Source organism: Chiloscyllium punctatum, chromosome 49 (genome assembly GCF_047496795.1).
Source record: "Chiloscyllium punctatum isolate Juve2018m chromosome 49, sChiPun1.3, whole genome shotgun sequence".
Taxonomy (NCBI): Eukaryota; Metazoa; Chordata; class Chondrichthyes; order Orectolobiformes; family Hemiscylliidae; genus Chiloscyllium; species Chiloscyllium punctatum.
Genome location: NC_092787.1, coordinates 15,836,355 through 16,395,062, shown reverse-complemented (window position 1 = coordinate 16,395,062; position 558,708 = coordinate 15,836,355). Strand labels below are relative to the sequence as shown.

The 558,708-nt window shown below is 40.9% G+C and overlaps 8 protein-coding genes and 1 non-coding gene across 20 annotated transcripts; 4 read left to right on the top strand and 5 right to left on the bottom strand.

Moving 5' to 3' along the window:
• Positions 1-1,202: 1,202 nt before the first annotated feature.
• Positions 1,203-88,646, bottom strand: ddx31 (DEAD (Asp-Glu-Ala-Asp) box polypeptide 31). The gene is made up of 20 exons (XM_072566254.1): positions 88,136-88,646; positions 82,645-82,919; positions 81,822-81,897; positions 81,266-81,309; positions 79,650-79,720; positions 77,144-77,208; positions 75,535-75,579; positions 74,963-75,004; positions 70,420-70,484; positions 69,631-69,750; positions 66,314-66,420; positions 65,320-65,552; positions 64,461-64,637; positions 62,169-62,228; positions 56,269-56,319; positions 50,106-50,245; positions 41,189-41,267; positions 28,240-28,348; positions 23,111-23,294; positions 1,203-2,000 (listed from the first exon to the last, which is right to left on the bottom strand). Exons 1-20 carry the CDS (start codon positions 88,247-88,249, stop codon positions 1,865-1,867), a joined length of 2,193 nt encoding a protein of 730 aa, XP_072422355.1. The 5' UTR covers positions 88,250-88,646; the 3' UTR covers positions 1,203-1,864.
• Positions 88,647-88,709: 63 nt separating this feature from the next.
• gtf3c4 (general transcription factor IIIC, polypeptide 4) lies at positions 88,710-122,219 on the top strand. Its single transcript, XM_072566253.1, has 5 exons — positions 88,710-89,022; positions 92,009-93,823; positions 112,027-112,157; positions 117,167-117,255; positions 119,794-122,219. The coding sequence occupies exons 1-5, from the start codon at positions 88,744-88,746 to the stop codon at positions 119,856-119,858; spliced, it is 2,379 nt and encodes a 792-aa protein (XP_072422354.1). The 5' UTR covers positions 88,710-88,743; the 3' UTR covers positions 119,859-122,219.
• An 11,617-nt stretch (positions 122,220-133,836) lies between these two features.
• ak8 (adenylate kinase 8) lies at positions 133,837-318,455 on the bottom strand. 4 transcript variants are annotated; one of them, XM_072566204.1, is made up of 13 exons: positions 318,168-318,455; positions 313,345-313,429; positions 300,480-300,529; positions 292,481-292,594; positions 287,186-287,254; positions 252,399-252,480; positions 224,197-224,268; positions 222,519-222,719; positions 219,136-219,267; positions 216,664-216,753; positions 200,209-200,350; positions 160,833-160,913; positions 133,837-135,291 (listed from the first exon to the last, which is right to left on the bottom strand). In XM_072566204.1, exons 1-13 carry the CDS (start codon positions 318,273-318,275, stop codon positions 135,045-135,047), a joined length of 1,473 nt encoding a protein of 490 aa, XP_072422305.1. In that variant the 5' UTR covers positions 318,276-318,455; the 3' UTR covers positions 133,837-135,044. The 4 variants fall into 4 exon arrangements, with proteins under 4 accessions (XP_072422305.1, XP_072422307.1, XP_072422308.1 ...); XM_072566205.1 differs by having other exon boundaries at positions 133,838-135,291; positions 318,192-318,455; XM_072566206.1 differs by lacking the exons at positions 300,480-300,529; positions 313,345-313,429 and having other exon boundaries at positions 318,192-318,455.
• A 20-nt stretch (positions 318,456-318,475) lies between these two features.
• spaca9 (sperm acrosome associated 9) lies at positions 318,476-363,909 on the top strand. Of its 5 annotated transcripts, none has more exons than XM_072566212.1 (5): positions 318,499-318,668; positions 330,288-330,433; positions 335,912-336,114; positions 356,288-356,440; positions 363,713-363,909. In XM_072566212.1, exons 2-5 carry the CDS (start codon positions 330,290-330,292, stop codon positions 363,744-363,746), a joined length of 534 nt encoding a protein of 177 aa, XP_072422313.1. In that variant the 5' UTR covers positions 318,499-318,668; positions 330,288-330,289; the 3' UTR covers positions 363,747-363,909. The 5 variants fall into 5 exon arrangements, with proteins under 5 accessions (XP_072422309.1, XP_072422311.1, XP_072422313.1 ...); XM_072566211.1 differs by lacking the exon at positions 363,713-363,909 and adding an exon at positions 361,367-361,508 and having other exon boundaries at positions 318,507-318,668; XM_072566208.1 differs by lacking the exons at positions 356,288-356,440; positions 363,713-363,909 and adding an exon at positions 338,473-341,545 and having other exon boundaries at positions 318,476-318,668.
• trnaq-uug (transfer RNA glutamine (anticodon UUG)) lies at positions 326,202-326,273 on the bottom strand. Its single transcript has one exon. It is a non-coding gene; the product is annotated as a tRNA-Gln (tRNA).
• A 405-nt stretch (positions 363,910-364,314) lies between the features above and the next one.
• Positions 364,315-386,331, bottom strand: LOC140469249 (carboxypeptidase M-like). Its single transcript, XM_072565588.1, has 8 exons — positions 386,172-386,331; positions 385,652-385,749; positions 383,787-383,959; positions 381,231-381,415; positions 373,821-373,976; positions 369,930-370,082; positions 367,725-367,873; positions 364,315-364,434 (listed from the first exon to the last, which is right to left on the bottom strand). The coding sequence occupies exons 1-8, from the start codon at positions 386,329-386,331 to the stop codon at positions 364,315-364,317; spliced, it is 1,194 nt and encodes a 397-aa protein (XP_072421689.1).
• A 6,478-nt stretch (positions 386,332-392,809) lies between these two features.
• On the top strand, positions 392,810-430,125 carry LOC140469567 (tetratricopeptide repeat protein 16-like). 3 transcript variants are annotated; one of them, XM_072566213.1, is made up of 14 exons: positions 392,810-393,550; positions 397,264-397,404; positions 398,855-399,036; positions 399,313-399,403; positions 399,802-399,945; positions 404,802-404,902; positions 405,815-405,944; positions 408,391-408,605; positions 411,413-411,660; positions 414,783-414,924; positions 420,710-420,875; positions 424,681-424,823; positions 428,574-428,706; positions 429,576-430,125. In XM_072566213.1, exons 2-14 carry the CDS (start codon positions 397,327-397,329, stop codon positions 429,738-429,740), a joined length of 1,938 nt encoding a protein of 645 aa, XP_072422314.1. In that variant the 5' UTR covers positions 392,810-393,550; positions 397,264-397,326; the 3' UTR covers positions 429,741-430,125. The 3 variants fall into 3 exon arrangements, with proteins under 3 accessions (XP_072422314.1, XP_072422316.1, XP_072422315.1); XM_072566214.1 differs by lacking the exon at positions 392,810-393,550 and adding an exon at positions 393,595-393,680; XM_072566215.1 differs by lacking the exon at positions 428,574-428,706.
• A 1,764-nt stretch (positions 430,126-431,889) lies between these two features.
• LOC140469541 (torsin-1A-like) lies at positions 431,890-470,632 on the bottom strand. 3 transcript variants are annotated; one of them, XR_011956142.1, is made up of 6 exons: positions 470,617-470,632; positions 457,231-457,496; positions 455,282-455,457; positions 439,603-439,730; positions 433,526-434,507; positions 431,890-433,495 (listed from the first exon to the last, which is right to left on the bottom strand). XR_011956142.1 is itself a non-coding variant. In XM_072566151.1 (5 exons), exons 1-5 carry the CDS (start codon positions 470,612-470,614, stop codon positions 434,263-434,265), a joined length of 966 nt encoding a protein of 321 aa, XP_072422252.1. In that variant the 3' UTR covers positions 431,890-434,262. The 3 variants fall into 3 exon arrangements, 1 of the variants encoding a protein (XP_072422252.1); XR_011956141.1 differs by lacking the exon at positions 470,617-470,632 and adding an exon at positions 470,464-470,614; XM_072566151.1 differs by lacking the exon at positions 470,617-470,632 and adding an exon at positions 470,464-470,614 and having other exon boundaries at positions 431,890-434,507.
• A 36,926-nt stretch (positions 470,633-507,558) lies between these two features.
• stom (stomatin) lies at positions 507,559-558,455 on the top strand. The gene is made up of 7 exons (XM_072566132.1): positions 507,559-507,734; positions 518,574-518,677; positions 520,187-520,259; positions 543,399-543,481; positions 543,615-543,818; positions 546,397-546,531; positions 554,604-558,455. The coding sequence occupies exons 1-7, from the start codon at positions 507,587-507,589 to the stop codon at positions 554,796-554,798; spliced, it is 942 nt and encodes a 313-aa protein (XP_072422233.1). The 5' UTR covers positions 507,559-507,586; the 3' UTR covers positions 554,799-558,455.
• Positions 558,456-558,708: the final 253 nt, after the last annotated feature.

Sequence of the window (558,708 nt, the reverse complement as noted above, 5' to 3'; positions counted from 1 at the left end):
GGTCCGCACAGGACACACACCTGCGTGCAAAACGGGGCTTCAAAACTTATGGAGAAGCCACTTCATTCGGACACATTTAGGTTATCCGATACTTTACAGAGCTAGCCCCTGGGAGGTTGAGTCGATGGAACAAGACGTACCTGTTCCCTATTTAAATTTCTGTAACAAAGTCATATTTCAGGCGCTGGCTGAATACACACTGCTGCTGCTGCTGCCCGCTTTGATGTGTTGATGAATAAAACTCAGGCTCAAACGGAATGGTTAGAGAAAAAGGAAACGGGCATTGCTTGAAAGAAAATACAATAAAAAGGCTCGAGAGAGGAGGGCAGTTTAGTTTGGCCCTTTCGCGTCTTTTGAAACCTTCAGAATCCACATTCAATCATCTACAATGCAAAATGAAAACGCTCCCTTTCCAACGTGGAAGATCTGAGCTGTGCGCAGCGCTTAATGTATTCTCTGAACAGAAATATAATAAAATATATTGGCGTGTGTGTACACTGGTGAAGAAAGACTCCTGTAGTTCTCCACGGGTTAGAAGACAAAAGAAGTTGCCCGAATGCGTAGGAGAGAGTTATGGCTAAGTGCACAGCAGCTGATTAAATCAAGAAGTTTTTTTTAAAAAAGTATATTTATTTCGAGAAAATCCGCTGTTTAACTACGCTTGTTAGCATGTGAAAGGGTCTGGTAAATCCCTCCGGCCTTGGGCAGGATTGTAGCCGACTCAGGGTTAATGAAGTGACGGACAGAGTCTCTCTCAGAACAAAAAAAGCAGCACAACAAAACGAGAGGATTCTGCAAGGATTGACTTAAACCCAGGGGATGATGAGAGGTTTCATCTAATCTCATTGCTTAATAATGAAATCAAATAAGGGCACAACAAAGTTTTAAAAAAATAAATCTATAACCTATCAAACGCCAGTTCAAAGAACAACAAAAAAAGAAACAGTCCAGTGTATGAGGTTTACAACAAAGATCCAATTAAAACCTGAAGATGAATTCACTTTTTTTTTGTTTCAATGTGTTACAAAATTAATCCAATAGTTTTCAAAACTGTGTATTGATTACAGGCGAGAAATAACAGACCAACCCAGAGGCACAGCCCAAATGAGTTGGAATACCTTCCAAGAGAAACTCAAATCAACATTAAAGATAACAAAAGAACAGATCTTTGAAAATACAAGAGTCAAACAGGACAAGTGAAATACATTCAAATATTTCCAATTTATTTCTTAGAACATTTTGAATTTCAATAAATGTCAGTCTTATCCTTTAATATAACCTCATTCCAATTGATTTTACATTTCATAAAGGGCATTGATTTTAATCAAGATTTGAATTCAGACCACATCAAATAAAATGATTGATAACATCCCAGATGATGGCATGTTTATAGTTTGGGTTACAGATATTGTTAAAGGTGCCTTCAAACTGCCTGGGAAGTATTTAGAAACCAACCTCATAGTTGAGCTTAAAATTTGAAAGTTAGCAGATTATAAACCCTCAGGTATAAATCAGCCTGGATACCCATGGCAAGTCCTCACAGTAAGCTACAACATGACAGTTCAAGAAGATGCACAAAAAGTAAATCAAGATGGTGCAAATCTTTAGGTTGATCATCTCTTTTTTCACTTCCCCCACAAATACATTACAAGTAAACTTCCTCTCTTTAATAAGCACAGACATGTGAACAGACACAATAGCAGTTCAGGACTGAGATTCAAGGGTGATGATTCTGGAATTTGCTGGACCCAGCTAAGTGCTGTTCACTTCATTTTGACGTCACTTGACCTGGGTTAATAGCATCACATTTGACAACGTGCCCGCAGATGTTTGCAGCTTGCTTCAGATGTTTTCTGATTGTGGTCTATGGCTTTTTTTTAAAAAGAGTGTTTCGTTTCTTCTTTCCCTTATAAAAATTTACTCCAAATCCATTTGAATATTCAGACTGTAGCAACGAAGCCATTTTTCTCTTACCACACAAACGTCCACCCAAGCCAGACCTGAGAAAGGAAAACAAAAATTGAAAGGAGCAATTGCAGAGAACAAGGGTCATGTGCGAGTTTAGACAATAAAACAAAGCCATCATGCTACTTTTTATGCAGCAGGATATCAAAAAAAGGATTACAAGGAGATCCATGTCTCCTGCTCTCTAGCATAGCATCAATTCAAACTAGTCTAATAATTTACAAATTTGATTTCCATAAATTCTACAGCAAACATGAAGCAGCAAGTATTTACACATATTATATCACCATCGCATAAACATACCCAGAGCTCAAGTAGTGTTCCTTTAAAAGTAAACATGAAGACTTTTTTTAAAAAATTGCAATTTCATATCTTCCTTCCAAACAAAATGTGAATATTGGCAGAATAAATTTCCAGACTGAATTTTCAAATTAAAAAAAAGGCGTGGAACTCTGATTCCCTTGCATCCATTATTTATTCATCTTAAATACTTTGGAAGATCTCACTTTTAAAATATGACAGCAAACAAGCATAGGTAAGTGGCATTTACAGACATTGAATGAAATGGAACAGACTTGCCAATCTGAAGCTTTTAAAGAAAACAATTTATTTTCTACTTGGAAATGATTTATTGATATGCAGATGGACAATGGGTTTTCTTCAGAGTAGGCAGACCTCTCTGAATCATTTGCCTTGTAATGCTTTAAAATATAGGAAAGTAGTTGTCTGTTTAGTTCTGTGTCTCTTCAGTGGGGCTGTTTGTGATGTGAGCAACACAAGCAAAACTCCTTTTCATATGTGGAATTCATCAGTCGCAGAATACAATGACTTAAATAAGCACTTCTGTTCACATTTTCAAAACGTCATTTCTAGCTTTGTATATTTCGAGATGCTGTTTTAGCATCTGATTTAATTAGTGATTTCAAACATTTTAAACTGATGAAATGACAAAGAACGCTCACGAAAAGAATTTAGTTGTAATTTTGCAGGAACACTTTGTAACACAGCAAGGACCCCATACCCCCTTAAACAGTCTGGTTATTGAACTGACAAATAAAGTACTTAATCAATAGTTACCCTGATCATCCACAGAGAAAGAATGATGTAGGAATGGCTTAGCTCTCTGACCCATTGCAGGGAGTCACCATAGGATAAAACCTTTTATTTGTAGATTCAAAGATATAGGATTCCAGACTGTCTTCTGGAGAACATTATTAGGGAACATACAAAATTGGATGCAACTGAAACACTGAAATATTTGCAAGATTTAGGAAAAAAAATCCTACAGAGAAAAACCTCCAATTGAAACTGGCGAATACACTGGTACAATTAAAACATTCAGCACCAGAGTGATTGTTTCCAAGAAGTTCATACATTACAATTTCAAATAGAAAGTAAAATTATTAGCAGCTTTACCGCATCTTAAAATTTACAGAATAGTTTAAAAAGTACAGTTGCTCATCAGGGGCTCCTAGTCTGGAACCGTGGAGTCACCAGTCCAGTCAGTGCAATGAGAAACCCAGAGAAGAGTACCACTGTTTACTGGACTGGGTTTAGGTAGTCATCTTTAACACCATCTTCTGTTTCTAATTATTACTCAAATAATTAATATAGAAAACCTGAAGCCTTCACACAGTATCACATGCAAGTGTGGTATGGTTCAAACCGACAGCACTCGACTGTATGTGTACTCTCATCTGAAACTACGCGTGGAGCTCAGAAGAATGAGGGGTCCATCATTGAAATATACAGGAAGTTTAAGGGACTTGCCAGGGTAAATGTTGAGATGGTGCATTGCTCCTTTTGGGACAGTCTAGGACCAGGGGACATAGCCTCAGAATAAAGGGCCACCAATTTAAGACTGAGATGAGAAAGGATTTCCGTGACGAGGGTTCAGTAGCTTTGGAACATCTTACCAGAGACAGCTGTGGGGGCACAGCCCTTGTGTATATTTCAAGGCGGAGATCAATAGATTCTTGATCAGCAGGGTATTCAAGGGGAAAGAGTGAGAAAATGGACAGGAGAATGTCAGGTAAGCCATGATCAAACATATTGCAAAACAAGCTTGAGGGACTGAACAGCCGACTCCTATTCCTTATGGTCTCATGACAATATACCTGATGTGCATTTGCACTTTTCAGTAAGAGTTCAAATACAGGCCTGTGTGTTATTCTTCTTGTTGATATTTTGTTCACAGATATTGTAATTGACCTCTGGAGCAGATGGAACTTGAACCTAGATCTCCCTGCTCCAGAGGTAGGAATGTTACCACTATACCACAACAGCTCCTTATTGTCCAGCCTATATACTGAAAAACAGCTCAGATGAGTGTGGCAAATAATTGGCTGTTTCATTACATTAGAAAAGTTCAGATCAGTAATTGCTGGCTGTGACAGTTAAGAACACTGACAGGGTCTCAAATACCTACAATTAGGTTATGGACTTCTGTGATAACTTGACAAATAGTACTATACTACAGCCAAGCAAAGGGGCAGGGGATAGGATACCTAATTTAAATGGTTAACAAACGATACACCTTATTTGAGTTCTGCATTACTTACAGTTTTAGTGCAGTCAATGATTGTCTATGACAAACAACTCTGGATTTGAGTTACCCCCACAGATCTGCAGGTTGCACAGTCATCAGGTTTTCAGTTAAGATGTAAAATGTTTTTGACTAATGGGAGATCACAAGTCTACAAGTGTCATTTGGTGGAACAGCAGAAAGAAAAGTCAAGTCAAGAATGCAGAGGTGAGGTGATGGCCCTTCACTTCAATGCAGCTCAGTGTCAGATAAAAGCCATAGAGGGGCTGACCGAGTACTCATTAATTCAAATTAGAGTCAGACTGTTTGACCAGTAATTTTGGGTTTTTTTCCCAGACACAGAAGAGAATTCAGCAAGTTGTCTTTTAATTACCACTAACTGGCAGAATAGACAAACGTATGAAACAGGAAGCAGTAGACTTTTCAGCCCCTCACGTCTGCTTTGCTATTCAATAAGATCCTGGCTGATCCGTTTTTGTTTCGAATTCCACATTTCCATTTATCGCTCATAATTTTTGATTCCTTTGCTGAGCTGGAATTTATTAACCTCCAACTTAAAAACATTCCATTATTCTGCTTCCATGGTCTTGTATGGCAGAAAGTTCCAAAGTTAAAGAAAGAAGAATGCACTCCCCAAAAGTCCATCAGACTCATTATTCACTTGGTTAGTACAATGAGAGGATATTAGGTAATGAAACATATAAAGACACCCCATTAACTCTAAATATATTTCGGACAGCTTGCAATGATAACATACTCCTTAATCTAAAGCAAAACAAAACGGCCTCTAGAGGAAGGAAATTCTCAGTGCACAAAGACGATGATTAACATACTTTGTAACTTGTGTTTCTCCCCTCTCCAGCTTTACGTAGTTAAACTGTTCACCATTAAATACCAATCATTTCTGGACCCCCAAAGAGATGCTTTTTCAGAGAGAATGAAGTGTAATGATAAGCATTTTTGCATTTTCTCTCCACTGATGATTCATTTAAGAGTGTGGCATACATTCTTCAGAGGAAACCACTTATTTCCAAAATTGACCTGCCTATTGCCTCCAAGTTAATTCAAAGCTTTAAGTATTTATTTTCTGCAATCGAGGCGACTGCAACTTGTGAAGTTCAGTCAAGAAAGGGAGTAAAATAAAAGTTCTCAGGAGCTAGGAAAAGGAGTTTGCATGAGAATAATCTACTGGAGGGAAAAAAAGGCTCAACAGTTTCTTCTGTCAGATGTCTTCAGCTCTCCAACTGTTCCTTCAGCACCACAAAGTGCTAGCAACGTATGAATAATGGTGGTCGGGGCAGCATTACATTAACTTTCATTCTGTACTTAATTACATTTGAATTGCGACTTCAGATGTAACAACTTGAGAGTGAAATGCATAGGAAGAAAATCAACTCAAAATTTTAGTAAAATTATGAAATTAAGACTAAAATCCACATACAACTCTCAAAACCCGGGACAGCTCTGTACTCAATCGATTCCTGCACTATCAAAACTCCCTTTCATGCAGTGGCAGTAGAGACCATTGTATGAGCAGTTAAAACAAAATAGTGAACTCAAATATTGTTTCGCCGCGATAGGGCAAATCGGAACAGGAACCATTTTTACTGCATTTGAGAAGTGGGAATGTACATTATGCATGAAATTTCAATTCCAGATTCCTAATAAAAATACATTGCACAACAAATGGCTAACTCCACCTCCTCTCATCTTGAAATGCAAAAACTCGTCCCAAAATTACAGGCAGTAAAGGCAAGATCAGTAACTTGACAAGTATTTTCCATTCTATATAGGACCACACAATTTCACACTAATTTTACACTTATACAAGGTAGATGGACAAACACAACTAGAAAGTAAACAACAGTTTCAAAGATCTTTATAATTCAAAATATCATCGAAACAAAGTGATATTCAGCCACATTAATAACAAGCTGACAGCACCCATATAACAGATTCACACCATATAATATTACATTCAAATTGTTCTTCAAGGTCTACACAGTTCACTCATGGGAGGGGATTCATTGACATTTCATGGAAGCAAAATGTTTCGATGCATGGTTGATGAGCCTTCTCCCCAATGGATTCTTTGTCAGCAAAATCCTCTTTCTCCAAAGCCACACTTGAGAAAGCAATGACAAGACACTCAGCACAATAGAATATTTTATGTGAATTTTCGTTAGAATTTTTGCTCAGAACAGAAATAGTGACCAGCCCTCAAAGGGTTAAAACCAACAGCAAATTGTGTAATCCTGTGATACACTGCTGTCCCTCATCACGGAGCATCCCACTGCACTAACGACTGTCAGTGCATTATTACTGAGGATCAAAGCCCCCAACCCTGTCTCACATGCTCTTTATCAGCTAATCACTCTATTCATCTCTGAATAATCACTCTGCTAAATCCTCTCCCTATCTCCCAGCACATGGGTATTTGATTCCTGATGGCCATCTGCCGGTAAGGGTCAAGCAGCAGAGTCGAGCCTCTTGTCCCCAGTGGACTTCTCTTGGGAAGTCTGGTCCCTGACAGTGCTTTCTGCTCAGCATTACAGACACGTTAGTGGATGGCTGCAAACGAGTTAAAAGACAATCAGGGAATCAAGGTGATGTCACCTTCTGAGATTGGCGAATTCCTTATTTACTTTCATGGTGAGTAATTTAAATAAAACATTATTAGTAATGTAATATGTAAATAGAGGCAATTTATTGAATAAAGTCAGTACAAAAGGTATAAAGTCAAGACTATTTCTTACAATAGTCTTCAATAATTTGGTCACATTTATGAATTTTCTGTTTGCTGCAAAGTTAACCTGTTTATAAAAGTGGCACAGCGGTACTTCAATCATGCTGTCACCACATTGTTGCAAAATTAGACGTTCACTTCCCTCCCACAATCTAAATGATTTAGAAACCTAACCCTATCATGTTGGATTAATCAATCTAATTTTCCTCCCCTATTTCTTTTGCTCTAATACTGACACGCTTATTTGATCTTTGCCCATGTCTCTTGATTAAAATAAAATTCACACAAATCTTTTTGATTCTCACCTTTAAGTAGTACTTAACGGATCCCAAATCCATGCGAGTGGAACACAAAATGTTAGTGTCCAAAATGACAAAGAATTAAAAATTGCTTCTTTATTCAAGAACGAGAATTAGAAGTTACCTCAAAGGCACAAAAAAATGCAACTTTCTATGCTCTGTTTAAATCTTTCACCACCACAAAATGTCAGTTGCATAATTAATGTATAAATATAAGCACATATTACACCAAGATTGAATGTGATACAGTACTATGTGCTCTATAGTTTTAAAATAAAAATCAACACTTCCCAAAGGGCACAATGCTAAAACTAGAAAAACAGCTGAAAGCTCTAATTCCTGCTAACACGTTGTAACGTGGGAGATTACTTTCCAATTTGTGAACATATGTATATTATTGAAAAAAGTGTAAAGCCAATAGGAAAACAAACTTCTTCAGAATGCATGGACACTTCATCCTTGGGAAATATAAAGTAGAAGGCTATCACTAAAGCAAAATACAGCTGCTGCCACATTCTGCCACGCTTTCACCTTCAAATGGGATTATGGGATAACTGGTTGGTATGAGCTGCAGTGTCTGCCATGGCTGTCATCAATACTGGTTTATGATGGACAGATGAGAAACATGTTTCCCCAGTGTCTCACATTGTGGCACTGGACACTCCTTTGTCAAAAGGCTGAGTCAAAAACTGCTACAACTTATCCAATGCAGTGAAGGTTAGATCAATGTCTGATTGAAACTTAAATTCTAGTGGTGCTGCTGGGATGAATTCAGAGTGAATTACAATTTTAGAACAAAAACGTCTTTGCCCTAAATTCAACACAAAATATAAAGCAATGATGCATTTTATAATGCAAGGTAGAGTCTTAATAACTTTAAACCATTTAGGAGCGGTCTATTGTTGGAAATAGTTTAACTTTTTGCTTGATGGAAAGAATCTCTCTTTATAGTGTGTAACACAAATACTGAGGGCATGTAGCAAACTAGCCATCAATAAAATGCTCTACTTGTACCAATTTCTTAGCAAAAGAGATTGACAAAGCAGATACTAGAATCTTTCTCTGTATTTACTGAAGGAAAAGTAAGTTGCATTGATATGTCGTCAATAAATCTAAGCCCCTAAACTGCTGCCAACAGTCAAAGCACACCAGACAAGAGACTCAAAGAATGGCAGCTACATGTGATAAAAAAATCCCCATTGTTTCTGTTGTAAGGATTATAGAATAAAGCCTCAGGGATCCCTGCAACTGAGGGTGCACCATTCACAAACAGACAGCAGCATTAGACGCTAAATACAATCTGATCAGCTCAATGGGAGCCAGTTAGTTGCTTACGCTGTGAGCAACTACCCTAATAACATTAGTTTTGTTCTTATCATCTATTTTTGATCACTAATTTCTGTCTCTTGCAGGCTATTCTCCATGAATTCTTCTGATTTTTGCAATTTGGACCACCTATCTTTACGCAAACCATTTCAGTACTATTCTATATACTGCCAGCAGGAGGTGCAATTCTACCGAGGCAATCTATCCTCTAGCATTCTACCTAGCAGATTAATTAAGAATTAGCAAAATGCCCCAAGATGTCTTTGGGACACAGGGCCAGTCAATGCTGGAATTTTACACTGTTTACTATCTTAATGCTTGGTGGCAGTCACGACACTTCGTGTTACCAGATATTTGAACATTAAATGGAACAGAGATGATTAGATAGATATTTATTCAGAGAACATTATAGGATGGAAATGCAATTCAAGACGATCAGTTCCCCTGACTCTAAAGAACAAATTCCTGCAGTACGTTCACCACTTAGTCCCAGTTATTTATAATATTTTGTGGTAATGTAGCAAATGAAGTAAGAAATGGAATCTCGCAGAAGGTTCACAGGAACTTTAGGTAAGTCATATTCTTTTATAGAAGTTATGAAACAGAAAGATGTAAATCAGCCCATCAAATTTGTACTGGAGAGTTTTTTTCATACAAAATGTCTTCATGAATCGATTTTACATTCTTTGAACATTCTTATTCTGTGATGAGGCAATTACCTTTCAAAGTACTAATGGAGACAACTTCAGTAATATTTATTGCAAAGAATTCTACATTTATTCTTCTAATCTTTGTGAAATCTCTTTTTCCCTCTCTCCTTAGTTTAGCAAAAAATATTCACTTTATCATGCCATTAAAGAATGAAAACCATCGTGTTTACCTGACCAGAAACCTCTAGTCTTGACATTTTCCTCAGCTCCAATTTCAGTCCTTTGGTCATAGAGCTGCACAGCATGAAAATAGACCCTTCCGTCCAACTCATCCATGCTGACCAGATATCCTAAGTTAATCTCGTCCCACTCGCCAGCATTTGACACATATCCTTCTAAACCCTTCCCATTGATATACCCATCCAGATGCATTTTAAAATGGTGTAATTGTACCAGGCTCCACCACTTCCTCTGGCAGCTCATTCCATACATGAACAATCCTCTGCATGAGAAAATTGCTCCTTACGTCCCTTTTAAACCTTTCCTCTCTCATCTTAAATCTATGCCCTCTAGTTTTGGATTCCCCCATCCCAGGGAAAAGACCTTGTCTATTCACCTTTTCCACGCCTCTCCATGATTTTATAACTTTTAAAGTTACTCTTTGTATCTCCCTCTTATCCCTAGTTATATCAGAATTTATATACTTTGGCTCTTTTCAATTGTTCTTATGTCACACATTAGGGTATCTCAGGTAGATCTTGTGCAAGTTGAGTACAACTATCCCTTTGATTTCGTATTCTGTGCCTGTACTTTAAAACAAGGATTGAGAGTCTAATCCATAGCCTCTCACTTCACTGCCACCTTTAACAATCATATTTTTAAGCTATTTCTTCTTCCCATATTCTTATTTCCAAAAAGTGTATTATTTCATATATACATTGAGTTGTATTAGCTACCTACCTTCTCATCTAAGCTGTAGTCTTCCGCATCAGTCGTAATAGTTTGCCACACTCCAAAGTTTGTTATCAACAAATTTCCACATTGTTCATTCACTTCCCATGTGTAGTTCCCAGCCATCGTAGTGGTGGGGTTTCTAAACTGACTTTGGGGTGGCACGTTGGCTCAGTGGTTAGCACTGCTTCCTCACAGCACCAGCGTCCCAGGTTCGATTCTAGCCTCACTGTGTGGAGTTTGCACATCCTCCCTGCGTCTGAATGGGTTTCATCCAGGTGCTCCGGTTTCCTCCCACAGTCCAAAGGTCAGGTGAATTGGCCATGCTAAATTGCCCATAGTGCTAGGTGCATTAGTCAGAGGGAAATGGGTCTAGGTGGGTTACTCTTCTGGTTGGCCGAAGGGCCTGTTTCCACACTAGGGAATCTAATCCAGTTAATTTAAGTTTATAGTAAGTTATATTGTTCCATCACAGATCTATGAAGAGCATTATTTATCACACTTGCCCAAGAAACCTTCCCATGTCTACCCTTTTTCTTCTATCCTCCAAAATCCATCTATGCACAGAATACGACAAACATATTTGGTCATTCAGATCATCATGCTGGTGTTAATTCTTTGATATGGCTACACCTCCCTAAATTCCATCATTGTTAGAAGTCTCTTACTTCAAATTAGTTTTGAAAAACCAATGCAATATTCTGCAGTTTCTTGTATTAATTGTCATTTCTTCATCATTTTCATAAGATGGAGAAACAGAAATAGAAACAAATCAGAACAAGTGACTCCTGCTACATCACATAATTGCAAAACATCGACCTGCCAAACTTCAGGATTTTAGTGTTTCTGCCAGCTCTCTTCAGCTGTGAAGGCAATTTCCTGGATTGGCAGCAAATTCTATCCATATATTCCTCCCCACGCCATAGTTCAATTTCTTTATATCGGCTTGATGACAATATAAAACCAAGAACCGACATTTGTATTGGGATTTTAATGCAAAGAAAAACGTGCCACAAGGCACTTTGCTGAAGAGCAATTAGAAGGCTTTAAGGAATGTTAAAACAGGTAGGGGAGACGGTGCGACATGTGTATTTAGAGAAGCAAATGCAGAGTGTTAAAACCAGGTTCCTGAAATCATAGCCAACAACACTGATATGAAGGGGTGGGTTTGGTGGGATGTGGAAGAGGTCAGCCTGATGCCAGGGGGCTCCTGTCACCCACGAATCTGTAAAGTCAATATCTCTCAGGAAGGATGGCTTAAACAAAAATCTATAAACAAACTATCAGCTCCTGTACTGGTTTTACTTTAAGATAAATATCTTCTTTATTTCAATTTCTAATTCGTGGACAAGCTTAAATCAATAGGCCAAATCCACACAGGCTGCAAATCATTAGACAATCTAATTTACACACTAGGAACTAATAGAATTCTGAGCTGTGTTAAGAATAGTTGCAAATATTACGTTTAAAAGGTATAAAAGGTTAAAAGAAAATAAAACCTTAGAGTTAATTATAGACAGTTGTATCAGTCTACTTCCAAGCAATAGTTATCAACAGCTAAGCAATACAGGAAAAGAACTAATTATAACTGAAACCCAGTCTGCTACAAAAGTAGGATTCTTCACCAGGGAACCCAACAGCACCAAATGACAATGCTAAGTTTCACTCAAAAAAAAGGCTCAACTTGCCAGCTGACAGGAGCATCCTTAGCTAACAGGTGCTCAGTTTACACAAAACTCTTATTGCTTATTATACTAGGTAACAGCTGTTTACTGCACCAGTTTCCCCCAAGCAATCCCCTGACACACAGAGGGAGGCAAGTGAGTGTTTTGAATCAGGTCAAATTTAAATCGTTGCCTATTCTATTAGGTGCAACACAAGCTGTGAACTGACATTACAGGCATTACAGAGACTAATAAAACCAAGTTATTGTTAGTAAACAGACCTTTTAAAATTAGACCTTTTAATTAACATTAAATCGTTTGATGAGCACAACAGAAGAGCATAATAGTTTTGATTTTTTTTTGCTAAGTGTTCCACCAGTTAGCTTTCAGTTATAAAGATAAACAAATACGAAGGATCTTCATCCAGGTCAGGGAAATATTTGAAAAAAAAAGTTAACAAATCTCTACTCTCCTTCTTAGAAGATATGCAAAGCAGGCAGAAAGTTTGATTTACAAAATATTATTATAGATGATGTTCAGTTCAACTAAAAAGACAGATACAGTACTGAAGTAAGTATTTCCAAAGTTTGTAATGTGTAGATTCAGTGACACAGCAAGGAAATGGCATTCTTTTTCTATTTACAAAATCAAATTCATCCAGTCCCCAGTATTTTACTATTTTTCTTCTAGGACAACAGAAAAGGTTAACCATCCTACGCTGGAGGTGAAAGACTTGATGCTTTTGAAGCAAACCAAGCTCCAAAATTACCCATTTATGGTTTTCAAGAAGTTGCCACCCATACACCCTCAGAAGGGCTAGTCAGTATAATCAGTTGAATTTTTATTGTTAGCTATAGTTGCCACTTTAATGTAGTGAATGTGGCAGCTATAGTTTGCAAACAGTAAGCCCCCACAAACAGCAGGATGACAATGGCTATTAAACTGTTTTTGTGTTGCTGACTGAAGAATACATATTGACTATGACAGTGCCAATGACTCCTCTACTCTTCTCTGAGAAAGTACCATGGAAATTACATGTCCAGGAGAAAGTGAGGACTGCAGATGCTGGAGATCGAGTTGAAAAGTATAGCACTGGAAAGGCACAGCAGGTCAGCCAGCATTCGAGGAGCATAAGCCCTTCATCAGGAATGCGTTAAGGGGTGAAATGGGCTGAGAGATAAATAGGAGGGTGGGAGTGAGGCTGGGGGAGAAGGTATTTGGGAAGGTGATAGGCAGATGCAGGTGGGGGGTGATAGTGATACATCGGAGGGGAGGGTGAGCAGATAGGTGGGAAGGAAGATGGACAGGTAGGACAGTTCAAGAGGGCATTGCCGAATTGGATGGTTGGATCTAGGATGAGATGGAGGTTGGGGAGATGAGGAAACTTGTGAAATCAATGTTGTTGCAATGTGGTTGGAGGGTCCCAAGGCGGAAGATGAGTTGTTTTTCCTTCAGAGTCGGTGGGGGTGGGGGGCTTGGATTTCACAGTGGTGGTGGCCCAGGACTTACATGTCCTTGGCGGAGCGGGAGGGGGAGCTGGGGTGGTTGTCCACAGGACAGTGGGGTTGTTTTGTGCGTGTGTCCCACAGATCTTCCCTGAAACATTCTGAGAGTTGGTGTCCTGTCTCCCCAATGTAGAGGAGACCACATCGAGAGCAACTGACACAGTAGATGAGGTGTTTGGTTGTGCAGGAAAATCTCTGCTGGATGTGGAGGGATCCTTTGGAGCCTTGGACAGAGGTGAGGGGGGAGGTGTGGGTGCAGGTTTGACACCTCTTGCAGCAGCAAGGGAAGGTGACAGGAGTTGAGGGTTGGTTGTTGGGGGCGTGGACCTAATGATGGAGTTGCAGAGGGAATGGTCTCAGTGGAGTGCTGATACGGGTGGGTAGGGAAATATATCTCTGGAGGTGGGGTGTGATTGTAGGTGGCAGAAATGGCAGAAGATAATGTGCTGTATCTGGGGATTGGTGAGGTGGACGGTAAGGACTAGGAGGTTTCTATCCTTGTTGCGGTTGGAGAGGTGGGGTTCAAGGGCAGAGGTGCAGGAAGTAGAGGAGATGCACTGGATGGCATTGTTGATCACGTGGGTGGGGAAATTGCGGTACTTGAAATATGAGGCTATCTGGGATGTCCTGGAGTGGAATTGCTCCTCATGGCAGCAGATATGGTGGAGGCAGAGTAATTGGGAGTAAGGGATAGCGTTTTTACCGGAAGCAGAGTGGAATGAGGTGTAGTCCAGGTAGCTGTGGGGGTCTGTAGATTTGTGATGTCTGTGTTGAGAAGGTGATAGGCAGATGAGGTTGCCAGAGATGGAGACAGAGGGGTCCAGGAAGGGGAGGGAGGTGTCTGAGATGAAAATAATATGTCTACCCAAGAGAGATATGGCCTCGATTTAATATCTCATTCAAAAGATGCTATCTTTGGCAGTGCAGCAATCCCTCTGTACTGCAGTAGAGTAACAGCAATGATTCTTGCACTCAGATTGCTGACCTTCTGACTGAATAACGAGATTCTCTCCAGATTGTTATGAATCTCAAACTAACTTGGATTTAAGCTTTGGCAAGGGTTCCATTTCCTGATAAGCCCTGTGCTCTGCACATTTAGTGGCATTATTTAAACATTCAAATATCGCAGTCATTGGGGTTATCAGGAGGGGCAGAGGGTGGAGCATTTGAAGTGACCACAGAACTGGAACTGAAGGAAAAACAAGAAAGTTGGGTCCAGGACAGCCAATAAAGACAAATTAGTGACCAGGATGTGAGCAATTGTTGGTGAACTCTGCTAGTTTTGAAGCTATGTTTTCCAAAAGTGAAGAATTGGAATCCTTGTAAAATTTTAATAAGATTTAGTGACCCATAATGTCACTAACGTTCAGAGGGAGGTTGCTGAGTAATCTGTGGCATCTGTCTTGACCACATTTGTCATTTAATATACTCGGTGGGGTGTTTGATCGCAGTTTACCAGTAACCCAGTTTTATCTCATGTTGATTCTGGATATTAAGATTGCAAGTTGAGTATATATCATACATTGTAGTGAATACAAGTGTTTGTTCAAAACTATGGAATCTTGTGGCTTTAATTTATTAGTAAATACGTGGGATTTTGAATATAATCAGCTCTTAATTAAAAGTCACTAGACCCTAACAGAAATTTGGTGATCTCATCAAGAGATGAGCTCGAACATCATCAATATAAATAGCATATTTTGGGGGTCTGTGGGATCAGAAAACTACAAAAAATAGGGGCTTTCGTAATTGCTGAGATTAAGCCTTTTATAATTGTTATAGTGAATTTTACAATGTATATTAAAAATCAAAATGGCTTTATATGTTACTATAACTTTTCTGGACAGCGGATTTATCCCTAAGGGACTTGCAAGAATTAACAAAGGTTACAGGCTAATATTGTCAGCAGAGAAGTTGGAGTTAGAATTCTAAGCAGGGGCTAAGAAAGCAGATAAAGCTGAGGTCTGTTTCACAGTATCTGGGTTTGGAAGAACAGCCTATCTTGTGGAACACAGCTTGTTTTGGCTGCTGGAGATAAAACTGCTCGAAATAGAAAAGGAAAAAAAAAACTGAGAAAACTTGAAATTGAAGAAAAAATATGAAAGTTTGAACCCAGAAAGAGGTGTTGGGAAGGGAGGGAAAAGAAGAGACAAACAATATTCAAAGAGAGAATGAAGTCAGATGGTATGAACTGGATAAAGAGAAGCTAGTTTACAGGGTGAAAAGGATCTAGTAATTTGGATGAGGAAGGACGTTGATTTAACCAAGATTCTTTTGTTTAGTTCTAAATTTACAGAAATTAGGATAGAGAAATACTTTCTACCATGAGAAAGTTGCTGAAGAATTGAACTGGCAAAAGGATTTGTGTACTTTATAAAATTAATTTATGGGTTGTACAGTTCACTGGCAAAGCCAGTATTTATTGTTCATTCCTAACTGCCCCCATGGTGATGGGGAATTTTTTTCGAATCACTGCAGTCTATCTGGTGTAGGTTGACCCCAATACTGTTAGGCAGAGTTCCAGAATTTTGACTGTGAAGGAATTACAATAATGTTTCCAAGTCAGGACAGTGAGCTATAAAGAGGAACTTGCATGTGGTCGTGTTCCTGTGTATCTACAATAGAAACACTTGGAGATACTTCAGAAAAGACTGAAAATGGATGCTAAACCACTGACACTGATGCACATGACAGGACTTCACAGAAATCTCAATGACGTTTGCAAAGCAGCTATTTTGATTGGATAGGAAAAATTTAAAGGGTTCAGCCATCCAGATTGCCAGAAGTGCACCTGTAAGGTTGTGGAGCACACAAAGGGAAATCACAGAATTCAAGACAATCATAAAAAGGTACTTCACTCACATGGATTGGATGAAATGTTAGGGAGTAACTACAGGGCGAGGAGGCTCTATCCTTTAAAGAAGGCTCTGAGCAGTTAGGGCTCAAGGAAATCTTGGGAGTCAGTGGGTGCAGCCAGGTGTAGTGGCTAAGTCTCAAGAAAACCTCCTACAGGTTTGGAAGAAACCAGTGAGCCATTAATAATTCACTGTAACTAAGACAGAGTGAAGTAAGCCCACAAGCAGTATTTGCTTGGTGCAGCTGAGAAATATTGGAGCTCAGCGAAATCCAGGAACAGCACTAGCTTAGTGAAGAGCACTAGCTAACTGTTTGCAAAAAAAAAATGTTTCAATGTACCCACGAATAGGTGCTAGAATGCAGTCTCAAGAATCCAGGAACTGTAGTTGTAGGAAAGGAGTGAACTGCCAAGACATGAGCACTTATCCAGGCAGTCTACGATGGGGGCTCCGAAGCTACGCTGTTGAAAGTGAAAAAAATTGGATTTGTTGTCCCAGAGGTTCACTAATGTCTGGGAGTGATTACTAAGATGCTACTTAGTAGGATTTGTCTTGACTGCACTTGCTATTTGATGTGCTCTGTTCAATCACCGTTTGTCAGTTACCCATAGTTAACTTAAGTTGATCCTGGACGTTACAGTATAAGTTGTATATATGACGTGGATTGTATAACCACTAATTTGGTAACAAAGCTTATTTTTGTTTATACAAAACTGTGGAATCTTGTGTTAAGTATCTGGATTGTTAATTTTGTCTGTTTTTAAAAAGTGGCTGGCTCACAGCCAGACTAACAGAATTTACAGTCTCATCAGGGATTAGAACAAGATGCTGCTGAGTATTTTTAGCATACTTTGTTCATACTTCAGATTTCCAGCATTTGCAGTATTTTACTTTTGCAATAATGCAACCTTCATAGGCTCTGACTATTTTCTAGAACACTATTTTTGAAAACAATGCTGAAGGAGTGAATACTCCTGCTCTACAGGCGCTCGGCAGTTACATTCCTCCTGAATCCAAACAACAACCTTCCTTAGAAGACCTAGTTCTAAACGTCTACTATAATGCATTCTTGACCAATGCTTTTACAATACATATAAAGTTGTCGATTTAATAGTGCATGCAATACTCATTGTATGTTTACCCAAGGTCATTTACCCTCCTTATACAGTTCAGTTTTGTCTCATTGTGACAAGCTTTATTTATAGTGCAGTAATATTTGGGGCAAATTGCAAGCAGAATTATTGCTGTTCGACCTTTGTTGAGACAGTGGCTACCAAGAAATTGGCTAATATTGTCTTTTTCTGAGCAGCTACAAGTTAAAGTTTGGAGATGACAGGCATTAATAGATTGATAGGTTCCCATTCTTGAGCATCAGGAGCAATGCAGCTATATGGAGGGTATGCAGGGTAGGAACTGGTCACTCAGAATTTAAATTGTTCATTTAATTTCAGAATTTTGTCTGATGTAAAGGAAAGCTGCTACTATTCTAAAATAAACAAACAAACAATCAATCTCGGCTGCCTGTGCTTACATAATATACAACCCTGAATAATCAACTGCAGGGTTAGCTGGAGCCACCTTAGCAGCCCTTTTACAATACATTAAGTTCCTCAGATCTGGATGTTTTCACACACTGCCCTTGTGTGTCTAAATTGTCTGTTGTTCATTCATAGAAACACGATTAAGGTTTGCCTTTCTCACACATTTGTTCTACTGCAAAAAAAAATGCTAAGATGCTTGGATAGATTGACTTTTAAAGTCACTTTTATATAACTACAACAAAAACAATAAGTCAGCATTCACAGTGGTACACACAGAGGGAAAAAGTGCACTCATTCTATAGAGAACTGAACATCCTTCACTCTTCTCCCACACTTCAATCTGTTGCCCAAAACCCAGTAGCATTAAAATGAGACAGATGAAAGAAGCAAATTATTAAATGAAAATTATTCACCATTGTGCTATCTATTTAGCTTTCGGAAGTGAACAATGTCAATACATCAGTTGCAGAAAATCTATGCAAAACATACTAAAAATCACACAGTGTACATTTCTGGTTCACAAATTCTTCCTTCTGATTGTGATGTTATAGTCAATTTGCTAACTTATTTCCAAATTGTCGTTTTCACTGCTGCAATTGAGACTGTCTGTGTAAAATGGCACGCTGTAATTATACCTTCCTACCAATGGCAGTGTTGTAACAACCAAGTTTCTTTGCTTAAAACTCTTAAGAAATTTAGATGCTCCAATCAACTTTACCTTTCAGCTTCCTTGACAAGGATAGAGAATGTATGACTATAAAGTAGTAAAATGAATTATGTCTTGCTAACCCATGTACAATTGATTAATAAAACATTAAGTTTTATTAAAAAGGATAGAATGTATATGGATTTTCAAATGGAAATATGATTGGTGGCCACATGTCTAATATTGTTGTATCCACCGTGGAGGCGGAAGCAGTTGTCATATTTTCCAGTAAGCCTTTGTTTCAGACTTGAGCCAATGAACAGATTATCAGTCAGAGAGGAAGGTACTCTTCTCTTCTCACCCCTCCTCAGGTAATAGAAATAATTAGTATTCATCACCAGCCTGTTCAGAAACAGCTTGGGCTTTCTTCAGAAGTCCTTGCCCAGTGTGAAAGATCTTCTTTGATCTGAGGTGTGATATACTCCTTGGAGATATATTTTTGTTGCTAGCTCTCTTAAGTTCTTGAATTCACTTAGCTCAATTGTATTTCCACAATTTGGCAGTGAAGCAAAATTCTATATTACATTGATTCAAGACCTAGATAAAGTCCTGAGCAAAAAAAAAGAAATTTTTTCAGAATTTAAAAAATGCTTTGATAGTTGTGCGAGCTTGGCTCAGGGATAGCTCTCTCCCCTTAGATAGAAAGCGGAGAGTTAAAAATCCTCTCCAAGACTTCACCTTGTAATCTCAGATGGAGGTGGGGGGTGGGGGTGGGGGGGGGGGGGGGGGAAGCATTTGTGGCACAGTGATAGTGTTCCTACTTCTGGGCCCAGAAAGTCCTGGTTCAAGCTCCAGCTGCCCTGCACATTAGGTCAAATCATGCCTAAACCGGCTGATTAAAATAACTATAATTTCAATGACATTTCAATGTAATATTGAGGATTGATGCTGCATTTTTGGGAGTGCCATCTTTCACACAGAACATTAAATATTCAGATGAAGGAAAAATGACTGTACTTGAGGAAAAAAGGGATTCTCCTAGTTCCCAGCTTATGTTTCTTCATCAATCAAGACGATGTAATTTGCTATTTGTGGGATACTGTTGTGCACTAACTATCAGTATAACAGCATCACATTCAAATGCAATTTATTGACTAACAGTATATTAACATATTCTGAGAAATAGGCTATAATTTATTTTGCTTTCAGGAAATAGTGTCAAATATTGTTGTATGTTAAAAACAATGCAGTTTATCTACCGTATCTTGCTACTTATCATTTGGTAACACACTAATTGTTTCTGTAGCTCACTCCAACTACCTGTATAAGGATTAACAGTTTCAGTTTATAGCAGACAGATTGTTCTTGGGCAATGAATAGCCTTCTGGTTTTAAGCATCGACACATAGTAATGGCACCATTATTGAAATCAATGGCGTTTACACCATTAATTGTAAAAAACGCAATCGAGAAACAACAGCAAAAGTTTATTTCCATCCTGTTCCCATACAAATACATTACAAATGGCATTTTGAACAGAATACTGCAGTTTACCTTTCCGAAAATACACTGGAATACCAATGCAGTTGTGACTTGTGGGTCAGTTATTTTTCTTGGTTTTGTTTTTCTAGGTAAGGAATGCTTGTTGTGAGGAAATAAACACTAATCACTGATGATCTGGACAGATACAAAATAAAGCTCCATCTATTCCTGGATTTAATCTTAGCCATTGTAAAATGCCCCCACTGCACTAGTATGAATGGAGTGCTTGTGGTTCCTGAGCAAATGCCAATCTCGTGCCAACCTGTGCCAAAATGTGGACAGCTTTTCCGATGTGGAGCCATGCCCAATAAGAATAATATTTCAGAGAACTGAGAGGAAAAAATAATTTTGATAATGTATGTCTAGACTGAACCTGAACCTAAATAACCCAGAGGTGGAAGAATAATATGCCAACCACTTTTACCTGGTTCTTGACACTGATAAATCATAATTAGTTATTTTGGAAAATTAAGGCAATTACTGCATATTTAGTTCAGTGTTCACTGTTAGAACTCAGGCAGCAAGTGGTGAAAGAATTAACTCTGGAGTCTAGTCTTTACACATTCACCAGTTTATATTATTATTATTATTTAGTGAATGCCAGTCCCTTAAGTCAAGTCTCATTTGCAAAATTTTAGGTGACTAGTCTAAAACTCAGTCTGTAGTGGAACATTCCTTGGTAAATGTACAGTAGTCGTTTTCAGCCTCACACTGGTATTCTGAGAACTGTCAGAATGTATCACGAAATTTGGTAATGGAAACCAATGTAACCAAAATTTGCAACATCAACACATTTGATATTCTTTAAGCTTGATGCGTGCATGGTGTTGTAAGCCTCTCTATGAACACTGTAATCACAGTAAAAGCAAATAAACATAATGTATATGAGCAATCATTTCAGCTGAAAAAAAAAATAGGTGTGCAACAGAATTATCTGTCGCATTGAAGTGTGCCGTGTTACTGAAAAGATTGTGGACCACTGGTGTACAGCATTGTCTGTGTCTCTCCCCAGGAGCATGAAAGGTTTATAAGGAGACCCACAGATGGTGGGTGCCCACACACAGGCCTTGGTTTGAAATTGTTTATCAAGGACCACTGTAGCTATGGTCATTCAAAGTCTGCCATTCAATAGATATGGTTTGTCACAAGGAGCCTGTTAGTGACTTTTGTTTTATTTTATTTAGAGCCACATGCTGCCTTATGTGTAGTTCCAATCATCAACTCTTTCAGCTTCTTTCTCCTTCTCCAATTTCTAAATTAATTTTAATCAAACTTTTCAGACATATTGTGACATGATTCCATGGCAGATGGGACTTGAAACAGACCTTAAGACCAAAGGTAGGTAAACTATACTTTGCCACAAGATCCTTTTGCTTCTATTTATTAGCTTGTTTAAGATTCTAATAAATACCCACCAGCTGAATACAATTAACACCCAAATAATATACATTTTACATTTTTTAAAAAGTAGAAGCAATTTGTTAGAAAATGAGTACAGAATGGACCTGTAGGGTATACTCTGGAAATCCCAATGCATGCAGAGCACAGCATTAGTACAACAGTGTAGCTAGTAGATCCTGGCATAATCTTGTGCATAAACCAAGTATTTTAGCCTAAACGTACCCATTTGGCTTAAGACTATTCAACAAAATAAGGTTCCTCATGGTAGACTGGTTAGCAAGGTTTGATCACATGAAATACAGGGAGAACAAGCCATTTGGATACAGAACTGACTCAAAGGTAGAAGACAGAGGGTGGAAGGTTACCTTAGAGTACAAGGAGATCTTGATCAGGTGAGTCAATGGGCTGAGGAGTGGCAGATGGAGTTTACTCCATCTTGTCCATGCCAACCAGATATCCTAAATTAATCTAGTCCCATTTGCCAGCAGTTGGTCCATATCCCTCTAACCCCTTCTTATTCAAGTACCCATCCAAATGCCTTTTAATTATAGTAATTGTACCAGTCTCCACCACTTTCTCTGCCAGCTCTCTAGTTTTGGACTTCCCTATCCTTGTCTATTTACACTATCCATGCCCCGCATCATTTTATAAATCTCTATAAAGTCACCCCATAGCCTCCAAAAGTCCAGGGAAAATAACTCCACCCTATTCAGCCTCTCCCTCTAGCTCAAACCCTCCAACCCTGGCAACCTTGTCTGAAGTCCTTCAAGTTTCACAACTCATTCCTATAGGAGGGAGACCAGAATTACACACAATATTCCAAAAGTGGCCTAATCAATGTCCTGTACAGCCACAACACGACCTCCCAACTCCTATACTCAGTGCTCTGACCAATCAAGGAAAGCATACCAAATACTGCCTTCATGATCCTATCTACCTTCAACTCCACTTTCAAGGAACTATGAACCTGCACTCCAACGTCTCTTTGCTCAACAACATTCCACAGGACCTTTATTAAGTGTCTAAGTCCTGCCTTGATTTGCCTTTCCAAAATGCAGCACCTCAAATTTATTTAAATTAAACTCCATCTGCCACTCCTCAGCCCATTGGCTCACCTAATCAAGATCTCCTTGTACTATAAGATAACCTCCTTCGCTGTCCCCTACATCTCCAACGTTGGTGTCATCCACAAACTTACTAACTATACCTCTTAAGTTAGTTTCCAAAGCATTTATATAATGCACGAAAGCAGTGGACCCAGCACCGATCCTTGTGGCATACCGCTGGTCACAGGCCTCTGGTCTGAAAAGTAACCTTCCACATCTCTATCTCTCTATAAGATCATACTTGCAAGTGTCAAAACACAATCTTAGAGCAGGAATGGCTTGATTATAATATGGAAAATGGTGACCAAGCACCAGGTTAGCAATAGCAACCCCTGATAAATGTACACTGAGATAAAGTCAAGTTCTTACCTCTTTACTCCTGGTCTAAAAATCTTCTTGGAATGATTGGCCATTATTGTGCTACTGAGGTTCTGTGGAGCATCTCGAAGCCCAAAACTCTTGGCAGTGTGTCCAAGGTGAAGAGTCTTCACATGGAAGAAACACTTTAGGTTTGCTGGATACGTGGCATAAGCTCGAATGAATGACTGCAATGCTAGAAAATATTTAAAATGTGATTAGTATTCCATGTTACTACCATATTGTGGTAGCAATTATACATCAAAACATGGAAATGTATCACTATGTGTTTTAAATAGAGCCTGGAAGGGTTCACTGCTATTATTCAACACCTCAATTTATAATAGAAAAGTGGTATGTGAATTTGATAATGATTTAAATTCCTGCACAGTTGCACACAGTAATCCCAAGGGATCTGAAATTATATTCCAAATTGTAATGTATGAAAAATATGAAGTAAAATTATGACTGAAGAATTTTTGAAGCACTCCTTTGAGTGAGTTTCAGGTAACATGGTCTGCTACTGACGTGTCATGAATGTCAAACATAATACCTTATTAAAAACTTAGTGTTCTCAAACTGAATGAATGATATCAAGCCAAGTTAATAATTAGTAATGATATTTGATATAATCACGTCACTCAATATACCAATGATATTAGATTATTCAGGGAGCAGGTCATAAACTTATTCACACTGATTTCCTACAGAGTGGTAGCATCAAAAATTTCTCTCAAAACACAGCAAGCTCCAGCTCCACAGAAAGTCAGTGAACAACTGTGAATGCAACGAATGGCTAGTTGATTTAGTATACTACTGATCGCAAAATCTGACCATTATATTTAAAATCTGAAGATCATTGCTGGCAGAATTAAAAATGTGGGCACAGAAAACAAAATAGCAACATGAAGGTAGATTTTATTACTTTAAAACAAAAGGTTGAATTCTATTGGCATTCCCTGCTCTTCATGCCTGCTTTGCCCAAAGTTTTTACTTGGCCTAGACTGTCAGCAACACCAAAAGAGATAAACTATATACTGGTTAGATTGGTGAATAGTTCTACAAGATAACTTACAAAACAGAGAAATAGATATTTAAAAGCCAAAAAAAAACACAAACAAAATGTAGATAGGACATTTCTCTTTAACAGAAAGTAAAAAAAGTTACTTCCAAATTCCACTGTCCCCTTTTGGAATCACATGCAGTAAAACATCAATAGGAAGGATTCACAATCTACTCACATTGCACCCAACAATGCAAGTACTTTAACAGTTATCAGTGCTGAACTCCTCCCTTAGTTTTTGGCACATGGCTTTCACAAGGTAGAAATTTCTTAGATTTTAGATTAATAGATATCAGAAACAATAAGGATGCAGTGATGCAGTGGTCACGTCTCAGAAGCTCCAGTTTCAAGTCTTGTACCAGGTTCCCTAGGACAGGCAAACAAGTTGAATATCAACTTATAAATCTTTCCATCAATGATAGGTAGCAAGTGCAGAAAAGAATTCCTGGTCAGCCGTGGGACTGGAAAAAGTCTTTAGCTTGTATCGGTTCAGGATCACAACATGCACATTGCTACAATAACTGGGATTTTTTATGGGGGCTGGTTAGCTCAGTGCTGAGTTGCAAATGTGGACTGGATTGGGATGAACAGCACAGATTTTGATCCCTGTTCCAGTATGAGTAGATTCAGGGTCTGCCCCCTTGAACTGCCCCAGTGGAGGTCATAGTGCTGTGGGCTAGACTTGCCTTCAAGCAGAGAATTGGCTCACAAAATAAAAACTACCTGGGCCTGGTTTAGTCACAAAGTACTCTCCCTTTAAGGGCAGGTTTAGTTTAAAGCAATTTAAGTAATACAACCAATTAAGTGCTGCAAGCTCTTGTTTCACACAGAAATCACATAAATGGCCAGGCAGCATGAAGACTGTGTGCACTTATATTACATCAAATGATAAATGTCAAATCACTATTCCCATGCCCATTTTCAGAATTATCTAATTCATTCCCAAATTTTTCAATTTTGGGACCTGGGATTGAACTGCATTATAGTGATTGGATCAGTCTTCTTTCCTGGATTCTGTAAAATGTTTAAAGAGATAGTCAATATCTATAGGGGATGGAAGCACAAGCCTATCCAGAATTCAATATTCTTATTCAGTCAAGTCATATGAATGCTTAATATGAATCTATACTAACACAACAAGAATGATGTACTGATACTGGAGTTTACACAACAAAATGTTGTTTTCACCAGCACAGTTGATAAACAGGCCAAAATTATACATCTGAAATACCAGAAGTTTACTGTATTATTGTGGTCTCCATGATGTCCAAGTAGTCAGCTGAGGGTGCAAGTGAGTAAAGCCTCTGCCAACAAGTTTTATTTAAGGCAAAGTTGTATTATTATTTAAGTGATTTATGCCATAAATAAAGTATAACAGTGATGGGTATACTCCCTGCATTAGTTAGTGTGTTTTTCTTTACATTGATTATGTGAACCTCTTGATCAACAGGCACACTCCTAGTCCCATATGTTAGTAAAATATTTGCTGTACCAATGTTGGGCCAGAGTAGAAAGATGTGCTTTCTCTGCCTCTAACTTCTCCAGTACTGGATGCACAAATTATTACCTGAGAGAGTGATTAGAGTGGTCAATTGCACAGAAAATTACATCACTTTCATTAGAAGCAAAATGCTATCTGTTATACAATATATTTGGGACTTAATGGGATAACTATTGAAGGGGTGGGGCTTTAAATGGTTGACAATGGGCTCCTTCTAATTGGAAGAATTCTAACAACTTCATATTACAGTTATAGAATAGAATCCTCGACAGTGTGGAAACAGGCCATTTGGCCCAACAAGTCCACACCGACCCTCTGAAGAGTAACCCACCCAGAACCATTCCCCCACCATAGTACTCTACGTTTCCCTTAACTAACGCACCTAACCTACACGTCCCTGAACACAATAGGCAATTTAACAAGGCCAATTCACCTGATTTGCACATCTTTGGACTGTGGGAGGAAACCAAAGCACCTGGAGGAAACTCACACAGACACAGGGAGAATGTGCAAACTCCACACAGACAGTCACCCAAGGATGGGTTCAATCCTGGGTCCCTTGCGCAGTGCTAACCATTGAGCCACTGTGCCAACCCACAGTTAAGCTGTGAGTATGCGAATAGATGCATATAAAATGGGAAATCAATTCTAATACAACAGAAGTATTAAGACACAGGAAACAGAATCTTCTGAAAGGAAATGAGTTGATGATTAAGCAAAAATACAGTAAGATAGAATACAAATTAATCCTGAAACAGCTAGTTTAAAATCAGGCTTATAATATTAGATTTAGAAAAATACATTTGAAAAACTATAGTGACAATGGACTGCTGTCAAAACATTTTCTGCTGTGAAGAACTTCAAATGAAAACCTGTTTACACAAAGTTTAACTAGAATTGAGAGAGAGCTGGGGCACATCAGTGTTTATGAACAGTAATAAATTGTGTCATCTTATGGATTTGTGGCTGACAGGACCGAGGGAATATTTTAAAGCTCTGTTTACAAGGAAAAGTGCGCTTATTTCAGATCAATACCATCCGAGTTAAAGCTGCAATGCCTTCTAAGCACTTAAATAATTCATTCACTTTTTTTTATATCGCGCACATGAACTCTTTTAGATCAGGGATGGTTAGAGTGGGAAATGAAACACTTTCCCAGTCAGAATTTACACACAAGCAGAGGGCACATCAAATTTATTTTGATTTCAATACTTCCTCGCTTTGCAGCAAGGCTGCCTTTATTTCATCTTAAAATAAAGACTCCCACAATAGCAAAGTCAGTGTAAGTATTGCTTAGTGCAGAACTGAACCATTCAGACCAGGCAGGTCTTAGATCTCAGTCCTGCTCTGTGCAATTGAGGATAGTCATGGCAGAAGGAATTCTGGGCAAAGTATGAAAGAAAACTGGGAAGGGAAAAATTCAACTAGCAAGGATTACTACCAGCAAGATAACTGCTTTCTCAGTATGTTAGAAGACACTAATTGTGTCTACAATATTTAAAAATAAAACAACCAGAACACTTCCTGGCCTTAACGTTTAAAGTATCGTTTAGTAACGAGCCCTAACTAAAGGAATACTAAACTGTCCACGACATACATTATATATAACTCAAATACAAATATAACATTCCATGCTTGTGTATAATTTGTAAATGTCAATTTAGCTGAACATGTATTGCATCAAATGGTACAACATTTCTGTTCATGTGATTTCAGGATAATCTATCAGTAAACTTTCTGTGCCATCTTATTTTCTCGTCTTCTCCATTTCAGATTACCTGAAATTTATCCAGAGTTACGAGGTAACCGCAGGAAGTCATGTAAACAAGGCTTTCAAAAATTAAGAATAAATATATTATTTCAAAAATATTTGCCTGCTTCAATTCAGGAGATACTGCTTTGAAACAATGCTGGAGTGAGTCATATATTGTTCTGGTAGGGACAGTAAAGTAAAATAAATCTTGGCCAAAAACTTGACACTGTAGATTTTCTATAGCCAGTACATTTAGAAAGAGATATAAAATAGTTTGCCTTACCAATAAATGTAGACGGGATAAATATTAATAACACGATTGCCTAATTTTGATCAGATTATAACCAACAGGATGATTGTAAATATGAGGCAATTTGGCTGCATCGATGAATGCTGCCCATTGAGTAATTGGTTCTGAACTACTTGCAATTGCAACAAATCAAACAGTTTGCTCAGTACTAATAAAACATGTCTTGCAAAAATTTTGGCAAGGCATGTGCAAACAGTGACTGTTATGGAATAACTTAGTTCTGTTTCAGGAACTTGACTCATTCACTTTAAATAATCAATGAATTACTTGGGACTTGTGAACTTGTTACTGTAACCATCATTCTTTTTTCAGTTTTGTACTTCGTAAGAAGTTTGAATATTAAATTGTTCTATTCCATGTCTTTACTGCATACTAAAAATGTTAAGCACAAGCTTTTTCATTAGTTATGAACTGAAGAAATATCTCCAGCTACAACCAGCTCTAATTCACACTTGCTAATGAACAAACACCAATGGTTTCAGTGTTAGAAATTAAAGAATTGATGACAACTAACCTTTCTTGGCTTGCAGAAGGGTTTCTTCAGTTGAATGGACATAGTTCTCATACTCTTTTTGCAAGGTTGTTGCTGATTCTCTTAGTTCTTGCAAGATAGTGGCTTCCAACTGTATATATATGAAAATAAAACTGTTGTTTAACTATTCAACTTCAATTATTTTTGAAGCTTACAGAATGCATCTGGGTTATCCTACATGCAAGGCAAAATCTGCTACAATTACAAATTCTTATTCCTAAAGTAAATGCAGATAGAGATACACCAAATCAAACAATGTTTCTTTAGTCAGTGTCCCCTGAGCACTTTAAAAATTAAATTAGTAATCATAGGTGGTATTAGACTTGAATTCTAATTGACAAACAGCACTGTTGTTCTTGAAGGGTTAACTAAACAAGGAGTGTTTCAGAGAGAAATAATGGACGGGTTTATAGCAGATTCAATAACAAGAAAATGACAGTATAATCACAAAGGGGCACGGAGGTTAATCCTTTCAATATTACTGAAAAAGAAATAATATAATGTAGCTAAAGATCACACTGAATAAGACAGCTTGGTGTTATTTGTGGACTGCAACAACTCCTACCTAGTGTCTCTTGCAATTTCTCAGCTTTTAATATGAATGTCAAATTACTTTTTAAAGGATGATTGACCTTTCCCTGAGGACTTAGCATCATGTTATTAAAGGAATAAAAAATTTTAATAATGGAAGGTATGTGTTTTCTTCCCTTTTTACTGTTTAAAATTAATGAGAAAGTGTAACAGTTGCTGGCAAGAGATTGAACTCAGCAGCCAGTACCAAATAAGAGTGGAAATCCTTCTGAGCACTGAGCAAACACAGATTCGGCTGCTGATCCCAGAGCTGGATATTGTATACAACATGTTACACGCCTTTGAATAGATCAAGGGGGTTGACTGGCGGAAAAGTCTTAGATTTCTAATAACCACTTTTATATTGAAGGTGGCGTCCATCAAGAGCTAAGAGCTTACTGGGGATTGCAGCAGAAATTGGGTCTAATCAGAGACTTGCAAGTGATATTTGTCTGGGATACAGAATTGGATTTAAGCCCTTCACACACAGTTGAAGATTGGTTAGTAACAAAAACTGTTCTAATTTTAATGACTCTGAAGAAAACAAATCACCTTTAGCATGAGGTGCTACACAGTACTTTGATAATCGCATATACACTACGACTTACAAAACATCTATTATTGCTTAGTTATAACACTTTTCCCCACTTCAAAACAGTCAGCCAATGACATTTCACATGATCCTATTAATACTGTAATTAGAGAGAATAAATATCAGATGCATATGCTTTGCACTTTCTCTACAATCCTTCACTTAAGGAATGCCCATGGAAAGTTAATCTGTACGCATTTTTGACATAAAACCTTAAAATAATCAAAATGACAGGGTAACTGACCATACCAGACCACATATCAGGATAAGTTAGAAAAGATATGCAACAGCTTTGATAGCTTTGTGGTTATAGGCGCCGCCTAGTGTGGTTTTAAACAAACAGTATTCAGTCCAGCAGATCAGAAAGTTGAAGGTCTGATCTTGCATCTGTGCTGTTAGCTGATTTCACTCAAGGCAATAGTGAATTTCACTGGCATTCAATTCTATTGTAGTAGAGGAGGAAAAAAAACGCTTGCCACTTGCTTGATCGAGTGAGACCTCCTGGATTGTGATTATGTATGGAAGTTAGTTAAGGTGAAAATACAACTGGCAGAGACGCACTGTACAATTGCTAATTTTGCCAAATCAAGACAAAAACCCCAAAATAATTCAAGGCTACCGAGCACCTTTCAAACTTTAAACCCTGATAAAGGAGACAAAACCGCAAGAAAGACATTATCTGCACGATAAGCAAAATGAGGTTACATTTATGTATTATATCTGATCCTTCATATTTCTCACCTCTTCTGTTTTTGACAAAGAAATGGGTCGCAAAGAGATTTACAGGTGACGTGAAAATTCCATTGATAATATGCTCTCTGTTATTTCACATACCATGGGGAACAGCCTTGTCTTTTCCCAACAGTGCAATAGCAATTGGAGCCAAATGCACAAGGAAGATCATAGCCACAATCCAGGACTCTATGTCATAGCAACGTTAGCAAAACAACACAACCATATTGTCCTCTATTTCAACAACTTCAGCTGTTGAAATGGAAGCAGGACTTTTAAATTAACTTTCATTGTTTAGTTCAAGTATTCAACAACAGTACTAATAGAAGTAATGCTCACTCCATTTATTGGAGCACAAACAGGAAAAAAAAAGTACATACAGGGCTGTTAAACTATACTCTTAAGTGTCATACACTGTAAAGAAGAAACACACAAACTTTTGAACTGCACAGTGCTAATATGGCAATTTGTATTTTCCACATGAGGAAAAATAATGTTGGACCATTTCAACCTCAGGGTGATGTAGATATAGTGCAATCAGTACAAAGCTGAATTTTGACATTGAGTTTCCAAAGGGTGAAAAAGGTAACCTTTATTTTAATTTCCAGCCAAATGAACAACATACACCAGGGACCAGTGAATAAAGCTTTGCGTATAGGTTTAAATGCGTGCACAGAATCTTTAAGTGCCCAATTAATTATAATTCATTAAAACAATTATTAATTACATAAATGCAATTAATTTGAACATTCGTGAGTGTTCTTTATAGATAAAATTTCAGTAACTGGAGTATTGAAATGTTTTACTTTCAATAGTAGGGCGCTATTTTATCATAATGCACTTAACCAGGAAGTACAGCAGTCCAATTTTGATGGCTTAATGTATCTAAATACTCAATTTGTCATTTCATCAATCAATACAACATTCAATTACAAAGAGAATCAGTTGATACTTGCTTAATGTAGCAGGCCCAGCCCAGCTGCTCTAGCTACTGAACTCCAGCAGTGCACATTAAATTCTGGGGAGGCAAGTGACAGCAGCCCACAAATTAAAGTCTGAAGCTTAATTTCTCAGAAAAACTTGAGTAATTAAAATAGTACTGGTCTTAACTTTACAACAAAGAGGGTGTAAGCTATAATTCAACACATTTTAAGGATATGATAGGAATTCAAAAAATTGTGCTTTATAAGTAAAGATCAAGTCTTGCTTTTTTAAATGACCAGAACATTACATCGAATTATCAGAATGGAATAAACAAAACTACTCAACATTACCTCAGCTGATCTTAATCATGGTACTAAAATTACCTTCTAATATGGATTGTTTTTCTTGAAATAAATCAAGAATCTTCCTTTGCAATTAATAGAATTTAATCCCAAGAGCAATACAGCATGCTGTTAGTAGAAAAAAACCCTACAAAATGCAACTCAATATTATCTTAAAGCTATTGGAGCTAGTCAGCTATAAGTGTTCCAATGAATATATATTGTTGAATATTAATTCCACTTATGCATTAAGCAACCTGCATCACCAACTGAGTAAACACATTGAATACCCCCAAAAAAAACAGAGCTCAGAAAGACCATTAGGCCAAATTGATGCTTCTTTTATAATGCAGGGATAGACTGCCTCATTCTGGACTTGACAGACTTGAGGGCAAATTCATTACTTAAGCAAAAACAGGACTGCAAAAATATTTGATAAATAGATAATAGTATTTTGATCAAATATCTGATCTGTATATCCTCAAAGTCTACCTGCTGGGAGTGCAACTTTGGTGAAATTTGAAATTAAATCTCAAGAACATGATGCTAAATTCACAAACTTTATTATTTAACTGTGGGCTGTTGCTTTTCAGAACCAGTCCAGCCATGCAGGAACAAACACTGGACAAGAAATGCTGGATCATTACTTTTTTGTAATCCTTAAAATTTTCAATCCCACATTTAACTACAACCCCATTTATTCTTTTTGTCATTTTTCTCTCTAAAATGCGAACTAAATTACAATACAACTAATTGCTTTTGTTTGGAGAGTTTTCCACAAATACACCACTCTGTAACACCGAGGGAGAGAATCCCCTAGCCTCCAACTGAAGCTTCCTAAATATCAAATGCATGTTTTCCAGCTCCTTACTGACCATCCAAACTAATGTGACTCGTTAGATTTATATTATGAATTCTGTTTAACATTTTGAAAATATGATTCATGTTTGTTTCAACAATCTTCCTTTATTCAACAAAAATAAATTAAGGCCTAACAGCATTTCTCCCAGAATTTAAGTCCCTAGTTCTAGAATCATCCCTATTGCTTTTTTTCAATGCATCAATATCTTTTAAAAGCAGGGAGTCAAAGACAAAATGAATATGAGAACATAAAAAGGTATTCAGGAAAATTAAAATAGATAATTAGAATCAGTGAAGGAAACAAACTTGGACCCATCAACATTCCTCCCAAATGGGAAAATCTGATAACACCATTTTGTACTGACGTCAATTGTTAAGATAACAGTTTTGCTAAATCGACTTTTTAAAACATTGCAAATTCTCAATACCAAATAAACTTGGAAAATTTAGGTTAAGTACCTGTGGAAACTGGTGGTTATCCTACACAAAAGTTAATCACAAAGAAATTTAGATAATTAAGAAACAAACATTCCCGTGTACTTGCAAGGTTGAGTCAATTAAACTGTCTCCATGAAAGACACATCCAGATGACAAGGAAAGAATGATAGCAGTAACAAACAAATAGCATGTGACTGGAATAGGATTTTCTTATTGGAAAATGCAACTGCATGGGCAAGTACTTATCCCTAAATGGGTTCCTGGTACTACTATGATTTCCCTACAAATTGGTTTTTAAAATAATCGCCTTTTAATTGCACCTCTGTAGAGTCCTGAAGGTAAGCCATTTGCTGTGGGAAACAATGAAGCGGACGTAATAGAGTGATGTCAGCCAAAGGGATTCCCGCCGAGCACGCCTGTGTGTTCAGTCTGTTTCTTTCTCAATCCTGGCGATAGAGAACATTTGCTTTTAAAAAGGAAAGAAAAATGCCAAGCAATAGGAAAAAGAGGATTTGTTCTCTCAACTTCTTGTACATGGAGATTCTTGTCACATGTGCTCCATGTGAGTGTGCTCAAGCCATAGGATAGTTACTTCCAAATAGACAAGATCGGAACAGAGCAGTAATCAGTCCACGCAGTGCTAATGTAGTGCAGAAGTACCAGCCTGCCTGCCCACCCATCATTTGTAGGCTAGTGGAGTATGCTGTTACCTGGGAAAAAAATACATGCATTTAACATTCTGAGTTACCTATGTACTTAAAAGTTCTTGTATGATGTTGGTAGACAAACTTCTATTCAAATAGGATGGCAGTACACCAAGATGTGTATCAAAGAACAATAGGTGAAGTTTCAAGTTAATTATAGCCAAGCAACCTACTACCTCTTTTCCCCATTTGTTTGTCTTCGACACACCACAGCTTACTCTCACAGTGGGTTTACTTATTTTTCTGGATACATTGCCATGTTTAGCACAGCCTTATTAACCCACAGGTGTTTATTTTAGCCATTAGATTAGGCAAAAACATTTGACAAAGACACAGGTTATCCTGAAACAATTTCAAAATGTAACCCGCCTGAAGCTTTTCCATTATTAGCCACTGGACAACTAGATATAGGGAAGACGTATCCACTTGTGAGGGGACCAAAACTAGGGGTCACAATTATAAGATAGTTACCAATGAAACTGAATAGGGAATTCAGTGGGAAACTTCTTTCCCTAAAGAGGACCCTGGAGAATGTTTTTAATCAAAGACCTAGGGGTGCAGATATACATTCCTTGGAAATGGCATCAGAGGTAGACAGGATGATGAATGCAGCGTTTAACACGCTTGCCTTCATTGGTCACAGCATTGGAGTATAGGAGCTGGGACATGTTATGGTTGTAAAAGACATCTGTAAGACCACACTTGGAGTAGTGTGTACAACTTTGGTTGCCCGGCTATAGGAAGGAAGCTATTAAACTGGAAAGGTTGCAAGAAGTTTTACAAGGATGTTACCATGACTGGAAGGTCTGAAATACAAGTAGAGGTTGGGACATTTTGTCTCAGGAGCGTAGGAGGCTGAAGGGTGACGTTGTAGAGGTTTATAAGATCATGAGAGGCTTAAGTAAGATGAATAGCCAAGGTCTTTTCCCTGGAGGGTAGAGGAGTCAAAAACTAGAGGTGAAAGGGGAAAGAATCAAAAAAGGACCCGAGAGGCAACTTTTTCCCCACACAGAGTGATGTGTATATGGAACAAAGTGAGGTGCTGGAAGACCGAAGGCTGGCTAACATGGTGCCATTATTTAAGAGAGGCTGTAAGGAAAAGCCATTGATCTCTAGACTGGTGAACCTTGTATCAGTGGTGGGTAAGTTCTTGGAGCCGATTCTGATGGACAGGATTTACATGCATTTTGAAAGGCAAGGACTGATTAGGGATAATCAACATGACTTTGGGTAACCATGTCTCACTAACTTGATTGGGTTTCGTTTTGAAGAGGCGACAAAAGAAGATTAATGAAGGCAGATGTTGTCTATATGGACCAGCAAAGCGACTGACAAAGCTCTGCATGATAGACTGGTGAGTAAGGTTAGATCACACAGGATCTAGGGGGAGCTAGCCAACTGGTTACAAAATTAACTTAAAAGGTAGGAGACAGAAAAGTGTTTTTCTGCCTGTGTTAAGCAGTGTCCCACAAGCATTGGTGCTGGATCCACTGCTTTCCATCATTTATTAAAATAATTTGGATGTGAATATAGGAGATCTGGTTAGTGAATTTGCATATGACACCAAAATAGGTGGTGTAGTGGACAATGAAGATGATTACCTCAGATGGGCCAACGAGCTGAGGAATTGCAGATGACGTTCAACTTAGATAAATGTGAGGTGTTGCATTTTGGTAAGGCACAGCAGGGCAGGACTTATACTTGATAGTAGGGCCCTAGGGTGTGTTGCCAAACAAAGAGACCTTGGGGTGCAGGTATGTAGTTTCTTGAAAATAGAGTTGCAAGTAGGGTAGTGAAGATGGCACTTGTAATGCTTGCCTTCATTGGTCAGACCATTGAGTACAGCAGTTAGGATGTCATGTTGCAGCTAGATAGGACATTGGTGAATACTGCGGACAATACTGGTCACCATTCTACAGGAAAACAATGTTGTTAAACTTGAGAGGGTGCAGAAAAATATTTACCAGAATGTTGCCAGGACTGGAAGGTCTGAGCTATAGGGAGAGGCTGGGGTTATTGTCCCTGGAGGGGTGACCTTATAGAGGTTTATAAAATCAAGAGGGGGATGAATAGGGTGAATAGCCACGGTCTTTTCCCTCAGGTCAGGGAATCCAAATCTAGAGGGCACAGGTTTAAGAGAGGGAAAAGATTTAAAATGGACCGGAGGGGCAACTGGCTCATACAGAGCATTTTGCATGTATGAAACGAGCAGCTGGAGGATGTGGTGGAGTCGGATAGAATTACATTTAAAAGGAATCTGGATGGGTACATGAATAGGAAGGGTTTAGAGGGAAATGGGCCAGATATCTAGTCGGCATGGACAAGTTGAATCAAAGTGTCCGTTTCCATGCTGTGTAAATGTGGTAAAATGTGCAACTAACTACTAGTTTAGGTGAATTGCACTGATGCATTTAAAGGAAGACTAAATATGCACATGAACTGGAGAGGTTTGCTGATGATTGTTCAGTTCGATTTGCAATTCCCATGATAACAAAGCAGTCTGTGTTTGCATGCAACAGGATCTGGACAACATTTGTATTTGTGCTTGAAAGGACTAAGTTAGTCAAGGGTAAAAGCTTTGACCATATAGTCAGTAACAAGCAAAGTGAATAGAGAAATAAATAACAGACAAGACATTCAGAACGTTGAGGCTGGCAGTGTAGAAGCCACACAATCGGAGGCCTTGGATGAGGTACTGAGAATGCCTATGAAAGGCTGTAAGGAAACAACAATAACACGAGACAAATGGATAGTGAAGTCAGAAGTGTAATAGGTGTGTTGTAATCTTTTGCAAAAAGTTTGAAGGTGTTCTGTAACCCAAAGCGAGCTTTAAAAGTCAATATTAAGGCCTCCTCTCCATATATGCATATGAAATAAACTATTGTTCTATTATCTGAAATCCTCTCATTAATTTGTCAAATTGATCCTTACTACACTATTGTTATATAGCAAGCAAAGCGTGTGTTATACAAGCAATGGCCATCACCAATAAGAGAGTCTAACAACCATTGTTAAAATTCAATGGTTGTGAAATCTTCCAACATCAACAGCCTGGCATCAACTTCCACCGGAAACTTTACTGGACCAGTGTTCACATGAATACTGTGATAACAAGAGTAGATCAGAGGCTAGGTATGTTGCAATAAGTGACACAGCTCCTGATTTCTCAACGCCTTCCTACTAAACCCAAGACACAAGTCAGAAATATGACAGAATACTTTCTGATTGTCTGGATTACTCCATCTCTAACAAAACAAAAAAAAACATTACTGAAGACAAAGCAGCCAGCACTTTAAAATAAAATTACTCCCTTTGTTCCAAACGAGAGTCACAGAAGCCTCAAAATATTAAATTTGTTTCTCTCTCAACAGCTGCTGCTAGACTGGAATTTCTCCAGCAGCTTCTGTTTTTATTTCACTCCCTTCAGCACTGGTGTAATTATGGTTATAGAGTGCACCATGTACATTATCCATTCTAGTAACTCCCTAAGACTACTTCACAGAACCTCCAAGATTCATGATTTCCAACACAAAGACAAAATACTGTGGATGCTGGAAAGCTGAAGAAAGAACTAAAAGGGTGGAAAACCACAGGAGGCCAGGGAGCATCTGTGGAGAGAAATAGTGTTGATGTTTCAAACTGATGAACTTTCATCAGAACTGAAGAGAACAGAAATGTAGCAAGCACAAAATGAAAGGCTGTGGTAAGCTGGAAATCAGGGGAAATTAAATAATCCAAAGATTTCATGAAGCAACAGTCATAAAGAATGATAATGGAGAAACAAAGATTGTATCTAAATAAGGTATGAATTGCTTTGTAAAAAATATTTGAATGCAACATGAAGGGATTAAATAAAAAGAAACAAAGAAAAGGAAAACAAAAGAAAGAAAAATAACTACTCAGCACGAGATGGAGGGGTTTCGGTTTAAAGCTGTTGAAGTAAACAGGGTCCAGAAGACTGCAGAGTGACAAGTTGAATGATTCCTAAATTTTCCCGTCACTGGTAACGACATGCGCAATGGAGAGAAAGTGGCATTGGAGTTAGATACAGATCTCTTGTTTCCCTCTCACCTTGGCATTGATGCTCAGCACTTCTAGAATGTAGGTCCATTTACACGTCAGCAGATAATGTTTGCTAGACCTGGCTCTCCATGGCGGTTGCTAACCTGACCATGAAGACAGCCAAATGCGCAAATCTGCCTCGGGCTGAGTAAATCCCTAGACTCAGTGATCCTCTGATGCCACAGATCTGAGATGTTTCTGCTTCAACCAGCTACAGGATTGTGTCAGTGATGTGTTCACCAGATTGTGATCCCAATTCTAATCCAGATTCTCATTGCAGGTGAAAGTTTCTGTGCTTGGTAGAGGGTGCAAGTGAAAGCTTTGCTAGTGTGTGTCCTCTAAGGTTCAGAGGTTTCCTCTTCTCGAACTATACACAGACTAGGGCAATTAGAAATGGGCAATATAGAGCATAAAGCATCAATCACATTCAGATGCATTAATTTTTTTTGAAATGGAGGAGAAACAAATAGATTAAGCTGATAGGATTAGATGGAGAGGGTTAAATGAAGTTTCATGAGGTAAAGTCAAGTCGGGTCAAGTGCCTTTTGCTATGTCGTAAATTCTATGCAATTTTACATACCTACAGTGTAGTCTCAGCTTCTTTATGACGACTTTGGTTTTGATACCACAGCAGAATGCAATTCAGTTTTAACATCTTTTTACTTGAAAATATTTTTGTTCAGTTTGATACTTTGATACAGAATAACCTTATCAGGTAAAAATGCACTGGTGGGGGCTGGAACAGGAGTTGAAACTTAACATTCCAAAAAAAAATGCAGTAGAATCAACAATTCTTCTCATTCATTAAGAACCATTTCAGTCAGAAACTTCAACTTCTGAGTTTATTCACACATACTGCAGGTTTACTGTTTGTAAAGATGAATGGCTAAACCAGAGTCAAGAGAACCAGGTTTCCAAAATCATTTGTAAATTAAGGAAACCACACTTACAGTTATATGAAAAGAGAAAGGCATTCAGCATTACTTACACATATTGGTGCACATTTGCTCATTGAGAATATGAGTCACATCTATTCCATCACTTTGGGATTATACCCAAAACAGTGAGAGATTACCAGAATGGCAAGGATGTGGAGGAGAATAGCTTCTGGAAAGGTGACTGCTTTCCCTTAACACCAAGTCACAACTTTGCCAAGGGTAACTGTCAAAACTTTTCATTTCTTATGCATGATGACTCTATGACTGTGCTGATGTAGATTTCTAGAAGTTCATGAACAGAACTTCTAAGACACAGTCTTCAACAATTAAAAATGGGCAAATCATTTTTCCTTTTAAAGGGACCTTCTTCACAGTTCTATATAATCCAGAATGGAGCCCTTTCACAGACTACAAAATAATGAACGGCAAGCTCATTCATCTCCTGGTCACAAGACACATTTTCTACAGTTTAGATACAATAAATCCTTTGGGTGGAAGCTTCACATTTTTGTATGAAGCAAGTGTATTATGTGGTGATGCATGGCCATAATTGGCTAGAGGTGATCCTGCGGTAAGAAGATAAGTTTAAACATGTTCTTGCCTCCACATTGTGGCAATTGGAATACTCCTCCTCTAACTTGGCAGTCAGGTCATCATGGTCTCTCAGTCAGGAAACTAGTCACCTTCTCACATATTTTTGACATAAATTGTTTATGGGTACTTGGGCATTATTGGCTAAGACAACATTTACTGCCCATAACTAATTGCTCAGAGGGCAGTTAAGAGTCAACTACATTGGGATCACATGTAGGTCAGACTAGTTAAGGACAACAATTTCCTTCCCTAAAAGATATTAGTGAACCAGATGGGTTTTTCAAACAATGTTTTGCCTGGGTCTCTGGATTAATAGTCTAGCAATGATACCACTAGGCCACTAGCTCCCAGGTTGGCAAGTGACAAGTTAAGGTAAGTAAATAGACATTAATCACCTAGTTAAGTGCCTCAATGGCTGGCAAGTCAAGAAAGCCTCCCTTGGTCTTTGTCATTCAACACTTTATTGCAAAAAGTGGCAAGGAGGGTATGGATTTTACTCTAAGAAAAAGCTTGCCCAATTTTTTTTACTTACTGGCCGCCTCCCAGGAATTAGGAAATTGCACCTACAATGTCGACACCTGAAATAACTTAGCTCCAGCCAGACCATGTAAATCATCTTTGATCCCACAGGGACAAAAGAAAGGCCTGCATTCCCAGCCTCAGGTCATCCAGTGAAACACTTCTGAAGTGTTGCCATTGTTGTAATGTGATACCTTGCTGTCATGTTTCCTCCAAAATAACGTGATAACGATCAGAATATTTGTTTTTTTTTGAACTGACGCTGGTTGGGGATACATAATGGATAAATTACTTGACATAACTCATCTGCTCTTCTTTGAAGTAGATTCTAGACTAGAGTAGTGCTGGAAAAGCACAGCAGTTCAGGCAGCATCCGAGGAGCAGGAAAATCGATGTTTTGGGCAAAAGCCCTTCATCAGGAATAGAGGCAGAGTGCCTGCAGGGTGGAGAGATAAATGAGAGGAGGATGGGGGTGGGGAGAAAGTAGCATAGAGTACAATAGGTGAATGGGGGTGGGGATGGAGGTGATAGGTCAGAGAGGAGGGTGGAGTGGATAGGTGGAAAAGAAGATAGGCAGGTAGGACAAGTCATAGGGACAGTGCTGAGCTGAAAGTTTGGAGCTGGGGTGAGGTGGGGGAAGGGGAAATGAGGACAGTCCCCATGACTTGTGTTACCTGCCTATCTTCCTTTCTACCTATCCACTCCAACCTCCTTCTTGACCTATCACCTCCATCCCCCACCCATTCACCTATTGTACTCTATGCTACTTTCTCCCCACCCCCATCCTCTCAATTATCTCTCCACCTTGCAGGTACTCTGCCTCTATTCCTGATGAAGGGCTTTTGACTGAAACGTCAATTTTCCAGCTGCTTGGATGCTGCCTGAACTGCTGTGCTTTTCCAGCACCACTCTAATCTAGAATCTGGTTTCCAGCATCTGCAGCCCTTGCTTTTAACCTTCTTTGAAGTAGTGCCAATGGGATATTTACTTCCATCTAAAAGGTGACTCATCAAAAAATGCAGTCCGTAGTACAGAACTGAAACTTCAGCTAAGGTTTTATGCTCAAGTCTCAGGACATGAAACTGAACTCATCTTTGACTTGGATTAGAGAAGACTATGGTTTGAGCTAAGGTTAATAGCTACAAAAGAAACATGAACTATGTTCAGGTTGCATTTCTTCATTCTGTTCCAGCTCAAAAATTAGTCAAAGAATCATACCATTAAACCTTTTCTTTAAAAAAATATGCCTGATGACACTGGGACTCCCCTACTCAGTACAACTGCACCTTGTATGCAAAATTAACCATACTAGACTAGTTAGTGCCTTTGGAGACACAAATCTTAGAATTTCCCTCGTATTTCCTACTTTTCCTCGCTGAGCGCTCCTAGACTAAACTAATGGCACTTTTTAAGGAGTTGTCTGTGATAACTAAATCAAGCAGTTTGGTTGTGTTTGATGCAATGATTGAAATTTGTGGATTTGGAAAATTACCTATCATTGTTGCCCAGGATAATATCTGGCAGGAAGATGATTTAATAAGATAGTAAATGCCTTTACCCGACCTGGAAAATTTCAACATGATTAATTCAAGACTCTTAAATGTTGATATTCAATTACAATGTTGCAGTGTAGTAGGAAACGATAAAAAGACAAACCTTGTGTCCAGATTGTTTCCTTCTAAAGCGGTCCATTAAAAACGTTGATAAAATGCCCTCCATTTTCATTTCAGAGACACTGAAGAAACAGAAAATTAAATATCATACATCTTTTCCATCAACAGCTAGCAATGATGTTAAAGTTCTGTTAAAGAAAGATTTAATTAACCAAGAGGTATGTGTGTATGGGGATTTAAGAAGAGAGAGGAAGGGGTTCACCTGACCATTAGGCCAGGTTGGTTTTGCACCATTATTACTGTGTATCATCATCATCATCATCATCAAAAGCAGCATTGTGCTTCCAGGTTTGTTTCATAGTGGCATCAATCTTTTAGTTTACATTTATTTTGCAGTAACACTGCCAAGCATCACCCTACTAGTAGATTCAAAGATCATTTTTGTGAATGTATCCCACATTTCAATAGAGATCATGCACCTTTGTATTTTGCTCCCCATTTCTTATTCATCTTGTTTCTTCACTAGGTTACCCTCGACCACTCTCTGCAACAATCATCTCCTAAACTTGACTGGATCCCAGAATAGACTAGATGACCCAAAGTTCATAATTCTTGCTTTGCCTCCTTGCTGAAATACAGTTTAAATCAGTTTTCTGATCTTCCATGCAACTGCCACAGTTCTTTACTGTGACATGACAGGATCTTGTGCGTATGCATAGAAAATCTTATCATTCTACTCTCTAAAACTCAAAATGTGAATGCCTGTGTAACAGAATAGTCAAACAACTTTTGATTTGCACAAAAATTCAACATTTTAAGCCACAAATTTATGTGAAAGGAACTCATCTTCCATAGCTCATTTTGCTGCTTATCTGGTCTGAATCAGTTACTTTTGCAGAGTGATCTATTATAGGTTAAGCTGTAATTAGAACTGCAGATTTATTTTTCTCTGAAAAAGAGTTCTGGGGAATTCAGGACCCAGCCAGTTTTTAATTCTAAACTTAGATATGGGAGACCAGCGGTAGCACACTACTGCACAAATCTCACCATAACAAGTTGAATTGGTGAGACAGCAACAGCAAAGTGCTGGATAAGTTAATTACTCCCCATTCAGGGAAGGAAATCTACCAATCTTTTCCAGACTAGAGAAACCCAGCAGGTCTGGCAGCTTCTGTGGAGAGAGAACAGAGTTAATACTTTGCTTCTGAAATGACATGTCTTGAAAACGTCTTCATGTGAATCTAATTTTCACATGATTTATGATTAATGTCTAAGGATAGTGTTATAAACCTGACAGAAGGGGTATGCTGGAATCTAGGCTCACTACCCCAGAAGTTGTATCAAAAGTGTAAATGTCTTATTGAAAGTGAATCAGTATTCTGGCATGTTGAACACAGCTTGAAGGAAGCAGCGAGGGTGACAAGGGTGCAAAATGTACTCTGAGTGGGGAACTTCAGTATCAATCATCAAACATGGCTCAGTAGCACTCCCTGACTTATCACAATGTTCAAAACTTGAGCTCCAACACATCAACTTGGAGATGAAGTTTTTCAAACTAGACACCTGTTGTCAATGTGGCTATTATGGATTACACAGATATTCTCCAGGTCCTGCATGTTACAGCTGTTACACATCACTTGCCCTGCCATCTTGATTTTGTTTGTATTTAACTACCAGGATTTTAAGTTTAGAATATCACTCAATGATTATTTGTAAATATCTTATGAAGTTTGCTTCATAACCAGTCGTGCAATCAATTTAGTATGATACTTAAATAAAAGCAAATTACTGCGGATGTTGAAAATATGAAATAAAAAAAAGAGTGATGGTGAAACTCAGCAGGTCTGGATCAAAGGAGAGAGAAAAATAGATAACGTTTCGAGTCTGATATGTGACTTTATTACTGAAGAAACGTGGTAAGGAAAAGCCAGAGAACTATAGACAGTGAGCCTGACGTCAATGGTGGGTAAGTTGGAGAGGATTCGGAGGAACAGGATTTAAATGTATTTGAAAAGACAAGGACTGATTATGGATATTCAACACGGCTTTGTGCACAGGAAATTCTGTCTCACTAAACTGATTGTGTTTTTTTGAAGAAGTGTCGAAGAAGACCGATGGAGGCAGAGCATTGGACGTTATCTATACAGACTTCAGCAATGCAGTCGACAAGGTTCTGCACGATAGACTGGTTGGCAAGGTTAGATCACATGGAATACAGAGAGACCTAGCCATTTGGATACAAAATTGGTTCGAAGATAGGAGACAGAGGGTGGTGGTGCAGGGATGCTTTTTGGATTGGAGGCCTGTAATCAGCGGTGTGCTGCAAAGATTGTGTTGGATCCACTGCTTTTTGTCATTTACATAAATGATTTGGATTTGAATATAGGAAGTATGGTTAGCCAGTTTGCAGATGACACCGAAATTGGTAGTGTAGTGGACAGCGAAGAAGATTACCTCAGAGTATGACGGGACTTTGAGCAGATGAAGCTCAATTTAGATAAATGAGAGGTGCTGTATTTTGAGAAGGCAAATCAGGTTCTTATAGACTTAATGGTAGGACCCTGGGTTGTGTTGCCGAACAAAGTGACCTTGGGGTGCAGGTGCATAGTTCTTTGAAAATGGAGTTGGAGGTAGATAGGATAGTGAAGGCAGCGTTTGATATGTTTGTCTTTATTGGTCAATGCATTTCGAGTACAGGAGTTGGGAGGTCATGCTGTGGCTGTACAGGATGTTGGTTTGGCCAGTTTTGGAATACTATATGCAATACTGGTTTCCCTGCTAATAGGAAAGATGTTGTGAAACTACTTGAAAGGGTTCAGACAAGATTTGCAAGGATGTTGCCCAAGTTGGATGGTTTGAGCTTGAGGGAGAGGCTGAATAGGCTGGGGCTATTTTTCTAGGGAGTGTTGGGAGGCTGAAGGGTGACATTATTGAGGTTTCTAAAATCATGAGGGGCATTGAGAGGGTGAATAGCCAAGGCCTTTTGCCCAGGATGGGGGAGTCCAAAATGAGAGCGCATAGATTTAAGCCGAGATGGGAAAGATTTAAAAGGGACCTAAGGGGCAACTTTTTCCTGCAGAGGGTGGTGATTGTATGGGACAAGCTGCCAGAGGTGGCGGTAGAGGCTGGCACAATAACAACATTTAAAAGGCACTTGGATGGGTACATGAATAGGTAGGGTTTAGAGGAATTGGGTGAAATGCTGGCTAATGGACGAGATCAGTTTAGATATCTGATTGACATGGACGAGTTGGACTGAAGCATCTATTTCTGTGCTGTACATCTCTATGACTCTACTCTATGATTATGATTCTGCATAATGGATATTCCATTTCCATGTAATAAATTATTCCATACATAATACTGGTGTCTCCCCATGTTGACTTAAACAACTGTTCCAGGTTAGAGGGAGAGATTAAAGACTTACAAATGAACTACCTATATAATCATGTAACACTTCCACTCTTCCACTCTCAGGTCTTGCTGCATCTGGCTCCCTCTCAGGCAACTCATTTGTAAAAGGACATTAAACTTTGACTACACCAAATTCCCTCACTTACCAAATTCCCAGATTTAAGCACTCCACTGCATAGCATTCAGACTCTAGCTGCAGTTTTGTCTGAATAAATGTATGCTCTGTTGCTATTCTGTCATCTGTTCATATTCTTTTTTTGACCCTCATATCCTTGTTTCCCATTTGATCAGTATTTTTATTTCTTTCCCTTTGTCATTGTTTTTCTTAGTTGCAGATTGCCATTTTTTTCTCCTTCACTCTAACTATCAATTGCTCTGAATCCACATTTCCTCTTTAACAAAGTAGGTGTCAGAGTACACTTTAGTGAAATGTACTGCATGACAATTTTTTTGTGAAAGGTTAATGAAAACATCATGGATTAAAATGGTGGGGAGGAGGGGGTAATAGTGATAGCACTGATCATTCCATTGCCATTCTCTCCTGGCAACCCGCCAGGCACCAATCTCCAAGATATTTGAACTGAATCACAGCAGGAAGCCATCATCCAAGTGCCTGTGCCAGGCTGAAGCCACACTTGTCTTATTGAATCAGTGAATGAGCAATCACAGAGCTGAGAAATTGCAAGGCTGGCTGTGGAGCTTCTGTGAGCAGTTCACTAACAGACCATGACGTACGCAATACAGCAAAAAAGGTAGCGTGGAGGTAGAGAAGACAGTGCAAAACAAACCTACACTACAACAATTTTCAAATTTATACTGAATATATTGAAAATTCAAATCTATCACAGTTATACATTAGAATTCTTCCCAAAAAGGAACAAACAATAGTAAAAAAAGTGCACAATTTCTCAAATGCCACGCAAAAATGATTTTAGTGTAATTTTGATTAAATTGTTAATTAAAAATGTTCATAAGCTATCCTGACCAGCAATAAGTGCAGCCTGAGGCAAAAAGCCAATGGCACTGACAGAAGCAGGACAGCAGGTGGTCTATTCTATTGACCTGCTCATCCTTCTTCCTGATTGGAGGAAATATGAATGCAAGGCAGGAGTCCAGATTATTCAGTAACCGACTCTGATTTATGTGTTCCACTGCAATAAAACTCTCACCTGAGCAGGAAATGCATATGTACATTTAAATCTGTGTAAAATGTAAATTTCCACATAAAACCATCAACTCCAGGTTATTTAACATATCAATTCAAGGGTCTGCAAACCGTGCAGATCCAGGCTACCCAAAGAACTGCATCCCTACAACGAATGCTTGAAGTGCCTATCTGCTAACCAGCATTTCTTGATTTCTGTTGTATTCTATTCAGTATTTGTGGTGGTGCGCTTTATTGACTTTACTCTTTACCTATTTTTTTTAAATACTGAAGGAAGACACTTTTACCAGTTTTCTAACATTCCCCCACATTATTTACTTATTGAAGTACACACTGGTGCACTTTTACACAAATCCATGTACAACTTTCCACATACATTGCTTCTCCAAGCTGGAGTTGTGATCTATATATGTGTGTTCCTTAAGTGAACAGAAAGTGGAACAGGCAACCTTTCTGCAAGAGTGAAAGGTTTTATAACATATCATTTACAAAGTTTGGTCAGTAATTCAACGTTGTTGCTATACTAATCATTCAAATCACTGAAACTGTGCTTTTTATTCCCTCCACCTCAGTAAATCAACTTAAAACAGTTCTATGTTTATGAATTCAGAGCAAGTTAACTCGAGACAACTAAACACACCACTCCCTATAAATACCAAGTTATCGTGCCCACGAGTCCGTTTTATACAATGGTCTTAATCCACAGAAATTCTATTTCAACCTTTCAACAGATTTTGGCACTTCTCATTAAAAATTTGAAAGAATCTAATGGAATTTTGCACCTAAATTGCAGATACCCGGAAATTAAACAGGGAACAACATTTCAAAGCATAGTTTCATGTAATTTTAGATCAGCCATTTAAGCTTTACTGATAGTAGCAAAGTAATTAATGATAAACTTATAAAATATGTTAACAGAATAGGTGGTTTGGATATTTTTATTCAGTTTTCAGCAGGTATTATCCACACTAAACTGAGGAAAAGGAAAAAACCGGAAGCTACGAATAAAAGGACTTGCTGCTATATCAGAGATTTCATAGTCAGAAGATAAACAGCACTAGGTTATAGTCTAACAGGTTTATTTGAAATCACAAGCTTTCAGAGCGCTGCTCCTTCACCCGACGAAGGAGCAGTGCACCGATAGGTTGTGATTTCAAATAAACCTGTAGGACTATAACCTGATGTCGTGTGACTTCTGACTTTGTCCACTCCAGTCCAACACTAACACCTTCAAATCAGAGATTTCATGACAACAGGGTACCCCAAATTACTTGACAGCAAAGTTAATACTTTTGAACTGTTTTCATGGTGGTAATGTGGTAATGTGGCACATAGCAAGCTCTCCCAAATGACCATATAATCTGATTTTATGTTATTTGGTTTGGGGGGTTTAATAATGGTCAGAACACCAAGGATAATGCCCCAGCTCTTAGAAATCATGCCACGGGGTCTTTTGCACCCACCTGTGAGTGCAGTTTAGTATCATCTAAAATAGTATTTCTGGCTCCCTAGAGTGCCAGCCTTGATTCTAGTGTTCAAATCCTAGTGAGTCAAGAACTCAACTATTTCCTGACTGAAGCAAAAGCACTATTTAACTGAATCATAGCAGACTCTGTAAAGTGTGTAAAATGATAAAGATAAAATTATCAAATAAGTGTTATTTTTAATATTTATTCTATATATGCTATGTAATTCTATGTTGTTCTTTATGAATAAAATACAATTGAAAAAATCCATGGTTATCAGTATCAAAGATATCACAAAATTTTTGTCATGTGACTCTTGACCTGGGGAAAATAAAAGTCTATGTTCAAAACATTAGTCACCAGTTCAGACACATAACAGAAAGCATGGTGAATTACAACAGTGTGGAACAAAAGTAATTGGCCATATCTATACCCAGAGTAAGTAGCTTGTCCCAGAGTATTACTACAAGAAGTCATTGAACAGAAACCAGGAATCTTCCCTGAAGTATACAGCCAGGGGCACCTTGGGTGTTCATAAATGTCATTTCAAAATGTGAAATGTGAAAGCAGGAGATCTGGCTGTTATTGGTGAAACCAAGAGGACTAATGGGGAAAAATACTTTAAAAGCAAAGAGTCTTTACTTTCAAAACACAATGAAGCCTAATTAGGTCAAGATATTAGACAAGTCCACAACATTTATAAGTAATGTGTACAAGATGGAATAGGAATTTTCAACAAAAGGAAAATCTTAAGAAATCCTTCTTCCCAAGGTAAAACAGATCACTTAACTTTTCCCATTGCAAGAAGATAGATTATCCTCAGATTTGATCTTCACTTTAATAAAAGTTACAAAATGGAGCTTAAGCAGTTTAGAGTACATTGTAAACATGGACAAGTTAGGCAGCAAGCCCATGACAGCTGAGCTTATGATCAGAGCTGGGAACCATACAGTACTGACTCAGTAAATGAATGAACGGACAGTGAAAGCTGATGAATTGCACCAATGATCCATAAAGGCAGTTTACAGCATGGTGCAACACACGCCGTCAAAATAAATTGCTGTCCAGTATTATAAACAGAGCATTATGGAGACAGCTCTGACAATTTAATTTAAGATTTGGGCCAAAAACCCAGTATGCAGTTTTTTTTGCCTAGCACGGAGGATGATATGAATGTATTTAAAGGATTTGCAGTTTGCAATACAAATGCTTCAGGTTAGAGGCTGACCAATATTAATATAAGGTGCCTCAATAAGAAGGGGTTTATCAAGCCATGTTACAAAACAATTTAGGAGGATTGGTGCAATTGCCTTTCAATAAATACATTTGTTTTGTAGCATGATTTTATTGATCACCAAAGTACACGTTTGATACAAATTTACTGAAGCTGTGCTATTGTTAATCTAAATTTGGCAAAACTAGTAGTTTTGTTATTTCTCAATCCCATTCCACAGATAAATCTTTTTAATTCTAACTTTGTCTTTCAAAATAAGACAAGCTTTGGCAAACAGTGCAAAAGTATGCAACTCAATGGAGTTCAAGGGCACAAAGCAACATACACTATTTAAGGAACAATGGACAACTAAGTCAGAATAGTCATGTGAAATAGAACTAAACCTAACCTTGACTACCCTCCTTTAATTTGGTCCCATGTCTAACCTGGTTTCCACATCCACCTCAATTCTAAAGAAGAGTTACATCAGACATGAATCATTTGTTTCTTAATCTACAGGTAATGCGAGACTTTAATATCTCCATCACTTTCTGTTTTTATTTCAGATTTCCAGCATCCACTGTATTTTGCTTTTACTCTCACATTCTACTTTTCTTTTAGATTTGCATCAGACTCAGATACTGAATACAGGATGTATTTAAATAATTGCAATATAATTACAGACATACTTTGCAATTCTAAGATGGTCCATTATTTGTGGTTGTTGCTGTCATTATCAAATTGGAGAAGTTTCAATTCTTTCCTAGCTTTAATTTTTTGAGTAAATAACTAATTGCTGGGTATTATGTTATAAACTTTACAGATAACATTGGCATTCCTACATTAGAGAAACCGCACTCAAAGCTTAGGTGTCCCTAAAGTCAGTATTTGGCATGGACAATAATCTCAAAGTGAAAATAAAACTATTTTCTGTCACATTTACATTAAAAATTAACCAAAACACAAAAGCAATCTGTCTTGAAACTTCTTCCATTGTTGCAAATTAATGTTTAAAAATAGTACATTGTTTTTACATATAAAGATTCAGAGAACAACACTGCTGCCTCTCAGCACCAGCAACCCAGGTTTGATTTCACCCTCGGGTCACTGTCTGTGAGGAGTTTGAACATTCTTCCCATGTCTGAGTGGGTTTCCTCCAGGTTCTCCAGTTTTCTCCTACATCCAAAGATGTCCAAGTTCGGTTGATTGGCCATGCTAAATTGCCCAGAGTGTCCACTGATGTGTAGGCTAAGTGGATTAGCCATGGGAAATGCAGGGCTACACGATTAAGGGTGGTGTTGTGGGGAGATTGGATGCTCTTCAGAGTTTTGGTGTGGACTTGATGGACCAAATGGCCTGCTTCCACACTGCAGGGATTCTGAAACTAACTTCATTTCAACTGCTAAATTGAATCGACAGAGTGTACTATGCTATCCCTTTTGATTGGCTTCAGTCGGCAAAGATAGTTGATTTGAATAGTGATTTAATTATTCTAAGCTTCCAACTAAATCCTACCCTGCTTTAAGCTGTGATACAGCAGAATCAATCAATCAATCAATCAATCAATCAATCTCTTCAATACTAACCACAAGACTGCCAAAAGGTCAACAATTAAAACTTGCAAAGTAACTATAACAGAAATAAAAACAGCAGTACGACTTCAGAAAACAGTATTTATTCTTTATTCTTTAACATGGCTGACCTGATTTGGTGAGATGCAAGCACATTTGCATATTCTGCTTCGGATGGAGTGAGGAAAAGAAGACTGTTTCCACAGGACCCAATTCGGGCTGTCCGTCCCACTCTGTGAACATATTCAGCAAGCAAGCTCGGAGCACTATACTGAAATATGGAAAATAGGAGAAAATAGCTTCTAATAAACTTGTTCTGTTCATCCCAACAAGATTACTAAATGAGGTTAAAGTTTTCTCTTTTTCTGAATAATGCGAGAAAATTCTAAAGGCCTTTTCACTCTTCCTAGGTAGAAAATTGGGTACTGCCATTATAATGACAGGGTGTGTGAAACTGGTGTGGTCACATTTCACCGTGGAAAGGAACCTAACTGAAACCAGCAGGTTCCTACAGACAGTGACAACCCCCTAAATGTGGACTCTCCATAGAATTAAGGAACTAATTCGAAGGAAAAAAACTAAAGTCAATCGTAACAATGCACCTCAAATATTTAATTAGTCTAATGACACCACAAGCCTTCCTGAACCATGAAAAAGTTAATCTATACACCTGCAGAACAGCATTTGTGTTTGCATGCGTGTGTGTATTGGCTCAAGAATGGAGAGGCATTCTGCTGTTCTGGAGCAATAGGAGAAGATAATAGCAAGTTTTGAGAAGATTTGTAGCTCAGGTTGAGGTTCTGGATGTAGGTTTGCTCGCTGAGCTGGAAGGTTCATGAAAACGAACCTTCCAGTTCAGCGAGCTATCCTACATGTAGAGAAGATGATTGTTAAAAAGGCAAGAGATAAAGAGTAGGCCATTTAGCATCTCAACCCTGTTCCTTTGTTCAATTAGATTATGGTTGATTTACACTTCTTCCAAGTTCATTTACTCACCTTTGCTGCATATCTCTCTAACAAGCTGATCTAACAAAAGATCCTTTCTGCTCGGTCTTGAAAATATCAATTGATGCAGTGAATCCCTAAATAAGAGCAGGTTACAAAAGTTTTTTACCCCAGTAAAAGGAAAAGCTGAATCCTATTAAACAGCAAAAGCCAAACCAGTAGAGAAAGAATCTGGAGTGTGCTGGGACTTGAACTATCAATTTAATAATTTTTCATCTGTTCTATGATCTGACCTTAAATATTGGACAAGTCCACAGTACTTATAAGTGATGGGTACCAAAGGAAGAAGTCATTTGGCGCACTTGACTTTTGCCATGTCTCTGAAAGAACAATTAGTCTTACAACTCCATCTTTCCCATAATCCTGCAGTTTTCTTTTTCAAGTATATATCCAATTCAAACCCACATGTACAACTTTTCCATGCCACTAAATATGCAAGTAGTTACAATCTTGCACTCAAATAGGTAATTATGCCTAAGCACCCAATGTCCACTGTAGTCCTATAGTCAAGGGGGAATCTAGTAGTTAACCAGATAAGCTGAAAAATCAACAAACATCTGAGCTGAAACAATTTCTGTCCCTAAAGGAAGCAAGTACTGATTCATTATGAAATTGCAGAGTTTGGAGATAATAATATTACAGACGAATGGGTAACAAGGTGGAGTGATTAAGGGGTCAACTGGAAAGAGGTGTAACAGGTGAACTTTTCCTCTTATATGACATTAATCCATTGTGTGCATGGTTGAATTCATGGGGGTGGAAGCATGGATTGGTGGTGGTGGTGGTGGTGGTGGTGGGCGAGTTTCTAATAACCTTGTGTTTGTCATCTCTTTGTGAGCAATGCTTCTTCATTTAAGTCTGACACTAACAAGTCATTTAACTGATTTTCCCAAGAACCTTAGTAATTCAAAAACAAGGTCAGAATAGTCTGTATTAAAAACAAATTAAATTAGTTTGGTTTTAAGAAACTGTAAGAAACAAATTTCAGTCGTGATCTGCATCAATTGTTTTAAGTATGAAGCTTAGAGGACAGAGCTCTTCAGGTGATTGAATGTAGTGGTCATCACAGCATATGTGCAGTAACCAACTAAATGGGAGCCATTGCCACTCTGGTGAATATACTAAGATAACCTCACATATTCTAGTACAACAAGTCTTGGACACCTCATCAGCTGTGTCGAAAGTATTGGAATTAAACTACTAAAACACTATGACCAGCTTCTTACTTCAAAGCACAATATACACTAAAACACAATACAGATATGCTGAACTAAGCAAACTAAGTAGTAGATATACTGTAGATGATGACTAGGTCCTATGTAGTATTGTTTCTAAGCAATAAATGGCTAACCATGCAACAGTCTGGAATGTATCATGTAGTTTAATAAACAGACCATGCAAAATCATTTTCTTTAAGATGTTCTTAAAGTTCTTTGAGATGGTGGCCAAACAGATGGATGAGGGTAAAGCAGTTGATGTGGCCTATATGGATTTCAGTAAGGCGTTTGATAAGCTTCCCCACGTTAGGCTATTGCACAAAATACAGAGACATGGGATTAAGGGCGACTTAGTGGTTTGGATCAGATGTTGGCTAGCTGAAAGAAGACCATGGGTGATAGGGTTGTTAAGAAGGCATAGGGTGTGTTAGCTTTTATTGGGAGAGGGATTCAGTTTAGGAGCCACAAAATCATGCTGCAGCTGTGCAAATCTCTGGTGCGACTGCACTTGGAGAATTGTGTTCAGTTCTAGTCACCACATTATAGGAAGAATGTGGAAGCTTTGGAGAGGGTTCAGAGGAAATTTACTAGGATGTTGTCTTGTATGGAGGGGAAGGTCTTATGAGAAAAGGGTGAGGGACTTGAGGCTGTTGTCGTTAGACAAAAGGATGAGAGGTGACTTAATTGAGACATACAAGATAATCAGAGGGTTAGATAGGGTGGACAGTGAGAGCCTTTTTCCTCAGATGGCGATGGTTAACATGAGGGGACATAGCTTTAAATTGAGGGGTGATAGATATAGGACAGACGTCAGAGGTAGTTTCTTTACTCAGAGTAGTTGGAGCATGGAACACACTGCCTGCAATAGTAGTAGACTCACCAACTTTAAGGGCATTTAAATAGCCATTGGATAAACATATGGATGAAAATGGAATAGTGTAAGATAGAGGGGCGTCAGATTGGTTCTACAGGTCGGTGCAACATTGAGGGCTAAAGGGCCTGTACTGCGCTGTAATGATCTATGTTAAGATGTACATGTGTAATCATGCTGCAATCTTGCATGTACTGCAGAGTCAATTATAAACTGTTTACGATGCAGAAAAGAAGTTAGAGAGAACATTGGTCCAGGTTAAATCTATAACTACATTCTACTTTTGAAGTGCAGGTACAGTACTGATGAGAGGTCCACCACTAAGAAAAACATAAGATTTATTATGAAATTACAAATTTGAACATCTAAGTTTGCAAGGCTGCTTATGCAACCATTAAATAAAAACATGTTTGTCACTGACAGAAAAATGCAGACACATGCCAAGGTTGTAGGATTGCCATTCATCTCCATGGAAACAGGAGACAGCAATGTCACAGTTACAACTGTGGCTGAAGCCAGTGAAACAGACCCAAAATAGCCCACGCATCTTACACCTCGGACAGGTTTCGACATCCTGGCCAAGTTGTCAAGCTGTTGTAGTTATAAGTGCTTATTTGTGAAAGCAAATAATTACTCCCTAAAGGTCACCTTCAGAAGATAGAAATCCTGAGCATGTAAAGTTCCTGTTCCTCCACCCACGGGGGTACCCTGTAAGGAGTATTCTACTCAGTCCCCTGGATTGCAATTACAGCACAATTCCACTGTTCAATTCTTGGAAAATATTTAAACCAGCGTGTACATTATGATACAATCTCACTTAGATGACAGGGAGGTGAAGGTTCTAACTTTCTTGGGAAATACAGTTCTGGACTTCATTACCGCTCCCACTATGACACTTAATGTTGGAATCCTCACCATTCAACTCATTGGGAAGGCACAAGCTCAGTTTAATACCCAATTTGAAAAGTTAATACCTCAAGGGATGCAGTCAAATAGTACTATCAATTTGTTTAAAGAGGCAGTAAACAAATTAAATTCAAAATCTTGTTGCTTAGATTCAGTTAATCCATACAAATCTGAACTCCCTTTAGAAGGCACCATAATGGTTCATTACTCTTAATGTGTTCAAAAGCATAGAAGGTTTACAGCACAGGCTATTCAAATCTGTGTGCGACTGGCAAGTTTTTGCTGGAGCAAACAAAAACCAATCCCACAGTCCTAAACTCTCCACTGTCCTCTTATAGAGCACATAGTATTTGTTACTTAGAATGCTATTGGTAGTACATCATTCTGTATTCCAACATACATTCAAAGAAATTTTTCCTAATATCTACCTTTACACTCAATTTTTAAATATCCTCTCGTCTTTGCCAGCGGAGGCTGAAAAATTGTCTCACTATCTCAATCCTTTCCTTGTGATCTTTTGACATTCTTCATCTTGGTGACCCACATTCTACTTCTACTGACAACTTCATTTTCTGTTCTAAAACCGGGCATCCAAAACTGCACACAACACTCTCAAACTTTGGCCTAGAAGAGCAATTTTGCAAATTTATCACAGCCTTTCGAATCATATGCCTATACTTAACTGTAAAACGATACCTCATTATAGTTTTATCTGCAGATGCATGTATAGTCATATGCATTGGAGGTGTTCCTGCTCATGCATGTCCTTCAGTATGCTTCCATTTAACTTATAGATCTAGTAACCTCCTTAAAAGGCTTTTCCTTCCAAGATGAAAGCTGACATTTCTCCAAATTAAACAGCAACTGTGACCTTACTGCACTTTCCACTCATCCTTACTAGTCCTTTACAACTCTCCTTGGTATTTGCCCAACTCCTAACTTCTGTGCTGTCAAATTTTGAATTGGTGTTAAAGTGATTCCTGGCTTATATAACTTCATACTCCTCTCCACTCCAGAAAGTCTTTCATCTCTTGGTTTCTTGCCATGAACAAATTTCTCATTCACTGGAATACCCTCTTGCAGCAATTAGCTGGGGCCTCAGTGTAATATCCAAAAGACACCACCAATGGCAATGCAGCACTCCTTCAATGTTACTCTAGATTGTCAGCACAGATTAAAATCTGACATCTTTGATTGAGAGCTTGCATTCACCACTGAATACTATTGTGCAGCTTCATTGTACCTTATAAGTGGTGTCACAGGTAGATAGGTTAGTGAAGGCGGCGTTTGGCATGCTTGTCTTTATTGGTCAGTGCTTGAGCATAGGAGTTGGTAGGTCATGTTGCAGCTGCACAAGAGGACATAGAATACTCCAAAGTGGCCTAATCAATGTAATTCTGATCTCGCTCCTACAGAAAGGATGTTGTGAAACTTGAAAGGGTTCAGAAAAGATTTAAAGCATATTGCCAGGGTTGGAGGATTTGAGCTATAGAGAGAAGCTGAAGGGGCTGAGATTATTTTCTTTGGAATGTCTGAGACTGACAGGTGATCTTATAGATTTATAAAATCATGAGGGGCATGGATAGAGTAAGTAGGCAAGGTCTTTTCCTAGTGTGAGGGAGTCAAAAACTAGAGAGCATAGGTTTAAGGTGAGAGGGAAAAGATATAAAATGGACCTACGGTACAACTTTTTCATGCAGAGGGTGGTATGTGTATGGAATAACTGCCAGAGGAAGCAGAGGAGGGTGGTACAATTACAACATTTAAAAGGCATCTAATTGGGTATATGGATAGGAAGGGTTTACAAGGATATGGGCCAAATGCTGGCAAATGGGACTAGATTAATTTAGGATATCTGATCAGCATAGAGGAATTGGACCAAAGTGTCTGTTTCCGAGCTGTATATCTTTATGACTCTATAAGTGAGCCAAGCTGACACCAGCTGAAGCTATTACCAAAGTGCCACTGGCAAAGGCCTTTGAATGAACAGTGAAATGGTAAAGTATAAAAGGCTAGTATTCACCTCATAGGCTTTATTTGAATGTTGAAATCATTTCACTGGAATGGAAAAAGAAACTTGGCAGACTGGGAAGAACCTCTTTACAATCAAAACACAAAGTTTTAATTGTGCTACTTAAAAAATTAAAATACAACATGTTTGTTATCTGAGAAACAAATAAATGACCATTACTGTAATTGACAGAGTAAATCAAGGATTATTTAAAAAACATACACAGAACTTATGAATCATTTCTGGTACACTAAGGAAGCCTGCTTGCTATTTAAGATTCTTACCTGAACAATCCACGTGACTTCTGGCAAATCCAGCCCACGTGCTGCTACGTCCTTTCAGAGAAAAAAAGACAGACAGAATAGAAGATTACATGGTGCTGAGACAAGACCCCAGCATGCCACTTGGTGGGCTACATGATGCCTGAAAGTACAGATGGACCGCAGGGCAATCGGTGCCAGCTTGTCAGTTGGATTCAAATGACTCATTTATTTGGTGCAGAAGCTTGCAAAGTGAGCAAGCTAACAGAGATAGGGAACCTAACGATTCACTAGGTGGGGCCACCATTTTGCCACTGTCATCCCAACATCCTGCCAAAAGTCATTATTGCCTTTTGCAGAAAGTCAGCAGCAGGGTAGTGGCCCCCGTTGTCCAGGCGACAGATTGTACTATGCTATCAGTGAAGGAATAAGAGGGAGTTAAAGCTGTCAGAAGCGCCTACAACTGCTTGAAACCAGAGGAAATTGGCATCTTAAGTTAGCTCTTCAGTGCAAGGTGCACACAATTCATATGAATGACCTTTTCTAAAACTGTACCATTACCAAAAGAACAAGGTCCAAATGAACAATTAGAGAGACAATATTATATGTAATTAAAAATATGTGCAACATTTTAATGTGAGCAGGCTTGACTGAAGCAAATCAACACTGCAATTCTAGGAATAAATCCAAAATGAACTGAAGCTTTTTAACCTCAAGCTGAGAAAATTTACATCAAAAGAAATTACAAAAATGGAGAATCTACATAGAGGCTTACACAACAATTAAGGCATCATTAAATCTTATTTGTAAATGTGAAGTAGATTGAAACTTAACTGCTGCAAGCTCCATTAAATTTGCGTTTTACAAAAACGATATAGCAAAGGCTGCTTAAACACCAACCAGTCACATGGGACTGAAAATTCAAATCTTTCCAAGAGAAAGGGAGAAAAGTCCTATCCCCCCCTACAAACAACTTGGTTAATTTTATTCCTATTCTTTGTAGACTCAGGCCCATATCACAACGCTTGCTTTAAAAAAGGTTTTTTTTTGGCATTATTCAAACTTTTCTTGGTGACGAGAATATAGTGCAAAGGGTGAAAGAAATGCATATAGTTCAAGAAGGGACAGTACCTTTGGGTTCAAGTTCACTGACAAGGTAATGGGGCGCGGGGAAAAAAAATGGAAGGGATGGGACATTTATCCCCTCATCTACATCTCACTGTAACACTAAGAGGATGCTTACAAAACTAAGATTGGTCAGTGTTTTCTTTGCCACTAATTTCTGACATAGCTACCATTTAATAGGTTAAAATAACTGTTTGGTTCAAAAATAATTAACCTTCTTGGTCTCTCTTTAAACAAAAGAGAACAAAACTGAAGCATGGCTTAACATACAACATGTTTGCACTACACTGGCAGTATTAGTCATGGCCCACCTGTAGGCTGCCAAATAAAAGCACAGGCGAGGGTCTGTAGTACTGGTGTGATGGTGGTGATAGTAGGGTAAAAGTGGGGTGGGGGGAGGGGGGAAAAGAGGGGAGGGGAAATCAATGTGTCTAAATTGTGAGAAAATGCTGAGAATGGGTGTGAGTTCAACTGTTATAGACAAAGATCTGCGTTGAAAGTATTCTCAGTGTGGACAAAAAAAAAGAGTTTTGAAGACACCGGCATGGACAATGGACTGCATGGCTATTCACAAGAAAATTTTCAGCATTTCAAAGTTTAGTATTTTAAACTGATTGCTGTTTTGGAAAGAAAGGGACAGTCTGGCACGAACTAGCATTGAGTGCTGTCAGGGGTTAATCGAGGTGACATGCACCAAGCTGGGTTAAGCTCACGCTGAAAGTTTACTTGGGTCATCTGTTCTGGTCACAATGTTATTCGATGGTTATAATTTAATGGTCCTTGCTGGTACAGCCCAGCTCAAAACTCACCACATGGCGAACTGTGGGCATGTCGAAATGTGTGCACCCACATTCTAACATGCAATGGCATACCACAATAACTGGTTCCACGTGTAATTCAATAGCTCATTTCAAGGGCACGAAATAATACAAAAATTAATTTACAAAGAAAAGCAAAGATTGTAAAACTTCAGGTTGTGAAAGTGACCAAACATACAACTCTCAGGACTTCTGTTTTAGGCATTTCAACATTCTTCAGTATTTTTGTAGCTCAATGACAAAAGTTAACACTTTTGTAATACTCTTAAGTGTGAAGAGTCACAGAGGACCAAAGGGCTGGTCTCTCATCAGAGAGGCAACTGGTGATGGTTTAACCTGAGAGTTATCATGCATCAGGCGAGGGACAAGATTGAGAAGGTGGGACCTTGATGGTGACCTCAGTTGGTACAGGAATTGAACTCCAATTGTTGGCATTATTGGATTGCAAACCAATCATCCAGCCAACTATGTAGATGTGTCTGCATATACACTTATTTTAACATGATGTTGTTTTAGCTTTTGTATTTCATCTGGTGAAGGTAAACTATTCGTAGCTATATACAGTTAAAAATTGCAAGGTTTTGTTGTATAATTTTTTGTTGTCAATTAAATAAAATTATAACTATGACTGTATATGCAAAACCACAGGTCAATAACTATGTAAAAGAAAAGTAATTCAAAATTGTGTATGTTTATGCAGTTTTTAAAAAACCTTAAGTTCCCTCCACATTTTATGGCTTTGTATTGAGTCTTAACGGTGCAGGGATGATATTATATTACAGAATGCTGTGAATTCTTTTTTAAGCAATAGATTTTCATAGTAAAGAGATTCTACATCAATAAATATGCACCTGAAAAATTATACAAACAGAAAAAGCCTTGGAGTGAAACTTGAAATACACTAATCAGATTAAGCATGAAAAAACAAAATCAAAGCCTAGACATGAAATCCTGGTGTTTTTTGCTCAGTCTTGCTTCTTTAGTGACAGCTTGCCTTGAAAGAGCAATTCAGGAGTGCGTCATCACAAACAGAATGAGCTCGGAAGGGTTTATCAGCGCTAATTACTCCCGATAGCTGTAATTTACACATTTTCGGTGGGTGGAAATAGTCAAGATTCACACGTTTAGAAATCAGCATCTGCCACCTTTGGAGTGCAGAATGCCACCTTCTGCAGTCTGAGCAGCAGCAAGGAGAGCCAAAACAATCCAACACAAGGTTCCGATTAATACCTGACAGCATTAGCTTGGTCAGTTTTAGCTCTAAGTGGACAAGACACACCTGCCTTTTTATTAAACAAATAATTAGTTCAAAACGACCAGAAAGGAAGAACAGAGACAAATAAAGATACTGCTCATACAGTCTTACATTTATAGTGCATGACAATGCAATACTAAGTAGAAAAGACTTACAAACAAAACTCCAGGAATCCACTGAGCTTCTAACATGGTTATACTGTGTCGGGACATGCCAAGCAAAGGCTTGCAATCTTCCCATAAGGGGAAGTCACCAGGTTGCCATCAGGTGTCTTTGAGTAAGCAGATGAAGAGCACAGTTCATGTAGGCTTGGGAACATATCTGGAACACTTGGCTGCAGGTGGCAATGGCCTGGTGATGCCAGTGTGAGAGGGGGGGGATGAAGAATGGCGTGGAAGAGAGATTGTGTGTCCATATGTTTAAAAAAAACTTTTCAATTAAATATATGTTAGCTTTTTCTCTACATTCTGGCAGCTTAGCTTTAATGAATTTTAATTATTTTGCCAGTTATGGTCTCCTAACATTTAGAAAGAATTGCTGCACTATTATGATTTTATAGTGTGTTTTAGGGGATTTGAATTGTAAAACCCGTAATCAGGATACTTGCTTTGTTCAAAATCAGCAAAATCATTACCCATGAGAGAACCCACACCAATTTCTAACAACTAGCATCAAACTGATAACAATGAAATCATGACAGACAAGCATCAATTCTAATTAGTATTTTTACTACTTAGTTAGTAAACTAGAAGAGTTCTACCATGTGAAACCATTCTGCCAATTCACTGTCCAAGAGACGAAAGTGACAATTCTATGCTGGCATTCCCTGTTGATGCCAGTGTGGTCAAATCACATGGCATACTACTATAGAATAAATAACTTACCAGATTATGAAAATACTGACACTAATTTTCCAGTATATTCAACCATTGTGTTACTGATAAAATGCACTATGTTTTCTCGTGTCAATTGTAATAAATATTGCTTTGGATCTATCATAGCCCTTAAATTATGGAAATGAGTGAATTCCTAATTATAAATATACACTAAAACATCCTTTAAACCTTTAAGTGGTCTTTTACTACTAACAGTTCCAAACTGCAATCAACATTTATACTGCTAAAACCATTAGCTGAACTTGCATGAAACCTAAATTCAGAAAATTTCCAGAGGAACAAACTTAATGTTACTTTCATCATTGTTCTTGAAAATGAATCTAGTTTCTGAAGCTGTACAATTTTCAAATGATCAATTTCAGATATTGAAAAAAACCGTTAAGGCGGCTTTCCATTTGGGGAAAAAAAAATCTGCTTTTTCTCTTTTTAGGTGCCGATGGATCTACTGTGTAGTTCCAGCATTGTTATTACATATTTGCAACTTTTACTTTTTCCAATCCTTGTTAAACTGGTCAGCACAATGGCTCAGTTGTTAGCACTGTTGTCTCTCAGCGCCAGGAACCCAGGTTCAATCCCAGGTGACTGTCTATGTGGAGCCTGCACATTTCCCCCCGTGTCTGTTTGGGTTTCCTCCGGGTGCTCCAGTTTCATCCAAGTCCAAAGATGTGCAGGCTAGGTGGATTATCCATGGGAAATACGGGGTGAAGGGGATAAGGCGAGTTTGGGTGGGATGTTCTTCAAAGGGTCACTGTGCACTTGATGGGCCAAATAGCCTGCTTCCACACTGTAGGGATTCTATGATAAACTGTCCCAGCCAACATATTCATCTGTGCTTGTGCAAATTGCCCTCATTTGAACATCCTTATGGCCTCAGATAGTCAATCTTATGGCAAGATTACAAATAATGCTTTTTAATATATTCATACTCATTGAAATATTCAAGTTGTCTCGAGTTGCATCCTCAATAATGTAATCAAAAGATAATTTGAATGTAATCAAAGGTCATCAAATGTCATTTTGAAAGTTGTAATTAACACTTTGGAGATCAAAGAGTTAATTACATTTTTCAGCAAATGTGTCAGAGAAACAGAATATGTCTGGAAAGACTGCAAAAAAAGACAAAAAAAAAGAATCAAGAACCATCTGGCTAAGAGAAGCACAAGGAATAGAAAAACAAACAAGAGAAAAACTGGAAGACAGAGAAGAGTGATAACTGGAAAATATTCAGAGAACAACGTGCAAATTAATTGAAAGATAAAGAAATTATTCTGTATAAGACAGCAGAAAAATGATTTTCACTTCCCTAGACAAAAAACAAAACAAGAATTTCACCACTCTTTAAGGACTGGAAAGGGAGGATGCCAATCAACCGACCCCTGGCCAACATTCCCTCTATCCGCGCACGCACACAGCTGCTCTGACACTCCATGTACAACAATCATCGTGCCGACACGGTTTGCAGCATTGACTTCTAGTTCCAAAAACTACTGCCACGCATGGACCTTAGAGGTCCACGCAGAAGACAACAACTTGTAAGGAATGCTGTTCCAATCTTGTTCTGGCATTCAGTTAGATCATGACTGATCTGTAAGTGAACTCCTTTTACCCATCTCAGTTTAATATCCCTTGGCTAGCAAACATCTATCATTCTGAGATTTAAAATTTATTAATAATCTAGCATCCATTTATTTTCGTGGGAGAGAATTCCACACTTTGTAAATTATTACCCTTTGCATGAAGATGTTTATCAGCATCCCTGCTGAATGGCTTGGCTCTCGTTTTAATGCAATGCTCTCTTGTTTTGGACTAGCCTTTAAGATTTGTACTTACTGTGCAGAGAAGGACACCCATTTTTGACTGTGAAAATTCCAGAAAAACCTGCTTCCGTGCCTGCAAAATAAAAGTAAAGAATAACAGTACCATCACCGGAGAGTGCAAAAACATACAGTGCATTCCTATACTTAACACTTATAGAACATAGAACAATACAGCACAGAACAGGCCCTTCGGCCCACGATGTTGTGCCGAACTTCTATCTTAGATTAAGCACCCATCCATGTACCTATCCATGTTATATTCAGATCTAACAGAGATGGAAGCTTAAAGATCAAACTTGTTTTCCAATAGAATATTACACTTTGAAATGAATCATTTTGAAAGAAGATGCATTTATTGTGAACACTAGCACCAATAGAGCAACCTGCATGCATTTGCAAGAACACAGTGTGGCAGCCAGCTAACGTCATTAGTTCCGTCTGTGATTTTAGCCTCTGGACAACCAGTTGGTTTTTGGGATGGGGAAACAGAAGGCTGGATTAGGGGAAACAGATGCAGCAGTAGCCCCTGATGAGGGCACTATCTCCGTGAAGAACCCCTGCCCAGCTAGCACCCTGGCTGGAGAGGACTAAGTGGTAGGGTGAACATGACAAAAGAGTGGGGGCTGAGGAGAGCTGCTTCACAGATGCTGCCATAGAGGGAAAACTCTGCTTCATATGCCCCGGCCTCGACCTCGCCCCCAGTCTCAGTGGCCTCCTCTTACCCAACCTACTGACTTCAGTGGCACATGCAGACATTTCCTGCAGTCTGTCATGGCCAGCGCCTACAAAGGCATGGCCATTCTGGTGTTATAATCACTCCACTGGGTTCAAGCTCACTCGAATTACTAGTACAAATCATAAGTTATGAGAGCATGAATTATATCTCAATTTCAATTAAGTAATGAACACTTCTATCTGATTAATGGCATAAGAACATAATAAACAAGTATAAAATGATCTAGAAAAAGAACAACGCAAATACTTGGAAATAACATGCACCACTTTTCTGGTAGTAGGGACAGAGTTAGAAGATTGGGCAACTTAAGTATCAGTAAGCAGCAAGTGACAACAATAACGACAGTAAGAAGAATCTTATTGTATCTGAAATGCAGCAGTGCATCCGCTCAGCAGTACCATATGGGGTATGCTATTTAGCTCCATTGACGCTCTAATTTGAAGACATAATGCACTAATTATACTCAGGGTAATAAACATTAAAATTCCTCCCCTGACGCCCATCCACTTAATCTTTGTTTTGCTAGATAACAGCTGGTCAGGGTGTGTGCGTCCTACATATCCAGCCTGCTCTGGCTCACAAAGTGTAATGGCTACAATGGGCATCAAAACTGTCAGTCTTGGTGTGTTTTCCTTAAACTAAATCTATTTTCTCCAAGTCCATACTGTATTCTCAATTAGAGGTAGAGTAAACGTATTCCAGTAATGCAGGTGTGGAACATTACCCAGCCAGTTTTTCCTTCCACTTTTACATTGATTATTTGGCAAAAATCACAGTCGATGGCTAGGATTTTAATTTGCATTTGCATTTTCTGGGTGGAAACATCAAGATTTTAAATGCAGGTTACTCAGAACATTGTATTTTAAAATACAATTTCCCCAGGGCAGCCACAGTCATAATCAACCACTGGAGTTTTCCCAAATGATAATTCTTTTATGGCAGCATTTACTTCAGTCCTTAGAGCACAATTGAAACAGAAATGTCTAGGTCACACCTACAAAGTGTTGAATATCACACAGTTTAGAGCCATATTATTAACCTCCTCACGTACACTACAGCAATTATGAAAACTTAAAAATAAAACTACTTTGCCTGGTGGGAGTGGATGGTTCCAGATCCTTTTCCTCCCACAAAGACTTTCTTCACCTGCTAGAGATAGAGCTCTACAATATACTAAGATATTCTCTCTAACAGCCAAGCCAAGAATCAGTGCATTTCATTGACTAGGGAGTTTCTGCAACCATTTAAGTGAGATCCAATGACTGTCTGGCGTCCTGCTAATGCACATCACATGCTGCACCATGGTGTTTCTTCCCTGCAGTTCCCCACACAGAGAATTTCTGATCTCACCCACGCAGTCTGGGTGATAAATAGTAGAATCAACCACGGTACTCCTGCACACCTCTTAGCAGCTGTTTCAAAAGTAGCACAGGTAGATGGTGTGGAAACTGACAGGGTTACAGAGCGGCATTGATAGTGAAAAATCAAAAGGCAGCAAAAGGAAAATCCTTTCTTAATGTCAAGTGTCAGTTCCTTCATGCTTCAATACCCAAATAAAAGTAAACTCACCTCCTGCTCCATGTTCCCATGCAAGCGCAGAAACTGCATTTTACAAGCGGAGAAAGATAAATGCTTTAGCTCCTTGCTGTCAGAATATGGAGTAAGGACATTTGTGAAAAGGGTGTAGTGAAATTCCACAGACTCACAACTAGAGAAAAATACGATCATTTTCTGAATCTTTTCCATCTGTGAAAAATAGAAAAAATATCAGACGTGACTGGATCGGAAGTAAAAATAGTTCCAATTAATCAATTATTGTGTGGAAAATTGCACAAGACCATGTATCAATTGATGGTTTTGGTTCTGAGAAGAAACAACAATGGAACTAAATCTTAGTTTTGTCTGGGTTAAACAGGATAAAATGAAGATTTTTCTTTTCAGTGTACATCCTCCAGCTGATTCCAAATTTTCAAACTGTCCTGACGGAATATGAACATATTAGTTTTAACCTCCGACATACTACCCCAATAATAGAATTTCCCATCGCACATCAATAGGATGTGGGCTGTGTTGTTAAAGCTATTATTTGTTGACCCTGAAATGACTTCAGGGGGCAGTTAAGGGTCAGTCATATTGCTGTGGTCTAATGTCACATGTAGACCAGCAGTTTAGAAAGGTAGTCATCTTTCACCTGCTGGAGTGAACCAGATCGTTTTTGAACAATGATAGTTTCATCATTCACCATTACCAAGACTTGGCTTTTATTCCAGATTTAGCAACTGAGTTGAAGTTGTACTGGAAAGATTTGAACCCATGCCTCCAAGACATTAGTTGTTCCTCTGGATTACTGGTCCAGTGACATTACCACTATACACCACTGTATCCCCCAACCACATCCTACATCACCACATTCAGGGCCATTTCTTACTTTGCATTTTTGGAGTATGAATGCTGAAAGTGTAACTAGTCGCAGTTTGCTGGGAACAATCACTATAAACTGTTGAAGTTGTTCTGGAATTGAAAAGCATTCCAAATCTTCCTTAATATTCTCCTGCTTGGCCGTCATTTGTTTTGTCGTAAATACAGGTTTGGACTGCCGTGGTTCAGTTATATATATATTGGCTGGTTCTTTCAAACTGATCCCAGCTAAACGATTCACCCCTGAAATAAAAAATATATTGCACTGAGCAATTATATTTCAAAGAAAAATGGGCACTTACAGTCAGAGAGTCATAGACTATTCTGATTTTAGATTACTTCAGTTACCTCTGATATGCACAATCTCATTTAAGCTGTTTAATATTATTTTGCAGTTGAGTTCCAAGGGGAAAGAATGACTTGGATGTTGCGCAGTACTTGAAAAAAATACCTTAAAAACCAAAGCTGGCAAAGGAGAACTTTGCTCCAATAAAATTGATTGTACTTGGGCTACAATTTCTTCTTTAAAAACGTAAAACTTTTCAAACCAATGGCATAGTGCAGAGCCATATGACATTTTAGTAGGCTTCACATTGCTCTATTATTGGTGTGCTCCACAATAGTAATATGGGGAAAAGTATACGAGTGGAAAAGATTTTGAAGGCAATCTGCCCAAACACAGACTGAAATCCAGTTTTATTCATTCTGGTGATACAGGGGTCATTAACAAGACTAGAATTTTCCTTTGAGAAAGTGGTGGTGATGGAACTTCTTCTTGATGATTGTAGTCTATGTGGTGAACGTATTATATAATGCTGTTAGATCAGGATTCTCAGGATTTGATCCAACACCACAGTGGAAGCAAAATGACTACCATGCCAGATTCAGATTTCAAGCAGTCCAAACAGTAAAACTAAATTGAATGATGGAATCTTAATGGCTGTATTTATGGTCTTTTCTTATTTAAAGTATTTACATTTATTCACCAGGAACCAAAGTCTCACCATCTGTTAAAGTGGCAGAGAGGAGAACATTTTGTCTTTTCTCATGTGCTGCATTTAGAGCGTTCAATATCACAGTGATATCTTTCTCAAAACCCAGATCCAGCAACCTGTTCACAGACAGAAAAATAGGTCACAAAAAATGTTCTTCATAAGAATTTCTATGCTCTCTCACCAAGATATTAAATTACTTGATGTTAGATAGAGCTTAACTATACTCCTTTACACCAGAGAATAGCAAAGAGCAGAAGTAAGACCTAGAAAGTAAAAGCAACATGAATAAAGTTTTCAAAGCAATGGGACTCAGCTCATCTAAGTTACTCCATACCCCACCACAAAAAAGTTTTCCTCAAGTTGTTGTGATGGACTGCAAAATACAATAGAGACATCTATTGGTTGGAAACAGTTACCGCAAAAGTAACAAACAAAAACTTTAATTAAAGTTCCAGTTCTACTGTACAAACATCGCTTAACATTACAGTTTGCAGAAAAGGATTAAGATGCTGTTTGTGAATCAGAGACAACAGGTTGATAAATCGTCCTATAACTGGGGAAATTCATTAAAGGGATGATATCAGGTCTCTTAACGAGCATTTTCATAGAAAAGAAGAATAATGATGCTGAGAGGGAATCTGAAACCCCAATTTTAGTGGAATGTTGGATCTGAAACTGCAGTTAGTTATAAACTAGAAAATTCTTGCCTAACTTAAAAAATAAATGTGCATTTACACACTGCCGTTTATGATGTCTTTACCTCTTTATAAATTAAGTACTATTGAAGCACATTTACTGTTGCAACACCAGAAATGCAGCAAACTTCCATAAACAAAGCTGTTCATAATGACTAGGTAATCAGCATCACTAAAAATTGATTGAGGGATAAATATTGCCAAATACACCACAATTGTGCCTTGGTATCTTTTTCATCCACCTGAGAGAGTATGTGGGGCATTAGTAACTTCTCAGCTGAAAGGAGGCAACACTAGCAATATTGTATTGGAATGTCAGTCAAGGTTTTGTGCTCAAAGGCTCTAGAATGGAATTTCAGCCCATAACTTGCTTACTCAAAAGATGAGAGCACGCTATCCATTGAGCCACACGTATTATACAGGTAATTCCCTATATTGCTGTAGTTGTGCTCCAGCAAAACCTCACTTAATAGAAATAATGGGGCCTATGTGAAAAGTGGGTTTGGGGGCAGGCCACTCACAAACACTCAAAAATCAACCAAAGTAAAGCACAACCTGAATGTAGGTTGAAATTATATTTATTAACAAAAGTAAATTTAACGCAGCTCATTTTAAAAAAAAATGTAAGAAAGTTGTTCTCTATACAGCACCTCTCACAGAAAGCTGCACTGTTGGCAGCTGACATCAGCGCTTGTGCAGTATAGCAGGAAAACCGGCAGTGTCATCGCACATGAGGGTACAGAGACTGTGGCGCAGACATCACACATGCTCAAAATGGTGCAGAGACTGTGGCACTGACATTGCGCATGAACATAGAACATAGAAAAATACAGCGCAGTACAGGCCCTTCGGCCCTCGATGTTGCGCCGACCGAAGCCGACCTAACCTACACTAGCCCAATAACCTCCATGTGCTTGTCCAATGCCCGCTTAAATGACCATAAAGAGGGAGAGTCCACCACTGCTACTGGCAGGGCATTCCATGAACTCACAACCCGCTGAGTAAAAAATCTACCCCTAACATCTGTCCTATACCTACCACCCCTTAATTTAAAGCTGTGTCCCCTAGTAACAGCTGACTTCATTAGCGGAAAAAGGTTCTCACTGTCAACCCTATCTAAACCCCTAATCATCTTGTACACCTCTATCAAATCTCCCCTAAACCTTCTTTTCTCCAATGAGAAAAGCCTCAAGTGCCTCAGCCTTTCCTCATACGATCTTCCTACCATGCCAGGCAACATCCTGGTAAACCTCCTCTGCACTCGTTCCAATGCCTCCACATCCTTCCTATAATATGGCGACCAAAACTGCACACAATACTCCAGATGAGGCCGCACCAGAGTCTTATACAACTGCAACATGACCTCAGGACTCCGGAACTCAATTCCTCTACCAATAAAGCCCAGTACACCATATGCCTTCTTCACAGCACTATTTACCTGGGTGGCAACTTTCAAAGATCTGTGTACATGGACACCAAGATCCCTCTGCTCATCCACACTACCAAGTAGTCTACCATTAGCCCAGTAATCCATCTTCTTGTTACTCCTACCAAAGTGAATGACTTCACACTTAGCTACATTGAATTCCATTTGCCACCTTACTGCCCAGCTCTGCAACTTATCTATATCCTGCTCTAACCTGCCACATCCTTCTTCGCTGTCCACCACTCCCCCGACTTTCATGTCATCCGCAAACTCGCTCACCCAGCCTTCAAGCCCCTCCTCCAGGTCATTTATAAAAATGACAAATGGCAACGGTCCCAAAACATATCCTTGTGGAACACCGCTAGTAACTGCACTCCAAGATGAACCTATACCATCAACTACTACCCTCTGTCTCCTTCCAGCCAGCCAATTCCTAATCCAAACCTCTAATGCACTCTCAATGCCATACCTCCGTAGTTTTTGGATTAGCCTGCCATGGGGTACCTTATCGAACGCCTTGCTAAAATCCATATACACCACATCGACTGCTTTACCCTCGTCCACTTCCTTGGTCACCTTCTCAAAGAATTCAATAAGGTTTGTGAGGCACGACCTGCCCTTCACAAAACCATGCTGACTATCTTTGATCACATTATTCCTATCCAGATGTTCATAAATCCTAACGCTTACAATTCTCTCTAAGACTTTGCCCACAACAAAAGTGGGCCTGACTGGCCTACAGTTACTCGGGCTATCCCTGCTCCCCTTCCTGAACAAGAGGACCACATTCGCTATCCTCCAGTCTTCTGGCACTATTCCCGTAGACAACGACGACATAAAAATCAAGGCCAATGGCTCCGTTATCTCCTCCCTAGCTTCCCAGAGGATCCTAGGATATACGCCATCAGACCCAGGGGACTTATCTATTTTCATCCTGTGAGCATGTGCAGAGACTGTGGCACAGACACTGGTGCATGCGCAAAACACCAAGAACATTGGCTCAGTCGAAGAATGGCATGGCGATTTCAGCACGCACATCAGCGCATGCGCAAAGTGAATTGTACAAACTGATCCCCGCTGGATCGTGCTATTGCCAACAGCGGTAAGCATTCTTCAAAATACTGTTCCCCAATTCTTCAGCGATGTTATAGCCAAATTGCGCTACCAAAATGCACTTTATCCCAGAACCACCTGTATTCATTTACCTGTCAGCTTCATCAATAACAAGCCACTGTACACGAGAAAAACAAATATTTTTTGTGTTCTTTATGTGATCCACTAGTCGCCCTGGAGTTGATAGAAGTATATTTATACCTTTACGTAACCTAGAACAAGAAAGTACTAATTATATATAGAACTTATAATTCATATAGCCTCAAACTTCTTGAAACACTGCACACAGTGAATTAAGGTAAAAGTCACAATCGTCCCAGAGGACCATAGGGAAGCTCTCTCATTAGACAGCGAGAGATGGCTGGTGGGGATTTTACTTTTAGGGTCACCATATCTCAGGCAAGATTGCAAAGACAGGGCCCTCATGATAACATTGCCAGTGTAGGAATTAAACCTTGCAAGCAGTACAGTTTTGACTTCCAGTTGAAGACTTGGGTCTGCCTCTGTGGCCTGCCTCCAAGAGTGGCTTGCTGTTGCCTTCCACTACTGACAAAGATTGCCAAGAAAACAGCTCAGAATGAAGCACAAACAGACAATAATGCAAGGACCTGCCTTTAGGCACAGCACTCTTGGAACAAAAATTAAATATTTTAATTGCTAATCAAAGCCATGAGTAAAATGTGAAAATAGTTAACTATCAAGTTGAAACACACCAGTGCATGCTAGAATTATACTGTAATGGAAGAGACTGTCCAACAATCCTATTAGTCATACTTTTTAAATCAATACCAATTCAATACGATAAAAATACTGGGCTTTAGTCAGCAAGCTCATGTTTGTTTTGTTTTGTCTATTTTCTTCACTGATGAGGTCAGACATACCTAGCTTTCTCAGATTTTCGTTTCTCTCCTCCCATCAGTACTCCTGGCACGATCCATGTAAATGGCTATTAAGTTTAAAACAAAAAGCAACTGATCATTTAGGAAGCCAGATAAGAGCATGAAACATTCAATCTGCTTTAGTCTATTTTAGTGACACTGGCTTTATAAATAGTGGTGTAGGATACAATAATAAAGAACTATTGAGAAGTCTGCACATACATTAGTCAAACCATAGTTTTCTTAATAGGTGCTGAAGTAAGGAAACGTAATTGACATCAGAGGGTGTACAATATAGGATAGGACAGTTATGAAAAAGCGAGGTAAAAACAATGACTGCAGATGATGAAGGGCTTTTGCCCAAAACGTCGATTTCGAAGCTACTTGGATGCTGCCTGAACTGCTGTGCTCTTCCAGCACCACTAATCCAGTTATGAAAAAGCCTCAAGCTCCAAGAACCATCTCCATTGGTCTTAGCGAGTTTCGAGAAGATTTGTAGCTCAGAGGTTCTGGATGTAGGTTGGCTCACTGAGCTGGAATGTTCATTTCCAGGCGTTTCGTCACCCTACTAGGTAATATCTTCAGTGGGCCTCAAGCAAAGCACTGCTGAGAATTCCTGCTTTCTATTAATATGTTTGGGTTTCTTTGGGTTGGTGATGTCATTTCCTGTGAATTCCTCGGGGGTGGTAGATGGGGGTCTAACCCGATGTGTTTGTTGATAGAGCTCTGGTTGGAATGCCATGCTTCTAGGAATTCTCGTGCGTGTCTTTGTTTGGCTTGTCCTAGGATGGATATGTTGTCCCAGTCGAAGTGGTCTCCTTCCACATCCATATGTAAGGATACTAGTGAGAAAGGGTCATGTCTTTTTGTGGCTAGTTGGTGTTCATGTATCCCGGTGACTAATTTTCTGCCCGTTTGTCCAATGTAGTGTTTGTTATGGTCCTTGCACAATATTTTGTAAATGCCATTAGTTTTGCTTGCTGTCTGTATAGGTTCTTTCAAGTTCATTAGCTGTTGCTTTAGTGTGTTGGTGGGCTTGTGGGCTACCACGATGCCAAGGGGTCTGAGTAGTCTGGCAGTCATTTTGGAAAAGAAAAGAATTAACTTCACCACAGGAAATGACATCACCAACCCAAAGAAACCCAAACATATAAATAGAAAGCAGGAATTATCAGCAGTGCTTCATCTGAGGCCCACTGAAGATGCTACCTAGTAGGGTGACGAAATGCCTGGAAATGAACCTTCCAGCTCAGTCAGCAAACCTACATCCACCTCCACTGGTGCAAAGACTAAAGTAGAGAATTTATAAAAGCTTTTAAAATTTAAGGGTCTTGATGGAGTGATTATAGAAAGACCATATCTCTGCTTAAGAGATGGTAGCAAAGGATTAAAATTGTCACTGAAAATATGAAGAGAAGTTCAGAGAAATTTCTTCAGTCAATGTTGTTGAGCACAGAATATTCTGTTTCAGTGAATAATTGACCATTACATTGTGTATAGGAAGGCTTGATCAATGTTTGAAGCAAAGAAAGTTTTACAAAGAAAATGAAAAACATGGAGCAGTGAGATTGGTTGTGTCTTTCTTTAGAAATGAGTTTGCAGAGAGGCATTCCTGTCCTCTAATTACCTATGGTGCAAAGTTTCTAATTCTGTTGCATCTCTACACCCCAATAATTATCTCTTCTTGAGGACACTGAGTCTTGTTGCAGAGGCTACTTGCTTGAGCCCATTCTTCACAAATGAACGTAGATAGTGAGTACAACAGGTGTCATTGAGACTACAGTGAATGTCAACACCTAGAAGATTTCCATTTCAGGGTGCTGGAAGTTCTCCTGCTTAACTCAAAATGGACAGGACCAAAACGTAACGGAATTAATAAATTAAATAGCATGGGAGAGGGTAGGGACAGCAGCTTCGCAAATTCTGGAAGAGAGCTCAGAATTAGCAACTCCATAAAAAGAGAAAAGCGACCAGCATGAGAAAGGCAGCAGCAGGTGGAGATAAAAACCAGAGGCAGAGAAACCTATCTGTTCCTAGCTGCCAGAGTCAAACTGCAACATCACAGGAAAACAGGCTGCTTGGTGATATTTCGTCTATGCCCCTTTTTGTAGGCCAAGAATTTCTTTAAATCAGGAGAAGTTATTACAGCTGAAGAGTACAGTTAGAACATTTATTTTTAGAATATTCCACATCTGAATTAAATAGAATAGAGATGGCAGGGCAGTCAATGTGCTAGAGCTGCAATGAATGGGAGCTGATACAATCCACAAAAACCAAATCTGCAGCAAGTGCTCACTGCTCAAGGAATTGTGGCTCAAAGTTGATTGGCTGAAGTCTGAGCTGCAAATAGTACCACACAGCTAGGAGAGGGTGGAGTACTTTGACACTGTTTTAGGGGACAGTCATATCCCTTAGATTAATTACAACAAATTTTGTCCACAGTCAATGACAAGAGAGTATGATTGTGAGTGAGACAAGTATGAATATCCAGAATTTAGCTTTGGAAGAGCATCAGACTCTTGCCCAATAACTAAGTTACTGCTCCAGGTGTGGATGGAGACATAGATTACAAGGCAGAGGAGTTACTGACCAAAGTCCAGAGTGCCTTTCAAATATGGGGAGAAAAGAGAACTGTGGATAGCATAGTTAAGCTCTCTGCAACAAAGACAGTGGGGCCCAAAGACCCAGCTGGTGCCAAAGCTCAGGGCATATTTTATGGGTTGGAGAGGAATCTGGGAGTGGGAGGGAAAGGAAAGGATCTAGTTGTGATCCATGTAGATACCAAATGATATTGGTAGGATTAGGAAAGAGGTTCTACTGAGGGTTTACAAGCAGGTCCAGCTGAAATGCAGAACCACCAATCTCATCTCACTATGTGAGTTACGTGCAAATTGGCATAGGATAAATCAAGCTTGAGAGGCAAGTGCACGGCTCAAAGATTGAATGGGAGAAATGAGTTCTGATTCACAGAACACTAGCACCAGGTCTGAGGGAATGACAGTGCCGTCCTATTGGAATGGGCTTCCTTTGAACTATGATGGGACCAGTGCCCTGGTGAATGATATAACTGGGATTGTAGATAGACTTTCAAACTAAACTAAGTAGTAGGCTCAGTGTTCAATTGAAGGGAAGTTTAACAAGTCAGAAAGAAACAAGACAGCAAAGTTGAACAATAATAAATACGTGACAGGAAGGGGTAGAAAATATATGCAGAAAAGTGCTGCAGAAATTAGAATCATTCTAAGTAATAATCGTAAAAAGTCAATGTTAACGCTATTTGTCTGAATGCATGCAGCATTTGTAACATAATAGCATGATTAAGCTCTCAAGCTTGATTTACCCTATGCCAACTTGCATAATTTGACAGCACAAGTACAAATAAATGAATACTATTTGATAGCTTATAGATATGTAATTACACAATGGTCAAGCCTGGAACTAATTATTCATGACATTTGATATTCAAAAAGAATAGGCAAAAAGGAAAAGGAGGTGGGGTAGCATTGTTAGTAAGGACATTATGAGTGTGGTTGTAAATAACAATACAAGTACAGTAGATTGTGATGTGGAAATAAGTAATAACAAGGGAGAAGTAATGGGTGGACTTCTGAAGAGATGCCTTACTGTAGGACAAAACAGAAATAGGGAAATGAAAATGTGTAAAAAAGCAACAACTGTCATGTGTGATTTTAATATGCATACTGACTGGACAAAATCAAATGTGCAAGAGTAAGATAGAAGAGCAATTTATAGACTACATTAGGGATTGTTTCTTAGAGCAGTAGGAACAGGCAAATTTAGATTTAGTAATGTGTCTTGAAGTACGATTAATAAGAGATTTCACAATCAAGAAGTTAAATGCAAGGCTGAATGTTTGGTGTGGAAGGAACTGGTTTCAGTTTATGAGACACTGGCACCAGTACTGGTGAAATGAGTAACTAAGACTCTAGTGAGGACTTCAAAGTTATTTGGGTTTCTGGACAATGTCTTAGAACAATACATTATGGATGCAACCAGGGTTGAGCTATTTTGGATCTAGTAATGTGTAATGGGGCAGATTTAATAAGTGTTTTCATGGACACTGAGAAGAGCTTATTACATTAATCACATTATGCAAATAAAAGATATGATTTGGAGATGGTGGTGTTGGACTGGGGTGTATAGTTGTAGAAAAAAGTAATGCTGCACAAGGACATCTTTTCTCTGACAATGATGCACAGTTGTAAAATGACTCACCTCTATCACCAACCAATGAGAAATCAGGGAGGGGATAGAATTCAACAACAGTCAGCTCACGGTCTTTAATAAAAATGTAAATCCAAGTAAGTATAGAGGTGGTCTTAGTATGGAGTTAGGTGGAGAAAAACGACCTACAACATGCACCTGAAAGACAAGGATCTCCCTTTTCTTAGCCCTTCCTCATCATGTTACTTCTTAAAAGTCTTATAACTAGCCTCATAACTAGGTCACGGTATGTCATCTTTTGAAGAAAACATGTGAATGGAGTAGATATGTTTAGTTCTCAGTCCTGATGAGATTTGCTTACCTTGATCAGTTTTTGAATGGTATCAAAGCTTTGCAGGGCCAGCTAATAAGGAGAGTAAACAAAATATTAATGTAAAATTCTTCGAATATCCTAAATGCATATTACTTTTTATTCACATGAATATATGCTCTTCATAAACATTGAATTTTAAAGAATATTCCAGTTTTTGCTGAATTATAGCATTAGTCACTTTTGAATTAGCACATCATCCTTCTGGGATGAGAATGGCACAGCAGGACATGAACAACTCCTCTTCCTGCTGGTTGTGAAGTTAGTTCATGGTGGGTGCATTCTCACAGCTCAAAACTACCCAGTATTTGACATTAATTGGCAATCTCACTCAGACAGATGCAAAAGGTGAAACAGTCAACACGAATGCATTAAGATGCTGTTTTGAGGTTAGAGTTCAAGCTTACTGCTGACTAGTGTAAAGTGAACTTTGTGATACAGTTGGTGTATTTTACCCCCTGCCTGGTAATACTCGATGCAGAGTGGAAATAACAAATTCACAAGTAAATTTAAATACAAACTATTTTTAACTTTCACATTTTCTTTTGATGCAGATAGCATACCTCTCTGGTTGGAATGATGACTACAGCATATGGTCCATCACTGCGCTATGAAACAAAAACAAAAAAAGATTATTTAAGGGTTAAGTATTTTTTGAAGGTGGATTTCATGGATTCGCCCACTCCCCGCACTGTTAGGTCAGTTCATTCAATGTACATGTGGTGTTCAAAGTCTCACTGGCTCCACCAAGAGTAAAACAGTTCCTGAATGAATGTTCTCCTTGTCATGTTGCTACACTTTTCATCTCTACTCCACACATGCTCTAGAAACCTCGATGGCAGGAAGTCTGACGCAACATTATAGAAAGGCTTTGTGTCGTTTGCATACCTAAGAAGAACCACAACATGAAAGGTTTTTCTGTGGCTACCCTTGAGCAGATGAAGTTACTTCTTAGAAAGACAGCTTGCTTTGTGGCACCTCCTACATCATCTGCCTGCCCTCAAGACAGAGCAGCAAAAGCCAAGGCAACAGACAAGTTTAAATCCCACCAAGACAGCTGGGAAATTTAATATTAAATCAATAAATAATATGAGAGTCTCATAATCATTGATCCCGAAACTACCAAATTGTAAAACATCATAGCACCTCATTCAGAAACTTATTTCAAGAGAGGAAATCATCAGTCTTTAACAGCTCTGAGCTACACAAAACCCATATTCACAGCAATAGAGTTGATTTTTAATTGCCCTCTGAAATTCATAGCAATCAATTCAGTTGTACCAAACTGTTAATAGAAAAATACACTATGGGTGTACCCACACCATATAAACTACAGCAGTTCAGCAAGGTTTCACCAGTAAGACTCTCCAGCACCTCCTCAAAGGCAATTGAGGATGGGTAATAAATGTTAACATTGACAGTTTTGCTCACATTTCAAAAACTAATTAAAAAAGAAAATCAGACTTTGAATGTACAGTTGACTGCCTTCTGTTTGTGGTGCACAACCAGCTCAGAAAAACTCAGTACAGATTGACTGATCCATTTGCTGAACAATCTCTGTTTGCAATCACCACCCTGAACTTTTAGTCACTTGCATCCTTAATTCTCCACACTATTCCCACTACGGCCTTGTCCTTCAAAGCTGCCTGAGGGACAGCATCTCATCTTCTGTCTAGTCACCGTAAAGCCTTCAAGATTCAAGGGTTTAACAATTTCAAACCATCATCACTACTTTAATTTTTCTGGTGCGAGCAATAGTTCTGTTTTTACAGCTCATCTTGGTTCAGTTCTTTGTTTCTTTATTTACCCCTTCATGCCTTTGTTCACTTAATCACTGCTGACTTCCATTGAGGAACAGACCTTCCTTTTTGTTCTTTGCTCACCAATCTCTTTCCGTGCGAAAATATTCATTTGAAATCTGAATCAGTTCCGATAGTCTTAAAGCTGAAATATTGCCTGTTTCATTCTCCATGGCTGTTGCTTATTTTACTAGTATTTCCAGCATCCATAATATTTTTCCTGTTCTTCAGTTTTAATTGCAAAGTTTTCTATTGATTCTAATAGCTACTTTCTATCACCAATTAGAGCTGCATCACACCTCTTATATAAAACTGAAAATGCTGCGCAACAGTTAGCAATTAAATATTTACTGATCAAGCAGGTACAACCTACCTGGATTTTTGGTTGAACAGACTGCAAAGACTGGACCAGAGGGACACCATATGCTAATGTTTTGCCTGAATATAAATAACAAAATGAGATTGGACAAGTAACAATCTGTTTTCCCTTTTGCAATAATCAGCAGCCGTTACACACTAATTAACCAAACCCATACTATTGATTTAGATTTTATTTTAAGAGTAACTCATAAAGCTCAATCATTTGAGACACAAAATTTAACAAATAGTTCTTTTTAACTAGAGTTGCTCAATTGACACCTTGTTTGTAAATGTACAATTTTATAGTACCCCTCAACACCTTAGGTTGTGGGAATCGGTTTTAACAGGACATTGTAAAGACTCTATGACAATATCAGTTGTAATATGCGAGGGCCTTGGTTGCAATAAAATAGATTCCAATCAGCTCAGATAGAAGCCATTTAAGCCCACCCATTCGGCACTGAAACTCCAAAGAGAATCCAATCCTGACCCATCCCCAATCCACATTAACCATGGCTATTAGCCCGCACATCCCTGGATACTATAGGTAATTTAGCATGGTCAACCTACCTAAACTACACATCTTTGAACTGTGGGAGGAAACTCATGCAGACACAGGAAGAACATGCAAACTCCAGATAGTCACTGAAGGCTTGAAGCAAACCCAGGTCCCTGGTGTTATAAGGCACCAGTGCTAACCACTGTGCCATCGTGCTGCCCCTAATGTATGGTTCCCTTAATCAGGTGTAACATTATTCAAGGTTCTCGAATTATTGCTTCCTTAGAAGCATGCATCCACATTTTAAAGTTCCCAAGATCAACTATGAATAAGTACAAATGAGCAAATGAATAGTCTATAATGTCACACCACTTTTGACTTTCAAGAGTCCTTCAGTATATAAACAGACACCGCAACTGACTTTTCACATGCTTTCTACACACAAGTCATTATTTTTGTTCGAAAAACAAAATATCCTCGAATTCAATGAAATAAATGCATACTAAAATAAGTGTAATTGCATAGAAAATATTATTTGAATTCAATGCTAGCTTTGATAGACATATGAAACATTAATAACTTTACCAGAGAAACAAAACCTTGAAATCTTAATAAGTAGTAACAGCCACTGAAGGTGTAGTTTCAGCTTTATACAGCATTTCTATAGTCTCTGTGAAAAATGAAAAATCTCCCTTCTGACTTAGTCATAGAATTTCACAGTGCAGAAGGAGGTCCTTTGTGCACACACCAGTTCCTGAAACAGCTACCCAACTACATTCTCCAGCCCTATCTTTGTAAATTCACTTTCATTGAAATCTTCAATGGAATCCACCTCCACCAAGCTCCTAAGCAGCACATTCCAAATCCCAACAATTTCTGAGCAAAGTTTCTCCTTGCCTCACCTCTAGCTCTCTTGCTGACAAATCTGAAATTGTGACACCTAATTACTGACTTACCAGTTAGTGGAAACAGAATATCCTTTTTAATTCTGTCAAAATTGTTTATAATTTTCAACACCACAATAAGGTCACTTCTTAATCTTCTCTGCTTCAGGAAGAATAAGCCCAAATTCTTAAATCTTTCCTCATATATAAAATCCCTCATTCCTGGTATCATTTTAGTAAATCTCCTTTACACTCTCTCCAGGGTGTTAACATGCTTTCCTAAATAAAAAAGGTACCCAAAAATGGAACACAATATTCCAAATGGGGTCTGACCAATGATTTGTAGAAGCGTAGCATCACTGTAGAGTAGCATGGTAACTAGCGCCAGGGACCCGGATTGGATTCCGGTCTCTGGCGACTGTGTGGAGTTTGCACATTCTCCCAGTGTCTGTGCAGGATTCTCCCGGGTGCTTCGGTTTCCTCCCATGGCCCAAAGATATGCAGGTTTAGTGGATAGGTCATGTTAAATTGCCCATACAGTCCAGGGACGTGAGGCGAGGTAGATTAGCCCTGGGAAATGCAGGGTTACGGGGATTGGATGGGGATTTGAGTCTAGTTGGGATGCTCTGTGGAGGATCAGTGTGGAGCTGATGGGCCAAATGGCTTGCTTCCATGGGTGTTCTGTGATCCCTTGCTTTTATACTCTATGACTCTGTTTATAAGCCCAAGGATCCTACAAGCCTTCTTAACAAATGTTTCAGCTGCCTGACAACCTTCACACAATTATGCATCTGAACCCCAAGTTCTCTCTGCACCTGTACTCTTTTTAAGGTTGTAACATTGAAGCTGCATTATCTCTTACCCATGTTTCGTCCACTGAAATGCATTACCTGATAGATGAATCTCAATGCAGAAACCTATCAGGTGTCTGCCTATTTGACCAAATTGTCAAAGTCCCTCTAAAGCTGCTCAGTGTCATCCTCACAATTCACCATTCTCCCTAAGTACCACCTGCAAATTTAGAGAGATTTTGCCCTCAACACTACAACTTATTGACTGATTTTCTTAATTCAATTGTTTCTAAAATTCATTTTATATACGTAAAATAGTTAAACAAAAAGAAATAGGCCAAGTACCTGATCCAGTTTGTGATTGTACCAGAGCATCCTTTCCATCTAGTAAAACTGGAATTGTTTGCTTCTGAACACTTCGGGGAAAAAAAACAAGATTATAAAAGGATTATTACTTTTAGTATCAAACCAGCAGAATGAGTACTCACTTAGTAATTAACGTACAACTACAGTTATCACTTCAGTTCATATCCCTAGATCACCTACGGATGTACTGACCTTTCAATTGCAATGTGTGTATTTTTATAAAAAAAGGGAAATAAAGCCAGAAGATGACTGCAAATGTAAATTCAGTAGTTGCCTGGAGAGGAATTATGGAATGTCACACCAGAACAGAGTCTGGGAAATGTCAAATGAAAAGACTTCAAAAAAAAAGAGACAATAAGATGCTGACTAGGGATGACCTAATGGAGGTTTCTAAAATCATGAGGAACAAAGATAAGGTGAATAGCAACAGTATTTTCTCTAGGGTATGTGAATTCAACACTAGGAGGTATATTTTTGAGTGGAGTGAAGAAATATTTAAAAGGACTGGAGAGACAACTTTCTCACACAGAGGGTGGCTCATGCGTAAAATGAACTGCCAAATGAAGTGGTAAATGCAGGTACAGTTACAGTTACAACATTTGAAAGACATTTGAACAGGTACGTGAATAGGAAAGGTTTAGAGGAATATGGGACAAATGCAGACAAGTGGGACTAGTTTAGTTTGGGAAACTTGGTCGGCATGGACAAGTTGGAATGATGGTCTGTTTCTGTGCTGCTTAAGTCTATGACTCGATGCAATCCCCTTTCAGCAGGATGTCATCACCTGTATACATGCTTGTGTTTTACCCTACCAGGGATATACAAACAAAACTGGGCTAAAAATGACTTTCAACCCTATTCTGTGTGGACTCACACTGAGAATAGCCTTTAAACAATCCTGCACAGGTGAAAAAAAAATATAAAGACATTCTCTCAGAGTGCTGCCAACCAGCCATAGTCGGAAGGAACCAGGACAAAAGAATCTCAATCAACCTGTAAAGTCAGGAATTCACTGTTCAACTATCACCAATGCTTCTGGTAATATCCATGATAATAGCTGCAATGATCTCCTAACCAGTCTTCCTAATGTGTTTTAATACAATTTCTTCTTGCGGTTAGCAAACTACAAGGGAAGGGATCCTTTTCAAATTAATCATGTTGCAACAAACTGAGGATTGGTGAATAAAGAAGTGGTGCCAGTTCATTCCTCATCACTTGAGAGCTCCATGATTTGAGATATCCCCATTTATTTAGTAGCATTAAAAAATTGGGGAATGTTACCTAGGGGCTGGTCACAACACAATTTTTTGCAAAAGATCTCAGTTTAATTTTTAAAGTAAGTAAATTTGTTTTCATTCTTCCATATAATCAAGTTTATCCAATACCAATCTCTCATTCTCAAAGAAAAGATTGGACTCTTTAGAATGAACTTCCAGAAACAAACAACAAGCTAATTCTGTTGAATTTACATATAACTTATTTCATTATCTATCAGTTGAACACTGGTAAAGATCTCTATTGCTATAAAATCTTTAAATAATAACCATGGTTAAAAAAGAATGTTACAAACAAAACCTAAAGATTCTGAGTCTTACCTGGTCATGGTGGACAGCTTGAGGACATTGTTGAGTGTAGAGACCTGAATGATAAGACAGAAAAGGACCCTTTAACCAAACATCATGATGATTTTTGCAGTTAATCTAAATTGAAATAATCCTCAATCCCTCATTCCTCAAAATGCCAAGCAAACTAATTATGGTTCATCACGAAATGCAAGGCGTCTATGCACAGATCCAACTCTTGTAATTTGGGATCCCAACACTACTTGTTAATAATACAGAAAAATGCATGCATCAGTTTGAAAATAGTTCAGAGGCCAGACATTATTAGCATACCAGTTACTTAGCTTCCACACCAAATATACTAAAACTGATCTGGGATAAAACTGATAGTTAACTTGTCCATTTTAATTCATGTTTTGCACCCTACTATTTTCTGCTATAAAAGGTAGAAATTCAACCTAAAAATCAGAATTATAGTTGCCAGCAAAATTATTAAGTACATGTACAGAAAACAAATGTGCAACTGTAGCCCATTACGTCTCTAAATCCCAATGTTACATAGCCAAAGACAGATAAACCCTTTACTGACCAGGTGTGGATGAAGCTGGAGTTCATCGAAAGAGTTTGTTGTAAAAACCTTTTCTTTCACCATTTTTACCGTCTGTCTGAAAATAAAAATCAGAACAATTAAAAATTAGAAAATTATAAAAAGGTACAAATATTTGCATAGTAATTGCAGAAGGCAAATAATTCCCTAGTAGCTGGTTTTAAATGAGGGATAAAATTTATGTATTTATAAAATATGCCTTCAGAATGCCTAACTAAACAATCAAGAATCACGTACTGAAACTAGTATTTGGAAGTAAATGAATAATTTCTTTTGAATTTCAGATTATCTTTTAAACAATATTAAAATTTATTTTGCTATGTATGCGTTTTCCATTATCTTTCTGTTTCCAATTTGCTCTCCCACTATCACATTTTTATTCCATTCACTGCATCACCTTCTTGGCTATGGAGAATTAACAGGGTTAGGCAGAAAATGAGAAAATGTAACAAAAACAAGTTTGCCCCTTCTCTTCTGACTGTGCTAACTCATTTTGTAGCATTTTCCCTGGGTGCCTGTTGACCTCCATTACTGTCCAATGGCTTTTGGTTATAAGGGCTATCTAAGCATCTGCTAATCCAGTGATAAGCAGTTGACAAGGCAATCATATCAGGAATCAGAACATCTTGCTTTGACAAAGTTGCCCATCCCATTCCCATCATCTAATACTTTCCGAAGAAAGTAATTTTGCTGATCAGAACTTGCCCAATTACCAGAACTTTGAAAAGAAATCAAGATGAATGGCTATGCCTTTTGCAAGGAAAGAATTGCACAGAAATCACATCATTGTATGGTGAGGTCCTACCTGGGTATCTCTGGTATCTCAGGGTTGTTCTTAAACAAAGAGGAGGTTTTCACAGGTGTTCCCTCCTTCATCTTTACTTTATCCACTGGATCTTCCTCAATCTTCCTCTTCTTTGGAGCCAAATTAGGTAATCGCTCGCACTGAGGTAGCTTCTCAATGCTCTTGTATTTTCTCTTCATAATTTGAACTTTTTGGTTTGGACTGTTAAGAGAAGAATGGTCACTTCTAGAGTTCTGCTGTTTCTGATATTTCCCTTCAATGGGCTGTGTCTGTCTCTGAAAATAATAGTGAAGACAAGAGCAAGGATAAAGCTTTGCACTTTCACATGATCAGCATATTTCGATACTTTCCAGCAACCCCTTGGGTTGAAAGGAAGTTAAAAAGTCAAAGTTTATGACAGCAACAACTCCTCAATGCTTCAGGTGATATTATGTGTTACAAATACAAAGTTTATAAACCAGTACCAAAATAGACCAATCTTAATTTATGGTACAATGAAAGCTTGAATGGGGTCATGAAACCTCTTCTGAACACTATCTGATAACAAGTTTGATTGTTTGGTTTGGCTATAAAAAGATTGAAGCCAGGCTTCAGTTGTTTTACTGCAAAGAAATTGCAAGATGTTCGTTCACACCTGTAGACAATGTTAAGTCCATCCACAAAGACTGCGAGCAGCCTGTTAATTTCCAAATCACTGAAGGGGATGTTAGGTTGCAAAACCAATTATGCTTTAACCCGTTTAGCTATTTCCAAATTTAAATGGAATTAGTCCGTCAAATAGAAATGTGCACAAATGAGTGTATGCGGAGGGGGGAGGGGGGGAAGCAGGAGGTGGGAACATACAGTCAGATTCAAAAAGCCCAAGTTCATGAGGATTTAAACAGGACTGGAAACTTCAGCTAACTTTGGTTAAAAGAAAGAAAGAAAGAATTTCCAAGGTAATCTTCATGGTGAAAGAGAATTTGTGGATTAGAAATTATCCATATGGAAAAGGAAGCAAGCCATAGAAGCTTAGAATCCCACACCAGGTTGGTCTCAGGGTTCTTTGCTTCTTCCTGAAACAAAGGCCTAAGCCGTCCCATTCACCACTAGCCTCCTCCTCCTCCTGACCAAGCTCGTCCTTGCCCTGAACAACTTTTCTTTTAATTCCTCTCATTTTCTGGAGGTCAGACAGGTGGCCATGGGTACCTGCTCGGGCCCCAGTTATGCCTGTCACTTTGTGGGGAATGTGGAACATTCCTTGTTCCAGTCCTAATCCAGCCCCCACCTACACTCTTTCTCCAGTACATCGATTATCTCATCGGTGCTGCTTCCCTCCGTTGTCTGGAATTGGAAAAGTTTATTGATTTCACTTCCAATTCCTATCCCACTCTCACTTACATCTGATCCATCTCTGACTGCTCTCCTCCCTTCCTCAACATCTATTTCCATTTCTGCGAAGAGGCTGGCCACCAATATCAGACTAGGAGAAAGTGAGGACTGCAGATGCTGGAGTAGAGTTGAGAACGTGGTGCTATTCCATGCTCCCACTTCCTCAGTCTCATTTGTACCAATGATGCCAACTTCGACAAGGGAGCCTTCGAAACGTCCACCTTCTTCCTCAAGAAGGACTCCCCAACACTGTTGTTGACAGGGCCCTCAGTCAGGTCCGACATATCTCCCGTACTTCAGCCCTTACCCCTCTCTTCCCTCCTGGAACAGAGAAAGGGTCCCCTATGTCCTCACGTATCATCCCACCAGCAATCTACCTTTGCCTATCTATCAACCTTTTGAATAGCTTTCCCAATCAAAACAAGAGATACATTTGACTGTCAAAAATGAAATTAATTTTCATTTTAGATGCCCTAAGAAGGCACTGAGCGCATTTCCTTTCATTTCCCACGATATCAAACTGAGAAAATGCACTACAGAAGGCATTATCAAGATCACTTTTGAGGATTCAAGTCACATTCTAGCTGCATATAGGGTGGGTGATTCCTTTGGGATGATAATGAACATTTGTGGTTTTCATGGTTGTAGCCTATATATGTGCAGGTTTATTGAATTTAATTCCATAATTTCACCAGATGAGATTTGATGTCTTAGATTCATGCAGTGCAGAAAAGGCTCTTTGAGTCTGCACTGACAGAACTACTATTAAAGATGTGCTAATCCCATTTTCCTGCAGTTGTCCCATACCCTGAATGCTATGACATCTGAAATGCTCATCCAAATTTTGTTTTTGTTTTACAAAGGTTGTGTGGTTTCTGGCCTCCACTCCTTCCCAGACAATACATTCCACATTCTCATCACCTGCTGAGTGAATATAGTTCCTCCAAATGCCCTCTGAATCTCCTGACCCCTTTCCCTAAAACTATGCCCTCTGAGTGAACCCTCAACCCAGTGGAACAGCTGAACTCCATTCACCCAGTCCATACACCTCACAATTTTACATACCTCAATCATGTTCCTCCAAGTCTTCTTTGCTTTAAAGAAAACAATCCAAGTGTACAAGTCTCTGCTTGTAAGCATAATTTCTCCATTCCCAAACAACATCCCAGTGAACCTCCTCTGTACCCCCTTTAATACTATTACATCCTTCCTGTAGTGAGGCGAAAAGACATTCCTTCTCTTCTTCCTCATCCAATCCTGAATTGTCCCAGACATCCCAGTCCTGACTGCCCCTACATTTCCCTCTATATGGCACCTGTTGGATTTGTACTCTCCCCAACTCCTTTTTAATGGCCCCACTTTTTGTCTTACCCACAGGGAGCTGTTCTCACCAGCTGTAGCCAGGTCCTGCTTTATCTTAATAAAATCTGCCTTCCCCATTTGCCCCCAGTCAAAAGCCATCTCTTCCGGGCCACCTTTTTCCTTGTCCAGAACAAATTTGAACCATACCGTGTTATAGTTGTTATTGCTAAAATGCTCCCCTTCTGCCACATTGAACACTTTTTTGGCTTCTTTCTCCAGAACCAGATCCAGCACTGCAGTGTCCCTTGTTGGGCCTTCTACATATTGATACAAAAATCTCCCCTGATACATTTCAAGAAATCCATCCCCTCTAAATCCTTAACATTATGACTATCCCAACTTATGTTGGGCAAGTTGAAATATCCTAGTATAATTACTCGATTATTATTCTTACACACCTCTATGAACTGTCAACATATTTGTTCCTCTATTTCCTGCTGACTCTGGGAGCCTATAAATACACTCTCAGTAAATTGGATGCCCCCTTCACATTCCTAAGTTCTACCGACAAAACCTTGTTTGAGGACCCTTCTAAGATATCATCTCTCCTTATTGCAGTAATTGACTCCTTAATTAATAGTGCTACACCACCACCTTTTTTGACACCCTAAAAGATCATAAAACCGAGAATATTGAGGTAATTGAACGTTTACATGCCTTAAAAAATAACTACAAAACCACACCAAACTTCTCAAACAGAAATTAAGAGATTGTTCTCCACTCTCCTCTTCCAAAACAACATAACTAATAAACGAGTGATCCTTTTGCATTTTTACACAAAGCAGTACAGAATATACTCTACTGAACTGTATCAAAGGCGTCACAATGAGCGACAACATTGCAATTATTGACTCACATAATCTAACCGTAAAGTTAAGCTTGGTGTTCATTGCTCCTTTTGCCGGTTTTTGTTTATATAATCAGTTTTTTCTAATTTTTGGACAAACATTAACTTGTGCTAATGAAAAGCAAATTGTAACAGCAATAAGTTTGAAAGACAGCTGAATTAAAATAAGTAGCTAGCTGATTACTTGTGTACAAATAAGGAAATTAAATATATGTAATGCTTATTCCCATTCAGTCAGAAAGACTGTTAATAATATAAATTTAGAAATCTAGATGTTTTTGTAGATATCCAACTGGTTCATGCTAACTAAATAATCTTGGACTAAATGTCAAGTATTCATTCCTTAAACATAAGCAAAATTGATTATTTGGCAATTTGTCCCTTGGTGCACACAAATTAGTTGTCATTTCCCCTACATTATGATTGTAACTACACTTTAGGGTGGCACGGTGACTCAGTGGTTAGCACTGCAGCCTCACAGCATCAGGGGTCCCAGGTATGATGCCAGCCTTGGGTGACTGTCTGTGTGGAGTTTGCACATTCTCCCCATGTCTGCGTGGGTTTCCTCCCATAATCCAAAGATGTACAGGTCAGGTGAATTGGCCATGCTAAATCGCCTATAGCATTAGTCAGAGGGCGACGGGTCTGGGTGGGTTACTCTTCGGAGGGTCGGTGTGGACTGGTTGGCTGAAGGGCCTGTTTCCACACTGTAGGGAATCCAATAAAGAAATTTAATTGGTCATACTGCATTTGCAATGTTCTTTGATTATGAAAAGTCGTATTTAATGCAAGTTCTTTCATTACAGCTTCTATCTTACTTCAGTGACTTGGATACTGAAACCGAATTACAGGTAAATTGAAAGTGAGGAGTCTCAGTCAACACAATATGTTCGGACAAAGTAGAGCTACAATCGACAATCCCAAAATTTAGCTACTAAGACAAAACAATGGAATACATGTGAAAGGAAATACAGCAATGCTCGAGTCAAACAACACCCCAGACAAAATGCTCCAATCTGAGAGATACTTGAAAAACACAAAACAGTGCCGAATATGCTCTACATAGTTGATTCAAATTCAAACCAATGAGTAGCAATGTTGTAATTAACATTTCGGATCAGACGATGGAACTAACGTCGAGGACAGCCACCAGACTACTCTATGATGTTCGGCGTCTGAAAGGCCGAGTTATGAGGAAAATCTGGAAAGATGTGGGCTATTCGCCTAGAAAGGAGGTGTAGTCACGCAGGAAGATTTCTTAAGTAGTGTTATGGATGCAGATCGGCCCATTCACTAAGTACATCCCAAAATATAGCAGCAAATGAGACAGGAACTCAAACTAATAAATGGGCAAAGTTTAAGAACAATAATATCAGTAACATTCTTTTTCACAAAGTCAGCGTTTAACCGTCGGATGGGTTCAACCCAAATAAATTAGCAGAAGCAAAGTCAGCTTAGAAACAAAAAAGTATATAGCAACAACAGTAGTTTTGCGATGTACCTGCTGAACGGGCTGATCTTCACCCATAAATATGGTAAAAAAAAGTATAAAATGCTAACATATAGTTGTCTGTTACTAAAAACAAACATCAATCGCTAACAGATCGGCTCATTACATAAAATACTCTTCAATCCAACTTTCCAACGTGTAGTTCACAACGGCCAACCTCACCATCACTTACAGAAAATGCTGGAAGAAAATCTCTGAACATCCGAAGGGGGGTCACTGGACCCGAAACGTTAACTCCTGTTTTTTTTCCCCCCCTCTCTCCACCAATTTCTTTTTGTTTTCTGATTTCCAGTGTCTGTGGTTCTTCCCTCCCCCCCACCCGAAACTTACTTGGATCAATGTCAGTCCTGAAGACTGACAAAACCCTCTGCAGAAATTCACATGGAAAAGCAGCACGTTACCTGACTTTGCACATCTCTCGAACCCTCGCGCGGACAAACCTTCTTCCTTCGCCTGAAAGCCGGGCCCCCGCGATTACCGGCAATATTTAATATTGAGCCGTCATCTCCGGCCATGTCCGGAATTAAATTAAGTTTAAAACAACCCAAATTGAAGTTGGAATGACGACTGCTGACAAACTCCGGGAGCTCCAACTTCCAGAGAGACTGCACGTGAATTTGCCGGGTTTTACCATCAAACCACCATGTGGCCGCCTAAAAACAGGTTGAAAAATGACTGGAAACCGAGAATCTTCTTAATCTTAATAATTACAGGAACGCTTCGAACGAGAATGACTAAAAAGCAATAAACTCCTATCTAACAAAAATGAGCAAAAGGGACTCTCTCCTTCCGATTGTTTTTAATAAATTCTAAGCGTGGTTTGCTCACGCTTATATTGGCCTTTCCAGTCGAATTATTTAAAAATTCTACTTGGTTAGTGATATCAGGCGATACTCTCAGGCAGCCCGGTTGCTAAATGACGCGGTGTAGGGTCTTTTCATCGTCGGTGGTCGCAATGTTCGAGCGCCATTTCCGGAGGCCGCGGGGTTGGGGGTGGGGCTTGGGCAAGATGGCGGCGGTGTCTGCGGCCTCCGCGAAGAGGAAGAGTGGCGGTAGCCCGGCCAGCACTAGGGTGGTGCTGACAAGCAAGCGGGAGCCCAGCATCAAGCTGCAGTATCCGGTGAGCGGGCCCGAGCCGCTCAGTTGGTCCGAGGACAACCGGCTCTCCATCACCACCGGCAAAAACATCTACGTCCTGGAGCAGATTTGCGACATCCATAACAACGGGCTGGACATGGTGATCCACAGGACCTCGGTGCCAGCACCCAGCCAGAGCTGCTCCCTCAAGGTAAGTCCCTCCCTGGCAGACAGACAAACCAGCAACGCCCGACCACCTCTCTGGATTCCTGTGCAGATAAGTTTTACTGTATCCCCTGTCAGATGCACCACTTGATTATCCAGTTCTTCTTCTTTTTAGAAAAGGCTCCTGAAAAACATTTTTAAAAATGACTATTTTCCAAGCCCTCTGAACTTATTCGCTGATCTGAAACGTGATAGTCCCCAGATTTTAGATCGCTAGTTGAATTCCTACAGGACAGTGAGAAGATTGAATGGTGTATGGTTGTGAATAGTCAAAATTTGCCTCAGCTTTGTTTTTCATTTGAATTTTGTTTTGAAGGACTGTGGGGTTACAGACTTTTGTTACAAGTTTGAATACTTTAATGACACAGTTAGCAGTGCACTGACAAAACTTGTTGTTTTCTCCCCCAGAGTTAGTGGCTAGTCCAAGAATACCTTACTTCCACTATACCTGATTTGCTGCACTAGATGCAGGAAAGATTTTTTTTTGTTATGTGTCTCTTTGGCTACCTGTGTGCTATAATCAGATGCCAAGGCAACATAAACTAATCTTATCAGTTTTATTTTTCATTGTTATTAGTTAGAGGAAAGGGGTCCTGATTTTGAAAGACTGTAAACAGATGTTTATCTTAAGATTTCAGATCACACTAAAGTGGGCACCACACCTTCTAAAGGAGACATTGGACTTGAAAGGAGTGAAGTGCAGGTTCACCAGAATGTTACTAGTTCTCCAAGGATTGAATTATAACATGAAGTTACATGACCAGGCTCCTGTTCTCTATAAAAGGGTAAGGGGTGATTGAAGTTTTAGGATTTTGAAAAGGATTGATCACTAACAGGAGAGTCTTAATGCAAAGGGACATCATCTTAAAAATCAGAACCAGGTCATTCAAACAGCAGGTTAACATTTCTGGCAACGGGTGGTAGAAGCATGAGAGACTCTCCCACAAATATCAGATGCCCATTCAGTTAATCACTTTAAGTCTGAACTTGATTTTTATTAACTGAGCTAAACACATGGATGGGATTAGAATGCCAATGATCTCCTTGAAATGTGCTCAAGGGCTGAATGGTCAATTCCTATAATAATGTGATTGTGATATATATTGGAGATGCAATATGCAGTTATGCCGATGTAAGATTTTACTTAGGGCTTCCCTCTTGTTGTTTGGAGTCATTCAGTAGGACTGCGTTCATCTAGACAGACACTTGACTGGATTTCTTGACCAGCAGAACCTAAAACCAATACGTGTAGCATTTCCATCCCAGTCAAGTCTCACTAGATTTCAGTCTCTATCATTTAGGGTTCACTTTAATTCTTCTAGCTTTCTGTTCCAGCCCCAAGTCTCCAAAACCGATTCAGTGCTTGCTATCTGCTCCATTATCAAAAGTTATCTTGTTTTAGACACTATCTCAATACAGTCATACAGTCATGGAAACAGACACTTCGGTCCAACTCATTCATGCCAGACATCCTAATATTTACCAGCACATGGCGCATATCTCTCTAAACTTTTCCTATTCATTGGTCCTGTACTTTTTGTAACTTACACAAATGATTTGGATGCGAGCATAAGAGGTACAGTTAGTAAGTTTGCAGATGACACCAAAATTGATGGTGTGGTTAGTGAAGAGGGTTACCTCAGATTACAACAGAATCTTGATCAGATGGGCCAGTGGGCTAAGAAGTGGCAGATGGAGTTTAATTCAGATAAATGTGAGGTGCTGCATTTTGGGAAAGAAAATCTTAGCAGGACTTATACACTTAATGGTAAGGTCCTAGGGAGTGTTGCTGAGCAAAGAGACCTTGGAGTGCAGGTTCATTGCTCCTTGAAGTGGAGTCGCAGGTAGATAGGATAGTGAAGAAGGCGTTTGGTATGCTTTCCTTTATTGGTCAGAGTATTGAGTACAGGATTTGGGAGGTCATGTTGCGACTGTACAGGACATTGATTAGGCCACTGTTGGAATATTGCATGCAATACTGGTCTCCTTCCTATCGGAAAGATATTGTGAAACTTGAAAGGGTTCAGAAAAAATTTACAAGGATGTTGCCAGGGTTGGAGGATTTGAGCTATAAGGAGAGGCTGGACAGGCTGGGGCTGTTTCCCTGGAGCGTCGGAGACTGAGGAGGTTTACAAAATTATGAGGGGCATCGATAGGATAAATAGACAAAGTCTTTTCCCTGGGGTCGTGGAGTCCAGAACTAGAGGGCATAGGTTTTAGGGTGAGAAGGGAAAGATATAAAAGAGACCTAAGGGGCAACTTTTTCACACAGAGAGTGGTACATGTATCGAATGAGCTGCCAGAGGAAGTGGTGGAGGCTTGCACAATTGCAACATTTAAAAGGCATTTGGATGGGTATATGAATAGGCAGGGTTTGTAGGGATATGGGCCGGGTGCTGGCAGGTGGGACGGGATTTGGTTGGGATAGCTGGTTGGCATGGAAGGATTGGACTGAAGGGTCTGTTTCCATGCTGTACATCTCTGAATCTATTATTTACCCATCCAGACACCTTTTAAATATTGTAATTGTACGAGCCTCCACCACTTCTCTACTTTCTTTCAAAATTTCCGAAGAACCTAACTCTTCAACAGTTTTCCAGACCCTTTCCTCACACCATTAATTTGTCCGGCCTCCTGTTTGGTATTATTCTCTTCTCTTTGAGGGATGTAAGTTATTATACTCAATATGATAATTTCCAAACTGCAGTTTGCATAGGTTTAAAAGGATTTGCGGTGTACTGTGGTTTTGCTTTAATAGGGGAAAGCATTTCCATTTCGACATTTCAATGAGCAAGTGCTAAAAGAAACTTGAATCTCTGATATTTTTCAACTCTTAACTATTTAATGTTAAGATATGGTAGAAACAATAGTCCTATAAATTACGCTTGTTTTCATGTGAATTCTATTTTAACAACAATAATAATTTTCAAGCTGAAAGCAAATGCTAATTTTTATGTTTTGTGTATTTTAAGGTTGGCTCTCAGGCAGAAGTAAGTGGCTGCAAGGACAAGTTCCTGAGTAAAAAAGATCCAACTCTAAGTCATTCACTAATGATGGACAGGGTCTTTAATCCTGAAGGGGGTGCTTTGTCGCCATTGCGAGGTTTTAAATTTACCAGCTGGTCTCCTTTGGGTTGTGACTTCAATGGAAGGTGTCTGTTAGCATCTTTGACACTGGACAATAGACTGTCCATCCAGGTGAATGTGAACAGGTTGCAGTGGACACCAGCTTTAGATATTACAGAGGTATATGGTGAGATGCTGTATGAGAACAAATATGGGAATTTGGATGCGGATCTGGGTGGGGAGTTGAAGGATTTCTCTGAATTCCAAAGGAGACATTATATGCAGGCTCCTGTTAGAATGGAATGGTCCAGTATCTGCAACACTCAACGCGTAAAAGCTAACAATGAGTGTGAAGACGTGGGCACTGTACTGTTGGCTGTCCTACTTGAAAACGGTGATGTTGTTATATGGCAATTCCAAATCCCGTTTCATGGCAAAGATTCTATCATTGCATGCAGTACCATTGAATCAGGTATTAATGACCCAAGTGTTCTGGCTTGGTGGGAATACGAACATGGTAGTCGCAAAATGAGTGGGTTGATTGTTGGCAGTTCTAAAGGACCTGTTAAGATTCTGCCAGTGAACTTGAAAGCAGTGAAAGGTTACTTCACTCTCCGACAACCTGTGGTTCTGTGGCAAGAGATGGATCAGTTACCTGTGCACAATATTAGATGTATCTCTCTCTACCATCCCTACCAGAAGTGCAGCTGCAGCTTGGTTGTGGCAGCCAGAGGAACGTATGTTTTCTGGTGCTTACTATTGATATCCAAAGCTGGACTGAATGTTCACAATTCTCATGTGACAGGCCTCCACACTCTTCCCATTGTGTCTCTGACAGCCAATAAACAAACTGCGAGTTTCTACACCTGCTCTGTTGATGGAACCATTCGAAAGCTGACTCCTCTTTTCACGGATGTAGCAGTAAAGTTTGATCATACCTTAATCAAATTGCCGGAGTCAATTGGCACAGTGAGACTTCATGGAATATGTCTCAGCCCAAACAATGCATACCTTGCTCTTGTGACGGCAGAAGGTATAAACAATGGTCTCCATCCAGCCAGCCGTATGTACCAGGTGCAGTTTATCACATTAAAAACGCCAGAAGAAGCAGCTTCTAAAATTTTAGAATCTTCCATTCACAATTTGTTCAAACAAGTGGACTTACTTGACCTTGTACGTTGGCGAGTGTTGACTGAAAAACGTATTCCTCCAGAGCTAGATGAAGCTCTAGACCATAAACTTCAGACAAATCCATCAAATTACTTGTGGCGTTTAAGACTTTTTCTCTTGAAGATTTTGTTTCAGACCCTACAAAAGGCACCTACTGAAGCACTTTGGAGACCAAATCATTGTGAGTCAAAGATTTTGCTTTGTGACAACCCTGCATTGTTAAGCGAGAATAAGAGACAGCCAGATGAGGCAAAGACCAGTTCAGAGAGTACTCAAACAAACAGAGGGGTTGCAAGTCAAGCCGAAGACACTTCAGTGGAACCTAAAGATGGCAATACTGAAGAACATATTCATGAAATGATTGCAAAGAAATTGAATGCAATTCAGACTAACATTGAAGTAGTGGAACTCCATCTGACACGTGAACATATGAAACGAGTTCTGGGTGAAGTGTACCTTCACACCTGGATTACAGAGAACACCAGTGTTCCAACCAGAGGCATTTGTGACTTCTTGACCTCTGACCCCAGCTACGATGATCGGACAGCAAAGGTAGGTCTTTTTTAAAAGTTAATTCTCAGCTCCTCCACCTTCCCTTGTACGTGAAAAGTAATGTTTTCAGTGATCACTTAGTCCATTGAAACTCTGCCACCTATGATTCCCAACCAACTGGGAAGAATGGAGATCGTAGCTTCATCCTCCAACGAGGAGAATCACAAGGACTAGTGAATGCCACTGGAATATATCTGTGCAAATGGACATTAATCTTCATGTCTCTGTCATGTAGCCTAAATGTATCACTTTCTATTTTCACTATACTTTTCATTGGAAAGATCCAAGAGTGTATATTTAAGTTTTTCTGCAAGTAAGACTAACAATAATTTTGACAGAAATCCTATGTTGTCAGGAACTCAAAATGTTGCCTGTTGTTGTTTTTTGTAATTTTTATCCATCACTATGAAGTAAGACCTATTTTTGAAAAGAAAAGAAAATAAAATTCTTTGCTGCTTTCCAAATATCTCCAAACATGAATACAGTTTCTGACAATAGAGTAAACAATGGCAACATAATAGTGATCACAGTGCTGGCAACCCAGGGCTTGAGAGCTCAGATCTCACGATGGTTCATTGTGATCTGTCATTGTGCTTCTATTGAGTTCCAACAAATAAGGTTCACCACCATCTCATTGCATGAAGTGATGGATAATAAGTGTAGCCTCACCAGCATTGCTGACATCCTGAGAATAAAGGTGAAAACAACAAGTAGGAGTTGTGTAAAACCTGTTCAGCCTACTGAAGTCTTCCTGGTGGTATCCCAATTTGCTAACAAGTGTAGTGACTGAGACTTAATTGACCAAACAATTCAATTGAAAATGGCTCCAAATAAGCTCTGGGCCTTATCACGTATGCATGTTCATGTGCTCAATACAGCTACTATATTGAATTACATTTTTCTAATCTTGATTCAGTTGCATATGAATAATCCCTTACAGAAATGAGACTTTCCAGTTAGGAGGGCAAACAGATGGCAAACGAAATTTAAAAGTGACAAATAAGAAGTACTTTACAGTGGATGAATTAGAGTCATAAAGTCATACAGCATGGAAACAGACCCTTTGGTCCAACCATACATGCCAAATATAATCCCAAACTAAACAAGACACCTGCCTGCACCTATCCCTCCAAACCTTTCCTATTCAAGTATCTATTCAAATGCCACATTCACTACTTTCTTAGGAAGTTCATTCAACACATGAACCATCCTCTGTTAAAAAAAAAATTGTTTCTTACGTCTTTTTTAAACCCCTCTCCCCTCACCTTAAAAATGTGTCCCCTAGTCTTGAAATCCTCCATCCGAGGGAAAAGACAACTATCATTAACTCTATCTATACCTCCTAATTTTATAAACGTCTATCAGATTGCCTCTCAACCTCCTAAGCTCCAGTGAAAGAAGTCCAGCCTTTCTTTATAAATCAAACTTTCCATACCCGGCATCATCCTGGTATATCTCTTCTGAACCCTGTCCAGCTTAATAATAATCTTTTTACAATTGAGGTGACCAGAACTGGACACAGTATTCTAGAAGAAGCCTCAACAATGTCGTGTACAACCTCAACATGACTTCCCAACTCCTCTACTCCGAACTGAGCAATGAAGGCAAGCGTGCCAAATGTCTTCGTAGTCACTCTGTCTATTTGTGATGCAAGCTTCAAAGAATAATGTACCTGCACCCCTAGGTCTGTCTATTCTACAACATTACCCAAAGCCCTGCCATTACTTGTATAAGCCCTACTCTTGTTTGTTATACCAAAATGCAATACCATACATTATTTCCTGATTGAACTCCAGCTGCCATTTTTCAGCCCATTGACCTTGGTAATCTTAGAAGACCGCATTCGCTGTCTCCAATGCCACCAATTTTACTGCTTTCCGTCAACTTACTAACCATGCCTTCTATATTCTCATCCAAATCATTTATGTAAATGGAAAACAAGAGGACCCAGAACTGATCGCTGTGGAACACTGCTGGTCATAGGCCTCCAGTCAGAAAAGCAAGCCTCTACTGTTACTCCATGTTTCCTGCTGTTAAGGCAATTATGTATCCAATTGGCAAGCTCACCCTGAGTCCCATGTGACCTAACTTTACTCATTAGTGTACATGTGGAACCTTGTCAAAGGTTTTACTAAAATCCAAATAAACAATATCTCCTGCTCTGCCCTTATCGATGTTCTTGGTAACTTTCCCAAAAAACTCAATCAAGTTTGTGAGACTCTATTTTTCTTGCACAAAACCATGCTGACTATCTCTAATCAATTTTTGCCTCTCTAAATGTCCATAAATCCTATCTTATATAATCACCTCCAACAATTTACCCACAACTAAAGTCAGACTCACAGATTTATGGTTCCCCGGTTTCTCCTTGCTTCCTTTCTTAAGCAAAGGTACAACATGAGCCACCCTCCAGTCATCAGGCACTTCATCTGTAGTTATAGATGCAAATATTTCTGCAAGAGGACTAATAATTTCCTCTCTTGTTTCCCACAACATTCTGGGATACATTAAATTCAGTCCCGGAGATTTATTCATCTTTATAATTGCTAAGACCTCCCAAAATTCCTCTTCTATAATATGGACTGTTTTTAAAACATCAAAGTTTATTTCTCTGCATTCTCTAGACTTAATTTCTTTCTCCACAGTAAAAACTTGTTCTTAGTGTGTTTGTAGCATCTCTTTGGATTATCCTTAACCTTATCTCCTAAGGCAATCTCATATTCCCTCTTGCCTTCCTGATTTCTGTCTTAAGAATGTCCCGACACTCTTCATATTGATTAAGAGATTCAATTGAATCAAGTTGTCTATATTTAAAATAAGGTTCTCTTTTATTCTTGACCTGAACCTCAATATCTTTATTTGTCCATTATTCCTTGATCTCACCATCCTTACCCTTCACTCTAACAGGAACTCTGATCATCACATTCTTGATCGCCTCCCACTTGTCAGACATCCTTTTACCTGCAAACATCTACTCCAATCAACGTTTGTAAGTTCTTGTTTCATAACATTAAAATTTTCCTTATTCCAATGAAAAACTTTGACTTTTATGGAAGGCTTATCCTTTTTTAAATAATCATCTTGAAATGAATAGAGTTATGATCCAAAGTGATCCCCCCTCTTTTACTTCAGTCACCTGCCTGCCTTATTGCCCAAAAGGTCTAATTTTGCTCCTTTTGTAGTAGGAACATCCATACTGATAAATAAAATATTCTTGAACACATTTGACAAATTCTTCACTGCCTCAACTTTAACACTATGGGTAGCCCCAATAAATGTTTGGAAAATTAAAAGTCCCCATTATCGCAAGCTTATTATGCTAACATATGTCTGAGATCTCCCTACATATTTGTTTCTCAATTTCCCTCTTAGTATTGGGGCCTATAGTAAAATCCCATCAAAGTGATATTTCCTTTCTTATTTGTATTTTCTACCTATAAATTTTCACTGGATGATTTTTCAGAAATAACTTTTCTATCCTAGTTACAGCAGAATATTCCTTAATTCAAAATGCCATCCCCACCCTCCTTTCTTGCCTCTTTTTATCTCCTTCCTACTGCAACTAAAATCTGGAATATCAAGCTGCCAGTTTTGTCTGTCTCTCAACCAAGTTTCTGTAATAGTGATGGTGCCCCAATCCCATGTTCTTAAACATGCCCTCAGTTCATCAGCCTTATCTCTAAGACCCCTTGCATTAAAATAAATGCAATTTAGTTCTTCAGAGTTCCTACATACTCTAACACCTCTTTTTTGTCTTTTTTTCGAATTGACCTGCCTCTCTTCACATTCTGAACCTTCTCCATTAATCTTTCTGTTCACACTGCTACTTAGAATTCCTCCATTCTCCTTTTCTATCAGTATAAAGTCTCCTTTAATGGAATGAGCAAATCTCTCTACTAAGATATTGGTTCCTTCCAGTTTAGATTAGACCTATCCTCTTTGAACAGGTCTTTTCTATCCCAAAAGACATTCCAGTTGTCCAAAAACCTGAATCCTTGATCAATATATCAGCTCTTAGCCATTGATTTATCTCCTTCCACCTTTTGTTCCTTTTCTCATTTGAGTTTAGCATTGGAAGAAAACTGGAAATTACTACTTTTAATGTTTTTTTTAATCTTCTACCTAACTTCTTTAATTGACTCTGTACTGCTTTTAATGTTTTCCCCGAAAATGTCATTCCCACTGTTATGAAGTTGAAGGTGTGTACTGTACTTTTAAGAGAGAGTGAATGTTGTCCTGAACTGACAGCTTACAACCACCAATGTATATGACTAGATTGCAGTCTGAGTATACGAGAAAATTGAAAATAAATAACATTGAGCTGTGAAATGGATACCCGAGTTTTGGTTTCTGTTTAGACAACAGTTAGGATTTAACCAATCAGTTTAAATTATGCTAGGAGAAAGTGATGCTGGAGATCAGAGCTGAAAATGTGTTGCTGGAAAAGCGCAGCAGGTCAGGCAGCATCCTGCTCCTTGGATGCTGGTTGACCTGCTGCACTTTTCCAGCAACACATTTTCTGTTGAAATTATGCCCCAGGATACTAAAACCCAGTTGAGTTTGAATTTATTGTTTTGCCAACACCAAACAAATGAGACAATCCGATGTTGGGGAAGTATAAAATGTGGGCATTTTGAAAATTGGTTAGAGAGCAACTGCATCAAGACAGAAATACATGGAGAGCTACCATCTTGCTCTCTGAGAAGTTAGGAAACACTCTCTATCAAAGGTATCTTTTCATATGAAACGTATTCGCAGTAAAAAAAAACAAAGAAGATGACCCATGGAAATCCTCAGCTGGAAGAAGACAGATGCCAAAGCCGACAGTGGCTGTGTGGTTTTGAAATTAAGTTGATATAATTTTAATAAGTGTCTTATTGGAACAGAATATTGTTATGGAGTTGGAGGCAGATAGTAAGCAGTTAAGAGAAAGGGGGCTTAGAATTGTGAATAGTTGTTGAATGTTCACTTTTAGAGTTTAAAAAATAAAGTGATGTTATTTTCTTTAAATAGTGGAATTTGAGAGTTCTCTGTCACTCATATTTTAATGGATTACAAGACGAGGTGAGCTTTTCTGGGTGTTTGGTTTAATTAATAGAAGGGTTCACTATGTTGTAACACTACTAACATGTACAATTTCTGGCTTCTCAATTTCACCTTTAACAATATACTTGAAACATTTAGACCATCCTTAGTCATAGCACCAGGAAAGCAATAAACCATCCTAAATTTATGCTCACTGCCACAGAATCTCCTGTCTATGCCTCCGATAAAGAGTCCCTGATAATTCTTTTAAATCCTGTCAAGTGTTACCTAACATAATCATTCCAAGTATCCAAAAACTGATGAACCCCTCCATTTTCCTAGAGAGAGTTCCAAAAACTGAATATCTATTTGATAGAGGAATGGCCACTGGAGACTTTTGAACTACCTTCTTACTTTTCCTGCAGTCACCCACCTATCTGACTGATCCTGCAGTGCTATAACCTTTCTAAGTCTACTAGCCATCTCATTCTGTATTTCATATATGCTCTTAATAATGTTAAGCCTGAAAAAAAGATGTTTCAAGAACACATTATGTATAAAATATGCCACCTTTCATTACCTACAGAACAACATTAAAATGGAAAAAATTAAAAATATATATCAAACATATAAAACTTAAAATCAACTACTTAACATGCAATGTAAGAACAAGCTAGACATAATGGCAATAAAGGGTGAAATCAATTAAATTCACTTAATTTGTCTTGGATCATGCTTGCATGTGTTAATCCTGAACTATTTTATCACTTTATAATTATGTTTAATCTCAACTATTTGCATGAAACACCTATGTTACTCCAACATGCTCAACACTGAAGGACATTTATTACCTTTTCCATATAAGGTCATTACAGATGAATCCAGGATTTGTTTGAAGCTTTCTTCTGGAATACAAACATGTTTATCGACCCTCCGTCACAGTGCCTTTCAATATTGATAGTCTTGATGTGAAGTTAAAGAATTAGGAAGCAGGATCATCTGTGGCAAGCAGTGAGGTATCGTCATCTTGTAGCTGAGAATGGATGTATAGAGATGAGATACTGTTTGGTAGCAGGCATTAAACATTTGAGAACAAACGTGTTTCATTAAAATCAAATTGCCAGTCACTCATTTAAATCAGATAAGTTCCTCACCCATTTTACAGCTGTTTTGCAGGTGTTGGTATGGTTTCAGCTTTAGTGAGCCTGCTACAAATCCTAACAATGTCACAATGAGAGAGAAAACGTTCCTTCATTTGCCTTTTTTGAGCAAGCATGAATTTCTAAATTGAACTTTATTTTGCATGTAAAATTGAGGCAAGAATTTCTGCAGATGTGACATTTCAAATTGAAGCATTCTAACACATTTGGAAGCTTTGCATATACAAAAGCTTGCCAGTTTTAGAAAAGGTAATTCTAGATGAGCAACTTTTGAGCAAACTCTTAACAGCATTGTTTCTGGTTATGGCTGCATTTATAGCCAGTGGAAGCGTAGAGGGGAAGCTGTGTTTGTGTGCGCGCAACATTGGAGCATTTGTCTAGCTCTGATTTCCATTAAGAGACTGTCCTTTTATTTCCTGCACATACCCAATCTCAGAGCTTTTTTAGTTTTATGGCAGGTGGCTATTCAACGTTTCACAGATGATGGCCTTAAAATAGAACAAAAACAACTTGTGGTTTGCAACTATTTAAAACATGGAAGCGAATCAAGAGTTACACAGCCTTTACATGACAGTCTGTATATAACCAATGGCCTGATGTCACCAATGCAACTACCTGTGCAGATGGATCACGTTGAGCCTATTTAATGGGGACACTTTATTTCCTGAGTCAGGAAGAAGCACTTCATTCTGTGGTAGCACTTAATACTTGAATAATTCCAGAATTTGAGTTTCCACTGCTCTATCAGAAAATCCATAATTTCCATTCTCTTGAGTTTGGGGAAAAGTCCTGATGTTATTCCTAATCTTTTATTAGTTTGAACCTGAGCCCTTCTGTTCCACTCATAATCAAAGTGAAATTCCAAAATTATTTGAGCTATATGCAATTCACTTTTTCAAAGTTCTGAAATTCTTGGATATCAAGTATGTGTAAAATTAACTGTTTGCAAACACCAGAACTCTGTAGATGTGCACACTTGCTGTTCATTACACATAGAGGTTATACACAGTTTAATCAAGGTTTCTGTGTCATCTTGGTAATGAGCTATAAAACCATAGCAGTCATTTAACATGTAAAGCACATTAGGATTAATCTGGCCCCCTAATTTTGTCTAGAAATAGAGATGTTAATGTCACTATTCCTGATGCTTGGCAACTTCCCACTGCATGAAACCATCCAACATTTACTTAACAGCAATTCGATCTATTTAGGTTCAGTGACATGGTCTCACTTTAGTGGTTGGTCATTAAATTCTATAATTAATGCTTTTTGTTCTTTTGGGAGAATAAAAGTTGAGCTAGTGTCATTGCACTAGTAATCAGAGGTTCAAAGCTCTCTGTGGCAGCTGGTGAAATTTTAAATTCAGTTAAAATCTGTGATGGTCAACATTAAACCCTCATTATTTGCATGTAAATCCATCTAGTTGACTGTCCTTTTAAGAAAGGCAATCTGCCATCCTTTCTCAATCTGGCCTACATGTGATTGCAGACCCATAACAAAGTGATTGACTCTAAGATGTCCTTTGGTTTGGCAAGGCCACAATTCAAATGCAATTAGGGGCTGATGACAAATGCTGGTCTTGTTAATGATGCCTATATCCATGAAAGAATAAACAAAACATCATAACTGATTCAAGTGTGAACAATATGGTAGAAGATCCACAAACTGACAGAATATTTTGTGTTCAAAGCCATGATTAACAAACATCTCAAGAAATGTCAAGAAATATACATACATTTGTATATTTTATAATCATCAGTTTGTGATATTTAAGTCTATTCAGTTTTGTTGCTTTTTGGCTCATGATGGTATGAAAAATTTGATTTGGGAATGTTTTGCCCCATTTTATTTATCTTTTACTCCCTCTTAAATGTTGCGAGATATTTTCGGTTGTGGATATTTACAATTGAATTACACAGGCAAAGTTAACTTTCCAGCCACAATTGGGCTGAATCTGGCCACATGCAAACCTGAGCTCCTAATGGGTGCTCAGTTGAAGTCTAAACTCAATATCTTGTCCAGTTGATTATTGCAGAAGTCAAACGTTGTTCTTTAAATTGAATGCTTTGTGGCATAGGGTGTTTGTGTAGGTAAGCAAATGTGAAGCAAGGTTTTTTTTTGTGGGTCAAGATATGGTCAAGTGCATTTTAGACAAACTGATGTTAATGGAGACTGGATGATAGAATGTCATTAAGGACACTATTGAAGTGTTTAAAATATGCCTGTAAACATTGAGACATGCCTGAGGTTCATTGCTAAATTGTTTGATTTTACAAACAGCAAAGGCACACAGAGTAACCATTATAAACAAACCTCACATTCTTTTTGTTGCATATCGTTGAGGAGAGCTGAATTGACTTCCCTCTTTCTAACTTCAATTTGCTGCAATCAAGAGTTTCAGTTCTTTTTAGTACATGTTTATATTACACTTCAATTAAAGTGCAGTTCATTAGTTCAAAATTAAGCACCCAGTTTCTAAGTTTTCTTGAGTGAAAGTAAAAGGAATTTTATTAAAAACTTATTCCAAGAAAAAAAACAACAGAACATCAAACACAGGTATAAAGCTTAAAACGAGGAGAACATCTACTATAAAAAGCAAGATTAAAAATTTTAAATGTTTAAGAAGTTCTTAGAATTCTTGAAGTGTTAGATTAATCTGAGGTCATGGTTTTTTAATTGCATACTTAAGAATGTTTTGGAGCAGATAAGACACCCTCAAGATATTTGAAGAAGGTAGCCTAGATCCTAACTTTTTTTTAGTTTAAAGCCAAATGCAAAATGTTGTGTTCCTGATGCAGTTCGACTGGTCAAATTACTCTGCATTAAGCAAAACATAATTTATTCAAACACTATAGTTAAAATGCAAGACAAGAAAGAAGAATTTAGAATAACGTAACTTTATTGGAAATTACAACAGAATTACAGATACAATAACTATTCCTAATTAACTGTTCCAATGTCATAACATCCCATAATCATACCCCTTGGCAAAAAAAGACATTCAGAAATCAGATTTTCTTACATGCAATGTCCACCATAGGAAGAAAAACCCCAGCTTCTGAATCTAAAAGCTAAAAAAAACCTCGCAATCCTGGTCTATGACAGGTGGCCGCAGCCATCAGACTGCTTCTGTTGTTCCAAATTTTAAATAAAAAACACCCAAGGCTTCACAAATGTTTGCTTTAACCACAGACTGCTCGGGACCTCTTGTTCAATCTCTCCCTTAAACCAGGTCAAAATAGATCTGTTAAAGCCACAGCATCGTCACAAGAAGTAGCAAAACTTGTAGATTTTGTTTGAGTTCTTTGTGATTGGATGTTTCTCCAATTTACTTTTCACTGGGTGTTGTCTGTCATCTGAGAGACTGAGCAAACCAGGGCAGTAAGTAAGCAAACCTTCCAGTTCTATTATAAATCAATCATTATTCTCTCTGCTCTGCCCAAAAGCAGTTGGCTGAAAAAAATTTGTGTACTCTGGTCTCTGACTTTGACTTTGAAAGTCAATAATGAGGATAATCTGCAGGTAATTTTCATCCCAATAAGTGAAACTTCTGGAAAGGTATAATTAAAAAGATAAATACATGAGAAACTTAACTGCTCTCAGCTATTTTGATTACGTCCTTTTTTTTTTAAATTCAGTCTGGGTCTTATTGATTAAACCAGTTCTTGAAACAGTCTATGGTCAGATGATGACTGTGGCCATCTTAAATCAGCGGACTTCCTTTTACTTAAAACCATTCATCCATTCAAGGGCCTGGGTATTAAAATCTGATTATGGGAATCAAGATTTAATTGCCTGTTTTTATCTTAACATTACACTGTGCTTCATAAAATAGAGAAAGCATCCTGTCTGTTTTCATGGGTTGTTTTGCCAGCACTTTCTGTTAATTGCAGAATCTGAAGTCCTCTGTCTCGACTTCAAGCTCACAAGCATTTCTATTCCCGTGTCCTAATTAAACTTCAGCATGTATTTTCTCATCAAGTTCTTTGTGTCCCTTTGACCTTTTCTCTTATAATTCGCTGGTAGATAATGAGGTATCACTTCCTGCAGCTATGAATCTTGAGCCATTTCCTGAATAAGGATCATGCTGGCATGATCTAGTAGACTGAGATTTATTACATTCCATAAGTTTATTAACGACTGTCATTTTAAACCTGTACAAAATCACCTTGATTTAAATCACATTGCCTACAACTTGTTTTAAGAAGGAAGATCATACATTCCAAACCTGGCATTCTCTACGCTTTTGTTTCAGATATTGTTCAGGTAATCCCACCCAGGCACACCATGGATTAGATACACTGTCCCTACTATAGCTCAGCAATGTGCCTTGTCTTATACAGAAAATCTGCTGCTTTGGTTCCACTTTGCATCTCAAATGCCTAAGTTAACAGTGGAAAGGTTAACCATGTTTGAAATATGTTCAGATATATATGTTTATAGACTGAATTTCTAAAGGTTTTGTTTTAAGTCCTCATTTTCTTCATGAATGTCTCTGGTGTGGATCAAGGTGTGTACCTTCCTTATGTTCCTTTTAACTGTGGTATTAGTACTCTACAATTTCACTGTTAATAATTTTGTAAGTTAATGTACATCCATCGTCATTAACGAATCTATTAATTAAGCCATTTAGTGAGCTTGGTAATTCTTTATTTTGCTAAGGATGGTACATAGTTTTATCGATACGACAGAGATATTAGTTGTGTCATAACTAATATTACTTGGATTATTCTGTTGCACCTGTGCCTAATATGTGTTTTCCCATGACAGATTTACAGGATTCTTCTACTAAATAAAAAAAGGGCAATCAATCAGTTAGAAAATGTTAAATATGAGCTTTTTATAAATAATGTCATTATTGCTGTTCTTTAAACACTGTGGCCTGAATTTCTCAATGAGATTGTTTGCCTTCTCGGCACAGTGATTTTCAGCTGATAATTAGCCAAACGGGTACAAAATATCAAGGGAACATGAGCACTGATTATGTGATCCTTTATGCTACTTTAAAAACAAATGCATGAGAATCATCCATGGTGTTTAGATTGAATTAATCCTTAAAGTGAACTTCCAGTGATTGTATCCATTTTCTCTAAAGTAGAAGTTTTTGGCACAGAAGTGGTAACAAGCATGTTTAATAGCTTTCAAAGGTTTGATTTAAAAGTATCTCATTAATATATGCCAATGTGGCTTTGTGGGGTTTTTTTTCTGAAGTTCGTTCTCATAAATTTAAAATTGGCAGATGAGTCACTTGTTAAAATATTACTTTTTTATAATAACTCCATTTTCAGTTATATCTATAGAACTGCACAAGATAACCACTCTTGGAAAGATCTCAAAATATGTTCTAAAATGCTGCTCAATTAGTCATAGAGATGTACAGCATGGAAACAGACCCTTCAGTCCAACTCGTCCATGCCGACCAGATATCCCAACCCAGTTCTAGTCCCATCTGCCAGCACCCGGCCCATATCCCTCCAAACCCTTCCTATTCATAGACCCATCCAGATGCCTTTTTAATTGTTGCAATTGTACCAGCCTCCACCACTTCCTCTGGCAGCTCATTCCACACACGCACCACCCTCTGAGTGAAAACATTGCCCTTAAGTCTCTTTTATATCTTTCCCCTCTCACCCTAAACTTCTGACCTCTAGTTCTGGACTCCCCACCACAGGGAAAAGACCTTGTCTATTTACCCTATCCATGCTCCTTATCATTTTATAAACCTCTATAAGATCACCCCTTAGCCTCCGATGCTCCAAGGAAAACAGCTCCAGCCTATTCACCCTCTCCCTGTAGCTCAAATCCTCCAACCCTGGCAACATCCTTGTAAATCTTTTCTGAGCCATTTCAAGTTTCATAACATCCTTCCGATAGGAAGGAGACCAGAATTGCATGTGATATTCCAAAAGTGGCCTAACCAATGTCCTATACAACCGCAACACGATCTCCCAACTCCTATACTCAATACTCTGACCAATAAAGGAAAGCATACCAAAAGCCTTCTTCACTATCCTATCTACCTGCGACTCCACTTTCAAGGAGCTATGAACCTGCACTCCAAGGTCTCTTTGTTCAGCAACACTCCCAAGGTCCTTACCATTAAGTGTATACGTCCTGACCTGATTTGCCTTCCCAAAATGCAGCATCTTGCAATTATCTAAATCAAACTCCATCTGCTACTTCTCAGTCCATTGGCCCATTTGATTAGAATCCCATTGTAATCTGAGGTAACCTTCTTTGTTGTCCCCTGCACCTCCAATTTGATATCATCTGCAAACTTACTAAGTACACCTCCTATCTTCATATCCAACTCATTTATATCAATGGTGAAAAGCAGTGGACTCAGGATCGATCCTTGTGGCACTCCACTGATCACAGGTCTCCAGTCTGAAAACAATCCCCCACCACCCTCTGTCTTCTACCTTTCAGCCAGCTCTGTATCCCAATGGCTAGTTCTCCCTGTATTCTGAGATCTAACCTTGCTAACCAGTCTCCCATGGGGAACCTTGTCGAATGCCTCACTGAAGTCCATATAGATGCTGTCTAATGCTCTGCCCTCATCATCCTCTTTATTACTGTTTCAAAAAACTCAATCAAGTTTGTGAGTCATGATTTCCCACGCACAAAGTCAAGTTGACTATCTCTAATCAATTCTTTCCTTTCCAAATACATGTACATCCTATTCCTCAGGATTCCCTCCAACTTGCCCACCACTGATGTCAGGCTCATCGGTCTCTAGTTCCCTGGCTTGTTCTTACCACCTTTCTTAAACAGTGGCACCACGCTAGCCAACCTCCAGTCTTCCAGCACCTTTATTGATATAAATATCTCAGCAAGGGGCCCAGCAGTCACTTCCCTAGCTTCCCACAGAGTTCTCGGGTACACCTGATCAGGTCCTGGGGATTTATCCATTTTTATGCATTTCAAGACATCCAGCACTTCCTCCTCTGTAATATGGACATTTTTCAAGATGCCGCCATCTACTTCCCTGCATACTATACCTTCCAAGTCCTTTTCCACAGTAAACATCGATGCAAAATACTCGTTTAGTGTCTTCCCCCATCTCCTGCAGCTCCACACAAAGGCCACCTTGCTGATCTTTGAGGGGCCCTATTCTCTCCCTAGTTCCCTTTTGTCTCTAATATGTTTGTAAACACCTTTTGGATTCTCCTTAATCCTATTTGCCAAAGCTATCTCATGACCCCTTTTTGCCCTCCTGATTTCGATGTGAAATATACTCCTACTGCCTTTATACTCTTCTAAGGATTCACTTAATCTATCCTGTCTATACCTGACTAGGAGAAAGTGAGGACTGCAGATGCTGGGGATCATAGCTTAAAAATGTGTTGCTGGAAAAGCGCAGCAGGTCAGGCAGCATCAAAGGAGAAGGAGAATCAACATTTCGGGCATAAGCCCTACTCCAGGAATGAGGAGGGTGTGCCAAGCAGGCTAAGATAAAAGATAGGGAGGAGGGACTTGGGAGAGGGGTGTTGGGAACGCGATAGGTGGAAGGAGGTTAAGGTGAGGGTGATAGGCCGGAGAGGAGGTGGGGGCGGAGAGGTCTGGAAGAAGATTGCAGGTCAAGAAGGCGGTGCTGAGTCTGAGGGTTGGGACTGAGAAAAGGTGGGGGAGGGGAAATGAGGAAGCTGGAGAAATCTGCATTCATCCCTTGTGGTTGGAGGGTTCCAAGGCGGAAGATGAGGCGCTCTTCCTCCAGGCGTCGTGTTGCCATGGTCTGGCATTGGAGGAGGCCAAGGACCTGCATGTCCTTGGCGGAGTGGGACGGGGAGTTAAAATGTTGAGCCACGGGGTGGTTGGGTTGGTTGGTGCGGGTGCCCCAGAGGTGTTCTCTGAAACGTTCCGCAAGTAGGCGGCCTGTCTCCCCAATGTATAGGAGGCCACATCGGGTGCAGCGGATGCAGTAAATGATGTGTGTGGAGGTGCAGGTGAATTTCTGATGGATATTGAAGGATCCATTGGGGCCTTGGAGGGAAGTGAGGGGGGAGGTGTGGGCACAAGTTTTGCATTTTGTGCAGTTGCAGGGGAAGGTGCTGTGAGTGGAGGTTGGGTTGGTGGGGGGTGTGGATCTGACAAGGGAGTCGCGGAGGGAGTGGTCTTTCCAGAACGCTGATGGGGGTGGGGAGGGAAATATATCCTTGGTCGTGTGTCCGTTTGGAGGTGGCAGAAATGACGAAGGATGATCCAATGTATCTGGAGGTTGGTGGAGTGGTAGGTGAGGACCAGTGGGGTTCTGTCCTGATGGCAATTGGAGGGGCAGGGCTCAAGGGTGGAGGAGCCTCTCCCCCCACCTTTTCTCAGTCCCAACCCTCAGACTCAGCACCACCTTCTTGACCTGCAATCTTCTTCCCGACCTCTCCGCCCCCACCCCCTCTCCGACCTATCACCCTCACCTTAACTTCCTTCCACCTATCGCATTCCCAACGCCCCTCCCCCAAGTCCCTCCTTACCTTTTATCTTAGCCTGCTTGGCACACCCTCCTCATTCCTGAAGTAGGGCTTATGCCTGAAATGTCGATTCTCCTGCTCCTTTGATGCTGCCTGACCTGCTCTGCTTTTCCAGCAACACATTTTTAAGCTCTGATCCCCAGCATCTGCAGTTCTCACTTTCTCCCAGTTGATTTTAACCTACTGTGAATTCTCTTGCAAGGATGCCTTCCTTGAAGAAGCTCTCCTCTTCCCTCCACATGGATCTCCAGTGAGTCCCTCTCTCACTGCACCCCCCCATTTCATCTCATCTCATCTGCCCTGAAGCTCTTCAGCCACGTCCTCAAACACTCCACCGCATCTCCTCCACTTCTCGCTCCTCCACCCTTGAGCCCCGCCCCTCCAATCGCCACCAGGACAGAACCCCACTGGTCCTCGCCTACCACCCCACCAACCTCCAGATACATCGGATCATCCTTCGTCATTTTCGCCACCTCCAAACTGACCCCACCACCAAGGATATATTTCCCTCCCCACCCCTATCAGCGTTCCGGAAAGACCACTCCCTCCGCGACTCCCTTGTCAGATCCACACCCCCCACCAACCTCCACTCCCGGCACCTTCCCCTGCAACCGCATAAAATGCAAAACTTGCACCCACACCTCTCCCCCTCACTTCCCTCCAAGGCTCCAAAGGATCCTTCAATATCCATCAGAAATTCACCTGCACCTCCACACACATCATTTACTGCATCCGCTGCACCCGATGTGGCCTCCTATACATTGGGGAGACAGGCCACCTCCTGGCGGAATGTTTCAGAGAACACCTCTGGGACACCCGCACAAACCAACCCAACCGCCCCGTGGCTCAACACTTTAACTCCCCGTCCCACTCCGCCAAGGACATGCAGGTCCTTGGCCGCCTCCATCGCCAGACCATGGCAACACGACGCCTGGAGGAAGAGCGCCTCATCTTCCACCTAGGAACCCTCCAACCACAAGGGATGAATGCAGATTTCTCCAGCTTCCTCATTTCCCCTCCCCCTACCTTTTCTCAGTTCCAACCCTCAGACTCAGCACCGCCTTCTTGACCTGCAATCTTCCTTCCCGATCTCTCCGCCCCCACCCCCTCTCCGACCTTTCACCCTCACCTTAACTTCCTTCCACCTATCGCATTCCCAACGCCCCTCCCCCAAGTCCCTCCTCCCTACCTTTTATCTTAGCCTGCTTGGCACACCCTCCTCATTCCTGGAGTAGGGCTTATGCCCGAAACGTCGATTCTCCTTCTCCTTTGATGCTGCCTCACCTGCTGCGCTTGTCTATACCTGACATATGCTTCCTTCTTTTTCTTAACCAACCCTCAATTTCTTTCGTCATCTAGCATTTCCTATACCTACCAGCCTTTCCTTTCCCCCTGACTGGAATATACTGTCTCTGGACTCTCATTATCTCATTTCTGAAGGCTTCCCATTTTCCTGCAGTCCCTTTACCCACCCCCAGTCAGTTTTTTGAAAGTTCTTGCCTAATACCTTCAAAATTAGCCTTACTTCAATTTAGAACTTCAACTTTTAGATCTGATCTATCCTTTTTCATTACTGTTTTAAAACAAATAGAATTATGGTCGCTGGCCCCAAAGTGTTCCCCCACTGACACCTCAGTCACCTGCCCTGCCTTATTTTCCAAGAGTAGGTCAAGTTTTGCACCTTCTCTAGAAGGTACGTCCACATACTGAATCAGAAAGTTTTCTTGTACACAATTCCTCCCCATCTAAACCCTTAACACTATGGCAGTCCCAGTCTATGTTTGGAAAGTTAAAATCCCCAATCATAACCACCCTTTTTTCTTACAGATAACTGAGATCTCCTTACAAATTTGTTTCTCAATTTCCCACTGACTATTAGGGAGTCTATAATACAATCCCAATATGGTGATCATTCATTTCTTATTTCTCAGTTCCACCCAAATAACTTCCCTGGATGTATTTCTGGGAATATCCTCCTTCAGCACAGCTGTAATGCTATCCCTTATCAAAAACGCCACTCCCCCTCCTCTCTTGCCTCCCTTTCTGTCCTTCCTGTACCATTAGTATCCTGGAATATTAAGCTGCTAGTCCTGCACATCCCTGAGCCACGTTTCAGTAATTGCTATGATATCCCAGTCCCATGTTCTTATCCATGCCCTGAGTTCATCTGCCTTCCCTGTTAGGCCTCTTACATTGAAATAAATGTAGCTTAATTTATTAGTCCTATCTTGTTCTCTACTTTGTCACTGCCTGCCCTGACTGTTTGACTCTCTTTTCTCAACTGTACCAGTCTCCGATTGATCTCTTTCCTCACTATCTCCCTGAGTCCCACCCCCCCCCACCTTACTAGTTTAAATCCTCCTGAGCAGCTCTCGCAAATCTCCCTGCCAGTGTATTAGTCCCCTTCCAATTCAGGTGCAATCCGTCCTTCTTGTACAGATCACTTCTACCACAGAAGAAATTCCAGTGATCCAAAAGTGTGAATCCTTCTCCCATATGCCAGCTCCTCAGCCATGATTCATCTGCTCTATCTTCCTATTCCTGCAAGATCTGTACAAGAAGGACGGATTGCACCTGAATTGGAAGGGGACTAATACACTGGCAGGGAGATTTGCGAGAGCTGCTCAGGAGGATTTAAACTAGTAAGGTGGGGGGGGGGGGGGGGGTGGGACTCAGGGAGATAGTGAGGAAAGAGATCAATCGGAGACTGGTACAGTTGAGAAAAGAGAGTCAAACAGTCAGGGCAGGCAGTGACAAATTAGAGAACAAGATAGGACTAATAAATTAAGCTACATTTATTTCAATGTAAGAGGCCTAACAGGGAAGGCAGATGAACTCACTAGCTCATAGCACCGAGAATAATCCAGATAGTACTACTCCCAAGGATCTCCTTTTTAAAATTCCTGCCTATTTCTCCATATTGTCCCTTCAGAATCTCATCCTTTACCTCTTCCTATGTCGTTGGTTCCAATGTGTGTCATTATTGTGTTGATTTGTGGCAGATTTTACATTTGGCAGTTATACGAATGAGGCTTAATAGACACCTGAGCATTACATGGGCAATCTTTATTGTAGTTTGCACCTAGATCACTGATGCATCTCAAAGTGAAAACTCTTGGACAGCATTGGGAAAGGGATTGTTTTATTGGTTGAAGTAGTGTGAAGTGTGAAATGTTAAAGTTGTGTTTTATAAGGGTTTCTGTTTATTTTTGTCAAGTACTTAACCTTTCTTTCTCTACACACCATCTCCACTCCCTGCCCCCCCCCCCCCCCCCCCCCCATTCTCTGCTCTCCCATTGTCTTGCTGTGTCACTTTCTGTCTTTTCTCTCCTGTGTCTCCATGTGTGGCTTGCTGTCTTGTGCTTATTCTTCCTCTCTCTTGAATGCTGTCTTGCTCGTGCTCATTTTCGCATTGTCACGTATTTGTGTTTGTGAATGCTCGTGTTTGCTCTCTTATGTGTTCTCCATCTGTTGCTTGCACATACTCCCTCGCATACTCTTTTCTGTCTCTCTCTCTGTCTTTTTTCCCTATCCCTACACTTTTTGGGTTTAGGTTCTGATTTCTCACAATTTGAAGAAATTGACCAAACAGACATTTCCTGAACACTGTTCCCTTTGTAAAGAGGTTCTCCCATTTACGGATCGACGCAAAGCTGTCTGCTCCAATGGGCACATTTGGCACAGGTAAGCACAATCAGCTGCTAGAAACACAGGATCTATCCCATAAGGGTGATCCAATAACTTCTGCATTGTGTGCATATGTTATTCATGTATTTTCTGGAGTTGAAATGCGCAGTTCCATTGTAACACTCAGCCAGATTTGCAGTTCTGCCTTATGATAACTCCATTCTCTCGTGTGTGCTGATTGGACTACACTTACAAAGGAGAAAGTGAGGACTGCAGATGCTGGAGATCAGAGCTGAAAATATGTTGCTGGGAAAGCGCAGCAGGTCAGGCAGCATCCAAGGAGCAGGAGAATCGACGTTTCGGGCATGAGCCCTTCCTGACCTGCTGCGCTTTTCCAGCAACACACTTTCTACACTTCTAAAGGACCAGTGATTGCTTGATATTTTTTGTTCCCCCTCCACTGGAGAGCTAATGTTTAATTGTCCCATGTTACTAGCATAGCAACTTAAAAACTAGACTTATTAACATAATTAACATTGTTAAGAAAACCCACTTAGACAATTTGAAGGGCTGCTGCACTACTGCAGTATGGCTTCAGACAAGTTACTGACTTTCTGCACTGCTCTCTGTGGTCCCACGAGATGCTTCTTGACCCCATTTGGCCTGAACTACCCACAATCCAAATTATCTGACTGAAACATCCATAATTCAGTACTGGAATGTGGAAAATAGTGTTTAGGTAGCTGAAGCTAGAATTTCTGAGCTAGTTATAACACTTAAGTGAACTTAAACCAAGCATAAGATTTTCCTGATCATTTATACAATTATTATACTTAGAATATTTCCTCCTTCAGACCAACAATAAGTTCTGAAAGATCATTTATCAATTTTAATCAGTTTTACAAGATGATGATAGAACAGATTACCATTCTTTTGATAAATATTTTCATAGAAATTGAGCTCTATTCCTACAACTTCTTAGCATCCAACTGAATGTTCTCAGCATTTTGAATATATCTCATTAGTTAACCCAACACTATTGTAGCTAAGGTTTTTTGAATTGCACATTTCTGCCTCTAAATTAGAATTTTAAAACAATGCATTTGGACAAGGCTATGTAGATTGGTTCAGTAGTTGGTTTAAGAAGGTGGTAGTGATCTTCCTGAGGTGCAACACTTGAACTGATAGTGCTCCCAAGATGGATTCTAGGAATTTGACCCAATGAGATTAATTGTATAAGTCCTGCCCTGATTTACCTTTCTAAGATGCAGCACCATATTTATCTACATTAGACTCCATGTACCACTCCTCAGCCCATTGGCCAATCTAATCAAGATCCTGTTGTAACCTGAAGTTTGATCAGATGGGTCAATGGGCTGAGGACTGGCAGATGGAGTTTAATTTTGATAAATGTGAGGTGCTGCATTTTGGAAAGGCAAATCAGGACAGAACTTATACACTTAACGGTGAGGTCCTGGGGAGTGTTGCTCTCAGAGACCTCGGAGTGCAGGTTCACAGTTCCTTGAAAGTGGAGTCCCAGGTAGATAGTGAAGATTTGGAGATGCCGGTGTTGGACTGAGGTGTACAAAGTTAAAAATCACACAACACCAGGTTATAGTCCAACAGGTTTAATTGGAAGCACACTAGCTTTCGGAGCGACGCTCCTTCATCAGGTGATACTGGAGGGCTCGATTGTAACACCGAATTTATAGCAAAAATTTACAGTATGATGTAACTGAAATTATACATTGAAGAATTGATTGTCTGTTAAGCCTTTCATCTGTTAGAATACAGTGATAGTTTCACTTCTTTCATGTGATAATCACAAAACCTTTTTTTAAAAGTTGCGTTCTCGGGTTAGCTGTTAACAATGGTGATAGCTAGACAATATGTTGAAGATGTTGGCCCCCTGTGTTCTCTGTCTATACCATGATGTTTAGATTGATTCTAATCTAAAAAGTGAGATAACGGAGTTTTGCATAAATTCATGCAGTTTTTGAGCTCAGAGTTCTACATGAATACATGCAGTTTTTGAGCAAAGTGCAATGTAACGCTGCAAGTACAAATTCACCCCACAAAATATATGTGTGAATGTGGGTCTTTGTGTGTGTGTGTGTCTGTCTGGGGTGGGGGTTGAGAGTGTGAGAAAGTGTGTGTAGTGAGTGCAGAGTGTCTTAAGTCTGTGACGGGGTGCATGTGGGAGCGTGTGTGTCTATAAGGGTATGTGTGGATGTCTGTGTGCGTGTGTGTGTGTGAGTGTGTGTAGGGATATCTATGTGTGTGTGTGTGTAGTGCAATGGTGATCACTTGTAATGTGACATGAACCCAAGGTCCCGGTTGATGCCCTCCCTATGGGTACCGAACTTAGCTATCAGCCTCTGCTCGGCCACTTTTCTCTGCTGCCTGTCCCGAAGTCCACCTTGGAGGATGGTCACCCGAAGGTCTGAGGCTGAATGTCCTGGACCACTGAAGTGTTCCCCAACTGGGAGGGAACCCTCCTGTCTGTTGATTGTTGTGCGGTGCCCATTCGTCCGTTGTCGTAGCCTTTGCTCGGTTTCCCCAATGTACCATGCCTCCGGGCATCCTTGCCTGCAACGTATAAGATAGACAATGTTGGCTGAGTCACATGAGTACCTGCCATGTACAAAGTGGGAGGTGTCCCCACGTGTAATGGTGGCATCTATGTCCACAGTCTGACGTCTTGCAGCATCCACTGTGACAGAGTTGTATGGAGTTGTCCTGAGAGCTAGGCAGGTTGCTATGAACAATGATCTGTTTGAGGTTTGGCGGTTGTTTAAAGGCAAGTAGTGGAGGTGTGGGGAAGGTCTTGGTGAGGTGCTCATCCTCATCGATAATGTGTTGCAGGTCACGAAGAACATGGCATAATTTTTCAGCTCCTGGGAATAACTGAACAACAAAGGGTACCCTGTCAGTTGCAGCCCGTGTCTGTCTCCTGAGGAGGTCATTGCGGTTCCTTGCTGTGGCATGGTCGGAACTGGCAGTAGATGAGTTGACCATCTTATCCCGTTCTTGTGAGGGCATCCCTGAGTACTTCCAGGTGTACTTCCAGGTGTCTGTCACATTCCTCCTCATCTAAGCAGATCCAGTGTATGCGTAGGGCTTGTCCATAGGGGATGGCTGTTTTAATATGTTTTGGGTGGAAGCTGGAGAAGTGTAGCATTGTGAGGTTGTCTGTGGGTTTGCGGTAGAGTGTGGTGCTGAGGTGTCCATCCTTGATGGAGACGCGTGTGTCCAAGAATGAGACAGGTAGTCGAGAGTAGTCCATGCTGAGTTTGATGGTGGGATGAAACTTGTTGATGTCACCGTGTAGTTTTATCAGTGACTCCTCGCCATGGATCCAGAGGAAGAAAATGTCGTCAATGTACCTGGTGTACAATGTTGGTTGGAGATCCTGCATAGAGAAGAAGTCTTGTTCGAACCTGTGCATAAAAATGTTGGCATATTGGGGTGCAAATTTGGTCCCCATGGCTGTTCCGTGTGTCTGGATGAAGAACTGGTTGTCAAAGGTGAAGATGTTGTGATCGAGGATAAAGCGGATGAGTTGTAGGATGGTGTTTGGAGATTGGCAGTTATTGGTGTTGAGTACTGAGGCTGTTGCCGCGATGCCATCATTGTGGAGGATGCTGGTGTCGAGTGCGGAAATGTCCATTGTGACGAGGAATGTTCCCGGTTCGACTGGTCCGTGGGTGCTGAGTTTCTGTAAGAAATCCATAGTGTCGCGACGACAGGTTTTGTGATTGACACATGAAAGAAGTGAAACTATCACTGTATTCTAACAGATGAAAGGCTAAACAGACAATCAATTTTTCAATGTATAATTTCAGTTGCATCACACTGTAAATTTTTGCTATAAATTCGGTGTTACAATCGAGCCCTCCACTATCACCTGATGAAGGAGCGTCGCTCCGAAAGCTAGTGTGCTTATAATTAAACCTGTTGGACTATAACCTGGTGTTGTGATTTTTAACTTTGTAGATAGTGAAGAAGGTGTTTGGTATGCTTTCCTTTTTTGGTCAGTGCATGGAGTACAGGAGTTGGGATGTTGTGTTGTGGCTGTAGTTAGGCCACTTTTGGAATACTGCATGCAATTCTGGTCTCCCTGCTGTAGGAAAGATGTTGTGAACCTGGAAAAGGTTGAGAAAAGATTTGCAAGGATTTTGCCACGGTTTTGAGGGTTTGAGCACGAGGGAGATGCTGAAATGGCTGAGGCTATTTTCCCTGGAATGTCAGAGGCTGAAGGGTGACCTTACAGGGGTTTATAAAATCATGAGAGGACATGCATACAGTACATAGACAAGGTCTTTTCCCTGGGGTGGGGGAGTCCAGAACTAAAGGGCATAGTTTAGGGTGATAGGGGGGAAAGATTTAAGAGGCCTAAGGGCCAACGTTCTAACAAAGAGGTGGTGCGTGTGTGGAATGAGCTGCCAGAGGGAAGTGGTGGAGGCTGGTATAATTGCAACATTTAAAAGGCAACTGGATGCGTATATGAATAGGAAGGGTTGAAAGGGATAAGGGCGAAGTGCTGGTAAATGGAACTAGATTAATTTAGGATATCTGGTTGGCATGGATGAGTTGGAGTGCAGGGTCTGTTTCCGTGCTGTACAGCTCTATGACTCTGATAATGAAGTGAAATGTTCCGGTCAGGGTGACATTACTTGATGAGGCACTAGGAGCTGGTTTTAAAGTAATTTTGAGTTGCTAAAGTCCACTCTGGACTTTATATAATGCACTCAGATTGGTGATGTAAAATGGATATTGAGTCCAGTGGTTAGGTCTCCCATAAAGTAAACTATTAAGTCCATGATGCTGCTGAACATCTTGCGTTGCCACTGCAGCCATCTGTGTAAAAAATCCTGCTCCTGAGACATGAATATGCAATTTATGGCTGGTGCTCTCGTGCAACACTGAAGGCACTTTTTTTTTCAGATGAAATGTTAAACTGAGACAGTGTCTGCTTTCTGAGTAGCTGGAACAGAGTTAAAGGTATAATCCATGTAATTGTCATACTTGTCAAGGACAATCTTGATATAATTTCTGATTTACAGATGTGTTCTGACATACCATGCGTGTCAAAGTCTGACCTATCGCAGATGTCTGCTGCAAGACAGCATCGCTCGACAGCACTTACCCTCAGGTGAGCTACTTGTAAAGAAAATTTCAAAACCTTCAACAGACCTGACCTTTTTTTTTTGAATGTTACAATGTAGATACATGAGTTTGAACTTTGTTTCTGGATGTCCGTTCACAGTTGACCAGAGAAATCTTGTGATGTAAATGAACTTAGAGATAGAGAAGTGGTAATGCTGTTCTTGTTGCATGAAAACAGATGCATTGCAGTTAGAAATAGAATTTCTGTCATGGATTTCAGTTTCCAATGTACAAATGAACTACAGCCAGAAAGAAAAAGCATACGTTAATTTAGCAGCTTTCACTACATTCTAAGATGCATTGCATATAATGAATTACAGTGACTGTTGACAGCTTCTGACAATTTTGCCTGTAAGTCCTTCCTGTTGTTCTATTTAATTACCTGAACAACCATTAATCTACTATTGGCAGTCTTGTTTAGGAAGAAAAAATAAAAGGATTTGCCTTTATTTAGTGCCTTTCATGACCTCAGGACATCCTAAAGCAATTTATAGCCAGTTAAGGATGTTTTGAAGCACAGTCGCTGTTGCAATGTGTGAAATTAAACAATCAGCCCACAAACAGCAATGTAATAATGACAAAAGATTCTTCTCTAGTAAGAAGTGCAACAATTTGAAACAAACTGGGTCTTCAACTGGTAACTAATATATAATTTTAATGCTGCAATTCCCCACATGGCAAGCCATAAGATGTTCTTTTCACTCCTGGGTTCCAGAGGGAAAATGATGCCTCTCAATAATGTAGTACTTTGGTAGCACAAGTTCAAAGGTACCACCCACAATTTGCAAACTATATCCCTGCTACTTGGGGAATGCTATGGACTTCTGACAAAAGAACAGAATTGGGGAAAAGAATTTGTTTATTTTTAACTTCAATTTCACAGAAGTTATAAAAGTCTGGAGTTTTTTTGCAAAAAGCTTAACTCTTTAGACAAAACAAATAAAAAAGCAAGAAAATGAGGATAAATTATATACCCAATACTTCAGCTAGAAAATCTTGAATTTTAATATGAGACAAAGAAACTGCAGATCCTGGAATCCAGAGTAGACAAACAGGAGGCTGGAAGAGCACAGCAAGCCAGGCAGGATCGGAGTTAGAGACGTTGATGTTTTGGGTTTAATCCTTCTTCAGCACTGGATGTGGGGGTAGGTGGAGCTACAGATGAAGGGGCGGGGATGGGGAGAATAGCAGAATGGTGAACACAGGTAGTGGGTACGACCTGGTTGGTCGATGGGAGGGATGAGTCTGGTTGGAAACTGGAAGTCCGAAGGTGGAATGGAAAGGAGGAAGTGGAGCTGGAAAGACTACCACATCCAGTTGTGAAGAAGGATTATACTTGAAATGTTGAATTTTAAGATGGCCATATTCACAATTTGGATTCTTATATAAGTGCAATTTCATGCTGAACAATTAAATTATAACGATCTGTTTAGTCATTGACTGCCCAGCCTAGGAGTAAATTTGTGAGATTTTTACTTGCTGGCTGTTATCTTTGAAGGTAAAAATCACATTGTTATAAACAGGCCTACTGTAAGTTGCTAATCTGCAGAAGATAGAAATGTGCAGCTAACATTCTTAAACTAAACATATGGCTATCGGGTGGCACAGTGGTTAGCACTGCTGCCTCTCAGTGCCTGGGACCCAGGTTTGATTCCAGTCTTGGGCAACTGCCTGTGTGGAGTTTGCACATTCTCCCTGTGTCTGTGGATTTTCTCTGGGTGTTCTGGTTTCCTACCATAGTCCAAAGATGTGCAGGTCAGATGAATTGGCCAGGCTGCGTTGGCCAGGCTAAATTGCCCATAATATTAGGTGCATTTGTCAGAGGGAAATGGGTCTGAGTGGGTTATTCTTCGCAGGGTCATTGTGGACTAGTTGGGCCAAATGGCCTGTTTCCACACTGTAGGGAATATATCTGTCTAAATGGGATTGATCTTTCTTATTCAGGTCAACTTTTGATGCAATTGTATTTTTTTAATGTATGAAGAAGTGAGTGTGACTGTACTTCGTTCCAAGAGTACATTCTAATTTTGGCGATGTTATTTGATGGTAGATCCACACGTTTGTATTCTGAATAGCAAGAACATCCAGTTGCAAATAAATCTTGAATTGTCTGACGGATGAGATTCTGCAAATTTCCACATTATTGTTAAAAAACAAATGGAAAAATATTAATGCAATGCATTTAATAAATAAACCAGTGATGCACAACATTTGTGCATTCCCCACTGCATGTGAGCTCTTTTATATCAAGATTTTTTTTTACTGAAGACCTGAATTAATGCATGTACTGTCCAATATTCCTTGTCCATACATTACACCAATGAATTTTGTTAATTGTACTGCTTCAATGGGAAATATTCTGACTGTGGTGGATTCAGGTAGGTAAACATGTTATAACCTAGATTCAATATTCATCAGTCTTTGAATACCAAAACCAGATTTCACTCTACTTTAACATTTATTTAGTGGTTTGATGCTTCATTTTAAATGACCTTTTATTGAACATGTGTTTCTCACATTCCAGACCCTGACTGGATAAAGCGCCTGCTGCAGAGTCCATGTACATACTGTGACTCTCCTCTCTTCTGACAAGCATTCAAGCCATTGGACAAAGGGCAGGATATATCTGTATCTTAAGTTTAGCATTGGGAAGATGAGGCTTAAGATACTTACTCCTCTGTTAGGGGGGTATTGTGTTTATTGAATGGTGGCATTGTCTTATAATTGGAGACATTCAAAGATGCAGCTTTGTGTTCTGTGAAACACTAAAGGAAAACCTGGAGGATTCTTAGCACCTTCTCACCAACATCATGATCATGAATTGCAAGGGCAATTGAGAGGACTGTATGTTAAGCTTTCTCATCTATTTTCTTAATTCTTCAGGAATAGGAAATGAATGTAAATTATTATTTCAGTCTGAGAATAAGAGTGCAGAAGATGGTCAACATAGAAAGTGCAGGAAAAATGGGGAAACTCTTCAAAATGGAGTTAGGTTTGAACAGATGATGTTCATGCCCGTCTAGATCAAGTTTTCATTTGATGAATTGAAGTAACTGTCTAAAAGTTAACCCATGTCACAATTTTCAGATAAACACTTGCTTACTTTTGCATTTGCAAAACCAGTTAAACAAGACTAAGGTTGCCTGTGGGAACAATGTGAAAATGAAATTTTATATTATTTTGCCTTTAGAGGTTTTGAGTAACGTGTGATTTGTGTCATATATCCAGAGCGGCTAGGGTACTTAGACCTTTTTCAATGTAATGTCTCCTGATCACAGATGAATGCCAATAATATCAGGCCTATAATGAAATTAAAGTCCAAAAATGTGGGGTGCAGAATGGAGTGGGAAGCGTGGAGTTTGTACTAGAGTTCAGCAAGTAGCAGCTATAATATAAAATGTCCCTGTATTTAAAATTTAGGCTGGGAAAAATGAAATGCAGTAACATGCTACTAGCCTTCAGACAATTGATATCAGTCATCGAGGTTGGTTGGTAACTAGTTTTGGACTGTCACTTAGACTTTCTCTATTGTTTTTTTTTGTTTTAATGTATGTTTTCAATTTTTAAAGCTTTGTTTAAATTTTGTTTAACGACTACAACTATTGCGTACATTTGTGAACGCAACTTAAAACGTGATAAACTACTTTTTTGTACAATAAGAATTGTTTTCTCAATAAATCTGTTACTGTTTGGATAAAATATACCATCTTGTGAAATATAAATGAAAATGTCTTGGGCACTTTTTTTAAGTATGGCACAGGCTATTAAGTTGCAGTTTCATTAATTTACATCAGTTTATTGGCAGCTTGCTTGGACCTTATGTCATTCATTTCAAACAGTAAAACACAATTCACATAGCTATTCCTTTCGGAAGGTCATAGATTTGAGCTTTTGTTTTGTCACTATCATATGCCTGGAGCAACCATGGGCTTCTAAAGCCAATATCATGCAATTGGATAACTTCACCTTTCTCACCTGGTTGGTCCTGCAGCTCTGATCATAGCCAACAGCTAAATACTGTTAATTGAGGAAAAACAGTGCTACCTTTAGTCACTTCACCAAAAGAATGTAAGAATTTCTGTTTAAAGAGAAAACGTTTTTGGGCAGACTCTACTGTTGTTGGAAAGCACGTTTCTCTATAAGGCAAAATTAGGCCAATTAGGCTTCCAGACAAAAGCTTCAACCTATCATTTTTAATCATTCATGGAATGTTAAAGATACTGGATATATTTATTGCCCATCCTAATTTCCCTTGAAGGTAGCAGTCATCTGCTGCCTTGAAGTGCTGCAGTCTTTGGGTTGCGGAAAGTTCCCAAATTTTGACCCAGGAACAGTGGTAAAGCTCTAAGGCAGAACCTGCATCCGCTCTCATTTCTCCAGCTGCTGTGGATCTGGAGTCACCAGTAGGCCAAACCAATGTGAAGATGGCATACATTTTATTTGGAATTTGAAACTGGAAAAGTGGAGTTTGGATTATTAGTTTTATTTGCAATTTAAAGAAACAATGGAACTCTGTGGCCACTAATTGTTTATACACGTAATTAGTTTAAAAAGTTGAATTCTATGAGACACACTGGTACCCAGGGACTCTTTTGGTGGGGGCAGGGATAAAAAGTAACTGCCCAACTACAACGCATGGATAAGTTGTAAGTGGCAAATTGTCACAGAACAGAGAGGTTGGAGAATTGTCGTGATGCAGACCTCCAAAGCCTGCAAGCAAGATAGATTACAAAAGGCACTGCTAACTCTGGTCCAACCTGAGGAATGCTGCAGTTGACAACACAGTATCATTGCGAAAAAAAAAACAAACTGAAAAAATCACTTCAATCAATCCCTTTTGTGGTTTGAAATCTGATCCACGGACTTTGTTCCTTTATTGCTATATTTTTCACCCACAATATTTCTGGGGGGAAAAAAATGTTTGTTTCATTTGTCCTGTCTGTCCTTTGTGTGAATGAATGTGTTTGGATTTAAACAACATATAAGTTTGCATTTTAGTAATTAATCTTTATTGCCACCATATCAGTTTATTAAAATAAATGTTTTGTATTCTTGTTCATTAATGAAAGCTGATATGAGTTTCTTTTGTCGTAGGTAGTGGTTACAGTCAGGTTTTAACCAAGCTAGAGATTCAGTTTGGTCATATTGCAGACTTGTGATGACTTATGGAGTAATGGAGCTTAATGTTCAGCACAGTATTCCCACCAGGGTCAATGCACCAGATGGCAGATTTCCTTCTCCAAAGAACATTAATGGACCAATTTTTTAAAATGACAATCGACAATGATTTCATGATTGCCATTAGACTAACTTTCAATTCCAGATTTTACTGAATTCAAATGTTGCTATCAATCATAGTAGAACTTGAACCCTCGACTCCAAATATTATTCTGAGTCGCTGGATTACTGTGACATTGCCACCACACGACTACCTTCCCTTATCATATTAATCTGTAAATATTGTATAAAATAGAAAACTGAATTTATTTCTCTGTTTAGATCAACAAAATGAAACAAACTTCACTGTGTAAACTTTAGTGTAAATTGTGTAGAACTGCATGTACTTGATTTCCATAGAGATAGTCTCAAACAGTCAATAGCAGTTGACCCTGAGACGGTGGAAGGAGCTCTTTACAAGATTTCAATTCTCAATGAATGGTCAAAGGAGCCTTCTTCCTCTGGGCTGAATTGGTTTGGTTACAGGATATGAAAAAAAATTGACTTAAGATGGTCACATTTTGGATGTAGGTTTGCTCAGTGAGCTGGAAGGTTCACTTCCAAACGTTTCGTCATCCTACAAGGTAACCTCTTCAGTGGGCCTCCAGGCGAAGCACTGCTGCTGATTCCTGCTTTCTATTTATATGTTTGGGTTTCTTTGGGTGGTGATATCATTTCCTGTTCTTTTTCTTAGGGGGTGGTAGAAGGGGTGAAACTCGATGTGTTTGTTGATAGAGTTCTGGTTGGAATGCCATGCTTCTAGGAATTCTTGTGCATATCTCTGTTTGTCTTGTCCTAGGATGGATGTGTTGTCCTAGTTGAAGTGATGTCCTTCCTTATCTGTATGTAACGATACTAGTGAGAGAGGGTCATGTAGTTTTGTGGCTAGTTTTCTGCCTGTTTGTCCAATATAGTGTTTGTTACAGTCCTTTATTTTTGTAAATGACATTTATCTATGTAAACAACAAGCAAAACTAATGAAGGACTGTAACAAATGCTAAATTGGACAAACAGGCAGAAAACTAACCACCAAGATACATGAACATCAACTAGCCATGAAACGACATGTCCCCCTCTCACTATTATCATTACATACAGATAAGGAAGGACACCACTTTGACTGGGACAACACATCCATCCTAGGACAAGCCAAACAGAGACACACACGACAATTCCTAGAAGCATGGCATTCCAACCGGAACTCTATCAACAAACACATCAAGTTAGACCCCATCTACCACTCCCGAGTAAAGGAAATAACAACATCACCAACCCAAAGAAACCCAAATGTATAAATAGAAAGCAGGAATCAGCAGCAGTGCTTTGCCCAGAGGCCCACTGGAGATGTTACCTAGTAGGGTGACGGAATGTCTGGAAATGAACCTTCCAGCTCAGCGAGCAAACCTACATCCAGAACCTCAACCTGAGCTACAAATCTTCTCAAAACTCACTATGGTCATGTTTCAATCTGGTTAAACCAATGGGACTTGTGGCTACAGGAAAACTCTGCAAGTTCCTTGTGGGTGTTCTAGAGTCCTGGACCTGGCTGAGAAATCTTTGACCCTTTGCAACTCCAGCAAAAAGCTGAGATTTATAATGCCATTGTTCTGGGCATTTTGCTTTTGGGGTTAATTATAACCTGTGCTAATGCTTTTGCTTCAGTACTTCCTAAAAGTTTTAGAAAGAGTTAATTTATAAGTAAAGGTTCTCACCTTGCACTTCCAGCTGAGCACAATAATAGTATAGCATTGGTGCAAATCATTAATATTTTCTTTCAAAGAATCACAACATACTCAAAACCAAATACTCTAATGTTAGTCTGCCCTGTGGTAAACTCTAATAAAGACCATTATTGTGATTGTTCACCCAATGCCTTTCCACCTTTTATCAATGTTTTAAAGCAACATCTGGTATGAATCTGTACTGAAGACAACAAATGCTGGAGATCACAGCAGGTCAGACAGTATCCATGAAGGCCAAGCAAGCTAACATTTTTGAGTTCCTACATCTGGTATGAATCTATTTCATGGTTTTAAAAAATTGGAAAATCAGAGGATTCTCTGCAAAGTTTTTCACTGACAATCCAGAAAGATTTTCTTCATCCTGTCTTTATTTGCAATTTCCAAGCCCCTATTGTGATTTGGTGGTTTAAATACATAAATTAACAATTACGTTCATTATAGTTTATTAGAAAAATCTTTAATCACATTTTTTATCTAATATCAATGTAATTCATTTTGGGTAGTATGATAACTTTTAATCCTTTATTCTATTTCCAATGATGTCTCAAATTAGAATTTGTTTAATTGACTCCTAAATTAGATCATTTTAGAAATTACAAAAAAAGTCTGCAAAACCATGGTATCTCCTAATTGCCAGTTTTATAAAATAAAATTCTCCGTAGAAAGGTATGGGTACAGGTAGCAAATGTTCCAGGCTTGATTTTTCAATCTGTGAGATTCAAGCCAGGGCAGTGGTAATCTACAGCTGGCCTCCGATAGGATTATCAACTAGATTTTTATCTTCAGCTCACTATCGTTTCACCTGTGTTGGAAGCAATAGTGTGAAGTTACTACTGCCATGCCAATTTTACTTGGATAGCCAACTGACACTCATTATTAAAGTTCACACATCAACAGTAGTCACTTGGGTGAGAGTGGAGTGTGTTCTAATAATTGTACAACTTTTCCCAAACCAGGAGGTGAAGCCAGCAACAAGGGAGAACACTCACCAGCAATATTAATTCAGCAATATAATTTTATTTGGCTGGAGAGGAAAATAAATAATAGTTATTTGGCCATGCAATAAATGTGTTGGCATCTCCAGCTACACCATATTTTAACCAAGAAAACTCCTTGATACTAGAAGATTTCTATAATCTTTCATCAGTGACATGGTAATTTTCACAAGTTGAATTGCATCAGCAAATCACATATGCAAGGTGAGTTCAGTACACAGTACCAAAAGAAATCTGATGGTTTCACAATGTTAGAAACTTGCATTTGACTGTACTTACCTGAGCAGAGATGACAACATCAACAACATTTAAAATGTAAATGCTTTTTTAGATTTTAATACTGCTTTCATGTTTGATTGCATTATTTATTCTTAACGAATTGGTTGGTTAAGAGGGATGCTTAAGTTGGCAGTTCCATTGGAAAAAAATCCATTTTGTTCTGAAGCCTCATTTATACTTTACTTTCAGACATTTGCATATAAAACCATCAAAAGAATGTTTTGAATCCTATTGGAGGATTTTTTATTCAGTGCATTGTATCTGTTGACTTTATGAAAGTGTGATGGAATAGAATACAATTACAAATGACAGAAAAAGAGACAATTTTTGTCTTTGTAGGCAATGGCACAGTAGTTGAGACTACGTATTTAAATGAGTGCATAAGAACATATCAATAGGAGCAAGTCATTTGGCCCATTGAGGCTGGTCCACCATTCATTAGTCATGGTTGATCTATCTCACTATCCTCCTAATTCTTAATTCCTTTCATATCCAATATGTATTGGTTTTCCTTTTGACTATATTCAACACTGAGCTTTCTCAGTCATTTGGGGTAGAAAATTCCAAAGATTCAAAACTCTCTCACTGAAAAATATTCTGTTAATCTCAATTCAAAATGGCTGACTCCTTATTTTAAGATTGTGACCTTCAGATCTAGATCCCCAGCCAGAGGAAGCATTCCCCTAATAAGTAACCTAGCAACTAACCGTTAATAATTTGTTCTGCTAGATTCCAGACAATATTGTAATATTGTCTAGTCAATTTTTCCTTATCCCAATCTTTAATTGGAATTACTCTATTGAATGTAGTACTTCATCCAATTCCAACATGCCTAGTATGTGGTATTTGGTTACTTAAAGATGTACTGTACTATTTCTGGATTACAAACGAAACAATTAAATTACTAAATTTGTTTTCAATCTTGAAAAAGAGCTATATCAGACTGGAAACACCAACTCTTTACCCTACAGACCTGCTGAGTTTCTCTAGCACTTTGTTTTTTTGTACAGCGTTTGTAATACTGAGTCAAAGGCTATGAATGACAGTTTTACTGTTTTTTTTATGGCAACCATATTCTATCAAAGTATTAGTAAAGATTTTCTATCATTCTACTTTCAGAACTGCAAAAACATAGATATTGTAAATATCAGGGAGAACCTCCATGTGTTGATAATTATTTTGAACTAGCTGTTGTGTCTACACAAGAAGTTCTGCTGTTGAATTTCAACAACAATGGACTATTAAATTGAAGAAATGAATCATTCATTTCTTAGCAATCTGTCCTTCAGTCCTCTCTCTCTTAACAAGCTTCCATACATTGGTAGGCCATGTACAATGTCTCACCTACAGAGAATATATATCGGGCTGTAAAAAGTAAATAGAATAGAAATACAGGTTTAAAGATTGTTTTCTATAGAAAATTGGATTTACTGTGTTTTTCTTTTTCTGGAGCAAGCAGGTTATGGAATCCTCTCAGGGAGAGGTCTCTGCTCAAGTACACAACAAGCCTGTTTGGTAAAGGCAGGTGGTGACATCCTCTTGAGGTCCATGTAAAATGTAGCTTTAAATTATTATTTCTTGTTCTATCATTTCTGATTTAGTTTTTAATTTTCAAATATATATTTATATCAAAATGGCATTTTTAATAATCTAAAAATATCCTGCTGTTCTATCATTTATTACACTTCTGCACAGAGTAAAAAAAAACTGCTTTGTAAATTAAGCATTTGCCATAGATTGTCTGCCTTTTAATACCCAGAGCAGTAATTAGGCTGACTTGGTACAGTTATAACGAAGAGCAATCTCTGTTGTTCTCCATTTCTGAGGGATCGTTAAACAAGAGTATTAACATGTTCTGCTGCCCCCCAGCTCAGCACTTGTTCTCAGTGCTTGTTCCCAGTGGATCCCAGAGGTCACTAACTGACCTGAGTCTGCATGTTCAACATGGAAAGAAGCAGTCACAGAGAGCACAGTTCCTTGTTTGCATTCATCTGTGCACTCACCAAAGTGGGGGGAAAAACCAGAGACACTGCATAAAGCAGGTTTACTACAAAAGTGCTGTCATTAAGAAAATAGCATAATGCATAATTGGTATACTTAATGTATTTTATCATCAGCTGGCATAGCAGTGTCAGTAAGATAGAAAGCTCCATCAATAAAAACAGCATACATTTAAATAAATATATGTATATAAATAAATGTATATTTTCTGTTTCTTTGATACTTTCTACTCTTACGTTGCATTGTTACTTCAACCTTAGTGAAATTAATGAAAACAAATACCAATAATGGAAAGCAAAACCACATAAGTGTAAGGTTCTGCAGCCAGTGAATATACATGTTTCTCGATTCAAGTATTAAAACTGCCAATCTCTTGAATGCACCCAGATATTGCATGCAAAATAGCCGAGGATCTGAGACAGCCATATGATAGACTCAATAAAAATTCTGACAGGTGGATTACAAGGGAAAATGGGGTGCAAATTTTGATGCTCCATTTTTGAAACATTGTCAGACTGAAAACACAGTCTAAACATTTCTCACCTCTTTTACTTCTTTATTAAAAGACCTTGTTTATAAAGTGCACTTTAATAACCAGAGGCTGTCTCAAGAACTTTACACTCATCAAAGTACTTTAGAAGCATAGTTGCTGTTGTAATTTGTGTCGACCAAAATCTCACAAACAACAATGCGATAATGGCCAGATAATCTATTATTGTGATGTAGGCTGAGACAAGGATTAGCCAGGACAAAGGTGGCAACTTTGCTGATTTTCCAAACAGTATCATGGGGTTTTTATGTGTGCCTGAGACAACAGAGATTCAGTTTAATTTGTCATCTGAAATTGACACCTCTGACAGTGCAACACTCCCTCAGTTCTCAGCTTCTTCAAGGTAGGCTTCCTTGCAAGAGGATTCACAGTAGGTTAAGATCAACTAGGAAAAAGTGAGGACTGCAGATGCTGGAGACCAGAGTTGAAAAATGTGGTGCTGGAAAAACACAGCAGGCCAGGCAGCATCGGAGGAGCAGGAGAATTGACGTTTCGGGCATAAGCCCTTCTTCAGGAATGAGGCTGGTGTGCCAAGCTGGCTGAGATAAAAGGTAGGAGGGAGGGAATTTGGGGGAGGGGCGCTGGGAATACGATAGGTGGAAGGAGGTGAGGGTGAGGGTGATAGGCCGGAGAGGGGGTGGGGGCGGAGAGGTTGGGAAGAAGATTGCAGGTCAAGAGGGCAGTGCTGAATCCGGGAGTTGGGACTGAGATAAGGTGGGGGGAGGGGAAATGAGGAACCTCGAGAAATCTACATTCATCCTGTGTGGTTGGAGGGTTCCTAGGTGGAAGATGAGGCGCTCTTCCTCCAGGCGTCATGTGGTCAGGGTCTAGCGATGGAGGAGGCCAAGGACCTGCATGTCCTTGGCAGAGTGGGAGGGGGAGTTAAAGTGTTCAGCCACGGGGCTGTTGGGTTGGTTGGTGCAGGTGTTGCAGAGGTGTTCCCAGAAACATTCCGCAAGTAGGCAGCCTGTCTCCCCAATGTAGAGAAGACCACATCCTGTCCCCCTTAGTCCAAGAACTCCCCACCTACGTTCGGGACACCACCCATGCCCTTCACCCCTCCATGATTTTTGCTTCCCCGGCCCCCAACGCCTTATCTTCACCATGGACATCCAATCCCTTTACACTTCCATCCCCCATCACGAATGACTCAAAGCCCTCCGCTTCTTCCTTTCCCGCCATACCAATTAGTACCCTTCCACTGTCACCCTCCTTCGACTGATTGAACTGGTCCTCACCCTGAACAATTTCTCTTTCCAATCCTCCCACTTCCTCCAAACCAAAGGAGTTGCCATGGGCACCCGCATGGGCCCCAGCTATGCCTGCCTCTCCGTAGGATATGTGGAACAGTCCATCTTCCGCAGCTACACTCGCACTACCCCCCACCTTTTCCTCCGCTACATCGATGATTGTATTGACACTACCTCGTGCTCCCACGAGGAGGTTGAACAGTTCATCCACTTTACTAACACCTTCCACCCCGACCTCAAATTTACCTGGACTATCTCAGACTCCTCCCTCCCCTTCCTAGACCTCTCCATTTCTATCTCGGGTGACCGACTCAACACATTTACTACAAACCGACCGACTCCCACAGCTACCTAGATTACACGTCCTCCCACCCTGCGCCCTGTAAAAACACCATCCCATATTCCCAATTCCTTCGCCTCCGCCGCATCTGCACCCAGGAGGACCAATTCCACTACTGAACAACTCAAATGGCCTCCTTCTTCAAAGACCAAAATTTCCCCTCCGACGTGATCAACGATGCTCTCCACCGCATCTCCACCACTTCCCGCACCTCCTCCCTTGAACCCCGCCCCTCCAATCGCCACCAGGACAGAACCCCACTGGTCCTCACCTTCCACCCCACTAACCTCCGGATACATCATATCCTCCTCCGTCATTTCCACCACCTCCAAACCCCACCACCAGGGATATATTTCCCTCCCTACCCCTATCAGCATTCCGGAGAGACCACTCCCTCCACGACTCCCTCGTCAGGTCCACACCCCCCACCAACTCAACCTCCACTCTCGGCACCTTCCCCTGAAACCGCAAGAAATGCAAAACATGCGCCCACACCTCCCCCCTCACCTCCCTCCAAGGCCCCAAGGGATCCTTCCATATCTGTCGCAAATTCACCTGCACCTGCACACATATCATTTACTGTATCTGCCCGATGTGGTCTCCTCTACATTGGGGAGACAGGCCGCCTACTTGCGGAACGTTTCAGGGAACACCTCTGGGACACCCACACCAACCAATCCAACCGCCCCGTCGCTGTACACTTTAACTCCCTCTCCCACTCCACCAAGTCCTTGGCCTCCTCCACCAGGTCCTTGGCCTCCTCCATTGCCAGACCCTGACCACACGACGCCTGGAGGAAGAGAGCCTCATCTTTCACCTATGAAACCTCCAACCACACGGGATGAATGTAGATTTCTCCAGCTTCCTCATTTCCCCTCCCCCCACCTTATCTCAGTCCCAACTCCCAGATTCAGTACTGCCCTCTTGACCTGCAATCTTCTTCCCAACCTCTCCGCCCCACCCCCTCTCTGCCTATCACCCTCACCTCCTTCCACCTATCGTATTCCCAGCTCCCCTCCCCCAAACTCCCTCCCCCCTACCTTTTACCTCAGCCAGCTTGGCACACCAGCCTCATTCCTGAAGAAGGGCTTATGCCTGAAACGTTGATTCTCCTGCTCCTCGGATGCTGCCTGGCCCGTTGTGTTTTTCCAGCACCACATTTTTCAACTCAGTTCTCAGCTGCCAATTGAACACTTCATCTACAAAGAACCCATATTCAGACTGAAGAATCAGGTCTTCATTACATCAAAAGCTTTGACCTACTGTGCTACTGTCCTCATGGCTGTGCCACATGTCTGATGTGACATGGCTGATGCAGCTGCCCTATCATCAAGCACATTCTGCAACCAAATCTGAAGTGCCAGGTTCTATCTTGTAAATATGTACAACCACCACACAGGAGCATCAGCTTTGGATTTTTGTGTTCAAGCCATAGAGCTGAATTTCCAGTGTTCCCAAAGTTTGAAATAGAAACTTGGTTTCAATTTAAAGAAGCCATTCTTGTTCATCATCAGGGCTCTCCTGCCAACTAACAATATCTTAAGAGCTTGTCAAGCGTTTAGGTTAAAAATTTTAAAAGTAGTCTGAATAGGTTGCCACATGTTCAGAAATTGCCTAGCTGCAGGATAGTGGGGAGCTCTCCATATTTAGCTATACTATATATTATTGGCTATATATACTCCTCTAACCCGAATCATCATCTCAGCCTTGTAAAGGGATAAGTGGTGAGAAGAGAGACTTAGTAAGTTGGTTCCCTCTTCCTTCTTCAGGTGGCAAGGAGAGGCACTTGCCTATAAAGAAGGGTCCAGGTAACAATGGGGTCATGATTGCAAGAATTTGGGTCCAATGTTAATGAAAGGGAACACTCTCAATAGAAAGGGAAGAACACCAGGAATCAGAAAGGAGGAGAAGGGAAGGAGCGTCGGGAAGTCCACAATCCCCCAACAGAGAAAAACATTCCTTTCCAGATTTGATAAAAGGCCATCTACTTCAAGTGTTAACTGTTTACAACGTTTTCTGTTTTTATCCCAGTATCCTGAGCTACTTACACACAAGCTTAAATTTCAACTTGTAGGAAATGCATGTTTGCTTTTTTGATTGGTATAAGTGATAATAAATAAACGAATCAAAGTACAGTGAAAAGCTTTGTTTACAAGCAGTACAAGCAGACCATAATAAGCATGGATGTACAGAACAAAAGATTTAGAGGCATGCAGGTAACATTGCTCAGGGTATACAAGAGAGATCAACATTAGCAAGGTCAGCATTATTTGAGGCTAGAGAGTCCATTTATCAGTCTAATAAAGGCCAAGAAGAAACTGTTCCTGAATCAACTGGTGTGTGTTTGTGTGTGTGTGTGTGTTCAGGCTTCTATATCTTCTGCCTGATGGAAGAGGTTGTAGGAGACCATTACCGGGGTGCAAAGGTCCTTTGATGATGTTGGCAGCTAGCCGTGTAAATGGAGTCCATGGATGGAAGGTTGGCTTAATAATAGCATGGCCTGTGCACATCACCCTCTGTAGTTTCATATGATCATGGGCAGAGTAGTTGCCATACCAGACGGTTATGCAATTGGACAGTATGCTCTCAACTGTGCATCTGCAGAAATTTGTGAGGGTGCTTATGGACATGGAAAATTTTCTGAGCCGCCTGAGGAAGAAGAGGCAGCACGGTGGCACAGTGGTTAGCACTGCTGCCTTGCAGCGCAAGAGACACGGGTTCAATTCCCGCCTCAGGCGACTCTCTGTGTGGAGTTTGCACTTTCTCCTGTGTCTGTGTGGGTTTCCTCCGGGTGCTCCGGTTTCCTCCCACAATCCAAAAATGTGCGGGGCAGGTGAATTGGCCATGCTAAATTGCCTGTAGTGTTAGGTGAAGGGGTAAATGTAGGAGAATGGGTCTGGGTGGGTTATGCTTCGGTGGGTCAGTGTGGACTTGTTGGGCCGAAGGGCCTGTTTCCACACTGTAGGGAATCAAATCTTGTGCATTTTGACCATGGCAACTACATAGGAAGACCAGGACAGGTTGTCGGTTACCATTAGTCTGAGGAATTGATGCTCTCCAACTTTTCGATCTCAGTTCTGTTGACTTAGATGGGACTGTGTTCTCTTCCTTTCTTGCTAAAGTTAATGATCAGTTCTTCAGTTTTGCTAATGTTGAGAGAGAGGTTCTTTGCATTGCACCACGTCACCAAGCTCTCTCTCTAACTCCCTTCTGCATTTTTTCTTGCCATTGTTAGATATCCGTCCTACTATGGTGGTATTATCAATGAACTTATAGATGGCATTCATTCAGTCATGGGTGTATGGAGAGTACAGTAGGGGCTGCAGGGCACAACCTTGGGGGCTCCGGTGTTGAGTGTTAGCTTGGAGAATGTGCAGTTGTCTGTCTAATCTTTACTGATTGTGATCTGTGGGTCAGAAAGCTGAGAATCCAATTACAGAGGGTGGAGCAGAGACCAACGTTACAGAATTTTGAGAGTAGTCTGGAAGGGATAATGGTGTTGGAGGCCAAGCTGTAGTCAATGAGCAGGAGTCTGACTTAGATGTCCTTATTGTCCAAATGATGAGTGCAGGGCGAGGGATATGGCATCTGCTGTGGATCTCTTATGCCAGCAGGCAAATTGTAAGGGGTCAAGGCAAGTTGGGAGACTGGAGATGATGACCAGCCTCTCGAAGCACTTCATTATTCTTAAGGTCAGAGCCACTGGGCAGTAGTGATTAAGACACATTGCATGTGCTTTCTTAGATCCTGGGATGATGGTGGTCTTCTTCAAGCAGGTGTGCACTATGGCTTGTAAGAGGGAGAGATTGAAGATGGTAGGCCCACAAACCTACCAACAAACGAAAACAGCAGCTAGTGAACTTAGAAGACCTATCTAGACAACAAGCAAAATGAACGTCATTTACAAAACACCTTGCAAGAACTGTAACAAACACTACATTGGACAAACAGGCAGAAAACTAACCACCAGGATACATGAACATAAACAGCCACATAAAGACATGACCCACTAACACTAGTATCCTTACATTCTGATGAGGAAGGACACCACTTCGACTGGGACAACATATCCATCCTAGGACAAGCCAAACAGACACATGTACAGGAATTCCTGGAAGCATGGCATCCCAACCGGAACTCTATTAACAAACACATTGATTTGGACCTCATTTACCACCCTCTGAGAAAAGAGTGGGAATTGACATCACTAACCCAAGGAAACCTAAACACAAATAGAAAGTGGGATATAATACCAGCACTTCACTGGAGGCTCACTGATGATGTTACCTAGTATGGTGACAAACGTCTGAAATCGAATCTTTCAGCTCAGCGAACAAACTTATATCCAGACCCTCACAACCTGAACTACAAATCTCAAAACCTGCTAGATTGAAGATGTAAGGGTTCAGTATGAATTAAAAGTATCTGAAGATTAAAACAAAAGTATATGAAGAGAACTGACAATAGAAATTCTGGAAATCAAGATTGTAAGCTGGTCTATTGTACAGAAAATAAGCTTCAATTTGATAAAATAATTATCAACAGTAAAGGGCGCTTCAGCAAAGGGAGGGTGCTTGAGTTTTCTCACCATAGGTAAACAGCTACCATTTTATTTGTTGTACATCATACCTTCATATGTAGTTTGTCATTAGGTGTTCTCAATATGTCCTCCACAATTTAGTTAGCAATTGTATGAATTAGTCTCTCCCCTGATCTTAGGGCAATAGTGCATATACTGTACATTTCATATGCACACGACGCAAGAAGGTTACAATAAGCAAGGTAAGCAATGACAACTGAAACAAGTAATTATTGGCAATTTTATTTACCCTTCGTGTCATCCATAAATTGGAAGGTGTTTAATCTTGAATGTCAAAACCACTGACTTTCTGGCACAGGATCAGCTTTGACTGTGCCTAGTTTAATAATAAGCTTTATTGCCGACCTGATAAAGAGCTAACTGATTACATATATGGACCTGGAAGACCTTGCATCAAAGAATGTTTTCTCAAAGATTCATCTGGTTGGGTCCAACACTCAGAATGATTAGAAGATCATTACAATCACAGGATAAGGTACATCAGCTCCATAGTCTTGTAGATAATATCGTTGTTCTGTCTACAACCTCAGATCAAGAAGATGCATAAGCTATTTTTTTCTACCCAAGTTGTTTGACAGAGATTTGTATAAAAATCAACCTCTTTCTCTAATATAATTTCCATTGGTTAGCACACATATGGAGATGTTATAAGGCAAGATCTGACAGAATATTGGAAACTGTGTGTATTTAGGAGAAATTAAGAAGTAAATTTACTGTTAAATAAATGACTATTAATAAGATTTAAATATTCAGAATCTAAACTGTAGGAAAGACGTCATAGTTTCTTAGCTACAATATCACTCAAACAAAGGCATTTGGGTTTTTTGACAGTGGCTTGACAACACAGCTCTCGATGTATTCAAACACAGTGTAAGGATCCTGGTCTGCATTGACATGGATTGCAGGGCTGTAGAATTGCTCCAACTCACTCACATTGGCATGATAAACTTCAAGTGCTTTTTCCACATTTTCTTCAGCATCCTTGGGATTTATTTTGCAGCGACTGTAAACCTCACTAGTTGGTGCTGGTTTGTATATGGAATGATATCTAGAAAGCAAAATAGAAAATAATAATTGTATCACAAAGGAATGAATATCATGAGAAATTAATTACATAAGCTGTGCTGAAGCGAGCCCTACTGATGTTATTAGGATATTTCTGATCATCAAGATTATTATAAAGTTACTTTTTAAAATCTGTTTCCAATGGAACAGCCTAAGATAACACTTCATTTAGTAATAAACTTATATTCTTATGATTGCACAATCTCAGAATTTTAAAACATATTACTTGCATAATTAATTTATCCTAATATAGAAACAATACCTGAATCATGAAAATATAGCAATCACAGACAGGAGGCAAGAGGAAATTACAAGTTAATAAATTAATATTAAGAAAAAGTGCTGAAAACATTGAATGGTCCACAGTACAGGGCCATCGATGGAATAAACCTCACAAAATTGTCACGGAATATTCAAAATAACTTTGAGAAACATTAAAATTATTCATAACACATTAGAGATAATGATCAAATCTATAGCAAATAGTTATGCTCAATCACATGACAATAATTTAAATTGAGATAATACTTGCAAGAACTAATTAAATATACAATGTAATAAAGATCATAAATTCTAGAGCATCGTGCTGAGCTGTGCTGTAGTAAATAGCTAATGACTGATTAGTTAATGTATCTTACTGATTTGTTAATTATATTTGACAAAAAATTAGAACTAGTGTAAATAATTCATCACATGGCAATTGAAGTTGTCTCGATTAAACATAAAGACAAATCAAACCTAAAAGAAAAATAATAAATATCACAGACAGCACATTATAAATAGATATTGAAATTAGAATGACCACATAAATTGATGTCTTTGAAGTAAACTTGCATTTGACATTAATCTAATTTAAAATACAGTAATTTTTTTCTGAAAACTTTAAAATATTACTGAGAAAAGTCAAGGCAGTCACTAGCAAGAGCTAGCAATGCACTTGTCTGGTGCCAGCTGAAGACTCAAAGAGAAACATCACACCACGATGCAAAAATTGAAGTTGTTTATGACATTGGGCTTTTGAATAGATGCAGCCCACAGCCAGAGGCAGTCAGCAAAAGAAAATAATGAGATGTACTCACTTTCTTTCAGTCTGCATCAGTTTCACACATATGTTTAAAAACCAAACTTTGTAATCCAAACACTTTACGGGAACACTAATACTCTTAAACATAACAACTGCTAAAAGTGTAATGGGAAACGCACCATGTAGGTTAAGATCAGAGGCAGGAAATATAACAGAATCCTTATTCAAACACGTAACAGAAAAACATTTAGGAAATGAGAATGTAAGTCAGCACGAAAAAGGAAGCAAAATACTGTGTTTTTTGAAATCTGAAATAAAAACCATCGTGGAGAAAATCAACAAGTCTGGCAGCATCTGTGGTGGAAGGAAACTGAGTTAACACTTCAAGTCCAACATGACTTTTTCAGAACTGAAAAGGGCTGAAAAATGGTGTTTTTTATGCTGTTGACAGATGGGGAGGAGGAGCAAATGGAATGGATCATAATGTGCCTATAACAAAATACAAGGGGGTGCTAATGGTGGTAAAGGGAATTTTGCAATTTTAAACTGTGTAAAATGAGGTGTGAAAGTAGAAAATGGGTCTGCTTTGCTGACAGCCATCTGTGTGTCTCTGTCTGTATGTGTGTGAGACTGTGTGTATGTGTAAGTGTGTGTGACTGTGTGTCTGTGTCTGTGTGTGTGTGAGACTGAGTGTGACTGTGTGTATGTGTGTGTGTACGTGTGTTTTTGTTTGTGTGTGGTGGGCTTGAGAGGAGGATGAAGGAGGAAGACAGACTTGTAAGCAAAATCAAAATGGAGGAAGAAGGTCATGCTATGAAGTTGTTGAGTCCTGAATGCTGAAAAGTGCCTAAGCAGTACATGTGTTGTTCCTTTTGGGCTTCATTGGAACAATGCAGCATACCTAGAATAGAAATATTAGCATGGGAGCAATATGGTCTATTGAAATGCCAAGAAATTCTCAAAGACCATTCTTACGGACAGAGTGGAGATATTCCACAAAGCAGTCACCCAGTCTGCACTTAGCTTTGCCAAAGTAATGGGGACCACATCATGAGCATCCAATACAGCAGACTACATTGAAAGAAGTATAAGCAAACTGCTGTGTCAGCTGCAACACGTGTTTAAGGGCCATGGGACAGTGAGGAGGGAGGAGGTAAAAGGGCAAGTGTTTTGCCTTCTGTGCGTTGAACACTTGCCTTCTGTGATTGTTTGTGAAGATGTCATGGGGCAAGTAATAGAGGAATGGGCAGGTGTCATGGACAGAATGGTCCCTGAGGAACACTGACAGTGGAGTGGAAGATAAAAAGTATTTGGTGGTGACATGCTGATGGAGGTGACAGAAATGGCAGAGGATGATCCCTTGAATCACCTTGTGGGTGCGGGGAAAGGGCGAAGGCGAAGAGAAGGCAATGGATCAGACATGCTCAGTGACCTGTCAAGCAGCTTGGGGGAATCTTCGGTTGAGGAAAGAGAAGAACATGTCAAAGGCAGCCCTATGGAAAGTGGCAGCATTGGAAGAGAGGAGATGGAGATAGATAAACCAGGAAAATGGAAATTTTTGCAAGAAGCAGGGTGTAAGGAAGTGCCAGTAAAGTAATTGTGGGAGTCGGTGGGTTTGTAGTGGATATTGGTGGACGGCTTATCTCCAGACACAGCAACAGTGAAGACAGGGAATAGAAAGGAAGAGTCAGGGTTGGACCATATAAATGTGAGAGGAGGATGAAAATTGGAAGCAAAGCTGATGATTTTTTTCTAATTCGATGTACTGGAGAAACAGTTGTGGAAGGGAGCCCAAGTAGGACTCGAACAAGGATAGGCTGTCCATCAATATCCTCTCCTGCCCTGCGTCTTGTGCATAAACATTTGCCAAAGTCGAAATGCAGTCATGGTGGGAAAAAGTTTGAAATGCACTAGAATAGGGGTCACATGGTCATTAATCAAACTGGAAAATTTTAGGCCTTAGTGTTTCATTAAAAATTGGTGCTGGGACCACTGTTGTTCAACATTTATGCAAACAATTTGGACTGAGGAATTGAAAGCACAATTTCAAAATTTTGCATTTGAAACTAATTTAAGGGGTGTAGTTAATAGAGAGAATACCTTCAACAAAACACAGGAAATTATTATTAAATAACATCTGTACAACTTCATAAAACATTCCTAGGTGCTTCAAATGAATACAATGAAACAAAACTTTACACTTACTGCATAAAGTGTAATGAGCTAAATGACCAAAATGAGGTATAATTTGTAAAGAGGTTCTTAAGAAGACAAGTGAGGGAGATTGGAGGAGGATCCTGCAAAATGATAACTATAGATGACAAATGAGCTTCAAAAAAAAAGTGAGTGAAATAACTCCACAGAGGCCAGCATCATACCACATAGTTACCTTTTATTTACACATAGAAAGTCCTTGACATTGATCCAGCTCCCTCGACCATGACCCCACCCCCCCCCCCCCCATCACCAAACCATCATCTCCCAGACCATACAGAACCTCATCACCTTAGGAGATCTCCCACCCACAGCTTCCAACCTCATAGTCCGGGAACCCCGCACTGCCCTGTTCTACCTCCTTCCCAAGATCCACAAGCCTGACCACCCTGGCCGACCCATTGTCTCAGCATGCTCCTGCCCCACTGAACTCATCTCTACCGACCTCGACACTGTCCTATCCCCCCCTAGTCCAGGAACTCCCCACATATGTTCGAGACACCACCCACGCCCTCCACCTCCCCCAAGACTTCCGTTTCCCCGGCCCCCAACGCCTTATCTTCACCATGGATATCCAATCCCTCTACACCTCCATCCGCCATGACCAGGGCCTCCAAGTCCTCCGTTTTTTCCTCTCCAGACGTCCCCAACAGTACCCTTCCACTGACACTCTCATTCGTTTGGCCGAACTGGTCCTCACCCTTAACAATTTCTCCTTTGAATCCTCCCACTTCTTCCAGACCAAAGGCGTAGCCATGGGCACACGTATAGGCCCCAGCTATGCCTGTCTCTTTGTTGGCTATGTAGAACAGTCTATCTTCTGTAATCATACTGGCACCACCCCCCACCTCTTCCTCTGCTACATTGATGACTGCATTGGCACCACCTCGTGCTCCCGCGAGGAGGTTGAGCAATTCATCAACTTCACCAACACATTCCACCCTGACCTTAAATTTACCTGGACCATCTCTGACACCTTGCTCCCCTTCCTGGACCTCTCCATCTCCATTAGTGATGACCGACTTGACACTGACGTTTTTTACAAACCCACCGACTCCCATAGCTACCTGGATTACACCTCTTCCCACCCTATCTCTTGCAAAAATGCCATCCCGTATTCCCAATTTCTCCACCTCCGCCGTATCTGCTCCCAGGAGGACCAGTTCCACCATAGAACACACCAGATGGCCTCCTTCTTTAGAGACCGCAATTTCCCTTCCCACATGGTTAAAGATGCCCTCCAACGCATCTCGTCCACATCCCGCACCTCCGCCCTCAGACCCCACCCCTCCAACTGTAACAAGGACAGAACGCCCCTGGAGCTCACCTTCCACCCTACCGACCTTCGCATGAACCAAATCATCCGCCGACATTTCCGCCACCTCCAAAAAGACCCCACCACCAGGGATATATTTCCCTCCCCACCCCTTTCCGCCTTCTGCAAAGACCGTTCCCTCCGTGACTACCTGGTCAGGTCCACACACCCCTACGACCCACCGTCCCATTCTGGCACTTTCCCCTGCCATCGCAGGAACTGTAAAACCTGTGCCCACACCTCCTCCTTCACCTCTATCCAAGGCCCTAAAGGAGCCTTCCACATCCAAAGTTTTACCTGCACATCCACTAATATCATTTATTGTATCTGTTGCTCCCGATGTGGTCTCCTCTACATTGGGGAGACTGGGCGCCTCCTAGCAGAGCGCTTTAGGGAACATCTCTGGGACACCCGTGGCCCAACATTTCAACTCTCCCTCCCACTCTGCCGAGGACATGGAGGTCCTGGGCCTCCTTCACCGCTGCTCCCTCACCACCAGACGCCTGGAGGAAGAACGCCTCATCTTCCGCCTCGGAACACTTCAACCCCACGGCATCAATGTGGACTTCAACAGTTTCCTCATTTCCCCTTCCCCCACCTCATCCTAGTTTCAAACTTCCAGCTCAGCACCGTCTCCTTGACTTGTCCGGACGTGTCCGACCTGCCTAGCTCCTTTTCCACCTATCCACCCCACCCTCTCCTCCTTGACCTATCACCTTCATCTCCTCCCCCACTCACCCATTGTACTCTATGCTACTCTCTCCCCACCCCCATCCTCCTCTAGCTTATCTCTCAATGCTTCAGGCTCACTGCCTTTATTCCTGATGAAGGGCTTTTGTCCGAAATGTCGATTTCGCTGCTTGTTGGATGCTGCCTGAACTGCTGTGCTCTTCCAGCTCCATCAGAGCCAGCTCTCAATGTCAGGATGTCTGACACTCCTGTTTTTATCTGTCAGCCAGGGCTTCCTGACTTGACCAGATTAACAGCCCCAATCAGGGAACTCATATTCTATGAGTTCCACCTGGCTGACCTTGTTACAATCCCCATTTCCCTCTCTCTCTGTGGCTGAGGCCAAAGGCCTTTTCTTTTTCTTGTAGCTGCATCTGGGGCATTTTTGCACTGGGACAGGTTCCTCTGACTTTGCCTCAGATACTGGTGGTGTATAATGTACAGTAGCTTGCTTCCTGTGCCTGGAGTGTCTCAGGAGAAAGGAATTCTCTTTTTCAAGTGGCAAAGGCATTGAGGCATCTCAGACCCTGATGTCTAGTCAAAGCTTGGTGGAGAGGGAGAACCCATGGGTTCAGCTTGCCTTTCCGACTGTTTTGAGGAGCCAGGCATGTTTTGCTCCTGCCTTGTTTGCAGTTTTCATATGGTCCACATGCTTGTTCAAGACCTTTGAACTTTATATGTCACTGGACCTGATCTCACGTCAACCATGCCTCTTACCCATATAGGGCCATTCCTGTGGTTCCTCCACCAAAATTTATCCCCTGAAGTAAACGGTCTCTCTCGTTTTGCAGTCTTGTACCTGAAATTGGTGTTCCTGATGCTGTTTCACCCTCCCACCCCAGATCGGGAGAATCAGATTTAACCTGGTGTGGAGTTTTCTCCCCATTACCACCTCTGCTGGAGCTGTCTCTGTAGTTGAATGAATGGTGGTCCTATAATCAAACAGGAACTGCCACAGTTTGGTATCTAATGAAGCTGTAGACTGTTCCTAAAAGCCTGCCTTCAATGTTTGGACTGCTCTTTCGGCCACACCATTGGATGATGGATGGTATGGAGCTGTCTTTATGTAAGTAAAAACAATGACTGCAGATGCTGGAAACCAGTTCTGGATTAGTGGTGCTGGAAGAGCACAGCAGTTCAGGCAGCATCCGAGGAGAGGTAAAATCGACGTTTCGGGCAAAAGCCCTTCGTCAGGAATAAAGGCAGAGAGCCTGAAGGGTGAAGAGATAAGCTAGAGGAGGGTGGGGGTGGGGAGAAAGTAGCATAGAGTACAATAGGTGAGTGGGGGAGGGGATGAAGGTGATAGGTCAGGGAGGAGGTTGGAGTGGATAGGTGGAAAAGAAGATTGGCAGGTAGGACAAGTCATGGGGACAATGCTGAGCTGGAAGTTTGGAACTAGGGTGAGGTGGGGGAAGGGGAAATGATGAAACTGTTGAAGTCCACATTGATGCCCTGGGGTTGAAGTGTTCCGAGGCGGAAGATGAGGCGTTCTTCCTCCAGGCGTCTGGTGGTGAGGGAGCGGTGGTGAAGGAGGCCCAGGATCTCCATGTCCTCGGCAGAGTGGGAGGGGGAGTTGAAATGTTGGGCCACAGGGCGGTGTGGTTGATTCACCACCGCTCCCTCACCACCAGACGCCTGGAGGAAGAACGCCTCATCTTCCACCTTGGAACACTTCAACCCCACGGCATCAATGTGGACTTCAACAGTTTCCTCATTTCCCCTTCCCCCACCTCACCCTAGTTCCAAACTTCCAGCTCAGCACTGTCCCCATGACTTGTCCGACCTGCCTATCTTCTTTTCCACCTATCCACTCCACCCTGACCTATCACCTTCATTCCCTCCCCCACTCACCTATTATACTCTATGCTACTTTCTCCCCACCCCCATCCTCCTCTAGCTTATCTCTCCACCCTTCAGGTTCTCTGCCTTTATTCCTGACGAAGGGCTTTTGCCCGAAACATCGATTTGACTGCTCCTCGGATGCTGCCTGAACTGCTGTGCTCTTCCAGCACCACTAATCCAGAAGCTGTCTTTATATGTTGAATGCCATCAGACTCTAGGATATAATCAAATTCCCTGCTGATAAATGATGGCCCATTGTCAGTGACCAACACTTCCGGGAGTCTGTATTGCAAAAGATGTGCACGGCGTTTCTATCATTGTACCCGTGTTTGAAGAATGAACTGTATGATGTCCAAACACTTTGAGTGGGCTGCCACAATGACTAAGGACATCGAGCTCATGCAAGAACCTGCAGAGTCGACATGTAACTAAGTCCAAGGTTTACCTGGCCATTCCCATGAATGTGGGGGGGCTGGTGGTGGTAACCTTTGTCCTTGCTGGCACTGTGGGCACTGCCCCACCAATGCAGCTATGTCTGCATCCAATCCTGACCACCAGACATAATGTCTTGCCAACATCTTCATTTTGCAAAATTCCTAGTGGAGTTCAGCCAGTACGTGGCAGTAACCTTTGCTAGAGACAACCACTCTTGCTCCCCATTGTCCACTGAAAAATAGCACAGGCTGATGATATCCCAAATGGTAGTCTTGTATATTGGTACAAACCCTTATGGGTATTAACTGCAGCATATTTCTGGGAATCCTCATCTAATCGCAATTGCAAGTTCGTATGGCTCATGTCAAGCTCCATTAAGGACAATTCCTCTGCCAGCTTTGTGTATATGCCCTCTTGCGAGGGACTAGGTCTTTAACCCGCTGTGAAAACCAATATATCATGTTTAAAACCACATTGGGCTTTACGATCAGTACAACCGGAACTGCCCATTCTGCAAACTGAATTAGTTTGAGGATTCCTACTCTTTCTGGCCTTCTGATTTCTGCCTCTACTTTTGCCCATAAGGCAAATGGCACTGGGTAGGCCTTTCAGAATTATGGAATTGCTTCCTGGTCGACATGCAAGGTGGCCTTGGCTCCTTTGATAGTCCCTAAACCTCCCTGAAAGATTTCTGGGCTTTTAATTAGGACTTCACTCAGGCAGCCATTTTCTAATCGAGAATTGTTAAGCCAATCTAGATGAATCTTTCTTAACCAATTTTGCCCCATCAAGGTTGGGTTCAAGCCTTTTATACAATCAGTGGTAACTGGAACAGCTGTTTCTCATAAGAGACTGGAACCAAAGTTGTGCCATTAATGTGGAAAGGTTCCCCAGTATAGGTTCTCAGCCTAGCCGAGGTCTTGCGCAAACTTAAGGTTTGGAGTCCAGAGTGATCACGAAAAGGCTGTACCAATATCAACCCCTATTAGAACTGGGTGACCATGTAACCAGAGATTTATTTTGATTGATTTTGATTTGGATGCTGCTAAGCAATTTAATGAAGATATAGGTGGACTTTCCAGGGAATGCGCTCTCCTGGATAATAGCCAATGAGTCCCCTTATTATATTTAGGTCTCGTGGGATTCTTTTGCCATCTCAAGTCTGCATACTGGCAACAGACTACAATGCCAGGTCTGGATCCTGAAGAAAATGTTAACAGTTTGGCCAAGGCTTGGTTTTGTTTTGGGGTTTTGCTGTGGGCTGACCTAAAGTACCTCTGTTCAGGATACGTCCTGAGTGAGGTGATGGAACTTCCTTCATTCAATTGGTTCACCAAAGCTCAGTTGGATGTCCATAGTGTCCATTTCATTTGAATATCCTGCAATTCACATGCTTCACTTACCATATTTTTCAATGATAAAACCTGTTGCAGTGGCTGTTTGAAGTCCACTTGGGCTTCAGGTAGTAGGTGCTTTTGCATGGTTACATCATAAATCCCACATACGAATGATCTCTCAGCATCTCATGAAGGGTTAAACCAAAGTCACACGCCTCTGCCATTTATCTTAGCCTAGTCAAAAATTCTGATACGGATTTCACTGGTTTTTGAATTGCCAAGTGAAAACGATAATGATTCAGATTTAGAGGAGGCGTGTGGTTGTAATAAATCTGTCAACTCTTGAATAGTGCCTCAGGGCAAGTTAGGTTCTTAATACGAAAAGGCTGCAGGTCCACAAGCTGTTAGGAGAATTGTTTGTTGCTTTTCATCTGACCCAATGTCATTTGCCCTGAAAAAATAACACATTCTTCATACATTCTGGGCCCAGTCTTCATCAGCTTCGACAAGTCAAGCTTCCCAAATAATGGCATGACATCAGAAGTGCTTACTGCACCTCAGAGATTACTGTTGTGAGTGAATTTCTTCAGGAGCATGCTTTGCTCTTGAAATAATGCCACAGAGGCCAGTACCCCATCACAAAGTCATCCTTTATTTACATGTGAAAAGTCTTTGACATTGATCCAGCTCCCAAAGTGTCAAGGTTGTCTGACACTCCTGTTTTTAACTGTCAGCCTAGGTTCCCTGATTGGACCAAATTAACAGCCCCAATCAGGGAACTCATATTCTATGATGTGCACTTGGCTGACCTTAATACAATCACCAGTGAAATAGTACGTTTTGGTAGGAAGAATAAGGATAAAGATTTAGTATAGTAATACAGCTATCATTTCTTGGATGCTTGGTGTTATTACCCTTTAAATATAGCTGAAATTCAGGATTGAGTGCAACAGCAGAAACCTTGATGTTACATTTTGTCATTCAGTGCTCTGCCACAGGCTACCATGTGGAATTATGCTCAACTCCTGTCCCCCCTGAATACTACTTATAGCATTGAAACTTCTATCTTTACCCCATGAGTTTGTCCCAATGTGTATTTTGTTTTCCATAAATTACTTGAAAAGTGACTGAATTTTAGTGCTTTCCATTTCCTGTTTGACGGTCCATGAGAATTCTTAAATATGGATTGCCTGGATGGCTTGGTAACATCACTAAGCTGGGAAACTGCATTAAAGAATGTTACAATCAATTGCATGGAAATAGAATCAGTTTTTTTTTTATCTTGGGAAGCATAGGATCTTTCTGCCCAACTTCCTCAAAACCAAGAGGAAATTATCATTTGGTCAGCAAAACGGCAAAATCGGCCTGATGAGAGCAGCAACAACAGATTAATAAAGTCATAAAGCAAAACAAAGCAGAGAAATAAGATCTGCATTTCCTAACATCAGCCTTACACGAAAAAACAACAGGAGTGGCTGAAAGACATTCTGAAATCTTCTGCTGGCTTCTTTATATCTTCCAGTGTGTCACAACTCAGTAGAAACACTTCTATTTTTAAAAGTCTTTTAGTTTACATTTGTTAGCTTGCCTGCAAGTAACTTGCATCATTAAAGAGTACAACATGACACAATTCCTGAGATCAACACGATGTCAATTACCAACCAAATGCAATTGTCTTGTGATGCTACAGGAGACATCCCGATTAGTCACTGCTACTAGAATCAGCCTACGCTGCTCCAGTCTGTTCTAATAGTGACATAAATACCGCAGTAAAGCATGCAGGATGACACCGTACATTGAAGCTTTAATGGTTTGTACTGTCATGGACTTCAACACTTTATTAACTTGTTGTCTGGACCTTTTTGAAGTAGAATGTGTGCCCTGTCTGCAAGGCAACATTATAAATTAAGAACAAGATACCTAATTTTATTATGTCTCTGAAGCTAGAAGCAAATCTTTCCTTATGTAATGAATTATTTAGTTTTATTCGTAGTGTCTGTTATTCACCGGGTATTACTATACCGGTGAGCTGTGGTACTTCCCTTTAACTTAATTTAGGAGCTAACTGAGTGATCCTGCATGACCAGTGACATGCAGACTATGCTTTACCCTCAAGTTTATGGTCTTTCCCAAAATCCCAAAGGGCAGATCTAAATGGCAAGAAGACTTACAACCCCTAAGTTTAATAGACTCTGTAGTATCAAAGCCAACATTTTCTCAGAAAATAGGAGCATAAATACAGATGTTTATTTACTGCCAATGTTTGTGAGGGCTAGTAAGGGACAATGGCAACTGAAATACTGAAAGTGATGGAAAGAGACATTAGATATAGCACTGGCCTTGGCCACACAATCACCTTGGATGAGGCAGGAACTGTAAAACCTGTGCCCACACCTCCTCCCTCACCTCTATCCAAGGCCCTAAAGGAGCCTTCCACATCCATCAAAGTTTTATTTGCACATCCACTAATATCACTTATTGTATCCGTTACTCCCGATGTGGTCTCCTCTACACTGGGGAGACTAGGCGCTTCCTAGCAGAGCGCTTTAGGGAACATCTCCGGGACACCCGCACCAATCAACCACATCGCCCCGTGGCCCAACATTTCAACTCCCCCTCCCACTCTACCGAGGACATGGAGGTCCTGGGCCTCCTTCACCACCGCTCCCTCACCACCAGATGCCTGCAGGAAAAACGTCTCATCTTCCGCTTCGGAACACTTCAACCCCAGGGCATCAATGTGGACTTCAACAGCTTCCTCATTTCCCCTTCCCCCACCTCACCCTAGTTCCAAACTTCCAGCTCAGCACTGTCCCCATGACTTGTCCTACCTGCCTATCTTCTTTTCCACCTATCCACTCCAACCTCCTCCCTGACCTATCACCTTCATCCCCTCCCCCACTCACCCATTGTACTCTATGCTACTTTCTCCCCACCCCCACCCTCCTCTAGCTTATCTCTCCACGCTTCAGGCTCACTGCCTTTATTCCTGATGAAGGGCTTTTACCCGAAACGTCGATTTCGAAGCTCCTTGGATGCTGCCTGAACTGCTGTGCTCTTCCAGCACCACTAATCCAGAATGCCCTTGACATCAAGACATCAATCAACCAAGTGTGGCATTAAAGGGCCCGAGCAAAACTGGAGTCAATAGAAATCAGGGGAAGTCTTTTCACAAGTTGGAGTCATACCTAACACAAGGATTGATAGTTGTGTTTGCTGGTGGTCAATCACCTCAGCAGCAGGACACCTCTTCAGGAATTCCTCAGGGTCGTTTTCTAGGCCCAACTGTCTTCAACTTTATCATCAATGACTTTCCCTCTGACACAGAGTCATTGAGCATGGAAACAGACCCTTTGATCCAACCAGTCCATGCCGAACATAATCCTAAAGTAAACTAGTCCCACCTGCCTGCTCCAGCTCCATATCCCTCCAAACCTATCCTATTCATGTACTCCAGGTCAGAAGTGGGGAGATAGACTGATAATTGCACAATATTCACCATTTGTGACTCCTCAGATGCTGAAGAAGTCCACATATATATGCCGCAAGACCTGGACAAGATTCAGGTTTAGGCTGACACACAAGTGTCAGGCAATGGCCATCCCTAATAGAGAATCTAACCATTATCCTGAGATATTCAATGGAATTGGCATTACTGGCTTCCCATTAGCAATATCCTAGGGTTATCATCAATCAGAACAGGCCATAAAGTGGCTACAAAAACAAGTTGGAGACTCAGAATTCCACTGTAACTCATCTCCTTTCTCTGCAGTGTTGGGCTACCATCTGTAAGCCACGAGTCAAGAGTGTGATGGAATATTCCCCTCTTGGCTGAATGAGTTCAACTCCAACAAAACTCAAAAAGCTTGAACCATCCAGCTTGCTTCATTTGCACTCCATCCACCACCTTCAACATTCACTACTCACACCACTGACATAGTGGCAGCAGTGTGTACCATCTACAAGATGCACTGTCAGACCAACATTCTTTCCAAAGCAACTTTCAAACCCAAAAACTCCATTACATACAAGGTCAAAGGCAGCAGATCTAAGAGAACCACAACCTGCGATTTCCCTTTCAGGTCACATCCCATTCTGACTTGGAATGACATTACCATTTCTTCAATGTTAAAATGAATGATAAAAATCATGGAAGTCCCTTTCTAACTTATGTGGGTGTGCTTACACCCCAAGGATTGATCTGTTTCAAGAAGGAAGCTCATTATTACCTTTTTGAGGGCAAATTAGGGATGTGCAATAAACGTTTGATGCCTACATCACAGAGTCATAGAGATGTACAAGGAAACAGACCCTTCAGTCCAACTTGTCCATGCCAATTAGATATCCCAACTCAATCTAGTCCCACCTGCCAGCATCCGGCCCATATCCCTCCGAACCCTTCCTATTCATATACCCATGCAGATGCCTTTTAAATGTTGCAATTGTACCAGCCTCCACCACTTCCTCTGGCAGCTCATTCAATACACATACCACCCTCTGCATGAAAAGGTTACCCCTTAGATCTCTTTTATATCTTTCTCCTCTCACCTTTGTCCTCTAGTTCTGGACTCCCCCATCCCAGGGAAAAGACTTTGTCCATTTACCCTATCCATGCCCCTCATGATTTTATAAACCTCTATAAGGTCACCCCTCAACCTCTGACGCTCCAGGGAAAACTGCCCCAGCCTATTTAACCTCTCCCTATAGATCAAATCCTCCAACCCTGGCAACATCCTTGGAAATTTTTTCTGAACCCTTTCAAGTTTCACAACATCCTTCTGATAGGAAGGAAACCAGAATTGCATGCAATGTTCCAAAAGTGGCTTAACCAATGCTTTGTACAGCCACAACATGACCTCCCAACTCCTGTACTCAGTACTATGACCAATAATGGAAAGTTTACCAAATGCCTTCTTCACTATCCTATCTACCCGCGACTCTACTTCCAAGGTGCTATGAACCTGCACTCCAAGGTCTTTTTTGTTCAGCAACACTCCCCGAACCATTAAGTGTATAAGTCCTGCTAAGATTTGCTTTTCCTAAATGTAGCACCTCACATTTATCTAAATTAAACTCCATCTGCCACTCCTTAGCCAATTGGCCCATCTGATCAAGATCCCATTGTAATCTGAAGTAACCTTCTTCGCTGTTCAATACACCTCAAGTTTTGGTGTCATCTGCAAACTTACTAATTATATCTCCTATGTTCACATCCAAATCACTTATATAAGTGATGAAAAGTAGTGGACCCAGCACCGATCCTTGTGGCACTCCACTGGTCACAGACCTCCAGGCAGAAAAACAACTCTCCACCACCACTCTCTGTCTTCTATCTTTGAGCCAGCTCTGTATCCAAATGACTGGTTCTCCCTGTATTCCATGAGATCTAACCCTGATGACAGTCTGCCATGGGGAACCTTGTTGAACGCCTCACTGAAGTCCATATAGATCACATCTAACACTCTGCCCTCATCACTCCTCTTTGCTACTTCTTCAAAAATCTCAATCACGTTTGTGAGACATTATTTCCCACGCACAAAGCCATGTTGACTATCCCTAATCGGTCCTTGACTTTCCAAATACATGTACATCCTGTCCCTCAGATTTCCCTTCAACAACGTGCCCACCACCAACATCAGGCTCACTGGTCTATAGTTCCCTGGTTGTCCTTACCATCTTTTTTAAATAGTGGCACTAGCCAACCTCCAATCTTCTGGCACCTCACCTGTGACTATTGATGATACAAATATCTCAGCAAGGGGCCCAACAATCACTTCTCTAGCTTCCCACAGAGTTCTAGGGTACACCTGATCAGGTCCTTGGGATTTATCCACTTTTATGCATTTCAAGAAATCCAGCACTTCCTCCTCTGTAATATGGACATTTTTCAAGATGCCACCATCTGTTTTCCTACATTCTATATCTTCCATGCTCTTTTCCACAGTAAACTCTGATGCAAAATATTTGTTTAGTATCTCCCCCATCTCCTGTGGCTCCACACAAAGGCCGACTTGCTGATTTTTGAGGGGCCCTATTCTCTCCCTAGTTACCCTTATGTCCTTAATGAATTTGTAAAAACCCTATTTGCCTAAGCTATCTCATGTCCCCTTTTTGCCCTCCTGATTTCCCTCTTAAGTATACTCATACCACCTTTATACTCTAAGGATTCACTCCTTCTTTCCTGTCTATACCGGATATAAGCTTACTTCTCTATCTTAACCAAACCCTCAATTTCTTTAGTCATCCAGCATTCTCTACACACACCAGCTTTTCCTTTCACCCTGACAGGAATATACTGTCTCTGGACTCTCATTATCTCATTTCTGAAGGCTTCCCATTTTCCCGCAATCCCTTTACCTGCCCCCAGTCAGCTTTTGAAAGTTCTTGCCTAATACTGTCAAAATTAGCCTTACTTCAATTTAGAAATTCAACTTTTAGATTTAGTTTATCCTTTTTCATTACTATTTTAAAACTAATAGAATTATGGTCGCAGGCCCCAAAGTGTTCCCCCACTGACACCTCAGTTACCTGCCCTGCCTTATTTTCCAAGAGTAGGTCAAGCTTTGCACCTTCTCTAGAAGGTACGTCCACATACTGAATCAGAAAGTTTTCTTGTACACAATTCCTCTCCATCTAAACCCTTAACACTATGGCAGTCCCAGTCCATGCTTGGAAAGTTAAAATCATCTACCATAACCACCGTATTATTCTTACATATACCTGAGATCTCCTTACAAATTTGTTTCTCAATTTCCCACTGACTATTAGGAGGTCTGTAATACAATCCCAATAAGGTGATCATTCCTTCCTTATTTCTCAGTTCCACTGAAATAGCTTCCCTGGATGTATTTCTGGGAATATCCTCCCTCAGCACAGCTGTAATGCTATCCCTTATCAAAAATGCCACTCCCCCTCCTCTCTTGCCTCCCTCTCTGTCCTTCCTGTACCATTTGTATCCTGGAATATTAAGCTGCCAGTCCTGTCCATCCCTGAGACACATTTCAGTAATTGCTATGATATCCAAGTCCCTAACCATGTTCCTAACCATGCCCGGAGTTCATTTGCCTTCCCTGTTAGGCCTCGTGCATCGAAGTAAATGCAGTTTAATTTATCAGTCCTATCTTGTTCTGTTTTGTCCCTGCCCTGTCCTGACTGTTTGACTCTCTTCTTTTCTCAACTGTACCAGTCTCAGATTGATCTCTTTCCTCACTATCTCCCTGGGTCCTACCCCCCACTTTACCAATTTAAATCCTCCCAAGCAATTCTAGCAAATCTCATTGCCAGTATATTAATCCCCTTCCAATTTAGGTGCAATCCGTCCTTCTTGTACAGGTCACTTCTACCCCAGAAGAGATTCCAATGATCCAAAAATGTGAATCCTTCTCCCATACACCAGCTCCTCAGCCATGCATTCATCTGCTCTATCCTCCTATTCCTGCCCTCAGTAGCTCATAGCACCAGGAGTAATCCAGATAGTACTACTCTCGAGGACATCCTTTTTAAATTCCTGCCTAACATTCTATATTCTCCCTTCAGAATTTCATCCTTTTCCCTTCCTATGTTGTTGGTTCCAATGTGTGCTATGACTTGTGTTGGGCCCTCTCCCCCTTGGGAACATTCTGCACCCTCTCTGAGACATCCTTGATCCTGGCACCTGGGAGGCAACACACCATTCTGATTTTTCGCGGCTGGCCACAGAAACGTCTGTCTGTACCTCTGACTACAGAATCCCCTAACACAATTGATCTCTTGGAACCAGCTGTACCCCTCATTGCATTAGAACCAGTCTCGATACCAGAAACTTGCTTGTTAGTGTTACATTCCCCTGAGAATCCATCATCTCCTACATTTTCCAAAACAGCAAACTTGTTTGAAATGGGGATATCCACAGACGACTCCTGCACTACCTCTCTTACCATTCCCCGAGTTAACCCATCTATTTGACTGTATCTGCAGCTTTTCTCCCTTCCTATAACTGCCATCCATCACACCTCCTTGCTCTTGTAAATTCCTCATTGCCTATAACTGTCTCTCCAACTGAACCATTCAATCTGATAGGATTTGCAACCAACAGCATTTATTGCAGATATAATCCTCAGCAACACGTAAACTCTCCCTAAACTCCCATATCTGACAAGAAGAGCATATCACTCTACTAAAGGCCATTTTTGCTTCTTTCAATCTACAGACCCAGAAAATAGCACCGTCATATTCCTCTACAAAATACTGTTCCAGGTCAACTTAACATTTATGGCTTATATTTTTAAGTTTAATCAAGAGACATATCTCAATAAAATGTATAATCAAGAAAGTACCTTCTCTACTCAGTACTGCAGACTTACAATAAGGCCACACTTAAAACTATTCACTTGTCTGTTTCTGTGGTGTGACTGCTCCCAAACAGGTTCTTCCAAGATCAGTTGGGAATTTCAGTGTTTGTTAATTTTCCCAGATGTACTCCGATGTCCAGTGATACATGAATTCAAACAGCAAAGGCAGTAACTGCATAGGTTCACTGCTCTGTCAGTTAGCAATGTGGGTTTCTTTCTCTCTCTCTCTTTTCCCCTGCACTGACCTCACCATGTGCTGCCTTTGTCTGGAGCAATGTATGCAGTTTGGTTTCCATATCTAAAGAAAGTTATTTTGGTTGTAGAGGGAGGGAAATGGAGGTTCATCAGACTAATCGCAGGGATAGCAGGATTGTCTTAAGAGAGGAGATTGAAGAAACTGGCACATGTTCTTCAGGATTTTGAGGAATGAGAGATGATCTCATTGAAAATTACAAAACTCTTAAAAGTCATGACGAATTTGAAGTAAGTAGGATGTTTACCCTGGTTAGTGAGTCTAGAAACAGGGGACACACTGTCTGAACAAGGAGTAGGTCATTTAAGACTGAGATAAGGAAGAATTCCTTCACCCAGAGAATGGTGAATCTTTGGAATTCTCTACCCTGGAGAGTTGTGGAAGCTCAATCATTCAGCATATTCAAGATAAAAAACAAATTCTGGATACTAATGACATTAAGGTACATTTGGACAGATACATGGATGGGAAAGGTATACAGGGAGATGGACCAAATGCAGGCAAGTAGGGACAGTTCAGTTAAGGAAACCTGGTCAGCATGGATGAGTTGGACTGAAGGTTTCCATACTGTAAACTCTATACTCCCCAAGTGGGAATGCATAGTATATTAAGAATAGTAGATTTTATGCATTCGTTCTGTTAGTACGGAGCTTTTCTCAGAAGTACACGTCAGGGTTTCAAGTATATTGATTTGCTGAATAAGCACATGAGAGAGAAAGAAATAACAGAATACATTGATGGGGTTAGATAAAGAAGAAGTCTCATGTGGAGCTTAAATATCTACATGGACATAGTTGAGCCAATAGCCTGTTTCTGTCCTATAATTGCTCATAACTTTGTAATGTGTTCAAAAATCAGATGGAGCCTCAAGTCCAGATTTACAGTAAAACTGATGTCAAAGACAGAATTCCGTCATATTGACAGTCCATTGGTCAGCTGCAATTCACTTGTTGACAATTAATAACCGATAAAGCTTTTCCCCTCATTCCCCAGTCTTTTTCCATCTAAGAATCTGCATTAAAAGTTTTCAGCAGCAAATGTATTTCAAGGCGACGGCGACTAAAAGGTGGCAGCAGGTGTACTTCTTCAGTATTTGACTTCAATCTAGAAAATGGTATGGCTTGACTGGCAGTTCAATTTACAAATTACGCACAAGAATCAGTCTGCATTTCACCCTCTGATTTGACAGTCTCTGAATAAAGCTGCCATTCAACTTGAAGGAAATTAGACACTAAATAAAATTAAAGGTTCATAAAGGGAGCTGCCTGTGATCCTTTGTCATGGTTGCCATGAGCAGGTTTTGTGCATCAAATTCATGAATAGCAAACAAATACAGCAAGAATTTAAGCTGCAGTTTTGTCCACTTTCTGCCAGCCCTTCTGCAGAAATCTGAAGAAATGGTGAGAGGAGTTGTTTTGGCAGCATTTCCGCTGAAGTTATGGTGGAATTGGTACAACTCCACAGAAGTTCTACTTCATAATTAGCACTGAGCCAGTCAGCACTAGAGATAAAAAAAGCTACAAAATAGTTTCAGCCCTCAACCAACTGAACTCTATCCAACTGAAATAAAAACAAAATCCTATGGCTGGAGTAAAATTAAATTTGAAAAAACATATTGTTCTGATGATGCATTGAACTCAAAGTGAATGTTCTGAAGAAGGGTCACTAGACCTGAAACTTTAACTCTACATTCTCTCCATAGATGCTGCCAGACATGCTGAATTTCTCCAGCAATTACTGTTTTTGTTTTGGTTTTCCAGCATCCACAATTAGTTGATTTATTTGTTGAAGTTAGGTCTGTTGCCTTCTCCAAGGATGTGGATCTGCTGACTTTCTCCAGCATTTTCTGAATTCCATCCAACTATCTGCAATATTTGTGATGTCTACCCGAATATGTTCCAACCCCCTAGCCATACGATCGGCAAGAGTCCAAATGGAGAGAACAAATGAAGTAACCATTTCTTGAAATATCATGGATGCCTCAAATTGACAATATATAGTTTAAAAATCAAGTGACCAATGAATATTTCCTGTATTCATTATTTTTATAAAATATTTATTGCTTATTGAAGTTTATAACTTAACAGTAGTAACTGTTCTGCAGCATAGTTACAAGGGCCAATTTGCCTGTTCATGTAATGTTCTAGAGCAGTGGCTGGGGTAGAAGAGGTGCATCTGAAAGTCCTGGAGGTATAATTAGCAAGAGAGATCGGACTTTTAGGATACATGGAAGTGCACAATTGATGGAGAGAACCAGTGGCAAGAATTTTAGATACAACTTGGACCTTAAAGAAATAAAAAGCAACAGACTTAGTCAAATTACTGCAGAATCCTTGTCTACAGGCTTTGAGGTTTCTGGATAGCAGCCATGTCAGTAGTTTGGCTCCTCCTCATATTCTTTAAAACCAAAATACACATAGTATCACAATTAATAGTTTATGCATTCTTTTCACTGAAGATCTCCTTAGCATGTATGCCATTTCTTGCTCCAAAATAAGTCTTACCAAAAGAAGGAATGAAATCTGAAAAGTGACATCCATCAATAGTGCAAATGTTACAATGCGGAAACTCAGTTCCATTCCAACTGCACAATGACAAACTATTTTTGTCTTTGTACTGAATAACCAATTAACTTATACAAGCAATTACTTTTACTGGCACAATGGTTATATTGTTGAATTACTGCAGTTTTCCACTTAGTTTTGATAGGGTCCTTTTCTTCTGTCTAACTTCAATCCTCCAAATAATTTTCCCCAATCTCCCACTAAATTGTTTCTACAATTTTAAGAATAATGTTATTTCAACAGGATTTGTTGTTACCTCTTTTTATTCTTTCCCTTTTTTATTTTTTATTTTCTGCAAGTCTTCAACAACCTCCATTACAGCTGTCACACATTTTCAGTCTGATATGTAGGATTCTCCATTAGCAAAGAGGATATCAAGATGACTCCTGGGACAGCAACATTGAACACAACATTCTTATCCCTAGAAGATGTGAGAAAGGTGGCAAGAAGAGCAAAATATTGGGTGTTGGCACAGGAGAGCTTCTCGCCCACTTCCCACCACCTTTGCAATTAAGTATTGGGACAGAAGGTCCTTTTGGAAGCTTCTTAACTCTCCAGCAATTAAGACTCTTAAGAGGTTAATTAATGGCCACTTAAGTGGGCTCAACCAACCATTGGCCCAATTACCTGCTTTCCTGGCAAATGAAAAAGAGGCTGCCTCCTGTATTGTAGGAGAGTGCCTCCATTTACTCCAATTTGGGGCCAATTAAGGAAGGAATTGAGCAGGTAGGGGCAAGGAGGTGGCTCCTGAAAGCCACTTCCACGCCTTTGCCTCCAATCCTTCTCTGATTGGCAGGCAGCCTTTGGCTACAGCATTGAGGTATGTGTTCGCTCAGAAGATCACCAGTCAGTTTTAACAAGTTGACCGGAGCTTTTTTATTGATGGGGGTGGAGAGTCAATCGCCACTACACATGCCCATCCTTACAGTTAGGATACAAAATGGAAAATATTAGCCATTAACTGGGAACAACAATAAAATGACCAAGGAAAAGAACATAGCAACAAGCCTATTTGTATGAATTTGGGCAGAAAGCAGGCAAAGAAAGAATACAGTAGTGCTGGTAAATGGGAAGAAATGATTTAGCTGCTCATTAAACAATGTTTGAGACTATGCACACAAATGAAATGGAGAAATGGGAGGAATTGAAGTGGACAAAAGGCAGAAACCAAGTATGCTGATTTGACACACACTAAGGGCAAACATGGAAGTTTAGATCCAACTTTGAATCTTTGATCCTGTTCATCAAATATTAACCTGAAACTGACAACAGCCCAAGACAGACAATAGCAAATATTAGATATCTTTTTTGTAATTCTTCTACTCTTATTCCTATTAGTTCTTGTTATCAATACCCTATGGCCTCCTGAAGCTCCAATACTACAGGCAGGAAGCACCTCCTCATTATGAGTTGGAGTTGTACTGGCTACATATTTTGCAGAGGTAGAAAGAGACAGGCATTAGGTCCTCTGTATATGTAAATAATGAGCTAACACCTGTTTGTGACTCCCTATATCTAGTTGTCCTGAACAGTCAGCCTCAACCCTTTGATCATTCGAGTCACCCTCTCTCCCAAACCTGAATACTGAAGTCCCTCTCTCAATGCTCCACTTCTGATTTCTTCCATTATTGGTTACTTTAAACAACTTGTACCACTGGTGTCTTCTTTGGCACAGTTACTTAGGTGTCCACAGCTCACCAGTTAATTGATAATAAGCCCTGGAGGCCAAAATATTACACAGCCCTCAGGCCTAACCACAAGATGCAGGAATTGCCTCCATTTTTTAGTGTATCCATAGTTCTAGTCTATTGTGTAATATTTCCTTCCTAGGTGTGTCAGAAGGAATATCTGCTGTCCTCTGTAGGCTGTTCACAATATATCAGCTACACTTAGTCACTCCTCCTGTGATGAAGGGTACAATACACTTCTGTATTTTGTGGCAACCCCATGTACTTTATCTAAAAATCCAGGAAACAAGGATGTGAGTAGATATCTGACTATAGGAAATATCATAATAGTATGAAAACTGGAGGAACAAAAAAGCAAACTTATAAGCTAAGACACAGGACACGACACCAAATTGAGTAACAAGTCTGAAAAAGGATCTGATGCATCGAATCAGATCGACTAAAGTCCATAATGTTGAGGTGGAAAGAACTGAAATCCTGGACTGGATTTATGGGGTGCCAAGGTCCCCAGCACCACAGCTAAAAGATCAGTAGGGAGGTTGTTCACGGGAAGAACAGCAGCTCCACTTCCACTTGACTGAAGGCAGGATTTCTGCCTCCAAGAGCTGCTGGGTAATTTGGTAGGCAGGAGTTCTGTCAATCCAGCTATTGCTGTGACTACAGTCAGTCCCCAAGGAAAATCATCACTGGAAGGAGACAATGTAAGTTGGGGTGTGGGGATTTCAATGGGGTCAGGTTGGCAGATTCCAGAAAGTGGGGTGAGGGGTTTGGTTTGAAAGGCTGGGGGAAAGGTAAAGGGGGTGGTGAGGAGGCACTGAAGATCCATAAGAGAAGGAACTACTTCCTTGCCCAATATCAATTCATGCAGAAAAATCTACTGGGCTTCCTACTTGAGATGGATCTCCCCTTGGCTGAGTGCTGGTAGGGTTGGGATAAAGCTTTTAATTGACCATTATTGGTCACTCAAGAGCCTCAAAATGCTGAAAGATGGGCAGACCATTGACACCTCATCTAGCTGTCATAAAATTTATTTTAGATTTGGGGCTGGTGGTTAGGTCACAGAAGGCCACATATTTGATTTTTTTGAGCTCCTTGTCTTCAAACCCACTGGTGAGGGAGTATGAAATGCAGTCTCAATTTTCACAGGAGGCTAGAAAGTCCTCAAGACTCTTCCTGGGAAGTGAATGGAAGTAGGTGATTAGACAGGTCATTTTTCAGAATCTGGCTGAATTTCTATCTGCAAGATGAGAACAAGCTTAATTATCTCAAACAAATGGTCAGGATCAGTCAGTGCAAGTTGAAGGGACATATCTTACCCACTACACTGCGAAGATAATACCTGGTAAATAATGAGGGAATCAGATTCTGCGAAGACCCTCTGATAGTTTATTGGAAGAAAAGGAGAATTAGATGTGTCACTTCCTCCTCCCAAGATGATCTTTGAAAGCCTGGTGGGTAGGATTGCATCCCCTGATAACAGTGTTATGGAGGACACAGTACTCCACCGTAAGTTTGGAGACACACTTCAATGAGTATTAGAGAATTCTTCCAGACTGGTCCAGCAGCAGAATCATTGTTTCAGGACACCAGTGGTTTGGAGCGTAATGTTCCAGATGGCTGCATGACTCTCACTGTATACGTACTGTTCTCACATGCCTGACTGGCAGAGAGGAGTCATAAGTAAGGTATGGAGCAGCTGTCTCTTGTCACCCAGCAGCCAGTCTCTGGACCTTCACACTGGGCCAAAGATGATTAGGGTAGGATGAATGCTGCTGCCAGGAAAGTGGGCATTCATCAATAGGATTTTTTCAGCATGGTTGTATATGCTCATGGAGTGGTAGCCCTTATGGTTCTGGTACATCTCCCCAATAACATGTGGGTCTTGCAGAGCCATCTGCGCGCAGTGATTATTGTCCTATGTCACTGGAAATTGTACAAGCATGGCAAAGCCATCTGCCAATTCCTGCTTCACTGTGGAAATAGATACAATGATTAAGGCCTTTCTCCTGAAGTATGAGACCTTTGTCACCTCCCTGATGCGGTGATTGACAACAGGGAACTTGATGTTGCCTGCTCCTGCAGAGGATCCACTGTTGTAGAGATTTAGAGCGATAATGAGTTTAATGTCGGTGCCAATCTTATTCTGGAGATCAGTTTCTGCCTCCTTTATGAAATGGAGGCATCTCACAATCCTGGTGGAGGTGGAGATAGGACAAGTATCCTCAAAGGCCTCATCGTTATGCATACAGCTTCCCCTCTTTGCTGGCCATGCTTCATTTCCATGTAAGGCTGTAGCCCAAAGAACTATTGCCCCCATTCCTAAAGGAGGTTTTCTGTCAGGTCTTTAAATCTCCTTTTACCTCCTTTGCAAATCCAAAAAGATTTCAAAACCCATCCAATAATACTCATATAGGACTTCCACTAACTTCACATTTGAAAAGTACAAAGCACCTCATCTAAAGTTTGCCTAAAGGGTCCCTTGTGCAGTCAAATACATGCAGAGTTAAAAATGTACAAATGCAGCTATTGCCGCAAGTCAACATTAGAGGCTGAATAATGTCATAATCTGCTCACTCTGTATGCTTCAAGTATGCTTATGGTTGCACTAGCACCTTACACTTAAGCAATGTGAGGGCCAAGCCTGGAGTGCCTAGGAATGTCACAGCTATCATTTATGTAACTTAGGGCTTTAGCAACACTATAGCACTACAGAAGCAAAACATGCAGCCCAAGTGTTATAAGATTCCAGTTCAATATGACGATAGGTAACGTCAATGCTGCCTGGAAGAGTCCTCTGTAGGCTAAAGAAGCTTCTCCTCAGAGCCTGCTGAGAGGCCACCTAGTTTCACTGGTGGTAACCCCAAGTGGCAGCCAACCCTCTCAATGCAGGAGGTGGAAAATGAACACTAATTGAATTCCTAAGTGGATCAATTGAGATCCCAGCAGGCAGCCAATCTTGCCCATGACTGGTAATGGTGGGAGGATGTGGCCCTTCCGTAACACTTTGTCAGACTTCCCATCTCGCAACATGTTCCCATAGGCATTAGAGAACAAAATCACAGATGGTATTGCAATGATAGCAATTATTACTGAAAAGCTAAAAAGAAACAAATAATGAAAATGACATTTGTTTGTGTAGGGTCTGAGACTGTAGGAGGTTAGTTTTGACTTGACTTGCTATGCAGGGAAAAAGGAGGAGCCTGAAGCTGTTGTTGTATAGTTTATTGAGACAAAACAAGCTCCTCCAACTCCTCACCCCTGAACATCTTCATGCAGATCATGTATCATAATTCATGGACCACAGTTGGAACCTTATGCGATTTTGAACATCCAATAGAGAAAGGAATTTGAGCTACCAAAGTGGAATGCATTAATTTTACAGGATGATACTAGAAATGCAAGAATAAAGCTATGGCAACATTATTGTAAAATTAAGGTTGTATCATGGTAGAAGGGAAGTTTCAGAGCTGAGCTAATACATGTTTCAACATTACAAAATTGTAAATGTAAAGAATAAAGGATTATTCTCAATGGTTTGTAGATTGGGAACAAGGGAATATAAATTTGGTGCCTAGGGAGGCTGAGACTTCAAACCAAACAGCTATTATAACTTTATATAAACAGCAAATGTAATCAGTAAATTTTAAGCTAGCTAAGGACAAAATCAATGAAGTTCATAATTCATCTTTTGCCACTTTGGTTATGTAATAAAATGTACAACATGGGCCTTTAGGATAAATCTGTGGTGTAAAATGGCTTACACAATTGATCATTTGAAAAGAGAAACACTGACCTTTCACCTGTAATTGGATCAGTCATCCTCATTGTGAGACGCTCAATGACAGCATCATCAGGAACGTCCAGGAAAAACACCCTTTGAAAAAGCAGAAAATAAGCAGTCTGGTTTGTGTAGAAGATTGATATATCTGAACCAGAATGAAAGCAGTCAAACTGTGCACTGATAAGACTTAGTCAATAACCCACTGCACTGAACAGGTATCCCAGACTAAACTCTGATTACAAATATGTATGCATCAGTCCATTGTATGTCTTATCTAAACCAACTGAAAAGTAGCATTACAACTGCAAGACAAATTAATTTAACTTTTGTCTTGATCTTCCATTTGGCAATGCTGTAGTTGTGGATAGCAGCAAAGGAAATGTGAATATCAGCAATGTAGTAGACTCTTTTACAGATATTGGAAAACTTTGAATATTTCAGGAGAAATGGTCTAAAAAATAATCAAGCTTAAATGTTTATGGGAGGTACAATGCATTTGATGACAATATGAAAGAAGGCTCATCACCTGATGACGGCTGTGATGTATCACAGGAAAGGGAAAGCCATCTATGTCTACTGCAAAACTGTCTTAAATACAAATATCTCCTCAAAATATACTAATGAATAAATATATTCATGTCAGACTGTACTAATGTTTACCTATTTCCAAAGGTGTTTAAGACATAATGTCCCAAAAACACCTTGATTAAAAACTTATTTACAAGAAAGATACAAAACATAAAGGATGTATACAATTTTTAATCGTGTTCATAATGTACGTAAAAGTACTGTAACTGGCACTATAATAATTTGTGTACCCTGCAGCCATTTTGAAAACACCCGAATAAATCATATTTGGTGTTGTTTGGTTCCTTCTTTTATGCATCGAAAAATGCTCAGATACCAGCTGTACTGGCCCTGTCTCAGAGATCGACTTCCTCCAGCACAGCCCCCGCTGGCCATTTCTTGTTTAAGTCATAATTGATTGTGACAAATCTACCTCAGTTGTGAATAAAATCTCTCCAGGGGCAGAAGAGACACTGTATTTGGCTGCCATTAACTGCTAAATTAGCAAGTACTTCAAGCAAATTACAACATCAGATAAAAAACTCATGAATCCAATTAAAAATAAAAGAAAGGAAAAAAAGGCAACCTGTTGAGATAATCTAGCAATAACCCCAATGTATATTTTGGTGAATCACTGCACAAAATTGATTACAGTTTTAACCATTCATTATAAATTAATTTAGAAAAAAACATCAAGAGCACCCCAATATGTTCAAACTTCCCTGGACGCTGGCAATCTCACATTCAACTGTGTAAATGTTCTAAAAGGTCCTGAATATTTTATGAATATTTGTCATAAAACAGAAATAATAACTACTGAGCAAAGCTATTAGTATTAATATTTATGCTGCCTGTGCTGAAATATTCATGTAACAGAGAAAGGGTTGTAAGATGAGAATTAATTTACATTGTGCTCTGTTTACCAACCAGCCTGATGTTTAGGCAGTTGACAAGTGCTGATATGAATCTGTCACTCAATTTCAGTGTCAGAGAGAAAGGCGGCTGTCAGCTTGAAGATTGGGTTTCTGACAACTGAAATCCTGAAAGATTTCCCTCTTCCTTTATTTTATATTTTATTTGTCCACATTTTCTTTCCGCCTCAGGCAATGTATGCCACCCGTTCATCCGATCACCCTTCCATCTGCTTAAATTAACGAATTAATGAGAGATACACTCTACACCGGCCCAAAATGTTTATTGGTGATTAAATTATAATGGGAGCTGTATAATTCATGAACCAATTAGTGGAAGTGTTAGCTGATTTGATGGGATGAGGAGGTACAAACTACATTAACTAATAGAGAGCTTGGGGCTGCTGCTGCCTACCACTTGGATTACTTGCCTAATTGCTTTACTTTATCTGCCTGTCACAGATAGCCATGCATATTTCATCATTCTCAAAGACTTCAATTGTTTACTTTCTTGTTGATCCTGTAACATGTAGAAGCTAAGCCAAGCTTTTGTGTAGTTAAAACCATCCGGAATTGAATCAGTTTTTGGCTGTTTGCGTAGAAGGCTGAAAGAGTAACCCACTTATCTCTTTAGATCTACTTTGGAGCTCATTTTTCTTTAATTTCCTCTCCCATCATGCCTACTCCTCTTTCTGCTGGTAATGCATGGTAGTGTCCTCCAATCTTATTTTCTTTTGTATACTTGTCAAGTGAAGAGTGACCATAAATAGAAAATAGAACCTGTCCTCTTTGCATCCAGTGACAATATCAATCTTTTCCAGGTCTGGCATATGGCATTAGATGTAATAAAGAGCACTCTGCGTTAGAAAAACAAATCTACCCCTCAGTAGCTCATTTCCATAGTCCAAACTACCTAACCTTTTGGCCTCTTTGAATAAGATTGCCCAATTAAAACTCATGTTTGGACAGTTTTATGTCATCGATTTGCACGCAATGGAAACTGATTGCTTGCTAAAATTCATTTCTGCAAGAACCTTGAACACTTACCAGAAAGGGAGGGACTGACCAATAATTCCTTCCTCCACTGACGTGAGGCACACTTGCTGTGGGGCAGAATTTATTTAATTCTTTTTTTCTCAGTGTTGAGACATTCTGCTTCTACATTTCCCTTAGGATTCTGGCTGAGAGCTGACAGGATCCGCTGTACATATGTGGATGAAGGATTCAAGCACTGACCACATAAATTATTATTAATCTCTGACAATAGCCAGGTAAAATGAATACCATAGCTACTGCATTACTTCTGAATTTACCTAACCAGTTCAGTTCTAGAAGGTGTCACCAAAATTGGCTTTCAGATTGTCAAGCATGCAACATATGATCTTTCATTATAATCCTTAAAAGCTCACTGTCATTTCTGATAATGTCTTAGAACATATTTTGATCATTTGCCAAATATTCTTGAACAGTGTCCATTGCAAAAGTCACCTCTACAGTTGAGGTTAAATCTATTGTTAATAGTGTAAAGTCCGAGTTGTGATCTGTTTGTTTCAGACAGTATTTTTTAACTGATAGAGAGGTCTTAGGGTGAAATTTTCCCCTGCCTGGTGTGGTGTGAGCAATACCAAAAAAAGTGATAAAATTCATTGAGAATGACAATGAAAAATATCATACTTTTGACATCCTAAAAATATTTTTGATTTTCTCCCTAAGCCATAAGTAGCAACTTCAGAATCTTGCCATTGAGTACATTTATGGCTTCATTAAAGTCCCAACTTATTTTTATGTGACTTCTAATTCTACTCTTCTCCACCAAGAAGCTAGATGGCTTAAACTCCTGATATGTAAGTCAGAGTTGCAGCTCACCAAATGCTTGTCTCAGTCGTTGTGCAAATGTTTCTTCATCACACTATTCCTGTATGCTTCACAATCACCAACCTCCTTGACCCTTCATCCACTTAAGCTGGGGTTGGCAATCACCAGCCTCACCACATCACCTCATCATGGTTGCTCAAACCCAGTCTCATGACCTCAGCCCTTCAACACCTTACTTTAGAATGCAGGGACACCCACAATTTGCATGCTTCTGCCAAGTCGCTTTATACACAAGGGTAGACACACAAGCATCTACAGACAATGCACCCTGTGGGTATTTGCTTGCTCCCTTAGCACTCACTCACCTTGCATTAACTTGGAGCTTATCAGTCTCTTTCTTAATGTATACTCACTTACTTCAGCACTTCAATACTCAGTTACAGGCTGCCAGCCACCTAAATAGTTTCAATTTTTACTTCATCAGCAGGTTATTCATTGTCCAAGGATGCACATTAAACATTATGGCCTTAGGCAATCATGATCATTACATGGTAAGCAACTGTAATTAGAAAAAGGTACTTCAAAGCAGAACTTAAAGTTCCCGTTTCACAAACACATTCATAGCTAGCACTGAAAGACAAAGCTTCACTGCTGCCAGACTGTAAGAATGCAAGGATGTGTATGTGATGTGGAAAGGAGCTTTCACTTCTGGCGGGCATGGAAAATGGGCAGTAAGATTGTGGTTTTTAGGCAAAATTCTATTCCCAATTAAAAATTTTGTTGTGCAACCTACACTTGGATACAGTTACATACCTCAGAGCTGCTTATGGAAACATGACAATGACCTGATTGGGAAGCCTCCCTACCACAGAATGAGGGTGTGCCACAAGGCTTCATTGTGATAGATATGACGGTTCACAAATTCATTCAATTAAATTGTGTTATCTTTCTGACAGTTCCCACAGGTTATCTACTCAAGAATCTCACATGGAATTTGCCAAGGCTGGAGTCCTTGTGGCTTTGGTGCTACTATAAAGAGAACATGGAAGAAGACAGTGATTACTATGCATCAGAAGGCCCAGCAAGAACAGCAACATCCAGCAGCTGCAACATAGCCTCCACAGACTTTGTGAAGTATCTGGGAGGCCTGTATGTGGCTGCACCTCCCTGTGAGTGTGTTCTGGCACCACCCTTTCTCCCTGACAGGAAGATGCACCCAGAGTGCGGTCAAAGTCCCTTGACCCTTCTCACCTTGTCACTGATACCGAGCACTGGTTAGTGATGGAATGCAGGTTTGTACTTTACCAGGTAGACACTGTCGGCAGGATTTGGCTCTCCACTGCAATTGGCAATCTATCCATGGGGACAACCAAATGTATGTGGAGACAGCATGTTACTGATAATGTTGGTTAGTTTCTTCATTTATCGACCCAGTTTACTAAGTGCCTCTGACAACCTTGCCTGATGTTCCTGTGCCTGTCTGTGCACTTTGGCAAAATCATTTAATGGCTGAGATCACAGGATTGCCTTCTGCAAGGAACTGAGTAGGTATCTAGTCTGCGGCAGTTCTCTGAGTGCCAGCGATCGAAGGCATTTCTTCCTCAATCAGCTGGAGAGACGTATTACTGATATACCGCCAGACTGTTCCCAAGTCTAACTTAGAAAGAGAATCACCGAGGCGAATGTTTCTGAGCTGGTGGAGGATGTAGATGAACACCATTCTATTGCATCCTCGGATGTGGGGGTGGATCTTGTTGAGCTGAATTTACAGTGGAATAGTTAGAGTGAGGGGGCCCTGTGAATGTGAGGTACCAGAGAGAAAATGGTAGCAATTGTCCTTGCATAGTGCAGAAGACCATTGACCTTCTTCCTGCATCAGTAGGCATCCCATTTCACCTGAGACATAGCACAAATCTGGGCTACAATCTACCTTAAGGCTGGCTTGGTTTGGTGGGGTGGCCCCCTGTCACAGTCAGCTGGAAAAAGGGCTACACTCCTTTACACCACCCCATTCACCAAGACCTCCATGTCCCTGCCCAACAAGAGGGGATTGAACGTTCCTTTCCTCTAGACCATGTACTGAATGGGACACCACGCTATGAAAGATTGTGTCCGGCTTGCAGCACCTGAACTTTTGTGCAGCTGAGCTTTAAAGGTAGCACCTGAGTTATGCGTATCATTAGGTCCTAGCAGTGACTCTACTTCCACCCCTCTGCTGCATGATTCCAGGAGAAAGGTGGAGTTGAGTCCAATTACATAATTATTAAGGTGAACAGTGGAAGATTTTGTGAGGAACATCTCTGAGTCATGATGGATGAGGCTCCATGAATTTCATTTAACGAAACTCTTTAACTGAACATTTGCCCTTAATTTTCCTCAGACTATTGAACCACAGTCAATAATAAATTTGGAATTGATCACTGATTGTTGTTAAAACTCATCTATTGCCATTTAGGGAAGGACATCTGCCATTCCTTACCTGCTCTAGTCTATATGTGCCTCCAGATTAAGCATAATATGGTTTACTCTTAACTAACATCTGTAATAGCCGAGCAATTCAATGGCAATTAGGGATGGGCAATAAAAATCAGCCTTGCCAGTGAAGCCTACATTCCATGAAAGAATAAAGAAAACACACATCTCTAACAAGTCCAATTTTATTGTATGCAGTTTTATAAAAACAAAACACTTCTAGGGACTTCCTTGGCTAACACCAACTCAGTGTATCAATCTCAGTACTTCACTGATGAAATGGAGACTTGGTGTTGAGACCCTTTAAGTATGAAGTAATTAAATATCTAGAGATGGACAACAAATGCTGGGCTAGCTAGACCTGATGAATGAATAACAGGAAAAGAAAATCTATTGTTTATTTTCAGCACTTGACTTGAAACTTCTCAGTTGTTCAGATATTGTTTCAATCCCACCAGATTTCCCTTCTTCACTATCAGCTTTTGCTTTTTACCTGTTAAATCTATGTCATGTGACCATGTAAAACACCACAGGATTGTAAACTATAAAAAGACTTCCATCAAAAAAGTATGATTAAATATCAAAACAACAATGGTATAGTTATAAGGTTTATCTGAATTTGCTTTCATTGGTTCAAGTAGAATTGTCTAGAACAAATCATGTTGATATTATCAGCTTAATTAACAATTATTTTGGTTTTCAACTAATGTTAGCAAAGCTGACATATGGTGGAATGTTTATTGATTATGCACTGATTTAGCACAGAAGTGATTCAAAAATACAGACTAGGAACAGAAACAATTGGAATCTGTACGAGGAATTAACCACCGCTTTTACTGGTGGTAACTGTGGAAATCATTATGGTAAATAATAAGTATTTTGAAGGGTGCTTTCAATATTATTTTGGTCATTTTAATGTTGTTTACATATTATTATGAGTAAAGGCAATAGATTCTAGGCATATCACAGGGGAGTACACAACAGTAATCCAATTAGTAGTCGCAGTCGAAATGCTGCTCCATTGATTTCCCAACACTGCCTGTAGTTAAGGAAGCAGTACATTGTCCAGCATACAACATATAGGATTTATTTAGTTACAGTCCACAACAAACATATTACTGCTTTTCAAATTATGCTCAGCATATATTGTCTCAGTGATTAATTCAAGACCATGGCATACTGTCTTTATTGCTTTAGAATCTTTTTATATCTACAAAGAAGACAGAGAATAACATTACACTTCACATCAAACAAAATGTTTAAATCCACAGGAAAAGAACCATACAATCATGTAGTGCTGAAGGGGCCCTTTAGCCCATCTAGTCCGCACTGACACGTGAGAAACACCTGATCTTCCAGCTAATCCCATTTACCAGCACTTGGCCCATAGCTTAGTGTTATGACATGCCAAGTGCTGATCCAGGTACTTCTTAAAGGATGCGAGGCAACTCACCCTTCGAAGCAGCGCATTCCAGACAGTCACCGCTCTCTGGATAAAAAAACTTTTCTTCACATCCCACTAAACCTCCTGTCCTTCATCTTGAACCCATATCACGAGCAATGTGGCTGTCTTTTCATTCCTAAGCTCTACCCATAAAGCTTCATTTGATGCCCTCTCCAAGATGCCACTCTCCTTACTCCTAACTGACTTCTTAACTAATACTGCTATGCCTTCTTCTCTCTTACCCCCTTCTTAACTAATACTGCTATGCCTTCTTCTCTCTTACCCCCTCCTTAACTAATACTGCTATGCCTTCTTCTCTCTTACCCCCTCCTTAACTAATACTGCAATGCCTTCTTCTCTCTTACCCCCTCCTTAACTAATACTGCAATGCCTTCTTCTCTCTTACCCCCTCCTTAACTAATACTGCAATGCCTTCTTCTCTCTTACCCCCTCCTTAACTAATACTGCAATGCCTTCTTCTCTCTTACCCCCTCCTTAACTAATACTGCAATGCCTTCTTCTCTCTTACCCCCTCCTTAACTAATACTGCAATGCCTTCTCCTCTATGTCATCTGAAGATTCTATATCTTGGAATGTTGAGTTGCCAATCTTGCCCCTTCCTCAACTACGTCTCTGTGATGGCTCCTATTGTCACTTGCATGTGCCAATCATCCTTAACTCATCCATTTTACCCATGATACTCCTGGAATTAAAGTAAAGACCATCTCGCCTTGCCTCACTCCCTTGAAAGTAAATAAAGCTGCACTCATTCTGACTTGATTATTTTCTTGTCAGATTCTGTGCCCTCATTCTGCTAACAGTCTATGTTCCCTCCTCCTATTGAATTAGTTTAAAATCTTTCTAACTGCACTAACAGACTATCCTGCAAGAATTTCAGTCCCATTCTGGTTCAGATGTAGACCATCCCACTTGTACAGGTTCCATCTTCTCCAGAAATGGTCTCAGCGATCCAGGAATCTAAAACCCTTCTTCCTGCACCAACTCTTGAGCCATGCAAACATCTGCCCTATTCTCTTATTTGTGTACTCGCTAGCATGTGGGACTGGGAGTAATCCAGAGATTACAACCCAAGAGACCCTGCTTTTTAGTCTACTATCTAGATCCCGGAATTCTTAATGCAAGATCTCATCCCTCTTTCTACCATTGTCATTGGTACCAACATGTGACCTTGAAGTGCAGGTTCATAGCTCCTTGAAAGTAGAGTCACTGGTAGATAGGATAGTGAAGAAGGCATTTGGTATGCTTTGCTTTATTGGTCAGAGTATTGAATACAAGAGTTGGGAGGTCATGTTGTGGCTGTACATGATATTGGTTAGGCCACTTTTGGAATATTGCATGCAATTCTGGTCTCCTTCCTGTTGGAAGGATGTTCTGAAACTTGAGGGCTCAGAAAAGATTTACAAGGATGTTGCCAGAGTTGAAGGATTTGAGCTATAGGTAGAGGCGACTGTTTTCCCTGGAACATCAGAGGTTGAGGGGTGACCTTATCGAGTTTTATAAAATCATGAGGGTCATGGATATGCTAAATAGACAAAGTATTTTCCAGAACTGGAGGGCATAGGTTTAGGGTGAGAGAGGAAAGATATAAGAGAGACCTAAGGGGCAACGTTTTCATGAAGAGGGTGGTACGTGTATGCAATGAACTACCAGAGGAAGTGGTGGAGGCTAGTACAATTGCAACATTTGAAAGGCATTTGGATGGGTATATGAATAGGAAGGGTTTGGAGGGATATGGGCCAGGTGCTGGCAGGTGGGACTAGATTTGGGTGGAATATCTGGTCGGCATGGACGAGTTGGACTGAAGGGTCTGTTTCTGTGCTGTACATCTCTATGACTTTATGTACTATGACTTTGGCCTTATCATACTTCCTTTTCAGAATTGCCTGCAGCTGCTCAGTGACTTCTTGGCCCTAGCACCAGGGAGGCAACACACCATCCTGTACACACAGTCACAGCCACAGTAACACCTGTCTGATCCCTTAATTATGGAATCCCCTAATACTATTACTCTTCCTCTCTTCCTGCCCTCCTGTACAGACAGGCTGCTTGTAGTGCCAGAAGCTTGGCTCTGTCTGCACTTGCTAGAGGAACAGTTCCCTCACCAACCTCCAAGGTGGAATACCAATTTGCGAGCAGCACCCTAAGGACTCCTGAACTACCTGCCTGTTTCTTTTTGGACTTTTTGGTCACCCATTCCCTCTTCTTCAGGTCCTTTCATATGCAGCGTAACTACCTCTCTAAACATCCACTGCATAAGTGTCTGGATTACTAGCACAATTACATGACCACTACACCATTATGTCTCCCCGATGTAGATTTTAAAGAAATTACCAATCCTAAAATTTTAACTCTGGCCCATCTGTAACTGGCCCACTAAACACCAGTCTTTAGTGGGCATTAGAAGCCCAAAGGATAGCAGAGCTCTTTCACTCCATTAAGGAAGACTCTCCAAAAGGATTGCTCAATAGATTAGGTTAGTTTGACTCTATCTTATATATGAGTATCATTAACCAGATTATTGTTTGTCAATGATATTTTGTAGGTGTCATAGATACCTATGGCCCACCAGTGCTTTTAATTACTGATATCAAAGGTTGACTGATCAAATTCTAAAATATGATCAGCAAGAAATCTCTTTGAAAGCCTCAAAAGTAGTTGCACTCAAAATACTACTCCACTGATTTCCCAATTTTACCTGTAGTCAAGGGAAGCAGTATATTGTCCAACAGACAGGATTTATTTAATTATAGTTTACACAAGCACATTACTGCTTTTCAAATCATGTTCACAATCATACATTTTCTGATTTATTTGATTAGTCTGAAATATTATCAAAGGACTGGTTTAATTAACAACCCTCAACATAACTGATTCTTTTTACTCTCCATCAAAGAAGTGCAATAAAGCAAGTCTTAAGATTCAGCCTTAGGACTGATGTGTGCTTATTGTTTAAAATATGCACGGTACCAGTTTAATCAAATTGACAAAGAGTAGTCTGGTTCAAAATACATCAGGGCTATTGTCCTAGATTAATACAACTGACAGGCACCAAGATTTAGCTGAGTACTTCCAAATATATCAGCTTATAATAATTACTTTGAAACTATTTTCTGTGCAATTATATTGTTTTAATCTTCCCATTCTCTTGAGTTTTGTTTCTAATAAAAGCTCATGAGAAGCTTCACACAGTGAAAGCTTTTAAATAAGCAATACCTGCCAAACCAGAAACAGTTTATTAGCTGAAACAGTATCAAGGATTAGTGTGCCTCAACTTTAAAATTATTGGAAATCACTTTATATTCTATAAAATTCTAGAAGTGAAGGCAGACAATTATGAAAGGCTACTTTTACTCTGCACAGAAATGTGTGACAAGCTCATACATAACAGCCAAGACAGCAATTGGCAGAGGTACTCAAATGATTATTACTCTACCCATTGATGGGGTTAACAGTCTTGAGACATACTAGCCAGATTCAGCAAATTCTAATAGCTAGGTAAAAACAATGACTGCAGATGCTAGAAACCAGATTCGTGATTAGTGGTGCTGGAAGAGCACAGCAGTTCAGGCAGCATCCAAGGAGCTTCGAAATCGATGTTTCGGGCAAAAGCCCTTCATCAGGAAAGGGCTTTTGCCCGCAACGTCGATTTCGAAGCTCCTTGGATGCTGCCTGAACTGCTGTGCTCTTCCAGCATCACTAATCCAGAATTCTAATAGCTGCTGACTCTCTTCTTGTTACTTTTCATTTTAATTAAATTTATCTAATAAATATCAGTTTTTAAATTAGCTTTTATTTACAGATTTATAAAATTCCTGGCTTTCAATATATACAAACATATTTCCATGCATACCCTTCAGATGTTAATATCTCTAATGGAATACAGTAAAATCAAAATCTGACAATTATAATAATATTTAAACCAAACAGTGTTTAATTTCCTATTTAGTAGTTTTATTGGAAATAGCTAAACAAGATTTCTCTCAGGAAAAGTACTTCACATTCTAGTCAAATCTTGTTCCTGTCAATTCATGTTAACAGTCACAGTTTTGCTGACAAACTGAATGCAGAAACAGTATTTATAATACATATACTAAACCTAACCATTGTGACCAAAGTTATATTTAAACCAAAAATCGCCATACAAGCCAATCGTAACTTAGCTCCTTGTGTATACTGAAATGCAAAAAAAAATGTAAAGGAACTGCACACTTAACACATCACCCATGTATTCCAAAACAACACTAAAGGATATGTTGATTGTGACCATCCTGAAGGCTAATGGTTTATCACTGCCTTTCTCTATAATACTAATATATTTCTAAAAGGAATATTTACATTTATAAAGACTCAGCAATGATCTCAGGACATCTCAAAATGCTATATAGCCATTTAAGTGCATTTAACACAGTTTTTCTTATAATGTAGCATTGGCTCAGTAGGAGAAGCTACCATACTTTTAATTATTGAACGTTATATGCAACTTTATTGTATTCACATATGCATGGTCTCCTTTTATAAATGATGGAACTCACTGTTCAGGAGGAGAAAGGTATGATCTGGTGCCAGGCATGTTTACACAAGGCTAATGTCCAAACATTATTTTTGAATGAGCAATGGAAACTGAAGAAGGAGGAGGGGCAAAGTTAATGCTTATGGAATATAAATGCAGGGAATATTTTAGACATAGCCTGAAATTACAGCATGTTCAGTGGTAAAATGTTATGATTCTGTGCCCATTAACAAGACATGTCACAATGGAATTTTGTAATAGATGGGACCTATGTACATATAACTGAAGAGATGCCATGGAATCACAGGGTGATGTAGTGCAGAAAAAGGCCATTAAATCTTTCTACCTATGTCTGTCCTTTGGTAGAGTTATGTAGTTAATCCTACTCCCCTGCTCTAATGTCATAATCTTGCAAACATCTTCATTTCAAGTTTTAACCAATTCTTGTTTGAACCTTACTTATGAATCTGTTTCTTACCAATCGTTTAGTATCTACCTTCTAGACAGAATTCAAATGAGTACAGTAGCATTGTGGTCATGTTACCAGACCAGTTCAAAGTGCAACTCAGGCAACTAGAAAATTTAGACCATTCAATAAATCTAGAATATAAAAGCTAGCATCAGTAACAGTGACTATAAAAACCTATCTGGTTCACTGATGACTTTTAAAGTCTGCAATCTGGGCAGCACAGTGTCTTAGTAGTCAGTATTGCTGCCTCACAGTGGCATGGACCCTGGTTCGATTCCAACCTTGGGCCACTGTCTCTGTGGAGATTACATGGGTATCCTCTAGATGATCTGGTTTCCTCCCACAGTCCAAAGATGTGCAGGTCAGGTGGATTGGCCATGCTAAATTGTCCATATTGTCTAGGGATATGCAGGCTAAGTGGATTAGCCATGGGAAATGTGGAGTTACAGGATAGGGTAAGGATGGGTCTGGGTGGGACGCTCTTAAGAAGGTTGGTGTGGACCTGAATGGCCTGCTTCCACACTGTAGGGATTCTATCATTCTATGAATCTGCTGCCATTGCTTGGTTTGACCTGTATGGCATTGAGCTGTTCTGAATTTAGTAATGTATAATGAGTAAGAGCTAATTAATGACTTTGCTGTAAAAGAATCTTTGGGAAATAGTAACCATAATATGATGGAATGCCATATATTTCAGTCTGAAACCAGGGATTTAAATCTGAAGAAAGAAAATTATGACACTATTGGTGTGTGCAGGTGCGAAAGGCAAGTTGTTATCATGGTGGGGATGCTGGGGGTCAATTGTGGAGACTGAAGACAGCATGCTGAGATGCAGAGGGATAATAACTGCAAAGGGAGAATCTCAGCATATAATGGGAAATGAGAGCATGGAATGGCAAGGGTACATTAGGAATTGGGGGGGGATGGCGGGGGGGGGGGGGGGGGAGGCGCGGGTGGAAGGATCACTGATGATCATCATCAACCTGACTTTCATGGGGGAGCACACTTCTTCCGCCACCTCCGCCTCCAAGCTTACTTTTACAATCAGGACCCCCGCCCACCTTCCGAGGACCCCTTCATTCGCCTCTAACACATTCCACCCACCTGGACACCCCGCACTGGCCTATTACCTGCCTTCAACCTTTTCATTTCCAACTGCCACCGAGACATTAACCGCCTCAAACTGTCTACCCCCTCTCCCACTCCAACCCCTCACCCTCACAATGCGCAGCCCTCCACTCCATCTGCTCCAATCTCAACCTCACCATCAAACCAGCAGATAAAAGGGGTGCAGTGTTAGTTTGGTGCACTGACCTCTACACCGCTGAAGCCAAACGCCAAATTGAAGACACCTCCACCTATTGCCCCCTCGACCATGACCTCAACCCCCATCACCAAACCATCATCTCCCAGACCATACAGAACCTCATCACCTGAGGAGATCTCCCACACACAGCTTCCAACCTCATAGTCCAGGAACCCCGCACTGCTCGGTTCTACCTCCTTCCCAAGATCCACAAGCCTGACCACCCCGGCCGACCCATTGTCTCAGCCTGTTCTTGCCCCACCGAACTCATCTCCACCTACCTCAATACTGTCCTATTCCTCCCCCAGTCCAGGAACTCCCCACATACGTTCAAGATACCACCCATGCCCTCCACCTCCTCCAAGACTTCCGTTTCCTCAGCCCCCAACGCCTCATCTTCACCATGGACATCCAATCCCTCTACACCTCCATCCGTAATGACCAGGGCCTCCAAGCCCTCCGTTTCTTCCTTTCCCGATGTCCCCAACAGTACCCTTCCACTGACACTCTCATTCGTTTGGTTGAACTGGTCCTCACCCATAACAATTTCTCCTTCGAATCCTCCCACTTCCTCCAGGCCAAAGGGGTAGCCATGGGCACCCATATGGGCCCCAGCTATGCCTGCCTCTTAGTCGGCTACATAGAACAGTCCATCTTCCGTAGTTACACCAGCACCACACCCCACCTCATCCTCCACTACATTGATGACCGCATCAGCACCACCTCGAGCTCCCGCGAGGAGGTTGAGCAGTTAATCAACTTCACCAACACATTCCACCCGGACCTTAAATTCACCTGGACCATCTCTGACACCTCCCTCCCCTACCTGGACCTCTCCATCTCCATTAATGATGACCGACTTGACACTGATATATTTTACAAACCCACCGACTCCCACAGCTACCTGGATTACACCTCTTCCCATCCTACCTCCTGCAAAAATGACATCCCCCACCTCCGACGTATCTGTTCCCAGGAGGAACAGTTCCACCACAGAACACACCAGATGGCCTCCTTCTTTAGAGATCGCAATTTCCCTTCCCAAATGATTGAAGATGCCCTCCAATGCATCTCATCCACATCCCGCACCTCCGCCCTCAAACCCCACCCCTCCAACCATAACAAGAACAGACCCCCCTGGTCCTCACTTTCCACCCTACCAACTTCGCATTAACCGCATTAACCGCCAACATTTCCGCCACCTCCAAACGGACCCCACCACCAGAGATATATTTCCCACCCCACCCTTTCCACTTTCTGCAAAGACCATTCCCTCGTGACTACCTGGTCAGGTCCACGTCCCCCTATAACCCACCCTCCCATCCTGGCACCCTCCCCTGCCACCGCAGGAATTGCAAAACCTGCGCCCACACTTCCTCCCTTACCTCCATCCAAGGCCCCAGAGGAGTCTTCCACATCCATCAAAGTTTTACCTGCACGTCCACCAATATCATTTATTGTATCCGTTGCTCCCGATGCGGTCTCCTCTACATTGGGGAGACTGGATGCCTCCTCGCAGAGCGCTTCAGGGAAAATCTCCAGGACACCCGCATCAATCAACCACACCACCCCGTTGCCTAACATTTCAACTCCCCCTCCCACTCCGCTGAGGACATGGGGGTCCTGGGCCTCCTCCACTGCCACTCCCTCATCACCCGATGCCTGGAAGAAGAACGCCTCATCTCCTGCCTCGGAACACTTCAACCCAGGGCATCAATGTGGACTTCACCAGTTTCCTCATTTCTCCTCCCCCCACTTTACCCCAGTTCCATCCTTACAGCTCAGTACTGTCCTCATGACCGGTCCTACCTGACAATCTCCCTTCCCACCTATCCGCTCCACCCTCCCCTCTGACCTATCACCTCCATCCCCACCCCCATTCAGCTATTGTACTCTTTGCTACCTTTTCTCCAGCTCCCCCCCCCCGCCCCATTTATCTCTCCACCTTGGAGGCTCCCTGCCTCTATTCCTGAAACGTTGATTTTCCTGCTCCTCAGATGCTGCCTGACCTGCTGTGCTTTTCCAACACCACTAATCTAAACTCTGGTTTCCAGCATCTATCACTTTTGCCTATGTATAAGATCTATGTCTCGGGCTTGAGGGCTAAGTGGGGAGATAAGCAGTTAAATAAAGGAGTTGGCTGGGAACATGGGAAATCAAACCCAATGGGATGGACAGACAAAGTAAGGCAAAAGGTTTTGGGGTCAGTGGAACTGAGTTGCATGAAATCACCTTTCACTGACTGTAAATGCTCTGATGCTGCTGAGGCCAGCGTCTCCTGTGTGATCCCAACTGTAATTAATGGTTTGATCTTTCTATGTTATTCATGTTGCTCAATAAAAGTTAAGGTTTCAAATGTTGGGAGCCTTCACCACAATCTGATGCTCTCTCATTCAATCATCTTATTCATGAGAAGGAAAAAGATTAATGAAGACAAATATAGATCCCCTACATTCAGAAAGTGGGGAAATTACAATGAGAAACAAAGAAATGGCAGAAGAATTGAACACACACTTTGGTTCTATCTTCATAAAAGAGGACACAAATAACATGCCAAAAATGTTGGAGAACACAGGGTCTAGTGAGAGGGAGGAACTGAAGGAAATCACTTTTAGTAGATAAATAGTGTTGTAGAAATTGATGGAAGTAAATGGCAATAAATCCCACAGCCTAATAATCTACATCCCAGAGAATTTAAGGAAATGGCCCCAGAAATATTTGATGCAATGGCACTCATCTTTCAAAGCTCTACAAACTCTGGAACAACTACTATGGATCAGATAATAGCTCATGTAACCTCACAATTAAAAAAAGGAGGCAGAGAGAAAACAAAAGAATTATAGACCGGTTAGCCTGGCATAGGTAATGGGGAAATGTTAGAGTTCACTATAAAAGATTTAATAGCAGAGCACTTGCAAAATAGTAACAGGATTGGACAGAGTTAACATGGATTTACCAAAGGGAAATTATGCTTGAAAATCTATGGGAACATTTCAAGGATGTAACTAATACAGTTGATGAGAGAGAGAGATTGTGGATGTGGTTTACTTAAAATTTTAGAAAGTATTTGATATGGTTTCATATAAGAGATTAGCTTGTAAATTTAAAGCTCCTAGGATTGAGATTAGTGTGTTGGTACAAGTGGAGAATTGGTTGGCAAAAGCAAACAAAGAGTAGGAATAAATGGGTCTTTCTGTGAGTGGCAGCCAGTGACTAGTAGGGCACCGCTTGGTTGTTGCAGTGTGATTTGGTTAAACTGAGTGAGTAGGAAAATGCTCGACAGATGAAAATAAATGTCAGGTTATCCACTTTGGTAGCAAAAGTAGGAAGATAGATTGGGAAAGTGGGAGGCACAATGAGACTTGGGTGTCTTTGCACACCAGTTGCAGAGAGTAAGGATGCAGGTGCAGTAAGAAATCAGGAAGATAAATGGTATGTTTGCCTTCACAGCCAGAGGATTTGAGTACAGAAGCAGGGATGTCTTGTTGCAATGGTATAGCGCCTTGGTTAGACCACACCTTGAGCAGTTTTTGGTCTCCTTGTCAGAGGAAGGATGTTCTGGCTATGGAGAGAGGGCAATAAAGATGCACCAAATTGCTTCCTGGGATGAGAGGATTGAAGTATGAAGAGAAACTGGATCAGTTAGGACTATACTCACTGGAGTTTAGAAGAGTGAGCTTATACAATAAGGGATCTCATCGAAACATATAAAATTCTAACAGGATTAGATTAGGTAAATGCAGGATAGATATTCCTGATAACCAGGGGTTGCAGTCTAAGCATGTGTGGTAAGTCAGTTAGGATTGAGATGAGGAGAGATTTCTTCACCTAGAGAGTGGTGAGCCTGTGGAATTCACTGATACAGAAAGCGGTAGAGGCCAAAACATTGAATGTCTTCAAGAAGTTAAATATAGTTCTTAGGGCTAATGAGACCAAAGGGAACAGGGAGAAAACAGGAAGAGGGTAGTGAGTTGGATGATCAGCCAGAATCATAATGAATGGTGGTGCTGGCTCCAAGGGCTGAATAGAGTCATAGGGATGTACAGCATGGAAACAGACTCTTCGGTCCAACCCATCCATGCCGACCAGATATCCCAACCCAATCTAATCCCACCTGCCAGCATCCGGCCCAGATCCCTCCAAACCCTTCCTATTCATATACCCATCCAAATGCCTCTTAAATGTTGCAATTGTACCAGCCTTCACCACATCCTCTGGCAGCTCATTCCATACACATACCATCCTCTGCGTGAAAAAGTTGCCCCTTAGGTCTCTTTTATATCTTTCCTCTCTCACCCTAAACCTATGCCCTCTAGTTCTGGACTACCCGACCCCAGGGAAAATACTTTGCCTATTTATCCTATCCATGCCACTCATAATTTTGCAAACCTCTGTAAGGTCACCCCTCAGCCTCCAACGCTCCAGAGAAAACAGCCCCAGCCTGTTCAGCCTCTCCCTGTAGCTCAGATCCTCCAACCCTGGCAACATCCTTGTAAATCTTTTCTGAACCCTTTCAAGTTTCACAACACCTTTCTGATAGGAAGGAAACCAGAATTGCATGCAATATTCCAACAGTGGCCTAACCAATGTCCTGTACAGCCGCAACATGACCTCCCAGCTCCTGTAGGAGAAAGTGAGGACTGCAGATGGTGGAGATCATAGCTGAAAATTTGTATCTGGAAAAGCGCAGCAGGTCAGGCAGCATCCAAGAAGCAGGAGAATCGACATTTCAGGCATGAGCCCTTCTTCAGGGCTCATGCCAGAAACATCGATTCTCCTGCTCCTTGGATGCTGCCTGACCTGCTGCTCTTTTCCAACAACACATTTTCAGCTCCCAACTCCTGTACTCAATACTCTGGCCAATAAAGTAAAGCATACCAAATGCCTTCTCCACTATCCTATCTACCTGTGACTCCACTTTCAAGGAGCTATGAACCTGCACTCCAAGGTCTCTTTGCTCAGCAACACTCCTTAGGACCTTACCATTAAGTGTATAAGTCCCGCTAAGATTTGCTTTCCCAAAATGCAGCACCTTGCATTTATCGGAATTAAACTCCATCTGCCACTTTTCAGCCCATTGGCCCATCTGGTCATGATCCTGTTGTAATCTGAGGTAACCCTCTTCGTTGTCCACTACACCTCTAATTTTGGTGTCATCTGCAAATTTACTAACTGTACCTCTTATGCTCGTATCCAAATCATTTATATAAATGACAAAAAGTAGAGGACCCAGCACCGATCCTTGTGGCACTCCACTGGTCACAGGCCTCCAATCTGAAAAACAACCCTTTACCACCACCTGGCATATTCCTGCTCCTATTTTCTATGGTTCTATAAAATTTCATGCTAGCATGGGTGCTATTAAAATGAGAGATATTGCTCAGACAGGATTAGAACATCATGTGGTGCTAAGGATGGCTAGCCACTGTCTTCATTCTTGTAGTTGCAACTAAAATTACAATGTCTTACACAGTTGATGTGGAAAGTGAATATATATTTACAAATGTAATAAAACATTTACATCAAGTGCCACTTACATACCTCATAAGTTTTTCTTTTCTCCCCCACTATACCTACGTGTAGTCATGATGTCCAGAGCTGGGGTGGAGAGAGCCTGCCCTACTTTGGAGCCTAATGGTCTTGGGCTTTGAGTGGGTAAACCCAGAAGCAATTTTGGTCAAGGGGTCAGACATCCTGAATGTGTCCTGTCCAGATGCAAGTTCATCTCCATGGCTTGAACAACAGGGTCAGGGTTTGCAGGTCAGAGTGAAGATGGAGGTGCAGACACCTCTGAAGTATCCCAACAGGGGACTTCTTTCAGGCTTGTACATGGTCCTGTTCCAGCTAGGTGCCTACTAACAATATTGTTTCCTTGTGACTGACCCGAGTGTCAACTTTATACAAGCTAGCAAGTTCTAAGGCAAGAGGATGGCCCGCCTCTCCAATAGCACTTCCACCAAGATTTCCAGATCATCATCAGTAAATCAAAGTGCCAACTTACCTCCGTCAGCCATCTCTGAAGTAATTCTTCAGACACTACAACTGTGAAGGACTGTTCCTGGCTGGCAGAGATTGATCTGGTACACAAGCTCGGTTTAAACATGGCGCTAACAATGGAAATCCTGACAGCTCTTTGCAGCAGTGAATACTTCTGCTGTTGATGAGCACCAAGATGAACACTATGCTACTGAGAGCAGTGCCATAGCTGCGCGGTATATTCATAATGAAGTGAGCAGTGTAAACTTGTACAGGAAAACTCAACTGCCAGAAATTGACACTTAGATGACTTTGGCTAAAATCTAGCCTATTGATTTTACACAAGTCTAAGGTTTCCTCTGGAGAGTGCTTTTGGAAAATCCTTTTCAGAATGTTGAACTGAATGAAGCTTTGACTTTGGAGCTTATATAGTATACATATACATCATTTTGGTGCATTAATGTGATGCAAACAAATTATTTAATATTTGATGTAGAGACACAAAGTCAGTGTCGCAAATCTGTCCCTATTCCAGATACCTTGCAACATATTCAATGGTGACTGAGTAATACAACTAATGGAAAATGTCAGTTTTGCAGCAAATGCATTTAAAGCTTACTTTTAACAAATGGCATGATGGTTGAAAATAGAAATAACTATTCAAAATTTAAGGAGCATTTACTAGATAGTAGGTAGAAAAAGAATGGTTCTTTTGACTTTGGTTATTATAAAAGGAAGCTAACATTAGTGATTACAAGGCATAACATACCAAACATCCAAACATCATCCAACGGAGTAATCAAACAGTGGATAATTTAACAAGCACAAGAAAGCTTTAAGAAGTTTTAATGTGGAAGTCCTTCTAAATCTGTGGTTATGTTTAGGAACGAGCCTGTTTGCAACTTCAAGTTGCTCTTAAATTTTCGTTCAATTTAAGGGAGGAGTCTTTTTTTTGGCTAAGTTCTAGTTGTGTCACATTTTTTTGGAGGGTTTATTGTCATTAGACTGAACAAATTCACTCACTATATCTTATCAAACTCATTTAATTATCTGTCAAACACATTCCAATGGTGTCCAGCATTTCTGGTTTCTGCCCACCTTACCACCTGCCATTCCCAGAACAACTCACCGTCAGCAAACATCTACCGAAATCCATTGAGCTCGTACCATCTTTGAAAACCCATGCAGCACCTGCACATGCATGGTCAGTCTGAGGCTCCCCTGCACAGTAAGTGACATTTGCCTCAAACATGGAATACAGGGGTAAATCGGCTCCCCACTCTGCAGGCAGGAGCCTGGAGATCCTGCTGGTTGGGATGGAGCTGACATAGGAGTACATCCTTCCATAAAACCAGCAGTGATCATAACACCATACCATGCTCACCTGGTCTGAGCTTATCACCCAGCTTAGAGCAGTCTCATATATCTAAAGGAAGAAGGTTAATGACCTTCTCCACTACGAGGCTAAGTTCCATCATCTTCTCTCCAATACATCAAATTCACTTTATCTTTGCTCCTGCATCTACCTCTTACCAAGACTCATGCTCTACTATTCTTGATTATCACATGCAACATCTTCCTTCACTTGCTGTGACCCACTCAAATCCCGCAATGCCACTAACCCTATACCTTGTAATACCTGCCTCACACTCATTCTAGGAGGAAAACAGCCCACAACAGGATGGAAAGAGCCAAGATGGGTGGTGCACTGCTCTACATTTGGCTCTTTACCCCTTACGTGGAGAGGATCCTGATTCTGACCACCCTAGACTGGGACTGGAGATTACTCTTGATTTGCTCTGCCAGGACCTCCTGAACAAAGGTTATAACTCTTGACTTGACTGTTTTAGTAATTCCAATGGATGTTAAAGATCTCACTTTTACAAAGAAAAGCAGCAGTTCGTGCCACCAGTCCCTGCCCCCTACCCGCAGTTGAAAACCACCAAACATATTAGTTCATCATAGATCACATTGTTACTTGTGGGATCTTGCTGTCTACAAAATAATTATCATATTTGCCAACACAACAATCATGAAATTTCAAAAATAGTTCTCTTCATTTGTGTTTGGAAAAACTCAGTAAGTTTCCTTCCAATATTTAGTTTGGATTAAAGTTAATGGAGAGTGAAATTCAACAATATTGCATTAATTTTTTTTTGAGTGTGAAATCATCTTTAGGTGGATAGATTTTGCTTGTAACTTCCTGTGCCTGATCTTCCCTGGAAGATATAAAATTTTCCTTGTTAACTCTTTGACGAAGCCTTCGAAACTCTTTATTTGGTTCACCCTTAATTTTGTCTTGTTTTACTTCTGTAAAGTGTATTGGGTTATTTTTCTGTATCAAAAGGTGCTATATAAATGGAATTAATAGCTGTTGCAATCAATTTTGTGAGGTAAACAATATGGTATCAGAATCTAAGTGCATGTTTGAAAGGTGAAAAACAGTCTGTTTCATTCTGATGGAGTAGGAATACGGAGTTGCAGCAAGCTTTCAGCATTTGTGCCATGAACTAAAGTGCCTTCAGTCATATCAATGTTCAGCTAGAGAAGATAACAGCATACCAAAGACTGGATGCCAGGCAGAGTCTGACAGTGTAGGCAAAATGAATTATTTGAAGAATGGTGGCAGAGGACAGCTGAGAATCATCAGTGTATTTGCAGAAGTTGGTTTTAAATTTGTGGAAGGAACATTTTGATGATGTAAAACAAGAAAGTGAAGAATGGATTCTTAAACGATTCAATAACCATAAAAGGTGGTGGTGAAATACCTTGTGGGCAGACAGTGAACAGTTTTAGTCAGATGTGCAAATATACCTTCACTAAAAAAGTTATTTTTAAAATACTTTTTTGTCACAGACCTCAAAAATAAAAATCTCTCCACTTTTACATTACCAACCAACTATAATATTTTTTCACTGAGATTAAACAATCAAAACTTGATCACAAGTTTATAGTACAATATAATTTTGTTCATTTTTGATTTTACATTTAAACGCTCAGGCAAAAATTATGTTCACTTTAAAAGGAGCTCCTATGCAATGACTTCATTTCTAAACTGCCTGTAGTTATTCAGACTTCCACTGTGCATTGTGCTACTTCAGGTAATCAGATAGCTGTTAATTAATGAAAATGTCAGGTGAATTCCTCATCTTGGGTCATCATTATCCATTCAGAAACTGTATCCCAATATCATTAACAGTATCCAGTGCTACTTCCAGCTCAATTAACTTAATGTTATGCAAATGAATGCTCTCATCATCAGCTTAACCCACAATGTTAATAGCATAATTGAGCCCTCAAATGGGGCAATTAGACAAGGCTCCTTCCATTAGTCTTACAAGGCTAATTATTGTTAATAGAACACAGGGACTACATCCCAAGGCTACAATAGAGAAGGGCAGCTGTCTGAAGAATACATACTAAACACACATAATGTGTGCTTATTAATTCTGCGGTACAGTGTGGGACTTTTAAAAAAAGCATAACTTTAAATGCAGTATACAGTAATAAAACATGGCAGTTTTTGTTTATGTTTAGCTCAGGGACATAATAGCTTTCATTAGGGTTATTTTCAATTCCAAAATTCTTCTCATGTTCCAAAAATAAATATTCCCACAACTTTGAATGTTTTGATCCATACATAAACATATGCACAATTACCATATACCCTGGCTCCTCTTCGACAGCTTATACTTATGAACATCGTCCATTCCCAGAAGTTTCCTGGAGAATCCAAATTTATTCGTGTGTTCCAAACTTCCTGCACTGACATGTGTCCTTCATATTATCAGAGCTCAAGTCAACAAGTCACAATACAATTAAGTATGGATCTGATATTGTGTGTTTTAGGGATGAGATTCCAAATTCAACAAGACCAGATGCTGCAAGGTTTAATCAAAACCTAATAGTCCTAATTTATCATTGTGATATTTGAAATAACTCCATGAAGGCCGGTATCCCATCACCAAGTCACCCTTCATTTACATGTGCATAGTACATGACACTGACTCAGCTGGAACAATGCCAGCTCCCCCAGAACACACAGAAACCCTGACACTCCTGCTTATTTTTTTCTTTTGTGTGTTTTTTCCTTTTTAAAATTTGTTTCCCACATTACCACCTAATTGCGGTAGTGCTTATATTTTCCCCAGTACCCATGTTGTGTGTGTGCAGGCGTGAGACACAGTGAAAGACACAAAGTGTACAATTCTTTATTCAGTTTCCACCACCAGGAAGAAAGGAGATACCCAAGTTGCCAGTGACAAACAGTGCCCTTCTTAGAGGGCAATGCTGACACTCCTGCTTATATCTGTCAACCAAGGTTCCCTGACTGGATGAGATTAACAGCCCCAATCAGAGAACTCATATTCTATGAGATTCACCTGGCTAACATTGTTCCAACCACTACATTCCATCCCCTCCATGTCCTGGGACATAGACCCATTCCTTCTCCTGTAGCTTCTCTTGGGGTATTTTTGCAACAGATCTGGTTCCTCTGATTTTTCCTCAGATACTGTTGGCATGTCCCAGACTGTGGAGGATCTCAGCCGAAACTCATCATCTTCTTCAGGCAGTAACAGCATTGAGGCTGAGCCATTTCCCAATCCATCTCATCTCAGAGGTTTCTTCAGAGCTAGACAGAAGGGGACAACTACGGGTTCTGACAGGCTTACCAGATATTCTGAGGGGCTGGGTACGTTTTGTTCCTGCCCAATTTGTGTGGCTACAGCTTACGTGTGATCCACGTGCTTGTTTAGGACTGTCTTACTTACCCAAAAACTTACATATGTCATAGGACCTGACCTCGTGTCAATCATGCACTTTACCCACGCAGAGCCAATCTGGTGGTTTCGACACCAAACTTTGTCCACTGAAGCAAACTGCAACAGGAGTCTTGTATCTGGCATTGGCATTCCTGATGCCATTCCATCCCTTCCTCCAGGTCTGGAAACATCATATTTAACCAGGTGCAGGGTCTTCTCCCAGTTAACAACTCTGCTGGAGGTGACCCAGTTTGGTATCAAGTGAAGCTGTCGACTGCTTCTTTAACAAAAAACAGTTCTGAAGTAGGGTGACTGGACCCAAAAATGTTAACTCTGATTATCTTCACGGATACTACCAAACTTGCTTAGCTTATCCAGCAACTTCTGTTTTTATTTCTGATTTACAGCATCTGCAGTTCTTTCAGTTTTATTTTACAGTTTCTTTAAGCCTGTCTTCAAAGTTTGGACTACTCTTTCCATCAAACCACTGGACGATGGACAGTATGGAGCTATCCTTACATGCTGAATGCCATTCGACTTTGAGTATTTCCTAAATTTCTTGCTGGTAAATGATGGCCCTTTGGCTGTGATTAACACCTCTGGGAGTTTGTGTTTCGCAAAAAATACTCAACTTTTCAATTGTCATCCCAGTGTTTGACATATGAACTCTATGTATGTCTAACCACCTTGAATGGGCATCCACAATAGCTGAAAGCATACAACTCTATAAAAGGACTGGCTTAGTCAAAGTGTAACTGAGTTCAGGGATTACCCAGTGATAGCCACGAATGTGGGGGATCTGCTGGCTGTAATTTCTGTTCGCTCTCCGCACTGCCCCAACAACGTGGCTATGTTCGCATCCAATCCTGGCCACCAGACATAATATCTTCATTTTGAAAAACCTGCATGACCCTGTTGGAGTTCAGCCAGTATCTGGTGACCTTTGCTTGGAGAATCACTCTTGCTCTCCATGATAATATGCTGTCCTCAATGCTGATCTGATCTCATCAGGTCCAGAAAGATTTCAATTCTGGCTGTGATGGCCCTTCTGTTTCCTCCATCACCGCTAACTGTTTTAGTTTAGCCAGCACAGAATCTTTTGGTGTCCACTGTCTGATATTGTCAGCAGTGACCGAGAGGGTATCCAGGAAGTTTAAAATCAGACAGACTCTTCCAGAGTCACCTAGTTTGGCACCTATCTGCGGGCAGGAGATTGTCATTTGGCAAGGAAAAATAATTTAAAAGGCAGAAGCCAGCTACTGCTGGGCTTGCTGTTGCCTTTGGAAATGAATGGGCTGAAAGAGCAGAGGTGCCAGTAGTGATTTGTGCAGTTGGCCGTTGCAGCGACATGCTTTTTGATGCCTTCCTTTAGGTCCCTCCACTGAGCAGAAGAGTTTCAGTGAGTCAGATCAAGTTAACATGGTCAGAGGTGTCCTCTCAAACATTTTTCGTCCAAAAATCAACCTCCGATCTCTAGCGATCAAACTCTGAACCATAGAATGAGCAACTGAGCATATCTATATAACTTTCTCAGACTGCAGTGATGAACACTAATGAGTCCCTGTTGCACAGCTATGTTCAAATATGTCCCAGAAGCACCTTGTTCTGTGTGCTGGCCATTTGAAAACTAACTTGCTCCCATATGCCTAATGATCTTTAAAATGAGGTCATCAAGCAATTAACTGGAAACATGTGAGTTACCAGCACTCCTATTGGCACTTTCTTTGAAAATTTAATCAATCACTTAGACATTAGGAACCAGTGATACCTCACAAGTGTGCAATTTTCCAAGTTCACCTCCAATCACAGGCAAATGAAAATTCAGGGTTTGAGTGGGCAAATGAGAAAATATTTCCATTTGTGAAGAATCCAAAACTAGCTGTCACAAATACATTACTCAGAAAGAATTTCTTTACCTTTCAAGTGATTATAAATTTTAAGTTCTTTCACAGGAGAATTTTGAGGTGCCAAGAGATCTAGGTGTTCTAGTGCATGAGTCACAAAAGTTATACAGGGACAAGCATGAAATCAAGAAGCTAATGGGATGCCATCTTTAATTACGAGAGGAATTGAACACAAAAGTAAGGATACTGTGGTTTAGTTATGCATTGCATTTGTGAGAACACATCTCAAATACTGTGGGCAAGTTTCATTTCCTTATTCAAGGAAGAATATAAATATGTTGGAGATGGTTCAGAAGAAGTTTACTGGAGCGACAGCTGGACTGAGTGAGTTACCTCATAAGGATCAGTTAACTCAGTTGGCTGGATTGTTGGTTGTAATGCAGCGTGTTACTAGTAGTTTGGGTTCAATTCCCACACAGGCTGGAATTACCATGCAGGAGTCTCCTCAACCTCTCCTATTGCTTGAGGTGTAGTGACCTTCAGTATAAACCACTACTAATTGGTTTTTCTCTACTGAGACAGCAGTCATATGGTTTGCTCAACTATGGAAACATGATGTTATAAGAGTGAATGGGCCTGATTTCACTGTAGTTCAGGAGAGTATGGGGAGACTATTTGAAGTATATAAAATCCTGAATGGTCTTGAGAAAGTGGACATGGAAATAATATTTTCTCTTGTGGGTGAGTCAGAAATTAGGAGAAATTATTTTGCTCAAAGGTTTTTCCTCAGCAGACTGTGGAGATGGGTTAATTGAATTTTTTTTAGGCAGTGGTAAATGGATTTTAGTTCGGCAAGGAAAGCAAAGGGTATCAGGCTTGGATGAGAATGTGAAATTTGAAACACACAGATAAGCCTTGATCCTTTTTAAATGGTGGAGCAGGGACAAGGGGGCCATGGAGTTTCCTTCTGCTCCTAATTTATATGCTCGCATGAGTGCACTCCTGGCTGTGCCAGCATTTGTTGCCCATACCCAATTACCTTTGAGAAGGTATTGGCAAGCTACCTTTTTGAACACCTGCAATCCATTTGGTGTAGGTACTCCACAGTAGGAAGGGAGCTCCAGAATTTTGACACTTCAACAGCGAAGGAACAACAATACAGTCTCAAGTCACGATAGTCTGTAGCTTGGAAAACCATCTAAAAATGCTGATGCTGCCATGCATCTATAATTGTCATCCTCCTAGGTAGTGGGGGTCATTGATTTGGAAGGTATTATCCACGGAGCCTTGGTGAGTTGCTCCAGTGCAAATTGTAGATGATACACTCTGCTTCCATCATGAATCAGTAATGGAGGGGATGATATTGAATGAATAGAGTTCTAGTCAAATGGGTTGCTTTGTCCTGGATGCTGTAAAGGCTCTTGGGTGTTACTGGAGCTGCACCCATGCAGGCACATGAACAGTATTCCATTACACTGTATTTGTGCCTTGTAGATGACTGACACCTTTGGGGAGTCAGGAGGAGAATTCCCAGTCTCTGACTTGTTCTTGTATCCACTGGATATATAAGGCTGGTTCAGTTCAGTTTCTGGTTAAAGGTAATACCCAGGAGTTGATGGTGGGGGATTCAGCAATGGTAATGCCATTTAATGTCAAGACGAGATGGTGACTTAAGGACCATCAAAAGGAAAGGAAATTACTTTTAGCAAATAAAAGGGATATAATGACTTTAACGTCTGTAAATTTTATGAACCACCTTTAATCTCATAATGGACTGATGGCAGTAGATAGATTGAGGGGAAACTACTCCACAACACAAAGGAAGAGAAGCGATGAAAATGCTAATATGTCTCAAAAACATTTGCCTAGGAATGAAGGAAATGCTACAGGTAGGTGGAAATCTACTTTTAAACACAAAGACGTCAGTGCCTTGGAACTGGTACTGTTGGGGCCTTGAATTGTCACAAGAATGTTACAGGCAATATTGAATGCATTCTGGGGAAGAACTGATTGACAAAGACTGTATCCTTTATGTAGGTAAAGTGTCAACTGGAAACATGTTAGCACACAAGGAGCTGTGAATCCTGTAATGATTTGGTATTTTCTATAATCATGTGATAATTGGAATCTGAGTAATGAGATGATTGAAGCTTGTATAAATTTTTCAACCTATTTCTTATGGTCTTATGGAACAGCAGTAAGCCATTCAGCCCCTTGAGCCTGCTCCACCATTCAATAGGATCATGGCTGATCCGACATTCCTTATGTCCACTTTCTTGTCTTTTCCCCAAAACTCTTGGTTCTCTACTGATCAAGAATCTACCTCAATTTAAAATATATACAAGGACTCTACTCCCACAGCACTCTATGGTGAGAAGTTGCAAAGACTCAACCTTCTGAGAGAAGAAATTCCTCCTCATGTCAGTCTTAAATTGGTGTCCCTTTATTCTAGTATTATGCCCTCTGGTCCTAGACTCTCCCATGGGGGGGTATATCCTCTCAGCAATTACTCTGTCAAGCCCCTGAAGAATCCTGTTTGTTTCAATAGGATCAATAATTCTTCTAAAGCCAATGAGTACAGTCCCAACCTGTTTAATCTTTGCTCATATGACAATCCCTCCATTCCAGGAAATCTTCTCTGAACTGCTTCCAGTGAAATATCTTTCCTTAGTTAGGGAGACCAAAACTGCTTATAGTACTCCAGACTTGGTCTCATCACCACCTTGTAGAACTGTAGCTAAGACTTCCCTACTTTTATTGAAGAAAGTGAGTCTCCCATCCACAGCCTCCAACCTCATAGTCCGGGAACCCTGCAACGCCCGATTCTACCTCCTACCCAAAATTCACAACTCTGACTGCCCCGGTCAACCCAGTGTCTCAACCTGCTCTTGCTCCACCTCCACTGAACTTATCTCCGCATACCTTGACACTGTCCTGTTCCCCCTTAGTCCAGGAACTCCCCACCTACGTTTGGGACACCACCCACACCCTCTACTTCGATAACTTTTGTTTCCTCGGCCTCCTATGCCTTATCTTCACCATGGTCATCCAGTCCCTGTACATATCTATCCGCCATGATAGAGGTCTCCAAACCCTCCATTTCTTCTTCTCACACTGACCCAACCAGTAACCTTCCACTGACACTCATTCGACTGGCTGAACTGGTCCTCACCCTTAATAATTTCTCCTTCTAATCCTCCCACTTCCTCCAGACCAAAGGGGTAGCCATGGGCACCTACATAGGTCCCAACTATGCCTGTCTCTTCATTGGGTCTGTGGAACAGTCCATCTCCCACAGCTACACTGGCGCCATTCCCCTTTTCCTTCGCTACATCGATGGCTGACTGTATCGGCACTACCTCGTGCTCCCATGAGCATGTTGAACAGTTCATCAACTTCACAAACCCCTTCCAGCCCGACCTCAAGTTTACTTGCACCATCTCGGACACCTCCCTCCCCTTCCAGGACCTCTCCATCTCCACTTCCGGTGATGGACTCAACACAGACATCCACTTCAAATCCACCAACTCCCACAGCTACCTGGATTACACCTCCTCCCACCCTGACACCTGTAAAAACACCAACCCTAATTCCCAATTCCTCTGCCTCCGCTGCATCTGCTCCCAAGAGGACCAATTCCACCGTAGAACGTCCCAGATAGCCTCCTTCAAAGACTGCAATTTCCCCTCCCACATGGTCGACGATGCCCTCCAGTGCATCTCCTCCACTTCCTGCACCTCCACCCTTGAACCACACCCTTCCAATAACAACTAGGACAGAGCCCCCGGGTCTTCACCTTCCACCCTCCCAACCATCCGCCATTTCCTCCACCTACAAACAGAACCCACCACAGAGATATATCTCCCTCCCCACCCCTATCTGCATTTCAGAGAGACGATTCCCTCTGCAACTCCCTTGTTAGGTCCATGCTGTCTCCCTCCCCCACCCCCAACCAACCCAACCTCCCCTGCCACCAAAAGAAGTGCAAAACCTGTGCCCACATTTCCACCCAAGGTCCCAAAGGATCCTTTACACCCGATGTGGTCTCCTTTACATTGGGGAGATAGGGTACCAACTTGAGGATAGTTTCAGAGAACATCTCTGGGACACGCGCACTAACCAACCCCACTGGCCTGTGACTGAACACTTTAACTCTCCCTCCCACTGCACCAAGGACATGAAGGTCCTGGGCCTCCTCCATTGCCAAACCCTAACCACCTGACGCCTGGAGGAAGAATGCCTCATTTTCCGACTTGTGACCCTCCAACTGCATGGGATCAATGCGGATTTCACCAGTTTCCCCATTTCTTCTCCCCCCACTTTATCCCAGTCCCAACTTGACACCGCCAACTTGAACTGTCCTACCTTTCCATCTTCCTTCCCACCTATCTGGTCCAACCTTCCTCTCACTTATCACTTTCACCCCCACCTTCATCTACCTATCGCATGCCCAGCTACCTTCCTTCCAGCCCCAGCTCCCTCCCAGCCCCCTCAGCCCAGAAACCTTATTCCTGATGAAGGACTAATGCTCGAAACATCAAATCTCCTGCTCCTCGGATACTGCCTGGCCGGCTGTGCTCTTCTTCCCTATATTTATACTCAAATTCATTTGAAATAAGGGCCAATATTCCATTAGCCTTCCTTATTACTTGCTATACCTGCGTGCAAGCTTTTGGTGTTTAAATAATATTCTGTTCTTTTTGTTCTCCCTTCCAAAATAAACAACTTTGCACTTTTCCACATTTTATTCTATTTGCTAACTTTTTTACCCATTTACTTAACCTGTCAATTTCTCTCTACGACACAAAGATCGGTTGCTGATGACACAAAGGTCAGTGGTGTTGTAGATAGCGTTGAGGGCTGTTGCAGGCTACAACATGACATTGACAGAATGCAGAGCTGGGCTGAGAAGTGGCAGATGGAGTTCAACTTGGATATTTATTTTAAAAGTAATTTATTTTGAAGGTAGAGTTTGAATGCTGAATACAGGATTAAAGACAGCATTCTTGGCAGTGTGGAGGAACAGCAGGATCTTGGGGTCCATGTATATAGATCCCTCAAAGTTGCCACCCAAGTTGATAGGGTTGTTAAGAAGGTGTATGGTGTTTTGGCTTTCATTAATAGGGGGATTGAGTTTAAGAGCTGTGAAGTTTTGCTCACCCTGGTGAGACCACACTTGAAATATTGTGTCCAGTTCTGGTCGCCTTATTATAGGAAGGCTGTAGATGCTTTAGAGAAGGTGCAGAGGAGATTTACCAAAATGCTGCCTGGATTGGAGGACTTCTCTTCTGAAGAGAGATTGAGTGAGCTTGGGCTTTTTGTATTGGAGAAGAGAAGGAAGAGAGATGATTTGATAGAGATGTACAAGGTAATTTGTGGTATAGATAGATAGCTAGAGACTTTCCCCAGGGCAGAAATGGCTGTCATGAGGGGTCATAATTTTAAAGTGAGTGGCAGAAGGTATAGGGAGATGTCAGAGGTAGGTTCTTCATGCAGTGACTGGTGGGTGCATGGAAATACTGCCAGCGGTGATAGTAGAGTTAGAGACATTTGGGACTTTTAAGCAACTGTCGGACAAGCACGTGGATGGCAGTAAATTGAGGAGTGTGTAAATTAGGTTGATTTTAGATTAAGATAAATGCTTGGCACAACATCATAGGCTGAAGGGCCTGTGTTGTGCTGTACTGTTCTATGTTCTATAAACTATTTGTATCCTTGTCACAATGACCGGTTTCAAAAAGAGGAAATGCATGTCTCCACCAACTATTTTGATTACATTTCTTTTTCTGACTATGAGGGTAGTCAATTACCAAGGTCAGCTGTTTAAAAGGTCTCTCTCATTCCCTGGGATTTAAACATAATTGTTTGCTTATGTTTAAAGCCATTCGGCCCTCACCCCACATTTGGTCTATTCCCCACTTACGCAAACTCATGCTAACCCATGTTCCCAATGGCTCATTATAACCTTTATGTCAATTCATGCCAACGCATGACCACCATCCATCACATTTTGGCCTTGTATATTCTCCATACCAACTCTCAGTTCTATATGCAGATCTCACGTTGAGTGTAATATCTTTTAAGGCCTTCATTATATAAAAAAGCAATTCTTTTCATGAAAACCCTGTCAGTACATTTAAACCCTTCAATCATTTAATTCCTTATCAAAACAAGTAGTTAAGTTCATAAACCATAGCAAAGACAGCTAATTATTCAGTAATCTCCTTAAACTGTCAACCTGTGAATTAACAACCACCTATTAGAACATAGAACATAGAACATAGAACATAGAAAAATACAGCGCAGTACAGACCCTTTGGCCCTCGATGTTGCGCCGATCCAAGCCCACCTAACCTACACTAGCCCACTATCCTCCATATGCTTATCCAATGCCCGTTTAAATGCCCATAAAGAGGGAGCATCCACCACTGCTACTGGCAGGGCATTCCATGAACTCACGACTCGCTGAGTAAAGAATCTACCCCTAACATCTGTCCTATACCTACCACCCCTTAATTTAAAGCTATACCCCCTCGTAATAGCTGACTCCATAAGTGTACTCCATATTATGACAGGTTGTGCAAAGCAGCTAAGAATTAAAATTGCTATAAGTATAGGATTATGCTAATAAATAGCTACTGAAACTGCTGGAGCAGAGTTTTTTCAATTCTCTCAGACCCAGTGGCTTTCTTTTTTTTTATATAATAGTATGAATTTTTCAACTCTCGGACAGAGAGAGAATTTGTTTTCTCCTTTTGTAAAAGGCTGGCAAATGACAACTTCAAACTTTTACATCATTATTCACTCTTTGGAAACATTTATGATTAGGCTGAAGATTCATAACTCTCACACTGCAGGATAAGAGCCTTGCTGCAGCATTTGAAGGTAAGAAACAGGGTGGTGGTAGAGGTTTGTTTTTCAGACTGGAAGCCTATGACCAGCGGTTGCCACAAGCATCAGTGTTGAGTCCACCGCTGTTTGTCATTTATATCAATGATTTTGATAGGAGTATAGGTGGTATGGTAATTGCTGATGACATTAAAATTGATGGTGTAGCGGACAGTGAAGAAGATTATCTCTGATTACAACAGGACCTTGATCAGATGAGCCGATGAGTGGCAGTTGGAGTTTAATTTACGTGAGGTATTGTACTTTGGTATGAAAAATTAGGGTAGGACTTATATTCTTAATAGTAGGATCCTGGGGAGTGTCGTCAAACAAAAAAACCTTGGGGTGCAGGTGCAAAGTCCCTTGAAAGAGGAGTTGCAGGGTTGACATGGTAGTGAAAAAGGAATTTCATACCTTTATTGGTCCGTGCATTGAGTATAGGTGTTGGGATGTCATGTTGCAGCTGTACAGGACATTGATTAGGCAACATTTGGAATACTGCGTTCAATTCTGGTTTCCCTGCTATAGGAAGGATGTTGTTAAACTTGATAGGGTTCAGAAAAGATTCACCATGATGTTTCTGGGGTTGGAGGGTTTGAGCTATAGGGAGAGGCTGAATAGGCTGGGGCTACTCTGGAGTATGGGAGGCTGAGGGATGACTTTATAAAATCAGGAGTGGCATGGATAGGGTGAACAGCCAAAGTCTTTTTTTCAAGGGTTGGGGGTCCAAAACTGGAAGATATAGGTTGAAGGTGAGAAGGAAAAGATGTAAAAGGGACCTAAGGAGCAAAGTTTTCACACAGAGGGTGGAATAAGCTGCCAGAGGAAGTGGCGGAAGCATCTGGATGGGTACAGGAATAGGAAGGTTTAGTGGGTTATGGGTCAAATGCTGGCAAAAAGAGTCCAGATTAATTTAGGATATCTGGTTGGCATGGATGAGTTGGATTGAAGGGTCTGCTTCCATATGATTCTGACTCTCTTTGATGACCCACTGTATCATTAACATCTGGGCAGATATTGAGAAATTCATTTTGATTGCATTTGCTAGTTGATGTACACTGTGGAGGTTTAATCATAGAATATTTTCCATGTTTACTTCGTGTAAAGTAGTAAGTGGACAAGTAGATTGTATTACTGTTCTAACTTGTATAATAATTTTCCTGGTACATTCCCTGGAACTAAATTTTTGTCTAAATTATAAAAGGGCAACCAATCACTAACCAGAATAGAGCATAATTTTGTGGTCTCATCCAGTATCATACAAAATTGGCAATCTGGTCTGGGATCTTTAATCCCATTCCTCTCTCATCGCCAGCCCCTGCCCTAGCAAAAATGATTCTTCCGAATATAGGGCAGGGTTTTTGGGTCTAGGGTCCATCCACCCCTTTGGAGTCTCCATGATTGTGTGAAAATCCAGGCAAATAAAAGGAATTTTGTAAATATAAAATTGCATGTAACCTGGTTACAGTGAATGGGTTTCATATTTTAACGCCTCGCCTACCTGTTGTGGAAGGATGATGATCTAGGCTTCTGTGATCAGAAGGAAAAAAACATTTATCATGTCTATTTGAATGGTAGCAACTTCACCCTATCAACTGTATTCAAAGACTTTTTTTTTAACCAATTGGATGTAATTTTATAATTCTGATTTACAAGATTTTTTTAGTCTTAATACTTTGTTTCATCTGCACTGCCTTCTGGATGATTTGAGGGTTTTATTTTACAAAATGGATCAGTTTTAATAAGTTACTTGTACATTCTTTAGCAGAAAACAACTGCTAGAAAAAGTTATTCAGAAATATAGATACAGCTATATGTTTAAACACTTCCGTTCAGATTTCTGTAGAGTCAGAGGAACTTTACAAATGAACCTGTTGCAGAAGTCCTACCCCTATTTTCAAATCGTTTTTTTTTCTCTGTTAAAGGAAAGGTGAGAGAAAAATGAGACTTACATGTAAGAGAATCCCTAACTCCGTAAGGCCATTTAAACTTGGTGCTGAATTCAAATAAACCCAATTTTGGCTATTCAAGTATCTTAATTTGCAATATGGGAGTCACAAATTCATGGTGCAGACTTTAGTGCTCCTGAAAAGGTGGATAATATCTGTTTAATTGTTCTATGAAATATTTTAAATCTCCTATGCCTTACATTGGAGTTGAAATGTCCTGCCATGGAGCGATGGGATACTATTGACATATTTTAAAATTGAACTCCCAAATTGAAATTGGGAGTCCAATTTCACAAGAGCTGGTGCCACATGGTCGTCTTGATGGCAGCTCTCCTACCCCAGACTTTCTAAAAGCTGAACTCCATTGCTCAGCTCTGCTGCCTGTCAGACAGATTGTCCATTTGGTTGGCTGTTGACAGAAGGGGGACATCCAGGATGCACATAAGGTCTTGCTGTTAAGATAAGCAATGCTCCATGCTCTTGATCTTGCAAATTTATTCAGCTATTTTTGGTATAATCTGCATTCTGTCCTAAATATTAAGGCTATAGATTCAAGTCTTCAATGGATTCCAGTTACAGCTGCTAAGAGCCAGTAATGTTGGGCAAATTTAATTTGAGTATCATACTATTAGAACAGAAGTTCTAAATCTAGTGAATGACGTTTAAAAAAAAAGGTATTCGCAGGATGAGAGTGTCAATGGCTAGGCCAGCATTTATTGCCCTTCCCAATTGCCCAGAGGGCAGTTACAAGATCAATCATATCACTCTGTGTCTGGAGTCACATGTAGGCAGACCAGGTAAGGATGGCAATTTCCTTTCTTAAATGACATTAGTGCACAGGTGGGCTTTTCCTGACAATCGTGGTCATCGTTAGACCCTTAATTCCAAATTTTAATATAATTCAAATTCCATCATTTGCCATGGCAGGGTTTGAACCAGGTCCCCAGAACATTACCTGGATGTCTGGGTTAACTGTCTATCAATAATACATAGATCATTGCCTACCCGACATTGAAATGATAATTATTAAAATGAGCATTCTTTTCAATTTTAATGAATGAATAATTACAAGACCACAAACTTCAGGATAATCATGATTAATATTGCTTTATGACTGGAAAATTAATTTTAGCTAATGAAGGGGCACAGTGGAGTTTGCAGCATTAGTTTGTTACTTTGTATAACTGATTAAGTGCCATTTTCAAAATATGTTGCTGCTGGTTTGTCTATGTTGGAAAAGAAAGAATTGTCATCATCACACACTCAGTATATCCCAAACATCTTTCAATTGTGAAGTGAAGTCATAGTTTTGCATAGGCAAATGCAATAGCATATTTGTGTTCAAGGTCCCACAAACAAAAATAAGTGAATGAATAAATATTTACAGCATTTGTTTTTTGAAGGGTTGGTTGAAAGGAAAACATTGCTCAAGACTCAGGAAGAAGGTCTTGTTTTTTCTTGGTTTGTGCTATAGGATCTTGTGCACCAGGGTGGGGGGAAGCGCAGGCAGGCATGCAAGCCTTCTGGTTAACATCTCAACAGAAAGACAGTACCTTTGACAATATAGCACTTGCTCAGTACTGCACAACAATTCGTCTGATTCAGTAACAGTGTTACCAATTGCATGTAGCTATTGTTCCACCTTACAGAACCTTAAGTGAACACTGAGCTTGCAAATATCTGTTTTAAATGATGCTTAAATCTCATTTTCTTCTTAAAGTAACTTAATTAAACTAATGCATACCAGTTACTCAAATGTTCTAAAATATGAAGCTTCAACCCCAAGAGACAAAGCCCAGAAACAGGCCCAGAAGTAGTATTGCATATTTGTTGAAATCTTGCTTTGTACAAAGTCAGCAATATTTGGACAGTGAATATAACTGGAAAACACATGAAAAAGGTTGTGAATTTACAAGAAATGCTTATTTGAAATTCCAGATTACTTTGCCTCTAATGGACACAATTTCACAACCAAGTTCCTGGCTTTTTCAGTTTTCTATTTTACTGTGGAAGCAGAACTATAATCCTCTAAAATCACACCTTATGAAAATGCTTTCTCTGCACACACAACTAAAGAATGATGAATATTCCACTGCACGCCCAACAAACTTTTTGTAAATGGCAAGGATAGAGGACAGGTACAGCTGTATTAGTACAATTAATGAGGAGTAAGATAGGGCTGCAGCATGCAGAGTGACATCTACCACTTGAAATGGCTAAAGACTGAGTAGCTGATAATATGGTTATTAACCTTGCTGGCCCCAAGATTGTGCTGGAGATTTCAACTCCATTTTCCCATTGAACTTTCTATTAATCTGCTGTGTGTTCTTGTAATCCATGTGGGGATCAGTACTGGAGAATACTGAAGTCTGTGCAAACACAACACATTGATGAATTCACTTACCTGTGTTCAAGCAGTCAAAAGTCTATTGCTGAATTTCCTTGGACAGAGCTCAAATTTAGTTCAAGTTGATAGGTAAAATGGTAGTCATATATTATCCAGTTTTACTAGACCGCATTCTAACAATTAACTATCAATTAATTTTGTCATTTTAACTTTGCTTCAATGCAAACACAAGCATTCTTTATAGTTATGACATTATGCAGTTAAGAAAAAAGAATCAACCTTGTCCTGTTTGAATTTCAACTGCCTGTCATGAAGGCAGAATTCATTGCCTTCCCCATGGCAAGTTTAGTGGCTAGTGAGGACCCTACTGTCTTCCCACCCTCCCCAAATTAAGCCTGTAACAGGAAGGTTCGTCGATGGCCTTCCCGCATGTTGCCAATTGAGACGTTTAAGTGAGCAATTAATGCCCATTTAAGTGCATCAGCCTTTATGTGGTTTTACAAATCTGCAAGTCTAACCCCTGCTATATGTGTTCAAAGCAGAAATAAGCCAAAGACAGCAAGAAAGAGAAATTGGTGAAAGAGAACTAAAATCATAGAGCAAGAGGGGAAAAACCTTCAAGTGTTAACTCACGCTGTGCTGGTTGATGACAATCACCATGGAGCAGATTCCCAGCTTGCTTTTAAATTTTTAAAATGTCCCGAGTTTGATTTGTCCCCTTTCTAACTTTTGTTCCCTCATGTCTTTTTCATCTGAATCTACTTCTCTATGTATGTTCACATAAAGATCATTCTTGCAGATACCACAAGGCAAAATTGCTTATATTAGAAACATTTTCCTCAACACAGGAAAAACTAGGAGAGGCCAGTATTGGTTTAAAACAAAAAGCCTCCTCAAATCTACCAAATGTAAATGGATCACTTTTTTTGAAATTTGGCAGTATCTTGAAAATACTCTGCAAACTATCTAATAATGCCAGGTCTTACATGCTGATGGTATATGGTCATGTGGGGTAGATTTTTGTTGTCAGGATCAGGCGGAATAGCTTGGCAGGATAAGCTGCAATGCTGATTCCAGCAATGAGTCTTTTTGAAAACCAATTGCCTCATTTTAAAACTTTTAGCCCACCAATCTCCTTCATCCTGGTGGTAAGCGAGGGAAATTCCCTCTTTATGTGTAAGGTCATAATGTATGTTTGTGGTATAGGTTGATCACATATTTGTGAAATAAGGCTTGTTAATTTTGTAACAAAAAGTATTGGTAAAGCCACGAGTGCTCAACTGTATTAAAAGGTAAACTGGATGGCAAATTCTGACACCTGCATATGAAGATTAACTGTAGAAACAAGGAAGTAACCATGACCCTCTGAACGTTTTGCTACACAATACGTTGCCCAGAGACGTAGCATTCTCACACAAACAACAGAGTGCATTTGTGATTGTTATCCACTAGATACTAGCACAAAAGAAAAAAATAGGATTTGTCCATTCAAATATAAGCAAAATAGTAGTGGCACAATGAATCTTTAATTATTGTCAGAAAGTTGAATACTCCCATCGGGCTGTTCTCATTAGAGAGACAACTAGTGGTGTTTTAACCTGAGGTTTAACCTCACACTAGGGGAGATGTTGAGAAGCTGTCACCTTTATGACGACCTCAGCCACAAAGGAAATGAAACCTTAATGTTGGTATTACTCTGTATTGTAAACCAGCTGTCTAGCTAACTGAGCTAACCAACCACCAAACAATTTCTCAGGAGGGCAAAATTCACTTTTTCAAGTATGTCCATTTCTTTCAGTTTGTAGTTATTATTGGAAATATAAAAAGTATTTTTTAAAAACTTTTTTTAATTTCTTGATCTCAATTTTCCTTATTCATGATAATCATCTCGTACCAGTTATTTCCCATTGACCATAAAATCCAAACCATTGTATTATTACTAGTGACTTTATATAGATTTCATGATTGGAAACATAACTAGATTCTAATTATATCATGTAGTATATTGAAGTCAAACGTATCCCTATTAAACTCCATTTCACCCTAGATATAATGTGCTAGTTCAATATTACTAATACAAAGGTTTAAACTCTTATAAAGACTTACCTGTTTGGAATAAATCCTGCATCATTTAGCATTTCAGCCTGTCTCAGATCTTGAGGGAATCCATGCATTACCCAGCCCCGAGTGGAACAGTCCAGTTTACTCAGACGTTGAGTCATACATTTTAAGACGATAACATCTGGAACTATATCCAAAATAAACAGAATTGTACAATCATTATGTAAGGTAGCCCTGGTCACATTTCTGAGTTTTAGTGAGACAAAAACAAGAATTTTGATAACTTTCCACTCCACCACTGTGCATTTGCTCAAAGTATCTTCCCTAGCTGGCAGTCATACTTAACAGAGTAGATAAATGAATCAAAGATTTTTTGCAGCCTGTGCCAATTCAATACTCAGTATTGAGGTGATAGTTGACATGTAAACATGAATACTACATTCTTCTTAACCAACTTATAATCCTAGATTCTCTCATTTAGGACTGATGGCAAATGTTCTATTAATAGCTAAAAGATTCAAATATCATGAGGAATAATTTTCAGTATAGTGTAACCTTTTGATTTCTTCCCATTGCTAATTCATGCCAACTGTGCAATTACCGTGAACGTAGTTTATTTCATTTTGTCTGTTGCATTGCTTGTACATATTTCTTTTTTGCAGCTCTTCTTTGCAATTTAAAATATATTATCTTAAATATTTACCACATGATATAAATTCACCATTTATTTATCAAAAGAATACAAAAGGAGTTTGGAACTACCTTTGCAATTTAAAGGTAAAAGAGTCTGAAAGATTTTTTTTAAATTCATTCACTGAGTGTGGGTGTCACTAGCTAGGCATGCATTTATTGCATATCCCTTATTGCCCACAGGGCTATTAAAAGTCATTGCTGTGGGTATGAAGTCACAAGTAGGCCAGAGAAGGTAAGGAAGGCAAATTTCATCCCCTGAAGGATATTAGTGAACCAGATGAGATTTCCCTTATAATCAGCACAGGTTTTATGGTCAGCAGTAGACTCTAAATTCCAGATTTTTAATTGAATCTAAATTCAAACATCTGCCATGGCAGGATTCATACCCAGGTCTCCAGATCACTGTAATAATACAACTAGACTATTTCTTCCCCATTACAGATATGGGGATTAGAAGAGTGGTATATCAATGTGTTATGATTAGTTAGGTACCAACTCTGTCCTTGGGATTATTTGGGGTTTTTTTTGTTTTATTTTGATTATTGTTTTTTGATGGGAAATTAGAGGGAGCAAATCTAAGTCCATATGAGTGTTTCCTTTCAAATTTATCATCAACCTTTATGATCACGTCCTATTCAAGTATGACTCACTATGATAAATAACTCCTACCGATATATCATACCTTATTTAAAACCTAATTTATTTTCATTTGAACAAGGACCTAGAAATTCGATTTTTTGCATGTGCAAAATGTGTCCTTAAGGGGTCATATGGACATCATTGTGTACTTGATCTTTTCATGCCACAAGTATAACGCCATCATATTTTATTAGACACTTCCATCAGTATTGTATTCAGATTTGTGACTATATATGCATGCTATATAACTTCCAAGCACTTTTCAACACCTGAGCAGCAAGAGGTGTTGGAGGATGAATAACAGCATAAGCAAGAAGAGTAGAGGAACAGTGTTCAGCTTTGTTCTCCACATTTATGAAAGGATATACTTGCATTGGACATGGTACCACAAGGATTCACTAGGTTATTCCCTTTGATGAAGGGGTCAATTTAGAACGAATGAGGAGACATTTCTTCAGCCAGAGAATGGTTGGCCTGTGGAATTCATTGCCACAGAGCGCAGTGGAGGCCAGGACTTTAAATGTCTTCAAGACACAGATTGATAAATTCTTAATCTCGCAAGGAATTAAGGGATGCGGGGAAAGTGCGGGTAAGTGGCATTGAAATGCCCATCAACCATGATTGAATAGGGGAGTGGACTTGATGGGCCGAATGGCCTTACTTCCACTCCTACTTCTCATGGTCTTATGAGGGTGTGTTCTTTGATAAGAGGCAGAATAAATTAGACCAATATTCTCTGGAGCTCTGAAGAATGAGAGGCAAGGGCTTTTGCCTGAAACGTCGATTTCGAAGCTACTTGGATGCTGCCTGAACTGCTGTGCTCTTCCAGCATCTGCAGTCATTGTTTTTACTTACCAGAATGAGAGGCACCCCCATTGAGACATATACAATTCTAAAGGGGCTTGATAGGGGAGACTTTGAGAGATTGTCCCTATAAGTGGGGAATCTAAAACAGACCTAAAATTGGGGACCAATTATTTAGGGCTGAAATGAGAAGAAATTACTTCATTCAAAGGGTTGTGGATCTATGGAATACTCTACCCTGAAGAGGTGCAGATCCTTTATTTTTGAAATTTAAGGCTGGAAAAGCCTTTGGTTTCGATAACAATATGGGGAAGGTAGAGCTGATATCCAAGATGAATTATGATTATATTAAAAGGGGAATCTGGCTTAACAGGCCATCTGGTCTACTCTTGTTCCTATTTCTTTTGTGTTTTTGTGAGGAAATGAGCAGCATTGGCCATCAGAGCTCCTGTTGTCAGATTTCTTAGAAAACTTTCTCAACGTGTGCTTCACATAAAATATTTTGTTTCCAATTTCAATAACCTATCAATCTTTATCATCATCACTGCTAATTACCATTATCCAAATTCTTTCGTTCAGTCCAATCTTGTAGGTCTTGTCCTCACTTCTCTAAAAATAGTAACGCCCAACACCTCAATTCTTTGCATAATATTTAACTGTGAAAAGTACAAATTATCCTTGAACAATCATGTTGTGCCTGTCTTATGCACACTTTTATATATTGTAGTGCTCCTTCAAAGTGTAAATCCAGTGGTTACAGCCTTCATGATAAGTGATCTCAAATACTTGTGGGCCCAGCTACTAATAGCAACATCCTAATGTGGACCAGGAGCAGTGTGATGTAGTTGACGAGATGACAGTTAAAAGGTGGCAGGGAAATAGGCAACCTGTTGTCCTGAGAGAAGACAGCTAGTACCTCTTTCATGGAACAAATACCAGCCTCCAGTAACAGTCTCAGAAATTCTACAGCTCTACAGGAAAACATCCTCACTGCTGGCTCTTGTGGGCATTGTCTGAGCCTCGTGGGCAATATGTGCTGGCATACAAGCAGTTAACTTAGTTCTATGGTCTGCGCTCGATCATTCCACTTTTGGCAGATTTGGTCTCCAAGACGTACACCAAGGAGATAAAAAGCAACATTGAAATCAGCAATCTATTCATAGTAAATTCAAAAAGAGGTTGCCTTGATGTGCATTAATAAGTGTTTGCATTTATATGAACTTGTAGTATATGGGGCCTTTGACAACAGAAGGATGCCAAGTGCTTCACAAAGGTTTGTTTTCAAATTGTAGTCTCTGTAACTCCATCCAACAAAAGCTTTCCCTGTGAGACCAACCTCTGGCCTGGACTGCTCCATGATCTTAGCAGTCTGGAGCCTACCATTTCTGCTTCAGCTATTGCCACCCAGGAATTCCAAATCCCTGCATCCTGATGCAATGGAGGGCACAGTGGTGAATTCTCCACTGCTTGATTGATGTGTGACTTTAGATACCTTCCCCAAAGGAAACAATGGAGGTCTCTCACTGCCACATCACCTAGCAGGTCAGACTGTTCCCACCTTCACAAGATTTCAGCCATTCACTCTGCTCCTCTCTTCACAGATGCTGCCAGATTTGCTGTGCATTTCCAATATTTTAATTTTAGATGCTGGGAATACTGCCCTGCCATGGGATCTTTTATCTCCATCTGAACAGGCAGACTGAGCTTCAATTTAACATTTAAACTGAAAGTCAGCCACAACAATGAAGCACTTCCTCAATTTTGCACCAAAGTGTCAGCCAAGATATGTGCTGAAATCCCGTGGAAGACTTGAATCCATAACAAGAGTGCTATCTCCGAGCCAAGCTGACATTGGCCCTTGTCGAAAAGCAGCTGGTGTGAAGGCTGCCAATAAAAACACATTTAAAGGTTAAAATAAATTCTAGCTTCCCAGTATCACTTGCATTTTAATTATAAAAATATCCACACGTACCATCAGCTATGTGAAAAATAAATCACAAGCAATTAGATTGGTAAGTAGTGTTCCATATATACACTGGAGTACCATGGAATATGATTGTTCCATGTCAGCTTAATGGTGAATCAACAGGAAACTGTGCTCATTCACGTTAAAAATAATCAACAAAAAGGGCCCTCAGGTTATTGCCAAAAAATGCTTAAACCAGAATTTTTGGTACTGCCTGCCATCTACTGGTGAGTGCTTTTAATAATGATATAATTACACATCAGCAGTTACAGCAAAAAAATTATTAAAGTAGTTTTATTATAATTAGTAGAAAGTTTGATAATAATGTGATTTATTATACTTCAAATGAGCAGGTTATATTTTAGATGCAAAATAGACCAACTGGAAAGGTAAATGTTTCCATCTGCGTGTTGTGATTTATGAACTATATACTATCATACTGAACAAAAGAGAGATTTAATTTTGAGTTTTTTGACATGCTGTGTTTGCCAGTACTCTATCTCACAAAGGATAAATCTTGCATTGCGAAAGGAGAAGAGTAGTATTGAGAGAAAGACCAAGAGTAATCACACACACAAGACAGCATGGAAGATCAAATATAGTCAAGGAAAATAATTACATTAGCAATCAATCCGATCAACATTAATTTTAACCATTTTTCAATTTTACTTCATTAAATAAAATGCTATTTGAGTCTTTTTAAAAAACCCTTAAATCTTTTGAGTGTCATTGTTGGCTTAAGACACCCCATGCAATCATTTCATGTATAACACAGAATTTTATAGCAATCAGAGTGATGTACATCATTTGACTTCAATGCACGTCATTTCCACATATGGTGGGGGGAGCAGAAACTGAGTCTTGCTGTACATGGTTATTGGCTGTTTCAATATTTGATACATTACACATGGAGCAGAACACTGTTTTAAAATTCACTCATGGAATGTAGGGTGTTGCCCACCCTAGTTGCCCTTGAGAAGATGGTTTTAACCTTTAAATGTGTTTTTATTGGCAGCATTCACACCAGCTGCTTTTCGACATGGGCCAATGTCAGCTTGGCTCAGTGATAGCACTCTTGTTATGGATTCAAGTCTCCCACAGGATTTCAGCACATATCTTTGTTGACACTTTGGCTCAGAATTGAGTTGCCCTTGAGAAGACGAACTGCTGCAGTCTATTTCACCTAGGAACATCCATAATGCCATTAGTTAGGGAATTCCAGGATGTTAACCCAGTGACACTGAAGGAACAGTGGTAATTTCAAAGTCCGGATGGCGATTGGCTTGGAAGGCACTTGCAAATAGTGGTGTTCCCATATCTCTGTTGCCCTTCTCCTTCTAGATGGTAGCAGTTGTGCAGTTAGAAGGTGCTATCGAAGGACCCTTGGTGAATTTCTGCAGTGCATCTCATAGGGAGTACACACTACTGCAACTGAGCTTCAGTGGCGGAGGAAGTGAATGTTTTTGAATGTTGTACCAATCAAGTCAGCTGCTTTGTCCTGGATCAAGCCAAGATTCTTGATTTTTATTGGAGCTGCATCTATCCAAGCAGGTTGACAGTATTCCACTGCACTCCTGAATAATATCATGTTGATGGTAGACAGGCTTTGGGGAGTCATCAGGTGAGTTATCCTAGAGTAGCATTTCTCAAAAGTTCATATTTGTTGGCCTCTGCTTGGGTGGATAAAAAGACCCCATTGAGTATCTGACAGTTCAGTCTTACTTGCTTTTATTTGCTGCATTGGTAATGGTACTTCTTTTGGTGAGACACCAACTGAGTTGATGCCTGGTACCAAGCTGAAGAGTTTCTGTTTCATGTCAGCCTCCACATTTAGCTGGTTCCTCTTTGTTATCAGTTTCACAACCAACCAAAATCCAACCTCATGATTGTCTGTTGTGATTGGATTTGATTTCTGTAAGGCCTTTAACAAGGTGCTGCATAGGACGCTGCTAAGTAAGATAAGTGTTAAAGGTAAGGTACTGACATGGACAGAGGATTGCCTTGTGCGCATAAGGCACAGTGTGGGGATAAAGGGACCTTTATCAGGTTGGCAGTCGGTGACTAGTGGAGTTCTGCAAGGATCAGTATTGGGATCACAAGTATTTGTGTTATACATTAATGATCTGGACGAAAGAAATTAGGGCCTTTGTTGCTAAGTTTGCAGGTGTCACAAAATATGTGGAGTGATAGATAGTGTTGAGGAGATAGGGAGGCTGCAGAAGGATTTGAGCAGGCTAAGAGACAGGGCAAAGAAGTGGCAGATGGAATATGATGTGGGAAATTGTGAGGTTGTGCACTTTCATAGGAATAACAGAGGCATAGACACTTTTGTTAAATGGCAAAAAGCTTTGGAAATCTGAAGCACGAAGGACATTAGAAGTCCTAGTTCAGGATTCTCTTAAGGCTTATGCGCAGGTTCTGTTTTATATACCAGTCCAAACTCCCTCAAAATATATTAAGAAGATAGTCTAGTCCCTCAGTTTTCTTTATTTTTAAACGTAAGTGAAAGGCGTTGCATTCCAGATGCAATTTGATTGGTCAAACTATTGACTTCAAGCAAAACTAATTTTATTTTTACATAACAGTTAAAATATGGACAAAATGAAAATAATTAGCTTACCTGTAACTCTATTGGAATGCTTAACAGACTAATATATATTAACTACTAATAATTAGCTGTTCCAATATTGTTCAATCCCATAAATTAACATTTAGCAAAGGCAAATTCAGTAAAATAGATTATCATATGCAATTTTAGCAGCAGGAAGAGAACCTTAACTTTTAGTTGTAACAGAGAAAACAATAAGACCTTCCACATCCAGCTTTAAGACCACAGCAACTACAGAAAGCTAAAACTAAAACTTCTGTGGGAGCCTGACCCCACCCATTCAGGCTGCTTCTATTTTTCCAACTAAAAACAAAAGCTCAAGGCCTCACAAGCGGTTTATTGGTTTTGAGCAGACTAATCATCACCTCTGTCTCAACCTTTCTTCATAAAAGAAACTAGGACAAAATATACCGCTTAAAGCCATAGTATCTCACAGCTGGCAATTAGAAAGTCAAATGCAATGTTAGCATTCATTTTGAGATGGTTAGAATACTAGAGCAAAGATGTACTGCTGAGGCTGTATAAGACTCTAGCCAGACTGCATTTGGAATATTGTGAGCAGTTCCGGGCCTCGCATCTAAGGAAGGACGTGCTGGTCTTGGAGGGGTTCCAGAGGACATTCACAAGAATGATTCTGGCAATGAAGGGCTCTGGGTCAGTACTCCATGAAGTTTAGGAGGATTGCTGGGGTGGGGGATATCACCATTGAAGCTTACAGAATACTGAGAAGCCTGAATAGAGTGAGTGTGGAGAAGATATTTTCGCTAGTAGGAGAGACTAGTACCTGAGGACACAACCTCAGAGTGAAAGGATAACTCTTCAGAACTGAGATGAGGATTAATTTCTTCAGTCAGAGAGCAGTGAATCTATGGAAATCATTGTTGTTACAGGTTGTAGAGGCCTAGTCATTGCATGTCTTTAAAACAGAGGTAGATAGGTTTTTATTAGTAAGGACATCAAAGGTCATGGGGAGAAGACGTATCAGCCATCACCAAAAGGTAGAGCAAACTCGATGGGCTGAATTCCCATCCTATATCTTCTGGTCTTACAATTGCAATCGGTGAGCCAAAGGTGTCTCAAACTTTTCTTGCCTAATACAAGGCAACCCCCCGTATCCGCGAATCCAGTTTCCATGGTCTCAGTTACCCATGGTTTACTGCGGCCCAAACATATTACAGCAACATTCCTGAACCAGGGATCAGGAGGCTGCCAAGAAGGTATGTTTCCCATTTAAATGAATGGGTTCGCACGTATCCACGGTTTCAGGCTTCCGCAGTAGGTCTTGGAACATATCTCAATGGTATGGTGGGACTGCTGTACTTCAATTCAATGATTTGCATTTTGAACTAGCCCAAGGATAACCTGGACCTCACTTTATAAATCATTGCCCTGAAGGATATTCTCTCTGTAAATAGTGACAACTTAAGGAGGATTAAGTCAGCATAAATGTGATAGCATTCGAGATGGGTTAAACAGAAAATCAGTATAGGTTACTTATTATTCATGATTGCGAAGAGAGGCACAGGATTAGATTTGTGACACATTAGCCATCGATGTAATTTTGTCAAAGAACATTGAGGAGACTATAGTGCATCTGATGCTTGTAGTCAAAAAGGGCAACTGTGTACTCCTCAGGGAACAATCAACTTCTGACCTTACAATGGAGAGAAGGGCATTGGTGAAACTGTGGTATGTGATTGTACTTTAGATGACACTCTCATGAACTTTTATATCAATGTCTTGGAGATGAAATTATGGGCCTATAACAACCATAATCTATTCATTTTGGTAGATATGCTATAGGATTAGAGAATTTTCTCTGATACTCATTTTTTACTGCGCCACAGCCAGTCCAATGCTGCTGAGATGTCAAGGGCAGTGATGCTCACCTCACCCCCAGAAGTCAATTTATGTCCATGTTTTTATAAAGGCTATAATTAGAGCTGGAGGTGAATTCTCCTGGGAAGACAAAGCTGTCTGGGTTGTTTATAAGTATTGCTTGATATCACTGCTGACAACTCCTGTGTTGATAATGAAAAGTCGGTTGATAGACCATTATTAACTAGGTTGGACTTATCCAGTGTGGCTGCACAACCTGTGAAGAAAGCTGTAAGTGTCATGGCAGTATTACACCATAATGCTTTCTACCCTGAAGGACTATATGTAGGCCTATGCACATGCAAATAAATTCTCTCCCAGGGAACTTAGGTGGTCAAAGAACTACACAATCCTTGAATTTTATGTAAAAAATTACCAAATGGAAATTAAAACAGTGGGCTGAATTTTAACTCGCTTCAAGAGTGATTTGGCAGCCTGTTACATCTCTTGCAAATCACTGAAGTTAGAAGAATTGAAAATTGGGAGAAGTGTAAAATGAGCTGCTGACAAGCTGACACTTATATTACAATATCACCCCAAGTCAAAATCTATCCCATTGACTAATGATGACAAAGTAGCTTACATCTTATTGATTACTGGTATTAATTATGCTGTTAAATCACTCTGACATGTAAAATTATAATGAGTCCAAATGAAAGGGAAAGGTTAGATTCTTAGAGGAAATTTGAATAAGCATACTTAACATCTTTCCACCAGTTTTAAATGAAAACAAAAAAAAAAGTTGAGTAATGTTCATCTGATTTATTTAAAAACGAAAGTAAAAATTGATATAAAATATATGAATGATCAAAAGTTGGTTCTTGTATCTTTGGTCCCTATGACAACTCTTATCAAGTAAGAAAAAGGAATGTTAGTGTTTGAATGGGATGTAAATATTTTGTTGGGTTGGGGTAATATCTTCACCCTAAATATTGTTTTTACTTTCCTTTCCTTCATAGTTTCCCATTCAGTATTCTGATTGTGTTTTTCTTCTATTTGTCTTCCTCACCACCATTCAACTACACAATAAAAGATAATCAAAAAGGTAGATGTTAATAGTGTGGTCATTTACATAGTATGAGCATAAGGAGTCTTTGGGTGAATTGAAATGCCCTTTATAGACAGGTGCATTTCTAACCTAGGTTCAAATCCAACTGATTTATCATTTGGCATTGAACTATGTTGGCATTGACAATTAGTAGGATATGCATGTGTGAGGGAGAATTATATTCATTGGTTATGAGCTTTGTGATTTTTTTTTTTTCAGTGCTGTATATAATGACTAAGGTTGTCATCATTCTCTTTTCAATGCTCTGTAAGACCTAAGGCAACTTATGTGCAACCTTTGTATTAGCATCATGTTTAAGGTATCATAGTGTATTGGCTGTAGAAATATCTGAGCAACGCAAAAGTTATAAGATTTAAGTGACACCAAAGAAATGACAACATATTTCCAGATCAGGATGGTGAGGGGGCTTGGCGGAAAACTTGTGGATGGTGATAATAACTTATCTGCTGCCCTGATCCTTCTAGATGGTAGGAGCCATAAGTTTGGAAGTATTGTCTAAGCAGCGTTGGTGAATTTCTGCAGTGCATCTAGTAAACGGTACCGAGTGCTTCTGCTGTGTATACACATTGGAGGGATTGTATGTTTGGGATGTCATATCTGCTTTGTCATGAAAATTATCAAGCTCCTTGGGTGTTTTTTGGAGCTGCAATCATCCAGGCAAATACTAGTTCATCACTCTACTTGATCAGTGCATGGATTTTAGGAGTTGGGAGGTCATATTGCAGCTGTACAGGACATTGACTAGGTCACATTTGGAATACCATGTGCAATTCTGGTCTCGCTCCTTTCAGAAGGATGTTGTGACACTTGAAAGGGTTCAGAAAAGATTCATAAGGACATTGCCAAAGTTGGAGGATTTGAGCTATAGGGAGTGGTTGAATAGGCTGGCGCTGTTTTCCCTGGAGCATCGGAGGCTGAGGAGTGACCTTTGTAGAGGTTTATAAGATCACTAGGGGCATGGATAGGGTATATAAACAAGGTATTTTCCCTGGGGTGGGAGTCCAGAACTAGAGAGCATGCGTTTACGGTGACAGGAGAAAGATTTAAAAGGGACCGAAGGGACAACTGTTTCATGCACAGGATGGTGTGCCTCTAGAATGAGCTGCCAGAGAAAGTGATGGAGGCTGCTATAATTACAACATTTAAAAGGCATCTGGATGGGTATATGAATAGGAAGGACTTAGAGCTGGACCAAGTGCTGGAAAATGGGACTAGATTAATTTAGGATATCTAGTCGGCATGAACGAGTTGGACCAAAGGGTCTGTTTACATGCTGTACATCTCTATGATTCTATACTTCCTGATATGCCTAGATGGTGGATAGACTTGAGGTATTCAGGAGGTGAGATCCTTGTTGTAAGATTCCTTGTATCTGCTTTCATAGCCTCAGTATTTGTATGGGTAGCCTGCTTCAGCTTCTGTTCAATGGGAGAATATTTAATGAAACGGGGGGGAAGTATTCAGTGATGCCATTGAATGTCAAAGGCCAACAATTAGATTCTTTCTTGTTGAACTTGGTCACTGCTTGGTACTTCTGTGGTGTGAATATCACTTGCCACTGGTCAACTAATTCTAGGTATTGTCCAGGTACCGCTTTACTTGTATATGGATTGCTTAATATATAAGAAGATGCAAATGTTACTGAGCATAGTGCAGTCATCAGTGAACATCCCCACTTCTTTCCTAATAATAGAGGGAAGGTCAATAATGAAGCATCTTGGGCTTAGGAGGAACTCCTGTAGAGGTGTCCTGGAGCTCTGACAACAGACATCCTACAACCATAACCATCTTCCTTTGTGCTAGCTATGACTCTCAGAAATTTCTCCAATTTTCACTGATCCTAGTTTTGTTAGGGCTCCTTAATCCCCCAATTGATCAAATTCTGTCTTGATGTCAAGATTAGTCACTGTAACTTCCCTTTGGATTTCAGCCCTTTAATCCATGCTTGAACCAAAGCTGTAATGAAATGAGAAGCAGTGTGTTTCTGGCAGAAGCAAAACTGGGCGACAATGAGCAGGGCATTGATGAGCAAGTGCTGCTTGACATCACTTTTCTGATGATTGAATGTATAGCAAATGGCAAGTTGAAGTTGTCCTGCTTTTTGTGTACAGGAAATACATGGGCAATTTTCCACATGGATAGATGACTGTGTGTAATAGCTGTACTGGACCTCCTTGGCTAGGGGTGCATCAAGTTCTGGAGCACAGGCCTTCAGTACTGTTGTTGGAATGTTGAAAGAGTCCATAGCCTTTACAGTATTTAGTGCCTTCACCTGTTTATGATATCACGTGGAGTGAATTGAAAAGCATGGCTGTAGCTGATTGTCATAAAAACTCATATGGCTCACCAATGTCTTTAGGGAAGTAAGCCATTCCATGCTACCCAGTCTGGCCTACAAAAGACTCTAGTGCACACTAGGTTTGACTCTTAATGCTTTCAGAAGTGACCAGGCAAGTGATTGAGTTTTACAAGAGATGAACAATAAATTTCACATTTACTGTTGGTGCCTGCATCCTCAGGATAAATAAAGCAGAATAATAGGGTGACATCTTCTCATTTGCAGTTAGTGATTTGATGAGTAACTCGCCTGGTTCCTGGTTCATAATGGTTCGAAGTGATTTTTTTCATGCAATCTATCATTCTTCACATTATTACTATTCAATTTGGCACTCTTGCCGTTGAATCGCACAGCAGGACAAGAGGAAGTGCTCACAACTGCCAAGACTGCCTCATCTTCATTAAAGCCCAGTTGCACATTACCTTAGACACTGGAAGCCAAGAATTGCCCTTCACATTGTGATGCTGGACAAATATGGCACAGAAGGGAAATCTCAGACCTCATTTCATGAACCTTGCAAAGCTGGTGAACAGGAGTAAGGAAAAGGGGGCAGTTCATTTTCCATCTAGCCACTGTAGGGGGCCATGCCATCAAGCCTGGATCCAAATAGCAGCTTACAATAATGCCCCAGGTAAAGCAGAATGCCCAGCCTGGAGGAAGAAAGTATATAATCTTTTGCACTACACTCTGGTGAGTGCAACCATCTTCTCCTTTGCTACCTCAGAGTCACTGGGCCACCACTCATTCTAATTCTGCTATTGCACACACGTCACCAAAGCGCACAGGCTATACTTCTTATTATTGTATGCATCATATAAACTCAATAGCTCTCATCTACCTTATCCTCCCAAGCCATTAATCCTTCCTACCCTCCACGCTTCCTATTCATGTACTGGGCCTACTCACCACCTTTCCCATTTTTGAATCATCACGAAATGCTCAATCACCCACTTCCATCATACTTAATTCCTCTCATTATATCACAACAGGAAAAAATGGGCATGACCCTGATTGATGTTTGCGCTGTGACTGACCTAACTGCAATCCCTAGAATGGTTGTACTCGACCTGCAGGGTAGATTGTAGCTCAATTCCCAGACTCTGGTGGGACCAAGCGTCTGACTATGATGCGGCCCTGTAGTATATTTGGAAAAGCTTGACTGACTGTGGTGATATCCCTGACTGACTACAGTCCGTTTCACTGGACTAACGAATGATCCTCTTTGACTTTCAGACATGCCATTTGCTTGAAGCACATGAAGTGAGTGTTCCATGTAAACTGCTGGCACAAGTTGCTGGTGTGGCATTGACGTAGCCTGGTGCCATATAGCAACATGTCCAGTCAGAAAATATCAGATCTTCTCACCCTGACCAGATGCTTGCTTCTCCCTGTGCCCTAAAAAGCAATGTGAGCTACATAAAGGCTAACAGCCTCCAAGTAAGTGCAAAGAAGGCAAGCAAAGAGCTATTAGACGTATTCTGTGCAGATACGTAAGATAAATGTGGCTCTGTGTGCAAAGTGACCTGGTCAAATCATGCAACTGAAGATGTCTTGGCGTTCGTGCTGAAGGAATGAAATGATGTGTGAGTTGGTCAAAGAGCAGATATGATGATGCAGTGAGACTGGTGTTTTGCCAGTGCTGCCTCACGCAGACAAAGGCTTGAAAAACATGATATCCATGGACCATGCAGGGACATTGTGCTGAAGATATAGTTGGATGATGCCCAGGGAAAGCAATCCACAAGCTGCAGCCACCAGTTATCTGTTTTGATTCACATGTCAGAAATGTGCACCATTTAGTTTCTCAAGGAAGGAGAGGAGAATTAGGAATCATGTATAAATAAAGTGAGTTGGGGTATTAATGAGAAGCAAATACATGACAATAAGGTAGAGGCCACTCAACAGTGAGATTCTGATGCTGCTATTTAATATGAAACATAATTTAACATAAGAGGAAAATCATGGTTTTCTTTTCTGGACATCAAAGTTAAGGACTTATTAATGGCAGGCGGCATGGCTTTGTGCAGGGGAGGTCATGTCTCACAAACTTGATTTGAATGTTTTGAGGAAGTGACAAAAATGATTAATGAGGGCAGAAGGACGGATGTTGTTTACATGGACTTTTGCAAGGTTTGCGACAAGTTTTTTACACAGCTAGTGTTAAGTTCCTGGAATGCACTGCCAGAGAAGTTGGTAGAAGCAGATACAATAACAATGTTTAAGAAGCATCTTGTCAGATACATGAATAGGCAGGATTTGGAGGTGTCAATGTTGGACTGGCATGGACAAAGTTAAAAATCACACAATACCAGGTTATAATCCAACAGGTTTATTTGGAAGCACTAGCTTTCGAGGCACTGCCTTTTCATCGTGAATAGGCAGGGAATAGAGGGATAGGCAAAAGATTTCAGTTTGGAAAGGCATCACGTGTTTGTGCAGGCTTGGTGGGCCGAAGGGACAGTTCCTGTGCTGTACTGTTCTTTGATTCTGAAGTTTTCATACTCTCTGTATTTCTCAAACTTTCTTGCCTTGCTCCCACCACACCAGGAAGTGGACTACTTTGCCCATGGTATGGAGCTTGAAAATCAACGAATGACCGAAAAGAAAAGGAGGCAAGATGGATTACAGAAGTTGCATCCTCTACTCTAAAGAGCTCCACTGGGCCTGTTCAGGAAATCTTTCCACTCTGCACGAGTTTGCACTGATCCAGTTATCTCGTGCCCAGAATAATATGTGAAGGAGTCGATAGTGGAATCTGAGCCATGTAATTGTAATAGCTGTGCAGTCACTTATGAGTCACTCGGATCAATAATTTGACAAGTAGTTTGATTATAAGGCTTAATTTCCAAGTCTCCCTGGTATCACTCTCTTGGCCCTTCACTCGGCTGTATTACCAGCCCACAAATAAAAACCAACCAAATTGTAAAGTCTTCCTTCTCTGATTAGAACTGAGCCTCCCAAATTGAAAAAAACTGTGTCTGTCTGAACCAAATTTACAGTGACTAAGAATCATTAGGAAGCAATATGTGTCAAATTCAGAATGCATATCAAACCCACAGGAATTTAAAAGACTCGATAATAATGCCAAGGAACATTTCTGCTGATGTTTCTTAGTGTTGATGGATGGAATCGATAGTGTTATCAAAACCAGTTTGCAAAATTCTATGAAAATCAACTTACATGTTCCATTCCTCAACTTACATAACCTTCTTACCATGATAAGTACATACAGAACACAGAACACAAAACACATCACAGCTGCCTCCAAGAACATCAGAGTAATGAATAATAATTAGTTACAGACTATAAACTGACACTTTGGGTATTGTTGGGTTAATAGTTCTCTAATCTACTAATTGAAAGTTAACAGTATTTGTTTTAGCAGTGTGTGTCATTGCTTTTGAGGTGGCTCAAGGGTAATTTAACAATCTACAACTGGAGAAGGGTGTTTTACTTGTAATGTACATACAGACAATTGATCAATGCCTGGAAAGTAAGGATTTCAGAAATGCTTTAATGCGTGATTTAATCTATTGCAAATGTTTAAGCTCAACAATAAATTTTATTTGAATACTGAATGATCTATCTCACCAAATATGTATATATTGTTTTTGTATGAAAATATATGAATTCAATTCCAGCAATTAAATTAAATTTGATGGCAACATTAATTTAAATTATTCAATTAAATTTTAAGCTGTAAGCATTTTAAGTTTCAAAAGTGTGAATTCTCACACTATTGAAAATGGTTTACTGTAAAGACTGCATAATGCGAGCTGCTCATTTCATTTCACTTTAATATGAACTTTAAAGTTAGCTTATAGACCACCCTATAAGCTCTTCTGGAGGAAGACAAATTACCAGCAAGGGGTGATACAGAATTAGTAATGGAAGGGAATAACACATTAATATAATTTTATACTGTTGGCCACTGATGAATTTTATTTTTAAAATGTTTTATATATTTAAAGAATAAATTTTACCTATGGAAAGTAAAATAACTTTTTTTTGTCAAAAAAAGGAAAATAAGTTGCACCACAGGGTCCATCGCACCTCTGAAAAATTAAACTCGACAGATTCAAACTGTCCTATTTCCACTTCAAAAGAGCAAGGGCTCTGCTCTCCTCCTGACTCATCTTCAAACAGCAGCGCCCCAGAAACTTTCTTTCAGGCGAAGCTAAAGCAGCCTCTAGCTCCCTTAAGCACTGTACTGGTTACTGTAGCTGCTGCCTATGCCTGTCCTAATTATACCCATGTGAGTCTATTAATCAGTTAGTAAATTATTCAGAAACCCTTCTCTGCCTTCAGCTAGTACAAACATGCTCTAAGCAAGGGCTAGAGGGAAGTGCAGGGGATGTCCCTGTGGACCTCACTCTGAGATATTCAGTTGTTCAACGTCTCCTGAACTCCCTGTTAATAACGAGTGAGAAAAGCTCTGGTGGTGTCTGAATTTTGCCCTTTGTTCAATATCAGAACACCATCAGTAGGGGGGTCAGGAACCTTACCTGGCTGCCTACTTTCAACATAGGGTTTAATGGCTTCACCGAATCTTGTCTCAGCAGCGACAGGCTCCTTCAGTAACTGTCCACAGGAAACTGGAAAAACAAGTGTTCATCTCAGCAATGTCATTCAAAGAAGTAATTTTCCCGGTCACGAGTAAAACTACAACAGTCTATACTACCCTCAAATTCCTTGTGAATCGTGTTATAGTATGCCTGAAGGTATAATTATTTACATGACATATGCTACCCATTCATAAAATATTTGAAAAATTCAAATGTTTCATAGACCATTCACCTACAGCTGTGAAGAATAACTGTTTCTTAAACACTATTGACAAGCAGCTTTACTGTTTCATTGTTCCCAGTCATAATTCACATTAATGATTTGGACTTTGTAATCAATGAAGAAAAAATTTAAATTCACAGATGATACCAAATTGTGAAGTTGGGGAGTAATCAATATTGAGTAAGGACTATAACAAATTATGGGAGGACATTAGTAAGCTTGCAGAATGGATAAATGATTTGCAAATGCAGTTCAACATAGATAAATAGGAGGTCTACATTTTGATAGGTAGAACAGTAAAGTCACTTACTACTTGGAATATGCAAGTCCAGCTGGGATAATGAAAGAAAGAGCTCTCGGTGTACAAATACACCAATACCTAAGACCAAACCTTGCCTGAGAAAAATCATGAAATTTAGAAATTGTAGGAATATGTAAATTTGTCATTTTTGGTGAGGCTTACTAAAAAAATTGAAGACTGAAAGCAAATAAACAATTTAATACTTTACAGTTGTACGCAATTTTAAAAGTTACTGGTTGCTATTAATCTCCATTGTTTTATTCTGAACTACTCATAAGAATCAGGATTATTTATTTATTTTGTGATTTATACAAAACAGAAAAATATTCTTGTTGCATTTCAGCATATAGTTGGGCTAAAGATTCAGTTGGTGTCAAAAAGAACTTCATGAATTTCAATAACAGTTGAACAAAGTTGTCAACTAATTTGATAGTAAATGACTAACTCTTGATCACATAGACATTAAGACAGTGCAGTCAGTTTAAGTTAGTTTAATTTAATCTAATTGAATTATGCATAAAAAAGCAACACTATTAAATCAACAGATTAACAACATATCCTCAACCTAGAACTGAATTCAAAATAAGTATTGTATTTACGTATATTACGTAGGTTTATCACATCTTTCAGAAATATCTTAAAGTACTTCATATCAAATTAACATTTTTAATTGTGACAACCCATGCTGCATGACAACAGTAAGCAATCCTATGAACATTGCACACCACAAAGTGGCCCAGAATTTACTGGGAAAATTACAGTGAGTAAGATATGCATGTTATTTCTTCTATGTACAAGAAAACCTCAGGAACTTGTGACAACACAGACATGGAAAGTGAATTGTGAACAGTTCCATTTTACTGCATGGACCATGCTACTCCACTGTCCATCTTAGAAAAATCAAAGTTTGCTGACAACCCCACCATAATTGACCTTCTGTTTTAAAATAGTGCCATGGGATTGTTAGTATCCACCTAAACCAACAAAGAGGATTCTTGTTCTGTTTTTCAAACTGATAGTGAGACCAATGGCAGGCATGTTAAGCATGTTATGCTAAGTAACTGCATTATAGTTAATTTTGCTATGGGCAATTCAAAATTATGACCCCAAGAATGTTTGATGAAAACGGAAGTTACTTGCTGTTACCAATTATTTTCATATTTGAGCAATGAAGAAAAATAAAGTTTCTTTCACATTGGAACACATTGACTATTAGCTCCAACCCTGTACATCTAGCTAGAGAATCAGTGTTGTAGTCTGCTGAAAGATGCATAAAAGTAAAAATACTCAGCCTCCAAGATCTTTTTACCCCTGGGCATAGCACCTGATAACTCAACAAAAGGTGGCTTTGACTGCACTCAGGTTATCTGAGGAATGGCCCATCTGCCCTCCTAGTGAAAGAAGACACTTCGGAAAAGAAAAACAATGAAACCACCAGAATATATAGATCAGCAGTGTGAAATAGACAAGGATAATCATTTGACAGTAAAAAGAGCAAATGCTGACAACATGAAGCAGAGCAGCCAGCATCCAAAAACAGAGAAGGTTTGCCATTTTGGTTGCAGCATCACATAGACTATGTGAGTCTGATTCAGCTCTGAAGTTTGATTTCCATACCAGTAGACAGAAATATAGAAGATATATTTATGACAAGTCACTGAAGTATCAAACATAGAAGTACTGACCTTGCAGCAACGTTTATCTATTGTATGTTTAGATGCCTCCAGAGGCAAAACTGTAATAGAAACAAGTCACAACAGGCCATGGACTTACCACATATTTACTGCAGATTGTAAAGTTTCAAATGTACTGCTGTTGTACAGCAGAATCTACAAGACAAAGACAGAAGTTCAATAAAGACAAAAAGTCCAACTGAGTTAGTGCTCACCGTTAACAATCCTGTATTTTTCAGCAATCAGTGCTGCCTGCAGGCTCCTACCACTGCCAGGGGGACCATGAAGAATAATTCTTGGTGTGTAGGGGGCATTGGATCGATGTCGGCTTTGGACATGGCTTAAAGCTGTGTACAATGGAAAGGTTTTTTAAAAAAAATTAGCAGAGACTCTGAGCACTAATAATACTTAGAGGCAAACAAATTCATACAGTATGAATGTTGTTAAGCCCCATTTGTACGTGATTTCCCCCCACACACCTTCCCCATTTGTATTAATTAACTGTGGAGTAATTAGATGTAATTATTCCCTCCTGATTTTCTTTCACAGTTGCAAAAATGTATAAAGATTGCAACGCATGAATAGCCTGTTCCACGCTTTAAATAAATGAGGTTCAAGTGGAATTTTCATATTTTATAAAATTTTTCAATTAATTTAATTGTACAAAATACAAACAATTATGGATACACATCAACAGAAAATTATGCAATCTTAGTTTTTTAAAAAAATACACACTGTTAAGTCAAAGTGTATTGCTGCACAGATGTTAAAAGTTATAATTTACATTAATTTTTATTAAAAATCAAATAGCCTCACTATATATTGTTTGTTTTCTGATCTCTTCTGCATGAGACAAACACAGCTTTCTTGCAAACCCAAGGGAACAGTGGGTTCAACAAATCAGAGTATAAGGCAAACTTCGGATTCTGACTTGATAATGCAACATGTGAAATTATCCTGCAAAAATGAATCAGTCTGTGCACATTTCTCCTCTTCCACTAATTGCTGCAAATTATAAAAATTATTTATGCTGAAATACAAGATTGAAATTAATGAAATGCAACATAAAATTTTCATGACTTTAGTCAGCAGAATGTTTTTGCCTAGTGAATAAAGACCTTGGCACTGCAGTAATATGATGTCTATGAACAATAAGAAAGTGGTAAGACACTCATAAAGGAACAATGAATTGCCTTTACATACTGCTTCAATGCAGGCAGTTTGTTTTTGATTAATTCAAAAAAATGTAGGTGTTATTGATTAAGCCAGCCCTTTTCACACATGCCTAATTCCCCTGGAGAAGACAGTGGTGAGTTGCCTTCTTTAACTTGAGCATTCTTAGGGTGTAGGGCTGCCCAGAGCACTGTTAGGCAGAAAGTTCCAGGTTGTTGTTCCAGTGACAGTTAAGGAATGGTGACATAGTCTCAGTTCCTTAACTGCATGGCTTGAATGAGCGCTTGCATGTAGTGGTACTCCTATGTGTTTGTTGGTCTCATCCTATATGGCAAAGGCCGTGGGTTTGAAAGGTGCTGTCGGAGGAGCCTTGGTGAGCTGCTGGAATGCATTGTGCAGACAGTACACACTGCCACTGTATCAATGGTGAAGAGAGTGAATGTTCAAGGTTATGGATGGGGTGCAAATCATCAGGCTGCTTTGTTCAGGTCGTGTCAAACCTCTCCAGTGTTGTTGGAATGGCACACATCCAGGAAAATTGTGAATATTCCATCATAATCCTGACTTGTTCCTTTTGATGGTGAACAGACATCATAGAATTCCTAACTTCTAACCCACTCTTATAGCCACAGTATCTATATGGCTGGTCCAATGATAATATCCAGTCTGCTGATAGTGGGGGATTCGGAATGTCAAAGGGCGATTTCTCTGGTCATTGCCTGGGACATGTGTGACACAAATGCTGTATATAGACTTGGCTGCTTTAGTATTTGTGGAAACATGAATGCTGCTGAACATCTTGCAATCATCAGCAAACATCTCCACTTCTTACCTTACGATGGAGGGACACTAGTCCAAGAAATGTCTTCAATGATGCTCTAGGGCTGAGACGATTGACCTTTCAAAAATTAGAACATCTTCTTTTGTGCTAAGTATGACTCTGACCAGCTGAGATTTCCCCGATTCTCACTGAGTCCAGCTTTGCTAGGGATCCTTGACATATACTTGGCTGAATGCTGCCTTGATGTTAAGGAAATCAACCATCTCACCTCTGGAGTTTATCTCTTTTGTCCATGACTGAAGTTGCAATGAAGCCAGGAGCCAAATAGCCATGATAGAACTCAAACTGAGCAGTACTAAACAGGTTTGCAAGTGTTGCTTCATAGCCCTCTCAGTTACCCCTTCAATCATATTGCTGATGATTGACAGTAGAATGATAGAGCAGTAATAGGACAGCCTTTTGCGCACAGGACACGCTTGATCAATTTTCCACATTGTCCAGTGAATGCTCGTGTTGTAACTGTACTGGTATAGATTACCTAGGAATGCAACTAGTTCTGGGGCATAACTGTACAGTATTATGTTGGAATATTGCCAGGCTTCATAGCCTTTGCAGAATTAAGTGTCTTCAGTTGTTCCTTGATATTAAATGGAATGAATCAAATTGGTTGAAGACTGATATTTGTGATGCTGGAGATCTCAGAAGGAAGTAGAGATGGATCATCCCATGGCATTTCTGGCCAAAAATTAATGCAAAAAACTTCAGCCTTGTCTTTTGCACTGAAGTGTTGGACTTCCCCCTCATTGAGGATGGAGCTATTTGTGGAGCTACCACTATGGTTAGTTGTTTGATTGTCCACTAATGTTCACAGCTGGATCTGGTAGGACTGCAGAACCCAACCCTGATAGCTGATAGTTTAACCCTGTCTATTGATTTCCTTCTTCTTAATAACTGAGTAGGTGAATAAAAGTAACCAAAATAGAGCAGCTGCAGATATTAATTTATAAAATCACACGTTTAATTTTCACTTTTGGAGCTTCTTTCACCACTATTACTTTTTTTAAGGACTTTACAACACAATAACTGGTGTGAAAGAATAGTAGGTTGCAATAGCAAAGTGCAGTGCCAGAGCGAATCGACTCTTCTTCTCTTTCTCACTTTCTGCCCACTGTATTATGTATGAGTTTTGATCAGTTGGACTGTTGCAGAATAAACCAAAAGGGAGTAAGTGTCCCTTTCCTTTCTGAAAGCATTTATAACTTCTGTAGTTTATTTTGGACAAAGTGGTTGTCAGTGGTCCAACTCATACACCATTGCAGTAAATAGTGTACACATAAAACAAATCATCTGGACACCCAGATGATTGCTGGAGGTGAATAGCTGGTCATAAATTTATGTTTATTAGGAACTTTATATTGAATATAATGCTTACCCCAATATTGTTTTAATTTGAGAACTTTTCATGAAACATATATTGGTGAGTTCTGTCTCCTTAGTTTGAATTGGATTTCAAATCAATAAAATGATAGTCAACTCACCGTTTCACTCATAATTTCAACCACCACCAAACAGAAGCTCTCAGCAATACAAATATTACCTTTACTAGATCCTCCTATAAAAGGTCGTTGATAGAATATTACTTACTCTGGGAAAAGACATCAACACTGGGCTGATCCGCATTAATAATATGGTATTTTTTACTGTAGCTATTCAGTATCCCATGAATCACTCTGCGGTATTCCAATAATCTCTTCGCAGTTTCTTCCTCTGAAGTTCCATCAGGTTTCACTAGGCGCTTTTGTATTTTGCTGGAGGTTGGCCAATTGAAGGTTGTATGATATATTTCTAGAGTATACAGGTAAAGGTTAAAGTAAAGAATGGAATGGTAATGCACAATATGAATTATAAACCACTCTCTTTGAAGGAACAGTACTCTAGGCAATATAAAGAATATAAACCCACTTCAGTGGTTACATTTATTTACAGATTAATCAAGATGCATCAGTCTCTATTCTTATTCAGTAATCAACAACACTGAGAATTATTTAGCTAAAATTTGAACATCTTACTCGTTTATAGAGAAAATATATTTAGGCCAGCCGATAATGGTAATTATGAAGGTAGATTTAAAATGAATAATATTAAGAAAGCGCTACAAAATATTAGAAGATCACTGCCGAACAAAACTTTATTTTGTTACCTGGGAAACTATAATTAAAAATGTTGTGATATCCAGAACTGTGCATTTATAATACAAGTTTCAAAAATAATTATTTGAGAACAACTTTATTTTAATTTTACTATGGATCTGTCATACAAAAATTAACTTTTTTAATTTCAATACTGCAAAACTGCAAGAAAGGCATTAAAAAATTGTGTCACAAAATAAATTATAGTTGTTATAAATATATTGGAAAAGAATGGATAACATGCTCATTTAAAAATAGGATGGTAAGTATACAACTATTTATGGAGTGGCAGGACACAGTGTGAGTAGGAACAGGAAAAAACAATATTTAGAATCTCACGTTAGTTTTAGCATAATATTGCAGGAGTGGAAAAAACACTTGTCGCAGATGAAGTATTATCTATTTTAGGACTGATAGGATTGCAACTGAACAGCAGTGGTATTTCACTGCTACACCATGAAGGTGAGACAGTGAATGAAGTTGGAGAAATGATCTGTACTGAACCCAGGAAAGCATAACAGTTGTGCCACAAAGAATATGTTTACTTAATAGACTAATACAATGGGCAGAAATGAAATTGGGCTGATGGATTTAAAGGTGAAATCAAAATTAATCTGATCCCTTTAGCACATCGATGCTTTGGTATCTTGTGTGACAACTGACTGCTCACATCACACCACTTCTAAAGGATATGGTTAATGCTGTAAAGCATGTGGATGATACCATATAAATACAATATAAATTTCTTTTAACATTCTTCTGTTGCATACCACATTTCAGCATTTTTAGGTCTCCTCCTTCCCAAAGCACAAACAAATGAGTTGAGTGTATTGTTCAGGATGTAAAGCAGCCTAGTCTTTGCTCCCCCTAGAAGATGCATGCAGTTTACATTCCTCAAAATATTTCTACAAGGATATCACTGGATATTCTATTAACCACAATACACAAGAACCACAATAAAGAAAAAGCATAGTGAAACAACTTGCTTCTGTTTTGGAAAATTACTATTTTAATCATTAAGATACTTAATATTAAAAAAAAGTGTAGAATGTAAGAGGAGAAATGGAGCTGGTTATAAACTACTTTAAAGTGTAATTCTGATAAAGAGTTAGTTTATAAATAATGGATTATACCTCCTGTAGTCATGTCAATCCTTTTCTCAAGATTTCTCTCAATTAACACGGTATCAGGGGCATCAAGTATAACTGTGGATGGAAAAGCTGCAGTTAATGTATAATTGTATAGTTACAATGGGATCATTAATTGGTGGAAACCATACTGAACTTAGCTTGAACATATCAGAAGTATAGCATCTTTCAAGGTGAACTGATCCCTTAAATACTATCATATAAGTCATTATACCATGTTCCCAGGACTATCCATTGCAGCTTTCAAGCGTTTTGCAGATACAAGATAAACACAGGAGGCATGTTTTGTGAACAAATTATACAAATTATTTTTTAAAACACTGGGGTAATTTTAATTTCGGCCACCCAGCAAAATTGAGATGATTGCCAGTTAAAATCAGCTAAATGCCTTTCCCACCAATGTACCGCCTGAATTACATTGTAACCATCTCCATAACTATTCTATACTGATGGCTAGTGCATCCAGCTTCTTTACATATGAGCAATACGTTCAATTTCAGGAAAGAAACATAAAAATGTTGTTAGAGACAGATGAGTGCCACAGGGGATACAATGCTTTATTTCCCCCTCCAATTCCATTTTGATTTAGTTGACTCCTTCTCTCCCTACCCTCCCCCCACAGTTTTTGAGGTTAGCATTGCCCTCAATAGGGCGGCACGGGCGGCACGGTGGCACAGTGGTTAGCAGTGCTGCCTCACAGCGCCAGAGACCCGGGTTCAATTCCTGCCTCAGGCGACTGACTGTGTGGAGTTTGCACGTTCTCCCCGTGTCTGTGTGGGTTTCCTCCGGGCGCTCCGGTTTCCTCCCACAGTCCAAAGATGTGCAGGTCAGGTGAATTGGCCATGCTAAATTGCCCGTAGTGTTAGGTAAGGGGTAGATGTAGATGTAGGGGTATGGGTGGGTTGGGCTTCGGCGGGGCGGTGTGGACTTGTTGGGCCGAAGGGCCTGTTTCCACACTGTAAGTAATCTAATCTAATCTAATCAATAGGCTTTACTTGCAAGTATTCAACTAGCCACATGGATGTTTTCCTAGTGGTGGAAAAAAAGAAAAAAAATGAATAATAAACTCTATTCACAAAGGTATCTTAGTTTTCTGTCCCACTCCAAAAGATAAAATTAACTACAATGATTTGGGAAAAAGGTATATGGGTTCTGGGCCAGGCCTGAATCCAAAAGAAAAAGCAGAAAAGAAATAGAAAATAATAAAAAGTTGTTAGGATTTCTGTTCTCACATTCAAAGTATCTGTCAGTCCCACATGAGTCCTGGAGATTTATAACGGAGCTTTGACCTATATTGTGTATGGAGCACTTCAGCTGATGTCTACACATATGTTACTGGCAAGTCAAGCATGTATTTAATACCTGTCAAACAAATTTCTCAATTTTAATATCTAGGAAATCCAATAGGTCCATTGTACTGTTGCATTCTACACAAGTTATAAATGATCTGTTACAACATGACAGCATACATCAATTTATAACAATATACTTTGGAAAATCTGTGCCGATAGTCGTCGCTAACTAATACTTTATCCATACACAGAGGGTGAACACCTTCATCATCATGCTGATTTTTAAGAAAATTTATTGATGGGATTAGAGTATCACTGCTAGGTCAGTATTCATTCTTCATCCCTGATCGGTCAGACTCAAAATGTATTGCTGTGAGTCTGGAGGCACATGTAGGCCAGAACAAGTAAAGATGGCAGATTGTCATTAGTGAACAAAATAAGGATTTACCATAATCAACATCTAACATGTTCACAGAAGCTCGGTTTTAGTTCCAGATTTTGTTTTTTCTCCATATTGCGTTCAAATTTCACAATCAGCTGTGGTGAGATTCAAACCCATGTCTCCAGAATATTAAGGTGGGGCTTTGGATTACTAGTCCTGTAATATTAGCACTACAGCACCACCTCTCCAGTATATGCAGGATTACTTTTATTGTACATTGAAAAAGGGAAGAAACTATGACAGTAGTTTCTCATCTAAATCAGTGACCAATGAAAATAAACCTTAATTAAACTGATATTAATCTATCAGTAATACTTTCTGAACAAACAAGGCATAGTTAATTTAATCAAAAAAAACTTTAAGAATGAAAGCAAGTTGCATAAGCTCGCCAAGTCAGCAGCTTTGTTTTAGAAATAATATGAAATGAAGACAAAGTCCTCCATCACAGCTGACAATGCAAGAATAATAATTTGAACCGGGTAGCTTTTTTGTCCATGAAAAATGCTAACTATTTTTAGGACGTAGCAAATCAAATCGTTTCAATTCCTGCCAGAAAAGAATTACATTAAGTGGAATCTTCCCAGTCACTGAATGACATAGACATTGGTGAGTCAGTCACTTGGCAAAAATGTGGTGTGATGATATAAATGAGATTCTTGTCATTGAGAAAATGAATGGTCCGATTCTTCAACCAAAATTTTTATAAGTGAGACGAGACTCATAAGTAGGCGTCAAGAGGTCTATTTGCATACAGTTGAGAGTATTAGCATTATTGCTTAATGTCATTTCATAGATATGCAGTTTCCTATTCTGTCATCCAATGGCTAGAAACTAGATGGCAGCAATTCCTACATGAAAGTCAGAGCAAGCATCAGCAACTTCAGCTCACTGCTTGCTCTCCTGTGCCTCCATCTTGGACAACTGTCACCAGAGTTGAAGGGCATGCCACCTGGGCTGCGAATATTCCCATCCAGGAGGGTGGCACTGGGCATGTACCAGCCTCATCACGCCCTCATGTCACATCTCCAATCCAATTAAAATACAGTTTTACACTCCAGTGCTGCACTTTGGAGCTCGCAGGCTCCTTCTATTGCAATGCTAGTGACAGTTTACTTTGCGGGCAAGAACAAGCCATGAATTGGACCAGGGGATGGGGCTTATGACCGAAACGTCGATACTCCTGCTCCTCGGATGCTGCCTGACCTGCTGTGCTGATTTAGAACCACATTTGACTCTGATCTCCAGCATCTACAGTCCTCACTTTCTCCTAACTTTGAGAGGTCCTTGCTTGCACTCTGAGTACTCTTTTTCTACGCCTACTTGGATACTCACAACCTCTCTACCTTGCCTTTTCATTTTGAGCTTTGCTTCCTCACTCAGAGCTCAATGCATCACAGTACTACTGTCTTGCCTTGTTATTTATTGCAGGTATGAAGCCAGGCAGCTTGTCATGGTTGTCAGCAATCATCAGTCAATGTGGTGAACATGCTGCTGTATGGTACCATTAGATGTCAATATCATACTTGCACCACATGCCAGAAGCATTCATGGCAAACACGTCAACCAAGGTTAGATCTCACGGAATACAAGGAGAACTAGCCATTTGGATACAGAACTGGCTCAAAGGTAGAAGACGGAGGGTGGTGGTGGAGGGTTGTTTTTCAGATTGGAGGCCTCTGGCCAGTGGAGTGCCACAAGGATTGGTGCTGGGTCCTTGACGTTTTGTCATTTACATAAATGATTTGGATGCGAGCATAAGAGGTACAGTTAGTAAGTTTGCAGATGACACCAAAATTGAAGGTGTAGTGGACAGCGAAGAGGGTTACCTTAGATTACAACAGGATCTTGACCAGATGGGTCAATGGGCTGAGAAGTGGCAGATGGAGTTTAATTCAGATAAATGCGAGGGAAAGCAAATCTTAGCAGGACTTATACACTTAATGGTAAGGTCTGAGGGAGTGTTGCTGAACAAAGAGACCTTGAAATGCAGGTTCATAGCTCCTTGAAAGTGGAGTCGCAGGTAGATAGGATAGTGAAGAAGGCGTTTGGTATGCTTTCCTTTATTGGTCAGAGTATTGAGTACAGGAGTTTGGGAGGTCGTGTTGCGGCTGTACAGGACATTGGTTACGCCACTGTTGGAATATTGCGTGCAACTCTGGTCTCCTTTCTATTGGAAAGATGTTGTGAAACTTGAAAGGGTTCAGAAAAGATTTCCAAGGATGTTGCCAGGGTTGGAGGGTTTGAGCTATAGGGGGAGGCTGAACAGGCTAGGGCTGTTTTCCCTGGAGCGTCGGAAACTGAGGAGTGACCTTATAGAGGTTTACAAAATTATGAGGGGCATGGATTGGGTAAATAGGCAAAGTCTTTTCCCTGGAGTCGGGGTATCCAGGTTTAGGGTGAGAGGTGAAAGATATAAAAGAGACTTAAGGGGCGAATTTTTCACACAGAGGGCGGTACATGTATGGAATGAGCTGCCAGAGGAAATGGTGGAGGCTGGTACAATTGCAACATTTAAGCTGCATTTGGATGGGTATATGAATAGTTATGGTTTGGAGGGATATGGGCCAGGTACTGGCAGGTGGGACTAGATTGGGTTGGGATATCTGGTCGGCATGGACGGGTTGGACTGAAGGGTCTGTTTCCATGCTATACATCTCTATGACTCTATGACTCTAAATAGCCAGGTCTCAAAGTCTAAGGGCAATAGTCCACAGTCAGCCAAGGCAGACAGCCTGTAGTCAGTATGTCCTGGCACAGTAATTCAAGGCAGCATCTGATATCAGTCTAGGGGCTTGGACACTGTCAGTCGGCCACTTGAGCAGTCAGAGAGAGGGGGTCCATGTTACTACAGACATGAGGATGATCCACTGTCAGTCCTGCAGATCCAGTTCAACTAATCCAGGAAGTCAATGCAAACAAGTCAGGGAGCAGCAGAGACATCAATCAGGGGTCAGGTCCATCATCAGTCTGGCTGTCCATCAATGATGTGGTAGGGAAGTTGGGGAAGGCAACTCTGAGGAGTGAAAGCAGCATATAGGGAATTGTTGGGGTCAATATCAGTAAGGGAGAAAACTGAATGTACGTGATGGAGACAATAGTGCATTGCAGCATATGGATTACAGTGGGATGGGGATGGAACTGTCGATGCTCACAACCACCTTGACTTCAATGGGGGGACAGTGCAGTATGATTGTTGGCATTACTAAGCTGTAGGGCCATGGCTCAGGGAGATGATATATTTTGTTTCTCTCTGGGCACCTGATCTCCACTTGTAAGCAATGTGAGACCCTTCAAGAGGCAACTACACTAAATGGCCACTTTCACAGTCCAGGTTGAAGTAGTTTGTATTTAATGTGCACTGCATTTGAAATGCATGAAGTACGCAACTGTGCGAGATACAAATCTTCATCACAAGCAATCATGACTATGCCATTGATCAGATGACAGCCATCCCTGTGAAGTAGAAGTAATCACAGCTGTCATTAAAAGTGACATCTATGCTCCACAATTCACAAAGACAATTCAATATCTCTCGGGCTGCACAATGGCATGGTACTGATTTTCTCACATCAAGAACTGCAAGTATTTTTATGTGCAATGCCGCCTTTCTTGGGTAATGTGGTAGATGGGTGAACAAAAAAATCAGTAATCGTACAGCAATCCTACAATCCCCTACTGGGTGTGCAATATGGCTTCTGCTACATTCATTGGAATAAAGTTTCTTTGTCAAAGCTCAATGTAAAGGCATTCCATGATTACCTTTGTTGGAGTCTTCCATGTCCTATTGTATGGAGGTGTATGTTAAACCATCAAGGGCTGGATGCCTTACATTTTAATGACTGGGATTGTTACTGGGAGACTATAAGAGCAATAGACATAGGAGTAGAAATAAGTCCATTTGGCCCATCGAGTCCACTCCGCCATTCAATCATGGCTGATGGGCATTTCAATTCCACTTACGTGTACTCTCCCCGTAGCCCTTAATTCCTTGTGAGATCAAGAATTTATAATCTCTGCCTTGAAGACATTCAACGACCCGGCCTCCACTGCGCTCCGTGGCAATGAGTTCCAAAGGCCCACCACTCTCTGGCTGAAGAATTGTCTCATTTCAGTTTTAAATTGACCCCCTCTAATTCTAAGGCTGTGCCCACAGGTCCTAGTATCCCTGCCTGACGGAAACAAATCCCCAGCATCCACCCTTTCTAAGCCAGGCATTATCTTGCAAGTTTCTATTAGATTTCCCTTCAACCCTCTAAACTCTAATGAATACAATCCCAGGATCCTCAGCCGTTCATTGTATGTTAAGCCTCCCTTTCCAGGGATCATCCGTGTAAATCTCTGCTGGACACACTCCAGTGCCAGTGTGTCCTTCCTGAGGTGTGGGGCCCAAAACTGGACACAGCGTTCCAAATAGAGCTTTATAAAGTCTCAGCAGCACATTGCTGCTTTTACATTCTAACCCTCTTGAGATGAATGATAAGACACAGGCAACCATGGTTGATGACTCTATTACACAACTCCTGACTGAGGCCAATGCAGACACAATCTTGTCCATTCTTTGACCAGGCCCATTGTGGAGCAGATGATACATTTGCTGAAGATGAGGTTCCTATGTTTTGATTGGCTGGTAGTGATAATAGTGGTGTGCATATGTGCACATTGTATTTGCAATACAGTTCAGACAATGCATGTTGTTATTCTTAAATGCACTGTACCACTGGAGCAGGACAACGGAGGATGTGATGGGCTCTAGAAAACTGAGAAAGTGGCAGCAGTCTTCTGATGAGGAAGATAAGGGCTTTGAGCAAGAAGAATACCTTCAGATGATAGAGGTCTGCAGCACTGGCATGTGAAGTTAGACATGACACGTGAAGACAATGATACATGAATACATCCAATAGGCGTGAACTGGACGCAATGATCACTCTGACTGTAAATCTGTTGCTACCCAAATGGCAAGCAGAACCTATTTGTTCCCAGAAGATTGTGATTGGCTTTTTTCTTTACTTTTGATGTTCTGAATAAAAGTAAGTATTTCCAACTATTTTTTAATTATTATTTAATGACAATATTACATTTGCTTTCTTAATCACGGACTCAACCTGCAGTTAACCTTTAGAGAATCCTGGACTAGCACAACAAAATCCCTTTGTACTTCAGTTTTATGAATTTTTTCACCATTTAGAAAATAGTACACGTCTGTGTTCTTTTTTCCAAAGTGAAGACCTCACATTTGCTTACGTTGAATTTCATCAGCCATTTCCTGGACCACTCTCCTAAACTGTCTAAATCAGTCCTAGTACTAGTGAGTACCTCTGCCTTCGGCAAGAAGTAAGCAAAGTGCCATTGAGGCATAGTGCATAGATAATGAGGAATGTTACAGATAATAGTGTGTGAAAATGCATTTGGGATCACAGCAAGAAATACTCCATGAACCTTTTACCCTGAACCATTGCCTTTATCCTGCACTCAGACATTCATAATATTTCCAAATTTCAATTTGCAGTGGATTATAACACGCTTTCTACTTTATGAATTGTATGGTACCTGCAGGTTTATTAACGATGTATTATATGGTTCTGTGTAAATGAATGCTATCATTGTTGAGTGGACTGAAGTCCAAACCAGAAGGAAATCTGGAATTGGTGATGGCATAATGGTAATGTCATAAGACTAGTAATCCAGAACCCCAGATTATTGTCCTGAGAACATAGGGTCAAATTAGACCACAAAAGTTGAATTCAACAGAAATCTGGAATAAAACATTCATCTAATGGCAACCATGTTGATTGATGTGAAAGTCCGTCTGATTTATTAATGTCCTTTAGGGAAGAAAAACTGCTGTTCTTACCCAGTTACCCAGTCTTGCCTACATGTGATTCCAGACCGAGACCACTGTGGTCGACTCTTAACTGCCCTCTTGGCAATAAGTACTAGCTATATGAATGACACCACATCCTTGAAAAATTTTTTTTTAAAATGGATGCACTGGGTCAAAGCCCTGACTGACATTGGTTTTGGCATCACTTATTTCCTAGGAATATTTTAATGGGTTTAAAGGTGCCAAGGTCATCATTTGATATGGTGTTTAGAACCTTACACTATAGGGATAATAAGTGAAGTACTATACTGTGTATCACAGAGAAAAGGTAATGGCATTACACAAAATTTGAAAACACAGGATATATTTTCTCCATTTTGAAGGGGTAGGGCAGGTTGTCGGAAGGGCAAATAATCAGGGGTAGGCACTAGAAAGATATCCATCTCCTCCTTGCCACCCTAGTAATGAATTCCTGGGTGGGAGAATGCATGGATGACTTTCCTGACCCACCACTAATTAAGTTCCTAGAGCCTCAAATTCCTATCACCTCAATTATCTGCAGAGCTCGCAGGCAAGGAAATTGGCTGCCTGATTTTTTTTTGGCCGTGGTTGGTTACAGGAGGCTCCATTTGCTCCCTGCTTAGAGGCAAAAGGGTGGCTGCTAAAGAGACCTCTGACCTCGCCTCCTATCTGCTAGAGCACCATCTTCCAACCACCCCCATCTAAAAAAAACTTGCCTCTTCCCTATTCTTGAGTTTCATGGTTGAGCAGACTAGGCCTCCAATGACTCTGTGCAGCTTCTAGTTAGAGGGCGGCAGTCTCAGGCAGGGCGGATCTCATGGCTGGAACACCTGACAGATTGGAAAGGCTGCCATTCAACACTTAAAGTATCTGATTAGCACATAATCCAGGTGGGTTCCTTATTAGCCAGGATGTTATTAATGCTCCAATATTTAGTGCAAATAGAATAAAATTCTGGCCTATATTTTTCCCATGGATATTTCTGAAAGATAATAACTCCAATATATTTGTTTTACCAAATAACATTATAGACTAAATCAGCAGAATATATGGGTAATTTTACAAAATTCTATTGCACTGCAAAATTTTGCAATATGTGCTCACATTCCCATGGTGAAACATCACACGATACTAGGTTATAGTCCAACAGGTTTATTTGGAAGCAGTAGCTTTTGGAGCGCTGCTCCTTCATCAGGTGGTTACCATGGTTTTGCAGTGTTATTGAATTTTGTAAAATTACCCTTACCAAGTGCATAATTAAGTACTGTCTTATATCTGTGCAAGATGAATGAATGATTTTATTGTCACACGTATCTTAAGTGAGAAAAACAGTAAAATACAGTGAAAAGCTTTTCCACTGTCCCCACGATCTGGCACTATTTTGAATAATTTAAGAATAAGAAAAATATGTAGACATTGCTTAAATAGAGTCCACCAGTCTTGAGCCAGCTCATCATCAATGGTGCCTGAGTTGCCATCCCTCCTCCACTGCCTCACCACTGTCCACACCAGACCCTACAAACATTGAAGTCACCACTCTTCAAGTGCCATCTTTCACCACTGAGCTGATTCACCCCCTGCTACTGTTTTGCTGCCACCTGCACCGGACCCATCAACATCACATTGCATCTCATCGCTGGGCCCACCTTAATGCCCTGCGGCCTCTGCTTCACCACTACCAGTACTAGATCCAACCAACGATGAAGTTGCTGATCCTCAGGGACCATCTTTCACAACTAGGACCGCCTCACCAATGCCATCTCAGTCAATGCAGCAGCCACCAATTTTGATGCCAGGTCCCATAAGTAGGGGCTCACATAAGTCCATGCAGGGCCCACTTGCCGCAGTCACGAAATCTGTACTGGACCAATCCAAGACCACGCTAGGATCCCACACTGCTGCTGATGTCATCAGAGCTCAGGACAAGAGGTAAGTAAAGGAAAGAGGAAGAAACTAAAAGGAAAGAGAGAAAAAGAAAAACAGTCAGAGCGTATGATCCCCAGCTCAGGAACCTACAGAAAGACCCTCTCTTTTCTTTAAATTCATGACTAAAAATATTCAAAACTGCAAGTTGCAGTCATCTGTTATTCTGGTTATTAAATCTGTGATAAAGCTTTTGAGTTCGTTTGAAAGTTGGCATTCAACAATAGAGTCTTTAAAGATGTTTTATTGAAATGTTTTGATTCAACAATAGAGCCTTCAAAGATGCTTATTAAATCCTTGGAAACTTTCAAACTCTGATGATTATTAGATTTAGATTACTTACAGTGTGGAAACAGGCTCTTTGGCCCAACAAGTCCACACCAACCTGCCGAAGCGCAACCCAACCAGACCCATTCCCCTATATTTACCCCTGCCCCTAACAGTACGGACAATTTAGCATGGCCAATTCACCTAACCTGCACATTTTTGGACTGTGGGAAGAAACCGGAGCACCCGGAGGAAACCCACGCAGTCACGGGGAGAATGTGGTGGGAACTGAACCCAGGTCTCTGGCGCTGTGAGGCAACGGTGCTAACTGCTGTGCCACTGTGCTGAATAGTTACCGTAAATGAAAAATTCAGTACATTTAACTAGTTAGGGATTTACAAGACTACATTGACTTGCAACTATAAAATAACTGGCTTATCTTTGTTTTTGACTCTTGCTTCTGCTAGATAGCTTTCTTGATAATTCTATTTTTATTTCTTCTGGCAAATATCCCCAATAATTATACTCTACCAGCAAACATCCAGATTTCATTGCTAGGCAATTAAAGAAGCATCAATTTTATAAGTTTGGTTAAGACTCCAGGAGGCATGGTTGGCAAGTTTACAGATGACACCAAAATTGGTGGTACAGTGAACCATGAAGAAGGTCATCTAAGATTTAAGAAGGTTATCTAAAAGCAATCCTTGGTCAATTGAATCAATGGCTGAGGAGTGGTAGGTGGAATTTAATATGGATAAGTGTGAGGTATCACATTTTAGTAATACAGGCAAGGACAGGACTTATACAGTTAATGGTAGGGACCTGGATAGTATTGTAGAACAGAGAAACCTGGGGATTCAGGGACACAATTATTTGAATTTTGCATCACAGGTAGACAGGGTGGTTAAGGAGGCATTTAGCATGCTTGCCTTCATTGCTCAGACCTTTGAGTATAGGAGTTGGACCGTCATGTTGATGGTGTATAGGACATTGGTGAGGCCTCTTCTGGAATACTGTGTGCAGTTCTGGTCATATTGTTACGGGAAGGATATTATTAAACTGGAGAGGGTTCAGAAAAGATTTACCAAAATGTTGCTGGGAATGGAGAGTTTGAGATATAAAAATAGATTTGAAAGGCTGGGATCTTTTGAAAGATTGAGGATATCGAAGTTTATAAAATCATGAGGGGTGTACATAAGGTAAATGGCAAGGGTTTTATCCCTAGGATGAATTGAATTGAATTGAATTTATTGTCACATGTACCGAGGTACAGTGAAAAGCTTTGTCTTGTGAGCAATAGAGGCAGATCACAAAGTTAAATAGCATAGATAAGTAAATAATAGATAAACAGCAGCAAAACAGAAACACAGATACAGACGAATGCTAAGAGTTTGTGAGTTAATTCAGTATTCTAATGACAGTATGGTAAAAACTGTTTCAAAACAGGCTGCTGTGTGTGTTCAGGCTTCTGTACCTTCATCCTGATGGTAGAGTTGTAGAAAAGCATTGCCAGGATGGGATGGATCTTTGAGAATGCTGGCAGCCTTTCCTTGACAGATGGATTCTATAGATGGGAGGTTGGTCTTTGTGATTGTCAGGGCTGAGTTCACCACACTCTGTAACCATCTCTGGTCTTGAACGGTACAGTTGTCATACCAAGTAGTGATACATCCAGACAGAATGCTCTCAATGATGCACCTATAAAAGTTGGCAAGGGTATTCTCAGCTGCCTGAGGAAGAAGAGACGTTGTTGGGCCTTGGTAATCGGTGCGTCCACATGAAGAGTCCAAGAAAGCTTGCTGTGGATAACCACTCCCAGGAGCTTGACACTCTCACTTGTTCTACCTCTGTGTTGTTAATGTGTAGTGGGGCATGAGTAACATCCTGCCGAAAGTCAATAATGAGTTCCTTGGTTTTGCCGGCATTGAGAGCTAGGTTGTGCTGAGTGCACTATTTTTCCAGGTCTTCTCCCTCCCGTCTGTAGTCTGTTTTGTCACCATCTGAGATTTGACCAACTATGGTGGTATTATCAGCTAACTTGTAAATGTCATTAGTCTGGTATTTGGCCATGTAGTCAGGGGTAAACAGCGCATACAGTAGGGGCCTGAGTACACACCCCTGGGGGGGCGGGCTCCAGTGTTGAGAGTTAATGAGGATGAAATATTATCTGCAATCTTCAATGATTGTGGCCTGTGGATCAGGAAACTGAGGATCCAGTTGCAGAGAGTGGGACTTAATCCGAGATCACTAAGTTTAGTAATCAGTCTCGAGGAAATAATTGTGTTGAAGGCTGAACTGTAGTCAATGAGTAGGATTCTTACTTAGCTGTTCTTGGTGTCAAGATGTTCTAGGGAGGAGTGAAGGTCAAGTGACACGGCATCTGACATAGATCTGTTGTTCTGATTGGCAAATTGGAGTGGGTCAAGAGTATTGGGAAGGCTGGAGTTGATTAATGCCATAACCAGCCTTTCAAAGCACTTCATGACCACCGAAGTTAGGGCCACTGGGCGGTAGTCATTGAAACATTCTGTATCACCCTTCTTAGGCACAGGGATAATGTTGGCCCTCTTGAAACAGGCAGGGACAGTGGCCTGTTTTAGGGAGAGGTTGAAGATGTCTGAGAAGACCTCTGCTAGTTGATCGGTGTATGCTCTGAGTGCACAGCCTGGTACTCCTTCTGGTCCCGTCGCCTTCCTTGGATTCACATGAAGGAAAACTGATCTGACCTCTAATGCAGTGGGATAGGTTAGGATAGGTTTATCAGGACCTGTCAGAATACGTGTTACCTCTCCGCTGCAATTCTGCTCAAAGCGAGCGTAGAAGTCGTTGAGACGATCTGGGAGGGATGTTTCATCGTCTGCTATCTTGCACTGTCTCTTTTTAGAACCTGTGCTGTCATTCAGTCCTTGCCATAGTCACCAGGTGTCTGTCTGGGTCTCTAGTTTGGATCGGTATTGGTCCTTGGCTATCTTAATGGCTCTGCGAAGGTCATTACTTGGATTCCTTATATTTGTGTGGGTCTCCTGATCTGAAGCCTTACGCCTGGTTTTTAGCAGGTTCTGTATGCCCTGATTCATTCAGGGTTTCCTGTTGGGGAACACCTGGATTGACTTCCTCGGTATGCAGTCCACCACACATTTGCTGATAAAGCCTGTGACGGTGGTGGCATACTCATCCAAGGTACCAGCGGACTGTTTTGAACATAGCCCAATCAGCCAATTCCAGACAGCACTGGAGTTGATCCTCTGACCAACACTGGACCTGTATCTGTGATGGGGTCTCCTGCTTGAGCTTTTGCCTGTAAGTAGGGAGAAGAAACACAGTATTGTGGTTGGAGTTCCCGAAATGACGGCAGGGGATGGAGCAGTAGGCATCCTTCACAGTGGTGTAGCAGTGGTCTAAAATGTTCGGGCCCCTAGCTTTTTTTAAACGGCTAAACTCACCTTCCCAGAATTCCTTCGCTCCTCCCTCACACCTCTTGGCAAATGGAGCCCCCAACACCTGGGGTAAGTCTTTTAAACGGTTAGACTCACCTTCCCACAATTTCTGGTAATATTCTGGTGGTACTTCGGCAACACCTTCCTTAGATTGGCTTGATTGAAGTCACCAGTTACAATAAACAGGTCCTTGGGGTGTTCCGTCTCCAGGGTGTTAGTGGTGGAGTACAGCACATCGAGAGCTTCCTCATCCTTTGTGGCAGTATGTGTACAGCAGTTAGTATAGCTGCGGTAAATTCCCATAGTAGATAAAGGGGCGGCATTTGATGGTGAAAAATTCAAGGTTTGGGGGAGCAATGTCTGTGCACCACAAGTTGTTGATTAAAAAGCAAACCCCTCCACCCTTTGTCTTACCCAAGGACACTGTATAAAATCATCAGCCTGAAGTGTGCAGTTGGGAATGGATGGGTTGAGCCTGGTTTCTGTGAAGCAGAGTGCACAGCAGTCCTGCAGTTCACGCTGGAAGCTGAGCCATGTTCAGAGTTCGTTCATCTTGTTCTCCAGAGATTGTACATTTGTGAGGTAGTTCAAAACTAGGGGGCTTGTTTTTAAGTTGAGAGGAGAAAGATTTAAAAAGAGGCAACTTTTTAACATATAGAGTGCTTTTTGTGTGGAATGAATTGTCAGAGAAATTGGTGGATGCAGGTACAGTGCAATGTTTAAAAGACATTTGGATAAGTTCATGAAAGTATAGGTTTAGAGAAATATGGGCCAAGCACAGGCAGATGGGACTAGTTTACTTTGGGAAACTTGGTCAGGGTGGACTGGTTGGACACTCTGATTTATTTTGACAAGGAAGGCAGGAAATTATTATTAAAACGTCCTTCTGGGGATCCAAGATGGCGGTGATCTAGAAAGATCACGTTGCAGAGCTCTGCACCACAGCGCAAGCGGGATGAAGTTCTAACACGCCCTACTCAGATCACCTTGATATCCTGGGACTCTTGAAAGATTGTGAAGTCCCAGGAAACTGTTAAAGAATAACTTACCTTGGCTTTCACCGTCCAGCCTGCCAAAGCAGGGAGCAGGTATGTCCGTGGCCCAGCCTGCAGGATCCTTGGGCTCGATTTCCTACCAGGTCCCGAAATCTTGCAAGATGTTGGGTAAGCAGATAAAGGAGGAGCTGGCTCCAATCTCTATCATGTTGCAGAAGCATGAACAGCAGCTGGGAGACCTCGAGAAAAGGATGGATGAGATAGAATACAAGTGACAGTGGTGGAAACTGATACTGATTCCTCCAAGGATAGGATCCAGGCTCTGGAGAAGCAGGTCTGTAATTTGCTTGACCAGTTGATTATCTCGAGAACAGGGGCAAGAGAAAATATATTCAGATCGTCGGTCTGCTGGAGGGAAGGAACCTGAGCGACCAGTGGAATTTACTGAGGACTGGTTGTCGAAATTCTTTAACTTGGAGGCTGGAACAGGAAGCTTGAAGATTGAAAGGGCTCACTGGGTCATGGCACGGAGGTCAGGTCTGGATCAACATCCTTGTCCTACCTTGGTGTGGTTTCATCACTACAGAGATAAGGAGAGAATCGTGGAAGCTTCCAAAATCCAGGGGAAGGATCTGAAGACCCCAGATTACAAGGGCTCTAAGATCATGTTCTTCCAGGACTTCTCATCAGTGATGAAGCGGAAAAGAAAATCCTATGGATGGCATCAAGAGAAGACTGAGGGAGCTCGGGGTCCAGTACTCTCTGAGGTATTCGGCAGTGCTTCAAATCACCTTAGATGGAACTGTACTTCCCTTTGACATGCTGGAGAAGGCAAGAGACTTTGTTGACAAATTAACTTAATCTGAATAATTTAGTATGTACAAATAATAGTGTTGTTTGGGTATGTCTCTACTTTTTTTTTAAAAAAGAGCAAGTCCAGTCGGGGCTTTCTTTTTCTTTTCATTTTTTTATTGGTAATAATCTGGTCAATACTAAGCATGGGGGACAGCTGGAATGTTTATTTTCAATTTCTAAATTAAGTTATACCAAAGGATGGGCGGGGTAGTAACTTTTTTTTCAAAATTTCTTTGTTCACATTGTTATTCCATTGTGTATTTTCTTTCCTTGCTGCTTGTGTTTGTGGTGCGGCTCTAGCTAGGAGGAGAGAAATGGTTGGGATGGCTAGATGCCTACTTGTGGGCAGTTTATTCCTGGTTCAGGTATTTAACTGCCCTGGCTGCTGTATTAGCAGTAGGATGAGAAGTTGGGTTTTGGGATGTGTAGATGCCCCCTTTGGGGAGGGGGTGAGTTCCCCTATTCGATGTCATTGATGATTTATATGTTGGCTTGTTTTTTTGGTTTTTGTTGTATGTAGTCTTTGATAGCTTTGTAGGTTTGCCAACGATAGTGGTTTTAGTTTATGTAGTTTTTATGTTCAATGGATCTTGTGACACTAAGGTTTGGCGATTTGTAATTCGAGTTCCTCCTCTCTGGAATTAAAATGTGACTGCAGAAGGTTATGGCTAATGACTTGATTAAATGGTGTACCTGGAACATCAAAGGGAGTCACTAATCAATTAAGGGGAAAAAGGTACTTTCGAATCTTAGAAAGGAAAAGGTGAATATTGCTTTATTAGAGGAGATAGGGAGCATTTGAAACTACAGCAGAATGGTTTTGATCGGGTTTACTTTCAATCTTTTAATACCAGAAGTAGGGGAGTGGCTATATTAGTTAGGAGGAATCTCCCATTTAAGTTACTAGAGCAAGTTAAAGACACTCAGGGAGGTTTGTAATCCTCAAAGCCCTGATAAATGGGGAAGAAGTTTTAAATGTTTACTGCCCTCCAGCCCTTCCCTTCAAGTTTCTGGTAGATGTGTTCTCTAAACTGATCAGTCTCATGTCTCGGCATACCATTATAGGGGGAGATTTTAACTGACTAAAAATCCCTGGTAGACAGGTTGCCCAAAGGCACCCCGATACCCTCTGTACAAACTAAACAATTAATGGATCCGTGGGTGGAGTTAGGTTTGGTGGACGTCTGAAGGTGTCTCCACCTTACAGACAGGGATTTCAAGTTTTTTTTCCAATCCACACAGATATCACACCAGGATTGATTTTTTTTTTCTGAGCCCCATGGCAACCCTGGACTTGTTGGCATCTTGTACGATTGGTAATATTACCATCTCCAATCATGCTCCAGTGTACCTGTCGGTTAAGATTAAGGATGCTATATTGGGCCCGAGGCATTGGCAAATGGATTCCTTTACCCTTAAGGATAAAAGGTTTGTGGAGTACTTCTCTAAGGAATTCAGGGCGTTACTAGACATTAATTCAGGCTCGGCATATACTCCGTCAGTACTTTGGGTAACTGTCAAAGTCTATGCTGGGGGTTATTTATCTCCTACTCTGCCGGTAGGAAGCAGCAGAAGGGTGAGCACCAACATTTCCTCAAGGCATGGTTGAAAGCAGCCGAGAAGGCTTACTTTGACAGGCCTTTGTTGGCAAAGCTACAGAGGATTATGGCACTGCAGTCTGCAGTGAATTCCGTACTCATGCAGCCAGCAAAGAAGGAGCATACTTTCACAAAACTAAGGTTGTTTGAGCACAGTGACAAACTGGGCAAGTACGTGGCGTATCTCGCCAGGAAAAAGAGTGCCCCTCAAACTATTACGTCTGTCACAAAGCTGGTTCCTTTTTTGTAAAAGTTGTTCCTTTTCTCAAGGATATGGTTTCCTTGGGTTTTTTCAGACGGATAATAAAACATTCCCAACTCCAATTAGTCTGGTTTGGTACAGAGATTAAAAATTATTCAGAGGCCTTCTTGTTTACAGAGGAACCTTGATTATCCAAATATCAATTATCCGAAAATCGGATTATCCAAAGGAGATCTTGAGGTCCTAATAGAAACACTACATTGAAGACGTGTTTTCAACAGTGATCGCGTCTTTTGTTTACAGTGATTAAACAGGCATCATCTCCAAATGACTGACTGCCCACCCTCTCACTCATTCCACACTTTCCCTGGAGTTCTACAGAGGGGTGTACTCTAAACCCCCTTTCCCGCCATAATCTCTCGAACATTTCTTGTACAGGGCAAAGGTGGAACTTGTCAAAAAGTTGCAATAAGAAGTTGTGTGTGTGACTGTGGCTGTGTGTGTGTACACTATTTGGAGACTTACCCTACAAAGGCAGCAGCAGCAGCAATCTTGTTGTTGGTGTACAGTCTGGCTGCCCGGGAGAGGGGGAGGCTGAATGGGATTGGGGGGGGCGGGGTGGGTTCGCGGGTGGGGGCGGGATTGGGGTGTGGGGTCGGTGTTGACAGGTTGGGGGCAGTGATGGACGGAATTGGATGGGGTTGGGGATGGGGGCGTTGTTGCATGGGGTTGGGGGCAGTGTTGGATGGGTTTGGGGGACACGGGTTGTGTTGGGCTGGGTTGGGGGACAGGGGACTGGTTTGGGAGGTGGGGGCAGGGTTGGATGGGTTTGCGGGCAGGGGCAGTGTTGCATGGGGTTGGGGGGAGGTGTTGGACGGGGTTGGGAGAGCGGGGGGTGGTGTTGGACAGGGTTGGGGCGGGGGCGGGGTTGGACAGGTTTGCAGGGCAGGGCAGTGTTGCATGGGGTTGGGGGGCAGTGTTGGACGGTGTTGGGGGAATGGGGGGCGGTGTTGGACAGGGTTGGGGGGTGGGAGATGGAGTTGGGGGCGGAGTTGGATGAGGCGGTGGACGATGTCAGGGGCGAGGGCTCGCATGCTGTGTGCTGCTGCAATGCCCTGAACGGGGAGCAGACTTTAAAACTCTAAGCCCGAGAGGAAAGACATTTTATCAATTAACCGAATAATCGATTATCCGAACAAAATATTGCCCACCCATCATGTTCGGATAATCGAGGTTTCCCTGTATATGTTAACAGACGAGACTTCAGGCTAAAGTGGACATGTTTTGGAAGTGACCTGCATAATTAAAGGTCAGCTCTCTAGCTGAGCAGTTCAGCCCAGAACTAGGTAGAAGTTCAGCAGTGAACAGGTTCTCTTTCTCACTTTCTGCCCTTCTAACTTTAACCTGTAAGCATCAGTTCCCTTTCTTTTACTGTTTTTTGACTGTTGTGTATATTCAGAACAGCATAATTAAGTCTAGTTTGAATAGACTGTGTTCTATAGGTGTTCTTTATTCTGTTCTGTGTTTCATTGTGTAATTTTGTGAATAAATTTCTGTATCTTTTAAAACCTGGTAGTCAACCGAGCTAACTTACACCTGGTAATTTTCTCTGTACACATGCTGAAACAAATTGTAAAGTTATGGTCTGGGTTGCCAGCTCAAAAATGTTTGAGTGGTCTAGCCTTGTCCATAACACGTTGATTAGGAAAGGCGCTGGGAACCTAACATATGGTTCTAAAAAGATTAATGCGGCATTTCAGAGATTTTACTCTGAATTATACCAATCTGAGGGTTGTGAGGAGGGACGGGCCAAGATGGAGTCCTTTTTCCAGGATCTGGAACTTCTGGGTGTGACCCCCGAGCAAGAATCTTTTCTCAATGCCCTCTTATTAGAGCAAGTGCTGCAGGAGGCTGTGAAGCAGCTTCAGACTGGAAAGGCCCCTGATCCTGATGGATTTCCCAGCGAATTTTTTAAGGAATTTATAAGCATATTGTCAGGCCCAATACTCAACATGTTCAATGACTTGTACAGTCATGATAATCTCCTGCCATCTCTAAAAAAAGGGAGGGTCCTGGAGGACTGTGCTTCCTACAGGCCCATTTCATGCTCAAATGTTGACTTTAAAATCCTGTATAAGACTATTGCATTAAGGTTGGAAACTGTGTTACCTTCTATTGTTAAAGAGGATCAGATGGGCTTCATAAAAGGCCATCGATCCTCCAATAATGTTAGGAAGCTGCTTCATTTAATTTAAGCGTGTCATCAACAGTCAATACAGAGATTGGTGATTTCTCTAGATGCAGGGAAGGCATTTTATTCGAGTTGGGTAGCTTACCTTTTTTATACTCTAGAGCAATTTGGCTTGGGTGAAGCCTTTATAAGATGGGTAAAGGTTCTCTACAGTGACCCTCTCACTGCAGTCATCATCAACAGGGTATAATTAAGCAATTTTAGTATTTTTAGGGGCAATCAATAGTGTTCTCGTTGCTTTTTACATTGGTGATTGAACCATTGGTGGAGGCCATTCATAGGGATCCTAATATATTGGCTCCAGAAGCGGGGTCAAAATTACACAAGATTTCATTGTATGTGGACAATATCCTCATTTCTTTTGTCAAATCCAACAGTTTCGGTGCCTCGCTTGGTACACGTTTTCAGGGTACAAGATTTATTTTGCAAAATCAGAGGCTATGCCTATGGGTGGTCTTACGAAGGTACAAGGTACTGAGGGTGAATCTCGATTCCCATTTAAGTAGTCACGGGGGTTTTATGTATTTGGGCATATTCATCACTCCAGTGTTTGATTGGTTGTTTAAAGCTAATTTTGTTCAATCATTTGACAAAATCAAAGATCATCATCAAAGATGGGAGGTACTTCCGCTCTTATTAAGATGAATATTCTCCCCCGTTTGTTGTACCCTATATGAATGCTCCCCCTGATTTTCGATAAGCAAACGTTCAGGAGACTGAATGGCTGGTTCAGCTCTTTTATTTGGCATCATAAGTGGCCCCTTATCAAATTAGCTAAACTGCAGTTGCCTCACAGACTGGGGGGGGGAGTGGATCTCCTGGACATTAAAACCTATCAACTGAGCTCACTTTTATCTTATGTAAGTGACTGGACTTGTGGGGACCCTCTTTCAATATGGTTAGATATCGAAACCTCGCAGGCAAAGGGCCCCCTTACGAGCTTGCTGTTTTTGGACAAAATGAGGACTGTTAAGGAATATTGCCATAACCCAATAGTTATCAATATTGTTAAAGCATGGAGGGCAATTCAGCAGAGAGCAAGCAATATTGGCAAAACATCTTTTCTTACACCTATAGTGGGTATGCCAGATTTTTAACTGGGGATAATGGATTCAGGATTCAAGTTCTGGGCAGCTAGGGGTGTGTCTTATATGGTGATTTATTTGAGGGAGCCTTTTGATCAGTTAGTGCAGAAATACAAGCTATCTAGCTGGGACCTCTTTTTTTTCAAGTTAGGGATTTTATTCAAAAAAAGACTCCACTTTTGACTGATCCCTACAAATCCAACATAGAGAAGAGGCTGCTCAGTGCTAACAGTACATTTTCTGTCAGCACTCTATATCATCAACTGGTGGGGGGAGGGGGGTGGGGGGGGGGGACACACAACTCATATGAGTTTGATCAGCTTTGCAGGCTGTGAGAGAGAGAGAGCTAGGCATTGAGGTCTCCTCAGAAGCATGGGAAGGTACTTAGGAAAACGCAAGAAAGATATCAATTTACAATAGGATCCATGCTTTACAGTTGAAGATTCTCCACAGGGTCCGCTTGGCTCCAGATCGTTTGTCAAAATTTAAACCAGGAGTATCTTCAACATGCCCCAAGTGTAAAGTTAGTATGGGCACTCTTACCCATTGTCTCTGGTCCTGTGGCAGGCTTCAAACATACTGGAGCGCTGTGGCAAGTACAATGGAGGGGATTTTGAGTGTAAGGATGGAGAAGGATCCAATCTCTCTTCTTCTTGACCTGCCCAGTGTATTCCCTGTAGGTGCGCATAAGAAAAATCTTTTCAACATCCTTTTTGCGCAAGAAAGAATAACTTGTTAGGCTGGGTGTCCGAAAATCCCCCGGGCCTGTTGAGTTGGCGTAAAGTTGTTATGGAACATACCCCCTTGCATCTTGTTACAAATACGGTACACCACAAAACTGAGAATTTCTATAAGACATGGCGGCCCTTTTTGGAATACCTGGACACAGATTTGTCTGCCACACTAATGAGGGCTTTTATATAACTGTAACGATTGTGTTTACGGATCTGATATCCAGACAGGGGAGCTGCGAACGTATGAATTATGGAAATTAATGCTCTCGATATTTTGAAAGTTAGTGTTTTGGTTTGCTAAGCTGTATTATTATTTATTAGTTTGTTGTTAGTTATTACTTATTTAGTTACCTAGTTAGTTGAGATTTTTTTATATTTATATATATATTTATACATTTGTGCATGAGGATGGTTTGGGTTTTTCAAACTTTTTTGTGTTCTTTCTTTGTATTGTTTTGTTTTTGTTGTAATATTAAAATATCTATTTTTCAATAAAAATATATTTTTTAAAAAGTCTGTCCAAACTAGGATAATTTGCATTATCACTGTTTTGAAACAATTAAGTTGAGCTGAAAAGATATTTTGCTCAAGATTAGAAAAATCTTTTTATTATGGTTTTACACATCAAGATTATTTCTTGCTCTCATTGCTGTGTAACAGATTTTATCATTGTTATCTAATACATATAAGAATTATTCAGTCTAGAACTTAATTGTATGATGATTAAGGTTACACTTTTGTAAAATCACAAGGCATGGCACTATATTTTCCAGCTGTTTTTATTGTATATTTTCTTGGACACAAAAGTGCAAATTGTCTGAGAACAAAGAAGAAATGTATCCTTACCCTGTACAAAAAAAAAGGTTGCTCTTACTGGTATGCAGCAAGGAATCAAGATGATCCAACCTTACTATGTAATATTTATAACTTTGGTGTTCCCTGATCATGCTTAGACAGCTTGGAGATCATTAATGTTTTCACATACTTCACGTAGCAAATGATTTCAATAGAGGCATCTGTGAGGTAATCCATTTTGGATGTAAAAAGATTTAATTATTTTTTATTCATTCATGGGAGTGGACATTGCTGGTTAGGACAGCATATAGTGCTAATCTCTAATTGGCCAGAGGGCACAGCAGATCACATTTAGGCTAGACCAGGTAAGGACAGCAGATTTCCTTCCCTATAGGACATTAGTGAACCGAGCGGGGGTTGGGGGGAAGGTGGTTTCCTGACTATTAGCAATGGTTTCATGATCATTGTTAGACTCCTAATTTCAGATATTTTTAATGCAGTTCAAATTCCACCATCTGCCATGGCAGTATTTGAACCCAGGTCCCTAGAAAATGACCTGGGTCTCAAAAGGTCTAGTGATAAAACCTGATTGCTTTTTAACCGCGGCTTGCTGTGCCAAATAAGAGAGTGATGTGGGGATGCCAGTGTTGGACTAGGATGGACAAAGTTAGTAGTCACATAACACCAGGTTATAGTCCAACAGCTTTACTTGAAATCACAAGCTTTTGGACTGCTGCTCCTTCATCAGCTGAAGTGGCCCACTTGATTTCAAAATGTTGAACTATAACCTGGTATTGTGTGACTCCTGAATGTAAGAGATTAGTTAAAAGTCAACTGCATTGCTATGGTAGCGATATATAGGCCAGATCAGTAAGGGTGGCACATTTTCTTCCATAAAGCCCATTATAAAAGAATCACAATCAATGACAGTTTAATGGCAACTATTACTAAGACTAACTTTATATTCTGGATGAATTAATTAAATTTAAAGTCCAGCTGCCGTGGTGTGATTTGAACCCATGCCCCTACAGTATTAACCTCTAGGTTAATGTCCAATGACATTACCACAATACCACTAGCTCCCCTTGAAGTAAATAAACTTACAGAACTATGGGATAGAGTGGAGGAAAAAGGACTGATTAGACTTGTTCACAAAGAGATTCAGTGGGCCAAATGGCTTTCTTCTGAGCTGTAAATGACGATGCCTCTCTAACAAGCTTAAGTGGCTAAATGGCCTACTCCTGTTCTTATTTATTTCCTATAGATTTAAAGCTTTCATCTGGTTATTTCTTTCTTTCTTTATATTAGATTTTGGCACATGAAGCAACAGTGTCAAATACATTCACCAAATGATTAAGTCAGCACAATGCTAACATATAACTAAAACAAAGACTTTTTTTTTAAAGAGTTTGAAAGGCTCCAAATAAACTAATTGTCCAGCAGACTGACTTATGTTGAGTATTAATGCTGGCCTGGTTTTAAATCCAGCCCCAGACAGATGGGATGAAAGTCTCTGACAGCTGTCAAGGGTCCTAAATGAAATCAGTTTGGGTAGTGTCAAGCCAATTCCCGACAGTCACAAGTTCTACAAAATTGGCTTCAAATTCAGTGCAACTGGCAGTAAATGGTCGATCATAATCAGACAAGCCATAAGGGTAGTTAAAGTGGGAGATGGCAATGTTGCACTGATTTAATAAGGAATTCTTTGAAGCTCCAATGTGGTGTATTAATAACTGTTATTTACAATACACCTGTGCACAATACTCTTGCTGATTACAAAGAAAACAAACATTTCATACTCCAGCAACTTAAGGAATATAAAACTCTCCAAAAAAATGAAAAGGGTTTTTTTCTATAATCGTAAAGAAAGAGAGTGATTGAATTCAGTGCCCTTAATTTCTACCACTGACAAGTTTTTGTCACATATTCATTAAAAGGTTGTGGGCATGATGGGTAGGCCAGCATTTACTGACTATCATTAATTGCCCTTCAAAAGATGGCGGTGAGCCTTCTTGAACTGCTGCAGTCCATGAAGTATAAGTACTCCCACAGTCCTGTAAAAGAGGGAATTTCAGGATTATGACTCAGTGATGATGAGGGAATGGCAACATGGGACTTGGTTTTCCACTATACCATCCAAGAGATAGCAGAGAATGCATGCCTTCCAATTATAATAGCTGCAGTTATTTAACATTCTGAAGAGTATTAACTGGCTGGAGACAGGGATTCCACATTTCACTAAGGTGGAAGTCCTTCCTCAGATTGCCAACCACAGATCTTTAGGCCCTAGAGCACCAGTGACAGGAGGTGAGACCAGAGGTTTGGGGTTAATTGGGGTTTGAAGATCTTGATGGAAAGGTCAGACAAGCAGGAGAGAAGAATCACACTGGATGGGTGAAAATGTGAAAAGGGGACCATTGAGGGAGATATGCTCGAGTGGGAATATGAGTGGGTAAATTGAATAAGAGGCAGTGTAAGGCACTACTGCTCTCAAGATCAGTGGCACTTAACCTTCCAGCCAGTGACTCCTTTCAAACTTCAAATGAGGACACATATTGCATCTCACAATCAGCAGCCCATAAGCACATTTGTGAATTCACTGATTACATTTATGAGAAATCAGCACAGTTTGTCCAGTTCACCATAGACCAAAGGACCCAAGATGCCTGAGATGTCGGGTTTGCAACCATTGCTGGGTTCTCATAGATACAAGGGGTCATCAACTGCACACATGACAATCAGAGCTTCATCACATTACCCAGCCAGATTCCTAAACAGAATGAGATTTCACTCTCTCAATATCCAGCTCCTTTGTGATCACAGGCAACAATTTCTGTAGCTGTGTGCCCACTATCCAGACAGCTGTCATATTGGTTACAATTTGCACAGTTCCCAGGTTGCTCAAATGTTTGCTCCAGGGTTGGCTTGTGGGCGAGAAGCAGACATAGCTAATGATCTCAGTGCACATACTTCAGACTGATGAACAATGCTACAATTCTGCTCATATCTTTACGAGGGCCATCACTGAGTAGAAAAGTAGCCTTCAGAAGTTGCGCTTCTGTAGCCTGGACCACTCAGGAGGGATACTCTAGTGCTTAATGGACAGGGTCTTAAGGACTGTGACTGTTACTGTGCCCTGCACAGCAAAGCTTAACGACAAGGTAAGAACTGAGAAGGGGGAGAGATGGGCAGCCACCTGTTTCTTCAAATGATGGTGATGAAGGAGCCAATGCTAATGATAAGGATGCTGAAGAAGACAGGGCAATAGTGAGTCATGGCAGACAGACCATAAAATGTAGGAGCAGAAGTAGGCTATTCCGCCATTTGATCACTGCTTATATGTTTCTCAACCCCATTCTCCTGCCTTCTTCCTGTACTCAATGACTTGGCCTCCATAGCCTTCCAAGACAATGCATTCTACAGATTAACTATTCTCTGGGTGAAGGAAAATCCTCATTTTAGTTCCCTTCACTCTGAGGCTGTGCATCAGGTCCCAGTCTCTCCACCTAGTGGAAATATCTTTTCCATGTCCACAGTGTCCAGGCCTCTCTGTATTCTATAAGTTTCAATGAGATCTCACCTCATCCTTCTTAACTCCACTGAGTACAGATCCAAGAGACCTCAACTGCTCTTCATATGACAAGCCCTTTGTTCCTGAATCCTTCATGGAAATCTCCTCTGGACTCTCTCCAAGGCCAGCGCATCCTTCCTTAGACACGAAGCCCAAAACTGCTCACAATATTTCAAATATGGTCTGGGTTTTATACAGCTTCAGCGGTACATTTCTGCTCTTGTATTCTAGCGCTCTCAAAATGAATGTTAACAATGAATTTGCCTTCCTAACTGCCAACTGAACCTGCATGTTAACCTAAAGAGAATCTTGAACTAGGACCATAAGCATGCATAGATGTGCATAGTAAGCACAATCATTCTCAGACCTGGACGGGGATTAATCTGACATAAGGACCCTGACCTCCTTTGGAGGAGTGAGGTGTTGAGCTGGCAGGAGAGCAATGGGAACGAGGGTGTGCTGGAGAAGAGGTTGAATATTTACAGCTACCTAGTGATAAAGCCTCAATCAATGCAAATCAAGCACACAATACGTTAATAAAACTTTAGTATGTGTGGCAGTACATAACATCAACAAATCTTCATGTCGAGGACTACATGCTGAAGGCACTGAAGTTGAGACAGCTACCACCAAGGCTCAATAGGGAAAGACCACTGTCTAAGGTCTTTCTGCCAAAGTATAACAGGGGTCCATTCAGTCATCAGACCCTCTCCCAAAATGAACATAAATAGTTTACTGTTATGTAGAAAATATCTTGATTTTGCAACTGTAGAGAAGCTGAAAAAATGTCAAAAATTCCAATGTGCTGTTTGTCTCTTGTCTTCGCAAAGACTGTACAGAACTGATTTAGAACTTCACAGATTTTTTTTTTAAGAATAAAGTATACTTTCAAAATAAAAAATCTCAGATCATATTTTGTTACTGTATCCTTATCCCATGAAAACTTCTGGTGAAAAGCCATTAGATGTGTGCATTTTCCTAGTTGTGAACAAAGCGGAGGGATCTGATGGTGTGACAGTATGTCAGCTGCTGAATATTGTAGCGTGACAGGCAATATGTCTGTGGTGAAAGTAGTACTACCCTGGTAGTTGCAATAAGTGACAGATGTTGTCTGTGTATTAGACATCTAATGGATATACATAGCAGCCAATCTGTGTGGGACAGTCCATTTCTGTGGCAAGTTTACAGTACTAATGCTCACTCATAGGGGAAAGAAATATTGAATAGATAGTGCATCGCTAGCTGAGCATAACAGATGATTTGTTCTCTTATGGTACTCAACTTAGGTTCTCATCTACTATCCACAGGTCCTGTCCTCCACAGCCATCTCTGTTCAGTCTGTATTCATCAGTCAGAAAGGCCTCTTGCTGCTATCCCCAGGGAAAAGAATTTCTCCTCTCTCCTGAATGAGCTTCAGGAGGACCTTGAGGGAGGTATTTCTGAAATGTCGCCTTGTATCAGACATCTCCAGGGTGGGTTGGAAGATGATGAGCGGTTAAGTGATGCTACTAGGTTGCAAGAAGTGAATTGCTTTGTAAATATGGTGCCTTAGGAAGTGGGGCCCAGAAGATCCCTGGCACAGAACGTCATGCCTGCCTGCATATAAAATTTAGTGCTTGACCCATGCATGCTCATGTAATGAGCTGAGAAGAATGTAATTGCGCAAGAAAACCCAAATAGAAATACCTTCTGTTTTTAGGCTTGCCTTCACACTTAATCTCAAATAAAACAGAATCTCACACTCAAAGAGGCCAGTATGCTGTCACCAAGTCACCCTTTATTTACATGTGCATAGTACTTAACACTGACCCAGCTGGAACAGAAACAGCTCTCAAAGTGAACTGAACCTCTGACACTCCTGTTTATATCTGTCAAACAGGGCTCCCTGATGGACCCAATTATTGAACTCATATTCTATAAAGTCCACCTGACTGACCTCTTTACAATCACTACATATCCAATGTGTAGAGATCACTTTAATTCAATTCAGCAGTGTTTTACTTGCACTTTCTTCAATTTAGATTGCTTTATTCTCCATTCAGATTGTGGTTTCCTTTATAGTGGCAAAACCAAATGCAAACTGGGTGACCACTTTGCAGAACAACTCCGCTCTGTCTGTGAGAAGGACCCCGACCTTTCAGTTGCTTCCAATTTCAACAAACCATCTTGCTCTGACGCTAACATTTCTGTCCTGGGCCTGCTACAATGTTCCAATGAAGAACAAAGCAAGTTTGAGGGACAACACCTCATTTTCAGTTTAGGCACTTTGCAGTCTCCAGGGATCAATACCAAATTCCACAAATTTAGATCCTGACCATATCTGTTCTACGCTTTTCTTACATTCTTGCATTTGTTACATTCCTTCCACCACCCCATACACTACTTTGTCATGTGTGTGCCCTGCTTACTTTGCTCTCAGTAGAAAGGCCCCATTCTCTCCCTTTCACAACTTAATTTACACTCATTTTGCATCTTTTTTTTTCTCTTTCACCACCATTAACAACTACTTTGTCTTTTGCGCTGGGCCTGTATACCATTTCACCCTACCACCACTTCTGTCAAAAGTATAGAAGGAGTCATTTTCCCACTCCATTCAATTCTGAAGAAGAGTTATGTTGGACTCAAAATGTTAGCTTGTTTCCGTCTCCATAGATGCTGTCAGATCTGAGGAGTTTCTCCAACATTTTTTGCATTTGTTTTACAGTTCCAGCATCAGCAGTAATTTGCTTCTATTTTTATGATGGCTATGAATAGTTTTATTATAACAACAATTTAAGGGAAAAATGTGGAATTAAATTTCTTTTTCTGGGGTGCAATAATCTGATGACTTCATCCTATTTTTAAGATTAATTTTTAAGACTTTGCTTTTAATTAATATTCTTATCCATGATAACTTACCAACATGTTCTGGCGCAATTCCCATTTCTTGTAATGCAAGTGCCTGTTCTCTAGTTTTTGGGAAACCCACTAGGATCCAACCCTGAGACAACAAACAACCAAATTGTTACAATTAGTGATATGAAAGGGAAGTATGTTTTAGAACTTACTACATAGGATGATATTAAACATACCATACAACTTTGTTAAGAGCACAAAGTTAGCTTCATAATTCAGAAATTGGTAACTTTCTGACTCAACACATCGCATCCACATCAAGTTCTCCCATACATAAGACTTGACTTTCAACTCTGAATGAACAGGTTTTGAGTAAGTTTAAATTTCACTCAAAATTACATCTTAACCTCAACTTCAGAAAAATATTTTGCTTCTACATTACCCATCAATCATCAAGGAGTAAACAGCCATAAAAATAAACTCTATGAAATTTCTCTAATCGCACAGGTATTCAAGCAAACCCCAGAATACTTAGTTCAAAACACACAACACCAGGTTATAGTCTAACAGGTTTATTTGAAAGCACTAACATTTGGAGCGCTGCTCCTTCATCAGGTGATTGTGGCGCAGAATCATATGACACAGAATTTATAGCAACAGGATTACACAAATTAAACAATATTAAACAAATTTAGTGTGAGTCTTTCACCTTTTAGAATGATCATGTTGGTTTCGGTTCCTTCATATGTAAATCCCAGAACTTTTTAAAAGTTACATTCTCGAGATAGCTTTTAACAATACGTGCCATCTCAGCTTAGATATTGCATTGAAGGTGTGAAGTTAAAGTCTGTCTGTGTCCTAATGTTAGGTCAGACTGATTCTATTTCTAAAGTGGGATTTACAGAATTTTAACATGGATTTATACAGTTTGTGAGCAAAATAAAATGTAATTCTGCAATTACAAATTCACCCCACAAACTTGTATGTGTGTGTGTATATGCAGGGGAGACTGAGTGAGTATGCATGTGGGTGTGTATGTGGGGGTCTGCGTGTCTGTGAGAGAGAGTGTATGTGTGTGTGAATGTAATGGGGTATAAGTCTGTGAGAGGGTGCGTGTATGGGTTTCAATGTGGGGGGTATATGTGCGAGCGTTTGAGGAGAGTTTGTGTATGAGAGAGGGTCCGCATGTGTGTGTGCGCGCATGCGCATGCTTGTTTTTGTGTGTATAGTGCAATGGGGTCACCTGTTGTGCGCCAAGAACCCAAGGTCCCAGTTGAGGCCATCCCCATAGGTACTGAACTTGGTTATCATCCTCTGCTCAGCCACTTTGCGTTGTTGCCTGTTCTGAGGTCTGCCTTGCAGAATGGTACACACACTCTCTCAGACATTCACACCCCCACAGACACATCCACATGTACACACTCACTCGGTCTCCTCTGCACTCACACACATATAAGTTTGTGGGGTGAATTTATAATTGCAGAATTACATTTTATTTTACTCAAAAACTGCATAAATCCATGCAAAAGTCTGTAAACCCCAGTTCAGAAACAGAATCAGTCTGACCTAATATTAGGAAAAACCTCACATCTTCAATGCATTATCTGAGCTGATATGGCACCTATTGTTAAAAGCTATCTTGAGAATGTAATTTTAAAAAGGTTCTGGGATTTACATATGAAGGAACTGAAACTAACATGATCATTCTAAAAGGTGAAAGACTCAAGCTAAATTTGTTTAATATTACATTCTATGACACTGTAATCCTGTTGCTATAAATTCTGTGTCATATGATTCTGCTCCACAACCACCTGATGAAGAAGCAGCGCTCCAAAAGCTAGTGCCTCCAAATAAACCTGTTAGACTATAACTTGGTATGGTGTGATTTCTAACTTTGTCCAGTCCAGTCCAACACCGGCACTTCCAAACCAGAATATTTATACTTCTATGAACCAAATTTAACTTCTATTCAGTATTGATGTACAAGCCCTCGTTGACTTTTCCAAGATTGAATGAACTGTTATGTTTCAGAAATTTTTCAAGCACCTGTGTTTTGCTACAAAGAACCTTTACTCAATGTTTTTTTGAAAGGGAGAAAGTAGAATAGTATTAGTATTTTTGGTTAGACTATTTTTCATGTATTCACCGCTTCATTAAAATGTTTTTAAATCTTCAGCCTCACTTGATTATCACCATTTTCCCACATCATTATAAAGTCATAGAACAGTTCAGTAGGTATCTCATCTAGAAGCACTGTTTAAATCTATATCTCATGTATGTACTCTCTTCTAATTTCTGATCTCTGTAAAGGTCATATATATTTCATAGAGTCATACAGCACGGAAAGAGATCCTTTGGTTTCCCCAATCCTGTCCCACTTGCCTGCATTTGGCCCATAATCTCTCTGAACCTTTCCGATTCATGTCTAGATTAGAGTGGTGCTGGAAAAGCACAGCAGGTCAGGCAGCATCCGAGGAGCAGTACCTGTCCAAACGTCTTTTAAATGTTGTAACTGCATTTGCCCATACCACTTCCCCTGGCAGTTTATTCTCTATACGCACCACCTTCTGTGTGAAAAGGTTACCTCTCAGGTCCCTTTCAAAACTTTCCGTCTCTCACCTTAAAGCCTCCGGTTTTGAACTCCCCACCCTGGGGAAAAGAAATCTTTGCTATTAACCTTATCTATGCCCTTCATGATTTTGTAAACCTCTGTAAGATCACCCCTCAACCTCTACACTCCAGGGAGAAAGGTTCCAGCTTAACAAGTCTCTCTTGCCTCCCAATTCGTTGGATAACTCCCTTTTTGATTTTTTTTCCTTCTCCTTTGCCCATCTCAAAGCACTGAGATTGCACTGGCTAAAGTAATGAACAGTGTTGGAGGACTGTACCTACCTTGCTCTCTCTGTAATTATATAAACTGCGCAATCTTTAACTATCTCCTTTCTCTTGTGTGAATTTATTTCTACCTGAGTAAATGCAGATAACACACCTACAGGAGTGGCTTTTCATCCCAACACTGCATGATACCTCTAAAATTCTTGGCCTCTTCCTTTTCCTCATCTCCACAGGGTCACCTCTGAAATGTATGTCAATGACATCTATTGGTATCTCGATCACTTCCGTTGATTGGTCCATGGTGTTAGACTCCATGTCCAATATCCAGCCTTTGCTCAATGAGTACCAAGCTACTGGTTTCAATCCTCATCATTGTATGTAGCAAGAATACAGACTATCCCTCATTCACAGGGAGAGCCACATTTGCGAAACGTCGACATCCCTATTCAACCCCAAACTAAGCTTTAAAGCTTGTTCATTTGCAGGAGTTTTTATCTCCACCTCTACAAATAACTGCCTCCATCTACAGCTCAACACCTTTGACATTGAAACTTCAATGTCTGTCTCTAGACCTTTTTCTCAATGCCTTTTTCACTTTAAATTCTTAATTCTTAAACTATTAATTATTGCATTATGTGGATGAAATAAAATAGAATTACCAGTGACAGCACAGGATTTTGTGATCGTACTGGAACATATTCCTGTTCATCTTTCTTTCAAATGTGTATTTTAAAATGATCCTCCACAATAAACCCACTAGTTTTAGAAAACAAAACTTTACTTCTGACTGAATTTGGAAATTCTTTAAATTACATTGCACAATATTCAAATTTAACTGCTCATTTTTAAACATTTTTATTTTCATATTATGTGAGGATATATTATAATTACATTACAAATATAATTGTGTTGGGTGTCAGTCAGCTCAGTTGACTTGATGGTTGGTTTGTGTTGCAGAGTGATGGACCCTCCTTCCCAAACCCTTACCTGAGGCGAGGTGACCCTCAGGTTAAACTACCATCAATTATCCCTCTCTATCTCTTTTTCTCACTCTCTCCGAGGAGAAAGAAGTCTAATGGTCCAGTAGGACTTTACCTTTAATGACTGTATTTTTGTGTTTCCACACTCAAACTCAAAGAATAATTATATTTGCAATTAAGCATTGATAATATGTTAGGAAAATGAAACAATGATATCTGCAAAGCAACTTCAATTCATTGAAATTAAATATATAAATTTTCAGATAGGATCCAGCAAATATTTTTCAAGCTCCAGAAATACCATTTTGCAAATAAATTAGAGTTCTCTATCACTTTTGCTTTAGTCTTTTGCTTGCAGACATAGTGTAAGATGGCAGAATGAGAAGAAATTTACTAAACTGAATCAATCAGTCTAATAATGCAAAAAGATAAAAAACAACAATGTTAATAAAATAAAGCAAAGGAATAAGAATTAACACAACAATAAAAATCAGCAGAAAGCACAGGCTCGTTAGTTACAAATGAGAGCATCTTGCTAACAGAATACTCACTCTTAGGACTGCATGCTATAGCACAGCTGAAAATAGTCATTTCCCAAATGCCCTTGTTAAAGTAAATGTAAATGTATTACTAGACTTCACTCTTTGAAAATCCACATTTATAGATATAAATATTATCTCAAGAGCACTCTTTATTAAAATTGCAATGTGTTTTGAATTGTAGAGTAGTGACAGGCTAATTCACAATATTGAAGACAAGTATTGACGAAATAAGAATTTAAAGGAACTTATAGATTCCAATTAACCAACACAGTTCTCTATGAAAACAAATGGTGAATGCTCCAAATGCATTTCATACAAAATAAACTTTTTACTCAAGATATACTTCATCTTGTAAAACTTAACACTCCTGTCTTCGAATACTGTAAATAAACTCCCAAGGCAAAAAATTTAAAGAAGCAAATGTATTTACTCATGAACAATAAAAGGTTGCTCTGTATTTATCCTGAGTGTCTTCTATATAGAACTAGATTCTTCAACAAATGCCATATATCTCCAAAAGGATAAAAAAAATTATTTTATGAATGGGTAGGTGAGCCAGAATTAGAATTTTTCATCCAAACATTTTGAAATATTGCAATAATATGGAGTGTCTAAAGTTACATTCCAAATATGATTATGCACATACTAGTCTTGTGTTTTAGAACCTAGTTAGAGGCATAGAGCCATAGAGATGTACAGCATCGAAATAGACCCTTCGGTCCAACCTGTCCAAGCCAACCAGATATCCTAACCCATATCCTGGCCCATATTCCTCCAAACCCTTCCTATTCATATACCCATCCAAATGCCTCTTAAATGTTGCAATTGTACCAGCCTCCACCACATCCTCTGGCAACTCATTCCATACACATACCACCCTCTGCATGAAAAAGTTGCCCCTTAGGTCTCTTTTATATCTTTCCCCTCTCACCATAAACCTGTGCCCTCTAGTTCTGGATTCCCCGACCCCAGGAAAATGACTTTGTCTATTTATCCTATTCATGCCCCGCATAATTTTGTAAACCTCTAGAAGGTCACCCCTCAGCCTTCGACGCTCCAGGGAAAACAGCCCCAGCCTGTTCAGCCTTTCCCAGTAGCTCAAATCCTCCAACCCTGGCAACATCCTTGTATATCATTTCTGAACCCTTTCAAGTTTCACATCTTTCCGATAGGAAGGAGACCAGAATTGCACGCAACATTCCAACAGTGGCCTAACCAATGTCCTGTACAGCCACAACATGACCTCCTAATTCCTGTACTCAATACTCTGACCAAATGAAGGAAAGCATACCAAACGCTTTCTTCACTATCCTATCTACCTGCGACTCCATTTTCAAGGAGCTATGAACCTACACTCCAAGCTCTCTTTGTTCAGCAACACTCCCTAGGACCTCACCATTAAGTGTATAAGTCCTGCTAAGATTTGCTTTCCCAAAATACAGCACCTCGCATTTATCTGAATTAAACTCCATCTGCCACTTCTCAGCCCATTGGCCCATCTGGTCATGATCCTGTTGTAATCTGAGGTAATCCTCTTTGCTGTCCACTACACCTCCAATTTTGGTGTCATCTGCAAACCTACTAACTGTACCTCTTATGCTCGCATCCAAATCATTTATGCAAATGACAAAAAGTAGAGGACCCAGCACCGATCCTTGTGGCACTCCATTGGTCAAAGGGCTCCAGTCTGAAAAACAACCCTCCACCACCACCCTCTGTCTTCTACCTTTGAGCCAGTTCTGTATCCAAATGGCTAGTTCTCCCTGTATTCCATGAGATCTAACCTTGCTAATCAGTCTCCCATGGGGAACCTTGTCGAACGCCTTACTAAAGTCCATATAGATCACATCTACTGCTCTGCCCTCATCAATCTTCTTGTTATTTCTTCAAAAAACTCAATCAAGTTTGTGAGACATGATTTCCCACGCACAAAGCCATGTTGACTATCTCTAATCAGTCCTTGCCTTTCCAAATACATGTATATCCTGTCCCTCAGGATTCACTCCAACTTAAACTTTCTAGAAAGGGTTTTAAAATTGCTTTGGAAAATTTTCTGTCACTATAAAATAGAAGAATTTGAAAGCCTCTTAAATAGCACATAAAATCCAAAAGAATTACAACTGCTGTAAATCAGAAACAAAACCAGAAGTTGCTGGAAAAGATCAGTACATCTGGCGGCATCTGTGAAGAGAAATCAGAGTTAACGTTTCGGGGCTGGTGACCCTTCCTCAGAACCCACTTCTGACTTCTGAGGCAAGGTTACCAAACCTGAAACGTTTACTCTGATTTCTCTTCATAGATGCTGCCAGACATGTTGAGCATTTCCAGCAACTACTGTTTTTGTGTTCAGATAGCACAACCTGGCTAAAAACAAAGTGTTAAAGAGATAATAACCAAATTGCAGGATTAGCTTTCAAATCAGATTCCTATGACCTCCTGGGATCTTGAGATTTTTTGATAGATTGATTTCCTGTATTTACAATGTTCTTGTTGCTGGAGATAAATGATGCTTTTTAAATTGTAGTTATGGGTAGAATTTCACAGTTCCAGTTAGTAGATTTATAAGTGGTGACGTTTATAAAATCTAGCAAATTGCCTGCCCTTCACCTCTATGCTTGTCCCCAACCTGTATGCCATACCATGGGGCTCAATGAAAGCACTAGGCCAATTAATGGCTACCCTCACATCAGTTGCTCTTTTGTTGTGGCATGTATGCCATGCAGCTGTCGATGCATGGACTGGTGGCAGGCAGGTGGGGGTTGAGATAATTCTTTTGGGGGCCCCTGCACCCAGTAGGGGCACCCCCTCTCCCCGGGTCATTCTTATGCTAATGCTGACCCCAGCTTCTCAAATCTTGCTCCAGCTAGCCAGCCTAGTCCCATTAATAGCCCAGTCTTACCTTCAGTCTGATCTCCAGAATGTCCTCTTCTTTAGTTTTCCTGCAATCCCAGCCTTGGCTACTGTTCAAACTTGGGACTACAAAACTTCCCTCCATAAGGAGGGCCTTCATCCCAGATGGGGGAGGAAGCCTCAGCCTTAGCCAATTAACATCCTGCAGTATATTTAATGGCTGTGGGACAGCTGGTAATGGCAGGAGTGTGTTATCTGCTGACACTTGGGTTGATGGGTGAAAAAAAGCCAAATCATCCAAAAAATCCTGCCCTGCATTACATTTTCCTTTGGATAACTGACAATGCTTAGATAACCAGGCTAGGTGTCCCCTGAGATTCTGTGCATGTTTGCCAAACAGAAAAATTAGGTTCCTACCTAGGAGTATAAATTCACTTCTGTACTGATTTACCAGTTTACAAATTAAACAAGATTAATACATTTATATGCAGTTTCCCAATCTCACATCAACCAGGTAAAAATCAGATGCTTATAATTCTCAACATGAAAGTCAGTGGTTACCTGGTGTCTCCAGCTTGCTGCTTGCTCCTTTGACCCTCCACCTTGGACATCAGTGACCATCAGAGCATGTTACATGGGTAGTGACAGCAGGCACCTACCATTCCTGAATATTGGCATCTGACATATATTAGCCTCACTGCACTCTTGCAGCACAATCTTCGATCTACTTGCAAGACAGTTCTACACTTCTGTGCTGCATTTTGGAGCACACCAGCACACATCTTTTACAGCAATTTTATGAGGTAATCCTCCTTTAATGTTGCTTACTTTCACTTGATCATCTTTGCCAAATGTCTTGTCTAAGTGCAAGCAACCTTGGTGGAAAGGGTGTGCAGAATGCAGCAATCAATAATGATGCGGGAGAATCTTTGCGAAGAAATGTCATTGGAAACTTATGGGCCAGACATCTAAACCTCTCTTCAAGTAATCCTGTGGTCCACTCAATGATTATCCTTGTGGTCTTATGATATTGATTATGTCAAGATTGTTCAGAAATAATGGTGTTTTGGAGAATATCATAAGCCAAGTGTGCATGATAGTGAATGATCAAACACTGAGGTTATGGTTCAATGTTGCAAAATAAAAACAATATGATGGCTGCCTGGATAGCCTGTATAAAGGCGTTTTTGTTTTGAGAAAAGCTAGAATGTTACAACTTCCTTATGACAAACTCTGCAGGCTGTTGTTCCACTTCCATGATATCAATCTGCTGGTGGCCAATACTCCATGCAGGTAGAATGCTATTTTTACAAGTGCAAGGGAATATAGAAAGTAGTATTTTGTTATAACTTTGTATTGTATTGGTGAGACCTCATTAGGAGTAACATGTAAAATTTTGGTTTCATTTAAGAAAACATATAATTTTAAAATTAATTTATAGAACTTGAGTGTTGCTAGTTGGTCACTATTTTTTGCCCATCCCTAGTTGCCCTTGAGAAGGTGGAAGTGAGCTGCCTTCTCGAACTGCTGCAGTCCATGTATTTTGGATTGCCCCAGCGACAGTGAAGGAACAGTGATATATTTCCAATTCAGGATGGTGAGTGGCTTGGAGATGAACTTGCAGATGGTGATATTCCCATGTATCTGATGCCCTTGTCCTCCTAGACAGAAGTGGTCATGAATTTCAAAGATGCTGTCAAAGGATATTTAGTGAATTTCTGCAGTGCTAATTGTAGATTAGACAGACTGCTGCTTCTGAGCATCAGTGTTAGAAGGACAAGGTCAAAAATCAAATAATACCAGGTTATAGTCCAACACGTTTATTTGAAATTGCAAGCTTTCAGACCTCAGCTCCTTCCTTGGGTGTGGTATGATAAAGAGGTATAAGATACAGTATTTATAAGGAAAAGGTTAACAACTTTAAAATTAGCTGCCCTTGTTGAATCCTTAATCAGTTAGGTGGTAGACTGCTGATTGAAATGCAAAATCCAGATTTCTTTCAAGTCTTTGGCCCTGGAAAATCAAAGGTTTTATCAATGTACAAGAGATGACATGTCAGGTTAGACAATGCATGTTAGGTGTGAGGGTCCGCTTTGAATTGGTCTGTTTTAAGCTGAGGTCAGGCTTTGTTTTGACAGAAAAGAATCTTGAATGAAATAATTTGTGTGTGTGTGTGTGTGTGTGTAAGTGTGCCAGTGAATGTATGTGAGTCTCTTTGCGGGAGTTTATAGTGTGGTGGGGTTACCTATAGTGTGACATGAACCCAAGATCACGGTTGAGGCTGTCCTCATGGGTACAGAACTTGGCTATCAGCCTCTGCTCAGCCATTTTGCATTGTTACATATATTGAAGCCCACCTTGGAGGATACTCACCTGAAGATCGGAGGCTGAATGTCTTGGACTGCCAGAGTGTCCCAGTGGATGTTTACAGATGTGGTGCCAATCAGGCTGCTTTTTCCTGAATGGTATCAAGCTTATTGATTGTTGGTGGTACTGTACCCATCCAGGCAAGTAGGCAGTATTCCATTACTTGTGCCTTGTAGATGGTGAACAGGCTCTGTGGAGTCAAATGTGTTATTTGCTGAAATATACCGAGCTTTTGATCTGCTCTTGTAGCCACTGTATTTATATGGTGAGTCCAGCTGAATTCCTGGTCAATGATAATACCAAAGATGTTGACAGTGAGGGATTCAGTGATGGTAAAACCACTGAGTGTCAAGGGGCGATAGTTAGTTGTCTATTATTGGACATCATCGTTGCCTGGCATTTGTGTGGTGTGAATGTTACTTGCCACTTCTCAGTCCAAGCCAGGATATTGTCCAGAGCTTGTTGCATTTGAACATGGGCTGCTTCAGTACCCCAGGTGTCATGAATGGTGCTGAACATTGTGCAAACTTTGGAGAACATCCCCACTTCTGAACTAAATGATGGAGGCAAGGTCATTGATGAAGTAGCTAAAGATGGTTAGGCCTAGGACATTATCCTAAGACACTCCTGCAGAGATATCCTGCAGTTGCGAAGACTAACCTGCAACGTGTCAGATATGACTCCAACCAACAGAGTGTATGCATGATTCCAGATTTGCTAGGGATCCCTTGATGCCACACATGATCAAATGCAGTTTTGATGACAAGGGCTGTCACTCCCATCTCACCTCTGGGATTCAGCTTGTTTGTCCATGTCTGAACCAAAGCTGTAATGTGGTCAGGAGCTGAGTGGCATCAGTGGATCCCAACCTGCTCATTACTGAGCACATTATTGCTGAGTAGGTCTTGCTGATGACACCTTCCATTTCATTACTGATGATTGAGTGTAGACTAATGGGGTGGTAATTGGCTGGGTTAGATTTGTCCTGCACTTTGTGTACTGGACATACCTGGGCAATTTTCCAATTGTCAAATAGATGCCAGTATTGAAACCATACTGGAGCTTGGCTAGGGGACCGGCAAGTTCTGGAGCACAAGTCTTCAGTCCTATTGCTGGAATATTGTTAGGGCCCTTTGCAGTATCTAGTGCCTCCAATCAGTTTGGGTTATCACACGGAATGAATTGAATTAGCTGATGACTGGTATTGATGATACTGGGGACCACTAGAGGAGGTCAAGATGGACCATCTATTTGGCACTTGGCCGAAGATTACAGTGAATGCTTCAGCTTTATACTTTGCATTTATGTGTTGGGTTATTCCATCACTGAGGATGCGAATATTTGTGGAGACTCCTCCTTCAGTGAGTTATTTAATTGTCCATGATTCATGACTAGATGTGGCAAGACCTTAGATCAGAGCTTAGATCTGATCTGTTAGTTGTGGGATTGCTGAGCTCTGTCTGTTACTTGATGCCTATGCTGTTTGGCATGCTATGCTGTTTGGTAGCTTCTCCAGGTTGATAATTTGTCTTTGGTTATGCCTGTTGTTGTTCCTAGCACGCCCCCTTGAACTCTCAATTGATCCCCTGCCTTGAGTGTAATGGTTGAGTAGAGCACATGCCAAGCCATGTTGCTACAGATTGTACTGGAGGAGCTATGCTACAAGAGTTCAGAGACGGTTCACTCAATGGGATGGGTGGCACTTACCTTATGAGGAAAGATTGGACAGGTGGGGCCTTTATCCATTGAAGTTTAGAAGAATGAGAGGTAATATTATTGGACCTTGTAGGATTCTGAGGTGACTTGCCACGGCAAATGCTTACTAGATATTTCTTCTTGTGGAAGAGACTTGAACCAGGGTCTATCACTTAAAATTAGGAGACATTTTCTTTCTCAGAGGTCATCAGTCTTTGATAATCTCTTCCACAGAGAGCTGTGGAGACTGTGTTATTGAATACTTTCAAGGCAGATGTAGATCAAGGAAGCAAGGGTGGGAATGTGGAGTTGAGGCAACAATCAAATCAGTTATGATCTTATTGAATGATAGAGCAGGCAAGAGAGGCTCAAATGATATACTTCTGCTCCAATTTCAAATATTCCCAAATCTCAACTCATGGAAAATCAACCACTGCTGTAAACCATCTAATTTCAACTGTTAATACTAGTGAATAAGGTAATGTGCTGGTTATGGCTGGTAACAGGACATCGTTAATCTGCTTAATTCAACCATATATTGTAGAATATACATGCAAAAGATGTACTTATTTACTTTATCAATGTTTTGTGCACTGGGTAAGACTCCTGTGATTTTGTGTTAAAATGGCACTGTGATCTTGCATCATAGGACTCAACTTGCAATTATTCCTGACCTCTCTGCCTCTGCTAGGCACCTCAGCCAAATGAAAAAAAAATTGCAGTTAAATTAGTGGCTAGCAGTAAATACTCCCCAGCAATTTCAAGCCATCTACTCAATACCTGACAGGCAATTGGTGTAAGAATCACATCCAATGCATTAAAGTAAATGTCTCTGCAGTGATTGTTCTACAGTCACTTCATTGCATTCAGTGACATGAATAGAGAATTAATTTTTTTATTTCATTGTCATCCGATATCGCTATTATGCATTACAGATAAAGTAAAAAGAAAAATCTTTACGCAATAGCACATGGTTTATAGTTCTGCAATATTGTCAACTATATTTGATAATAAACTGAACAATACTGGAGAGAATCTCCAGCTTGTTTAGCCAAGGTTAATTGGCATTCAGATCATCCTTTCCTTACCTCCAGCGAGTTGGTTCTTTTTATCAGACATCAAAAGCCTGTGTACTCTGAGCTCCTTAAGCACAGCACTGATCTATGGACAGAACATCTGCATGTGCACAGGAACTGAGGAGGGACAGACAACTGAGCAGATGTCACAGGGAAAAGAGCTATCCTGGGAGTCAAATGGACGAGCATAAAACACACAGACTTGACCTAGCTCAATGTTAGACAACAATGTACAAAAGTTCATCCTAACTGGATTTCACACCTGATTGCACAAACACAAATTTAGTTATTAGGGGTTAATTGCATACCAGATATAAAAAGCAAACCAGACAGACTCTATTAAAAAGGAATTATAATTACAAGCCATTTACACATGGTCATTGTCTGTGGCCAGCTCTATAACACTCTTGGCAAAAACTACATATTTATTTGGAAGATATTCATGAGCAAGAGTAAAACTATAAATGACATCAGTCATATATATATATGCATGTATCTCAAATATATATATACATAACATCAGAAAAGCACAGTCAAGGAGTCTAAAATTGAAACATCTAAGACGTAGATTAATACTATTATGAATTTATATAATTAATTCAGAACAGTTATAATGCATTAGAGTCAAAATCCTCATGTCACAGAGTGAGATGATTATTGGTCCAATTCCCACCCTGCTCAGTCTTCAATGTGAATTACACCAGCCTGTGTACCAAGTGCATCCTGTTAATTTTCCTGCCAGGAAAAGAAAGATCAGAAGACTGTTTGGTTGGTTACATGGAGACACTTGTGGTTGTGTGGCAGTAGGTTATTTGTCCTTTCTGTCAAAAATATAGGCATAAAGGCCAGACAAAGAAGGAAACAGGTACTAATTTTCTACGAAAGGTTAGATTTATAAAGATCAACAGTATATGAAAATGTAACATTTTCATGTTAACATTTTCTTGGATATAATTGTATTATATATTGTAAATATTTTCTGAATACTTCTTTCAAACACATTCAGTAATATATATATGAAGCTTTATCTGCATTAGATTAGTTACAACATAAACCCATATGCTACTGAATGTTAAATTCATCTAATCACTTCTTGCATTGAACAGAAAGTACCAGATGCATGCTATTTATTTTTAATCTTCACAATATTGGAAATTTATTAAGTAACTCTCAAAATACATTTTATTAAAAATTTCAATACTCACATGCAGAAATCTATTGTATTAAGGGTGTAATGACGTACAGAAATCAGAATACTACTTCATCCTCTTTTTTCAAGTAAACTTTTGTAACAGAAAATTGGTTAATACATAATATAATGGAGGCTTTCAACAGAAAAAAAACTTGCATTTATATAAGTACATTTAATCTAAGCTTCCAAGGTGCTTCACCAAAATGTTATCAGAACAAATGTGATATCTAACCTCAGCAGGAAATATTAAGACAGGGTGACTAAAAGCTTGCCCAAAGAGAAGTTTTAAGGAGTTTCTTAAAGGAAAAAGGAAGGTTTAGGGAGAGAATTATAGTGCTTGCATCAGCTACTGATAGTGGAACAAATGAAACACGAGATGCAGTATAGTGGGGGGAATGGTGGGGGTAAATAAACATTTCTGGAGCACTTCATCTTCAAAATCATAAAATCAAAACTCATCAGAACATAAGAAATAGAAGCACTATTTGGCCAGACAACCTTTTGAGGCTATTCTGCCATTCGGTACAGTTTTGCATGACCCTAACTACATCTGTTTTTAATATTTTCATGAGCTGTAGCCACCCATTGGCAAGGCCAACAATTATTAACATTCTTAAACGTCTTTGGGAAAGTGGTGGTGAAAGTCACCTTCTTGAGCCACTCCAGTTCATTTAGTATAGTTACAAACACAATGCCATTAGAAAGGAAGCTCCACATTTTTGAGCCATCACTGTCATCATAACCCTTGGGATATCCAAAAATCTATTAAGTCAATCTATCAATCTACCTTGAATTTATTCAACAACTGAGCATCTGCAGCCCTTGGTATGCAGATTCCAACAATCTATAATCCTCCAAATGAAAATGTTTCTTCTCATCAACTGTAAATTGTCAATCCCTTATGCTGAGTGTTATGGATCAGACCAGACCCTCTCAAAGTATATCAAGAAGGTAGGCTAGACCCTAACTTTACATTTGCCTTTAAAATAAGAAAAAGTGCCATGTTCCAATGTCAAACTATTTGACATTAATGAAAACGCAATTTATTTAAACATTTTAGTTAAAACACAACCAAGGAAAAAAGAGTTTAGAATAACGTAATTCAATTGAAAAACTTAATGAAATAATAGATGCAGTAATTATTACTAATTAACTGTTACAATATAGTAACATCCCACAAACATACACTTTGGCAAAAAGGCAAATTCAGAAAAATAGATTTGTCTCACAGGTAACCCAACAACAGACAGAACCCTCAGTTTCTAGCTAATACCAAGAGAGGGTACCACAGCTTCTAACTCTTCAAGCCCACAACAGCAACTGCTTAAAGCTGAACCTAAAAAACTGGCCACACTCAGCCAGGCTGTTTCTATTGTTCCAAACTTCAAACAAAAAACCCTCACATGCTTCTTATCCCAGTGACCTCAGTAGACTGTTCGCTACCCCTTCCTTACAACCTCTCTTCAAAGAAAACCAGGACATGAGACTGTTCTAGACTCCCCAGTAAGGGAAAACATCCTCCCAGCATCGAGTTTCAAAAGCTCCTTTACAATATTTAAAGCTTCAATTAGACCACCTTTCATTCTTCTAAACTCATACAAGTAGTTGATTACATACAAGTGTTTTTATCAACATTTTGATGCTTGCAATACAATGGCATTCATTCAAGTGGAATTGAAACAAATGGTTAAGTTATTTTGAAATTAAAAGTGCCTCAGGGCACTTTGTATACAGATTATTATAGCTAATGCTTCAAAATGAGAATATTTAAATATCAGAGCTGTTCTGTGGATATTTAGAACTTGTTTTGATTTACTACTGTCACATACACCCAGGTATAGTGAAAAGTGTTGTTTTAAGTGCTTTACAGACAGATCCCACCAGGGTAACAGAACAGATTGCAGGATACGATGTTACAGCTGCCGAGAAAGTACAGAGAGAGATCAAATTAACATTGAAGTGGTTCATTCAAATGTCTGATAACAGCAGGGAAGAAGATGTTCTTGAATCTGTTCACACATGTATACAAACTTTTATATTGTCTGCCCAATAGAAGATGGTGGAAGACAGTATAATGGGAATGGGAGGAGTCTTTTATATGTTGAAAATGTGTTGCTGGAAAAGCACTGCTGGTGAGGCAGCATCCAAGGTGCAAGAGAATCGACGTTTCAGGCATGAGCCCTTCTTCAGGAATCTTTTATTATGTTGGCTACTTTTCTGATGCAACATAAAGTATAGGTGGTCAATGGATGGGAGGCTGGATTGTGTAATGGATTGGGCTGTGTTCACAACTCCCTGCAGTTTATTTTTGCCTTGGGAAGAGCAGTTGCCATACCATGCTGTGATGCATCCAGGTCACTTGTATATAGACTATTATAGTTAATGCTATAAAATGAGAGTATTTAAATATCAGAACTGTACTTTGGATATTTCAAACAACATAGGACAAAGAAAGAGAAACAAAACAATTGAAACTGCAAAATCAAAAGAAAGGATTTGTGTTTATATGATCCTATTCACTCTGAGGATGTTCTAAATAGAACCACAGTCAATGAATTGCTATAGACATGACGGTAGATTGCAAGGTCCATAAAAAGCAACATAGCTAAGTGATTTGTTGTTTGTTTTGGTTCAGGGGAGACAAGTTGCCTATTAACGCAAGGTTAACATTTCCCAAAAGAATTGTGTGCAACCAGCCTCATGCTCAAGTCAACAGGTTGGGGCCAAATTCATGAAGCATTTACATTTTCTTTGTTTTTAAACATTCACCTGCTCCTAAACCCATTTGGGCTCCTCCAGGTTAGAATTGCCTATTGCCTCAAAGTCACTAATGATGCAAATCCAAATTATTCTGGAGAGTTTTAAAATAACTCTATTAATTGCAATGCCACATTTTATTATGGTAATACATGAATATTAATTAAAAGATTTTCTTACAAAAGTCTTCTGCAATCCACTTAATCTCATAGGGTTCAAACTATTTTGATCTTTTATATAGCGTCTAAATTACAGCACAATGTTTTAAGTTTTATTTTAAAAATGGAGGTAAATTTGAATCTCATTGTCTTCTTGGAGAAGTTATTTGATTTTACTAATACATGAAAGCACAGAAATATCTATTAAACCCTTACAAAATGTTATCACCAGATAACATTTTGATATCTCACTTAAAAGAAGATTCTAGTATTTTATGTTGGAAATTCACAATATGAAGTTCACATTCCAGCTTTTATAGTGGTATTATGAATTACTGTATCACAAGAACTAGTAGACAGCCTACTAAGTGTGAATGTTGAACTGAAAGTAAACATTGGTTAAAACAAAACAATGCACATCTCAAAATCACCAAGAAACATACACATTTTAATAACTGCTTGGTTTTTAGAACCTAACTGTTTGCTAAAAAGAGGTACAAAATCAAAGCTCTTAGTCTTGCATACATCAGGACTGAAATGCATGAAAACCAAATTTTTGAGAGGAAAGAACAACTTTCAGATCATGGCAAAAAAAGGATACTGATTAGTTTGACTATGGTTAGAATGGAGTTGCAGCAGGAACTGTAAACTCTCTTAGTTAACTGATGAAATTCAAACCAGGCAAGTCAACTCTGATCAACCAGGATATTGTCATGAGAATGAAGCTGGAACTGACTGTCTCCATTGATCTTTCTGCAACGAAGCAAGTGCCATACGTGGATATATTTATACTGCCTACAAAGAATAGGCCCTATGTGTAACTAACTCGTGGCTTCTAGAAAGCGCAAATGAATTACACCGTGAGACCAAATGATAATCTTAAATTGTTTTTTGATGTAATTCTTAGCATAGCCAGAGTCATTTAGGAAATTTCTCCCGCAGCAGAATCATATGTAAAGTTAGATACTGTGTTCAGGGCTGAGCAGGTATATTTGGTTTAGCATGATCAGCAAGTTTCCCAATGCAGACAGTCAAAGCATGTGTTGTTTGACACAGTCCACCAGTCATTGGAATATACAATATACATACCTGGCAACACATTGGCAATACTCATTCATGTTGTAGGCAGAACATCTTCTTGGATTGACAATGGCATCCTATTAGTAGAGTGCAGCACTCATATGATTACTGCAAAATAGCAGTGTGAGATGGTTAGCTTTCCCCATTGTTCAAACCTTTATAATGTTTTTCCTACCAGAGTAACCAGAGTATCCAGAGAGTACAATTTGTAATTATAATTTTTGATAACTATACAAATAGGCCTCTGATATCACTGTGACCTTGGTGGTCATGTATGAGAAGGTCCAGTAAGAGGTTGGACCCAGCTTAGCTTGGAGGCTCCTACTCTGTCGCCTTAACAACATACACAGTATAACACTTAATATATATTTATTACTGGGAAGAGATCTGGCCTTGGCTTGTAGCAATACTCAGAAAATCCACATTTGAAAATGATCAAACACGGTACAATGATTGACACACCAGTCTAATGAAGACAGTGTTTTATTCTCAGAAGAATCTGAAGAACCATGAGTCAAAATTAAGTAAACACAAGGCAAAGCTGAACAAAAAGGGAAGAGGAGCTTAGAAGAGGTCAATTGTTTACCCAAAGTAATGTGAAATACTTGAAGACACATCCAGCGCAGCTCAGTACTCACTGCCCTTTCCAAGTCCTTTTGATATGGGAAAAGAACTACTGCTCTATTATTAAAATCAAATCTGCAAATGCTTCAGTCAAAGTCCAAATATATTAAAACTACTGCAAAACAAAATATGAACTATCAGGCCAGACTTATTCTGGGATCTGAACCGTCCATTAGTAATATCAGCTGGGATTGTAACAACATTTCAATCACAGGAATTTTGAGAGTGAATGTTGTTGATTTGAAGTTCGGGAGTCTTGGTTTTCAAAGAAGTTTACCATATCAGATTAGATTAGATTCCCTACAGTGTGGAAACAGGCCCTTTGGCCCAACAAGTTCACACCGCCCCTTAGAGAGTAACCCACCCAGACCTATATCCCTCTGACTAATGCACCTAACACTATGGGCAGTTTAGCATTGACCAATTCACCTGACCTGCACATCTTATAGTGGCATTAATTCATGTGAAGGTACAGCATTGCGATATAAAATGTATAGAACCTGCCATGGTATATATCTTGATTTATAGCAGTTAGAGCTAGGACTAATCTTTCATCAGTTGAGCCAGTGTATGAGGCAGCTTGTGCACAAGGTACAAGTTTGGAGGGGGGAGCAATTGAACACAAGAACAAGCCACAATGCAAGCCCATCAGTGAGTCATGCCCAAAGAAAGCTGTCTCACCTCTTAATAAAACCACCAGAAACAAGGAAAAGGAAGGAAACACCATTTTGAAGTACTGGCATTGCAGTGCAATAAAGCAGCACTTGTAAAAGAAGTGTCAGCAGAGGGTGTTTTGTGCTTCAATTAAGGCACATTTGACCCTTTCAGCAATTTTGCAACTTGAACAAAAAGTTTACAAATTATCTTCATTTCAAAGGAGAGTTCTGCAAAGTGAATAAGAAAATGTAGATAATATGTTATCTTGGTCAAGTGAGTGTTGTTGCCCTTACAACAGAATTTGACAAATGTACCAGGATTATTGGTAAATGATATTTAAAGTCAGGAATTTTAATACTAAATACTTTTGAGGCAGGAGCAGCCATTTCTGTGGTCCCTGACACTTTAGAGTTTCTTAACACTGTGTGTTTGATCATCAAAGTTGAACATTCAGAGTGGGTGGGGTATCCTCACCCTTCCAGTGAAATGCTGTTTAAAGCAACACTTAGATATAATGGTGAAGTTATTAAACAGCCTATTTATGTCTTGCAGAACCAGAACAGATCATTGTTGGGCATATGTTCTACTATGTATTCTACAGCAATTACCAGATGTTCTAAGCCAAATTTGAAGGCATTCCAAGTCAAGACGCTGTCTATATTCCACTCAGTGAGGAAGTTCCATGCCCAGATGATGATTACATTTAATTTTGTGAATTCTCCCTCAGTATTTCCAAGAACATGGGTCTTCATCTGTTTAGAAGACTAAATTACATTTTGTAACAAGTTCCCACACATTTCATGCCAAGAAGGTTGAATGATATAATGTAAGGAACTTAGTTTTTCAAAGAATTTGAGCGGTATTATGAACCCTCTTCAGTTGGTTTCAGGTCTGACAAATCTCTTCTTTCTTCAAAACTTCCTTGCCAGCAGCATATCCTACAAGGTGAACATGTTGAAATTCATTATTATACCTGGTTACATTATTTCTAAAAGTACCTGACTCTTTAGTTCTTGATGCAGCATGTCAAGATTCTTCTGACACTCCTCTAAATCAGACAAAGCTAATCCTTCTCCTTAGTCTTGAGGCAAGGCCACTTTGTATGGCCTGCAATACTAATGCTATCCTGCTGCTGCTATTCCTCAGCTCATCTTCAATGGTGTAGATTTTCTCTTCAACAGAAGAAATCTTGAAAGACATAAAATAACACCCACCTATTTTCATCCTGTTGTAGCAGCTAGTGGGCATCATTCTTTTCAGTGCTGTGCCCTATGGGATATTATTACTTACTTAGCTTCTGAAAACAGTTCTGGGCAAGCTTTCCTACCATTTCCTCCTATTCACTGGCTCACAGAGAATTATAACATCTCCTCAAAATTTGATTGCGTGTAAAATGGACTTTGGTGGAGGGATATAGCGGAAGCATATCCGGTCTTGATTAAAATATCTATTGTTAAGTATTTTAACTAATAATGTTAAGAAAGATATTCAGTTGAAAGTTGGAAAAGTTACTTTGGTTAAGATATAGTCAGGTTTCACAATTAGGTAAATGGACCTCTGGGATGAGCAGTGGTATCAAGATGATCTCAGTGTGAAAGTTATAATAAGATGTTGAATACTACATAGCTCAGAACCTTGTGCTCAATAGTCTTAACATCATGCATATTACAACAAAAAGTATACAATAACAAATACAAAGAATTTGGCCATAGCTTGTATCAGCACCCAAAATAACTCACTCACTAATCAGACAAAATAGAATAGATACCTGTGGCCAAAGTGGTAGTATTAGGGTTTTCCATGAGTTTGTGTGACATACAGCAGCAATAGTTTTATCAGAGTAGCAATTATTATGCACAGAAAGTTTGAAATGCTCTATTGTGGCATCAAGCTTTCAAAGTGTGCAGGTGGCTAGGACCCTATTATCAAGGTTGATGATAGGCTGAAATTCTAGATTGTGGAACTGTAGGAATCCCAAAATAAAACTTGACCTGTGAGTATAAGCTTGCAATTGTTAGTACTAGGAAATCTCTCAACTGGCACATAACAGTAAGGAATTCCTTGTTCGACTATTCCATTTCAAAGATAAATTTCAGCGCAGGATGGAGGCTATTAATGTATAATGAGATTACAATGTATTAATGTATTAAACACATAAAGAAAGGTGGAGGCTGCAGAAGAACTTAGACAGGCTAGGACAGTGGGCAAAGAAGTGAATAATCTATGTAGGTTTCTTTCTGAATATACAAGCATATGAACAAGCGTGGATCACTCAGCCCTAGTCTGACATTCATGAAAGCCAGTTCAATACATTTAAATTGCTCAAATAGTTAATTTCCCTATATAGAAAACACTTGTATTCATAACCCCACATAAAAGATACAAATCTTTCATTAACCTTTTTGAAGTGACAAGCAAATTGTGAATTTATAACTGCTTAATGTGAGAACCGTAGAAAGCAATCAAGCAATAATAATGCTATAATAAAAATATTTGGGTATTGTCACCAAACAGCTATTGAAACTGCTAGACTTTTTCAATACAGAGAGACAAAACAAGCAACTATTTTCAATTCTTAAAAGACAGGCTATTTAACTAACTTCAAAGACTGAAGTTTTGAAGACCTTATATGCCCTGCACAATCATTTATTTCTCCACAAAAAATATAACTCAGACACTGTGGAATAATGCCAGGTTTGTACTCTGCACTTTGTACTCTGTCTCCTTTCCCTTACTTGCAAGGTTAGAAATGGAAGAGGGGACCTCCAGGTCCTCATTCCACTATGGATTATTAAGGATTGGGTAGTGCGTATTCTCTCAAGTTCTTTCAGTTTGAGAGACATCACCTCCCTTTCTTCCAAACCCCAGAGTGAAAAGACTCAATTTACTTAGCAAAAGAACAAAAAAGACATCTTTTCCAGTAATCATTTGTTCTTCAAAAAAGGCAAAATATAGGAAACATATTTTGCTTCAGTGATTTGATACAAATAATCTTAGTTTGATTAATATATGACTTGAAGAATCAATAATATGGCAAGATAGTCAAAACAATTCTGAAATGTTGCCATCTCTTTAAGTTAACGAGATTCCCACTACATGAACCAAATGCAATGGCTCTGAAACTATTGTTCTGTAATTGTGTAACCTACTACATTTTAAAGAAGCTGTGCTTCAATTTCCAAATGCATAAAATCCCTCGAAGCATTGCTAGTGGTCACAATGTAAGAATTTTAATTATTATACTACTTGTGCGGATCTATTCAATGCATATTTTAAATGAGCCTTCAGGATCTATGTATCAACATATTATTTCCTTTTGACTATACTTGATTACCTAGTTTGTATTTCTTAACTTAGAGGTGCTAAACGTACTTTTTAATAGTCACTAGAAGTTGGAAAAATATTCAAGCAGGTTTGGTGCCATTCAGCAATAGCAAGTGCCAGCTCTCACCCGAGCACTAATTACTGATAATAGCTACAAAGGTTTTGTGGTATCAGAAAAGCTGATAAATTATGCTTATAGTACACAGGAAGCATCATTTAATTATCAAACAACCACATGCTGCAATTACTGTACATAGTCATGTAAGAATTGAGCTTCTAAGACTCAATTTTGGTGAAAACACACAGGGGTTAACTTCTCCACAAATAAGATTTTGGCGAGGCTGAAATCCAACCTCTTCCATCGTCTCCTTATTGAAAAATTGCCAGGTTGAAGGCCGCTCTCACGAACCTGTTCCAAAAGTAGTGTAAAAGCAGTTAAACCTCTATGAAGACAGACATTAATTTCTGTGCACTAAATTCATCAAAATTTATCAGATCTGTCAAAAAACAAAAGTCATATATTCAAGGGCTTAACATCACATGGTATAGTCCACAGACATGGGACCTTCAATGTTGTACTATTCTATGATTCTAACAAGGAGGTCTGAACAGGTGAATTTGAGTTCAGTGGTACTTACAAAGGATTTGGATTATTTTGGCTAAAATTTGGAGGTCAACTTATACAGTACATATATGACAAAATAATGTCCTTTAGTCAAAAGACAGAAATCTATTTTTACACAAGATTTACTACTACAAAGTACATTGATATCAGCAAGCATACCTCCTGTGTTATCTTGCACTATGTCTTTGTAGTTTTCTTTCTTTTTTTGTTGAAGAACTTCATTCCCAAAATAATGGTTACTGAGTTTTTTGTGGTATCAGAAAAACCAATAAATTATGCTCACAGCACAAGCATTATTTAATAATAAAAATTAATAATAAAAGACAATAACCAATAAAGCTATAATGTCTTTATCTCTTCAAACTATCCTCTTTTCTTGGTCTTGGAAAAAACCCTCCAATTTATTCAATCAGACTTTTCCATTTTCTGTTCCCTCAGCTTTCACCCTCATATTGCTGTCAGTACTATCAAACAGCCGAGCAATTATCATATTACCATGTTCTTTGATAAGCTGATTCTGATCAGATATTGTATCTAATCCCCATTGTTGATTCAGCCTTTAACAATCTCAAAGCCACGGGAGGAGGCCACTACGCCAGGAGGTCACCGTGCCACGATGGTAGGTCAGCACGCCAACGCCAGGACACCGCTGAGGGAGGCCGGGAGGTTGCTATGCCATGCCGGGAGATTGCTCTGGAAGGCTGGGAGGTTGCCTCTCATGCCTAGAGGCTGCTGTGGGAGGCTGGGAGGCCACTACACCACGTCGGGAGACCACGGTACCAGACTGCTACACCAGGCAGGGAGGCTGCTACGGGAGGCCACTACGGGAGGCCACCATGCCAGGCCAGGAGACATCGCCAGAGGATGGGAATCGTCGCTTTCCAAAGACAGGGATCATTGATCCTTGCCAAAGGACATTGTCAAAGGCTGGGAGTCAAAGGGGAAAAAAAAAGGAAAAGAAGAACACTAGGCCAAAGAAAAAGAGAAAGAAAAAAGACGAACAGCGGACGAGCTCTGGCTGGAGCATCCTCCTCCACTGCCATCTTGCCTGTTTGCTTCCATTTGTATACTATGAAGTGCCAGGAAGGAAAGAACATAGAAATTTGGGGATGCCCCTTGATTACCAGTTAGAGACTGTGATTTCATTAAGCCAAACTTGAACTGCATTACCTTCCATGCTCATGTGACATGCAAATTGCACACTGAAAATGGAAAGTGGCTATGATCGCATCCGGAGTGGGTGGAGTTATTCTTTCTTTTCCATGTGAGCATGCAGGCTCTATTTATGAGAAATATGAGGTCATTCAAGGGGCAATTATATTAATCAGGTCCCTTCATATTACAAATTGAAGTCATCTGTACGCATGGGAAACCCACATATGAAATGCATGTAGTGCTCAATTGTGTGGGATACACAATCTGGTCACAAGCAATCTGAACCATGTCATTAGACATTGCAGACTGAACATAGTTATTCCTATGAAGCTGAAGCCATTACAGGTGACTTCAAAACTGGGACATGTGGCCATAAATAGCAAAGACAATCGAAGATCACATAGGGCACAGAACTGACTTCCTTTCATCTTGAACTTGTTCAGTATTCATCAAAGTTAAAAATCATACAACACTAGGTTGTATAAACCTTTTGGATTATAACTTGGTGTTGTATGATTTTCAACTTTGTCCACCCCAGTCCAAATCCAGCACCTCCAAATCAGTATTCATCAACATACTCTTGTATGCAATGTTGCCTCTCCTGAACATATGGGGTGGGAGGACAGGGTACCAGTAATCATACAGCATTTATGTCCTCCTACCATACTTGCATGACATGGCTTGTGCCATATTCTTAGGAATAAGGTCTCTACATCAAAGGCCCATGTGGAGTTATTTCACAGCCCTTCTTGTTTGAGTCTTCCATGTCCCTCTGTATAGAGGAGTATGCTAAACCATCTTTATATGTGCATGAAAATTTTTTTACTCTTTTACAAAAAGGAAAGAAAAAAATTAGAAAAATACAAAAATGCAGAAAAATAGAAATAATGTCACACTATTATACGACAGTAATGTTAACAATAAGCTACCTACTACTCTATGGGATACAATTGTCTCATATTTACTTAACTCAAATTAAAGTAAACTTGAATTAAATAAAATAGAATTAAATTACATTACATTATTCCACTTGCCGCACCTCCACCGAAGCTCCCACCCACAGGAGCAACAGTTATTATATCTGTATTTACTAGGCCCCAGCCCACCTCCCACCTCCACACCCCCTCCACCCCCCATATCCACCCATCCCCACAACCACCCCCCCTTTCTTAAGATCCTTTCTTAAACTTTGTTAACCTCTCTAGTGCCATTTGGGCACTGTGAAGGATCTTCAATTGCACAGCTTGTGCTTTATTGCATATTGAGATTTTCTTTACATTCTCCCATATCTCTCCTCATGTTTCCAACAAACATTCTTCCCATAGCTCCTGATTCCAGATCCCGTGGAGTTTCTCTAGATCCCCCCAGGTGCTCCCTCTCTGCAAATGGTATATGGTACTAACCGAGAAAGCGCCCCCACATCGGAGCACTCTTCTCTCTACGTCCGACTTGTAAGACTGTGCCAAGAGCGTGGTCGTCTTCTGTATATAATCCCTAACCTGGAAGTATCCAAAAAGGTCCCTATTAGGAATCCCGTATTTCTGACTAAGTTGGTTGAAAGACATCAAGACCTCTCCTTCAAATAAACCCAATCAGGAGATTCTCTTACCTTTCCATGGTTTGAAGCCGGAGCCCACTGACCCCTGCCTAAATCCGAGAGCTCCCACTAATGGGGTGAACAGGAGGTCTGAAGCAAATTTCCCTCACCCAGCTGCATTATCCTCCATGCTTTCACCATATTTAAGATAATTGGACTTTCACAACATTCAGCCATGGATCTCATTTTGTCCATAAACATTAAATTGATGAGGGGACACCTTGCCCGCAAGTTTTCAACATCAAGCCATATCAGCCCCTAGTCCTCATGCATCCAGTCATTCACATATGACAGCAAGGCGCCTATTTGGTATCTCTTCAGATCTGGGACATCCACCCCCAACACCAGCCCCCCACCCCACCCCATATCCTGTAGACGTTGCAGCTTGGTAAATTTAATTAGGGGGTGCTTATGGCACCAAATAAAAGAACATTCATTTTAATCAGGGCTATACGGCCTAGCCACGATATGGGTAGCCCCTTCCACCACTGCAAGTCCTGCTTTATCCTCTCAAACAATTGTGCAAAGTTAGCTCTGTACAGCTGATGGAAGGTAGGGGTAATAAAAATTCCCAGGTAGAGAAAATCTTTCTGCAATCACCAAAAAGGAAATTGTGTTCCACCCTCCATCTCTGGCACTTCCACCAATTCTCCCATGGGCATGACTTCCGACTTTGTAAAATTTAACCTGTATCCCAAAAACTGCCAAATAATTTAATTTTTTATATTAGCCAGGGTATAGATTTTTCTTGGTCAGCCAGAAACAGAAGGACATCATCCACATAAAGAGTAATTTTGAGCTCCCCAATTCCCACCTTTGGTGCCACTATTTTAGGGCCCTTCTGGATGGCAGCCGCCAACAGCTCATTTACCAAGGTAAACAGCAGCGGAGAGAGAGAACATCCCTGTCGGCTGCTTCTCTCCACATTAAAATTATTCAATTTGATGATAACTGCCTCTATATAATATTGCCACCCACCTAGCGAAGGCCACCCCCCTCCAAGACCAAAGCGGTCTAGAACACCAAAGAGATATGGTCACTCCACCCAAATGCCTTTTCTGCATCCAAGGTAACCACCAAACCTGGAATCAATCTCTGCTGACATACTTGCACTATATTCAATATCCTCCTGATAATTTTGGAAGAGCTGTGGCCCTAGGATACAAACCATCTGGTCTTCTTTGATAATAGTGGGCGGCACCTTTTCCAACCTCAGAGCCAGCAGCTTGGATAAAATTTTGAAGTCTACATTCAACAACGAGATAGGTCTGTACGACACACAGTCCTCAGGGTCCTTCCCTTTCTTTCAAATAAGGGAGATATTGGCATCCATTACGGAGGGCGGAAAGCAGTCCTGGCTATACAAATGACTATACATCTCCAGAAGCCGTTCAGCTTACATGTGTGCCCTTGTAAAACTCTTAGGGTACCCATCTGGATTGGGTGCCTTGCCACCATGGAACTGCCTTATCGCCTCTTGCACCTCTTGTGTCATCAGAGGTGCATTCAAAAGGGGGGCCTGCTCTGCGTTTATACCGGGAAGGTCCAGGTTTACAAAAAAGAATTCCATTCTCACTACTCGATCCTCACAGCCTTCTGACCCGTATAACTCTGCATAGAATTCCAAAACTCTAGCATTAATCTTTTTCAGCTCGCTAGTCATGTTACCAGTTCTCTCCCTAAAAGCCAGGTATCTACCTGGCTGATCTTCATATTCAAACAGCCTTTGCTTTGCAAAGGAGACCCCTCTCTTTGCCGCTTGTGTGAGCACGGAGTCCAGAGCAGTCCGAAGATCCATGACCCGCTGTAACTTTAATACAGATAGTCTGTTATAATATGCTGACTTGGCTGCTTTCAGCCAGGCCTCAAGCATCCGCTGCTGTTCCCCTACCTCTTTCTAGTTGTTGAATATGAAATAATCAAACACCTTAAATATGCCTTGGTGGTCTCCTACAGCACCAATGAATTACTGGCTGTACTCCCATTGATGTTCCAGAAAGCCCTGAACTCCCTTGAAATGTACTGGACAAAGTTGCCATCCCTCAACAGAAACAGATCCATGCGCCAGTGTCATGTGTCTGTTCCACTACCCTTGGTCTTAACATCCAAGCACACGGCCACATGGTCCGAAATAGTTATGTTTCCAATCCTGCAGGCCAACACCAAGTCCAAACAAACTGACAGATAAAGAACATAGCAATTCTTGTATGGCATTCATGCGGATTGGAGTAAAACGCAAGATCCCTCCCATTAGGGTGAAGATACCTCTCACATACACTAGCCCCAACTCCTTACACAATCCAATTGCTTCCTGGACAGCAGAGGTATACCCTACAGACCCGTTGGCATCCTGTCTATCCCAGGATCCATGAGATGATTAAAGTCTCCTCCTACCATCGTGCAGCGCACCCCAAGCGTTATTAATTTAGAGACTGCGCCAATTAAAAATTTGAGAGGATGCGCTGGGGAACAGTAAATATTCAGGATGCCATACTCTTCTTCGTGCACCAGAGCCTTGAGAATGATGACCCGTCCATGCTCATCCTTGATTTGATCCATCACCTGAAATGGGATGTTCCTTCATACTAGTATGGCCACTCCTCTGCTTTTGGAATTGAAGGAGGAGTAGAATACCATTTGCATTCCCCCGCTGTAACTTCTGATGTTCCCTATCACTTAAATGTGTATCTTGCAGCACAGCAATGTCAACCCTTTCCTTCTTAAGGTTTGAGAGCACCTTTTTCCTTTTAATGGGGGAATGGCTTCCCTTTGTGGTCCAGGTGCACCATCTGAATAGATTGCTAGCCATGATCACACATTATAGCCTGCAGTCCCCAGACAGGAAGAGGCGCATTCAATGTGCAGTGAGTGGAAAAAACACAGACTTTACAAAATCTAAAAACTATTTCTACAAATACTACTAAAACTAAACAACTAACCAGTATTCCTAACTTAAACAAATAAACACTTAAATGACAAATCTACCCCTTCGCCCATAGGTGACATTTACTCCCAACCTTCCAGCCACTCTGGCACTTTCCAGTTAAGGCTGCGCCCCAAACCCAGGCAATTGGAAAGAAATTATGTTACTTAGACTCGTGAAAGTTAACAATGGAAGCCCACACCCACCCCCGACATATCTCAACCCCATACACCTGTATAGCAAAGCAGTAACCACCCCTCACCAAAGAAAAAGCACAGTAAAACAACAGATAATTACCAAATGGATACAATATTAAACAAATCAAATTTAGAACAAAGAAAGAGAAGATAAAAAAATTATGCCATTGTCTGAAAACATCTTATCCTCTTCTCCCCTCGGCCCAAGGCAATTATTTCAGAGAGTTCACAAATTCTTTTGCTTCTTCCGGCGAGTCAAAGATATGGACAGATCCCCCATAATTAAAACGCAGTATTACTGGGTCCCTCAGAGAATATTGAATATTCAAGTCTCTTCATTTTTTTCTTAACATCATGAAAATACTTTCTCTTGTTAATTATGGCCCCAGAAAAGTCCTCGAAAAACATTATTTTCAAACCCTTATATACCAGGGCCTACGGATCTCTTGCCAGTTTTCTGGCTGTTTATATTATTAACTGCTTCTTTTTATAGTGCTGGAGTCGCTCTAGGACCGAACAGGGGTGCTGACCCGACCCAGACCTGCACATTGCGATCTGGTGAGCCAGCTCCACATTCACCCAGCCCGACTCAAATTCCTGCCGTAGCCACTTCTCAAGGAACTCAGCCAGGTTCTCGTCTTCCTCATGCTCCAGAAGACCCACTATACGTAAGTTTTTTCTCCAACCTCGATTTTCGAGGTTGTCAACCTGCTCTAGCAAGGCCCGAACGTGGTCCTCCATGGTTCGGATCCACCCCTCGGAGTTCTCCATCACAGTCTCTGACGCTGCAGTCCTTTGCTCGACCACTGCCACGTGTCAACCCAATGCCCAAATCTCCTGCTCATGCTTTGTCAGCTTGGCAGTAATCGGTTCCAGCACTGTTTTGAATTTTTCAGAGTTTTGCAAACTCCGTGAGTAGATGCTGCTGCTCCACCAAACTCAGAGGCACCGCCACAGGAATCAAAGCAGCGGTTGGAGGTGTGCCCAACAGAGTCGGGGAGTGCCCTGCCTGCAGCTCTCCCCTAACTCCTTTTCCTTTATTCGTCTTCATCTCAACTCCAAAACCTCCAAATCCAAATTTAGAAGGTTCTGGGTGTTCTGCCTACTTTATACTGATTTTTTTTCTCTCAGGGGTGGCTAATGGTAGGGGGAGTTCACCTTGCTTGGGGTATGGCACAGAGCCCAACACAGTAGACCTTTTAGAGTGCTGTCCATCTTGAATCTCCCCGCTAAACTATCTTTTGTGAGTGATGTGAATCCTGACTGCTCACATTACGCACAACTTGTTCTGTTTTTGATAATTCCCACACAGGTTCATTGGGAGCAAGACCGAAGGATCCAGTGCAACAGAGGTGCAGAGAAATTGAGAATCAACAGATGCCCCAGCAAGTGAAATACTACAGCAACCTCTAGTAGATGCCAAGCAGTCTCACATGTAAGTATCAAAACTGAAGGTCCCTTCAGAATTTGCAGTATGTACAGGTGGCACAGCAGCTAAGTAGTGAGGATAACAGAAATAGCTGCAGAGGGATATTGACAAATTAAACAAATGGGCAAATATTTAACAGGTGCACTTTGGAAGTATGATTAAAGGAACTGAATATTGTTTAAAATGGAGGAAGACAACAGAAAACATACAGCAAAGGTATTTGGGAGTCATCGCCCATGAATTACATAAAGATAGCATCCAAATTCAGCAGATAATGGGGAATGCAAAAAGAATATTGGACCTTATTTCAAAGGGAATGTATGGATGTTTTACTCTAACTATACAAGGAAATAATTATACCACAACTAGAATACAGTGAACAGTGTGGGTCCCCTATCTAAGGAAACATTGGGACAGTTCAAAGAAGGTTCACTAGACTGATGCTAGGTTTAGAGGGACTGTCTTAGGAGGAGAATAGGTCAGGCCTGTACTTATTAGAACCTGGAAGAAAGGGGCTCCTGTGGTGCAGTGATTGGCCAGGAGTTCCAGATTCACGTACCACCTGCTCCTGAAGTGTATATTAATGTCTCTGAACAGGTTGCTTAGGAAAATATCTAGAATTTATAAGAATGAGAGGAAATCTCACTGAAACATATAAGATCCTGAGGGGACTTGACAGGGTAGATGTGGAAAAGTTGTACTGCTGCTAGGAGAGTCTAGAACCAGAAGATGTAAATGGAGTCACACATTTAGGGTAGAGATGAGAAGGAATTTCTACTCTCAGAGAGTAGTGAAGCTGTGAAATTCTTTACAGTACAGGGCTTTTGACGCTGGGTCATTAAGCATATTCAAGACTGAGAGAGACAGATTTTTAATCATTAAGATTATCATGCGTCACTGGGAAAACTTGGGAATGTGGATTTGAGAATTATCAGATCAGACATGATTTAATAGAATGACAGAACAGACTCAATGGACTGATGGCCAATTTCTGTTCCTACTCCTTATGTAATCATTATGGTCTTATGGTCAACAGTACTCAATTCTTCCAGATGAGTAAGGTGTTGTGTCACTGCAGACTGAGGATATCCTGTCACAGAATTATGTAAACTGTTGCAGTGGGATCTACATTATGAAGGAGTGGATGACCATCCGATCCCTGTAGCTGTTAAGGTGACTGTTGAACTTGCATGTAACTGGCTGTGTCCAAGGAGCCACTGGGAAGATGTGGCATTTCTCAATCCCTGACCTACAAATGTACTCAGGCTGTGACCAATGCAACTTATGCCAGATCATACTATTTTATCTCATTTTCCCATGACTAGGTCAATGTTGCAGCCTGTGCAATACACTTTGTCAACAATAAGGTGCATAGCTAATGAGATGAGTTTTGGGGAATAGTTTCAGAGAAATTTTACGAGGGCTTACTGAGAAAACCCCTCCATGAAATTTGCCAACATTGACACTCTACTAATTTCTGGTAAAACTCAGCCCATTATGTTTCTCTGTTTCTGTCTAATTCCATGTAACACTTCATTCTACAGGTGGGAGCTTTTATCAATAGAGACCATTTCCAGTTCAGAATGTGCAGGAACATACCACAATCTACATTGTTTCCTAGATGCTGGTTGGGTAAATGTTTACAGTGGCTATTTTATGATTATTATGTAGATAAATGGAATGCAGTAATAATATAATCTAATAGCCATTGCATAGCACAGAATCTGAGTATTGCTGAAAAGATATTCTGTCAAAGTTTCTCATCTTTCATTCATCTAGACAATTTGAAAGAAGTACCAGTATATTGGGAAATAACAATATTTTATACTGTACAAGAATAACTTGTTGGTTGATTAGCAAATGGTCTCACCAGTTAGGTGATAACTGACAGTTTACTTTCAAGCTTTATTTAAATCTCAACCAGACAGGTTAAATCTAATTGGTCGTTGCATTGCCCTGAGAAATGAACCAGTGAGTGGCTGTCACCAGCTTTGTTACTTATGAAACAGGCACAATGTGTACACATTCTTTCTGTCTTCAATGAACAGTGCGTTAATAGCTTAAGGCATGCACAAAGATGTAAAACTACAAACCTGACCATTAATCTTAAAATTATTTATCAGCATAACTTTTAGTACACGCAGTATTAATTAGCAAGTTGGGTATGGTAATACCTTGCTTGTTGAAACAACTGAAGGAATATGCTGTTTGAATCAATCTGCCAGTTACTGTAATTTACAGTCTACAACACTGTCACTGAAATTCATATAACATATAACTCACTTGCTTTACAGGCTTGCTGACCACACCTTTTTAACGGCAAAGATTATTAATGTTTCAACTAAATACAAGCAATATGAAAGAGCGAGCTTCACCTGTTAGTCAAAGCTTTGAGATACTGTTCACTGGAGGTGGACTGGAGTGTTTTCAGACAAAATGTGACTGCCTTAGAGTTTGCTCAATATACAGCGAGAAATGATGTGATTAGAGTAGTCATTATTCAACAGGATGGCTTGGATGTACACTTTTACATAATCCAAGTCTGCATGGTGAACAAATAGCCACCATCCTATTTATGAAGTTGCCAATAAGACCAAGCTTATACCATGTGGTACTATAGGAATCCCAAGGTACATATCGACTATTGAAAGTAGACTAGCAGTAGGCAGTTGTACAGAACTGCAAGGCTGCTTTCTCAACTAGGATGATCATTGAAATGGCGCACAGTTGATTGCTCCATTTCAAAAGTGAATTTAATGGCAGGGTGAAGCCCATTCAGACATGTAAGGAATTCTTATATGCTGCTTAGGATACAATTATCACCTACACATCGGAAAAATGCAAGTTGTAGGAGGTTATGTGTTATTATAGGAACATAGGAACAGAAGTAGGCTATTCAGGCCCTCAAGCCTGTTCCACCATTCAAGGAGATCATGGCTATCTGGGGCCTAACTCTATACATCTGTCATTGGCCTGTATCACTTTGTATTTTTGCTTAACAAAAAATTGTCTATCTCAGATTTAAAATCAATAACTGATCCAGCATTCCACTAGTGTTTGTGGAAGAGTTCCTAACAGCAACCACATTTTGTGCGCTGAAGCATTTCCTAACATCTCTCCTGAATGTTCTGGCCCTAATTCTCAGACTATGCCCCTTACTTCCAGAATCCTCAATCTGTGGAAACAATTTCTCTTTATCTTCCTTTCTTTTCGTGTTAATATCTTGAAGATTTCTATTAGATAACCTCATAAGCCGGCCACTACAGCGGACAGCTCGAACTGACAACCGGAAGCGGCAGAGACAGGCCACTATAAATGCCGGAGGAAACAGCACAGAAACGCTTCACAGGAGGCTCCCAAGCACTGAGGATGTCACCTAGACAGGGGACGAAACGTTTGCAAGACAAATTCCCAGCTCGGTGAACAGAACCACAACAACAAGCACCCGAGCTACAAATCTTCTACCAAACTTTGAAAACCTCATAAGCCTCTAAAGTTCTAGACAAAAAAGTTATATTTTTTATAATCACTCCTCAAACTAACCATTAAAGTTGTAAACCTGCATTGTACTTCCTAGAGGCTAATATATCCTACCCTACCTAAGATGTGATACCCTGATCTGCTAACAGGACTCCAAGTGGGGTCTAAATAGGGTTTTGTATAACTGCAGTATAAATTCTGCATTGTTGTACTCCAGTCCTCTAGATATAATATCATTCCATCTTGGACATGTTTTTCATGGAACCCAAAAATGTTTGTGACAGCTGGACCAAGCAGGGCATCCCATGGCAACACCAACTATTTGGGCATACACACTGTTGATAAAACTGAACTCAACTGTGTGAGTTGTTGAGTTCTACACATTCAATGAATACTGATTGGCAGGTCTACATTGCCATGATAAAATGCTGCAGTGCAAATATCTATGGCTTCCTTGAGCGATACATTGGTGAACAGGCTAGAAATGTCAAATAATCCATGAACACAACATTGTTATCGATATGCAAATCCTGTATGCTCTTTGCAAACATGCAGGAATCCTTCACCATTTTTGTGGGAAACTTGCTCAGAACTGGCTGTAACAATTCATCCAACTATTCAGCCAGTTCATATTGTGCAGAAAAAAAAATCATAGATGAGATAGGGAACAAAAAGACATCACTTTTATGTGTCTTAGGTACACATAGATTCATAGGCACAGTGATATATGAAGAGAAAACCTGTTGTATAAATAATGCTGAAATCCACACATCTTGGCCAACTCAAATACCATTCTGTTTTAGACTTTCAGTAAAATAACAAGTCGGAATTAAGAAAATTGTTTTTAAAATAACTGAAAGTTAGCTCTATAATTATTTTCACAACTGTTAAGATGTGCATGATGGTGCATATTTTATTGAAAATGTCAAACAAATTCTAAAAATTACTCTATGCTAAATAAAAATTCGAAGCAGCTGCCTTACTAACCAACTAGCTGTATGTTTTCATTTGACTATTCTGTCTGGTTTCTGGGTGACATAGCCCATCCCAGCCCTGAATACTGCTCCAGGCAATCAGTTGGATTCTGTGTTTAGTCTTTGATCAACGCTCAACTATCAGATTAGCATATGCACACACTCATCCTGCACTTTATCCTCTTAATAAACTTTCAAACTCCCCCACTGCTGTTCGACAGAGCAATCATCCACTGCCTGAACCAATCCCCCACTCATTCCACTGCTGAATGCCAAGTATGTATGCATGCTGTGTAATTGCTCTTTGACTATTCCTACAGGAGCGATTCCTACCCGTTTGATGCAGTCCATTTTTGACAGCCGTTCTAGGATCAGCTTTGCCCATAGTGTATTGGGAATTTCCTGCAAAGCAAAAGAGAATTGCAAAGAGATGAGAGGGTGAATATTCAGAGCGAAGTTCAAAAGGAATTCCAAAGCCCCTACATGATTAGGCTGAAGGAGAAAAGTGAAGAGAATCGGCAGGCACTTTTTTTTGACAGTTACTGGGTCCCATGGGGCTGTTGGCTCGAGACCCATGGTCCAGCGCAGTGGGAGTATGGACGCACTGCCTGCTTGTGGTGGATCATGCTGCTTGCTTCCACAGCCAGTCTCTGCTTCATCCCTTTGAAGTGTCACACTGACAGAGGTTATGAAAGTTACAAACTCATTTTGTGTAGTCCTGCTATACAAGGCAATCTTTTAAAGTTGTTTTAGGCTTTTTAGAAAATCTGGATGAAAAAAATTAGTAAGTATGTCCAAATTGGTTAAGATTTATGTCTACCTTCTGAAGCTGAAATATTGCAACTTTTACAACACAGAAGATTCACAAAGAACATCCGACAGATGCAATGAACAAACAAACTAACAAATGTAAGGGTCAGTCCTATGATTGGGTTATAAAGTTATATTTCCTGACCTTCCAATTTATACACATTAACATAAAATATGTAAAATCTGACTGATAAACATTGTAACAGAAATCATTTTAATTATAATCTATACTGATGAAGTACAGTTCGATTGCTGGATCATTACCTTGAATGCCCCTCCCCACACCACCCCGACAATGTTATTTGTTCTCAACTGTAATGACCTTTCCATGAATTTAAATATTTCAATGAAATTACTTGATCATAGAAAAGATAAAATAATGTTGCTGCTTGAGTAGAACTTGTGTCCAACTAGTTACATTGTTTTCTCTAATTTAAATGTGAAGCAATTTTAATTCCTAACTTTAAATGTTGTTTATATTGTAATGCAGATCCTTTATGACGAGAACAATGAGAAAGTGCTAATGTATTCGTTAATTTAAAAGAGTTTAAGAGAATTTTATCTTTAGAATGTTAGGGCGGATTCAGGGTCTTGACAATATTGACTATGGTGAGAAATCTGGGAGAATCTGGGAGAAGTTTAGCATTGCTATCTCAATGTCGCAAGCAACTAGCTTCACATTTAAACAGAGTTCTGACCATTCAGATGATATTCTTTTTAGGCAGTAACGAGATGCCTATTGAGGGGAATTATTGCTTGATGTCAGTCTCATTAATTGTTCTTCTCACTTCATTAATATGCAGTTTCCTATCCTACCACTCAATGTACGGAAACTAAATGCACAGAATTTTCAAGTTGGAAATCTGTGTGGTATCTGGTGGCTGCAGCTCACTTCACGCTCCTAGGAACCTCTATTCTGGGCAGCCAGTACCAGCACTTCAGGGCACACTACATGGGCAGCAACCACATGGACCCAACATCCATGGACCTTGGCACTTAACACTTGCTAGCCTTTTGCATCATGATAGCACATTTCCAATCCACTTACAGTACATTTCTGCACTTAAAGTTGCACTGTAGGATGCACTAGCAACTATCGTTGCAATGCTCCTGCAAGGACACTTCGAGCACTTCTAACTGTGAGCTGACCTGGATGCTAATGGCATTTTGCCTGTGACCCCTCAAGAAGAGCTATCAGACTCACAATATAGCTAATTCTGATTACCTTCAGGAGATGGGGCACAGATCTCATGCGGATAATGTAAAACTGCAGAAGAATGGAAATTCCCTATCCATCCTGACAGACCTAGAAGTTCTGCATGATCCATCAGGAGCTGACAACAGGGTGAAAAAAGGAATCACATCTGAGGCTGGCCTCACGAGTACATGGAACCATGAATAGTGAATAATGAAAATCAAGTATACTTGTGTACTGCCTTGCTATTTAGCGCAGACACAAAGCCAGGAAGTTGGCATGTTCGTCAGCAGTCCTCAGTTAAGTCAGAGGAGATCAGTTAAGTCAGTGCATCCTGGCACAGTAAGTGAAAAGTAGTCTCTGATCACAGTCTTGGGACTTGGACACAATCAGTCAATTTAAGGTGGTCAGATTCAGGTTCCTTACATGGTAAGAGGTGAGGAACCGAATATCAGGCAGCCTAAATGGCTTGGATCTCTCTACTCAATCTTGGAATGAGAGAATGAGAGATGATCATGGGTGGCACAACTATTAGTGCTGCTGCAGATGGGGTAACAATGGTGTGTTATCCCAAACATGTGAATAGGCAGCACAGAGTTAGAGAGAGGCTTGAGTTGATTGAGAGTGTGAGGAAAGATGTTGCATTCAATAGTAAGTGTGGTAGAACATAAACCTTGGTGAGACGTGTGTACAGTCATAGAAATAAAGTGAATGTGAGGCAACAGAGTGAAGATGGTGGCACTTATCTTGATGGAGCAAAGAAGGTCACTTACCTCTTTCCCATATTTTGGTTATTCTCCAGACAACTGAGACAGAATGGCAACGGGGTGATAACATTGGACCAGGCTCACAGGATCAGGTGTCATGGCTTCACCTGCTGCTCACACAAAAAGAGGAGAACCCTCCTCTATATAATCCTGTCCACAAACTGTGCATGGCAGTTCAGACTGACATTGTTTGCCCTGGTGCATAATAGCCTTCTAAAATGGCACCAGTATGAGGGTACTGATCCATTGCACATATCACAGTAGTGGCAAATTCTGGGTAAAGTAAGTGGTAAAGTCAGGCTAGCAACAGACAAGAATGCCACTACAGTGATGGAATAGCTAGTTAATGAGGCGAGTTTGGGATACTAACATGAGAAAATTCATTAGGTCTCAGAGAGCGATAACCTCCATGAAATTTGACAGAGTCAACAGAAACAAAAAAGTGGAATTCAGCCCTTAGGAACAGAAAAGATCAAATTATATTGGTCCCACTGAAAATAGATCATTTGTCTTTCATAGATCAAGATTGATGGTATTTTTAGTGCATTCAGTGACACTAACCATTGCAGCCTGCCAACTTACAAAATGTGGAGAAAAACCAAAAGCATATAAAAAACAAAATCTTCTCAAAACTTGCTAAAGTCACTGACAGTCTAAACATGTCTGGGAAGAATACAAGGCTCATTTCCTGCAGAATCTGCTGTTCACCTACAATCTTCCTAAACTTATGCACACAATTTGTTCAAAAGGGTTTAATTAAATGCCATGGCCATACAGAACAATATAATGGTTGTACATGTATGTCTGTCTGGAATGATATGCATACAAAGGACAACTCTGCAGATCATTTTCACAATACCATATTGTGAATATTATGTTTTAATTTTTGAATAAACTATTAATGCAATATATATCTTAAATTATAAAATAGTTAAATTTAAATCTGAAGTGTTAGTTGGCCATAGGAATGTCCATCAAGACAATGCATGAATGCACCCTGAAACAGTATAATTATCTGCCCAGTAATATGTTAATGTTAATATTTTTGTTTATGTCTTTGTGAAGCATTTTCCCTTAAGACATTTTCTTTGTAATGTAATGCAAGTTCTTGTTGAAGTAATCAACTTTGAAGGACTTGTAAATTAGCTCTTCCTCTTTTAAATCATTATTTCTGAAAAGATTCTTTCTCTATATCAAGCCTGATTTAACTCCTATACTGAACGGTCCCTTTTCTCACCATAGTCAAAATTAATGTTAGAAAAGTATTGGACATCCAAAACTTTAAAGCCCAAGAAAGGGTATCATTACAGCCTGACTCACAATTACATTTTTTCAAGTCAAGAGTAGTGTACTAAGAATATAATTAATGCCCCTGTTGCTCTTTAAGGAGCTGCATTATAATCATTTTTCCAGAGCTATTATCTCCCTTGAGCAGAGTTTTATTCCTTTAATTAGCATTGAGTAACCCCACTCATTTTTATCCACTTCCACACTAGAGTAATTCTTAAAATGAATTTAAATGGGCAATATTTATTTAAAAAATGAAATAAGACTGAACTTCCTCAATTGAACCAGGACTGGGTATAATGAATGTTAAAAACAGCAATGTCAATATCACAACATATCCACAAACTATAGGAGAAGCACTCAGTTTAGCCAAGAGAATAATCTAAGTAATTGCTTCCATATCTCTGCAAACATTACGGGTTGCCAAATGCAAGTTGACTCATAACCCATGAACTGGTCAGAGTGTTACAATTGTAATCAGCATTCCTGTGGAAAGCAAGGAGAAGCTGAAGGATACAAGGCAGAATTTGCAACTAACACCTAATAAGAACAAATGCATCTGTGGCCCAGCAAGTCAGGATTCTTGTTCACTTGTGACAATCCTGAAGGTCAAACAGCTCACATTCTTTCTGACTATGTATTAAAAGCAGCCACAGATCGTATGTCAGAAATTACGAGTGCTAATAAAACCATGTGTCTCGTTATCACCTTCAAGAAAAATTGAGCAAAAACATCGAAGAGAATATATTTCCCATTAGTCATTTAAATTTGAAAATCCACTTTACTTTAAATTATTCCAGCATGTGCAAGAAAACATGTAGTCAGCTTCTCTGTTGCGGTCACCAATTTCTAACATCCACTATTTGAAAACATGAGCCAGCCTTCATTGCTCAGATATTTGGAGTATAGGAGTTGGGGGACGTTATGTTGAGGTTGTACAGGATGTTGGTAGGCCTCTTCTGAAGTACTGTGTCTAGTTTTGATCACCCTGTTATACGAAGGATGTTATTAAGCTGGAGAGGGTTTCATAAGAGATTTACCAGGACGTTGCCAGGAATGAATGGTTTGAGTTATAAGGAGAGGCTGGATAGGCTGGAACATTTTTCACTAGAGCGTAGGAGGTTGAGAGGTGACCTTATAGAAGTTTATAAAATCATGAGGGGTACAGTTAAGGTGAATGGCATATTGTTTACCCTACAGTTGGGGATTTCAAGTCTGGGAGCATATTTTAAGCTGAGAGGAGAAAGATTTAAATAAAACACAAGGGGCAATTTTCTTTGCAGAGTAGTTCATGTATGGCATGAACATCCAGAGGAAGTGGTGGATGTGGGTACAGTTACAACATTTAAAAAACATTTGGATAATGTACATGAAGAAGAAATGCTTGGAGGGATATGGGCCCAAGTGCAGGCAGGTGGGACTAATTTTAGTTTGAGATTATGGTCAGCATGGACTAGTTGGACCAAAGGGTCTGTTTCTATGCTGTATGACTCTATGACTCTATATACATACTTAAAATGGCTACAGGCAATTTATCACAAAACAATATCTTAAGTAGTGTTACTGTACCTTATTTCTGTTGTTTAATCTGTGAATTATGTTAGCAACTTCAGATTTGCCATTTGCTAACATGTTGTCCAAAGTAAGAACATTTGTATTGATGTTGTCACATAGCAATTTAGCCTAGAGAAAGGAAAATGCAAAGTCTTATACACGGGGAATATTACCAGAGATCTTTCAGGCTTTTGGAATAACCGTATATACTTGCGTATAGGTCAAATTTTGAAGATAGTTTTTTTTAAGCTGAAATTTAAAAAGAGCTCGACTAATACATGAGGTATTGTTTTCGAAGAGATGAAATTCATGCTTGGTTTGAGTCAAAAATGGACAAACAAGAGCCAGATCACTACATAAAATAATAAACAACAGAAGGAAAAAGAATTATGGCCATTATTGAATATTTATCTACAAAATACATAAAATGGGAAATTTACCTTCCCGGCAGCCTCTGGTCTCTGGTTCTGGAACATTCCCTGTTCAGGTCATGGTAAACCACCTGGTAAACTGAAACCATGGAAACTGACTCTGCAGGTACAGCGGTCACCCTGTACTGTCGTACTGTTACAGTAATTCTGAAAACCTGGAGCACAGCGTGACAGCTGACAGACTGGAAGACCCGGAACGGAACAGTTTGGCCAACAGACAGGAAAACCGAGCGAAGTACAACGGGTAGGCACACTGACTCATAAATGTTGATTTGTAATTGTGAAGAACTATGGTCAACTAATACATGAGATATATGGAAAATACAAGATTTTTTGGGCCCAAAAATATGGGGCCAACTTATATATGAGCTCGACCTATACATGAGTATATACGGTACTATACTACAGCGATACTCTAAAATAGGAGTAATGTTTCTGACAATCAACAATGGATTTATGGTCATCATTAGGCTCTTAATTCTAGATTTTTATTGAATTTAAATTCCACCATCTGCCAAAGCAGGATCCGGACGCTATTCTAAAATAGGAGTAATACAAAACACCAGTTATATAGGAAATGTCCAAAATTTGTTTTAATAAACATCACCCTTGGATGTAAAATAAAAACAAAATTCCAGCTCTATTTTTCTTGGCCTTTAAACCCTGTACTGAGGCAGAAAGAAAACTGTTATATAAACCTATTACCATTAGAGAGGCAATGGCCTCGTGGTATTATCAGTAAATTATTAATTCAGAAACTCAGCTAATGTCCTATGGACCATGGTTTGAATACAGCAGATGATGGAATTTGAATTCAATATAAAATAAAGGTCTGGACATAAGAAGCTACTGATGACCATGAAACCATTGTCAGAAAAACCCAACTGGCTTACTAATGCGCTTCAGGGAAAGAAATCTGCCATCCTTACCTGGTCTGGCCTACATGTGACTCTGAAGACATAGTACTATGGTTGGCTCTGAAATGGCCTAGCAAGCTACCCGGTTTTTTTATTCACTTGCAGGATAACGGCATTGCTGGCTAAGCCAGCATTTATTGCCCATTCTTAATTGCCCATAGGCCAGTTAAGAGTCAAGCACATTGCAATGGGTTTGAGGTCACATGTAGGCTAGAGAAGGATGGCAGTTTCCTTACTTAAAGGGCATTGGTGAACCAGATGGGTTTTTCTGACAATCAACAATGGATTTATGGTCATCATTAGACTCTTAATTCCAGATTTTTATTTGACTTAAATTCCACCATCTGCCATAGCAGGATTCAAACTCGGTTCCCCAGAATTTTACCTGGATCTCTGGATTAACAGTCCAACAATGATACCACTACAGCCACCTCGTCCCCACTTGTATCAATTGCTGAGAAGTCTCAACAAAGAAATTATACTGGATGGACCACCTGATATCCAACTCGACAACAGCAACCTCATGGACCAGCATATAACCCACTCAATCAGTGCCAAACGGGACGACTTGTATGCCAAACAAGGAAGTGACAGGCAGAGTTAAGCAACCCCAAAACAATGGATCTAAGCTCTGCAGTCCTGCCACATCCAGTCACAAATGGTACTGGATAAGTAAACAACTCACTAGTGGAGGAGGCTCCACAAATACTTCCTTCCTCAATGATGAAAGAGCCCAACATATGGTTCAAAAGATAAGGCTGAAGCATTCGCAGCAATCCATCTTGGCCTCCTCCAGTGGTCCCCAGCATTACAAATATCAGTCTTCAGTCAATTTGAATCATTCCATGTGATATCAAGAAACAGTTGGAAGCATTGGATACCACAAAGGCTGTGGGCTCTGATAACATTCCGGCAATTGTACTAAAGACTTGTACTCTAGAACTTGCTACTCCTCTGGCCAAGCACTCTTAATACAGTTAAACACTGACATCTACCTTACAATATAGAAAAATTGCCCAAGTGTGTCCTGTACACAAAATGCAGAACAAATCCAACCTGGCTAATTACTGCTCCATCATCTACTCACGATCATCAGTAAAGCTAATAGTTAATCAATGAACCAGCTATTAGAAATGTATTTTTCATTGTTTTTGAAAAGGTAAACAATCATAATTTTAAAAATGTATTAGATTCTGCTTAATTTTCTTTATTCCAGCAAAAAAGCTACCCATTTTTACTTTTCTCTTCCCTTCCAAGCTGTAAAAGAAAACCTGTTAAAAAATTGTCTTTCAGTGTTCTTTTCCCCACAAAATTAACTACTTTACATTTTTCTCTTCTGAACCGTATCTACCGTATACCTATCCATTAATAAGCCTGTCACTGAACCACCATGCAAGTCATACTCTAGATTTGTCCAAATTTACAACTTATTACTGAAATCTCCACATACCAAATGGAATAATGTGTGTGTAAGACTGACCAAGTTCTAATGAGGGTGGGGAGATGAATGTGGAGATAAGGCAGCTAAAATGTAGATTAGCAACAGCAGCAATATCTAGCTAACTAGAGAGCCTAAAGAAGTTGTAAAATGTGCTGATTGGGAAATTTGGCACTAGTAAGTGGAGCAGCATTTGGCCCAGTTGAAAGGTGCTCGTGGGTCGGAAGGGAATCGATTTGATGATAGATGTGAGTTGGACAAAATATTCTTTGGTAATTGGGAGAGGAAACTTTAGAGGTGCCTGAAGTCACCGAGAATCTGGAGTTGTTTGGTGCAGAGATAGGACTGCTCAGATGAGAATTATGAGAAAAAAGAACATAGATTTTATAAGTAGAAACAATAGTGATTAAGGATTCTAAAGTGGGAATTGGCAAGTGTAATCAAGTACAGGACATGGAATAGATGAATAGGATATAAAGGCCAAATGGAATTCAGGGAAGACAACCACCTCACCACCACATGAGTAAGAGGTGGGAAAAGACATTGGAGTATTATAACTCAGGCAGACACCTCAGCAACAGGGAAAAGATTGCCATTAAAAAACCTCTAAGGTTGATAATAAGACCATAAGACATAGGAACAGAAATAGGCCATTCAGCTCCTAACAAGTCTGTTCCATCATTCAATGAGATCATAGCTAATGTGATAACCCTCAATTCCACTTTCCTGCCTATTGCCCCCCAATCTTAGATTCCCTTCCTGATTAAACAAAATCTGTCCACTTCAGCCTCAAACATACTTAATAACCCAGCTTCAACAGCCTTCTGTGAAAAAGAATTCCACACTACCCTTTGAGAAGTAATTCTTCCTCATCTCTGTCCTAAATGTCTGACCCCTTATTCTGAGATTATGACCTTTGGACACTCCCACAAAGGTCTTTCTGCATTAACCCTGTGAAGTCCCCTAAGAATCTTATATACTTGAATAAGGTCACCTCTCATTCTTCTAAATTCTAATAAATATTGGCCCAACCTACTCAACATCTCTTCATAAGGCATCTACCTCAATACCTGGTATTAGCCTAGTGAGCTGAAAATGTGTTGCTGGAAAAGCGCAGCAGGTCAGGCAGCATCCAAGGAACAGGAGAATCGACATTTCGGGCATCAGCCCTTCTTCAGGAATCTAATTAGCCTTCTAATGAACCTTCTTTGGAATGCCTCCAATGTCATTACATATCTTTCCTTAGCTGAGGAGCCCAAAACTATTCACAGTATTCCAGCTATGGTCTGATTAGTGCCTTGTATAGCTTTAGCAAAACCTTCCTATTTTTATATTCCATTGCCTTTGAAATAAAGACCAACATTCCATTAGCCTTCCCAGTTACCTGATATTTAACGCTAGTTTCTTACAATTCATGGATGAGGATTCACAAATTTCTTCGTTCCTCAGCTTTCTGCACTTAAGAGTCATAGAGATGTACAGCATGGAAACAGACCCTTCGGTCCAACTTGACCATGTATCCTAAATTAGTTTACTCCCATTTGCCAGTTTTGGCCCAGATCCCTCTAAATCTTTCTTAATCATGTACCCATCTAGATGTCTTTTAAATGTTGTAACTGTACCAGTCTCCAGCACTTCCTCTGGCAGCTTATTCCATACACTCACCATCCTCTACATGAAAAAGTTGCTCCTTAGGTCCCTTTTAAATTTTTCCCCTCTTACCTTAAATCTATGCCCCCTGGTCTTGAACTTCCTCACCCCAGGGAAAAGACCTTGGCTATTCACTCTATCCATGCCGCTCATGATTTTATAATTCGGAGATGCCAATGTTGGACTGGGGTGTACAAAGATAAAAATCACACAACACCAGGTTACAGTCCAACAAGTTTAATTGGAAGCACACTAGCTTTCGGAGCGACGCTCCTTCATCAGGTGATTGTGGCAATCACCTGATGAAGGAGCGTCGCTCCGAAAGCTAGTGTGCTTCCAATTAAACCTGTTGGACTATAACCTGGTGTTGTGTGATTTTTAACCATGATTTTATAAATCTCTATAAGATCATCCCTCAGCCTCTGACGGTCAGGTAAAATAGCCCCAGCTATTCAGCCTGTCTCTATAGCTCAAACCTCCAACCCTGGCAAGATCCTTGTAAATCATTTCTGAACCCTTTCAAGTTTCACAACCATCCTTTCTATAGCAGGGAGACCAGAACTGCATATAGTGTTCCAAAAGTGGCCTAACCAATGTCCTGTACAGCTACAACATGACATTCCAACTCGCATACTCAATGCACTGACCAATTAAGGCAAGCATACCAAATGCCTTCTTCACTATCCTGTCTACTTTCAAGGAACCAAGAATCTGCACTCCAAGATCTCTTTGTTCAGCAACACTCCCCAGGACTTACTATTAAGTGTATAAGTCTTGCCCTGATGTGCTTTTCCAAAATGCAGCACTTCACATTTATCTTCGCTGTCCACAACGCCTCCAATTTTGGTGTCATCTGCAAACTTACTAAATAATATTCAGCTCCTCAATTCTTCTGGCAAAGTGCATAACCTCACATTTCCCCCACATTACATTCTATCTGCCAAGTTTCTGACCACTCATTTAACTTGTCTATAACTTAGAGTCGAAAAGTATGGCACTGGAAAAGCACAGCATGTCAGGCAGCATCTGAAGTGTGGGAGAGTCAACATTTTGGGCATAAACCCTTCATCAGGAATGCAGGGGTAGGAGGGAGGTAGTTGGGAAGGCGATAGGTGGATGCAGGTGGGGGGTTGATAGTGATAGGTCGGTGGAGACGATGGCGCGGATAGATGGGAAGGAAGATGGAAAGGTGGGATAGGTCAAGAAGACTGTGCCAAGTTAGAAGGTTGGATCTGGGATGAAGTGGGGGAAGGGGAGATTTGGAAACTAGTGAAGTTGTTGTTGATACTATGCGGTTGAAAGGTCCCAAGGCAGAAGATAAAGCATTCTTCCTCCTGCCAAGTCAAGGAGCATTTCAGGGAACATCTCTGGGACACACGCACCCAACAACCCCACCGTCCTGTAGTCGACCACTTTAACTCTCCTCTCACTCCACCAAGGACATGCAAGACCTGGTGGTCCTCCACTGCCAAATCCAAGCCTGGGACCCTTCAACCACACGGAATCAACATCAACTTCACTAGTTTCCAAATCTCTCCTCCTCCACCTCATCCCAGTTCCAACCCCCCAACTCAGCAATGCCCTCTTGACCTGTCCCACCTGTCCATCTTTCTTCCCACCTATCTGGTCTACTGTCCCCACCGACCTATGACAATCACACCCCCACCTGCATTCACCTAACGCCTTCCCAGCTACCTTGCCCCCAGCCTCACCCTCCTATTTTTCTGTCAGCCCCCTTCCCCTCCAGCATTCCTGATGAATGACTTATGCCCAAAACGTCAACTCCCCTGCTCCTCAGATGCTGCCTTCCCTGCTGTGCTTTTCCAGCGCCACACGTTTTGACTCTGTCTCTCCAGCCTCTGCAGTCCTTACTTTCACTTTGTCTATAACTTATCCCACTGCAGACTCTTTACATAATACTCACCACTTGCCTTCCTATCCATTTTGTATGATCCACAAACTTGGCTAGAGTAGCTTCACTTTCCTCACCAAAGTATACGCAATGTATTGTAAGTAATTGTAAACCTAGCACTGACTTCTGTGATATATCACTAGTTACTTGTTGCCATCCTGAAAATGCAGCCCCTCTATTAGCCAATCCTCTTTCCATATTAGTACACTACCTCCAGCACCATGGGCTTTTACCTTACTAAGTAGCCGAATGTGTGGCATCTTATCAAATGCATTCTGAAAATCTAAATATATTACATCTATTTCTTCCCCTTTATGCATCATGCTATTACCTTATCAAATAATTATAGATTTTCTCTTCATGAAGCCACGCCTACTCTGCTTGATGTATTACTTACTTCTAAATGTTATGCTATCATATCCTTTACATCCTCTTAACATTTTCCCAATAACAGTCATTAAACTAATTAGCGGACAGTTACCTGTTTTTTTTGTTTCCTTCCCTTTTTAAACAAATGTGCTAGATTGGCAGTTTTCTAATTCTTTGGAAATCTAAAGATTCTTGGCAGATTATCACCAGTACAACCATTGTCTCTGTAGCTACTTCCTTTAATATAAGAGGATGTAACCCAACTGTTCCAGGGGATTTATTGATCATTAGCCCCATTAGTTTCCCTAATTTTTTTTTCTAGTGATAGTTATTGTATTTCTTTCTTCTCTTCCTTTACCTCTTGAATCTCATGTTAATACATGCTTTGGCTGAGAGATAACTATAACTATGATGATCAGATTGGCTGAGAGATAGAAGAGGTGGGAGGCTATATGTGTCATTAGAAAAGGAACAGATATGAGAAGAAGAAGAATGAGGTTGGAGATAGCGATCCCAAGGAAAAGGTGGGTAATGATCTACTGTAGTGAACAATGACCAAAATAATTTCTAGGAGCATCAATTAACTAATTAATTGACTGATTATTTGACACCCATTAACTAAAATTACTATTTAAATAATCTTACAATACTGATAAAATTAGAACACCAATGAAAATCTGTTAGACCAATCAAACTCAAGTTGTGGCAGCAAAGTAGCGTCCCTCCCTCTAGCCTAAAAGGGCCCAGAGTTATGTCCTAACATGCCAGAACAGGAAGATGTAAATGAAACTGGTTATTTGACTGATCATCATAGTTATCGTGATGGATTTAAAGTTCATTAGAGGTCTCCCCTCGCAAGTTTGAATCCTCTTGTCTGCGCCTATGCTTTCAATCATATTCCCATCAAGTCAATAATCGGCTACAACGAATATAAAATAATCTTGGAGATTTGTGATGCAGTAATAGCATCCCTATCTGAGTTAGAAGGCCTGGGTTCAAGACTTGTTCTAGAGATGTGTGGTGTAACTCATCTGAACAGGCTGATTAAACATTTATATAAAAGCCTGCTTGACAAATTTCATAAGAACGAACGATGAAAAGCACTTCTATCCCAAATCATTTTCGGTGGTGAAGCTATAATCTTGGAATAGAAATGCTTATATTGACATATTAAGAAATATGGATATTAATTGCTAACATTGCTCCACCAGAAGTTAATTTTTATTTTAAAAATGCATTCACCCTTAATTACAAAATTTTTTAAATAATAAATAATTTAAAGTTAGAGTGCACTTACAATAGTATGCTTCCCTGAAGCAGGTGGACCCAGCAGAAAAATCCGGGCAACTATGATATATGTTGAAGAAAATATGTTAGTTGAGATCGATCAATATTTTTTTAAAAAGCAAACAGACATCAAATTCAAGCAAAACAAAATTCACTTTCAATTTTTTGTAAAATTATTCCAAGCTAGAGTGGATTACAAAGATTTTAACTGTAAACAAGCACTGGCTTGTTTATATATTTTTATATATTTTAGTTCGAGTTATGAAAATAATAATATTTATTTTGTGTCATACAAACCACACTATGGTTGGAATTTTCTGGTCCCAGAGGAAGGGGAGAGAATGGCAGGCAGGGGAACCTAATTAGGCAACAGTCAAAAATTCAGAATCTCAATGGTGGGATAAACTCTTGCAATTAAGTTCCTCAACCTTAAAAAGCAGGTCAACCCATCTGCAGGTGTCGAGAAATCTATCTGTATACATTTGAATCTAATTAAAAGCACAAGTCATCAGAATTAAGTGCTCAGTCCCAATTAAGTCCTACTCCGCGGAGGAACACGTGCCTTCAGATACATGACTGTATCTAAGAGGGATGTACTTGGCAAGCTTTGCTCCTTTCTGGACCTCAGGGCAAATATTTGCTGCTTTGTCTTTGTAGCAATAAGGCTTTGAATCAAGTTTAATGAGTGAAGTGTAGCATAATTTCTCCAAGTGATAAGTATCCAGCACATGGGAGGATGCGTTTAACAGAGTAGAACAAAAGTGACATGGGGAATGGACAGACAGTGGGAAAAAGAGTAATGGCTGGGCAAAGGTGGGGTACTGTTCATCCAACAGTAAAACAGTACACATTGCAGCATGTTTCTGTCCAGTCCTGGGTTGTTATGGTAAATTTGTGCATCCCAGCAAGCTGGTGTCCAGACCATGACTGATGCTGTTGACGTGTTGTACAAGGTAATAGTTGGAAACGGCGTTACGTTCTGCCCAATCTGATGATACCACATAGTCAAGTGGAGAATAGAGGAGTCTAGTTTGAAATTCCATTTGGGTCAGATGCATCATCTTAGTCTTAGTGATTATGTGCAATTAGTTTATGCAACTTTTAGCTATTGTTATCGTGCAATAATCTACAATATGATGTTAAGACTTACTATTACTTCATCCACTACCAGTGTTAACAAAAAAGATCCTTAAGTTCAATATACAAAAGAGAACTGGTGGCAGCACTCTATTCCAACCACAAGTTGCCAGTGATTGGTTCTGCAAATATATGAAATAGTGGTCAGGGTTGGGTCATTGTTAAATACTCCAAGGTAACAGCAGAAAAATAAAATAAACATTTGACTCAAAACAAGTGAGTTTAGCTAATGCTGTGACACAGGAATCAGGGTTGGAATTTCAAATTATTATATGTATGTATAAATAACTTAGAAGAGGGACCAAAGAAACAGTTACTAAATTTGTTGATGACACACTAATATTAGTGGAAATGTAAGATTGTCCATTTTGGGAGGAAAAATAAAAAAAGAACATCTTCTCTAAATGTGGAGAGATTGCAGAGCTCTGAACTAGAGACATCTGGGTGTCCTCATAGAAAATGCACAAAGGTTGAGCAAGTATTTAGTAAAGCTAATAGAATATTATTTTTTATTATAGGGGAATTAAATACAGAGGTAAGGAGGTTATGCTGCACATCAGCGTAAAAGACAAGACTGAAGTGTTTGAAGCCACACTCAGAATTGCCAAATGGATGGCCTATCTTAACTTTCTCTTGAGGTTCTCAACATCACAGATGTCAGCCTTCCAGTCCATATCTGGAATACCGTGTACAGCATTGCTCTCCCTATTTAAAGAAGGATGTAAATGCATTGGAAGCAGTTCAATGAAGATATAATTAATGCATATTTATAACGCAAGTTTGAGCAGATTAGGCTTGTATTTGCTGAACTTTAGAAGAATAAGAAGGAAGTTGATTAAAACATACAGAATCATGAGAGGTTCTGACAGGATGGATGCAGAAAGGATGCTTCCTCTTGTGTGAAAAACTAGAACTAGGATCACTGCTTCAAGATAAGGCACTATCCATTTAAGACAGAGATAAGGCAAATGCTTTTCTAACAAATGTTTGGAACACTTGCCTCAAAAGGTGATAGAAACATAATTATTGAATATTGTTAAGTCAAAAGCAGATATATTTCTGTAGTGATAGTGATGTCTTTAAAACAACAATCTAAGAGAGGTGATTTTGGATGCTAATGGGAATTTGTCTGCATTGGGAGAGTTTACAGTTGAAAAGTGTGATGCTGAAAAAGCACAGCTGGTCAGGCAGCACGCGAGAAGCAGGAGAGTCGAAGTTTCAAGCATGAGCTCTTCATCAGGAATGAGGAGGTGGCCCAAGGGGGCTGAGAGATAAACGGGGGTGGGCTGCTGGAGGGAAGGTAGCTGGGAATGCAAGAGGTAGAGGTGATAGGTTGGAGAGGACAGTGGAACGGGTAAGTGGGAAGGAAGATAAATAGGTATGACAGTTAAGCAGAGACCATTCCCTCTGTGACTCCCTTGTTAGGTCCATGCCCCCCACCAACCCACCCACCACTCCCGGCACGTTCCCTTGCCACCGCAAGAAGTGCAAAACCTGCGCCCACACCTCCCCCCTCACCTCTGTCCAAGCCCCAAAGGATTCTTCTTAAGGAGAGTTACCTAAACTTCCACATATATCATCTACTGTGTCCATTGATCACGATGTGGTCTCCTCTACACTGGGGAGACAGAACATTTCAGAGAACATCTCTGGGGACACACACTAAACAACCCCACCGCCTTGGGTCAAACACTTTAACTCCCCATTCCATTCTGCCAAGGACATGCAAGCCCTGGGTCTCCTCCACCACCAAACTCTAGCCACCCGACACCTGGAGGTAAAATGCCTCATCTTCCGTCTTTGGACCCTCCAATCACAAGGGATCAATGTATCAATGTCCATTTCACCAGTTTCCTCATTTGCCCTCCCCTCACTTTTCCCAGATCCAAACTTCCAACTCAGCACCACCCTCTTAAATTGTCATCCATCTTCCTTTCCACCTATCCTCTCCACCCTCCTCTCCGACCCATTACCTCTATGTATCACATTCCCAGCTACTTTCCCTCCAGCCCCATCCCTCCCCCACCCCTATTTATCTCTCAGCCACCTTGGGACACCCCCTCATTCCTGATGAAGAGCTCATGCTTGAAACGTCAACTTTCCTGCTCCTCGGATACTGCCTTTTCCAGCACCATGCTTTTCAATTCTGCTCTCCAGCATCTGCAGTCTTCACCTTCTCCTGGGAGAGTTTACAGGTGAACAAAGTAAGCAGTGGAGTAAACAATAGACTTTTAGATAGAAAATTTGGTATTTCTTTTCTTTTTATTACGGGAAATACTCATAACTTGCAAGCTTTTTTTGGTTTAGATTTAGTTTGGGCAGTTCTGCAGGTTTCTTAGCTGAAGTTTGATGTATAAAGCAGTTGCTCCTAAGAAAGGGAGAAGCTAGTTTAAAATTGTTAAAAATATGTGACCTCAGTTGAAGGAGCTAAATTTAAAACTCCAGACCAAATGTTTTGACTAAAATCAAGAGAGGTTATTTGAAGTTGAAAAAATTTAAGTTCAATTACATGAGGAATCAAGGAAGAAGCTATCAGATTCTCACCAATTGAAGCCACAGCTGTCAAACCCTGTCTCTGATATTTGAGTACTCTAATGGAATATTGTGGGGATTAATGGAAACATGTTTTCACTGTCTGGTTCAAAAGTTTTAAACATGGGTTATAAGTAAATAGTTTGGCTTGTTCTTCAATTCTTTTGTATAATTAATATATGTTTTATTCTTAAAATCAAATCTGCATCATTGCACACTTATCATTAAGTAAATCTACCTTGCAGGAAGCCAAAAGAAAACCCCAACATATGATCTATCAAGCCAGATTTCAGTTTTGTCCATTGATAACATCAGCTGGGATAATTATATAAGTAATGGTTGAAAGTAGTGGATATTGCAAAGGTTATGTATCTTGACAACATTTCAGTAATGCTACTGATATATATTCCAAATAACTATGCCCTGAGCCAATCTATTCCAATAATAACTACAATATTGGCATTTACTCAACAATGTGAAAAATTCCCCAGCTATGTCTTTTATATTAGAAGCACACAACATTTGGTAAATTATTACATTCTCAGGGATCATCTATTAAGCAGCACTTGCAAAGGAGTAGCCTGCTCACTGACACTTAGTACAGGATCTGCCAGGGTTACTCAGCTCCTGGTTTCATTACGGGTTTGGTCCAAACATGGACAAAAATGCTAAACTACTATGATGAGGTGAGTGACAGTGCCTTCCCATGACAAGAATTTTATTGAGTCAAGGAGCCTCAACAGAACTGGATTTGGGGCGGTGGCGGGGGTGGTGGCAGCAGCAGCTTTGGGGGTGGGGGGGTCCTCTCTGTTTGTTGGACTCATACCTAGTACAAAGATGACGGGGACTGTGGGAGGATAATCATCTCAGCCTCAAGATATCATTGCATGAGTTCCTCAGTTATAGCTTCCCAGGCCAATCACCTTCAGCTGTTTTATCAAATGAATTTCCTTCCATCAGAAGTTCAGAAGTGAGGATGATCATTTATAACTGCACAACATTTAGTGCTACACTGTGCCTAAACCCTCTACCATGCACTACTACCGAACACACCCCAGACATGAGCTCTCTGTCATACATTGCTAGTTTGGGTTTGTTCCAGAGTGCTACCTTCAGTTCTATTTTGTATATGAATAAGGGAGTGTTCAGGTGAGTGATAGACAATAAATCATTAGTGAGTCTTAATAAGAGAAGGCACTTGTACTAACAACAAGATGTAGTCTAATGCATAATAGATAAAAGTTACATTGGCTACTTTAACATAAATACTATAACTATCAGAAATTAGAGATGACACATCTGACCCCATCAGGATCTAGATCATGGAATATGGCTGTTCTGTTGCAAAAAGTACTTTCCTCCTTGCAGTATCCAGATTTTTACACTAAGATGATCTGTGAGGTCCAGTGGGTTGTCTTGTTTATTCCCCTCTCAGCACCTACCTTTCCATTGTTTTCTTTCATCATAGAATGGAAACAGGTCATTTGGTCCATTCGGTCCTCGCTGACCCTCCAAAGAAGATCCCATTCCCCCCACCCCCCAATCCCATCTCTGTAACCCTGTATTTTGCAGGCTAATCCACTGAGCCTGCACATTCCTGGACACTATGGGCAATTTAGTATAGCCAATCCACCCAACTGCACACCTTTGAATTGAGGAGGAAACCAGCAAACCTGGAGGAAACCCACGCAGACACAGAGAGAATGTGCAAACACAGACTGTCACCCAATGGTGGAATTGAACCCAGGTCCCTGGTGCTGTGAGGCAGTAGTGCGAACCACTACTATGCTGCCCCAGTCATCTGATGACTTTGATCTTTGGTGATAATAGGGATAGAAAACATTTCCACATTTCCTGTAAAGTCTTCCCATTGGCAGTATGAAATAATTCTCTTATGGCTTTTTCTTTTTGTGTTTGACCATGACTTGAGAGACCCAATTAAATCTTCTACTGGTTGTTATTCAAGCTGGGGCATGTCATCTCATCACTGTTTTTTCAGTCATGGTATTTAATCTTATACGAGACTGAAACTTATTCTCTGTGAACACAAGGTGCTCCTTTTTATGTCTATTCTTCCAAGTGCTATTAATTTAAAGTTTATTTACCATTGCCTTCAGGGATCTTTAATTTTCTTTCTGGAGCTCCACTGCTCCCCAGCAAAGCCTCAGATCAGGACAGCTCCTACAGTTACTTTTTCCTTTTGGACTCCATTTCTACCAACTGTGACTATTTGCTCTGTTCCTAGCCGGCACTCTGGCATAAACCTTTCACCAGCTCTGAGGTGAAGGTTTAAACCCAGAACACTGACAGCTTTTTGCCTTGCTATTCTTTGCCTGAGTTCTGCAGACTGCTTCTCTGCTCAACCACTTGCAGCTCTGACTGACTGAGAATTCTCAAAATGGTGAACATGCAAACCTAGGAATTAGGAGCAGGAGCACACTACTCAACCCCTCAAGTCTGCTCTACCATTCAGTAAGATCATAGTTGATCTTATATAAGTTAGTCAACAAACCAGAAACAACATCAACAAAGGAATACTCCATTATTACAACTTCTTGAAATAATCATTTGTTTTCAGATAAATATAAGGCCTGAAGTACTGAAGCCAAACTGTTTTCTGGGAAGGAAACAAAACAGTAACTCTCTTCTGAACTGCTTGAAGCTCATTTACATCTTTTTTTAAAAATAAGGAAACTAATACTGTAAATGTACTCCAACTCTGGTCTCACAAATGCCATGTATAACTGAAGCATAGCCTCCCTGCATTTGTATTCAATTCCCTTCACAATAACGATCACATTCTATTAGCTTTCCTAATTATTTGCTGTACTTGCATACTAGCCTTTTGTGATTCATGCACTAGGCCAACCAGATCCCTCTGCATCTCAAGGTTCTGCAATCTCTCATCATTTAGATAATGTTTCTTTTTCATTCCTCCTGCTCAGATGGACAATTTCACTATTTCCCACATCATACTTCCTTTGTCAGATCTTTGCCTATTCATTTAATACATTTACTTCTCTTTATAGTTTTTTTTTGTCCTTCCTGACAACTTGCTGAATTATTTTCATCACAAATTTAGCAATCGCACCTTTAGCCCCTTCATCCAAGTTACTTGCATCGATTGGAAAAAGTTGACACCCCAGCACTTATCTCTGTTGCTAACCACTCATTACAGCATACCAACCTGTAAATGACCTACTTATGCCTATATTCTGTTTCTTGTTAATTAGCCAATCTTCTCTCCATTCTGATCTGTTACCCTCTAGATCAGGAGCTTCTTTTTCCACAATCTTATGGATCACTTTATCCAATGCCTCTGGAAATCCAGTATAGTGTCTAGACTGGTTCCCCTTCATTCACAGAACATATTATTTCTTCAAAGAACTCTAACAGATTGGATAAACATGATTTACGTTTTACAAAATCATGTTGCCTCTGAATGATTACCTTGAACTTTTCTAAGTGCTCTGCTAAAATTATTTTAGTAATAGCCTCAAACATTCTCTCGATTATAGATGTTAAGCTAATTGGCCAGCTGTTTCCTGCTATTCATCTTGTTCCCTTCTAAATAGCTGAGAGGAGACAAGACATATCAGACTTGAGTAAAAGGAACATCAATTTATGAATCAGGAAACAAGAATACTGATTGTTTAGGCCATTATTAGCACAGAGATGAAGCAGGAATAGTGAACTGTCCCAGTTCTTCCCTCCCTTTCATTTCTTGATTTATAGCAATTTCTGAATGTTAGTTGTATCCTCTATAGTGAACATGAATAAAAAAAAGTTCAATCATCTGCTGCTTCCTTATTTTCCATTATTAATTTCTCACTTTCCATAGGACTAATGCTCGCTTTGTCAAGAATTCTTTTCAAAACATCTACAGAAATTCTTATTATTTTTGAATTTCTAGCTAATTTTCTCTTGTACTAACTTTCCCTCTTTATTAATGTTTCAGTCATTCTTTACTGTTCTGAAACTTAAATTTTGAATTTCATTTTCTAATGTTAATTCTTTTATATCATCAGGTTTCCCAAATTCTCACTTTTTTTATATATGTGCCTTTCCAACATGTTAAAGAAAACTTCAAAAGTAGTGTTTCTGGAGGAATTATTTATACAACAAAAAAATAATGTAGAAGATAAAATAAAGTTGAATTAAAAAGCATGTTTTGTGGGAGTGAAAGCAAAAGAACTTGTCTCAATAAAATATAACAAAAATAGATTGCAGACTAATTGGTGATTTGCATGATGTGATTTTATAATTTGGGTTGATTAAGATAAATTCCACACTTAATGGGAAACTGTTGAAGGTCACAACAAGTCTAAATGTCAGGATCTAGCCGATAATTTTACCAAATTCACAGAATTTAGCTCTGTTTGAATAGAGCTCTATCCAAAGTTGATTATCTCTACTTGGACATATACGTAACTATTTTTCAAAAAGATGATACCCTATACAATCATGCACAACTGAAGACTTAACTGTGATAGTATTCACCACAGTAACACTCTCCAAATGTATCAAAAGCAATAGAGAACTTTGAAGCATAAGTTCTAATAGCTCCGCAAAATCTTGAAATCTATTTTACAATCAACACAGGTGCCACAGGAATAATACAACTAAATCCAATATGTAAATATGTTCCTCTCTGTTCAAAGTAAATGCAGAAAACAATGAATTATTTAAACTCAGTACAATTAGCACAAAACAAGCTCTAGCGCCATCATCTGTAAATTTCTTTCAAAGTACTTCAAAGCAAATTTTTCTTTGGCAGACATGGCTCTTCTGAGGATTGTCTAATCTCATCTATAAGAATAAATTCTCAGGTGAATCAAGCCTTTATACTCAAGATTCTTCAGTTAAGGGATCAGTGAAAAGCAGAATTATTCTATTATTAACACAAGGTCAAACCCTTGTTTGGGAGAAGCACTGCCTTGGGCTATTGTAATTGTTTATTCCGTACAAAAAAAAAGCTATAGTTGCCCTAGGTCATATTTTTTCAATAAAAGGGAACGAAATCATTCTATAATTGGATTACTTCCCTTGTAGATTTCTAACTGACAAGACTGCAACCACAGTTCTCAAACAGTCACTAATTTTGTACACAGCTGTTCCACTCAGAGCCATACAGCATGGAAACAGACCTTTCGGTCCAACTTATCCATACCGACCAGATATCCTCAATTAATCTAGTCCCATTTGCCCTTGGCCCTCTAAACTCTTTCTATTCAAGTATCCAGTTAGATGCCTTTTAAATGTTGTAATTGTACCAGCCTTCACCACTTCCTCCAGCAGCTCATAACATACACGCACCTCTTGCTGCGTGAAAAAGATGCCACTTAGGTCCCTTTTAAATCGATCCCCTCTCAACTTAAACCTATGTCCTGTAGTTTTGGACTCCCCTACCCAGGGAAAAAGACCTTGGCTTTTCAATTACTCATGCCCCTCATGATTTCATGAATCTCTACAAGGTCATCTCTCAGCTTCTGATGCTCTAGGGAAAAATCGTTCCAGTACATTGAGCCCCTCCCTGTAGCTCAAATGTTCAACCCTGCAACATTCTTGCAAATTTTTTCTGAAGTTTTCAAGTTTAACAACATTTGCCCTATAGCAGAGAGACCAGAAGTGAATGCAATATCCCAAAAGTGGTCTAACCAACGTCCCGTTCAGCCGCAACATTACGTCCCAACTTCTACACTCAATGCATTGACCAATAAAGGCAATTGTTCCAAATGCCTTCTTCATTACCCTGTCTATCTGTGACTCCACTTTCAAGGAACTATGCACCTGCACCCCTAGGTCTCTTCATTCAACAGTACTCTCCAGGCCCCTACCTTTAACTATGTACGTTCTGTCCTGATTTGCCTTCCCAAAAAGCAACTCCTCACATTTATCTAAATTAAACTCTATCTGCCACTCCTCGGCCCATCTGATCAAGGTCTTGTCGTACTCTGAGATAACCTTCTTCACTGTGTACTACACCACCTATTTTGGTGTCATCTGCAACTTATTAACCATACCTCCTGTATTCACATCCAAATTATTTATATTAATGACAAAAAGCAGCGAACCTAGCACCAATCCTTATGGCACACCACTGGTCACAGCCATCCAGTCCGAAAGGCAACCCTCCACCACCACCCTCTGTCTCCTACTTTCAAGCCAATTTTGTATCCAAATGGTGAGCTCTCCCTGGATTCCATGTGATCTAACCTTCTAACAAGTCTACCATGCAGAACCTTGTCAACCATATTGTTGAATCCATATAGATAATGTCCACCACTCTGCCTTCATCAATCTTCTTTGTCACCTCTTTAAAAGTCTCAATCAAGTTAGTGAGACACTATTTCCCATGCACAAAGCTTTGCTGACTATCCGTAATCAGTCCTTGCCTTTCCAAATACATATAAATCCTATCCCTCAGAATCCCTCCAACTACTTACCCACCACTGATGTCAGACTCACCCATCTACAGCTTCCTGGATTTACCTTCCCACCTTTCTCAAATAATAGCACCGCGTCAGCCAACCTGCAGTTTTCTGGAAACTCATAGGTGGCTGCCGATGATACAAGTATCTCAGCACTTGTGCATAGGTACCCAAGTAGTACCATCATCGGTTTTAAGATAAAACTCTGAAACATAATCTAAAGCAAATATATAAACTACATAGACCCAGTTCTAACAAAATTTTCAAAAGTGTTGAAATTATTATTTTAGATCACCAAAACAAAACACCCAATTGAGGTATATTCCCTCAGAAGGTAAAGATAGGGCAAACAAACAGAGCTGTCTGGATTAAAAAGGAGACAGGGATTAAAATAATGAAGAACAAGTTTGCGTACAATAGGTATCAGGTTGAAAATACAACCGAGAACTAAGGTGAATACAGAAGGAAGGTAGAAAAATAGGGATTATAAATAAACATTAGCAGATAACCTAAAGGGGAATCTCAAAAAACCTCTACAGGCACTTTAACATAAAAAAAGTGGCTAAAAAGAGGAGCAAGATTAATTAGAGACCAAAAAAGGGATTTATGCATGGAGGCTGGGAGCATATCTAAGGTGTTAAATGGATATTTTGCTAAGGAAGGAATTTCTGCTAGGGGCACTATGACTGAGAAAGAAATTGTCACTACAGAGGTTAACATTGACAAAGACATATTGGATAAGTTGCCAGTACTTAAAGTTCATAAACCAGGACTGCATGAAGTGTATCCAAGTACATTGAAGGAAGTGAGTGAGTGAAAATTGCAAAGGCACTGGCAATAATCTTTTAATGTTTCCTGGACTCAGGGGTGATGCCAGAGGACTGCAGATTTGCAAATGTAACACCCTTTTACAGAAGAAGGTTGTAAGGATAAGCCAGCAATTTCAGACAAGTCAGTTGAATTTCAGTAGTGAGGAAACTACATGAAACAATTGTTTGGGATAGAATTAATAGTCCTATGGAAAATGTTGGTTAACTAGGGACAGCCAGCATGAATTTCTTAATGGCAAATACATGTTCAACTAAACTGCTGTAGTTTTTAAAAGGCCAGAGAGAAGAAGTGTCGGTAAGGATAATGCTGATTATGTGATGTACATGGACTTCAAAAGACATTTGATACAGTGACACCCATGTGAGCAAAAGCTATAGTTCATGGAGTTAATGAGACAATGGCAGCATGGACACAAAATTAGATGCCAAATACCAACTAGAGTAATGTTTAACCTGATGTGGAGATATTGGTGTTCGACTGGGGTGGAGAAAGTCAGAAATCACATGACATCAGGTTATAGTCCAACAGGTTTATTTAAAATCAAGATTTCAGAGCACAGATCCTTCATCAGGTGAAGTCTATGTCTATTAATGATTAGTAAATATTGTTTGGTCTGGAGGAAGGTTTGTAGCAGAGTTCCCCAAGGGTTAGTTTCACAACCCTTGCTTTTCCTGATATATATTAATGGTCTAAACTGTTGTGTGCAAGAGATCATTTCAAAGTCTATTGATTAAACAAGAACTGGAAGCATTGCAAACTGTGAAGAAGTTGGTGTAAACCTACAAAGGACATTGACAAGTTGGTTAACTGAGCAGATAGATGAGAGATGGAGTTCAATGTGGAGAAAAGCAAAGTGATATACTCTTAAAGAACATACAAACACAGTAAAAAATAAAAGGCACTACCATGAAGAGTATGCAGGACCATAGGAACCAGGATGTATATGTGCACATGTCACTAAAGGTAGCACGACAAGTACAATGAGTTTTTAATAAAGCAATCAGTATCCGAGGATTATTAATAGGGGCATGAGTAACAAGACCGCACAGATATAAAGTAATTTGCAAAAACTAAAATGCGATAAGAGAAAAAGCTTTTTCACCCAGTGAAAAGTTATGGGCTGGAATGCACTGCCTAGGAAGGTGTGGGAGGCAGATTCAATTGATGCATTCAAAGGACATTAGACTATTTAAATAGCAAGAATATTCAGAAAAAGCTAAGTCATAATGGTATTTAGAGAGCCCGTGCAGACAAACATAAACAGGGAACAAAAATAGACCATTTGGTCCATTGAGCCTGCTCCACTATTCAATAAGATCATGTTTGATCTGAATTTAACTTCAAGTCTACATTTGGGGAGAAACCTGATGATCTTTTATTCCTTTGGTAATAACGAATCTTATTAGGATGGGCCAAACAACCTGCTTTTGTACTGTAACAATTCTATGATGCCGTAATGTCATTTAGAAGATCTCTGTGTCTCATAGAACTGAAAGGCACAATTAGAATTCTTACAATCTGACATCATAAATCCAAATTATATCAATAAAAAGTAGATACAAATATAAAGCAGAATAACATTTATTTATAAATGTTTTCCCATAAAATAATACATTAATATAATCCAGAATAAGTGCTGTTTTCAATAACATTAGAACTAGAACCATTGGATTGTTGAACAAAGTGGCCCAATGATTTGTACAGGAATGATTTCATGTTCCATTTCAAGACATCTTCAATCAAGAGATTGAACTTCTCTTGATCCAAAAAAATCCAGAATGCTAAACAATGATTAACTAGTCATTTTAGACTCCTCTTTCAGAAGACTTTCTGAAGCTTGCAACTGTCAGAATACAATTAGTTTTGCACCAAAATTTTTTAAAAGCCTGAAAAACAATTCAGCAAAGCACTTAAACTTCCACCAAGGTGAAAAAGCGTTCTCACCTTCATTGTTTTCTCTTTTAAGATGATCTATCATATACTGAATGGGATCATTAGGCTTATCCACAAGCAGACACTGTAGCATTCTCTGAAAGAATGAATTAATACAAAAATTAAATGCAGATTACACTCACTGCTGATAATCCTCACATACGCAATATTAGTTTTGTATGTACATATATACTATGTAGGAATTCGATAAAAGTACAATGCAAACTGAAAAAGATTGAAAATTAAACCAATTTTAGAATAAATAGATTCAATTAATTATGCATTCTCTCCTAAGATCACAAGATAGACTCTAAATAAGAGGATCTGTCGGTCCATCTTCCTTACCTGAAGATCACCCTATAATGATCTTCTTACAAAAGCATCTAATTCTGTCTTAAATAATTCTAGTTTCATTATCTCAAGTGTTCTCTAGCCAACCTCCAACTGCTACAAATGCAAAAATCTTATTAACTGCTTCATATAACTATGAACTCAAATAAATTTGATCTATCGTATAACAAAGATTTCTGTGAGATACTTAGTAAGGAAAATGTTGCTTATTAAATGTGCTAAAAAAAGATAATTTTTAATGTACAAGTCAAATAAACAAAACTTTTCAAGTCAAATTTCACAAAAACATACTGACAGTAATCAAATTTATGAATTTCAGTGATAATTTCACACTTGAAGTGTCATGAGAGCCGTTAAGTAAAGATACTTCCTTGCAGATATGAAAGCAACAGATAATATCCTTTGTTGATTTGTTTTTTAAACATGAAAAGCCTGCTTCCACACTGGGAATGATAATGCACATGTGTTAACCTAAGAGGCAGGCACTGAAAATTGGACATTTAAATCTTTAATCATAAAAGCGTAAGAACAGAACTGGGGCATTTGGCTAGTTCCACCATCGTGGCTAATCAGTGACCAGTCTGCCCTTGGTTTGACTTTACCCTTTATACCTTTGGTTAACAAAAATCTATCAGTCTAACATTTGAAATTAACATCTGATCCAACTTCAATTAGATGATTGATCTAACATCAATTGTTGTTTATGGAACAGAGTTTTGAACTTCTACCAGCGCTTTCATGCAGTATTTCCTAATTTCATTCCTGACAAGCCTTAATCTTTGCCTCCATAATCAGATGGAATACTTTGTCTGTATCTATCAACTGCTGCCCCCTAAAGCATAACATTTGAAAGTTTGGAATAAAAACATCTATTTAACTCTTTCCACAGTCCATGACTAGCTCAACAACAAACTCTTTAGTCCTAAAATCCTCAGATAATCATTTTGATACTCAGATAATTGATCGGTTTAAGGATACATTATATTTACCTCAGTCAATTTTCTTTAAATAAAACATTTAATATTTTGTTGTACAATAAAATTCTTACATTAACATAAAATGACCTCACCTATGAGTTCAATTTCCTATATTACTTGGTATCATATCATGATCAGTTATGTTTGATAAATATCATACAATAATGGGTCATTGTCATTTCTACCACAAAGTGATCTGTGAATACATTAGATTTAGTTGGTTCAAAGATCGTTTCCATTCCACGTTTTCTTCTAAACATAAGCATGATGATCAAACGAACTGTAACTACAGCAAAACCAATTGGACTGAGTCCCTCTTTCAAGCATAGAATGCTTCTCTGGAACTATCCAAAATGCTAAATCATATTTTTTGCCATACTCTTTATGCATTGTGCATCTTTTATTCTACTCAAAATTATAATCTTGAACAATTTAATTACAGAAAATCAGTTGATATAACATGGAAATACTCTGCTACTGACTTTGCCTGGAAGTTAACAAGAACAGATTACTCAGGTTTCCCCTCAGGGTTAGGGTCAGATTCATTTTGATAGTGTCAACTGTGAAAAATGAATCACAGCTTCACATCTTTCAATGAATTTTCCACTTATCCAACTGCGTTTTTGACTGTTACACAATTGGCAAACACAGTTGATGTGTATCAAAAGTCATGTCACAATGGGTTAAAAATTGGTTAACCCCATTTTTTGGGCATTGGAATTGACTACCTACACATGTCCATTGATGGAGATGGGTACCACTTAAATTTCATACTGGCCTTCACATTCTTGAGCCTAAGACAAAGCACTTGCTGCACAGCTCGTTGTTTGTCTGCTCAGTAGGGGACTGAGCACCATACCTAAAAATATGTAGTGCAACTAGCCTTCTTTTCATAAAAGCAGTCTACCTCTCAAAAGAAAAACTGCAGTCTAATACAGGAGTGTATAGATTATTATTATAATATTCAGTACTAACAACAATTTAAAACAAGGAAAATGGATCAGTGGGAAGAGAAAACATTCTACAAATGTGGAGTTGGAGGTGGACAGGAGGAAAGACAGTGATTCCACTGGGGCCAGAAGGATCTCGAGGAAAACCTGCAAAAGTGATTGGGGGCAAGCAACTAGGAGCATCAGGAGCAATGCCACAGAAAGGCTGTTTTCCCTGGAGCATCAGCGGCTGAGAGGTGATCTTAGAGGTTTATAAAATTTTGAGGGGAGCATCGCTAGGAGGAGTCCAGAACTAGACGGCATAGGTTCAGGGTGAGCAGGGAAAGATATAAAAGGGACCTAAGGGGCAACGTTTTCCCACAGAGGTTGGTGCGTGTATGAAATGAACGGCCAGAGGAAGTGGTGGAGGCTGATACAATTACAGCATTTAAAAGGCATCTGGATGGGTGTATGAATAGGAAGGGTTTAGAGAGATATGGATCAAGTGCTGGCAAATGGGACTAGATTAGGTTACAAAACTGATTGGCATGGACGGGTTGGACTGGAAGGTATTTTTCCATGCTGTATATCTCTATGACTCGATGACTGTAAGTCAAATAACTTCATGCAGATGGCCAAGGTTAGTAATTGCACTTTCATATGAATCTTCTAACCATTGTTCCATCAGTCTCTCCTGCTGCACAAAGCAATGCATTCACATTACTCACACAACACTGACAGTAAGCTCTCACTCCTACTATCTAGATATTCTAACACACTGTCTCACAGATACATCTTGCAACCAGCCTCCCACCCAGCTCTCACTGTCTCCACAAATCTCCAGTGTTACAGCTGTGGGAGGCACGAAACCCAAAGAGACTAAACAGTCACTAACATTCTTCCATTTCTCTTGCAAAGGGTGGCACAAAATAGAAGGGGGCAGAATAGAAAACTGGCATAGAAAAGGAAGTCTTCACCTCTTCCAATGAAGATGTCGACATGAGCAAGACTGCAACACATTCCAGGACATCAGAATTTCTGAGAACACAGAGGATGATATTACATTCCTGCTATATGCCCCTTCTCAACTTCCAACTCACTCAAATCTTGCTATCTGGCATGATGAGCAAACTGCACCTCTTATTTTCTAAGTCACCCACTTGCCTCATCCCAACCTTCTGATTTCAGACAGCCATAAACTGCCACTTGCCTTGCCATTGGCCCAGACAAAAAGGAATAGCGCAGCATCAATGAACAGGCCCCATCTCTTCTGACACTCAGCCAGCCATTACATGTACATTAGAGACTGCAAAGAATTGATATCAGCTTATGTTATGTCATTGGGAATGTCTAAGCTGCAGCTAGATCAGAGATAAAGAATAAAAAGTTGTCAGAACTGTGGATGCTGGAAATCAGAAACTAAAGCAGAAATTACTGGAAAAACCAGGTTTTTGTGGGCAAAAAGCAGAGTTAATGTTTCAGGCCCAGTGACCCTTCTTCAGAACAAGTAAAGGATGATTGTTCAACAGCCTATTGGAGGGCAAGTGAGTCGGATGAGAATCCTCATTTGGCAGCATGCTGCAAAACTTTCAGAGTCTTTGCCACACCAAAGGTTATTCAAAATTATCTGCATATTTGTTCATGGCTGCTTTAGTTAATGCTTGCACTAATGTGCAATTCCTCCAATGGACTAGCTTTGTCCAAAATTTGGAAAATGGTCATTAGCAAAACTGGTGGAGCTATATAACAGGAAAGCATAAACAAACCTGTCGCAAAGGCTCACACAGTATTTTCATGATTGCCCTCCTTGACGGGTTGTGCTGCATTGATACCAAAGGTCACAGGCAACACACTCATGCTTCCATTTTGCTATCTCCAATGGTGAGAATTTCACATCCTTCATCCAATGACATAACATCCAACCCTGGACTACCTTATCAGGATCAGTGTGGTGCAGCCTTAAACCAAGTCCCAGCTGCTCCGGAGTTGAGTAATAACAACAGTGATCAGATTGATGAGAGAATATCTGTACCACTTTATTAACAATTGTGAATTACAGTTGGTTGTTGGGATCGGAAATTTATTGGCAAAGATTAGTAACAGGAGTTAATGGTTAGAATTAGGGTTGAGCGTTTGTTGCAAGGTTGAAGGGTGGGAGCTAATGGTTAGGATGACAATTGGGAATGAGATGGGTTGAGTCAGAAACGGGTGAGTTTGTAAATCTTGGGTTCAAAAGCAATCTGCGGAAAATAATTGCTTTCCTCTATCTCCCTATTTTAGACATTTAGACAGCCGTTGTGATCCGACCCGAAAAAAATGTCTACGGCTGTTAAACGATTGAGACTGGTGATCAAAAGAGAGACACTGATCGCCACTCCTTTCAAACACAAGAAGTTAGTATATTTTCAGAAGAGACTTAAGTCAAGATGGAACTAAACTAAAAAGGACTGATATTTGAAGTCGACTTCTTAATGTTCACTGAAACGCCAACTTATCCGAACAGAACAAGTAAAAAGGTTTTAACAGAAGACAAATAAAAGCAGTTATAAGCTCTATAATGACTTAAAAGTAACAGTACATGATAAACTTGGGCGCTGTTCACCTGCAGGGTCTGAAATATTCCATGTTTCTCCGCGTAGACCCCGAGCTCTGGGGAAATCCGAAGCGGCTTTTTGGTTGCGTCCATTTCTTCGAAAGTTAATTATTTTAAATGTCCACACGAAGAAGGGAGCCTTCCGACCGGGGGCCCCTGAGGCAATGCAGGTTGCCCGTTTCCGCCGTTTTCTGGATGGTTGATGCTTTTTCTCCTTGTCGCGGAGGCCCGATGAGGAAGGCCACGTTACCAAGGCAACGGAACGCAAACGGATCAATGTCTTGTTGTGTTGAAATTTAATTTACACCGTCAACCCGCGAAGACGAACGAGCGGATTGTAAAAAAAAAAACGACTCGCGACTTGTTGATTTAATGATTTATGGAAGACTTTCTGATGCAAAGTGCGCAAACCGTTGATCGTTGCCATGGAGACCGCGCTGTTGGTGTCTCGAGTCCTCCAGCTGACCCGGGCAGTCTTCTAAAGATGTAATGATTTTCTTTTCAAAAGTTCTTTTTATTTTGTAGTTTTAATATTGTTATTAATTTTTAATTTTGTTTAATGTTGATATCTCCAACTTACTATAAATATACCTCCTTTCCGATCAAAAATGCATCCAAATTCTGGGTTTGGAGGTACAGGAGGGAGATGTCTTGAGCAGCAATAGTCCTTTTTAGGAAAAGGGCCCAAAAAAAAACTCAAATGAAAGGAATAATGACGTTAAATGTTTTGACATCAGATAGAAAATGATTAATTCAGGAAGCTCAGAGTGTATCAGAAGCCCTTTTCTAGAATGGACATCGAATTTTGTTGCAGCCAAATTCTAGAGCAAAAAAAAATGTTATTTTCATAAAAAACAATACTAGATAAAACAGTTCATGTTTCAAGTCCAGTGATCCTTCTACAGAACAGGGTTTCAGGCTCAAAGGGTTATATGGTCTACTTTTAATCCTATGTTTTTATGTGCATATCCTTCATTCTCTACTTCTGCAACAAATTAATGTTTATCTCACTTCAGGCTTCAGCTGTGTACTAATAGACTTACGTTAGGTTAAAGATTAGCCGGGATAAACATCTTTAAGAAATACTGTATATCATTGTATTGCACGTTATGAAACAACGCAGTTTTTTGCTGAAAATACCGTGGGCTCCCCACAAGATGGTGCTGTTCAGTCCTCTGCCAGGGATAGTTATGAATAACTACAACAAAAATGGAAATTGCTGGAGAAATTCAGCAGATCTGGCAGCATCTGTGCAGAGAAAATAAGCATAAACTCTCCAGCAATTTCTGTTTTGCTTCAGATTTCCAGTTTCTTGTTTTTTTCATGAAATAAATGCAAATATGCTTCAAGATGTGATACCAATTAGATGATACATATGAAAAGCACTCATCTATTTATATGTGTGGATTGTGGTCAGCTCAGTTGACTGGTTTGCGATATTGAGTGATGCCAATAATATAGGTTCAAATCCATTCAAAATCTGCACAGAAATAGCTGCTCTTGAATCTGTTCATATGTGTTTATCAAAATTTTATTTTTTCTGTCTGATGGAAGAGCGCGGAAGAGAGTATAATTGGGATGGGAAGGGTCTTTGATTATACTAGTTGCTTTCCATAGGCAGCAGGAAGTACAGATGGAGTCAATAGATGGAAGGCTGGTTTGCAAGATGACTGGGCTGTGTTCATGATTCTCTAATTTCTTGCAACCTTTGGAAGAGCAGTTGCCATATCATGCTGTGATACTTTCTTTGGTGCATCAATAAAAATTGGGAAGACCTGCCAAATTTCCTTAGCCTCGTGAAGCAGTAGACGCATTGTTGTGCTTTCTTGACCATTGCGTCGATGTGTGAGGACCAGGACAGATTGTTGGTGATCATCACTCTCAGGAACTTGATACTCTCGGCCATCTCCACCTCAACACCATTGATGCAGACAGGAGCATGCCCTCCACACTTCTTCCTAAATGACTAGCTCCTTAATTATGTTGATGTTGATGGAGATATTGTTGTCTTTACACCATACCTTTACACCTCAATCTTTTTTCTGTACTCTATCTCGTCATTGTTTGAGATCCAACCTACAATGATGGTGTCATCAGCAAACCGATAAATAGAGTTGGGTGGAATTTGAACACATAGTCATAAGTGTATAAGGAGTACACTATAGCGTGGAATATACAACCTGGTGGGGCACCAATGTTGAGGTTTATCGTTGAGGAAGTGTTATGGCCTATTCTTACTGATTGTGGCCAATGGGTCAGGAAGTTGAAGATCCAGTTACAGAGAGGGGAGCTAAGATATAATGTTCAGTGTTTGGAGATGAGTTTCTTTGAAATTATGGTGTTGAAGGTGGAGCTGCAGTCAATAAATAGGAGCCTGATGTAGGTTTCCTTGTTATCCAAATGTTCCAGGGATGAGTGTAGAGCCAAAAAGATGGCACCTGCCATGGAACTATTCTGCCAAGAGGTGAATTGCAAAGGATCAAGGCCATCTGGGAGGCTAGAATTGATGTGAGCCATGACTAACCTCGCAAAGCACTTCATAATTATGGAGGTCAGATCCACCGGGCGGTAGTCATTGAGGAACGCTATGTGATTTTTCTTTGGCACCGGGATGGTGACGGCCATCTTGAACCAGGTGGGGTCTTCAGATCAGAGTAAGGAGAGGTTAAAGATGTTTGTGAATACTCCTGCCAATTGGTTCACACAGGATATGAGTACGCGGCCGGGACTCCATCTGTGCCAGTCCCTTTCCATGGATTAATTCTCAAAAAGGCCGATCTCACATCTATGGTGGTGCCCATGGGTACAGGTGCATATGAGGCTGTTAGGAAAGGTAACATCATTTCACTGACCTTCTGTTTAAAGCAAGCATAGAATACATTGAGCTCATTGGGCAGGGATGTATTGTTGCCTGTCAACTCTGTTCGACTTTGCCATGTAGTCAATTATGAGAAAGTGAGGACTGCAGATGCTTGAGATCAGAGTCAAAGAATATGGTGCTGGAAAAGCAAGCCGGTCAGGCAGCATATGAGGAGCAGGAGAGTTGACATTTCAAGCATAAGCTCTTCATCAGGAAAAGCTCGAAACATTGACCCTCCTGCTCCTCGGATGCTGACTGACTGGCTGTACTTTTCCAGCACCACATTCTTCGATGTAGTCAATTATGTCATGTCGGCCTTACAACAAATAACAGGTATCCATGTGGTTAGTCTGCCTTGCTTGTCAGTGTTTCTAATAGCCTTAGAACATAGAATATTACAGCGCAGAACAGGCTCTTTGGCTCTCGATGTTGCACTGACCTGTGAAACCAATCTGAAGCACATCCAACCTACACTATTCTATTATAATGCGAAGGATCACTCAACTTGAACACCTCAGATCTGGCCCTAGAATCTATAGCCTTTTGATGAAGTAAGAGTTACCTCTCCAGCACCTTCTGTGAGCAAAAGTGCTTTCCAATTTCATTTCTGAAAGGACGTATTCTAATTTTAAGATGGTATCCCCTTGTTCTGGACTGTCCCATCAAAGGAAATAGTTTTTCTGTTCCAATGTTTATCCTTGTTTTTTATAATTTTAAACACCTCAATTTGATTACCTAATAATTGGATAGAGTCAAAAAAATACAAAACAAGAGAGAGAGACTTTTTTTTATTTGGGAAGTTGACCAATTGGGGAAGATGGGTAGACCTTTCACAGAGTCAAAAGGTGTGGTGCTGGAAATGTGGGCCCACATTCCTGATGAAGAGCTTATGGTCATAACATTGACTTTCCTGCTCCTTGGATGCTACCTGATCGTCTGTGCTTTTCCAGCACAATATGTTTTGACTCTGGTCTCCAGCATCTGGAGTCTTCACTCTCTCCTAGATCTTTCACACTGCCAATTCAGTTAGAGCACCAACAGCTCTGCAGCCTTGACAGTTATACCACTGGAAGCAGAAGTTGCTGATTCAACAAGAGAAATCTAAGGCATTTTAAGGTACATTCTCTGGTTTGGCAGAATTGTTTTTTTTTCGGGGCCAAGCAAGCTCCACTGATCGAACAGGAAAACCTCCCGGAGCAATGATGTGGTGACTACAGGTCAGCATTTGACACCAGCAGCCTTTTCACAGGCCATGGAGCCTCCTGTTCCAATGGCCATTTCCTGGGAAGCTGTTGGTAGGCTGTCTCAGTGTAGCTAATGGCTTTGTCAAATGGCGTGGTGGTGAGTGTGGTTACTGCTCTGCTACTGGCAAACACCAGCAGACCTGGGAAAGTGTTCCTTAATCAGGCCTTTAATTATTCAAATTGACATTCACCTTCTGCCTTGGGAGGAGGAAACACACGGAAGGATTTGAAAACTCAGATAAGGATTACAACAAACTATTAAAATATTTCTACCATAGAATAATATAGTATCAAGAATCACGCTATAGTTGTGATGAAAGATATACCACGTGTAGCAGGCAGCTGAAGACTAAACATAGCTTTTTGTGAACTTAAAAACACTTGTGGGTAGATGTTGACTGCATAAAAGTCACTTTGTAAACTAATCAGGGTAAGCAGTTCAGACATTTTGATCCAATGCAAGGGAAAGATCATCAATATGATCAAACAAGCAAACAGATTTCCTTCACTAATCATGAACCAATGACCCCTGCTGTAACATGTGGGTGTGAACATTCGTAGAGATGACAGATCTCATTTGACACATGAAGAATATCCCCCTGTCTGGCTGCTGCTGCCGACATCAAATTTAACTGGTGAAAATTGGCGTTTGAGAGGAAAGGAGAAGGAATTAAACAAAAAAAAGCAATAATATGTTATATTATTTTCATTCCTTTTATGGTTGGGAGCATGAATTAATATTGGTGTACATATTCATGCTTCATGTCATCTGCATTGCTTATCCTGTCAAAAACTATAAAGTGGCCAATTGTTACCCTGGTATTTTGACCCCTTATTCAGTTCTCCAATACAAAACAATATCTTAATGCCTTTACTTAATGCCTTTAACACAAAATATCATACAGCAATACAGAGGATGTTACAAAGTAAGGCAATATTAGGACAAAAGTCTACTCTAAAAGACACGTTTTAATTAGAGTCAAATGGGAGGAGGAAGAAGAGGCCAGAGCTTTGGTTTTGGCAACTGAATGCACAATTGTCAACAGTGCTGCAGTTAAAATTCAGGCTACTCAGGAGGCTAGAATTATAGAAGTACCAGATAATTTTTATGTTCTTGTAGAGTTGGATGATATTACAGTGCAGGATTGGGTAAGGAGAAGGGAAAGGCTATGGAATGCTTTGAAAATAAGGACAAGAATTTTAAAATTGAGGCTTTGCCAGACGAGGGGCCAATGTGGATCAACAGGTACAAAAGCAATGGGTGAACAGGACTTAGTGCAAATAAGGCCACAGCATCAGAGTTTGAATGATCTCATATGTAGAATGTGGAAAACTGATCAGGATGGGTTTGCATAGTCAAGTCCAAAGTGAAAAAAACATGACTGAGGTTTTCAACAGCAAATGAATTGAAGTCAGAACAGAGTCAGGCAATATTATGAGATGGAAATAGGCTTTATATATTGATCATGCTACTGCAGGAATTCTACAAACAAAGTAAACTAATCACCTTTATGAGAATCCAGAGAAAGTATATTCCTGTTAGGATGAAAGGAAAGGCTGGTAGGCATAGAGATGCCGGATGACTAAAGAAATTGAGGGTTTGGTTAAGAAAAAGAAGGAAGCATATGTAAGGTATAGACAGGATAGATCAAGTGAATCCTTAGAAGAGTATAAAGGAAGTAGGAGTATACTTAAGAGGGAAATCAGGAGGGCAAAAAGGGGACATGAGATAGCTTTGGCAAATAGAATTAAGGAGAATCCAAAAAGTTTTTACAAATACATTAAGGACATAAGGATAACTAGGGAGAGAATAGGGCCTCGTTGGATGCTGCCTGACCTGCTGTGCTCTTCCAGCACCACTAATCTAGTATTTGATTTTCAGCATCTGCAGTCATTGTTTTTACCCCTCAAAGATCAGCAAGGTGGCCTTTGTGTGGAGCAGCAGAAAATGGGGGAGATACTAAATGAATATTTTGCATCAGTATTTACTGTGGAAAAGGATATGGAAGATATTGACTTTAGGGAAATAGATGGTGACATCTTGAAAAATGTCCATATTATAGAGGAGGAAGTGCTGGATGTCTTGAAATGCATAAAAGTGGATAAATCCCCAGGACCTGATCAGGTGTACCCTCGAACCCTGTGGGAAGCTAGAGAAGTGATTGCTGGGCCTATTGCTGAGATATTTGTATTATCAATAGTCACAAGTGAGGTGCCAGAAGGTGCTGGAGGTTGGCTAATGTGGTGCCACTGTTTAAGAAGGGTGGTAAGAACAAGCCAGGGACCTATAGACCAGTGAGCCTGATGTCAGTGCTGGGCAAATTGTTGGACGGTATCCTGAGGGACAGGATGTACATGTATTTGGAAAGGCATGGACTGATTAGGGATAGTCAATATGGCTTTGTGCGTGGAAAATCATGTCTCACAAACTTGATTGAGTTTTTTTGAAAAAATAACAAAGAGGATTGATGAGGGCAGAGCAGTAGATGTGATCTATATGGACTTTAGTAAGGCGTTCGACAAGGTTCCCCATGGGAGACTGATTAGAAAGGTTAGATCTCACGGAATACAGGGACAACTTGCCTTTTGTACACAGAACTGGCTCAAAGGTAGAAGACAGAGGGTGGTGGTGGAGGGTTGTTTTTCAGATTGGAGGCCTGTGACCAGTGGAGTGTCACAAGGATCGGTGCTGGGTCCTCTAATTTTTGTCATTTACATAAAGGATTTGGAAGCGAGCATAAGAGGTACAGTTAGTAAGTTTGCAGATGACACCAAAATTGGAGGTGTAGTGGACAACGAAGAGGGTTACCTCAGATTACAACAGGACCTTGACCAGATGGGCCAATCAGCTGAGAAGTGGCAAATGGAATTTAATTCAGATAAATGCGAGGTGCTGCATTTTGGGAAAGCAAATCTTAGCAGGACTTATACACTTAATGGTAAGGTCCTAGGGAGTGTTGCTAAACAAAGAGACCTTGGAGTGCAGGTTCATAGCTCCTTGAAAGTGGATTTGCAGGTAGATAGGATAGTGAAGAAGGCGTTTGGTATACTTTCCTTTATTGGTCAGAGTATTGAGTACAGGAGTTGGGAGGTCATGTTGCGGCTGTACAGGACATTGGTTAGGCCATTGTTGGAATATTGCGTGCAATTCAGGAATCCTTTCTATCGGAAAGATGTTGTGAGACTTGAAAAGGTTCAGAAAAGATTTCTAAGGATGTTGCCAGGGTTGGGGAATTTGATCTATAGGGAGAGGCTGAACAGGCTGGGGCATCGGAGGCTGAGGGGTGACCTTATAGAGGTTTACAAAATTATGAGGGGCATGGATAGGATAAATAGGCAAAGTATTTTCCCTGGGGTCAGTCAGGGAGTCCAGAATTGAGGGCATAGGTTTAGGGTGAGAGGGGAAAGATATAAAAGAGACCTACGGGGCAACTTTTTCACGCAGAGAGTGGTACATGTATGGAATGAGCTGCCAGAGGAAGTGGTGGAGGCTGGTACAATTGCAACATTTAAGAGTCAGTTGGATGGGTATATGAATAGGAAGGGTTTGGAGGGATATAGGCTGGGTGCTGGCAGGTGGGACTAGATTGGGTTGGGATATCTGGTCGGCATAGACGAGTTGGACCGAAGAGTCTGTTTCCATGCTCTACATCTCTATGACTCTATAACTTTTGGAGGACAGATGATAGAGATGTACAGCACAGAAACAGACCCTTCAGTCCAACCCATCCATGTCGACCAGATGTCCCAACCCAATCTAGTCCCATCTGCCAGCACCCGGTCCATATCCCTCCAAACCCTTCCTATTAATGTACCCAAACAAATGCCTCTTAAATGTTGCAATTGTACCAGCTTCCTCCACTTCCTCTGGCAGCTCATTCCATAATTAAACAAGTGCCGGGACAAAGCAAGTCGTGGCTCCACCGAGATTCAAACTCAGATCGCTGGATTCAAAGTCCAGAGTGCTAGCCATTACACCACGGAACCATGATGATCTATTATTTTAAAAGGATTTTAAAAGTCTTTCGACTTCAATGACGACAGCCTTTAGACTTATTGGAGGTCATTTTCTATTTCACTGACTGGGTTTTAACTTGGCTGACTCACCCACTTTATAGAACTCTGCTAATTCTCCATTCCACTATACCCACAAATACTGTTGTAGTATATAGAGTCATACAGCACAGAAACAGATGGCGCCAATCATCCATGCCAAGCAGATTTCCTAACCTGAACTAATCCCATTTGCCAGCATTTGGTTCCACATGTAATGGCCTCATTGATCTTTAAGGAATCTTATTCTTTCCCTCGTTACACCTTTGCCCTTTGTATACTTGTAGAATTTCTTTGGATTGTCCTTAACTTTATCTGCCAAAGCTCTCTCATATCCCCTTTTAGCCCTCCTGATCTCTCTCTTAAGTGTACTCCTCAAAGGGTTCAGTTGATCCCAGCTGTATATAGTATATGCACAGACGTGCCTATGATCTGACATGGTCATTTCTGACAGTTGGGCACAAAATCATTGCTACAATACCTGAAACATGTATAGGAGCAAAAAGTCCCTTTTAATGCATTTGATTGGCACCAGCATTCCAGCACCAAACACAGAGTACTTAGATCTATTGGTTGATTTTTCTTTCCAAACATCTTCCAACTCCCTTTTAAACTACTGATTTTATTCGCTTCCTCAAGGTAAGCTTCTATGTGAAGCAGTTTGATATATCTATTCACCTTTCTTCTCTGAGCTTGATCTCATTCCATTTTGTTGTCATTCTTAAGACCGTTGTAAACAATTTCCCAGTGTTTTAGTGACGTTAGACTATTCAATACAGTGACTGCTTTTCAGGTATTTATTGCATGTGAGGTGCCTCAGAGCATTTTGAGATGTGACACAACAGTAAATAAACACTTTTTAAATAAAAAAATACGTTTTCATAGTTTATTATGTAATCTAGAATCTAAGATCAAACAAACCCAAGATTGTGATCTCCTAATACTCCTTGCAGAAATATTTAAAGTTGGGAATTGGACTGCATCAATATTTAATCTCATGAGTTTGTGACGTATTCTTTGGCTAAATGGTAAGCAATTAAACTGGAAGGGTTTTAGCAATGAGGTCTCGAAATATGGTCGTGGCTGAGAAATGACTACATATTTTAACACTTTATAAAGATAGATTTGAGAGTGAATTTTTTTTTGAGGAGCTGGTGAATTTTACAGGAAGAGAGTTACCGCCCATCCAGAGAAAACCAATGTCTACAAGCCAGTCGTCCCTCGATAAGCAAGGCGTCCCTACACCGTATAGTATCCCCCAGGATCTATACGGCAAGGCTATGAGAATCTCGACAGCGCATTCTATGAAGGAGCCTGAATTCACTGTCTGCTGCTTCTAGATTTTCGCAATGTTCGCGTTTATTTTCTAAGCTCCCAAATTTGCTGTTGGTCTCTACGGATGAATGATCGTTAACGCCGAAGTTTGTGAACCGTACATTCACTGCAATTCCTTTTCCGCAATTTTGTGCTCATGTTCGAACTCACAAAGTTGGTGTTGCTTTGGGCAATGATGGTGCCAGTCGATGCTGTCAATTAAGACAAAATACAAAAGAGGATATTTGAGGAGGGGACGGGAGGAATCATCATCAACACTAATTCACATCAACATCATGAAAGAAAAATATTTATTCGGAGTACCATTAAAAATAAATTGAGTGAAATTATCACCACATTCGTTTTCATATTGACGAAATCGAATAACCTCTAAGGAAACGTCTTGATTAATACTGATACATGGATTTGATACGCGAGTGAAGGTTAACGTGATTCATGTGCATTTAGTTCAGTTGCTAGGTAATGAAGTTAAACAATGGTCACTACGCACAGTATGGCGCCAGCTGAAATTGTATCCAGTTAAATTAACAAACTAACCAGGTTGGGAGGAAAACGTCCACCCGGAAAAATAAAAAGGCAACAAGTTTAAATAACGATTTGGTATAATCCAAGATCGTTTTTTCGAAGTTTCAGGTACGTTATCACCAAGGAATTTTTTTCACTATTAATGATACACTATACATACACCTCATCACATATTTACACTGTATTAATTATAAGATCAATACATTGAGAACATCCTATATTTCATTAACATAATTTTATTTAACTAGCATTTAATCGAGATTATTTGTTTAAGAAAATATTGTTCTTAAGGGGGATTTTGCAACAGGCTGACCATGTATTCCAAGAAAATGCAGATGTGGAAAGACTTTAGTTAAAACCTTTTGACAAAGTTTCGTATGGTAGACTAATTAAATAAAGTTAGATCACATGGGTTTCAGGGTGAGCTTGTCAATTGGATACAAAATTGGCTTAATGGTAGGAGACAGAGGGTGGTGGTGGAGAGTTTTTTTGGACTGGAAGCTTGTGATCCACAGGGTTCATCACTGGATCCGCTTTTGTTTGTCATTTATATAAATGATTTGAATGAGAATATAAGAGGTATTGTTAGTATGTTTGTGGACAACACCAAAATTTGTAGCATAGTGGATAGTGAAAAAGGTTATCTAGGATTACAAAGAGATCTTGATTAATTAAGTCAGTGGGCTGAGGAGTGGCAGAAGGGGTTTAATTTGGATAAGTGTGATGTATTCCATTTTGTTAAAACAAACAAGGCAAGACTCTTGCAATTAATGGTAGGGCCCATTTGCATCACAGGTAGGCAGGTTGGTAATGAATGTATTGAGCACACTTGCTTTCATTGCTCAGACCTTTGAGTATAGGAGTTGGGGCATCATGTTGAAGTTGTACTGAGGGCTGGTGAGGCCTCTTCTGGAGTACTGCGTGTAGCTCTGACTGCACTTCTATAAGAAGGATATTATTAAACTGAAGAGCATTCAGAATAGGCTGGGATTTATTTCACTGGAGTGTAGGAGGTTGAGGGGTGACCTTCTTGAGGCTTAAAAAAAATCATGAGGGGTATAGATAAGGTGATTAACAAGGGTCTTATTGTGGGGGAATTCAAAACTTAGGTATATTTATAAAGTGAGAGGAGAAAGTTTTAAAAAGGACATGGGGGCAATTTTTTTTACACAGTGGTTTATGAGTGAAATGAACTGCCAGAGGCAATGGTAAATTCAGGTACAGTTAAAACATTTAAAAAAACATTTGGGACAGGTACATGAATTGAAAAGATTTGGAGGGATATGGGACAAGTTTAGTTTGGGAACATAGTCGGTGTTGACTAGTTGGACCAAAAGGGTAGTCTCCATGCTGTATGATTCTGACAAAAGTACTGCTTTTGTCTGCTTCACAGCACTCTGCACTGGAGATCTCTGCAGCATCTATGGAGAGAAAGCAGAGTGAATGTTTCAAGTCCAAGGACTGTTCTTCACACTGACCCTTACCTAGGCCAACTCTTGCACTGTGAAAACATTTTGTGAATGTTGGCTAAATAATACAATAAATATTACATGTTGGAGAGACCCACATCTTGAATTATCAGCTATGTAAGATTTTTAGCCAAAATCAATCAAATGGTGTGTTATTATGGAAACTTTGTTCAGCACTTTTGTGTTTACACTCCACTAGGGTGGTAATTAATTTCCATATGCTAGAATTCATGTAAACTAAGTCAGAGTCACTTGTATCCATTGAATTAAAAATGCTGCAAGGAATAAATTAATAAATGGGCTGGGTGCTGGCAGTGGGACTAGATTAGGTTGGGATATCTGGTCAGCATGGGCTGGTTGGACTGAAGGGTCTGTTTCCATGCTGTACATCTCTATGACTCTATAAAAGCAACATCATTAGCAGCAGCAAAAGAAAGTCATGAGGATTATGAGTTCTGCAGGGAAATTCTGGTTCAAATTTATGAAATGAGAGATTCCTGACCAAACAGTTGCAACTTTTAAGTCTTGAATTTTGTGTCACTGTTCATTGCCTTTAGGTTTTGAGTCCATTCATTTCTATTGGATCAAAATAAAAATCTTTTAACTGCTTCCTGTAAAGGTATGAATGAGCTGAAGGCTACTCTACGAGATCTAGAACAACGCTATTTACTCTTCAAACAGCAACAATTCACATTTGTTGCAGCTCTGGATCACACACGTGAGAACGCCCATGACAAGACCAAGCCTGTGTCTACTCTTTCACAGGTAACAATGTATTTATTTTACCATAGCTACTGATTTAAAAAGGACTTTGCTTAAACTAGAGTTATACTACCAGGGCTTTTTTTTTTAACAGTTTGTTTCAATTGAAACTAAATTGAAATCAATCTACATTTGCATTTATCCTACATTTTAAATTTGTACTATTTCCATATTTGTATTATATACAATCCCCAATATGATAGATCAGATATCATGCCAATCAGCCATTGGATAAGTTAACTTCACAACTGTCAAGTTGTTTCTTTTTAACCCTGTGTACCTCATTGGTAGGTCTACATTTGGAATACTGCACGTTATTTTTGGAACACTCCTTGAAACATTAAGGGGTGCAGAGAATGACAAGGATGATTTCAGGAATGACTGGAAGAATTGGAAAAGCTGGATGAAGGAATATGAACCAGATTTTCATCATTCTAGATAATGCAGGTTATCTCTCGTTTACTTAATGAGACATTTTGAGTACAAAATGACAAAAATCACTTCATATTAATTCAGATAAATGCGAGGTGCTGCATTTTGGGAAAGCAAATCTTAGCAGGACTTGTACACTTAATGGTAAGGTCTTAGGGAGTGTTGCTGAACAAAGAGACCTTGGGGTGCAGGTTCATAGCTCCTTGAAAGTGGAGTCGCAGGTAGATAGGATAGTGAAGATGGTATTTGGTATGCTTTCCTTTATTGGTCAGAATGTTGAGTACAGGAGTTGGGAGGTTGTATTGCAGCTGTACAGGACATTGGTTAGCCCAGTGTTGGAATATTGCGTGCAATTCTGGTCTCCTTCCTATTGGAAAGATGTTGTGAGACTTGAAAAGGTTCAGAAAAGATTTACGAAGATGTTGCTAGTTTTGGAGGACTTGAGCTATAGGGAGAGGCTGAACAAGCTGGGGCTGTTTCCCCTGGAGCGTCAGAGGCTGAGGGGTGACTTTATAGAGGTTTACAAAATTTGAGGGGTGTGGCTAGGATAAATAGACAAAGTATTTTCCCTGGGGTGGGGGAGAGGTGTGGAGGGGGCAGAAATCGAGGGCATAGATTTAGGGTGAGAGGGGAAAGATATAAAAGAGACCTACGGGGCAACTTTTTCGTGCAGAGGGTGGTAAATGTATGGAATGGACTGCCAGAGGAAGTGGTGGAGGCTGGTACAATAGTAACATTTAAAAGGTATCTGGATGAGTATATGAATAGGAAGGGTTTGGAGGGATATAGGCCGGGTGCTGGCAGGAGGGACTAGATTGGGTTGGGATATCTGGTCCAAAGGGTCTGTTTCCATGCTCTACATCTCAGACTCTATATTATTGAAAACTGCATACAAGTTGATTTTACAGTGGTCAATATCCATAATCAGCGCAGTTGTGAATGTACAAAAAATTCCAACATCTCCATTAACCGATCACTGTTATCATATTTATTTAGTTTGTGCCTATGTCAACCTTTGACCCTGAAACAGTACAGTAAGGAAAATGTATAATTTATTTAAAGATCCATGGAATCTGTAATTGCTTTTTAGAATATTTAAGGGATCAGTAGTAACCACCTTGGAAAATAAGGAAAAAAAATAACTCATAGTCCTTGGTCTGGAAGCAGTACCATCAGGAAGAGTTAAGAATGAAACCATGTGCTTGGTGAACACAAAGGGCAGCTCCAAACACAGGATCTTTAGGTGATAGTTATATGAACACAAAATACAAGCAGACAGAGACAGAAAATCGAACACAGATACATTTTATGCAGCAAAGCAGTAAATAATTCTCATTGACAGGTTAGTTTTTTTTTGTTTGTTGAGCCTGAAGAAGGGTTACACCTGAATCAATGACTTCTCCAACACCTGATGCTGCCTGGTTTGCTGTGTTCTTCCAGCCTCCTGCTCGTCTACCCTCGTTTTTCGGTTTGGCAGCAAAAAAAAACAACAAGAATGCCCAAGCTGGCTAAAATGGTCTTGGAAAGCCTGTGTAATTAACTGCAAGACAATGAAGTGCTGGGTGTTTTCCCAGATGTGGCCAAACATTGAACAGGGGTATAATTGATTGATGGATATAATTGATTTGAAAAGAAACTTAAGAAAGCTACAACTTCAAGAGTGATCGTGACTTGGGGAAGAGAGGATTCAAAGAAGTGTGCCTTGTTGATGATCGTCATATATGGAAACTCCGAGGCTAAAGCTGTTATTTACAATGTTTAGCATATACTACATAAAGAATAGCATAATATGGAACAGGGTAGCTGTGTAATGCTATAATTGTGAAGGGGAATGCTTATGATTTTTAAATCAATCTTGGTTTTATTGACTATTTAAAGTGAAATTTACCTTTTTTATTTTTAATAGTATTCACCAGCTAAATCATGTTTGATTTATGTTGTTTTTGATTCATGCTGAAGTAAAATTATCAAAAAGAGAAATATTGTTGAAAATTTTCTTGTTGGAGGCTCTTTTGGCAAATTTAGTTGTTTTGGTTTCCCATCGCTTAACATGTTGCAAATGGCATCATAAGTTAATTTCTCAATCTGAATATTCCAATTCTAATACAATACAATGATAAAATATACAAACCCCTATCCCTAGATTTTCCCAATGTTTATTTTACCACATTTGTTTGTTAGTTACTGCACCTGTAGTGAAGAAAGCCTTTGAACCATTTGTTTTAATAATAGCATTAGAAGTTATTATGGGAAATGGTTTTACTAAGTGATGGTCCTGCAAGAGTTAATGTCAAAGTTGCATTAAGCTCTACTGAATTTAATGATGTTGCATGGTTTTTAGGTTTAGATGAAGCAGTCTAGCTCAAGATCCTGATGGAGACAGATCTGTTATCTCTGGCTGCTGATAGCTTTTTTTTTGGTTAATGCGACTTGTACCTAATTGTCATCTTGCAACAACCTGCAGTTTGTCTAAGAAAAATGCTTATTACATCTTAATAGCAGATCTCCGCCATTTCTAGTTAGCTAGTCTCTTAGACTCTCCAAGAAAGGAGGGCTGAATGCAGGTGATTTCCTGGTGGTGGTTAATAAATGGAAAATTAAATACCATGATGATTTGCTGATGGGGAAAAAAAGGTTCAGTTGTGTGTCCAGATCACTTCTGGATTTTAAAAACAAAAATAGGGCTCTTTTAGTGCAATAATGGTATCCCTAACTCTGAACCAGGAAGCTCGGGTTTGAGCCCAATCTACTCCAGAAGTGCATAATATCTCTGATTGATTAGGAAAAATATCATTTGAGGAATCTTGTGGTGTAATGGTAGTAATGCTGCCTTTGGGCTAGGATTTGCAGGTTCAAATCTCACCTGCATCAGAGGTACATGATAACACTTCCAAGCAAGTTGATTAAACACAGAAAAAGAGCTAGAAAGAAAGTCTTCACATTCCTAATCAACGGACATCCCATGCAGAAGGGGGCAGGCAGTTGAGAGGGCCTGCTCTTGAGCCTGACCAAAGTGAGGGAGCTGTACAGTCTGACCACTCAAGTGTCCATTTAAGAGGGAGAATGATGTGTTTACCAGCACAATAGTGGTCTTTAGAGACCAGTGGGTACAAAGGGCTGGAATGCATTATCACCATGGATAATATTATTTTGATAATATTCTATTCTAGTTTGTAATTTTCAGCGAAATGTTTGATTTTTGTTTCTGCTACAATGCCCAACCAGGGGCTGTTTACCTGTTACGGTTTGTCTTCAGAAAAGAGTAGAAAGATCGGCTCAAAACTGTTGTGGCATAGTGGTACTACCTCCATCTCTGGTCTGGGAGGCCTGAGTTCAAGTCCTACCTGATTCTGAGGTGTGTGACAACATCTCTGAACAGATTGATTTAAAATATCTATAATCAGCTCACATGACATCAAAACAAAATGTGACAATGTTGTGGTGCAGTAGTGGTGTTAGTCCCTGAGTTACGAGGCTTGAGTTCCCACCTGCTCCACAGGTGAGTTGCAACATATCTGAACAGGTTGACTAAAGTACATAGGAAGGAGGATTGGTTGCAGTCATTCTACAACAGTTGTTATTATTTCAGAATCTCCATTTCAGGAGAAGGGTCAAACATAGAACAGTTCAGCACAGTACAGGCCTTCAGCCCTCTGTGTGCCATTCATTTATCCTACTCTTAAGATCAAACTAACCTCCATACCCTTCATTTTACTATCATTTATGCACCTATCCAAGAGTCGCTTAAATGTCCCTACTCCCACCGCTGGCAGTACATTCCACTCACCCACCACTCTGTGTAAAGAGCACACCTCTGACATCTCCCCTTAGCCGCCTTCCAAATAGCTTAAAATTATGCCCCCTTGTGATAGCCATTTCTACCCTGGGGGAAAAAAATCTCTGGCTATCCACCTATCTATGCCTCTCACCATCTTGTACACCTCTATCAAGTCACCTCTCATCCTCCTTTGCTCCCATGAGAAAAGGTGTTTGCTCACTCAACCTTTCTTCATTTAGACATGCTCTCCAGTCAAAGCAGCATCTAGTAAATCTCCTCTGCACCCCCTCTAAAATTTCCACACTCTTCCTATAATGAGACAACCAGAACAGAACACTGACTTAAAACATTAATCCTGTTTTCTCGCCAAAGATACTGCCAGACTTGCTGAGTTTCTTCTGTTTTTGTGTGTTTTAGACAACACACATTGCCTTCCCATCAAATTTGGAATGATTAGATAAAATTGCCCTCTTTCTACAAGTAACCAGGGCTATTTATGAAGTGAATCATAGACCAAAACAATATCTGTGATCCATTGCAAATAGGTTAATGGCAGTTTTGTTTTATGAGGGTCGATGAGATGGCTGCCATGGGAAGTCAGAAGATGCACATTGCAGCATTACGGGTGTAGTCTGTTTGGTTTTAAAGCATAGTGGATTTATTCTGTTTGCTTCATATGAGTATGCAGGAATGTCTCTTTTGACCATTATTCTAGTACAGCAGTAAAATGCATTATTTCAGTTGAGAGTTATGATTACACCTGGAAAATAGGTGTCTTTGGCAGTGATACCTGACACTTCGCATGATCAAAATTCAGCAAATATTTCCAATTTCAGTTTAGGTTGTAAATTGGCATAAACTGAACAATCATGGTCATTTGGGAAATGATGATTGTTTAGTACCTGTTACCTTTACTCTTTTTTAATTTTGATTAAATCTCAGTCTCAGCTCTACGGCACCAGATGCTTTCTGCTACACTTGTATGACTGTAATCAATAGGTTTCGCAACAATATTGATGGGGACTAAAGATCATTAAATAACAAAGCTTCATATGAGGCACAGACAGATCATGGGAGAAATAGAAAAAAAACTTTAAAACAGGAAGTTTCATTACAAAAAGTGAACATCTCAGTTTTTCAATTATAACTGTCTAAATTCTAGAAATGATCTGGAGACAAGTCATTAAAAATGATAAATCTACCTTCTTTTGCCATCATCAGCTGATACCACTGGATAAATTATGGTGTATATTTTAACTTTTCTCATGCAGGTTCAAAATTACCTGGACCATTACTGTAACAATTCAACAGACAAGCGAATCCTGATCATGTTCTTGGATCTTTGCAAAGATCTGAGTGACTTTTGTAGTCAACTTGAGGATATCAATCCCAAGGCTTGCTCACCTGATGATCGACTGGAAAAGTGCAAACTCCTTCTCAGCTGCAACAATGACATGTCCCACATCCGAGCTAAGTAAGCTTTATAAAATCACTATAAAATGTTGTGTATAGGTTTATATCAATGTAGTCAATCAAGTTCACAATGCTGCACAATTTTGCTAAAGAAAGGCTTGACGTGGTGTGATCCAGTAGCTCAAGCAGTTAAATGTTTTACATCAAAATGAAATTCACAAATTATGTCCCAAAATTCATCTGATGAAATTCACTTAACCTCCAATCAATAAAGAAACAACTTCCATTTCTAAAATGCTTTTCATGTTTGAAGTGTAGAAAATATGTTTATAATGTAGAAAATGTGGCAGACAATTTTCACATAGCAAGCTTGCAGAAATAATGTCTAATGATCAGCTAATCTGTTTTAGTGATGTTGATTAAAGGATTAATATTAGCCAGGGCATACAGGATGATCCTTCTTTGAAACAGTAGACTGTTGTGGTGTTTTAAACGTTATCTTGTGAGGGCAGGTAGAGCCTTGGTTCAAAGTTTCACCAGAAAAAACAACAAGCCTTGAGCAGGGCTTGAACTCTCAGCTTTCTGATTCAGAGGCAAGAATGCCGCCTTTAAGATACAGCTGACAGTTATGATTTAGGCTTGTGTAGAAATTTAATAATCAAATCTTTGATACACTTTAAGCTTCAAAAGGATAGACTAGATAACATTGGTTGAGTTTTGCTGAGAAAAGACACATTTGTCAACACCTTTCATCTTAAGTTCATCAGGATAAATCACAAAATTATCAATTCAAAGGGAAAACCAACATTTATACTATGTAAGAGAGCTGATTGAAGAGAGCAAGTTAGTAGAGATATTGCCACAGAGAAAGCACTTATTTATAATTTACAGTTAGCTACTAGACTGTTTAAATTTTAAATGAGGTAAGTTGGCTCTATTAGTTAGGGAGAAATTAACCAGCAAATAGTTGTCACTTGTTTGGTTGGGTTGAAACAAGTGCAGTGCATCTGCATGTTTATTCTGTCTACAGAGAACAAAACCTTATGTATTAATATATGTAGCTTCCACTTCCCATAAATGTGCTCACAGAACCCAATCTCCTCTTTAACGCGTCTCATCTTGTTCCATACACCTAACTTCTGCTTTGAATTCCTTGCTGTCTACCAAGTCATCCCCTCCTTTTCCATCCTGAAATGTTTCCCTTCTAATCTGTCAGCCTCTGCACTGAGTGATTCATTATTGTTGGTGATTTCACTGTCCATTTCAGTTTCCTTTTTCCTCATTCTATAGAATTAATTGCTCTCATATCTGTCTATATTTGCCTTCAGTACAGTGCCTGCCTCTGCCCTTCTCAGTCCAATGGCTGCTGAAAGCCTGATGCCTGTGTTTATCACCTCTTTTTTTTTTGATCAATGTATTTCTACTTGGTTTGCTTAGCAAAGTTAAAAATAACAACACCAAGTTATAGTCCAACAAGTTTATTTGGAAGTACAAGCTTTTGGAGTGCTGCTCCTTCATCAGGTAGCTAGTGGGGCAGGATCATAGCACACAGAATGTATAGTAAAATAACTTTTACTATACACTGTGTGCTATGATCTGCCCCATTAGCTACCTGATGTAGGAGCAGCGCTCAAAGCTTGTACTTCCAAATAAACTTGTTGGACTAAACTTGATGTGTGTTTTTTAAACTTTGTCCATCCCAGTTCAACACCAGCACCTCCACATTATTGCTTAGCAATACAAGACTATAAGTCCTGCTAAATTTTGATGCTTAACAACTTTTTTCTAACTATTGCACAAAGAGAATTGCACTGGTGCACATTGGAAAATTCTACTTCCTGAATGAGATCCAACTTGTATTCAGGAACAAGTTGATACTTCCTTTCAGCTAACAGAATTACAGTTCTGGCAAGAACACTGAGTGGAAGCCAAAGCTTTTGAGAAAAGCTCAGTCCAATGGAAAAAATGTCAATACAGATATTTAAAGGCATAAGACAATTTTATAGATACATGCAAATTAGGTATTATGAAGAATGTTATTTTGAAATGTTTTTATTATTTAACAACATTATTTTATGGTCTAGTTATTGGGCTGCAAGGAAGAAAATGTCAGGCCAATCCCTATCAAGTTCTGATTTTTTTTATAGTTTAAAGAATGTTGGAAATTTTTTTGAGCAACTTCAAGGATTCAGATTCTACTTTCATACTACATTTCACTCACAATGCATAGCTGACTTTACAAAATTGAAAAATAAGCCAATCAGATGAAAGAGTAGCGCAATAGTTTGCATATAGCCTACGTGGCACCTGAAGTGTGACAGGGACTGCACTGTGATGATTTATTATACCATAGATCATGAGATGTGAAACTGGCATCCTGCCTTCAAAAATCTTACAAGTGATGTTACCATTCACGCAGGTCTATAAATATATCACTTCAAACTGATGAGAGGAAGCATTGGAAGGAGTCATCATTTACAGTTTGTGGAAATGATTCAAAGATGAAGGTGTTAGCTCCATTGACAGCAAATGTATTGGATCTTCATTGTTATCAATTTGCCATCTTATACCAGATGACTTTTCTGCAGGAATTCTTTTATTCTGCAGATAACACTTTGTTTGCTCTGAAAGTTCATGCTATCATGCTTCTCGGCAAATTTCTTGACAATTTAATATCTGGCTTAATTTTTCCAGAATGCACATTTTGTACTTTTATATATTTGCTCCAAGTCAATATTGAACAATTTCTTCTGATCATCTGCTGTCTGATTTTCTTCACTGCTTTAGTACATGGTATTGAATATATAAGATGCCGATTAATTTGTAAAGCAAAATACCTTTCCAGGGCACCAGTATCATCTTTGTAGCCACATATTTCATATTAGTCATTTTGGGCACACCTAGACTTTGTGTTCCTCACTCTGTCTTGTCAATTCATTTTCATGAAAGAATGTAGATACACTGGATGTCTTGCTGCTTCAGTGCAGATGCTGAAGAATTAAGGTTTTGCAGCTGTTTGAAAACAGTGATATTTATTTGCTTCATGCATTTAAAACATTAACTTTTTTCTTAGCTTCAAGCTTTTAGTTTTTATTTGAAAGATCAATAATGCAGGCTATTTTAATGTGCCAGTTGATTTTTTTTATTAGACAATGCACTATTGTTTAGGTATTTAAAAATAACTGCAGTATTTAACAAAGTTATCAGTTAATGGGCCATAATTTTTATACAACTTTAGAGGATGCTCAACCCATAATAAAAGGCCAGCAAAAATGATTGTGCTATAGACCACTTTTGAAATGAGTAAATATAGTCTTTGGTGAATAAAAGTTTGAACGTACACCTTACTTCAGCCAGTGTTGAAAATCTTACCATCTGCCTGGCAATATAAATAAAAATCTTTACAGCATCATGCAGCATAACTGTGAAAAGCTCAGGGAAAATACAAAACATTGCTTGACATTATTGGTTATTGAGAAAGAAAGATTTGTATTTCAATTAGCACCCAATTATGCCTTTCCAAACATTTCAAAGCATTTTACATATGAGCTGCATTGAAGGCCTATGACTATTAATGTAGGCAAATAAGCAGTGATTATGCTCTCAGCTGATCCCTCCAATAACATTGAGATACATGACACATTTATCTTTTATGATGTTTGCTAAAGGGAGAATGTTAGACATTATATCATGGGAACTCCAAACTCTCTTTTAAATGATATCATAGGATCTTCAGCATCCCACCTCAACTACGTTAATAGGTACCTCAGTTTAACAGGCGAGGTCAATGTTAACTCATTACATCAAGCCAGCATTTTGGTTTACATCAAGTAGCCATAACACAAATAGACATGGATGGAAATTGGAGGAAAGCATTCTCTACTGATTATAGTCATACCTAGTGTGAAGGGAGATGTTTGTTGGAAGTCAAACATCTCAATTCCAAGATATAAATGCAAGAATTCCTTATCAACCCGTTTAGAAATATTATTGCACATCTCTGAAGCAGGGAGGAATGGAATCCGAGCCTCCTGGCTGAGAGCTATGGACACTACCATTTGCCACTAGTCTAAGTTCCTCCGGCTAGTGTCCTAGGCACAACCATCTTTAGCTGCTTCATCAGTGACTTTCCTTTTAATGTAAGACCTGAAGTTGGAGTGTTAGTTGATGATTGCATCTTGTTTAGTAATATGCAGGCATCTGCATGTACCAGACCTGGATGACATGCTGCATTGGGCTTCTAAGTGACAATGATCATCTTCAACAAGATACAAGCATCTCTCCCTGACATTTAGTGGCATTATCATTGCTGACTGCCCTAACATCAACATTAGGGGTTAGCATTGACCAGAACAACAATTGGGCTGGTGATATAAATACAGTGGCTACAAGGACAGATCAGCAACTGAGAATTCTGTTACTGTCAAAAGTAGGAGCAAAAGTAAGCCTTTTGTTCCATTATATCTGCTCTGCAGTTAAATGGCTGATCTGATAACCCTCAACTCCACTTTCTTGCGCTTTCCCTATATCTTGCTTCCTTTTCTAATAAAGGCTGAGACAGACAGAATTTTTAATATGCTTAACAATTCAGCTTTTTTAGCTCTCTGTGGTAAAGAATCCTACAGATTCATGACATTCTGAAAGTAGAAATATCTCTATATCTTTCTTATACTGAGATTATGCTCTCTGGTACTATTTCTCCCACAAGGAGAAACAACCTTTCCACATCTACCCCATCAAGTCCCCTAAGTATCTTGCATGTTGCAAAACCACCCCCTAAGAAAAAGGACAGGGAATGACATCAGCATAAGACATGACATCACCAACCCAAGGAAACCGAAACACAAATAGAAAGCGGGCCATGCCACCAGTGCTTCATCTGAAGGCTCACTGATGATGCTATTGAGTATGGTGACTAAATGTCTGAAAACAAACCTTCCAGCTCATTGAGCAAACCTACATCCAGAACTTCATGAGCTATAAATCTTCTCCAAAACTCGCTAAGGTTACCTCTCATTCTTCTAAACTCCAATGAATATAACCTGTTTTCTCAGTCTGAGTGGTTCATTGCTGTGTGGTTCTAGAGCTTTCTTGTTCCTCCTGTTAGTTCCACATCTCTGTTGGTTTCTTATTCAATGGTATCAATGTGTTCCCACTTCTGATTGGACCTTGATCTGTTTCAACCATTTGTGATCTTCATTGCTGTATTTTTCTATAATTATTCTTTATGTTGATTTCTTATGCTGTTGCTTTGGGAACTTTAGTGTACTACTCTTTTTCTTAAAAAAAAATCAAGCTTGGTTGTCCCTTTCCTAATACCTTTTCATGCTCAGTAATGTTATTTCTGAGAAAAAGATGGAAGCTGTGCTCTGAATCTCTTTCCCCATCAATAATTCTGATGGTGATAGTTTGTTCTTAGTTGTGATGACCTTGTAGCTTCTTAGTGCACGATTTTCATCTTTGTTCTTTTTAAATAATGTTTTTATTGTACAAACTTGTCACTTAACTTCTCCATTTACTTTAGGGTAATGGGGGTGAACTTGTGATATGAATAAAATAATATTCATGTGCAAATGTCTTGAACTGCTTATTTGCAAACTGCGGACTATTGCCTGAGACTACAGTGACCAGAATGCCTGACGTTAAGATTTTCTCGACTGATTCTATTACAGCTTCTGTGTTAGCAGTTTACCTCTATCCATGTCAAATACATGCAAGTATTTTCTGCATTCTGTGGTTCAGTGACAGAAAATGAGATGATCTTGGTGCTGGTAGAGGTTGAACAGGTTCTTAATTGTTCTGAAGATTAGCTCCATTCCAACAGGAGCTGTTGTGTTCACTTGGATGCTGAGTTCCAAGTCATCATCAACACTTTTATTGGGGTGTGCAAGAGGATGTGTCTTACATTAAATATTCATAAAACAAAGATCCTCTGCCACTTTGCCCCACCACGTTGTACCTCCTTTCCCCTGGTTATCAAAGTCCATGAGGTGGCCTTGGACAATATAGACTATTCTCCATTTCGTAGGTGCCTACCATCAAGAGTGATATCAAAGACAAAATTCAGCACTGCCTTCAGCGAGTCTGTGCAGTCTTTGGTCACCTGAATAAGAAACTGAAGACCATGTATTCAAACCTGGTACCACGCTCAGGTTTATGGAGCAGTAATGGCTTGGAGATTTGGACCATGTATAGCTGGCATCAAAAGCAATGGGCAAGTACCACAAGTGCTATCTACAACAGTTTGTGTAAATCCATTGGCAGGATAGGCACACCAATGTTAATGTTAAATTTAGGCCAACATGTCCAGTATTGAAAAATCAACCAGATAGATCAGCACCACTGAGCAGATCACATTACCTGGCATGAGAGTCCCAAAGCAAATCAACAAGATTTACAAGGAGGTTGTTAGGGTTGGAGGGTTTGAGCTGTGGGGAAGGCTGAATAGGCTCCCGGCTGTTTTCCCTGTTGCATCAGAGGCTGAGGGGTGACCATGTAGCGGTTTATAAAATCATGAGAGGCATGGATAAGGTTAATAGACAAGGTCTTTTCCCTGAGGTGGGTGAGAACTAGAGGGCATAGGTTTAGAGTTAGAAGAGGAAGTGGTGGAGGCTGGTACAATTGCAACATTTACAAAGCATCTGGTTGGATATATGAATAGGAAGGGTTTACAGGGATATAGGCCAAGTGCTGGCAAATGGCACTAAATATGGTTAGGATCTGTGGTTGGCATGGGTGTGTTGCCGTGCAGTACATCTATATGACTCTATGGTTCTGAGCATAAACATGGTATGAGAGGTCCTGAAAGACAGAAGAAACACCTAAAGAAGATTCTCAACGCCGCCTTAAGAACAGCATCCCAATAACACCTCGGAAACCCTGGTTCAAGAATGCCCAAAGCAGACAGACAGCATTCAGGAGGAATCTATGCACTTTTACATCTCATCACTGAGGGCAACTTGAAGTCAGTCATTGACTAAAAAATGTGTGTGGCAGCCTGGGTATCCAATCCTCCCATTCTTCCAACCACTGTGTGCACTTGTGATAAAGACTATGGGGTGTGCACAGAACCCTGTGGTAATCTAAGAACTTTTTCTAGTGTACAAGAAGTCATCCTGAACCATGAGAGACTACTCAAAAGAAAATCAATCTCCAATAGTAAAGTATGACAATAATGAAGATATTGCCTTTAAATTAAAATAAATCCATTCCCAAGCACTCCCATGGCTTTGATAGAAACAATGATGGTAATAGTGGTTCTTTCTTATCTTAGTTGTTCACCGTACACAAAATGCAATTACTGATCATTTCTTGTAATCAGTTTGAAATCCCTGGCCACGGCACTGACTGTTTCAACCTTTGCTTATCACCTCTGTGTTAAAATCTATCTACCCCTGTACTAAAAATATTCAAAGGCTCTGCTTCTACTGCCTTCTAAGGAGAGGGATTCTAAAGATTTGCAACACTCCATGAGAAAAAGATCTTCTAATCTCTGTTTTATATGCATAACCCCTTAATTTTAAATGGTGACTTCCTTGTTCTGGACTCTCCCATAAGAGAAAAGATCATCTCTACAAGCAATTTGTCAAGACCTTTCAGAATTGTATGTTTGAAACAAGTCAACTCTCACTCTTCTAAGCTTAAGCAGTTGCAAGCCTTGCCTGTCTGACATTTTAGAGTTATAGAGTCAAGGAAATGTCCTTTGGTCCAACTCGTCCATGCCAACCAGATATCCCAACCTAATCTAGTCCCATTTACCAGCACTTGGCCCATATCCCTATAAACCATTCCTATTGAAATACCCATCCAAATGCCTTTTAAATGTTGCAATTGTACAAGCCTCTTCCACTTCCTCTGGCAACTCATTCCATACATGCACCAACCTTTGTGTGAAAAACTTGCCCCTGAGGTCCCTTTTATGTCTTCCCCTCTCACCCTAAACCTATTCCATTCAGTTCTAGACTCACCCACCCCTTTCTTAAATCATGGTACCACATTAGCCAACCTCCAGTCTTCTCAGCAGGTTTTGAAGTTCTGTTATGCTTCTTGTATTTTCCATTATGAATACTGATGCAAATCAGTTCTTCCTCCATTTCTTTGTTCTCCATTACTAACACTGTAGCCTCATTTTCCAACAGTTCAATGTCCACTTTTTGCCCCTTCTTACAAATATCTCAGCGAGTGACCCAGCAATCATTTCCCTAGCTTCCCACAGAATTCTTGGGTACACCTGATGAGGTACTGGGGATTTTAGATTAGATTAGATTACTTACAGTGAGGAAACAGACCCTTCGGCCCAACAAGTCCACACCGACCCGCCAAAGCGCAACCCACCCAGACCCATTCCCCTACCTTTACCCCTTCACCTAACACTACGGGCAAATTAGCATGGCCAATTCACTGAACCTGCACATTTTTGGACTGTGGGAGGAAACCGGAGCACCCAGAGGAAACCCATGCAGACATGGGGAGAATGTGCAAACTCCACACAGTTGCCTGAGGCAGGAACTAAACCCGGGTCTCTGGCACTGTGAGGCAGCAGTGCTAACCACTGTGCCACAGTGCCACCCTGGATTTATTCGCCTTTATGCATTTCAAGACATCCAGCACTTCTCCCTCTGTAATATGGACATTTTTCAAGATTCAACGTCTATTTCCCTACATTCTATATCTTCCATGTCCTTTTCCACAGTAAACACTGACGCAAAATACTCAGTTAGTATCTCCCCTCTCTCCTGCGGCTCCACACTTAGGCTGCCATGCTGATCTTTGACGGGTCCTATTCGCTCCCTAGTTATGCTTTTGTCCTTAATCTATTTGTAAAAAACTCTTTGGATTCTCTTTAACCCTATTTGCCCAAGCTATCTCATGTCCCTTTTTTGCCTTCCTGATTTCCCTTTGAAGTATACTCCTACTGCCTTTATATACTTCTAATGATTCTCTTAATCTCTGCTGTCTATACCTGACATATGCTTCCTTTTTCTTAACCAAACCCTCAATTTCTCTAGTCACCCCAGCATTCCCTATACCTACCAGCCTGTCCTTTTACCCTAACAGGAATATATTTTCTCTGGATTCTCGTTATCTCATTTCTGAAGGCTTCCCATTTTCCAGCTGTCCCTTTACCAGCGAACATCTGCCCCCAATCAGCTTTCGAAAGTTCTTGCCTAATACCGTCAAAATTAGTGTTCCTCCAACTTAGAACTTCAACTTTTAGATCAGGTCTATCCTTTTCCATCACTGTCTTTAAAATTAATGGAATTATGGTCGCTGGCCCCAAAGTGCTCCCCCAAATGACACCTCATTCGCCTGCCTGGCCTTATTTCCCAAGAGTAGGCCAAGTTTTGCACCTTCTCTCGTAGGTACGTCCACATACTGACTCAGAACCTTTCTTGTATACACTTAACAAATTCTTCTCCATCCAAACCCTTAACACTAAGGCAATCCCAGTCTATGTTTGGAAAGTTAAAATCCCCAATCATAACCACCCTATTATTCTTACAGATAACCGAAATTTCTTTACAAATTTGTTTCTCAATTTTCTGCTGACTATTAGGGGGTCTATAATATAATCCCAATAAGGTGACCATCCCTTTCTTATCTCTCAGTTCCACCCAAATAACTTCCCTGATGTATTTCCAGGAACATCCTCCCTAAGTACAGCTGTAATGCTATCCCTTATCAAAAACGCCACTCCCCTCCTCTTTTGCCTCCCTTTCTATCCTTCCTATAGCATATGTATCCTGGAACATTAAGCTACCAGTCCTTTCCAATCCTGAGCCACATTTCAGTAATAGCTATGATATCCCAGTCCCATGTTCCTAACCATGCCCTGAGTTCATCTGCCTTCCCTGTCAGACTTGTTGCATTGAAATAAATGCAGTTTAATTAATCAGTCCTACCTTGTTCTCTGCTTTGTTCCTACCTGTCCTGTTTGACTTGCTTCATTTCTCAACTGTACCAGTCTCCGATTGAACTTTCCTCAGCATCTCCCTGGGTCCCAACTCCCCCACCACCATCATACTAGTTTAAATCCTCACGAGCAGCTCTAATAAATCTCCCTATTTCCCTGCCAGTATATTAGAGCCCTTCCAATTCAGGTGCAATCCATCCTTCTTGTACAGATCACTTCTACCCCAGAAGAGATTCCAGTGATCCAAAGATGTGAATCTGTCTCCCATACACCAGCTCCTCGGCCATGCATTCAACTGCTCTATATTCCTATTCCTACCCTCACTAGCTCACAGCACCGGGAGTAATCCAGATATTACTATCAAGGACCTTTTTAAATTCCTGCCGAACTTTCTACATTCTTCCTTCAGAATCTCATCGTTTTCCCTTCCTATGTCGTTGATACCAATGTGTACAATGACCTCCTGCTGGTCCCCCTCCTCTTTGAGAATATTCTGCACCCTCTGTGAGACATCCTTGATTCTGGCAGCAGGGAGGCAACAAACCATTCTGATTTTTAGCTGCTGGCTGCAGAAATGTCTGTCTGTGCCTCTGACTAGAGAGTCCCCTAACACAATCGATTTCTTGGAACCTGACATTTCCCTCATTACATTATAGCCTGTCTTGATACCAGAAACTTGGCTGTTTGTGCTACATTTCCCTGAAAGTCCATCACCCCCTACATTTTCCAAAACAGCATACTTGTTTGAAATGGGGATTGCCACAGAAGACTCCTGTACCACCTGCCTATCTCTCCGACCTTTCTTAGAATCAACTCATTTACCTGACTGTAACTGCCGTTTTTCTCCCATCCTATAACTGCCATCTATCCCCTTGCTCTTGAAACTTCTTCATTGCCTCTATCTGTTGCTCCAGCTGATCCATTCAATCTGACAGGATTCGCAATCAACGACATTTATTGCAGATATAATCCTCCGTAACCAATAAACTCTCCTAAAACTCCCAGATCTGACAAGAAGAGCATATCACTCTACTGAAGGTCGTTTTACTCCTTCCAATCTACAGACCAAAAATATAGCACCATCTTATTGCTCTACAAAACACTGCTCCAGGCTTATTTATAATTATGGCTTATATGTTTAAAATTTAATCAAGAGACAGTATATTAGAGCCCTTCCAATTCAGGTGCAATCCATCCTTCTTGTACAGGTCACTTCTACCCCAGAAGAGATTCCAGTGATCCAAAGATGTGAATCTGTCTCCCATACACCAGCTCCTCGGCCATGCATTCAACTGCTCTATATTCCTATTCCTACCCTCACTAGCTCACAGCACCGAGAGTAATCCAGATATTACTATCAAGGACCTTTTTAAATTCCTGCCTTAGCTGTAATTAGGGAGGATGTTCCTGGAAATACATCCAGGGATTTAAATTTTTTTAAATTTTAAAATTTAATCAAGAGACAAGTGGGCGGCACGGTGGCACAGTGGTTAGCACTGCTGCATCACAGCGCCAGAGACCTGGGTTCAATTCCCGCCTCAGGAACTGTGTGGAGTTTGCACATTCTCCCCGTGTCTGCGTGGGTTTCCTCCGGGTGCTCCGGGTTCCTCCCACAGTCCAAAAATGTGCAGGTCAGGTGAATTGGCCATGCTAAATTGCCCATAGTGTTAGCTAAGGGGTAAATGTAGGGGTATGGGTGGGTTGCGCTTCGGCGGGTCGGTGTGGACTTGTTGGGCCGAAGGGCCTGTTTCCACACTGTAAGTAATCTATTCTAATCTAATCTAATCCTAATAAAAACATATAATCAAGAAAGAACCCACTATACTCACTAATGTAGGCTTACAGCAAGACTATACTTAAATTTATTCATTTATCTGTTTCTGTGCTGTGATCTCTCCCAAACAGGTTCCTCCAAGATTAGTTGTGAATTTTGCTGTTTGTGAATTTTTCCTCGACACACCCTGATGTTCAGAGATACATGAATTCAAACAGCAAAGGCAGTAACAGCAGTGATTCACTGCTGTGTCAGTTAACAGTGTAGATTTCTTTCTCTCTCTCTCCCTCACAGACCACGTGCTCGCTGCCTTTGTCTATCTTTCAGTTGTTGTGACTTTATTTCCTCCAAAGTTCCAAAACAATTGCAACAGCACAAAACAGTAATTGCTGCTCCTAGAATTCGAGGAAATCACCTCCCACCTCAAAAAAGGAGCAGCTGTTACAGCTGCAAATAAGACAACTTGCCCATTCCAGGTCTAATAAGTCTTCTCTGAGCTGACTTCTAACACATTTACATTCTTAAATAAAGAGACTATTACAATAAACAATAGTCCAGATATGGTCTCCCTAATGACATGTATAATTGAAACAATAATATCCCTACTTCTGTATTCAATTCCTCTCACGATAAAGGATAACATTCTATTAGTTTTCCTCATTACTTGCTGTATCTGCATGCTAACATGTTGCATTTCATGCACTAGAACACTCCAAAACCTCTGCACCTCAGAGCTATATAATCTCTCGCCATTTAGATAATAAGCTTATTTGTTTATAGACAATTTCACATTTTCCCAGAATATATGTCATTTGCCAAATCTTTGTCAATTTACAAAATCTAACTTTGTAGTTTCCTTATGTCCTCTTCACAATTTACTTTCCTATCTATCTTTGTGTCATCAACAAAGATAGAAACCCATACCCTTGCTCCCTTTATCCATGTGATTTATATAACATTTAAAAACTTTGAGCTGCCAGCACTGACCTTTGTGGCACACCTCTCTTTAGATCTTGCCAACCTGAAAATACCTTCTGTCTAATTTATTATCGATATACACAGTGAGCTTTTATTTTCTACAATAGCCTTTTATGTGGCACCTTATTAAATGCCTTCTAGAAATCAAAGTACAGTACATCCACTAGTTCATCTTTATCTGCAGCTATACTTCCTCAAAGAACGCCAACAAACTAATTAAATATGATTGGTTAAACATGAAAATTCCAAAGGCTAGTATTCCAGACGGTATTTTTGGAAACGTTTTTTATCACAGTTTTTTGCTTCCTGCATTTGTCATCGTATTCTTTCTGTAATCAGTAAGTGTTTTGAGACTTTAAGAAGTGTAGGTTTCAACCTTTTCTGTGACATTTAAATCTGCCTTCTCTAATGCATTTATTGATATTGGCAACGATGGATCATCTGTCTTCTGATTCCTTCCCCCAAGTATTCAGTGGTTGAATCATACCTCGTTAAAGGAATACGGAAATGCTCAGAGTTGTTGAAAGCTGCTAAAGACCATTAAAAAGGAAGAGTAAACAAAGGTGCAGACTGCAGCTGGACCACTGGGTGAGTCACGCAATGGCTGAAAAGCTTCCTTTCTACTGCAGTCAATTTGAAATGCACCACAATACTCGTAAATGTTTACAGCATAGAAGGAGGCCAGTCACCCCATCATGGTTGTACCAGTCACCATAGGTCTGACTATACTAATCTCATTTTCCAGTTCTTGGCCCATAGCACTGAAGATGTTGGGTCTTCAAGTGATATTTACATACTGCTTAAATGCTATGAGAATTTCTGACAAACATTTTTTCAGATAGTGAATTCTTAACTTTATCATAGCCCAGCATTCTGGTAAATCTCCTTTGCATCCTGCAGTTAGATCCTTTCTGTAATGTGGTGACCAGAACTGCTCAACTGTGGCCTAACCAGTATTTTATATAGTTTCAGCATAACCTCTTTCCTGTTGAAGATGATACCTCAGCTAATAAAGGTAATTATCTCATGTGTCTTCTTAACCACTCTACTTGTTCTGTTACCATCAAAGATCTATGTACATGTACACTATTGTTCAGCTAATATTCAATATTACCCAGAGTCTTACAATTCATTATTTACCTTGTAGTTCCTAAGGACACCATCTTTAACACTACCTCTACACAAACTCTGTTTGTGCCCAGCCATAACTCCCCCTCTCCTTTTGGCAGTGATTCCCCCTACTGCCCTGACAGGCGCCCCCCACTTCATCTGCTCGGCAACCAACATATAGACCCCCAGGACTTTTTTCACCTCGGACCTCTGACCACCTTTGATGGGCAGCATGAGACAGGTCCCCTGATCATTGTTTGTGTAGCTCCTTGATGTGATTCCCCTGACTGCTGCTGCTGGGACTTCGGAACTGACCATTGTCTATTCTCCTGACTGTAGTCAGATAGATCCTCCGACCATGAATGGCCCAAGCGCATAACTGACTGTGGCTAAGGTCCTGGACAGTGTGTGGACATTCACATGACTGATGATACCAAGAACCCCGACCAACAGTGCAACCCCAACCCCCAGCTAGCATCGAGCTGAATATACCAGACATCCACTCTGATTTCTATGTTGAGAATTCTCCACATTGAGCTTGTTCAATGCATTGGTAGGAAAGGAAACAGTATTAATTAGGTGTGTTGTAGCATTAACAAAGCATTTAACAATCTATAATTACCTTTAATTGGCAACTCGCTGCTGCTTTGCAAGAAACCTATTTCTTCACTTGGCAAATGCATAAACATGCAGCAAGTTGTTCCCAATGATAGGCCTCACTGGACGTCCTGCACAATTCTGTCACAGTCCATGTCACTCAGACCCTATAATATTTCCAACCATTGAATCTGACAGATAAATGTTTGCTCAGATCATGAAATTACCTGAGAAGATGCAACTCTCCAAGTGCTGAAAGAGGTAACAAAGAAATGATGATCTGAAAATATTGAGGACACTCCTGTGGTCACCTTACTATATTGGACATACAGAGACAGTCCAAGATTGTCAAAGAAAGTACAGTCATTGCCCTGAGGTAGTTGAGAGGAGAGATGCTAAAACAGATGCATGCAAGCCACCAAGAAATTGAGATGAGTTTGAGGAAAGCACAAGAAGTACGAGACATGGCAATGAGACTAAGGACAACAACAGCCAGGGCAGTGTGTGGAATGAGTACCAAGCCAAATGAGCTACAGAGCAGCTGATAACACAATATATCCCAGACAGAATATGAATGAAGCTTGGAGTAGATCTTTTCAGTTTAGCAGGACATGATTATCTTGTCACTGTAAACTACTATACTGGAATTTCAACGACTAGCAGTGTGCTTGTAGAAAGCCTGAAAGAACACTTTGGTCATTACAGTAATACCACCATTATGATAAGTGACAATGGCCTTCAGATCACAAGTAAAAAATTAAGCTACTTCATAAAGTATTGAGAAATTCAATACTGCAAATCAGCCCCACAGTATCCCCTGTCAAAAGGAAAACCAGGAGTAGCAGTGAAAATCATCAAAGTAAAGAAACCTAGCAAAGTCAGCACAAAGGCAATCCTCAAATGCAGAAACATCCGCTAAGGCATGGAAGATAGTAAAGTACGTAGTCCAGTACAAAGACTACTGATGCCAGTTATAGGTACAGATGTGAGTGACAAAATCAGTGTGAAATGGTATAAACAAAATATCACTATGACAAAACCATTCTAATGCCAGCGTTGAGCATTAGAAAGCCAGTCAAGGTACAGATGTTCAACATTCTCAACAAGTTACCCAAGTGGCAATTGGGATCTCTTTCAAACAATTATCACCTTGATCATACACAGTGGATGTGAACAATCAGATATACTGGCGCAACCAAGGGCATATAGGTAGAACAACAAAAGCTGTAATTTCACTGTAATCTGCCAGCTAAGAAGATGGAAACTCACCATCTGTACAGACCACATATCAACTATCAGTCCCAGAGTTCTCCAGCACCCCAACAATGGAAATGAAAGAAAACAGTTAACTGCAGCAACAGAAAGTGACACAGGAGTGACACTCTCCAAAGAAGGAATAGCATCCACGGAAAGAGTCAAATGAACAACCAGTGACAATATGCACAAATACCATGAAGAGATCAGTATGATTAAAAGACATGTACAATACATACGTAAAGACTCACTAAAATAACAAAATGTTGATGCATAGGAGAAGGGGAACTTGGGAATTCCAATGTAGATGATAGTAATTCAAACTTATTTTTTCTTCATGGAAAGGGAGATTTTTGGATGAAAATGCAATGTTGTACTAATGTTCTTCCTGCCTTGCCATAATCAAATGACTTCCTTCACTAGGCACTCACTGCAGGCAGTTATTTTATAGGCAGTTCCAAGAAAGATAGAGTGCAAGCAGCATTGTACTCGTGGAACACATAAGAAATGAACACACTGTTTTCCCTCTAAATTTCAGAATGCTTAATGATCTGTGCAACATCTTCTCTGCTTTCAGGTCAATCCTCTCTGGTATGTACAGGAATTGAAGGCCTCATCTGAAACTTTGACCATGATCTGGTTGTGAATTAGTTCTGCCTTGAGATCTTCATATGCACAATCTTTTCTGGTAGCCTTTAGAGGTTGTTTATGGACAAATTTATTCTTTCCCCAGGCCCCATTTTCTCTGATTAAATTTCACATGCATTGTTATTAAATTTCTCCTCACACTGAGTTATGCAATGAATGAATTCTATGTATGATGCACTGTTTTTGTCAATGTCCTGTTTGGAAAATTGCTCACAATGATCCCCAATGTACAGAGTAATATACGAGATATTTTCTAATCAGTCTGTTCAAATATGTTATCACACACTTTCAGAGCAAGTGGGACTTGAACTGTTCCATTTTGCACCTGAAATAATACAAATCATGCATTTCTTTCTTCCAAATCTCACATGCCTGATTCTGGATCACCACAAGGATCAGCTCCAGGAATACCAGATAAGCCTCCATACCTTTGGAATTGCTCCTTCGACTTTGGCTGTCATTGTCCCATTGCCAATTGTTTTGGTTCTTAGCTCAGAACAGCTTTGTCTTTCAGCCTCCTGCTCAGCCTGCAACGTCCCCCGACGTCCTGGTGAGCATTGTCTTTCTTCATTCATAGCAATTAGGTTAACTTCAGTAAATGCTTTATCTTTTCTCTGTCTTTTCCACTACTCTGTTGTGTTACTGTGGGTATGCTGTCTAACTGGAATTAGTCTCCCAAGTTCTGCTCCTTGAATTCCAGGTGCCTTTCATAAAAATCTTACTTCTAGCAGGATGGATAAACACATAATATTAAGATTTTTGACAGAGCTTCTGCTTCCTTTGAGTTCTCACTACATAGCCACCTGACATTAACTTTATCACTATATCATTATGTATCATCATTTCACATTCCGATGATGTCCCATTACTTTACAATCTGCGCAATCAATTATGGTCTGAGTGACGATGGTACTATAAGACCATAAGACATAGGAGTGGAAGTAAGGCCATTCGGCCCATCGAGTCCACTCCGCCATTCAATCATGGCTGATGGGCACTTCAACTCCACTTACCCGCATTCTCCCCGCAGCCCTTAATTCCCCGAGACAACAAGATTCTATCAATCTCTGCCTTGAAGGCATTTAGCGTCCCGGCCTCCACTGCACTCTGCAGCAATGAATTCCACAGGCTTACCACTCTCTGGCTGAAGAAATGTCTCCGCATTTCTGTTCTGAATTTACCCCCTCTAATTCTAAGGCTGTGTCCACGGGTCCTAGTCTCCTCACCGAATGGAAACAATTTCCTAGCATCCACCCTTTCCAAGCCACGTATTATCTTGTACGTCTCTATTAAGTCTCCCCTTAATCTTCTAAACTCCAATGAATACAATCCCAGGATCCTCAGCCGTTCCTCATATGTTAGACCTACCATTCCAGGGATCATCCGTGTGAATCTCCGCTGGACACGTTCCAGTGCCAGTATGTCCTTCCTGAGGTGTGGGGACCAAAACTGGACACAGTATTCCAAATGGAGCCTAACCAGAGCTTTATAAAGTCTCAGTAGCACAATAGTGCTTTTATATTCCAACCCTCTTGAGATAAGTGACAACATTGCATTCGCTTTCTTAATCACAGACTCAACTTGCATGTTGACCTTTAGAGAATCCTTGACTAGCACTCCCAGATCCCTTTGTACTTTGGCTTTACGAATTTTCTCGCTGTTTAGAAAGTAGTCTGTGCTTTTATTCTTTTTGCCAAAGTGCAACCTTCTTGTTGCACTGTAACCTGTACTGCAACCTTCCTTGCTGGTGGGAAACAATGCAAACCATGCCATTTTTAAGAGTATAAAATCCTCTGTGCTATTTTTTTAATGAGACTAGAAGAATATATCTTTCTGTATCTCAGTGAACATTTCAGCTTCTTTGCTCTGTATACCCTCCACCATACTCTTTCCTCAATTGAAAGCATCCCGAAAACCACTCCCCTTATGCAACTTGTTGACCACAACTAATCTCCCTGGTGCTAGCCAGCTGGACATCCTGTTCATTTCAAGTTCTGCCCTGGCCCAGCTGCTGCTTCCTGCCTGTTTCAGGAGGGCATCTGACTGGCAACATGGAGATCAAACCCAGAGCTTCAAATTGCCACAGCCTGACACTACCAATGTTGAAGGGTGGACAGCGTATCTACTCAATTCCCACAAGTTTTCACAGTTAAAATCAGGACTTTACTCTTTGGAACTCCCTGCATGTAATTAATATTTTTGTTAAAACTAATGCTTGAAATGGGTACAATTATTAAATTACAATTATTAAACCAGATGGTAGCTTTAATATCAATGAAAAGTGTAAGTGAACAACTCACATCTGTGAAATAATTCTCAAATATGATGTGTGTACTGCTTGCCAATATCAATGAGATCATCTTGCCCCTATTAAGCACGCGTGATTTTATCTTGTTCCTTCACTCAAGGTATGAACAATTCTATACAATGCTAGGTGGCAGGCAGGCATCTGATAACCTTCATGTTTTTGCAATTGAAGTGTTCCATAATAACCTGCAATTATGTACAGTTTAACTCCATAATCTTATGCATTCTGCAAGCATTTTGTCAATTAATGGCATGTCATGTGAAATATTTGGCTTTGAGAGCTGAATTAGCAAGAAAAAGAAATCTAGTTTCAAAACCTTTGAAATATCAGTACTGACTTGGAAAATCTGATGGATCCGTTAGTGTGATATATTTTCAATCACCACTATCCTCCCTGTTGTGCTTCCCAACAAATGCAGTCCCTAGCACAAAGAATGCAACTGGACTTTGGAGCATCTTCTTACCAAAAATTTATTGCCCACCTATTAGTGACACAGTGCTTTTCAATGAATTTCCTGGAACGGCATCACAATTGTTAATCCTCTTGTGTGAGCATCATCACACATTAAGAGCACAGAACACCGTGACAGTTGCTGTCTGTATTGACAAGCACAGTAGACAAGAGATCCAACTAAAAACAGAATAAACGCCCACATAAAAATTGAAACAGTATACATTATAAATAATAACAGCCAAGGAATCTCTCAAAATGGTGTGCAGCCATCAAGCTGTAACATTAGTTCACAGAAACAATGGTTATTTGACTTTTAATTTGTATGTGCATGAAATGCCAGTAGTCCATGCACCATACACAGAAAAGATGATTGCCTTACCATTGAATGATGCTTGGCAGAACATCTTTAATGTGACATTAATAGTGAGCTCGGCTTGCCTTTTCCATGGCTTATTATTATATATCCAATTACTCTAGTGTCTGGTCACTGACAATTTCCTCCTACGTGAATTTAGCTTCTATACTGTCACCTAAAAATCACTTTGTTCAATACCTCTACCAAGAGAGGTTTTGGTGTGATTGTAGATCAAGTTTGACATGAGAGAAAAAAGAACTCTCAAACCAATTAATTTTATGGGACCGTCATTTTCATAACAATGGAAGAAATGTAAAAATTGTGGACAAGAAGGACATGTGGGTTTACATAAATAGCATATGGTTCCAAGAATGGTTACAGTAGAGATTAACCCTTTATCTGTGACATAGGTATTGATTCTCTGCATACCAATAGTATTTACATACATGACTAACTGGTAAAAAATTAGAAGCTGTAACTAACCAGTTCAAAACTTGTCTTGAATACCACTTCCTACCCATAGTCTTTGTAATGCTCATGTAAATTTCACACTATTTTCACACACAGAGTTAACCTTTGGAGTCCAATATGATGTTTCTTCGGAATACTTCAGTTCTAAAGAAAAATCATATCAGATATTAACTCATTTTCTCTCTCCACAGATGCTGCCAGCCCTGCTCGGTTTCTACAGCACTTTTTGCTTTTATTTCAGATATCCAGCATCTGCTGAATTTTGCTTTTATTGTCACCGCTTCTAATCTGAGATTAAATATAATTAAATTCTCACGGTTAACACTGCTGCAGTAAATGTGGTAAATTTTAATGTTATCTTATTTTGACACAGATATCCTCACGATGAAGTGAATCACCTGAGCTGCGATGAATCAAAGCATCACTATGGTGCTGTGATCAGCATCTTGCCAGTTGCTTTAGACTTGTTAAGGGAAGGTATTGGCGTCATTGAATCAGCCCAGTATGAAGCTGCGAGAAATAACAGGTATGCTCAGTGCAACAAGAAAGAGGAACCACCAGAGAAAAGATGCAGCAGCATACAAACTGTTCCAATTCAGAGGGATGATTGTGAAAACAAGTACATGCAATGGAAAGCATCCAACAAACTGAAAAGTAAACCGTTAAAATCCAAATGCCCATGGGTACCACCTGGTAAAACCAATGGTCTTTGAACACTCGCAATTCACAAACTGCCCAACTCAGCACCATCACTAGAGCTATTATTGGAGCTGACTTGTTTCGGTTGCCTTTGGTAGATACTTATTAAATAGTTGGAGCCCTTCCATCCTGGATAAAGGCAGTGCATAGAAATAAACTGAATGCATTATTTCTGGATTTCTGCACAGCATATTTTCCAATTTTTATTTTCAAAACTGTGGTTATTTTATATTATCACATTTCTTCTTTTTTTGGCCACTGCTTTGCACACCCTTAGGGCTTCCCAAGGCTTTTTACAGCCAATGAAGCATTTCTGAAGTGTAATCACTGTTGTAATGTAGGAAACACATCTGTCAATTTACACACAGCATATGTGATAATGACCATTTTGTTTTTAAGCAATGCTGATGAGGGATAAGAATTAGCCAGGACACCAGGGATCTTTTATGTTCAATTCAAATAGCAGACAGTGTTGATTTGAAGGCTCATCTGAAAAGCAGCACCTTCAGAAGGGAAGTATGCTTATAGTAGTTCACCAGAGCATCTCTCTAGATTTAAGCTGAAGTCTCTGGAATTGAACTTGAACCCAAAATTTCTGACTCTGTAATAAAAGTGCTTCCAGTGAATGACTGCTGAAACCTGCCTTAGTGGTTAAAAATCATTGTTCATTCACGTGGAACTATACAAACCAAGCAGATCATGTTTTTAATCCTTGAACCCTGCTCAATCAGAATACCAATGACAGATTATTATAATTGCTCCCTGTCACACTAGGTTAATAAAGAAATATTATTCAATGTCTTTGCTACTGCTTGTTTCCAGTGACCCCCTTTTTTGAATAATCATATCTGTGTCCACTGGATGAGATCAGGGTTGAGCTCTGCTGTGCTGGCCCCTTGTGTTTAAATATGCTATGAACTTTCACTGAGTTCATGCATATCTACTTGAGTGAGGCACAAATCTGCCATAAGATGCTAAGCTGCATCCCTCACTTCCTGTACATCTCACAGGAAAGATTGGAAGAAGATTTGGAGATGAAATCTGTTGTTTATAGATTTGCTGAAGACGTTCACTTGTGTGCTGAACATTTTTTTGATATCTCCTCAATTCAAATCTGATAAAAATAACCACACACATTTTCATTTCTCCAAACTACATTTAAGTCTTTCAGTCTGATTGAGAAGTAGTAAATATGAATAGAATATTGAGCTAATCAGGTGCATCTGTGCTGGAGTGTGGCTAAACGTTTCTCTCCTTGATGCCATTCTGCTTTGTGGCTGAGAGAAATTATGGTTGCATCAAGTTTAATTCATTCATTATTAAGTTGAAACAAGTTTATTTCTGGAGCAAAATAAATGTCACTAAAAAACTTTACTTAATTTTTGTTCAAGCATTTTAAGTGTATTGTCATTTGTTGTCATTGCAAGAAAATGAAAATTCTGTAGAGTAATGAGGTACAAAATATGGTTTAATTCGTGTTTCAGACATGAAGTGTCTTGTGTGTCACTGCAGTTTTATCCACTTCCTTTAAGAGACAGATTCTACATGAATCAATATTAAGCTTGATATATAGGAAATGTTAGGTCTCAGTCATTTTGATCTATGAATAAGATTAAGTTGTAGAATTAGAAAAATGGTTAATTCTGTATCTCATTCATTCTTTATCAACTTTAATACAGATGCTTCATGCAAATCACAGAAGCGCAGCCCATCATGCCTACATTGATTCTCTTACCTAGTGCCAATCTCCTGCCTTTTTCCTCCATCCCTACACATAATTTCTATCCAAATAATCATCCAATGCCTTCTCAAATGCCTCAATTGAATATGCCTCCACCAAATTTCCAGGGTTTAAGGAATGGAGTCAGGTTGAGCATTGCAGATATCCCCAAACCTGAAGTGAATGGAGGCCAGAGCTCTGGCTCTGACTTCTGGGTTATATCTAATGGGAGAACATCTGCTGGATATGGTGAAGCACACCACTGACATTCTCCAATTCCTTCTCTTCCTCTTTAACATATGGATTGTGGAAGCTATAAACCCCATGTCCAAAAGAGCCAGCCACATCTTAATAGATATCAGGTGATATAAAATGGCAATGCCCATTTTTGTTGTGGGCTACTAGATCAGCTTCTAAATTCTACCACCACCACACACTGTACTCCAAGGAAAGCTTCAAAAAAGTGTAAAACGAGAGTTGTGACTATATGTCCTAATATGTCTCATGTTGAGGAGGAAATTTACAAAAAGGCAAATAACTGATAATTTTATAATTAAGTCAAATGTATTGCAGGTGAAATTCCAGTGAAATGTTTCTTAAAGTTATTAGTTCTACTGTAATTTTTACTTTTTCTCCTGCTACTATGGACAAATTTTCCAACATAATTTAAGGTTCCCAATTGGAATGAAGCCGCAATAATCAGTTTTGTATTTCACCTGCAGAAAATGAGGCTCAAAAGCAAAATACTGCAGATAGTGGAAATCTGAAACAAAAACCAAGACTGTTGGAAACTACTCAACTGGTCAGACAGCCACTGTGGAGAAAAAACTGAGTTAATATTTCAAAGTTAACCATCTTTCTCTCCACAGTAAAGGAGGATATTGGTTCTACAAGAGACCAGGCAGTTGTTAAACTGTAGAGTTGACTACAAATTTGCGTCAATGTCAAATTAATCCTTTATTCAAAGAATGTCATTTTCACTTCGACGTTAGAATTCTTCTCTTTTGGCCATATTTGGACCAGGTTTTAAATAAATTCTTCTCCTTTGGCTACATTTGGACTAGTTTTTTAATAAAAGCTGGAACCAAAGTATCCTGGAAGCGCTCAAACAGAATGTGGTGGGAGGGTTATTGGTGACTGCCATTTGTCAGCACTGTTAATGACACATTCCATCACTGCTGATGGTTGGGAGTTGACTGAAGAGGCAGTGATTGACTTGGTTTGATATTTTCTGCTTTTTTTGTGCCAAGCATATCTGGATAATTTTCTACTTTGTCAGTGTGGCACTTGTACAAAAAATAGTTTTGTTTAAGGAATGGTTGTTTGGGATAACTGCCAGAACACAGGAGGGATGTTGTTTGGGTTCATGGGCCTTAGTTGCATTTACTCAGTGCATTCATCTGTTTCTTGGTATTGTATGGAGTGAATCAAATTGACCAGACAGGCATATATGATGGTGGAGTCCTCAGGCGAAACTCAGACCAAGACAGATCATCCATTTGGTATTTCTGGCTTGGTAAATGTTTTATTTATATCCATATATCAAGTATATACATTGGTGATAATTAATACTCTATAAATTACTGTGGAGTATGTAACAACTCTCACATATGGATGATATTTCTGATCAATAATCAAGTGGAGGCCTACACTGTAAAATCCATACACTGTAAATGCTGAATATAGTTGCACTTGTGTATGCAACTGAAGTGGATGGCTCACTTCACATTGGCATAGTAGACATCAATGTTAACTCAGATAGATCAGAGTGCATTGCTTTGCTATTAGCCTTTACTTGCTCCATGTCAGTTCATCCTCAAATAAAATAGATGCCAAGTGCTGCCTTCATCCTTCAAAGCCATCATCCAGAATCTTTCCTCGTTGATTCTAAATGGAGGTCTGTCTGAATGGCAGTGAAATGCATGATTCAGTTCATTTTGAAAACATATGTTTTGTGATATAAGATATTAATATTTTAAATATATTTCCAAATAAAGCCTTTATAGAAGCTGTTCCAATTTATTAGAGGACACATACTACTAAATTAGGAATCAACATGATTGAATGCTCTCATTGCTTGAATATGTGCAATAGCATTGATCAATTGAACTCTATATAGAGTTGCAAGACTGGAATTTTGGTGCTGCAATCATTTGAAGTTAATTTTTGAAAGAAAGATTCTGGAATTTTGGAATATAAATCAGCTTCTCTTATGAGTCCAACAGCAAATTAAAGAATTTGTAAACCAGGTCAAGTTTGAAATCAAGATTATATTTTAAAAAGGCCACACAACGTGATGGGAATCATTACTTACTATGATTTGAAGAAAACCTCAGAAAAACACAGGAAATACTCAGCAGATAGGTTGCATCTGTGAATGGGGTTATTGCTTCATGAATGAATTTTTGCCAGAGTTCTGATGAAAGATCACCAACCTGAAAAGAAAATCTCTTCCTTTCTCCACAGAAGCTACCATATTTTCAAAGTATTTTGCAGCATTTTATGTTTTTATTTCAGATTTCCAACATCCACAATGTTTTGCTTTCATATGTAAGATAACCTCAAACAACTTGGGAAAGCTAATGCTTTTGTTAAATTGTTAATTTTGCCTTTTGCACTGCTAATTTTTCTCTGACGTTCATCATTCTTGCAGGAATGATAGCCTCCCCCACCCCACCCCCCCCCCCCCCCACCCACCCACCGCCCCACCCTCCCCGGGGGACAGAAGTCCAAAGGCAATCTCAATGCTGGAAGGGTTCCACACATTACTCAATGGCATCAGGAAGAGTAGAGAATAACTGCAGAAAGGATGTCCTTGCATTAGAGAAACCATGAGTCAAGATATCTGTAATAAAAGATGTGTCTTCTGACTTGGTTTTCTTTCAGGAAAGAAGTTTTGGTATACCCAAAAAATATTTTGTTATACTTCTCCATCTGCATCGCATTAAATAAATGTTGGGCTGGTGGGCAGTGTTAGATGTGTAATAGAAGCTATATAAGATCTTAACCTAAAGCTCCTTCACTTTGTTGCAGATGTGAAATGCAAAGAGCCGCATTTTCTAAATGATGGGCGAGTCCAATTTCCATTCCCAGAAATCTGAATGTCACCATCTCTTCCGTTGCATTTCAAGGAAAGTTTTGCAGCAATTTAGTATTCTGACATTAACTAGTTTGTTTGGTGACTCAAATAAACATATAAAAGGCTGCAGTGTATGTCTCATTTTAGAAATTATTATCATAATATCTGTTGTAGAGCTAACTTACTAAAATATGAATAGATAGATCATAGGATGTACTTTAGATTTTGAAATTGTGGTGTGTGATTGCTGACAAATGTATTGGCTAATGATTTGGTATTTCAATGACCATAATTTTGACAAGATCAGTAATTCATGAAGGGTTTGTGGGTTTTTTAAAAAAATGGACAAGCAATTTTATATGGGGCGTTAACAGGTTTGTTACTAATAGCATTCAGCACTGAAGCTTTCTCTTTGAGAGATGTATCCAAAAACTCTCAGCCCTTTTGTGCACAACTCTTTTGTAATTTCAATCTGCATTGCTGTTGACAGAATATTCCTGTTCAACAATGAGTGTTCTCGGAACATCTGCGACAACATGATTTTCTGACAATTTGAAGTGTTATTTTTATCTTTTCCTTTATAGTGTTAAAATTCTACTTTTTTCTGAAGTGTGAGGTTTTGTGCTGCCAAATTAATACTCCAGTCTTACCTTCAATATTTTTTCACAATGCGTCTCTGTTGCATTATTCCTGAAATGCCAGTAGGTAGAGAGTAAAGTTTGACCAAAAGAATCAAAGGAATCAACCAGATATAACCTTGAGCTGAGGGTCTGCTTCTATTCAATTTTTGGCGGTGGGTTCAAATGCTTTATTTAAGCTGAATTTACAAGGAGAATTTCCTTTAGAATGATACCACTGTTGGCTCTAATGCTTCTACTAATTGGCATATTCAGCTGTCTCTTGTCTCTCTCACTCACATATAGAAATGCTGTGCTCCATTAAGAAGCTTTGTATTGTTGATATGCTGTACTGGAGCAGCAACATGTTTGACTCTTCAATGAGGTTGTTTGAAGTGCCACATTAAGCGCTTGTCCTTGGGTAATTTATCTTTTTCTGATACAGTCAGTGGCCCTACTTAAAGAGCTTGCATCTGGATTTTCTAATCTTGTACTCCATCTTTGTATTTTGAATTCTTAGCACGTCTGTTGGTTCTCGTCACTGTGTACCAGTATCCCCATTTTTGAATTTTAGATTTTGATTTTCTTCTTTAAATTCCCTCTGAAATACTTTGTTCAGTCAAGAAAGAAAAACTATCTTGTTAGATGGAGGTGAGCATTATTTTTCTTAAAGGTTTCTGAATCAGGGGTATTATTTGGGAGAGTAAAATGCAGCTCAGTAACCAAGAAGATGCATGATACAAGGTTGAGAGGATTGAGTTGTGAGGATAGGTTGCAGAGTTTTGACTTGTACTCGCTCCTGAGTACTAGAAATTAAGGGGTGATCTGCTTGCAATCTAAAGATCTGACAGGGGGTAAACACAGAAAATCTCCAAAGAGGGAATCAATAAGTGGACTTAATCTTAAAATAATTTGTGACTGAAATCAGGAAACTTTTTTTTACACAAAAGATAGTGGGAATTTAGATCTCCCTCCGCTGAAATGTTAGTTGCTAGAGCAATGAAATTTTCTCTTTTAGATAGAGGTTTGTAAAAATTTATTCAATGGATAGGAGTCCTTTAAAAAGGTTGGCTTTTATTCCCCATTTTTTCTTCCTTTGATCCATCTTGAATAAAACTGAGGTAACCCATTTCAGAGGGCAGTTAAGTGTCAACTATCATGCTGTGGATCTGGAGTCAAATGTAGGCCAGACCAAATAAAGGCAGCAGATTTCCCTCCCTATAGGACATTAATTTGTTTTACAATAATCTGGCAGTATCATAGTTACTGATACAGGTGACATTCAGTAGCATCTTGGCTAACTATTATGATAATTTTTATTTCAGGTTTGCTGAGCAAGTTGAATTTTAATTCTTTAATTACCATGGTGGGATTTTCAATTACATCACCCAATTATTATTTTAGAACTCTGGATTAATAGACCAGTAAAAAGAAACCACTTATATTATCCTACATAACAGACATGTGGCAAAGGTGGGTAAATGAAGTTGAGGTACAAAGCAATCAAGATTCTGTGAAATATCAGAATAGACTGGAGGACCAAATGGTCTGCCCTTGTTTCTAATGTTCCTAAAGTACCTTGGGAATTCCAAATATACACAGTAGTCTAACATACCTTTCAGAGAATCATTTTTTTATAAATATGACATTTTACTGGAGTTTGTTTCGTTTTTGTTTTCTCAGCTCACTTTGGAGACCAAATATTCTAGAATTCTAGCCCAGAAACAATTTAAGGTCTTCTCAGAATTTGAGTCAACCAACCCTTAATAAAAAGTAAGGATCAGTGGTCTTTTGCAACCAATTGCTGGTATTTTTCAGCAATAACTATGTTAAAGAAGGCTGAAGTGGAGGTTATGAGTAGGTGCAATGCCACATTTTACTAAGACACAATCAATTGAGCAAAAAGACTCAAATATCTGGAATATTCTGCAATATTAAGAAAGTGAGTAATTTGAAAATATTTTCTAAATATTCTTTTATTTGAGTTTTCACTCTGGTTCAGGCTAGTAACAAGGAGAGAGATCCACACAACATATTTACCAAAGTGACCATAAAATCTTCTACATGCTTGTTTACACAAATGGATGTATTTTTGTGGGGAGGTGTGCTGCCTACATTTGCTAATAGGATTTGCTAGGCTTAGTGTACTGTTCCTAATTCATTTTCCTTACTCCTTTCTTATGCTGCAACTGTAATGTCAGCATCCACAGAGCACTGGAACATTTAAAATCAGTCAGTTCGAATACAAATCCACATTCCTTTCTTGATTAAAGATTATCCTATTATCAAGTGCTGCTTGAGTTTGATCTCTGAAGTACAAAATCATAAACAGCAGCAGAATAGAGGTTTATATTATCAAACACATCCACTGTCTTGTCCAAAGGATCAAATCCTTCTGCTTCAATCTGTAGGGAAAAGACATGAATCATAATAATTTTATAATGAATTAATAAGAAAATCATCCAGGCAGGTAGTTCCAGCAACCTTCATAGAGCTATTACAGTGCTAGCAAACTTTGATATGTGAAAACAGTAAATACAACAGTAAATAGAAAGTCTTGCTAAATTTGAATGGCAGACAGGATTATCAATTGTAAAGACCCTTCACTTTTTTGTGATCAGACAAATTAGGAATTTTAGTATTGGAAAATGAATGTTTTCTAACCTAGCTACCTGTAGCAGCAAACAAAAACATAGATGAAGGGAAAAGTTTTCTGAACTTGTGTAGCTATTATTGTTAACATAACAATATCTTATAAAGGGTGTATTCCTGAAACATTGACTCTTCCACTCCTCGGATGCTGCCTGACCTGCTGTGCTTTTCCAGCGCCTCACGTTTTGACTCTGAGCTCCAGCATCTGCAGTCCTCCCCTTCTCCAATATCCTTTACTGTATCTTGCATTTTTATTTACTGTTTCAGGCACCCCAATTTTGATTTGCTTTTCCTAAATTTATTCATGTGTTGTGGGAGTTGCTATCTAGGACCACATTTATTTCCAATTTATCCACGATTGCTCTGGAGGAGGTACTGGTGAACTGCCTACTTGAACTGCTGCAGTCCTTAGGGTGAGGTGACACCCACAATGCCTTTAAGGCAATGAGGTCCATGGCTACTACAATTGGTTTGAGAAGCCCAAATTTGTTTCATTTAGGCTCATCACACAAAACAGACCAAAATAAACTTCATCCCATTAGTCTGGGCTGAGCACCCAACCAAGGCTCACGGAGAAAAGATGTAGGAGCAATGACATAGTCATAGTCATTGCTGGCTATAACAATGTTTATTACCCATCCCTAACCACCAAGGGGGCTGTTAAAAATCAACCATATTCCTGTGTATCTGGAGTCAAATGTTGACCTTCCTGATGGCAGATGACCTTCCTGAATTGACATTAGTGAACCAGATTCGTTTATATGACAATAGTTGCATGATTGCCATTTGTCTAGCTTTCTATTAATTTTTTTCATTAATTTAATTCCCATTTTATCATCTGGCATGGTAGGTTTCAAATCCATGTCCCCAAAATATGAACCTGCGGTTCTGGAATTCTAATCCAGATATACCACTACACCACCATCTTCCCCCTTCATTGTACCATCTTCTCTTCCATTCTTGTAATTAAAATCAAGGTGGTCACCAAATAAGTAATTGAGAAAAATCTGTGATATAAATTCACTTTTAAAAAATGTGAATCACAGAATTATTCCAGTGTGGAAGAAGGTCATTCAAACTCATCATGTCCATACTAGCTCATCTGCCTTCTCCCTGTTATCCTGCACATTCTTCCTTGAATGCCCAAAATTAAACATGCTTCCAGCAGTGCATTCCAAACCTTAACCACTTGCTGCATGAAAATGTTTCTTTTCTTATATGGTTGAAGTATGTGTTTAATTCGATTTAACAAAATCTGCGCTGATGCCATTTATGTTTTTTGTTAAGTAATTATTATTTCTCAACTTTTTCTTCCTTTAGCCATACTACATATAAGCTTGTGAAAAACAAGAACATGCAGAATGGTCAATAACTGGATGTTAAGAGGTACATAAACTAATGTGATCCCAGCTTTAGCCAGTCCTCCTCGTCATGGGTGAGATCCTGTATGGTGGCCAGTTTATTCTCCTTTGGAAGATTACTAGAGATACTGAAGAAAGATTCTGACATATTTTTAACTTGCCAAATGTAAGGGCAAAGTTCAGAGCAGGTCACTTATTTAATTCACTGACTAGGAGGCCATGATGGGAAATCAAGAAAAGAATCAAAGAAAGAAAACTGGGGAGCACACCATTAAAAATTTCCATGTATAGGTTTTAGATTGATTTTTAAAAAAACTAAAAATGCATTTGTTAGTTTTGAAATTATTAAAGCATTATTACATGGGATAATTAAAACTGGTCTTGCAACAATTATTTCAAATTATAAAGACAGAGAAAGATAGAAATGTAAGAAGTAAGAAAAAACATTAACTTTCAAACATTTAATTAATCTGTTATCTTAAAGAACACATCACAGTTGGGATCAAGGAACAGCAGATATTGCTAACATAGGAGGTTTCCTTTTTGTTTGGCATAGAAATATGTATCAGGTATTATATTTGAATTTTCATTTTGCCCTTTTGAGTGGACATGAATCCTTAGGGCAGTTACCTCCTTAGGTCATTAAAGTCTTTTGATTGACTTAACAAATCACTAAAGAATTTGAATGGTAAAGAACAAGACTATATGGTCTGTGAGATTTTCCATTCGACCCTTGGAGGATACAACTGGGAATTAATGGGGAAGAAGGAAATAGCAGATAATTTAAACCAGTAGATAATTTGTGTTTGTCTCCACAGTGAAGGACATTCTAAACATCCCAAAGATAACATATGCATTGTGCTAATGAGAGAAAAGGTCTTATAATAGTCTCTGTCAAAAGGGACAAAGCATTTGACGAACTACTCGGATTAAAGGCAGAAAAGTTGCCAGACCCTGATGACCTGCATCCATGGAATTTAGAGGAAGTTGCTGCAGACTGGTGGCAGCATTGGTGAAACATTCAGAGAATTGGAAAACTGCCAATATTAGATCGCTGAAAATATTTAAGGAGGAGGTAGATAGAATTTTGAAATGCCTAGGAGTTGATGGCTGTGCTCAGCGCAAAAACGGAGTAGAGAGTAGGGTATGATCTTGTTGAATGACAGGGTAGGCTTGAGGACTGAAAAGCCTACTCATACATTTTATGTCTCAATGCTACCCAGTAAGGTGGCTTATATTAAATATGAGGGTCACACATAATTGACGTTATTGAGAGAATCATGCAGAAAAACACACTGTACTTGTCTGAGTGATGTATTAAGCTTTTTCAAGTGCATTCTGGTGCCCTACGTATCACGTGTGTGATTTCTGACTCATTTCCTGCGGTGGATTTTTATAGACTTCTTTCTAGCTCTCGCTTGTCTTTATGCACTCATCACTACTGGCTGTAAATGCTTCATTTTTTAAAGGTCTTCTTGCTGTAATATCAGGCATATAATTAACTATCCTTTCTCAGCACCTTAATTTTCATCCATTATACATACCCATATTTGCACTCTCAAAGAACACATTTCTGAAGCTACAAGTTCAGGACAAAGGTAATGACAGATTTTGAAACACATGGAGATTCCTAATGCTTTCATAGTCAATGAATTCTAAAATCAAATCTTCCCCAGTCTTACCTTAAGAACATACTCCCCTGGAATTAGAAGCCTATAGTACTCTCCCTGAGAATTGGTTTGAAATGGGATAAGATTACTCCTGCCAAAAATGTTTACAATTGCTTTGGAAATAGGATTTCCTTTATCATCCAGAATTCTGCCTTTTAATCCTGAAAGCAAAAGGGGAGGTAAATTACTACTTAGAAATTACTCAAGTCCAGTCACCTACTCTATTAACTTCAAGTTAAATAGGTAAGAATATAAAGAGACAATAGGGCTCCTGCAGTGCAGTGGTAGTGTCACTACCTCTGAGCCAAAAGACCCAAGTTCAAGTCTGATCTACTCCAGAGGTTTGTCATAACATTTCAGAACAGGTTGGTTGACAAAATCTGTAATGAGATATCTTTACTTTTAAACTATAGCTGACACAATGCCAAACGTTAACAAAATATAAGCAAAATCATTCAATCCTGGCTTGATACTTCATTGACTGTGAACCACTTTGGAACATCCAATGGAAATGTGAAAGGCACAATAAAAATGGAACGATTTCTTCTTTTCTGACAAAGAAATAATTTAAAAGATCACCCCCCCCACCCACCCATATCAGGATTCATCTAAAGCTGATGTGAAAAAAGCTTTACGCAGATTATTACAAGTTAGCTGCATTACTGTTTAGCTTTATTTCAATTTGTTTAACAAAAAGGCAAAGCCCTTTAATAACAGTAGAATTCTGGCCACTGACTTCAAATGCCCTAATCCAGTTGCAACACCAATTGCAATAATAGAGAATGTTAAAGCAAATTGGAGACCTTCAGCTGTGTCTTCCACTACTGAAGCCAATAAGGCATTGCTTTCTAAACGTCATTCCACAGTTACCCCATTTTGAGGCTTGAAAGCTGTTGTGACTTTCAATGAGTGGAGTAGTGCGAGGAGAAGACTTATGAGAGCAGGATAGATGGGTCAGCCAATGCTGCCTCTGAGCTTGCGACCCCAAATTGTCAGCTTGTGGCCTCACTTCGGGGTCCCCATCTCCTTTTAAGAAACACTGCAATAGAGGCTGGTGTTGATACAAATATAAGGCCTGAACAACATTGTTAAAAGCCTCCACTGGCAGCTTTTGGTGTTTGTTGCCCTGTAAAATATAAGTAATATTCAATATGCGCTGGTGTAACCTTAATGTCAATTGCTAAAATACCAAATAGAATCATAGAGTCTGTGGAGAAATACTGCACAGAAACAGACTCTTCAGTCCAACTTGTCCATGCCGACCAGATACCCTAAATAAATCTAGTCCCATTTGCCAGCACTTGGCCCATATCCCTCTAAACTCTTCCTATTCATATGCCCATCCAGATGGCCATTTAAATGATGTAATTGTACCAGCCTCTTCCACTTCCTTTGGCACCCCATTCCATACATGCACCACCCGCTGAGTGAAATGTTGCCCCTTAGGTCTCTTTTAAATTTTTCCCTTCTCATCTTAAACGTGTTCCCTCTAGTTTTGGACTCCCCCACCCTGGGGAAAAGACCTTGTCTACTGACCTGGTCCATGCCCCTCATGATTTTATAAACCTCTATAAGGTCATCCCTCAGGCTCTAACGCTCCGGGGAAAATAGCCCTAGTTGATCACCTTATTTCTCTGACTTGGGCAGAGCCATGAAACAAACTAATCATATTTTCTGAATTTTATACCTTGTGCTGATATTCAGTGCTATTAAAATTATAACTGAAGTACCATTGAGCTTGTACCCAGTGTCTAATTAAAAATCACATACATTCTTCCAATTTTGTCCGACTGCATATCCTCAATTTTAATCACTGGCATTTTAATCAGTGGTTATCCATTCAGCTGTCTTGGCCCTAAGCTCCAGGATTCTGTTCCTAAATGTATCTATCTCTTTACCTGTGTCTCTCATCCCTTTAAGACTCTCGTTAAAACTTACCCAAGTCAACTATTCTGGAATGTCCTTCTGTGGCTCAGTATCAAAAATCTTTGTTAACACTTGTGAAGAATCATGGGACATTTTCTGTTAGCTCTGCTACAACTAACATCGTTATTGTTTTTATTCAGGACCACATCTGTGGACAGTGCATTGCAACACAGTTGCTGACCCACTGAAATCCATAGATGAGAAATTATGAGAATTTTCCAAAAGGAAACTCTAGCAAAAGGCCACATTGAGACAACAAGCGTTAAGATGCACAGTGACATATATATGTACCTAAATGGACTTGCTGGATAAAGACGATGAGTGGGACTTTGTTCTGTTCCCATAGGTTTGGTAGTTGTGCTGCAGGTGGGTACTTGCAACAAGATAGCTCTAACGTCAGCTCATAGCACTGGCCCCATACATAATTGTAGTCTTGCATACCACCTAGTAAGAGATATTGAAAACTGTCAGATAGACGTACCTGAAGCTAAGACGTGCTAAATCTTCACATACAATTTGCTTTGTAAATTGTAAATTGCTATGTATGCTCTATACCCATGGTCATAGCTGAGCCAGCTGTGCAAGAGTGTAATAAGATGTGATGTTTGCAAAGCAACTAATAATATTAAAACTTCAAGAGACAGAGCTCAGAGACATGGTTTGGGATTTTTTTGAGTGTTTTTTATGAAGTGAGGAATCTTAATTTTCTCTTTCGACAATGTCAGAATCAAACATTCTCAAATTGCATTTGTCAAATGTTGTAGGTTTGGTAAGTTTTTTAGCATAGAAAAGGTCCCTCAAACTATATAGTGTAACAACAGAACATTTACAGAAGAGAATCAAGTCATTTAGCCCAGCAGGGCAGATGCTAATAAGCCTTCTCTGACCCACTCCATCTTACCCAATCAGCATATCACTGCTCTTTAGAGAAGGCAATGGTGTAATGTCCCTGGACTATGAATTCAGAACCTCAGACAAAAGTCCTGAGGACATGGGTTTATATCCTACCATGGTAGATAGACATAGAATAGAATCTGTACAGTGCAGAAGCTGATGAAGGGCTTTTGCCTGAAACATCGATTTCGCTGCTCGTTGGATGCTGCCTGAACTGCTGTGCTCTTCCAGCACCACTAATCTAGTATTTGGTTTTCAGCATCTGTAGTCATTGTTTTTACCACAGTGCAGAAGCAGGCCATTTGACCCATTGAGTCCTTACCAATACCCTGAAGAGCATCTCTACCCTATCCCTGTAACCCTGCATTTCCCGTTGCTACCTAGCCTGAACATCCCTGGACACAATGTGCAATTTCCCGTGGCCAATGCACTTAACCTGCACCATGAGAGGAAACCAGAGCACCTGGGGGAAACCCACGCAGACACTGGAAACTGCACAGAGACAGTTGCCCAAGGGTGGAATTGAACCCAGGTCCCTGGTGCTATGAGGCAGCAGTACTAATCACTGAGTCATTCTGCATTCCCACAGTGAGATTTGAATTGGATAAAAAATCTGGAATCAAATGTGCACTTAATGTAACTATTATTGGTTGTCATTAAAAACTCATCTGGTTCAATTTTGTTCCTTTAGGGAAGGAAGTCTGCCAGCCTTACTGGTTGTGGCCTATATATAACTCCAGACCACAATAAAATGGATGAAGCTTAATTGCTGGCCTAGCCAATGCCACCCAAAATATTACAAATATTCAGTGACAATTAAATTATCAATTCACTTATTATCCTTGTACAAGTTTCAACCACCAAGTCAATAGCACAAAGGGTCAAAATTGATCAGAATGTAATTGATTAGAACTAGATACAGCGTTAGATCATAACAGTCTCTCAAACCTGCTCTGTCATTCTTTTTCTTCTCATCTAATCAATTTCTTGATTATTCTTTTCCAATTTAAAAACAAACACTGTTTTGGTAATATTGGAAACCTCTTTTAGTATCATATAATCCTAAACTTTTCTCGTTGGCCATAGTTGTTGTACTTTTCCAATATAATTTTATTGTTCAAGGGGGAGTGTATTCATAATGTGCAAAGTTCTGGAAGCCCAGGAATTATAACAGACTAGAATCATGTGCTGAATGGGAAGATATAGGTTAACATCACGACCATTCAAATGGGGAATTCAGATTTTGACCATTGCCTCATAAGGCAGGAAAAGTATAAAGCAGTAGATGAGTCACCTTGCAGAATCTCTCTACACATCTGCTCTCTTGGACATCGAAGTGGCCAATAGTGGAAAAAGTGAGGATTGCAGATGCTGAAGATCAGAGTCGAAGAGTGTGGTGCTGGAGAAGTACAGTGGTCAGGCAGCATCCAAGAAGCAGGAGAATTAACGTTTCAGGTATAAGCCCTTCAGCAGGAATGAGGCTTGTAGGCCACCGGGGCTGAGAGATAAATGGAAGGGGGGTTGGGGCTGGGGGAGGAGGGTAGCTGGGAATGAGATAGGTAGATGAAGGTGGGGGTAAAGGCGATAGGTCGGGGAGAAGGGTGGAACAGAAAGGTGAGAACGAAGATGGACATGTAGGATAGTTCAAGAGGGTGGTGCTGAGTTGGAAGGTTGGATCTGGGAAAAGGTGGGGGGAGGGGAAATGGGGAAACTGGTGAAATCCACATTGATCCCTTCTGGTTGGAGGGTCCCAAGCCGGAAGATGAGGCATTCTTCCACCAGGTGTTGGGTGGCTAGAGTTTGGCGGTGGAGGAGAACCAGGATTTGCATGTCCTTGGCAGAGTGGAAGGGAGAGTTAAAGTGTTCAGCCACAGGATGGTGGGGTTGTTTAGGGCATGTGTCCCAGAGATGTTTTCTGAATAGTTCCGCAAATTAGCCTCCTGTCTCCCAAATGTAGAGGAGACCACATCGAGAGCAACAGACACAGTGGATGATGTGTGTGCAAGTACATGTAAATCTCTATCAGATGTGGAAGCATCCTTTGGGGCCTTGGATGGAGGTGAGGGGGGCAAGTGTGGGCACAGGTTTTGCACTTCTTGTAGTGGCAGAGGAAGGTGCCAGGAGTGGAGGGTGGGTTGGTTGGGGGCATGGACCTAACTAGGGAGTTGCGGAGGGAATAGTCTCTCTGGAACGCAGGTAGGGGTGGGGAGGGAAATATGTCGCTGGTGGTTGGGTCTGTTTGTAGGTGGTGGAAACGGCAGAGGATGGTGCGATGTGTCCGGCAGTTGTGGTGTGGAAGGTAAGTACTGAGGGGATTGTGTCCTTCTGGCCATTGAAGGGGTAACGTTCAAGGGCGGAGGTGCAGGAAGTGGAGCAGATGGACCGGAGCACATCATCGACCATGTGGGAGGGGAAATTGCGGTCTTTGAAGAAGGAGGCCATCTGGGATGTTCTGTGGTGGAATTGGTCCTCCTGGGAGCAGATGCAGTGGAGGCAGAGGAATTAGGAATAAGGGATAACACTTTTACAAGAGGCAGGGTGGGAGGACATGTAGTCCAGGTAGCTGTGGGAGTCAATGGGTTTGTAGTAGATGTCCATGTTAAGTTGGTCACCGCAAATGGAGATGGAGAGGTCCAAGAAGGAAGGGAGGTCTCGAGATGGCCCAGGTGAACTTAAGGTCGGGGTGGAAGGTGTTCGTGAAGTTGATGAACTGTTCAACCTCCTCATGGAAGCGCCTTCGCATCTACCTGCTCCAACCTTCTCTCCAACCTATCACCTTCACCCCACTTTCATCTACCTATTGCATTCCCAGCTATCTTCCCCCCAGCCCCACACCCCCCTCCCCCCCTCCCCCCATTTATCTCTCAGCCCCCTTGGGCCAACCCCTCATTCCTGATGAAGAGCTTATATTCGAAACATTGACTCTCCTGCTCCTCAGATGCTGCCTGAGTTTTCCAGCACCATACTTTTCAAAAGTGGCCAATAGTGTCTGGTTGGTATAAACCCAGGAGAGGAGAACAAGCCAATATATATATTTTAACAATTAGAGATAAAGGAAAATTATAATAAAATAAATACAATGCATCTTATGGAAAGGGTTTTGTTCATTTCAACTACTCTGCCTTAATTGTACCACCATGATACTACCTAAAATTGACATTGTGCAATGAGAGTGTGTTATACCACCTTAACATTAACTGTGAAACTTCAACCATTAAGATTAAAGATATTTAGAAACTCCAAAGAGGGAGTGGAATATTATCCAGTCCCCTGTATTGAATGGCTTGCCTGATATCCTGTACCATTTAGCTCCATTCGTCACACCATTCAGGAATTCCATCTTACATAAGTTCCCTTTGTACATGGTTTTGTGGTGAAAGGAATACATTTTTGCCAAGTATTTAAACACATCATCATCTGGACTCCGACTGTAGTTGTTGCTCCCTGTGAAGAACAAAAGTGAATTCTCAATAGTACTCACTTAAGAACGTTTTTCACAGCAAAAATGAAATTTCTATACAGAAATGCTTCAGAATGTAAACTTTTCCTATTTTGTCAAAGAGCATCACATGCTCAAACTTGCTCAAAATATATTACAACATAGAACAGTCAAAAATAATGACAAATTACTCAAGCTCATTCAAGGTTTCACTGGTAAAAGTATCAGCCTGTGTGAAACAACCAATGAGGAATATATCAAGTCTAGTTTTCACTGTGCAAGCTCCAATCAATCAGACATGATAATTACAACCACTGCAATAAGAGAACTTGGTGAGAACCTGCTAGGGTTGCAGTTCCTATTACTATTCAGTGAAGCTACTGGAAAATGCAAAAGTGTGAACACCAATTGAAGTTCAAAACAGATTCAGATGTGGTTCCCTCTCACAAGAATGAATACTTTTGCCAACATGCTACTGTACAGAATAGGAAAGAAAGTACTTGCACATTTATAGCGCCATTTGTGCACTTACGATCACTCAATATATTTCATAGCTGATGAAGTCTTTGTTAACACAGTTGCTATTACAATTTAGTTTGATGTAACAGTCAATTTGACTGTAGCATTCTCCCAACAATAATGTGTTAAATGATCACATAATGTGTTTAGTTTTGTTGCGATTAAGGAATAAATGTTTTCCAGAACAGCAGAGACCACCCCCCTCCAATGTTTCCTGGGGATCTTTACACCAAACTGAGTTGAAAAAATGTTGACATACAACTAACAGATTTATAATCCTGACACTCAGCCTGATGCTTTTGGGATAGGGGTTGAAATCCCATCACAGCAGCTGGTGGAATTTAAATTCAATGAATATAAATTTGGAATTGAAAACTAATCTCATCAATGGTGAGCATGATACCTACCATTGATTTTTTTTTAATGACAATCTAATTCAGTAATATCCTTTACAAAAGAAAATCTCTTAGTCATGTTTGTGGTACCACCTTTACCCCTAAAAATCTAATTCTCTGAATGTTTGTTTTGTGTACAGATTGAATAATTTTAGCAACAGTAGTATAAGGTGTATAAGATCATGAGAGGCATGTATAGGGTGAATGCACTCAGTCTTTTTCCCAGGGTTGGGGAATCAAGGACTAGAGGGCATCAGTTTAAGGTTAGAGGGGGAAAGAATAAAAGGGAATCTAAGATTAGATTAGATTACTTACAGTGTGGAAACAGGCCCTTCGGCCCAACAAGTCCACACTGACCTGCCAAAGCGCACCCACCCAGACCCATTCCCCTACACCTAACACTACGGGCAATTTAGCATGGCCAATTCACCTAACCTGCACATTTTTGTACTGTGGGAGGAAAGCGGAGCACCCGGAGGAAACCCGCACAGACACAGGGAGAACGTGCAAACTCCACACAGACAGTCGCCTGAGGCAGGAATTGAACCCAGGTCTCTGGCGCTGCAAGGCAGCAGTGCTAACCACTGTACCACCGTGCCAGAGGCAACTTTTTTACACAGAGGGCGGTATGCATATGGAATGAGCTGCCAGCAGAAGTGGTTGAGGCGGGTACATTAACAACAATTAAAAGGCATTTGGACAAATACATGGATAGGAGTGCATTAGATGGATATGGGCCAAGTGCAGGGAAATGGGGTTAGTGTGCATGGACATTTTGGCTGGCGTGGATCAGTTTGGGCCAAAGGGCATATCTCCATGCTATAAGATTCTGTGCACAGAGCACAGCCTTGTTCACTTAAAACCGTGACACGGTGGCTCAATGGTTAGCACTTCTGCCTCACTGTGCAAGGGACCCGAGTTCAATTCCCTCAGGCAATTGTCTGTGTGGAGTTTGCATGTTCTGCCCATCCTGGGTTTCCTCCAGGATCTCCGGTTCCCTCCCACAGTCCAAAGATGTGCAGGTTAGGTGGATTGGCGATGCTAAATTGCCCATAGTGTTCAGGGATATGTGGGTTAGGTGGATTAACCATGGGAAATGCTGGGTTACTAAGATAGGGTAGAGGGTGAGTCTAGATAGGATGCTCTCAAGAGTTGGTGTGGACTTGATGGGCCAAATGGCATGTTTCCACACTGTAGAGATTGAATTAATATCTTATTATCCTTCTCCTAGCCTGATGCTCACTTACTTGTTCCCAAAGTAGCTTCTTGATAAATCTCATATCATTACTGTCAATGCAACCTTTCAACACCTCTATTAACTTATAGTGATAAACATAATCAAATGATTTGTCATATCTATGACGCATGGTAAATATTGTTTAGTTCTAGATACTTATTGAAGATTGGTCTTAGAATGCTTAATGATCCATCTTTCGGATAGAAACTCCACCACATCCTGAGGAAACCAGTGTGCAGTCATAACTCAAAGTTAAAAAAGAGAATAAAAGTTTTATTTATTTGTAAAGAAAACAAAATGGGCAACTTAATGGGCTGTGGAAGAAAGTTTAATAAAAACCTATAGGAGAATTGGATAAATACTTGAAGGGAAAACACTTAAATGGAAGTTGGGAATAATAAGGCAGTGGGATTAATTACTCTGCCAAAGGGTTGACACAAGTATATGGACTAAATAGTCTCCCCCACATTGCATCATTTTTTGTTTTTATTCTAATTTACTACAAATAAAAACATTTAGAAATATATTACTGCACTTAGCAAGTCATTCAGTCCTAAGGATCCAAATCATTTGCATTTTAGACACCTGTCATGGCTGAAAAAAAATTTCACTTTCTTGCTTTTAGTCACCTTACATAGCAACTAATAAATATATACACCACAAAAACAAGCCATTTGTCCCACTATGTCCATGCTATCTAAATTATAGCTAATCATCCTAACCCAATTTTCCAGTCCCAAGTGTTTTTTAAATGCAATGGGAGTTTCTAATTCTACTACTCTTTCAGGAGCTTCTTGTGAAAAGATTATTTCTCAATATCCCTCCAATCCTATCAATTATCTTGCAATCTACGCACACCACTCCTTGTGATCTATTATTATTCGGTTTTAGGATGTGAACATTGCTGGCGGGACCAGCATGTATTGTCCATCCTTAATTGCCCTTAAACTGAATGACTTCCTATGGCAATTCCTTTGCGATTTCAGAGGACAGTTAAGAGTCAACCACAATGCTATGGATCTGGAGTCAAATATAGCCAGACCAGGTAAGGATGACAGATTTTCTTTCCTACATGAAATGAGTAAAGTTGTTTGGTTTTTATGACAATTGGTAATGGTTACATGGTCACCATAGATCATCTTTTAATACCAGGTCTTTACTGAATTTAAATTTCACCATCTGCCATGATGAGATTCAAACTCGTGTCCCTAGAACATCAATCGGGGACTCTGGATTCCTAGTACTATAACATTTCCACTACCCTACTACCTCCCCTTAAGGTTTAATTTCCTATCTATCTAGGTCCCTTATAGTTTTACACAATTCAGTTAAATCTCTATGCAAGTCTTCATTTTTGTCTGGCATCTCAGAAATCAGATTCTGACTTCTGTATGGCTATTTCTGTGTCAATCACTGGTTTCAGTGTTTGTTTCCTCATGTTACCTGCTAATTGTTAACATAAGCATACACTTGTCAACATACTATGCCTCCTGTAACAGGAATATCAGAGACTACGAGCTCCAACTTGTACAAAGCTTCAGCTGTCCAGCTTTATCAGGCTCAATAGAAAACGTGTTTTGATAAAGACAGACATTTTGGAGCCTTCTGTCATGTGATGCCTCAGCTCCATGTTAAGTTCTCATATTTGATGTCTTCCCAACAAGAATTCAAAATTATGTTACAACACAGGGTAAACGCCTCTGCTAATTTAAACCCAACTCACAGTAAAGATTCACCCTGTGCTGTAATCTGTGAAAGAACCATGCCAAAAGCCACTATTTAAAGTAAAAATTAATAACTTTAATTTTTTAAAGTCTAACAGAGAATAATTAACTAACATTTATTTACAACTCATTTATCTAAACTTATCTTTTAGCTTCCCTTCTACAACACTGGTCCGATAAAACCCCGATTAAGATTTACAGAAAAATTCAAATTTCAAAACCAGCCAGCTGTCGAATCTTCTCTTTGTATCTTTGTCTGTAAATTTGCTCTCCAGGTCAGTGTTAATGATTTTTTTCTGTGCAAACTCCTTCTCCAGATAGGTACCTCTCAGAGAGTTCCTACTAGCAGCCTACATCTGTTGATTCTTTGGCAGTTCTCTTTGCTGCTGTTGAACTGTTGAAACTGTGTTATTCTTGTAGCCCAAAACTTTGGATTGTTTCATTGGTTTTAATATTGTCCAAATACCAAATTCAAACTTGATTGGAGTTTGGTATCTCTTGGGGCATAATTTAAACTGATTGGCTGAAATTTTATTTGATTTTGTCTCATAGCAACCCAACCAGTGCTATCTGTTCTGACCAGGCATTACACTATTACCTTGTTCTGGACTCTCTGTGTCTCTCCAAGTCATTGCTAGCTTTCAACTCTCTTAATAGTACAGTAACCCTTACACCTTCATAACAATTACCCAAACTCTTCAGAACTGACACACGCTCAAGAGCACTCATCAGTTCATCCAGAAACCATTGGTCATCCCTCAGCGCTGTCAGCTTTTCCATCCTGGTGCAGGAGGTTGCTATTTGTGGCTTCTTCTATTGCTCTATTGCTGTGTGTTTCTTAGCAATTTATCACTGCCCATGCTCTTCTCTCTTTCAAGAAATGTCTAGCCTCAACATCACATGAAATGACAAGCTCCTTTTGACATCTCACCTTAAAGTCTTCAGCTTTGTCAAAGTACGTTGGGCTGTGGGTTAATGTTTCAATCTTTTTCCTCATGTGCGTTAGATCATAGAGTACTCTTGTAATTGCTTCATCTACAAACAGTAATATCACGTTGGGTTTAAACCTACCTTGGAGGCAGTGACTAATATATTATGTGCACCAAATTGCTGATTTTCTCTGTCTGCACCCAATGTGAAAGTAACACCATTCGCCATTAATCACATAATCTAATCATTTTTCTAGGGCTTTGGTTGTCTTAGCTTGTCTAATGTTCATCACTAAAAATTAATAGCTATCATTTAGAATTTATGTCACTCCAGCAACAATTCAATTTGTTTAGCATTCAAAACCATATCCATTATCAATCTTTCCTGGCTTGTATTTGACAGAAAAAAGTCGTAACTATAGTACAAAAATTCCTGTAAAACAGTTTTTTATAATACTCAAGGTGCTCAACAGGTTACTGCTGATCTAAAGATATTGATGTTAACTGCAACAATATTCGGTCAAAATCAACAGCAAGTGTAAAATATTTTCAATATAATCAGTTAAAGTCCAAGATTTTTATTTGGGTGGAGGTTCTTCCAATAACACAATGATAGTTTCTGCAAAGAGTGGAACTAATGGTAGCTCTTTTGGAGATTAGGCACTGGCACAAATGGCCAAATAGCTCCTTCTGTATATTTGATTCTATGACTGAATCACTTAATCTGGTTATAAAGAAGATGTGATTTTCATATTTGTGGGCTTTAGGGAGCTGCAGATATTTGAAGCATTCTTGCTCCTACCAATATAATATTTTAGACAAATCTTAAACTATGTCACATTTAAAGGGATTAGAGGTTTACTCAGATCCCTTTCCTTATGTATTGGTGACCATTGATCAGGAATGCTTTGACAAATGGGTTTGTTGAATGAGAGACCTTTTGAGATTAAATTGGATGAAAAATAGGATGCTTTTTGAAAAGCATTAAGATTAACCTGGAATCAGGACAAACAATTTTTTTGTTTTAAACCACAATGTTGTACTCTAATCTGTAGCCTAAAAATGGCAAGATAAATACATGGATTTAGGTAATTTTGCCAACATTTATCTTGTGGTTGTTTACATTGAACAATATCTTTTGATTGAGATAATGCTTTTACTACAGCTACAGATGAACTATTCACTAATGTCACCTTTGGCTCAGTGGTAACACGTACCTCTGAGTCAGAAGAGGAGTTCAGCTCCAACTCAGACATGGGTTTAGGATTTAGATTGATGCTTCATTGCAGTATTAAGGAAGTACAACATTGTTCATGATGCCAACTCAGGTTTAATTCACCCAAAACTCATCAACTTGCATAGAGTTAACATTGGGTCTGCTGTCTATCAGATGGGATGGAACCCTGTCTATCCAACCTGGTGAATATAAAGAATCTCAACAATACAATTTGAAGAAGGATAGTTTATTAAGATTAACTGTGACCTGACAGGATCAAAAGAGATTAACTGGCTATTTTTCTTATTTGTTCTTTGTTGAATCTTGTGCCTAAATTGACTGTTGTATTTGCCTGCATTAAAATAATAACTTCATGTGTAGTGAAGCATTTTGGAATGTGAAAAATGGTGCATAATTATAGGTTGTTGTTTCTTTTAGAACACATAGATAATGCAGTTGTTTTTGCTCATTAAATATGATTTTAGATATTCATGATAAGCTATTTTTAGTTCTCAAAAACAGCAAGTGTTAGAGAAAGCTGATATGGCAGCATTGATGGTGAAAACAAGTTAACATCTCGAGTCTTCTTTGAAACCTCTTTTTTAAGTTCTCTTCTTTGGCTTTTTTCATCATTAAGTACTTGTCTTTTGCTCAACTGTTTGCAATGATGGAAATAAATCAAAATGCATCATTGCAGTACTCAATTAATGCATTTGTGACTGGAATAACAGGTGGCTGTTCAAACAAAATAAGTCTTGACCCTTCTTTATTGATGAAGACTCTTTTGTTTTATTCTTTGAGAACATCCCCAGTTGAATTGCTGATGGCAACTACATGGTCTAAGGGATACACTCATTGTCCAAGGCATTAGAAAAAAAACTAAATTTGTTTGTTTGTATCAGTATTTGAAAACGATATGTACTGTTAAGATTATTAAACATCATGTGACATCCTGCCAATTTAAACAGAGCATTGTAGGAATCTTTCACCATTAAAAAAAAGTAGAATATTATACTTTTGCAGCGAAGTCAAAATTTAGAAAAGTCACCACAATGGCTAAAGCCCAAGATTGGTAATGGTCATTGAGATCAGGCATGCTCAACACAGCCATCAATCTCAATGTTTTCCACAACTCTATTCAGATTAAATTACCACTAGTTGAAGACCTAAATGAAAAGCAAGACATGTCCAAGTTGCAAAGTGTGCATTGGGGGATACAAACTAATTTTAAAAGCTTACCTAGATTGTTGTTATCATATGGATAAGCGGCCACAATGGCACCTCCATGAATACTGGCAGACAACACAAACGGTTCACTATGAATCCACTTTATCACTGCCTCAGTTTCTGGCTCAAGAGATGCTGTTGTTTGCCCAAAAGCATCAGGAAAATTTCTGTTTAAATCCACTTTATTACTGTTATATCTGTAAACATAGAAAAGCATATGGAGGCTGTAATAACACTTCCTTGTGGCAACCAGAATTATTTTATAAAATATATATCTACGTGAGTCCATTGAAAGAAAGTTTCTTAAAGGGAAACTGATTGGTTAATTCAAATGCATTGATAAGTATATCTCTTTTACATTGTAAAAATCAATAGAACTAAATTAGTCAACAATTTGTGTTGTTGGTGATGCAGATGTAATGGGCTGAATAGCTTCTACTGGGCCATAACACTCCTGTGATTCTCCATGAGTTATTTACTTATTACCTGTATATCCTTAGACCACCAATAGGCTATTATGTAGATCCAATTATTCTTACCATCTCATCTTCTTAACAGTGTTTTATACTGTATAGAAACTCACTGGCAGCTCAAGAGTATAGCAAGTTTTGTTTAATGGAACAAAGGTTTTCACTTTACATTGTGCACTTAATTCAGCAGTGCATCAGATGTTTTTTTTAAAATGGTACACTCTTTTCATAAATAAGACCATAACATATAGGAATGGAATGAGGCCATTCGGTCCATTGAGTTTGCACCACCACTCAATCACACCTGATTTTTTTCTCAATCCCATTCTCCTGTCTTCTCCCCATAATCCTTGATTCCCTTACAATCCAAGAACCTATCTATTTCTATCTTAAATACAAGTCAGTGACTTGGCCTCCATTGACTTCCTGAGCAATGAGTTCCACAGATTAACCACCCATCCTTGGCTGAAGAACTTCCTCCTCATCTCAGTTCTAAAGGGTCGTCCCTTCACTCTGAGGCTGTGCCCTCGGGTTCTAGTCTCTCCTTCTAGTGGAAACATTTTCTCCACATCCACACTATCCAGGCCTCTCAGTATTCTGTAAGTTTCAATGCAATCCCTTCTCATCCTTTTAAATTACATCGAGTACAGACCCAGAGTCTTCAACTGCTCCTCATATGACAAACCCTTTATTCCCAGATCATTCCTGTAAACCTCCTCTGGACTCCGCCCCGCTCCCCCCCCCCCCCACCCCCCCCACCGTCCTTTCTTACATACAGGGCCAAGACTGCTCACAATATTCCAAATGTGTCTGCCCAGAGCCTTATACAGCCTCAGCAGTACATCTCCACTCTTGTATTCTAGTCCTTTTGAAACATTGCATTTGCCTTCCAAACTGTTAACTGAATCTGCGTTAATCTTAAGAGAGTCCTGAACTAGACTCAGAAACCACTTTGTGCTTCAGATTTCTGAAGCTTTCCCCATTTAGAAAATAGATTACACTTCTATTCTTTCTACCAAAGTGCATACTTCACATTTTCTCACATTGTACTCTATCTGTCATTTCTTTGCCCACTCTCCCAACCTGTCCAAGTCCTTTTGTAACCTTCCCATGTCCTCAACATTACCTGCCCTTACACCTAACTTTTTGTCATTTGCAAACTTAGCAACAATGCCCTCAGTTTCTTTGTCCAGATCGTTAATGTATAATGATCAGTACCTTACTGACTATTCATTCAGCAGAACAGCGGTTAAAAACTTGGCAGAGCTAAATGAAGAAATATACAATCCAAACAACCTGTTAGCGTATTAACAAGTATCCAGTGATGATGTATAGCATGTGCCAAATGTACAGTGACCCTTCCATTTTAAAGAATCAAGAATCATGCAAATCTGAAATGTAGTATTTATCCCCATCCACCTGTACTGAGGAGTGGAGGTGAACAGATTAATTATATTTTAAAAAGTGCCGCAAATGTGTAAGAAAAGTGACTTATAAAGCAGCACAATATGAATCAAAAGGGTCTGACTGTAGGTAAAATGAACTTACCAATATATTTTTCTCACATGATGTTTTCAATATTTTATTTAGTTTTAGACATGCTCAATTAATCAGGCTATAACAGGCTTCAAACAGCAGTGTGTGACTATGGTTGCGGGGGTGTGTGGAAGGTACAGTTTGCAAAAAGAAAGGCATAACAATATTATAGTAATTTTTCAGTCAGCACAGGCTAAATTTAATGCTGCTGAACCAAAGTCACAGACAAAAGTACATCGAAGTGATGGAGGTGGGTATAATTATAACATTTAAAAGGCATCTAGATGGGTGTATGGAATAGGAAGGGTGTAAAGAGAAATGGGCCAAGTGCTGGCAAATGAGACCAGATTGGATGTCTGGTCAAAGTGGATGAGTTGGACCAAAGGGTCTGTTCCCATGCTGTATGACTCTATATAGCTAGATAGCTATTGAGATAATTGACCATTTGATAGCCTGAAATTAACAAGATTCTACTTTGAAAATCTATGCACTACAGTCATAAGAAGGGAGGTAAGGAGGAAATGAAGAAATGTATATAGAGGAACTATAAATAAAGCTTTACCGTCCATGGGTCCCTGTACACTTTCCAACAATCGAGGTTTCAAACCCATCAGGATTCATGGAGGGCAGAATATGAATTCTCATGCTGCCAACCAGCCTAGTGATGTTCTTGTCATGTCCATAACTTGTGACCAGGTAATCGATTAGATGTAGCAGCAACTCCCTGCCAAGAGGCTGCACAATATACAGTGTTAAGCAATAGGAAAAGCCAAAGGTCCTCCTCCATTCTAGTCTCTAAATTTAGCAGACGGTTTAAATGAAAGCAACGGCTAGTTTCATTGACTTCAGCTATTGACATCCCATCTACCTTTCCTCCTGCTGCCCCCCACCCATTTATTTCTCAACCTGCTTATCCCTCCTCAGTTCTGTTGAAGGGTCCTGCCCAAAATTTTGAGTCTCTTGCTCCTCTGATGCTGCCTGACCTGCTGTGCTTTTTCCAGTGCCAGCTCTATCTACTCATGGTCATCATTAGACTCTTAATTCCAGATATTTTATTGAATTCAAATTCCTTCATCTACCACGGCAAAACTTGAACCCAAGTTTCCAGAACATTATGTGGGTCACTGTATTAATATTCTAGTGATAATACCACCTAGCCATCATTTCCCTGCAAGTCAAGCTTATACAACCCGTTCACATAACTTTGCCCAAAAAGTCAAGAACAAGGCAAAGCAGAAATTGTTGGTGAAATGCAGCAGGTCTGGCAGCATCTGTGGGAAGAAAGCAGGATTAAGATTTCAGGTTGGTGATTCATCATCAGAACAGAAGTCAAAGAATAAAAATGTGAATCAAAGTGATGCAAAGAAAATGAGGATAGTCAATACTACAAGTGTGTGTTCTGGGAGTCAGGGTCTCATCCAATTGGCCTTGATGGTAACTGAACACTCTATGTAATGTAAAACTATATTCATAGCATGATCAGTATTATATTGACACCTACCACTTAAGTTGTATGTTCCTCTTGTGTGGATAGTATGAGACATTTTATCATGTGAGAATGAGTAAGAAAGTAAAATAGAATGTAAAACATTGTTTTAATTGAAATGGAAACCAATTTTAACTCATGGTTATGGCCTGGCAGAGTGCCCATTCTAGCTGCCTATTTTGAGGTTCCAGCATCAATTAAATTTGACATTTCAGCATCAAGGCCCAAATTTATATCTTGATGCAGTTTGACAGATTGATGCCTCAAAATTAAATGTGGGCAGCTGGTAGCAAAGTAAGTGGTAGGATTGGGAATTGGCAGGAGCCATCATCACCTTGGATATTGGGGATCCTAGGAAGATGGATGCCCTGTTTATTTTTGTGGGCTCTGCCTCTCCATAAAAACAATTCAACATTTACAATCGGTTAGAACTTTTCAATACTACTGCATGCAGAACTAGTCAGAGACTCAGTACTGGCATGAAATAATAATTAGTGTTCTGTTAAGTCATGGCAACCATCATTTCCATGTTAAAGGGAAGATATCTTAGGAAACTGACTTTGGATACCTTACAGTAGCTGGGTCCTTTTCAATGTTCAGTCAGTTGTGTTGTCAGTAGGGGTTAGCAGAGTTATAATGATAGCAAGCTGGTTTTAAGGCCACTGTCCCTGTTAACACCAGGTAAAGGCTGTGAAAATTGTCCCCTAAAGAGTCCAATCAAATTTTAAAAAAGCATGATATTTATTGTTTTGTCAGAGTTGTTGTTTTACTGAAGAACTTTGCTTTTATCTAAAGGAAGAAACAGCAAGCATGACTTCATGTATTTATGCTTATTATTTTTAGTCAAGGATATTATTGCAAATCCCAATTAGAATTTACTCTTAGTCTAACCCCATAACATTTGTAACATGCCCTCACATTCATAACAAATCAGAGTTTACCTCATTTCCGTGGATATTTCCAACATATTTAACCTCAGGAATGCCAATGCGATGTTCCCTTGGGTATTTTCCAATTGCAACAGCCAAAAGTTCCCGACCTGATGCATAGTAAGTCATACAGACAAGTAACAGTGGAGTGATTATTTTGTAGTGATCCAATCAGAGAACTCTGAATGACATTGTAGATTGTTAGAATAATGCTTGAGTGATTTATAATGATAATTTGAATCCATGCCTACATTTTACCCTTTGAGTTAAGTATAGCCTATTAGCTAGTACAACAGGAATGTAGTAAAACTTTGGAGCTATGTATTCCACCATTCACTGCAGTTGCTATAACTAAAGTACTGAAAACCCATTTTCCATTTATCAGTATGGCAAATGAAGGCTTCAGGTGCAAACCCATTCAATAGAATGCTACCCCAATATACTTTAGAATTGGACGTTCTAAACCAAGTCACATGGTACGACATTTAATAAAGGACAATTATACATCTTGAAATGTTTAGAAATACTTCACCTTCCACTGATTGTCCAATGCTGTAAACATGGGTAATAGATGAATAATTTGTTTGCAAATCTTGAAGATAAGCCTCCAGAGAATTTGTGTGATGGTACTTGAAGTCCAAAGTATAAGAGCATTGATGGAGCACAAATAAAAGAAAACACACTGTGTACATCCAGTATCCTCTTAGTCTGAGTCTCATAAATGCAAGGCCACAAGGAAAGCAAGTCTGCAAGGTAGAACGAAAAGTTTCCATTTCAAATTATTTTACTACTTCAGGCTTCTTCTGCAGTTCTTCTAATAAAATATATTTTTGATAGCTGTCAGATTCCTGCTGTCCTTATTTTAAATGAGCATCATTCATATTGGAATTGTCACATTATCTTCATCAGCATCAATGAAAATAAATAGTTGTTCTCGCATTTGATGTCACATAGTTCTTTCAAATGTTGGTCAGAGAATGACTATAATGATTTTATACAGTATTTGGCTAATTAAAACTTGCCAAATATTTAGATATCTATACATTTAAAACAAATATAATTCTCTACCTCTTAGCAAAGACTCAGGTTTCACAGCTTAGGCGTGGACAGCATTATGAGATTCTAAAGCTGTAATTATCATGGTCCATTGTCTACATTTATGATGTCACTAAAGTGGAACCCAATGTCACTGAAGGAGCGATTCTACACAAAAGATTTGTTCACAGACTGTCTCTAGCCACCATATTTAAAGCATAATTTGGAAGGTCAAAAATTAGACGGCGCTAGGTTATAGGTGCACACATATAAATCTATCGGGTGACTTTGCATTTGCAGATTTGAATTTGCAGATACATTCTATTTTGTTCAAAATGCACACAATCTGTATAAATGTGGCATTTTATTAATTCCTACTTTGGAAATAAAACCAGTCTGACTCCAGGATGAGACACAGACAGACTTTAAACAAGACTTCACACCTAAAACGCATTGTCTGACCTGAGATGTCATCTCTTTTATACAGATAAAACCTTAAGTTATCTTGGGGCAATGACTTGCAAGAAAGATGTTAAAGGGAAGGTTTATCATTATCAAGCTTACACCAAGCGAGGATTGAGCATGGGTCATAAAACCAACACGTTAGCTACCTCAAATTATTTGCATATTATTCAATCGAAACCTGCACCTCCAGTTCTAACTGATTAAAGATTTAACAACCATCTTACGTATGTTCAATTCATTCACATCAGTTTTATGACCCTTTGATCTTTTACTTATAAATTCTGTGTCTAAGGTCTCCCTCTCTCACTAGCACCTGAAAAAGGAGCAAAGCTCCAAAAGCTTTTGTTTTCAAATAAACCTGTTGGACTATAACCTGGTGTAATACAATTTTTGACCTTGTCCAACCCAGTCCAACATCTGCACCTCCACATCATAAGTTGCAAGGGAAAATGAAATAAGTAAAACATTATGGAACCTCTTAACTAATAGGCTGAACGGGAACAAAGGCTCATTTCTCCCCTCACAATTGTAGAGACTTTTTTTAAATTTTTGATTTGATTTATTATTGTCACATGCACCTAGGTACAGTGAAAAATGTAGTATAGGCAGATCATACCATACAAAGTGCATTGGTATAATAAAATAGAATACAAGGTTACAGCTGCAGAGAAGGTGCCCAAATGGTGAGATTAGCATTAAAATTGGAGAGATCCATTCAGAAGACTAATAACAGCGGGGAAGAAACTGTTCTTGAATGTGTTAGTATGTGTTTAAGCATTTCTATCTTCTGCCCAATGGAAGAGAATGGAAGAGATTATAACTGGGATGGGAGGGGTATTTAATTGTGCTGACAACCTTCGGGGGCAGCGAGAAGTGTAGATGGAGTCAATGGATGGAAAGTTGGCTTGCCCGATGGAGTGAGCTGTGTTTATAACTCTCTGTAGTTTATGTAGAGTGCAAGTGTTGGTCCTGGCATTTGAAAATTGGAATCAGGAAATACGGAGACAGGTAAAGATCTGGGAGAACCAGGTGGAGTGTGTTGGCCTAGAGATATTGTCACTGGGCTAATAATCCACATGCTCAGGTGGTATTGCTCTGGTGATGTGGGCTCAAATCCTATCACAGCACAGGGTGAAATTTGAATTCAATTTTTAAAAAAAGACCTAATTGTAAGGACTATAGATTGTCATTCTCTTCTTTCGGCAGGAAAGTCTGCTATCCTTACCTGGTTTTAGCCCGTATGTGACTCCAGACCTACAATAATGCAATTGAGTCTTGACTATCATCTCGGAGAAATATTGCAGGGTTAAGTTATACCCATTTTTAAGTAAGATACAACTGCAACAATTTCACTGTTTTTTTATGATCGCTGAATAACCCAAACATGTTATACTTCATGAAATGGTCTTTGCCACTATCGCCCTTGGAGAAGTGGTAATGGCATTAGATTAGGAAATTCAGTAGACCTAAACTAACCTTCCAGAGAGTTGAGAGTGTGGTGCTGGAGAAGCACAGCGGGTCAGGCAGCATCCAAGGAGCAGGAGAATCGACATTTCGGGCATAAGTCCTTCATCAGGAATGTCTGGCAGCATCCAAAGAGCAGGAGAATTGACATTTTGGGCATAAGTCCATCAGGAATCAGTTCGAGAGACACAAGTTCATTCACACCAAAGCAGTTGACAAAATTGCAATTCAGTTAATAAATGTGGAATATCTAAATAAAGGTTAGTCTCAGTATGATGACCATGGCACACATCATTGATTGTAAAACTCATCTGCCATTTTTATCTTCTCTGAACCATCTATGACTGCCAAACTTGAGCAATGTGATTGACTCTTAACTGCCCTCTGAAATGGTCAAACAAGCCACACAGGATGAGAAACAAATGCTGGCCTTGCCAGAAATGCAAGCCTTATATCTAAAAAATGTAGGAAGTGCAGCAACCACTGGCACACAGGAAACTCCTGCGAACAGTAATGATCAAATAATCAGTTTGATGTTTTTTGGGAGATAAATACTAACCAGAACACCATCCAACACTGACTAAAAAGTTGTCATTAGGGTGGCATTCTAATTCCAGATTTTCATCATCCACTGTGGTGGAATTTGAACCCAAAACCCTAGAACATTGCCAAAAATAAGGTCTTCAGGAAGGAGGCTCACTGGACCTGAAACATTGATTCCACTCTCACTTCACAGTTGCTACTGGACTTTTCCCCAGTAATTTCTGTTTCAAATTTTCAACATTCACTGTTTGTTGGGTTCCCCCCCACCCTCCAACCCAGAAGATTATTGCATTATTTATACATGGACAGGAACAGTAAGCTTTGATATGGATGTTCGCAGTAAACTGCCCAGCCTTCAGGACAACAGGGACCATAATACTGAACAACCCTGTCATGGCAATCACTGCAAGACATGTCAGACTGTCCACACGGATGCCACCATTACACATGGGGACACCACTGACCATGTACGCGGCAGGTACTCATGCGACTCAGCCAATCATTGTCTATCTCAATCGTTGCAGGCAAGGATGCCCCAAGGCATGGTACATTGGTGAGACTAAGCAGACACTACGACGACGGATGAATGGACACCATGCAACAATTACCAGACAGGGGTGTTCCCTCCCAGTCAGGGAACACTTCAGCAGTCAAGGACATTCGGCTTCAGATCTTCAGGTGACAATCCTCCAAGGTGGACTTCGGGATACGCAACAACACAGAATGGCGGAGCAGAGGCTGACAGCCAAGTTCGGAACCTATGAGGATAGCCTCAACCAGGATCGTGGGTTCATGTCACAATATAGGTGACCCCATTACATTATGCACTCTCTCTCTCTTTCACACACACTCTTACATACTCACACACTTACACAGACCCTCTGTCATACACACACACTATCACAGACTTATACTCCATCATACTCACACACACACTTTACCAAGCATGCACAAATGCAAACACACTCTCTCACATGCATTCACATTCACACGCACACATTCACACTCTCTGTCAGGCACGCACTCACACATATAAGTCTAGTGAATGATTTTGCATTTACGTAATTATATTTGCAGATACATTCTATTTTGCTCAGAAAGTGCACAAGCTGCAGGCAGTCAATGCATGTAATATTTTATACATTCCTACTTTGGAAATAGAACCAGCCTGACTCAAGATTGGGCTACAGACAAACGCTAACCTCACACCTTTAATGCATTGTCCGAGCTGAGATGTCCCCTTTTTTTATAAAACCTTAATTTATCTCGAGAATGTGACTAAAAAGAAGTTCTGAGATTTACATATTAATGAACCGAAACCTGCAACCCATTCTAAAAGATGAAAGACTTAACAGCAATCTAGGTTTGTTCAACTATTTAAGAAAGGTGGTAAGGACAAGCCTGGGATCTACAGACAAGTGAGTTAGAGGTCGGTGGTGGGCAAGTTGTTGGAGGGAATCCTGAGGGACAGAAATTACATGTATTTGGAAAGGCAAGGACTAGTCAACATGGCTTTGTGCGTGACAAATCATGTCTCAAGAACTTGATTTATATGGACTTTAATAAGGAGTTCGACAAGGTTCCCCATGGGAGACTGGTTAGCAAGGCTAGATTTAATGGAACACAGGGAGAACTAACCATTTGGATACAGAACTGGCTCAAAGGTAGAAGACAGAGGGTGGTGGTGGAGGGTTGTTTTTCAGACTGGAGGCCTGTGACTGGTGGAGTACCATAAGGATTGGTGTTGGGTCCACTACTTTTCATCATTTATATAAATGATTTGGATATGGACAGAGGAGGTATAGTTAGTGAGTTTGCAGATGACACCAAAATTGGAGGTGTAGTGGACGGCAAAGAAGGTTACCTCCAATTACTATGGGATCTTGATCAGATGGGCTGATGGGCTGAGGAGTGGCAGATGGATTTTAATTTAGGTGAATGCAAGGTGCTGCATTTTGGGAAAGCAAATCTTAGCAGGGCTTATACACTTAATGGTAACATCTTAGGGAGTGTTGCTGAACAAAGAGACTTTGGAGTGCAGGCTCATAGCTCCTTGAAAGTGGAGTCGCAGGTGGATAGGATAGTGATGAAGGTGTTTAGTATGCTTTCCTTTATTGGTCAGAGTACTGAGTACAGGAGTTGGGAGGTCATGTTGCAGCTGCACATGACGTTGATTAGGCCACTTTTGGAATATTGCATGCAATTCCGGTAGGAAGGATGTTGTGAAACTTGAAAGAGTTCAGTAAAGATTTACAAGGATGTTGCCAGTGTTGGAGGATTTGAGCTATAGGGAGAGTTTGAATAGGCTGGGGCTGTTTTCCCTGGAGTGTTGGAGGCTGAGAGGTCATCTTATAGAGGTTTGTGAAATCATAAAGGGCATGGATGGGGAGTCCAGAACTAGAGGGCATAGGTTTAGGGTGAGAAGGAAAAGATCTAAAAGAGACCTATGGGGCAACTTTTTCATACAGAGGGTGGTGCTTGTATGGAATAAGCTGCCAGAGGATGTGGTGGAGGCTGGTACAATTGCAACATTTAAAAGGCATCTGGATGGGTATATGAATAGGAAGGGTTTGGAGGGACATGGGCCAGGTACTGGCAAGTGGGACTAGATTGGGTTGGGATATCTGGGCTGCATGGACAAGATGGACCGAAGAGTCTGTTTCCGTGCTATACATCTCTATGACTCTACATCATTTTAATTGCATGACACTATAATCTTTTGCTATAAATTCTGTGTCTTATGGTCCTGCTCCACAGCTGCCTGAAGGAGCAGCACTCTGAAAGCTAGTGCTTCCAAATAAACCTGTTGGACTATAACCTGGTGATGTCTGATATGTATTAACATCTCATCCAAGACACAGCACCTTCAATATTACACGGTTAAAACAAGGACTGCAGATGCTGGAAACCACAGTCTAGATTAGAGTGGTGCTGGAAAAGCACAGCAGGTCAGGTAGCATCTGAGGAGCAGGAAAATCGACGTTTATCAGGAATAGAGCTCTACATCAGATGAAGGGCTTTTGCTCGAAACGTCGATTTTCCTGCTCCTAAGATGCTGCCTGACCTGCTGTGCTTTTCCAGCACCACTCTAATCTAGACTTTCAAAACTAGGGTCAACTTTGATTTTATGATCAGGCGCTACAGCGCTGGATTTAAATCAGGAACCTGTGACTCGAGTGCAAGTGAGCCGACCCTAACAAAAAGCAGCGCGATTCTCAGTTTATGCCCCAGCTAGTTGGTTTCAATATTTACACTTTCTCCAGGGAAGGCAACAACCACCTGACAAAGGAGCTCCGCTCCGAAAGCTAACGCTGCCAAAAACCTGCGGCACTATGGTGTGGCGTGATTTTTAACTTTGTCCAGAGAAGGGCGTCGTGATAGGCAGCCCTGCACAAAGATTGGTCAATTGCGTGGTCACAGTAACCAATCACAGTTCCATTGGTTGGAGGGGGGGGGTTCTGTTTGTGATCGATGGCAGTTCTGACCATTCAGAGGGTAGAATCGTGTACCGACAAACCAATCGGAGACGGCAATAAATGGCAGAGGGACGTTCGTCTCTGGGTAAAAAAAAGAGGTTAAAAACAATGACTGCAGATGCTGGAAACCAGATTCTGGTTTAGTGGTGCTGGAAAAGCATGAAGGGCTTTTGCCCGAAACGTCGATTTCGCTGCTCCATGGATGCTGCCTGAACTGCTGTGCTCTTCCAGCACCACTAATCCAGAATCTGGGTAAAAAAAAGTAGACCCAGTGGCCCCTTTAAACAGGCCGATATTTCTTAGTTTTAACACTCACCATCATCCAAAATAACAAGAAAAAATATATTGATTTTACTGTTCTACGATTTAATTTGCTACGGATATATTTGCAATATATTTAAAATTCCTCAAACCACGATAGCGCTGTGAAACATTTAAATTTCCACATTTGAAACAAAAACACAAAAAGCGCTGGGAGATGAAGGCAGAATGTGTGGAGAGAACCTCAGGGCTTGACTCTGCTTTGAGTTTGCAGCGTTGTCATGTCTTAAAATGGATTAACTTTTCGCCTCCCGCACAGCATTTCTATTAGAGGCCTCCTCGACTTGGTTACCTATAGCAACGGGACGCCGAGCGAATCGACACAAAGTAACCATAGCAACGATTGAACTGCAAAAGTCGCAACTTCAGGAGCCCGGGAGGGGAAGTGGCTGATACACTGTAACCTTGGCTTATCCCCGCCTGGTATCACCCCGCGAAAAGAGAATCCAGAGTTAACGCTTCCAGCCTGACATTTGACTTGATTGATTATTACCACGTTAACGAGCGACGGTGGAAAGTGCTGCTTTGCGTGCAATATAAACAGATGGTACCAGACAAAGTGCATCAGTAGCGGAAGACAGAGTACAGTATTACAGCCGCAGAGAAGGTACAGAGAGAGAGATCAACATTAACATCTGGGAGGTCTATTCAGAAGTCTGATAATAGCGCGGAAGAAGTTGCTCTTGAATCTATACAGATTTTTATATCTTCTGCCCAACGCAAGACGGTACAGTGGGGTAGGTGGGGTCTTTGATTATGTTGGTTGCTTTTTTCCCAAGGCAACAGGAAGTATAAATGGAGTCAATGGATGGAAAACTGGTTTGCATGATGGACTGGGTGCATAACTCCAGACAGATGCTTTCTATGGTCTATCTATAAAAATTGGTAAGAGTCGTTATGGACATGCTGAATTTCCTTAGACTGCCGGGGCATTGTGCTTTCTTGAGCGTAGCTTCGAGTAGACCAGGACAGATTGTTGGTGATCATCATTCCCTCGACCATCTCCACCTCAGTACCATTGATGCAGACAGAGGTGTGCCCTCTACTCCACTTCCTGAAGTCAATGACCAGCTCCTTCATTTGTTGTTTTTACACTATGCTGCTAAGGACTGTTATCTCTTTCCTGTACTCTACCTCGTTGTTGTTTGAGATCTGGTCTACGACAGTGGTGTCGTGAACAAACTTGTAAATGGAGGTATGGCAGAGTTTGGCAACACAGTTGTAAGTGTATAAGGAGTATAGTGAGGGGGTGAGTACACAGTGGTGTTGAGGATTATCATGGAGGAGGTGTTGTCACCTTCCTTACTGATTGCAGTCCAAGAGCCAGGAAGTTAAGGATCCAGTTCCAGGGTGAGGCGGGGCAGCTGAAACCTATATCTCAGAGTTTGGAGATGAGTTTCTTTGGGATTATGGTGTTGAAGGCAGAGCCGTAGTCAAGAAGTAGGAGCCTGATGTAGATACCTTGGTTATCCAGATGTCCAGGGATAAGTGCAGGGCCAGGGTCATGGATGGACTTGTGACAGCAGTAAGTGAATTGCAAAGGATCAAGACCATCTGGTAGGCTGGATCTGATGTGAGCCATGACTAATGTCCCAAAGCATTTCATAATTGTAGAGGTCACAGCCACCAGGTGGTAGTCATTGAGGCATGCTGCATCATTTTTCTTTGGCACCGGAATGATAGTGGTCTTTGTGAAGCAAGTGGGGACTTCAGATCACAGTGAGGAGAGTTTCAAGATGTAAGGGGCAACTTTTTCACGCAGAGAGTGGTACGGGTATGGAATGAGCTGCCAGAGGAAGTGGTGGAGGCTGGTACAATTGCAACATTTAAAAGGCATTTGGATGGGTATATGAATAGGAAGGGTTTGGAGGGATATAGGCCGGGTGCCGGCAGGTGGAACTAGATTGAGTTGGGATATCTGGTCGGCACGGACGGGTTGGACCAAAGGGTCTGTTTCCATGCTGTACATCTCTATGACTCTGTGTCAATGAATCCTCCCACCAATTGGTCCGTGCAGGTTTTGGTTGCACTGCTAATGACTCCATCCATGATTTTTTTCTGGAGCTGAAGGGGTCTGGAATATAAAGGTGTTGGGTTTTATGCTGTTAAAAAGTGGGAGGGTGGAGTGCGTGGGACAGCTTTTCTGACCTAGTCCTGCTGCAATGTACCAAGCTGGATGCAAGCTGCAGACAGAACTGCACCTCATTCCCTGTACTTTCTACAGTCTTCACAATTCAGCATTGAGTTCATCTGTCCTACAATTTAATTCTCTCTCTCCATTACCTGTATGCTGACATTTCCATACAATTCTGATCTGAGTTGCTGACTGTGCTACAATCTTTCAGATGAGACTTGAAAGTAAGGACTGTTTGTCCTCTCAGAAAGTAAAAATACTTATTTGGTGCATTTTTCAAAATCACTAGATGTTTTAAATTGCTTCATAGCCAATGAAGTAAAAAGAAAGTGCTGGAGAAATTCTATAGGTCTGGCAGCATCTGTAAAGAGAGAAATGCAGTTAATGTTTCAGGTCCAATCCAGTATGATTCTATTTTCTGTTTTGTTCCACAGAAAAGTCACACTGAACTTAACATAAACTCCGATTCTCTCTCCAAAGATGCTGCCAGACCAGCTGAGTTTCTCCAGTATTTTCTGTTTTTTATTTCAGCATCCACTGTTGTTTGTTTTATTTTCTTGAAAAGACTGAAGTGCTTGCTCAGGCAGTTAAGAGTCAACCATATTGTTATTGATCTGGATTCATGTATAGACCAGATTGGTAAAGATGATGATTTACTTCCCTAAAGAACATGAGCAAATAACAAATGTAACAAGTTTGGTAGTTTCATGTTCACCATTACCTACACTAGCTTCATGTAATTAAAGCGAATTTAGATTCTTCAGTTACAATGCTGGAGTCTTAAAATTACACTCACGTAATATCAGTTCAGGCCTCTGACAAGTTAGTCGTGTAAAATAACCACAATGTTACGGCAACCCACAGCCTCAGAATGTCCAAGAGTACCTTGGAGCCAGTGATGGTTTTATAAATTTTGGAACTGCAGCAACTAACTTATGCAAACCAAAATTGTGCAAGTAGCAATATTATACTAAACAGGTAACTTGTTTCAGTGATGATAGATTATGGCATGACTATCAGCCAGGATCTCGACAAGAGAAACCCCACTCTCCATCAAGCATTCTTAGCTTAGCTAGTAGTTCTTAAGACACAAAGTTACAAGGTTTCTGGGTGTGCATTTCTTAAATTACAACAGTGACTACACTTCAAAAGTACTTAAATAAAAGCAAGAATCTGCAGAGGCTGGTGATTTAAAATAAAAACAGAAATTGCTTGAGAAACTCAGCAGGTTTTACAGCATTTGTGAAGAGAAAAAGTGTCAACATTTCGAATCCAATAACTCTTCTTCAGAACTGAACTCAAGAAGCTACCCCAATCACAGATTTCCACAGAACATTTAGGATTGGCAATAAATGCTTATGTTGCAAAGTCCAAATCTAGGCATGAATAAAAAAAAGTTTTTTTCCTAAATTAAGAACATATTGATTAAAGTATGCCAGCATGATCCACAAACGTGTTTTATGTAAGTAGATAAGATTTTTAATGCACCTTAAAGACAAGTTAGATTTTTCTCAGCTTTCAAACTTCTGCAAAAACTTACCACAAAGTTGACTTGGGGACCACGAACAATATCCTTCTTAAAACCACCCAGGACGACTGGCCCATTTCACTAGCTGTGAATTCCAGCTCCAAGCTGACCCAAATTCCAACTACTATGGCAAAATTCAATAGATAGAAGCAGAACCAGAAACAGAAAGGCATTTTGTTTAATTCCTGTGACATATATTAGGACTGTGAGTTTATGTGTTATGATTAAACACATTTCATTTAAAAGATATTTGCATAACAACCTTTCAAACATCTTCAACCTTTTATATTTGCACTAACTTTCTTACTACTTATAGAATAGAAATAGAGAAGCTTTAATGTGGAAAACTAAATTATACTGATAGAATTTAGAAATTTCCATTAGTGCTGCATTCTAATAGGTGATTTGCACAGACAAATGAATCAAATCTTGTACCAACTACAGCGTCTTGCAAAATTAGAAATCTGGTCAAAGCTCACTGCACCCTTTAAGTGGACTTGAACACAAGTCTTAACAGCGAAATTACTGAGGTATTTCTTCTGGTGAAGAAATCCAGAACAAGAAAGTACAATCATAACAACAAACCTAGGCCACTGAGAAATGAAATCAGGAACTTTTGGATTTTTTTCAAATAACAGACTTTTTTTTATTGCTATAGGTTAGATAGTAGCTGATTTTCATAAATCTCCTGTCCAACAAAGGACAAGTCACAGAATACCTAATGGAGAATAATGTAATCATGGAAGAATCTGAGGAGCCAAAGCAAAGGGAAGAACATCACTCCCAGAGTTTGATTAAGGTAAGAAAAATAAAGCTTTTAAATGTTTACAAATTACATTGCACTCAACAATCTATGCAATCGGGCATACGTCAATTTATACAATCATGCTTAGCTCCACAAGATGGTCACCTCAAAGTTTGAATTGCTGAAAATATTCTGTAACTTTGTTACGCATCACCTGTTGTTCTGAGGCAGTGTATAACTTGCTTTCACCAATGCCTTCAGAACTAACTGCAAGGAAACCTGAAGAGGAACTTCAGGAGAGCAGTCACTTCCATTTTTTTTCTTCTCGAATGAAGCAAACAACATCATAACTAGCAACAAGGTAATGTTCTGTATGTGCCAACAGCTTTCTGTTCCGTTGCTGAGATTTCTCTGAGCTTGTATGTTTTAACAGTATTCAACACAATGAGTAGTTACTGCTAAGCCCTTGACTTGTTTTTGAGCGAGTGCACCCACAACACACCTCACTGGGTAGAGACTGGAAATCAAGCCCCATTATTCTCCAAGTCATCACAAAAAGTAAATATTTTATAACAGTACGTGAAACTCCCCAAATTACCTGTCTTTTGGACCATGGTTTACAAAATGCAGAGAAGGGACTCCTGTAGTTAACAATGATTACTATTTATTACAAATCTATAGATTCTAGACACAATCAACAATGATATCAACAGATTTCTCAACCAGTTTATAAATTCTGAACTCCTTATAAAACTTTCTCTACGTACATATATTTATAGACATATAGAGGGAGAGGTTAAAAGAAAAGCATATGTGCCATGGTGTGGAAAAAAAAACTGGGAAGGCTGTTCAGTTTTCCCTGTCCACCATGAATACTGAGATGCTACATTTACCTTTCATAGGACCTCGATCTTCCTTCTCCAGTGATTGAATTGCCTTCAGGAGACACAGAGTAACTGGTTCACACTTGAAGTCTTTGACTTATTATTTAAGGGCTACAGCTTACAGCAATTGATGAAGGGAAATAAGCTGTCTTTCTTCAGGCTTTAGGTGTGTTTACAGCAAAGAGAAGGACAGCTCCTTCCTTTCCAAAGGTCTGATGGCATCTAACCCTAACATTCATACTGACAAGCTGTTCTGATACCTAGGAACCATCGGCATTCCCCAGGCCAAAAAGCTACTTGTTGCCAACCAGATCTCTCCCTCTGTATATGAGTTGGCTTCAGTTCATCTGCAACTAAACTTCCCCACAGCACTTAAAGTAAACTTCAGGTAACTTCCTTCTAAAATGTGCTACAATCCTGTTCACATTCCGTGTTTTTTTTTAAACAATCCATTTCACGTTTCAGTCCACAATCACAAATTCAAAATAAAAATAAATAATGCAGTCTTTAAATTCATCAATTGTTTCAATTTCCAAAGATTGGTACAATCATACCCGGTCAACATTCTACCAACTGGACTTGCCCCTCTCTCTTGACAGTAAAATGTTTTTGTTCCACAGGTTGATGATTTAATGCCAGAAATTGATGTGTTTCCCACAGCTTTATCTGAGGAACAACTGGAAGCAGCTACAGAGAAAGCCCGACAAAATTTCTTTGGATCCAGTGGGATTTTTCACCTGGATGATATTGTTGAGAAAAATGATACAGTTTCAATCATAATAAATGATCGGGCTAAAGAACAGTGAGTACCATAATAGCTGTGGCTATCTCTAATAAAAGCTTTAATGAGGTCTGTAAGGAATATTTTTCCATTTCTGAAAAACAGATGTAATGGACTAGAAATGCTGGCAGATCTCATGAGTTTGTCAAACATTCTCTATTTTGACACCTGAAAGACACTAGATGAATAAAAAGTGGGGTTTTTTTTTGCTAAATGGCGAACGGTGGACAGTTGAGCTGAATATATAAGATCCTATAGATTGGATATCCATGTAATGAATATATTTTGTATTTACAGTTTTCTACAAGGAAACCATTTTCTTCACTTTGGGGATCTGGAGGAAGCTGTGTTTTCGTTTAGTAAAGCGATTGCACTAAACCCTCAGATGGTAAGAATATTTCAGGGGTGGGGGAGGGAGTGGTGAGAGTATGAATCCTGCCTGAGGCAATGAGGATGTTGATCTAAGTGGCTGTTTGATCCAGTTTATGAAGACAATGACAGATGATGCAGTTCAATGATGAGAAGAAACCTTTTCATTTGCCATAGAGTAACAAACTCCTGGAAAGAAAGCAGTTGAAACTGGATAACGTGGTTCCTTGGAGAGTACCAGAATTTGACTGCTTTTCCTTTTCCCAATTCAGTTAGATTTAACAGCACATGTTAGTACGATTAAAAATAATGATTACTTAAAAGCTTAATTGAAAAACATCTGTCATGAGCTGTATGAAATACTACTTATTATTTGTATCTTGGAATCTGATTTTTGAAATGTCTTGCTCAATGCAGAAAGAGTTTTATTTGAGAAGGGCTGAGGCATATCTCAAAATTGGTGATTTCCAGTCTTCTATTGTCAACTACAGAATGGCCAGTTCTTTGGATCCCTCAGATGAAGACCTGCGATCACAGATAGCACTCACCCTGTACATCCAGGTATGACCATCCATCCTTATTTTAGTTTGTTTCACTTAGTGTTCTCATTCAGGTTTTATTTAATCCTATCCATCCAACTTCAATAAACCACTCAGTAGAAACATCTTTACTCAGAGATTACTCATCTTTACTTAGACCGTGGAACTCACTACAACATAGAATACTTGAGGCAAATACATGAGAATACAGTACATAAATGAGAAATAACTAGAAAGATAAAATGATGGGATTAAATGAAATCAGTTAGGAGGCTACACATATGAAGCACAGGCCACATATTCAGGCTGTCCTGTTTCTGTATTGTTAATATATTGAAAACCAATTTTTACTTTTTTTTCAGCTTTCAAATTAGTTTATTCTTAGAAGATGTGTCAAATGTCTCTATTCAAGCTGCAGATTGTGTATTGAAATGAAAATCCTCGTCTTTAAGACAAAATAAAATGAACATTTCTTTAGTGGATGGGGTTACAGTGCAGTCGGTGAGTTGGTTAGCTCAGTTAGCTGGATGGCTGGTTTGCTATGCAGAATAACGCCGACAGCACAGTTTCAAATTCTGAAGAAGTGCCACTGGATTCACAACGTTAATTCTGCTCTCTCTCTCTCTCTCTCTCTCTCTATCTCTCCAAAGATCCTGCCAGACCTGCTGAGTTTCTTCAGCAATTTTCTTCTTCAGCGATTCCCACACTGGACAGGATAAGCCAGCTGACCACGGCACCATGGTGCAGAAGGCCATTCAAGAGGGGGGAGCAAAAAGACAAGTAGTTGTTATAGGGGATTCTATAATTAGGGGGACAGATAGTATCCTTTGCAAGCCAGATCGGGAGTCTCGCATGGTGTGTTACCTGCCCGGTGCCAGGGTGCGGGACATCTCCAACCAGCTTGAAAGGATATTGGAGCAGGAGGGGGAGGATCCAGTTGTTGTGGTCCATGTTGGGACTAACATCATAGGCAAAGCTAGGGTAGAGGACCTGTTTGGGGATTATCAAGCTCTAGGAAGGAAATTGAAGTACAGGTCCTCAAGGGTCATAATCTCCGGATTACTACCCGAGCCACGTGCCAATTGGCATGGGGATAAGGAAATTAGGGAAGTAAACACATGGCTAAGGGATTGGTGTGGGTAAGAGGGATTCCACTTTATGGGGCATTGGCATCAGTTTTGGAACCGGGGGCATCTGTACCGTTGGGATGGTCTCCACCTGAACCGATCAGGTACCAATGTTCTAGCAAAGAGGATAAATAGGGTGGTCAGTAGGACTTTAACCTTCTGAGTTGGGGGGGAAGGGAAAGTGAAAGTGAAGGGAGTATGGAGTTAAATGGAAAGATAAGCAGGAGGTTAGCATGTATGCAGGTGGATTGAAACTTGAGGCAGACTGGGAATGCAGCAAAAAGGAAGGATAACTTAGGACATCTTACGACTTCCTATATCTCTAATGATAAGAAAGTTAGCATTAAGGCACTTTATACCTGAATGCTCGTAGCATTCGTAACAAAGCAGATGAACTAATGGCACAGATCATCGTGAATGATTATGATGTGGTAGGCATCACAGAAACGTGGTTGCAGGGGGGTCAGGACTGCCAGTTAAACATCCAAACATTTTCAACTTATCGAAAAGACAGGGAGGCGGGCAGAGGGGGCGGGGTTGCCTTGTTAGTTAAGAACAAAATTAAATCTATGGCACTGAATGACATAGCGTCGGATGATGTGGAGTCTGTGTGAGTGGAATTGAGGAACCACAAAGGCAAAAAAACCATAGTGGGAGTTATGTACAGACCTCCTAACAGTGGTCAGGACCAGGGGCGCAACATGTACCGGGAAATAGAGAAGGCATGTCAGAAAGGCAAGGTCACGGTGATCATGGGAGACTTCAATATGCAGGTGGACTGGGTAAATAATGTTGCCAGTGGATCCAAAGAAAGGGAGTTCATGGAATGCTTACAGGATGGCTTTTTGGAACAGCTTGTCATGGAGCCCACAAGGGAGCAGGCTATTCTGGACCTAGTGCTATGTAATGAACCAGACTTTATAACAAATGTTAAAGTAAGGGAACACTTAGGAAGCAGCGATCATAATATGGTAGAGTTCAGTCTGCAGTTTGAAAGAGAGAAGGCAAAATAGGATGTAATGGTGTTACAGTTAAATAAAGGTAATTATGAGGGCATGAGAGAGGAACTGACGAAAATAGACTGGAAGCAGAGCCCAGCAGGGAAGACAGTAGAACAAAAATGGCAGGAGTTTGTGGGTAAAATTGAGGACACTGTACAGAGGTTCATCCCCAAGAAAAGAAAGATTATCCAGGGAGAGATTAGATAGCCATGGCTGACAAAGGAAGTCAGGAAATGTATTAAAGAAAAAGAGAGATCCTATAAAGTGGCCAAGAGTAATTGGAAATCAGAAGATTGGGAAGGTTACAAAAAACAAACAGAGGATAACAAAGAGAGAAATAAGGGAGCAGAGGAGCAAATATGAAAGTAGGCTAGCTGGTAATATTAGAAATGATAGTAAAAGTTTCTTTCAATACATAAGAAACAAATGACAGGCAAAAATAGACATTGGGCCACTTCAAACTGATGCTGAAAGCCTAGTGATGGGAGATAAGGAAATAGTTGGAGAACTTAATAAGTACTTTGCGTCAGTCTTCACAGTGAAAGACATGAGTAATATCCCAACAATTAAAGGGAGTCAGGGGGCTGAGTTGAGTATGGTTGCCATTATAAAAGAGAAAGTGCTAGAAAAGCTAAAAGGTCTTAAAATTGATAAATCTCCTGGCCCCGTTGGGCTACATCCTAGAGTTCTGAGGGAGGTGGTTGAGGAAATAGCGGAGGCGTTAGTTGAGATCTTTCAAAAGTCACTGGAGTCAGGGCAAGTCCCGGATGATTGGAAGATCGCTGTTGTAACCCCCTTGTTCAAGAAAGGATCAAGACAAAAGATGGAAAATTATAAGCCAATTAGCCTAACCTCAGTTGTTGGTAAAGTTCTAGAATCCATCATTAAGAATGAGGTTTCTAAATTCTTGGAAGAGCAGGGTCGGATTAGAACAAGTCAACATAGATTTAGTAAGGGAGGTCGTGCCTGACAAACCTGTTGGAATTCTTTGAAGAGGCGACAAGTAGGTTAGACCAGGGAAACCCAGTGGATGTGGTCTACGTGGACTTCCAAAAGGCATTTGATAAGGTGCCACACGGGAGGCTGCTGAGTAAGGTGAGGGCCCATGGTGTTTGAGGTGAGCAACTGGTATGGATTGAGGATTGGCTGTCTGACAGAAGACAGAGAGTTGGGATAAAAGGTTCTTTTTTGGAATGGCAGCCGGTGACAAACGGTGTCCCGCAGGGTTCAGTATTGGGGCCGCAGCTGTTAACGTTATATCTTATTATTCTGGATGAAGGGACTGGGGGCATTCTAGTGAAGTTTGCCAATGATATGAAGTTAGGTGGACAGGCAGGTAGTACTGAGGAAATTGGGAGGCTGCAGAAGGATCTAGACAGTTTGGGAGAGTGGTCCAGGAAATGGCTGATGGAATTCAATGTGAGCAAATGTGAGGTCTTGCGCTTTGGAAAAAAGAATACAAGCATGGACTACTTTCTAAACGGTGAGAAAATTCATAAAGCCAAAGTACAAAGGGATCTGGGAATGCTAGTCGAGGATTCTGTAAAGGTAAACATGCAGGTTGAGTCCGTGATTAAGAAAGCGAATGCAATGTTGTCATTTACCTCAAGAGGGTTGGAATATAAAAGCACCATTGTGCTAGTGAGACTTTATCAAGTTCTGGTTAGGACCCATTTGGAGTACTGTGTCCAGTTTTGGTCCCCACACCTCAGGAAAGACATACTGGCACTGGAGCGTGTCCAGCGGAGATTCACACAGATGATCCCTGGAATGGTAGGTCTAACATACGAGGAACGGCTGAGGATCCTGGGATTGTATTCATTGGAGTTTAGAAGATTAAGGGGAGAGCTAATAGAAACTTACAAGATAATACATGGCTTGGAAAGGTTTTTGCTTGGAAATTGTTTCCGAGACTAAGACCCTTGGACACAGCCTAAGTTCAGAACAGAAATGCGGAGACATTTCTTCAGCCAGAGAGTGGTGGGCCTGTGGAATTCATTGCCGCTGAGTGCAGTGGAGGCCGGGACGCTGAATGTCTTCAAGGCAGAGATTGATAAATTCTTGATGTCACAAGGAATTAAGGGCTTCGGGGAGAATGCGGGTAAGTGGAGTTGAAATGCCCATCAGCCATGATTGAATGGCGGAGTGGACCCGATGGGCCGAATGGCCTTACTTCCACTCCTATGTCTTATGGTCACCACGAAGACCTGCCATCTTGACCTCATCCCTTACCACTAGCTGTCCTTGTCTAATCAGAGAGCAGCACATTTGCCCTCTGGGGCTGTGGCACCTACTAGGACATGGGATATGATGGTGGAATGGTAATGATGCTGGGCTAGTAACCCAATGAGCCAGGTGTCTTGCCTTGGGGACATGGTTTCAAATTCCATCATGGCAGCTGGTGAAATTTGAATTCAGTTAATAAAATCTACAATGTTAAGCTTGTATCACTGATGGTGACCATGACAGCGAGCACTGGTAAAAATCCATCCGGTTCAGTATTGTCCTTTAAAGGTAAAACCTACCATCTTTACTCCATCTGACCTACATGTGACGGAAATGGTTGACTCTTAGCTGGACATGCAAGCCTCTCAGGTCAAGGGTAATTCAGGATGGGCAATAAATGAAAGAATAAAGATGTAAATTATAAAACGAGATTTAGGACTTTCTTTCCATGTTACTGTATGAGGTTCACCATTGGAAATTTGTTGTAATAATATTGCCAGTTCTGATTGTCTTTTTTACTGCAGGGTCAAAGTCTTTTTGAAATGAAATTATATATGAATGCCTTAGAGGTTTTTGTGCAAGCTTCAGAGATGCAACTTGAAAATCATCATTACCACATGCGAAGGTGATTCATCATATGTATTTTCCTCCAGAAATCATAATGCCTTCAACCAGCATAAAGCTCGTGCAATGAATTGTTTTATGTGTCCCAGGTTTAGATACTACTATGTTATTCAGTATGAAGCATGTCATGACCTTTTGTCATATCAAGAAATCTATTGTTTCACGTTTCAGTAAGAATAGTTAATCATGTAGAGAAGTGTGATGTTAGTTGGGGTTCTGTAAATGAATGGATAACATTTTACCTTCTGTTCAGATGAGGATAATAGTAATAAGGTACTTTAAAGAAACGTTGTAGCCAAATATGTGTTCCAGCATAACTACCTTGAAAGCAGAGACCATAGACTTGGCATGTGACTTGACACTGAGCTTTAGAAATACAATACTGGGCTTTCGCAGTAAACAATTTTCAGAACTCATCACCTGATTTCTCCTATGCTTGCCACCAAGGAAGAGAGCTTCAAATCAATGCCTAACCTTAAATTCAGGACACATGATCCATCTTTCAAAGACTTGCTCCCAATCGCTTCAGAAAAATGAATAATGACTGTGTGAGACCAAGCAGTTTAGTCTATAATTCATAAAGCAGGGCCAGGATATTAGGGTGTGTGTGTGTGTGTGACTACCCAATTAACATAAAGGAAAGATGCACCAGGAATTCAAGTGCAAAGGCAGAAGTTTTCCATTTGGGGCAGGGCTGCTCCTCGATTTCCAGGTGCAGACTTTCAGATCATGCTGAGATACAGTTTCAATATCTCGTTGAAGTGACTGCTGCTTGAAGGTAGGCCTGAACCATAGTGGCAAGCTGTTTATTTGTGGGGCTATCACACATAGGGTTTGTGTGCTCATCCATTGGAAATACAAACATGTATAATGTCAATGAACAGAGTAAAACATTATATCCTTTGTTTCCCAGTGTTGAGGCCTTGATTGCATTGGGAAGACTTGAAGATTCTCTTCAACTGGTCAACGAACAACTTGAGAATGTAAAGACCAATCCTGAGCTCTATATTCTTCGTGCCAGACTGCACGACCATTTTAACCAAGTAAATATAGTGCGCTACATCTTAATGTTTAATGTTGTTAGTCTTGGTGTCCTTTTATGTTTCTTACCTTCACCTCCCTGCAAAAAGTAGTTACAGAGGTTGTTTTAGGGTTTGTTACATTTTAATGCAGCTTTGCATTAAAAATTACAACCAAAACAATCATTTGTGTAGACAAACTGTTTTTAGGTTTTGTGTGATCTATTTTGTTCCTTCGAACAAGCCCAGTGCATAATGAACACATTAAACAGGAGGAAAGCAAAAAATGACTGTAGGTTTTAGAAAAAAAAGAGTTAAAATCAAATCATACAGAATCATAAAATGCTACAGGACAGAAGGACCCCCCTTCTGGCTCTTTCTGGCTCTTTCAAAGAGTTCAGTTAGTTCTATTCCCCACTCTTCTTTATAGCTCTGCAATGTTTTCCCCTTTAATTATTTATCCAATTTCATTTTGAAGGCCAGTATTGACTCTGTAACCACCACTGAATCAGACGATGCATTCCGAATCCTACTCACTCGTTACACTCTGTCCTTATGTTGCTTCTGGTCCTTTTGTCAATTGCCTATAGTCTCTGCAGTCTGGTCATTGTTTTAGTCATGATTTGAGATGATTTCAAAATGGGGGCCAGAATTTCAATTGGCCAATTAAGGACCCCTTCCCGCCCCATCAGCATATTCATGGGGAGAGGGAAGGGGTCATTTCCCATGCTGCTGCATGGACAGTGAAGCAGATCAACCCTAGCATCCTCCCAGTGGACTCCCCCATCCTATGAGGCACTCTGTGGTCAAGCGAGCGATACAACAGTGGGAACGAATGCCCTCAGCAACACTGCAACCCCACCCCGCCCCATGGAATCCACATTATAGGAGGGATGTGAGGGATGTAATTGCACTGGAGAGGGTGCAGAGGAAATTTACCAGGATGTTGCCTGGGCTGCAGAGTTTCAGTTATGAAGAGAGATTGGACAGACTGTGGTGGTTTTTCTAAGAGGAAAGTGTTGTTATGCAAGAAGGGGCACCTGGAGGTCTCTGACCAGATGTCCTTAATCATGACATAAATGGTGTCAGATGTTGCTTTAATCTGACATTAATCATCGGGAGGAGAGGGGAATGTCCACTACCACACTCTTAAATTAGTCACAGCTGCAATCCTGAGGTGATAGAGCTAACAAAGGCCTCACCGTTCCTTCAAGTTAAAGTGGAGGTAATCAGAGAAATATTGTGTCTTGTCAGTGTTGTGCAGTTCCTTGGCAGGGTTGGTAACCTGCAAGTAGGTCACTTACTTAGCTTCTCAGTTACCAATACAAACAGGCGGAGACAAATCACAGTTGAGAAAGTAAAAGATCCTCTTTAATGTTGCCATAAATGAGGAAAGAGAGCAATGAATTATTGGATTGCTTCCTTTTTAATATTTAAAATGCAACAACTTCACATTAACAATAAAGGGATAAAATTATTTTGAACTTTATACATATGGAAAATCAAGTAGGAAAAGTGATATATCATAAATGTGACACGAGTAAACTCCTTGAATCGCACTTCTTATTTGATTTTGGAATGATTTTTTTTTCTGATTTTTCAAAATTCTGTAGCTTTAGCAAATTGATGAGCAGGTGCAAATATGGAATTCATTGTATTATGGTGTCATATTATGTAGAGTGTATAATTTTTGCTACTCCTCAATATATTCATGTTTCCTATCATTTTCATCTGCTTCCCATGAGTTAGAAACTATTTCTTCACACAACGCATCTCTGGAGAGAAAAAAGGTAGATGCTAGTTTGACTAATCACTTCAAATCTGAGATTGATAAAAACTTGCTAACCAAAGCTATTTTTTATATATTTGTTTTGGGGCACAGCCATCACCGGTGACAGCAGCATTTATCGCCTGCTCCTGATTGCCCGTGAGAATATAACCATGAGCTAATTCTCAGCAACCACAGTCCATATACTTCATTGGTACACCAACAGTGGATGATTTTTCTATGCTAGCTTGCTATGACTAGGTGGCTTGGCTGGACCATTTCAGAGGGCAGTGAGGAGCCAATCACTTACTGTGGGTCTGGACTCATGTCATGTGTTGGCCAGACTGGGTAAGGAGAACAGTGTTTCTCTGCTCTCCAAGAATTTTTTTTACAACAATCCAGAAATTTCATGATCATTGTTAAAGAAGCTAATATTTTATTTCGCTTTAATTGACGGAATTTAAATTCTATTAAGGAATATGGAGCCAAGGCAGGTAGAAAGAGTTAAGATGCTGTTCAGCCATGATCACATTGAAAAGCAGAACAGGCTCGATGGGCTGAATAGCCTACCCCTGTTTTTCTGAAACTCCATGTGTTCATCATGGCCGGAGTTTTTTTTTACACTTGTTACCTCTGGATTACGTTTATTGTTTCATTCATATAAAATGTGATTTTTTTTTTCCCTAATCTCCCTGACAACAGATAGCTAATTGTTATCAAGATGTTAGTAGTGCCCTGGATTTGGATCCGACCCATCAGGAGGCGTTATCACTAATGGCTACTCTGGTGAGTAGAGCTGAAGAAGCAAAGATGCGAGCGATTAACAAATCCCTGATTGGCAACTTAAAGAGTGCACTGGACAACATCAATGAAGCTATCGACAATAACCCCAATAAAGCAGACTATTTTGTCTTCAGGTACAACCAAGGAGTCAGTTAAAGCAATAAGTTTGTTTATTCAATCATGTGTTCAGACTATAAATTCATAAATGTGTCATAAAAGGTTAATGAGGTTTTATGTTTTAACACTAAAAATGTATATAACCCAGACCATTGATCAATGAAATTAGGAAGAAATACATCAGATTATACTTTATACTTGTCATGGGAAAATAAACAACATAGATATTAAATATTCCTATTCAGACCAGTAAATCATATTTCCTCTTCTACATTTACATTTTATCTTTCCTTATTCATTCATGGGATGTGGGTATCCCTGGCTAGCCCTCTGATTGTCAATCCCTACGGATATGCTCTGGAGAAGGTAGTGATGAACTGCCTTCCTGAACTGCTGCAATGCCAGTACAGCCTCAGAACTGTTAAAAAGGGAGTTTGAGGATTTTGATGTAATAACTATAATAGAATGGGCACATAGTTCCTAATCAGAATGGTGCATGGCTTGGAGGGAATCTTGCAGGTGTGTGTTTTCTCACCACCCTGCTGCCCTTTTTCTGTTCAGATAGTAACAGTCATGAGTCTGAAAGCTGCTATCAAGGGAGCCAAATTGAGTTGCTGCATGTGACCTTGTAGGTGGTCACATCATTACCATTGAGTGTCTGTGGTGAGGGAGTGACTGTTAAAGGTCGTAGGTGGATTTGACCAAGCACACTTCTTAAGTTTTGTGAAGCTGTACTTATCCAGGCAAATGGCAAGCATTAAATCACACTTCAGATGGTCCAAAATAATGAACAGAATTTGGAGAATCAGGAGATGAACTCCTTGTACCCATCTCCTAGTGCTGAAGGGTCTGCATAATTGGACTGTCAACTATCTTTGTTCCCCCATAGTTTCTAGTTTCTCTCACTTAGGAATATGTCTACAATCCTTAGCGAAGTCACTGTGGGACCAGTCTCTGTCTACGTGAGCAGTCTACTTGACACTGAGAGGATTGCTAACAATGACTATTCAGTCCTTCCCAAACTTTGACAAAGATAGTTTCAAATTGTGTCAGGGAATAGTGACCAAGAATGAGAACCATTCCTAGTTCAGAGGGAATTTGAAGTAAATGGTAAGTGCTCCCTGTAGCACCCATACACAGCCCAGCTCTCAACACACATCAGGAATTGAACCAGCTAACCTAACTGACACAGTTAATCATTGATCAGTATATATTTTGATTTTTGATTTGATTTATTATTGACACATGTACATTGAACAATATTGATTTGTGTGCTGCAGAGCCAATTCATATTGGGGTAATAGAATAAAATGTTGCATTACAGCTGTAGAGAAAGATCAACTCTAATATAAAAGAGGTCTGTTCATAAGACTAGTAACAGTGGGGAAGAAGCCATTCTTGAATCTGTTGATACTTCTCAAACCTTTATATCTTCTGCTCAATGGAAAAGGTTGGAAGAGAGTATAACTGGGGTGGGAGGAGTTGCTTTCCTGATGCAGCAGGAAATGTAGACAGTGTAGGAAGGCTAGTTTCTGTGATGGACTGGGCTGCTTTCACAGCTCTCTGTAATTTCTCATGGTCTTGCGAAGAGCAGTTGCAATACCGAGCTGTGAAGCATCCAGATAGGATGTTTTCTATGTGCATCTGTAGAAATTGATAAGAGTCATTGTGGACATGCCAAATTTCCTTTGCCTTCGGAGGAAGTAGAGGTGTTGGTGTATTTTCTCGACGATAACATCAACGTGGATAGACTAAGACAGATTGTTGGTGAAAATTACTCCTAGGAAATTCTCCTGGGCCATCAAAATTGTTCCAATACTACATTTATTTCAAGAATTGAACATCAAATTCAATGTTAGAAAATTAATATCCTTAGCTCTGAATTTTGGATCCAACAGTGTTTTAACTTGGGATGTCTCTTAATTACTGGAAATTATCAATGTATAAATTTACATGAACACACAAATTACAAGAAGAAGCAGGCCACTCAGCCCCTTGAACCTGCCTCACCAGTGAGAATTGCTCAAACCCATATTATCCAGAACATTAAGCTGGGACCCTGGATTACTAAGCTAGAGACATGACCACTGCTCTACCTTTAGCTAGCCAATTTTCTATCCAAACCAATATGCTACCCCATACACAATGAGCTTTTCTTGCTAATCTTTGACATGGTACCTTATTAAATCCCTTCTGGAAAACTAAGCACAGTACATTTGTTGCTTCCCTTTATCACCAGCACACGGTACATATTCAAGAACCACCAATAAATTGGCCAAACATGGTTTCTCTTTCACAGAATCACGTTGGCTCTGCCTGATCACCTTGAACTTTTCGAAATGCCAGACTATAAAGTCTTTAGTAACAGTTCCTAAAATCTTATCTAAGACAGGCATAATGCTAACAATCTTAATTTTTATTTTTTCCTTTGAGCTAAAGAAGTTGCTTTCATTATTTTCCAGTTGAATGCAACATTCACAAATTCTAAAGAATATTGGAGAATTAAAACGAATGCATCAATGTTTCACTAGCCACGTCTTTTAAGGCCCTAGGCTGAAGTCCATCAAGAGTGAGAACCTTTGGTTTGCAGCTCCAACAATTTGCTCAGTACCACTTCTGCAATGATTGTAATTTTCTTGAATTTCTCTCACCTTTCCATTTTCAGGAAACATTACACTAATGTTGGTTGTGATCTGCAATCTAATTCAAAGCTTTTTACACTTTGTATGTTATAATCAACAGTCTCGTTCCATATTGTTACTTTTCTTAAAATCTGTCCTTTGCATTTTATCATTCTTAATTCTATTCTGCTTTCAATCCTCAGGGGAACCCTGTATAGGAAATTCAAGAATTTTAATGCTGCTATTGATGACTACCTCTTCATCTTGGACAAATTAAGTAAGACAAAGGAGAGTGATATCTACCTGGAGACTCAGAAACAACTCCTTCTAACATACAATGACTTTGCAGTGCACTGCTACCACAAAGGGTTTTTTGAAGAGGCGATTACTCTCTTAAACCTGTGTATTCGGGGAGAAAAGCAGCAAAAGGGGCTGTACATCAACCGAGGGGGTAAGGATGATGACACCTGCTCTAAGGAAGAGTATTGTTTGCAGGGATCTGCAACTGCACAGATTTCATTAACTGTTTCAGCATACACTAAATAAGAAGCAGAGTTACGTTAAAGATCAAACTCTTGTATACCCTTGTATACCCTTGAGTTTAGAAGACTGAGAGGGGATCTGATTGAAACGTATAGGCTTATGAAAGGACTGGACACTCTGGCAGGAGGGAACATATTTCCGTTGATGGGGGAGTGCCGAACCAGAGGACACAACTTAAAAATACGGGGTAGACCATTTAGGACAGAGATGAGGAGAAACTACTTCACACAGAGAGTGGTGGCTGTGTGGAATGCTCTGCCCCAGAGGGCAGTGGAGGCCCAGTCTCTGGATTCTTTTAAGAAAGAATTGGATAGAGCTCTTAAAGATAGTGGAGTCAAGGGGTATGGAGATAAGGCTGGAACAGGATACTAATTAGGAATGATCAGCCATGATTATATTGAATGGCGGTGCAGGCTCGAAGGGCAGAATGGCCTACTCCTGCATCTATTGTCTATTGTCTATTGTCTATTGTCTTAATTTGTCAGCCTATTGTAAGGAGAGTGCTGTTTCCACTGGTGAGTCTCACAAATAGCAGTGACCAAATTCCATTTTGTCAAAATGTTAGTTTGTTACTTTCAATCATTTTAATGTTTTCTGAAGACAATGCCAGTTTGTTTATCTCAAAGGCTGTTTCTACGCAGATGAAATTAATTTAGTTGTAAGGCTGTAAAAAATAGCAATAACTACCTTACACAAAAATCAAAATGAAATATATTGCACTATCACCTAATTACTATTGTTACTAAATATTAGGAGATATAAAATGAATGGAATGCAAAACATTTAATGAACCTCATTTAAGCAATTAAAAATCCACCCAAACATGTTCCTGTTACTCCTAACAGTCTTTTGCATTTGGCTCATATAGATAATAGTATATTGAATTTTTGTAGCATTGCAATATTTAGAATGTGTTCTATACTTAATTTCAAAGTGTTCTGTGAGTATTTGTACATAGTGTCATTGAGTCATACAGCACAAAAATAGACCCTTTGGTCCAATCATAATCCCAATTTAAACTAATCCCACCTGTCTGCTCCTGGCCCGTATTTCTCTAAACCTTTCCTAGTCATGTACTTATCCAAATGTCTTTAAAAAGTTGTAATTGTACCCACATCCACCCTGTTTTCAGAAAGTTAATTCCACACATGAACCACCCTCTTGTGTAAAAAGTTTGCCCCTCACGTTTTTTTTTAATTCTCTCTCCTCTCACATTAAATATGTGTCCCCCTGGTCTTGAAATCCCCCATCCTAGCGAAAAGCCAACTACCATTAACTATCCATACCCTTCATTATGTTATAAACTTCTATAAAGTCGCCTTTCTATGAAGGTAATAATTAAACATTAAATAATTGAAATTTGATGATAACAGCAAATTCAATAAAGAGACACAAATGCTAATATGAACTACCAATAAACTCTAATCATCTAAATCTCAAGATTAGACTATGGATTTAAATTGGTCCCACAGATGTACTTTTATCAGTTTTCCATAAGAATGGGTGTGTCAGATTTGTTTTATTTACAGAGTGCATTCTTTCGCACAGTAAAGAAGTTTATTAACTTGCTATCTGCAAATAAAACTTGAAGGCAGTCTTTTCCATAAAGGTGTGGCTTTATTCTTGCCCCATCAGTTCATGTTACCATTAACCATCTTGGTATAGCATTGGGTCCTGGTTTGTGCCTGTTGCTGCAATTGTGTGCCAAGCCCCTTAATCCCACCTCACCCACCCACACTCTAGGTTCGAATACTGTCCCACACTGGATGAAATTTGCAGTGATCCCAATTCCCCACGATACTAACCATAGAATGTTCCTTAGCAAGGAAGGTATCAGAGGCATGACAATTAGAAAGAGAAGTCGTCTGAGGTAGTTTCAAAACATTTTCCGTATGCCTCCCACCAACTCCCTTCCCCTCCGAGATCACCTTTAAATCCTCTTACCAATCTTACTTGTCTCTTTACCTTCCTTCTGAGATGGACTAAAAGCAGCTTCAGGAGGAAGGTGACAAGGTCAGATTAAATATAATGTTGACAAAAGTGAGACATTACATTTTGGGAGAAGGAAGAAGAACAGAAAATAAATGTAGACTAAATGGTAAAAGTTATAAAATGGCAAGAGTTGACATAAAGTTTCAAATACAGTTTTCTGGAAGTTGAATATGTTATGATATCCTGCGTTTAAAAAAGTGTGTAGAGGACAAATGCAGAACGGTAATAATTCTAAACAAATTATTGGCTATAATGCCTTTCTCTAAGCAAACCCCAGCTTCCATATTTTTGTTAACTCCTCCAGCCTGACAACCATCTGAGATTTCTGCAAATCTCTAATTCTGTCCTCTCGTGCAATCATAATTGCCCCATTGTTAGTGACTGCACCCCCATTTGCTTTGGTCCCAAGATCTGAGATTCTCTCCTTACACCTCTCTGCCTTTCCACCTGGCTCTCCTCCTTTAAGGCTCTTCCTAGACCCCCATATTGTTGGCCAAAGTCTTCTGACCTTGATATCTCCTATATGTGGCTTGTTGTCTTTCTTGGTTTTACACAATTCTCCTCAGAAGTGCCTTGGGAAATATCATTAGGTTAAATTATCAGCTCCATAAATTTGTTGTTGTAATGGCCTTGAACAGAATAGAACATAGAACAATACAGCGCAGAACAGGTCCTTCAGCCCTAGATGTTGCGATGACCTGTGAACTAATCTAAGCCTATCACCCTACACTATCGCATTGTCATCCATGTGCTTATACAAGGACTGTTTAAATGCCCCTAATGTGGCTGAGTTAACTAAATTGGCAGGCAGGGCATTCCACACCCTTACCACTCTCTGAGTAAAGAACCTGCCTCTGACATCTATCTTAAATCTATCATCCCTCAATTTGCAGCTATGCCCCCTCGTACAAGCAGATGTCATCATGCTAGGAAAAAGACTCTCACTGTCTTTATAAACATAGTGATATCAGTGTGAATGTTATTTAATGATGTTGTGTGATTTTTCTTAATTAAATGCCTGGTTTGCTGTTCATTCAGATTGTTTCCTCAAGCAGTGTAATCTGGACTTTGCACTGTTAGACTATGAGCAAGCTCATGAGCTGGACCCTGAGGACTGGCGTGTTCAAATCCGTATTGCTGCAATAAACAACGAGAAAGGCCTTATGGAACACCAGAATGGGTATTTCCTTTTTCCCTTCAACGAATGATGAATCTCCCTTCTGTGCATATAGTGATTAGATTGTAGTCACCACAAGGCACAATCTCAATCTACACGCTGTGTGTATCTACTTCTGTGTTGGAAGTTACCTCAGGAATACACCTTTTTCTCTATTATAATCTTTTTTCTTTGTGTTTTGCCTTTCTCTGAATTTACCAAATTCAAATTCCAAGGTAAAGTGCAGGGATCTGGAGTGGAAAACAGTGCTATATTACAAACCACATTTCAGCAGTAGTAATCACATCTAGTAGCAGCAGGAAAGGAAATGGGTTTCAGGAGCCATTCAAAACTTTTCTTTTTTTGAGCATGGGGAGTGACAGTAACCTGGCCTCTCAGAAGCTGCAGTCCCACAGTCCCATCTCAATAGGAACATCAGGAGCAGGAGGAGGCCAAGTAGCTTTTGAGCCTGCTCCCCTATTCAATAACATCATGATCGATCTGATTATAACCTCAAATCCACCTTCCTTCGATAATGTTTCAACCCTTGTTTAACAAAATCTGCCTCCCTCTGCCTTAAAAATATTCAAATCCTCTGTGTCCACATCTTTTTAAGAGAGTTGCAAAGACTTACATCCTTCAGAGAAAAAAAACATCTGTCTAATCTTTGTTTTAAATGGGCAGTTCCCGATTTTTAAATAATGATCCTTAGTTCTAAATTCTTCTAGAAGAAGAAATGTGTTCTCCACATCTGCCCTGCCTTACTCAGATATTTGCATGTTTCTATCAAGTTGCCTCTTACTTTTCTAAACTCGAGCAGATATAAGCCCAGCCTGTCCAACCTTTCCTCATAAAACAATTCCAGCTATTCCTGCTCATTCCAGCTATTAGTCCAATAAAACTTCTCTCAACTGCTATCAACCCATTTATATCCTTCCTTAAATAAGGTGACTTATACTGTACATAGTACTCCAGAAACAGTCTCACTAGTATAACTTAAGCATAACCTCCTAATTTTGTACTTAATACCCCTCATGATAAATGATAAATTCTGTTAGCTTTCCTAATTACTTCCTATATCTGCTTTTGTGATTCATGCATGAGGACACTCAGATCTGTCTACACCTCAGAATCTCTCACTATTTTGATAATAGGATAGTTTTTCTTTAATCCTTCCTTCCAAAATGGACACCTTCAAATTTTCCCACATTGTACTCCATTTGCCACATCATTGCTCACTCACTCAACGTAGCCATCTTTTTGCAACCTCTTTGTATTGTTTCCAAACTTACTTTACAAAATATCCTTGTGTTGACAGCAAATTTGGCAACCATACCTTACATCCCTCCATCTCTGCACCCATCTCTGTGCCACACCACATCTTGCCAATCTGAAAAATAAAACCATTTATACCTACTTTGTGCTTCCTGTCACACCAGTGCAGATAAGCCTTGTGGCATAGACAAGTAACAACAATAAACATGAACATCATTAAATAAATCAATAAGCAATAAAGTGATAAATTTAAATGAGCAACTATAAAGATTACTATTAAAAAGTGCCAAGCAGCAATGCTTAATTATAAAGCCAGTTTTTGTCTTTTGGTTAAGACATAGACCTAGTGAGAGAAATAGAATCAGCCCTGATTCATGATCACCAGGGATGGGGGTGATGATAAAGACCAAGCTAAAGAGCGAGGTTTATCTTATTCTGATCTTGCACACCTCCAAAGGGGCAGTCTCCACACAGAGTGATAGCCATAGAGGTGTATAGTGTGGAATCAGACGATTTGGTCCAACTCGTTCATGAGACCAGCTATCCTTAATTTATCTAGACCCATTTGCCAGCACTTGGCCCATATCCCTTCCTATTCATATACCCATCCAAATGCATTTTAAATGTTGTAATTGTACCAGCCTCCACCACTTCCTCTGGCAATTCATTCCATACACGTACCACCCTCTGCATGAAAAAGTTGCCCCTTAGGTCCCTTTTAAATCTTTCCCCTCTCACTCTAAACCTATGTTCTGGACTCCCCCATCCCGGGGAAAAGACCTTGTTTATTTATCCTATCCATGACCCTCATGATTTTATAAGCCTCTATGAGGTCACCCCTTAGCCTCCGATGCTCCAAGTATAACACTTCCAGCTTCTCTCTAGAGCTCAAATCCTCCAACCCTGGCAACATCCTTGTAAATCTTTTCTGAACCCTTTCAAGTTTCACAACATTCTTCCTAGACAGTCTAGGCTAGGAATGAGTTAACTTTCAGCCTGGAGTTTCCTCCTCTCACAGCCTGCTTCCCCCCATGCCTCTCACCATTCCCACTCCCACACCTTTCCTTTTCTCTCTTTCCCTCACCCCTTTCTCACTACTTCCTCCATCACTATACACCTCCCTTCTCTCTCTCTCTCTCTTACCCCCTCTCACTTACACCTCTCTGTTAACTTCAAGAAAAAAAAACTGTGCCTTTTTACTCCAAAAGTTCTCCGATCTTAAAGAGAACCATTTTTTTTAAAAAGAAACAAATCTTGCTCAGGAAGTGAATGATGCTGAGCAGGAGATCCGCTTCAGAAATCTGTTGAAAATACACTGCAGCTGCAGCTCTGTGCCAAGAGCAATGCTGTCACTGTCTATTATAAGAGCTTCAAAATGTACCACTAAGCCAGCTACCCACGGTGGAGGGTGTACCCATAAGCAGCCAAACCTGACAGTGGCTCAACAGTCCTGGACGTAGGCACATGGGCACTTTGCCTGCATTGCCAGAGCCTGGGCCCATTCCTCCAGGCGTCTTATGGTGACCGGTTGCAGTTCTTGCCTGCCTCTACTCAGGTTTTCAGCAGCAGCAACTTGGACTTGCTGTCCCTGACCAGATCTCGGTGTGAAAGGCCAAGATACCACATAGTAGTCTCCCTTCCTGTCCTTGCTACCAAAGTGGCTAACCTCATGTTTGTTCACATTTTACTTCAGCTGTCATTGCGTCTCTCCACTCTCCTGACTTGTTCCAGATCACACCAAAACATTGTTGCCTTCACAGCTCACCCTCACACCCAGCTTTCTGCCATCTGCAAACTTGGAGATATAACATTTAGTTTCCTTATTTAAATCATTAATGTATATTGTGAATAGTTGGGGTCTAAGCATTGATCCCTTGAGTCACTTGTTGCTACTCTGGGAAAAAGACTGATATATTCCTAGTCTCTGTCCCTGTCTACCAAGCAATTCTCTATCCATGTCAGTACATGACTTTTATTCCTTCCTACTCCCCCGTCTTGAGTGGCCTCCTGTATCACAGTGCCACGGTCAGTTAGCTCATCCCCTCTCCAGCCCTCGGTATCATCCGGACAATTTGAAGTTAAAAATCACACAACACCAGGTTTAATTGGAAGCACTAGCTTTTGGAGCGCTGCTCCTTCATCAGGCGGTTGTGGAGGACACAACTGTAAGGCACATAATTTATAGCAAAAATTTATGGTGTTATGTAACTGAAATTATACATTGAAAAATACCTTGATTGTCTGTTGCGTCTTTTATCTGTTTGAATACCATGATAGTTTCACTTCTTTCATGTGTAAATCACAAAACCTTAAAGTTGCATTCTCAGGTTAACTGTAACAATTGGTGTTAGCTAGACAATATGTTGAAGGTGTTAGCCCCCTATGTTCTCTGTCTATGCCATAATGTTTAGATTGATTCTAATCTAAAAAGTGAGATAACACACACACACATTCTCCCGTGTCTGCATGGGTTTCGTCCGGGTGCTCCGGTTTCCTCCCACAGTCCAAAAATGTGCAGGTTAGGTGAATTGGCCATGTTAAATTGTCCATAGTGTTAGGTGAAGGGGTAATGTAGGGGAAAGGGTCTGGGCGGGTTGCTCTTCGGAGGGTCAGTGTGGACTTATTGGGCTGAAGGGCCTGTTTCCACACTGTAAGTAATCTAATCACACACACACACACACACACTCCTGTACACACACATACACACGGACACACATATACACAGACATGCACACAGACACTCACACACACCCTTACAGACACACACACTCTACACTCACACATGCATCCTCTTAGAGACTTAGACCACTCTATACTCATGCACACACATATACGCTCTCTCTCACAGACACTCACAACCCCCCACCCCAGACACACACACACACACACTCCCACACTCACACATGCACCCCCTCACAGACTTAAGACACTCTACACTCACTACACACACATATACACTCCCTCTCACACTCACAACCCCCAACCCAGACAGACAGACACACACACACGCAGACACAAAGACCCATATGCACACAAAGTTACATTATACTTTGCTCAAAAACTGCATGTAAAACTCTGTAATCTCACTTTTTAGATTAGAATCATATTGTCTAGCTAACACCAATTGTTACAGTTAACCTGAGAATGCAACTTAAAAAAAAATGTTTTGTGATTTATACGTGAAAGAAATTAAACTATCATGGTGTTCGAACAGATGAAGGACTCAACAGACAATCAAGGTATTTTTCAATGTATAATTTCAGTTACGTCACACTGTAAATTTTTGCTATAAATTCTGTGCCTTACAAATGTGTCCTCTACAATCACCTGATGAAGGAGCATCGCTCCAAAAGCTAGTGTGCTTCCAATTAAACTTGTTGGCCTATAACCTGGCGTTGTGTGATTTTTAACTTTGTCCATCCCAGTCCAACACCGGCATCTCCAAGTCAGGACAATTTGAAGAATTTCTAACCTGTTGGACAGTTGCATGGCCCCTGCCCTCTGGGTCCGCCTAGTGGCCTTATCACAGTCTTACATGCTTTTCTCTGTACACTGACCAAATCAGGTGATTCCACTCCAAGTGGCATGACTGCTGGCTGATATAAATGATCCAGATAATCTCCCCCTCCCCAGTGCATTGTTGTGTCTATAGCTATTTCAAGCTGTCGCCGCTGAAACTTCACACACTTACTGCAGATGTGTTTCTTCTGTGGACCAAGCTAGGGTGCACATCAACACTCAGATATTGCAATTGTGACACTTCACCTGTTCTGCCATCCTTAATGTGCTCTCAGGAACTACTTAATTTTTCCATTAAATTTTATATTTATTTATTTTTAAGTTTATTTAACCTCACGATGAGCAGCTTTACTATTTTGCGCCTGAGAAATAGAATAAACCACAATCGCTTTTCAGATACTGATCAATTAATCAGCTCCTTCTGCTATAGCAGAATAAAGAATCAATTGCTGACTGAAAAGGAACAAACCACCTCTTTTCCTTCCACCACTTAACTCCCTGAGGTGTTTAACTCTGGCACTCTGGTACTATGGTGTGAATGTTTACTTTATTTGTTCACAGGATTTGGGTGTTGTTGGCTATGTCAGCATTTATTGCCCATCCTTTATTGTCCTTGATCTAGCCACTTAAAGGTCAATCATGTTCCTCTGAGTCTGGAGTTCCATGTAAGCCAGACCAGGTAAAAATGGCAGATTTCCTTCACAACAGAGCATTGGGAAATTAGATGGGTTTTCATACCAACCTGTGATTGTTATTATGGTCACCATCACTAATACTACCCTCATATTCTAGATTTTATCAATTGAACTCAATTAAATGCATGTTTTGTGTCACATGTGTCCCTTGCCATTGTGGGGTTACCGCTGTTGATGCAATGTTCCCAGAGCTGTGCTACTGTGTGACGGCAAAAATGAAGTTTCATTTCCCCATTTTGCTTATGTTGCAGAACATTTCTTTGCACATTAGAAATAATTTGAAAACAGATTAAATTTTCCTTTGTTTCATTTGGAACCAGGAACTATCAGCAGGCTGAACAGCAATTTACCCATGCCATTGAGAGCAATCCACAGGTGTCCCAATACTACCTTCACAGGGCGAAAACACGAGCTATTCTGCAGCAAATATCTGGTTCCCAGGAAGATGCAATCATCTCATTGCTGTTGGATGTAAGAAATAAAGAGGTAAAATTTCAGGTCAGATCTAATATGTTGTTATGTGACTTTGTGGGAGTTAATCAGAATAGTCAATCACTGTAAGGAATATTTCAGTGTGTGCTTTGCAGTTTCTACACAGCATTGGGTGATCAGGAAACTACTTCCTGTTATAGACATATGGGAAAGTCCTTTTTGTTTCTTTCTATTCATTCAAAGGATATGGGCATAATTGACCAGATCAGCATTTATTTCCCATCCCTAATTGCTCAGAGGGCAGTAAAGAGTCAACCACATTTCTGTGGTTTGGAGTCACACGTAGGCCAGACCAGGTACACACAGCAGTTTCCTTTCCTAAAGGACATCAGTGAGTCAGATGGGTTTTTCCTGACAATCAACAACAGTTTCATGGTCACCGTTAGACTCTTAATTCTTGACTTCTTATTGAATTTAAATTCCACCATCTGCCACGGCAAGATTCAAACAAACCCAGGTCCTTGGAACATTACCTGGGTCTTTGGATGAAAAATCTAGTGATAATACCACTAACCTTTTTTACCTTTTTACCACTAACCTGTCAACTCCCCTTAACTAGATTGATAATTGACCTGTTTGGTTGCATTATAATACACCTTTCATTTTGTTTCCTCAAAAATATACTTTATTCATAACATTTGAAAATGTTTTGGAATTAATTTTTATAACTTGAACATTACGATATTTGCAATTAAGTTCAACTTATCCCCATATAGCATGTTCCACTCAATATGATAGCAATGGATCTAATTGCATCATATACTTTGTGTCAGGTATAAAGCTTCATTGTAGAAATGTTTCAAGTTGGGAATTACAGAAAGTACAATTGCTGTGAAGTCTTCTATACAGCCGGAGGTGCCTCAATACATTTCAATACTCTTGCTTTACCAGGCAAATTCTTTATAAGGCACACAGTCTGCGGCTTTCATAATCCAGCCCCTCCATAGATTTAAACTGAAGGGCCTCAGGCAGTGACTATTCCCCATTGCAACTCTGTGGTGGCTGTCCACAATCTTCAGTGACTCCCTCAGCTTGTAGTCCTGGACCTTGGAATATATTTGACTACAACATTCAGTGGAGGACAACTCTTTGCAATGGAACACTAGCGGGTTTTGAGCAGATCTTTCTGAGTAGATTGTCGCCAAGGCATGTTTGAAATTTGTCTCTGAGTGTGTCCCCATGAACCTCCTGCAGAGCACAGAGTCTTGCATCATAGAGCTGCTCCGGATGAACCTCAATTAAAACCACTGAACTTCTCTCCAGAAGTCTTTGGAAAGAGCTGATTACATCCTGCAAGAAGGTTGACAACAATCCTTTCCCACCTTAGCCATTTTGAAGGAATGTGCAGAGAGAGCTAAGACTCTGGTTTGTCTGCCCATCAAGTCTTTTGGATGGGTTTGAATTTGGAGCTTGTGGACCAGAGATCGAGATGCTACTCACCACACCTCCAACCTCCCTTTAACAGAATCATTAGCAGTAACATTAACAGAATTAAGCACTAAACCAAAGCAACCTACTGTGTAGCAGATTTCCTGCATCCACAGTAGATCCTGTCTATATTCTTTACAGTAGATACTTAAGATAACAGCACTGCTTTTAGAATAAAGATCTCTGTGTGGAAATTGGCTGCTAGTTATGCCTGCATTACAAATTGTCTGGGCTTCTTGAGAAGAATTCTGGGACTCCTTGGAAATATGAGAAAACACTGGAAGATTTTTTTCTGGGGCTTGCAGCAGTTTTCAAGATTTATTTATGTTGTAATAATAATTCCTACAATTTTGTGAATTACAGTCTTTTTACTACTTATATAATAAAAATGTGTCCTTCTGATCAAAAGGAACAAATTTGATTGGTAAATACTTTGTTCACGTTGCAAACTTTCTTTTGTTTTACTTCAAAAATGTGAAGTATACCACTTGTGATGATTTATTTAACTAATCATTTAGTTTGCTGCAGAAGCCTTCATCTTAATAACCAATAAAAAAAAGTCAAGTTCCACAAGCAAGCACCTCCCTACTGGGGAGAAGCCCACACTGTTAGCTGTACGGCTATCAGGCTGAGGGTACATAATTCACCATTTTTTAACAATAATGTAAATGCAAAATAAAAATATAGTAAACCATTTTACCTTCTGATGGCAGCGTAGTGGTAATCTTGCTGAACTAGTAACCCAGCACTCAAAGCTGATTTCTTGGTTCAAACATAAGTTCAAACCCCATTTCTGTAGCTGAAAGAATTTAAATCCAATTCATTGATAAATCTGGCCTATATTCCAAACCTCATTTAAGTTACTTTTTAGGAGGAAATCTGCCATGCTTATCAAGTGTGGTCTCCATGTGAATACAGATACGTGTGACTGACTCTCTAACTGCCCTGCTAGCCACTGAGTTCATGGACAATTGGTGATGGGATGCTCACATGCCAAGAATAAAAAAAAATCTATGACCAGCCAACAGTAAATACCACAAAGCGTAAATGGAAAATTATGAATCATGCTAATTATGAAGAAGATTAACAGACTCACAAATAAAACAAAATTCATGGATTCCCTTATAGCACATCTTTGTTGTACCTCTTTTTTAATTCATTCATGGGATGAGGATGTTGCTGGCTAGGTCAATATTTATTGCCCAGAGTGTAATTAAGAGTCAAGCACATTGCTGTGGGCCTGGAGTGACATGTAGACTAGATGAGGTAAGAATGGCCGCGTCCTTCTCTGAAGGACATTAGTGAACCAGATAGGCTTTTCTATCAATTGACAATGGATTCGTGGTCATCGATAGACTTTTAATTTCAGATTTTTGTTGATTTAAAATTGCACCATCTGCCATGGCACGATTTGAACCTATGTCCTCAGAACGTGACCTGGGTCTCTGGATTAACAGTCCAGCAATAATCCCACTAGGTCATTGTCTCCCTCATACTGATGAGATGGAGTCTTTTGTTGGTTTACTGTGTTATATTCTTATTTTTCCTAATGATACAGGAGAAGGTAATTATTGTCTACAAATAATTGGAGTTGAACCAAAGTTAAACACTTTGTCCTGTTACATTAATTAATCAGTTTGGATTTTGCAGGTATCAAGGTTGTCTCCTAGAAAGTGGTGAAGTGATTCATAAATTTTTAGGCATGCTGAATCTGAAAGAGTGCCAGACTGTCTGATGTACTCAGATGTTGATGAATGATTGATGGCCTACAGGCCAATAGTCATTATTTCTCTCACCTTTTGTACCTTCCAGCACATGTTAAGCAATCTTCACAGAGGTCAGAGGTTAAAAATTAATAATTCATGCAAAGGACTGAAAGAATTGACTTTTGTACATTGGGAAATGTGCTCTGGAAGGAGAGAAAATGTCATTAGAAACTGATGGAGTTGCCATGTCCAACATAAATGGTGAAGCAAGTACAGCGGGCTCCTCCCCAACCCTTGCTATCCTATCCCTTTGATGCAGCACCTGTATACCAGACTGGATTATGGATTCACTCCACTCTCTCACAGAAATAACATAGATTTTAGCTAGTTGCCCAGCTAATCATCTTAAAACAGTAAGATATTAGTTAATGCACTAGAATAGATAGATTGCAATTCAAATTCAAGGTATTTAAAATAATTTTAGTAAATTCTTTCTTGAGCTTCGTGTTTGTATGGCTCCTACATTCACATTCGGAAATTACTTTGACTGCAGTAAGACAGATAATGTAAAGTTAAGTCTTGGTTAAAGCTTTCCATTTGTTTGGATCTATCATTACTAATGCATGGTGACAATTTGATTAATTCCTTTCTACTCTTCTGTTTAGGTTATTCCACTTTTAACGCATCTCTTCCCTGGAAAATCCAGAGATGAGATTTTGGCCAGTAAGATTGTAGCATCTGCAAGAGCAACGTTAAATGCTAGCCTCTATTCCTGTGCATCTCCAGTCAGGAAAAAGATTCAGGAAAGGTAAAATACCAGGTTTCATCGTTGTTACAGGTAGCTTGAAGTTATTCCAAAATTCAAGATACATTGTTTTGTGAGACTCTTCCCTGTACCATCATTGTGATAGAATCTCTTCCCTGTACCATCATTGTGATAGAATCTCTACTTCCTACTTATGCCTTGATCCATGATTTGGAATGAGAATGAGCACAGTCAAAAAAAGGGGAACAAGAAGTAGACTGACAATGTGATCTGGAATAGATTGGTGGGAGTTAATGGAAACATCTACCTGGGTTGGTTTCGGATTAGCATAACACGAGGCAGACATCCAAACAAACTACAAAGACATTTGCTTCCAAGGCATATCAACAATCTTTCTTCCAAAGGACAGTCCAATAATGGAACAATATTCAAGACCTAGCTCCTTTCTATTTTAAAGTTTCCATTATCAGGTCTCATAATGGAATCCAGACACTAGTCTAAATGCTGACTAAATCAAAGGAGAAGCAAACTTTCCCAAAGCTCTGAAACTCCTCACCTGTCTCAATCAGCCAATAAGCTGACAATCTTTAGGCTTTTGAAATACAGGTGCGGTGTCACTTTGTCACTTCCTGGTTTACCTTGACTTCTCCCTTATATTTTTCAATGCCAGGTGTGGGTCTCTCAATTAAAGTTATTCCAGATAATACCTGACTATCATTGTGTATTTTCTTCAGTTAGGCCATGTGATGGGAACAACATCCAATGTAATCAGTTCCAGTTGAATCAATTGGATTTCACCAGGGCCAGAAAGCCTTGCACTTGCCAACCATCAGTTCATTGATATCCTGCATTTTCACCAATCAAGCTCTGGTGTTTCCTGACAGAAAGTCTAAGTCCCTCCTTTTAGGCTTTAAAGACATTGAACTTAAGGACACCCCAAGTGCTGTAGACACTCCCTTTTGAAAGTTTGAAATTTGGAATCTGTCTATTTTGACTGGATCCCTCAGAACTTTGACATTGCTGCTTGTGGACATTCTTCTGTTGTATCCATGTTTCTGAGCCAGTTTGATGGACGTGACTAAATGAATAAGTTGCTGGTGGATCCAGCCAGCATCATTACTCTGGTGATGTGGACATCTTCCCACTTCCAGGATGATGTGGATTAATCAGGTGGACCATGATGATTAGTGTTTGTTCTTCTGGCAGAACAGGACAGTGATAATGATGAGTCCATGTCCGGCCGATTTGGAAAGGAGGGAAATGCGGTTTGAATTGACACGTCCTATTCCAGAGATTAGAATGCCTTCCACCTGTGAAGTTGAGAGGTTCATAGCTCCTTAAAATTGGAGTCACAAGTAGATAGGATAGTGAAGAAGGCGTTTGGTATGCTTTCCTTTATTGGTCAGAGTATTGAGTACAGGAGTTGGGAGGTCATGTTGCAGCTATACAGGACATTGATTAGGCCACTGTTGAAATATTGCGTGCAATTCTGGTCTACTTCCTATCAAAAAGATGTTATGAAACTTGAGTGGGTTCAGAAAAGATTTACAAGGATGTTGCCAGGGTTGGAGAATTTGAGCCATAGGGAGAGGCTGAATAGACTGGGGCTGTTTTCCCTGGAGAGTCAGAGGCTGAGGGGTGTCATTGTAGAGGTTTATAAAATCATGAGCAGCATGGATAGGGTAAATAGACAAAGTCTTTTCCCTGGGGTGGGGAAGTCCAGAACTAGAGGGCATAGGTTTAGGGTGAGAGGAGAAAGATTTAAAAGGGACCTAAGGGACACCTTTTTCATGCAGAGGGTGGTACGTGTATGGAATGAACTGCCAGAGGAAGTGATGGAGGCTGGTACAATAACAACAGTTAAAAGGCGGCACGGTGGCACAGTGGTTAGCACTGCTGCCTCACAGCGCCAGAGACCCGGGTTCAATTCCTGCCTCAGGTGACTGACTATGTGGAGTTTGCACATTTTCCCCGTGTCTGCGTGGGTTTCCTCTGGGTGCTCCGGTTTCCTCCCACAGCACAAAATCGTGCAGGTCAGGTGAATTGGCCAAGCTAAATTGCCCGTAGAGTTAGGCGAAGGGGTAAATGTAGGGGAATGGATGTGGGTGGGTTGCACTTTGGCGGGTCGGTGTGGACTTGTTGGGCCGAAGGGCCTGTTTCCACACTGTAAGTAATCTAATCTACACAGCATTTGGATGGGTATATGAATAGGAAGGGAAATGGGCCAAGTGCTGGCAAATGGGTCTAGATAAATTAAGGATATCTGGTCAGCATGGACGAGTTGGACTGAAGAGTCTGATTCAGTACTGTACATCTCTATGACTTTAAGAATTAAGGCTGTTTCCCTTCAGAACCCCACAGAGAGTCAGATCATGTTTGGCATAGAAATCTTCCTCTATTTCACTGTGGGCCTTTGGAATTAAGGTATTTGTTCTGACCAGACCATGATATCATACTGGCTCCTTACCAGTTTGAAACAAAGATGAAAAAGGCTGACATGTTCTGCCTTCAGTGTAGTGTAAGGTGACGTTTTGTCCAGTTTGATACTAGGCAATCTGGTTTTCAGCTGCTCAGTGTCCTCTGTCCAACCCCAGATGCTTTTATAGCTAAACATCAGATCCATGGAGACTTGACCCAGTACTGCCTGGCTGGCCCAGAAACATTGCCTGCTCCCAACTTTACTAACAGGGTCCTTTGCCCGGAACATCAGCTTTACTATCTGCCTCCACCCACCTCAGACAAAAGAGAACCTGACAATTGTGAGGAGCCCCCAAAGACTCCCAAACACACATCAAAATGTTCAGTGCCTGATCAATATGAAACATTGCAACCTTCCTAAACTTTAACGGTGATGCTTTGTTGTGACTCGTTGGTGTTTGGATTTAGACACAATTTTGAATTTGCCGTATCGGGCTTGCGTTGGTCATGTGATTGGTCCATCTCTAACACTCCCCTCCCCATTGGGAAACAGGGTTGAGTTGGTCTGGCATTCTTCAACTCTCTCAGTATCCTCTCTAGAGTAGGAAGGTTTGTCAAACAAACAGTCTCCCACTACACTAGTCAACTAGGTTTACAACAAAACAAAGCACAAACTAAAGCAGGTTTACCTTTGCTCGAACCAGAGATAAATATATGGCACCTTGAGGTTTCCCAGTCAGTGTTTATCTCTCAATATCACCAGCATAAACAAATTAATTACCTCATTCTTATCTCCTTAATTGTGTCCTAAAATGCAATTTGAAATCATTTTTAAGTTTTAATACACATTGGTCTTCACATAATCATTAAAAAGTATACCTTAAGCACTGTTTCCTTGTTGCCTTTCTCTTTCAGATTCAAAAGAAATTTAAAACTTTTTTTTTAAAAAACCTGCTTTTCCCATAATTCATGAATCCCTGATGCCCATACACAGTAACAATGGAGATAAGGAGGAATTTACTTTCTCACAGATTGAGTCTCTTTGGAACTCTGCCTGTGGGGGCAAAGTACTGTGTATATTTAAAGCTGAGATTGATAGATTCTTGATAATAGAGGAATCAAGGGTTATGAGGAAAAGGCAGGAAAGTGGCTGTGAGGAATGTTGGGTCAGCCAAGATCCTACTAAAGGGTGGAGAAGACTCAAGGGGTCAAATGGCCTATTCCTTTACTTATAGTCTTACGGTCTAACCAGCAAAAGAATGGAATGATAGCAAGTTCTGACAGGGTATTGTTAAAATCATGTTGAACTCTTTTCTTAACTCAGGGATGTGCAAGTAAATTAATTTGAGTTTTGCTGCTTTGTTAATATTGCAGAAGGACCCTCACAACAAATCAAGCCTGTGAGAATGTAGACAGAGAGAAAGATGTGCAGAAGGCAGAAAGCAATTTTGCACCTTGTATAAAAGAAGCAGATCTGTATAAAGAAATTGTTGAGAGAAAGAAAATGGTGAGTGCAATTTGAACGGTCAGTCTCAGAGAAGGCTTCATTAATTAATAGCTAAGAATTGTTATAAACCCCACCCATTTGATAGCTTGGACTTCCTTCCTGGGCCTTTGGAGAAGAAACAATTTAAGTGTACAACAGCTGTACAATATTGTGGCCAAGTCTGAGCACTGCTCTTTAGAAGCGTGAAGTCTTTGGAGAGGATAGTTAAGAGGTATCCTGCAATAAAGGTAAAGTTGCCATTGTCTCAAAACCATAGGGCTGCTCTGTCATCAGAGACAGAGAGGCAACTGGTGGTGAGTTTAATCTGATGATCACCACATCTCAGGCGAGGGGAGAGTTTGATAATAACCTTCGGTGGTGTGGGAAATGAACCCACACTGTTGGTGTCACTCAGCATTACAAATCAACTAGCTAGCCAGCCAACTGAGCTAATGGACTCTCAGAATGGTTCAGGAGATGTAGGATTACAGTATGGATAGAAGGGAGAATGTGAATGCCCTCTGCAACGTGTAGGCTTGTCAGAACAGAATGAGCTTTTGGCTACATTGACCCCTCCATCAGTGTTTACCGACACAAAATTTGGATAGGGCCTGCTTCACACTGGGCTTGCTCCCCACTCTTCCCTTCCCACCCAAGTGAGTTTCCAAGAGCACGTCCACTGAAACCAATATTGGATACAATGACATCCCACTGGCATAATAGGCCATTCGGTGTTAGCTATCTCTGGAAAAAGGGGCTACTTTACCTCCTTTTCAGTGAATGGGAAGTGGGTTGAGGATGGTGCCGAGTAGTACAGCTTGTTTAACATGCATAACCTGTGGTCTATAACTATGCCTAACAGATGATACATTTTTCCTCTGTTGATGCAGCTCACTCAAGAGATCAGAGACTCTCTTCATTACAGGAAACCGCTGCTGATTGACAGACCAAACATTAGTATGATTTTAAAACCGCTAGCTCACCCCAACCAAAGTTCAGAAGCTGCATCACCCAACAAGCTGTGCAAGTGGAAGAGCTCTACAGACAACAAATGAGCAATTCAAGTAACCCTTCAATGCTTCTTCAGTCAATTCAACTAATTCAGTTAATAAAATTACAACACTGATGTTTGCAAATACACTACAGTTAAATAGAAATTTAAATATCAGACATGATTGTACAGCACTATACATTGTGCACAGAATTAGAATTGGCATGAAATGCTTTATATTTGATTTTTATAACAAAAAAAAGAATTGAATGGTTTGTATCTACCAGCATTTGTAAACGCAGTCAAAAAGCAACTTATCCGCACATATAACTGCATGGTAACGAGAGCAGTTTAAATGCATCTCCACTGCCAGACTGATGTGGAATGTGAGATGTGTATCCCCATTTTTTTTGCTATTATTAAAAGCACAAATTATTTGACTTTCAAAACTGTCTTATTTATAATTTAAAGGTCTAAAGAAATCTTTCCAGCCCACTGCCCATTTTATCGAAACAAAATACAAAACCCAATGTAACAAAATGCACAAACATAATGTAGGATGTTGTTCATGACAAATCTTTCTCTGCTAATTGAAGAGGGATGAAAGGTCTGTTAGGCTTCTAACATACATTGTATGATCTGTGCTGTGAGTGTACTGTTGGGATATATCCAAACAAAATCATCTTCATACTGAAATGAAATGAGAGATGAAATAACTTTTCCCCCCAAACGTCGCCATTGATGTGGGGATTTGCTAAGGGAGTGTGACTTTGAGCAGAAAGCTAGAAGTTGGGGGAATAAGGGAAATCTTAGTTGTTTCTGAAAAGGTCTTGTTTGAATTTCACAGTCAACATTTAACTGTAATCTATCATTTAAATTCAAATTTCATTAAGGTTTTAAGCAGGATTTACAAGCTCTCTACTTTAGAGGAACTGAAATTGGTTTTCGAAGGAAACCAGCTGAAACTGATTTATTTCTGCACCACAGGCCAGAGTTAACTCAAAACCTATAAACCGAGACATCTCAATGCAACTTAGCACTGAATGCAACTTTGAACAGAGGGCTGGGAATTGGGTGAATAAAGGAACTACTGCAAGACGAGACTGAATCCAGAGTATAGGAACGGTGATAAAGTTGATAAAATAAATCAAAAAGGAAAATAAATAATTGAATAATGATGTAGGATAGATGTGTCATGCTGTCTACCATGTCGCTATTAAGTGTTTGTGGCTTGAGAAGCTTTGACTTCGAACAGGTGGCAGCGCTACAAACACTGCAATACATCAGAAAAGGGTAAAGTTGTGAGGACATTTTGTTCCAGGATACAGACACACTTTAGGATAATATATTCCTCTGATTTGACCATTGGTAAGAAACAAGGAAGTGTGGCAGCAGCTTAGGCTGGTAGAAGGACCTGAGGGACAGAAGTGCAAGAACCTCAGTCTTTGCAATTGCCCAACAGCTTTGAGCTTCTTTCAGGATGGTTGGATGAGAGTGATGGCTACAGGGTGGATCAGCTAACTAACCATGGCATTATGGTAGAGGAAACCATTTGAGTGGGGGAATGTGCAAAAGAGAAAAGGTTGTGGTAGGTAGTGGACAGTATAGTGAAAGGGACTGACACTGCACTATGCAATCACTCAAAAGACTGTTTATTGCATTCATTGGGGGAGGGGGAGGATCCAGTCAATATAGGTTAATGATTTACCAACATGAGCCAGCCAAGGAAAGAGGCTCCACCATTAACACAAGGAACTAGTCATCAAAACAAGCCAAACCTCAAAGGTTATGACCTCGGTATTATTGCTTGAGCTACTTGACATTGGGCAAGTAAGTTTAGAGAAATAATCTTGTTTGGTTCTAGGCTCAATAGATTTCACCATATTCCTCTCGGTAAAATAAAATTCCAACTCCCATAAACCAGCAGCTCATTTTCCCTTCTTTTAGTTTATACTTATTCTCAGTCCTTCTTCTCTCTCCAATCCAGAATATTGTCAAAGCTGTAGAGCATTTCTAACTCCACCAACATGTAGAAGCAAGTCAATTTATGCTGTTATCATATTTGATCCCCCCTCATATCTATGAACGGGTGATTCCAAAGGTGCCAATCCAGATTCTTGTTGCAAGAACAAGAGGAGGTGAGGAACTATACAAATGTATTCCATAATCTTTTGTAATAAAAAACAGATATTATCACTTAGACATTCAGCATGTTCACAATTTGCAAATAGTTTATTTAATCTTTAAAAATTGCAGGAAATACTGTTAAGTAATGAAGTTTGCTGGTTTCTCCTTTGAAATACAGTTTTAAACATTAAACTATCTGGAAGAGTTTTTTGGAAATCAGTAAACAGACAATACAATATATTTCAGTGCTGTTTAAAACAGAACAATTTACTGTAAAGACAAATTTAAATTTGAGTGTTGGAAGGTTTTGAAATGCCAATTGTGAGCTCCAGCTTTGAAAAGGTTACTGTGTGTTTAATAAATAACCTGCTTGCTCAAGTCAAAACGCAAAAGACCATCAGTTCCCTTCACAATTTAACGAACATTTAACCTGACTTGGTTTTTAAAAGAAAAGGTAGTTCCTTACTGACTGCTCTGTGGAGTGAGACAACAACAGATTCATTTGAATAAGAAACCAAAAGAGCAATAGATGAAGATTATCACTGCAGCACAAGCCATGAACATTCTGAAAGGCTTCCAAAGCAAAATATTACAGTTATAAGGAATGGAATGGGTTAGGATAGAATGAAATTTAGGACAGGGATTAAAGAAATACAGTTAAAATTTTAAGGAACTCATTTCACATTAAAAAACATTTTGCGGGTCTCTGCTGATTTTGAAATAGGTTGCATCATTTAATCTAGTCTGCAGAGGTCCAATACTGTGTGACAAGCTTGGTTTTGTAAATGTCTGGGAGTGTAAAATCAGAAATTGACCAAGAAGAAATATCTAGGGTTTTTTTTTGGTGGAAAAATCCTCAAGATATTTGTGTTAAGATTGATTAACATCCAAGTACTTCAGGGATTTCCAGCCACTGAGTGGGCAGGTACAAATTGGCAACTGTAATTTCCCAAAGGAAAACACTGTAAGTTCTCAGCAGGTCAGGTAGCATCTCTGAAGAGAAAAGGAGTTAAAATCATCAACTTGAAATGTTAACTCAGTTTCTCTCTGCTGATGCTGCCAAACCTGCTGAACAAAGCCAGGATTTTCTGTTTACATTTCCAATTTCCAGTGCCTACAGTATTTTGTTTTTGTGTTGTCACAATCCCCATGTTAGCAGGTCAAATGACAGGGAAAATAAACCACTAACAAACTTATTCCTGAATTACCCAAAATGGGTGCATTGTGCTCCATCTCTTCTACCTTCAAATAGCCTCAAAACCTAGCTCTTCAACCACTTTCCTAATTCCTGCCCTGCATACAAATCCTAGAGAGGTTTTGCTACATGGAAGGTGGAAATTGCAGCTATTTATTTCAGTGATTCTATCCTGTTTGAAGTGGAGAGTACAATGCATTGTATCTTGATCAATTCTAGTCCCCACACCCAACACTGGTCACAGGCAATAATTGACTAATGAGGGCAGTATTATTTGAAGAAAAAATGTTCCAGTTGGGATGATTTCCAAATAATAACCCAATCACAATTATTGAGAGAATGGTTAGGATACACCTGGTGATTACAAACCATTTTTTTCCCTATAATAATGTCCTTTTTTTTTTTACAGTGCACATTTGCTTAAATGCAGGGGCCTTTGGTTTGTTAAAACGAAAAGAAAACTGGTCATGCACATATACCACCTTAAAGGAGCCCACCTTAAAGGAGCCCACCTTAAAGGAGCCCACCTTTGCGTAACCCATGCGATATTTTCCAAGCTATTAGCCAGCTCTGAGCAAACATAGTCTATAACCACAGCCAAGAATTCACTTTTCTCTATTTAATAGTTTTAGAACATAGAAGTCTCCCCCATTCAGGATCCATTTTCAGAATTCATGTGCAAAAATCAAGGGTTATAATAAAGAAATTAGCCTGATTATTAAATTTACAAATAGTGCAGAGTGCTCAGACCTGTGCAATATAAGAGTTCACTGTATTTTAAAAAAAGATATCTTTACAGCCTATAAGTCTTTACACAGTCAGCATAGACTGGCAGCAGGGTTCAGATGTTTAGCATGCCAACTCAAACAACTGTCTTCTCACCACTCCTGTGCACTGGCGTTGGAAATCTGCCCCTCTGTAGAACTTGACAACTGGTCGATTTGCATCCTGCATTCAGCATTCACTCTTGGATGAGGAATATTCTGATTCTCAATTCTTTACTGAAACAATTAAACTTTTGGATAGGTTAAACACTTTGTCTTAAAAAAGAAAAAAAAAGTCCAGTAAAAGATTTTTCATCTTCTTCTGGCCTAATAGTTTATCCCTAAAACAGGACATTAATCTGAAGGCTAATTGTATATCATCACATTAAATAAGTTAGCAACAATAGTAAGATCTTCACAATTCTCTCCCAGGAGACATTGGTAATCCCTGATATACAATTCTACTTTCTGACACACATTTGAACAAGATCCCCTTGGAGTTACAAGAAAAAGTCCAATTTGGCAGAGACAGTCTTGCAGCCTGTTTGAGAAAACAATTTCTCACTCTCTGGGATAAAGTTCATGGACTTGGCGACTTCTGCAACTATTTCATCTGAAGGTTTTATGCCTCTGGAGACCATCTCACTTCTCACACATTCCTTGACATGCTTGAGTTTCAGAGGTAGAAATGGTACAAAATAGTCGACAAGTTGCTCGTTTATGATCGTGGAATTCCAGAACCCACCTACAAATAAAGCACAGGAACACACATTACAATGGGGGCAAACATAACCACTTAAAAAAAAAAACTCATTAGGCCAATTTAAGATCTCTCCCCGAAAGTAACACAGAGCAGCCTTCGTACACAAGTACAGGTGTCCAAAAAGGAAAAAAAAAAGAGTAAATAAAAGGAGTGTTGATCCTCTAGAGAGTGAGCATAGGGAGTTATTAGCAGGTAAAGAAATGCCAGATGAAATTAACAAACATTTTACTTCTGTCTTCATTGTGGAGGATACAAAAGAAATCATCCCAGTAATAGTTGTAAGTCAGGTGGTGAAAGAAGAGGAACCTGATGAAAATATAATCACCAGGGAAGTGGTACTCAGTAAATATTGGAGCTGAGAGTTTACAAGTCCAAGTCTGGGTGGACTTTATCCTAGGGTGTTAAAAGATGAAGCTAATGAGGTAGTAGATGCCTTGGTGTTAATTTTCCACAGTTCACTAGATTCTAGAAAGTAGCAGATATAGCACCTCTATTCAAGAAGGAAGGGATGCAGAAAAGAGGAAGCTATAGCCAATTAGCTTGACAACCATCATTCGAAGCTGTTGGAAATGATCACTGAGGAAGGTTTAGAATTTGAATCCCTACATGTGGAAACAGGCCCTTCGGCCTAACAAGTCTGCACCGACCCTCTGAAGAGTAACCCACCCAGACCCATTCCCTTACATGTACCAGTGACTCGTGCACGTAACCTATATGTCCCTGAACACTATGGGCAATTTAGCACAGCCAATTCATCTAACCTGCACATCTCTGGGAGGAAACTAGAGCACCCAGAGGAAACCCACGCAGACACGGGGAGAATGTGTAAACTCCATACAGACAGTCGGCCGAGGCTGAAATCGAACCCGGATCCCTGGTGCTGTGAGGCAGCAGTGCTAACCACTGAGCAACCGTGCATCAAGATATAATTGGGCAGTTTAAAAAAAAAATCAAGATTAGATTCTCTACAGTGTGGAAACAGGCTGTTTGGCCCAACAAGTTCACATTGATCCTCTGACACTGACCCATTTCCTTCTGACTAATGTACCTAACACTATGGGAAATTTAGCATGGCCAATTCACCTAACATGCACATCTTTGGACTGTGGGAGGAAACCGGAGCACCCGGAGGAAACCCACGCAGACAGGGGGGAGAATGTGCAAGCTCCACACAGACAGTCACCTGAGGCTGGAATCGAACCTGGGACCCTGGTGATGTGAGGCAGCAGTGCTAACCACTGAGCCACCGTGCCATTCAGGTCCGGAAAGCATCAACATGGTTTAGTGGAAAGAAAATTATGTTTAACCAGTTAACTATTTGATGGAATACCATGCACTGTGGATAAGTGGACCCGATTGATGCACATGGATTTCCAGAAGGAATTTGCTAAGTTGCCGTATAAAAGGTGCAAAGTAGAAGTGCATGGCATAGCGGGTAACATACAATAGAAGACTGGTCGGTTGGCAGTAAATCGGGTACACACAAATGATTCTGATTGGCAAGATGTGATGAGCAGGTTGCCACAGTGGTCTGTGCTGAGACCTCAACATTTTACAATTTATATCAACAGCTGAGATGAGGGCAGTGAAGGCATTAGTGGCTAAACTTGCAGGCAGCACAGAGATAGGTAAGCAAGTATGTGTGAAAAGGACATAAGGAGGATGCTGACAAATATAGATGGTGAGTGGGCTAAAATCTGGCAGATGGAGTATGGCGTAGTAAAATCTAAAGTTGCTTACTTTGGCAGATAGAATAAAAAAGCTGAATATTAGCAAAATGGGTAATAACTGTTTCATTCCCAGGTTCATAGCGTGTTCATAGAGTCACAAAACCTTGTTTTGCAGATACAGCAAGCATTTCAGAGAACGAATAGAATGCCGTCCTTTAATACAAGAGAAGCTGAACATATAGAGTGTTATGCTACAATTTCCGGAGCATTGGTGAGACCACATCTTGAAATCAGTGTGCTTGTTTGATCTCCTTATTTAAGGAAAGATGTAAATTCGTTGGAGGCGGTTCAGAGGTGGCTTATAGTTCGATCACTGAAATAAAGGCAAAATACTCCAGATGCCAGTGATCTGAAATAGAGAACATGCTGGAGAAACTCAGCAGGTCTTTTCATGCAAAGAGTGGTTTATGTGAGATATGAATTGCCAGAAGAAACGGTAGATGCAGGTACAATTACAACATTTAAAAGACATTTGGATAGGTCCAGGAATAGGAAAGGTTTGGAGGGAATATGGACCAAATGCAGGCAAATGGGACTACTTTAGTTTGGGAAATTCAGTCAACATGGACATGTTGGGCCGAAGGGTGTGTTTCCGTGCTGTATGACTCTGGCTCTATGGCAGCACCTCTGGAGAGAGAAGCTCAGTTAATGCTGAATCCAAAATATTCTGCAGAACTCATACTGGACTTGAAAAGTTAGTTCAGTTTTTCTCTTCAGAGATGCTGCCAGACCTGCTGAGTTTTTCTGCACTGGACTAATACTTGGAATGAGTGTGTTGTCATATGAGGAAAGGTTGGACAGAGTGGGTCACTCAGGTACAGAAGATTGAAGGGTGACTTCAGTGAAGTATAAAAGATGCTGAACAGACTTGATAAGTGATGAGTTCAGAACTAGGGATGTTTGTTTTAAAATTGGGCATACCCTTTCAAGACAGAGATGGGGAAAATTTATTTTCTCTCAGAGGGTCATGAGACCCTGGAACTTTACCTCAGAAGGTGGTGGAGGAGAGGTCATGGAATATCTTTAAGGCAGTGATACTGAAGGAGCGAAAGATTAAAGGGGAATGTAGAATTTGAAATAATCAGATCTGCCATAATCTTATTGAATAACACAGCAGCCTGAAGGGCAGAATGGTCTCTTCCTGCTCCTAATCCATGTGTTTGTACCTAACAAACCAGAAGCTTCCAGGAGTAAGACCTTTGGGGCTTGAAATGAATGTCACAGCATGTTGGTCAGTGATAACAGTAACTCCCACGAGGAGCATGTCAAGTAAGGCAATGAGGTGTTGGCAGTGCATGGAATAGCACAGTACAGGAAGAGGCCACTGTCAGCTCCCTGATATAGCTCGCTCAGTGGTCTCACTACTCTACTCCTTTTGTTTTATTCTTTCATGGGATGTGGGCATCACAGGCAAAGTCCTGAGGGATTTGCTTCGTCATTACAGTCTGCCACATTGCTGCTCAATCTGGAGTCATGTGAAACAGTGATCACATAATCAGCTAAGTACAGCAGTTTCCTTCCCTATAGGACGTTAGTAAACCGGGAGTTTTGCTTTCTTTACAACTAACAGTGATTTCCTGGTCACCATGAGACCAGCTTTTAATTCCAGATTTATTAATCAAATTCAGATTTCACCATTGACCAGAGTAGAGTAGGAATGCATTGCCCAGAGTATTAGCCTGGCTCTAGGGATTACTCCTAGACCATGTTACTGCCTACCCTCAGAGCCTGAAACCTTCTTCCCCTTCTAATTCAATTTTGGAATGTGTTTTTTTGTGCTGGCTTGTAAAGTATTCCCAATTCCCACAAACGGCTACAGAAAAATTGTCAAGTCATCGCTGCTCCTTTTGCAGATGACTTAAATCAGAGTTCTTGAGCTACTGACCTTCCCACCATTGGAAGAATTTTCTCCTTTTTACACTCTCAAAACTGCTCATGATTTTGAGCACCTCTCCATCTAAACTTCTCTTAAGCTTCTCTGCTCTAACGTGCAGTATCTCAGCTTTCCTTCATCCACCAGTGAATTTCTCCTGCACCTTGCCCAGTCTTTGACATCCTTCGTAAAGTGTAGAGCCCAGAATTGAACACAATACTTCAAATGGATTCAGACCAGTGTTTTACTATTGCTTTACTTTTGTGTTTTGCTCTGCTCTGAATAATCCTCAGGAACCAGAGTTCCTACTTTTTTTTTCCCTGAAGAAGGGACACTGAACTTGAGACATTAACTCTGCTTTCTGTCCACAGATGCTGCCAGACTTACCGGGTTTCTCCAACAATTTCTATTTGAGTTTGTTTTTAAGTAGCTGTCTTAATCACATTTTATCACATGAGCAATGTTCACCCAGTCGTCAATTCCAAAAGCTTATGAAGGTAATGAGTATGCCTTCATCTCTTAATCATGTTAAGGAATAAGTACAAATTTTTCACCCTAATCAGAAGGAGGTTCATTGTTTTATTAAAAGCCAAAGTACAACAGCCTCTGGATTCCATGGTCACATTCAACATTAATAACATGAAATCCTCTGTGTCCTCTTGACTATATGCATAATCACAGAATTGTTACGAGGCAGGAAGGATGCCATGCAGCCCATCATTCTTGCGCCATTTCTGTAATTTATACATCCTGGCACGTCTGTGTCGCAAGGTACTACAGAGCTATTGAGCTGTCAGTGTGAATTTCTCACTTGAACCTATATTGAACCTACAGATCCTAAACACAAGTTTGAAAACTATTAGGAAATAAAAGATTTTCTTTCACAAAATGCTAATTATCACATTGTTATAACATGTTGTTTGTATAAATATGAACACATCTCAACTTTATTAAAGAAACGCTCTCAGACATAACATGTAACTCTGTTTCTCCCTAAAATGACCTAGATCTTCTATGTACAGCTAATATGAAGGGCTCCCGCACAATGAAACCATGACACTTAAATTTCTTCACTGAAAACAGTCAAGTGCTCTGTAAAACACAAAGGTTGCAAAATCTTTTCTTTTGCTTGGATAGATTAGATGGTTTTGAATGATGGTGCAACTAAACATCACTGAAATTTAGAGAGGGGTCTCAGAACTGGAATGGTCTGACTGGGAAAACAAACAAAGATGATGTTCTGTAACCAGAAACAAGACGCATATTATCAAAGAATAATGACTGCACCAATAACCTTACTTTTCATTTGTTGTGCAATATGAATATTATAACTACAGTATCCGAACACATTGGTAAAGCTAGAACTATAATGACTGTTTTCAATGAGGACATACACTACCGAATGAAGACAACACATCGACAATACGGACGTTTATTAAAATAATCCTTCTTTTAAAAAATAGTGATGACTTACTGAGTCTATTATTGAAAACTGCCTTGGATATTTTGGACTCCAAGTCTTCCAATTGAATTTCCTCCCTGTCCTTTTGAATCTTCCAGAAGTGTAGCACCACGTTGTTTATCTGCTCACCTCCAGCGTTGCTGGTTATGAGACATAATCACGAAAATAACAATAGTGAAATGAGTAAACTTTGCCATCAACAGCTACACACCACACAATGATCAGCTATTTACTGTCAAGCCAGTCAGCAGTTTGTTATTCATTGGTGCTAGTTAATTGTCAAGTTATAATTTCTTCAGATGCTACATTTATATGTCTGTCATGAGAGGTTCTTTATGATTCAACAGGCAAATGTTTGACGATCTTTACTGTTGTGAAGATGTGGGTGCACTATACCTTTAAGAAAGTTAATAGCTAGAAGAACTACCTAACAGAATTAAGCGTTCTGAAAAAAAAAAGTAACATTTGGTCGAATAACTCGATTAGCTGGTTGCCTTGAGATAAAAACAAATTTGAATTCAAATTTGACCAGTTTAAATTATACCCCAAAATACCAACCTCCAATCAAGTTTAAATTGAGTATATTGACAATCTTAAAAGCAATGACACAATCTGATACTTTGGGGGGTATAAGACCAGGAAAGGTTGAACAGTTAGGAGGAGAACTGCCAAACCACCAGCAATGTAAAGACTGCCCAAAAAGTAGCTCTCTTAAAGGTACCTTTATCAATCAGTAACCTGTGAAGCAGAATCCCAAGGAGAAGAAAAGAATACAGAGAATACAGAGAAGAACCGAAAGCTGCCAGATTTTGAGATAAAAAGTTTTGCTTTGTAAATCTTAATCGGGATTTTTATTGGACCAGTATTGTAGAGGAGAAAGTAAAAGATAGGTTAGAGGAAGGAGTTGTAAATAGTTGTTAGTTAATTATTCTGTTATATTTTAAGAAATAAAGTTGTTAATTTTTACTTTAAATAGTTCTTAGCCTCTCGACTTTTCACAGATTACTGCACGGGATACATCTTTTCTGTGTTGCTGGTTTAAATTAAGCAGGAGGGTTTACCCCATGTCCTAACAGTTTGGGGGCTCATCAGGGACTTGAACTGGTTTAGACAGATTTGAATAGATTTGGGGGTACAAAAAAATCCCAGCAGATTTAAACACTTGCAGGGTAGTGTCCTCGATCTTTAAAATATGTGAGACAGTGTGTTTAATTTTGGTGACTTGTAGTTGATTAAATTAAAAGTGAGAGAAATGGCTCTTAAAATTGCTAAAGAGGTTCTGGGATTTGAAAATGATTCTCAGGTTTGCCAAGAAAGCTTAGAAGAAAAGAAAAAAGCCATAGTTTTAGTATTAACAAAGAAATTAGATTTGGGTTTAACAAAAGACAAAAGTAAAGCTGAAATTGTAAGGGAATTACTCAAACACTTAGGTGTGTCAGAGAAATAGATAAGTGCAGACGAGGTAGAAAAACTTAAATTACACTTCAGGAAAATAGAGTTAGAAGACAAACAAAGGGAGAGAGAGGAAAAAGAGAGACAGAAGGTTCTTAGCTGAGCAAAGAGAGAGAGAAAAGAAAGGGAGAGAAGAGAGAGAAAGAGAGACAGAATTTGAACTTGAGAAGTTGCGACTTAGTCAGCAAAGTCAAGTTAACAGGATGGAGATTAAAAGAGAAGGTAGTGATAAATATGTCAAAACTCTGCCACATTTTGATGAGAAAAACGTTGAAGCCTTTTTTATTTAATTTGAAAAATTGGCTCGGCAGATGGAGTGGTCAGAGAATTTATGGGTAATGCTAGTTCAGACTAAACTGGTAGGCAGGACTTGAGGTATTTGACGCACTGTAAGATTATCAAGAGATTATGAAGAGGTTAAACAGGCTATTTTAAATACATATGAATTAGTACCAGAAGCATATAGACAGTGACTCAGAAACACCAAGGAGGAACCAGGTCAGACTTACTTCAAGTTCGAAAGAATTAAATATTGTCATTTTGATTGATGGGTATGTGCTATAAAACCTTGAATTGAATTTATTGTCACATGTACCAAGGCACAGTGAAAAGCTTTGTCCTGTGAGCAATACAGGCAGATCACAGAGTTAATAGCACAGACAAGTAAATAATAGGTAAACAGTGGCAAAAACAAAAACACAGGTACAGGCGAATATTAAAGAGTTTGTAAGTCCATTCAGTAATCTAACAACAGTAGGGTAGAAACTGTTACAAAACTGGCTATTGCGTGTGTTCAGGCTTCTGTAACTTCTCCCTGATGGTAGAGGTTGTAAAAAAAAAATTGCCAGGGTGGGATGAATCTTTGAGAATGCTGGCGGCCTTTCCTTGACACTGGGCCTGGTAGATAGATTCTGTAGATGGGAGGTTGGCCTTTGTGATTGCCTGGGCTGAGTTCATCAATCCCTGTAACTATCTCCGATGTTGAATAGTACAGTTGCCATACCAGGTAGTGATACATCCAGACAGAATGCTCTCGATGGCATACCTAAAAAGGTTGGCAAGGGTATTCGCCGTCATGCCAAATTTCCTCAGCTGCCTGAGGAAGAGATTGTTGGGCCTTTGTAACCAGTGCGTCGACATGAAGAGTCTAAGAAAGCTTGTTGTGGATGACCACTCCCAGGAGCTTGACAATGTCCACCCGTTCCGTCTCTGTGCTGCTGTCAATGTGTAGGGGGGGGGGGCTTGAGTAACATCCCGTCAAAAGTCAATAATGAGTTCCTTGGTTTTGCCGGCATCGAGAGCTAGGTTGTTCTGAGTACACCTTTTTTCCAGGTCTCCCATCTCCTGTCTGTAGTCTGTTTTGTCGCCATCTGAGATTCAACAGACTATGGTAGTGTCGTCAGCCAACTTGTAAATGGCAGTCATCTGGTATTTGGCGACGCAATCATGGGTATACAGTGAGTACAGTAGGGGGCTGTGTACGCATCCCTGGCAGGGGGGGGGGGGGGGGGGTCCAAAGGCTCTAAGAGAGATTATTCTGCTGGAGATTAAAAACACACTTCCAGAGACGGGAAGAATTCATGTGGAGGAACAGAAAGTTCAGGAAGTGAGAAGGGCAGCAGAATTATCATAAGACAAGCCTCCGGCCAGAATTTTGTCCTGTGAGGGATAGAACTTGGGAGAAGGGGACTACGAAACCAACAGTAAGAATTTACCACAGGATTAAAAAAAAGAAGCCCAAGAGGGTGGAGAGGTGGTGAAAGGCCTCAAGTGTTTCCACTGTGGTAAAGTGGGACATGTAATGTCATTAAAGATAGGCGCTGTGGGAAAAGATGTGGTAAAAGAAACTAAGCCAGTGGCATTAGTGAAGGTAGTAAAGGAGACCTCAAGCAGAGCCGAGGAACTGCAGGAGAGTGCACAGCCTCGGCACGGGCTGGGGATGGAGTTAGTACTTGACGTCGACAAAGAATTCACCTCTGAGGGTAACGTTTACTTGGAAAGAATGGGGGAGAAGGACACAAAGTTATAATTTTGAGAGATACTATTAGTGACTGGTTAGATCCTGTAAGGGATGAGCGAATATGCACCCTTTCTGATCTGTTACCTGAGAGTGTGGTAATTTGTGGGATAGGTGGACAGAAATTGAGCATTCCTCTATGTAAGATCAGGTTGGAGTGTCAACTCAAGACTGGGGAAGTTACAGTGGGAACAATTGACAGGGAATCAGTTCTAGGAATTCAGTTTGTTCTTGGGAATGATTTGGCAGGATCCAAGGTGAGAGTGACACCCCTTGTTGTGGAGAAGCTCAAGGAAGACCAAGAAACTGAGGAGTTAAAACAGAAATATCCTGGTATTTTCCCAGACTGTGTGGTAACTGGATCCACTATCATAAGTCACAGCACGAAGCAAAAAATAAGGAGAAAGATATTAGACTAGAAAGGATTGAGGTTAGTTACACACAGGTGTTATCAATTCTAGAAGGAGTGCAAGTCCCTTGGGCCGGATGGGATTTATCAGAGGATTCTCTGGGAAGCTAGGAGGAGATAACAGAACCTTTGGCTTTGATAATTGAGTCGTCATTGTCTACTAGTTTAGTACCTGAGGACTGGAGGATTGCAAATGTTGTGCCCTTGTTCAAGAAGGGCAGCAGAGATGACCCAGGTAATTATAGACCAGTGAGCCTTACTTCTGTTGTAGGAAAGGTTTTGGAAAGGATTATGAGATAAGATTTATAATCATTTAGCAAGCAACAATTTGATTTCAGATAGCCAGCACGGTTTCGTCAAGGGCAGGTCGTGTCTCACAAACCTCTGAGTTTTTTTGAGAAGGTGACCAAGCATGTAGATGAAGGTAGGGCAGTTGACGTGGTATACATTGACTTCAGTAAATCCTTTGATAAGGTTCCACATGGTAGGCTGTTGGAGAAAATGCAGAGGCATGGAATTGAGGGTGATTTAGCAGTTTGGATAAGAAACTGGCTTTCTAAAAGAAGGTAGCAAGTGGTGGTTGATGGAAAACATACAGTTTGGAGTCCAGTAACTAGTGGTGTGCCACAAGGATCTGTTTTGGGACCACTGCTGTTTGTCATTTTTATAAATACTTTTATAAATGACGCAGTCACAGGTGGATGGATTAGTAAATTTGCAGAAGATACTAAAGTCGGTGGAGTAGTGGACAGTTTGGAAGAGTGTTACAGGTTGCAGGGGGACTTGGATAAACTGCAGAATTGGGCTGAGAGGTGGCAAATGGAGTTCAATGCAGCTAAATGTGAGGTGATGCCCTTTGGGAAGAATAACAGGAAGGCAGAGTACTGGGTCAATGGAAAGATTCTGGATAGTGTGGATGTGCAGAGGGATCTTGAAGTCCATGTGCATAGATCTCTGAAAGTTGCCACCCAGGTTGACAGTGCTGTTAAGGCGGCATATGGTGTGTTAGGTTTCATTGGTAGAGGGATTGAGTTCCAGAGCCGTAATGTCATGCTGCAACTATACAAAATGCTAGTGCAGCCACACTTGAAATTTTGTGTACAGTTCTGGTCACCCCATTACATGAAGGATGTGGAAGCTTTGGTAAAGGTGCAGAGGAGATTTACCGGGAAGTTGCCTGGTCTAGAGGGAAGATCTTATGAGGAAAGGCTGAGACAAATGGGTCTGTTCTCATTGGAAAGGCGGCGGCTAAGGGGGGATTTCATAGGGATATACAAGATGATCAGAGGATTAGATAGGGTAGACAGTGAAAGCCTTTTTTTCTAGGATGATGACATCAGCTTGTACGAGAGGGCATAACTACAAATTGAGGGGTGATAGATTTAAGACAGATGTCAGAGGCAGGTTCTTAACGTAGAGAGTGGTAAGGGCGTGGAATACCCTACCTGCTAAGGTAGTCAACTCAGCCACATTAGGGAGATTTAAACAATCCTTAGATAAGCAAATGGATGATTTTGGGATAGTGTAGGGGGACGAGCTGAGAATAGTTCACAGGTCGGCGCAACATCAAGGACCGAAGGGCCTGTTCTGCACTGTATTGTTCTATGTTCTATGAAGGAGTTAAGGTTCAGTTAGCAGATACTCTGTTTGACGTAATGGTGCAGGAAAAACCTGAACAAGTAGAGGGTCAGACAGAAGTGTTTAGTCCTGAAAGACTAAGAGACTTTCAAACAGCAAGACAATAAAAGATATGTATGTGGATGCATACTCCGAAAAGAAGGCAGAGAATATTTTGGTGGGTTATCTTCTGAAAGATAGAATCCTAAAATGGAAATAGAGACCATGGCAGGTTAGTGCAGAGGAGAAATGGGCCAAAGTGTTGCCAATAGCATAGAGACAGGTGGTGTTATGGGTAGCACATGAAATACCTGTAGGAGGTCACCTAGGGGTACAAAAGACTCAGGTTAAGGTACAAAACCATTTTTATTGGCCTGCAATGCACAAGGATGTGGTTAACCTTTGCCAAATATACCATACATGCCAAATGGTAGGTAAGCCACAGGCTGTAATAAAACCAGTACTTTTGTTGCCAATTCCTGCATTTGAAGAACCTTTCATGCGGGTTACAATAGAGAGTGTGTAGGTTCCTTCCTGAGAAATAAAATGGGAACCAGTTAACCATATGGATGTGTCTACCAGATTTCCGGGGGCAATTCCATTGCGCAGTATCAAGGCAAAAAAGTTGGTAGAGGAGTTAGTAGCTTTCTTCACATGGTATGGGCTACCCAGAGAATTCAGTTGGATCAAGGGTCAAGTTTTACTGCTAGGCTGTTTAAGGTGGTTATGGATAGCTTCAAATCCAGTGCGTATCATGCTGAATTCCAGGGAGCTTCAGAAAGGTGGCATCAGACCTCGAAGACCATGTTGAGAGCACACTGACAGGATTAGCCAAACGGCTGGGATAAACAAAACATTTGTATTGTTTGCCATTAGAGATGCCCCAAATGAATCTACTCAGTTCCCTCCCTTCGCGTTAATATTCAGGCATGAAGTGAGAGGCCCTTTGAAATTAAAGAAAAATTGACAGGATCAAAATTGGAGGTCTCACACTTAGATTATGTACTGGAGGTGAAAGAGAGACTAAATGGTGTAGGTGAGTTAGCTCAACAGCATCAAAAGAGGGCACAGTATAGAATGAAGCAGGCGGCATTTAAAAGCTCTGAGACTTGGATGTTTTCCTGAGGGGATGACCTGCTAGTATGTAACCAGTGATAGGAGATCCCTTCAAAGCCAGGTTTAGTGGCCCCTATCAAATTAAGAAAAAATTGTCAGGCGAACTATTTAGTAAAGATGCCAGATAGGGAAAAAAAAGGTATCGGGTATAATACTAGGGAGAAAGAACAGGAAAAACAGGAGTTAGTTACTGCCCCGCCGAGTGAGGAATGAAATCCAGATGATGTTGATTTTGACATGCTTCAAAATAGATTTAAACATGAAGAAGTCATTGAGGAGTGGGACAGATTAGTAAGCTATCCGTCTCAGGAGCAGCCATCTCAGTTGAAAGATTGGTTACTGCATTATAAGTATGTTTGTAAAAATCAGATGGGGAGGACTAAGGCTATTGTACATGAAGCAGACGTAGGGAATACTGCTCTGATAAAACACCACCCCTGTCGGCTCAATCCTTTCAAAACGAGACAGGTCCAGATGGAGGTGGAGGTCATGCTCAACGAGGACATCAAACCAAGCCACAGCGAGTAGAACTCGCCGATTGTCTTAGTTCCTAAACTGGACGAGACTCAACTAATTGGTGTGGATTATTGGAAGGTCAACGCTGTTACAAAATCGGGCTCCTATCCAATTCCTACATTGGAGGACTGTATCAAGAAAGTTGGACATGCCAGTTACATCACCAAGTTGGACTTAATGTGTGGCTACTGGCAGGTACCTTTATCAGAGTCAGCAAAAGAAAATTCTGCATTTGTAACCCCAAATGGGCTATATCAGTTTAAAACGATGCCCTTTGGAGTGAAGAACGCGCCCACCCCATTCCAAAGACTCATCAGCAGAGTTGTGGCTGCATTAGCAAACTGTGCAGTCTATTTGGACGATGTAGCCATCTTTAGTAATTCCTGGAATGATGACATAGTACAGTTGGCAGATATTGGTGATAAACTTAAATAAGACTAAATTCGCAAAAGCAGAGATGATATTCTTGGGATATAACGTCGGTCATGGAAGGTTGGCCTTCGTCTTTGCGTTCCGTGGGATCATTGAGGAACTTCCACGACCAACTTCACAGAAAGAGCTGCTTCGATTCTTATGACTCAGCGGATTCTATTAGAAGTTTGTTCCAAGTTTCAGCAGTGTGGTGGTACAGCTAACCATTTTGTTGAAGAAGAACAAAGTTTCAGTGGACAAAACCATGCCAGGAGGCATTCAACCATTTGAAAGCCATATTAACCACCAAACCAGTTCTAGCTACACCAAACTTTTCAAAACCCTTTAAAGTAAGGCATTTGATAAGGTTCCCCATGGTAGGCTTATGCGGAAAGTCAGGAGGCATGGGATAGAGGGAAATTTGGCCAGTTGGACAGAAAACTGGCTAACCGGTCGAAGGCAGAGAGTGGTGGTAGATGGTAAATATTCAGCCTGGAGCCCAGTTACAAGTGGAGTTCCGCAGGGATCAGTTCTGGGTCCTCTGCTGTTTGTAATTTTTATTAATGACTTAGATGAGGGAGTCGAAGGGTGGGTCAGTAAATTTGCAGATGATACGAAGATTGGTGGAGTTGTGGACAGTGAGGAGGGCTGTTGTCGGCTGCAGAGGGACTTAGATAGGATGCAGAGCTGGGCTGAGGAGTGGCAGATGGAGTTCAACCCTGCCAAGTGTGAGGTTGTCCATTTTGGAAGAACAAATAAGAATGCGGAATACAGGGTTAATGGTAGGGTTCTTAGTCAGGTGGAGGAACAGAGGGATCTTGGGGTCTATGTACATAGATCTTTGAAGGGTGCCACTCAGGTGGATAGAGTTTGTAAGAAGGCCTATGGAGTATTATCGTTCATTAGCAGAGGGATTGAATTCAAGAGTCATGAAGTGATGTTGCAGCTGTACAGGACTTTGGTTAGGCCACAGTTGGAGTACTTTGTGCAGTTCTGGTCGCCTCACTTTAGGAAAGATGTGGAAGCTTTGGAGAGGGTGCAGAGAAGATTTACCAGGATGTTGCCTGGAATGGAGAGTAGGTCGTACGAGGATAGGTTGAGAGTTCTCGGCCTTTTCTCGTTGGAACGGCGAAGGATGAGGGGTGACTTGATAGAGGTTTATAAGATGATCAGAGGAATAGATAGAGTAGACAGTCAGAAACTTCTTCCCCGGGTACAACAGTGTGTTACAAAGGGACATAAATTTAAGGTGAAGGGTGGAAGGTATAGGGGAGATGTCAGGGGTGGGTTCTTTACCCAGAGAGTGGTGGGGGCATGGAATGCGCTGCCCGTGGGAGTGGTAGAGTCAGAATCATTGGCGACCTTTAAGCGGCATTTGGATAGGTACATGGATGGGTGCTTAATCTAGGTTAGAAGTTCGGCACAACATCGTGGGCCGAAGGGCCTGTTCTGTGCTGTATTGTTCTATGTTCTATGTTCTATGTTCTAAAGTCGCCATCGATGCTAGTGACATTGGAGTTGGGGCTGTATTCCTACAGATTGATCTGCCATTTAGTTACTTTTCGAAGAAGATCAACATCCACCAGAGGAAATTCTCCACAATCGAAAAGGAACTATTAGTCTGGTACTGGCCTGACAACATTTTAATGTGTATGTCACAAACAATATGTTGGAGACGGTGGCGTATATGGATCACAATCCGCTTACATTCTTAGAAAGCTTTAAAGACAAGAATATGAGACTATTTTGTTGGAGTCTTATGTTACAATCTTTTAATTTAAAAATTGGACATTTTGCAGGTCATAAGAATGTATTTGCAGATGTGTCGCAGATTTAACTGAAAGTTTTGATGACATTTGTACTTATTTTATGTTATTTATAGAGGTATATGGGAAGACGTTAAGGTGAACTTATATTAAAGTTATCTATATGTTAGGGTAATGTGTTAAAAACAAAGAGAAGAAAAACATGAAACCATCTTTTCATTATAATGGTTCATTTTTTCTTAAGGGGGGAGGTGTTATGAAGATGTGGGTGTACTGTACCTTTAAGTTATTAGCTCGTAGAACTACCTGACAGAACCAAGTGTTCTGGAAAAAAAGTAACATTTGGTAGAACAACTCAATTAGCTGGTTGCCTTGAGACAAAAGCAAATTTGATTTCAAACAATCAGTTTAAATTATACCCCAAAATACCAACCTCCAATCAAATTTAAGTTCAGTATATTGACAACCTTAAAAGCCAAGGACACAATCCAATACTTTAGGGGTATAAGACTAGGGAAAATTGAACAGTTGGGAGAAGAACTGCCAAGCTACCAGCATGTAAAGAGTGCCTGAAAAATAGCTCTCTTAAAAGGTACCTTTATCAATCAGTAACCTGTGAAGCAGAATTCCCAAAAAGAAGACAGGAATACAGAGAAGAACCAAAAGCTGCCTGGTTTTGAGATAAGAAGTTTTGTTTTGTAAATCTTAATTGGGATTTTTATTGGACCAGTATTGTAGAGGGAAAGTAAAGGATGGGTTAGAGGAAGGAGTTGTAAATAGTTATTAGTTAATTATTCTCTGTTATATTTTAAGAAATAAAAGTTGTTAATTTTTACTTTAAATAGTTCTTGGCCTCTCGAATTTTCACAGATTACTGCACAGGATAAATTGTTTGTGTTGCTGGTTTAAATTAAGCAGGAGGGTTTACCCTGTGTCATAAGGCAAAAATTCATGGAGTTAGGATGGAAGCTTAGAGCTAGAACAAATAGATTTGTTATCTCTGGTTTGTTGCCCGTGCCACATGCTAGTGAAGCGAGTGCAGAGATGGTGCAGAAGGGAGGGTTTTGGATTCTTAGATGATTAGAACTCTTTCTGGAGAAGATGGAACCTCTACAAACAGGATGGTCTTCACCTGAACCAGTGGGGTACCAATACCCTGGTGGGGGGAAATTTGCTAGTGCTCTGCGGTGGAGAGGGGGTTAAACTAATGTTGCAGGGGGATGGGAATCTGAATTGTAGTTCCAGTGTACAGAAGGTTGAGGGTAGTGAAGTCAGGGATAGGTTTACAAGGCCACGATAGGGCACCGGCAACCAGGATGTTGGTTTGAAATGTGCGTTCTTCAATGCCAGGAGCATTCGGAATAAGATGGGTGAACTTGCAGTATGGGTTGGTACCTGGGAATTTAATGTTGTGATCATTTCAGAGACATGGCCAGAAGGGGGACAGGAATGGTTGTCGCAGATTACAGGATTTAGATGTTTCAGCAAGACCAGAGAAGATGGTAAAATAAAAGTGGGGGGGGGGGGGGGGGGGGGGGGGGGGGTTGGTATTGTTAATCAACGGTAATTTTGCAGCAGCTGAGATAACGTCTGAGGATTCATCCACTGGGGTAGCTTGGCTGAGGTTAGACACAGGAAAGGAAACGTCACCTTGTTGGGAGTTTTCTATAGGCCTCCAAATTGTTCCATGGATGTTGTGGAAAGGATAGAATAGATGATTCTCGATAGGAGCAACAGTAACAGGACAGTTGTTATGGGGACTTCCCCAATATTGACTTTTGCAATACTATAGTAGTTTAGTAGTTTAGATGGGTCAGTTTTTGTTCTGTGTGCGCAGGAGAGTTTTCTGACACAGTATGTAGACAGTCCAACATGGGGCGATGCCATATTGGATTTGGTACTGGGGAATGATGTTAGGTTTGGAGAAAGGTGAACACTTTGGCAATTGTGACCACAATTCGGTTATGTTTATAATAGCAATGGGGCAGGGATAGGTATATACCGCAGGGAAAGGGGAATATGGGGGAAATAGGGGTAAGGCAATTATGATGCGATTAGGCACGGTTTAGGAAGCATAGGATGGGGAAGAAACTGCAGGAGATGCACACTCTTGAAATGTAGAGCTTATTCAAGGATCAGCTATTGCGGGTGCTTGATAAGTATATAACTATAAGGCAGGGAGATAGTGGGTGAGAGGGGGAGCCATGGTTTACTAAAGAAGATGAAGCTCTTGTCAAGAGGAAGGAGGCTGCTTTTTTTGAGGATGAGGCGTGACGGCTCAGTTAGGGGCTTGAGAGTTATAAGTTAGCCAGAAAAAATCTATAGAGGGGGCTAAGATGAGCCAGGAGGAAAAGTTGTTGGCGGATAGGATCAAGAAAACCCTAAGGTCTTCTATAGGTATAATCAGGAATAAAAGAATGATCAGAGGATGATTACGGCCAATCAAAGACAGTAGTGGGAAGCTGTGTGTGGAATCTGAGGACATAAAGGAAGTGTTTAATGTATACTTTTTGTCAGTAATCACATTGGAAAAGGGCAATGTTAATGAGAATACGGAGATATGGGGTATTACATTAGGTGGGATTGCAGTTGACAAAAAAGGAGGTTTTAGCAATTTTGGAAGATCTGAAAATAGATAAAATCCCTGGGTTGGATGGGATTTATTCTTGGATTCTCTGGAAAGCCAGGGAGGAGATTGCAGAGCCGTTGGCGTTGATCTTTATGTCATCATTGTCGACAGGAGTAGTGCCAGAAGACTGGAGGATAGCAAATGTTGTTCCCTTGTTTAAGAAGGGGAGTCAGGACAGCCCTGGTAATTATAGGCCAGTGAGCCTTACTTCAGTTGTGGGTAAGGTGTTGGAAAAGGTTATAAGAAATAAGATTTATAACCATTTGGAAAATGAATAATTTGATTACAGATAGTCAACACAGTTTTGTGAAGAGTAGATCATGCCTAACCAACCCTAGAGTTCTTCAAGAAGGTGAAAAAACAGGTGGATGAAGGCAAAGCAGCTAATGTGGTGTATATGAACTTCAGTAAGACATTTGATAAGGTTCCACACGGGAGGCTATTGCACAAAATACGGAGTTTTGGGATTGAAGGTGTTTTCATGGTTTGGATCAGAAATTGGCTAGCTGAAAGAAGACAGAGGGTGATGGTTGATGGGAAATGTTCATCCTGGAGCTCAGTTACCAGTGGTATGCCACAAGTTTTGGGGCCATTGGTGTTTATCATTTTTATAAATGATCTGTATGTGGACGTAGAAGGATGGGTTGGTAAATTTGCAGATGACACTAAAGCAGGGAGAGTTGTGGATAGTGCCGAAGGATGTTGTAGGTTACAGAGGGACGTAGATAAGATGCAGAGCTGGGCTGAGAAGTGGCAAATGGAGTTTAATGCGGAAAAGTATGAGGTAGTTCACTTTGGAAGAAGTAACAGGAATGCAGAGTACTGGGCTAATAGTAAAATTCTTGGCAGTGTAGTTGATCAGAGATATCTCGGTGTCCAGGTGCATAAATCCCAGAAACCTGGCAGCCAGGTTGATAGGGTTGTTAAGAAGGCATACAGTGTATTGGCGTTTATTGGTAGGGGGATTCAGTTTCAGAGCCACAAGGTCAGCTGTAAAAGACACTGGTAAGGCCACACTTGGAGTATTGCGTATAGTTCTGGTCACCACATTACAGGAAGGATGTGGAAGCTTTGAAAAGGATTCAGAGGAGGTTTACAAGGATGTTCCCTGGTATGGAGGGAAGGTCTTACGAGGAAAGGCTGAGGGAATTGAGGCTGTTTTCATCGGAGAGAAGAAGGGTGAGAGGTGACTTAATTGAGACGTATAAGAGGGTTAGATAGGGTGGACAGTGAGAACCTTTTTCCTCAGGTGGTGAAGGCTAACATGAGGGGACATAGCTTTAAATTGAGGGGTGATAGATTTAGGACAGATATTGGGGTACTTTCTTTACTCAGAGTAGTAGGGGTGTGGAACGGCCTGCCTGCAACAGTAGTAGACTTGCTGACGTTAAGGGCATTTAAATGGGCATTGGATAAACATATGGATAATAATGGAACTGTGTAGGTTAGATGGGCATCAGGTTAATTCCACAGGTCGGTGCAACAGAGAGCCAAAGGGCCTGTACTGTGCTGTAATGTTCACTGTTCTATGCAACATTACTGTGTTTCTAAAGATTTTAAAATCAATTTGCTATTAATCTAGAAAATTGTTACTCTAGTCAACTTACACAAATGGACAACAATCTTTATAAGATAATACACGGAGATTAATATTATTAATACAAGATCAGATTCTGGTGACATTATGTAATTAACAAGAGTTTAAAATCCAAATCTACTACAGATTTGTAAATTGAAAACAAATGTACAGGTGGAAATACAGACAATATTTGAATAAAAACAATTCTCTTCTTACATGAACATATCACAATGAACCCAATTGCTGCTTTTAAAGGTGTAAAGCAAGTTGACAGAGATTGATACTAAATTTTGTTTTATAATACTTCTCTGTGCAGCACTTTGGTTTATTCAGTTGAAGGCACTGTAGTATTTACAGAACAACCTCGATTATCCAAACAAGATGAGTGGGGAGTATTTTGTTTGGATAACTGAGAGTTTGAATAACTGATTCTTCACATTAACGGATAGCGTTTTTATGGGACCTCGAGACCTTGATTGGATAATCCGAAATACAGATAATTGATGTTTGGATAAACAAAATTGTTCTGTACATACAAGTTGTTGTTGCTGTTGTGTGATCTAATGCAATAAAGAGACTGGAACCCAAGGACAGAACCAGATATTCTGAACAATTAAACATAATGCTAAAGGCAATTACAGAAAAAAAATCTCCACCCTCAAAACCTGCAGCCCTAAGCAATCAGGATCATCCCACATCTTTAATTTTGAAAGGACTTTTTAAAACATACATTTTATACTAAAGTTCCAAATGCTTTTCAGTGTGAAAAGCAGACTATAGTAATTCATACTTGCTTTAATTCTTTGAAGTCCCTCAAAAAGTGTATGACAGAGCAAGCAAGAGAATGAGAGTGAGGAAGAGAGAGGGTGAGAATGGGAGAGAAAGGGAAAACAAGAATGAGAGAGGGGAAAAGAAAGAGAGGAGGAGAGCGTGAGAGCAAAGTAGAGCGCAAGAGAGAATGAGAATCGGGAAAGGGAGAGAGTGAGAGAATAGAATGAGAGTGGAGGGGCAGAGAGAGAGAGAGAGAGAGAGAGAGAGAGAGAGAGAGAAAATAAGAGCTAGGTAGAGAATGACAGTGAGAAAACTAATGAGTAGAGTGGAGAAGACTGGTGAGGTGGGGAGGAGAAGGAGAAGAGAGAGCACACGCACGCGCCAAGGAGAGAATGAGAGAGGAGAAGAGGGGGAGAGAAATGAGATCAAGAAAGAGAGAGGGAATGAGAGCACAGGAGATAGTAAGAGTGAGAGTGAGAGTGAGAGTGCGCATGTGCGTGTACACCTACAAGGTCGTTGGCTGGGCAACTTTTGTCACCCATCCTAAACTCTCCTTGAACTGACAGGTTCAGCACATCATTTCGGAGTCCATCACATTGCTGTGGCTCTGACATTACTTGCAGCTCAGACCAAGTGGGGGTGCCTCTAAATGGCATGAACAAGTAAAATGAGTTATGATAATCAGGGGTAGTTTAACAGTCACCATTACTGAAACGGGCTTTATGTTCACGAGCTGTATATTAAATGTAAAATCGATGTTGGGACTTGAACCAGTGTCCCTGACTATTAGCCTGAGTAGTCCACTGACATTCCCACACCCTCACCGCCCTCTCTGTTTCTGTGTCTAAACTCAGTCAAGGCACTCTGGAGGAAATCTCCTGCACCGAGGTGTGAACAAGTTGTCTTTTAGGTTCCAAAGCACATTGTGTTCACAGCTGAAATCACCAGACTACACCACACACTCTGGTGACTAAAGCATGAAGTGGAGCACCAATTTTAATTAACACAAGACAATGTATTTGAAGACCAGTGTTCAGATGCTTTGGTAGGGAACTCCATGAAGTTTCTTTCAAACGATAACTGTGCATTAAATGGGCATTTTAAAATTAAATCTAACTCATCACTTGTCAGGGAAAAGATTTCTTCACCACAGATTTTACATACATAGCCTCCAATCATTTGTTCGACTGACTGAGGAAGATGAACAATTCCTTGATTTATGTGCCAAGGTACAGATTCTCTCCTCCAATCAGCATTCACTGTCAGCACAGAAACACCTTGCAATGAGCACCAGTACAAGTGTGGAAACCTAAACTTTGCTTCCCGGTTGCAAATTTAACTTTGACTAATATCTTGTTTGTGTGTCTTACAGTTTTACAAGCGTTGGCTGTCATTTCTTGTCACTTACCTTACAAAAATAAATATCGCCTTTCGATAATTTGTTCCGTACATAACATGTGAACTACCGAGGAAGGGCTTGATTGCATCAATCAAACCTGGGTGCATTTTGTCCATTTCATCAAATATAAAGACAGATCTGCTGCAGTCACTCAAGTTACCACTGATCCAACTTTCCAACTGCTCCTGCAAAGATAAGAACATCTTCAGAGAGTGCACAAGTGGTATCAGACCAGTGTTTCCCATTAGATTGCAATGGCAACAGGGAACTCTAATGTCAAGAAAGGATTGACTGTCAACTCAGCGATTTAATTACTGAACTTCACAAAGGCAAGGTTACACACATTAACATTCTTAATGCTAATTCTCACCAAGTTTCCCTGTTCATCATCCATTTGAATCACTCTACTATTGGCCAATGGGCTTCCAGGTATTTAGATCCCGAGCCCTGGAATTCTCTGCCTAAACTCTTCAGAAGCTTAGTCAATGGTTTTAATGAGTGTCCTAAAAGTGCAAAGTAGGGAGGAAATTCCAGCATTTAGCACCTAAGTAGCTGAAATCACACTAGCTAGCAGTGCAGTGATTAAAAATCACAGATGTTCACAAGGCCAGAACTGAAACAGCACTGATATAGAGTACAGCATTCAGTCAATATTTACCATTCGGTGCACAGTGTCCTTGCCAGTCAGTAAATATCTGACTCCACAGACCCTTTTTCCCAGCTTTTGGCCCATAGCCCTGCAGACTATAGTAATGCTAGTGAACATCTAGATATTGCTCAAATATTTCAAGACTTTATAACTCAACCCACCCTTTCTAGCCCTGAGTTCTGGGCTCCCATCACTCTCTGGGTGAAATAGTTTCTCCTCAACTCTCCTCTTTGGTTTCTATTTCTTACCTTAAATCTATGATCCTTGGTACTGACCCCTCTACTAGTGGAATAAGTGCCTTCCTATCCACTATTTATACCCTTATGATCTTATACCCCTCCCACTAGGGATCAGTTCACTATCAATTGGGTTTCAGTTATGTCCTTTAGAGAAGGAAACTGCTGTCCCTACCTGGTCTGGCCTACATGTGACTCCAGACCCACTGCAATGTGATTGACTCTTAACTGTCCGCTGGGTTGGGCAATAAATGCTAGCTATCCAGCGACGTCCTCATCCCACGAATGAGTTAAAAAACCAGTTAGCTCAGTTGGCTAGATGGCTGGTTTGTGATGCAGAGTGATTTGAACAGAGTGGTTTCAATTCCCACACATGGCTGAGGTTACAATGAAGGAATCTCCTTCTCAACTCTCTCCTCACCGAAGATAACTATATCATGGACATGGGTTACAGCAGAGGAGCCAAGGTAGGCAAAAGTTCTCTTACATATACCTCGGATACTGGAAATCTGAAATTAAAACAAGTATAGGAGAAACTTGAGTCCGGAACTACTCGTCTTACAATTTACAGCAAGGTTATTCATCCGGGGCCAAAGCAAAGTTCTAAATAGATCCAGTAAGATCACAGACTCTCTTAGTTGCTCTCTGGTATAACTCACTTCATCTCGGTGTGTCCTTGTGCAACTGCACAGGTGTGAAGCCCTGTTTTGTCTGCCCAGACAACAGGACAGTGTCAGTGTCTCCGAACTGCTCAAAAGTATTTATGACTTTCAAACAGTGCAAGTGCAACACCACAACTCCCCCTGAACAGCAAGGCTCATTGTTACAGCCTCTGTACAATTAAAAAACTCTGAATGTTTGTGCATGTGCACATTCACTTGGATTTTTGCCTCTCAGACCATCTAGTTTTTTTAAAATGCTAAACCTTTCACGCTGTGCATTCATGTTGAAATCTGTGCAGCCCCATTGGGAAAAAGGACTCAAAATCTGACAATCTACACATTTAAAAAGTTGACCGCTTTCTCACTGCAAAGAACACAGGTGCATTCTTCTGTCCTTGCCAAAGCCCTTACCTTGTACGTGTCAACCTGGCAGGCATGGGGAAAGTGCAAGGTGGGTACAAACTGGTGCACGTAAGAGCTTTTCATCCCATTCCGGTACAAGTTTCTCATTAACAATGCAGTAACATAGCTTTTCCCAGTCCCTGACCAGCCATGGAACGATAAGACCAGGGGTTTCACTGGGGACTGCTTCGCCAGGAACTGTTTGACGGCCTCGACGATCACTTCTTTGGCCACATGCTGTCCATACACATGGCGACACAGATCCAACTCCAGATCTAGAAGGGAGACAGAGTCCAAATGCAACACTCAGTCACTGCTTCAATTACCTTTTCTTCTTTTATTTTCCACTCAATGTAATCATTAATATTTAAATATTCTTTAAAAACCTGACAAGGCTATCAAAGGGTTAGGAATTTGTGATCAAAGTAAGGGGTCCTCAAATGATTTTGGGTCAGTTTACATCTGACTGTCAGAGTTATGAGTGAGCTAAATTCCAAACTGAACCCCCCTCCATCTCTGAAATACACACTTCATTCATCTTACAAGTAGCTGTTGGTAAACATTCAACATATTGAAAGGACTTTAAACCCCACCCCCCACTATTTTTACATTCATAAAGATGATCTGTATGACACAGTTTTTGAGCTTTGTACACCACAAGGATTGATGCGTTTGTTGAGAGTTCTCGGAGATGATATCTGCTTTAGAGTAGATACTGGTGTTACACTGCAGATTTCATCCCAGCGTTAGTTCTGTCAAGCAAAGGTCAGCATGTACACACTTACATACACACTGCATGTACACACTTACATACACAAGTTTAATTTGAACAAAGGCACAGGGAGGAATGCCTGTAGGAAATCATATTTGCCTCTTGGTTTAAAATTGAGGTGGTTTGCAATTTACAGGTGCAGTATGATTATAAATAAGGGAATTAGCCCCAAACATGGTTCAGAAAGTTTATCTAGTCAGTAGCAAGGTCACACAGAACACAAATGTCTCCAGCTTAATGCAGATCTGTGCTGAAGAATTGCCCAGAAAGCGGCTTTGCTAACGGTGGCAGCATGCCAGCGTGTGTGAGTCTGTAAGAGCGAGAATGTGTGAGCATGTGCAAGTATGAGCAAGCAAGGAAACAAGCTAGTGAGTGTCTAAGTGAGAGTCTAAGAGTCTAAGTGAGAGAAGGAGGGTGTGAGAGAGGGCATGTGTGTGTGTAAGTGTGGGAACATGAGAGTGATGGTGAATGGAAGTGTGAGAGTGTGAGTGTGAGAGAGTGAGTGTACGAGAATGTAAGGGTGCGAGAGTGGTGAGTTGGTGTATAGCCAGCAGTGGGAAGGTTACTGACACTTATTCCGAATCACTGTGCAGTGACTGCAAATTATTCATAGTACCCTTCCTGATCCCAGGATCTTCCTAAATACAGCTATTTAAATGCTTGCACAATGCAGTTACTGTTGTACTGCAGGAAACAGGGCCACCAACTGGGGAAAAGCAAGATCCCAGAAACACAGTGATTTGATAATAAACAGTTTCTGGTGATGCCCATTGAGGGATAAGTATTGGCCAGGACATCAGGAGTAACTCCCCTGAACTCATTTCACATTAGAAAGAAGTGGGATCTTTCACTTCAGAGAGAGTAGACGGAGCATCGATTCAATACCTCATCTGAAAAGCAGCACCTCTGACCATGCAGCACAGCATCAGAGTAGTGGCCTACATCTGAAGAAGTCAGGTCCACTAGAGCGATGCTCAAATCTCCAATCTTCACACTCTGAGTTGGGCCATGGCACCCATCTCCAAGTTGAATGCACGCTGTATAACTGTCAGCTGAGGATGGATTAGCCTTTGTGGAGGTCATCTACGGTCAAACAGCATTGACAAATTATTTACAGTCAGAACAGGTCAGCTTTAGTGAGGGAGCAATTGGTCTGGTGGACATGGCAAGAACCATTTCGGATCATTTCCATTGGTCAACGATTACCACTCTCCCTATGCAACTTCATATTGGACATCCTTCACAGAAAGGCTCAGAGAAACAAGGACAATCAGAAAACATCACCAAGATTGGATCAATATTATCACCATCAATCGAGGCAAAGTCCTGCCAAATTGGGGCTGTGCCAGGTGGTGAGAAAACCAACATGAGGAAGAAACCTACTTGACCTCAGCCTCCAACCTGTTAAAAATACATCAACGACTGTGATCCATGTATCTGCTGACTGTGTCCTTGAAGATGATAGTGATCATGGGTTTGGAAAGCGTTGTCTCAAGGATATTTGATGAATTTCTGCAATGCTACATTTGGATAGTACACCCTGCTGCTACTGAGCATTGGTGACGGAGGGAGTGGTTGCTTGTGGATGTTGCCAATAAAGTGGGCTGCTTTATCCTGAATGGTGTCAAGCTTCCTGAGTGTCGTCTGAACTGCCCCCATCCAGACAAGTGGGCAGTATTCCATTACAGTCTTGACTTGTGCCTTGTAGATGGTGGACAGGCTTTGGGGAGTCAGAAGGTGAGTTACTCACCGCAGTATTCCTAGCCTCTGACCTGCTCTTGCAGCCAATGTGTTTATGTGGCCAATGTAACCCCCAGGATGTTGCTGGGATGGGATTCAGTGATGCTAACATCATGGAATGAAAAGGAGTAGGGGTTAGATTGTCTCTTGTTAGTGATGCCAATAGGGTGGCATTTGTATGGTGTCAGCCCAAGCCTAGATATTGTCCAGATCTTGTTGCATTTGGACACAAACTGCTTCAGTTACAAATGGTGCTGAACGTTATGAAATCATCGGCAAACATACCCACTTCTGACCTTAGGATGGAAAGATCATTGATAAAGCAGCTGAGATGATTGGGCCAAGGACACTACCCTGAGGAACTCCTGCAGGTATGTCCTGGAGCTGAGGTGACAGACCTCCAACAACCGCAACCATCTTCCCCTGAGCCAAATATGACTCAAAATCATGGAGAGTTTGCCCCCGATACGCATTGATTCCAAGTTTTCCAGGGCACCTTCACGCCACACTCGATCAAATGTGGGCTTGATGTCAAGGATTGTCACTCTCTAGAACTGAGCTGTTTTGTCCATGTTTGAACCCAGGCTGTAATGAGGTTAGGAGCTAAGCAGCCCTGGCAGAACCCAAACTGGACATCACTGAGCAGGTTAGTGCTGAGAAGTGCCACTTGATAGCACTGTTAATGACACCTCCCATCAGGTTACTGATCATCGAGAGTCGACTGATTTAGTAACGAGGCAGGTGGATTTGTCCTGCTTTATAGGTACAGGACATACCTGAGCAATTTTACACATTGGCATCTATCTGACAGTGATGTAATTATACTGGAAGAGTTTAGCTAGGGCAGGAGCAATTTCTAAAGCACAAGGCTTTATTATCATTGCCAAACTGTTGTCAGGACCCACAGCCTTAACTATTTCCAGTGTCTCCAACCATTTCTGGATATGACATGGAGTGAATTAAATTGGCTGTAGACCAGCATTGGTGATGTTGGGGACCACTGGAGGAGGCAGAGATGGATCATCCACTTGGCACATCTGGCTGAAGATTGCTGTGAATGCTTCATCCTAATCTTTTGCACTGACGTTCTATCGTTAAGGATGGGGATATTCATCAGCCACCACCATTCACAGCTGGATGTGGCAGAACTACAGAGCTTCAGTCTGATCCATTGGTTTGTGGGATCAGATAACTCTGTCCATCACTTGCTGTTATGTTCTATGGTATGAAAGTGATCCTGTTTGATAGCTTCACCAGGTAAACAGCTCATGTTTAGGTGTGCCTGGTGCTGCTCCAGGCATGCCCTCCTGAACCCTCCATTAAACCAGGATTGATCCCTGGCTTGATGCTAATGGTGGAGTGTAGGTGTTTAATGGTGACCAAGATTATGATTGTGGATTTTTGCTTTTTAAAACAAAACCGATCTGGTTCACTGCTATCCTTTCAGGAAGGAAATCTGTTGTCCTCATCCAGTCTGATCTACACAAAGCTCCAGCTTCAACGTTATTGATTCTTGACTACCCTGAGTTCAACAGCAACTAGGGATGGGTAACAAATAATGGCCTTTGTTGGCCATATTCTCATTACGTGAGAAACAGAAGAAAAGAGCAAGTCAAGAGGTTTGTAGCTGAAATATAACATGGGCACAGGAACAGCACCTGCCATTCCTGGGCAGGAGGTAGCAAGACAGAGAAATTGTTGCATAGAGGTATCAGGAACATCAGTGATTAGGGACGTCAGATCTGATGAAGAGTCACTGGGCTCAAGTTAACTCTACTCTCTCCCCACAGACCTGAGTTTCAGCAGCAAGTTCTGTTTTTGCTCTACATAGGGGTACCTGGATGCCAAATATGGAAAGCAACAGGCTAATGTCAAATATAATAAGTGCTACCATCAATGGACCAAAGTTCTGTAGCACTCTAAATGCCAGCAAGAATCATATGACAACCAGGCAACTAGCAGGTGAACAACGTTGTCTGAATATTCCCCACCTTCTCGAAATATAACCCAAAAATCAGCTGTTTTCAAATGTCTTTAGCCAGACTTGTCCATTCAACAATTCTCTTGGGTTTTCTGTCACTAGCCCTCCAATCAAGGATGACATTACACAAAGTTAAATTAAAAACATATAGCACTGGAGAAATTTGGCAGGTTCGGCAGCAACTGTGGGGAGAGAAACAGAGTTAACGGCTCAGGTTCGGTGACTCTTCTTTCACAGTTTGTGGTTTTGTTTTAGTGGCAGCTTTAACCCAGACAGTTACTGTTCCACCAGCTTTCTCTTGATCATTAAGGTGGTGGAAATACTCATCAAATGTGCCAAATAAGACATCCTCACCGAGATGTGAAACTATGCACCTTCCCCAGAATTCAATCAATCAGTCATGATTCAGCAGGTGAAAAAGTGAGGAGAGAGCTAAGAGTAACTGCACTCGATAGCGAGGCATTTTTTAACCATGGAGGAACTTTAGAAAACCTGAGGTTAATCAAAGGAAACAGCTCCTGGTTAGTGAGGTAATGCCAGACATAAAGCTGTGCTTGCCAGATGACAATCAGTGCCATCCTAGGACACCATCCTTTTGTTCAAAACATTCATGGGAAATTGGCATCACTGGCTGGGCCAACGTTTCATGCCCACCCCTAAGTACCTTTCAGAAGCTGGTGGTGAGCTGCCTTCCTGAACTTCTGCAGTCTGCCTGCTCTGGGTTGACTGACAATGCCATCGGGGAGGGAATTCCAGGATTTTGACCCAATGACAATAAAGGAATGGCGATGTACTTCCAAGTCAGGATGGTGAGTGGCTTGGAGGGGATTTGCAGGAGGTGGCGTTGTCACAAAGCGAGTCCCTTTTCTTTCAAAAAGCTGTTCCTTGGCTCAAGGAGACTCTGTCCTTGATATTTTTCAGAGGGGTAATAAACCAGGCCGGGGTCCACTCAGACTGATTTGGTACAGAGTTTGAAAGGATTTTGAGGGGCCTTTTGCTTAAATGTAAACAAATGAGGCCAAAGTGGTCATGTCTTAGAAGTGGCCTGTATAAAGAAAGGGGAGTAATCAGCTCTCGAGCTGAGCTGAGCAGTTTTAGTTGAGTTTTGAACTGGCTGGAAGTTCAATGGGGAGCTGTGTGGAAACTCTCTCTCTTTTTCTGCCCTTCAACCTCATCCTGTAAGCATGTCTTCCACTTATACTGATTTTTAAAGGGAGTTTGCTTATTGGGACTGTTGCGTATATTCAGAACAGCATAATTATGTCTAGTTGGATAGATTGAATTCTGTAGGGATTCTTTATTCTGTTCTTTGTGTTTCATTGTGTAATTTTGTGAATACATTTTTGCCTGTTTTAAAATCTAGTAGTTAACTTAGCTAACTTACTCTGGGTAATTTGCACTGTACACTTACCGAAACAAATTGCAAAGCTATGGTCTGGGTTGTTTGGTTAAGAATTTTTCGAGTGGTCTGGCCTAGTCCATAACAATATTCCCTTTGTTATGGGCCAGACCAGCTACTCCACACCCCAAAGTATATTAGAACATAGAACAGTACAGCACAGAACAGGCCCTTCAGCCCACGATGTTGTGCCAACCATTGATCCTCATGTAAGGTAAACCTAATGTACGAACCCTCAAATTTCTGTGACCATATGCATGTCCAGCAGTCTCTTAAATATCCCCAATGACCTCACTTCCACAACTGCTGCTGGCAACGCATTCCATGCTCTCACAACTCTCTGCATAAAGAACCCGCCTCTGACATTCCCTCTATACTTTCCGCCAAACAACTTAAAACTATGACCCCTCGTGTTAACAATTTCTCTGAAAAAGTCTCTGGCTATCAACTCTATCTATGCCTCTCATTATCTTGTTCACCTCAATTAGGTGCCCTCTCTTCCTTCTTTTTTTCAATGAAAAATGTCCGAGCTCAGTCACCCGCTGTTCATAAGATAAGTCCTCCAATCCAGGCAGCATCCTGGTAAACCTCCTCTGAACCCTCTCCAAAGCATCCACATCTTTCCTATAATAGGGCGACCAGAACTGGACACAGTATTCCAAGTGCGGTCTAACCAAAATTTTATAGAGCTGCAACAAGATCTCACGACTCTTAAACTCAATCCCCCTGTTAATGAAAGCCAAAACACCATATGCTTTCTTAACAACCCTGTCCACTTGGGTGGCAATTTTAAGGGACCTATGTACCTGCACACCAAGATCACACTGTTCCTCCACATTGCCAAGAATCCTATCTTTAATCCTGTACTCAACTTTCAAGTTCGACCTTCCAAAATGCATCACCTCCCATTTATCCAGGTTGAACTCCATCTGCCACCTCTCAGCCCATCTCTGCATCCTGTCAATGTCATGCTGCAGCCTACAACAGTCCTCTATACTGTCAACGACACCTCCAACCTTTGTGTCGTCTGCAAACTTGCTAACCCATCCTTCAATCTCCTCATCCAAGTCATTAATAAAAATTACAAAGAGTAGAGGCCCAAGAATAGAGCCCTGTGGAACACCACTCACCACTGACTTCCAGGCAGAATATTTTCCTTCCACTACCACTCGCTGTCTTCTATCGACCAGCCAATTCTGTATCCAGACAGCTAAATTTCCCTATATCCCATTTCTCCTAACCTTCTGAACAAGCCTACCATGGGGAACCTTATCAAATGCCTTGCTGAAATCCATATACACCACATCCACCGCTCGACGCTCATCAACTTGTCTAGTAACATCCTCAAAGAACTCAATAACATTTGTGAGGCATGACCTGCCCCTCACAAAGCCGTGATGACTGCCTTTAATCAAGCCATGCTCTTCCAGATGGTCAGAATCCTTTCTAATACCTTGCAGACGACAGATGTGAGACTGATTGGTCTGTAATTGCCTGGGATTTTCCTATTTCCTTTCTTGAAGACAGGAATTACATTTGCCTCCCTCCAGTCCTCCGGTATGACTCAAGTGGAGAGTGAGGATGCAAAGATCTTCACAAGCGGCGAAGCAATCACATTTCTCTCTTCCCAAAGCAGCCAAAGACAAATCTGGTCTGGCCCTGTCAATCTTAATGTTTGTCAAAATTTTCAGCACATCAGCTTCCTCAACCTCTATCCTTTCCAGCATGTTTACCTGCTCCTTAATGGTTTCATGCACTACAAGGTCCTTTTCTTAAGTAAAGACAGAAGCAAAAAACTCATTTAGGGTTTCCCCTACCTCCTCAGACTCTATACACAAGTTCCCTATGCTATCCCTGATCGGCCCTACTCTTTCTTTGATCATTCTCTTATTCCTCACATATGTGTAAAATGCCATTGGATTCTCCCGAATCCTTCCTGCTAAGCCTTTTTCGTGCCCCCTCCTGGCTCTCCTCAGACCATTTTTGAGCTCCTTCCTCGCCTGCCTGTAATCCTCTAGAGCTGAGCAAGACCCTAGCTTCCTCCACCTTATGTAAGCTACCATTTTCCTTTTGACGAGAAGCTCCTCCGCTCTCGTCATCCAAAGTTCCTTTATCTTACCACTTCTTGTCTGTCTCAGAGGGACATATTTATTCGTCACTTGCAACAACTGTTCCTTAAACAGTCTCCACATGTCTATAGTGCCCTTTCCATGGAACAATTGCTCCCAGTCCATGCTTCCCAACTCACGTCTGATAGCATCATAGTTTCCTTTTCCCCAATTAAATATCCTCCCATTGTGCCTGCTTCCCTCCTTCTCCATAGCTATGTAGAATGTGAGGCAGTTGTGGTCACTATCACCAAAATGCTCTCTCACCGTAAGATCTGACACTTGCCCCGGCTCATTGCCGAGCACCAAATCCAAAATGGCCCCTCCCCTCGTCAGCCTGTCAACGTACTGAGTTAGGAAACCATCCTGAACACACCTTACAAAAACAGCTCCTTCCAAACCATCTGCTCGAAGGAGGTTCCAATCAATATTGGGAAAGTTAAAGTCATCCATTACAACAACCCTACTACATTCACACTTTTCCAAAATCTGCCGACCTATGCTTTCTTCAATCTCCCTGCTGCTATTGGGGGGCCTGTAGTAAACACCTAATGAGGTGACTGCTCCCTTACTGTTCCTAAATTCCACCCATACTGACTCAGTAGGCAGACCTCGACTATGGTAACTTCTATAGCTGTGATACCCTCTCTGATCAGCAGGTTGCCAAGACCCTAACTTTTATATCTTTTTAAAAAGGCAAGTGTAAGGTGCTTGTAGGTGGACCAATAGATTTGATTCTATTGGTCCACCTACAAGCTGCAATCAAAACACACTTTATTCTTACAATAGAGTTAAATACAACAAAAAGAAATATTTGCATAACAATTCTACTGAAATACTTAAAAAGGTAATGTATTATTTAACCACTAACTGCTCCAATATAGGCAGCATCTCACCACTGCACCCTTGACAAAGGCATTCAGCAAGTCAGTTATTCCTCTCACGTGCTGTCTCTCTCCAGTCCAGTAGAAAGAAACAATCTGCCCATTTGAGTTTTAAGAGGAAGCCTCCCTGTTTAAGACTTCACTCCAGCCACAGAGAACTCAAGCTTTCAGCTCCAGCAAAACAAAACTCAACTAACTGAAAACAAAACTAAAGACCTTTTGGTCTGTGTGAGCCTGACCCATCCACTCATGATCCTTTTGTCTTACTTCAAAAATAGCCCAGGGAGAACTCAAAGTCGTTTACCAGTTGCCTGTCCAAAGGAGACATGCAGCTCAAATCAAGGCCAATGTGTCGTATTCCCCACTTGCCATCAAGAATGCAACAACAGCACTCAAAATGTTTGGTACCACCCCTTGTACTAGATTGGTATCCACCATCTGAGTTAATATTTATGCCCCACCAACACTGTCGCACACTGTGGCTGCAGTGTGCATGACCCATGGAAACACCACACTAACTCATCATAACTACTTTAAGATCACCTTCCTACCCCCATGATGGCTAACATTGAAGAAAAATGCAACACATGCAACACCTTGATAAAGACCACCACCTCTATGAGGAATGTTTGAGGATCTGGGTTTTTACTCTATGGAGTTTAGAAGAATGAGGGGGGGGATCTAATTAAAACGTACAGAATGTTGAATGGCCTGGACAGAGTAGATGTTTCCATTGTTAGGGGAGACTAGGACCCAAGGGCACAGATTAGAGTAAAGAAAGGACCTTTTAGAATGGAGAGAAGGAGAAACTTCTTCAGCCAGAGAGTGGGGAATCGGTGGAACTCACTGCCACAGGAGGCTGTGGAGGCCAGGCCATTGAGTATATGTAAGACCGAGATAGATAAGTTCTTGAGTATCAAGGGGATGAAGGGTTATGGGGAGAATGCGGGAGAATGGGGATGAGAAACTTATCAGCCATGATTGAATGGCAGAGCAGACTTGATGGGGTGAATAAACTAATTTCTGCTCCTATGTCTTATGGCTCTACGCTCCCCTTCACATGGAATATACATAGTCAATCAAACAGTACTTGATTTGATACAAAGGGCAGGTGAGTTGCTAATGCTGTATCACTGGCTGTAGACAATCTGCAGACAGATAAGCCAGAAAACAAAAGGCCAATATTGATGATGGGCAAGTTTAATACACGCCGTGACATCGAACAATTCTTCCGTCGCCTCCGCCTCTGAGCTTACTTTCACAATCAGGACTCCTGCCCACCTTCCGAGGACCCCTTCGCCCACCTCCAACACACTGTATCCACCTGGACACCCCGCGCTGGCCTATTACCTGCCCTCGACCTCTTCATTTCCAACTGCCGCCGGGACATTAACCGCCTCAACCTGTCGTCCCCCCTCCCCCACTCCAACCTCTCACCCTCACAACGCGCAGCCCTCCAATCCCTCTGCTCCAATCCCAACCTTACCATTAAGCCAGCGGATAAAGGGCGCGCAGTGGTAGTCTGGCGCACTGACCTCTACACCGCTGAAGCCAAACGTCAACTCGAGGACACCTCTTCCTACTGCCCCCTCGACCATGACCCCACCCCCCATCACCAAACCATCATCTCCCAGACCATACAGAACCTCATAAGATCTCCCACCCACAGCTTCCAACCTCATAGTCCAGGAACCCCGCACTGCCCAGTTCTACCTCCTTCCCAAGATCCACAAGCCTGACCACCCTGGCCGACCCATTGTCTCAGCATGCTCCTGCCCCACTGAACTCATCTCTACCTACCTCGACACTGTCCTATCCCCCCTAGTCCAGGAACTTCCCACATATGTTCGAGACACCACCCACGCCCTCCACCAAGACTTCCGTTTCCCTGGCCCCCAACGCCTCATCTTCACCATGGATATCTAATCCCTCTACACCTCCATCCGCCATGACCAGGGCCTCCAAGCCCTCCGTTTTTTCCTCTCCAGACATCCCCAACAGTACCCTTCCACTGACACACTCATTCGTTTGGCCGAACTGGTCCTCACCCTTAACAATTTCTCCTTTGAATCCTCCCACTTCCTCCAGACCAAAGGCGTAGCCATGGGCACACGTATGGGCCCCAGCTATGCCTGTCTCTTTGTTGGCTATGTAGAACAGTTGATCTTCCGTAATTACACCGGCACCACTCCCCACCTCTTCCTCCGCTACATTAATGACTGCATTGGCGCCATCTCGTGCTCCCGCGAGGAGGTTGAGCAATTCATCAACTTCACCAACACATTCCACCCTGACCTTAAATTTACCTGGACCACCTCTGACACCTCGCTCCCCTTCCTGGACCTCTCCATCTCCATTAGTGACGACCGACTTTGACACTGACATTTTTTACAAACCCACCGACTCCCACAGCTACCTGGATTACACCTCTTCCCACCCTTCCTCTTGCAAAAATGCCATCCCGTATTCCCAATTTCTCCGCCTCCGCCGTATCTGCTCCCAGGAGGACCAGTTCCACCACAGAACACACCAGATGGCCTCCTTCTTTAGAGACCGCAATTTCCCTTCCCACGTGGTGAAAGATGCCCTCCAACACATCTCGTCTACATTCCGCACCTCCGCCCTCAGACCCCACCCCTCCAACCATAACAAGGACAGAACGCCCCTGGTGCTCACCTTCCACCCTACCAACCTTCGCATAAACCAAATCATCCGCCGACATTTCTGCCACCTCCAAACAGACCCCACTACCAGGGATATATTTCCCTCCCCATCCCTTTCCGCCTTCCGCAAAGACCGTTCCCTCCGCGACTACCTGGTCAGGTCCACGCCCACAAACAACCCACCCTCCAATCCTGGCACCTTCTCCTGCCACCACAGGAACTGTAAAACCTGTGCCCACACCTCCTCCCTCACCTCTATCCAAGGCCCTAAAGGAGCCTTCCACATCCATCAAAGTTTTACTTGCACATCCACTAATATCATTTACTGTATCCATTGCTCCCGATGCAGTCTCCTCTACATTGGGGAGACTGGGCGCCTCCTAGCAGAGCGCTTTAGGGAACATCTCCGGGGCACCCGCACCAATCAACCACACCGCCCCATGGCCCAACATTTCAACTCCACCTCCCACTCTGCCGAGGACATGGAGGTCCTGGGCCTCCTTCACCGCCGCTCCCTCACCACCAGATGCCTGGAGGAAGAACGCCTCATCTTCCACCTCGGAACACTTCAACCCCAGGGCATCAATGTGGACTTCAACAGTTTCCTCATTTCCCCTTCCCCCACCTCACCCCAGTTCAATACTTCCAGCTCAGTAACTGTCCCCATGACTTGTCTGGACTTGTCCTACCTGCCTATCTTCTTTTCCACCTATCTACTCCACCCTCTCCTCCTTGACCTTCATCCCCTCCCCCACTCACTCATTGTACTCTATGCTACTTTCTCCCCACCCCCACCCTCCTCTAGCTTATCTCTCCACGCTTCAGGCTCACTGCCTTTATTCTTGAAGGGCTTTTGCCCGAAATGTTGATTTCGAAGCTACTTGGATGCTGCCTAAATTGCTGTGCTCTTCCAGCACCACTAATCCAGAATCTGGTTTCCAGCATCTGCAGTCATTGTTTTTACCAAGTTAGTGAAAGCCATTACTAAGGATAAAACAAACCATTATTTGGAAAGGCATGGGTTAAAAATCAAGGTAGCATATCACTTCTGACTAACTTGATTGAATTTTATGATAGGCCAGAACAGATATGGTGGGTTCAGTGACCTTTTTCTGTGCTGGACGTGCATTTGGATCAGCTGTGGACAAGTGATGTGGCAGTTAGGAAACCAATTTGGAGAACACTACAGAAATGGTGCTGAGAAGCAAAAATCAAACCAAGGTAGGCTTTCAGAGTAGCACAGCTGAGGTATAGGTCAAAATGGTGAATATTACAGAAGTGAAAATATACAACTGCGATAAGTAGGATGTAGGGTCTGAAGTTCACTTCAGGGCTATGTAGCTCATACCATGTTGAAAGATTCCCTCTCCTTGGAACTTTGGAATTCTCAAATATTGTTACTTTACAGGAGCGGTGTTCTTGAGTAATAATTCTTGAATCTCTCAACCAAAGCACTATGAATTCTCATTCTGACCTCCTTCCAGCTGACTTTCAAAACACATCTTAAGAAGTGCTAGCAAAAGCAAAATGAAAAAGACTGCACGAAATGAAGGGAAAATCATGATCATACTGCAGTTCAAAGAACAAAAATACTTACACAGCCCACATTTCATTTTACAAAGTAAATGTCACAGCTGTCAATGGGCGAGATTATTGCTAAGTGCTTAAAAAACCTTTTTCTTAAACATTACTCACGGTCAATTCTGGGCTGGAAGGCGCAATCGCAGGAATCGGATAGCTGACAATACACAGACCGAAAGGGGAAAGTAACTTCCCAGCACAAAAAGCTGGGAAGAAAGGAAAGACAAAAAAGCCAGAGCCGAAATTCCCCCCTCAGCAGCTCCATACCTTTGTCATCATCTCACTTCCGCACCAGCTACGGCGCGTGCGCACTGCGGCGGCCGGTCGCTCTCAGTGACATCACAATGGCAATGTAACAAAGTGGAAATGATACAGAATGACCAGCAGCTGGTAGCCCCTCCAATGGGCTGAATATCCTTCATTGAGTGACTCCTTCAGCGTGGCTCGACTCATCGAAACAAATGACAGCGTTTCCATTTGCAACAGGCTCTCTGAATTGTGACCTTCGGTCGAAAGTTGGCATATGTGTGCAACGTCTTTCCCGAGGAGTGTAAAGGTTGTTTTAAAAGAAAACAAGAATCGTCAATACAGACTATTCACCGCCGCCTTTAAAATTTGTTTGCGATCTATCAGTGTCATGGTCGTTTTCTACGAGTTTTGAATTAGCATTAATTTCCGAAGGACATAAATCACGTATAGGTTTCCAACCTTTCTGAAAGATAACGATTTATCTCCGCGACAAAACCCGAAACAATAAAAATATTGTAAGGTTGTATGCTTTTAAAATGTTTCTTGGACAATTGCCCAGAAGGAAAATCCAGTAAAACTTAAGAATAATGCATCCTGGTCGCCCTCAGAGCAGTATTCTAGTAAAACCATCATGTTCATTTCTGACTATTACTTTTTTTAAATTATTTTTCCCTCAATTGTTTATCAGTTATATAAAAAAATAAATAGAAGGGCATAGCTGTTTGGGCAGGCCTTAACAGTAAATTAGAAGTTTATTACAAACGAACAGGAGTAGGTCATTCAGCACTTCGTATGGCTGATTGAACACTTCAGTACCTTTTACCCAACCCATCCTTATAACCCTGTACATCATTTACAATCTATCGATCTTTACCTTGAAGAAACTCAAAACCTGAGCTTGCACAGAGGTGAATGCAAATAAAATGGAATGAAACAAACCATATATAATACAAGCATAAACATTTCAAACCATGGTAACATACAACCCTGTTAATGCCAACAGCACTCCTCACCATAGAAAGTAGGTTCCCTTCTCTACTACTTTATGGTTTCATTTAACTGTGATTTCAAATCCTCATTTTAAGAATCTGATAGCCTCTTTTTTTGAATCTTCATGCAACTGAGCTTAGACTTTCTCAGCTTCTAATAATGCCTTCAGGGTCTTAATCAAACACTTCTGGCCTAGAATTTTAAAATTAAACTCCTTACTCTGAGTGAACCTATTTCTTAACAGTTCTAAAATATCTCACTTATTTAGGAGCAACTGTTATGCATATCTAACGTCAGCCTAGAGTTCTGGAAAACTGCCTAACCCAAAAAGGCATTGTACCTGATATGGATGTTTCCCTCAGCCAAAGAAATTCCAGGATCTTCTGACTGAAGCCTAATGCACATCACTGTTTAGTCTGTTCATTCATAAAACTCTCAGAACATAAACAAAACCACATTACTCTCCAGGAGGCTTCTCTCTCATACCATGTTTTAAAATAGTTCACATGCTTACAGAAATACTTGGCAAGTTAATCACTAAACTGCTTCACTCACACAAAACTCACATGTCACTAGTTCAACTACCAAATATACAATGTTAAAATATATATAAATCGCATACCTTACATCACATTCAGCATGACACTGGTCACCAATTTTTAATTCCCTTCCTCTTGCTGTTCTTCTTGTTGAAGGGCTTATGCCGGAATTCTCCTGCTCCTTGGATGCTGCCTGATCTGCTGTGCTTTTCCAGCACCACACTCACAACTCTGATCTCCAGTATCTGTAGTCCTCGTTTTCTCCATGAGGGCTGAGTTCACTGGGCATCATGAGACATATGGGTCTTGTAAAACTGGACCTCCAGTTCAGGCTAGTGCCAGTCAATCACCAGGTTTCACTGGCTTTATCCTTCTGGGTCTTCCACCAGCAGACTCAAAACCAGCAGAACTGGACGATTGCACACTTCATTCCCATCAGTCAGTAGAGTTAATGTTACCCCCCCCACCACCAGAGTCTCAAACTCAAGCGTAATGTTTGGGTAAAGTGAAATTGGAATTGGGGAATCGGGATGATTGGACCAACGTTTAGTTCCCATTTTAAAGTCACATTTTCTCAGCATGAACTGAGACAATCAAGTACCTGTTTTCACCTTAGATCATGTGGTTTCTACATGATGCTACCTCCAGGGAAACATTTCACTGTCCTGTAGCTGTTGTCGTTCCAACTCACAGGATTGATTATTTTCAGCCATTTCTGCTGGTTCTGAGACTTGCACCTTGCTGGGGCTGTCCGGCCATTCCATTTTTCACACACACAGTTTCACAAGTATTATGGACTAAGCCAGACCACTCAAAACATTCTTAAGCAGTCAGCTCAGATCATAACTTTGCAATTTGTTTCAGTAAGTGTTTCAGTGATAATTACCCGGATTAAGTTAACTAGGTTGACTATTAGATTTTAAAACAGAAAATTTATTTTTCCACAGAGCTCCCTGTTGAACTGCCAACCAGTTCAAGACTCAACTAAAACTGCTCAACTCAGCTCGAGAGCTGATCACTCCCCTTTCTTTATACAGGTCACTTCTAAAGTATGACCACTTTGGCCTGAAGTCTCATCTGTTTACATATAAACAAAAGGCCTCTTTTCACCTCTGAACCAAACCAGACTGATCAGAGCCCGGCCTGGTTTATTACCCCTCTGAAAAAAACCCAAGGACAGAGTCTCCTTGAGTCAAGCAACAGCTTTTAGAAAAAAAGGGACTAGCTTTGTGACACCCCCCCCCTTAAAAAAAAAGAACCATCAATATCAAAACCCGGTTCGCAGTCTAAACACACATATAGACTATACTAACTATAAACATACAAACATGCACAACCACATGCAAATTCAGACCACGGCACACTCACCACTGAATGCTCCTGTATCTCATTCGAGCCTCAATAACGCATCGGCAATCATGTTTTTGTGACTTCCACAAGCTCAATTGTCAAATTGAATGGCTGCAACAACAAGCTCCACCTAAACAGTCTGGCATTTTTGTCCTTAAATTTTTGCACAAATGTCAATGGGTTGTGATCTGTGTATATGATTGTCTCAGATGTGTTGCTGGTAATATCAACACTGAAATGTTGTAAGGCTAACACCAAGCTTAAAGTCTCTTTCTCCATCATTGAATATTTCTGTTGGTGAACATTCAACTTCCTAGAAAAAATACTCGATGGGTCTTTCTATTCCACCCTCCTCTCCGACCTATCACCTTTACCCACACCTCCATCCACCTATTGTATTCTCAGTTACCTTCTACCCAACCCCACCCCTTCCCATTTATCTCTCCACCCCCAAGACTCCCAGCCTCATTTCTGATGAAGGGCTTTTCCCTGAAACGTTGATTTTCCTGCTCCTCAGATGCTGCCTGACCTGCTGCGTTTTTCCAGTACCACTCTAATCTTGACTCTTTCTCATAATCCTCCTGCTGGAGCACCGCACCGACGCCCACATCACTGGCATCGATAGCCACCTTGAAAGGCTTTGGGTAATCCGGTGTGGCTAATACTGGAGCAGTGGTTAACACAATTTTTAGGCTGCCAAATGCCTTTTGACAGTCTGCTGTCCACTGAAACTTCTTGCCCTTTTTTAACAATTCGGTGAGTGGAGCAGCCCCACTGCTAAAGTTTGGCACAAACCTTTGGTAAAATCCACTCAACCCCAGGAACCGCAGTATTGCTATTTTTGTTGACTGTGTCGGAATTCCCCAGTTACTTTAGTTTTTGCATCCTGTGGGGCCATTTGTCCATGTACAATAACATGGCCCAGGAAGGTGACTTGAGCTTTGGCAAATTCACTTTTAGCTAGGTTTACCACCAAGCCTACCTTCCAAAGTCGATCAAGCAAGTCCAATAAATGCTGAAGTACTTATCAATTAGTTCACTTCACTCAATATCCTTTCAATTTGATACAGTCCACTAAACCTTGTTTTTAAAGGCTCACCTGTTACTGGAAGTAACACCAATACCTTATCCCCACTTGCAAAATTATCAATTTGTTAATCTCTTATCTGCTTCCTGTTTCATTGTACGCTGTGATACTTTTAAATGCTGTCGAGCCAACTCTCCAGCTCGATTTAATTATTCCCTAAAATTACATAGTCCAAATGGGTGGTCTCTGAATTCTGACTTATTAATTTCTCCTTAATCAGTTTTAACAGTCCTCTTACTTCATGCTCAAAAATTAATTCAAATGGACTGAATTCATTGGGTGCATCTCTGATCGCAAAAAGTACAAACGGTATTCCCTTATCCCAATCATCTGGAGAAACCTGACCATAAGCCCTGAACATGCTCTTCAGTGCTTGATGCCATCTCTCTAGCGCTCCCTGCAATTCTGATGGCACACAATAGATTTGAATTGCTTTATTCCCAAGCTATTCATAACCTCCTTGAATAGTTTGGATGTGAAGTTTGATCCTTGATCTGACTGGATCTCTATTGGCAGTCCATATCTAGTAAAAAAAATTAAGTAATTCTTCTACAACCCTTTTAGCTGTGATGTTTCTTAATGGGATTGCCTCTGGAAATCTAGTCTATTATTGTTAATAAATACTTATTCCCACTTTTTGTTTGAGGTAGTGGACCTACAAAAGCAATCAAGACTCTTGTGAAAGCTTCCTCAAATGCTGGAATAGCTATTAAAGGTGAAGATGTTATTACTGTCTGGGGTTTTCCAATTAGTTGACATGTATGACATATCTGGCAAAATTCAACTACATCTTTGTGTAGTCCAGGCCAGTAAAAATGTCTTTTTATTTTAGCCTGTATTTTCCTCACCTCTAAATGACCTCCAAGTGGTAGCTCATGAGCCACTCACAGCACCCCCTTTCTATACCCGACTGGCACAACAATTTGATGAATCTCTGCCCATTTCTCAATGATTGAATGTGTGAGGTCTCCATTTCCTCATTAAGACATAATTTGTTAAGTAATAACACACAAGAATGCATTCACTTTCTTTCTCTGTAATGCCTTTTGATATAACTGTTTTACCTCCTCATCTTCGGTTGTAATTCAATCAGCTTAGCAGAGCTAAAGATACTTGCTTGTTTACCTATTTGCTCCATCTCTGTTCCACTTGTCTGATCAAAGGAGGTTTTGGATAACACTATGTCAGTTTCCTTATCTGTGCCTTTTAATCTCTCCTGCTTCAGCTTGTGCCTCGTGACCTTGTGATCACACAATCAGGGAAAATTCCTGTATATACATTTTATGTTTCTTCAGTTGCCTGCATCTCCACTGGCCTTTCAACTAGAGTAGGCAGCACACCTACCAGTGATTCAGCTATATCATTTGCAAAGACAAATTGTATTCCTGGAGCTGAGAGTTTGTCCAGTACTCCTACTACATGTTCTCCACTCTTCTCTGGATTCTCTTGCCTCACTTTACATAATTGAGCACTTTTTTGTCTCACCATGAATTCCTGTTACCAGCACCTTTTCTGGCAATATTCCTCAGGAGTATACATCTCCTCATCCTTCATTACCAACTGAGAGGATCCTGTGTCTGTTAATATTATAAGCTCCTTACCTACTGCTCCTGGCCTATGTGAATAAAGTTTACCCTTGCATGTATACTTTTAAGCAGATCTGGCACTTCCTCTTTAATTAACCTCTGATCATCTTGTACATTCTGAGGCAGTTGTCTAACTTCCCTTGTGCTTTTTGTTATAGGCCAACAAAACTTCCAGGCTTCTCTGGTTTTCCTACATCTGGCTTTCTGCTAGCCTACCAACACTGATTTTGTGTCACCCACTTTATTACAATGAAAACATCTGAGCTTTTAAACTTCTTTGTCCCCTCAAGGGATTCTTTTTTATCCTGTGATAAATATCCTTATGGTCTTCACTGAGATCTACCTTTCCCTTTCCACATGAGGATTTCTCTTTGCCCCAATTTCTATCCCTCATGGACTGAAATTGATTCTGGAAGCCAAACCAACCTTTATGGACCAGCTCATAATCATCAGCCCCTTCAGCTGCTAACCTTGCTGCATTAACTCTCTGCTCTTCCACATGAGTTCACATTACTTCCTCACTAAGGTTACCTTCAGCCTTTATCTCCAGCCTTTTAAGCTGACTTTCCTTTTCAAGTTCCTGATGAAGGGCTTTTGCCCGAAACGTCGATTTCGCTGCTCGTTGGATGCTGCCTGAACTGCTGTGCTCTTCCAGCACCACTAATCCAGTATTTGCTTTCCAGCATCTGCAGTTATTGTTTTTACCTCGTTTCCTTTTCAAGTATCAGTTTTTGAAGTTCAAAAGCTCTCTTTTTCTTTCTCTGCTCTCTTTTTCCTTCTCTTCCGTTTCTAATAGTAACTCAAACTGTTGCATTTCTGCTGCCCTTTCCTTATCTCTCACCTCTAATTCAAGCTGCTTCATTTGCAATTGAGTTCTTGCCATTTCTATAGATTCTGATGATTTCTCCAGCAAGTTTAAATGCTGATCCACGCTGTAATTATCTCTCCTTTCCTCACAGAAGCAGGCAGTTCGAATTCCAGCTTTGGTGCTAATTTTGCAACTTGGTCTTATTCACCTTTTGCAAAGCTTCCAAAGTCACCACATCCACATCCAGAAAACTTCTGGTGGCTGAAAGAGCCTTCCCATCCCAAGCTATGTCTGCCCAAGCAAGCCAACACCCAAAATAAAAACACTAGCACCTACCACTCACTGCAAAGAACCCACAATCTGTTATGGACTAGGCCAGACCCACTCAAATTATTCTTAAGCAGGCAGCTCAGATCATAACTTTGCAATTTGTTTCAGTAAGTGTTTCAGTGAAAATTACCCGGATAAACTTAGTGAGGTTGACTACTAGATTTTAAAACAGACAAAAAATTTATTCACAAAGTTACACAATGAAACATAAAGAATAGAATAAAGAACCCCTACAGAACTCAGCCTATCCAACTAGACTTAAGTATGCTGATCTGAATATACACAACAGTTCCTATAAGCAAAGTCCCTTTAAAAACCAGTATGAATGGAACACATACTTACAGGATGAGGTTGAAGGGTAGAAAAAGAGAGAGAGTTTCTACTCAGCTCCCCGTTGAACTTCCAACCAGTTCAAAACTCAACTAAAACTGCTCAGCTCAGCTCGAGAGCTGATTACTCCCCTTTCTTGATACAGGTCACTTCTAAAACATGACCACTTTGACCTGAAATCTCATCTGTTTACATATAAACAAAAGGCTTCTGAAAATCCTTTTCATCTCTGTACCAAAAGAGACTGATCGGAGTCCCACCTGGTTTATTACCCTACTGAAAAAAAATCAAGAACAGAGTCGGCTTGAGCCAAAAGGGACTAGCATTGTTTTCTCCTTCTGATCTACACTGTCTCGACTTTACTTCTTGTTGTATATCTTATTGTTAGCCACAGGCCAAGTCCCTGAAGACTGGAGGAAAGCTAATATTGTTCCTTTGTTTCAGAAGGGAAACGGATAATTCAGCAAATGATAGAAAGCGGGTCTTACATGGCAAATTATTGGAGAAGCTTCTTCAAGACAGGACTTACATCTGGAGAAGAATAGCCTTATTTGGGGTAATCATCATGGCTTTATGGGGGGGGATGTCTTATCTCACAAACTTGATGGAGGTATTGAAGGAGTGATGAAGATGATTGAAGAGGCTAAGGAAGTAGATGTTGTCTGCAAGGCGTTTACTAAAACGTATTACAAAATTCCTGGAGGTAGGCTGGTCCAGAAGATTAACTCACATAGAATCAACAGTGATAGGCAAATTGCATACAAAAGTAGCTTGCCATAGAAGACAGAGGGTAGTTGTGGAGGGGTGATTTTCTGACTGGAGATCTGTGACCAGTGGTGTCCTACAAAGGTAAGTGGTGGTACCTCTGTTATTTGTGTACACACACACTTATATAAATGATTTGGATGAAAATGTAAGTGAACTGATTAGTAAATTTCCAGGTGGCACGAAAATTGGTGGAGTTGTGGATAATGAGAAAGGTTGTCAAAGGATACAGTTGTATATAGCTCAGTTGGAAAATTGAGCAAAGAAACAGGAGATGGAGTTTAATCCAGACAAGTGTGTTTTAGAAGTCACATGCAACATGAAAGAATATAGCAAATGGCAAAACTTTTAGGAGCATCACTATGCAGAGGGACCTTGGGCTGCAAGTCCATAGCTTCCCTGAAAATGTCAACATTAGTGGATAGTGTTTGAAAGAAAGTGTATGGCATGCTTTTCTTCAGACATGGAGTATAAAAGTTGGTCTGTCATGTTGAGCTGTATAAGACTTTAGTTATGCCACATTTGGAATATTGTTTGCAGTTCTGGCCACCATACTACAGGAAGGATGTGGAGGTTTTGAGAGAGTGCAAAAGAAGTTTAACAGGATGTTTCCTGGATTGGAGTGTATTAGCTATAAGGAGAAGTTAGACAAGCTTGGATTGTGTGCAGCAGAGTGTCAGAGACTGAAGGGTGACCTGAGAGAAGTTCATGAAATTATGAGAGGCATGGGTATGGTTGGAGACTATTTTTCAGGGTGGGAATATCAAATATTAGGGGCCATAGGTTTAACTTGAGAGGGGGAAGTTTAAAGGAGATGTATGAGGCAAGATTTTTTGCACAGAGGCAGAGAGGTGGTAGAAGCAGATAAGATAGCAATGTTTCAGGGGTATTTAGACAATTACTTGAACAGGCAGGGAATAGAGGGATACAGACCATGTGCAGGTAGGTGGGATCAGTTTAGAATGGCATCACGGTTGGCACAGACATGGTGGGCCGAAGGGCCTGGTCCAGTGCTGTTAAATGTTCTGTTCAAAATGATGAAGGCTTTAATGGTGATTTATTATGAGTATACATACCAATCTTTTTCAGGTAATAAATTCAATTTTGTCAATTGGACATATTTACAGAAATAGTCAAATTTGAAGAGAAAGATGTCCAGTGACAGGAGGGTGAGTTCCAAAGGATACTGTTTAGCATGAATGGTAAAAGTAACAGAAATGACAGTTTTTTAACGTAAAGCAAATTGCTGTAATCTGGAATGCACTGCCTGAAAGATTAGTGGAAGTAGATACAATTAGAAATAACCAGAAGAGAATTGGATAAATATTTAAAAAGGAACAAATATTCACATAGTGAAGAGAAAGAGCAGGGCAATTAGATTAATTGGCTGGTTTTACTAAAGAGTGTGCTGGACCAGTTGGTTACCTTTAATGGTGTATTGATCTTTGCATGAAGCTCTTTGAGTAGAGGCAGAGGGGAATTTCCCAGTTTTTCTTTATTGTGAATTTTTTTCTCTGTTTTTTCCCAGCAGATAGCAAAGCTGGAGTCAGAAGTTATTAATAATGTCACTATTTTGATGGGGGGGGGCGGGGGGGGGGGGGGGCGTCGAATGTCTGTTACCTGCAATGCTTCTAGATGGACCTGGCTGGATGAGCCAGTTCAGTATTTCTTGTCCTTTGTTGGAGATACTAATTTCCAAAACTGCAAACCTTAGCTAATTTGGCGAATTTCATCGAATCAAAGCACATTATTGAAAGTGGTAACCTCAGAGTTTAATTAAGCCAACTAATAATACTATTCTTTCACAAAAAGTGCAGAAAAATTGAAGTTTGATCATTTTCGTTGTTCAATTTTCAATTAATTTTGTTTCAGGACTGAATGTTTTACATGGAAGGAATGTGGTTGAGATTTATTTCTGTTTGCCAGCTCTCCAGAGGAATGCTGAGGTTATCTTTACGTTTATTAAAACTGTTCCATCTACTTGATTATTGTAGCTGTGCCAATAGCAATAGCTCCTGTATTTGTTTAGAGCGATTACATTAAACATTAATACTGAAATTGTGAATGGTATAACAGGCTCTATTTCCCATTGCTGACTAATAGTAGTCATGAGCCAAGTCACATGTTATGGCATAATCCGACACTAATACTGGACTTTTCCCATCATACATTTGTGTTTAGGCAAAGTCAAGATCAGTGGATGTCATCATGCTGCCTTAGATTCATCAAACTGTTTGTTCTGTTTGGACAGTGTTCTGGTTCGGGATGGTGGGGAAATTGCCAGCACTAAGTATGAACCTGATTTGAAGTGAAGGCTGCACGTCAGGATACACAAACAGATGGAGAAAAGGAAAATGGAAAAATACATTAATAACAAGCAGATCCAAAGACACCAATTATTTTGACTTCAGATATGTTTTCCTGGCTTGATAAACAACTAATATCCCTGTGGATTATATCTGTCAAAATAAACATCGCCTCTATCAGGAACTGAGCACAGATTTAGAATTAATTTCTTCCAGTGTGAAATGAAGACCTTTGGGATTGGGGAAAGTATACTATTACTGATTGAGAATTGGTTAACAGACGGTAAAGAGAGATTAAGAATATACAAATTATTCTCAGGATGGCAGGTTGTTATGACTATGAGTCATACAGCACGGAAGCAGACCCTTTGGTCCAACTAATCCATGCCAACCATGTTCCCAAATTAAACTAGTTCCATCTGCCTGCATTTGGCCCATATCCCTCCAAACATCTCCTATTCAAGTCCTTAACCAAATGTCTTTTAAATGTTGTAACTGTAATGGCATCCACCTGCATACATAAGGTCTAGGCTTCTGAAGACAGACAAAGCTTTGGAAGAATATTGGGAATGTAGGACCAATCTGAAACAAGGAACTAAAAGGGCTAAAATGGATCAGAAGATATCCTTAGCAAGCAAGGTTAAGGAAAATCCCAAAGGCTTTTTTTCGTATATAAAGACGCAAGAGAGTAACTAGAGAAAGGGTTGGCCCACTCAAGGACAAAGGAGGAAAGTTATGCGTGGAGTCAGAGAAAATGAGTGAGATTCTTAACGAGTACTTGGAATCGGTATTCACCAAGGAGAGGGACATGATGGATGTTGAGGTTAGGGATAGGTCTTTGAGTTTTGTAGGTCATAAGGAGGGAGGACGTTTTAGGTATTCTAAAAGGCATTAAGGTAGACAAGTCCACAGGTCCAGATGGGATCTGCCACAGGTTACTGTGGGAAGCAAGAAAGGAAATAGCTGGGGCTTTAACAGATATCTTTGCACCACCCTTGAACATGGGTGAGGTCCTGGAGGACTGGAGAATTGCTAATGTTGTCCCCTTGTTTAAGAAGGGTCGCAAGGATTCTCCAGGTGACCCTGACGTCAGTGGTAGGGAAGGTGCTGGAGAAGAAAATACAGAGGGATAGGATCTATTCCCATTTGGAAGAAAATGGGCTTATCAGTAATGGGCAGCATGGTTTTGTGCGGGGAAGATCATGTCTTACAAACCGAACAGAATTCTTTAAGGAGATGACAAAGTTGATTGATGGGGGAAGGGCTGTAGATGTCATATACATGAACTACAGTAAGGTGTTTGATAAGGTTCCCCATGGTAGTGCAAGCGGGCATCAGAGCCGCCCCGCATTTGCCACGGGACTATGCCTACATCGGTCAAACTATAGGAATTCATTTTGTGTTTTAAACGGCAGCCGCAGCTTAAACCCACAGAACTCAGCAGCTGCCGGTCCACCCACGTGACCGGGAGATGGGAGCCAGAGGACAGATCAAATCCACACTAGGCCAGACACTAACCATGACTCATCGACCGAAACTCCAGAGTTAATTAATATGGAGACCCATCTCCTAATCAAATCAAGAGACTGACTGAAACACACCCTTATTCATCAATACAGAACCATCCTGAAACAAAGGACAGGCATCCACCAGACAGGAACGAACAGACTAATACACACCAGCACCCCAAGGGGACAAAGGGGGGTGCTAGCCTCCAGCCCTCACAGAGAGAGACAAGCAGATAGTACCCGGAACCATTTACATAATCCAATGAGCACCCTATTGTGTGTACACTGCAACTCTCCTGGAACGGCAGGAAACCCACCATTTGCACCTACTTCAGCGATGATGGGGAACTATCATCCCATTCATACTCAAAATCCTCACATCCTGACAAAAAAAGGTATATAATGTGTAGCAGCGCGCGGGAACAGCAGAACAGCCGAGATTCGGACCTCGGTTGGTCTCCGCCGGTGTTACTGTATCAATAAACGTTACCGATTGTTGAACCACACTCTGGGCTCGGACTGATATCATTTCATCCGCGCTAACAACTGGGGGCTTCGTCCTGGTTAACGACGGCTGCTGGATCCCTGAGACAGCACTGGGTGAGTATCTTTACTCTTTTACCTCTTGCGTAAAAGTCTCCCAGTGCCCCGCGAGGGACTTCACTGCCGGCCGTTATCTGAACCTGTGAACAGAGTGAGTCCGGCAGTCGTGTAATGGTAGAGTACTCTTTAAACATGTGTGTGTGTGTGTGTGTGTGTGTGTGATCCTTCGCGGGTGGGCGATTGGGGTCGCGGAACACTAGTAAATGTGTGCGTGATTATTATTATTGTCGTTTATTGCTAATGTGCTACTGTGACTGATGGACTATCCTTGGACCGATGACTTTAGGTATTATACCCTGACAGATTGACCCCCCCCCCCCGTTTAAAAACCGACCAAACAAGCCTTCCTGGTTGACCTCTGCATAGGGAGATAGGGGACCCCATTGTACGTTGAGCCCGGTTTTAGCGCCTTCCTTGCGTACGCAGTAGAGCCTGGGAGGTCTACGCGCGCTACAAGAAGGGAAGTCCTCCAAACCAGTCCGAGACGCGGAGCCTCTGGGCCAATCGACGGTTACACGCTCTGCCCATTGACTTCGCGGTCCCAAGGTGTTGGCCTCTGCAGGATCAGGCGCGGTTAGGTCTGTGTTCACACCCCCCCCCTTGCACTCGGGCCCCTGGTTCATGCCCAGTGTTCGTGGGGTACACACGGCCGCTGAACGTCAGGCGTTGGGAGAGAGACTCATGGAAACCCGGGGTCACGTGCTCACGAATCGACACGCGCCCCGTCTGTAATTATCCCCTCCCCTGCCCAGGTTGACCCGCAGGGCTAGGGTTCGACTAACAGGGAGTGGGCTCCCCGACGGGGAGATTAATAAGCTAGTGCCAGCGACATCCCGTAGCACGCCTGCTAGCTTTACTTTAGTTTAGCTTCTGTCAAGTTACACCCGCTGCGCCCCTACCATGGGTGGAAGCGCGGCTGAAGACCTAGATTGGGGGCCGGAGGGTTCCCTTACCTGTTTTATAGCCAACGAGAATAAAAAAGTTATTAAGGCTATGCTTCACTCGGGCTGGCGACCCGCTGACCCGCTGGATGTACAGCGCGAGTGTTGGGCCCGCCAGAAGAAAGATAGGTACGTGAAAGCTTGCGTCCTGGTGCTACAGGCACACGTTAGGCTTGCTGGCAAGGTTCAGCTTTATGTCCAAGACAAGAAAAAGCAGACCACAGAGCACCTAGAAGCCCAGGCGCTTGCTGCCCGTACGGTTTTACCGACCTTATCCGATGCGCCCAGCGCCCCGCCGTCCCCCACCTGGGACTGGGAGGGGCTCACGGACAATCTGGACACCCAGGAATTGCGCACGGGCTATGCCCGTGCAGCCCCGGTGAAAGTTGAATATACCCCCGGGGGAGGGGAGGGGGGACGGGCCACGACCCTTGCCCATAACCCCCGCCTTAAGATGACCTACGTCTCCCTGACCCCAGGCGACACCATGAAACTCCTGGACAGGCTCCCCACCCTCAAGCCTCGGCACAACAATGCTGAATTTTGGCAGAGGCTTAGGGAGATGCAGATCTGCCACAACCTTCACAATAGGGACATGGCCGGCCTGGTCCGGACCAAACTCCCGGAGAACCTGTGGTCCAGGCTCCAGCCCGCGCACCAGAATGGGTCCTGGTGCGCCGACCTCAGCGACAGCCGTCGCGAACAGGAGGTTGCCCTCGCCGACTTCAAGGCTGATGTCAGCGAGGTGCTCGGCCATACACCGGTCGACTGGAACGCCATTGTGGGTATCACTCAGAAACCTGGGGAGGGCACCCAGGAATATGGGGTCCGCAAGTTTGAGGCGTTCCGAGCACACAGAGGGGTTCCCGACGCTGATAGGCAGAACCCCGCATTCGTCCAATTATACAAAGACGGCCTGCGCCCCGCGCACCAGGCAGTCCTACGGACGGGCCTGGTGCCCTATGTCACCTTTGCGGAGCTTGAGAACTGGGCCATGTCCCTTGACAACTGAGTGGCACCTGCCGTAGTGGCAGTTTTGACGGATGTTTGCTTCGGCTGCAAACGGATGGGGCACCGCAAAGCCCAATGCCCGCTCTCTTTCCGACGCCCCTGGGGTCCGGGTCCGAAGGAGAGCCAGTCACCTTCACAGCCGCACTCCTCGCGCCCCCACGACCAGGATCGCCCCAGACAAGGGGTCAACAGCGACCCCAGCCCCCACAAACCTCGCAGCCCAAGCCCGAAACCCACCACCCCCTACTGGGATCAACTCAGTTGGGACTAGCTGCTCGAGTTTTTACAGCTGCTCGCCCGACACAAAGACACAGACGGGACATAGTCAACGATGCTCTCACAGGACTCAACACGGGGTCGTCCGTAGTAAACTCCCTAGACATCCAGGGCCTTAATGAAAAGATCGAGCAGCACGGATGAAATGATATCAGTCTGAGACAAGAGTGCGGTTCAACAATCGGTAATGTTTATTGATACAGTAACACCGGCGGAGGCCAACCGAGGTCTGAATCTCGGCTGTTCTGCTGTTCCCGCGCACTGCTACACATTATATACCTTTCTTTGTCAGGATGTGAGGATTTTGAGTATGAATGGGATGATAGTTCCCCATCATCGCTGGAGTAGGTGCAAATGGTGGGTTTCCTGCCGTTCCAGGAGAGTTGCAGTGTACACACAATAGGGTGCTCATTGGATTATGGAAACGGGTCCGGGTACTATCTGCTTGTCTCTCTCTGTGAGGGCTGGAGGCTAGCACCTCCCCTTTGTTCCCTTGGGGTGCTGGTGTGTATTAGTCTGTTCGTTCCTGTCTGGTGGATGCCTTTCCTTTGTGTCAGGATGGTTCTGTATTGATGAATATGGGTGTGTTTCAGTCAGTCTCTTGATTTGATTAGGAGATGGGTTTCCATATTAATTAGCTCCGGAGTTTCGGTCTATGAGTCATGGTTAGTGTCTGGCCTAGTGTGGATTTGATCTGTCCTCTGGCTCCCATCTCCCGGTCACGTGGGGGCGGATCGGCAGCTGCTGAGTTCTGTGGGTTTAAGCTGCGGCTGCCGTTTAAAACACAAAATGAATTCCTATAGTTTTACCGATGTAGGCATAGTCCCGTGGCAAATGCAGGATGGCTCTGATGCCCGCTTGCAGTAGGCTGATCGAGAAGGTGAAGTTGCACAGGTCTAGGATGTTCTAGCTAGATGGATAGAGAACTGGCTGAGCAGCAGGAATGAGAGAGTAGTAGTGGAAGGGAGTTCCTCACAATGGAGACCTGTGACCAGTGGTGTTTCACAGGAAAATGTGCTGGGACCACTGTTGTTTGTTATATATATATATCTGGAGGAAGGCATTGGTTGCCTGATTAGAATGTTTGCAGATGACACAAAGATTGGTGGAGAGCAGATAGTGAAGGGGACTGTCAGAGAATGCAGCAGAATATAGATAGATTGGAGAGATGCCCAGAGAAATGGCAGATGGAGTTCAATTTGGGCAAATGTGAGGTGATGCATTTTGGAAGATCCAATTCAAGAGCGGACTATACAGTAAATTGAAAAGTCCCAGGGAAAATTGATGTACAGAGAGATCTAGGTGTTCAGGTCCATTGTTCCCTGAAGGTGGCAATGCAGGTCGATAGAGTGGTCAAGAAAGCGTACAGCATGCTTTCCTTCATTGGACAGGGTATTGAGTACAAGATTTGGTAGGTCATACTACAGCCATATAGGAATTTGGTTCGGCCACATTTGGAATACTGCATACAGTTCTGGTTGCCACATTACCAAAAGCGTGTGGATGCTTTGGAGAGGGTACAGAGGAGGTTCGCCAGGATGGTGCCTGGTATGGAGGGTGCTAGCTAGAAGAAAGGTTGAATAGATTAGGATTATTTTCATTAAAAAGACGAAGGTTAAGGGGGGACCTGATTGAGATCTACAAAATCATGAGAGGTATAGACCAGGGTGGATAGCAAGAAGCTTTTTCCCCAGAGTGTGGAACTCAATTACTAGGGGTCATGATTTCAAAGTGAGTGGGGAAAGGTTTAGGGGGATCTGCATGGAAAGTTCTTTATACAGAAGGTGGTGGGGGCCAGCAGAGATGGTAGAGGCGGAAATGATAGTGTCATTTAAGATGGATGGAGACAGATACATGAATGGGCAGGGAGCAAAGGGATACAGATCCATAGAAAATAGGCGGCAGGTTTAGCTACAGGATCTGGATTGGCGCAGGCTTGAAAGGCCAAAGGGCCTGTTTCTTTGCTGTAATTTTCTTTGTTCTTTGTTCTTTGTTCCACCTGGCAGTTCATTCCACAGCTGAACAATTCCCTGTGTAAAAAAGTTGCCCCTCATGTCCTTTTTACAACTTTCTCCTGTCACCTTAAAAATATACCCCCTCGTTTTGAACTCCCTCACCCTCGGGAAAGATCCTTGCTATGCACCTTATCTATGCCCCTTATGATTTTATAAACCTCTATCAGGTCACCCCTCAACCTCCTATGCTCCAATGAAAAAAGTACATGACTCAGTGGTTAGCACTGCTGCCTCACAGCGCCAGGGACCCGGGTTCAATTCCTGCCTCGGGCAACTGCCTGTGTGGAGTTTGCACATTCTCCCTGTGTCTGCTTGGGTTTCCTTTGGGTGCTCCAGTTTCCTCCCACAGTCCAAAGATGTGCAGGTTAAGTGAATTAGCCAAGCTAAATTGCCCATAGTGTTAGGGGTAAATGTAGGGGAATGTGTCTGGGTGGGTTGCTCTTCGGAGGGTCAGTGTGGACTTGCTGGGCCGAAGGGCCTGTTTCCACACTGTAGGGAATCTAATCTAATCTATCCAGCTTATTTTCTTTTATAACTCAAGCCCTCCATTTCCAGCAACATCCTGGTAAATCTTTGTTGAACCCTCCCCAATTTAATGTCCTTCCTATAGCAGGGTGACCAGAACTGCACACAATACTCCCAAAGAAGCCTCACCAATGTCCTGTACAACTTCAACAGAATGTCCCAAAAGATCTGAGCAATGAAGGCAAGTATATGGACGGGTTGGATCGAAGGGTCTGTTTGCATGCTGTACATCTCTATGACTCTATGACTCTACATGTCAAATTTCAAAGAATCATGTATCTGAACCCCTCGACCTCTGTTCTCCAACACTACCTACCATTAATTGTATAAGTCCTGCCCTTGTTTGCTTTACCAAAATGCAAAACCTCACATTTATCCAAATCAAACTCCATCTATCACTCCTCATCCCATTGACCCAATTGATCAAGATCTCTTTGTAAACTTAGATAACCTTCTTCGCCATCCAGTATCCCACAAAATTTGGTGACATCCACAAATATATTAACCATGTCCCTCTATATTCTCAGACAAATAATTTATAGAAATGACAAACAAAAGTGGACCCAGTACCGATCCCTGTAAAACACCATTGATCACAGGCCTCCAGTCTGAAAAACAACCCTCCACCATCCCTCTGTCTCCTCCCATTAAGCCAAATTTGCATCCAATTAGCAAGCTCACCCTGAATCCCATATGATCTAACTTTACTAATTAGTCTAAGTTGCATTACTAAAGTTTTTGACAAGGTTAGATCCATATAAACAATCTCAATTTTTTGGTTGCTTCCTCAAAAAACTTCATCAAGTTTATGAAACAAAATTTCCTTTGCACAAAACCACTCTGACTATCTTTAATCTGTCCTTGCCTCTCAAAATGCACGTAAACCCGATCTTTTAGAATCACCTCAAATAACTAACCCACACCAACGTCAGGCTCACAGATCTACAGTTCCCAGGCTTCTCCTTACAGCCTTTCCTAAATAAAGGCACAACATTAGCCACCCTTCAGTCCTCCAGCACTTCACCAGTGGTTATAAATGATCTAAATATTTCTGCTAGGAGCCCCACAATTTCTTCCCTAACTTCCCACAATGTCCTGGGCGACACTTGGTCAGGTCCTGGAGATTTATCCACCTTTAAGTTTTCTAAGAACTCCAGAACTTCCTGTTCTGTAATGCGAACTGTTTTCAAAACATCATTATTTATTTCCCCAAGTTCTCTTGCCTCCATTTCTTTCTCCACAGTAAGAACTGACACAAAATATTCATATACTATCTCTCCCATCTCCCGTGGTTCAACACATAAGAACTTGTTGACCTTTAAGAGGCCCTATTCTCTCCCTTGTTGCTCTTAAAGTACTTGTAGAATCTCTTTGGATTATCCTTAACCTTACCTGCCAAGGCTATCTCACATCCCCTCTTTGCCCACCTGATTTCACCCTTCAAAATGCCTCTACATTCTTTATACTCTTCAAGAGACTGATTGGATCCCAGTTGGCTATATCTAATATATGACTCTTTCTTATTCTTGACTAGAACCTCAATATCTTTATTCATCGTTCCTCCCTTACCCTTCACTCCAACAAGAACATAATGCCTTTGAACTCTTGTTATCACTATTTTGAAAACCTCTTACTTATCAGACATCCTTTTACCTGTGGACAGTCTTCTCCAATTAACTTTTGAAAGTGCTTGTCTCATATCATTAAAATTTGCCTTACTCCAATTGAGAACTTTAACTTTTATAGAAGGCTTAACCTCTTCCATTCTATTTTAAAACTAATAAAATTATTATTATGAGTCTCAAAGTGTTCCTCTACTAACTGCTCTGTCACTTCAGTCACTGCTCTGCCTTATTTCTCAAGAGGTCATGTTTTACTCCTTCTGTAGTGAGTACATTTACATATTGATAAAGAAAATTTTCTTGAACACATTTAAAGTCATAGAGTCATAGAGATGTACAGCATGGAAACAGACCCTTCGGTCCAACCCGTCCATGCTGACCAGATATCCCAACCTAATCTAGTCCCACCTGCCAGCACCCGGCCCTTATCCCCCCAAGCCCTTCCTATTCATATGCCCATCCAGATGCCTCTTAAATGTTGCAATTGTACCAGCCTCCACCACTTCCTCTGGCAGCCCATTCCACACCCGCACCACCCTCTGCATGAAAATGTTTCCCCGTAGGTCTCTTTTATATCTTTCCCCTCTCGCCCTAAACCTATGCCCTCTAGTTCTGGACTCCCCCACCCCAGGGAAAAGACTTTGTCTATTTATCCTATCCATGCCCCTCATCATTTTGTAAACCTCTATAAGGTTACCACTCAGCCTCTGATGCTCCAGGGAAAACAGCCCCAGCCTCTTCAACCTCTCCCTATAGCTCAAATTCTCATACCCTGGCAACATCCTTGTAAATCTTTTCTGAACCCTTTCAAGTCTCCCAATATCCTTCCAACTGCACACAATATTCCAAAAGTGGCCTAACCAATGTCCTGTACAGCCACAACATGACCTCCCAACTCCTGTACTCAATACACTGACCATTAAAGCATACCAAATACCATCTTCACTATCCTAACTACCTGCGACTCCACTTTCAAGGAACTATGAACCTATACTCCAAGATCTCTTTGTTCAGCAACACTCCCTAGGACTTTATCATGAAGTGTATAAGTCCTGCTAAGATTTGCTTTCCCAAAATGTGGCCCCTCGCATTTATCTAAGTTAAACTCCATCTGCCACTCCTTAGCCCATTGGCCCATCTGATCAAGATCCCATTATATTCTGAGGTAACTTTCTTTACTGTCTATTGCACCTCCAATTTTGGTGTCATCTGCAAACTTACTAACTGTACTTCTTATGATCACATCCAAATCATTTATATAAATAATGAAAAGTAGTGGAGCCAGCACCAATCCTTGCTACATTCCACTGGTCACAGGCCTCCAGTCTGAAAAACAACCCTCCACCACCATCCTCTGTCTTTGAGCCAGTTCTGTAAGCAAATGGCTAGTTCTCCCTGTATTCCATGAGATCTAACCTTGCTCACCAGTCTTCCATGGGGAACCTTGTCAAAAGCCTTACTAAAGTTCAAATAGATCACGTCTACCACACTGCCCTCATCAACCCTCTTTGTTACTTCTTCAAAAAACTCAATCAAGTTTGTGAGACATGATTGTGAGATGAAGCCATGCTGACTATCCCTAATCACTCCTTGCCTTTCCAAATATATGTACATCCTGTCCATCAGAATTCCCTCCAACAACTTGCCCAACCCCAATTCAGGCTCACCGGTCTATAGTTCCCTGGCTTGTCCTTACCACTTTTGTAAACAGTGGCACCATGTTAGCCAACTTCCAGTCTTCTGGCACCTCACTTGTGACTATCGATACAAATATGTCAGCAACAGGCCCAGCAATCACTTCCCTAGCTTCCCACAGAGTTCTAGGGTACATCTGATCAAGTCCTAGGGATTTATCCACTTTTATGCGTTTCCAGACATACAGCACTTCCTCCTCTGTAATATGGATATTTATCAAAATGTCACCATCTACTTCCCTACATTCTATATCTTCCATGTCCCTTTCCACAGTAAACTCTGATGCAAAATACTCATTTATTATCTCCCACATCTCCCGCGGCTCCACAATAGTCCGCCTTGCTGATCCTTGTGGGGCCCTATTCTCTCTCTAGTTACCCTTTTGACCTTAATGTATTTGTAAAAACCCTTTGGATTCTCCTTAACTCTATGTGCCAAAGAAATCTCATGTCCCCTTTTTGCCCTCCTGATTTCCCTCTTAAGTATACTGCCTTTATACTCTAAGGATTCACTCAATCTCTCCTGTCTATACATGACATATGCTTCCTTCTTTTTCTTAATTAAACCCTCAATTTCTTTAGTCATCCAGTATGCCTACCAGCCTTTCCTTTCACCCGAACAGGAATATACTGTCACTGAATTTTACAAGATTACATTTCTGAAGGCTTCCCATTTTCCAGCCATCCCTTGACCTGCGAACATCTGCCCCCAATCAATTTTTGAAAGTTGTGGCCTAATACTGTCAAAATTGGCCTTCCTCCAATTTAGAATTTCAAGTTCAAGATCTGGTCTATCCTTTTCCATCACTATTTTAAAATTAATAGAATTATGGTCACTGGCCATAAGTGCTTCCCCACTGACACCTCAGTCACCTGCCCTGCCTTATTTCCCAAGAGTAGGTCAAGGGTTTGCACTTTGGCAAATTCCTCATCATCCAAGCCTTTAAACACTATGGCAGTCCCAGTCAAAGTTTGGAAAATTAAAGTTCCTTCCTATTACAATCCTATTATTCTGACATATATCTGAGATGTCAGTATACATATTTGTTCCATAATTTCTCTCTGACAATTGGAAGGCCAATAGTGCAATCCCATCAAGGTGATCATCCCTTTCTTATTTTCACCTAAATTACACGCATATTTTTACACTGGACAATCCCTCACAAATATCCTCTTTAATTACTATAGTAATGTTTACCTTAATCAAAAACACCACTCCTCCATCTCTCTTTCTGTCCTCCCCACAGCATCTAAGACCCAGTACATGGAGCTGCCAATCCTGTCCCTCCCTCAGACAAGCCTCTGCATTGGTAATCATGTCCCAGTCCCATGTTTCGATACGTGCCCTGAGTTCATCGGCCTTATTTGTAGGACCCCTTGCAGTGAAATAAATGCAGTTTAATTCTTCAGAATTACCCCATTCTCTGACTTGCTCTTGTCTGTGTTTTCTATTTGATATTCTCTTTTCTGATTCAGAATCATCCTCATTTGTCTTTCTGCTACTTAGAAACCCCCCCACTAGTTTACAGACTCCCGAAATAGAACTAGCAAATCTCCCCGCCAAGATATTGGTCCCTTTCCAGTTCAGGTGAAATCCACTCTTTTTGAGTGGATTTTTTGCCCCAGAAGATATTCCAATGATGCAAAAGTCTGAAGTCTTGCAGTTTGCACCATTTCTTCAGCCATTGATTCATCTGCCCTATCTTTTTAGTAAGGTGGCACAAAGATCAGTCCTAGATCCCACAGAGGTTCACAATCTATATAAATGACTAGGATTTGAGACCCAATTGCAATGGAGTGACTCAGTGGTTAGCACTGCTGCCTCACAGTGCCAAGGACCCTGTTTCGATTCCACCCTTGGGTGACTGTGTGGAGTTTGCACATTTTCCCCACGTCCGGTTGGCTTTTCTCTGGGTGCTCTGGTGTCTTCCCGCAGTTGTTTAGGTATATTGGCCATTCTAATTACCAATAGTATTCATTGTAATTTATGTTGGGTTGGATTAGTTATGGGAAATATGGGGGCTTATTTTGCCCCACCCATCAATCAACTCAACTAACACATTGCAGGATTATTTTCTTAACTCAATTTTCAATGATTTCACACAGCCTGGATTTAGTGAGCAGTAAAAATGATTCCAGGATTACTACGTGAAGAATGAGTCAAAATTTACAATGAAATGTCAATTTGACAGCACGTGGTTTACAGAGAAAACATATTGGCAATACTGACATTTTTCAGTTGTTCAGCTGCATATATCACAGGGAGTAAGCATAAACATCGTGCTCTGTAAATTGAAAAGAAAAAAGGTATTGTGTATTAATACATCTTTTGTTGCAGTAATCATTTACGGTCACTAGATGGAAATAGTACAATAGGAAAAAGTCTCACATTCGCAATCAAAAGATTAGACTTGTATTGATATAACACTTCTCGCAACCACCAGGTGACTCAAAGTGCTTGACAACTTATGAGTAGTTTTGATGTGTAGTCACTGAAATGTAGGAAATTCAACAACCAATATGTGGAACAGCAAGCCTCCATAAACAATAATGTGATGCTGACTAAATGTTTTAGTGATGTTAGTGAGGGAGAAATAATAGCCCAGCCACGAGGGATAACTGCTCCCCCTTCTTCAAGCTAGTGCTCTGGAGTATGTTGTCTTCACCGAAGGAGGCAGCTGGTTGCAAGCTGAGGACAGCACAGCACCGCTGGCAGTAATGAAGTGTTAACCTAGACTTTTGAACTCAAGGAATGGAACAAGCTTGATTCATGTGACTCAGAGGAGCGTGTGCTACCAAATGAATCACAACCTTCACTCAGTTCATCTACTTTGGCGGTAGTTAAGTTGTTTTGACTCCTTCAGGGATTGTGGATGTTGCTAGCTGGTGGTAAGTGGGTTGCCTTCTTAAACTGCTGCAGTCCAGGTGTAGCAGGCCCACAATGCTGTTAGGACAGAGCTCCAGGAGTTTGACTCAATGACAGTGAAGGAACAGTAATATATTTCCAAGTCAGGATGGTGATGGACTTGGCAAATGATGGTATTCTCATGTATCTGCTGCCCTTGTCCTTCTAGATGAACAATGGACAAAGAACAAAGAAAATTTACAGCCCAGGAACAGGCCCTTCAAGCCTGAGCCGATCCAAATGTACTGTCTAAACCTGTCGGTCAATTCCTAAGCATTTGTATCCCTCTGCTCCTCACCTACTCACGCATCTGTCCAGACGTATCTTAAATGAATCTACTGTGCCTGCCTTTACCACCTCTGCTGGCAATGCGGTCCAGACACCCACCACCCTCTGTGTGAAGTACTTGCTGCGTGTATCCCCCTTAAACTTTCCACCCCTCACCTTGAAAGCATGACCTCTTGTTATGGAATCCTTCACCCTGTCTCTATCCACCCTGTCTATACCCTTCATGATTTTGTAAACTTCAATCAGGTCCCCGCTCAATCTCCTTTTTTCTAGTGAAAACAAACCTAACTTACTCAACCTCTCTTCATAGCTAGCACCTTCCATACCAGGCAACATCCTCGTAAACCTTCTCTGCACCCTCTCCGAAGCATCCACATCCTTTTGGTAATGTGGCAACCAGAACTGTACATAATATTCTAAATGTGGCCGAACCAATGTCTTGTACAATTTTAACATGACTTGCCAGCTCTTATACTCAATACCCTGTCCAATGAAGGCAGGCATACTATATGCCTTCTTGACCACTCTATCCACCTGTGCAGCAACCTTCAGGGTACAATGGACCTGCACTCCCAGATCTCTCTGCCCATCAACTTTTCCCAAGGCTCTTCCATTCACTGTATAATTCGTTCTAGAATTAGACTTGCCTAAATCCATCACCTCACATTTGTCTGGATTGAAATCCATCTGCCACTTTTCTGCCCAACTGACAAGGGCAGCAGATACATGAATAGCATCCTGTATTCTCTGACAGTCCCTTTTGTTTTCAGCTACTCCACCAATCTTTGTGTCATCTGCAAACTTGCTGATCATACCAACACTGCCCTCTTCTAGATCATTTATGTATATTACAAACAACAGTAGACCCAACACTGACCCCTGTGGAACACCACTTGTCACCTTTCTCCATTTCGAGAAACTCCCTTCAACTACTACTCTCTGTCTCCTGTTGCTCAACCAGTTCTTTATCCACCTAGTTAGAACACCCTGCACACCATGTGAGATGGTATTGGTACTGGATTTGGAAGGTGCTGGCTAAGGAGGCCTGGTAAATTTCTGTAGTTTGTGGGTATGATGCCAATCACACTGGTTATTTGTCCTGGATGGTGTCAACCTCTGAGTGTTGTTACAGCTGTACCCATCCATGCAAGTGGTGAGTATTCTATCACATCCCTGACTTGTGACTTGTCAATGGTACACAGGCTTTGGGGAGTCAGGAGGTGATTTCCTTGCTGTGCGATTTCATTAGTTCTTTTGATTTTGTGAAATGTTGGTGTCAATTTTCCCTGTTAAGTGTGTTACGTGAACATATTTTTGTTATTGTACCATATATATATATATATACACACACACACATATACATACATACATATATATATATATATATATATATACACACACACACCTTTGCATTAAATAACAAATAACACACCTTTAATTCAACGTGAAATTTTATCCATCCGAAACTTCTGCTCAGTCTCCAGTCTTCCTTAATTCTCTCAGCCTCTAGATAGAGCAGAATGATGGTGGCACAGTTTCCACATCCCCAATTGGGCATTCCTTGTACCAGTTAATTTTGGCCCCAGTCCCGTCCACAACATTTAGGAACACCCTGGTCAAAATCGTATTGAATTCTGTATGACAATGATTCATTATCCCAGACTTTTATCCTCAGCTTAATGTCACCTGTCAATCACTTCAGTCTCTTCCATCCTCTGGCACTGGCCTGTAGTAGCTCAGTCCTACTTAGTCCAGTGTAGACAATGCATCTTCGCAGACTATGTGATCATTTTCGGTACATGCCAAGACTGCATCCTTGGTGATCTGTATATTGCTCAGTGACAATATTTTCTGTAAGTGTGAGTTACACTTATGTACAGATATCAAAGACTACCTCAATGCTTTCCTCCTCGATTTCAGGTCTAACTTCCTGCCAGGTGACTGACTGTCTGATAATCGAACTATGAATGTGTCAGAACATTTGGCAGCTCAACCTTGGTAACAGCAAAGCCATCTTGTTTGACTCTCACCAGGAACTCTGGTCAGTACTCCTCATACTCACTGCTTGTGAAGCATTGAAGTGTCTACATAATTAATAGTTGCTGCTTGCGTCCTAGTGACACAATGTTCATATCAATTACATTGACTTGTGTAGGATGTAGAATACAGAAACAGCTCATTCAATCCTACAGTTACCACTTAGTTAGATTCAAATGGCGTATTATTTCGGGGAACTCTCAGATACTTGCTAAGCTTGTACTAGTGCAGTTATACGGCAGCCACTGCTCTCACTAGTCTAAACAACATTGCCTCCAACCATACAACATTGTAATACTCAACTGGGACTCCAGCTGAAAGAGGAGAACTCTTGCTTAGAGATTCCTTAATGTCTAAATGTTCAGACCAACTCCAAATAGGTTTTTAAACCAGGAAGACATCTGTTCAATTGCATTAATTTGGGGGTATCAATAGATGGTCCTAGAAAATGCATCATAATGCAGCCACACCAAAACATGAAAACAAAAACCTACAAAAAGTAGGATTTTGTGGTGCAGTGGGAGTGTCTCTACCTTGGAGGCAGAAGTCTGGAGTCAAGTGGTTGGCAATGGCGTAGTGGTAATATCTCTAGACAAATAATCCATAGCTCCAGCTCCCGGGGAAATGGGTTCAAGTCCCACCATGGCAGATGGTGAAATTTGAATTCACTAAAAATCTGGAATAGAGTGCTGTTTAATGCTGGTCGTGTAACCATTGTCAGTTGTTGTAAATCCTAACTGGTTCTCTAATGTCACTAAGGGAAGGAAATCTTCTGGTCTGGTCTACATGTGACTATTAATTTTGAGCAATTTAGGGATAGGCAATAAATGCACTTCTACACAATGACAACCACAACCCAGGAGTCTTATAGCAGGTTGCTATAAAAATACGTTTCCCCCCCAGTGAGACACTTGCTGAAACTGTTAGTGGGGTTGAGTTTGGTGAGATATGTTTGTGATTGTTCACTTTGAAAATAAATGCAAGTCTCCTATTGGCTTTCCAGAGTAAAACAGGAATGTACACCTTGCAGTGCTAAATACAAAACAGGTGAGATTCTCTCTTTTGCAATGTGTCACAGTATGTTTCTTCTGAGTTACATTGTATTGCAAAATTAGGTGTGATGTGCCCAATCTCAGTGCTGCTCTAAAACAGAAATTACTTTGCAGTGAAACCTAAAATTGCAGCATTCCTTAAATTTCCATTGGCTATAGGCCAATGTCCCATTGCTGAATGGAAGTATAGAAAGAGGATTATCATCCTGGAGCTTAGTTGGAAAACTAAATGTTGTTTCCTCAAATTTTCATCTTCCAGTGCAGCAGTTCCGTAAACTTGTCAATCTTTCCTTTGCTGTCAGTTTCCCATTACTGCTGTCTGTTCTCAGATCTATCTGCTATTTCCCTTTCTGAAGCAACCCATACCTTTCTCCCTCATCACAGACCTTGTTCAGCTGCCCATGGCCTCATACTTGGAGAGATTTCCTTATGGTATTCGATATCCCTCAATAAGAATATCCCATGTTCAGAAATGCGGGTCAATCTGGTTGAATGAATCCATCTCCTGGATTGGAAGGAGAAGATATATCCATCTCTGTATACACAGTCTGGGAGACTCGCATTAATGCCATAAGATTTGTTTCTTTCCTGCCAACAAAGCAGATAATCTATTATAAAATATATTTAGCCTATAAATGTCCAGTTACACCAGCCTGGAGGTGAACTTAACCTGATGAGTTATTTTTAAACCAGAGTTATACTACAGGTTTTAAAACAACAACCTACGCCCAGCAGTAGGCCCAAAATAAGACTGGAATTACTTTTTGGTGATGGAAGTATGGAATCCCTCTGCTGTTTTTGTATAACATTAATCCACACAAAATAAGATTAGAGTTGAGCACAAATTCTAGGCTGACACTCCACTGAGGGAACGCTGTACTGCTGGAGGCACTGTCCTTAGAATTAGACTTAGAATAAAATCCACCTGTCCCCTCAGTGCACTTAAAGGATTCCATGGCATGGTTTCAATAAAGGAGGGAAATTCTCAGATTTCCCAGCCATTATTTATCCATCAACCAACATCAGTGATAAAAAGAGATAAGCCGAATGTTATCATGTTGCTGTTTGTGGGAATTGTACACAATTGGATGCAGTGTTTCCTACATTACAACTGCAGCTTTGAAAGTTGTTAATTGGCGATAAAGCACTTCTGTCACCAAGTTACCGTTTATTTACACATGGAGCGTCCAGCTGATCCAGCTCCCTCAAAGCCAGCTCTCAGATTGAACAGAGCCTGTCAGTCAGGGCTTTTTGATTGGACCAGATTAACAGCCCCAAACAGGGAGCTCATTCTGTCATGTCCACCTGACTGACCTCATTATAATCACTATGTTTCTCCCCCTTGGAGTCCCAGGACATGGGCCGGTTCCTTTCCTTGTAGAGCCTCCTGGGCGTTTTGGCATCAAGTCAGGTTCCTCCAACTCTGCCTCCGATACAGCAGTAGCTGCCCTCTTGCACCCAGAAGAAATCCATTCTCTTCTTCAGGCAGCAAAGACAGAGGCAGTGACATCCACTGTGTCCAACTCAGATTCCTATGTATCTTCAGTGCTAGGAGAGTGAGAGCACACAGGTCGGCTTTTGCTCCCACTCCATTTGTGAGGTTGCAGCCTTCAGATGGTCCATGTGCTTGTTCAGGCCCGTCACATCTGCCTAAATCCTGTAGTTGCAGGAGGGTGGTCCTGTAATTAAATAAGAATTGGGACAGTTTGGTATTTAGGGAAGCTGTAGGCTGTTTCTTTAAACCTGCCTTCAATATTGAATTGCTCTTTCTGTCAGACCTCTGGATGATGGATGGTATGGAGCTGTCCTTATATGTTGATTATCATTCAACTTTAGGAAATATTCAAGTGCCCTGCTGGTAAACGATGGCCCATTATCTGTGACCAACACTTCCAGGAGTCCTTGTGTTGCAAAAGATACTGGCAGTTTTTCCTATCACCATCCCTGTACTTGACAAATGAATTCTGTGCAGGTCCAGCCACTTTGAATGGGCATCCACAATGGCTAAGAACACTGAGCCCATGAAAGGGCCTATATAGTCAATATGTAACTGAAGGTTTACCTGACCATTCCCATGATTGTGGGGGAGCTGCTGGTGGTAAGTTTCGTCCTTGTTGGCACTCTGGGCACTGCATCACCAATGCAGTTATGGCTGCATCCAATCCTGGCCACCACAACTTTCTCACCATCATCTTCGTTTTAGAAACCTCATGATACTTAGTTCAGCTAAGTATCTGGTGATGACCTTTGCCCAGGATTAATCATTCTTACTCCCCATAATAATCTGCCGTCCCTCCCGGTCCACAAAGGTTTTCAATTCTGGTTGTGACGGTTCTTTGGTTTCTCCTGTTACCACCAGCTGTTTCAGTTTTGCAAGGACTGGATCTTTCTGCGTCCAAAGCTCGATATTGTCAGCTGTGACTGGAAGTGTGTCCAGAAAATGTAAAACCATTACATACTTTTCCAGTGGCGCTACCACGGGTGGTCTATCTGCCAACTGGAGACAGCTCAATGCACCCACATTTGTTACTTGGCCTCCCGGATGATGTTCCAATCTGTAATTATATGCATTTTAGTATTAGAGCCCACTGCAGACTTCAGCCTGAAGTACGGGTGGCACTGCCTTGTCCTGAGTAGACCTAGCAGGAGTTTGTGATCTGTTATGATGACAAATATAACTGTAAAGGTATTGGTGGAACTTCCGGACTACAAATGTAACTGCCAAACCTTCCTTCTCTATCTGGGTGTATTTACACTCTGTATTAGCCAAAGTCCTGAATGTATATGCTATCGGATCTTCCTTCCTCTCCATTGGGCCACCTATGAGCTAATACTACCCCGGTGCTGTATGGGGAGGCATTGCATGTCAATATCAGGTCTCGCTTGGGATCATTATGTACAAACACCTTCGAGGATGACAGCTGTTTGTTCACTTCCCTGAAAGGTATTTCTTCGCTACACAACCATTTCCAAGGCTGGCCCTTCTTTAAGGGTTATGATGTGGAGGTGCCAGTGTTATACTGGGGTGGACAAAGTTAAAAATTACATGATACCGGGTCATAGTCCAACAGGTTGAATTGAAACTGCAAGCTTTCGATAGCTATCTGACGAAGGACAGTGCTTTGAAAGCTCTTACTTTCAAATAAACCTGTCGGACTATAACCTGGTATTGTGTGATTTTTAACTTCTTTAAGAGTTGATGCAAAGTTACCAGGATTGGAGGCCTGGTTATGTATGAACTGTCTGCAATAATTCACCAGTCCACGGAAAGACCTAGACTCTGGTACAGATGTGGGAGTCAGGACACTTTTGATTGCCCTTGTTTTATCTTCCAGTGGGTCTAACCCAGTTTTGTCGACTCTGTATTCCAAGTGGGTCACTTGGGGTACCTGGAACATACATTTCTAAGGCATATACTCATATGGGAGAAACGTCTAAGGACCATGTCCAAGTTTTCTAAGTACTCCTTATTGGTCTTCCCTATAATTAGCATATCATCCAGATAAATGGCAACCTGACAGAACTTGTTAAATGTTCTCCATTGTCTGCTGAAAGATTGCACAGACTGATGATACCCCAAATGGTAGTGTTGTTTATTGGTACAAACTGTCATGGGTATTAATTGTAGCATACTTCTGGGAATCCTCATCTAACCACAATTGAAATTGCATGGCTCATGTCCAACTTTGTGAAGGACAGCACCCCTGGCAGCTTGGCTTATAAATCCTCTATTCGAGGGATTGGATATTTATCCAGCTGCAAACAAAGTCAATTTACCAAATCTTTTAAATCGTCACAAGGCAAAATGATCTGTTGGGCTTCACAATGGTAGAACTGGTGCTGCCCACTCCACAAACTTGGACTGGTTTGATGATTCCTTCACTTTCCTGCCTTCTGATTTTTATCCATCAGGCAGCCCTGGCATTGCTTCCTGGCCATCATGCAAGTTGGCTTTGATAGTCCCTAGATTTTCCTGAAAAACATCTGGGTATTTAATTAGGATGTCACTCAGGCAGCAATTTTTAAAATTGAAAAACATAAAGTCAATCTAGGTGAATGTTTCTCAACCAATTTCATCCCATCAGGCTTGGGTCCGAACCTTTTACTCCAATCAGTAGAAACTGAACCTGTTGCTTCTCATTAGAGACTGGAACAGAAGTTGTACCGTTAATCTGTAATGGTTCCCCGCTATTAGGTTCTCGGTCTAGCCGAGGTCTTGTGTAAACTTAAGGATTGGAATCCAGAGCAAATTTTGTCAAAGTCTGTTCTACAATCACTGAAATGACCCTCCATTAGAACCAGGTGACCATTTAACCAGACATTTATTTTGATTGGTTCTGATTTGGATGTTGCTAAGCAAGTTAACTGTTCCAAACCAGATGTAGGTAAACTTTCCAGGGTGTGCACTGTCCTGGATACCAGCCTGTCAGTTCTCTTACTCACTTTACATCTAGTGGGGCTCTGTCGCTGTTGCAAATATAATGGCTCACCAGCCTGGATCCTGAAGAAAATTTTAACCGTTTGGCCAAGGCTTGGCTTTGCTTCGGGTTTTGCTATGGGCTGACCTAGATTCCCTATGTTCAGGATAAGTCCTGAGTGAGGCTATGCAATTCCCTTCAATCAAGTGGTCTTCCCCAAGCTCAGTTGGACTGGCAAAGGTGTCCACTTCCATTGGAATACCCTGCAACTCATACACTCCACTTGCTGCATTTCTCGATGATAAAGCCTGTTTAAAGTCCAGCTGGGCTTTAGCTAATAGGGGCTTTTGCGTCATTACATCATGAATCTAAACTGTCTCTCAGCATCTCATTAAGGGTTGAGCTAAAATCACTTACCTTTGCCGGTGATCGTAAGCCAGTCACAAATCCCGATATGGATTCCCCTGGTTCTCAAACTGCCTCTGATTCTCAGTATCAGAGGAAGCCTGGGGTCATAATATTCCTTAATTATATCTGTCAATTCTTGACTAGTTTTAATATTTGTTGCTTCAGGGAAAGTTAGTCTCCTAATAACCGAAAAGGCTATGGGTCCACAAGCTGTCAGGAGAGTTACTCTTTTTTTTTTCCCTCTCCCGCAAAGTCATCTGCCAGGAAAAATAGCATATTCTTTCCACATTCTAGGCCCAGTCTTTCACAACAGGATTGAGCAAGTCAAGCTTCCCAAATAACAGTATGATGTCAGAAATGCTTACTCCAACTCAAAGATGACATCGTGAGCCAGTTTCTTCAGGAGCGTGCTTTTCTCTCATCGCCACTGAAATAACTCCAGAGAAGCCTGTATGCCGTCACTAAATTACCCTTTATCTACATGTGGAAAGTCCTTGACAGTGATCCAGCTCCCTCAGAGCAAGCTCTCAGCATGAGCAGAACCTCTAGCACTCCTGTACTTCTTTATCAAACAGGGCTGTCTTATTGGACCGTATTAACAGCCCCAATCAGGGAATTCATATTCTATGAGGTCCACCTGGCTGACCTCATTACAGTCACTACACTTCCCTTAATTCAGTGGACATTACCTGCTCATACTGCCAATAGTATTTTCAGGCTATGGTATGCTGACTCCATGATTGGAAGGTCACGGCACAACAACATGCTGAAAGCACAGTATTTTCTATCCCTTTGCTGAACTAGTTATTAATATTGAAGTTGATGATAAGTGAACCTGAAGGTCACCATGCCTCAGGTGAGGACAATAGACAATAGACAATAGACAATAGATGCAGGAGTAGGCCATTCTGCCCTTCGAGCCTGCACCGCCATTCAATATGATCATGGCTGATCATTCCTAATCAGTATCCTAATCAGGAGTGAGATTAAAGCCAGTTTTAGAAATATTATTAGTTTGTACATGTTTTATTGAATTGAGAGTCTTCCTTTTTGCAGTATATTTTATCTTGATACTCTGCAATATTTAAAATAGTAGTGCAAATATGATGAACAACAAGTGATATTGCTGATATTTGAATACCAACCTTTGTGGGATATGGGAATAAGTGGAAGAATTTGTCATGATAATGGGTTGATTTATTTTAAGAGTGAATGGATACAAAATTTAATGTGATTTATATAATATTGGGAGCAGTAAATCACAAATCAGTATTTAAATCTTGAGAGCTTATGATATTTTAATCCATTAAAGAATTAATTAATGAGGGTTCTATTTTATGAGCACCCACAGAACCCAAAGATTGCACAGATAGTTCAGGTACAGCAGGATACACACCCATACCATCAATCTGTCTTCTGTTTTATGTAGACCAACAAGGAGAGAGGCCATTTTGGATTTGATGCTCAGCAATGAGCCAGGACAGGCGGCAGATCTTGCAGTCGGAGAACATTTTGGTGACAGTGATCACAACTGCCTCACATTTACCATAGCCTTGGAGAGGGAAAGGAGCAGTTACCGAGGGAAGGTATTTAATTGGGGAAAAGGAAATTATGACGCTATCAGACAGGAATTGGGAAGTACAGACTGGGAGCAATTGTTCCACAGAAGGGGCACAGCAGACATGTGGAGACTGTTTAAGGAGTAGTTGTTGCGAGTGATGCACGAATTTGTTCCTCTGACACAGGTAAGAAGGGGTAAGATTAAGGAACCTTGAATGATGAGAACAGAGGAGCTTTTTGTCAAAAGGAAGAAGGCAGCTTACGTAAGGTGGAGGAAGCAAAGATCTAGCACAGCTTTAGAGGATTACAAGCTTGCTAGAACGGAGCTCAGAAATGGACTGAGGAGAGCCAGGAGGGGGCATGAAAAAGGCTTGGCAAGAAGGATTCGGGAGAACCCAAAGGCATTTTACTCATAGTGAGGAATAAGAGAATGATCAGGGAGAAGGTAGGGCTGATCAGGGATAGTGGAGGGAACTTGTGCGTGGAGTCTGAGCAGATAGGGGAAGCCCTAAATGAGTATTTTGCTTCGGTTTTCACTAAGGAAAGGGACCTTGTTGTGAATGAAAACTTTGAGGAGTTGGGACACAGGCTTGATCAGATCAAGATTGATGAAGTTGATGGGCTGGAAATTTTGGAAAACATTAAAATTGATAAGTCCCCAGGGCCAGACCAGATTTATCCTAGGCTGCTCCAGGAAGTGAGAAAGGAGGTTGCTAAGTCGCTGGAGAGGATATTTGCCTCCTCACTCTCCATGGGAGTCGTACCGGAGGATTGGAAGGAGGCGAATGTTATTCCTCTTTTCAAGAAGGGCAATAGGGAAATCACTGGCAATTACAGACCAGTCTGTCTTACGTCCGTGGTCAGCAAAGTTTTGGAAAGAATTCTGAGGGATAGGATTTATGACTATTTGGCAAAGCAGTACGTGATTAAAGGCAGTCAGCATGGCTTCGTGTAGGGCAGGTCATGCTTCACAAAACTTATTGCGTTCTTTGAAGAGGCGACAAGACAGGTCAACAAAGGTCGAGCAGTGGATTTGGTATATATGGACTTCAGCAAGGCATTTGATAAAGTTCCCCATGGTAGGCTCATTCATAAAGTCAGGAGGTATGGGATACAGGAAGATTTGGCTATCTGGATTCAGAATTAGTTGGCTGACAGAAGGCAGAGAGGGGTTGTAGGTGGAAAGTATTCTGCTAGGAGGTCAGTGATGAGTGGGGTCCCGCAGGGCCCTGTTCTTGGGTCTCTGCTCTTTGTAGTTTTTATAAATGACTTGGATGAGGAGGTTAGTAAATTTGCAGATGACACAAAGGTTGGAGGTGCCATTGATAGTATCAAGGGCTATTGCAGGCTGCAGTGCGACATAGACAGGATGCAGAGCTGGGCTGAGAAATGGCAGATGTAGTTCGACCTGGATGAATGCAAACTGATGCATTTTGGAAGGTCGAACTTGAATGCTGAATATAGAATTAAAGACAGGACTCTTGGCAGTGTGGAGGAATAGAGGGATCTGGGTGTGCAAGTACATAGATTCCTCAAAGTTGCCACCCAAGAAAGCATATGGTGTTTTGGCTTTCATTAACAGGGGGATCAAGTTTAAGAGCTGCAAAGTTTTGCTACAGCTCTACGAGTCCCTGGTGAGGACACACTTGGAATATTGTGTCCCAGTTCTGGTTGCTCTACTATAGGAAAGATATAGAGACTTTGGACAAGGTGCAAAGAAGATTTACCAGGATGCTGCCTGGACTGGAGGGCTTGCCTTATGAAGAAAGGTTGAAAAAGCTCAGACCTTTCTCTCTGTAGAGAAGGAGGAAGAGAGGAGATCTGATCGAGGTATACAAGATAATGAGAGGAATAGATAGAGTCACTAGCCAGAGACTTTTCCCCAGGGCAGGATTGACTGTATGAGGGGTCATAGTTTTAAGATATTAGGAGAAAGGTATAGAGGAGACGTCAGAGGTAGATTCTTTACGCAGAGGGTTGTGAATGCATGGAATGCGTTGCCAGTGGTGGCGGTGGAAGCAGTGTCATTAGGGACACTTAAGCGACTGCTGGACATGCACATGGATAGCAGTGAGTTGAAGGGTGCATTGGTTAAGTTATTATATTTTACATTAGGATTAAACCTTGGCACAACATCGTGGGCCTGGTGGCCTCTTCTTTCCTGTACCTTTCTATGTTCTATTTCCTGATGGGGTAAATCATTGATGAAGGAGCTGAGGCTGTGAAAGCAAGTTTTAGCAAACACTTTTTCAAATGCCAGGAGAGAAATAGAAAGCAAAGAAGTTGACCAAACCAAAAGATTAAAATGGAGATCCTGTTGGAGAGAAGAGCATTTGAATAAATACAAAATATTACAGATGCTGGAAGCCTGAAGTAGACAATGCTGGAGAATCTCAGCAGGTCTGGCAGCATCTGTGAAGACAGAGAAAGAGTTAATCTGATATGGCTGCCATTCCCTTCTACAGCGGCAAACTCTCTCGCCATCTTGGAAGCATTTACAGGGTGACAGTCAACCTGCTTAGCTACGCTATAAGTGCATCTTTCCTGACCAACAAGTCCTGGTGTGGGACTCGAATTCAGAACTTCTAGAACTAGAGATAAGGACAGTAACGCAACAACAGGAGCTCCCACAGCGGCAACATCAATCAGAATGAAAGATGTGGATCTGGCCTGGTGCCTCTTAATTTGAAATATTAACGTAAATTTCTCTTTGGTCTGCTGTGTAATGTCCAACATTTTCTGATAATAAACACTGAGGCTGTTTTTTTTTAACCAGTGAGTAAATACTGATGAGTTTATCCATTATGCCTTATTTGGCTTCAGAGCAATCCCATCCTACCATCAGCCACAGTTGGATCACAAGGTTTTACACTCCCCTCAGCACAAAGAAAAGCCAGGCTTCCTTGGCAGTATGGTACTGAAGGAGTGTTGCACTGTTGGAGGTTTGGATTGAAATATTAAACAGAGGAAGAGTAGGGAAGTTGCCCCCAGTGCCCTGACCAATATTTATCCTTCAGTCAATACCACATAGATTACCCAGTGTGTGATTACATTGCTGTTTGAGTCCACTGAATGCATTTTAGCTGCTGTTATAACCTACATTATCACTACACTTCAAGGAACACGCAAGTGGCTGTAAAGTGCTATACAATGTCTGATGAGGTGCTATATAAATGCAAGTCTTTATTTTTCATGAATTGGAGTGAAGCAAAACAAACTTTGAACTTTTTGGGGGAGTGGATGTCAGTGGTGTGTGGTGAGGAGAACAGTTAAATGTCATCAAATGTGTATTTTAAGAACAATTAGGATGTGACTTATATTATCAGCTGACACCATAATGATCACGACAGAAAAAAAAGGAAAATATATTTGACACAGCAATGACAGGCCCTTAAACCACAATTGCCATCTCTCTCTCTCTCTACCACACACAGTCAGTGCTGGGTCACATTCATTTTCCTTTCCCTTTTTCCTTTGTTTAAGAGCCTGTGACTCAAGAGGCTGTCAGAGAGGGAGACAATGGCAGAGAGGGACAATGTATTGGAGAGGGTCAGGGAGTGAGACAAGGTGTTGGAAAAGCACAGTGTGTCAGAGAGAGGATGTCAGAAATGCTCGGGTGGGAGAGGGGGGTGTAAGAGAGAGGTTGTGGGAGAGAATGAGGATGGGGAGAGAGAGGTGAGGGAGGGTGTTTGAGATTGAGAGGAAAGGACATTGAGGAGGAGGAAGATTGGGAGGTGTGAGGATGAAGGGAAGGGACATGGAGGTTGAGGGAGGAGAGTAAGGATAGGGAGGAAAGTAAGGATGAGGGAGATGGAGAGTAAGGATAAGGAGGAGGGAGATGGAGGGAGATGGAGAGTAAGGATAAGGAGGAGGGAGATGGAGGGAGATGGAGAGTAAGGATAAGGAGGAAGGAGGTGGAGGGAGATGGAGAGTAAGGATAAGGAGGAGGGAGGTGGAGAGTAAAGATAAGGAGGAGATGGAGTTAAGTCCAGCCCAGAGGGAGGGACCAGCAGTGACGCGGGTCTGGAGAGTAAATGACCCTGGCGGAGAAGGAAAGCAAGTGGAGTCCCTCCTCCCGGCCGTTTGTGTCTAACAGAGTGATCCCGGAGAGCGGGCAGATCCCAGCGGCGATGGAAGCGGATGAATCAGATCAGATCAAAGCTCGGCGCGTCGATGAAAAAGGTGACACCGTCCGCTCTCTAACACCCGGGGGGGGGGTGGGGGTGAGAGTCTGTAACATGGAGGGGAGGGGAGGGGGGGGTGAGAGTCTGTAACATGGAGGGGAGGGGTGAGAGTCTGTAACATGGAGGGGAGGGGAGGGGAGGGGGGGTGAGAGTCTGTAACATGGAGGGGAGGGGGGGGGGTGAGAGTCTGTAACATGGAGGGGAGGGGAGGGGGGGTGAGAGTCTGTAACATGGAGGGGAGGGGGGGGGGTGAGAGTCTGTAACATGGAGGGGAGGGGAGGGGAGGGGGGGTGAGAGTCTAACATGGAGGGGAGGGGGGGGTGAGAGTCTGTAACATGGAGGGGAGGGGAGGGGGGGTGAGAGTCTGTAACATGGAGGGGGGGTGAGAGTCTGTAACATGGAGGGGAGGGGAGGGGGGGTGAGAGTCTGTAACATGGAGGGGAGGGGAGGGGGGGTGAGAGTCTGTAACATGGAGGGGAGGGGAGGGGAGGGGGGGTGAGAGTCTGTAACATGGAGGGGAGGGGAGGGGAGGGGGGGTGAGAGTCTGTAACATGGAGGGGAGGGGAGGGGAGGGGGGGTGAGAGTCTGTAACATGGAGGGGAGGGGAGGGGAGGGGGGGTGAGAGTCTGTAACATGGAGGGGAGGGGAGGGGAGGGGGGGTGAGAGTCTGTAACATGGAGGGGAGGGGAGGGGGGGTGAGAGTCTGTAACATGGAGGGGAGGGGAGGGGGGGTGAGAGTCTGTAACATGGAGGGGAGGGGAGGGGAGGGGGGGTGAGAGTCTGTAACATGGAGGGGAGGGGAGGGGAGGGGGGGTGAGAGTCTGTAACATGGAGGGGAGGGGAGGGGAGGGGGGGTGAGAGTCTGTAACATGGAGGGGAGGGGAGGGGAGGGGGGGTGAGAGTCTGTAACATGGAGGGGAGGGGAGGGGGGGGTGAGAGTCTGTAACATGGAGGGGAGGGGAGGGGAGGGGAGGGGGGGGTGAGAGTCTGTAACATGGAGGGGAGGGGAGGGGGGGTGAGAGTCTGTAACATGGAGGGGAGGGGAGGGGAGGGGGGGGTGAGAGTCTGTAACATGGAGGGGAGGGGAGGGGAGGGGGGGGGTGAGAGTCTGTAACATGGAGGGGAGGGGAGGGGGGGGTGAGAGTCTGTAACATGGAGGGGAGGGGAGGGGGGGTGAGAGTCTGTAACATGGAGGGGAGGGGGGGTGAGAGTCTGTAACATGGGGGGGGGGGAGGGGGGGTGAGAGTCTGTAACGGGGAGGGGAGGGGGTGAGAGTCTGTAACATGGAGGGGAGGGGGTGAGAGTCTGTAACATGGAGGGGGGGGTGAGAGTCTGTAACGGGGAGGGGAGGGGGGGGTGAGAGTCTGTAACGGGGAGGGGAGGGGGGGGTGAGAGTCTGTAACGGGGAGGGGAGGGGGGGGTGAGAGTCTGTAACATGGAGGGGAGGGGGGGGTGAGAGTCTGTAACATGGAGGAGGGGTTAGGGGGGGAAATTGGTGTAGAGTCTCTACACCTGGGGAAGTGGGGGGGGGGAAATTGGTGTAGAGTCTCTACACCTGGGGAAGTGGGGGGGGGGAGCTGTAATACTTGGGGGGGTGGGGGGGATTGTAAGTTCGGGGGGAGAATGAAGAAAGGGGGGGGAGCTGTAATATGGGGGTGGTGAAAACAGGGGGCTGTACAAATGGTGTGGCTGGGTGGGGGTTGGGATAGACCCTGTAATTACTGGGGGAGGAGAAGGAGGGAGAGCAGGTTCGAGGCTGCCTTACCAGAGGTGGGCGGAGGGGGAGAGGGGGTGGGGGGGGGGGGGGAGGGAGGGAGAGAGGGAGTAATAGGGGGAGGGAGAGACTCTTATACCAGGGGTGGGGGTCTTGGTCCCTCCCTCTATGCCTCACTACCACTGCCGCAACCCCCCCCCCCCCTCCCCCCCCCATATCTCTCCCTGTCTTTCTCCAACTGCCCCCTCCCCATACAGTACAGAGATGGCTGGAGAGACCTTTGGGAATGTTACAGAATGCAGATGGTGGTTTGAAATAAGATTTGTTTTTGAAGTATGTATGTTGGTGGAGAACAGACAGGCAATTAATCGCATGAAATTTTAGTAAGGGCATAGAGAGACTCCAGGAAAGAAATCTCACGTCGCAATAATTCCTCTTTGTCAGTTGCATTACTATAAACAGTGATCCCAACAGAGATGGAAACCAAATAAGATGCAGTATTTGTTTAATGTATGAGGCATTTGTTTTGCGAAAAACATCTTTAAAAGTGAGGAACGTGACTGGAGGTAGCTTTTTGGTTGACCCTTGCAGTAAATGTTGCAGTAGCTGACAAGGAAAATTATACCATGCGAATCAGATCAATAATGTTTCCTTTTATTTTGTATGTAATTTTATTCCTGCTTCTAATTTTTTTTCCTGTTTATCCTGCAATATTTAGTTTGATGTACACAATGGGGGAGGTTGTGTGTTGACAGTTTATTTTCAACCCCAGCTACTTGAGCCACTTTATATATCGAGGAGATGATACAATCTGTTTTCAGGCTACAAGATCAAGCCTGGGCAGGTGGCTAAAAAACAGATTCCTGGTCACAGTTGCATTTTCTATAGCTTCTTTCAGGAATTCAATGTATTGGAGCAGCCAAGTTTGTGCAGTCAGAAACAATGTAAGAAATGGAAGCAGGGTGGTGTCCTGGAGCCCGCTCTGCTTTTCAATACGCCAGGAGCTAATCGTTTCCTTCAGTATTTTACTGCTGCTTCCTCTATCCCTCCATTTCCCTGAGTGCCAAAATTTCTGTCTCAGCCTTAAATCTACTCAGTGGTGGAATATCTGTAACCCTGTTGGGTGGAGAGTTCCACAAATTCACAGCCTTTTAAATGAAGAACCTTATCCTGAGACCTGCTGTGTTCAAAGTTCCCTCAGTCGAGTAAATTCAGTAGGTCAAACTATTTTGGGATTCCCTACAACTCTAATGGCAAGCTTTCAATCTCAGGCAATAGAATATGATCACTTTATATGAACATTTCCAGAGTAGTTTCACAGATGAAGTAAAATTATTGAACAAAGGTCTTGTTACAAATCAACCTTGATGAGTAACCTCATTCAACTCTAATCTGCACACTTCTAGTTCCTCAGTAACGCTGTCAAAGGCTGTCATTTTCATTAAGATGATTCTATTCCATGTGGTTTACTTCGGTAGCTCTTCCCTGCACCCCTCCCCAACGTTCGCAACCCAGCTTTATCCCAGTCACACAAACTAAGAGAATACCAGAATCAGTCCTGTGTGAGAGTGGAACTGGGGTCTGGTCATGGTGCTTCTCACAATCAAATAGCAGGCCTAGACTCATGCAGCTGATGAGCAGAATGCAGAGGGTAACCATTACCTATGGACTGCCACTGCAGCAGTGAGGTGTTAAATATTGTAGGTGGGTGGATGGATGGGTCGTGGCAAGTTGGCTGATGGAAAAGAAAGAGGAAATTGTGGTTACGTTACATTATCACTTTGTTTATGACACTGGTGCAAGCATAATTGACGTTGGTGTGAGTGTACGATCACAATTATTGTACCAGTTTGCTTCAATTTGTGATCTGCTACTTGTTAATTCCTCACCTCTGATCACTCGCACTACTGCAACCATAACGGTGACCACAAGTACTTCAGAAAAATGTTATCTTTCTTGAGTGCTTTGGCTTAAAATCCATAGGTGTACTGCTGGGTATAAAGATTTCAATGATGTGAAAATTTCATGTTTCAGCACCCACCAACTTTTGTGTATAAAAGCAAACTTACCTCACTGATCACCTTTAAACTTTCCTCCTTCACCTTAAGCCTATGACATTTTCACCCTGGGGAAAAAGATGAAAAAAAACTCTATCATTTTTGCATTTCTGCTTGTTACTTAGTGTTGAAAGGCGACATGGCCATTTGAGCTGTATTTATATTTTTGTAAATTGCAAGTGTTTTCCCCATCTTGCTTCTATATCTTGGATTCCATTTGTTGAGTTTGGGGAAAACTAGTGAGCAGGCTTTTCATGCTTTTGTGCTGGGGCAAGTTTTCAGTTCAGCAATGAAAGGTAAACTATTGACCCAAATGGATCTTTCACCTCAGTGGTAACCATTCTCTTGGCTTTTCCTCGCATGACTCCTCTGCCTAGCCACAACTCTGAATTTTAGCTCTAAGAAAGTTGTAAACTATTGTTTACAAAAGTTGTAATTTTGCTTACCCCCCTCCCCCTTTATTTTCTAGCATTTTGTCAGCCTTCTTCACATAAATTTGTTCTTGATAATTTACAATTGGCCTTTGTTCAAGAGTTTGTTTGTAGTCTGGGAAACTGCTGTGGGAATGTTCCTACAAAGTGTCACCGAAAATTGAAACCTGGCCACTGGAATCGTTGGGAATTTCAAAATAGTCTGACGTACTGAGTTTAGACCTCCCCCATCCAACAACTTCCATGCACATGGAGAGAAAAAGCAATGCCTCTGAGGAGACAACTCAAAGCAACCTAATCTATCACTGAAGTTCCAAACCTTCTCTTAACCATTACTCAAGGGGAAATGATAAAGAATGTACTGAAGGGGGGATTTTTTATGGAGATGAGTGCAAGGTACCCAGCACATTGGTGAGTAGTGTGCGTTGAACAATAGGCTTTTAGCTGGTCTGTTTCCATTTGCCTGGGTCCGGAATTGGGGGGGGGGGCTGCCAATATGCCATTGTTACACAGTCCAATGATGAATTCAGGTTGGATTTCTTTGCCCAGAAATTGATGAGAATGTGGAGCGGCTGCATTGGGCAGTTGAGTTAGATTGTGCAGATGAGTTTTACGGGAGGGTAGGGGGGACAAACGAGCAGCAGGATATGCTTGTAGGGAGGGATAGCAGGTTCATGTGGAATATAAACTCTAGTATTCGCCATTTGAACCGAATCAATCTGGTACTGTCCTGTATGTCCTATTTAATGTTCAGGGCTGTTTAAACTGAGGATGTCCTGATGCTGTTAACATATCTCAGTGCAACACAGGAACAGGCCCTTCAAACCACCATGTCTGTGCTGACCATGATGCCATTCTAAACTAATCCCACCTGCCTGCACATGCTTCTGTCCTATCTGCTTCTACCACCTCCCCTGGCAGTGTGTTCCAGGCACCTACTAACCTCTGTGTAAAAAAAAAAGAACCTCGCACATCTCCTTTTAAACTTTACGTCTTCACTTTAAACCTCTGGTCCCCAGTATTCCACATTCCCATGCTGGGGAAAAAGGGCTTAAAAATTCCTTGTCGTTTCTGCAGTTTTGTTTGTTACTTAGTGGTGAATCTCTACGTAGTCATGGAATCCCTACAGTGTGGAAGCAGGCTATTTGGCCCATCGAGTCCACACCCATCTTCCCACCCAGACCTCCTACCCTATCCCTGTAATTCCCACAGCTAATCCACCTAACCTGCACATGTCTGGACTCAATGCACAATTTAGCATGGCCATATCACCTAACCTACACATCTCTGGATTGTGGGAAGAAACTAGAGCACCCAGAGGAAACCCACGCAGGGAGAAGGTGCAGACTCCACAGAAACAGTCCTCCGAGGGTGGAATCAAACCCAGGTCCCTGGCACTGTGAGGGTAGCAGTGCTGACCTCTGAGCTACCATGCCAGTCATTTGAGCTGTGTTTATATTTTTGTAAATTGCAAGTGTTTTCTCCATCTTGCTTCAATATCTTGGATTCCATTTGTTGGGTTTGGGAATAACTAGTGAGCAGGCTTTCTTGTTTATGTGCTAGCTCAAGTTTTCAGTTCAGCCATAAAAGGTAAATCATTGACCCAAATGGACATTGCACCTAAGTAATAACCTTTCTCTTGGCTTTTCCTCACATGACTCTGCTTAAGCCTTTCAGATAAAGGCTGCTAGTGTGTACTGTTTGTGCCAGAAATCTGCACCTTGTCTTGTGTCTGACTCATCAGCAAGGCAAGATCTTCTCATTTCTCTCATGTTTAATTCACGGGCTCTGCATGCCCTACCTAACTTTGTGGAGGTGCTGGTGATGGGCGACGTAAGAAGTCATGACACCAGCTTATAGTCCAACAGGTTTATTTGAAATCACAAGCTTTTGTAGTGATGCTCTCTCCTTTTGATCTTTCTACCTATAAATTCTGTGCCTGTGTGCTTCCCTTCACTTCACCTGACGAAGGAGCAACGCTCCAAAAGCTTGTGATTTCAAATAAACCTGTTGACCATAACCTGGTGACATGTCGACTTGTGACTCTATCTAACCTTCACCAACTCAAATCTCTGTTCCCCTAAAACCACCCTTGTGCTCTCCTCCTCATTTTAGCTTCATCAATGGCTGACATTCCTTAAATTTTTCCGAAGCCTCTGTCTCTGGTCTCCTGACATTACCCCCACTCCAAGCTACTACTGCTCCTTTAGTCATTTGGTCACTGTCTTGCAACAACTTCTTTCCTCAGCACCTTGGCTTCAAGAGATGCATTGAAATCGCTTCCCTTAATGCTTTTTGTCCCCGAGTCCCTCACTTCCTATTTAGATCACTTCCCCTCTGTTCAGAGGCTAACCTGTTTGCCACTCATTAAATGTCAATTGCACAAAATGCGGTGATATGTCAAAGAAATGTAGTTGATATTTCTCCCATAATCAAAATAAGTCAAGCTGATATCTGCTCATTAACAAGTTGCTGTCCGTGCACCCTACCATCTTTCCCACGTTCCAAGAGGGACTGCACTTTGCAATAATTAACTGATCGTTATGCACTTCAGTACTCTGAGGTCATAAAAGGTGCAATACAAATGCAAAACTTTTTTTTGTCTTGGTCAGCACTTTGATTCCTTTGCATAAATAAAGTGAGAGCTGTTTGAAACTAAGGGAATGTCAGCTTTCCGCAGTCCTGTTTGAGGTACTGAGTCTAACTAACGTCTCTGCTGTGGGTCTTGAAGATGAATACTGCAGTGTTAATTACCAAGATGAGTAGACAGGGGAATTATGTAACTAGTTTGCATCATTCAATATTTGCAACTAAGCAGTTTGTTGCAGTGTGAGCTCATTACAAATGCACGGGGAATCCTTCTCATAGTTGTCGTGTTGTTGCTAGAATTTCAGTAAAGCGTAGCAGTGGAATGTGATGTTTTTGTGTTGTCCACTCTGAATTGCGAAATACCCTGCCATGCAAGCTGTAAATCAACTTGTATTCTGAAGGGATAATTATAAGGTGGTAAATTTAAAATCCATATTTAATGCCACTGGATTAGAAACCAAGAAGATAAAGCTCTGTGGATGTTTGGTTCTAATGCAGCTAGAATTTATTGAATGAATTAAATTGGAAATCTAGTCTCGGTCCTGGTGACTGCAAAACTATGTAAATAAAAATCCTTATCTGGTTTCCTAATGCCGTTGAAGAAGAAAATTTGCCATCCCTACCTGTTTGTTCTAAATATGACGCCAGACCCACAGCAATGTGGCTGGTTCTTAAATGCCCCTAGCAAGTTCAAGGACAATTAGGAACAGGCAGTACCGTGCAGACTTATCCACGAGAAATCAAAAATCTGACAAAGAACAGTGTCTCTTATCTCTTTTGCTTTCCCCGTTTAATGTATTGGTCCAAATAAACTCAATTTTGTGTTAAGATTAATTTCTTTTATCATGGTCTGATTTGTAAACTGGAAGTTTAGAGTTTCGGTTAAGTGAGCAGAAAGTTTGAGGAAGATGGGGAATCTGCCTCCTTTAGTTATAAGACCTTCCTGAAACATACAAATAAAAACAGGAAATGGTCTGTTAAGGTACCCTTTGTGGAGAGAGAGAGAAACAGAATGAATATTTCTGATGGAAAGGTCATCGGCCTGAAATGTTTAACCTGGTGTCTCTCTCTACAGAAGCTGCCTGACTTGCTGAGTATTAACTGCAATGCTAGGAATCTGAAATAATTTGTTTTTAACATTGAAAATGGTGCAAATAGAATCCCATGGACAACAAACTAGATTTTATGGAAGTTGATGAGAGTCTTGTTTGTTTGATTTTTTTTTCGGTGTGCTTTCCTTAATTGGTCAGAGTATTGAGTACAGGAATTGGGAGGTCATGTTGCGGCTGTACAGGCCATTGTTGAAATATTGTGTGCAGTTCTGGTCTCCTTCCTATCGGAAAGATGCTGTGGAACTTGAAAGGGTTCAGAAAAAACTTACAAGGATGTTGCAAGGGTTGGGAGATCTGAGCTATAGGGAGATACTGAACAGGCTAGGGCTGTTTTCCCTGGAGTGTCGGAGGCTGAGGGGTGACCTTAGAGATTTATAAAATCACGAGGGGTATGGATAGAATAAATAGACAGTCATTTCCCTGGGGTGGGGGAGTCCAGAACTAGAGGGCATAGGTTTAGGGTGAGAGGGGAAGACCTAAAAGAGACCTAAGAGGCAACTTTTTTATGTTTAGGGTGGTACGTGTATGGAATGAGCCACCAGAGGAGGTGGTGGAGACTGGTACAATTGCAACATTTAAAAGACATCTAGATGGGTATATGAATAGGAAGGGTTTGGAGGGATATGGGCCGGGTGCTGGCAGGTGGGACTAGATTGAATTGGGATATCTGGTTGGCATGGTCAAGTTGGACTGAAGGGTCTGTTTCTGTGCTGTACATCTCTAGAGCTATGACTGACTGACGAGAAATGCAGAAAATATTTCTTTTTAATCGTGTGAGCAAAGCCAGAGGTGGGAGATATGAGTGTATTGCAATAGAGAGGGAACAAATGTTGGATTTCCCACATCCTTCACAATCCAGTCAGGAATAGGCTTAAATACTAGATGCATTTAGCTTTTGAAGAGTTTAGAATATATATTTTACTTTCATCGATGTTTGTGGTTCACATAGTTTCATGGATGAGAGTATTGACTGCCAGTCACAAACTGCTATTGGTGAGCTGACACCCTCTTGAATTGCTGCAGGCTGTGGTTGTGGGTGTAGGTGTTCACAGGGTGGGTTTTGACCCAGTGACAGGAAAGGACTGGGTGTTATATTCTGAGTCAGGATAGTGTGTGACATGGAGGGGACCTTGCAGTTGTTGTCCTTAGCCTTTGAAACGGGAGAGGTCTGGGTTTGGAGGGTTCTGTTGAAAGCGTCTTGGCAAGTTACTGCTGTGCCTTTTGTTGGTGGTACACAGTTTCTGTGCGTCAGTGCTAGAGGGAGAGACTATTTTATGGGCTGGATGCAGGGAGGATCAAACAGACTGTTTTGGCCCGGATGGTGTTGAACTTCTTGAATACTGTTGGAGCTGCACTCATCCAGGCAACTTCCCTGATGGAAGTTGATTCTTCCACAACACCATTACACTCCAAATTTGTGTCTCATAGGTGCTGGGCAAGTTTTGGGATAGCAGAAGGTGAGTTACTTGCCAAAGAATTCCCAGTCTCTGCCCTGCTTTTTTTGACCATGGCTAGCTAGCTAGCTCAATTAGTAGAGGGCAGTAGGGTCAAGCTTTATGCTGGCTGCATGCTTCATTTTGGGTCTGGTGGTGCAGTGGTAATGTCCCCACCTCTGGGTCAGAAGATCTGGTTTCAAGCCACTAACCATTCTGAGCTACTCTTGTAGCCACATATTTATATGGCTTCCCCAGTTCAGTTTCTGATCAATTGTAACTCCCAGGATGTTGGTAGCGGGGGGATTCAATGATAACGATACCACTGAATGTCAAGAGGAGATGGATAGATTTTTCTCAGTGGAACTGGTCACGTGCAGTACAAATGCCCCTTGCCAAGCTAATTTAATTAATACATAAGAGGCTAATACTTTCTGTTCTTTACTGGGATCGTCAGCTTTTAAGGTTTTGTTTTTAAAAAAAAATCGAATTGCTTACAAATTTAATTTGTGCGTAAAGTAATGCATCTAAGCAGCTTTTACATTTGAGTTCTCATGTTTGTTAAAAGTGAATAATTAATGAGGGACAGAAACAGATGTCTGTATAACAAAGGTAAATAAACAAGGTACATCTATTGCCAGACGGGAAGGGTTTCTCATTAAATATCTTTGCCCTGTGTTCTTGGTTTTCGGAGCTAAACAACCGCAGGAGGATTGTACAGGTACTTGCGTGGTGTAACATTCACATGATTCCCTCAGTTCTAAATTCCAAACTCTTTGAAACACAAGCCCTCTTACAAAAGTATTCACACCCAACTCAATTGAATAGACAAGCCATCAAACCCCTCTCTAATTTCCTGCTTCCACCCCACTGCGTAAAAGGTCTGGATTTGAAGTATTTTATGAAGTGTCAGCATTGCTACTTTTACCGTACCTGTTGCATTGAGGCGTTGACCTGCTGTATGTGGATAGACAATTCAAGGATATTTTAATGCTTTCACTAGTTCCAGTTTTGTAAAAATTCTGCTAGGAGCAAGTTCCTTGTTTGAGTTTCTAAAGAACCAATCAAACTTGTGACTATTTTAAAGCAAAACCCATCATGACCTTGCTCTCTGCCTATTCACAGCGCAAGGATGATCATTTGGGTAACACCAGAGAGTGGTTACAGATTGAAGTCTCTAAGACCCAGTACAGATGTGATGGGCTGAGCGGTCTTTTGTGCTTCAAACCTTGGTGGACCTAAACCATTACTAACTGCACTGGGGCCATTTGTGATAGCTATCCCACTTGGGTTTGGCAGAGGCCTTTTTAAACATTACTGCAGATGGATTAATCTGCGCTTCATGCCCCTACCCCTGTTGTGCCAGTGAGTTTTGGGGCTTTCTGTCATGAATCCCATTCTGTCATTAGTATGTTGTGTCTGATTGGTTGTGTATTGGTGAAATAGCTTCAAACTGTTTTATAAGAAAGCACTCAAGTCCATTCTGTATTTCACTTCACAGATCAGAACAATGGCAGTCTTGGATGTTGTGGTTGGGTCTTGGTAATTTTGTCTTATTTCTTCATGATCATCAGTTCCCCCCTGTCCATCTGGTTGTGCATAAAGGTAAGGCCGCTGACATATTACAGGACCAAACTGATTAGGAAGGAAATGTGTAATTGGACTCCAGTACTTGCGGTATGATTGCCCGACTCCAGTTTTTAATGTATTGATGCCTTTTGTTCAATGCCTTCCTGTAGCAATGGCTTTAATACTGATTTATTTTCCTTGAGAGACGAGGATTCTGTAACTAGAGGCTTTAAATTATAAAAGAGCAAAATAAAATGGGAGTAGCCCCAGTGGTTGCTTGGTTAGCCCTATTGTTCCAATGTTTTGATAATTCAGATGAATGTCGCTCCGGCTAGTTTGGATTGCAATGTAAGAATTGCATGAAAAGAGAGTGAGTGTTATCTGCTGTAACCAGCCTGGTCCAACCATTGAGTAAGAAATGCTACTCATGTTTGACTCTTAAATCATCAAAGAACCTTTTCAGCTTGTGAAACATATTGTTGTGCCATAGCCAAAATACCTTACAACCAAGAGCTTGGAATAATGTTGCAAGTCTTTCACAAATTGCCTTGTATTTTGTATCCCAATGAGTGGAAATTTTGTTAAGAATATATTTTTGGAGTTGGCATTTACCTTTTTAGAGTTTTGCACAGCCTCAAGCAGCTCAGTTGCAGCGCCAGGAGCTGTATTCATCCCCCTAATGTGCACTCTGCATAGAGATGAAGGGACTGTCGCGCACACACAGACTGGACGTTGTGCACTGTTTGCATCTTCAATGCAGTGGCTGTACCATCAGACGTGCTTTAGTAAAGATAATTGGATCTTTCAGAGCTGCTTGAGGCCATCAGTGTGGGCATTTGCAATACTGTCCCATTTTGGATAACCAGGCACTTGCTTGCTTCCAGCGCCACATACACCCTGGGGTACAATGAACAATGGCATGTTTTCTGTTACATTACCTAATGATGTAAATCCACCCTCCCCCCAACCCATACCTGCAACAACAGTACCATACATGAATTTCCATTCACATGATCTTCCTTCCAATTATGATTCTTTATTCGCTTAAAAGTGACTTGACTTATTTTAAGGCAGTCAGAAAGTGATTGTCAGTCACCCAATCCCAGGCCAGGTTTTCGTTGCAATATCATGTGATGATGAACCCTGTTTAACTGGCAGTCACAGCAACCCACGGTGTTGCAAGAGATAAACCCTACAGTGGGTTAATTTAGCATAGCCAGCCCACCTAACCTGCACATCTTTAGACTGAGAGGAAATCCACGCTGACATGGGGAGAACATGCAAACTCCACACAGGCTGTCACCCGAGGTTGGAATTGAACCCAGGTCCTTGGTGCTGTGAGGCAGCAGTGATAACTGCTGAGCTACTGTGTGGCCTTTATTTTGTACTGTCCTTTATTTCTTAAAATGAAGAGGTTATTTGTATTTCACCATTTGACTGCAGCCCTAGCTCTTGGTAGTTTCTGAGCACGGTTTATTAAACAGAACCAAAGTGGGGTTTTGACATATTAAATCTTGAATATGTTTTTCCCCTTCTGTGCTACAGATTGTCAAGGAGTATGAGCGAGCTATAATATTTAGACTTGGGCGCATTCTGGCAGGAGGAGCTAAAGGGCCAGGTAAGCACAAGGAAAAATTAAACATCAGTCTATCACTCAAACTGCCAAATATAAGTTGTACTTTTAAATTTTCAATTGGTTTTCTTACTGAATTCTTTAAAATCAACAGTCTTTGTATGTAAATTTTCCTTATGCATGTCCTTCCTGTTGTCATGAATTTGGATGATGCTTTGATGTCCTCATTTAACTGCCAAGAATGGGAATTCTAGTTTATATTATATAACCTAACACATTGTTGAAGTCCTGAAATCTCTTTACTCGTTATAGGATGTTTACAGCACAAAAGGAGGCCATTTAGTCCAGTCTGTCTGTTCTGTCTCTCTAAAAGAGCACTTCTGCAATCCTTCTTCCCCAAGCCTTGCTTTTTTTCCCTCTCCCTGGGCACTCATCCAATTCACTTTTGAGCCAAAATTACATCTGCCTCCATTACAGTCTCTGTGCATTCCAGATCCAAAACATTTGCTGCATGGAAAAGATTTCCCTCATGTCATTGTTGGTAAAGTTGATGTCTTTTATATTCTCCCTGTTCATCTAATGAAAACATTTTCTCTCTATCTACGTCATCCAAACCCCTCATGATTTTGAACACCTCTCTAACTCCTTCCCACTTAACTGAAGTCCTTCGGTTCTAATAAACCCGTTCAAAAGCCAAATCTTGTATACATGTTGAAAACAATTTTGCCCCTGCTTCTAGATAAGTAATGCCTCAACTTTAAAATGCTCAATCTTTTATGTTCAAATTCCTCTGAAGTACCAGCCCTCCTTACTTGTGTAGCTTCTTCCAGATCTTCAATCCTTCAACACTCTCACTGCTCCAAGGCTGGCTTTTTGAACATCTCCGATTCAAATCATTACACCAGTGGTGGCTGGGCAAGACCTTAAGCACCAAATTTCCCTCCTTAAACTTCACTGCATTTATATTTACCTCTGTCCTCCTGTTTGGCCACCTCCTTTTGAAATCGACCTCTTCGACCCAGCTTTCAGACAGTGTACCCCTCCCCCCAACAATACGGCTAGCCATCACATTTTGAAGTATGAAGTGCCTTGTGAGGTTTTGTGCTGTCAAAGGCACTGTGTACTCGTGTGTTGTTGCTCATCCACTGCTAAAGTCATCGTGGTTTTGTTTTTTATTAGAAGTGGATGGGGTCAGTAATGTACACAATGCCACCCCCAATGAGAGCCCTTTTTGAAGTTGGACACTTCAGTGCAGCTTAGGGAAACCTTGACCCAATGCATGTTGTACTGGGGGCTCTGTAGGTTGATGTGGCTTTTTAAGATGGTCTGTCTTGACGATTTAAAGCTGCATGTTTGCTAAAGAGGCTCAGTGGTTGCATAGCTTTGACAAAATACCTTCTGCAAGACTTGCCTTTTTTTTTTCCGACCGACCGGTTCAATTTCACAGCATTGTGACTTACAAAAATGGATGCTGCTTTTCTTTTTAATGTTCTCCTCTCCTCTCAAGGCACTGACTTGCGCTGGGGTTTGGTTCCACGTGCGTTGTCAGCCAGGCCTCAGCAGGTACCTCAGCCTAAGCGGACGTTGTTGATTTTCAATGCTGTTATTCTTTGTGCTGTGTGGCCCAGCCATGTATTCCCAGTCTCATTTTGGTGGGTGGATGGTCCGTGGCCATCCTTTCGATAGTGGAGCGTTCCAGCCAGGGATTTCCTCCCCAAGCAGTGGTGTTAGCGATCATTGGAGGTGATGGAAGGGGATGATGTTAAATTGACTTCCAACCTCTTGCTTCCCTCTGCTGTATTGCTGCTTTCTCATCCACCCTGTTCAAAAGAGAAAGCCAACACCATATTTAATATCAGGCGAAGATCAATATTTTACTTAGCCTTAGTGGGGAGGACATCGCTCTGATCAAAATGCCCTTCAGTTTTTGTTGGTGTCGACGGGAAATGTGAATTAGATATGTCCGTTTTCTTTTCTGTCTCCTGCCCAACGTCCGTCATTCCTCCCTATGACTGACGGTCAGCTCTGTCACTCGGGTCAGCTGATCCAAGTGCTGGAGTTTCCACCATTTTTCTGTTTTCCCTGAGAACTCCCCCATCCATCTAGATTCAAATGTACCATCATGGAAGTTCTTGGGATCTGAACGGGGCTTCCCTGATCTCCCTCCAGAAGAGGTACCTCTGCTCGACATTTTACCCCTGAGTGAGTCCCGGGGTGACTGGGAGTAGCAGCGATGCTGTGCATTTTGGCATAAGTCTGAAGTTTGACTTTTTAACTACAGAGTGTTGTCCTCCTGGGGCTGGTTTCTGAAGCATGGGGAAGGTATGAGAGACTAGGCAAGTTGTATAAGGGGGGGGAAAGAAACTCCTCTGTTAATGGTGGAAAGAAAGAAACAAATTCTCATTATTGTCTTCCCTCCCTCAATGAGTGGGTTTGGAATAAAAGCAGCTCATTCACTTGTAGAGATCCACCGCTTATAGGAAATTCCGTGGTCAAACAAGTATGTGCACACCAGTGCAAGTTGGCATGTCAAATGTAGCCTTTTGTTTTAGCTTTTTAATGTATTTGTTTTTTGGGATATGTGCCAATGGGCTTATTTTAATGCAAAGAAACCAGTTCTAGCTGACTACTTTTAACTTGACGGCTGTACCTGCCTGTGTATCACAGAACCCAGCCAGAGTGTTATCATTCAGAAAGCCTAGGCTGTACGTTTTGCCCAGTTCATTCAATCTCTCAGCCAGATCCAGAGCTTACTTTGCAAACCTCATCTCCAAGTGAATGTCATTGAACTCCTCCAGCACCCGGGTAAGGTGCAGTCTGCAATTTCCACAGTGCATTTTCTAAATAGTTCACACTGCTGCTACTGAGTCTCGGTGATGGAGGGAGGGGATGTTTGTGGATGTGGTGCCAATCAAGCGGGTTGCTTTGTCACGAATGGCGTCGAGCTTCTTGAGCATTTGTTAGAGTTGCAGCCACCCTGGCAAGTGGGGAGTATTCCATCACACTCCTGACTTGTGCCTTGTAGATGGTGATGGACAGGAGATGAGTTAATCGTCGCAGTAATCCTAGCCTCTAACCTGCCCTTGTAGCCACTGTGTTTATGTGGTGAGTTGAGTTGAGCTTTTGGTCAGTGTTAACCCCCAGGGTGTCAGTAGTGAGGGATTCAGTGATAGTACATCCATTGAATGTGAAAAGGTGATGGTTAGATTCATTCTTGTCGGAGATGGTCGTTGCCTGGCGTTTGTGTGGTGTGAATGTTATTTGCCACCTGTCAGCCCAAGCCTGAATATTGTCCAGATCTTGTTGTATTTGAACATGGACTGCTTCAGTATCTGAGGAGTCGTGAATGGTGCTGAACATTGTGCAATCATCAGCAAACATCCCCACTTCTGACCTTGTGATGGAGGAAAGGTCATTGAGGAAGCAGCTGAAGATGGTGGGGTTCAGGACAGTACTCTGTAGAACTCCTCCAGAAATGTCCTGGGGCCGAGATGACTGATCTCCAGCAACCACAACCATCTTCCTATGTGCCAGGTATAACTCCAACCAGCGGAGATTTTTTTTTCTGCCCTGATACCCATTAATTCCAGTTTTGTTAGGGCTCCTTGATGCCATACTTGGTCGAATGTGGCCTTGGTGCCAAGGGCTGTCATTCTCACCTCGCCTTTGGAATATAGCTCTTTTGTCCATGTTTGAACCAAGGCTGCAATGAGGTCAGGAGCTGAGTGGCCCTGGCGGAACCCAAACTGGGCGTCACTGAGCGGGTGCTGCCTGATAGCACTGTTGGTAACACCTTGCATCATTTTACTGATGATTGAGAGTAGACTGATGGGATAGTAACTAGCCTTTTCTTTTGTGTACAGGACATACCTGGGTAATTTACCACATTGCCAGGTAGATGCCAGTGTTGTAGTTGTATGGAACGTGCTTGGCTAGGGGTACAGCAGGTTCTGGAACACGTCTTCAGGACAAATGCTGGAATATTGTCCGGGCCCCTTGCTTTTACCAAACCCAGTGCCTTTCCCTGTTTCTTGATATCACATGGAGTGAATTGAATTGGATGAAGACTGAAATCTGGGATGCTGGGGACCACTGGAGGAGATGAAGTTGATCACTAGAGCTTGGTACTTTTGGCAAATTGTTGCAAATGCTTCAGACTAATGTTTTGCACTGATGTACTGGGCACTCTCATTATTGAGAAAGGGACAGTTTGTGAAGCCTCCTCCTGCAGTGTGTTTTTTTTAATTGCCCACCCCCATTTATGACTGGACGCAGCAGGGGTGCAGAGCTTGGGTCTGATCTGTTGGTTCTGAAATCTGTTTTTCCTTCTTGTTGGTTCCCTGAGCAGCTGCCGCAGACCCAGTTGACCAGCTTGATCTGCAGTGCTGCTGCTGAACCACTCTGGGTGGTGGATGTTGAGGTTCCCCACCCAGAATACATTCTGCATCCTGGCCACCCTCTGTTCTTCCTCCGAGTGCTGTTCATCATGGAGGAGGACTGATTCATCAGCTGCAGGATGTGTTACTACAGGAGGTTTGTGTACCCATGTCTGCTCTGAAACCAGGAGACTTCATGGGAGTCTGGAGTCAGTGTTGAGGACTCCCAGGACCACACTGTCTTGACTGTATACCGCTTTTCCACTACCTCTGCTGGTCAGGACATATCCAAGGGATAGTGTTGGTGTTTGATTTTTGTGACTATAACTATGTCAAGCTCATGCCGTGTCTAGTCTGAGGTAATTCTCCCAATTCTGGCAGTAGCCCCGAGATGTTAGAAAGGAGGACTTTTTTTAATCACAAGGCTGTGATTGTTATTGTCAATCTAGTGCCTTAGTCTCTGCACAGCATTTGCTCTTGTTTACATTTAGTGTCAACTCCATCTCATATTTATAGCACATCTCTCTGTTCCTGTCTCCCTCATGTACTGATCTAATTGGCCTTTAAATGTTTCCACACTATATACCTCAGTTTCTACATGTCAGTAAATTCCTCAGTTTCACCGCTTGCAGAGATATTTCTTTTGAGTTCCTTATCAGGTTTATCAGTGACCATACTGTGACCCTGAGGTGGTACTTCCTAAGTTTCCTTTGACCTCCATTATAAGATTGTGAATGGCATGGGTAGAGTGGAAAGTACGAGGCTTTTTTTTTCCAGGGTGGAGAGGTCATTTACTAGGGGGCACAGGTTCACGGTACAGGGGGAGGCGGGGGGATCGTTTGAAAGAGATGTGCGAGGCAAGTGTTTCACACAAAGGGTGGTGAGTGCCTGCAATGTGCTGCCAGAGGAGATGGTGGAAGCAGACACAATAGCAGCATTCAGGAAACACCTGGACAAGTACATGAATAGGAAAGCAATAAAGGGATATGGATCCTGTAAGTGAAGGGCAAAATGTGTTGGTGCAGACTTGGAGGGCCGAGTCTAAACTGTTCTTCGTTCTTTGTACTTGTCTGGGTGAAATGGTATAAGAAGGTTCAGAGCTTACTTGGAATGTTCTGCAAAAATGCCTCAAAACAACAATTAAATAGGTGCAGCGCAGAATGAGCCATTCCTGATGAAGGGCTTTTGCCTGAAACATCGATTTTCCTGCTCCTCGGATGCTGCCTGACCTGCTGCGCTTTTCCAGCACCACTCTGACCTCTACTCTGGTTTCCAGCATCTGCAGTCTGCACTTTTGCGCAGCACAGAATGAAGGCCCATGCTGTTTTCTGTAAGAACAACTCCACTAGTACCACCCTTATGCCATTTCCCTGTAGCATTGGGATTTCATTTCTTTTCAGTTAATTCTCCAACTCTATGGCCTATTCTCAGGCAGTAGGTTCCAGATTCTAACCATTCATCACTTTTTCTTAAAAACCCAATAGTTCTGATGTGACCTTTGGGGCTGTTTCCTATTCTCTCTGAATCACTGTCCTTTGGTTCTGGACAACCGGTTCAATTCCTGCACCGGCTGAGATTACCATGAAGGACACTCCATCTCAACCCATCCCCCTGCCCAAGGCATGGCGACGCTCAGGTTAAACAACCAGCAGCCATCTCTCTCTTTCTATAATTACACAGTGGCATTATGGTGACTTTACTTGAGATGGGACCCATTGACTTTTCAGATTACAAAGGCAGTGCTTGTTTGCAGCAAGTATCTATTTTCTATCTTCTTCCTCCCTTTCCATAATGTGATGGGATGCTGAAGCTGTTCAGATAGTGAGTGTGTGTGTGTGTCCATGCACATGCGTGCGTGTGTTTGTGCATGCCTGTGTGTGTGTGTTGGGAGCAGACTCTCCTGATCCGACAGCTGTGTTCAAGTCCCATGGTACTTACTGTTTGAAGGAGAGTACTCAGGGCAGTTTTGCCCCAGTTGCTTCGTCAATATTTATCCCTCCTGCAACATTTTTATAGGAAGCAGATTGTGCTTTGGTGGCTGCCTGAAGCCCAAGAAGATGTGAGCAAGGAATCCTGCTTTAAAAAAGATTATTTTAAATTAACATGCTTGAACACCTCTGCAACAAGTGGCACTGTGAGGCTGCAGCAGTTCTGATTTGCCAACATCACAGTTGAATCTTCTGCGTATCTTCATTTCCATGTAAGTCCCAGACTAGCGATGTTGGTGCAGACTTGATGGGCTGAATGATTCTGAGTCTAGATGAGGAACTTCAGCCTAACTCGTGGAAGCTGAAGATTAAGCTTGTTGCTGAGTGGGCCAAGAATGCTAACGTAATGTAGGCCAGCAGACCAACCTGTTTTACTCGTGTGTATCTCTGTCGGGCCCTAATTGCCCTTGGGAAGGTGGTGGTGAACCACTTCTTGGATCACTGTTACAGCCTTTGCAGGCTTCATGCTGAAGTATTATGCCACGCTATGAGTTAGCGAGCTCCAGGATTTTGACCATGAACAAACGGCAATAGATTGCCAAGTCAGGATGGAGTGGAAGTTTGAAGTGGAACTTGCAGGTATTGTTATCCCCAGTGACCTGCCATCTGTGACCACCCTCCCCGCCCTTCCCTTGCCAGATGTGAGATTGCAGGTCTGGAAGCTGAGGTTGGAGAATCATTGAAGGGCTGCTACACTTCATCTCATAAGGCAGTGGTAGAGAGAATAAATGTTTACGGTGGTAATTGGGTGCCAGTCATAGAGTTATACAGCATGGAAGCAGACCCTTTGGTCCAATTTGTCCGCACTGACCAGACATCCTAAACTGATCTGGTTCCATTTGCCAGCATTTGACCCATATCCCTCTAAAGCCTTCCTATTAATGTACCTTTTAAATAACTGTTGTACCAGCCTCCTCCACCACCTCTAGCAGCTCATCTGGTGACAGAGAATGGGAGGTGTCAAATGTGGCGCCATTATTTAAGAAAGGTGGTAAGGAAAAGCCAGGGCCAGTAAGCCTAGCATCTGTGGTCAGTGTCAAGATTGTGGTGCTGGAAAAGCACAGCAGATCCGGTAGCATCTGAGGAGCAGGAGAATTGATGTTTTGGGCGTAAGCCCTTCAAGTTGTTGGAGGGGATTCTCGGGAACAGGATTTGCATGTATTTGGAAAGGCAGGGACTGATTAGAGATAGTCAACATAGCTTTGCGCACAGGAAATTGTGTCTCACTAACTTAATTGAGTTTTCTTTTGAAGAAGTGGTAAAGAAGGTTGATGAAGGCAGAGCAGTAGACATTGCCTATATAGACTTCAGCAAGATAGTCGACAAGGTTCTGCATGGTAGACTGATTTGCAAGGTTAGATCACATGGAGTCGGTGGGGTGCTAGCCATTTGGCTATAAAAATAGCTTACATGTAGGAGACAGAGTCCTGTGACCGACAGTGTGTCACAAGAATCGGTACTGGGTCAACTGCTTTTCTTCATTTACATAAATGATTCCTATGTGAATATAGGAGGCATTGTTGGTACATTTGCAGATGACACCAAAATAGGTGGTGTAGTGGACGGTGAAAACAGTTATCTCTGAATACAATGGGATCTTGATCAGATGGGCCAATGGGCTGAGGACAGGCAGATTTGAGTTTAATTTAGGTAAATGCAAGGTGTTGCATTTTGGTATGGCAAGTCCGGGCAGGACTTATTCACTTATTGGTAGAGTCCTGGTGAGTATTGCTGAACAAAGAGAACTTGAGGCGCGGGTGCATAGTTCCTTGAAAGTGGAGTCGCAGGTAGACAGCATAGTGAAGGTTGTGTTTGGTAAGCTTACCTTCATTGGTCAGTGCATTGAGTCTAAGAGTTGGGAGGTCATTTTGAGTTTGTACAGGATGCTGGTTAGGCCACTGTTAGAGTAAAATAAAATTAGTCAAAGAGATTGGTTTTATTTTTCCTGGCTGGTGTTAACTACTTGAACACTGGAACTGCACTCATAAAGTGACTTGAGAGTATTCCAGCACAGCCTTCACTTTTATGCTTTGTAGACAGTGAGAAGGCTTTTGGAATCAGGTGATCAGTTGGTTACTGCAGGATACCCAGTTTCTGGCCTGCTGTGGTGGCAATAGTGTTTGTGACTAGTCCAGTTTACTTCCTAATCAGTGGTGAACCCCAGTAGGGCAATTCGGAAATAGTAATACCCTTCACATTCAATGGCATGTCTGTAAGATTGAGTGGAAGGACCTAGGCAGAGAGTTCCCGAGATTGTGGCCTAGGCAACTGAAGGCATGGAAGCCAATGGTGTTACGTCCAGATTAATTAGGAACAGGCCTAGGCTGTTTGGATCCTCAAGCCTGCTCTGCAGTTCAGTGTGATCCTGATTGTTGATTTAATGATCCAAATTTCCTCACTATGACAATAAATACTGACCATGGGTTTCAGTGCTGACTGTCAAGAGGCAAACTAGATTTGAAGAACCATTGGAAAAGCAGTGGAAATGGGCAAATTGCCAGGCACACTCAAACTCTAGCAGCTGCTTCATCCCACTCACTTTCCCACAATTGATTTTAATTTACTTTAATTTCCCCTGTCTGTCTAGCTGCTGTGCTGAAGCAGTGGCTAATGGTCCTGCCTTTCTTTTTAACAGCATTTCTTTTATTGTTCATTCTTGAAATGAGAACATTTATTTCCAGTCCCTAATTACCCTGAAGAACATGTTCATGAGCTACTTTCTTGAATTGTTGCAGTCTGTGTGGACTAGGTGCACCCACAGAGGGTTTTTCTGTTCCCCTGTAGCGTGTTGATAAGAGAGGGCTGTGGGGTTAAGTGGAGAGTCCCTACCCATGGACTGGGAGGTGGGTTCAAGTCCGACCTGCTCCAGAGGTGTGAAATAGCATCACTGAACTGGTTGATTAGAAAAATTGGTCAAATTAATTAAAAATAAAACTGCTGGCTTTCTTGCCTTTTCTAGAAGGTGTTTCAGAATCAGTCACGTTACTGTGTGCCTGGCATTACATGTAGGTCAGAGCAAGTAAAGTCAGCAGATTCCTTCCCTGTCCATTAGTGAAACAGGTGGACCTTTTTTTTAACACCACTCCACTCAGTGTTTTATTCCAGATTTGAACTTAATTGAATTTAAACTCCCTCAATAGTAGGAATTGAACTTGTGTGTCTTTAGACCGTTAGTTCAGCTGCTTGGATCACTGGCCCTGTAACCTTACCACTGTGTTCCTGTACCCCTCACCTGTGGTGGTTATTTTTCAGTGAAAGTTTGTTCCATGGTGGTGTAGGCTCCCTTTTCTGTGTTTAAAAATAAATCTTACCGAGTCTGGACAAATGAACTTGTTTTGGCAAAAGCACTGGACTGCTCAAGGATGGTTACTGTATTGTGTAGTGTGGATAACCTAGGTTAATGCCAGGCCGGTGGGTGAATGCTTAATCTTACCCAGAGATGGTGCACCTTGATTCCAAATCCTACCCAAGGAGTCTCGCTGGGAAGTGCTGACCTTCTGTTATGTCTGATTGGGCGTAGTTGTGATGCTCTTCACTGGGTTAATGCTCACATGCAGAGTGACTACCTAGGGTCACTACCTAGGGCATTCAGGTGACCTGTACCCATGGGTCTGTATTGTGCAAGTTGCTCCCTTGAACTACGGAGATTGTGTGAGAGAGAGAGAGAAAGAGAAAGAGAGAGAGAGAGAGAGAGAGAGAGAGAGAGCGCGAGCGAGACAGGGTAGAATAAGTATTGCAGAGGTGGAAAATAAATGGCAACTTGGCCATAAGTGGCAAAGGAGGGATTGGACAAATTATTCATATATTTGGTTTTGTTTTAAAATGTTATTTTGCAAAATCTGAACAGTGACAGTCCTCCTTTGGTAGGGAGAGTCAAAAGACTTCCTGAAGGAAAGATGTTATCAGTTATGATAGCAATGGCAAAGTTGAAATTACATTCAGCCTCCGACTTCTGATCTGCGTTTGATTGGACCAATGATCTTGCATAGCGCAGCCTGACTCTGAAGCTCAGTCTAACAACCTGGAGATGTTTGTGCAGGCCCACATACACAGGCATTGTACTCTGTCCCCGTCAGTTTAAATGGTGCTTGAATGTGAGGTCACCAATATTTTAACAAGTGCACAACTTTATAAAATGCCTAAAGGGTTGCAGCAAATCCCTGTCAATGCTTTTAAAGATCTATTTTGGAGACCCTATGGAATTGAGAGCCGGCTACCCAATTCCCCCCCACCCCCACCCCCATCTTCTTGCTTCTCCTCCCTCCCCCATAGCATCTCACTTCATTCCAGAGCAGAGTCTGTAGGAGCCAACACGAGTCATATTGTAAGCAATACGTCTGTCCCTTAAAATATTTCCAAAACAAAATGTGTTGCCAATGGCTTGAGCATCAGTATGCTTCAGATTCCAGACTGTCACTGGTGGGACTGAGTAAATCTGGGCCTAAATAGCAAGTTTTGTGCACACTAAGGATTTTCCTACGATGGTACCAGTTTAGGGACATTATTTGCCCAGCTGTTAATCACCGGTGACGCCCGGCATAACCCTGATGCTAAATCTCCAGCGTAGCTCGAAGCTGAATCGTGTGGTTGATGTGAGTTATCACAGTGAGGCAGGAAGTAATATTTGTCTATGGTTGGGACTGAGAGAGAAATAACCTCCGCTTGATTGTAACCACATTTATACCTGACCTCCTTGCTGATACTAGGTTTAAAAACTGTTCCATTTCTTTTGAGGGCAGAGCAATCTTTTTTTTTAAGACAAAGAAAAATCATGATTGTTTGTTTGTGTGCTGTACAAATTGGTGCAATCATCAAAATAAGATGTAGAGTTTGTGTCAGGTTTTACAAGTGGATCGCTCTTCCCTGACCGAATCTCTGAAAGAAAGTCGGTTGCTAGCAGTTCCCAGCAGCTGGTCCTTAGTTTTGATATTAAAGCTGGTAATTTTCTACCTCTGCTCATTGTATTCAAAGAGGCAGTCTGGGAAACCCCACTTCAGTTTTTTCGGATCTGGTAGTTCTGAGTATGCAGTATGGATCTGAGGCCAATTTACTGCAAGCCCCATTATCTGTGGTCAGGTCTAAGGTTTTTGTGTGGGAGGGGAAACTTTCTGTGACGTCTTGTGACAGCTGGACATATTGCAAGTTTCAAGCATTGGCCTAGTGGTATTATCATTCGACTATTTATGCTGGAAAACCCAGGTCGTATTCTGGATTGGAATCCTGCCGTGGTAGGGTGAATTTCAAATCAATGAAAGTCTGGAATTAAGAGTCTGATGGCCGTGAAATGTTTGGAGGAAAAAGCCATTGCTTCACTAACGTTCCTGAGTGAGGGCAATCTGCTTTCCCTTACTCTGGCCTGTGAGTGACCCCAGATGCACAGAAACATGGTTGACTCTGAAGATGGCAATGAATGATGGCTTAGGTGCTCACATTCCTGTAAATGAGTGAAAGAAAATCCTATACCCCTGCTGACTGGTGCAACATAGATTTTGAATAATGACCCCCAGTGTATTTGCAGATTGTCTTCATGGTGTACTTCATTACACAAAGGGTTCTACATAATACAGGGCTTTCAAACAGGCCATTCAGCGTAATTGGTTTATACTGGTGTCTACTGTCCTTCCAGGTCTCCTCAACATCTGCTGTTACAAGTAGCTCCCTCTCAAATGCTTGGTTTAACTTCCTGTTTTCAATGCATTGTTATTGCTGACTCTAGACTCTCCCTTTGGGAGCATAACCGCATATTTGCACCCACTCTTTGAGTAAAGAGGTGTCTTTGTGTAGAGCATTAGCTCACCGTAGCTCTTTGTTTTTCTCTCTGTGGCCTGTCATAGTTGGTTTAGCACCAGCTGTTGCAGTTATTTTTAATGAGGGTCGGCTTTGCTGCCACTTGCTTTGTGCTGTTATGCAACCACTGGGCAAATTGGGGCTTGCAACTGAAAGAAGTGAAGCTGAGATTCTGGAGGATGCGAAAACAAGCCTTGGCCGTTGCAGAATCCCGTGTGACTGGGCGATCATGTGCATTACTCTTGGGCATTGGGTCTTTTTTGCCACCTGCCAATGCTTCCCACTCAAGGCCTCTGTATTTTAGGCAACCAAGCTAACTGTTAATGTTGCACTGTGACAGTCGGTCTGGGCTTTTCAATGGCAACATTTCTTGTATTAACCAGGAGCAGACCATTCAGCCCTTCCAACCAGCTCTTCCATTCAGTATGATACCCTGACATGGTGGCTCAGTGATTAGCACTGCCTCACAGGGACCCAGGTTCGATTCCAGCCTCAGGCGAATGTCTGTGTGGAGTTTGCACAGTCTCCCCATGGGTCTGTGGGTTTTGTCCTGGTGCTCTGGTTTCCTCCCACTGTCCAGAGATATGCAGGTTAGGTGAATTGGCCATGCTAAACTGTCCATAATATTCAAGGGTGTGTGGGTTAGGTGCATTAGTCAGGGGAGATGTAGAGTAATAGGGTAGGGAAATAGGTTTGGGTGGGACACTCTTTGGATTGGACTTGTCGGGCTGAAGGGTCTGTTCCCACACTGTAGGGATCCTATGGTCATGGCTGATCCTCTATCTCAACACTAAATGCCTGCTTTCACCTGATGCCCTTGTTGGTTTTTATGTTTAAGAATTTCCCAGCTCCTCGTCGAATTGGAGGAGTGACTTGGCTGCTGCAGCCTTCGTGTTGGTAAATTCCCCAGGTTCACCACCCTTTGAGCGAAGAGAGCTTTTTTTCATCTCTGTGCCAAATGGTGTATCTGTTATCCTGAGACTCTGTCCCGGATTGTCACCTCCCCCAACCAGGGAAACCATCTGCCTCTAGTGTGTCCTAGTCCTGTCGGAATTTTATGCATTTCAATCAGATTCTCTCTCGTTCGTCTAAACTACAGGCCCAGTCAAACTAATTTACTCTCATAGGACATTCCTGCCATCTCTCGTATCAGAGTTTAGATCAGAGTGGTGCTGGAAAAGCACAGCAGGTCAGGCAGCATCTGAGGAGCAGGAAAATATCAGCCTAGAGACCCTCCACTATACTCCCTCTGTGGCAGCTATGTCCTTTCTTGGGGAAGGAGGCCAAAACTGCACACAGCACTCCAGGTACAGTCTCAGCAAGGCCCTGTAAAAGTGCAGTAAGACATCCATACTTCCAAACTCCAATCCTATTGCAATGAAGGGCAGTACACTATTTGGCTTCCTAGTTGCTTATTGCACCTGCCTGTTTATTTTATCTGGTGTAAGAGGACATCAACACATTTCCCAATAGATCATCACTAAATAATACCCTTCCTTTGGTGTGAAAAACACAAAGTGTAGAATTTCCAATTTATATTGGGGGGGATTGACCGAGAGAGAAGTAGTGAATATGAAATTGTCTTTCTGGGGTTGTTGGCCTTGTAGTCAGAATATTGAGGATATGAGTTGGGAGGTCACGTTGCGGCTGTACAGGACATTGGTTAGGCCACTTTTGGAATACTGCACGCAATTCTGCTCTCCCTGCTATTGGAAGGATGTTGTGAAACGTGAAAGGGTTGAGAAAAGATTTACAAGGATGTTGCCAGGTTTGGAGGATTTGAGCTACAGAAGGAGGCTAAATAGGCTGGGGCTGTTTTCCCTGTAGCATCAGAAACTGAGGGGTGACCTTATAGATGTTTATAAAACAATGAGGGGCATGGATAGGGTAAATAGGCAAAGTCTTTTCCTTGGGGTGGGAGAGTGCAGAACTAGAGGGCATAGGTTTAAGGTGAGATGGGAAAGTTATAAAAGACACCTCAGAGGCAACTTTTTCACACAGAGGATGGTAAGTGTATGGAATGAGCTGCCAGAGGAAGTGGTGGAGTCTGGTACAATTGTAACATCTTAAAAGGTATTTGGATGGGTATATGAATAGGAAGGGTTTGGAGGGATATGGGCTGGGTGCTGGCAGGTGGGACTAGATTGGGTTGGGATATCTCGTTGGCATGGGCGGGTTGGACCGAAGGGTCTGTTTCCATGCGGTGCATCTTTATGCCAACAAATTGTTTGTTGTTGTTTTACACACAGATTCCCCAATAATTTGCAATTCAATGGCTGCAGCTCGCTGGTCACTGTTAAACTCTTGTGCTTATAATTCAGCAAGAGGTTAATGGTTTAGCTCCTGCACGGGGGTGAGATAAGGCAGGATTAATGGACCATGTCTACATAATGTGCCTTTGATATAAAATTAAAAGAATTTCAAACAAGATGTGACACCATGCCTATGGGATAATACTTGTAATATGACTCATGGGTTAAAAATTCTCTCCCTATCTTTCTAATCTATTTAATCTTTGCACTGCTCCATTCTATTCAGTAAGTTGCTCAGGATACATAGTAGAATGGAGTTTAAATAACGTATCTAGAAGAATTATTTTAATCATCTTTTATGGAACATGGGCATATCATAGGAACAATAAGCCATTCAGCCCATCAAACCTGCCCTGCCATTGGTTGATTGAACACTTCAATACCTTTTACACACCCCATCACCTTGTCTCTGCCAAGGTCAGGATTTGTTGCCTGTCCCTAATTGCCCCTGAATCTGGGAAGCTTGTGAATCCTTTTTAGAGGACAGTTAATGGTCAGCCACTTTGTTCTGCGCCTGGTGTCTGGGTGGGCCAGGTTATTTAGAATTTCCTTTCCAAAAGCCAGATTGACTTTTGTGCTCAGGGTTCATACTGAGATGAGCTTTTGTTAATGGAATTTAAACTGCACCAGCTGTTCATCATAGAATCCCTACAGTGTGGACACAGGCCATTTAGCCCAACCAGTCCACACTGACCCTCCAAAGAATGACCTACCCAGACCCATTCTTCTACACTTCCCTTGACTAATGAATCTAACCTACACATCCCTGAACACTCTGGGCAATTTAGCATGGCCAGTTCACCTAACCATCTGTGGGCTGTGGAGGAAACAGGAGCACGCGGAGGAACCCCACGCAGACACTGGGAAAATGTGCAAACTCCACACACAGTCACCCAAGGCTGGAATCAAACCCAGATCCCTGGCACTGTGAAACAGCACTGCTAACCACTGAGCCACTGTGCTGGTCTTTGAGAAGGGAACGTGCAGGAGCAGTTGAGAATTGATCGGGAGGTTGGTTTAATTGCGGTTTGGAGTCCAGGCAGAGGGTGATCATTGCAAGCAGAGCACCTTGAGTTGTTGTGGGTTAGTGTTGTTAGGTCTGTCATACCCGAGAAGCAGTAAAGCAAGGGTGGGTGTAGAGGGGGCGTTTTTGGGGAACGTGGGATGGAAGCCTGGAGCTGAGAGGTTCTGAGATCGAAGGCAACAAGAAGTAGGACTTTCTCCCAGTGTCTAAACTGGGACAGGAAAAGGAGAATCGGAGTGAGGAAGGAGCCAAGCCGAGAGGTGAACTTGTTGCTCTGGGCTCTGATCTGACACTTGAACCGGGGAGAGGTACGTGCTGTTCATAGTCAGCACGGATTTAACCAGGTTCAGTAACTGGGCCAGCACATCAGCTCATTACTGAAAAACTGAACCTGATGCAGCTCCGAACACAGCAGTACTGTTCGACTGGAAGCCTGACAGTTGAACGAGGCTTTCCAGATTGTACTCTGCCCGATATCCGAATGTCGTCCATTCTGGGGCCAGGGCTGAGAGCTGCCCCATAGCAGAGTGCCCCCTGTAGGATAAGGAGTAAATGTTAGTGCTCACCATATTGAATTGGGGGGGGGAGGGGGGTGAACCTCCACAGCTACAAAGTTATCATGAATTACCCTAAATGTTACATTAACAGATGTGCAGGAAGTTTTAAAATTGTTGCATGCTTAAAAGAAAAACCTTGTCTTGGATTAGGGAGAGATTCTGTGACTCCCATCTGTGATTATTTTCTTCTTGGTGTGCAAAGGGGTGTGTGTGTGGGTGGGAGTGTGAGCGAGTGCGAGATGGTGTGTGTGTATGGGTGAGACAGAGCAGCTTTAAGTGGAAGGCATACCTGGCACCTCCTGCCCCATGACATTCCCCTGTGGTGGGGGAGGCGATGGCCTAGTGGTATTATCGCTGGACTGTTAATCCAGAAACCCAGGTAACATTCTGGGGACTGATGACTGTGGATTCATGGTCATCAACGATCAGAAAAAGCACTTGTGATTTACTAATGTCTTTTAGGGATGGAAACTGTCATCCTTACCGGGCCTGGCCTACATGTGACTCCAGATCCACTGCAATGTGTTGGCTCTTAACTGCCCTCTGGGCAATTAGGAATGGTCAATAAATGCTGGCCTAGCCAGTGATGCCCTCGTTCTGTGAATGAATAAAGGAAGTAGAGAACAGCCTCCCACATGAACACGGTGGCTCAATGGTTAGCACTGCTGCCTCGCAGCGCCAGAGACCCGGGTTCAATTCCCGCCTCAGGCGACTCTGTGTGGAGTTTGCACATTCTCCCCATGTCTGCGTGGGTTTCCTCCGGGTGCTCCGGTTTTCTCCCACAGCACAAAAATGTGCAGGTCAGGTGAATTGGCCAAGCTAAATTGCCCATAGTATTAGGTGAAGGGGTAAATGCAGGAGAATGGGGTCTGGGTGGGTTGTGCTTCAGCAGGTCAGTGTGGACTTGTTGGGCCGAAGGGCCTGTTTCCACACTATATCTAATCTACGTAAGCCAGATGAGGTAAGGATGGTACATTTCCTTCACTAAAAAGCATTTGTGAATCTCATGGATTTTTATGACACTTGATAACCACTGTGAAGGAGGATTACACTCAAAACGTCGACTTCTCCACCTCCTGATGCTGCCTGGCCTGTTGTGTTCTTCCAGCCTCCTGCCTATCTCCTTTTGGATTCCAGCATCTGCAGGGTTTTTTTCCCTCTAAAATATTTTGACTTTTACTGAGGCTATCCTTACATTCCTGTTCTTAATTGATTGAATTGACATTCTGCTTGTTGCTGTGGAGTTGAACTTGTGACCCTGGAGCATTAGTCTAGACTTCAGGCCCCGTTTCCCAATGACATTACCACTACTCTATCTCCACTCCGGCCCTTGCAGGTTGACACCACCCTGACCAAAATTTCAGCTTCACCCTGCAATTTGATAATTAGATTCACCTCCATAAAACAACAGGATGTTGTTCCCAAGTGATTAACAACCTCTTTGAGTAAATTCGAAGCCTCTGACCAGGACTTTTACAGGTGTTTCAAGTTGAGCTCTGTCATGGGCATGATAGTGAGTGGGTATTCCCCGTGTATTTTATGCTGTCTCATGCTTAATGTTTGACCCAGGCAGTAAAACTGGTTCCACTGCAAACAGCAGCAAGAAATCCAGTTTCTGCTTAACCTGGATTTGAAATGGGTGGGGTGAGGGTGGGGGGGTGGGACATTTGGCATTTTTATGTTTTACAAAAAAGCACCTGCTTCCAATCATAATGAATGAGCCTTAAGCCTTTATAACGGGGTATTTACAAAATGGATCTTGATGTCTTTATCTCGCACCCCCTCATGTTGACCTTTCTGAAGTGTGCCAGGAGCTGTACAGCTGGGTAACACTTTGGGAGCAAGCTGGTTGTGTTTTTGAACGGAGAGGATATGTGACTGAATTGTCCAGCGTTTTAAAATTCACAGCTTCACAAAATGGTTCCAGTGCCGAAGGCACACATTGTACCTGCTCCCATTCTATTCTCCAGCGCCAATCATTTCATCAAATCCCTACAGTGTGGAAGCAGGCCATTTGGCCCATTGAGTCCACACTGACCATCCAAAGAGCATCAACCCAACCCGACCTTATAACGCTGCATTTCCTACGGTTAATCCACTTAACCAACACATCGGGACACCGGGCAACTTAACATGACCAATCCACCTAACCTGCAGATCTTTGGACTTTGCGAGGAAACCAGTGGAAACCTGCGCACCCGGGGAGGATGTGCAAACTCCACGTAGAGAGTCGCCTGAAGGTGGAATTGAATCCAGGTCCCTGGCGTTGAGGGAGTAGTGCTAACCACTGAGCCACCATGGAGCTGAAGAATCACCCCATACCCTCCTCAATGCCTCAATTGAACCTAGCTCTATTGCCTTTCCAAGCAGTGTATTCCAACCCCTAGCTACTCACTGGGTGCATTGTTTTTTTTCCCACCCATCATCTTGTTTTGTTTGCACATCACGTGCCCTCTCGCTCTTTTTCTTTTCTTCTCCCTGTCAACTCTATCCAGCCTGTTTGTGATTTTGATCTGACACAGCTCCTCCCTGCTGCCTTCTCTCCAAGGAAAACGGGTCCCCACTTCTTCAATCTGTTCACCTATTGGGAGTTTCTCGTTCTTGGAACCATGGTCGTAAACCAGTTCTGCGCTCTCTATCCTCTGCCTTCACAACCTTCCTGTAATGAAGCACCGCAGTCCTACTGAGGCCCAACAGATGTCCTGTTTGCTGAGGACGGTTGCAAATACAGGCACCACACCCAAGTTTCTGCTGTTGAGAGAATGGCTGTGGCTGTTACCTGTCCTCCTTTAATAATTGATCACAAAGACCAATTGCTGGAAAGGTTCAGCAGGTCTGGCAGCATCTGTGGAGAGAAATCAGAGTTAATGTTATGGGTTACCACAGATGCTGCCAGACCTGCTGAGCCTGTCCAGCGATTTCTGTCTTTGTTTCCGATTTCCAGCATCCACAGATCTTTCACTTTGTGGTCGTTGTACTAATAAACATTAATCTGAGATTCACTTTAGTATTGCACTGTTAATGCAACACCAGTCCAAGTGTCCTAATCTGCCTCCATTTGGCAGCTGGACTCGGAGGCTGCATTGCGAGCAATCCATGGCCGGATCTCTCCGATCTGTGGAGGTTAAAACATTTTAGTGGCGAGGGAGGGTGGAATGGAGAGAAGTCAGTGATAATGACCTAGATGCCAGTTCCTGAGAGAGTGGTGACAATGCAGACAGCAACGATTTCTAGAGGAATTTGGATGGAGGTCCTGAGCAAATGCAGTTTGCAGAGCTATAGGATAAAGCTGAGGAATGGGACGGAGAAAATTGCCATTGAGCTAGGTGGCAGCTGAATGGTCCCTCGTGATTGATGCCTTTATAACGGAGAAGGGATCCTTTTGTTTTAACCAGGCTTTGTCGTTGTGTTGTAAATTAATGTACATTTCTGATAGTTGGTGATACAAGAGTCAAGAGTTTTCACAGCATGGCCCGACACCCTTCAGCCCAGTCATTAAGCATCCATCCATTTTAGTCCCATTTTCCAGTATTTGGCCCTTGCCCCTGCACACTGAGTTTCAAGTTCTCATCTAAATGATTCTGATATGTCTTCACGGTTCCTGTCTCTACCTGCCCTTAGGCAGTAAGTTCCACTTACCCACCACCCTCGGGGGGGGGGGGGACCATTTCCTCAAATCCTCTCTTGAACCAGCTCCCTACTCTAAAACTATGCCCCTCTAAAACTCGCCACCCTGGGAGATTCACTCTCTTTGGTTCCAACTCAGCTTTGGCTGTGAAAAGGCAGCTTTTAAGATCGTCGTTCTGAACTGAGCCTGATTTGTAAATGTTGTGGATAGAACAAAGTGTAGCTGTTAGTGATCTTGGACAGTTAACCTGAGGCCTGTCACTGACTGCTTCTACTCTGTCCTGTGGAGCAGGGTGGACCTGCTCTATGTAGTATTCACGTGGCCCAAAAGCTGGAGAGAGTGAATTTGTTTTTTTTCCCTTTTTGTTTTCTGTTGTATCAGGTTGTACTGTATTCCTGGTCTGTGAGTGGCTTTTGGTAAGCAGCCCAGGGTGACGTTGTTAGCCCTCTCTGCGGGCTTGTTGACCCATTCTTGGGTGAAGGGGAAGGGAAAATGTTTGTTCAAAGTTTGCCTCACCCTTGTGCTGAGGCTGAGGGAGTAAATAGTATGCAAGGAGAACTGGAAGAGATTGGATAACTTTCTGATCCCAGATGCCTGTTGTGATTAGATTACGTTCATTGGCCTTGTTAAACATACCCTAATCAGATTAGTGTAGCTGGATGATTCCCTTTAGAAAACTTCAGGATGCAAACACGGTGGGCGGCACGGTGGCACAGTGGTTAGCACTGCTGCCTCACAGCGCCAGAGACCCGGGTTCAATTCCCGCCTCAGGCGACTGACTGTGTGGAGTTTGCACGTTCTCCCCGTGGGTTTCCTCCGGCTGCTCCGGTTTCCTCCCACAGTCCAAAGATGTGCAGGTCAGGTGAATTGGCCATGCTAAATTGCCCGTAGTGTTAGGTAAGGGGTAGATGTATGGGTGGGTTGCGCTTCGGCGGGGCGGTGTGGACTTGTTGGGCCGAAGGGCCTGTTTCCACACTGTAAGTAATCTAATCTAATCTAAAACCCCACAGCCAGGTTCCACTCCTGAATTGTCTAGTCTTGGCAGGCAGTGTTCTGCTCTATTATCCACAAATTTCCAGACTTTCAAATCCACTTGCCTTTTTTAGCAACTGTTGAGCATGAATTCTTATCAGAAACTGTGCAGTTTTTGCCAGTTCTACTACACACCACCTTCAAACCACAGGAAGCCATTATTTTTAGCATATTTCATATTTTTCATATTTCCCAGTTCCTTATTTTCAGGCAGCGTTGTCCTGGCTTCCTGGTGCCTGTGAAACCAGAACAGAAATTACATTTTGAAAGACGTAGGTTTTACAAAATGGATTTTGCTTTGATAAGTTTTCGCAATGCCCCAAGAGTCTGACTCAGATTTTTAGTTTCGACCCATGGTCACCAGTCTGTTCACCGTCTTCCTCTCACCCCACTGTCTTTTTCTAGTCAGTGTAGACTTGACTCTAATGCTGAAAGTCTTTCACTTTGGGACAGAAGTGTGGGGCATACTGGGCAATGCAGGAATGACGAGGTGGCACTTCCTGGTGTAGGTTAGAGAAGGCCTGATCAATGGGAATAAGATGTCAGTGATTCTGATCTAATGGCACCCCTCCATTTGAATGAGAAATATTCCCTCCCATCGGATGACTTAATTTCAGGAGGATCGTGTCCTGTTTATTATGGAGGGGGATATATCTCTTTTAACACCTTCATTTTGACTACCATAGCGATGTGATGCCAGCAGCACAAAAGGCCATGGTGAAAATGAGCTGACCATTCAAATTACACTGACCACTTTCTTTCCAGTTCTCCATCAACCATAAGAGACAAGCTAGGAGGCAGGAGGGCACATGAGGCCTTTATCTATCTACCTCTCCCTCTCCCTCCTCCTCTCTCTCTCTCTCTCTCTCTCTCTCTCTCTCTCTCTCTCTCTCTCTCTCTCTATGTCTCTCTCTGTCACACAAACTCACACTCACATACACACTGTCACGCGTGCACTCTCTTGAGCATCGTCTCTCTCCCACACATTTGTTATCTAAGTAGAAGCACTGCCTAGGGGACCCCAAGGTTTATGTAAATAAAGGATGTGCACTTGAAATTGAGCAAGAAGGAACATGCTGTATATATCAGGCCAAGTATTCGCCTCCAGGCACGTTGCTTTTCAAACATGAGACACATTTGAAGTATCTAAAGATAGATAAATGGAATAAGATGTCTCTTAAGATCACGACCAGTTGCAAACAGCCATGTTGTTATTTTGGAGGAGAAGGACCAGGAGGGAGAATAGGGTGAATAGGCTGATTTTAGAGAGCTCTGTATTACCTGGTAGGAAGGTGGGCAAAAGGGCATTCAGTAATAGCCTCATGGCTCTGGGACAAGTGGACTATTCAGTGAAATCCTGTCTGACCTTTGGCCTGACTTCATCTGTCTGCCTTTGCTCCTTATCCCTTAATCATTTTAGTGAACAGAAATCTGACAGTCATCTGATTTTAAAATTTAGAGTTGATCTAGCATCAGCTGTCTCTTTGTGGAACAGCATTCTGACCCTTTGTGCACTGCGGCACTTACATTTCCCAGGGAGAGTAATGTACAATACAGCAGGAGGCCGTTCAGCCCACTGAGTCCATTCTGGCACCTCGCAAAACAAGCTGGCAATCCCATTCCTTCATGGAGCCCTGCAATGTTATTTCCAAATTCCTTTAGAAATTGTGAGATCTTATCAGAAGGTGGAACAGAGTTGAAGGACTGAGGAGCATGCTCCTCTTTCTGGCTAAATGTCGGAATAAAATTATCTTCCCATTCTTCTCTGTATCTCTGTAAATCTGGGCTCTCCGTTCCTTATGCAGTCAGCTGGTGTGGAGGTCTACCGTTTCTTTTATCTAAACCTGTCGTAATGCTGTACGCCTCTATCAAATCGTTCCTCAATCTCCGTTGCTCCAAGGGGAACGGTAAACATTTGTGCCTTTGTAACTGCAAAAGTTATCAATTAAACAAACTTTTGTGAAACTGATGATTTGTTTGAGGGCCATGTCTGAGAGAGACCTCTTTGTGACACCTTGTCCATTAGGACAGCAGTCTCTCAGCTGCAGTCTCCTGTTATCTCTGGCTATTTTGTCAAACTGTTAAGTGACTTGTTGGAGCCAGTCTGTTTCATAACACAGTTGTATGTATGTGTGTGTGTGTGTTGGGGGAGGGGAAAACTTCTTGTGCTTTTAAAAATAGCTGAGACCAGTTGGCACTGGGAACATACTCAGCTGCCAGAAGAGTTTAGAACTAAAAACGCAAACATTAAGTTGTGTAATTTTCCTAAAACATGTAGGAGTTGTCACTGTAATCAGTGTGCAGTGAATCTGAATAAAATGTTTTAACACCCACCCTTGTTTGACAATGTTCACCTTTTGAGCAATTTCAGGACTTCTGTGCTAGCCAGTGAAACCTATAGTACTTGTTGCTGTTGCATTATGTTTAATTGAAAAGTTTTCATATCTATTCTAATGGATTTCTTATCCTTTTTACCATAGGGCTGTTTTTCATCTTGCCCTGCACTGACTCCTTTGTTAAAGTAGACATGAGAACCATTTCCTTTGACATTCCACCTCAAGAGGTATGATGTTTGAAATGTTCAGCGTTACACCTGGTACATTGGTGTTTCAGATTGAGCTGTCAGATGCTGCACCCTTTCCAGTACATTTATTAATGAGCCTTTTTGTTTAAATTTTGTTTTTTTTTTTGGCTAGATTCTCACCAAGGATTCTGTGACAGTCAGTGTCGATGGGGTTGTGTATTACCGTGTTCAGAATGCCATCCTCGCGGTTGCGAACATCACGAACGCAGACTCTGCTACCCGACTCTTGGCACAGACCACGTTAAGAAATGTGCTCGGAACAAAAAATCTGGCTCAGATTCTGTCCGACCGTGAGGAAATTGCCCACAACATGCAGGTGTGTACCAGATCACCTTCCAGTTCATGCCTTTTTTCACGCTGTCATTCTCCCCCAAAAAGTGGACTTGTTCCAAAAAGACTTTGTAATGCTGCACAAACTTTCAACTTCCACAAAGCGTAAAACCTGAGCAAGTTTTATTTCAGTGCGGTGTGTGGTGCTCTGAGGTTCCTCACGACACTTACAGTTATAGGCTGTGACATATTATTTTCGTGTCAAACCTGTAGCGTTGGAGGATTTGCAGTTTCCAGATCTGAGTGTAGTACGGTAGCAGAAGCTGGGTGACCTGTCTCCACTGAGACTTTGCAGTGGCTGTCCCAAGCTTTAGTGCACCCTCTGTAAGTGGGCCTCGAAATGTCAGCAGCTCTGTGTTGCACATGTTGTGGAGTACATGCCTGTGCCATGCTATACATTCAGTTTGGCCTCATTGGCCTTATTTATGCTCCATTCAAGCCCCTTTCTCCATCTAACCTCATTCCCATACGTTTTTGCAGATTTGGCTTCATTTCTGTGCATTTCCTTTGGATAAAGGCACTGGGATGGCCGGGGGGGGGGGGGGAGGGAATCAGTTTAATCCCTTTCAGAGAGTCTCTTCAATGTGCAGTAAAGCCTCCTGTTAATCTTTGTCCTCAATTGTGCTTGAAGGCAGTCATCAGTTCCAAGTACTGAGTAATGCCAAAGTGCAGATGCAGTTGTACCAAACAAGTAAGTACTTATAATGCAAGTGTTGGCTCATGCTTGTACATATCTGTACATCGAACAGGCTGGCTTGATGCTTGGGAAATAGTTCAATGTGTATTTGTTTCCAGCTGTGACCCACCATTTCAAGCCTTTGTTTAAAAGTTAAACTTCACTAGTTAAACTCATCACACAAGTCTTCAGTTCACAATCCATTCCACCCCCCCCCCCCCCCCCCCCCCCCCCCCCCATCAATAAGGGAGATGGATCAATAAAATAATGGCAGTGATAAAAGGAGAAGGATGCAGTATCCATTTAGTCCCTTGAACTTGCTCTGTATACTGCTGCAGATCACTTGATACACTTGCCTTGTTAAGCCATTGTGGATTGTTGGTAAAAGCCATCTAGTTCATTCATATCCTTACTTGGTGCGGCCAATGTGAGACTCCAGACCTACACAAATGTGGCTGACCCTTAACTGCCCTCTGGAGGTGGGCAATAAATACAGGCCGAGCTAGTGATGCCCTCTCATCCTATGAATGTCAAAATACTATAGTGCTCTCCAGGAGGTCTGTGCAATTGGAGCATCACTTCCTTAGTTTCCTTGGTTTCAAGTTCCAACAAGGTTAAGGCCAGCATTTACCCTCGAGTTAAAGCCCAACATTTCATGAGCCCTTTTTTTTTTGAAAATACGTTTTTGTATATGTGGCCTCATTTTTAGTGATTTGGTACATGGTCATCTAGATCCCTCAGCTCCTAGCTTCCCACCATTTCACAAAAAAAAATGTGAGCTCTCTTGATCCAACATGAGTCACCTCCTGACCCTTCACATTGAACTGCATCTGCTATAGTTTTGCCCACTCACATTCTTTTGATGCCCATCGTAACTTGATGCAGATCCAATGTTACACATTCCAGATCGTGTTCTCTCTCTCTCTCTCTCTCTCTCTCTCTCTCTCTCTCTCTCTCTCTCTCTCTCTCTCTCTCTCTCTCTCTCGTCCGTCTCTCTCTCTCTCGTCCGTCTCTCTCTCTCTCTCTGGTGTTCGTTCTCTCTCGTGTTCGATCGTTCTCCCTCCCTCCACCTTTCATCCATGCCATTTACAAATTTGCTGTAAAGCTGAAACTCTGCTCCTGTAAGAATACAGCCATGTGATTTCACCTTCTAGCTGGCAGCTACATAGGTATTCCTGCAGTGGAAGACTTTTATTCAGAAGTTTTGTTACATAGTTTGACTCAGATCATTGAACTTGTAGGACTTTATTGGTTACGAACAGAGTATTTTGAGGTTGGGCCTACCATTTGTATTGTGCAAGCAGCCTTCAGAATCTTCGTGATAGATCAGTTGCATTCTCCAAAGAAGCTGGTGTATTTTCCATTGCCTCATCACTTTTCTTTTATTCACAGCTGCATTTATCCTCCCTTTATTTTTGTTGTCTTTCATTCACTTCTGTGAGTCTTCTAGCATTTGTTTTTCTTTCCTTCAAAACTTGTAAATAATACAGCCAGCAGTTGGCACTAGGGAAGACTGACCAATGCTCAGGATTCTTTGGCCTGTGTTTAGGTAAAGGAACAACACTCCAACAGTAACCTTTAGATGAGGAGATCTTGCTTTTTCCTGCTGTCTTCCTTTATATCCCCATCATATCAAATGTGTTTCCAGTCAAATGGGTGATTCTTTCACACACCGCCTTCATGTGTAATGTATACTACAAGAGGAGTCACTCATGTTGATTTATTTTATTATACTTTTTTCTTCTCCCTTGATGTGCCTAATCAGGAAGAACGTGGTGATATTTTTGGAAACCTGCATCGTTTTTTTTGAAGGGGAGCAATGGGGAGAGTGAAGGTTTGGTCCTTACGTATCAGGAGACTCACTTTCCCTTGTAACTAATTTTCTCAGACGACGCTTGATGTTGCAACGGATGAATGGGGCATTAAGGTTGAGCGTGTGGAGATCAAAGACGTGAAGCTGCCAGTCCAACTGCAGAGAGCCATGGCAGCTGAGGCTGAAGCATCGAGGGAGGCCAGAGCCAAGGTAAGTGTACGAGAGCAAATGGACCAAAGTGGCAAAATACTGCGGGTTTTTATTTATTTTTAACTCGGCTCCTTTTGTTTTAAATGCGCCCTCTTCATTTGGTGAGGTCACGTCCACTTTCATCAAACGCCCTTTTTCCAAACTAGCATAGCTTCGAAACCAATTTCCCACCTTATTTCTCCCACTAATATAAATAAGTGAAGTAAAGGTTGGATTGTACATGGGCGCTGACACTGAGCAGCAAGGGTAGAACCAGAACTGACCCAACCTTTCCACCTAAATGCTGAGATGTGATTAGTTGCATCACGGATTGTTGCAGTAAACCTTTCTCTTGCTATAAATGCTGCTGCATAACACATACTGTATTTGGATGTCCAGTTGTCTGCATGCGATCAGCAAATCTATTTTGACGGGTGATGCTTTAACACCAAGGTTACTTGATAGGACTATCATATATCTGTATTGACTTGGGCTATCTTCAGTCTATATTAGCTGATCTGTTGTTGTCCCAAATCATTAGGTGGTGTGGAGTCAATGCTGATGTTTTGATTTGTTAAAATGCTTGCCTTCTCTTGCTGCCTTTGGAATTGGGTGAGATCTTAGTCAGTCACTGGTGTAACTTTGTTCAGGGCTAATAGATCCTGGAGCTGTCAACGTTTTGCACAAAAGGTTGTGCTGGCTTGGCAGAACTAAACACTCTACAGTAGCTCATCACCAAAGTGGACCTTAACAAGGATCCAGTCTCAAAATTCTAAATGTTTGTATGATAAAATATTTGCCCAAAGGAGTTGTTTCACAATAGATTACGTGCAGAATAGAACAAGTAATGGTAAATAATTAAATATCGGTTTGATGGAAAAAGATTACGATAAGTGGTTAGCACTGCTGCCTCTCGGCGCCAGGGACCTGGGTTCAATTCCAGCCTCTGGCGACTCTCTGTGTGGAGTTTGCACGTTTCCTCCGGGTGCTCCATTTTCCTCCCACAGTCCAAAGATGTGCAGGTTAGGTGAATTGGCCATGCTAAATTGCCCGTAGTGTTAGGTGCATTTGTCAGAGGAAAATGGGCCTGGGTGGGTTACTCTTCGGAGGGTCTGTGTGGACTTGGTGGGCCGAAGGGCCTGTTTCCACACTGTAGGGAATCTAATCTAATCTAATCTAAAATACAGAAAGCACCCATTTGTCCCATTATGGTGTTCTTGGTGAAAAAATAGCCTGTTGTATCTAACGCAAATATCCAACTCTTGGTCTTGTAGATCACGGCACATAACAGGCACATCCAAGAGGACAGTAAATGCAGTGGGGGTTACTGCATCAACTGCCCTTTTCAAGGAGCGATTCCCTCATCCTCCCTCCCTCCCTCTGCGTGGAAAAACAGTTACTCCTCAATTCCCCAGTACACCTTTAAATCTCTGCTGTGTGCTTATTGATACTTTGCCAGTGGAAATTGGTTCAGTCTTTCCACCCTTTTATGCCCCTCATCAAGTTGTAACTGGATGTAAATCTCCCCTCTGCTTTTATTGACAAAGGAAAGAACCCCAGCCTTTCCATTCTTTCCTCCTTCAGTTGAATTCTCCTCTTCTGGCAACATCCTCATCAACGTCTTGTACCCGCTCTGTGATGGTTTCCTTCCTGTCATGCACTGCTGAGGACTGGGCATAATACTGTAACTGGGGTGGTCCATCTAGTGTCTTGTACATATCCGGCATGGCCTGCAGGCTGTATACTGTAGGCCCTGGCTTATAAAGGGGCGTATCCCATAGTTGCCCCTGTTCCCCCTCCATGCGTCTGTGAACATGCACATCACGTTCCCTCTATTCCACTTCCATTCTCAATCCTGTTATCTATTCTGCGTTCCCTTACCTTACTTTGACGCCCAGACACACTGTTTCACAAAGTGGCCGGAGGGGTGTGGGCAGTGACAAAGTGGTAGTGTCACTGGCCTAGCTATCCAGAACCCCAACCTAATGGGGATTGGGATTCAAATCTCACTGCAGCAGATCTGGAAAGCTGGTCCAATGAAAACATGTGACCAATGCTGATTGCCCTTAAATAACTACAGAGTTCACTAGCAATCCTTTAGGGAAGGAAATCCTCTGTCATCACTTGGTCTGGCCTACGGGTGACTTCAGCACTGTGGCTAACTCTTAACTGCCCGCTGGGCAATTAGGGATGAGCAGTAAATGTTGTCCATAACCCAGGAACAAATTATGAAAACCACTTCTCCAGATTGATTTCAATTTGCTATTTTTTTTCTGTCCACCAATCCAGTGCATCGCCCAGCCAAGTCTGTAACTCCCTTCCACCTTATCAACCACATGGCATCGTATGTAAACTTCTTAATCAAGTCCCCTTACATTCAAGTCTAAATCATTTGATTATAACCTGGGGTTTAGAAGAATGAGGAGGGTATCTCCTAGAAACTCTTGAAGCTAAAGGGATCGAAGAGAATGGGGAGAAGGCAGGAACAGGGGACTGAGTTGGATGATCAGCCATGATCATATTGAATGGGCCAAATGGACTGCTCCTGCTCCTGGTACTTATGTTTGTGTATACTACAAATAACAAGAACTATTGTGTTGAACCCTTCACTTGTAATCTTTTCCAGGTTTGATATCACAGACATGAAAAATTTGAGTTTCTAGTTTCCACTTATGCATTTGATAGATTATATTTCAACTCATGAAGTACAATTAATTGGGGCTTTGACGTAAAGACAGCAAATCAAACCTAGTTAATAAGCTGTCTTTGAATTAGGGAGGCATGTGCCTTTAGATGCGGTGTTTACGATTAGTGAAGATGTCTGTCCTTGCTCTAGTGTCTTGCAGGATATAAATAGATAGCCACAAACACCAACTTGCAGTCTAAATAAAACACCGAAAGTACTAGATGAGAAAAGACAAAGATCCAGCGAAATCACATGCTACTGCACCATCCGGTAATAAGTGGTTGCCCAATCACGGCAGTCAATCTGTATCGATGTGAATCTGCAGCTGACCCAGATACGACTTGAGAAGACCTCAGCTGGTAAAGCACTTGGAGAACAAATGGTCCTGAGGCACCTGGTAGCTCCTCCATTGCTTCACTTGGCATATGTCATGTCTCAAACCGGAGTAGTTGTGAAATCACTGGATTACTAATCCAGAACTAATGGTAGTGGGTTCACAGGTTCAAATCCTGCTGGAGCAGGCAGTGAAATTTAAATTCATTAAACATCTGGTTGAACGGTGGCAAGGTAACTACTGTCAATTTATTGTTTTAAAACCCATCCGATTCACTCATCTCCTTTAGGGAAGGAAAGTGCCATCCTTGAGGAGAAAGTGAGGACTGCAGATGCTGGAGATCAGAGCTGAAAATGTGTTGCTGGAAAAGCGCAGCAGGTCAGGCAGCATCCAAGGAGCAGGAGAATCGACGTTTCAGGCATGAGCCCTTCTTCAGGAATCCTGAAGAAGGGCTCATGCCTGAAACGTCGATTCTCCTGCTCCTTGGATGCTGCCTGACCTGCTGCGCTTTTCCAGCAACACATTTTCAAACTGCCATCCTTACCTGGTATGTGTGATTCCAGAACAACAGCAATGTAGTAGACTCTGTACTGCCCCCGGAGAACTGGGGATGGATAATCAACACTGGTCTAGCCAGTGACACCCACATCCCACAAAGGAATTTTAGAACATCTCAATTATTTTTAATTCCAAAAATGTTTTGGATGCTGAAAGTGGTGGGAGAAGGATGTGGGGAAGTGAGCAAAGGCATGACTACCAAGGAGATTTCACACTCTCTGAATCTGGAATGTGTATGAACCATAGGTCCTACAGGAGCATTTCATGTCAAAGTACAAACGTTGTGAGTTCAAGTTCCAGTCCAGAGGTGTGTGTGCACAAAACTAACGTGACCCTCCAAGCAGTATGGATGGAGTACAACACTGTTGGAGTTGCCATTAAACCCAGAACCCCCCTGTCCCCTCAATCTACTCAAGTAGATGTAAACCATCCTATGGCACTGTTTTGAAGCTGAGGGAAGTTACAGAGTCTTGGACAATAATTATACATCAGTCAACGTTGCAATGCAGGTTAGCACACTGCTGATTGTGGGAGTCTGCTTTGCATAAATGGGTGCTGTGTTTTCTCCAGTAAAAGTGTGCCTGAACGTTACAAGTACGTAACTGACAGCACTGTGAGATATTACCGTGGTGAATAACATGATAGAAATGTGAGGTTTGTTTTTTTTTGGTAACTAATAGGAAAAAGGTGTCTGCCAATCACGTGAGGAGCATTTTGACTCCAGAATGGAGGATTGGGAGTTTTTAAACCCTAGAAATGGAGGAAATGTTGCAGTGTTTGGTTTTGATGTGTCAGAACTTTTCAGCGTCTGAGGCATTTGATGTAACGGGGGAATGGGGTGGCAAGTGTATTTCCTACACTTTCTTGTATCTTTGATACATCTTAATCCAGTGTTATCTTTTTACCATTGGCGTTACTGTATGCAGGCAGACAGCATACCCCTCTCACATTTATCAAGCTTTCCTCTAAATGTCATTTAGAGGGCTGCATATTTTCTCCAGTGTTTCAATGGTGGGATGATCCTTATGAAGCTTTTCATTGTATTTGGTGGCTTCTCAAATGAACCAACTGCATTTTGGTCGATGACCGGCCAGGGACTCAACAGGAGCAAGAAACCTCCACAAAGTGCTTCTTGAGTCTCCTGTGCATCTGAGTAGAGCATTTGCTTCAGGTGGTGTAATATTGAGATAGGACAGCACACTGTCCATCTGCTGGACTGATAACTGATTTATTAGTGGGATGTGAAGCTGCAGCTATGTCACTACTGAGCCACAGCTAAGCTCCTATCAAATTCAGTGCAGAAATTCGCCAAAGATCCTTAGAGAGCACCTTGCAAACTCATGGCCACTTCTGTCCAGAAGGCCATGGGCAGCAAGTACATGGGGACACCACCTCCTGCAAGTTCCCCTCCCAGCCACTCACCGTCCTGACTTGGAAATATATTGCCGTTTCTTCACTGTCGCTGGGTCAAACTCCTGGACTTCCCTCCCTAAGGGCATTGCTGGTCAACCGACGGTTGGTGGACTGCAGTGGTTCAAGAAGGCAGCTCGCCATCACCTTCTCAAGGGCAGCTAGAATCGGGCAATAAATGCTGGGCCCAGCCAGAGACCCTCGTGTTAACAAAAACCTCTTTGGTGTCAGGCATATGAATGACCTGTCCTCCGTTGTGCCTCCTTGCCATTGCTCCATCACCATGCCCTCCCCCTTCACTCTGCCACTCAGGAAGTCCAGAGGCATATGGGCTAGTGTTGGGGCTGTATCTGTTTTCCAATCATCACCTCCCTTCGCTGCCACCCCATTCAGGTTCCAGCCACCTTCAGCAGCCTCTCCACGGGCAGGAGGGAGGAGGAGGAGGCTCCCATCACATCTGCCTCACCTTGCACCTCACTGTCTGCCACGTTGGGCACTGTCTGTGCTTATACTGCTGGCAGCTCTGCTGCTTGGTATGTGCCAACTTCCCCTGTGGGTGTGCGATGGGATCATCCTGCGTTGTGGGTAACTGCTCTGTTCCAGTCCCTGGATCTGGTATAACTCCTGAAGTCACCATGGCCAGGCCTTGCCCAGTGATTTGAGATAGGCCCCAGAGAATTGTACTATAGGAGGAATAGGGGTCACCATTGCCCACAACACGTGACTCCAGTCTCAGGGTTGAATACTCAATCAGTCCTGCCATGTCCAACTCCTGGAGAAACCTGCAGCCCTCCATCCTTCCCTTTAGAATAAAGATATGTGGCAGACTGTTCAATCTTGTATCATGTATACCCTGTCAGTTCTTTAGTGTATCATTCTGTACCGTTTCAATGTCTCCATACGCTTTTAGGATAAAATGAAGGCCAAAGCCATTCGTGATACTCTGTATGGTCTTATCGATGTTTAACACCACATCTCTACATTTCAGTTCTATCCACTGGCAATGAAGTCAGTGTTAGGTTTTCTATCCTGAGGCCCTGTTCACCATTGTCACTTCTTTAGTCATTCTGTATCTGCACCAACCCAACCCCATCCTTTCCCAAGGAGGATGTAACTTCATCTTGAAGTTTATTGTTCATTGACCGTCTCCATGATCATTATCTCCCCTCCCCACTCTTACTATCTCCCCCTCGCCATCACTGTCTCTCCCGTCATTCCCCCCTCCCAACCCCACCGTCGCTCTCTCCCTCCCTCTGAAACCCCACCGTCGCGCGCTCTCTCCCTCCGAAACCCCACCGTCGCTCTCTCTCCCTCCCTCCCTCCCTCCCAACCCCACCGTCGCTCTCTCTCTCTGTCCCTCCCTCCCTCCCTCTCTCCCTCACAAACCCCACCGTCGCTCTCTCTCTCCCTTCCTCCCAACCCCACCGTCGCGCTCTCTCCTTCCCTCCCTCCCTCCCCACCCCGCCGTCGCGCGCTCTCCTTCCCTCCTTCCCTCCCTCCCCACCCCGCCGTCGCGCGCTCTCCTTCCCTCCCTCCCCACCCCGCCGTCGCGCGCTCTCCTTCCCTCCTTCCCTCCCTCCCCACCCCGCCGTCGCGCGCCCTCCTTCCCTCCCTCCCCACCCCGCCGTCGCGCGCCCTCCTTCCCTCCCTCCCCCACCCCGCCGTCGCGCGCTCTCCTTCCCTCCCTCCCCACCCCGCCGTCGCGCGCCCTCCTTCCCTCCCTCCCCCACCCCGCCGTCGCGCGCTCTCCTTCCCTCCCTCCCCACCCCGCCGTCGCGCGCTCTCCTTCCCTGCCCCTCTCCTGCCAGCCCCCACCATTATCACTACCTTCCTCTCGACCTCCTGTCACTACCTCACCCTCTACAGTCCCGTCACTCTTCCTGAATCCCCCATCACTATCGTCCCTGTCCTCCCCCCCCCCCCCCCCCCCCCCCCCCACTGTCACTATCCCCCTGACCCTCCAGACCCTCCACCCCATCATCACTACCTCACCACACCCTCCACCATCGTTACCCCCCCCCCTCATCCCCAGCCACTGTCACTACCTCCTCCTGCTCCCTGCTGTCACCATCTCTTTCTCCACATCCCCCCACGTCCCCCGTCCCAGTCACTGTTTACTCCGTTTTAAATTGTACATGCGAGGCCAGATGGTTGTAGTTTGTGATGCACACAGCAGTCCCAGCACCAAAACTTGCTGAAATACTTCCTATGGTTTGGTTGGGGTTTGCGATCTTCTCTAAGATTTGAATAAATCCATTTTGACTGATGTCACCAGTGGAGCACTTCGAACTGCACTGTTAAAGCCATGATCTTTCAGTGTGACCCTAAAGTCAGTTCCAGCCTGTTCAGGTGGATGTAAAACATAACCTTGTGGCCTTATTTAAAAGGAGCAGGTTCTCCTGCATTGACCTGTGTTCCTCCCTTCCCTAACCCCGAGCAGAAGAAACAACCTACTTATTTACTCTTTGATTGTTGCTGTGTGCAGATTGCACGGTCTGAGGATGTGGAAGCAGTTGAGTGTGAAGCACTTTGAGGTGTTTAGGTTGACATTTAAACAGCCTCTTCTTTCTCTCTTCCCAAGTTTGTTTCTGACCTCCTCTTGCCTCTGGATCCCTCCTCAAAAAGGACCGGATTTAAACTCACCCAAAGCACAGCTGTTCAGGCAGCATCTGAGGAAATGTGGGGAGGTGGAGGCTCTGGTGTGGGTAGTGATTGAGGCTTTGCTAGAACTGCCTTTATGAATCTTGCAGCGCAAATATTTCCTACCTCCTTGAATTTTTCTACCCCCAGCTAAACACGTCCAAACCACATTTTCTGCTTTCTTCTTTAGCAATGAATTTTGTCTTTCTCGTGGTTTTGGAATCCCTACAGTGCATAAAGAGGCCATTCGGCCCATTGTGTCTATACCGACCATCCAAAGACCATCCCACCAGACCCAGACCCCTACCCTCTCCCTATAACTCTGTATTTCCCATGGCCAATCCACCTAGCCTGCACATCCCCTGGGCACTATGGGGGTATTTCCCATGGCCAGTCGACCTAGCCTGCACATCCTTGGTCGTACAAAGTCTTTTCCTGAACACTGACCCCTTTTTGTTCTCGCAGGTGATTGCGGCCGAAGGGGAAATGAATGCATCCAGAGCATTGAAAGAAGCTTCTATTGTGATCTCTGAATCTCCAGCGGCTCTGCAGCTACGCTACCTGCAGACCCTCACTACTATCGCTGCAGAGAAGAACTCCACCATTGTATTCCCTCTGCCAATGGACCTGGTGCAAAATATAATGGGGGCTAAGAAGTGATGTTCCTGAACACCAATCTTGACCACAGTTTCTACGTATGTTTTCCAATGATAGACAATTTTGGTTAGAATAACTTTTTTTTTCCACATTGTAATAACAGTAAGCAAGGTTTACATTAGCGATGGGTTAACAGCTAGACCTACAAAGAAGCTCCATCAACTAATATTTCACTATATGTCAACGTTTCAACGTCTGAACAATTTGATTGTATTTGTTAAAGCAATGATTCACAATAGCATGTACACCATGATGGGCAAATTCATGACATGCATGCACTAGTCCTGGAACAAACTGTGTTTTGCGCAGTTCTGTCGTTGTAGTGTCGGCCTGAATGTGTTTTTTTTTTTTAGCCAAACAGAACGGCCTGCTAGAATTTCATCGGTGAAGCCAATAATGTTCTCTGTGCATTTACTGGCTTCATGTAGCTCAGTGACGTAGAGAAGCCTTTGTCAAATCTTCATCTCTAAATGCTACCACAATCCTAGCAAAACCTACACCAATTTAAATCGAACCAATAGCTCTGCAGTTAAGAATCCTCATGAGGACTGCTGCTTTGACTAAGGATTTAATTATGTCATGATGTTGGGTTTTTTTTACATTTGGTGTTTCTCACCCCTACCTGTACTCCTGTTCATTTTAAAAAGCCTTCAATTTTGCAACATTTATCATTTTGTATTAATCCATTTTAATTTATGTGTATTCTATAGAACATACTTGTTTTGAACTTGGAGGTGATAAAATTGTGTGGCCATTATTGTACCTGTACCAATATGTCAAAGGTCTGGTTAAATTTAAACCATCAGGACCACCAAGAATCCTAAAAGTAAACTACACAAATTTACAAGCCTGTTGCAGTCCTGAGGGCAGGTATGTTTGTAGCCTTCAATGTTAAGTATTTCCAGTCTTTCTTAGAAAATGATCTATATCTAACATCATGGTCCTCCTACCCACCCACGATATTAATGCATAATAGATTATCCGTTTAAACTTTCTGACAAAACTCAATTCTGGTGGATGACCACTTGCTCAGATATCAAGTACAGTTGTGTGCTTCTTCATTGATTTAGACTGGGCAGTTACTAGCTCAGGCCAAATGAGACACCCTCCATTGTAAAAAAAAATAATTGGTTTCATTCCACACTACAACCACCCCTCCCCACCAATCTAAGTCTGTTTTTAAAAAGTGGAATTGTCGTCTTTTCAAATTGCAGCTATATATTCCTGACTCTGCAAGCAAAGTAACCCTTTACATGTCCCTGGCCATCTACACAAGGTACAATAAATTGAACTTGATGAGTAAGTCACATGTTTAAATCATTGCTCAAGAAACCTATTTCTTATTAGTTTGGTTGTAATGAGAAAGTAAACATCACATGTTAAAAATGCCTGTCAGATATTTTGTATCAGAATCTAAATTTTGTTGCTGAATTCATCACGTTGTGGATTTTTGTGCAGAAATTTGAAAGAAATGTCACTCCAAGGGGTGGGTACATCACCATTCTGCCTGTGCGTTTTGTAGGGGCCATGCTGCTGGTCTTCATGCATTGCAAAACAAGTCCCAGTGTGTCGCTGGTGTCTACCTATGGGCCTGTGCATGGAGCAGAATAATGCCTGCCCTGAGTTGATGGGGATTGACCGAATTCTGGGCAAGCTGTAGCAACATAAACACTGCAGAGTTCAAAGCAGACTCCACCAGACAGTTTTGCCATCACTACCAGGATTGCAAGTGCTGTCTGTGTACCTGGGGAAATGCATTACCCAGTGCTCAGCAAACACCAGAACAACAACCAAACAACCAAGCCCAGTTGTTCGGGGATGGGATGGGGTGTGGTGGAGGTGTCGTTGGTACAATAGAGCTATTTGGGTTCTTGGTCAAACTTGGAAAGTTTAAAAACTTAGACAGTGACCTGACTGAAAAGGGAGAATTGCTTCTTTTAAGAAACTCATTTAATAGTTTCAGTCGAGAAATTAAATCTGTTTGAACTGTTTGTTAATTATAGTATGAAATGTTGCTGTAGAAACTTTGTGGTTTTAATCATTTGCTGTTCACTGACAGTAAACAAAGTTTCACTGTGAGGCTTATTATATCATTGCACCAAAAATACAACCATTATTAAAAACTTAATGCTTAAGGTAACCTGCAATGGGCGGCACGGTGGTACATGGTTAGCACTGCTGCCTTATGGCGCCAGAGACCCGGGTTCAATTCCCGCCTCAGGCGACTGACTGTGGAGTTTGCACATTCTCCCCGTGTCTGCGTGGGTTTCCTCCAGGTGCTCTGGTTTCCTGCCACAATCCAAAAAAAATGTGCAGGTTAGGTGAATTGGCCATGCTAAATTGCCCACAGTGTTAGGTGAAGGGGTAAGTGTAGGGGAATGGGTCTGGGTGGGTTGTGCTTCGGCAGGTAGGTGTGGACCCGAAGGGCCTGTTTCCACACTAAGTAATCTAATCTAATCTAATCTAAATGAACATGCCCGTACCTAGAGCAGTTGCAAAATTATTGCCGTCCTAAATACCGAGAGGTGAGGAAACGTGGACATGAACAATAGGATAGGAAAATAAACTCATCAGTTTGGTATGTAACAGTGATGTTTTAGTGTGCACATTTCATCAGGGGAAATTGTCAAATCACATCAAATCCAATCAACTGTGCGTCAACTCCAGTCCTAACCATTTTTTGTGCAAATGGTCTGAAATAGGTCCAATCTGCACTTGTTTAATTCTCCTGTGCTGAAGCTCATTCAGCCATGGTATGTGATCATGTGTATGTCAACAGGCAGTAAATGTATTGGCATGGGGGGGAAATAAGTATTGGTACAGGATGCAGCATTGTACATAGTGCACTGTCGCTTTGAACTTGAGAGTGCTGGCTATGACCAAAGTAATCAAAGTAACTGGCTGTATGTAACATGATTTGGATCATTTTGCTCTAAATGCAGTCTCTGCTTCACTGTCTCCGTTGCCCACTTATCTTCCATGTAGACTAAGTTACGCTGGTATTGTGGGAAATGCTGTTTTGAAATGGAAATTGGGCCATGTCATTGAAGCAGAGCGAAGGGAACTTTGAACTGTATCTGACCATACTCTACATAATATTGGCGAAGAGAATCGGCTTATTCTTCACCATGGAAATAAGCCAAAACTTGACTGAACAAAATTTCTGAAAATTATTTTTACATAGTTGCCTTTTTACTGTTTGTGGTTCACTTGTTGAGTCAGAAACAGCCCACCCCTGCAGATGAAGTTTTTCTTCAGTCACTTAAAATTGCCAATTCATTTGTGTCTTTTAAATGTAAAATCTTTAGCTGGCTGGAAATTGGGCCTGAGTGCGAATTGGGCATGACAACAAGACATAGCTCACTTTTCAAGAAACCAAGACAGCTGGATCAGCATAGACTTTTCCCAGGTATCATTGACCAAGGCAGGGTTTTGGAGGCCTTACAACTCATTGAAATATACAGTATAATTTTCCTGCTGAAGTTTGGGAATGTAACAATTTAGAATGTATGCAATATGTAATAACCAACTGCTGACCTTCCAGAAATTAATCTGCTTTTATTTTATCATTTATATGTTTTGGAAAGCATGTTCAATAACTGGTGTAGTGTACTTTTATAATTAAGCTTGCAATGCATTTAATAAATGTTATTAAATCAAGTCTGCTTTCCTTATTGTTAACTTTGTTCTTCACTTTTTGTGTGCCTTCGATGCTCAGTGTGGAATGCACACAGGCCTGCAACCCTCACATAGTTGCTGCACCCAGTCACAATCGCTGTACAATGCAGTACTTTTCAACAAGCTGCTTGTACTGTTTTACAGGAGGGGGGGGAGAAATGTGACACCAGGACAACCAACTTTGCGTTTGTATGGCAGTCATTGTGACATTTCTGCCAGTCATATTTCTGAAGGG

Excerpts from the sequence above, each read along its gene's own strand:
- LOC140469249 (XM_072565588.1), bottom strand. The coding sequence starts at position 386,331 with ATGTACACAGTGTGTTTTCTTTTATTTGTGCTCCATCAATGCTCTTAT. Across the intron at positions 383,960-385,651 it reads GAAATATCCACGGAAATGAG|CCTCTTGGCAGGGAGTTGCT; the intron begins GTAAACTCTGAT and ends TATATTGTGCAG. Across the intron at positions 373,977-381,230 it reads ATATGATAACAACAATCTAG|GGAGCAACAACTACAGTCGG; the intron begins GTAAGCTTTTAA and ends TGTTCTTCACAG.
- LOC140469541 (XM_072566151.1), bottom strand. The coding sequence starts at position 470,614 with ATGGAGCTGCTGAGGGGGGAATTTCGGCTCTGGCTTTTTTGTCTTTCC. Across the intron at positions 455,458-457,230 it reads GCCAGGTTGACACGTACAAG|GAGCAGTTGGAAAGTTGGAT; the intron begins GTAAGGGCTTTG and ends TTATCTTTGCAG. Across the intron at positions 434,508-439,602 it reads AGTTTTCAATAATAGACTCA|GTGGGTTCTGGAATTCCACG; the intron begins GTAAGTCATCAC and ends CTTTATTTGTAG.
- stom (XM_072566132.1), top strand. The coding sequence starts at position 507,587 with ATGACCCTGGCGGAGAAGGAAAGCAAGTGGAGTCCCTCCTCCCGGCCG. Across the intron at positions 543,482-543,614 it reads TTGACATTCCACCTCAAGAG|ATTCTCACCAAGGATTCTGT; the intron begins GTATGATGTTTG and ends TTTTTTGGCTAG. Across the intron at positions 546,532-554,603 it reads CGAGGGAGGCCAGAGCCAAG|GTGATTGCGGCCGAAGGGGA; the intron begins GTAAGTGTACGA and ends TTGTTCTCGCAG.
- spaca9 (XM_072566208.1), top strand. The coding sequence starts at position 330,290 with ATGAATGAGCTGAAGGCTACTCTACGAGATCTAGAACAACGCTATTTA. Across the intron at positions 330,434-335,911 it reads CTGTGTCTACTCTTTCACAG|GTTCAAAATTACCTGGACCA; the intron begins GTAACAATGTAT and ends TTTCTCATGCAG. Across the intron at positions 336,115-338,472 it reads ATGTCCCACATCCGAGCTAA|GTCTATAAATATATCACTTC; the intron begins GTAAGCTTTATA and ends CCATTCACGCAG.
- gtf3c4 (XM_072566253.1), top strand. The coding sequence starts at position 88,744 with ATGGCGGCGGTGTCTGCGGCCTCCGCGAAGAGGAAGAGTGGCGGTAGC. Across the intron at positions 93,824-112,026 it reads ACGATGATCGGACAGCAAAG|GTTCTGATTTCTCACAATTT; the intron begins GTAGGTCTTTTT and ends TTTTGGGTTTAG. Across the intron at positions 117,256-119,793 it reads TCGACAGCACTTACCCTCAG|ACCCTGACTGGATAAAGCGC; the intron begins GTGAGCTACTTG and ends CTCACATTCCAG.
- ddx31 (XM_072566254.1), bottom strand. The coding sequence starts at position 88,249 with ATGGCCGGAGATGACGGCTCAATATTAAATATTGCCGGTAATCGCGGG. Across the intron at positions 69,751-70,419 it reads CGAAAATCTGAGAAAGCTAG|GTTACGTAAAGGTATAAATA; the intron begins GTATGTCTGACC and ends TTCTTGTTCTAG. Across the intron at positions 2,001-23,110 it reads TTTAGACCAGGAGTAAAGAG|GTCTGGCTTGGGTGGACGTT; the intron begins GTAAGAACTTGA and ends TTCCTTTCTCAG.
- LOC140469567 (XM_072566213.1), top strand. The coding sequence starts at position 397,327 with ATGGAGAATAATGTAATCATGGAAGAATCTGAGGAGCCAAAGCAAAGG. Across the intron at positions 405,945-408,390 it reads TGCACGACCATTTTAACCAA|ATAGCTAATTGTTATCAAGA; the intron begins GTAAATATAGTG and ends CCCTGACAACAG. Across the intron at positions 424,824-428,573 it reads AGGAAAAAGATTCAGGAAAG|AAGGACCCTCACAACAAATC; the intron begins GTAAAATACCAG and ends TTAATATTGCAG.
- ak8 (XM_072566204.1), bottom strand. The coding sequence starts at position 318,275 with ATGGACGCAACCAAAAAGCCGCTTCGGATTTCCCCAGAGCTCGGGGTC. Across the intron at positions 160,914-200,208 it reads GCAGGATTTATTCCAAACAG|GGTGTTTTTCCTGGACGTTC; the intron begins GTAAGTCTTTAT and ends GCTTTTTCAAAG. Across the intron at positions 135,292-160,832 it reads GATCCAATTACAGGTGAAAG|ATATCATTCCATATACAAAC; the intron begins GTCAGTGTTTCT and ends TTTGCTTTCTAG.